The 576716-nt window shown below is 39.2% G+C and overlaps 2 protein-coding genes and 1 pseudogene across 2 annotated transcripts; 2 read left to right on the top strand and 1 right to left on the bottom strand.

The window, feature by feature from the left end:
* The first annotated feature begins 5079 nt into the window (after window positions 1-5079).
* LOC118881608 lies at window positions 5080-20504 on the top strand (annotated as a pseudogene).
* A 27610-nt stretch (window positions 20505-48114) lies between these two features.
* On the bottom strand, window positions 48115-69728 carry ANKEF1 (ankyrin repeat and EF-hand domain containing 1). Its single transcript, XM_036826533.1, has 10 exons — window positions 69548-69728; window positions 65655-66045; window positions 60565-60764; window positions 59668-59817; window positions 58517-58640; window positions 54386-55208; window positions 52261-52487; window positions 50469-50632; window positions 49145-49282; window positions 48115-48299 (listed from the first exon to the last, which is right to left on the bottom strand). Exons 2-10 carry the CDS (start codon window positions 65998-66000, stop codon window positions 48141-48143), a joined length of 2331 nt encoding a protein of 776 aa, XP_036682428.1. The 5' UTR covers window positions 66001-66045; window positions 69548-69728; the 3' UTR covers window positions 48115-48140.
* A 191023-nt stretch (window positions 69729-260751) lies between these two features.
* PAK5 (p21 (RAC1) activated kinase 5) lies at window positions 260752-575387 on the top strand. Its single transcript, XM_036824177.1, has 10 exons — window positions 260752-260862; window positions 401054-401202; window positions 474336-474549; window positions 529545-530330; window positions 549730-550221; window positions 551438-551571; window positions 556095-556221; window positions 568614-568739; window positions 570834-570968; window positions 573067-575387. The coding sequence occupies exons 3-10, from the start codon at window positions 474346-474348 to the stop codon at window positions 573220-573222; spliced, it is 2160 nt and encodes a 719-aa protein (XP_036680072.1). The 5' UTR covers window positions 260752-260862; window positions 401054-401202; window positions 474336-474345; the 3' UTR covers window positions 573223-575387.
* Window positions 575388-576716: the final 1329 nt, after the last annotated feature.

The raw sequence follows: 576716 nt of genomic DNA, 5'->3' as shown, positions 1-576716 counted from the left end.
TTACCGGCCCATTACCTCCCTCTCTCTCTCTTTTCCTCATGGTATTTTGTGTTGTTAAGGCTGGCTATGGGCTTTCTCTAATTTGTATTAAAAAATCAAGAATTCTCATTACACTCAAAGGAGGGAGTATCTCTTTACAAGTCCTACCAAGGCACCTAGGTCTGTTCTAGAACTAGGTTAATGCCCCTTCAAGGTAGAAGATTTTAAAGCCTTGAGAAAATTTAGAAAATACTTATTGCTAAATTCCAGAATCCCTCTTTCCACAAGGGGGTGGGGGTGTCTCTCTCTAGCCATATTCCTGAAAGGGTTTTCTTTTTAGTTTTTCTTAGACCAGCGCTGTCCCTGGACTCAGGGGAGTCAGGATAAGGCTTTATTTAAGATTTTTCTGTTTCTAGCCTTATCTAGATAACTAGCCAATTGTTTTGTTTGACTCCATGTGAGGGGATCCTAATCCATGCTGCACATCAGGGGAGGGATGAAGGGAGCAGTGAGCATTTTCTGAGGGACCATTTCCCTTGGGGTACCATGCTGGGCAGTAGGGTGTATCATCTGAGGCTTACAACAAGCCCCTGATGTTGCTACTATTATTATCTTCATTTTATGAACAAAGAAATGAAGGTTCAGTAAGGGGAAGTATTTATCAAATGTTACTCAAGAAACAGATCAGTGTTACTTCTACAAGCCTACCAGACCTTGCTAATTACAGGAGAACATCCTCTGCCCCCACCCCGCCTTGCCCCCAACATGCTTTTTTGAAATTTAAGAAAAAGTAAAGGAGATGATAATATGGCAACTACCTAGTATCTATTACAAAGAATTGGTCAATGCTGACATTTTGTCTCATTTGTGTTAAATATTTAAAATAAAATGTTAAATATCTTGGACCCTCACTTTCTACATCATTTACTATCCCCTCTCCACTCCCACCCCCCAAAATAAATCTCTACTATAAGTTTAGTGTTTTTCCTTTCAGCCCATTTTTCATACAGTTCAAAGACCTTTCTGGGGGTAAAATTTCATTCTACCTACTGCTTCCTTCCAGGGATTTTGGGAATCTCACACCTTAGAAAATGTCAGTGACCTCTGCCTGCCCTTTGTGCTTTGGCCCCCCATGGTTTGTGACGTTGCTGCAGGGGTAAGTTCAGACAGAGTGATGTTCTTTGTAGAGCTGAAGTGGTCCACCACTGCTACAGCAGACACGACTGTTTGTTCTCAACTCATGCTGTTAATTGTTCAGTTCCATTTTGTTTCTGGAGCTGCAGGACAACTTGATATGACACTATCTAGTGTTCCAACCTTTGCCAGCAAAAGAAATGAGGTGTCACCTCAAATAAAGCAAATAGACTTTAAAACGGGGAAAAAAAGATGTTATTACTAAAAGAACTTAAAACCAAAGCTTGAGGGTTTTTTTTTTTTCTTTTTTTATCACCACTGCACTGCAGGAGTTACTGTTGGTGGCCCTATATCTCCCTACCCTTACATCTTCGGTGCACAGCTACCAGGACCTGCATACCTCTGGGGCCACTCCGCCCAGTCTGGGAGGCTGAAGTAACGGGGAATCCATGTCCCCTAGGAGCAGTCCTCAACAAATGACTGCTAGGAATTGATGTATAAATATCTTAGCTCCTTCTCTCAGGTAGGATAACAAAAAGGCATGTGTCCAACACTCCCAGAGTTTTCCAGTGGAATTAAGCTCCGTCTGTTAGAGTGCTGGCTGGCCGGGTTATGCACACTTTACCAGACGCTTTCCTCTGGGTCTCAAACACTACGCCCCTACCAGAATTTCCTGCACTTTCCAAGTAACCATTGAAACCACTGGCTTTGGAATCTTTGTCTCAGGGTCTCCCGAACTCAGAAAACTCTTCTGTGGTAGATTGCAAAATGGCCATAAACTCCCCCTTCCTCTACATCTTTACTATGTGATGTTACAGCTTCTCCCATCCAGCAGTGGGCTGGTCTTCGGTCTTGCTTTGGCCAATAGAATGTGGTGGAAGTGATGGCATGCCAGTTCCAAGCCTAGGCTTCAAGAAGATATACAGTACTACTTTTTCTCAAATATTCATGAGCATTAAAAAATGGTTGTTTTTTAAGCCACTAAGTATTGGGTGATTCGTCAGGTAACAGAAACTAACTGATCTAAGTCCATATATGAGACCATCTCTTGCATGTATTTCCTTGAATGAGAGTATTGTTTACCTTAAGGGAAAGCATCTTCTCTGGCACAGAGAGTAAATGACCTTCTCAGGGTTGCCCAGCAGAATGTGAGTGCCAGTAGCCATCAGTATCCTGGTTTATTACTTTGTTCCAGGGCCTCTGTGCTGAATCACCTTGTCTGGGTTTGCCTGCTAGCTGCTGCGTTTTCTCTCCACCATGGCTGCCAGCCTGGCTGCTGGTTTTTTCTAAAGCCCTCTTTTCACAGAGCTGTGAGGTGGGAGGGCCCTGAGTTTTCATGGATTTTGCCAATGACATATGTGTCTGATAGGGATTCAAGTGCTTACAAACCTGGCCTGAAATGCAGAGCTCACCATAAACACTGCAATTGCTAGATGTTGGAAAATTTATGGAGCTTCAGAGCCAGCAGTATGCAGAGTAAACAACATTGAATAGAGTAAGTCTGGCTGCTTCATCCTGGCTTTGCTTTTGGTCTATGAAGTTATTTTCAGCTCTAAGATGCCAGGATTTGAGGACTAAGTAGGGCTTCATGAAAATGCAAAGCCAAAAGGCATGGGGCTAATTGTCTAACTGAAGGAAGTTCTTGTAGGCTAGAACGGTGTTTCTCAAAGTAGGGTCCCTATACCAGCATCACCCAGGAACTTGTTAGAAAAGAAAATTCTTGGGCCCCATCCCAGACCCTCTGAATCAGAATTTCTTGGGATGGGGCCCCAGCAATCTGTTTTACCAACCCTCCAGGTGATTTGAATGCAGACTCAAGTTTGAGAATTATTGATCTAGGGGCATGTTATTCCAAATGTAGCTCACGGTGTTGGCATTGCCTGGGAGCTGGTTAGAGAAGCAGAAGCTCAGCACCATCTCCTCAGCCCTCCTGAATCAGAATCTGCATTTAACAAGACCCCCAGGTGATCTGAGTGCACATCAAAGCTGAGAAGAGCTGGGTATACATTTCTAATCTCAAACCTTGAAGTTGGTGATCCATTAGGTCAGGGGTGGGGCCCACTAATTTGCATTTCTAAAAAGCTCCCAGGTATCACTGATGCTGCAGTTTTGGGGACCACACTTTGAGTAGCAAGACTAGTTTTCAGGCCAGGCTTAGAATCTGGGTCATGGGAGGGTTTCAAGCCAATCCAAATGTGAGCCACTCTGGACAGACCTGCAGGCTGCACACTGCTCAACTCCAGAAGGCATCATTCACATAGACTGTGAGGCAAGGACCTGAAACCCAAAGCTAAGTAAGGTAAGAGGCAAGAGTTGGGTAAAGAGTGGGCTTTAGAGAGAGTCAGAACTGGGTTTGAATCTTAACCTTGCCTCTTACATAGTTGTGTGATCTTGGGAAAATATTTAACTCTGTGTCTCAATGTCCTCGTATGTAAAATGGAGATGGTCATACCTGCCCCACTAGATGAGATACTTAATGGTCAGTACACAGAACAAGCCCAGCAAATATTCGTCTTTTCCTTTCAGCCAAGGGAATAGAAGTGTCACCAGATGTGCTGTCTCCTTCTCCTCCAGTCTCATCCTGGCCAGTGGCTTATTTGTCTGCTTCGGGCTGAAGGCCAGGTAAGTGTGATGGGGTTTTCTCTAGTGCTCCCAGGGGTCAGATGAAGGTGATACAAGAATAACGCAGGCTATTTATATTAGGAACACTTCCCATGGGTTTGTAAAAATCGATTCATAAAAATGGCCAATGTAGCCAATTTCAAACCACACCCCGGTTTCACCTACCTATCAAAGTCAAAAAAGACAGCAGCATCCCTGGTCCTGCTAAGGCGCTCTGTGACGCCCCTGGTGCCTGGAATCACGCAGAGGCTTTGCGAGGGCACCTTGGTGGGTCAGGCAGGGAAATCTGCCCTCCTCAACTTAAAGGATACAGTTAAGCCATTTCTTTCTTTCTTTTTTTTTTTTTTTTTTTGAGAAAAAGACACTCAGTGATGCTCTGAAACAAACATAAAGACCAAATAAAGTATATATTTGGGGCAAGGGGAAAGCCATTTGGGATACAGAGCAGGCAGCAAGATGCTATCAAAGCTTTAAAACACAAACCAACCAGGGCAATGTTAAGAGGCCAGATGAACCTTGATGGTGTCAGAAACTAGACATCCCTAAATTTTCTTTTTTGCACTTAGGAGAAGCAGAAGAAAGGATATGTGTTTTTTCTTCCTTTCTTTTTAAATTCAGGGCTGGTCCTATTTTTAGGAGGAGGTGGAACGGCTGCTGACTTTAGGCAGGATTTCAGCCTGAGACAGCCACTAGAGGGCGTCAGAGATACAGAAAAACTGTTTCTAAGAGAAGCCCCAGGTAGCTGAAAGGTCTGTTCTGGGTGGGGTGTTCGGGCGGAAGCTGATTCCTGAGAACCTTCTCAGCAGGTGTTCACCTTCCCACGAGAAGGAAGTAGCCAGCTCTGTAGGGAAGTTAGATAATTAATTGACCAATTTTTTCACTGTAAATGATTTCTGCATGCAAGCCTCTGTCTGTCCTTGGTGTGAAAGTACAGATGAGGGTGTAGGACTTTTTATGAAAGTCTGTAACTGAAAAGAAGCCTAGTTGTAGGGCTCAGGGGTGGTATCAGGGACAAGCTTGGAAGCTGTGGACTGTCGTACCCCATTACTTCCATGTGCTGCCCCAGTAAACATAAAATCAAAATCAAAACAGCGTGTTTGTAGGCAAATAGAGTTTTGAGTGAAGTTCCAGATTGCCACCTATTAATGTGTCCCATATAGAAAATTCTAGCGCTGTCCTGACTGGGGATTTACTGTGTGCACTGAAGCAGGGGTAAAGCTGATTCCTCTATTGTTGCTCAAAAAGCCCTTAAAGTGTTCACTAAGACAGAACACAGTAGAACTTAGAAACTCACCTTTCTTGGAGAGATCTAGAACACAGGAGGGGCTATCTCAGTAGGCGGACATGGTAGAAAATGGCCTACAAAGGTATGGTCTAGCCAGAGGAATTGCTGGCCATGGGAAGCAATGGGGCAGAATGGGCACCGCTTGGTCCACCAGCCTCTGCTAGGGAAGAGATCCCTCAGCCCCACCCTCATGCCTCTGCAGCAATGAAGACCCTTTGTCAGCATGACCTATACTTCCTGCCCTCACTCCCACCCCACCACGGCTGGCAGCAACTTTTGTGAGTCAGGAAGGTTAGGGATTGGGAAGAGGTGTTCCCTAGAGCAGGAGAAGGGTCTCTCACTCCATGGGTTTGCTCCAGGAGAGCTGAGTCCTAGATGACTTGCAAATATGGTCTCCTTCCTGTGGAGAGCTTCTGGGAAAGGAAAGAAATTGGTTGGGTTTCAGTATATTTCCTTGGTTGTAAGAGAAAGATGGATAAAATAAATGAGATGAGACCAATTCTATCAAGCAATATAATGATGTTTCCCTTTCTAATAGAAATCTCTTTTTCAGAAGCTAAAAATTCAGTGAACCTCTTAAATCCTAGTTTACCATGGATACAAGGAAGAAGGTCCTCCTTGCCAGCCCCTCTGTCTCCCCTCCTTCCCAGGGGTAAAGTCAGCTGCATCAATCCTCCTGTAGGTAATGCCTGCATTTTGGCAGTCTTTGCTCTTTAGTTCCCATCACATCAAGTCCAGGAATCTTTACCCGGCTTCCAAGGACAGCCCATCTCTTCCACTTAATACCTATCTGCTACTCTCATCTTGCTGGTCATCTCACCGTTCAATAGAAGGATCCCTGACATTGAGCTCTCTGAGCATTTGTGTGTGCTGTTCCCCTTCCGTGGGAACCTTTCCTTGTTGCTGGCATAAAACCTGAACCCAAGCTACATTTCCTCCAAAGAGGCTTTCCTGTCTACTTAGCCTTATTGATTGCCTCTTCCTTTGAACTCTCACATCTTCCTACAGACACTGGGGGACTTGATCCAACAATGTTTTGTTTTGTTTTGTTTTTTCTCTGTTATTTTAGGAAACTTGATTGTGGGCTATTAGATGGCTATGTCTTTGAGGACAGAGGTTTGAACGTAGCATTCCAAGACCCCAACATGATGACCCCATGCACACATTAGAAATGCAATTAACATTTGCCCGGTTAACTCCTCTGCATCCTTCAGATCTTAGGTTGAACCTCACTTCCTAAGGACAGCTTCCCCCGTTGGATCTAAATCTCCTACTATAGTTTCCCGGAGAACTGGGACCTCATAGAATTCCCACAAAAAAAACACTCCTGCACAGTGCTTCTGAAAGACAGAATCTTTAAAATTTGCTTTATTTTATTACTCAGTTCCTTCCATGAGGGCTGGGACAATGTCTGGTTTTGTCTAGTGCCTAGGGCAGTGCCTGGCACACAGTGGGGACCCTATAAATATTTTCTTAAAAGAGTGAATGCATAGTGGTGGGAGGGAGTGTGACATGGGCATCTTGGGGAATGAGGAGGACAGAGCTGGTACCCTTGAGCTAAACAGAAGTTAACAGCAGAGGCTCGGATGGGCCAAGTCAGCAAAATCATTTTAGAATCATTATTGGTAATAAGTGACATGATGTTTTCTCAAAGATTTTGTGAGGAACTTAAAAAATTGATACATGTTCATCGTGGAAAATATGTAAAGTTTAGACAATTATAAGGAACCAAAAAAAAGTAACTTCAAGCCTACCAATCAAAGCCTTTTATAAAAATAATATTTTCTTCCAACATTGGTTTAGTGACTTTTTTTACATAGTGGAACAATTTGGAGGTGGAGTCTACACAGAGCTCCCTGCCAGGATCAAGATCCAGGTACACACAGGTGTAACTTACTCATTAACCCACCCATGTTCGCTTCCTTCCCGTCACCACCATTTCCACAGTATCCCCTGTGTTTCCTGGAATCACTTCCCAAATAAGCCATTTTCCCTGCTTCTGGGGGACCCAGTCCAAGACCACACCACCCCACTTCTTAACTATGAGCTCAGGCACTGCCCAAATTAAAGTTTCCCTCTTCTTTTTAACTAAAGTGGAAGCTAAAAAGTCTAAACGATCCAACATATATTTTAAGGCACAGGATAGAAATGCAAAACCATGCCAGGTTGCTGACTCTTTGTCATCAGAACTTCTGATAGGAACATTCCCAAGAGGGAATGAACTGTACAGACTCTGGTCTCTTTGGAGGTGACTTTGGATTGTTCTTTATTTCTCCTCTGTTTTGTCCCCTGATTTCTTTCTTAATCTGCTTCCTCTATAGTAGAGGGTATCCTAAACCGAACTGTTTTTGCTGCCAATCCCTAATTAGGTTTCCAGATACACCCACAAACCTGGTTGTGATGCTAGGCTTGCTATAAAGCAAGTTCATATGCATTTTTAAAAAATTTTTTATTTATGGCTGTGTTGGGTCTTCGTTTCTGTGTGAGGGTTTTCTCCAGTTGCGGCGAGCAGGGGCCACTCTTCATTGTGGTGCGCGGGCCTCTCATTATCGCGGCCTCTCTTGTTGCGGAGCACAGGGTCCAGACGTGCAGGCTCAGTAATTGTGGCTCACGGGCTTAGTTGCTCCGCGGCATGTGGGATCTTCCCAGACCAGGGCTCGAACCCGTGTCCCCTGCATTGGCAGGCAGATTCTCAACCACTGTGCCACCAGGGAAACCCCATATGCATTTTATTTGATTAATAGTTACCACTAGTTCTAAAGGCCTGATGCATGCCGACCAGTGTCTACTAGGTTCTACAAGAGATTCTGCAGGGGCTACTAAGACACTATCCTTGTAGGGAAGATAAGACACATATATAGCTGGACTCATGCAGAGCCAAGTGTGATGTGTCAATTGAGGGGCACACATAGGCTGAAATAAACGAGCAAACAAACAACTCGAGGAATTCAGAGAAAGTAGTGAGTCATTCTGGCTGGAATTTGAGAAAGCTTCATGGAACAGGCTAAGAATGATGGATGGGTTGGATTTTAATGGATTGAGTGGGTCAGGACAGAGAGAGAAGTAATCAAATTTTCCCCGGTCTCAGTTCCTAGGGGACTCCTATCTGATGTTAAAAGCTAAGACTGCTGCTTCCCTCTCCCTCCCCACAATAGTTACGAAACCTTTGGAGTTTCCTTCTATCTCAGCTCCTCCCAGTGAGGAAGCAGCATCATCTTTCTGACGTAAACAGACTGGGCAAGACCCAAGTCCAAACAGAAAATAGGCATATCATCCGGGAATGCATTTCACTTTAGATGTCAGAACCCCATCTAACAGGGGTTTAAACAAAAGGGACACTGATTGTATCTCACGTTAAAAGAAAACCAGAGATAGGCATTGGTTGCTGCTGGTTTAGCTATTCAGCAATCTCTTCAAGCACCCAGGATTTTTCCATCTTTTTCCATCTTCTTCCTGTCTTCCTTAAGCTGTTGGTTTTTCAACCTCATGCTGCTCACCTCCTGGTTGCAAAGTGGCTGCTATGGATTCAGGCATCGCGACTGACTCCGAGGCAGGAAGAAGGGAGGAGGGTGGTACCGGAAGTCTCTCTCGTGTTCAAACAGCAAAAGTTTTCTCAGGAGTCCCCTGCAAATCTCTACTTCTATGTCGTTGGCTAGAACTGGATCAGACGGCCCAGCTGTAAAACATTCTGGAAACTTGGGCATTTCACTTTTTAGATTCTATAATTACAGAAAACAAGGAAGGAGGGATAAGGAACGGCTGCAATGACGATGCTACAAATTCTGCCACCCCTGCGGAAAACTTCACCTGCTGTGGCCAAGACTCTCAGAGCCTTCCTTGCTCCCTCTTGGCTGATAGCTTGTTTACCAGTCAACTATAACTGAGCCATACTATGTAACAAAGCAGCCCAAATCTCAATGGCTAATAATAAACATGCATTGTCATGCTCACAGTTTCGCTGATTTGCCAGGTTGGCTCTGTTCCATACATGTTTCATATTTCTGGAACCAGAGGAATGATGTGGCAGAACTCTGCACAAGAGAAGCAAGCAGAAAGGGTGCTGCCTCTTTGTGTGTAGGCTCAGAACTGATTCACTGCCATTTCTGTCCATATTCCACTAGCCAAAGTAAGCCCACGTGGGACCAAAGCAAGATTTCTAGTGGAAGGAAATGCAAAGCTATTTACGGAAGGGTATGGGTACAGTGAGGGGTGGGGAATGGGGTGATCTAATACATTATCTGTGTGACAGTGGTGGGGGGCCAGGAGGTGAATGTGTGTCCTTGCAGGTGGCAAATGTGCTTGTGGAACAGGCAAGGGGCTACTGAAGGCAGTGCCTAGGCAGTGAAGTGCTGCAGGGTGGTCATTTTAGACCAGGTGTGAGGGAAGGGATGGATACAGGGCACCAGTACTTTAGGGAAGGCAAAGCATGTTGTACCTTGAATCACCTTTCACGGGTGGCTTTTATTGATTGAATATGTCCAACAAAAAAGGATTTTGAGGGTCACCTTCTCATCAGATATCAACTCGGCATTTTCAGGAGCCTCGGTCTCAGGCAATTCGCAGCCACAGTCTCCCTCCGTGTCTGGGTGTTTTCATCCCCCAAGTAGGAACTGAGTCCTGCTTTCCCCAGCAGAGGCAACTGGAGATGGTCCCTTGATTTCTCAAGGAGTCTTTTCCCAGATAAACCCCATTTACTATAATTCCTATGACTTAATTAAACCAAGTATTGGGACAATAAGAATAGAATAGAGATGGAGACAATTCCTCATGATGATCACAATACCCAGATTGTTCTTTGGTGCCATTACATTAACCAGAGTCAGAGTGTCTTTGACAGGAGGAATGCACTGGTTTTAATTTAATTAAATTCTGACATATGTTCCTAAGAGATAAATCACAATACAGGCAAACTGTATTTAAGGACATAGGTATGCCTTTGAAAAAAAATGTATATACATCCTTAACTCTGACAATGGGATTCATTCATTGATCCAATAAACATTTTCAGTAGTCTCTCCTCTCTCTGAAACCTACTTTGACAGAAAGAGCCATATATGAACTCATCTGAGAAGGCAATGAATCTTTTAAGAAAAGTATATAATATCACATTTTTACATGTTTATTTAGTGGAATTTTTTAGAACTTGTCATCTGCCAGACTCTATTCATAAATTGTCTATCTTGTATTTCACACATATTAGCTTATTTAATTTTTATTACAAATGTGATAGGTAGGTCCTATTATTGTCCCCATTTTACAGATGGAAACTCTGAAGCACAATGAGGTTAAACAACTTCCTCAAGGTTAAGTAACTTGAAAAAGGTGTGGATTCCCAAAAGACTAATGGAAAAAGGAGATGGAACACCTGATAGACGATACAGTATTTCTAATGAAGCCACATAAAATCTGAATAACCATAATCATTTTGGGGGGAACCAACTAGCCTCCTCATTGCCAAGCATCTTGATTTGACATACAAAAGATTTTTCCTGCCCAGCACACTTCTCTCTCTACCTAGTGACAGCAACCTAATTTTCCCTGGGAACCAGGCTCCCTCATCGAGTCCATGTGGTTTGAGTGGGCAGATCCGACCCTCCATCTCCAAGGTTGGAAAGTCAATCAGGCCTGGGGATTATTTAAGAAATGATCAAGTGACCCAAGCAGAGGACAATGACCATCAGCCCTAGGACTTATGCTGGGTCTTTTAGGAAAGAAGCATCCTCTCTGGTAGGGATGAAGAACAGGACATGAGGTTGGGATAGCTGGCAGCCATCTTGCCACTGTTGGAGAAACTCTGAGACTGAAAGCAATACAGTGGGCACTGATGTTGAGAGACTGAGATAAATCAATTCCTAAGGATATTATTTGAGACCCTGGATTCAGCCATGCCTGAGCTTCTCATTACAGAGCCTGCAGACTTTTTAGTTCCTTAAGCCCACAGAGAGCCTTCATTGTCAAAGCCAGTTTGAATCAAGTATCTGTCATTTGTGACGAAGAGCACTGTCTGAAAGTGAACAAGGTCACTTTCCAAGCCCATTCTTCTGCTCTGGGGGCCTCTATTCTTTCTGTCCAGAAGACCTTGGAGAGTCAGGCTGCTTTTCTTTCTTTGATGCACCTACAAACATCCTCTCACTCTTACATGAAGCTTCCCTCCTTCTCTAGCCATTACTTCCTTATTGACACCAGTAAGAAGAACACAGGTACTTTTTACTTAAAGGCTTCAGATTAATCCTTATGAAGAAAAAACAGGTCACCTTGAAAAGTAGCATGAAAAAGTTATAACGGTGAAAAAAACCTCAGGTTTTTACAAGTCCTTGTCTCTGATGCAGTGTTTCGCTGTTCAGTACGGTAGCTGTGAGCCGCATGTATCTGCTGAGCACAGAAACTGCGGCCGTTATGAGTGAGAAACTGTATTTTTAATTTTATTTAACTTTAAATTAAAATTAAATTTAAAAATTTATACTTGATCCAGTTACTGAAGAACTTTTTTTTAATGTATGCTTGGAACAACCAGAGTACATGAATTTTTCTTAGCAACTGTATGTTTTATAAAATCTGAATACAAATCAAGTATTCCCAATAAAAATTTAGTATCTGAATTGAGACATGGTGAAAGTGTAAAATACATGTAAGATTTCAAAGATTAGGTTTGAAAAAGAGCAAAATTATTTTATTATTTTTGTATTGATTACATGTTGAAATGATAATATTTTCGATATACTGAGTTTAAAATATTCTTAAAATTAATTTCACCAGTTTCATGTTTTTGTTTATGTTTTTCTTCAAGATCCACTCTTCTAGCTACTTTCAGATATGCAACACAGCATTATTGACTATAGTCACCATGCTGTACATTATATCCCCATGACTTATTTCATAATTAGAAATTTGTACCTTTTTTGACCCTCTTCACTCACTTCGCCCACCACCTTTTATTTTTTTGAACATGGCTCATGTTATATTTCTATTGGATGGTGCTGGTCTATAGTTTCTGTCTAAATAGTGATTTGAAGACCCTACTTGTACTCGATAGGGTGGAGCTTATCAAACCTCTGAAGCTGAGAGCGTTCAGGATGTGAGCTTTTACGCTGAAAAAACATTGAAGAAATATGTCAACAACCCCTCTGATGTTAGTTTTCCTTATAAAAGTCTGGAACAATCTAATTAAACAGTTTTGATTATTTTTCATGTTATTATTTGATCAGTGAACAATCCTTTGGTTTGTTCTCTTGGTCTGTGTGATGCCCTTCTAGTTGAAGGGTAAAAACATGAATTCCTGAAAATTTTACTTTGAAAAGGAAAAGGGATTTCCCTGGCAGTCCAGTGGAACTCCACGCTTCCACTCTAGGGGGCGTGGGTTCTATCCCTAGTCGGGGAACTAAAATCCCACATGCTGTGTGGCACGGCCAAAAATAATAATAATCAATCAATCAATAAAATAAAAAGGGAAATATTCTATTTAATGCAAAATAGGAGATATTGTAGATTGTTTCCAGAAATCTTTTCATACTGCATATTTTTGTTGGTGTCTTGTCAATGTTTTCATTTATATATGTCTGATATTTTTATTGAAATAATCTGCCCACCCTGGGAAGCTTCATTTTTGCTTCATTTCTCTCTCTTTCCAGAGATCATGATTCTAGAGTCCTTCTTTCCGCTCAGAAGCTGGAAGATACAGTTACAGCAGAAGGTAAATGAGGGCTCGAGTCTCAAGGGGCCTGCCAACTGGGGGGCTCCGGTCCCACTGGACCCCCTTCCCCATGGTAGGGACTTCTTCAGAATTTCCTTTTAAGCATTCAAAGGTCCTCTGGCACAAAGAGATAACAAAACAAAAATATATGACCCTCATCTGGAAAGCTGAAAATTGCAGGGTTTTTAAAGGACTTCATTGTAAATCTAGCATACGCCCTGCAAAGCATTTGCCAGCTTGCTTTCAGCTCTCTTCTCCACACTCCCCTGTCCTCTTCTGCATTGCAGAGGGCTCATCATGCAAACTACATTTCTCGGACTTCCCAGCCAATGGGCTTCTGGCCGGATTTGGCCTGTGGGAAACGTGGCCAGGAGACAGGAGATAGAAAGCAAAGGGAAAACAGGGAGAAGCCAGGGAGTTATCAGCTAGACCTCTCTTTCTTTCTTAAGATGCATCATCTTTGGTAGTGACTTTGTGTCCTGTTTTCCAGCTTTTGTCAAATAGCCCTTAATTCTATGACATTATATGGAAAAATTTAGAAAGTGCACACTAATGATTATACATTTATATATAATATTTTTAATAGATTATAAAAATATATGTTAAAATATGATTAGGATTGGTGGAGTGGGTCAGGGAATGCAATTGGCATTATGGCTAAAGGGGACCTGATGTTCAACTGTAATGAATATTGTACTTTTTTACAAAACAGAGCGAAAGGCCACAAACACAAAGAGTTAATAGCTATTAATCCTGGATGGTGGAAAAGAAAAAGAAAAGTCACACTTCTAGATATTTTGGGGGAGAAGAAATAACTTTACCATAATATATTTTTTCTTTTCTTACTTAAGTTTTTCCAGGAATTATTTAAGTATAACTGTATTAGTTTTTATTGCTGCTGCAACAAATTACCACAAACTTAGTGGCTTATAACAACACACATTTATCATCTTATAGTTTTGGACATCAGAAGTCTGATACAGGACTCACTGGGCCGAAATCAAGGTGTCAGCAGGGTAGTGATCATTTCTGGAGGCTCTAAGAGAGACTCTATTTCTTGTCTTTTCCAGCTTCTAGAACCAGCCACATTCCTTGGCTTGTGACCTCTTCCTCCATTTTCAAATCTAGCAAGATTACATGCCTTTCGCCATTCTTCTGTAGTCATATTTCCTTCCGGCTACAACAGGGAAAGATTCTATGATTTTAAGGACCCTTGTAATTAGGTTGAGCCTACCCAGATAATCCAGAATAACTCCACATTTCAAGATCCTTCACTTCATCACATCTGCAAAGACCATTTTGCCATGTAAGGAAACATATTCACAGGTTCCAAGGATAAGGATGTGGACATTTTGGAGGAAAGGTCCATTATTCTGGCTACCGTGATAATGTGCAGAGGGAAGACATCCTTCGTTTGTAAATTAAAGGCTTTTATAAGCCCCTCTTCCATCTAGCATGCCATCTTTCTGAGAAGACAAAGTTTTTATTCAAGTTCAAGTCCACAGCAGCGAGGGTGTTCACCTTCTGATTATGCATAGTTGAGCAGGAAACTTGCTGTACATTTTTACAATAGAAGACAATGAGAAATTCACAAGTTCATTAAGATGGTTTTCATCAGTACAGCAGGCAGATCTCAAATTAAAGTTATTGACAGAGAGCTGTTCTGTAGATCCCCTCAGTGAAAAGACAAGCATCATTTGGTTTAATTGTTGCTTAGCTATAGCAAAACATTGGGACTGTAATGACAAAACAGTTCAATGAGATATTACATTTTGCACTGGTTGCAGTGGTTCTGCTGAAAACAGGTTCTGGTTCTGCTGAACCAGGATTTTGCTGAACTGGTTAGTCGTCTAGAAACTGGGGCTTGGAACTAATTATTAGGAAGTGTTTATGTTCTCTGACCTATGATGAATAAGCCTTCCTTCCTGAGTAGATTAACTTCTCTTTAAGGAAAGAGCTAATGAAATTTAGAACCTCCCAAGGAGATCATAAGTAGGCATTTGATTAAGCAAACAAGTTAAAGCAAGAACTTGGTAGATAATCATGAAAATGGTCCTTGCCAAGTTCTTTCGCATTTCATTGAGCAATTGCATTCCTCCAGCAAACAAAGGACTAACATGTTAAATGTTCAAGAACTTGATGGTTATGCAATCAACCATCAGAAATATTCAAGCTGCACTTCCAGTTGATCCGGGGTAACTGCTTTTTCCCATGATCCTTGAAGCATTTGTATAGCTTTTGTCCACTTCATTTCTGGAAAACTATTTTAGCAGGTAGAAATTTTTCCAAAATTTAAGATGCAAGAGAGGGGACATTTTTCTGATTTTATAACCCAAGTCAAATGTAGTCCATCAAGGTTAGCAAAAAGTCTAAGAGTAGTTATTATTTTTCCTCGATTCATCTCTGTTATGTATTAGTGGAAACCAGGAAAAATGGGGGTCTGGCTTCTGGGCTGCCAAGATATATATCGCCCATTCCAAATTGGGCCAGTAAACTGTGGACAGCTGTGTTGTAGCACCTGCCTTCTCTAGACCTAGCTGGATACTGTGAACTTCACAGCTGCCCCCAAGGATACAGTGCTTTGTGTTTTAAACTGATTCCCATGAAGCCTCTCCTTTCTGGGTATTTCCACTTTTGAGGTACAGCATGGAAATTGAGACTTCTATCCTCCCTGGGCTTGAGAAATCCAACCCTGCCCCTGGCCTGGCTTCTCGGCCTGTGAGGGGGAAGGTGAAATCACCTTTTCCTTCAATCATGAGTATTTATTGAATCTCATCTTAGTGTAGGTCCCCTCTCTTGTACCAGACCCTGAGACAAGAATTCAAGTGTAAGTAGTTTACGTGGGAGGCGGTCCCAGGAAACACTAGCAGGGAGTTGTGGAGGTGACACAGAAGGGTAGGCAGCCTTATGGAGCAAGTTATCACCGTGGGCGACTAGAGCTCAAGCCCAGTGGGAAACTCTGGGAGCTGATGTGCAAGACTCAGAGTTGACTTATGGATGGGGAGGGAGTTGAGTTATATATCCACCTGCCTCTAAGCATCACTGGTGGAGGGCTGCCAGCGGTTAACCACCCAGACTGTCCAATCTACTGTGTCTGAGGCCAGGGTGGCTTTCTGCTGTTTGGGAGGACACCCTCTGGTGTGAGATGAAGATACTGGAAGTTGGAAGTAGAGCGAGCTCACATTGCAGTGGTACCACCTTAGGGGCGGTAATTCAAAGGCTTGTTATTCCAGCTATGAGGAAGGCACTGAAGTAAGTGCTGTAGAAAAGCTTAGTTACTTCAGTCAATACATGAAGCAGAGCAGCTGTGTGTTGCTGACTGTATGCTTAGAATGATGCCAAGTGCTGTAGGGGATGCAACAGAAACAGGAAGTATGACGTCCCACTGATTTGAGGGGCTTACAGAATAGGGAAGATAACCTTGCTTCTACCATGCAACACGGGCAAATGGACAAAATATAAATAATGCATTGGCATTAGGGGAGGATTGGAATTCTTGGGAAAGGCTTCATGGAGAAGGTAGGAAATAAAGGAAGGATAGTGTTTGTAGAAACAAAGCCAAAGCCTGTATCATCTGAGGACCAATGAGACAGATGGCATGGAGATGGAGTTAGCCTAGCATGTTGATACGTGGTGAACAAGCCCATGAGACCGAGGTTGATGGAACATATTCAAGTGAGTGGGGATCTCTATGCTTCAGAGGGTAGGGCAGGGCCAACACTGAGATGTTTGAAGGCCAAACAAAAAAGTCTTGGCTTGTTATTGTCCTAAAGATATCAGTCATTGCCTTGAGCCTACAATCCCTCTTGAAAAAGCCCACCCATGCCCACAGTACTGTTGAAGAAGTGGCTGTGTTGGGGCAGGTGACCCTGCTTCCGAGGCAACATCTGATTGTCATGGAGCAGACACCTGCCCCAGGTGGGCTAATCAGATTCTGGTGTTTTGAATTTTTTCCCTGGCATTTGGGCCTAGGGCACTAAGAGACTGAATTAGTTTGTTCTCTGTAGAGACAGGGCAAGGGTTATGTTCCCTTAGTAAGCTGCAGCCATGTGCCAACACAGCACATTAGAGTAAAGCATCGTAGAAAATATTAACTGCAGCAAAAAAGATGAGTACAAGTGCTAGGAGAATCAGAGAAGAGAGACTATGTGGCCCCAACACATTTAAGGTGACTTTCTAATTCCCCCAAGGCCACGGTGTACCTCTGGAATTTAAGTCTTTTGTATACTTTCCATCTAAGTTAATTTGAATGGGTTTCTCCTCCTTGTAAACAGAGGACCGTTAACTAAAACAAGATGGTAACCACTAACTTGCATATTTCCCGTGCTCTGATTCTCAGTCCTCTGTGTTGAAGTCAGCTGGTGATTCCCAGAAGAAAGCCTTGTGACAAGAATCATGTTCAAATGGTTTATTCAGGAAGGGCTTCAGGAAGACCCTAAAGGAATGGGGGAAACTTGATGGGGAAGGGAAGGAAGCCAAGCTGGTGGTGAATTCACAGCCATCAATGAGGTCTGCAGAGGGCGCTGCAGTGGAAGTCCCGCCTCAGGGCTCCTCCTTCTTCCCTCCTGCAACGGAGCCCCGCTTCCCCTCTCCCTTTACTGACCTGCGCTGTCGCGGGCAGGCAGAGGTAGATTAGGCAAGATCGTGGCCCTCCACTCGTGTACAGTCCAGTTGAGGGAGACAAACTTGCAAACACATATAGGCGACTAGAAAAATAGCTGCTGGTGGCGGAGAATAAGAAAATCTACACCCAAAGGAAGTTCTCTGCAAACAGTGAATGATTTAACATGCATGGGCCGTACTCCCCCTCAAACATATTAGAATCACTCAGCAACATAAGCATGGTTGATTTCCTCCCAGGTACTATTTTTAAAAATCTCTTCCAGAAAACAGAAGTTTCTGGAAAATGACTGTTGAATGAAAGTGGTTATAACCTGGCTGGAGCCCAGTTTATACTCCGCAGCCTTGACCCGAGAAAGAGAGTAGTATAAATATCAAACCCAACAGCTTGGTAATATTCCATTGTACATATGTGCCACATCTCCTTATCCATTCGCCTGTCGATGGACACTTAGGTTGCTTCTATGTCCTGGCTATTTTAAATACACCTGCAATGAACACTGTGGTATATGTATCTTTTTGAATTATGGTTTTCTCAGGGTATATGCCCAGTAGTGGGATTGCTGGGTCATATGGTAGTTCTATTTTTAGTTTTTTATATATACACTACCTAGTGTAAAATAGATAGCTAGTGGGAAGCAGCTGCATAGCACAGGGAGGTCAGCTCGGTGCTTTGTGACCTCCTAGAGGGGTGGGATAGGAAGGGTGGGAGGGAGACGCAAGAGGGAGGGGATATGGGGATATATGTACACATATAGCTGATTCACTTTGTTATACAGCAGAAACGAACACAACATTGTAAAGCAACTATACTCCAATAAAGATGTTAAAAAAAAAAAAAAGCAACTTGGTAAGACTGTTGTATGTTTTTCTTTTCCCCCTGAAAGTATGTTTACTCTTTCAGGGACTAGGAACTTAATTGTTAAGGTATGTTTGGTTCCGGAGTCGGGCTGCCAAGAAAACAGTGGGTATTTGCTTGCGATAATTTTTTTTTTTTTTTTCCCAGTATGGTCTCTATTTAGTGCAGGGTGGTGAACGTGTGGACCAGTATCCACAAGGCTTTCAGGAATCTTAAACTGATAAAGCACAGAGCTTCCTCTTTATTATGAGCAAATGATGTACCATATGATATCATTTCATATTTTATACATATAAGCAAGTGCTACATACTAGTAAGTGACTATATGAGGAATTAACTATTACCAAAATTTAGTATTTATACTATTTTTTTTTTTTTTTGGCTGTTCCTTGCGGCATGCAGGATCTTAGTTCCCTTACCAGGGATTGAACCCGTACCCCCTGCACTGGGATTGCAGAGTCTTACCACTGGACCGCCAGAGAAGTCCCTCATATGTTTTAAATAGCACGATATTGGAGTTTAATAAGAACAGTTAATTCAGGGTTCCAATGGAAGTTGGCTTCCGCTGAATTTTTCACAGCACTGGAAAACATGCACTGCTGCTGTGCACAGGCAGGGAGTACGAACTCCCACAAGGCTTGGTGGAAACACTGGTCAGTGCATCCCTAGGGGTGTTCTCTATGGTTTTTAATTGCTGTTATTCTTTGCTTCCTAATCATCAGTCATTGTTAGTTCAAATTTGTCTTCATCTACTTTCCTCCATAGTTGGTTAATTTTCTTATGTGGAAAAATGCTGTTTTAGTATGGGTTTCCCCAGTAGACTCTGAGATAAGGATGTGAATGCAAGTAGTTTATCTGGGGGACGATCCCAGGAACCACTGGAAGGCAAGTGGGGAAGGAGACAAGGAAGGAAAGAAAACCAATCAAAGGGTGTGCAAATGAGCAGAATTCCTGATGTGGGCAGCTGGGGCTCAGGCCTCTGGGGACTCTCGGGAGACTTTGCATAACATGCCTCAGTGTTGCCCCACCTGAGAGGCGAGGTTTGGGGTATTTATCTGACATTTTCCATTGGATGACTGTTGAGGGCTGCTTCTGGAGGCATTGATTCACAGATACCTCCAGCCTGCATGGTGGGTCATGCCCCTGCAGCCAGAGGAAGCCCTCCAGGAGAGTGGCAAGAGGTTTCTAAGAGGCTGTCAGTGAGGAGAAGAGTTGGAAGAGAGGACCAGCAGGAGCTGGGCAGGACACATGCTCTGACAGCATCTACCTGGGATGCAAATGTTCATGAACAGTATTAGGGGCCCATCAGTGTCTAATCACTTGAGTTTAGAACACACATGTGTTGCATTCAATGCACTATATAAGCCCCAATTGCTAAGTCGTCAGGGAGAACCTTATGTTAAGAATGCAATCTTAAAGTTGAAACCCAGAGGATGGGAAGAAGCCAGCCATGTGAAGAGGGGAGAGTGGTCCTGAAGTCTTCTGCATCAGTTTTCCCATTTAAATTCTGAGTCTAAACAAGGAAATTTAAATCCTTGATTGCTTGAAGAGTGATTCTTAGCAATCACATTCTTATTCAGAATAAAATTATTTTTAGCCATCCTTCAGGATAAACTTTCAAATTTTCTATTTGCTACCATTTCAACATCATGTTTCTCTCCTCTAGTCAATTTCTCTTTGTCCACCCACTAGTCTAATGGCCTAATCCCACTCTTTTTGCTGCATCTACTGCAAGAATGAAAACCATTCTCAAAATCAGACTGTCGACATTCCAGAAAATGTCGACATCACTCTGAAGGGATGCACAATTATTGAGAAGGGCCCAGAGGCACCCTGTGGAGGGACTTCAATCATATTAATGTAGAACTCAGTCTCCTTGGAAAGAAAAAGATGAGGCTCCGGGTTGACAAAGGGTGGGGAAATAGAAAGTAACTGGCAACGGTTCACACTATCTGTAGTCGTGTACAGAACATGGTCAAGGGTGTCACACTGGGCTTCCATTACAAGATGAGGTCTGTGTATGCTCACTTCCCCATCAACATCATTATTTAGGAGAATGGTTCTCTTGTTGAAGTCTGAAATTTGGGGAATGTGAAAAATATATCCACAGGGTTCAAATGAGGCCAGGCATTGCTTGTTTAGTATCTCAAGCCTAGAAAGATGAGTTCATTTTTGAAGGAAATGACATTGAACTTGTATCAAATTCAGCTGCTTTGATTCAGCAAGCCACAATACTTAAAAACAAGGATATCAGAAAACTTCTGGATGCTATCTCTGTTTCTGAAAAAGGAACAGTTCAGCAGGCTGATGAATAAGACCTACGTTGTCCAGCTACAGAAGCAGCAAGATGCCAGATAATACTTCAGACTCATCTGTGATATTTTAAAGATGCAATAAAAGCTCTTGATTGGGGGAAAAATCCTAATCCCATTTTCACCGGCTGCTGCTTTGAGAGTTCCCATCTTCCATCCTAGATTTTTCTAATCTAGTTCCTTAGAAAAAAAGACATCTCATTGGAGACACAGAAAATTTCAGCCCCTTCTAAAGATGGTGGGGATGACAATCCAGATACCTGGGGCTGGACTTCTCAAATTTTTTGAGTTACCAACTTCCCAACTCTGTCTTGCCTCTCAGCTGAAAGGTAATTCCATATCTCTCGGACACTAGTCCTGAAGTTTGTCTTAGGATCTCAATATTCTGTAAGTAATTATGTGGCATTGAGAAGGACTTAAATGAGTTTATGATTTTTTTCTTGCTATGGAGTCACTGTCAAAATTGTCTGAGTCACATTTCTCTTCTTTGCAATGTAATACACTCCCAAGGGGCACGGGGCTTCAACTTGAGCACGTGCAGTAAGTAGTGCTAGAAAGAAGACTAAAAACTATAAAAAAAAAAAAAGAAGCCATTTCAGATTTCACTTCTTAACAGATTTCCTGAAATCTTATCAATGGAAACAGCATCACTTATCAATATGCAATGGCAGGGTCCCCTTAAATCATACTCCTCCATTGATGGCATGGCCCTTTTGAGGTGCCTCTGGTAGTTCTAACTTTTGAAAGAATCATTTTCTCCCATATGTATTTGGAGTTGTTGTCTTGTTTGCACATGATTGTATTCTATCTTCCAGAGATTTCTCACAATTTTTGTTCCTCTGATGGAAAACCTTATATTTTTCTGCACTATGATGGATTATTTTCATCAAGTTTTCTTTCATTGCACAGGCGGTATGATGGAAGTAGACACCTGTACTCAGTTTGTAATTTGATACAATTTTAAATAGCCCTTTATGTATGACCTATCTGTTTTTATATCCAGCAACACAAAGTTAGCTCTCAATTAAGGCTGAATGAATTAAAATTTTAAATCATTGCTTTGTAAGAAGATCCAACTTAATCATCCATATGCAAATTTTAAATATGTGTGTTGAAGGAATTCTAGGTATCTGGTTTCTGACCTTGTATCTTAAATCTTTTATCAACTTAGTTAAATTTGTTTATGTAGTGCTGAGTAGCAGGGAAGAAAAAGTACACTAAGTCCCCTACATATGAATGAGTTCCATTCCGAGAGTGCTTTCATAAGTCCAATTTTTTCTTAAGTTCACCAAAGTTAGCCTAGGTACCCAACAAACACAATTGGCTATAAAGTACTGTACTGTAATAGGTTTATAATACTTTTCACACAAATAATACATAAAAAACAAACAAACACAAAATAGGTTTACGATACTTTTAACACAAATAATACATAAAAAACAAACACAAAAAATAAAACATTTTTAATCTTACAATACAGTACTTCGAAAAGTACAGTACAACAGCTGGCATACAGGGGCTGGCATCAAGTGAACAGGCAAGAAGAGTTACTCACTGGAGGAGGGAGAGGAGGTGGGAGATGGTAGAGTTGAAGGATCATCAGCAATAGGAGACGGAGGGTAAGCTGCAATTTCACTCATGCCTGATGTGGATGACACAGGTTCTGGTTCCTTGCTGGATTCAATTCTATCTACCCTCTTGAAGAAACGATCCAGTGATGTCTGGGTAGTAGCTCTTTTTTTTCCTCATCATAGATGACACGGTAGAACTGGATTGCATTTCCTGCATCATGAATCTCTTTGGTTCTTCAGTTACTATAAGAATGAGTGACATCTACCATCTTTTCACCTCGCTCCACTCTCTCAATTATTTTCACTTTTGTTTCCATCGTTATCGCTTAGTGCTTCTTAGCAGTACCAGCTACATCACCTCTGTTTTTACACTTGCTTCTGGACATCCTGGGCTTAAAATAAAGATACTGTACTATTGTACTTTATACAGTGCTGTACAGTAAAGTACACAAAAGCACAACCACTTGTAGAGGATGCACATATGTGACAATGTACACCAGACACGTGTATTAACTTACGTGTTTGGATATGTGAACGCACGTTCGCATCTTTGGAAGTTCGCAACTTGAAGGTTCCTATGTAGGGGACTTACTGTAATATATAAGCATATCATCCCATGACTACAACAGAAAAATAAAACCATCCAAAGCTATAAACCAGTATTTTAATCTGCATATAAATCCTGCTTAAAACTTGTCCTCCAGTGTTTTTTTTTTTCAGCCTTTAAGAAGAATACTTCTAGTGACAGCAAACTCATTATCCCCTCATGAAGCAATCCAAACCAGTTTCAGAAAGTTCTAATCATTAAAGGAAAAAAAAGTCTTCAGCAGCCAAATGATAGACAGGTGTAAACACTGTGCTAAAAAATTTGGATAGCTTTCAGTGTCAGTCACCTTGATTAGGAGAACTCTGCAAACCACATTAGCAATCCCAGTCGACAACAAAATTGGTATTGAACCTCTACATACCTTGGCATTTGTAAGTCCTCATCCCCTATCCAACATTTGTTTATTCAGCAAATGTGTACCCATTTGGGTAACTGTCTTGTTAATATACTATGAATGACTATGATTTAGTAAGTACATTGTTCAGAATAGATTTATTCTACTTTCAACTTGCAGCTCAGATAAATCATCATGACCCAAAGTATTTTTCTAGTTCTTCTGCAGTGGTCACGTTGCCCTAAAAGGGTCTTCAAGCCATTCCTCTCCATGAGTGATATAGCATATGTCCCTATTACCTGACTTCAATTATAGTGTTGGGATCTTACCCAGGTCTTATATGATGATCCCTTTGGAGCAGGATCCAAAATATATTCTTATTTGTCTTGTTTAATCTCATATCAAAGGAGATCATCAAGGTAAGTCTTGAGATATTGTCTTATCAACAATTTGGCTGGCATGATCAATATCCAAGTTTAATCCCTAAGTGGCACATGGAGGTGTAAGGAATATTCTAAACCTCCTTGACATTCCTGACATTGATTGCTACGGCTGCCTTCACTCCAGTCCTCTCCATGTCTAATCTGGATGACTGCCGTAGTTTATTGTGCCCTCAGCCTAAGCCTTGCCATATCTCCCATCACTTCCCGCCTGCAGCCAGAGTGCTCCTCTTAAATGCACACTGATCATGTCAACTCTGTTGCTTAATTGCCTTGTTACCTTCTCCATAAAACTCAGACTCATTATGGAATACAAAGCCTGTGCCAACTTCTCCCACCTCATCTCTTGTCTCGATCCTTCTATCTTCCAACAATGTGGGATTATCTTTGATCCTGGACAGTGGATGCTCCCTGCTGACTCTCCTTCTCCCCGTCTTTGGCTGCACCCCTCCCTCAGAGTGAAGCCCTACTGTGTAGCCTCCAGGAAGCTTGTTTTCCTGACTCTTTCTCCCCCAACAGGATAGGCTTATGTTCTGTCCAACCAGTTCTGTTGCAGACTGAGCTTATCTCAAATGCTAGCCCTAATCACTCTGTATTGTCATTGTTTTCTAGTCTATATCCTCCCCAAACCTGGAGCTATTGGTGACAAGAGGTTGGGTCTTTTGTATCTATAACATCAGGATGTAACAGGTAGTTGTCTCCTATTGCAAATTCATGATGAATGATGGTGATCCAACTCAGAAGTGAATAAAAATTTGGAAAACATAATCGTGCTGCTGAGGACCATTTTAGGGAATATTTCTTTGAGTGAACTCTGAAGTAGCTGAGTAATGTTTGCTTTTAATGGAAGCACTAAAATATGAATAATGATAATCTCTGATGGGTTTTCCCTGGTTTATGTTTTTGTCTTAATTTTTATATTTTCAGAATTCTTTATAGGGAGTCATATAGGTTACATTTATAATCAAGAATGAAGGCTAAAAAACAGTATATATTATTATTATTATTTAATTTTATTGAAGTATAGTTGATTTACAATGTTGTGTCAATTTCTGCTGCACAGTGAAGTGAATCAGTTATACATATATATTCTTTTTCATATTCTTTTCCACTATGGTTTATCACAGGATATTGAATATAGTTCCCTGTGCTATACAGTAGGACCTTGTTGTTTATCCAAAAAAACCCAGTATATATTACTTTGTATTTGTATTGTACCTTTATGGCAAATGTATGCAGAGCAAAAGAACTAATAAAAAGTCCTCAAGAGGGTAACTGGTTTTCTCTAGGGCTGGAATAATGGGTGACTTTTTTTTTCTTTTTCTCCTAATTTGCAGGGTTTTTTTTTTTTTGTATGATTATGTATTCCTTTTATAAGAAAAAATTATTAAAAATAAATATAAAAATTAAATAAATGGCATGATGATTGATAATGTAAGCAAACAATCAAACTACCACTTATCAAGAGATCACTGAATGTAACAAATCATACTTATTGTCAAGACATTTAGCTATTATTTAGAGAACTCATGGAAAATAATATAAATATTACAATCTTTTAAAATGGAGGAAAATATGACTCTGGAAATCATAACTGGAGAATTTGTTTTAGACATTTTGGAAGTTAAGCATATCATTGGTTTGGGAGCAGAACCTCAGTCCAGTTATGAATTGTAGAGGTGGTTTTTAATGGAACATAACTACCCATTTCTGTTGCCAAATCTATTATCCTTTAGTACAGAATACACTGGAGATTAAAATCCCACACATTCAGCAAAATACTTACCGTGAAGCAGTGTAAATAGATTTAGTCATAATTTATACAGGTGCATATTTATAGGTAGAACATAAATGTTTGAAAAAATGGCAATGAGAGAAAGGAAGAACCAACATTATTTTAGAATATTATTTCTTTTGAGTTTCTTCTTTAAATCCTTATGCTTTGCATTTATTATGTGTTAAAACTAAACACTCCTCCAATATTTATAAATCAGTTTAGATTTCCCTCACTTGATTTGGTAAGAGCTGAGTAAATCAGTTACATGTGGTTATTTATTAAAAAGAAGATTAGATACAGTTTTTGTCATTACTATTTCACTTTTGTGAGCAATGTAATGTTAAGTTCTTAGAGGTTCTTTTATACCATCAATTATCACAAGCTGAAAATATGATTTATTAACTTGCTGACTAATAATTTTCATATATAAGTAAATGTCAGAGTAGACACTTCTAAAGGTAGCTTGTATCATTCAATCCTGGCCTGAAAATTAATTCCTGAAAGCTACACAAATGCAAATATTTAGACAGAGAAGTCCAGTAATGCCTAACTGAAAGATGGAAACATATATGTATTTAGCACTTTATAGTGTGACAGATAGTAAGTAGAGCAATTGCCTACAATATATTATCCCATTAAGTCCTCACCACAAACCTACGGATAAGTCTATTAGTCAGGGTAGTCAACAGTCTGTAATCTCAGTTGTTTATAAACCACCATATCCACTGACAGGCAGCTCTGGGCCCTGTTCCATCTCTCCTTGGCTGACAGTGTAGCCAGCAGCAGAGAGAGAGAAAGAGGCCTAGGGAGTCTCAAACCTGCAGCTCAAAGCTCGAGCCTGGAAATGGCAAACATCACTTCTGCTCCCAACTCATTGTTCAGAGCTAATCACCTGGCACCACCCAACCACAAGGGGGCAGGGCAGGGAGTGCAAACCCACAGTATATCCAGAAGTGGAGGGAACAGGCAATATTTGGTGAATAGTACTAATCACTACTATAGTAACTGTGTGCCCCTATTTTACACACAAGGAAACAGAGGGAAGTCAAACAACTTGTCAAGTCACATAGCTAGTAAGTGAAAGAGTTAAGATGTTATTAAAGAACCAAGCATGAAGTGAACAGTATTTTTATGGCATATTCTGAGCCTATCAATTCTATGTCACATAAAAAGACACAGGAATATTAGAGAGTGAACAGGGATTAGCAGATTTCCCTTGGTTTCACTTTTGTGAACTTGAAATCCTTTGGTTATATTTCCAGCTGCCTACCTCAAAAGCTAGAGATCAAAAATATTGCCTTTCTGTTACCAGAGCTGAATTCCTTATGAAATGTTATGGCCCTTGGAGTTCTTCGGATAATTTATTGAAGATAAAGAGAAATGTGACTTGCAATCTTTTGGAAGATGTTAGCAATGTGAAGCCAAATAACCTTCAGGAAGAGGCAGTACTGTTGATCCAACCTGCCTCAGTGGTGTGCATTCTTCATGAAGATGAATTATAGACCGGGCTGGTGCATGCACAACTGCAGGGGACACTGCTCACATAGTATTCTATGTTGATGCTGCCTCCTGGACTTATGAAATGCATTGGTCAAAGAAAATCTTTCCTCCTAGGAGGCAGATGTCATACTTTTCCTCCATTTCAGCTCCTCTCCTCAGTAGTATTTCACTTCTCATGAGTAGGTGTTGGGAGAGAATACATTATCAGTAAAGTCTTGAGGAGTCTACAAAGTTGGAGCTTCCATGGAGGGTTCAGCCAATGGAAACTCTTCCTATCATTTTCCTTTTAGCATTTGACATCTTGTGATCTACAGCCCTTGCTCATAGGTACTAAAGAATCTCTACTTCCCTAGATATTCCAGCACCAAATAAAGAGCAAATTTACATTGCTTCTACATAACACCCAGAAATGGTCTCCACCTTGCTGTACATTAATACCCTGGGGTGCTTTCAAAAAATCCCCTTGTGACTTCCCTGGGAGTCCAGTGGTTAAGACTTCGCCTTCTAATGCAGGGGGTATGGGTTCAATCCCTGGTCGAAGAGCTAAGATCCCACAAGACTTGGGGCCAAAAAACCAAAACATAAAATAGAAGCAGTGATCCACCAGAGGGCAGACAGCAGAAGCAAGAAGAACTATAATCCTGCAGCCTGTGGAACAAAAACCACATTCACAGAAATATAGACAAGATGAAAAGGCAGAGGGCTATGTACCAGATGAAGGAACAAGACAAAACCCCAGAAAAACAACTAAATGAAGTGGAGATAGGCAAACTTCCAGAAAAAGAATTCAGAATAATGAGAGTGAAGATGATCCAGGACCTCGGGAAAATGAATGGAGAAAAAGATCGAGATGATACAAGAAATGTTTAAAAAAGACCTAGAAGAATTAAAGAACAAGCAAACAGAGATGAACAATATAATAACTGAAATGAAAACTACACTAGAAGGAATCAATAGCTGAATAACTGAAGCAGAAGAACGGATAAGTGACCTGGAAGACAGAATGGTGGAATTCACTGCTGTGGAACAGTATAAAGAAAAAAGAATGAAAAGAAATGAAGACAGCCTAAGAGACATCTGGGACAACATTAAACACAACAACATTTGCATTATAGGGGTCCCAGAAGGAGAAGAGAGAGAGAAAGGACCAGAGAAAATATTTGAAGAGATTATAGTCGAAAACTTCCCTAACATGGGAAAGGAAATAACCACCCAAGTCCAGGAAGTGCAGAGAGTCCCATACAGGATAAACCCAAGGAGAAACGTGCCAAGACATATAGTAATCAAACTGGCAAAAATTAAAGACAAAGAAAAATTATTGAAAGCAGCAAGGGAAAAAAGACAAATTACATACAGGGGAACTCACATAAGGTTAACAGCTGATTTCTCAGCAGAAACTCTACAAGCCAGAAGGGAGTAGCATGATATACTTAAAGTGATGAAAGGGAAGAACCTACAACCAAGATTACTCTACCCTGCAAGGATCTCATTCAGATTTGATGGAGAAATCAAAAGCTTTACAGACAAGCAAAAGCTAAGAGATTTCAGCACCACCAAACCAGCTCTACAACAAATGCTAAAGGAACTTCTCTAAGTGGGAAACACAAGAGAAGAAAAGGACCTACAAAAACAAACCCAAAACAATTAAGAAAATGTTCATAGGAACATACATATCGATAATTACCTTAAACGTGAATGGATGAAATGCTCCAACCAAAAGACAGAGGCTTGCTGAACGGATACAAAAACAAGACCCATATATATGCTGTCTACAAGAGACCCACTTCAGACCTAGGGGCACATTCAGACTGAAAGTGAGGGGATGGAAAAAGATATTCCATGCAAATGGAAATAAAAAGGAAGCTGGAGTAGCAATACACATATCAGATAAAATAGACATTAAAATAAAGGATGTTGCAAGAGACAAGGAAGTACACTACATAATGATCAAGGGATCAAACCAAGAAGAAGATATAACAATTATAAATATATATGCATCCAATATAGGAGCACCTAAATACATAAGGCAACTGCTAACAGCTATAAAAGGGGAAATCGACAGTAACACAATAATAGTGGGGGACTTTAACACCTCACTTACACCAATGGACAGATCATCCAAAATGAAAATAAATAAGGAAAAAGAAGCTTTAAATGATACATTAAACAAGATGGACTTAATTGATATTTATAGGGCATTCCACCCAAAAACAACAGAATACACATATTTCTCAAGTGCTCATGGAACATTCTCCAGGATAGATCACATCTTGGGTCACAAATCAAGTCTCAGTAAATTTAAGAAAATTGAAATCATATCAAGCATCTTTTCTGACCACAACAATATGAGATTAGAAATGAATCACAGGGAAAAAAAATCGTAAAAAACACAAACACATGGAGGCTAAACAATACATTACTAAATAACCAAGAGATCACTGAAGAAATCAAAGAGGAAATCAAAAAATACCTAGAAACAAATGACAATGAAAACACGACGATCCAAAACCTATGGGATGCAGCAAAAGCAGTTCTAAGAGGGAAGTTTATAGCTATACAAGCCTAACTCAAGAAACAAGAAAAATCTCAAATAAACAATCTAACTTTACACCTAAAGGAACTAGAGAAAGAAGAACAAACAAAACCCAAAGTTAGCAGAAGGAAAGAAATCATAAAGATCAGAGTAGAAATAAAGGAAATAGAAACAAAGAAAACAATAGCAAAGATCAATAAAACTAAAAGCTGGTTCTTTCAGAAGATCAACAAAATTGATAAACCATTAACCAGACTCATCAAGAAAAAGAGGGAGAGTAGTCAAATCAATAAAATTAGAAATGAAAAAGGAGAAGTTACAACAGACACCGCAGAAATACAAAGCATCCTAAGAGACTACTACAAGCAACTGTATGCCAATAAAATGGACAACCTGGAAGAAATGGACAAATTCTTAGAAAGGTATAACCTTCAAAGACTGAACCAGGAAGAAATAGAAAATATGAACAGACCAATCACAAGTAATGGAATTGAAACTGTAATTAAAAATCTTCCAACAAACAAAGTCCAGGACCAGATGGCTTCACAGGTGAATTCTATCAACCATTTAGAGAAGAGCTAACACCCATCCTTCTGAAACTCTTCCAAAAAACTGCAGAGGAAGGAACACTCCGAAACTCATTCTATGAGGCCACCATCACCCTCATACCAAAACCAGACAAAGATACTAGAAAAAAAAGAAAATTACAGACCAATATCACTGATGAATATAGATGCAAAACTCCTCAACAAAATAATAGCAAACAGAATCCAACAACACATTCAAAGGATCACACACCATGATCAAGTGGGATTTATCCCAGGGATGCAAGGAATCTTCAGTATATGTAAATCAATCAATGTGATACACCATATTAACAAATTGAAGAATAAAAACCCTATGATCATCTCAATAGATGCAGAAAAAGCTTTTGACAAAATTCAACACTGAGTTATGATAAAAAACTATCCAGAAAGTGGGCACAGAGGGAACCAACATCAACATAATAAAGGCCATATACGACAAACCCACAGCCAACATCATTCTCAAAGGTGAAAAACTGAAAGCATTTCCTCCAAGATCAGGAACAGGACAAGGATGTCCACTCTTGCCACTATTATTCAACATTGTTTTGGATGTCCTAGCCATGGAAAACAGAGAAGAAAAAGAAATAAAAGTAATACAAATTGGAAAAGAAGAAGTAAAATTGTCACTGTTTGCAGATGACATGATGCTATACATAGAGAATCCTAAAGATGCTGCCAGAAAAGTACTAGAGCTAATCCATGAATTTGGTAAAGTTGCAGGATACAAAATTAATGCACAGAAATCTCTTGCATTCCTATACACTAATGATGAAAAATCTGAAAGAGGAATTAAGGAAACACTCCTCTTTACCATTGCAACAAAAAGAATAAAATACCTAGGAATAAACCTACCTAGGGAGACAAAAGACCTGTAAGCAGAAAACTATAAGACACAGATGAAAGAAATTAAAGACGATACCAACAGATGGAGAGATATAACATGTTCTTGGAATCGAAGAATCAATATTGTGAAAATGACTATACTACCCAAAGCAATCTACAGATTCAATGCAATCCTTATCAAATTACCAATGGCATTTTTTACAAACTAGAGCAAAAAATCTTAAATCTTGTATGGAGACACAAAAGACCCCGAATAGCCAAAGCAGTCTTGAGGGAAAAAAGTGGAACTGGAGGAAAGAGACTCCCTGACTTCAGACTATACTACAAAGCTACATTAATCAAGACACTATGGTACTGGCACAAAAACAGAAACATAGATCAATGGAACAAGATAGAGAGCCCAGAGATAAACCCACGTACCTATGGTCAACTAATCTATGACAAAGGAGGAAAGGATATACAATGGAGAAAAGACAGTCTCTTCAATAAGTGGTGCTGGGAAAACTGGACAGCTACATGAAAAAGAATGAAATTAGAACACTCCCTAACACCAGACACAAAAATAAACTCAAAATGGAGTAGCAACCTAAATATAAGACCAGACACTATAAAACTCTTAGAGGAAAACATAGGAAGAACACTCTTTGACATAAATCACAGCAAGATCATTTTTGATCCACCTCCTAGAGTAATGGAAATAAAAACAAAAATAAACAAATGGGACCTAATGAAACTTCAAAGCTTTTTTATTTATTTAAATATTTATTTATTTATGCCTGTGTTGGGTCTTCGTTTCTGTGCAAGGGCTTTCTCTAGTTATGGCAAGCAGGGGCCACTCTTCATCGCAGTGAGCGGGCCTCTCACTATTGCAGCCTCTCTTGTTGCGGAGCACAGGCTCCAAACATGCAGGCTCAGTAATTGTGGCTCACGGGCCCAGCTGCTCCGCAGCATGTGGGATCTTCCCAGACCAGGGCTCGAACCTGTGTCCTCTGCATTGGCAGGCAGATTCTCAGCCACTGAGCCTCCAGGGAAGCCCTGTGTTTTTTTGATGTTGAGCTGCATGAGCTGCTTGTATATTCTGGAGATTAATCTTTTGTCAGTTGCTTCATTTGCAAATATTTTCTCCCATTCTGAGGGTTGTCTTTTCATCTTGTTTATGGTTTCCTTTGTTGTGCAAAATCTTTTAAGTTTCATTAGGTCCCATTTTTTTTTTTTTTTAATTTCCATTTCTCTAGGAGGTGGGTCAAAAGGATCTTGCTGTGATTTATGTCACAGAGTGTTCTGCCTATGTTTTCCTCTAAGGGTTTTACAGTGTCTGGCCTTACATTTAGGTCTTTAATCCATTTCGAGTTTATTTTATTTTGTCAGCTCTACATCCCATCTTATCCTCTGAAAAGAAAAACTCTTGTAAGGTCATTTGCAAAGAGTTTTTGAGACTACTTCCTTCTTGTTTATTTGCTAACTATTCAGAAGAAGTGAAAGGATTGCGATTTTTATACATCTTGGGTCTGGAGTGGAGTTGAGACTCAACTAGGAGAGCAAGGGGGTAAGGGAGCCCCTCTACGGGTGGGCACTGATTAGAAGCTTCACACAACTAGCTATGTTTTGAGTGGCAAAATGGAAAGCTAATATAGTTCAGTAAAAAGAAACCAAAAAAAAAAAACAAAAAACACTCTAAAGAACAGATGCAGCAATTCAGGGGTATAAGAGTCAGGGATGAATTAGCACAAGAGCAAACTTCTCTCTACACGTGACTAGGCACTAAAAGAGCACATGCATAATTCTTATTTTATTTTTTAAATTTATTTTATTTTATTTTTTACCATCTTTATTGTAGTATATTTGCTTTACAATGGTGTGTTAGTTTCTGCTTTATAACAAAGTGAATCAGTTATACATATACATATGTTCCCATATCTCTTCAATCTTGCATCTCCCTCCCTCCTACCCTCCCTATCCCACCCCTCTAGGTGGTCACAAAGCACAGAGCTGATCTCCCTGTGCTATGCGGTTGCTTCCCACTAGCTATCTATTTTACGTTTGGTAGTGTATATATGTCCATGCCACTCTCTCACTTTGTCACATCTTACCCTTCCCCCTCCCCATATCCTCAAGTCCATTCTCTAGTAGGTCTGTGTCTTTATTCCCGTCTTGCCACTAGCTTCTTCATGACCTTTTTTTTTTCCCTTAGATTCCATATATATGTGTTAGCATACTGTATTTGTTTTTCTCTTTCTGATTTACTTCACTCTGTATGACATACTCTGACTCAATCCACCTCACTACAAATAACTCCATTTCGTTTCTTTTTATGGCTGAGTAATATTCCATTGTATATATGTGCCACATCTTCTTTATCCATTCATCTGTTGATGGACACTTCCATTGCTTCCATGTCCTGGCTATTGTAAATAGAGCTGCAATGAACATTTTGGTACATGACTCTTTTTGAATTATGGTTTTCTCAGGGTATATGCCCAGTAGTGGGATTGCTGGGTCATATGGTAGTTCTATTTTTAGTTTTTTAAGGAACCTCCATACTGTTCTCCATAGTGGCTGTATCAATTTACATTCCCACCAACAGTGCAAGAGGGTTCCCTTTTCTCCACACCCTCCCCAGCATTTATTGTGTGTAGATTTTTTGATGATGGCCATTCTGACCAGTGTGAGATGATATCTCATTGTAGTTTTGATTTGCATTTCTCTAATGATTAATGATGTTGAGCATTCTTTCACGTGTCTGTTGGCAATCTGTATATCTTCTTTGGAGAAATGTCTATTTAGGTCTTCTGCCCATTTTTCGATTGGGTTGTTTGTGTTTTTGTTATTGAGCTGCATGAGCTGCTTGTAAATTTTGGAGATTAATCCTTTGTCAGTTGCTTCATTTGCAAATATTTTCTCCCATTCTGAGGGTTGTCTTTTTGTCTTGTTTCTGGTTTCCTCTGCTGTGCAAAAGCTTTTAAGTTTCATTAGGTCCCATTTGTTTATTTTTGTTTTTATTTCCATTTCTCTAGGAGGGGGGTCAAAAAGGATCTTGCTGTGATTTATGTCATAGAGTGTTCTGCCTATATTTTCCTCTAAGAGTTTGATAGTGTCTGGCCTTACATTTAGGTCTTTAACCCATTTTGAGTTTATTTTTGTGTATGGTGTCAGGAAGTGTTCTAATTTCATACTTTTACATGTACCTTTCCAGTTTTCCCAGCACAACATATTGAAGAGGCTGTCTTTTCTCCACTGTATATGCTTGCCTCCTTTATCAAAGATAAGGTGACCATATGTGCGTGGGTTTATCTCTGGGCTTTCTATCCTGTTCCATTGATCTATGTTTCTGTTTTTGTGCCAGTACCATACTGTCTTGATTACTGTATCTTTGTAGTATAGTCTGAAATCAGGGAGCCTGATTCCTCCAGCTCCATTTTTCATTCTCAAGATTGTTTTGGCTATTCGTGGTCTTTTGTGTTTCCATACAAATTGTGAAATTTGTTGTTCTAGTTCTGTGAAAAATGCCAGTGGTAGTTTGATAAGGATTGCATTGAATCTGTAGATTGCTTTGGGTAGTCTAGTCATTTTCACAATGTTGATTCTTCCAATCCAAGAACATGGTATATCTCTCCATCTATTTGTATCATCTTTAATTTCTTTCATCAGTGTCTTATAATTTTCTGCTTACAGGTCTTTTGTCTCCTTAGGTAGGTTTATTCCTAGATATTTTATTCTTTTTGTTGCAAGGGTAAATGGGAGTGTTTTCTCAATTTCACTTTCAGATTTTTCATCATTAGTGTATAGGAATGCAAGAGATTTCTGTGCATTAATTTTGTATCCTGCTATTTTACCAAATTCATTGATTAGCTCTAGGAGTTTTCTGGTAGCATCTTTAGGATTCTCTATTTATAGTATCATGTCATCTGCAAACAGTGACAGGTTTACTTCTTCTTTTCCAATTTGGATTCCTTTTATTTCTTTTTCTTCTCTGATTGCTGTGGCTAACACTTCCAAAACTATGTTGAATAATAGTGGTGAGAGTGGGCAACCTTGTCTTTTTCCTGATCTTAGTGGAAATGGTTTCAGTTTTTCACCATTAAGAACGATGTTGGCTGTGGGCTTGTCATATATGGCCTTTATTATGTTGAGGAAAGTTCCCTCTATGCCTACTTTCTGCAGGGCTTTTATCATAAATGGGTGTTGAATTTTGTCAAAAGCTTTCTCTGCATCTATTGAGATGATCATATGGTTTTTCTCCTTCAATTTGTTAATATGGTGTATCACATTGATTGATTTGCATATATTGAAGAATCCTTGCATTCCTGGAATAAACCCCACTTGATCATGGTTTATGATCCTTTTAATGTGCTGTTGGATTCTGTTTGGTAGTATTTTATTGAGGAGTTTTGCATCTATGTTCATCAGTGATATTGGCCTGTAGTTTTATTTCTTTGTGACATCTTTGTCTGGTTTTGGTATCAGGGTGATGGTCATCTCGTAGAATGAGTTGGGGAGTGTTCCTCCCTCTGCAATATTTTGGAAGAGTTTGAGAAGGATAGGTGTTAGCTCTTCTCTAATTGTTTGATAGAATTCACCTGTGAAGCCATCTGGTCCTGGGTTTTTGTTTGTTGGAAGATTTTAAATCACAGTTTCAATTTCAGTGCTTGTGGTTGGTCTGTTCATATTTTCTATTTCTTCCTGGTTCAGTCTCAGCAGGTTGTGCATTTCTAAGAATCTGTCCATTTCTTCCAGGTTGTCCATTTTATTGGCATAGAGTTGCTTGTAGTAATCTCTCATGATCGTTTGTATTTCTGCCATGTCAGTTGTTACTTCTTCTTTTTCATTTCTAATTCTATTGATTTGAGTCTTCTCCCTTTTTTTCTTGTTGAGTCTGGCTAATGGTTTATGAATTTTGTTTATCTTCTCAAAGAACCAGCTTTTAGTTTTATTGATCTTTACTATTGTTTCCTTCATTTCTTTTTCATTTATTTCTGATCTGATCTTTATGATTTCTTTCCTTCTGCTCACTTTGGGGTTTCTTTGTTCTTCTTTCTCTAATTGCTTTAGGTGCAAGGTTAGGTTGTTTATTCGAGATGTTTCCTGTTTCTTGAGGTAGGCTTGTATTGCTATAAACTTCCCTCTTAGAACTGCTTTTGCTGCATCCCATAGGTTTTGGTTCGTTGTGTCTCCATTGTCATTTGTTTCTAGGTATTTTTTGATTTCCCCTTTGATTTCTTCAGTGATCACTTAGTTATTAATTAGTGTATTGTTTAGCCTCCATGTGTTTGTATTTTTTACAGGTCTTTTCCTGTAATTGATATCTAGTCTCATAGCATTGTGGTCGGAAAAGATACTTGATATGATTTCAATTTTCTTAAGTTTACCAAGGCTTGATTTGTGACCCAAGATATGATCTATCCTAGAGAATGTTCCATGAGCACTTGAGAAATATGTGTATTCTGTTCTTTTTAGGTGGAATGCCCTATAAATATCAATTAAGTCCATCTTGTTTAATGTATCATTTAAATCTTGTGTTTCTTTATTTACTTTCATTTTGAATGATCTGTCCATTGGTGAAAGTAGGGTGTTAAAGTCCTCTACTATGATTGTGTTACTGTCGATTTCCTCTTTTATGGCTGTTAGTATTTGCCTTATGTATTGAGGTGCTCCTATGTTGGGTGCATAAATATTTACAATTGTTATACCTTCTTCTTGGATCGATCCCTTGATCGTTATATAGTGCCCTTCTTTGTCTCTTGTAATAGTCTTTATTTTAAAGTCTATTTTGTCTGATATGAGAATTGCTACTCCAGCTTTCTTTTGATTTCCATTTGCATGGAATATCTTTTTCCATCCCCTCACTTTCAGTCTGTATGTGTCCCTAGGTTTGAAGTGGGTCTCTTGTAGACAGCATATATACGGGTCTTGTTTTTGTATCCATTCAGCCAGTCTGTGTCTTTTGGTGGGATATTTAATCCATTTACATTTAAGGTAATTATCGATATGTATATTCCTATTCCCATTTTCTTAAATGTTTTGGGTTCGTTATTGTAGGTGTTTTCCTTCTCTTGTGTTTCTTGCCTAGAGAAGTTCCTTTAGCATTTGTTGTAAACCTGGTTGGTGGTGCTGAACTCTCTCAGCTTTTGCTTGTCTGTAAAGGTTTTCATTTCTCCATCAAATCTGAATGAGATCCTTGCTGGGTAGAGTAATCTTGGTTGTAGGTTTTTCTCCTTCATCACTTTAAGTATATCCTGCCACTCCCTTCTGGCTTGCATAGTTTCTGCTGAAAGATCAGCTCTTAACCTTATGGGGGTTCCCTTGTGGGTTATTTGTTGTTTTTCCCTTGCTGCTTTTAATATGTTTTCTTTATATTTAATTTTTGATAGTTTGATTATTATGTGTCTTGGCTTGTTTCTCCTTGGATTTATCCTGTATGGGACTCTCTGTGCTTCCTGGACTTGATTATCTATTTCCTTTCCCATATTAGGGAAGTTTCCAACTATAATCTCTTCAAATATTTTCTTAGTCCCTTTCTTTTTCTCTTCTTCTTCTGGGACCCCTATAATTCGAATGTTGGTGCATTTAATGTTGTCCCAGAGGTCTCTGAGACTGTCTTCAGTTGTTTTCATTCTTTTTTCTTTATCGTGCTCTTCAGTAGTTATTTCCACCATTTTATCTTCCAGGTCACTTATCCTTTCTTCTGCCTCAGTTATTCTGCTATTGATCCCATCTAGAGTATTTTTAATTTCATTTATTGTGTTTTTCATCATTGCTTGGTTACTCTTTAGTTCTTCTAGGTCCTTGTTAAATGTTTCTTGCATTTTGTCTATTCTATTTCCAAGATTTTGGATCATCTTTACTATCATTATTCTGAATTCTTTTTCAGGTAGACTGCCTATTTCCTCTTCATTTGTTAGGTCTGGTGTGTTTTGACCCTGCTCCTTCATCTGCTGTGTGTTTTTCTGTCTTCTCATTTTGCTTATCTTACTGTGTTTGGGGTCTCCTTTTCGCAGGCTGCAGGTTCGTAGTTCCCATTGTTTTTGGTATCTGTCCCCAGTGGCTAAGGTTGGTTCAGTGTGTTGTGTAGGCTTCCTGGTGGAGGGCACTAGTGCCTGTGTTCTGGTGGATGAGGCTGGATCTCGTCTTTCTGGTGGGCAGGTCCACGTCTGGTGGTGTGTTTTGGGGTGCCTGTGACCTTATTATGATTTTAGGCAGCCTCTCTGCTAATGGATGGGGCTGTTTTCCTGTCTTGCTAGTTGTTTGGCATGGTGTGTCCAGCACTGTAGTTTGCTGGTCATTGAGTGAAGCTGGGTCTTGATGTTGAGATGGAGATCTTTGGGAGATTTTCAACGTTTGGTTTTGCATGGAGCTGGGAGGTCTCTTGTGGACCAGTGTCCTGAAGTTGGCTCTCCCACCTCAGAGGCACAGCCCTGATGCCTGGCTGGAGCACAAAGAGCCTTTCATCCACACAGCTCAGAATAAAAGGGAGAAAAAATAGAAAGAAAAAAAGAAAGAGGATAAAATAAAATAAAATAAAGATAAAATAAAGTTATTAAAATAAAAAATTTAAAAAAATAATTATTAAGAAAAAAAGGAAAAACATTTTAAATTTAAAAAAAAAACAAACAACGCACGCACAGAACCCTAGGACAAATGGTGAAAGCAAAGCTATACAGACAAAATCTCACACAGAATCATGCTCATACACACTCACAAAAAGAGGAAAAGGGGAAAAAATGATGTATCTTGCTCCCAAAGTCCACCTCCTCAATTTGGGATGATTCATTGTCTATTCAGATATTCCACAGATGCAGGTACATCAAGTTGTTTGTGGAGCTTTAATCCGCTGATCCTGAGGCTGCTGGGAGAAATTTCCCTTTCTCTTCTTTGTTCGCACAGCTCCCGAGGTTCAGCTTTGGAATTGGACCCACCTCTGCAGGTAGGGCATCTGAGGGCGTCTGTTCTTCACTCAGACAGGACGGGGTAAAAGGAGCGGCTGATTCGGGGACTCTGGCTCACTCAGGCTTGGGGGAGGGAGGGGTACGGATGCGGGGCGAGCCTGAGGTGGCAGAGGCCGACATGACGTTGCACCAGCCTGAGGTGCTGTGCGTTTTCCTGGGGAAGTTGTCCCTGGATCACGGGACCCTGGTAGTGGCGGGCTGCACAGGTTCCCAGGAGGGGAGGTGTGGATAGTGACCTGTGCTTGCACACAGGCTTCTTGGTGGCTGCAGCAGCAGCCTTAGCGCCTCATGCCTGTCTCTGGGGTCCGCGCTGATAGCCCCAGCTTGCCCCCATCTCTGGAGCTCCTTAAAGTGGCGCCCTGAATCCCCTCTCCTCGCGCACCAGGAAACAAAGAGGCAAGAAAAAGTCTCTTGCCTCTTTGGCAGCTCCAGACCTTTTCCCGGACTCCCTCCGGGCTAGCTGTGGTGCGCTAACCCCTACAGGCTTTGTTCACGCAGCCAACCCCAGTCCTCTCTCTGGGATCTGACCTCCGAAGCCTGAGCCTCAGCTCCCAGCCCCCGCCCGCCCTGGCGGGTGAGCAGACAAGCCTCTTGGGCTGGTGAGTGCTGGTCGACACCGATCCTCTGTGCGGGAATCTCTCCACTTTGCCCTCCGCACCCCTGTTGCTGCGCTCTCCTCCGTGGCTCCGAAGCTCCCCCCTCTGCCACCCGCAGCCTCCTCCTGCGAAGGGGCTTCCTAGTGTGTGGAAACCTTTCCTCCTTCACAGCTCCCTCCCACTGGTGCAGGTCCCATCCCTATTCTTTTGTCTCTGTTGTTTCGTTTTTCTTTTGCCCTACCCAGGTACGTGGGAAGTTTCTTGCCTTTTGGGAGGTCTGACGTCTTCTGCTAGCGTTCAGTGGGTGTTCTATAGGAGCAGTTCCACGGGTAGATGTATTTCTGATGTATCTGTCGGGAGGAAGGTGATCTTCGCGTCTTACTCTTCCGCCATCTTCTCCTCTCTCCCCACAGGCATAATTTTTAGTTTGTATAATGACTAATTTTAAAATAATTTAAGTTTAGATGATGTTATATTTTCAACATAGCAGGAAAATCCCTGGAGGGGTTGGTAAAACAATCATATGGATTTGGGGAAGTGATGGTCTTCTATTTGATTCTGCTGATTCCTCCACCATCTGAGGAATTTCCTTGACTTTGGTGACACTACAGTTCCTGGTACGTCTCAATATCCTTTGCAGGGCTTTCCTTTTAGTATTAGGACTCTTAATGTAATAGGGAAGAATAAATCTGACTCCATATTAGATCTGTTTCTTTTACTTTAACCTCTGTATTCCACTGCTTTTGCTACAAGTTAAGAACGTTGCCTATAGCCTAAAATATAAAGGATAGCCCGTTCTCAAGGCTCTGAACTTTAAGGATATAACACTTTTTTTTTTCCATCCAAATAGAGATTTAAAAGTTGCAGAACAGAAAGTAACTTTTGTCTTGTTGGAGGTTTACAGGGACATCATGACCTGACCTATGTGGACAGTTTCAAGAATAAAGGATTCCTACACCAAGAAGTTTGCAAAAGCCAATCATGCTCCTCTCTCACCTTGCCTTTAAAAATGCCTTGCTGAAACCCTTTGGGAAGTTTGGGGCTTTCTGGGGCATGAGCCCTGCAGTGAACCTTTCTCTGCTTCAAACTCCAATCTTTAGTATTGTTTGGCCTCACTGTGTGTCGGGCACAGGAACTTGCATTCAGTAACATTAACACAAACCAATTTAATAAAAAGAGAATGTGACAGGTCCTAAAACTTAGAATTTCAAGGAGTAGACTGAGCAAGCCTGGATCTGAGACGTGAGAACTGTTCTCTCTCTCTCTGCTGTGCTTGCTGGCACTCTCCTCTGGCTCTTTGCTCTCTCAGCTCTGCTTTCGTTTGTGTGAGCTCCAACTGCAACAGGGAAGAGCCAACTCTGACTACATGTTGGATCTGTTTCTTTTACTTTAACCTTTGATTCCCGGTTGCTTTTGTTCACTAAAAGGATACTGTCTATACATAATGGCCTGCCTCGGGGAGCCCTGCCCTTCTGTCTGAATGTTAAACCAAAGTGCCTTTGTTCAGGGAAACATCTGGACCCTGTCCACCTGTGGATGGCTACAAAAAAGAAGAAATTAACATATCCCCTCCCTGAGGCTGGCCATTCCGGGGGATATTTGCAAAACTTATGGCCTTTTTACCTTACTTCCTCATCTCCTCTCCATCTCTGTGCTATAAAAGAAACTGGCATCCAAACCCTGGTAAGATGGTTATTTAGAGACATTAGTCTGCCATCTTCTCAGTCAGCCAGCTTTCCAAATAAAGTCGTATTCCTTGCCTCAACACCTCATCTCCAATTTATTGGCCTGTTGTGTGGCGAGCAGAGCGAGCTTGGACTTGGTAACACAACCTCAGCTGGAATGTCCCCACAAGGTAGCGAAACTGTCCACCAGCAGCTCCAGGCTTACATCCTGCTGGAATCCCAGGTAAAAAGTGAATCTGTTCTCCAGTTGGTCCAGTAAAAACCCTACTTGAGCTCTCAATGAACCTGGCTTTGGCCTCTTCCCCTGCCAAAATTTCTATTTAAGGTTCTAGTCACACTGCCTTTTTTTCAGTCTTTGCTGAATTGGGTCTTTCCTGCAAAATGCTGTTCTTTCTACCAGACTCTTCCCTTCCGTAAGGGCCAACTTAATTTCTTCCTCATCCTTCAGATCTCACATAAAATGCTATTTCATCAGTGTGATATTTCTGATTCCAGAGCACATACTGTAAGTTTACATATTGTGTAAGGAAAGGGTTAACCTTGCAGCTATACTGGGTAGCACTGTGCTTACCTCCTGGGATGTCTAGAAGTCTGGTCAAGGGAAGGTTGAAATATACTAACTCCACTTCATAATGTTCTGTTTAAAGTTCAAAATTCCCCTACAGGCAACATGTATTAGTTTGTCTACACTTTTTAGGAATGTGTAGATTGATAGTTTATACCTGATTTAACAGGTTACACAGCCTGGGTTTTTATATAGCCAGTGGTATAAAAAAGCCCACAATAAATGTGTGCCTGGGCTCACCGTTATCTTGTTAGTGTATAATCTGAAGATGAAGTGTGCCCTGTCCTGAGCAACTAAGAAAGGACCTGGGGAGTTATGCCTAGAAGTCTTAGACCAAAATATGCTAGCCTATGCTCTCTGTCCTGCCATATCCTTTGCTTGTATTAGAAACTTCCTTAAGTATATCCTGTGGAATCGCGTGAGTCTTGTGATAATCTCCAATTATCCAACCTTGTGTAATTGTCACATATGTATTTTGTGATTATTCTATTAAAATATGTCTCTCTTACCAACTGAAAGCTCCAGGAAGGCAGAGGTCATGCCTGATTTTGCATTTCATCTTCTCCTGACATGCCATAGTGCTTGATACATGGTAAATTAAGATCCAACGAGGGAAGCAGAAACCATTCTGAGTTCTCACAGAAGGGAAGTTAATGCAAAGATTTGGTGGCACAGGTGATAGAAGAGGCCGAGGAGTCAACCAGGACACTGTGAGGTGGCCCAGATATTTACAAAAAAAAGGAAGCTGGTACCATCCCTAGGCTAGAGGGAAAGAGGGAGGAGATGGTGCCACCAGAGCTCAGAGGCCAGGGTCACATAGTGGAAGCTGGAACCAGGGCAGGATATTCAGGTGGGAACTGGAGCTATGGGGGAGACAGACACAGCTACTGCCTGGGATGCAGCCTGAGGCAAAGAGGGAAAAGGAGAACTAGCCTGGCTTCTATTCTCCTTCCTTTCCACTCCTTTCTCTTACCAGTGTCCCAATCCAGCTGGAGGCCAGATGACACCGAAACAATCTGGCTAGGTCACAAGCCAGGGGGACACCACAGGGGAAGAGAAAGGAACAGCTCCAGGATTATCATTATCAGTGCTCAATAAATATACACTGAATGAATGAATAAAACCAAACTGTGTGCAGAACAAGCATTGCTGGTTGATTCAAAATTCTATTGGTACCAGCCTTGAAGGGTCTAAATTTATAACAAAAATGCATGTGTGACATAGACCCGAGGTCCCTACCCAGGGGAGAATCTGGAGAGACACAGTCAGTTGGCCTGGCTGTTGTCACTTAGTGATAAGTCTGTTGCTGATCAATCCTCCTCCTGGCTGACTCTATCTTTAGCTGTGCAACTGACCCCGGAGACACAGCAGTGAGCAGTCCCGAAGAGAGACCTTATTTCCCTGCCCAGGAATTGAACCTGTGGGTAGCCTGGATGAAAACCAGGAATTCTAGCCGCCAGACCACCAGGGGCTAGAGGCTAGGAACAAAGTGGCCCTGGCTCTTTCCCCCGTTTGAAAGCAAGAATGTGTCAAGGAGGCAAAAACTGTAAAAACAGGCACAAAGTTTATTATGAGACGCAGCACAACATATGGGAGAGCACACAGAGAAGCATTTTGTTTATTTAAGACAGAAGCAAGGCAGAAATACACACCCAGAGAGAAAGGGTTTGGGCATCCTCCCTAATGAGAAGGAGTGCAGTAAAGAGGTGATTTAAATCTCTTATATAGCACAGTCTTTCTGAGTCTTTGTTTACATTTGGTCAATTATCTCATTTCTTTTTTCGCACCTGACTGGTCCTAGGACCCTCCCCAAGATGCATGCGCAACTTTTTGCTAAGATGGATCCCACCATAGAGGGCTGTGGGTGCATGTCCACACTGATTATGAGGTGGGGCCCCCTTCCTTTTTGACCCCCAAGGAGCCTTCCTGTGCATGTGCAGACAGGGAAGTCTTCCTTGATCTCAGGGACAGGCACCTTATCTCTTTACTTTAGCAGAGCTCAGCTTCTGCCATTAGCTTTGTCCTTGGAGTGTCTGGGTCAGAACAAAGCTTCAATTTCACTCCACTTGACAAACACCAGCTGTCCGGCCCAGGGGCCCATCTACCTCCTACCTCACAACATATTGCTTTAGCTTGGGATGAATTACTGATAAATATTTATCAGTAATCCTTTGCCTATTGGTCATTTCATTTGTTCTGTGTTGATTTCAGTATTTACTTTTTATGAGATGAGGGAATACTTATTTTACTTCCAACTCTCTTAGGAGGGGACCACACTGGAGCCTGCGTGTCCCAGTAACAGAGAGCATAATAATCTCCCAAATGTAAAGAAATACATGGATATTTCAAATCATCTTGTAAAAAATGAAACCTATGGAAATTAAATCATCTTTTGTGTATTAGTTCTTCTTCAAAGTCTTACTATTTGCTGAAGATAAAAAGGAAAGGCCATTATTCTAAATTCTGAATAAAACACATACACCACACAATACTCAACTATTTATCTAGGATAAAAAAAATCTCCAGTGACTTCCAGAATGTTAACAGAATATTCAGTTATTCCTTATTGCCCAGATAAAATTCATGATATAGTAACAATTACCTAAGGATCCAAGAATGTTGGCATGAGTTTATTTGATCTGCACAAATGCCCCATCTACCTTCATTTGTAAATTTCCCCCAGGATCCATTGTTAAATAAACACAATTTCAGGAAAAAATATACCCTATACAAATATTTGGAAAATAATAATGCAGTACAGATGACTATTTACTTCACATTTATGCCTGTTTGTAGAAGCCATCTGAATTCTCCCTTCTCTCTTTTCATACTACCTTCCTTAAAAACAGACTATAGGCTGAGTGGTTCTCTTGGGCACCTTCATGCTACAGAGTGAATTTGCTAAGTTGTGAATTTAATAAAAATTGCTAAGCTAACTGCACTGGATCTGATTCATTTGTACCAATTAGACATGACCTACCCTGAGCATGAGGTTGAACATGTCTCTCCTGTTTAAAATTTTCAGTGATTGATAATGCTCAATTCAAGTTTGAAGAAACAGATGCGCCAGTGGGATTTGTGAATTGCTTTCTCCTTTTAAGTAGCTGCTGAATTGGTTCTCATTGCTGTTCTTTCTTGTTCTTTGTAATTAAGAATAATTTAGACAAGTTTGGAAGTTTGTAAAAGTTACATTCTTTTTAAGAAGAAAGCATGTTATACAAAATGAACCTCAAGGCATCACCACATAAAACTTTGCACACAAAACATGTCATTTGTACCAGATGCTACAGTGCTACACATTTCCATTAACAGCTGGAGTAGCCACTGCTCAGCTGCTGACGTTGGTGGTTGCTTTGGGCTCAGAGTTACCTTCACCTCTGGAGGATTGCCCTTGGCTGATGGGAGTCACCTTGTCAGTGAGCAAGGTGAAAAACTTGAAATTTCTAACAGCCAACCTCCTTCCTTCTGAGCAGGGCAACCTCTGTGCTACAATTCATCCTCCAGAGCTGATTCCCCATGGAATCAGGCTGGGGTTAACTTTCTCTTTCTTAGGTCCTCCTCCTGCTTTATTCTGCTTCCATCATCCCTTACAAGTTTCTCCTGGGAACACTGCCTCAATAAAATACTTACACAAGAGTCTCCATCTCCCTATTTCTAGGGAGCTCAACCTAAGACACTATTTTCATTACCTAACTATTTAAACTCTATAAGAAATTGGTTAGGCTCTGCAGACCAAAAAAAAAAAAAAGTGAACATTTGTTTCACTATCCACTAGAATGACTACGACTAAGGATTAGTAACTATTTCCATAGCAAATGCATACTGTTCATCTTTCTCTGACGATCAAAAGCTACATAAAATGTCTACAGGTTTAAATCACTTCAACTGACAGTCTGAAAGTGATCCTTTATACTCTTCTGATTGTCTAGGTCTGGGTCCTCATCCCTGTGCCTGCTTTTGGTTTACTTCGCAGCCCGAGACTGAAAGAAGTTTAAAAACAAATCACTTATGGAGCACGGACTATGCAAAGGCACAAAACTAGAAACCTTATAGATGTTATTCCATTTGATTTTCATGACAGTTTATTAAGGGGCATATTATTATCCCTACTTTATAGAGGATGAAATTGAGACTCAGAGACAATTTGCAACTTGATCCATAGATGTGTAGCTGGTAAATTGCAGAGTGAGGATTCAAATCTACTGACTACAAAACCACACGTTTAACCCGCTCACCCAAGTGTTCATTTAAAGATCAGCATAGAGGAGGGTATAAAGAAGAGTATTTCCTTCTCAAGTTCAGCTCCTGTATATACATTCCTATAGCACACACTGTTGGTGCCCACCCAGAGCCCTGGGGTTCCTTTTCCCATATGGCGCACCCACCCATGCAGCAAGCTGCTGCATGCTTTCCAGCCAGTAGTTCCCAACATGACCCAATTCACTGAATTGCCCTTGAGCACTGGAATAGCCTTACTGGTACCCTCTCTAGGCTGTAGTCTGTAACTGATTGACCTGGGAATCCAGAAGCCCAGAGCCTTTGCCTGGTGCTCCACAGCTCCCCACATGTTGGATGGAAGCTGGGGTTTCATCAGAAAGCTCCCCTGTGCTTGGCTTCTTTTCCCTTCCCTGGCCTGCTTCCCTCACCTGGTCTCCCTGGGACCGTTTCCTTAACACATCACTTGCACCTGACTTCTTGGCTCAGTGTCTCCTTCTGAGAGAATCTTAACTAAGTCAATATATATAAGGGAATAAAAGAGGCAAATACTAATAAAATCACTTTGGTATGCTGGACTTCTGGGTTGACTTGTATTTTTTTCTTCTGTTGTTTGTTTTTTATTGTAAATTAATACATATTCAATGTAAAAAATAAAACAGATGAGCCAAAATAAGATAATAACAGTCAATTCATAATTCTAAAATCCAGAAAAATTACTATTTATGTGTGTTGCATATCTACAAGTCTGAAATTACTATTCATACTATTTATAATATTTTTTAACTTAACATTTTTAAGTTTGACAGACTGCCTTTTTATGCCAGTAAAATGTCCTCTACAAAATATTTTTTATGCTTATAAAGGATTCTGTACAATAATTTTGTGGGAGGGGGTCAAGCTCCCAGGTGATGTTGATGCTGTTGATCGATGGACCACTCTTTGAATAGCACTGATGGCCTTGTGGGGCATCAAAGAACTTTGGCTTTGCTCTGTTTGAGTTTAGAGTTAAACTCAAAATAAACTTAGTCACTTGAATGTCCCCTCACACAATTCTCATTCAAGCATGTTGTTGAGTCATTCAAATGAATATAAACACTTCATATATACGAGAGAGAATAGGATTTGACATTAACACTTTCTCTCAGTTTATGTGTGCAGATGGTTGAGGGTGATCACAGAACAGCACTATCTATGAAACTGGCATTGAGAATGTGTTGTATTCACCAGGTGATAGCAGAGAATTGTAGACTCTGAAAATCTACCATTGCAGACTCATTTTCCTTGCTCCTGAATGAAACCATGGATAGTCATCTTCCCTCACATTCAAGAAATAAAGAGTCCTCTAGTTACTTAAGGAAACAAAATGTCTTGTCCTCAGGAGCTAGCTTGAAGGAGCTTCCACTGGCCAAATCAGGAACAATTTGAGCACCAAAATATATAATGATAGTAAAGGATTATAACCCATTAAGCAAAAAAGAAAACCGTGAGTCCATACTGATTACATAACCAATACACAAATTAATGGTGAAGAAGAGAAAGCTCTGACCAACAATACAAAGCCAATTAAGAAATGTAGAAAGAATGATGAGATTAGAAAATAATTTTATGGCAACCATCACTGTAATAATTTTTTCAGGCAAAAGTCATCCATGAGTGTTGAAATTAGAGGGTGAAAGTCATGGGAGTAACAGGAAATTTACGTAGTTTCAAAGGATATATCCATGAGATTCTTATTAAGTACAAAAGGAAAAAGAGTAACTTTACAGAGGAGAAACCAGGTAGATACCACTTTTAATCAAGGGACGAATGTTGACAAAGTTTACATCCCATATCAACATCATGTGCCTCCTGATATGATGTACTGAAAAGGGCACGCTATCATGTCTGTGGTATTCCTGCCTAAGATGCATCACCTGAATCTATTCTTGAGTAAGACAAATCAGGCCCAATTAATGACCATTTTACAAAATAACTAGCCTGTCTTCTAATATACCAATGCCATAAAAAAACAAAAACAATATCTAATCCATATCACTTATGATGTGTGAGAAGAAAACTGCTTTCTTAATGGATTACAAATGACTTCTCTTCCCTAATATCAAATTGTTTTCACCCATTTCCACTAAAATGGTATCTTTAACAAACATAATGGTGTAAATCTTGTAAATTCTTTGACAATGACACTATGCTTATAACAAAAAATGCCACTTATTCTACTACATTCTTGAGGAAGATTGGGGGATTTATGCAGAATAACGTGCAAATCATTGCAAAATAAAGCACACCTTCTCTAGACAGCTCAGAATATTTATAACTATTAAAGCAAAAACAAATATTTGGTTACTTGTGGATTGTTTTGGCTTTAATGGAAATACCTATTTTCTCCAAAGTTTGGTCCCTGGGCCTCAAAATGTTTATCCCAAGAAGCAACTGCTGTGATTTAGGTCTTGACGGCAGCTTTCAATGCTTGCGCTTTCTCTGTGATGTGCTTCTGAAAGGGCATCATGAAGTCATCAAAATCTACCTCGTACGAGAACCGCTCCCGCTGCAGTTCCCTCTTCCTGATCAGCTCTGCTGTTGTGGCTTTGGGACTCCAGGTCTTAAATAAACAACCACATCCAGAGCAGGTGTGAGTATGATGGCCAATAAACATGTCAATATCCAGACAATCTTCAAGATGGTTAATTTAAAACTATCAAATTTATTTCTAAATCTATTTTAACTTTTATCTCTTACACAACATTTTTGGTTATGTGGGCATCGCTGTTTCTGATGGTGACTATTTGGACAACTGAAATGCTCTTCAGTTACCTCTCTGATGACCCTCAGGCCAGCTGCTGATCATTTTTAGGATGTCAAAACCAGGAAGCAATGGAGTTAATAGAAAGTTTGGGTTTACTGCCTTTATGTCTTATGAGGAAGTCAAAATTATTTTCATAGTAGAGGGCAGAAGGAGCTGGTGGTCTCTTATTCAGCATAGCTTGATGCACATTGTCAAGACCACTCTTATTCTCCAAAGACATCTTCACCTTTTTAATTGTAGATGTTTAAGGAAGCCACTGAATAAATCCAGTCTTGATTAGTATGAAACTCCCAAGTGAGATGGTGATAGTGTGTAAAAAGAGGAACGGTTGGGCTCTAAGGAGTACCCAGAGAAAGTATCTATAGAACTCGGTGACTACATGGCTATAAGGAATGGCACTAACTGAAGACTTCAATTGTTCAAGGAAAATTAAAATGTTAATACAGAAAATAGTAATTCCAGATATTGGAAGCTATACAAGTTGGACTTACTTAGTCAGAAGTAGTAGGACCTAGAAAAAGGACACCTCCAAATAATAACTATAAAAGATAAGGACATTTGTTTGGGTGCTCTGCATAAAAAGTATTTGAAAAATGACATCATGAGTTTATACCATGTTATGATCTTTCTAAAGTACTTACCCTCTGTGGAATAAATGTGATATCCACTTTCTTTGTATAACCACTGGTAATCAATGAATTGAGGTAAACCACATTATCCTTATGCATCTTCTTTTTCTCCACTATGGTTGGTACAGTATACATTGATGAAAGTGGCTCCTGGAAACAAGACCAAGAAAAAACTATCAATTGCAAAAACCTATATATACTTCCTAACATTATTTGTTGTTCTGCATCTTACTCTGAAGCCAGAAAAAACTAAAAATGCTACTATACAAATTATAATTTGAAATGAAATAGAATATTATTATAATTTTGGGTGGGGAGAGATCATTCGTTTGCCTCGTTTAACTTTATTTAATTAGTATTAGTGACAGATCACAAAAGTCTTTCAGATATCCATCCTTGATCTGTGGTCATTATTAATCAGAAGGATGTATTCCTACCAAAATGATAATGTTGCATGTGTTAGGAGCTTCAGTTGATCAATCCTCCTTCACCTCTGGCCATCCTTACTCTCTTCCTCCATGCTTATTACTCTCTATTGTCTGCCTATCATCCCTTCAACTCTATCTACTTCCTACCACCTACGTTTCTCTAACCCTTTCTAATTTGATAACATTAAAGCTTTTCCTTCCTGAATTTCATCCCCTATCCTGTGTCAGCCAAGAATCTCCAGGGATCCATCTGCTTCCCTAAAAGAAGCTTCCAGTCTAGAAATGTACTTAAAGTTTCCTGCTAATGAATGACAAAGTCTTGGTGTCTCAGAAATCCCCATAAACAACAACCTCAATCTTCTGCTGCTAATTTAGAGGCACCCAAACCATTCCAGATTACCAGGGACAATTTGACACCTTTAAAACCTTCTAGAGTTATTTTGCAGGATATCCAAGTTCCCCTGAACATATCCCTGGGTTCATAGTAATCATTAAAATTCTTTGGGAGTGGAGTGGTAAGGTGGGTAGTGAAAGATTATGAAACCAAAATGAAGGAAAATCATGCTTTACTTCATTTCTCATAAGGGTTACTCTTCTTCCCTTTTTGGGCCATCCCATCAAATCTGTATAATTCATGTCTGAGTGTATACATATCCAATACCAGTTCTTTTTCCAACATTCTAATGGTATTTGGTTGAACCAACTGGTTTTTGTGTGGATTCTGTTTGCAATTAGTACTTTTTAGGCTTTTCAGTAACAGGAAATTTCTTGCTAGATATTTCTTTAAAACTATTGCATAATGGTGCTGAAAACATGGACTGCATATTATTTGCCCATGTCCTGTAACAACATGTAAATGGTGCTGCAGCCCCACCAGTTACTAATGGGAGGTCAACTGCTTTTCATACCTCTTCTTTCTTAATCTCAGGGCCTTCAGTCTTCACTTTAAGCTGTGGCTTGCCTTTTGTTTTTTGATTTTCTGCTGGTTTTGGCAAGTTATCCAGCTTTTCCTTAATCAAACCAATTATTCTATAGTCAGCATAAGCCTTTGCAACATCCATGGCAGTATGCCCTGTTTAAAACATAAATTCAGAGTTTCATTAAACAGGTTAATAATAAACCATGTAGCAAAATCTCAGCACATCAGCTCTAAGCATGCAGTACAAGGGTGATTACTGAAGCGAATGGTATGTATAAAGTCACAGAGCTGGATCAGATACTCTCTAAGGTGGCCCCAGCTCTAAAATCTCATCATTTAGAGTGCCATTTACCAGCAAAACCATTTCTTCTTGTTAATTATTTTGAGCATGTTTCTTTAAAAGTTGATAGGAAATAGTGGTAGATTACATTTTGAATATCTGAGTGCTGGTTCTCTTCCCACGTGCACACATTCCTTTGTGTGTGACAATTTTACATTGTCCTCCCCTTCCCATGATGGAAGGAGGTGTATTCAAAAAGGCCTGGGTCTTTATTCCCATCTTGCCCCTAGGTTCTTCATGACCTTTTTTTTTTTTTTCTTAGATTCCATATATATGTATTAGCATACGGTATTTGTCAGGAATAAAGACACAGACCTACTAGAGAATGGACTTGAGGATATGGGGAGGGGGAAGGGTAAGATGTGACAAAGTGAGAGAGTGGCATGGACATATATACACTACCAAATGTAAAATAGATAGCTAGAGGGAAGCAGCCGCATAGCACAGGGAGATCAACTCAGTGCTTTGTGACCACCTAGGGGGGTGGGATGGGGAGGGTGGGCGGGAGGGAGATGCAAGAGGAAAGAGATATGGGAACATATGTATATGTATAACTGATTCACTTTGTTATAAAGCAGAAACTAACACACATTGTAAAGCAATTATACTCCAATAAAGATGTTAAAAAAAAAAGAAAAAAAAAAAAAGGCCTAGGAAGCTGGAGGTCGCAAGTGCTCTATGCAGATGGCTGGGTATTATGACACCTGTAACGTCCTCAGGCAGACCTAACAATATTACCTGTGACTCAGAGGCAGCCTGAAGCAGCCAGAGATACTAAAGCTCCTTCAGATCAAAAGGAAGCAATGGGTTCCACTCTAAGAAAATAACACCTCCACGTATTCACACGGGATATTTATGACATAAGGTAGGCTTCCCATTTACTTTCTAGAAAGAGCCTCAATTCAGGAATGATTTGTCCAACTTTAGAAGGAATCCAAAGTCTACAGAGGCTTCAAACTATGCCGATTATTAGGAATTGACTGTTAAGACAGAGTGATGACTCATGATGTGATCTGCAGACTGGTGTCAGTCTACAAACTAATGGTTATGCAGTCACAGTGAAATAAATACAGGGATTAAGAGAAAATGTTTAGAAATTTTTGTAGCAATTTTATGTCATTTGAATCCAATGATAAAAAAAGTTTGGACTTGTATTTTATGGGGTTTTTCCTCTTCATTTTTCTAGTAAATCATTTTTCATTGTATTTTGCAAAAGTCTCCATCCACAATGGATTGCCAACATAAAGAACTGGTTCTTTTACACCAATGATTTGAGAAGCACTGTGTATACGATAAAGTTCCATAACATTTAACTCAGGTTTGTTTTTGCAGCAGTGACTCAAGGGAAAATGTGGTCCTACAAGAATAGATTTAAACGGGTTTGGAATCTAACATAAATCCTCCTTTTCTAACCCTTATCACCCATAATGAGAACACATACCTTTTCTATTCTCCAGCTGGAATTTAGCACCAATATCAAGTAGGTATTTTACAGTATCCAGTCTACAACTCTCAATGGCTCTACTTAAGGGAGTTGAGTTGTTGATTGAAAGGGAATCTACCACAGCTCCAGATTTAACAAGAAGCTCAACAATATCCTGTTGGCCGGCATGGCATGCAAAATGAAGTGGAGTCCACAGAAAATTATCTGTTGCATTGACGTTAGCCCTGTAAAATGAGGTAGATGCATGAGCTAAAAATATGGGTTATTCCAAGCACTGGAAGCTAAAAATGCTAAGGAAGGTTTCATAGTTTTATCAGGTTGTTCAACTGTAAACCAAGGAAGGTTTGGGTCAAGTTAAATTCTGTGCCATAATTTTTCTTGACCTGTGTTCTTCATTATATAACAATCTTAACTTTGTGTATATATACATTTTGTTTAGTTTAAAAGGTGCTTAGATCCTAAGGGTTACAATTTTAACCCTTAGATCCTTAGGTTACAATTGTAACCTAAGGGTTACAATTTTGCATCATTAAAATCAGCGAAAAACTGGATCCAATGAAAGATCAAAGCTAACAGGAAACAGAAAAGTTATATTATTTCATTTTGTATCTACTTTCTCTGTATGTTATGAATTTTTAAATGGACCTTCATTATTAAAATTTTAAGCATTACAATGTATCAAAATCTTGTATCAAAAAATGATACAAATGAACTTATTTACAAAAGAGAAACAGACTCATAGACATCCAAAACAAACTTGTGGTTGCCAAAGGGGAAAGGTGAGGGGGTGGTATAAATTGGGAGTTTGTGATTAACATATACACACTACTATATTTAAAATAAATAATGAACAAGAACCTACTGTATAGCACAGGGAACTCTACTCAATATTCTGTAATAATCTATATGTGAAAAGAATCTGAAAAAGAATGGATATGTATACGTATAACTGAATCACTTTGCTATACACCTGAAACTAGCACAACATTTTAAATCAACTATACTCCAATATAAAATTAAAATTAAATGAAAAAAGAAAATTAATTCTTTTGATTTTATTGAAAGCAATCTATCATTCAGAAACTATGAAAAGATAAAATAAAATTTTAGTCCTATTTAAAAATTCTCTGCCCAACACTTCACATTGTCATTAGTTGCTTTATACTCCCTCTCTATAATAAACACATTTAAATCCTTCTTTGAAGCTAAACATTATAGTAATAATAACAATAATACCTTTTATCAAGCCTGCAATTACTGGGCTACTAAGTGCTTTACATATTTTAACTCATTTAATCTTCAACAAATCATGTGAGCTGAGTTCCATTAGAACCCCATTAAAAAAATGAGAAAACTGAGGCACAAAAAGGTTAAGAAAGTTACCCCAGGTTATCCAGCAATGGTAAAAAGAAGGACTTAAACCTGAGAAATTGCTTTAGATTAAAAAGTTAAACTAAATGTCATGCTTTGTTATTTTAAAGATATTTACAAATGAACCAAGGAAAAGGGAATGAAACGTGCTTAGTCATTATGGCTACCATCAAATTGCTTGAATTTGTTGGGATCCCCTCCAACAAAAAAAAGAAAGAAGGAAAGAAAAAAGAGACATTTAAAAATGACTCCATGTAAAGTGAGTACGTTGTAGAGATCTGCTCTACAATATTATAATCACTATAGTGATTATAGTTAGCAATATTGTACCCTACACTTAAAATTTAAGAGGGTAGATCTCACACTATCTGCTCTTACCACAATAAAAAAAATTGTTTTTAATTTAAAATAAAATAAAAAGTAACTCCACATCATCTAGGTAAAGCTCTGAGACCAAATTAAATTGTCTTGGGAGGCCAGGGATACCCAATCAGAAGGCTTTGTCTACCCTCAGAGAGAAAACTTCTTGGCCTTCACTTTGTGCATAGCTGTTATTGGCAAACGGTCTTTGCATACACACACTCCTATGCTCCATTAGCCTGGTTCCTGGTATAAGATCTATTTGTGATCTGGACTTCAGGAATGAAGCCCTTTCTTGTACTACTTAAATTCTGGAGCTGAATGTGTCTTAGCCTTCCTTGAAATGTGAAGGCTCCCAAAAATCTAAATTTCACTCAACCAAAAGGCATACCCTTTTTCAAGAAGAAACTTGACCGCATCTATGTTTCCACTGGCACATGCAGTCATTAGGGGTGTCTTGTAATAATTATCCTTCATATCCACAGGTATTCCTGATTCAAACGCCTTTTTCAGAGATGCTAGGTCTCCCACCTTGGTGATAAAATTAATGTTTGAAAAGACCTTCCCTGGATCATCAATGTACCAAGCAGAGTCATCCTGAATGGGATGTTCGGGTGGATGATCTCGGTTAAAGCGATTGCAATCAGTTACATGCTTGTAGGTTTCAATCATGTAACAAGGCGGCCCACCTTCGCTCCGGCGTGGAAACACGTGGTCAGGGATGATGCAGATTGGGAGGGGTAAAACAAACTTGCCTTTTTTGGCTTTTTTGGCCATCCCTTTTTTAGTTTTCTTAGGCCCATAGGATCCCAGGACATAAGACTTGCTTAAGTATTTGGTTCCTTTAAAGAAATCGTTTATGTTGACCCCTCCGCCCCGGACTTTTTCGTGAAGTTGAGCTATGGTAGCTATCTGTTCTGAGCTCATAAAATCTTGCCTCTCCTCCAGCGCCAGCACAAAGTCTTCCTTGGTGACTGTCCCATCGCCCCTGTCCACAAACGAAAGGGCTTCCCTAAGGAAAGTCTCATGTTCTATGGACCAATCATGAAGTTTCAGGTACAATCGTGGATTCGGATTTTTGGCTCCTGGCCTGGCCAGTTTATTAGCGATTCGCTCCGCCCGCCGTATTTCTTTGCTGGCTGCTTTAAAGCCGCCTTCCTTAGCCAAGGCCCTGGGCGTTTTATGCTCCAAATTCTTCCATTTCAGATCACATCCTAAAACAGGAAGCATCATGATTATGAATGGTGTCAAGGCATCTGCAAGACTCCACAAATGACACGCATCCAACGGTTTTTTAAATTTCTAGTGATTAATCAAAAGTTGCTCCCCAAATTACTTGTATATAGAGGTAAGCACATTTAGCTATTATAACTACAAAATTAAGCTGATTTTTTTTTCTGTGAGCTTTACTTTGGTGAATTCTGAGGGAGATATGTTTCCAATTGATAGTATCTTTTCCCAAAGGATTAGGACATTAATCCCTATAGATATTTGAAACAAATATCATATTGGGATACTTGCCAAGGAGGCTTCCTGACTAGCGGGAAAGAGTAAGGGTGACATTTGAATTTGGAAGGAAGCTGGATTCAAACAGCTTAAATAGGACTTTAGGAACTCAGGATGCTAACTGACACTTGCTTCTTTTGAACGATTATGACTAAATCTGTGTAAAATCTTAAACTATGCTTTAACTGTATTCTCCATGAAGTTAATGTAATTTATATTGACCTGCTGTTTTGCAGTAAGGTCATGTGAACAGCCTAACAGAGGAAAAAGTAATTTGTTCATCAAACCTGAAAGAATTCCAGCATAAGAACTGTGCAATTAGGCATTAAAATCCATTTTCCTTTTTGGACCCTTACTTAAAATGATGGGACCAACATTATATGTAAGCATTCTCCAAATAAATAAACTTTTCTGAATGCATCAAGGCATCCACTTAGTGCTGTCAAGAAGGCTGTGTTGTCTGTAATAAGTGTCTGGAGACACTAAAAACCCATTATAAGTCAGACTATGAAGATGCTCCTTCTAGTGTTTTGAATCTAGAAGGCTCTTCTGTTGCTTTGCAAGCATCACATAATCAAAAAAGATTCTCTAGCATCAGTATCTCTAGCATCCAAAATGTAAAGGTGGCCGAATGCAAAAATAAAACACGCCCCTCCAACACTTTATAGTTTTATTCCTTATCAAAAAGAAAATTAATCACCAGTGTTTTTCAACATTAGCACTTCCTATGGCATTGTCAAAAATTAAAATTTTATATGAAGGCTGATAATTTTACTAGTGATAGAAAAACTCAAAAAGAGCATTGGAACAATAAAGATTCTAAAATTTTTATATTGGACAGTTTGAAGAATAGTGACTTATTGGGAAAGGGACTTGAGACTGGTCTCAACAGTATAATTCCACAGCATAATAATTCCATAGTATAATTCCATAGTCATCTTGAGTATGCTGTTTTTATTTAGTTTTTTCGCTTATTCAGGGTGTCTGGGGGTTTATCTATATCTCCCAATCCGTTCCTATATTCACCCCAGCACTAAGGATCAAAGGGTTTTAAAGCGGCTTTATCTTGCCTTCTTCTGCTCCTAGTTTCCTCCCTGTTAGAAATTTTGTGTGGATAAAAGACTCCAACATCCCAGCTTAAAGATATGAAGGCATTTTCCTCTCCCTTTGATTTTGTCTCCTCTTTTATCATTAGTAAATAAAGATCCATTCATTCCCTTTGTGATTTATGTGCCTCTGTGGCTGAGATACTCAACTTTCAGCTGACTGTGCTGTCAAAAGGCCCAAGAGAAGGAGAACCCTGCACAGGGGCTTCAGGAGAACTATTCCAAACTCCCCTCCTCTCCCCTGGATCTGGCCTCACACCGCCTACAGGGAGTTGTAAATTACTCCAGGGACAAGATCAGGGACAAAAGAGGAGCATACTGAGGAAGGTAGTTTAATGTGGGAAAAGAATCCAGCCCTCACATTTAAGAATAAAAGAGACTACACCCAGGGAGTTTACTCAGAAATGAGCATTTCGTGACCAATGGTTTCTTGCTGCTCTGATTGCCTTAGATAAGCAATTGCCTGGTATGGAAATAGGTCACCCACATAGGATCTGGTGGTTGTACTTCCAAACATGCTACAAAACTCAGAACATTTTCAGACATTTATTTCAGAAACACAGCTTAGTCTTGTGAGCCGGCCAAGAGGATGAATCTTTTCTGCATCACCAGGCAAGGCCCTTGGCAAGCTCTGGCCCTTTACTTCTCAATTTGCTTTCTCTAACTTTATCCCAGGAGTACATAAATGGTAGAGTATATATTGGGGGATGTTTGTCCCAATAAGAAAGGAATCAGCATGTGAAAGTTGAAGAAGCTTGTCTCAATCTGGGCAGATCTTTAGTTTCTAGAAATACACAATGTTAAAAATGAAGTGTCAGAATAATCTGCTGATGGTGACAGATTTGAAAATAAGACTGATGAGACAGTTGATGAGGGCAAAAATTGCAGTTGATATATTTTCCTTTATCTGTTTTTTATTTTAGGGGAATGGGGAAAGAATGTGAGCTTTGTATAAGGTGAAAAAAGTCAAAGTGGATCAGTTATTACACCATTAGTTATGCAGGCACGTTACTCTTATTTATAATGTTAGTGGTTACAGTATAGGCTCTCTAGGGTCCCAGTGACTTCAAAATTTCTGTTCCTCTGTAGAAGACAGGAAAATAAAAGCACTTTCTCTGCTCTATTATAGAGTTGTTGAACTTTAAGTTTCTGCCCATTTCTCATAAACTGGAAAAAAAAAAAAAAAACCACGACCATAACATTCAGCAGAATGCAGTTCCCTCTCTAACAAAGAGTTAATAACTTTGAATGTACATTTAATTAGCATGTAATTAACACCAAATTGATCCAAATCTTTAAACTTAATTGGCTAATATTACTATTTTAAGGAATACATTAAGCTCTACATAAAACAGTTTATATTCCTAAGTTAATAATTATTTGAAAGCTACAGAAAAATCTAAAATAATAAATATTATTTATATTTCAAATGTTCCATGAAATTTTTCATTTTATTTCACGTGTTTCTTCCCAAAATATTTCCCCCATAATTTAAAATTACCCAGAAATGTTATCTTTGCACTTGACATGATAGTACCTTTTTAAAAATAAAATAATTAAGAATGCAAACTAAAAGACATGGTGTCTAGTGTTTGTCATTTTTTAGATTGATATTTACATTTTTTAAATAGGAATTTAATAACTATAAGCATCTTAATAATTGGTTGACTCATAAACAATTCTCTTTAGATTTTTAATAATAACCTAAAAATACTTGAGAAATGAATTTTTATCACTTTCAAGGCCAGATTCATGATTTAACAGAAGGTAAATAAGAAAAAAGTTTAATTTTCTTTCTACATTTATGTGTGAGATAAGCAACTGACATTTGACAGGCTGAAATTCTCTGCTCATCTACAGTGTGGGAAAATTATAAATTCTTTAGGCATGAAATTGGTAGACCATTTTACCTCGCTGAGCTATATATTTACAGCAATCTGCAAAACCACCCATAGCAGCATAATGAAGTGGTGTGTTGCCATTCATTGCAATCAGCCCCATGTCTCCATCGTAGGCAAAGAGAAGCTTCAATATCTGCAAAATAAATAGTGGATATTGTAGAGGAATAGGAATGTACGTTTACTGAATGAAAACTGGGACCTAGACCTGTGCTATCCAGAGTGTCAATCTGAATTAAATTAAAATGAATTAAATAGAAAACAAATTTAAAAAAATTCAGTTCCTTACTTCCACTAGCAATAGTTCAAGTACTCAAAAACCACGTGTGTAGTGAATTGTACAGCACAGATACAGAACATTTCCATCACTGCCAGAAGTTCTATCAAACAACATTGATCTAGAGTATAGAAAACTCTATACTCAGCTGGGGCACTACCGTTTTGAAATAAATTTAGGCAATTTTAGAAAGCATCAGACTATGGCAAGCATCATCAGGGGAGCAAATTCTTTACCAAACAGATGTGACTTCTACTGTGATATATACTTTTATTGCAGGGAAGAGACCCTATGACAAAAGTAAAGATAATTATGTTAAAACTCAGAAAAACTCAGTAAAGAAATTTTAGATATAATTCAGAATTAAAAAAAATAGAATAGCATTGATTTCTGTTTTGTTTCTGCAATATCACCTATGTACCTATGAGATATCCTTTGCTGATATATCAGATAATAAGAATAATTAGAGTTAAAAATTTAGGTGAGTCATTAGATGCCTCAAACATCAGGGAGATGAGTATATTGGCATTGTTCTCTCCACAATTAGATCATACTGTACTGTGAAAATTCTAATGTGTAATGGAGTCATAAAATAGAGTAATCCCAGTTGGCAAAACCTTTAAGTTGTCATAATTAAAAATATAGAAAAACATTACTAGCAATATTAAAAGAATAAATAGCAAGCAGATAAAACTGAATAAAGAGCTAAAATATGTTTTGAAGGTTAATATTTGGTATAAAATATAGTTTTAGAATTATTTCAGAAAATCAAGATGATAACTCAGAAAAAATTCTATCAGTGTAACCTACATGATATTTTAAGATGTTGAGAAAAAGGAGAGAAGATTTTTAGCAACAAATTTTAAAGCAAAGAGTAGATTATTACGTCAAAAAAGCCTCCTTTGGCAGCAAAGTGTGCGGCGTGATGTCTGTCATTGTCAAATGCATTCACGTCACCTCCTCTTTCCAATATCCTTCGAACTAGTTCTACCACTCCTTCTCTTGATGCTTCCATTAAAGCCGTGCGACCTGTGGACTGGATGTGAAACAGATCAGATGCTGTTTATCCCTGTCATGCTAAATAACATATTCCGTATAAATATGGTCTAAATCCATTTGGCCTCAGAGTCACACTGACACGTTCAGTTCTGTACAGTTTTATTGGTTTCACGTAACAAATAGGAAAAATGAAGCCAGTAAAATGGGTCAGTGTCCAAAATGTAGAATTCTAAAATCAGAGTCAAGGTCACACCAAAAGTCCCTGTAAGAACATCATGCTGCAAAATGCAGTTTCTTGCAAAGAAAGTAGAGCAATAAGGGAGAAAAGAGGATAAAACACATGCTAAAATTAGGCTATAGGTGTTTTCTAATGAGAAGAAAATCTATTTTTATTGTTGGGAAATGACAATTAAAATACAAGAAAACTCAAAATGATTAAGGGAAACAGCAGAACTACGTATTTTCTTTTGAAGAAGATAAATTTTTATTAGGCATCAGTAATATCTTTTCTATTTCCTATAATGATCTTTTAACATTATACATAATAAATACCAATTTTCCAAACATAATTAGGAAATAGATTGTAGAATCATGGCCATGCCATATAAAGATGATGAAAGTATATAATCTTAAAGTATTCTGAACAGAAATGAACAATGTAACCTAACAGGATAATTTTACAATATTCAAATGAAAAAAATACACTAATAGAGATGATTAGTGTATTGCAAATTTTTTCTATAATTGAAAAAAGGAATATTTATAATCACAGGAATAGTCATACTGAGTTGACAGCATTTGGATTGGCTCCTTTTTCCAAAAATGTCAGGCACACATCTTTAACATCATGTGCTTCTTCACAAGCTCTAAGGAATATTGGCTTTCCTTCATAGGTACAATTGTTGACATCTGCACCATGTTCCAAGGCAATCAGTGCACAGCGATAATGCCTCTTAGTAGGTAAAATGCAGTAAAACAAAATACCTGTAGAAAAATAGAATCCCCAAAGAATACTTAATTAGTAGTCTCTCTATATTTGGATCAGATAGGAAGGAACAAAGAATAATTTAAAAATTCATAATTAACTAGCTGAAGGTGATAGAGCAAAGATGTTTATGCCTTGGTTTTCCCTCTGAAATCAACTGAAACACGAAGACAGAGATACCAGAAAAGAAACCCAACCTCTTATAAGAGCCAGAAAACAGTCATAACCAAAATGTGATAAGACTTTCTTTGGGAAGAATTTGAGTGCTGGGATGTGAGCTCTGGTTGACCCTGGGTATTTGGCATCCTGCAGTCTATACCCCAGTGTTCCTTCTTGGAATATGTAGGGGTGTGTGTGCCAGAGGACTATTGGTGGATCCCTGGATCCCCTCTGAAACTGCAGAGTGGCAAAGGAGATGGTACATAATGATGAAGTGTGCAGACCAGCCATGTTTATAGGAAGCAGGCTGTCTGTATAGTAGCAGTGAGAAGAAAAACTAGATGGCAAGGGGCTCTGACACTTTGGCAAATCATTTTGTTTACTGAAGAGAGAAAAATGCTAAATCCTCATACCCAGCACCTGTGACATACAGACCCTCAACATAACCCATGTCAAAAATGTACTACAGACCAGGGGTATTGTTTATATTCCCCTGGTAAGAAAGTCAGGTAAACAGCAGTCAAACTCCAAACTGACTTTGTAGTGACTTCACTCTAAAAAGAGGCTTCATTCAAAGAGGAACAATAATCAACAAGAAACCAGCACGTGATACTGAAAGAAAGGTAAGGAAAGAAACCTGATGGCAAACACTAGGCAAAAATTATATACTCAAAAAACTATACAACATGAAAATTATTGACTGACCCATTTCCATGATAACAAAGAAATTAAATATAATTTTTTCTGAAACAAAAGTGCAAAGCTAGACTGAACCTAAAATAAGTATTTCTAGGACAATAAAAGATAAATAGAAGGAAAAGATGAATTTGAGCAAGCAGAGCTTAAAAAAAGAAATGGTAGAGAAAAATATTGTAAAACCACTAAAGGAATGAAAGTGGTTCACATTGGAAGCAGGAAAAAGGAGAGCAGACATTGCCAAAACCATGGTCAGGGACATGGAAGAAAAACTTGAAAGAACTTGAAAGAAAAATGTAACTGATATGATGCAAGAGTTTAAATGTTCTAGAGAGGCAAAGAATATTTAATATGTATGTAATTGGTGTTCAAAAATAAAAGAACAAATGGAACAGAAAAAAATGGAGAGATATAATAGAAGAAAACTCTTTTGAAGGAAAAACCTAGATCTGACAGAGTATACTGAGTCTCAGGAAAAATTGATTAAGAACAATCCATAAGATGGTGCCTAGGTAAAGCTAGGTAAGAAAGTGTCCTGTGAGCATCCAGTTAAAAATTCAAGTCATTTCTAAAGAGGAAAAGTCAAGCTGGCTGCCAGACTTTGGCACAGCAACATTCAGTGCTAGAAAATAACCAAAGGAGCTCTACAATGTCATTTGGAAAAGAAAACAGGAAATTTTTAATACTCAGTCAAGCTATTGTTCATATATAAAAGTGATGGACATATAAGTTTAAAGATGCAAGAAATCAAAGGATATAAGCCCAAAGGAGTGAGCTAAACTACTTGATAACAAAAATGAGTCTAACAGGAGATCAACAGAGAATATGTGACTAAAAGACCCATGATAGATGCTGAATCCCTTCAACCATTGAACCAAAGTTCAATCACCTTAGGAATTCTAGATACAGAAAAGAATATTGTAATTCACAGTAATGTAGAAATAATAATGTAATTTAACAAAACTTGGAGGGAAGAGAGGGAAGGAGAGACAGTGTAAGCATTTGATTTTCTTTATCTTTTACTGCTGGAGTTTGAGATATTATTAAAAACAGATAAAGAGATAGATGTTTATTATTTAAAGGTATGAAAAGAATCACTGAAAGAACTAAAATGATTTTAATGTACTAAAATTAGGTACTGGAAGGGAGGTAAAGGAGGTGAGAGGAAGGGTTCTTGTACCAATCTTATCTTTCATAGAGAAATATTAATGAATACTGTTTAAAGTGCTAATTCAATAAACGGAGTTTTAAGTATATGTAAAGCTGTCCAGTTAGCCATTAAAAGAACCAAAAATATACCATTAATTTTAGAAAATGTGAGAAGGAAAATATACACACACAGCAAAACAAAACAAAGAACACATGGACTATAGAGGAAAATATTTTTATACATATTTGTGTATTTATATAAATTAAATATATTATGCTTTCATAATATAAAATAAGTGACAGTTCTGACGCCAAACCTATGGAGCATCTAGATAAATGTAAATTGGATAAACTCTACCATTAAAATAAAAATACAATTTATGTGAAAATCAAAACCAAAAGATATCTCATATAAACATGCATCTAAAATAAAGTTACTCAAAGAGTTAAAAATAGAAAGATGGTCAAGGACATGGTTGAAAATATAAAATCAAAGACAGAGAAGTCATAGCAGGCAAGAGTGAACCAAAACAACAATAAACAATAACAACAACAAAATCTAGAAAATAGTACCAGATGAGGTTGAATTCATTACAAAGACCTTAAGGAACTTATGAAATGGCTATTTTATAATGATGGCATGTGCAACGCACAGTGAAAGTCTATCTATGCTGACTATTTAAGCCACAAAGGACAGAAATCAATATTCCAAGATCAAAGCAAAAACAAAAGAGAAAAAAAAGTATACACAATAGAACTAGCGTATTGCATTGAGGACTGGGGATGCATTCCTATAAATGGGAGAACCAATGGAATGGGTGTTACAAGGAACTAGTCCAGCTTTACCCTTAAAGAAAATAATTCCAGACACTGTAACTAATTTCCTAAGACAACAAATAATTTTTTGGCTTAGAGTGCTACCTTCTCCATATTCTGCAAAATTGTTCAAAGAGAAAGTACAGGTTAGACCTAGAGTACGTCCCTCATCCTTCTAAAGCTCCAGTAAGTATTTTAACTGTTTAATTGTTTGCTCATCCTTTGGAAACAATGTGCAGTGAGCCAAATGTCAATCACTGGAAAATAGGATGTTAAGGGCAGAGAGACTACAGTGGAATAAAACAAGGAGTTTGGCCAGTGGCAGCCTTTGAGCTGAGGGATGTGCAAGGTAAGCTAGGTTCACTGATGGGAAGACAAGGCCCTCTGTGCAGTAGGCATACCATGAACCACAATCAAGGCTGGAGGGAGCAGTACTAACAAGGTCACATGTGAAACAAGATTTTGTATTTGTTTCAAGTTTCATTTTATATTTTTAATTCTTCCTATTTGATTTGTCAGGTTGTTTTTATCATACATTGGTCTTCCAGAACCTTGGTAGGTTTAATATTAATTTGAATGAGTATAGATAACCTCATGGCTGTTGCATTTGCTACAGATACTCATTTGACCTTGTTTCCAATTTTACCTTGATTGTTTACATTTTATAACTTTAGTTTTTTATGCTATAAAATGTCTCAAACTGCTTTCTTTGTGATTTGTATCTCTGTTTCAAACTCAAGAAGGTAAACTTTTTTTGTTACCGTTCTTCTGAATGTACTGAAGTTTCCATGAAACTCCACATATACAAGATGCCATTTAAAAAATTATCTCATGGTCAAATTAAATATGGAAAATGTCACTGGTTTTGGTCGGTCTGACAAATGTAAAATAAACATGTCTAAATTTGTTTTATCCGATGTTTCTCTAATAAATTTGGCAGTGGAATGAACTAATTTTGCATGTAGCACTTATCAACATCCCACTGACTCAGTGTCCCGTGACACACACTTTGGGAAATGATATTCTATAGAGCGTTGAGAGATTTTTTTTCAGAATAAAACATTTTAAAACACATTTGACTCCCGAGTGCATCTGAAGAGTATTTTGTTATGTGGTGCCATTAAGTAATTAAATAATTCTTCCTTTTCTTTGTCCTCTCCTCTTGTTATAAGCAAATCACTTATCAAATACCATGTCCACAGAGAGTTACAAAAGCAGACTCTGCTCCTGTCAGAAAACATTAATTAAATTATAAAATGGGATTCATTTCTCTAATGTGGGACTGTTGTTAATGGCTTTGTACTTGAAACAACTCTTTGGAACAACTGATTAAATCTACCAATTTATATTAAGCCTGGTGGTAATTTTCTTAGTGATTTTCATGAGGCTGTGTCACCTCCTGCCAGAACCTTAAGTTATTTGGACAAGAAGCTCCCAGATCGTGGTCTTGAAATGGAATTTGGGAGGGGAAGAGTGAGAAAGTGGGGCTATCTCACCTAAATAATCATGGAAATGCCATATCTAAAATTTTAAGTCATATTTTCAAATGCACTTTTAAATGACACTAGAAAGTTGGAGTTTATGTCAGAATCCACCTTTGTCCCTCAACTTCCTAAATGCAACTACTTTCTACATTAGACTGCTCTTGAGAGCAAAACCTATATCTAGTATTACCTGAGGTTCTAAAATGTAAAAAAGAAGAAATGCTCTCTTTCATCTTTAGCTCTAAATAAGACTTTATATTTTACAATGGGTGATTGTGATTATGGAAATATCAACGTGGATCATGTTGAAAGTTCTCCACGTTAAAAAAACAAAAACAAAAACAGAGTGACTAATTCTAATATTCTTTTTCAATGAGAAAGTTCTCAGAACTGGCTTCCCTAAGAAATACCTGCATCATTTTCAAATCATGGGGAGATAGTGTCCTTTGGTATAAGAGTGAGAATCTAGACTTTCACTACCATGTACCATGAATAACTCACTTCTAAAGCTGGAAAGCAAAAAATGCATTTTATTGATTTCTGACTACAAAGTGAATTGCTGGATAGAATGCTGGGAGTTTTTACCTTTTCCTTCATTATCGACAATAGTCATATCGGCCTTTGCCTTGGCTAATATTTCCACGGACAATTCATGGCCCAGTTCTGCAGCCCTCATAGTCGGAGTACAGCCCATTCCATCTTGCACATCAGGGTGAGCACCGAGGCTCAGGAGAAAGCTGACCATATCGATGTCATTGGAAACTGAGGCTAAGTGAAGAGCACTGTTTCCATTGACGGGGTCTGTGAAATTGATGAGTTCAGGGTATCCGAGCCTGGTCAGCTTCTCTATCTGCTTCTTGTCTTTGTTCCGAACACACTGGAGAACTTTGTAGATCTGCAGATTCTCAAGTCTTTTATCTACTAAAGCCATATTTGACTAGCTTCTTGAAAATGCCTTCGTGGACCAAAACAAAAACTACAGCAACAAAAATCAAAGCAAAAACATAAAACTCAAAGTTAATTTTGCCTTCTTTACTTCGACTAAATAATAATATTTTAAGTCTTCCCTAAGAAGAGATGTTGTTTCTTATGAAATGTTATTACCATAATTTATTGCAACTAAGTCATGAAAGCAGAAATTACATATAATACAAAAATATTCAGCTAGCATAACGTTAAAATATTTCAAAACAAATCTTCCATCATAATTAACACTAGACTTGTTATGCAGTTTTCTTATTATTTCATTTAACCTTCCCTCCTTGACACAGCTTTACCATTTACCCATGAAGAAGGTGAAGCTAATTGCCAAGCTCCCCACTATAATGATCTGTACCAGCATGTTTCTTACAATGTAGAGACCACACAGATTTCAGTAGCTTAAAAATGTTACAAAGAATGTGTAGAATTCTGAGGTGCTCATTATAAACAGGAATCTATTGAGCCCTGGGAAATACCAAAGATGTGATGGATGATTCTTGTGTCATCTTAACGTGGGAACGATGTAGATAAATGGTTCAGAGATAACTGTAAATTTTCACAAATAATCCCACTAAGTTGCAATGAGCATTCTAATATGTAATTTTATCTCTTATTGTTTATTCAGTTCAATAAAACAATATTTTGAGTCGAGTAGTAGACCATGTTAAGTACACCCAGCTTGCGTTTCTTCATGCTTTCTGGGAACAGAACCTCATTAACATATTGGGAATCCATTCCAGAGAGTACAATGGTGCTATCCTAGGCCAAATCATTGCCATTGCCTTGTAATTTGTCTCACTGCTTCCACAAAAACCCTCTACAGACCATTCTCTATTCAGTCCCCAGAAAAATCTTTGTAAAATGTAGATTAGATAAGATCAGACCAGCTTCCACCCCCAACATTTTAGTATTGCTATTTTTAAACATAAAGAAAGTTGAACACCCATATATTCCCACCACTGAGATCCTACCATTCATGCTTTATTTGCATTATCACACATCTATCCATCCCTCTATCTGTTAATCTATCTTATTTTTTGATACATTTCAAAGTAAATTGCAGACATATTCCAGCATACATATCCTTAACTGTAGTTCAATATTTGTTTACAGTTCTTTTTCTCTTCTTGGTCTTCTGAATATATAATATAATGTACAAGAATTATGTGTACTATTTCTATATATAATCATTGATAAATGCATACAACTTTGTAACCTAAACCCCTATCAAGATACAGATCATTACCTTCACACCTGAAAGTTCTCTCCAAACTATCTTTTAAAAGTATTTCAATAGCTTTCCATTGTAATCAGAAAAAATCTAAACCCCTCGGGGTGATCTCTTAAGGACACTTTCCCTGCCCCTCTGACCTCACTTCACTCCAGTCTCCCTTGATTTAGTGATCTCCAGCCACACACACTGGCCTTCTTTCTGGTTATGGTTCATTCCTGCCTCTGGAACCTCTTGTTCCCTCTGCCTGGAGTGCCCTTTGCTCAGAATTTCTGTTGGTTGGCATTCTCACCACTCAAATTGCAGCCACCATGTTACATCATCCCTTTGTTTTATTTTTTTCACGATGAAGTGAAACTTCTATATATAACATTTCTAGAAATCTGTAAATACAGATATTTTCGATTTATGTATTGTGTGTCTCCCTCACTAGTATATAGTCTTCATGGAATAGAAGCTTTATATTTTAATTACTATTATCTCTCCATCACCCAGAACCTGACTCCTATGTGGCATTCAATAAATATTTGCTCAATAAATGATGACTGAAAGTTAAAAGATTGAGGAATGGAAGAAATCAAAGAAAACACCTAAGTTTCTGTCTTGAGCAACCTGTGTCTGAGATGGTAAGCCCAGGATGGTCAGAGAGTGAGCTAAGCTTTGAGCATGCAGAGTTAGATTTCACAAGGCAATGGTGTACATTATTCAGGGAAAGATCTGAGCCGGGTGGGTGGGGAGTTATGAGCTTTTTGGCAGTTGCAGTAAGCCCTAGCCTGGGTGAGGACAAGGAGGAGAGCCTTCCAAGTGAGGAGTCACCACCATCAAATGGGGTCCTTCCTTTCTTCCCCCTCTTCTGCCTGCTGTTTATTCTTTGTGCTTCCTCTTTTGCTGCGGAACATCAGCCATCACGTGGCTTGTGGCTTCAATGTTCTGTTTGCTGTAGCCCCTCTCTTCCCTTCTAATCTGTTTACAATGGGTGATGGACTGGGAACTGGATAAGGCAGCTTGTTAGAACCATGTGTGTAAAATAGGCTCCCAGTAAGTCCTGAGCTGCCTCAGAACTTATCCACTTGGCCTTTGCGGCTCGGCTTGGTGACATTTATTTTAGCTGGAGTTTATGGTTTGTTGTATTATTATTAGCCTTATTCTGGTTAGATGCTGGGTTGTCTTACCGCATACATACATCATATACAGAATAGGATAAGATGCACCCCAAGAGCTTATTGCTTATACTGAGTTGATGCAAACTCATTTGTGAGGACAGACTTCCTAATCAGAGGCTTCAATGTTGCCTCTGAGAGCACCCACCCCTACAAAGAACTAGCAGCATATGGCATTGTCCCATTCAGCTACAAGGATGAATTCAGTAGCCCACGGGTCAGTTTTACAGCTTGTGTTCCTCTTGGCTAACGCTTCGAGTTGCTGGGGAGAGAGCAACACCTTGTGCAGTGTCCTTCACGACCAACTGCCAAGACTGACCCCGTTGGAGGAAATGACAGAAGTCCTGCCCTCTAGTCCTGGGTTCCTTGTAAACTGTACAGCCTCTCTGATCCTCAGGAGGGTCACCACATATACACACATCTCAGTATGCATGTGTAGCCCTGGGGCACCTTGGCATACCCCATGTAACCATCCATGTGCACAATCTCAAAAGATAGTGGAATAGAACAGGATTCCTTGAATTGAAGTTCATGTTTGGAGTCTGGATACTCTGAAATTATATGAAAATCTACAGGGTGTGTGTGTCCAGATGCATTTTTCCATTGTAGGGAGAGATCCATAGAGCTCATTAACTTTTCAAAGGAGCCTGTGAGGCAATGGTGGTTGGTCAGAAAGAGGAAAGGTACAGCGGAAAGAGTGCAGGATTGGAAGTGGGGAGATCTGCTGTCGCACATTGTTTTCCCTCCTCTGCATCATTATTTATACAAAGGAGTTAGATAAACCTGGACAGGTCACCTACCTAGTTCATGCCTCAGTCTCTTCACCTGTGAAATGGGGATAAGAAGAGTGCACCCTTCATGGGGCTGTGTGAAGCAGAAATGAGATCAGATTTGTAAAGTATTTAGACAAGTCTCTCAACACAGGCTCCCCATGAATAAATCAAACATCTATGGGTTTCAGCTCATCCATAAGCCAAGGTTTACATGTCGGGGGTTCTTTACTGTTCCGTTCAATTTTAAGTCTCAGAAAAATCGGGAAGGGGAGGTGGGTAAGATGTCACTTCAAGGGAAAGTCCAGGTGGCCGGGACCACGGTGCCGAGCTCACCTCTTAGTCGCCAGGGCGATCAGAAGCCGAGGACGTCCGGGCACCAACGCGCCTCGGCCTGAGGGGGCCGATTCTGGTTCTCTGCCGCCTGGCGCGGGTCCCAGCCACGACCTCGGGCTCCCAGAGCCCGGCTTGGGCGCCCGGACGTGAATGGTGTCCCCTTGGGCAGAGCAGGCGAGCAGGCGAGCAGGCGCGCGGGGCAGCAGGGAAGGGGGTGTGTGTGTCCATGGGCCGCGGATCCGCCTAGGGCGAGCGAGCGGCCAGGTGAGCGCAGGGGGCGGGGTGGGAGCCGGCGACACCCGCCGATTGTGAGTTTTGGCCACGCCAGCAAGGCCCCGCTGCCAGGGCAACCGCCCAGGTGCTCAGCTGCTGGGGCGGGGCGAGGCCTGTCTTCGCCCACCGCCCGCCGCCCACCACCCCTCCGGCCAGGTGGCCTGGTCTCGCCCTGTTGGCCCGGCCGGGCTAGGATGCTGGAGGAGGGCTCAGCACTCCCAGAACGGATGGCAGGGGCGCTGCGCCCATTGCTGGGGTTTCCGAGTCCTCCCTTCCTTCATCCTCTTCTCCTACCTCCTGCCCTCATTCAAAAAATAACTTGATCAGAAAGGTAAAGCTCATATAGTGTTAATTAATTAAGTAAACAGTAAGGTTAAATGAAAATACAATAAAATGCAAAGTAAATCTACTTGTCAGAGACAACTGCAGTAGATTCTTGTAAACTTTCTTTCTCATAGATCCCAGAAATTTTCTTTGCCTACTCTAGGATGTACATATACTTAAAAAGATTTATACACAAGTGGGACCAAATATATCATGGAGATAGTTTTATTTCAGGGCCTACAAAGGTGCCCTAACATCCCTACCCCCGAACACACACACACTTTTTTGGAGGCAAATTCTGAAAGCTTTTATCTGTTTATGTGAGCATAAAATATGTATGCTTTTTAAAATAATATGTAATAGCTTCTAATTAAAAGCCTTAGTTCCTTACCCCATCTGTCCTATATTTTACACTTTATTTAAAAATATGATTAAGGACTATTCCATGAACACAAAAGAGTAAACTATATAACACTTGGAAAGTATGAAGAAACAAAGCGTACCATGGCTAAGGAAAAAGAAGTCTGCCTCTACAGCTTGGGTTTTCTTCCCTACACTGCATCTTTCCTTTCCTGCCCTCAGAGATAACCACTGTTGTGAATTTTGTACTTATCATCCCCCTGCCTTTTAAAAATGTGTTGCTTTATATGAAATCTTCCCCAAATAATATGTATTTAGTATTGCATGTTTTCAGAGTTTATAAAAATGGTATAGAACTGTGTGTTATTGTTTTGATGACTTTTTTTATTTCAACATCTTATTTTCGAAATGTGTATTTGTTGATATACTTAATTATAGCTCCTTTATCTTAACAGCTGTAAACTATTCCATTGTACCACCATTCTATTTCCCTTTTAAATCAATTCTACTATTGATGGGCATTTAGGCTGTCTCCAGTATTTGTTATTAAAAACTATGCTGTTGGGACTTCCTTGGTGGCGCAGTGATTAAGAATCTGCCTGCCCAATGCAAGGCTCATGGATTCGATCCCTGGTCCAGGAAGATCCCACATGCCGCAGAGCAACTAAGCTCGCGAGCCACAACTACTGAGCCCCTGTGCCACAAGTACTGAAGCCCGTGCACCTAGGGTCTGTGCTCCACAACAAGAGAAGCCACTGCAATGAGAAGTACACACACTGCTACGAAGAGTAACCCCCACTCGCCGCAACAGGCAGCAACAAAGACCCAACACAGCCAAAAATAAATAAAATTAAAAAACAATCCTGTTATTATCATGTTTGTACATGTCTTTAGATTCACAAGTTCAAGAGCTTCTCTAAGGTATAAACCTAGGAGTGAAATTTCTGGGTCATAGGTTAGTTATGATGTCAAGGTAAAGTCAACTTGTTTTGCAAGTATGTATAGCAATTTAGACTCCCGTTAGCAGTATGTGTCTTAGCCAAAACTTGGTTTTGTCACACTTTAAAATTTTTGCCAGTCTATTTCCTGATTTTATTTTGTATGTTCTGATTACTAATAGTTAGTCTAAAAGCTTGACTGCATGTAGATATTTGAATGTAACATTATCGGGAAGCTACACTGTTCACCCTCAAGTACTCCCCACACAACTCAGATTATTTTAATAGATTCAGGACACCACTTCTTGAATTACTGCTTCTCAGTGTAGGGAAAGCCTCACATTTGGATTTAGCTTGTTGACCTAGTGGGGTTTGGCAAAGAAGAGGAAGTCACTCGGGTTACTTGAGTCTCAGTTTGTAGAACTAGAATAAAATAAACTACCCTTACAAGCCATAAAGGAACTAAGCTTAACAATGAATGATCTGGGGAATTCCCTGGCAGTTCAGTAGTTAGGACTCTTTCACTGCCAAGGGTGCGGGTTCAATCCCTGGTCAGGGAACTAAGATCCTGCAACCTGTGAGGTGTGGCCAAACATTAAAAAAAAAAAAAAAGAATGATCTCATCTTGGCTCTGGTGGACAAATGTGATTGATTCTTGGGGAATGCTTCTATAGATGAATAATTCAAACTCTGTATTAGAGGTCATCAATGGATTTTTACAGTGATAGTCTTCCTCATTCTGGAGACAAAGTTGATGTTGATGGTAGCATTGTTTAACTCTGGAGAAAGTTCCTAAAGTTATTTGAGGATCTGGTAGATTTGGGAAGAAACACACCTAGAAGACCAAGGGAATAGATTAATTATGTATAAACTATGCTTGAATTTATCAGAACTATTGGTACAAATACTTTGAGTAGAAGTTGGTAAACATTTGTTAGTTGATTGAGACCTTGGAGATAAACAAAGCAGTCTGACTCACACTCCTAACATGGTTTTAGGGAAAATTTTCCCCTGAAAGGGTAATGTCTGAGTTTCATAAAAACTCTCTTTGATTTTATGAGTAGGTAGCTGAAAAGTAGTTGGCAATAGAAAATCGTGTTTGATTTTAACCTTTTTGTAGCCTTGGGAGGCTAGTTACACTGAGCAACAACATAAATACCATCTTCCTCTAATGAGAGGGCAGGCGTAACAAGGGTAGAATTTTAGAAATCCCACAGATTAGTAAATAGACACAACCTTTCCCCTCTTTCACGAGAGGTCTTAAAAACACAGAAAAGTTCTTAACTTGAACTTTATTTTTTGCCCTTAGCCATTTGGCAGTAGAGTTGTCAGAACTTGAGCAACATAAAGAAAAAAATGGGAGGAAAGGGCATTAATAGTCCTACTGCTTAAAATAAAGCTAATGGAGACACGACAGAAAAGTTTATGGAGTTTTTACTGTCGGGAGGAAGAGATTTTCCTCCACCCTTCTGGGTTCTTCTGGCTGGCCTAAGAATTAAATTGACTGAGACTAATTATCGGGAGAAAATCAAACAAAATTTAATAACATTTATACAGGAGAGAGACCCAGGAGAACTTAATAACTTGTCAACAAGGAAGGAGCCCTCACCTTAAATGCCATCTTCAGCCGAAGACAAAGAGATGTTGGGGGTAGTGGCTTGGGACTTCACAGGGGAGGAAGGCAGTTCACATGGAGATGAAAAAGCAAATATTTGGTAAACAAATGTTTACCAAAACATTGGGCCATGCAAAGACAGTGGGCACATAGTGGACTCTGATCTCTAGGCCTTGTGGAGTTTCCCTCGCTACACCCAGCCCATATTCCCTGGTGATAGCTCTATTCCAGGAACAGGCCCTTCATTGAAATTCTTCAGGTAGCGAAGGGGGAGGTCAAAAGAAAGATGTCCTGACTCTTTTGGGCCTTGATTGTTTTCAGCTCAAAATAATGTGCATGACAGAAAGACATTTTGGGGTGGCAAATTTTGCTCCCCCATGCCCCACAGAGTTAACAGAGGCTGATAACTAATAGACATTCTTGAGCTTGTCTTACAGAACAACAGATAAGGAAACAACTTGTTAAAAACCCTTTGCTTAATTAAGCTCTCTGTGGTTACTTTCTTTCTTTTTTTCTCTTTAATTGCATACTTTCCCAGCTTCACACCACCCAGTTGCTTTACTGGAACTTGGATCTTGCCCAGTGCGAGCGGGGGCAAGTCAGGATCACCAGCCCTAAAACTGGCCCTGGGCGGGTGTCTGATGATGGCTTATTGACATCAGACAGTAGGAAATCTCCACCCTCTGACCATGCTAAGTGCCTTCATTTTGAATATACAGAAGCAGGTAACCCAGACCAATTACCTCACCTTTTTCTCTACTTCCAAGCACCTTTCCCTATGCCTAAGACCACCCTACTTATCCCATAAATATCCCAAACCCCTGGGCTTTGAGGAGACCGATCTGAGACTAGCTCTCCTGTCTCCTCGTTTGGCTGCCTTGTGAATAAACTCCTTCTTGGTCACAAACCTCCATGTCTCAGCCTTTGGCTTGCTGTGCATGAAGCAAACAGACCTGGTTTGGTAACACACCTGCATTCCTAACACAAACTAGGAGACAGACTGATGCATGGACTAAATACTCTACAAATAATCTAACTTGTGCTTCCATCTATATCTCATATTAAATAAAATTTTATCTTTAAATTACAACTATGCAAAAGGATTATATATTTAGCACTTCTTACACAGTTTCAGGCTTTCTGCAAAATGCTTGATAAATAAAAGTGATTCTAGGGCTTCCCTGGTGGCGCAGTGGTTGAGAATCTGCCTGCCAATGCAGGGGACATGGGTTCAAGCCCTGGTCTGGGAAGATCCCACATGCCGTGGAGCAACTGGGCCCGTGAGCCACAAGGACTGAGCCTGCGCGTCTGGAGCCTGTGCTCCACAGCAAGAGAGGCCGCGATAGTGAAAGGCCTGCACACCACGATGAAGAGTGGCCCCCGCTTGCCACAACTAGAGAAAGCCCTCGCACAGAAACGAAGACCCAACACAGCCATAAATAAATAAATAAATAAATAAATTTTTAAAAAAAGTGATTCTACTGAATTATGTCACATATCTTTATTAAAACTGTCATTAAAATCCAATAATATTGCATTAGCTACCAGAGTGCTTAAATTCTTATTTACTGGCCCAAAAAGCAGACCATAGAGTAGTTGTTCCATAGCAGCAACTATATTAATTAAATTAAATGTGAAAATAATTGAAATATGAATTAGTAACCTGTATGGCATGCTAGAGGGTGATGGTACATTTAATTGGAAATAAAATTCATTGAATCACTGTGGATTTTTTCATAATGAAAAGACCACCCCCGACCCAGATGGAGGATGGTGACTTCATGCTGACCACAAGCACGTAGATCCCAGACTGGTTGGAACCAGAAGGTTGATGATTAAGATTCCTGAACATCACCCTGTTACCTTACCACCAACCAATCAGAAGAAAGTCCATGAACTGCCACACTTACCCCAAATGTTGCCTTTAAAAACCTTTCCCTGGGGCTTCCCTGGTGGTGCAGTGGTTTAGAATCTGCCTGCCAATGCAGGGGACACGGGATCCCTGGTCTGGGAAGATCCCACATGCCACAGAGCTACTAGGCCCGTGAGCCACAATTGCTGAGCCTGCACGTCTGGAGCCTGTGCTCCACAATGAGAGAGGCCGCGATAGTGAGAGGCCTGAGCACTGCGATGAAGAGTGGCCCGCACTTGCTGCAACTAGAGAAAGCCCTCACACAGAAACGAAGACCCAACACAACCATAAATAAATAAATAAATAAAATTAAAAAAAAAAAAAAAAAAAAACCTTTCCCTGAAAGCCACTGGGGAGTTTGGATCTTTTGATCATGAACTGCCCATTCTCCTTTCTTGGTACCCTGCAAATAAACACTGCACTTTCCTTCACCACAATCTTGTGTCAGTAGATTGGCCTTGCTGTGAGGCAGACAAATGGACTCAACTTTGGCCTGGTAATGCTTCCATTAAGAACTTAGACTGACTCATTTATATTGCAGAAGTTGGAAAACAATCCCTGAATTGAAGGAATGTTGAGCAAGTCTTCCTTTAGAATACAAGCAGTTTATGGATAAATGTGTTTAAATATATCAGAGTCTGCACTTTTCTCTGGCTTAAAGTCTAAGATCATATAAGGAAATGATAGTGAATCTGAAATAAATACCTCATAAATTCTCTTGATCCAGGGTGAAAAAAGAAGAACAAAGGTTATTACTTATCCCTCAGTTCTATAAGGGTTAAGTGGTAACCCACTGCAGTTGCCCACCAACAGTGCACTCTGGGAGGAATTCAGGATGAAAAACAGGACGAGTCACTCTGCTTTGGACAAGCAGTCCTCTTAGGTAGTTCAATGTATATCTCAGGAAGAATTACGATGAACCCAGATTCTTGCATCTTCTCATACATAGAAAAGCATTAAAATCATTAACTCAAGATATCTGATCTTTGTGATTAGCAGTAATCTTTCACCAAGATGTACGCTTGACTGCACGTATTCCCTAGTCACAAATCATATATAAACTGGCTTTTCCCTTGCCTCTTCTGAGCAGTTTCTTCAGGACTAACTGAGTGGCTGTCTCCCAGGCTATAGTCCTCAGTAAGACCCTGAGTAAAACTTAAACTCACAACTCTTATGTTGTGCATTTTACTTTGACACCAGCATATTTTCATTATTTGTAGGCTACTGTTATATTATTTAGATCCTATTGTTGGAGGGAAAGAAAACTTTCCTCTACCTTTCTAATTTCTTCTAGCTGATCTAAGAATTAAATTGACATGATATAGATTAACCGGAGAATATCAAATTTAATTTAATACATACAGGAATCGTGCATACATGAGAGGGTCAGAGACCCCACATATATCAGAGGGTCAGAAACAGAAGCATAAAATGGTCTATATGCTATCCCGAGGTAAGGAATGGGATAGGGGCCTAGAGCTTCTAAGGACAGAAGGCTCTTTCACAGGATGATAAGAAGAAGAGCAGATGTTTGGTAATTAGACGTTTGCCCTGCCATACAGATGGGGCCACTTAGGTAAAATGTGTCTGTAATAACTCTTTCCTAGGAAAAATCCCCTGCTTAAATTCTTCTAGGTAGTTAAAAAGAGGTAGTAGTTTCTCTTAAACCCTCAGGATCTTGATTCCTTTTAGCTCAAAATAATCCTCATGCAAAAGTGACACATTTTAGGGGAGGTTCATTCTGAACCCCTACACCACGAATTTGGTTATTTTTAAATTCACTGTATCAGTCTAATTTTTATAATATATTCAATTTCTTGCATAAGTGTATTTTTATCATTTGTCTTATATTTCTAGTAATTTTTGCTTTATGTATTTAGCTGCCATACTGTTTGTGCATATAAATTTATGACATATCTGATTCCTAACTTTTGCCTTTTATTGTTAAATAATGTCTCTCCTTTTCTTAAGTAGTGTCCATAATCTTTCTTTCCTCCTGGTCCAATAATCATTTCTTTTTGTTTGCTATACCTCAATCTCTTATTTTTAAACATTATCAATTTATTTAGTTTATTCTGCTATGACCTCTTTTTTCTTTATTTTTCTGGTTTGCTCAAATTCCTCCTTGCTAACTTGGGAAATCTGATGAACTTTTATATCCCATTAATAATCACCTTCTATTTTCAGGCACTAATAATCTATTTTTTTATTTTATAAAAGTAACTTGTTCTGTTCTCCCAATGTTTCCCCCAATCTAAAAATAACACTTTCACTTCCCCATTCTACTTTTCCAACCCTAGATGACATCTTGGGCATGATCTTATATCCCTCCAACCTTCTTGGAGGGATCTTACATCCCTCCAAGCCCAATGGCAACTCTTGTGTTTGGCCAAGATAATTTAGAATTTCTAATTCCAGGCAATTATTATACTATACTGGAAGTATGAATCTTCTATGTCAATGCATATAACACAATCCTAAGAAATCAATCTTTTTTTTCATGGAAAGGCTAGCTTCATGTTGTGGTTATGAGTTTGGGCACTGGAGTCAGATTATCTGGGCTTGTGTCTCAGCTCCCCTGGCTCTGCTAACCATGTGTGATATTGTGATTTAAAGTAAGAAATATCTTGGGTCTTCATCCCCATTTCTGGCACAGAGCTCCTGAAACTCTTGGAATTCCTAAGAGATGAGAGCAACAAAGACGTCTTTTGTTATATTTATGAGGTGACTTTTGGACCCCACCTAAGGATGGGGGCTGGTTTCCAGGAGAACCAACCTTGTGATTAGCAGGTTGGAACTTCTAGTCCCAATCCCCTACCTCCGGGGAGGGAAGAGAGGCTGGAGGGTGAATCAATCACCAATGGCCAATTAGTTAATCAATTATGACTATGTAATAAAGCCTCCATAAAACCCCCAAAAGATGGGATTTAGAGAGCTTCCAAGTTGAACCAGAAAATTTCCATGTGCCATTGTGCAGGGCCCCAGACTCCACAAAAACAAAAACTCCTTTGTCAGGACCCTGGGACTTAACCCTATGTATTTCTTCATCTGTCTATTGATAAATATCCTTTAATATCATTTGTAATAAACCAGTAATCTAGGGAGCAGACAGGTTTCCTGAGTCTTTTGAGCCATTCTAACAAATTAATCAAACCCAAGGAAGGGATTATGGGAAACTCCAGTGTATAGCAGATTGGTTAGAAGGCCAGGTGACAAACTGAACTTGCTATTGGCATCTGAAGTGGAGGGCAATCTTGTGGGAATGAGCCCTCTACCCTGATGCTAACTTGAGTAGATAGTGCCAGAATTGAGTTGAATTGTAGGACACCCAGCTGGATTCTGAGAATTGCTTGGTGGTGTGGGAAAATCAACGCCCCACCACACACACACACAATGGGGTCAGAACCTTTACCGTGTAAGCTTGGTCAAGTTTAATTTCTTTTTTGTGCCTCATTGAAAAGAATAATAACATCGTGGTGGTTTAAAGTGTCCACACATTCTTTGACCCCCCCTTCAAAAAAGTGGAACTTACTTCCCTACCCCTTTCACAGATCCAGGATTTGGTCTTACTTCTAACGACTAGAATAAAGTGACTGTGACAGTGTGTGACATCTCAGATAAGGTCATAAAAGACATTGTGGTTTCTGAATCTCTCCTCTTCAGAATGTTCACTCTAGAGCAAGCCAGCTGCTATGTTACAAGGACACTCGGGCAGTCCCGGGGCGAGGCCCATGTGACAAAGACCTGAGGCCTCCGGCCAACAGCCTTGTGAGTAAGTCATCTAGAAAGTGAATCCTTCAGCTCCAGTTAAAACTTCAGATGCCTGAAGCCCTGGCAGCAGATATCAGGCTTTTTCCTCTGTCAAGATCATCTCCCAGCCTAGGTGACCAATGGCCAGGCTTAATGGAGACTTTGCCATAACATGCTTGATGTGTTCCTATCCCACCCCCAACAATGCCACAGGAGGTATAAACAAGAGATAGTGGAGAGAGAAATATACTAAAGGTGGCAGAGTTTGGGCAAATCACAGTTTGGTGCCTGAACATTTCCTACATCCAAGCAGGTCAGACAGGGTGTACGGAGGCCTGAACATAAAACTTTTGAAGTTTGCATGTATGCCGAACCATATGAATGATACCTGCTTCTCATCTGGACATTTCTAAAGGCAAGAGGATCCTTGATGGATCTGAGCCAACAGGACATGGTGGGATAAAAAGGTAAGCAAAATCACCCACCCTCTCTTCATTCCCTAAGCTCTCAGAGGACAGCAAGTAAGACCCCACAAGTTTCTCTATTTCCAAAGGAGAGATCTCTGAGGTTAGCTGAGGGACAGTTGTGAGCCAGCCTGGCGGTAGAGCAATGGAACAGTGGGACACACCTCCTAAAGGGAGTGTGCATAAATTGTGGGCTCTGAAGAGAAACACAACTGAGATATGGCTAAAAGGTAGGGCTGTGTCTAGAAGAATATGTCCACCAGTTATGTTGAAACCATCACATCAATAATTATTAAAAAGTCAAATTCTCCCGACCTGCCCAGCAGCTGATGATCTCAATGGAAGACAGCTTTTTCCACCAGGGAACAATCAGTCACCATCACTTATCCAAGCAGCTTTTCTTTCCTCCCTTTCCTCTCTTTTCCTCCCTTTCCTCTCTTCTTCCCACCAGCACACCCCAGTGATGGACAATGTGCTAATACTGATAATACTTGGATTTCTGACTACTTGTGACTGCTATCATAACAGGATTAGGTAGAAAATCCCAGATTAGACTAGATTATTGAACATTTAATTTATCCATCACCAAGCAAGAATGAGGGCTTTGCCAAGAATATGATTGGTTATGGAAAGGGTTACCATGTGTAGTGGTTTGGTTTACACCTTGTGTTCAGGCTTCATTGTTAGGAGATGTTGCAACCATATTCTGGCCACAAGCTTTTGTCCTGAGCAAGCTTCAGGACAAAAGCCAACCAGCTAAGACTAGCTGAGCAAATTCCAAGAACTTGGAGCTTTAATAAACTTGAACTAACTTGGACCTGCCCTACTTCTGACTTCAAACTAAGTGAGAAAATAATTTCCTGTATTTTTAAGCCATTTTGAAATGACAAAAACATGCTGACAGAGCATCCTGACAGCATCCTTTTGATACTCAAATTTCATCAACATTTGACACATTTATCAAATAAATCTTGATGTCTACCCTTCTATGCAATGTAAATATAGTCTGAATATCCATCCAGAAATTATAGCTGGTCTGCAACATATAATCATTGTATGACCTATACTTATTAATAGTTATTCTTTCTCAACTTTCTTCTACAGTTCCATATATAGGCAGAGTAAATCTACACTGTTATGTTGATTAGACAAAACATCAGGAAGTTACTGTTCATTGTACCTTTATTTCAATTATGGGAAAAGCCCAAACCTTTCTCTCCTATTTAACATTCCCTAGATAAGCAGTTGAAGTAAACTAGTACGATTCTAAAGTGATTTGTGCACTAGATAGACCAGAGTATAGGTATGTACCTCCAAAAAATATAGGCACAATTGTTCTAGAAATTAGATCTTCATTAAAAAAAAAGTTAAATGGTTAACTTCAAGCTGATTAGATATTTTTATTAATTGCCTCCTTAGCCAATGCTTTTTTTCACAGCTGCAACAATTAAAATATAATACATATTCAAATCAGTAATTGAATTAGTTACACCCTCAGCTCAGTGAAGACTTTTGAATAAATAGAATTCAAGTACCATATTTTCATGCTTCATAACACTTGCTGTATCTTAGTTTAATGACTGCCATGTCTTGTACTATAAGAAGATTTTATTTCGAGTTTATTTTACACTATTCACAGGCCCATATACATGGGTTACAGGCTGTATCTAGATATGACCACAGACTGGGAGTTTGTTAACTACACTTGAGATGAGAAATTCTCCAGAGACACAGTCTGATTGGTTTTGTGTACTTTCATATTTTCTACCTGTCCAGCTTTGCCAGGAAGATCCATGATGTTGTTTTCCTTTCATATGACCAAGCAGTAAAATGATTACTGCATTGAGAATTTTGTTTTCCTGTGCTAAGTTCTTAAAATAACTCATGTTCAAAACGGTGAAGGAAGACTTTTTATAAAACAGTTTGGAAAGAAAACTTACTGTTTTTATCTTGCTATTCTCAATATTTTAATGATTTTAGAGTGCCCTTGAGACAGTTTAAGAAGATCATTTAGTAAATAAAGCACAAATAATACAGTCATATTGTGTTAAACTGTGAATATTTTTTTTCTCAAATTCCCTTTGAAATTGTCCTTGTGCATCTATGATACAGAAAGAATCCAATAGAGTAATATGATGGGGCCATATGAATTTGTGTTCTAGTTCTTGTCAATTGCATCTTTGTTTGAATCACATTTAGAAGAGATCCAGCCATGATGCAAAACCAAGACAGCAGACAAGGGTGATGATAGACAATAATAAGATTTAGATCTTGGTCTTCATTTTGCCCTGGGCAATTAGAAGAATGAATATGGATAATGGAGGTGGATATTGAATCCAAGTTCATTTAACTTTCATTGGCATCACAGCAATTCATTCTTCATTCATTTTTTTCCAGGGACTTTTGAATAATTGAACAATTTTAAACATAATTTTCTACTCAAAAGGATTTTTTATTGACTCATTTAACAAATCATTATTAAGCACATACTTGTTATATGCCAGGCACTGTTCTAGATGCTGTGATTGCTCCTGCTAATAGTTCACAGCTGCCCCTTCTCCTGAGACTGCCCTGAGCCAGTGGACCCCATATACCAGGAGATTCCTGGGAGGTTATAATCCACCACTCACCCATCAAATGGGCATAGACGTGAACAACTCTGTGGTGTGCTTCACACTCCAGAGCTGCTCCTGTGATCAGGCTGAGACTATATTTCAGCTGCATTCTCATGCTTTGCATCCTTCCCTGGCACTCTTCTCCTTTCCTCAGTCTCTTACAAGTGTCCTCTGAGAGCACTCCCTCAATAAATTACTTGAACGAGAATCCCTGGCTAATGTTCTGTTTCTAGGAAACCTGAAATAAGACATAAGGCATCAGTCAAATTGCTAAGTACTCCTAGGTCAATGATAGAATGTCAAGTATTATTATTATTGTTATTATTATTTATATATTCATATATAAATAATAAAATATAAAATATTTATATATATATTATTTATATATTCAGTTAACTGACTTCATTTATCATATAACTAATGTGTCATGGGTATATCATCAATCCCATAGGTACATTGAGAAAAGCAAGCAATACAATCTCTTCCATGATAGAATGATATCAGAGAAAGAAATCATCTTTACAGTTTTCTGAAAATAGATTTTATTAGTCAAAGGCAAGAATTGTTAGCAAAAATCTTGAAATGTTTGCTGTATGGTAAATTGTTAGTAACTTGGACTGAGGGAGAAAGCTAACCTGAATTAATAGGAAGGAAAGATAAGTATTATTAAATGTCTCCAGTTTGAAGGCTTTTTACCAAAATATTCACTTCATCTTTGAAAAGCATCATGTTAGTAGTTTTACACGCTAATACAGTAATTTACACATTGATTTTTATAAAATTATTAGTGTGAAATTGGGGGAAAAGAAAATGACTATTAAATATACAGAAAAGTGTTAATTTGGGGAAGACATATGTAAATAAGTACCCTTTTAACTAACTTCAAAGGACTCTCAGTATAAGTTTTTTAAACTGCATTTTGTTTAATTTGTTTCTTTAACTATTGTTTGCTAAAAGGACATTGCAAGCGGAGAGAATATAAGTGATGTGTTGAATTTGATCTGTAGCTGTATTTATGTATAAAAATGTCAGACCTCAGCACCTTCATTCTGAATCATGCTTTATATTATTCATAAGTGACTGATTCTGTAATACATTGTTCATAAAATTAAATGGTATGTTTGGACATGGGAGAAATTCAGAATTATCTAATGTAGAGCTAGAAGAGTGAGATGCTAGAGAAATCTAGTCCATTTTCTACATTATTCAGTTGAAGAAATTGCAAGTTAGAAAGATAAAGTGAGTTATCGAAAGTCATGGAAATAATTGGTGTTCATATCTAAAACCAGAAGGCAGAACAGGGTGTAGTAAACATATTCATTATAAGGTATTACTGTTGTAATTGTTGCTATTATTGGAAAAAAAGAATGAAAAATACAATGGAAATGAAATGAAGAATTAATAATTATCAGTATAATTCTTTCAAACGTTTCACTTATCCACATAATTCAGGGAAAAGTCAACACTGTAGTTTCCTCCTAAATTAAATGGATATTTAATATGAGTTTTTCATTGCATAGAAATTAAAACAAAACTCTATTTATATTAACTAGTTGCTTCCTCTTATTTAAAACATTTAATTTACTCAGTTAAGTAGTATCTTTGGACCTGCCTCTGTTCCCTGTAAACTATGCTGCTTCAAGTCACTTCTTATTGGAGAGCTGGCAGCTTTGGGGGACAGAATTTGGCAGTGTTGTATGGAATATTATTGGGTTGAGTTTATTGAATAGAGTAGCACTTCTCAAACTGTCAGAGTACATAAGAATCATCTGGAGACATTGTGAAAAAGGCAGATTTTATAATGCAAGGCTACAAAATGAAATTAACAATTCAATCTACAATAGCATCAGAAAGAATAATATATTTGGGAAAATTTTAACAAAAGAAGTGCAAGGTTTGTAACTGAAAAGTACAAAACATTGTCAACAGAAATTAAAAACCTAAATAAATGATAAGAAAGCCCATGTTCAGGGATTGGAAGATTTAACATCATTAAGATGGCAGAGCTCCCCAAACTGATTTACAGATTCAAAACAATCCTTATCAAAATCCCAGCCATGTTTTTCCCAGAAATTGACAACTCATCCGTAAATGCGTATGGAAATGCAAGGGACACGGATTAGCCAAAATAATACTAAAAAAGAACAGAGTTGGAGAACTGTTTCAAAACTTACTACAAAGCCACAGTAAACAAAAGAGTATGGTACTGGCATAAGGATAGACAAATAGATCAATAGACTAAAACTGAAAGTCCAGAAATAAACCAATACATCTATGGTCAAATGATTTTTTAACAAGGTTGCCAAGACAATTCAAGGGGGGACAGAATAGTCTTTTCAATAAATGATACTGGGGCAGCTGGGTACCTATATACAAAAGAATGTCTTCTACCTCACATCTTACACATAAAGTTAATTCAAAATGGATAAAAGACCTAAATGTAAGAGGTAAAACTACAAAACTTTTAGCAAAAGTTTTAGCTGTCACAGAAGCCCAGGAAACAGCCTATGAGTATCAGCCCTCTGAAATGCGCAGCTTAGAACAGGGGAAGGAGAGAAATGGAGTTGTGGGAAAATAGACCCAAGACTGGCATGATACCTTAAGGGAAGTGTAAATTTGTAATTTATCATCATATGTGCCAAGGAATAACAAAAATAACAAAGCCAGGAAAGGCTGGTTGAAAAGCTATTACCCTTTTTGCGTCCCAACTTTGCCTGAACATTAGAATCACCAAGAAGGTTTCTAAAATCCTCTGCCAGGCTGCACCTCGGACTAATTACATCAGAATCTCTAAGGGTGAGACCGAAGCATCAGTGATTTTTTAAACTACCAAGGAGATTTCAACATAGAGCCAAGGTTAAGAACTACTACTTTAGAAAAAGGGATTGGACAGGTAATGTTTTATGTAGCTTACTATTAGGAATTATGATAATAGAGAGCTTCGCTCTTCTTCTTTTTTAAAAAAATATTTATTTATTTTATTATTTTAATTTTGGTGGTGTTGGGTCTTTTTTTTTAATTTTTGAATTTTATTTTATTTATTTTTTTTTATACAGCAGGTTCTTATTAGTTATCCATTTTATACATATTAGTGTATACATGTCAATCCCAAACTCCCAATTCATCACACCACCACCCCCCACCACCACTATCCCCCCTTGGTGTCTACACGTTTGTTCTCTACATCTGTGTCTCTATTTCTGCCCTGCAAACTGGTTCATCTGTAGCATTTTTCTAGGTTCCATGTATATGCATTAATATACGATATTTGTTTTTCTCTTTCTGACTTACTTCACTCTGTATGACAGTCTCTAGATCCATCCACGTCTCTACGAATGACCAAATTTCATTCCTTTTTATGGCTGAGTAATATTCCATTGTATATATATACCACATCTTCTTTATCCATTCCTCTGTCGATGGACATTTAGGTTGCTTCCATGACCTGGCTATTGTAAATAGTGCTGCAATGAACATTGGGGTGCATGTGCCTTTTTGAATTATGGTTTTCTCTGGGTATATGCCTAGTAGTGGGATTACTGGGTCATATGGTAATTCTATTTTTAGCTTTTAAAGCAACCTCCATACTGTTCTCCATACTGACTGTATCAATTTATATTCCCACCAACAGTGCAAGAGGGTTCCCTTTTCTCTACACCCTCTCCAGCATTTGTTTTTTGTAGATTTTCTGATGATGCCCATTCTAACTGGTGTGAGGTGATACCTCGTTGTAGTTTTGAGTTACATTTCTCTAATAATTAGTGATGTTGAGTAGCTTTTCATGTGCTTCTTGGTCATCTGTATGTCTTCTTTGGAGAAATGTCTATTTAGGTCTTCTGCCCATTTTTGGATTGGGTTGTTTGTTTTTTTAATATTGAGCTGCATGAGCTGTTTATATATTTTGGAGATTAATCCTTTGTCCGTTGATTCATTTGCAAATATTTTCTCCCATTCTGAGGGTTGTCTTTTCGTCCTGTTTATGGTTTCCTTTGCTGTGCAAAAGCTTTGAAGTTTCATTAGGTCCCATTTGTTTATTTTTGTTTTTATTTCCATTACTCTAGGAGGTGGATCAGAAAAGATCTTGCTGTGATTTATGTCAAAGAGTGTTCTTCCTATGTTTTCCTCTAAGAGTTTTATAGTGTCCAGTCTTACATTTAGGTCTCTAGTCCATTTTGAGTTTATTTTTGTGTATGGTGTTAGGGAGTGTTCTAATTTCATTCTTTTGCATGTAGCTGTCCAGTTTTCCCAGCACCACTTATTGAAGAGATTGTCTTTTCTCCATTGTATATCCTTGTGTCCTTTGTCATATATTAGTTGACCATAGGTGCATGGGTTTATCTCTGGGCTTTCTATCCTGTTCCATCGAACAATATTTCTGTTTTTGTGCCAGTACCATACTGTCTTTATTAATGTAGCTTTGTAGTATAGTCTGAAGACAGGGAGTCTGATTCCTCCAGCTCCGTTTTTTTCCCTCAAGACTGCTTTGTGTAGTCAGGGTCTTATGTGTCTCCATACAAATTTTAAGATTTTTTTTGTTCTAGTTCTGTAAAAAATGCCATTGGTAATTTGATAAGGATTGCATTGAATCTGTAGATTGCTTTGGGTAGTACAGTCATTTTCACAATATTGATTATTCCAATCCAATCTGTTTGCATCATTTTTAATTTCTTTCATCAGTGTCTTATAGTTTTCTGAATACAGGTCTTTTGTCTCCTGAGGTAGGTTTATTCCCAGGTATTTTATTCTTTTTGTTGCACTGGTAAATGGGAGTGTTTCCTTAATTTCTCTTTCAAATTTTTCATCATTACTGTATAGGAATGCAAGAGATTTCTGTGCATTAATTTTGTATCCTGCAACTTTACCAAATTCATTGATTAGTTTTAGTAGTTTTCTCTTGGCATCTTTAGGATTCTCTATGTATAGTATCATGTCATCTGCCAACAGTGACAGTTTTACTTCTTCTTTTCCAATTTGTATTCCTTTTTTTTCTTTTTCTTCTCTGATTGCCATGGCTAGGACTTCCAAAACTATGTTGAATAAGAGTGGCGAGAGTGGACATCCTTGTCTTGTTCCTGATCTTAGAGGAAATAATTTCAGTTTTTCACCATTGAAAATGATGTTTGCTGTGGGTTTGTCGAATAAGGCCTTTATTATGTTGAGGTAGGTTCCCTCTATGCCCACTTTCTGGATAGTCTTTATCATAAATGGGTGTTGAATTTTCTCAAAAGCTTTTCCTGCATCTATTGAGATGATCATAGGGTTTTTCTTCTTCAATTTGTTAATATGGTGCATCACATTGATTGATTTGCATATATTGAAGAATCCTTGCATCCCTGGGATAAATCCCACTTGATCATGGTGTATGATCCTTTTAATGTGGATCTGTTTGCTGTTATTTTGTTGAGGATTTTTGCATCTATATTCATCAGTATTATTGGTCTGTAATTTTTTTTTTGTAGTATCTTTGTCTGGTTTTGGTATCAGGGTGATGGTGGCCTCATAGAATGAGTTTGGGAATGTTCTTTCCTCCGCAGTTTTTTGGAAGAGTTTGAGAAAGATGGGTGTTAGCTCCTCTCTAAATGTTTGATAGAATTCAGCTGTGAAGCCATCTGGTCCTGGACTTTTGTTTGTTGGAAGATTTTTAATCACAGTTTCAATTTCATTGCTTGTGATTGGTCTGTTCAAATTTTCTATTTCTTCCTGGTTCAGTCTTGGAAGGTTATACCTTTGTAAGAATCTGTCCATTTCTTCCAGGTTGTCCATTTTATTGGCATAGAGTTGCTTGTAGTAGTCTCTTAGGATGCTTTGTATTTCTGCAGTGTCTGTTGTAACTTCTCCTTTTTCATTTGTAATTTGATTGAGTCCTCTCCCCCTTTTCTTGATGAGTCTGGCTAATGGTTTATCAATTTTGTTTAACTTCTCAAAGAACCAGCTTTTAGTTTTATTGATCTTTGCTATTTTTTCCTTCATTTCTTTTTCATTTATTTCTGCTCTGATCTTTATGATTTCTTTCCTTCTGCTAACTTTGGAATTTTTTGTTCTTCTTTCTCTAATTGCTTTAGGTGTAAGGTTAGGTTGTTTGATATGTTTCTTTTTTCTTATGGTAGGCTTGTATAGTTATAAACTTCCCTCTTAGAACTGTTCTTGCTGCATCCCATAGGTCTTGGGTCGTTGTGTCTTCATTGTCATTTATTGCTAGGTATTTTTTGATTCCCTCTTTGATTCCTTCAGTGATATCTTGATTATTAGTAGTGTGTATTTTAGCCTCCATGTACTTGTATTTCTTACACATTTTTTCCTGTAATTGATATCTAATCTCATAGCATTGTGGTCGGAAAAGATACATGTTACGATTTCAATTTTCTTAAATTTCCCAAGGCTTGATTTCTGACCGAAGATATGATCTATCCTGGAGAATGTTCCATGAACACTTGAGAAGAATGTGTATTCTGTTGTTTTTGGATGGAATGTCCTATAAATATCAATTAAGTCCATATTGTTTAATGTATCATTTAAAGCTTGTGTTTCCTTATTTATTTTCATTTTGGATGATCTGTCCATTGGTGAAAGTGGAGTGTTAAAGTCCCCTACTATGATTGGGTTTCTGTCGATTTCCCCTTTTATGGCTGTTAGTATTTGCCTTATGTATTGAGGTGCTCCTATGTTGGCCACAAAAATATTTACAATTGTTATGTCTTCTTCTTGGATTGATCCCTTGATCATTATGTAATGTCCTTCTTTGTCTCTTGTAATAGTCTTTGTTTTAAAGTCTGTTTTGTCTGACATGAGAATTGTTACTCCAGCTTTCTTTTGATTTCCATTTGCGTGGAATATCTTTTTCCATCACCTCACTTTCAGTCTGTATGTGACCCTAGGTCTGACGTGGGTCTCTTGTAGACAGCATATATATACAGGTTTTGTTTTTGTGTCCATTCACCCAGTCTATGTCTTTTGGTTGGAGAATTTAATCCATTTACATTTAAGGTGATTATTGATATGTATGTTCCTATTACCATTTTCTTAACTGTTTTGGGTTTATTATTGTAGGTCTTTTCCTTCTCTTGTATTTCCTGCCTAGAGAAGTTCCTTTAGAATTTGCTGTCAAGCTGGTTTGGTGGTGCTGAATTCTCTTAAGCTTTTTCTTGTCTGTAAATCTTTTAATTTCTCCATCAAATCTGAATGAGATCCTTGCTGGGTAGAGTAATCTTGATTGTAGGTTTTTCTCTTTCATCACTTTAAATATGTCTTTCCACTCCCTTCTGGCTTGCAGAGTTTCTGCTGAAAGATCAGCTGTTAACCTTATGGGGATTCCCTTATGTGCTACTTGTTGTTTTTCCCTTGCTGCTTTTAATATTTGTTCTTTGCATTTAATTTTTGATAGTTTGATTAATAAGTGTTGTGGTGTGTTTCTCCTTCGATTTATCCTGTATGGGACTCTCTGTGCTTCCTGGACTTGATTAACTATTTCCTTTCCCATAGTAGGGAAGTTTTCAACTATAATCTCTTCAAATATTTTCTCAGTCCCTTTCTTTTTCTCTTCTTCTTCTGGGACCCCTATAATTCGAATGTTGGTGCGTTTAATGTTGTCCCAGAGGTCTCTGAGACTGTCCTCAATTCTTTTCATTCTTTTTTCTTTATTCTGCTCTGCAGTAGTTATTTCCACTATTTCATCTTCCAGGTCGTTTACCCGTTCTTCTGCCTCAGTTATTCTGCTATTGATCCTTTCTAGAGAATTTTAAATTTCATTTATTGTGTTGTTCATCTCCGTTTGTTTGATCTTTAGTTCTTCTAAGTCTTTGATAAACGTTTCTTGTATTCTCTCCATTCTCTTTCCAAGATTTTGGATCATCTTTACTTTCATTATTCTGAGTTCTTCTTCAGGTAGACTGCCTATTTCCTCTTCATTTGTTAGGTCTGGTGGGTTTTTGCCTTGCTCCTTCATCTGCTGTGTGTTTCTCTGTCTTCTCCTTTTGCTTAACTTACTGTGTTTGGGGTCTCCTTTTCACAGCCTGCAGGTTCGCAGTTTTTTGGTGTCTGTCCCTCGTGGCTAAGTTTGGTTCAGTGGGTTGTGTAGGCTTCCTGGTGGAGGGGACTAGTGCCTGTGTTCTGGTGGATGAGGCTGGATCTTGTCTTTCTGGTGGGCAGGTCTACATCTGGTGGTGTGTTTTGGTGCGTATGTGGCCTTATTATGATTTTAGGCAGCCTCTGTGTTAGTGGATGGGGTTTTGTTCCTGTCTTGCTAGTTGTTTGGCATAGAGTGTCCAGCACTCTAGCTTGCTGGTCGTTGAGTGGAGCTGGGTCTTGGCGTTGAGATGGAGATCTCTGGGAGATATTTGCTGTTTGATAATACATGGAGCTGAGAGGTCTCTTGTGGACCAGTGTCTTGAACTTGGCTCTCCCACCTCATTGGCACAGCCCTGACATCTGGCTGGAGCACCAAGAGCCTGCCCTCCACATGGCTCAGAATAAAAGGGAGGAAAAAAAGAAAGAGAGAAAGAAGAAGATAAAATAAAATAAAATAAAGTTATTAATATAAGAAATAAAAAATAATTATTAAGAAAAAAAGATTTTTTTAAGTAATAAAAAAAAAAAAAACAGACAGACAGAACCCTAGGAAAAATGGTAAAAGCAAAGCTATATAGACAAAATCACACACAGAAACATACACATACACACTCACAAAAAGAGAAAAAGGGGAAAAATATATATATCGTTGCTCCCAAAGTCCATCTCCTCAATTTGAGATGATTCGTTGTTTATTCAGGTATTCCACAGATGGAGGGTACATCAAGTTGATTGTGGAGATTTAATCTGCTGTTCCTGAGACTGCTGGGAGAAATTTCCCTTTCTCTTCTTTGTTCGTACAGCTCCCGGGGTTCAGCTTCGGATTTGGACCCGCCTCTGCGTGTAGGTTGCCTGAGGGCGTCTGTTCTTCACTCACACAGGACAGGGTTAAAGGAGCAGCTGCTTCGGGGGCTCTGGTTCACTGAGGCGAGGGGGAGGGAGGGGTACGGACGTGGGGTGAGCCTGCGGCAGCAGAGGCCAGCATGACGTTGCACCAGCCTGAGGCGTGCCTTGCGTTCTCCCGCGGAAGTTGTCCCTGGATCACAGGACCCTGGCAGTGGCAGGTTGCACAGGCTCCTGGGAGGGGCGGTGTGGATAGTGACCTGTGCTTGCACACAGGTTTCTTGGTGGCGGCAGCAGCAGCCTTAGCGTCTCATGCCCGTCTCTGGGGTCCGCGCTGATAGCTGCGGCTCGCGCCCGTCTCTGGAGCTCGTTTAGGTGGTGCTCTGAATCCCCTCTCCTCACGCACCAGGAAACAAAGAGGCAAGAAAAAGTCTCTTGCCTGTTCAGCAGCTCCAGACCTTTTTCCGGACTCCCTCCCGGCTAGCTGTGGTGCACTAACCCCTTCAGGCTGTGTTCACGCAGCCACCCCCAGTCCTCTCCCTGGGATCCAACCGAAGCCCGAGCCTCAGCTCCCAGCCCTCACCCACCCCGTCGGGTGAATAGACGAGCCTCTCGGGCTGGTGAGTACTGGTCGGCAACGATCCTCTGTGTGGGAATCTCTCCACTTTACCCTCCGCCTCCCTGTTGCTGAACTCTTCTCCATGGCTCCAAAACTCCCCCCTTCCGCCACCCGCAGTCTCCGCTCATGAAGGGGCTTCCTAGTGTGTGGAAACCTTTCCTCCTTCACAGCTCCCTCCCAGTGGTGCAGGTCCCGTCCCTATTCTTTGTCTCTCTTTTTTCTTTTTTCTTTTACCCTACCCAGGTATGTGGGGAGTTTCTTGCCTTTTGGGAGGTCTGAGGTCTTCTGCCAGTGTTCAGTAGATGTTCTGTAGGAGTTGTTCCACACGTAGATGTATTTCTGATGTATTTGTAGGGAGGAAGGTGATCTCCACATCTTACTCTTCCATCATCTTGAAGCTCCCTCTCCATTCTTTATTTTAGTCTATTTTATCTGATATGAGTATTGCTACTCCAGCTTTCCTTTGATTTCCATTTGCACGGAATATCTTTTTCCATCCCCTCACTTTCAGTCTGTATGTGTCCCTAGGTATGATGTGGGTGTCTTGTAGAGAGCATACATAGGGGCCTTGTTTTTGTATCCATTCAGAGAGCCTGTGTCTTTTGGTTGGAGCATTTAATCCATTCACATTTAAGGTAATTATGGATATGTATGTTCCTATTACCATTTTTGTAATGGTTTTGGGTTTGTTTTTGTAGGTCCTTTTCGTCCCTTGTGTTTCCCACTTAGAGAAGTTCCTTTAGCGTTTGTTGTAGAGCTGGTTTGGTGGTACTGAATTCTCTTAGCTTTTGCTTGTCTGTAAAGCTTTTGATTTCTCTGTCAAATCTGAATGAGATCCTTGCCGGGTAGAGTCATCTTGGTTGTAGGTTCTTCCCTTTCATCACTTTAAATATATCATGCCACTCCCTTCTGGCTTGTAGAGTTTCTGCTGAGAAATCAGCTGTTAACCTTATGGGAATTCCCTTGTATGTTGTTTGTCATTTTTCCCTTGTTGCTTTCAATAATTTTTCTTTGTCTTTAGTTCTCGTGAATTTGATTACTATGTGTATCAGCATGTTTCTCCTTGGGTTTATGCTGCCTGGGACTCTCAGCGCTTCCTGGACTTGGGTGGCTATTTCCTTTCCCATGTTAGGGAAGTTTTCGACTATAATCTCTTCAAATATTTTCTCAGGTCCTTTCTCTCTCTCTTCTCCTTCTGGGACCCCTATAATGCGAACGTTGTTGTGTTTAATGTTGTCCCAGAGGTCTATAAAGTCGTCTTCATTTCTTTTCATTCTTTTTTCTTTATTCTATTCCACAGCAGTGAATTTCATTACTCTATCTTCCAGGTCACTTATCCGTTCTTCTGCCTCAGTTATTCTGCTATTGATTCTTTCTAGTGTATTTTTCATTTCAGTTGTTGTATTGTTCATCTCTGTTTGTTTGTTCTTTAATTCTTCTAGGTCTTTGTTTAACATTTCTTGCATCTTCTCAATCTTTGCCTCTATTCTTTTTCTGAGGTCCTGGATCATCTTCACTATCATTATTCTGAATATTTTTTCTGGAAGGTTGCCTATCTCCACTTCATTTAGTTGTTTTTCTGGGGTTTTATCTTGTTCCTTCATCTGGTACATAGCCCTTTGCCTTTTCATCTTGTCTATCTTTCTGTGAATGTGGTTTTTGTTCCACAGGCTGCAGGATTGTAGTTCTTCTTGCTTCTGCTGTTTGCTCTCTGGTGAATGAGGCTATCTAAGAGGCTTCTCAGAGGGCATCGTTTTTCTACTAGCCTTGTATTATTACAGTAGCAAATAACTGGAGCAAGTGAAGAAAGGAAGGAAGTAGGACAGACAAGGAAATTTCATAAATAGGGTCATTTTAATGGTGCATATAATATTTTAGAGAGACATCTAAAAGGAGAAAAAGTATTGAGCTGGCTGTCTTCATCAGAGCGGGCAATTCAAAGGGAGGATCTGATTAAGGGGAAAGAAAGCATCAGCATTAGCTAGTGGAAATAAGAGAAGTTAAAGTAATAAATCCAAGAGAAATTCGACAAATCAGCTGGACACTACAGAGAGAACCAGAAAACAAGAAAAGAGGCAGAACTGCAGAAAGGATTGCATTCTTTTGATCATAAAAGTAAGAGTATTCAAGAGTGTAAAAGAAAAACCAGAAGTAGGATCCAGTCACCAGGCACAGTGCACAGTGCTGCTTCTGGTTGCCCAGGCAACAGGAGTCTGCTCCTCATGCTAATGATAGTATAATGAGGAAAAACACATGCAAATGCAGCCAGAATAATTAGAGGTGGAGTCACACCTTGTCCAGGGAGCTTCCTTTAGGGAAGGCTAGGTGGGAATTGAGGTGGGATTAATGTGAGAGGTTGTGAAGGGGATGGATTTATGTGTGAAAGCAGGAAGTCGAGGCTTCTGTAGTGCCTGATAATGAGGAACTAAGTCAGTGGCTACATCTCCATGTTGTCTCTTGACGCACCTTGCAGTTCACCTGGGAATGGAGAATCCAGACAGCTGGGGCTCGGCAGCTGGCTCTCCTCTCAGGAAGTACAAACACTGATTTTTGTTGGAGGAAAAATCGTAATTTACAAAGTTTAACCTGCTCTGCTTGAAATATGCTAATACTGTTTTTTGTTTTGTTTTTACTCAGTGGTCTTGCCTCCCTAGTTACTGAAAAATTTGTTTTGTGTTTAAAACTTTAACATTAAAAATATTTTTAATATTGTGAAAGAACTATCTTTACAAATTGTCCCTGATATTTGAAGATACTTTCAAATATCTTTCATATATTAGGAAAAAATATTAAAATATTTTACTTTTAAACAGTTGCTTTTTCAGTGGTTAAAGCAGAAATCAAAATGCTAAATGCTTTAGAGCAAGGTTACTCAAACTTGCCTGTGCACAACAATCACCTGGGGATTTGATACAGATTCTGCTGGTCTGAGGTGAGGCTTGAGATTCTGCATTTCTAACCAGCTGCCAGGTAATGCCATTGCTACTTTTCAAGGACCTCTTGCTACTTTGAGTAGCAAGAATTTAATTCATTATGGTAGATACCAGGATATAGAAATGGTAATTTGGTAGTTAAATGCTGACCAAAAAAAAAAAAAAATGTTTCTGTTGAACCTAGGGCAGGACAGGAATAAAGGCACAGATGTAGAGAATGGACTTGAGGACACGGGGAGGGAGAAGGGTAAGCTGGGATGAAGTGAGAGAGTAACATTGACATATATACACTACCAAATGTAAAATAGATAGCTAGTGGGAAGCAGCCGCATAGCACAGGGAGATCAGCTCAGTGCTTTGTGACCATCTAGAGGGGTGGGATAGGAAAGGTGGGAGGGAGATGCAAGAGGGCGGGGATATGGGGATATATGTATACATATAGCTGATTCACTTTGTTATACAGCAGAAACTAACACAACATTGTAAAGCAATTATACTCCAATAAAGATGTTTAAAAAATTCTCAAAAAAACAATATGCTGACCAAATATAATATTTTTGTTCTGTGCATTTTTTTTCATTTTTGGAAACAATTTTTGTCATATTTATTGTCTTCTTATAAATTACACAAGTAATGTGTGGTTATAAAACATTCAATAATTATAGAAATGGATGGAGTAAAAGTGAAAAATCCATATTCATTCTCCACCCTTCTCCTCCATCAACCTCTCTCCTCTGTGGATAATACTTTGGTATAATAAACATTTGTATGTATAAACAAAAATAAACAAGAGTAGTACAATGAGCACTTTGGTATTTATTGAGAACTTTTAAATGTATTTAGATACACACACATATGTGCAAATTCCACACATATAAAATATGAGAGAATCGTATTGTATGGAATTTTCTCCTGCTTGCTTTTAAAAAAATTTATCAACCCCAAATTGACATCTTTCCATGTCAGTATTCATTTAATTTTGTGGCTATTCCATTCTATTGATTGGGAGTATTTCCATTGGTCACTTTTAGAAATAGCAAGCATTTTTACATATATTTTTGTACATATGTGAGTATTAAATTTAGCTAATAGCTAAGTTAAGGTACATTTTAATCTTGGCAAATAATGACAAACTGACTTCCGAGAATGTTGGGTGGGAGACTATTTCTCCACTTCCTTATTAAACACTGGAGATCAGAACTTTTAAAATCTTCATGAACCTTTTGGACTTCAGTAGTTATTTTTAATTGCATTTCCCCACTTGGGGGCTTGAACATTTTTTTTCCATGTATTTATTCACCTTTTGTTATTTATTCTTTTGAAAATTGCTTCTATATAATTTTCTCATATCTATCTCTATTAAGTTGCTTATGTTTTTCATATTGATTGATGGGAACTCTTTGTATATATTGGATATTGACTCTATGTCTAATATATGTACATGCACACATTTTTGCCAGGGGCAATATAGCATGCTGGTGAGGAGCACTGGCTCTGGGTTGGCATCCTGGGTTTCACCACATGGCAGCTACATGACATTATTCAATTTCTTTATATCTCAGTTTCCTCAAAAGTATAAGTGGAATAATAATGACATCTACTACACGTCTAAATATCATTTATTTATTATTTCCCTAGTGATTTAAATGCTATCTTTATTATAATTTTCCTGCTATTCTTAGCCACTCACTCTTACAAATAACATTTAAAATCAACTTGAACAGCTTTGTATAAAATTATCTTTAGGTAATCAATAGATTAATATAGGAAAAAAATGTAAACCTTTAAAAACTTGAGGCTCCCCACTACAATCTATATTACTTACTTTTATGCATTTAGGTCTATTTCTCTGCCCTTAAATATTATGTTTTAATATGTTTTAAAGTTTGGGGGGAGGACAATATAATTTTGTTGCTGTTTTGAATGATATCTTTATATTGGTCATTGCTGGCACATTGAAATGTCTGTACTTTGTGTGTGTTTATCTTACTTTTAGACACCTTGAAAATCTATCATATTTCTGTTATATATTTTTATTTCATTATGTTGAATTTTAATGTAAAATTGTTAAATTTTCCCCAGTATTTGCTAATATTTTGGTCTTCTTTTCTAGGGCTCTTAAGACTATTTTGAATAATGGGGATTTGTGGTATTCTTGCCTTATTTCTTGCCTTATTTTATGGGAATACTCCTAACATTTTTATCATTGATGTTTGCCATAGTTTTCCTGAAAACACTGTGTCAAATTTAGGAAGTCTCCTTTGCCCAACTTCCTAGTTTTTAAATTTTAAAATCAGAGGTGACTAATACATTCTGTCAAATACTTTTCCAACAACGATTAAGATGTTTTGCTCATTTATTCTACAGTGATTTAGCATAAAAACACTTCGTATTCTTTTGTTGGTGGTGGTTTTTTAAAATTTGTTTTTGATGATAGCCATCCTAATGGGTGTGAGAAAGGGCTGCCATTTTAAGGAGGTGATCAGAGTAGGCTTTGGTGAGAAGGTGGCATTTGAGACTTGACAAAGGTGAAGCAGATACCTTGGAGAAGAGCTTTCTAGGCAGAGAGAACGGTGGGTCCCGAGGTAGGAGACTACCTATTGTGTTTGAGGAAGAGCAAGGAGACCAGAATGACTGCAAGCAGCCTGAGGGGGTGGGAGAGAGGAAGCGAGGAGGTGAGATGGGAGCCCTGGGAGGGTTTTGAACAGGGAAGGGATGATACACTTCCTATTCTTACACTGTTCTTACATTCCTAAAATAATCCTTCCTCCATCACTACACATTGTTAATATTGAGAAATGTTGCTACAGTGAATTTGAAAATATTTTATTCATTGTATTTGCACTGAGCTTAGTCTACCTTTTTATTGCTGCTTGTTAGACATAATATCAGTGGTTTTTATTTTCATGTTTTCTTTTTAATGTGCTTGAATAGATTGTAAATGCCAAAGAGATTACTTACTAATAAAAATTTTGATAAAAATCTCCCTCCAAAACAAGCAAAGCTGGCTGTCAAATTAGAGTATATGGGGGTACAATGGGTTAGATCTTTGACTATCTTCAATTTTTTCAGTAATATTGGTTTTTTACTTATGTCAGGGAACCGAGTGGTGTGGGGACACGTGCGAAGTGTCCTTTGCATCTTCCCTGAGCACCTGGTGGTCTGTGGGGCCGGGACCATGGCCAAGGGCGGGTGCATGCAGGTGTCTGTGACCCCTGGCGGCCGCCTGAGGAAGGACCTCTGCACGCAAGAGTTCAAGGCCCTGCGGAGCTTCTTCATCTCCGTGGCCAAGAAGACCCTGAAGGGCAGCCGTTAGAAAGGACGGAGTGCTGCACTTGACATCCATCTGCTGCCGAGGGACGCAAAGCCCCGGGCCCAGTACTGATGGCTCCAAGGGTGCAACATCTAAAACCTCTAAAGCTCTACTGGCTAACAGGACCGGAAACGTGTTAGGGTGAGCACAGGCAGAGGGGGAATGGGTTTTCCAGCATTGCATACATAAGGATTTGGGTTAGAATAAGATGCAATGAACCAACAATAAAGACCACTCTAAGGCCATGGCTGAGGTGTGCATTTATAATTTTAGTAAAAGAAAATAAAGAATTGGGGTGAATTTTTAATCTCTGAAGCCACTGAGAGTAATTCCTTCGTAGCCAATCCTCTGGGCTCTGTCCAGGCTTCTAACCTCAGTGAAACCCACTGCATTCAAGTCAAGCCAAGTTTTCATACATTGTCATCTGGCTTTTCCAACAGAAAGCATGGGGTGGAGAAAAAGAGGGGCGAAACCCTTCTAATCGTAGAGTGGCTCCACCTTGGTGATGGTCCAGAGCGATGACCAGTGCAAGAGAATCACACAACCCCCAATGGTTTCCTGTGTTCATATAGGAAGAGAGCCAAGTGGTGGTTATTTAATATAGTTCAGTGAGGTTTTTCGCTTATAGGCCAGAGCAATAAACATGATGTTGGCTGCTTTCCCAATTTGTTCTTTAGTCATAGCAAAGGAGATTTCCATTAAGGGGATCTAATGCCATCTTGAAGTTTTTGTAAAGTTTAATAAGTAATCTCAGTTTCAGAGTTAAGTTTGATCGCCTCTAACCCTTTAATAAGTAACTATTCTTTCCACCTAGATGCCAGAGGAGGTTGTTGCTGTTGTTTTTCTCTGTGTTTGGACATTTTGCCCTTTGCAAAATAATCTCAGAGTGCATAGTAAAACCTCCTGGTGCCCCAATCCATGTCGTCTCAGCCAGCTCCTGGATTCACAGCAGCTGTAGTTCACCCCGGACCATCCACACCTCTCTGCTGGCCTCTCTGCCTGGAGGCTTTCTTGGCACTAAGGGATTTTTCTCAGCCTGCATGGTGCATGCAGGGAAGCTTTAACGCTTTCAGTAACAATCTTCACCCAGTGAACTGGAGCCTGTGCAGAGACACCCCAGCTTCCCTGTCGCTCAGTGGGGCACATTTCCAGCAAGACTGAGACACCAATAATCTGCTCATGTGCACACCCTTACTGCCTTCCCTTCTCTCCCTCAGTCCCCCCTCCCTTGTGGCACTTCTGGAGTCACCTCCCAAATAAACCACTTGTAGTCACATCCCTGCCTCAGGGTCGGCTTTTGGAGCAACCCAAACTAAGATAGGTCATGAGCAGAAAAAGCTGAGAGCGTTCCCTGAAATGCACAAAACTCAGAGCACGTAAAACAAAAGTAATTTGTGTGAAGATAAAAAAATGGCTGGCAGATGGCATTGCTCTGCCAGAGATGGAGAGTTAAAATAAGTAGCAACCAAATACCAGAAACGTGAATAGAGAGAAAGAAAAACTCCCATCCAGGGGCTTGTCTGTGTTTGAAGCACAGAGAAGGTGTTGGTCCTAGGCAAGGGCAATGCCCCCGATGCCCTGGCTTCTTCTGCTCCCAACGGGTTTCTCTCTCTGGCTGACCCTTGGTCTGAGTGCCCCTTTCTCTGACTATTGTCCAGAAAGGATGGGTATGAGCCTGTGCTCATTATTTCCAGAGCAGACAGATTTGCATTAGACTCATGTGCTTCTAAGAGCTGGTGTCAGCCACTTCTCGTGCCCCAGGTCACATCCTCTTGACCCAAAATTTTACAGCTTCCAGCGTGGTGAAGCCATCACCTGACAGCACCTTGCATCAACAACAGCAACTATCTCATGCTTTCTGCCCTGCAGCTTCTCTTTTGCCATCTCTTAAGATGCCTTCTGGAAGCCACTCAGCTGTTCTGAAACATATGCAATCCTGGTAGTGCAAGATCATGCACACCCCCTGGGGCAACTCTTGATCTGTGGGACAAGAAAGCCGATGGATAATTTCTCGCTCGTCCTTCTGGAGGGTGATATTGAGGTGTATTCTCCACAGCTTCTTAGAGCGCCCCCTGGAGAATTGAGCCGCAATTGCCCAAAGTGATGCTTGGCTTCATAACCCTCCTTCTTCTTCTTTTTTTTTTTTTTTAAATTTATTTCTTCTGCATAAACAATTAGCCCTTTTGCTTTTTTTTTTTTAATTAATTTATTTATCTTTATTTATTTATGGCTGTGTTGGGTCTTCGTTTCTGTGCGAGGGCTTTCCCCAGTTGCGGCAAGCGGGGGCCACTCTTCATCGCGGGCTTTTTTTTTTTTTAATTTAATTAATTTATTTATTTATTTTTATGGCTGTGTTGGGTCTTCGTTTCTGTGAGAGGGCTTTCTCTAGTTGTGGCAAGTGGGGGCCACTCTTCATCACGGTGCACGGGCCTTTCACTATTGGCCTCTCTTGTTGCAGAGCACAGGCTCCAGACGTGCAGGCTCAGCAATTGTGGCTCACGGGCCTAGTCGCTCCGCGGCATGTGGGATCTTCCCAGACCAGGGCTCGAACCCGTGTCCCCTGCATTGGCAGGCAGATTCTCAACCACTGCGCCACCAGGGAAGCCCAACCCTCCTTCTTTGTTTTACCCTTTCGTCTCCCACTCCAGTTCCTTGCGATGGAACCACACAAAGTAAACATCCTGCATACACACTCTGTGTCCAGCTCAGCTTTCTGGGAAACCCAGTACTTCTTAGGTCCACATTCCAGAATGATGAGCTTCCCTGTTTCTCCTTTTCCAATGGTTCCTCACACACCTTCCCAGCCTGATTGCTCTTCTGAAACCATCATGATCTCATCTTGGCTTCCAATGAACAAAGGTGTGAACATCTGAAAACTAAATCATTGCTGCTGACTCACTACTGGTCAGGAATTAACCATTCGTAAACAAATGAAGAGGAGGATTAACCAAGATGGCAGAGTAGAAGGACGTGCTCTCACTCCCTCTTGCGAGAGCACCAGAATCACAACTGGCTGCTGGACAATCATCGACAGGAAGACACTGGACTTCACCAAGGAGGACGTCCAAGGACAGAGGAGAAACCACAGTGAGACGGTAAGAGGGGCACAATCAGAGTAAAATCAAACCCCATAACTGCTGGGTGGGTGACTCACAGACTGGTGAGCACTTATACCACAAAAGTCCACCCACTGGAGTGAAGGTTCTGAGCCCCACATCAGGTTTCCCAACCTGGGGGTCTGGCAACGGGAGGAGGAATTCCTAGAGAATCAGACTTTGAAGCCTAGTGGGAATTGATTGCAGGACTTCGACAGGACTGGGGGAAACAGAGACCCCACTCTTGGAGGGCGCACACAAAATAGTGTGTGCATCGGGACCCAGGGGAAGGAGCAGTGACCCTGGGGGAGACTGAACCAGACATACCTGCTGGTGTTGGGGGGTCTCCTGCAGAGGCAGGGGCTGGCTCTGTTTCACCGTGGAGACAAGGACACTGGCAGCAGAGGTTCTGGGAAGTACTCCTTGGCGTGAGCCCTCCCAGAGTCTCCCATTAGCCCCATCAAAGAGCCCGGGTAGGCTCCAGTGTTGGGTTGCCTCAGGCAAAACAACCAACAGGGAGGGAACACAGCCCCACCCATCAACAGTCAAGTGGAGTAAAGTTTTACGGAGCTCTGACCCCAACAGCAACAGTGAGCTCTACCCACCTCCAGAGCCTCCCATCAAGCCTCTTAGATAGCCTCAACCACCAGAGGGCAGACAGCAGAAGCAAGAAAAACTACAGTCCTGCAGCCTGTGGAATAGAAACCACATTTACAGAAAGATAGACAAGATGAAAAGGCAGAGAGCTATATACCAGATGAAGGAACAAGAAAAAATCCCAGAAAAACAACTAAATGAAGTGGAGATAGGCAACCTTTCAGAAAAAGAATTCAGAATAATGACAATGAAGATGATCCAGGACCTCGGAATAAGAATGGAGGCAAAGATTGAGAAGATGCAAGAAATGATTAACAAAGACCTAGAAGAATTAAAGAACAAACAAACAGAGATGACCAATACAATAACTGAAATGAAAACTACACTAGAAGAATCAATAGTAGAATAACTGAAGCAGAAGAACGGATAAGTGACCTGGAAGACAGTATGGTGGAATTCACTGCTGTGGAACAGACTAAAGAAAAAAGAATGAAAAGAAATGAAGACACCCTAAGAGACCTTTGGGACAACATTAAACGCAACAACATTCGCATTATAGGGGTCCCAGAAGGAGAAGAGAGAGAGAAAGGACCCGAGAAAATATTTGAAGAGATTATAGTCGAAAACTTCCCTAACGTGGGAAAGGAAGTAGCCACCCAAGTCCAGGAAGCACAGAGAGTCCCATACAGGATAAACCCAAGGAGAAGCACGCCGAGACACATAGTAATCAAAGTGGCAAAAATTAAAGACAAAGAAAAATTATTGAAAGCAGCAAGGGAAAAACAACAAATAACACACAAGGGAACTCCCATAAGGTTAACAGCTGATTTCTCAGCAGAAACTCTACAAGCCAGAAGGGAGTGGCATGATATATTTAAAGTGATGAAAGGGAAGAACCTACAACCAAGATGACTCTACCCGGCAAGGATCTCATTTAGATTTGATGGAGAAATCAAAAGCTTTACAGACAAGCAAAAGCTAAGAGAATTCAGTACCACCAAACCAGCTCTACAACAAATGCTAAAGGAACTTCTCTAAGTGGGAAACACAAGAGCAGAAAAGGACCTACAAAAACAAACCCAAAACAATTAAGAAAATGGTCATAGGAACATACATATCGATAATTACCTTAAACGTGAATGGATTAAATGCTCCAGCCAAAAGACACAGGCTTGCTGAATGGATACAAAAACAAGATCCATATATATGCTGTCTACAAGAGACCCACTTTAGACCTAGGGACACATACAGACTGAAAGTGAGGGGTGGAAAAAGATATTCCATGCAAATGGAAATCAAAAGAAAGCTGGAGTAGCTATACTCATATCAGATAAAATAGACTTTAAAATAAAGAATGTTACAAGAGACAAGGAAGGACACTACATAATGATCAAGCAATCAATCCAAGAAGAAGATTTAACAATTATAAATATATATGCACCCAACATAGGAGCACCTCAATACATAAGGCAACTGCTAACAGCTATAAAAGAGGAAATCGACAGTAACACAATAATTGTGAGGGACTTTAACACCTCACTTACACCAATGGACAGATCATCCAAAATGAAAATAAATAAGGAAACAGAAGCTTCAAATGACACAATAGACCAGATAGATTTAATTGATATTTATAGGACATTCCATCCAAAAAGAGCAGATTACATGTTCTTCTCAAGTGCGCACAGAACATTCTCCATGATAGATCACATCTTGGGTCACAAATCAAGCCTCAGTAAATTTAAGAAAATTGAAATCATATCAAGCATCTTTTCTGACCACAATGCTATGAGATTAGAAATGAATTACAGGGAAAAAACGGTAAAAAACACAAACACATGGAGGCTAAACAATACGTTACTAAATAACCAAGAGATCACTGAAGAAATCAAAGAGGAAATCAAAAAATACCTAGAGACAAATGACAATGAAAACACGACGACCCAAAACCTATGGGATGCAGCAAAAGCAGTTCTAAGAGGGAAGTTTATAGCTATACAAGCCTACCTCAAGAAACAAGAAAAATCTCAAATAAACAATCTAACCTTACACCTAAAGAAACTAGAGAAAGAAGAACAAACAAAACCCAAAGTTAGCAGAAGGAAAGAAATCATAAAGATCAGAGCGGAAATAAATGAAATAGAAACAAAGAAAACAATAGCAAAGATCAATAAAACTAAAAGCTGGTTCTTTGAGAAGATAAACAAAATTGATAAACCATTAGCCAGACTCATCAAAAAAAAAGAGGGAGAGGACTCAAATCAATAAAATCAGAAATGAAAAAGGAGAAGTTACAACAGACACCGCAGAAATACAAAGCATCCTAAGAGACTACTACAAGCAACTTTATGCCAATAAAATGGACAATCTGGAAGAAATGGACTAATTCTTAGAAAGGTATAACCTTCCAAGACTGAACCAGGAAGAAGCAGAAAATATGAACAGACCAATCACAAGTAATGAAATTGAAACTGTGATTAAAAATATTCCAACAAACAAAAGTCCAGGACCAGATGGCTTCACAGGTGAATTCTATCAAACACTTAGAGAAGAGCTAACATCTATCCTTCTCAAACTCTTCCAAAAAATTGCAGAGGAAGGAACACTCCCAAACTCATTCTATGAGGCCACCGTCACCCTGATACCAAAACCAGACAAAGACACTACAAAAAAAGAAAATTACAGACCACTATCACTGATGAATATAGATGCAAAAATCCTCAACAAAATAATAGCAAACAGAATCCAACAACACATTAAAAGGATCATACACCACGATCAAGTGGGATTTATCCCAGGGATGCAAGGATTCTTCAATATACACAAATCAATCAATGTGATACACCATATTTACAAATTGAAGAATAAAAACCAGATGATCATCTCAATAGATGCAGAAAAAGCTTTTGACAAAATTCAACACCCATTTATGATAAAAACTCTCCAGAAAGTGGGCATAGAGGGAACCTACCTCAACATAATAAAGGCCATATATGACAAACCCACAGCAAACATCATTCTCAATGGTGAAAAACTGAAAGCATTTCCTCTAAGATCAGGAACGAGACAAGGATGTCCACTCTCACCACTATTATTCAACATAGTTCTGGAAGTCCTAGCCACGGCAATCAGAGAAGAAAAAGAAATAAAAGGAATACAAATTGGAAAAGAAGAAGTAAAACAGTCACTGTTTGCATATGACATGATATTATACATAGAGGATCCTAAAACTGCCACCAGAAAACTGCTAGAGCTAATTAATGAATATGGTAAAGTTGCAGGATACAAAATAAATGCACAGAAATCTCTTGCATTCCTATACACTAATGATGAAAAATCTGAAAGAGAAATTATGGAAACACTCCCATTTACCATTGCAACAAAAAGAATAAAATACCTAGGAATAAACCTACCTAGGGAGACAAAAGACCTGTATGCAGAAAACTATAAGACACTGAGGAAAGAAATTAAAGATGATACCAACAGATGGAGAGATATACCATGTTCTTGGATTGGAAGAATCAACATTGTGAAAATGACTATACTACCCAAAGCAATCTACAGATTCAATGCAATCCCTATCAAATTACCAATGGCATTTTTTACGGAACTAGAACAAATCATCTTAAAATTTGTATGGAGACACAGAAGACCCGAATAGCCAAAGCAGTCTTGAGGGAAAAAAACGGAGCTGGAGGAATCAGACTCCCTGACTTCAGACTATACTACAAAGCTACAGTAATCAAGACAATATGGTACTGTCACAAAAACAGAAACATAGATCAATGGAACAAGATAGAAAGCCCAGAGATAAACCTACGCACCTATGGTCAACTAATCTATGACAAAGGAGGCAAAGATATACAATGGAGAAAAGACAGTCTCTTCAATAAGTGGTGCTGGGAAAACTGGACAGCTATGTGTAAAATAATGAAATTAGAATACTCTCTAACACCATACACAAACATAAACTCAAAATGGATTAGAGACCTAAATGTAAGACTGGACACTATAAAACTCTTAGAGGAAAACATAGGAAGAACACTCTTTGACATAAATCACAGCAAATCTTTTTTGATCCACCTCCTAGAGTAAGGGAAATAAAAACAAAAATAAACAAGTGGGACCTAATGAAACTTCAAAGCTTTTGCACAGCAAAGGAAACCATAAACAAGACGAAAAGACAACCCTCAGAATGGGAGAAAATATTTGCAAATGAATCAACGGACAAAGGATTAATCTCCAAAATATATAAACAGCTCATGCAGCTCAATATTAAAGAAACAAACACCCCAATCCAAAAATGGGCAGAAGACCTAAATAGACATTTCTCCAACGAAGACATACAGACGGCCAAGAGGCACATGAAAAGATGCTCAACATCACTAATTATTAGAGAAATGAAAATCAAAACTACAATGAGGTATCACCTCACACCAGTTAGAATGGGCATCATCAGAAAATCTACAAACAACAAATGCTGGAGAGGGTGTGGAGAAAAGGGAACCCTATTGCACTGTTGGTGGGAATGTAAATTGATACAGCCACTATGGAGAACAATATGGAGGTTCCTTAAAAAACTAAAAATAGAATTACCATATGACCCAGCAATCCCACTACTCGGCATATACCCAGAGAAAACCATAATTCAAAAAGGCACATGCACCCCAATGTTCATTGCAGCACTATTTACAATAGCCAGGTCATGGAAGCAACCTAAATGCCCATCAACAGACGAATGGATAAAGAAGTTGTGGCACATATATACAATGGAATATTACCCAGCCATAAAAAGGAACGAAATTGAGTCATTTGTTGAGACGTGGATGGATCTAGAGACTGTCATACAGAGTGAAGTAAGTCAGAAAGAGAAAAACAAATATGGTATATTAATGCATGTATGTGGAACCTAGAAAAATGGTACAGATGAGCCGGTTTGCAGGGCAGAAGTTGAGACACAGATGTAGAGAATGGACATATGGACACCAAGGGGGGAAAACTGCGGTGGGGTGGGGATGGTGGTGTGCTGAATTGGGCGATTGGGATTGACATGTATACACTGATGTGCATAAAATTGATGACTACTAAGAACCTGCAGTATAAACAAACAAACAAACAAAACAACTAATACTAAACTTTCATTGGGTTATTTGTATGGAAATATGTTAATATAAATGTTTCAGACATTACATGAAATTTCTAAAAATCTTATATGTTCTGGTATAATGTTATGTCATAATCCTAGTTATTACTTTAAAATGTATATCTCAGAAATAACTAATTTTCTTGTCAACTGCATTATTATGAACTTTCATCAAATCTTTAACTGTGAAAAAAAAATAATTCAATCAACTTAGAAATATTCAATAGAAAATGGATTCTATGTAATATAAATTTTTTAGAAACCTCTATCTGGCACTTGATTTTTCATGTTTATGAAGTTACATGTCTGGATGTCTGCAGATGAGAACTTATCACTTCATTTGTTTTTGTAACCACCACCTCAGACATTTTTCTAAATAAAATAATCTCAGTTTTGTTAAAAAAAAGAAATATATATATATATATATATATATATATATATATATATATATATATATATAATGGGAACAACCAACAAAATACTGTCACACCTATTTTTACCAACAACATTTCTATAGTGGTCATCCGTGTGCCTTCAATTCTTACTCCATTTTCTGCCCAATCACAGATTTAGGTCAGAAAAGATTACGAAGAGCTGAGGAAAGGAGATAGGAAAAAGACTTCATATATTTTTGTCTACTTAAATTTGCTTAAGTATATGTGGATCTGTCTCTCTCCCTTTCTCTCTCTGCACTCTGAGAAAACAATCCTTCTTCATCATTGGTGGACACTAATTAATAAACCTGAACTTTGAGTGACTATGAAAAAAAAAAAAAGAAATGAAGAAATATTTAGGACTCTTCTGGATCTTCTTGCTGAATTTTTGAGAACTCTGATAAGCTCATTCCTCAGCTGATGATTCTTCTCCTTTAACTTCCACATTTCCTTGGGATGTACAGTATTTGTGTCAGTGACTATAGATTTTGTAGGGATTTGTGAATTCAGACAAATGTTTATTGATATTCACAGCCCTTGGATGGGCACTGTTGAGAATACAGAGCAGCTGAGTTGCAGTTGCTAAAGTTTAGGGATAATCTAAGGATGAAATAGGAAAAACTTTACACATAATCAGAGCAAGTAAAATATAGAATTCTGTAAGTGTGACAAGTAAATTATTGACAGGATGTTATTGTGGAGAGAGAAGTCACATCTGGTCAAAGCTAGAAAGAAGCTGACTTCACAAAGTGCTTCACTCAGGCAGTAAAGGATGCTCCTTGATGGACCATGATGAGACCAACAAAGGCAATGGTCAGTTTTGCCACAATGGCAAAAACGCTCGTGCTTGGTTGGCTAAGGCATTTTGAAGGAACATTTTTCAATTTAATTCTTAAACATTTTGGTGGCTCTAGATTTCAAGCTCCAAAGACATTTCAACAAGTGTTGGAATGCTATAGCGTTGAATTACATGTTTATCCTCTTCAAGGTTGAGCTTTAGAGTTATGAAATTTATCTTTTCTGAGGTTATAATGTCATAATACATGCATTATTGAAGCATTATAACCCTCCATGCCTCTGGGTGTTTCAGCTTGTTTATGAAAATTTCATGGTTATGCATGTGTAGATGGCAGTTTGAATGACCTAAAAAGAACAAGACATTAAAAGTAATGATTACATATTTCATGCCATCCCTAATTAACTGTGTTTTATTTTCTAAGAGCCACAGATGTTATATTACTCATTACAGTCTGTTCAAATATTATTTATGTCACACAAATAGGATGTTTGTTGGCTTGAAATATTTAAGCAAATTCTGTGTGCTTCTTTAAATTAAAAAACAGATAGCAGGGTATATTTTTCATTTTTTTGTGTGTCTATAAAATGGGGAGCTAAACTAGTTGAGGTCTTTAATGCTTTCTTAGCTCAGAGTGTGATCTTTGGACCAGCTGCATCAACATCACTTATGAGTTTTTGGAAGTGCAGAATCCTGGGCTCCACCCCGGAACTACTGACTCAAAAGCTGAATTTTATCAAGATGTCCAGTGATTCATAAATACTTTAAGGTTTGAGAAGCCTTGAACTACTTTTTTCTAGATCTATAATTCTGCAAGTTTGAAGAGCTGACATTGGCCTTAATTGCAATAATGTCTGACACATGAGATGCTCTCAAGCCATCTGGTGACCAATGGTACTTAGGTTTTAGAATATATATTTTTTGAAATATTAATTTCTAGTATACTTTTAAAACAATTATGTTTTTTCTTTTGAATGTCTTCCTTCTACACTGAGAAGACTGGCTCATAAATTTCAGAATATGTGGGCAATCTAAAGAAATTACAAATTGAGAAAAATTCAAGAAGAGTCACTCAAGGAAAGATTTCTTAGCAATTCTCAGCTGTAGGGTTTCTGAGAAACATCTGAGTTATGAAAATGTTTTCTATTACTAGGTTAAAATATTTTGCTCTATGAACAACATTTAAACTCACAGGTAATTTTCAAAATGCAAAGTGAAATGAGATATCATTTTCTACTTACCAAGTTGAAAAAAGTTTGCCAGTATTAAAAACGTTGCTAATATTTAGCAATCATAAGTAAGTACACAAATAACAACCTGGGAAGATGTACATTTTTAAATGGAACAATCAAGTTTTAGTCCAATATGTGTAGCCTGATACCATTTTATTAATATAAATTATATATATATATTTTTATAATATACACAGATTTCAGAATAAGCATAAGAAAAAGTTGGAAAGAACAATATCACGCTCTTAATGTTTACCTCAAGGACAGGGGATACAAGAACAGACTTTTGAACATGTATATGAAACAACTGGTGGATGGGTGGGGAGACACTGGATTAGCTATTAAAGGGAATAAGAATCCATGTTGTAGTAGGTTGTTAAACCATTATCTTTTTAAAAATTTAGAAATTTATTTTTATTTTAATTTTTTAAATTTAATTTTTATTTTATATTGGGGTATGGTTGATACACAATGTTTTGTTAGTTTCAAGTGTACAAAAAAGTGACTCAGTTATAGATAAACATATATGCATTCTTATTCAGATTCTTTTCCCATATAGGTTATTACAGAATACTGAGTAGAGTTTCCTGTGCCATACAGTAGGTCCTTGTTGATTAACTATTTTATTTAATTAATTAATTAATTAATTAATTTTTATTTATTTATTTTGGGCTGTGTTGGGGCTTTGGTGCTGTGTGCAGGCTTTCTCTAGTTGCGGTGAGCAGGGGCTACTCTTTGTTGTGCTGCACGGGCTTCTCATTGCAGTGGCTTCTCTTGTTGCGGAGCACGGGCTCTAGGTGTACAGGCTTCAGTAGTTGTGGCACGTGGGTTCAGTAGTTGTGGCGCACAAGCTTAGTTGCTCTGCGGCATGTGGGATCTTCCCAGGCCAGGGCTTGAACCCGTGTCTCTCGCATTGGCAGGCAGATTCTTAACCACTGCGCCACCAGGGAAGCCTGATTATCTATTTTATATGTAGTAGTGTGTATATGTTAATCCCAAACTCCTAATTTATCCCTCTCCCTCACATTTCCCCTTTGGTAACCATAAGTTTGTTTTTGAAGTCTGTGAGTGTGTTTCTGTTTTGTAAATAAATTCATTTGTATCATCTTTTTAGATTCCACATATAAGTAATATCATATGATATTTGTCTTTGTCTGACTTACTTCACTTAGTATGATAATCTCTAGGTCCAGCCGTGTTGCTGCAAATGGCATTATTTCTTTCTTTTTTATGGCTGAGTAATATTCCATTGTATATATGTACCACGTCTTCTTTATTCATTCCTCTGTCGATGGATATTTAGGTAAAACATTATTTTAAATATAGTGTACTTGTAGGGTATTTCTTAGTCCTACTAGACATCCAGGAAAGCTGCATTCGTTATTGTGACAGATCACTTTGGGGTGGTGTAATTCATTCTTTTCCAACATTAAATGTTTCTGTTTTTCTCATTACTTGTTTGGAACTCAAATACGGTCATATATATCCATGTGCTAGATAAAATGAAGTTATATTTAGACTTAATTCTGTCCTCTTGACATCTTTTCTGCTTTCAGTACTGCGAGTCCAATTGAACCAACCTTTAAATCTGCAAACTAATATTCATCTTATTAAATTTTTTTTTATTTGGACTGTTCACTTTTTGAAATTATTTAACTACTTCTACTTCTTTGCCAATGGCAGAATCAGGTTTCTAGTCCTAAGGTATAGAACAAAAAGACATTACACAAGACTTTCTGTGAAAAAGTACTCAAGCCAAAGAATTCTCCTCACACCTAGAGAACCAATGTGAGTTTTAGCAAATCTACCATGAAAAAATTACTGCGGAAAAAATAAAAACCAAAAATAAAAACAAAAGCAAGATCTTCTAAACTTAGATCTTCTAAAAAGCTGCATTCTCAAATGAGTTAGAGCAGCCCAAAAGTAGTGGCTAAGAATAATAATAAGTAGGTATTAGTGCCTGAAAGTTTATGAGTCAGCTGGGTGGGTCTTATGGTCTCAGTGGGCTTCCTCATGCATCTGTAGCTGTTGTGGGTCAAGTAGGCAGCTCTGCTGACCTTGGGGTGGCACTCTCCCATGTTTGGGGGGTCAGTTGGCTGTAGGCTGGTCTAGCGTGGCCTCAGCTGTACATGTGCTGTCATCCTCCAGCAGTCTGGTTGGAGCTTATTCCCAAGGTGCTGGCAGGACTCCAAAAGAGCAAAAGTGCAAGCTCCATTCACACGTGGGCTGGGAACTAGCCCACTCTCACTTCTGACAAGTTCTCTTGGCCTAACCAAGTGCAAGGCCAGCCCAGATGCAAGGCTGGAAAACACACACAGCCACCTTCTGGTGGGAGGAGTTGTAAAGTCAAGTTCAAAAAGCATGAAATATTGAACAACTAAAACACTTTAGTAATTGATATGTCACTACTTGGAATTAAACTCCTTTTGCATTCAGATCCTCTACTTCATGCACCCCAGGCTTTCTCAGAGGCTTGAGCATTCTTCATTAAAAGGAAGACTATTTCATCATTTAAAAAATGGAACGCAGTCCATTGTGCAGCAATTCATTGGGGGTATTTTATAATGTGTTGTCTATGCCCTGATGTCTGCATTTCCACTTTGAAGTTTAGAGGTTGTCTTAACTCTGGGAATATTGAATGTGTTTACATAGCAACTTACGAACTTTGCAAGAGTCTATACTATTCAGACTAAAAAAAAATGAAAAAATTAATATTTGCCTACATATTGGTGTTTATAAAACCCTAGTATAACTTAAGAAAGATGGATTTTATATAGCTACTGATAGGTTTTATTATAATCATGTCCATGTTCAAGAATCATTCTTTGAATGATTCATTTATATATCTGAGATTTGTGAGCATATAAACACAGTCTCATGACTCCATGAAACTTATGTTTATATTATTTCTCTCAACCATATGATAGGCCCTCTCCAGTTAAATAAAACTAGCTGTAAAGAGAATAACCCTTAGGAATAAAAAGCCTTTCCAAATATAGTTTTCTAAATTTGGCAGGCTTATTTCAGAACATGAATCTTGTTTTTAAAAAAATCTGTGATTTGCTTTTATGAACTTCTCAAGGCTAACGATGACATGAAATCATAGTGTTTCATAGAGATGTTATTTAGTAAAACTGCTAGAGATCAAAACTTGAGATCGAACAAAAAATCCAGAATGTATGCATCATTTTTTTTTTTTATTCAGCAAACCCTTCATATATAAAATGAAATGGGGAATTCTGGCAATTCTTAAATACTGTAAGAGTGCTACTTGATTGAATTTTAAGCCTCAAGTTATATATTGGGATAATTATCACATATAATAAAAATGAGAAAAAATTACTTGCTTCAGTATGTTATATCCTTTTTGGTCAATATGATATGAAATGGGAATTTTGAAACAAATATAGTATACTGTATTATTAAAGCCAAATTTAGGGGAATTCCCTGGTGGTCCAGTGGTTAGGACTCAGCCCTTTCACTGCCGTGGCCCGGGTTCAATCCCTGGTCAGAGAACTAAGATCCTGCAAGCCACACGGCATGGCCAAAAAAAAGTGTTTTTTAAATAATTAGCTAATTGATAACTTTTATTATAATCTATTTCTGTCAGTGGCCTCTAAGAACAATTAACACAAGAATGCTATTGGCTATTTATCCACAAATGAAAACTTTTGTTCTTGTTCTTAATGACACCTGGCTACTAACTAAAGTCAAATTTAATTGAGTAAATAAACACAGTGGAAGACAGCTATGATTGAGACCTTATATGCTTTAAGTAATTTTTTAAATACCAAATAATCTGGATCGTTTACCTCTACAAAATGCCCCATTCCTTACAGCCTAGTTTTTATAGCCAGGCCAAAAAACAAAAACAAAGAAACAACAACAGAAAAACCTACTTTAATTTGTACACTATTCTATATACTGATTCAGAAACTAAATATAAATATCAAATTTTGCCAAGGTTACAATTCATTTATCTTTTTATTATTGTTTTTAATTGTGGTAGGATATACATAACATAAAATTTACCATCCTTATCATTTTTAAGTGTATAGTTCAGTGTCATTAAGTACATTCACATTTTTGTGCTACCATCACCACTATCCATCCACAGAACTCCTTTCATTATGCGAAACTGAAATGCTATACCCATTAAACAATAACTCTCCATTTCTCCCTCTTCCCAGTCCCTGGCGGCCACCATTCTACTTTCTGTCTCTATGAATTTGACAATTCCAGGTACCTCATATAAGTAGAATCATACAGTATGTGTCCTTTTGTGACTGGCTTATTTCACATAAGATAATGTCCTAAAGATTCATCCATGTTGTAGCATGTGTCAGAATTTCCATCCTTTTTAAGGCTGAATAATATTCTATTGTATGCATATACCACATTTTGTTTATCCATTCATCTGTCAAAAGACACTTGGGTTGCTTTTACCCTTTGGCTATTGTAAGTAATGCTGCTATGGACATGGGTGTATAAATATCTCTTTGAGGGACTTCCCTGGAGGTCCAGTGGTTAAGCCTCTGTGCTTCCACTGTAGCAGGCGCAGATTGGATCCCTGGTCAGGGAACTAAGATTCCACATGCCGTGCAGCTCGGCCAAAAAATTCTCTTTGAGACCCTGTTTTCAATTCTTTTAGGTATATACCCAAAAGTGAAATTGCTAGACCTTAATGTAATTCAATTTTTAATTCTTTGAGGAACCACAATACTGTGTTCTATAGAGCCTGTACCATTTTACATGTCCACCAGCAGTGCCCAAGGGGTCCAGTTTTTCCACATCCTCACTAACACTTGTTATTTTCTGGTTTTTAATAGTAGCCATCCTGGAGTGAGGTGTATCTCATTGCGATTTTGATTTGCATTTCCCTAATAATTAGTGCTGTTGAGCCTCTTTTCATGTGCTTATTGACCATTTGTATATCTTCTTTGGAGAAATGTCTATTCAAGTCCTTTGCCTATTTTTATAATCAGGTTGTTTGTTTTGTTGTTGAGTTATAGTTCTTTATATACTTTGGATATTAACCCTTTATCAGATACATGATTTATAAATATATTCTTGCATCTCATGAATTACTTTTTCAATCTGTTCATTGTGTTCTTTGATGCAAAGAAGTTTTTTTATTTTGACGTAGTTTGGTTTATCTATTTTTATTTTCTTTTTTGCCCGTGCTTTTGTTGCCATATTCAAGAATTATTGCCAAACAATCCATTTATTTTTAGCCAAGTCTGTCTTCTAAGGCACAAAGATGATTTACAATGCAAATCAATTGGATAACCTGGATTAGTTGCTTATTAAAAAAACAGGCTATTAAAAATGAACAAAATAAAATTGGCGATCTGAGGTTTTATTGAAACTTTAGCTTTTGAAAAGTAGTAAATTTTATTTGTTTAACTAGTAGATTACTTTGAGGCTTTGAATTCATGTCTAGCTCATGGATCCTTTCAAATTGAAACATAATGGAAACCCTTTGAAGTCAGAGTCTGTGTATTACGTTTCTTTGTTTTGACAAACCACCTCCTACAGTGAGTAGCAAACGGCATCTATTCAATAAACCCTTACAATAATAAAATAGCCCAGGAGTGGCTACTGATATTATTTATACCATGTTTTCATTTTATGAATGAACAAATTGAGATCCTGCAGGAAAAGTAATCTAAGTGTTCAATATTGAGTATAAAAGAAGTGACTTACTTGCAGATACAATAAAAATGCACAGGTTTAGAAGTTTGGACAGCCTGTCTGAATTAATTGATAATTAGGGGTAATTGATGCCTGTGGGATGCAGGTGTGCATATGATGTCACCCTCTAATTGTAAGCAGGTGGTGTAATGGAGACATGGAGATAAACTTTGGGTCTCTAAGAAAATTTATTCCAAGAGTTTTCTCTCAATTCTATAAATGCTCTGAAAACTGTCACCTTGTCCCTTGGGGGCTCCCACTTCACATGCTAAGAGATCGTCTGTGTAAATTGCCATCTTGGCTGACCACATTTTATATTTCTAATTTTATTCTGTAAAATTTACAGTAATTTTGACTGAAGGAGGCTTCTGTCATTGGGTTCACATCCTCTTTTTTTCAGATGGGAGAACAGAGGCCTAGGAAAGCAATGCCTTGACACCAATAAACTGCCAGTAACGGGTGTGGTAAAGACCCTAATTAGATTCCCAGATCCAAAAGCTTATATTTGTTAGAAATGTCAGTAGAAACAGAAAAATGATAACAGTTTCACAATCCAGGACTTGAGTTTCCTCCTTGTCTTGTAGCTTCTGAGATCTTCTCTCCCTCAGCCATCCACAAAGCCAGAGAATCTTTGGTTTCCAACACTCAAACGCCCCCAAACCTAGTCACAAAGCCATGGGGATCCTAGTCATGGTAACTTCCCCTCATCAGCCCTACCCATCCTTTGGCTGGTTCCACTGTCACCAGAAACAGGTGAGCTGGACCCCTTTCCCAAGATCCTCCACTCTCAGCTGTCTTTGCTAAAAGTGGCTTCATTCTCTAAAGATTAGCCTAGCTTGCTCCTCCAAGCATTGCTGTTTCTGGAGTCCCCCAAAAATTGTATCGACAAGGTTGCCAATTTTACAAAATGTTCAAATTCATTTGACTTTCCAAATAGTGGACAGGAAACCTCCACTGGAAAATTAGTGCACATCTGTGAGAGTCAATCTGGGGTTGAATTAAAATTCTGATGTACTGTGAAATCAGGTCAGTGCATTAGAATTATATTTTAATAGTTATGAATGTGCTAATACACTGCTGTTCTTCAGTGCAAATTGGCAACACTCCCAGGCTTCGGGAAACTTTGAAGGAATGAATTTCAAAATTCCTGCTTAACAAATATGTACAAGAAGTCAAAAAATACATATTAAGAACCTTCTATTAAAGTACACAATAAACCCTAGATTTATGAGTTATGATCTTTTTATAAAAAAAATAATTAATTAATTAATTTATTTTTGGCTGCTTTGGGTCTTCGTTGCTGCACGGGGCTTCCTCTAGTTGCAGTGAGCACTGCGCTGTGATCTTAAATGGGGTCTATTTGCACTGAAAAAGGCAACATTGCTCAATGGTGCAAGTAGCAAGGAGAAAATTCATAAGGAGAGAAGCTCCTCTTTCTTCTTAGAATTTATGATTCCAGTGAAGTCTTTGTACTTCCTCAACTATTTTCAAGATTGCTTATAAGAGCAAAGATAGGACAAAGAGATGGGAGGTGCAAGAATTCAGATTTCTATTGGATAGTATAAAGAACTACTTAACAAGAGGCTGCCTTGCGCATCTCATGAAAACTGGGTGAGCAGAAGTTAGAAAACCATCTTTCAAGGATATTGTAGAAGGTATTTCTTCATTGGAGGAGAAGTACACTCAATGACTTTCAAGGTCCTTTTGAATTTTAAGATTGTGCTGCTACTTTCTATAAGATAAAGCCAAAAGGAGCCCTAGTTGAATGGCTGGTAAATAATATGCCTTAGAAATGAATTCTCACTAAGAGCATTTAGAATTTAGCAGAACTAAATTTAAGTTTCTGGAACCCACATAGAGGCTAAGGGATGTCACAGAGTTGGATGTGAAAAGGGAGCTGCAGGAGCCTGGCAGGGTTTGCAAATCCAATGCCCCGCAGGGCCAGCAAGTTCTCTGAAGGCAGCTGTAAGATAGGCATGTGGTGGAGGCAAGCCTAAAAAGATACATATTCAAAATGTAAAACACTTCTGGTTTTCTGTCTTATCAAATCATTACCCTAATCCTTTACATTCGGAACACATAGAGATAAGAGAACTCTGAGACAAATGGCAAAGACCACAGAAGCAATCTTCGTTGGGGTACAACTGTGGCCCATTCCCCCTGAACGTTAGCACAGTTCAATGTAGGAGTTTCCCCGGTATCCAAAAGCTTGTGCAAGGCAAAATCGTGTTTGCCCTGGTACGCTTCAGTTTAATCCCACCCAAGGCTCATATGTCATGCCACTTCTCCCTTTTTTGCATATGCTCCTCTCTAGGATTCCTGACTCTGGGCAGTGCCTCACATATAGGACCTGGTCTTCTGCCTCCTCTGAATCAAAAGTGACCTAAGCCATATCCTCTTCCCTCTGGGCCTTTTATATATGTCACTGAGTGAATTAAGATTTAAAGACAAAAAGAAACATGCTGTGTACCTCTTCCATGATGTTTGCAAGATAATTGAGTTTTCTTAGAATTCAACACCATTATCACAAAATCATGCTTCTGTAATTGTAAATCCCATGCAGGTGGTCTGCAGTTAGGGGCGAGAGTCTGACAGTTGAAGGTGTGGTCTGGTTGTGCAGCCCACACCCACCAGATAAGTCACCCCCTCTACATCTGCCTATAAAGTTGAAACTATGTAATGGAGAATTATTTAAGGATCTCTTACTACAATCTTACTGGTTCAACAAAATGTATCTATTTCTTCTGTGGAGCAGTTACTGTACTCTTGAACAAATGCCACGATTGAAACAGGGATAATATTATACTAAAGCTAACTCATTGTTTTCTAAAAGTTTAAATATTTTTCTTTCTTTGGGCTTTTATTAATTTTTGACACATTTTCCCTATTTCTTTTTTTTTCAGCTTATTGATTGGAAATTGTATATATATTTAAGGTGTACAATTTGTTCTATATATATAGATATAGATATACATGATTTTATATATAGAGAACATCAAGTTGTACACCTTAAATATATATACCATATATATAGTGAATATATATGTATACATTAAATATATACAATATATATAGTGAAGTAATCACCAAAATGAAGCTAGTTAATATATCCATCACCTCACCTAGTTACCATTTTCTTTCTATTTTTTTCTCTTTTTTCTTTGTTGTGGTGAGAACACTCAAGATCTAGAAGTTTAAATATTTATTGTCCTTGGGGCTAAGCTTATTATTTGTCCTTATTGAGTACAGTTTTGTTACTTTTTTGGTAAGGAGTGCATATAAGTGTTACCTTACATATAGACTAAAATACTTTTTTAGTTTTTTGGGGAGAAATACTTTAAAAAGTTAAGATGTCAAAAGTCTGTAAGGCAGTGGAGATGAAGTATGAAGACCAGAACTTGGTTTTAAGAAGTTGCAATCACAACTGCTAAAATTAATTTACCAGAGTCTTCTGCAAACTAACCATATATCGCTCTTGAGAAAAATGTATCAGTCTACTATAAAATATTTGGATTTATACCATAAAAACCCAAACACAGGGGCCCTATGGTGGCCATTTATCTGACGAAAACCAGGACAAAACTTATCCATCTGCTTCCACTGGACCAAAGCAGTGGAATAAACAAGGAACCAAGTAATTCCAAATGAGTCCAGTTTCAGGGTTTGAAGTATTACTAGATGAACACTCTGAACTGTTTCACCTTACAATCTCTAGTGTTCACAGGACACCAAACCAAAAAGAGAGTAAATCTACATTCTGCCGTTTCATATGCTCACACATTGTTTTCACTCCAAGGACCCTTTTGGGGTTTTTGTTTGTTGTTTTAAATTTTTTATTATTTTTTTATTGAAGTATAGTTGATTTACAATGTTGTGTTGATTACTGCTTTACAGCAAAGTGATTCAATTTTTTATATATATATATATATATATATATATATATACACACACACACACATTTTTTAAAATATTCTTTTCCATTATGGTTTATTACAGGATATTGAATATAGTTCTCTGTGCTATACAGTAGGATCTTGTTGTTTCTCCATTCTATGTACACCAGTTTGCATCTGTTAACCCCAAACTCCCAATCCATCCCTCCCCAACTCTCTCTCCCCCTTGGCAACCAGTCTGTTCCCTATGTCCATGATTCTGTTTTTGTTTCATAGATAGGTTCATTTGGGTTGCATTTTAGATTCCACATATAAGTGATATCATATGGTATTGGTCTTTCTCTTTCTGACTTACTTCACTTAGTATGATCATCTCTAGGTCCATCTAAGGACCATCTTGAAAATACACTGTCCTCTCAAGAACAACTACTAGTTATGTTTAAAGTCAAGGCAAAAAAACAATTCATAGATGGAAAGAACATCCATTTTTTCACACTTTCTCTTCTACCAAGCCTTTTCGCCCAACTGCCAGAGAAGATTGAAACAGAAGTTTCAACTGTTTATGACCAGTGTCTAACCAATGTTTGGGAGAGAAAATATCACAGGTAGGACTCCCTAACTCACTGGGTAAATGCAACTTTTAGTGGAAAACAAAAATTGCTTGTAGTCACTACAGAAGCCGCCAACCTCATTTTTGAAACATGGAAGGCAGTGATAAAAGGTATTTGTTTGTTTTTCTCCTCTCACCTCAAACATGCATGTATCACCTCATTCACAAAAGAGAGAAATAAGCTGAACATTCCACATGCTAACCTTAAAACATACTTCTTAGTTGGGTGGGTGAGGCGTCTGGCAAGGCTTCCCGTGTGTCTCCTCCACGGCAGAGGGCTCCTTGCTCTTTAGAAGAAAGAACCACTCTCCTCAGGCAAGAAGGGCCCTTCTCCTGGGGCTGGAAAATGGGCAGGAGGCATCCTGGAGCTGATTGTCTCTATGTTGCCTGCAAATGGCTTCCTAGGAGCATTGCTGAAATCCAGTATCCAGACTGCCCTTGCTGAAGTCATAGTTTTTTCCCGTCTCCCATTTGAAAATATAGAAAAGGACAGAGATGAAAATACCTGTGGCTGCTATTAAGTAAACAGCATACAGGATAACAAAAATGGTCAAAGCAAGTGTGAGATCCACAATGAAAATGATCAGCTTTGTCAACATGTCTGCATTTCTCCTCGTTGACCGAAGATATTTAAAAATTCCCAAAGGCATGCACCATGCACTTATGTCTTTATAAGATGTGGGCAGGAAAAAAGACATTTCTAAACATGCTAAAATGTGTCGTAATTCCCTGAGGATCTACCAGGAGTGCTGCATAATGAAACTTCTGATTTCCCAACTGATACAAAACAGTGGCTAAAGGTAAAGTATGAGATATTGCTTCACCATGAATACACTAATGGAGAAATGTCCCAGAATTTTATTTCATCCCCTAACTGTGTAACTGATTCACTTGGATTGTAATTTCCAAGGGTAGGAACACATTAATGTTATGCATTTATAACATCCAAGGCTACTATAGAAATCTGATGTTTTTCTTGGAAAATTGAAATGTACCAGTCCAGTGTGAAAGGAAAATAAAGCCATTTTCAAACATGCAAAAACTCAAAAAGTCTACCTCTTGCGTGTGTTTGGAAAAAAAAAATTACTAGAGGATATACTCCAATAAAACATCTTTACTGAAAGTGGAAAATTTGGTATGTAAAAAATTGTGAATTTAACTAATAGAGCAATGAAATTAAATCCCAGAATCACAGCTCAGCAGAAGATATACAAGGTAATAAATTCAAATTAGAAAAGGAAGTTAGTGGGCTGCCAGAGATTGTCATTAAGAAGACAGTCACTTTCCTGTATTAAATGGTATGATTAGAAAGTGTGATAATCTAAAAACAAAATGGCCAGTATATTTCTTAGTTAACAAGGTAAACGAAAGGTAATAAAAGAATCCAAGAAGAACATAAAGTTGAATAATGAAGCCATGGTACTAAAATGAAGCAAACTAAACTGAAGCATGATTCTGAATAAGTGATGGGATATAAGAAACGAGAATCTATTTGTCCTTAATATTCAGAAACTTCTGCTTCAAGTAGCACTGAGTGTGGGATTGTATTTCCAAAGGGTTTAACCACACTGCTTGATTTTACAATGAATATTTTCAAACTCATAATATTCTAAACTAGTTTTACATTTATAGAAACCTAAAACACGATAAGAATGTTTAAATTATGATAGTGACAGAACAGAATGTTTAGGTTATAAACCTTGACAATTTAAAAGTAATGATATAGCCAAATAAAGTTGGGAGGCATACTGAGAGAGATGACAAGAAGTGAAGAAGTATTGATTTCCGTATCTTGCATGTGGAATTCAAGGGATACTGTCCAATAATTGGTGTAAGAAATAAAGGTTAGGTATACTTTTAAAAATAATAAGACATAATAATATGTATCCTCACAACTATGTATGCTCTTTTTCACCTAAGGTAGAAATAAATCACTTCATGATAAGAAATAATAATGATAATAAAGATGGTCAGTGGGAGAGTTAAAAATACAAATTTAACAAGATTTGTAAGATAGAATGGGTTATAGAAGATGTTAAATTTTTTTTTTTTGGCCGCGACCCACAGCTTGTCTTAGTTCCCCAACCAGCGATTGACCCTGTGCACCCCTGCAGTGGAAGTGCAGATTCCTAACCACTGGACTGCCAGGGAATTCTCGAAGGTATTAAATTCTTGATTTTCATGGTAGGAAATCAACAGATACTGTTTAAAATTGTTAAATAACAAACTAGACTAAAAGTTTATTATCTAGACCTGTGTTCAATCTGGTGGCCCCTAGTCATATGTGGCTATTGAACTTCTGAAATGTTGCCAGTCTGAATTGATGCATGCTCTAAGTATGAAATAGACTTAACATAAAAAAGAATGTAAAATATCTCATTCATATTTTTATATCGACTATATGTGAAATAATAACATTTTGAATTATGGGATTGAATAAAATACATCGTTAAAATTATTTTCACCTATTTCTTTTTACTTTTTAAAATGTGGTTAGACTTGTTAAACATGGTTCACATTACATTTCTATTGGATAGCACTCATCTAAAATTTTAGAGCTAAAACCCAGGAGAACCCAAACTAAAAAATGTTAAAAATAGTTCTCTCTGGAGAGTAGGACAAGGGTGGAGCAAAAGATTTTATATTTTCATTTTATGCCCTTTGTATAGTCTGAATTTTTATTACCAAGTCCATTCAGTATTTAAATAAACATTTACTTAAATACAGATAAAGAATAATGTGCAGTAAATAAAGATTATGATACATTTTAAAAGAGTGGATTAGGTGGAGGGATGATAGATAGAAATGAAAAGAACAAAGTGAGATGAGTAAAGTAGATTAAAATGTGAAAAAAACACAGCTTTCAATATGTAGGAAAAGAAGGAAAGGGATGGTGGGTAATTATAATAGGGAAAGGAGGTTAAAATTATAAAATGTGTCATATTGATCAATAGTGCACTTTTCAGTTTACAACTCAATCTTAGGAATCATTGGGTAGTTTCCTACAGATTAGATTATGTAAAATAGTAGATGATGGCATTGTGATGTTTAATACAGGTGTATCTAGCTTTATGCTTAAGTAATACATACATGCTCCAATTTAACAAAGAGAGAGACTTGGTTGTAATGGGTCACTTTACTAAAGAAGCTTGTCCTTAACTAAAAGAACCAGCAAAGAACTTCAGAACTGTACATCTTTAAGTATTATCTTGTAAATTCAAAGCCTTGATTTTACAAAGCTTCTAGAGAAGTAACAACATCAAGGGAAGAATGTGGGTTTTCTATTATAATTGCAATTTTTTAAAAAATTAATAATATTAAATTTACAAACAGCATTTAATAAAATAAAGTGTACATTCAAAATTTCTCAGACACATTAATTATGTAAAATTAATTTTAGTACTAATTGGAAAAAGTATTGTGAGTTCAGTCTTTTCTTCATGACAGAGAGTATATTTTCAGAGGTCACGTTGGGGAGGAAATTTCTCCTCCATTCCATTAAGGATTTGTTCCATCAAAATGTCTGTAAATTTTTCAGAAGGGTGGGCAGAAATGTAGCATTGATATAAACCAACTGTCCTTTTGAATCCCTGTTTTTAAATTTTCTCCATAGTATGATTTTACAAAAGAGGGAAATACATTCCACTTTCATTTTTATTTGTCTTTAATTTCTCATTAGAACATCATTTCTTTGGCTATTGTATTTGTATACCATGGCCTATGCTAACAGATTAAATTTCCTCAGTCTTTGACATATTGAGATCTGTTGGTAAATTTTTACAAAAATAATTTATTTTAAAGAATACGTTTTGTTAGGAAAAGGGAAACGGGAGATTAAGGCATTAGAGGACATCAAGAGATTCAAATAAAGGAAGGAATATGGAAAGCGTTGGGCTAAGAGAAGAGTATAGCAAATCTCACCAGCTCTGCAGGCTTAAAGCTCAGTGTGCCTGGCTAGTGTGAGATCATGAGGGCATAAATTGGAATTGTGGCTTTTTGTGTCTCTCAGTGTAAAAAAGTGAAATGACTTTATATGTAGATTGATATCTGGCTCAAGACTAAAAGAATCAGAGAAATTCTTGTCATCAGACACAAGGACCTTGGGTTCTTATCCTAGAGAAGATTTATGTAGAAATCGTTAGATCTAGAACCAGTTAGAGAAGAGAATAGTGCTTTAACATATAAAGATGCTTGCTGACATGCATTTTTATTGATGGATACGTTTCCTCTTTATGAAAATCAGATTTTATTTTGACGGTCAAAAATCACATTCAACTCTTCATCCTTAGGTGCTCCCAAGATACATTTCCAATTATTTAAAACACATTTTAAACCAGCTGCAGTCGAGACGTCAGTCGATTTTAAACTACTGCAGTGTCTCCTGGAGCTAAATCATACATTTAGTATCTCCTACCTTTCAGATCATCAAATCCTATAAGACTTACTATAAATCTCTGCACTTCCACTCCATAACGACCTGGGCAGAAACATTCTGAATTAAATGATGCTATGACTTGATTTATGTACATCTGGACTTTCAACCCAATGGCTTCCCAGCACTCTATCAATCTCCATAAAGTCCTAGTAACATACTTGAAAAGAACTGCAATGCAGTGAGTTAAAAATGAGGCCTGGGTTTTTGCCAATGTTACAAGATAAGAAGCCGTGTGACCTGACCCATGCGGTGTAGCTGGTGATGGAGGAGTGATTGTACTCTGGGCTCAGCAGACCCCCGGGAGCTCTGCTGCTTGCCCTCTCTAGTTAACTGCTACAGCCTGAAATGACTTTTTTCCAACATGCCACTGCTGAGAAAGGTTGAGAGGAACTTAGATGCTTGGACTTCTTTACTATTTCTTTTATGATGTTAAGTTGAGGCTGATAGAGCATGCTTGCATTTTTACCTTATTAATTTATTCAGATAGAAGCCTCCCTAAGCCTAATATAATATAATTCAATAAGTCTGAGGATTGTTTTATTGTTCCCAATATTAGGTGGCCTTCCTCTCTCAAAAGGGATTAAACCATCTGATCCCAGTGATATCAGGCTTGACCACGTGGCTTGCTTTGGCCAATGAAATGTGAACAGAAATGCCAGATGCCAGTTCTGAGCAGAAGCTCTAAGAACAATTGTGTGGTTTCACCATCATTCTTTCCCCACAGCCACTGAGCTGTTAGGTCCTTCAGCTGCTCCTTCAGCCTGAGTGGGTTCCGGATAGAAGAGCCAAATCTCTATGATTGATGTGTAAAATGAGCAAGAAAGAAACTTCTGTTGTTGTAAGCTACTAAGATTTAGGGGTAGAGCATGTCTCTTGTTACTGTAGTGTAACTTAGCCTAAGCTGACTGACACAATCAGCATCCTTTATAGAAACTGTTAAGTATTGTCTGAGCATGAATAAACCAAAAAAGGTCAGCAAAGTCACTCTCTTTGGCCAATGAGAGTGATAATCTTATTTCTCAAAATCTCTGTATTCCTGGCCTATCCTCCTTATTTGTCCTTTGGAAAATATTGGAGACTGGGAATACTGCATTCAGGAATGCTAAATGTCTGTACTTGAAGGGGTCTGGTAATCTTCCCTTTTCTTATCAGATTGGAGACAGGTCTGGAGTCCCAAAGTCTGGAGATCTTTCTCTTCCTGTTTCATCACTGATGCCAGCACTAAACCAGCCATGAAAGACTTCTCAGGCAAGAACTTACAACTGGGGAGATTCTTGGAAGAGTAGGCTGACTCAATTTATAGTGGAGCCTGCAGAGATAAGCATGGGCATGGAATTCCAAACAGCATACTAGTCAAGTGAAGAGAATTATCTGTGGGAGACCAGCTAGACTGGTACAGTCTACATGGCACTTAAGAGTCAAGGGGAATGTAATTCTGACAATCTGGGATTGTCCAAATCAAAACGGAATGTTATTCAGGGAAGACCATCAGGCCACAAATCATTAAGACCTTAGGTCTAAATTTAACTCCATGTTTCATAGCTCATGACGTAAACTTTAATGCCCATTTTTATCTCTAAAAATGACTGCACGAGTCTTTCAGCCTGCCTGGGTTTTCATTCCAGCTAGGCCACTTTCTGGCTGTATACCCTTGGGAAGCTACTTAACTCTTTCTTCAATGTCCTCTGTTGGGAAAGGAGGACAATAATAGTGCCTACCTCATATGGTTATTGCAAAGATTAAATGAGGTAATAGAGGTAAAATGCTGGAAAAGCGCCTTAAGTACTCAATTAACGTAATCATAATTGGCTATCTTGCCTATCTCAAAAGGTTGCCAAGACAATCAGGTGCCTAGAAAGAACTTTATAAACCTGATGAAGCATTATTTTTCTTGTCTCTTATTTCCACTTGGCTGTACAACACAACTTATTTTTCTCTGATTGGGACTCTTTGAGGGGTAGCGATAATTTAGGATGCTTCATAGATGCATTCAAGAAGACCAAATCTTCTTTTGAGACCATTGGAGTCAGAAACAATTTGTCTCCACAAATCAGTCTTAAAATGCATGTCAAATGTGGTAAAATCTTCACAATCTGGTTGATTATTTGTGTCAAAATTTTAATCCCAAGGTGACCTTCTTTCCATACCTGGATCTCTTCAAACCATGAAGACAGATTTCACAAAACTAACACTAAAATGATGAATCCCATCACAGAGAAAAAAGAAACAAATCCATTCTCCATGCACAAAACAATGCTTTCAAGATTCTTTGCTATTTATTAACTATCCATATTGCTCCCCTTTCCTTTAGCATGGCTAATGCACCTTTTCAAAGACATTCTGAATTTCATAAGATTTTATTGAAAATTGCCTTCATTTTACTTTAGGAAGTTAAAGAATTATTTTATTCTAATTTTTTTCCCCAAAAGATAACTGTGGAATAATTCCACCAAAAGTTGTAGAAATCAGATGCACTCTGAGGAGTTTTCCACCATTCTCTGTTTTTAAAGACCTTTATCCCATCAGGTATTTACCTCTTCTGCTTGTGGATTATGACATCTTTTCAAGCCAGCTGAGAAATATCAGGTATCTGTTGAATAGATATCCTTCCTTGCAACGTCCATGTGAAAATGACATGTTGGTCTTTAGGGCACAAAAATTGAGCACTTAAACTCAACTCAATGAGATAATGAGAGTGATGGCTCAAGTTCAGACAAGAGAGATGAAAAAAAAAAACAAAAAACACTGCCATTTCTTGAAGAATTCAGAAGCTAGGGGTATGTTTTTGTCCTGTGTTCTGTCTTCCTCCTCAGATTTTCTGGGGCATCACACATAGCAATAGCGCCATCTATTGGCCTGTTCTATCTGTTGATTTGCTGTCCTGAAGATTTTTGGCAACTACTGAACTGACAGGTGTGGAAGAACAAAGCTCATGGTTTCGCTTTGAACACCCTACTCTTGTTTTCTACTGAGCAGCTTCATTGTGCAGTTTTACAGTTAGTTCAGTAGCTCACCGCTATTAAAAAGAAATGTTAAGATAAGCCCATTTCTTAGCTCCTAAACTCTCTCTTCTTCAAACCTAAGTTGTACAAGTACCATAAATAACAAATTCTTATTAGTTTTTCTGTTGCAGTGTAGTGTGAATAAATAAGCCATCTTGGCGGCACATAAAGTTCACTGTTTAATAACACTAGCTAATTAACTAACCCAATTCAATTTTATTCCCTTATCCTCAAGTGTTTCTGCTTGCAGGAATAGACATAGTAAACTTAGATTTATCAGTTCATATTAACTTCTTGTTTAAATGGAACTGGAGAGTACACTTGGTACATGTACGCAATAGAATCTTGGAAGAACTTTATAAATATATTATTCATTTAAAGACCCCCCCCAAAATAAAATAAAATAAAATTGATGCATCAAGGAAAAAAAAAAAAAGATCCCACTAGGAGGAAGCACGGAAATTCTGCTTTCTTACTATTTTTGCTGAATTGTGAAATTGATTGACCAGATGAAATACAAGTCAAAGATTCTTTTGAAGTTCAGTGTAAAGATCTCCAGACCAAGACAAACTTCTAAAGAAATAATTAAAGTGAATGCTAACAACCTCACCACAGCTTCCTGATGTTTGATTACTAAAAGGCAATGAATCACACACAATAAGGGATTGATGAATATTTGAAAAAAAAGGGAAGGGAAGAAGGAACGCAGACAAGGACTATGTAACCACAGTGCATGTAGATCAGGCTCAAAGCAGAGCCTGAGAGAGAGATCCATGTGTCTATGAAGTACCGAGGGCACACTCTTCAGGAAAAAGCCTGCAACGAAGGAGATAAAGCAGGATAGCAAGATGTGGTCTTAGGTAAGAGCTAGCCTCTGCCCAAATCCACAGGTGAGCTCTGGAGTATAAGCTGCATCACAGATTTGAATTCCTCTATCAGCCAATCAGTGGTTCTAAGTTTGTCTCTGGTTGCTTAGGGGAAAGATATAAACTTCCTTGGCAAGGCATCTCTTATACATGCTGGGCAATTGTCTACAGGAGCAGCTAGTAGCCATTAACATCTAACATTCATAGCAACTAAGATGGGCACACTGGCTCATCTGGGGCATCTGGGTGGGGCTCTGAAGTATGTTTCCACAGTGTGCCATTTGTCATTAACTCTACCTTCATAATAAGGTGAGCTCTTGGCAAATGCTGTGTAACATGTTGTTACTGGTTGATGCTCATCACCCTTATCTGTCTTCATCCCATACTTGCCTCTCCTGTCAGTCCTCCCCTGTGTCCTTTGCCTTCATATGGTCCCTGAGTAACAGCCTTCTGCTTTCCACTGCAGGGTTGTCTCAAGTCTGCCCTCAGACCCTAGGCCTTCCTCCTCTTTCCTCTTCCCCTTCACTCAAAGGGTCCTGGTTCATACCCTTTCTTGCATATCTAGATATAATCTAATATAGTATCAGTCAGTTAGATTTAAAGAATAATATCAAGCCAATTGTTTAATCCATAGCAAGCTGATTTCTAAATTTAACCAGACTAGTTAGAAAAAGAATCCCTTCAACCCGGGTGATTAATTAGAGGGTTTTTATTTTCTACCAAAAGTCATGAGCAGGGGCTTCAACTGTTTCTTCTGTAAACTGTAAGCCCTGAATCAAACTTAATCCTAGACTAGGAGGCAAGGCAACATAGAAAAATGACGCTTAGGCCTAGAATCATATAACTTAAGACAGTTTTAAAATAGATATAAGAAAATTTATCCAAACTACCTCACTGTATTAATCAATGTCTCAACAGCAACCAAATAGAATATTCAAAAAAGGATACTTCCAGAAGATTCTGCTAACAAAGAGGATGTCTACAAAACTGTGGTGGTAGGGAACCATGATAGGGAATAGAGTTGGTTACAGCCGAAACAATGAAAGAAGTGCGTGGTCAACAGAACACAGGAGAGAGTCCCATAGAAATGACTTCCTTTCTGACAACAGGTCTCAAGCTGGTACCTAATTAATACTTATTTTGAATAGGGACAGCTATGTGATAGATGATATTGTAGGGGAATAGGGAAAGAATGTTCTGGGACAGGCTGTGGTTCTAATCAAATCTACCTCTTCCTCTTAACATGTTTTTCTTTGTGCCTCACATGTATGTCTGCATTTCTGGGCTTTAAGAAGTTGGTATGGTTCACAACTAAATTCCTAAAATCTAAGTTCTCATTTGGAATCGACAATCTCTCTGTCTGTCCTCCTTTAGTATTGCCACCAGACTTCCTGTAGCTTGTTTTGCAACTGTGATAATGCACGGTCATTTTAGTGCAGAATTCACAGTTTGGGGCAACTATATATCATAGTCTAAGGTTTGAGATTGTAGCTCCTTTCTGCTTGTTTGTTTTATTTTTAAAAACAGAGATGCAATTCATATCATAAAATTCACCCTTTTAAAGTGTACAATTCAGTATTTTTTTTGTATGTACATGATGTTTTATAACCATCACCACTAATTCCAAAACATTTTACGATTTCAAAAAGAAACTTTATACCTATTAGCAGTCATCCCCCATTTCATCCTCCCATAGTCTCTGAAAACCGCTAGTCTACTCTCTCTATGGATTTGTTTATTCTGGGCATTTCATAAAAATGGAATCATACACTATGCTGTATTTTATGTCTGGTTTATGTCACTTAGCATGATGTTTTCAAGGATCATCCATGTTGTAGCACGTATGAGTACTTTATTTTTATTGCCAAATGATACTTCATTGTGTGGATACATTTTATTCATCCACTCATCTTCTCATCGATATTTGAATTGTTTCCATTTTTTAGCTATTATGGATAATGGTGCTATGAACATTCATGTGCAAACTGGTGTGCACATGTTTTCAATTCTTCTGGGTACTCTTTTCTCTTTGTAGACAGAATATTGTCCCTTCTGTTTATCATTCTTCCTTTTCTGGTGTGTTTCAAGAGAGAGGAAAACAATAAAAATGCTTTTACTATTCCTTTACTAATCAGAAATACCCTTATCTTATCTAAACCACAGATATGAAAACCAAAGTCCAAAGAGTTTACATAAATCGCTCCAGGGCACCAGCCAGTTAGCAATAGAGCTGAGAGTAGAAGTCTCTGACTTTACGAGAGCACTTTATTCCCATTTTCCCTTATGTTTCTCTAATATCTTGATTCATTTTTAATTTAATTTTTATTTTATATTGGGGTATAGTTGATTTACAATGTTGTGTTTGTTTCAGGTGTACAGCAAAGTGGTTCAATTATACACATACATATATCCATTCTTTTTCAGATTCTTTTCCCATATAGGTTATTACAGAATATTGAATAGAGTTCCCTGTGCTATACAGTAGGTCCTTACTGATTATCTATTTTTTGATTCATTTTTTTCTCTTAAATCCTTCAGTTAGCTCTTGTTTCCTAATAGAATACCTCGATACCTAGTGATACAAAACATCAGCCATTTCTTATTTCTCATGAGTCTTCTGGGTGGTTTTGCTGATCTGAGCTGGGCTTGGGGGGGCGCCCCCATTCATCTCAGTCCACTGCTGGTCTGCTGGGTAGGGTACTGATGGTTGCTGTGCTCTGATACACTTGAGATCTTGACTGGGATGATTTATCACTGCTTCTCATGGCCTCTCATCCTCCAGCAGGCTAGCATGGATTTGTTCTTATGACAAAGGCAGGGTTCCAAAAGAGAGGAAAAATTCACATGTTCTCCTGAGGCTCAGACCTGGCATGCCATCACTTCCTCTACATTATATTGGTCCAAACAAGTACAAGGTCAGGCTCAGATTCAAGGTGGGGAAGAAATAGATTCCACCTCCAATAGGAGGAGCTACAAGCTCACATTGCAAAGGGTGTGGATATAGGCAGAGTGAAAAATTGGGGCCATTTTGCAATTAATCTACCACAATGCTTGTGCTAAGAAGTATCTTGTAATAATCATATGAAAGTTGACAGGGAAAACAGAGTATCAAGCATAGGGTATAGTTCTTACTGGAGTAAAATATCTATTCAGGCTTTTCTATGAACACTTGATTCTAGACAGATTAGCATACATGATGCCTTCACACCTACCCTGCATTCTCCTGGTCTCCATCGTTGTTTTGATGGTGACTGTTCTATGATATGGAATTTCTGCCTTTCCAAATTCCTCCCATGCTTTGACCACCAAATTTGGACTCTTGTTAGCATCCAGAGTGTCCTCTTATAACACAGTCCTATAATAAATTTACTCATCTACCCACCATACCCTCCTGCCCCACTGGACTGAAAGCTCTTTGAGGACAGAGCTATTGCTTAATGCAACTTTGTGTCATCTAGCCCAATGTCTAGCACATAGAAGCAGCCTAATAAATGTTTGTGGAACTAATAAACTAATAAATGAAGCCCTAACTGCCTTTAGTACATTGTGGTTTTTCTCCCATGATTCATTTTACGAATTATCTTTATCACTCACTTCACACTTCTCCCTTTGCAGTACATTGTGCACTATGTGTCTGTGTGTGTGTGTGTGTGTGTGTGTGTGTGTATACACACACACACTCCAGCACACATATATCTTTGTGTGTGTGCACATATATGTATATACATATATTTTATATGGTTATTTTATTATTCTATTGCTGTTTGGCTTCATTAGCTACCTAGTAATAAATAATACTCTTTTTTAACTCGAATTCTTAATTTATATTCCACTTTTTCTAAAAAGAATTTGAGGTGACATATTTTTCAAAGATCAAAATAGGTCATTATGAATAAATATTGAAAAGAAGAGAGGAATCATTTTATGGTAAAAATGTTCTAGAAACCAGATTTATTACAGGTGTTTTAGCAATTATGGTGAATACAGAAACAAAACTGGAGGTCGCATTTTCAGAAAACCTCTTTTAGGAGGAGTTTGTATGACTTCTTATATAAGGAACATCACAGAATATAATAGGTGTCATCTATAAATGTAGTTTTGTAGAATAAGCAGCAACATGTTTCACATGGTCATTTTTCATACTGACCTTTAATTAAACCCAAATTATTAAAGCAAAGCTTAATGAAGGCTTTTCTGTGGAGAGCCAAGCTGGAGCTAGGAGAGCTTGTCTCTGGAGTATACCAACTCAACATAATGATAGAGTTTTAAGAATATAGGCTAACAAGGAATTGTCAAGGTCCTGGAAATTTTGCCCTCAAATGTCTGCAAACTTACTTGTTATTTGAAGGTTTCCAAGATCAACAGATTCAACACTGAACTACCTAAAATGTGCCAGAAATATAGGGTTTCATCACTGACTAAAATGTGATCCACAATAAAGTTCAGATACAAATTACTAGGAGATAATATTGACATATTTTTATAAAAATGAACTTTATGTTAGAGGGCTCACTGCAGAATACAAGAGAGTTAAGGAAATGGTTCCAAGGAATGTTTCACCAGGTATGTCTTCTCACATATCTAGATCATGTGTTCCTTATGAGTAAAATTTATTCTTATATTCAAATTGCTTTATGTTTCCCATAATTCAATAATGCAGTCAATGAATCCATGTTGAATGAATGAATCAATCAGTGAAGACCTCAGGAGATAGGATTATGCTAAAATGGGGCCACTGTTGGTGGTAGAGATCTATGGTATTAGGAAGGTGGATGTGTTAGTTATTTTCTTTCTCCCCATCCATTCTCAGCCTCTCTCCTCTGCTCTGCGCCCCAGGAGCCTGACCATTCTGGTTGCATTAGCTGCTCCTCTTGTCATTTGGTGCCCTTTTGGATTTGGCCAATGGAACACTCTTCCAGAGATCACAGTGAGAAAAGAGCTCAGAGCACTTCTTTTCCTACTCCCTGATGGCTTTGGTTTTTCAGTTCTGGAAATGGCTGAATCCATCAATAATTATAGCATCCACCTGGCAGCCCATCAACCACGGCTGCATCAGTAGCATCACCACTGCCCTGTATCCTTTCAAACCTGTGAGTAATAGCAGCTTCCTACCATTGCCAGTCTCTGCATGCTTCATCCTTCTTCACTGTTTTTTTTTAATACTGCCCATACCTCTGTAGATAGTCTCTTCCTTGAATCATCTGAATAACGTGCTGATTCCTGCTAGGACTCTGACTAAAAGAGTAGGAGATGCTATATTATAATTGAATAGGAATTTGCAATAGATTATTTGTAAGTAAAAGGAAATAGCAATGAGGTTAGGTATTATTTTAAGATTATGTAATCTGGTTGTCTATTTAGAAAATGACAGTGAATCTCGGATTATTTACTTGGCCACTAGAGAGGTGAAATATGAGTGGGGCAAGATTCAGGTATTGCAAAGTAAATATTAGTGGGACTAAAGATGCAAGTCAGCACCAACCTGGGTGTGTGAGTGTGTGTGTGTGAATCAGATTAGATGAAGGGGCAAGGAAATCTGGATATTTGTTTTCTCACGAATTATGCTTGAGTAAGCCACTGTATTTTAAGGTACATGTCAGGATAAGAAACCATATGAACCACTTTTTAACTTTTGTAACCTGTGACAAGGGATTAAGTGGTAAATATTCATTGAGAATTAACGGGCAAGATGGTGGCCACAAAGGAGGAGCTTGTGTTTTTTTGTGTTTTTTTTTGCACCACCCAGAATGTATCTGCTTTTCCCTCTCTCCTGGGAGCTGCCACTACCAAGCCTATCAAGACCATCACTTAGAAGCTCTATCAAGTAGACAGTTTTTTCTTTATAACTCTCCAACTGCATCTTTCATAATGTAATTCAATCAACAGGTCAAATTACTGGAGGGAGAGAGAAGAGGAGGGTCTTAGCCTGAAGCCAGCAGCCACTCTGATAGAGTCTGGGTCCTTCCTGTGTGCTCTGCTTTCCCTCCTCATTGAACATTCCTTCCCACCTAGGGTTCTGGTTAGGATGAAGTGAGACAATCTTACATGAAAGCTCCCAACACTGTTCTCGGGCCAGAGAGAGCTACCGGTAGTTTAATTTTTTCTTCTGTTGTGAGGAGCCAAGGTGTGGAGCCTGAGGATAGAGAGCTGAGTTTCACTCCAGCCTCTGTCTTATTAGCTATGAGCTCTTGAGAAAGTTACTTGATCTCGCAGAGTTTCCGTTCCTCCTCTGAAAAATGGGAGGATATAATAGCACCCCAGTGTGAGAGGACATGTAATCCACATGTAATAAACACCATGCTCTTCCAAGCCTCAGTTTTCTTATCAGGATAGTTCTGATTCCATTTTTAGGTCGGAGTAAATGAGATAATACATGTGAACTGCCCTTCACCCAACCCTCATGATTTTGACCTACTAGTGACAGATCATATGGCACACAGAACAGAGCAGTGGGAGGCAAGGCTCCCGCCTAGTGACACTGAGGATAGTAGGTCCATCAGACTAACTGACATTTCATTTGGTCCTTAAAAAGCAAGCAAGAATTTTTACAAGTGGACATGGGCAAAAACATAGGCATAAAGGCAGGGAATGTACAAGACCATGTTCAGACTGACCACCATCTGAGGTCCTTTTTGAGAAATAGTAGGAGAACTATCTAGGGATGATGGCTAAAGCCGAATTGTGGGTGGTGACTTCGAATGCAAGGCAAAAAAACCCCCCCAAAACAGTAGGATTTTCTCCATTAAATGGTGTGGAGTCATGGAAGGCTCTTAAGAAGATCAAAGATATCACCATGTCGATTCTAGGTAGAAAGTTGGACATGAAGAGGCATCATATGGAGTCTACATTTTGAACAAAATCATTCTTCATTTACTTACTGAAATGGGGGAAGTAGTAAGTGACATCCCAGAGTTTCATAAATATGAGTGGGAGGAAGAGGATGGGGGGTGAGGAGAGGAAAGATTATTTTGCCAAATATTGTGCCCCTCAAAGCCAGCATGGAAAAGGACATTGGGGTGACTTACCCATGTGTCACAGGAAAAATTCTATAGGTTGCTTTGCAGATTATTCTCCATTTGCCCCTTCTTTTCCCCAACCGGATCCATTTTCTGCCTTTCTTTGTCCTTCTCTATTCCTTGGGGGAGAGGGACACTAATTCCTATGGACTTCCTGGCCCAGACTCAACTGTTTTCTGTTTTCTGGTTGGATTTGGGAGAGAGCAGCAGGACATAGGATGGTAGGAGGAGAGAGAGAGGTCAGGTTATTCGTTTCTCTGGCTCTCTCCTGGCTCTTCCACGTTTGTGGCAGTGGTTGCCAAAAGATTCCACTCTCATTAGGCTCCATTAACACTACTTCCTTTCTTTGCCCCTTCAGGCCCGAGGTGGAAATAGCTTCCGGACAATGCTAGTCCCCTGGATGCTGTAACCTCCCTGTGGGTTCCTGTAACCCCTCCCATGCCTCTGTAAATAATGTTTTCATTCAAGTCCCTTGAACAATCTGTATTGTGTTCTGTTTCCTAGCAGGATCTTGAATGATACAGTTGCTAACCCCTGATCCATAACTTCCTCTGAAACATCACCCTGATGAACGAAATTTGAGGTCTCCAGGGCCCTCTGTATCCTGCCACTGGCATTACTGTCAAGACATTCAGCAGTCAGAGGTTTTCATTTAGCACAAATTATTCCCACTCACTCCCACTTCTTCTGGTTTTGGCATCTCAATAAATGGATTTACAACTTACCCAGTTGTTCAAACCCAAAGGAACCGTTTGGTTTTTTTTTTAACGTTTTTAAAAATAAATTTATTTATTTTATTTACTTATTTTTGGCTGCAATGGGCCTTTGTTGCTGCGCGTGGGCTTTCTCTAGTGGCGGTGAGCGGGGGCTACTCTTCGTTGCGGTGCACGGGCTTCTCATTGCGGTGGCTTCTCTTGTTGTGGAGCACGGGCTCTAGGCACGCAGGCTTCAGTAGTTGTAGCACACAGCCTCAGTAGTTGTGGCGCACGGGCTTAGTTGTTCCACATGGCATGTGAGATCTTCCCAGACCAGGGCTCGAAACCGTGTCCCCTGCATTGGCAGGTGGATTCTTAACCACTGCGCCACCAGGGAAGCCCAAGGAACCGTTTTTGATTATTCTAGTTCTGTCAACTTCCACTTCCTATCTGATCTACCAAAGTCCTGTCACCTCCTTCTGAAAACTATATCCTGAATCTGCTCATCTCTCCTTATCTCCACCGCTAACGCCTTAGTCCAAGCCTCCATCATCTCTAACTTGGATGGTTCAATGGCCTCTTAACTGTTCTCCCTACTTCTTCCTTCCAATTCATTTTCTACCCAACAGCTAGAGTGACATTTCTAGCAAGCAAATCAGATTACATGACTCCCCTGCACCCTCTAAATACTTACATTACCCTTGATGTCAAAGTCTCAGCATGAACTAAAAGTCCTTGTATCATCTGCCTCTCAGATAACATCTCTTAGCCCCTTTCCTTTTTCTTACTGGGATGAAACCACCCAGGCTTTCATTTCAGCCTTAGAACACACCACACTTGTATTCTCAGGGCATTTGCACTTGCTGCTTCCTCTACCCAAATCTTCACCCACAGTTTGTACATGGCTTGCTCCTTCTTGTCATCCAAATCTCTGCTGAAATGTCCCCTTCCCAGGGAATCTGTCCTAGATCACCCACTAAAAACTACTGCTCTTTTTCTGTTACTATCACATCAAGTGTTTATTTTCTTTACTGTTCGGAATTTTCGTGGAGGTTATCTGAAATTTCTTTGTTCCTTTATTATTATTTTTTTTTAATTTTTTAATTTATTATTTATTTATTTTATTTATGGCTGTGTTGGGTCTTCGTTTCTGTGCGAGGCAAGTGGGGGCCACTCTTCATCGCAGTGCGCGGGCCTCTCATTATCGCGGCCTCTCTTGTTGCGGAGCACAGGCTCCAGACGCGCAGGCTCAGTAGTTGTGGCTCACGGGCCTAGTTGCTCCGCGGCATGTGGGAACTTCCCAGACCAGGGCTCGAACCCGTGTCCCCTGCATTGGCAGGCAGATTCTCAACCACTGTGCCACCAGGGAAGCTCTCCTTTATTATTTTTTTCTTGCCTCCCCCAGTTCCCCTGGAGTACAAACTCCAAGGGAACTGAAGTCTTTGTCTGTCTTATTTACCACTTATTCACCGGCAATGCTTAGAAGACAGCCCAGTTGTAACAAATGATCCATGAGTGAGTAAATGAACAAACATCCTATAAATTAAGAAAAAAGCAAAAAAGGAAACTCAAATGGCCAAGCAACACTTGGAAAGAAAATCTAATTATTTTCAGTGGGATGAAAATAAAAAACAAAGAAATGCCATTTTCATCCATTGGATGGGAGTGAAAAAAAATGTCTGCCAAAACCAAGTCTTGGCAAAGTACTGAAAAGAACAGAACTTTCAAGCATTACCCTGAGAATGTCAAATGGTGCATGCATTTCAGAGACCAATTTGGCAGCATAAATTGAAAAGGTGCTTGACATTTGACTCAAGAATTCCACTTTCCAGAATTCACACCAGCTTGCATATTTGCATAAGCAGATGTATGAGAGTGTTTATTAAAATATTTTTGTATTAACAGAAAATTAAAGCAATCTAAATGTCTACTAATGAGGGAATAAATAAAATGTGGCAGGCATATTTATATGACAAAATACTACACAGGAGCCAAAAAGGGATGACCATTTCATGTATGTGCATAAATGTATAAATACATACAAATCAAATGGCTATATCACCAATATATAATTTAAAGTTAAAAAGGAAATATGCACCTTGACATCATTTATGTAAATAAAACACACATATATTCTATATTAGTTATTGTTCAGGGTATAAAACCTGAGTTTAGAGTGGAAAGAAACCCACCACTGACTGTTGTTACCTTTGGGGAGGGGCTGAGGGAATGGGACTCAGGGGATTTCTAATTGAAAGGGATTATGTTTCTAATGTTTTATTTGTTTCTGAAAGCAAATACAAGCAAGTTATTAACCATTACTAATTCTGGATGATGATCATATGGGAGTTTTCTGATTTTTAAAGTCATATTCGATAAATTTCATTTCTAAAATTAAAAAATCAAATATAAAAATGAAGTCAATTATTTGGAGATGGGAGCAGATGAGAAAGACCATCAGAGAGAAGCAGAGACTGAGCGAGCCACTGAGTCAAGCCGCTGACTGTGCACTGCGGGGGGCTGTGGGAGATACTGCTGGGGTCCATGCCCTGGTCCCCTTTGGACCCATCGCCCTCCATTGCCAGGGTCGCCTGCAAACAGCTCACAGTCATCCTTCCCTCTGGAGAACTGCCTCATCCATCAGTCCCTGAGCTGTGCTCTTATATGCTTCTCACTGCCTATGTGAACGGCTGAGATGACAGTATGACAATGGGCATTTTATCTCAATATGTTATTAAGTCTTCCAGAACTTAAGATAACTTCTATGAGCTTTGTCTGAGAAAACATAACCAAGTGAGGGTTTTTTTGGGGGGTTGGGGAGGAAGAATTGGATTAAAAGTAGTTCAAAATGACTAAAAATAAACCCTAAACCCAAGAAAGAAGATTCCCATCTCTTGCTATATGTCCCTATATGATCTCAATTGGCTGACGTCCTTAATATGAAACAAATACACCCATTCCACAATTAGAACAATAACCAAAAAAAGTGTAGAATGCCAAGAACCAGGAGATGTCAATACACTAAACGGTGTGTCCATCATCCATGGACAGAAGATCTGAAATCTGAAAGTGAGTGGGATCCCACGTGGAAGGGAAGCCAGTTGCGCCTCACTAAAGAAGGCACACCTGCCAGACACCCTCTGCTACCTAGACCACATTGCCCAGGGCACCTGTGCCCTGGTGAAGAAAAGCTGTATCCAAAGACTCCTCACCTTGCTGCTTGGGAAACCATAGTAGCAACCGTATGTAGAAGTCCTTGCATCCGCCCAGATTCACGAACTGATATGTGGTTTAGAGAACTAGACAGAATTGGATGGGATTCCCAGTTCCACCATTGACTAGCCACTGTGGGCTGTGTGTAAATGATGTAACCTCTCGGGCCTTCAATTTTCTTGCAAGTAAATGTGAGGGGTGTTACTAGAGATTTCATTGAAATCAGGCTTTCCATGGGTCCCTATTAGGCACATAACAAGGGTAGAGCATTTTCCCTGAGGTAACGTGGGTTTTGGTCTGGCCTTGACAGCAACATGCACTGCTCTGTCTGTCCAGGACCTACCTTCATGTGAAAAGAATGGGATGTACTGAGTGCATGGGGGGCTGTGTGTACTTAGTGCATTGGGGGCTGTACTGAGTGCATGGGAGGCTCTACTGAGTGCATGGGGGGCTGTATATAGTGAGTGCATGGGGTCCTGTACTGAGTGCATGGGGGGCTGTACTGAGTGTATGGTGAGGCTGTTTTGAGTACATGGGGGACTGTGTGTACTGAATGCATTGGAGGCTGTGTTTTCTGAGTGCATGGGGGATGTACTGTGTGCTTGGGGATTGTACTGAGTGCATGGGGGTTATGTGTACTTAGTGCATGGGAGGCTGTATTGAGTGCATGGGGGGCTGTACTTAATGCATGGTTAGGCTCTTCTGAATTAATGGGTGGCTGTACTGAGTGCATGGGTGGCTGTACGGGGTGCATGGTGAGGCTGTTCTTAGTGCATGTGGGTTGTGTTTCCTGAATGCCTAGGGGCCTGTACAGAGTAGATCGTGGACTGTCCTGAGTGCGTGGTGAGGCTGTTCTGAGTGCATGTGGGGCTGTGTGTACTGAGTGCATGGTGGGCTGTACTGAGTGTATGGGGGGCTGTACTGAGTGCATGGGGAGCTGTACTGAGTGCATGGGGGGCTCTACTCCTCAGCAGAGAGCCCCTTTCTTGAAGTTTGTAACGTTCTATCTTTGCACATGCTGCAACAGCCTTCACCACCTTGGAAGTGCAGCATCACTAAGATCTGACACTGTATTGAGGCTACAGGTTTGTTTTTATGACACCCTCCCCAAAACTTTTATTCGTTAAAAAAATTTTTTTTACATGTATGTATGTAACCATTTGAGAGCTTATAGTTGCTTTTGTCCTCTGTCTATATATAAAGTAGCACAATCGCTATAGCTTATATCACTAGCAGAGGTCAGAAATAATATCTTGGAAAGAAATTCAATTCCCTTTGCTTACTCAGCCCAACCAGAGCAGCTGTACTTTTGCCTGATATAACATATTTGATGGCAAACAAACTGGTAGATGTTATCTCATGTAATTTCATGATGTTGTTTCATTAGTGGATCAAATAGGCATTTACTGTTTCTCTCCCAGTTTCTCACCCACATCCTTACCCCCAAATTTATTCTTTTTCTTCCTCTTTACTATGTTGCTGGAAATATTTTGGCATTTTAACTTCCAGTAGAGCTGCACATTTGAACATACACATTTGCTTTTTTCCCTCTGTAAATTCTATTAGCACAGCAGTAATTTAACATAGCAATTTAAAAAATAAGACATACTAATATAAAGACTGGAGTGGCAACTATACCACCAGATGTTGGAAGGTGGAAAATGGATGGATGCGAGGACCCTGACTTCTCAAACGAAAGAAAGCTAGATTACAAGCCTGAAGTGGGGAAAGAGAAGACGCAATCCAGTTAATACCCCATAGACCTCCAACAGATTCAGGAATTGGCAGTGTACGGTTTTCCTGAAGTGGGAGTGAAGATGGCACCATGACAGTTTGGTTGGAAGTCTTTTAAGGAGGTTTGATTACAAGATCCTACTGTCACTCCATGTATCTGGGCAATTGCCCTTTTGCAGCCTGGTAAAATGCAAGAAATATAGTCATGGGAGCGGGTAATTGAGAGGTCTCTGGACTGGAGGGGTCTAGTCACAGCTGAGAGTAGAGTAGATATCACAGTGAAAAGAGCAAAGTTCAGGCTCGCACCTGGCATTCGCAGAGCCCAAAGCAAGAGTACCCAGGGAGACCATGGCTCCTGGCCTACCCTCGCCTCTCTCCTCACTCTAGTTCCCTGCCTTACTGGCAGGGTCCTAAAATCAGCGTGTGTGGAGACTGAGTCCTCTGTTCAAGCTCTGTTAAACTCCTTGGCCATCCCTTGGTTTCAGGGGGGCCATACACTGTGGGTGAAATTATTCACCCTAAAAAGGACAGAATGAGAGAAGAGACCCACATGGTTCCTGGAAGCAGTATTGAGGTCATGTGGACAAGAATTCTGAAGCATAGTCTAGAAATGACGGACAGGTCCCCTTGGCCTTGGGGAAGGACACTCCAAAGAATGGCCAGAATAAGATCCTTTAAAGAATGTTGCCCAGGCTAAAGTGGTTGACTGTCCCGTACTGATTTTAACACACAAAATCCTGCATTCCAGGAAATACCTCAGTCCTGAGCAAACCATGATTACTGGTTACCCTTCCAGGCTTAAGGGTGAGACTATATTTGCATACTTAACTCTGAGACCCCCAGCCCTCTCTTCCCATTTAGTTCCCAGAGTGTGGGTAGCAAGACCTGTCTTCCAGCCAGGAAGTTAAAAGTCTTCCTCTGAGGAAACTGACCTGTCCAAGAAGAAAGAGCTAAAGACTCTGACATTAAGGATTCCAGAGAGCTCCCTTAGATGCTTCTACAGTAAAGCCCAGAGTTGACAAAGCCCACCCACTGGCTCCAAGACATCCAATCAGCAATTCAGGGTCCTAGGTGTAAATATAAGCAGACAGCCTAGGATCACCAGACAGTGGGGAAACGTTTAGCATGAAAAATTAAGGCCAAAATAAACGGGGGAAAAAAACTACTTAGAAGGAAATATTATACAAGGAGAAGAAATTTAAAAAGCATCTACATTAATATCTTCAGAATCCTAAAGGAAGATATTGCATTCTTGAATAAAAGAACAGGATATTATAGAAAGGAATATTCAGATAATAAAAAGAGCTCTTAGAAATTGAAACATGAGAACAGACATAAAAACTCCATGGAAGTCTTGGAAAATGAAGTTGAGAATATCTGCACAAAAGGAAGAATAAAATGGCAGAGATGGAAAGTAAGAGAAAAAAAGAAAAGGAAAGGTAGAGTACCAGTCCAGAAGGTCTAAAAGACCAAAAAAAAAAAAAAAAAAAAAAAAAAGTTGGAATTTCAGACAGAGATATCAGAGAAAGAGAGGAGGAAACCATAATTCAAGAAATTCCCCAGAATAAAGGGATATAAATTTCCAGATTGAAAGAAGCCAGCAAGGACCAAGCACAATGGATGGGAATATTCCTATTCCAAGACACTGGAGAAATGTAAAATGCATGGGGATAAAGAGAAGATTCGACAAGAGAAAAAAATAGTCACAATTAAAGAACAAAAGTTGAGAATGGTCTTGAACTTCTCATGGCCAACTCTAGATAGCTATAGATAACACTAGATGTTGTAGACAACAGAGAAGTGCCTTCATAATTCCAAAGGAAATTTATTTTCAAATAGAATTCTATACTTAGCAATCTGTCACTTAATGTGAGGTTAGAATATTTTCAGACAGTCAAGGTGTCCAAAACTTTGCCTCAGGAACATTTTGGAGGATGTGCACCACCAAAGAAATAAAGAAACCAAAAAAAAAAAAAAAGATAGAGGGTTTAAAAACAGAGAACCCAACTTAGGGAAGAGATAAAGAGAATCATCAGAAGGATGTTGATTTGCCAGGCACAAGGCAACTGTCCTGATGAAAGCATGATGCAGGGTTTTGCAAGAAACTTATTTGAGAAGATGAAATTATTGGATAATGACATATCTGAATAATTAAAAGGAGAGATAAATTGGAGAATTTGAGGTTGCCTTACTAAAAAAATACAGAGAGAATTAAAGAAACAAATAAAACAGATGATTATTAATTACAAACAAAACAATAGGTTCACAAGACATGGAAAGTAATTAAAGTATATCACACGGAGGACCTGCAGAGAGCATTCCTATAATAATAATTGCATAGTCTACTAACCCAAATTAGGATATAAATATCTTAAGAGGATGGGAAGAGGGGGAAAAGTGCCTTTGTTGGGGGATAAGGGAGCAGGAAGTTGCAGGAGAGATCATGCATGATCCATCACTTTCCCTAATAGGAAAACAACAGACAACACCCAAGACTGAAAATTAAGAGAAGGCAATATTAGCGTGGAATTTTGAGCAATGTGGATGCCTAAACAAAAAGAATAGATGTAAAAGGATGCAAATATTTGCCTGTTGGAAGAGGACAGTGACTGCAGGGATGTAGGGAATTGCTGTTTCAAACATTGGAAAACTGTCTCATATTTTACTCTTTAAAATATGTACATGTATAACTTCATGAAATTACCCCCTCCAAGAAAGAACAAATTAGGGTATTTCTAAGTTGTAAACTAGTTTCCTTTTTATTCCATATATTCTTTCTATTTAAAGATTTTTTGTACAACCAACTTAATATGTTTTATTTAAACGGATTCAATGGTATTGACTAAAATAGCTGACAGAAAACCATACTGGTACTATTTTAGCTTTAGGTTATGTGTAGTTTATTAAATTGAAAGGAGTCCAATAATGTGGTTTTAGCTTTTCATTAGGGAAAGTATGACATTTTTTTAAGTGAAATGTGATATTTACTTTAATTATCTTTGAGTTTTTGAGCTGAATAAAGTTAAAATGTTGCATATTTATAATTATAGAAAAGGCACAAGCCTCTTAGATAGCCTCATCCACAAGAGGGCAGACAGCAGAAGCCAGAAGAACTACAGTCCTGCAGCCTGTGGAATGAAAACCAATTCACAGAAAGAGACAAGATGAAAAGGCAGAGAGCTATGTACGAGATGAAGGAACAAGATAAAACCCCAGAAAAACAACTAAATGAAGTGGAGATAGGCAACCTTCCAGAAAAAGAATTCAGAATAATGATAGTGAAGATGACCCAGGACCTCGGAAAAAGAATGGAAGCAAAGATCTAGAAGATGCAAGAAATGTTTAACAAAGACCTAGAAGAAGAATTAAGGAACAAACACCTAGAAGAATTAAAGAACAAACAGAGATGAACAATACAATAACTGAAATGAAAACTACACTAGAAAGAATCAATAGCAGAATAACTGAGGCAGAAGAACGGATAAGTGACCTGGAAGACAGAATGGTGGAATTCACTGCTGCAGAACACATTAAAGAAAAAAGAATGAAAAGAAATGAAGACAGCCTAAGAGACATCTGGGACAACATTAAATGCACCAACATTCACATTATAGAGGTCCCAGAAGGAGAAGAGAGAGAGAAAGGACCTGAGAAAATATTTGAAGAGATTATAGTTGAAAACTTCCCTAACATGGGAAAGGAAATAGCCACCCAAGTCCAGGAAGTACAGAGAGTCCCAGGCAGGATAAGCCCAAGGAGAAACACGCTGAGACAAACAGTAATCAAACTGACAAAAATTAAAGACAAAGAAAAATTACTAAAAGCAACAAGGGAGAAATGACAAATAACATACAAGGGAACTCCCATAAGGTTAACAGCTGATTTCTCAGCAGAAACTCTACAAGCCAGAAGGGAGTGGCACGATATATTTAAAGTGACGAAAGGTAAGAAACTACAACCAATATTACTCTACCCAGCAAGGATCTCATTCAGATTTGATGGAGAATTCAAAAGCTTTACAGACAAGCAAAAGCTAAGAGAATTCAGCACCACCAAATCAACTCTACAACAAATGCTAAAGGAACTTCTCTGAGTGGGAAACACAAGAGAAGAAAAGGATCTACAAAAACAAACCCAAAACAATTAAGAAAATGTTCATAGGAACATACATATCAATAATTACCTTAAATGTGAATGGATTAAATGCTCCAACCAAAAGACACAGGCTCGCTGAATCGATATAAAAATAAGACCCATGTATATGCTGTCTACAAGAGACCAACTTCAGACCTAGGGACACATTCAGACTGAAAGTGAGGGGATGGAAAAATATTCCATACAAATGGAAATCAAAAGACAGCTGGAGTAGCAATATGCATGTCAGATAAAATACACTTTAAAATAATGTTACAAGAGACAAGGAAGGACACTACATAATGATCAAGCAATCAATCCAAGAAGAAGATTTAACAATTATAAATATATATGAACCCAACAAAGGAGCACCTCAGTACATAAGGCAAATGCTAACAGCTATAAAAGAGGAAATTGACAGTAACACAATAATAGTGGGGGACTTTAACACTTCATTTACACCAATGGACAGATCATCCAGACAGAAAATTAATATGGAAACACAAGCTTTAAATGACACAATAGACCAGATAGATTTAATTGATATTTATAGGACATTCCATCTGAAAACAGCAGATTATACTTTCTTCTCAAGTGCGCATGAACATTCTCCAGGATAGATCACATCTTGGGTCACAAATCAAGCCTTGGTAAATTTAAGAAAATTGAAATCATATCAAGCACCTTTCCCACCACAACACTATGATATTAGAAATCAGATACAGGTTAAAAAAACATTAAAAAACACAAACACATGGATGCTAAACAATATGTTACTAAATAACCAAGAAATCACTGAAGAAATCAAAGAGGAAATCAAAAAATACCTAGAGACAAATGACAATGAAAACACGAAGATCTAAAACCTATGGGATGCAACAAAAGCAGTTCTAAGAGGGAAGTTTCTAGCAATACAATCTTACCTCAAGAAACAAGAAAAATCTCAAATAAGCAATCTAATCTTACACCTAAAGGAACTAGAGAAAGAAGAACAAACAAAACCCAAAGTTAGTAGAAGGAAAAAAGTCATAAAGATCAGAGCAGAAATAAATGAAATGGAAACAAAGAAAACAATAACAAAGATCAATAAAACTAAAAGCTGGTTCTTTGAGAAGATAAACAAAATTGAAAAACCTTTAACCAGACTCATCAAGAAAAAGAGGGAGAGGACTCAACTCAATAAATTAGAAATGAAAAAGGAGATGTTACAATGGATACCACAGAAATAGAAAGTATCATAAGAGACTGCTACAGGCAACTCTATGCCAATAAAATGGACAACTGGGAAGAAATGGACAAATTTTTAGAAAGGTATAACCTTCCAAGACTGAACCAGGAAGAAGTAGAAAATATGAACAGAACAATCACAAGTAATGAAATTGAAACTGTGATTAAAAATCTTCCAACAAACAAAATCCAGGACCAGATGACTTCACAGGTAAATTCTATCAAACATTTAGAGAAGAGCTAACACCCATCCTTCTCAAACTCTTCCAAAAAATTTCAGATGAAGGAACACTCCCGAACTCATTCTACGAGGACACCATCACCCTGATACCAAAACCAGATACAGATACTGTCAAAAAAAGAAAATTACAGATCAATATGACTGATGAATATAGATGCAAAAATCCTCAACAAAATACTAGTAAACAGAATCCAACAACACATTAAAAGGATCATACACCATGATCAAGTGGGATTTATCCCAGGTATGCAAGGATTCTTCAATATACTCAAATCAATTCATGTGATACACCATATTAACAAATTGAAGCATAAAACCCATATGATCATCTCAATAGATACAGAAAAAGCTTTTGACAAAATCCAACACCATTTTTGGTAAAAAAATCTCCAGAAAGTCGTCATAGAGGGAGTCTACTTCAACATAATAAAGGCCATATATGACAAACCCACAGCAAGCATCATTCTCAATGGTGAAAAATTGAAAGCATTTCCTCTAAGATCAGGAACAAGACAAGGATGTCCACTCTCACCACTATTATTCAACTCAGTTTTGGGAGTCTTAGCCACGGCAATCAGAGAAGAAAAAGAATAAAAGGAATACAAATAGGAAAAGAAGAAGTAAAAGTGCCACTGTTTGCAGATGACATGATACTATACGTAAATAATCCTAAATATGCTACCAGAAAACTACTAGAGCTAATCAATGAATTTGGTAAAGTTGCAGGATGCAAAATTAATGCACAGAAATCTCTTGCATTCCTATACACTAACAAGGAAAGATCAGAAAGAGAAATTAAGGAAACAATCCCATTCACCATTGCAACAAAAAGAATAAAATACCTAGGAATAAACCTACCTAAAGAGGTAAAAGCCCTGCACTCAGAAAACTGTAAGACACTGATGATTTATTTTAACATCTTCATTGGAGTATAATTGTTTTACAATGCTGTGTTAGTTTCTGCTCTATAACAAAGTGAATCAGCTATACATATACATATATCCCCATATCCCCTCCCTCTTGTGTATCCCTCCCACCCTCCCTATCCCACCCCTCTAGGTGGGATAGCAGAGAGCTGATCTCCCTCTGCTATGTGACAGCTTCCCACTAGCTATTTTACATTTGATAGTGTATATATGTCAATGCCACTCTCTCACTTCATCCCAGCTTACCCTTTCCCCTCCCCATGTCCTCAAGTCCATTCTCTACGTCTGTGTCTTTGTTCCTGTCTTGCCCCTAGGTTCAAATAACCAAACAAATAGAACAGATAGAAAGCTTGAAAATAGACCCATGATACGTAGAACTTGATGTACAAAAAAGGCAGCACCACAAATGTTGCAAAGCCATCTTCATGAGGAAAGAATAGATTGCTTAGAAATTATGTTGATAAAACTGGTTTACAATATGAAGAAAATTTAAATTAAATCCCTACCTTACACTAAATACAAAGGTAAACTTCAGGTAGCATAAGATATAAATGGAAAAGTAAAATAGTGAGGCTAATGGAAGAAGAAGCAGGAGAATATCTTTGTGACTTAGGATGGGGAAATGTTTCTTAAACAAGATTCAAATATACAAAACTTAAATCACTAAGATGTATACTTTAAATATCTTACAATTTTATTTGTCAATTATACCTCAATAAAGCTGAAAGATTTTTTAAATGGAAAAAAAAGACACTGACGAAAGAAATCAAAGATGACATAAACAGATGGAGAGTTATACCATGTCTTTGGATTGGAAGAATCAATATTGTGAAAATGACTATACTACCCAAAGCAATCTACAGATTCAGTGCAATCCCTATCAAATTACCAATGGCATTTTTTATGGAACTAGAACAAAAAATCTTAAAATTTGTATGGAGACACAAAAGATCCTGAATAGCCAAAGCAATATTGAGGGAAAAAAACAAAATTGGAGGAATCAGACTCCCTGACTTCAGACTATACTACAAAGCTACAGTAATCAAGACAATATGGTACTGGCACAAAAACAGAAATATGGATCAATGGAACAGGATAGAAAGCCCAGAGATAAACCCATGCGCCTGTGGTCAACTAATCTATGACAAAAGAGGCAAGGATATACAATGGAGAAAAGACAGTCTCTTCAATAAGTGGTGCTGGGAAAACTGGACAGCTACATGTAAAAGAATGAAATTAGAACATTTCCTAACACCATACACAAAAATAAACTGAAAATGGATTACAGACCTAAATGTAAGATCAGACACTATAAAACTCTTAGAGGAAAACATAGGCAGAACACTCTTTGACATAAATCACAGCAAGATCTTTTGAGACCCACCTCCTAGAGTAATGGAAATAAAAACAAAAATTAAAAAACGGACCTAATTAAACTTAAAAGCTTTTGCACAGCAAATGAAACTATAAACAAGACGAAAATACAACCCTCAGAATGGGAGAAAATATTTACAAATGAATCAACGGACAAAGGATTAATCTCCAAAATATATAAACAACTCATGCAGCTCAATATTAAAAGAAACAAACAACCTAATCAAAAAATGGGCAGAAGACCTAAATAGACATTTCTCCAAAGAAGACATACAGATGGCCAAGAGGCACATGAAAAGCTGCTCAACATCACTAATTATTAGAGAAATGCAAATCAAAAGTACAATGAGGTATCACCTCACACTGGTTAGAATGGGCATCATCAGAAAATCTACAAACAACAAATGCTGGAGAGGGTGTGGAGAAAAGGGAAACCTCTTGCACTGTTGCTGGGAATGTAAATTGATACAGCCACTATGGAGAACAGTATTGAGGTTCCTTAAAAAACTAAATATAGAATTACTATATGACCCAGCAATCCCACTACTGGGCATATACCCAGAAAATACCATAATTCAAAAAGACACATGCACCCCAATGTTCGTTGCAGCACTATTTACAATAGCCAGGTCATGGAAGCAACCTAAATGCCCATCAACAGATGAACAGATTAAGAAGATGTGGTACATATATAAAATGGAATATCACTCAACCAGAGAAAGGAATGAAATTTGGTCATTTGCAGAGACGTGGTGGACTTAGAGACTGTCATACAGAGTGAAGTAAGTCAGAAAGAGGAAAACAAATGCCGTATATTAATGCATATATGTGAAATCTAGAAAAATGGTACAGATGAACCGGTTTGCAAAGCAGAAATAGAGACACAGGTGTAGAGAACAAACGTATGGACACCAAGGGGGGAAAGCGGGGGTGGGGGGTGGTGGTGGTGCTTGGATGAATTCGGAGATTGGGATTGACATATATACACTAATATGTATAAAATAGATAACTAATAAGAACCTGCTGTATAAAAAAATAAATAAATAAAATTTAATTTACAAAAAGAATTATAGGAAAAATTGATCTTCTAATCAATAGAATATTCTGATTGTAAGCATGCTAGATTGATTGTGCAAATGTCCCTAGTTCTTCACCTTTCCTACATGCATCCTCTATGTAATGTGGCTTTGTAGCGACCCCCGTTGACAGATGGAGTTTCTTTCTCCACCCTGGAATCTGGGCTGGCCTTGTGATTTGCTCGGTCAACAGAATGGAAGTGATGGTGTGCACGTTCTGAGGGAGCCATGGATGCTTCCACACTTTCTCTTGGACCCTACCACTTCCATGAGAACAAGCCAGGCTATTTGGTGGGACATTGGAAGACAACATGGATGAGAACTCGCTAGTCTTAGCCAAGGCCATGTTAAAACATCCTACAGTCAAGCATGTGAGGGAGCCTGGCTTAGGTCAGCAGAACTGTCAACCCAACCAACTGTTGACTGTAGAGACAGGAGTGCAACCAGATGCAACCAGAACTTTCTAGCTCACCTGAGACCTCAGAGTAATAAAAAAAAAAAAAGAAAATTGTTGGTCTTTAAGCCACTAAATTTGGGGGTGGTTTTTTACACAGTACTAGCTAACTGATAAGCTAAGAATTATCAGCTTGAACTGTATATAAGTAGTCAGCTTTCAAAGAATTAGAACTTAATTAAAAAATAGCATCTTTAAAAAGAAACTACATATTCTAAGTAGGGAAAATAATCTTAAAATGAAAGCATTTGTTCTGCTTTCCTAAGTATATATATGCACTATTGGGAAGAGCAACCAGGGAGAGATGAGTTGCCCTGTATATAGAAGGAGGAAAATTGCTTTAGGCTTAGAGAGAGGTTAACAAGACTAGCTCCTAAAAAGGCAAGAGTAGAAAGAAGTCAGAATGGTGAGTGTCCAAGTTGGGAAAAGGACTGAGATGTTTAAGATGTAATTTTTAGTTGTTTTCTGTGGGATGTAAAATGTAACACATTCACCCTCACAACTTATGGTCCCTATGAACTTTCAGTAAAATCTATAATACTTACTCATGCTATTATGTGACCAGACACTATATAATTAATTGCAAGGTGTTACAAATTTCCAATCGAGTTTATTAGTGGTGGGAGGACATCTTTTAAAGGACCCAGAAATCAGATGCAGTGGTACTCATCAAAGTGAAATTCCCCCAAATAAAATGACATTAGGAGAGAACTTTGAACTTCTTGAGACTGTGAACCAATTTTACCCAGACCATTAAAGGAAGGGAGCCCAACTAATGTCTCAATTACATAAGGCAGCATACAAGGATGTGGGGTATATTGGACTTCTCTGGTGGTCAAGTGGTTAAGAATCTGTGCTTCCACTGCAGTGTGTGCAAGGTTCAATTCCTGGTCAGGGAATTAACATCCCACATGCCGCACGGTACAGACAAAAAAATGTAGGGTATAAGAGAAAATATAGTAGAAGTTAAACATACCTGTACTATAGGATCCAACCATCCCACTACTAGGTATTTACCCAAATGAAATGAAAACCTGTATTCACCTGTATTCAAAAACCTGTACAATAGGAACAGTGAGAATTTATAGCCAGGGAGCAGGGTGGGGCTCAGTGGATGGACAATTACTAAGATAATGATAATGTATCAAACTTATAGTCACCCCAGACTGGAAACAACTCAAATATCCTTCAGCTGGAGTGTTGGTAAACAAACTGCTGTATATCCATAAAATAGAATACTACACAGCAATAAAAAGGAATGAACTGCTGAAACATGCAGCAACATAGATGAATCTCAAAAACACTAAGTGAAAGAAGCCAGACTCAGAAGGCTACTGTATGATTCCATTTATATAACACTTTTGCAAAGACAAAACTATGGACAGAAAATAGATCCGTGGTTGCCAGGAGCTGGGGATGTGTGTACAGACTGACCAGAAAGGGGTGTAGGAGAATTTTTTGAAGTAAATGATGTGCCTTCCTTATTGACCTTGAAGATGGCTACATGACTACATACATCTGTCAAAACTTGCAGAACTGTACACAAAAAAGGGAGAATTATACCTTAATTTTTTTAAATGGATAAAAATGTATTCAAGTTGAGACCTTAGCCTGAAAGAATTCTCAATCTACTTCTGGAGAGCAGACACTATTGTTATAAAATTATCAATGATACAAGCATAATTGCACTAAAAATTTCTTGAGGTTTATGGATATGAATTGACAAGGCAAAAAGAGATTTCTGGACCAGAAAAGATTAAGGAATCATAAAAGTATTGGTTGAATTTAAACTGGCTCTAAATGAAGGGTAGGAATTCGTAAATGGGAAAAGAGAAAAGTAACAAGAAAGTCAGTATTTTATTCTTGCAACAGGAAGGAAGCCAGTGGGTCTGGAATGAGACACATACGGTTGTGGGGTTATTACTGTTAATAGAAACTGATGCTGCAGGAATCTTGGCATTCTCCCTTGCCAATCCCCTTTGTCTGAAGCAATTCTCCAGAATGGTCTCCATGACACTGAGGACACCCAGGTAACTGCTTCTTTCCATATCCATGTAATTCAAAATTGACTTTATTTGGAGACCTCAATTTGCAAGGATTACCTGGGAAACTTGCTTCAAAATCAGGATCCAAAGAGACAAAACTTGAGACTTTGAGAGCAAAAACTTGTTTTACATTGAGATTTCCCTCCAAATGATAAAAGAATAAAAATGAGGGGAAGAGAATTAAGAAATCCAGATGGAGAAGAGAGGAACCAAGATGTCGGAGTAGAAGGACGTGCTCTCACTCCCTCTTGCGAGAACACCAGAATCACAACTAGCTGCTGGACAATCATCGATAGGAAGACACTGGAACTCACCAAAAAAGATACCCCACATCCAAAGACAAAGGAGAAGCCACAATGAGATGGTAGGAGGGGCGCAATCAGAGTAAAATCAAATCCCATAACTGGTGGATGGGTGACTCACAGACTGGCGAACACTTATACCACAGAAGCCCATGCACTGGAGTGAAGGTTCTGAGCCCCACGTCAGGCTTCCCAACCTGGGGGTCCGGCAACGGGAGGAGGAATTCATAGAGAATCAGACTTTGAAGCCTAGTGGGAATTGATTGCAGGACTTCAACAGGGCTGGGGGAAACAGAGACCCCACTCTTGGAGGGTGCACACAAAATAGTGTGCGCATCAGGACCCAGGGGAAGGAGAAGTGACCCCGGGGGAGACTGAACCAGACCTACCTGCTAGTTTTGGAAGGTCTCCTGCAGAGGCGGGGGGTGGCTCTGTTTCACTGTGGGGACAAGGACACTGGCAGCAGAAGTTCTGGGAAGTATTCCTTGGCGTTGGTCCTCCCAGAGTCTGTCATTAGCCCCACCAAAGGGCCCAGGTAAGCTCCAGTGTTGGGTTGCCTCAGGCAAAACAACCAACAGGGAGGGAACCCAGCCCCACCCATCAACAGTCAAGTGGATTAAAGTTTTACTGAGCTCCGACCACCACAGCAACAGTCAGCTCTACCCAACACCACAGCCTCCCATCAAGCCTCTTAGATAGCCTCAACCACCAGAGGGCATACAGCAGAAGCAAGAAAAACTATAATCCTGCAGCCTGTGGAACAAAAACCACATTCACAGAAAAATAGACAAGATGAAAAGGTAGAGGGCTATGTACCAGATGAAGGAACAAGATAAAACCCCAGAAAAACAACTAAATGAAGTGGAGATAGGCAACCTTCCAGAAAAATAATTCAGAATAATGAACGTGAAAATGATACAGGACCTCGGAATAAGAATGGAGGCAAAGATCGAGAAGATGCAAGAAATGTTTAACAAAGACCTAGAAGAATGAAAGAACAAACAAACAGAGATGAACAATACAATAACTGAAATGAAAACTACACTAGAAGGAATCAATAGCAGAATAACTGAGGCAGAAGAACGGATAAGTGACCTGGAAGACAGAATGGTGGAATTCACTGCTGCGGAACAGACTAAAGAAAAAAGAATGAAAAGAAATGAAGACAGCCTAAGAGACCTCTGGGACAACATTAAATGCAACAACATTTGCATTATAGGGGTCCCAGAAGGAGAAGAGAGAGAGGAACGACCAGAGAAAATATTTGAAGAGATTATAGTCGAAAACTTCCCTAACATGGGAAAGGAAATAGCCACCCAAGTCCAGGAAGCGCAGCGAGTGCCATACACGATAAACCCAAGGACAAACACACCGAGACACATAGTCATCAAATTGGCAAAAATTAAAGACAAAGAAGGACTTCCCTGGTGGCGCAGTGGTTGAGAATCTGCCTGCCAATGAAGGGGACGTGGGTTCGAGCCCTGGTTTGGGAAGATTCCACATGCTGCGGAGCAACTCGTCCCTTGAGCCACAATTACTGAGCCTGCGCATCTGGAGCCTGTGCTCGCAACGAGAGGCCGCGATAGTGAGAGGCCCACGCACCGCGATGAAGAGTGGCCCCCGCTTGCCACAACTGGAGAAAGCCCTCGCACAGAAATGAAGACCCAACACAGCCATACATACATACATACATACATACATAAAAAGAATGTAAGCAGACAAGAATATCATTAAAATAAAAACATTAAAAAAAAAAGACAAAGAAAAATTATTGAAAGCAGCAAGGGAAAAACGACAAATAACATACAAGGGAAATCCCATAAGGTTAACAGCTGATTTCTCAGCAGAAACTCTACAAGCCAGAAGGGAGTGGCATGATATACTTAAAGTGATGAAAGAGAAGAACCTACAACCAAGATTACTCCACCCAGCAAGGATCTCATTCAGATTTGATGGAGAAATCAAAAGCTTTACAGACAAGCAAAAGCTAAGAGAATTCAGGACCACCAAACCAGCTCTACAACAAATGCTAAAGGAACTTCCCTAAGTGGGAAACACAAGAGAAGAAAAGGACCTACAAAAACAAACCCAAAGCAATTAAGAAAATGGTCATAGGAACATACATATCGATAATTACCTTAAACGTGAATGGATGAAATGCTCCAACCAAAAGACAGAGGCTTGCTGAACGGATACAAAAACAAGGCCCATATATATGCTGTCTACAAGAGATCCACTTCAGACCTAGGGACACATACAGACTGAAAGTGAGGGGTGGAAAAAGATATTCCATGCAAATGGAAATCAAAAGAAAGCTGGAGTAGCTATACTCATATCAGATAAAATAGACTTTAAAATAAAGAATGTTACAAGAGACAAGGAAGGACACTGCATAATGATCAAGGGATCAATCCAAGAAGAAGATATAACAATTATAAATATATATGCGTCCAACATAGGAGCACCTCAATACATAAGGAACCTGCTAACAGCTATAAAAGGGGAAATTGACAGTAACACAATAATTGTGGGGGACTTTAACACCTCACTTACACCAATGGACAGATCATCCAAAATGAAAATAAATAAGGAAACAGAAGCTTTAAATGACACAATAGAACTGATAGATTTAATTGATATTTTAGGATATTCCATCCAAAAACAGCAGATTACACTTTCTTCTCAAGTGCGCATGGAACATTCTCCAGGATAGATCACATCTTGGGTCACAAATCAAGCCTCAGTAAATTTAAGAAAATTGAAATCATATCAAGCATCATTTCTGACCACAACGCTATGAGATTAGAAATGAATTACAGGGAAAAAAACATAAAAATCACAAACACATGGAGGCTAAACAATACGTTACTAAATAACCAAGAGATCACTGAAGAAATCAAAGAGGAAATCAAAAAATACCTAGAGACTAATGACAATGAAAACACGATGATCCAAAACCTATGGGATGCAGCAAAAGCAGCTCTAAGAGGGAAGTTTATAGCTATACAAGCCTACCTAAAGAAACAAGAAAAATCTCAAGTAAACAGTGTAACCTTACACCTAAAGGAACTAGAGAAAGAAGAACAAACAAAACCCAAAGTTAGCAGAAGGAAAGAAATCATAAAGATCAGAGCAGAAATAAATGAAATAGAAACAAAGAAATCAATAGCAAAGATCAATAAAACTAAAAGCTGTTTCTTTGAGAAGATAAACAAAATTGAAAAGCCATTAGCCAGACTCATCAAGAAAAAGAGGGAGAGGATTCAAATCAATAAAATTAGAATTGAAAAAGGAGAAGTTACAACAGACACCGCAGAAATACAAAGCATCCTAAGAGACTACTACAAGCAACTCTATGCCAATAAAATGCACAACCTGGAAGAAATGGACAGATTCTTAGAAAGGTATAACCTTCCAAGACTGAACCAGGAAGAAACAGAAAATATGAACAGACCAATCACAACTAATGAAATTGAAACTGTGATTAAAAATCTTCCAACAAACAAAAGCCCAGGACCAGATGGCTTCACAGGTGAATTCTATCAAACATTTAGAAAAGAGCTAACACCCATCCTTCTCAAACTCTTCCAAAAAATTTCAGAGGAAGGAACACTCCCAAACTCATTCTATGAGGCCACCATCACCCTGATACCAAAACCAGACAAAGACACTACAAAAAAAAGAAAATTACAGACCAATATCACTGATGACTATAGATGCAAAAATCCTCAACAAAATACTAGCAAACAGAATCCAACAACACATTAAAAGGATCATACACCATGATCAAGTGGGATTTATCCCAGGGATGCAAGGATTCTTCAATATACTCAAATCAATTCATGTGATACACCATATTTACAAATTGAAGAATAAAAACCAGATGATCATCTCAATAGATGCAGAAAAAGCTTTTGACAAAATTCAACACCGATTTATTATAAAAACCTTCCAGAAAGTAAGCATAGAGGGAACTTATCTCAACATAATAAAGGCCATATATGACAAACCCACAGCCAACATCATTCTCAGTGGTGAAAAACTGAAACCATTTCCACTAAGATCAGGAACAAGACAACGTTGCCCACTCTCAACCACTATTATTCAACATTGTTTTGGAAGTTTTAGCCACAGCAATCAGAGAAGAAAAAGAAATAAAAGGAATCCAAATCGGAAAAGAAGAAGTAAAGCTGTCACTGTTTGCAGATGACATGATACTATACATAGAGAATCCTAAAGATGCTACCAGAAAACTACTAGAGCTAATCAATGAATCTGGCAAAGTAGCAGGATACAAAATTAATGCACAGAAATCTCTTGCATTCCTATACACTAATGATGAAAAATTTGAAATTAAGGAACCACTCCCATTTACCATTGCAACAAAAAGAATAAAATACCTAGGAATAAACCTATCTAGGGAAACAAAAGACCTGTACGCAGAAAACTATAAGACACTGATGAAAGAAATTAAAGATGATACCAACAGATGGAGAGATATACCATGTTTTTTGATTGGAAGAATCAATATTGTTAAGATGACTATCTACCCAAAGCAATCTACAGATTCAATGCAATCCCTATCAAATTACCAATGGCATTTTTTACGGAACTAGAACAAATCATCTTAAAATTTGTATGGAGACACAAAAGACCCCGAAGAGCCAAAGCAGTCTTGAGGGAAAAAAACGGAGCTGGAGAAATCAGACACTCTGACTTCAGACTACACTACAAAGCTACAGTAATCAAGACAATATGGTACTGTCACAAAAACAGAAACATAGATCAATGGAAAAAGATAGAAAGCCCAGAGATAAACCCATGCGCCTATGGTCAACTAATCTATAACAAAGGAGGCAAAGATATACAATGAAGAAAAGACAGTCTCTTCAATAAGTGGTGCTGGGAAAACTGGATAGCTACATATAAAAGGATGAAATTAGAACACTCCCTAACACCATACACAAAAATAAATTCAAAATGGATTCGAGACCTAAATATAAGACCGGACACTATAAAACTCTTAGAGGAAAACATAGGCAGAACACTCTTTGACATAAATCACAGCAAGATCTTCTGTGACCCACTCCCTAGAGTAATGGAAATAAAAACAAAAATAAATAAATGGGGGGCTTCCCTGGTGGTGCAGTGGTTGAGAATCTGCCTGCCAATGCAGGGGACACGGGTTTGAGCCCTGGTCTGGAGCTATATGCCACGGAGCAACTAGGCCCATGAGCCACAACTACTGAGCCTGTGCGTCTGGAGTCTGTGCCTCGCAACAAGAGAGGCCACGACAGTGAAAGGCCCGTGCACCGCGATGAAGAGTGGTCCCCACTTGCCGCAACTAGAGAAAGCCCTCGTACAGAAACGAAGACCCAGCACAGCCAAAAATAAATATAAATAAATAAAAAATAAATAAAATAAAATAAACAAATGGGACCTAATGAAACTTCAAAGCTTTTGCATAGCAAAGGAAACCATAGACAAGACAAAAAGACAACCCTCAGAATGGGAGAAAATATTTACAAACAAATCAATGGAAAAAGGATTAATCTCCAAAATATATAAACAGCTCATGCAGCTCAATATTAAAAAAGCAAACAACCCAACCCAAAAATGGGCAGAAGACCTAAATAGACATTTCTCCAAAAAAGACATACAGATGGCCAAGAAGCACATGAAAAGCTGCTCAATGTCACTAATTATTAGAGAAATGCATATCAAAACTACAATGAGGTATCACCTCACACCAGTTAGAATGGGCATCATCAGAAAATCTACAAACAACAAATGCTGGAGAGGGTGTGGAGAAAAGGGAACCCTCTTGCACTGTTGGTGGGAATGTAAATTGATACAGCCACTATGGGGAACAGTATGGAGGTTCCTTAAAAAACTAAAAATAGATTTACCATATGATCCAGCAATCCCACTACTGGACATATACGCAGAGAAAACGATAATTCAAAAAGACACATGCACCCCAATATTCATTGCAGCACTATTTACAATAGCCAGGTCATGGAAGCAACCTAAATGCCCATCGACAGATGAATGGATAAAGAAGATGTGGTACATATATACAATGGAATATTACTCAGCCATAAAAAGGAACGAAACTGAGTCATTTTTTGAGACGTGGATGGATCTAGAGACTGTCATACAGAGTGAAGTAAGTCAGAAAGAGAAAAACAAATATCGTATATTAACGCATGTATGTGGAACCTAGAAAAATGGTATAGATGAGCCGGTTTGCAGGGCAGAAGTTGAGACACAGATGTAGAGAACAGACATATGGACATCAAGGGGGGAAAACTGCGGTGGGGTGGGGATGGTGGTGTGCTGAATTGGGCGGTTGGGATTGACATGTATACACTGATGTGTATAAAATTGATGACTAATAAGAACCTGCAGTGTAAACAAACAAACAAACAAAACAACTAATACTAAACTTTCATTGGGTTATTTGTATGGAAATATGTTAATATAAATGTTTCAGACATTAAAAAAAAAAAAAAGAAATCCAGATGGATCAAGTTTTCTTAGTCTGAGACAATTATCAGTGGCAAAGGTGGAAAAATACATATTTCAGTTAACAATTATTCTAGAGAATATGTTCATTTATATTGAAGAATTCCAGGTGACAGAATAAAATCCTACTTGGGAAGATAGTATGTTGTCATTTTTAAACTCTCTTTTATTTGCTATGATAATTATCTGTCTCTATTCAGCATAATTTTGTATTTCCACCTAGTTTAGAGATTAATTTATTGAGTGTTCTTACCCTGGGCTTATACACGTGAGCTGGAAATTATCCAGTATATCTCAAACTCTAAATGGTTTGGACAGCTCTTCTAATCAGCTTCAGAGTAAAGATTTGTGCTAAGCAAAGCTGGCTGTTGCTCTTTGAAAATAAGTTCTCAGTTTGGGTATGCCCCCATGAGCTTTGGTGAGAACAGGATGTTTTCCTGTAATGATAATAGACAATGCCATTTCCAGGAATGTCTGGGTTTGGTAATTTAAAGGAGCAAATGGCCCCACAGTTGCATCATATGATTTTCATTCTCATTAAATACTCAGGGCCAAAAATCAAGCAGAATGAGCTGCAGGGAAATCAGGCAATTTATATAAAGCAAAAATAAGTACTGCCTCATTAGCTATTTTTATTATTAATTTTAAATGTCTAACAGTTTCTCTTAGGCCAAGGAGTTGCCAAAATAATTGCACAGTACCCTGGGATTTGTATTTTAGCTCTTTTTGGTAAATTCTGAGTGATGTTTGTTAGATTGGAATTTAGCAGTAGCATCATTCAGTAGCATATAACATCTATTGCCAGCTGGAGACAGAGTGCTGTAGCAGGCAAAGATTATGTGTGGAGTGGGCAGGCCCTAGGAATGGTATCAAGGTTAATTAGTTTAACTTGGAAGTTTTGATGATTATCAGACAGACAAATCTCAAAAGATTTCATAGGCAAGATTTTAGCCCTCAATGATATTCTATGATGATAATCCTGGAAATTATCGTTGACAGCATTTGGAATGAGGGTTTTAGGGCAAAATCTAACAGTTTGAGTAACTGTTGACAGCATTTTCCTTGGTACACCATGCATTTTTTCACTTACAAGAGCATTGCAACTTGCAAAATATTCAAACAATATAAATACATGCAGGGTAAAAATCAAAGTCTCCGCTCCAACCTCATTGTCCCAAAGTAATCATTGGTAACAATGTTATGTATATTCTTCTAGAATCTTTCACACACATCCACACACACACACCAAATAACCAATGTAGATATTACTGAGATTTTTTGTAGAGAAATTGGGATAGATAGGTTACATGAATGTTTTATTTTCCAAACAATGATCCTTCCCTATAGTTCTGCAACTTGCTTTTACATTTACTAATATACATGGACATTTTCCATGTCCATCTTCATAAATATAGTTCTCAAAAAAATCTGTATAAAATTATATAGCATGATTGTACAATTTAAATATTGCTTTTCTGATGAACATTTAAATTATTTCTAATTATTTGACATCAAACCATGATATAATAAACACTTTATACATGTCTCTTTGTGCAAGTTTAGGTATTGCTGAAGGACAGATTACTGGATGAAGTACTGTTGGGTCAAAGGATTTTAAATATTGATTGATAATAACAAGTTGCCCTCCAAAAAGGGCAGGGGAAACTTGAATAAACTTTCTCCCTCACCACAGGTCAATAGGTCAATGAGAGTTCCTTCTTCCTGCCAATATTAGATACTATTTATTATTTCAGTCAATCTGATATTTTTAACTATGTAAAGTTCTTCCCTGATTGCTAATGAGGAGGAACATTCTTTTATAGTATATAAGTTTTTAAAATTTCATTTTCTGTGAATTATTTTTGGTAATCAATTCGTCATCCTTTTCTTATTGATTCATAGGAACCCTTTGCATATTAGAGGTTGTGGTCAGTTGACTCACATAAATTTCATCCCAACCCACTTCTTGCATGCAAAAGTGGGCAGGTAAGCACCAGATTTCCCAGATTTTTCGGAAACTTGGGTACTGAACATCATTTAGGAGCCACCAATCAGATGCACTTGCAGAGTATGTTGCTCAGAAGAGACGGAAGAGGCAGGGCGCAGGACACTTATTTCACAGATGTCACTTGTGGAGGTGGTATGGCTTTGGAATCAATGGCTGTAGTTCAACTTTCTAATCTGTATGCGTCTTCTTGGTTCATCTGCTAACTTTATTAATGAAGACAATTCTCCTCATTTAGACAAATGGAACATGGATTTCTATCAGCAGTAGTAACACAGAGTCAGGGTTTGTTAGCTTCCTGCAGCGGCCACAGAAGCAGCTTCCCAGACCATACCTGGGGCAGAGTAGTTTTGAGGCTGGACATAATTTATTTCTTTTTTTAAATTTATGTTTTATTGAAGTAACATTGCTTTATAATATTGCGTTTCATGTCCACATTATATTTCTACTTCTGTATACACCACAGCATGCTCATCACCAAAAATTTAGTTTCCACGCATCACCATACAGTTGATCCCCTTTTACCCATTTCCCCTCCCCCGACCTTTCTCCTCTGGTAACCACTACTCTTTTCTCTGTATCTACGTGTTTGGTTTTGTTTGGCTTGATTTGTTCATTTATTTGGGTTAGTTGTTGTTTGTTTGCTTTTCATATTCCACATGTAAGTGAAATCATACAGTATTTGTCTTTCTCTATATGACTTATTTTACCTAGCGTAGTACCCTCAAAGTCCATCCATGTTGTCGCAAATGACAAGATTTCATCTTTTTATGGCTGAGTAGTATTACATTGTGTGTGTGTGTATACATATATCTATATATGTATATACACTATATATGGAATGAATATCTATTCATTCATTGACAGGCACTTAGGTTGTTTCCATATCTTGGCTGTTGTACATAATGCTGCAGTGAATGTAGGGGTGCATGTATCTTTTCAAATTAGTATTTTCATATTTTTTGGATAAATACCCAGAAGTGGGATTGCTGGATCATATGGTAGTTCTATTCTAAATGACTTGAGAAATTCATTTTGCTGATGGTTTCCTTTGCAGTGCAGAAGCATTTTAGTTTGATGCAGCTCTGTTTGTTTATTGTTGCTTTTGTTTCCCTTGCCTGAGGAGACACATCTAGAAAGATATTGCTAAGACTGATGTCAAAGAACTCATTCCCCATATTTTCTTCTAAGAGTTTTATGGTTCAAGTCTTTAATCTATTTTGAGTTGATTTTTGTGTGTGGTGTGAGACAGTGGTCTTGTTTCATTTTTTTGCATGTGACTGTTCAGTTTTCCCAACACCATTTATTTGAAAATACTATTCTTTCTCCATTGTATGTTTTTTGCACCTTTGTTGTAAATTTATTGCCATATATGTGTAGGTTTATTTCTGGGCTCTCAATTATGTTCTATTGATTTATGAATCTATTTTTCTGCCAATTTTATATTGTTTTGATTACTCTAGCTTTGTAATATAGTTTGAAATCAGGAAGTGTGATACCTCCAGCTTTGTTTTTTTTTTTCCTCAGGATTGCTTTGGCAATTTGAGCTCTTCTGTAGTTCCATATAAATTTTAGAGTTTTTGTTCTATTTCTGTGAAAAAATGTCCTTGGGATTTTAATATGGATTGTATTGAATCTGTAGATTGTTTTAGGTAATATGAACATTGTAACAATGTTATGTCTTCCAATCAATGATCATAGAATAGCATTCCATTTATTTGTGTCATCTTCAATTTCTTTCAACAATGTATTATAGTTTTCAGTATATAGGTCTTTCATCCCCTTGGATAAATTTATTCCTAGATATTTTTTCTTTTCTTTGCAATTGTAAATGGGACTATTTTCTTAATTTCTCTTTCTGCTAGCTCACTGTTAGCATACATAAATGGAACAGATTTTTGTATGTTGATTTTGTATTATGTATCTTTACCATATTTGTTTATTATTTCTAATAGTGTTTTGGTGGAGTCTTTAAAGTTTTCTATACCATGTTATCCAAATAGTAAAAGTTTTACTTTTTTCTTTCTAATTTGGATGGCTTTTATTTCTTTTTCTTGCCTAATTGCTCTGATTAAAACTTCCAGTACTATGTTGAATAAGAGTGGGCATCCTTGTCTTGTTCCTGATTTTGGAGGGAAAGCTTTCAGTTCTTTATCATTGAGAATGATGCATTATGTTGAAGCATGTTATTTTTATACCCATTTTATCAACAGTTTTTTTTTTTAAGTTGGTGTTGAATCTTGTCAAATGTTATTTCTGAGATGATCATATCATTTTTATTCTTCATTTTGTTAATGTAGTGCATAATGTTGATTGATTTGTGGTTGTTGAACCATCCTTGCATCCCTGTAATAAATCTCACTTGATTGTGGTGTATGATCCTTTTAATGTATTGTTGTATTCCGTTTGCTAATGTTTTTGGGGGGATTTTTGTATCTATGTCCATTAGCCTATACTTTTCCTTTTCTGTGTTGTCTTTGTCTGGTTTGGATGTCAAGGTAATGTTGACCTCATAAAATGGATTAGGAAGCATTCCTTCCTCTTCAAATTTTGGAAGAGTTTGAGAAGGATAGTTATTAAATCTCCTTTGAATGTTTGGTAGAATTCACCAGTGAAACCATCTGGTCCTGGGCTTTTGTATTTGGGGAGATTTTTGATTAATCTTTCAATCTCTTTATTAGTGATCAGTCTACTAAGATTTTCTATTTCTTCATCTTTCTGTCTTGGGATGTTGTATGATACTAAGAATTTGTCCATTTCTTCTAGTTTTTTCTATTTGTTGGTGTTTAGCTGTCCAGAATATTATTTTATAATCCTTTGTATTTCTGTGTTATCCATTGTTATTTCTCCTCTTTTATTTCTGATTTCATCTGTGAGAGCCTTCTCTTTTTTTCTTAGTGAGTCTAGCTAAAGGCTTGTCAATTTTGTTTATCTTTTCAAGGAACCAGCTCTTAGTTTGATTGATCTTTTCTATTTCATTTATTTTCACTATGATTTTTTTTTTAAAGCTCCACCATCTTTTAAAAAAAAATTTTCTTTTAATTAATTAATTTATTTATTTTTGGCTGTGTTGGGTCTTCGTTTCTGTGTGAGGGCTTTCTCTAGTTGGGGCAAGCGGGGGCCACTCTTCATTGCAGTGCACGGGCCTCTCACTATCGCAGCTTCTCTTGTTGCAGAGCACAGGCTCCAGACGCGCAGGCTCAGTAGTTGTGGCTCATGGGCCTAGTTGCTCCACGGCACGTGGGATCTTCCCAGACCAGGGCTCAAACCCATGTCCCCTGCATTGGCAGGCAGATTCTCAACGACTGCACCACCAGGGTAGCCCTTCACTATGATTTTTATTATTTCCTTCCTTCTACACTCTTTGAACTTTGTTCTTCTTTTTCTAGTTCTTTTAGGTAAAACGTTAGATTGTTTATTTGAGATTTTTCTTTTTCTTGAGGTAGGCCTGTATAACTATAAATTTCTCTCATTGAGTTACTCCATGACACCTATTTTGAATTCTCTATCAGATTGCAATATTCCGTGCTTTTAAGTTTGGCTTCTGGAGAATTGTCATTTCCTTTTGTGGTACAGTATTACTGTGATTCTTCATGGTGCTTGATGAGTTTTTCTTCTTCTGGTGCATTTGAAGTAGCAAACATCTTTCTTCTTTTGGTAGAGCTTTCTAATTTTTTTAATTTTTTAATTTTTTTTAACTTGCTTCTAAAGATTTAACAGGTTAGAAATTAGAGGACTTTCTTTTGTTTTTCAGTAGGTGGCACAATAGCACAAGTTTTTAGTTTTCTTACCTGAGAGACCTCTGGTTATATTTGAGAGTCCACATTTTACACCCTCCACCACCCCTGGCAGTGCCCTCATTATCACTGCTTGTGCCTCCGGGGTTATTGGTGCCTTGCTGCTGACTGTCCAGTGTCACTAGTGTTGCTGCGTGGGTTATCAGGATGGTGGACTTTTCTGCCAGGTCCAGGATCACCTGAGTCACAGCCTCCACCACTGTGAGGGGAGGTGGAGGAGGTAGGAGCAACCAGGGACATGTGGGCACCTCTGCCGTGTCTGGTGTTGTCAGGTACATGGGCTCTGCTACTGTGGGTGGGGCTCAAGGGGTCTGAGTAATGGGTGCCTCTGTGACTGGAGGGATGGGGTCTCAGGTCCACTGCCAGTGCTGCCCAGTTACTTGTGGCCATGCGCATTGTTGTAGCAAGGAGACTGAAGTCATTTGTACCACCTCCCTGCTGCTACCAGGTTCTCTGGGGCTGCAGTCTCAGCTGCTGCAGCTGGGGCATCCAGGACTGGAGACACTGCCTCCACTGTTCCCCTGCTTCCACCGCCTCTATGTGTTCCAGTCCACCCACATTTAGATGCACAGATTTGCAGGATTTTCAGCATCCTGGTATGTAAGGCAGAGTCATGTTTCTGAATTGTGAATGGTTTACTGGTTGTAGATTGAGGGGGAGGGATAAAGGGAACATCTCACTCCATCATGATGCTGATGTCCCCTGGAAATAACTTCTACTCTTCTAACTCCTATGTTGATTTTGTTTATATCCTGTTCCCCATATTAGATTGTTTTCAGCCTAAAGCATCTTGTATGGATTTGCTGCCTGCAACTGAAACCTGAATATTACAGAAATAGTATCTGTTTTTAACTTTTCCATATGTTACATATTTTCTTCAAGGCTGTCATTCATCTTATAAATTTATATTTACAGAAGATTAAAAACATTTTTATAAAACCGAATCTGGCTATCTTTACCTTTATGAATTTTGAGTTTTGCATAGGAAGAACTTCCTAACCTCTGCTACATTTCCTTGTACTTCTAGAAATTTATTCCACCTGGATTTTATATTTTAGGTATGTGTAGGTAATAATTTTATTTTATTGCCCAAAGTGAATGGATTATTGGTCCAACAATAATTTATTTAATAGTCTAACTTTCCCCATTGAATTGAAATGTCACCTCTAAAAAAAAGTATTTTCCATTTATCATGAGTCTGTTTCTGAATTCTGTACCATTAGTTATTTTTTTCTATCCCTGCTCAAACACCACATCATTTTATAACCTTAAAATATAATTTTGATTTTAATTTAATAATAAATATAGTAAATAATAATGACTATAAATTTAAGTAACTAGTCAAGTAACTAGAGTAGCAAGAAGCAGAACTTCAGTGTCTGAAAACTCCTTGAGGTCAATTCCATATTTTATTTGTATTTGTATTTAAGAAGACTACAATGATGCCCGCATATGACAAATATTTTTTGAGTGAACAAATCAAACAATTCATCTCTTTTATATAAATCACACAAAATTATAAAACTAACAATCTGATTATTGTTAGTGACTATATTTTGCAGCACATTTTATACTAAGTGATTGTTCAAATCATATCACGTTCTTGTGATCTTTTATTCAATCATGCTACATGTTAGAAAAGCAGAGGTTAGAAAATCTTTATATATAAATTTTTATGAGTATCATTAATAGTAAAACCATAAAGAGTCAATAAGAGAACAAAAAAGACTAAGCATCTGTCAAGGAAAATGAAAATAATCTGTCAGATCCTTCAAAATTTGGAGTATTGTGCCATTAGCAAAATTTTTGAAGATAATTCAGTAATGGTAATGACTATCATAATGGGGTTAGGTTAAAAAAGAAAAAAATGCAGAATATATCATGGTAAGTAGTCAAGGAGGAATTACTGCAAAATGTTGTATGTATGTGGAAAAGCATTAGAAAAGAAAATTGGAAAATAATGGACTGTTTTGTGGAGGTAATGGGACTATATGTAATTTTTAAAAAATTTTATTGGAATATAGTTGATTTACAGTGTTGTGTTGTTTTATTTTTATTAATCCTAGCTTAATAGTACTTATACCAAAAAAAAATTTAAGCATATTCAAGGACGTTGGCTAAAGAAAAAAAAAAGCAAACTGTAGAGTGATAGACAATCTCATAGTCTGAGTTTCATAGAAAATAAAGCCTAAGGCAAAACTTAGGTGCTATAACCTGTTTCTCCATACCTTCAACCTGGGCTGGCCTTTTTAACTTTCATTAGCCTGTAGAATGTGACAAAAACAATTTTGTACCAATTTAGACTGCAAGAGGCCTTGCATGCTTCTGCGCATTCTCTCTGTCTCTCTCTCTCTCCCTCTCTCTCCAGACCCTTGCCTCTCTATGTGAACAGACCAGGGCTAGCTTGGTGTCTGATGACCCAGTTGTCCTGATTCTGTACCAGCCAACAACCAAACAACTGCAAGAAGCAGCATCACTTCCTTGATCTACTGCTGACTGTATATGCATTAGCGTGCCCAGCCAAGACTAGAATAACCATAACTATTCAATTCATCCCAGCCTAAATTGCTAACCCACTGAATCAAGGGATAAGTACATAACTGTTGTTTTAAGCTACTAAACTTTAGAGTAGCTTTTATGCAGCAATAAATAACTATTTTATGCAGCAACAACTGATAGAGTGATCTTGAAAGTGAGTAGATCACACTTAAGAAAACCTGGAAAGGTTCATATTTTTAAAAATCCAGGGCACTCTAAATGTGCAGCCTTGCCTATGCATTGTATCTTCGAACTGAAAAGTGTTCCTGCAAATTAGTTTTCTAATTAGTCAAGTTCCAACATAATGAATTTTCCAAAAATCTTTCTTTTAAAAGTAATACATGATACTGGCAAGAAGCCTTGATTGCTTTTTGTACTGGAAAGTGTTAATAACCTGTTCCCTTGCTTTTCATTAATTATTGCTTAATTTCCTGTGCAGTGGGTGGATTGTTTTTTTATAACAATGAAACCTGATGGAAATGTTTACTTAGATCTGTCATCCCAAACAATGGACATATGTTACCAGTCTTATAGGCAGAGAGGAATTGCTCTCCATCTCTAGGAAAAATACTCATATGAAGAACTATGACTTACTTATAGCTGTAACACAGGTCTAATGGAACCATTATTAGGAATTTGAATCATAATTGCTCCAGTATTTTCAGAATACAGTTGAAAGTTTTCCTTTTGCTTTAGAACTATGTGATGAGGTTTGTACTTCTGACCTCCGGCTGGGGGAGAAAAATGAAGACCAATTATGTCAAGACACAATTAAAGGCACTAAGGAGACACCTTAAAGTGTTCTTCATAATTAGTCAACCACCATCTACTTAGTGCTATGTGTATTCAGATAATATCTGATCCCTAGTTGACACCATTCTTTCTGGTTATAAAATCAGACTCTGTTCTTTATAATAAAAATAGCAAAGCTAAAATTATTCTTGAGCACCCGATTTTTATTTTATTAAGGTATAATTTACATAGAATGAAACATGGTTCTCAAGTGTTTAGTTTGACAATTGTTTTGACAATTGACTATGGCTGTGTAGCCATGTAACCACCACCCAAAATAAGATATACAACATTGTCATCACCCCAGAAAGTTCCCCTGTGCCCCTTTCTAGTCAAATTCTTCCCCAGAAGCAACCACTTTCTGAATTCACTCACCAAAAATTAGTTTTGATTTCTCTAGACTTCATATAAGTGGATTCACACAGTACATATTCTTCGGGGTCCATTTTTTCCCGTTGTTGCAACGTCTGTAAAATTTACTCATGTTGTTTTGTGTATTGGTAATTGGTTCCTTTTTATTACTATCAATAGTATTGAAAGGCTTCATACATCCTTAAAAGATTCTCTTCATGCACTGATTTGTGTGTATACAAGACACATTTAAAAAATGTAAGATCTTTACCAAAGTGGGCTTTTTGAGCAATTTTCATTCAGATATAGTCTTCATACGATAAACACTCATTTGAAGTTAATCTAGAACTGAGAGAGGGTCTTTGCTTGTTAAGTTGCTTTTGTTTTCCAAAAGCATTTCAAAATCATGATTTTCAAAAATACAGACACAGCACCTGTGCTTAGCAATTTACCACTGCTAACACGATCATCAGCTTTTAAGGCAATTAGCTGTGTAAAAATAATCCACGTCAAAGAAAAGAGCCAAATTCGTAGTAGTCAGTCTTCAAAAGCATTTCTCTTTTGTATGACAAGAATGATGTGGGTTTAATCAATAGATGTACCTGATGAGAAAAATTCTACCTCCTTGAACTTTGGGGGTGAAAATTATTTTAACATATCGCTTGGAACTGCTATAACTAATTAGGAAGAACACTTTAAGGTGTCTCCTTAGTGCCTTTAATTGGGTCTTGACATAATTGGTCTTCATATTTCTCCCCCAGCCGGAGGTCAGAAGTACAAACCTCATCACATAGTTCTAAAGCAAAAGGAAAACTTTCAACTGTATTCTGAAAATACTGGAGCAATTATGATTCAAATTCCTAATAATGGTTCCATTAGACCTGTGTTACAGCTATAAGTAAGTCATAGTTCTTCATATGAGTATTTTTCCTAGAGCTTGGAACTGCTATAAATTTCTTAGTGATAAAATGTGATTGAAACCACATAGGTTTATAGGAACAATCTAAGTGTTATTTTGGGAATACTAATCCAAATATTAATGTTGACAACGTCCACATATTTAAATTGGTCTCTGGGTACATTCATTTTAAGTCAGTTGGCCAAAAAACATTTCTTGGTTAAATGCTATCTCCCAGGTCAAAAGCTACTACAAGTCCTTAAAGATTAATGAGTCATGGTTAATGACATATATCTATAAATTTATTACATGTTATTTTTTAGTTACAGATTTTTCTCTGCCCAGCTACTCAGGGTAATTAAATTAAACAGAAAGCAGAGATCCAAGAGTAATTTAGTATATGTTCCCAACTTTAAAAATCCCTGCTTGCTTAGTTTTCCTAGGAATTTGGGTAAGTTAAATACAGTTTGTGTATGTATACAAAGAAAGCACAGTCTTTCTCTGAGCGTAACAAAGCATGAAGAGAGATTCCTGGAGAAGAGAAGAAAACCAAGTATTGCTAGAAACAGCACAAATTTTGCAGGTTGGATGAAACTAGAGTAAATTATTTTTTAAAGCTTTCTCTCCCTCTTACAAAATAAGATTTCTCCCTCTTATAAAATGGAGAAACCAGTAAAGGTACATATGTCTAATTTCAGTACCCAGAAAACCATACCATCAGGTACATTTTCTAAAGCTAACTGGGGCTGAAAGACAAATCTTTGTTTGCATAGTTTAAGTCCCATTTTTGTCTTGCCCTGAGAACATATATTTAAGTCATTGAATTCTTAATTATAAATTAAGAAGATATTATTTCACTAGATTCTAAACATTTGAAGCCTTCTGTATAATAGTTATCTTAGCAGAAAAATACTCTCCTCCCCACAAATTCTTAATCTCATAGTCTATCTTTCTATGTATATCTGTCTATCTATCTATCTATCTATATCTATCAATAGATATAGACAAAACCAATTATATTAGCTATGGCTACCTAACCATCTTAGAACCCAGTGGCTTGAAATAACAATAATTTATTATTTGTCAGGAGTTTACAGGTGGCTGGGTGGTTTTGCTGATAAGACCTAGGCTCAGCAGAGCTCACCTGTGTGTCTGCGGTCTGGCACGTGTCATCTAGATGGTTCTGATGATCTTTGTTGGACCCTCTTACATGTCTGAACCTTGGTCATACTGAGCCAGACCAGCTCCATCTATCTCTCATCCTCCAGCAAGCTGGCATGGGCATGTTGTCATAGTGAACACAGAGGACCAAGAGTAAAAGTGGAAATGCACAAATGATTTTTCAAGCCTTTGCATGCCCCATGTTTGCTAATGTCCCATTGGCCAAAGCAAGCCACATGACCAAGCCTTGGAGAGGCATTACCAAAGTGGGTAGATACAGGAGAGAGTAAGAAAGGGACCTGAGAACCTCAGTGGAGAAACTCTGGCAGCCTGAAAGAACTCTCAGAGAGCAAAATAGAGAAATAAATGTTCCAAACTCTAGGAGCTTTACTTAGTGGTTCCCTTAGCCTAGAATGCTCTCGTTTGATCCCTCTCATTCATTCCATCTCAGTTTAAATGACCTTTCTTGAAGAGGTCTTGCCTCACTACCCTAATTAAAGACACTCTTTCCCCCTTATGACTTTTTACTTAGCACTAACTACCAATAATGAAATAAGAATATATAATAATATTATTTATTTTCCTTCTTTTTTAATTTATGTTTTGGCTGTGTTGGGTCTTCATTGCTGCTCGCAAGCTTTCTCTAGCTGTGGTAAGAGGGGGCTACTCTTCGTTGTGGTGTTCAGGCTTCTCATTGCGGTGGCTTCTCTTGTTGTGGAGCACGGGCTCTAGGCGCGAGGGCTTCAGTAGTTGCAGCACGTGGGCTCAGTAGTTGTGGCACATGGGCTCAGCAGTTGTGGTTCACAGGCTTTGTTGCTCCACAGCATGTGGGATCTTCCCAGACCAGGGATCAAACCCGTGTCCCCGTCATTGGCAGGCAGATTCTTTATCACTGAGCCAACAGGGAAGTCCTTATTTTCCTTCTTGACTATTGACTGCTTCTTCTTCTTCCCCACTAGAGTGTCCATTCCAATGATGCTGGGCTGGCTCATACCAGCTCATAAGAACCTACTGTTAAATTTCTAGGAATTTTGTGAGTCAGTTGATATCATGTTGGTAATTTCAAATCAATGATAGTAAGAATATTTACTCCTAGAAAGTGGCATAAAGTACAAAGCAGGTCTTTGATTTGGAGAAAGGAGTACAGGGAGAAGGAGATGCTAAACACTTAACAGCATATACTTGTCATGCTTTCTTTGAAAGCAGTAGCTTATCTGCCTTTTTCCTCATTTCCTGAGCATCTAGCACACAGCCTTTGCATGTTAGCACTCAATAAATATTTGTTGAATAAGTGAATGTATTCATACATTAATAGACAAGTAAATGAATGAATGAATGAATAAATGTCACATGGTAGAAAGTGGGTCTAAATTGCAGGCTTTCTGCGTCCTGCTTTTCTGAGGGCTCTAATAATCTTGTAATGCTGAGAATCTCAACCTACTGTACTCCTACTACTACACTAAGTGGGCCTCGACTTGCCCCAGTACAGTCCTCCATGTCTGTAATTATAATAATCTCCTTTGGCCCAGAACTTGACCTTGCAGACCTGGGTACCACAACTGGTATGACTCAATTACCTGCAACCGCTCTCCCCCCAGCCATCCTCATACCATGATGTGTTATGATGTATTTTCTGCTCACCTGGCCACTATAGCCTGGGTAAATTCTAGATTCTGCCTAACTTCCTTCTTGTTCTATGACTTTTTATGTTCACATTTCCACAGGAGACTCAAGACCTGATGATCTGTTATTTCCTAAGTATGTCTTGCATTCTTCCATGCTTTCAATCTCCACTGCCACTACCCAATCTCAGCCACTGTTCTCTCTCACCAGGACTGCTACATTGCCCTTCTGACTGATCTCACCACATCCACTATTGCCCTCTTCCATCCATTCACCACTTTGGGGCCAGAGACATCATGTTACACTCCTATTACCCCAACTCCCACCCACCTCCACCCCACTTAAAAGGTTTCTCAGACTTCCACTTTGTCTCAGAAGGAAGTCATCTCTCTCTAAGAGGGCCAGCAAAGCCTGTATCCTTTGACCCCTACCTTTCTCTCTTGCTCTTGAACTGGGCTCTTTTTGTTCCAGTCCCTGGAGCCTTCTTTTAGGCTCATATCTTGCCATTCTCCCTCTCTTTCCAGGCCCTTTGCACATGCTATTCTCTCCATCTCTCATCCTCTTCCTCTACTTCTCCCCTGATTCCATTAACTCCTACTCCTCATCCTGCAGCATCATGATTGACTTTGCCTTCCTGGTTGTGTCCAGTAGCACCTCTAATGTTCTTATAGCACCATGTATCTCAGTTTCTAAAGCATTAATGATAGGTGCTGTTCGTAGGAGGGTCTGTCTTATTAATTTGTATGAGTATTTGATTGTTCTCCATTTCTCTTTTGTTCTGTCTCTCTCCAACTGTATTATAGAATAGGTGAATAAATGACAAAATGCCACAGAGATCAATATAACTGGGTTCTCAATTATAAGTGGTCTGTAAGTGGAGAAATATTTCATTTTATGTTTTCTCATGGGACAACAAGGCTATGCAAGAAAGAGATTACTCTGATTTCCTCCTGCTCCACTGGTTTCTAGCCTTTGGTATAAATACTCAGTATATGCTAATCTCACCCAAGCACAGCTCAATCCACTGCTTTCCAGTTTGTACCACCCTTGTTACAATGAAATCTCTCTTCTAGGTTCTTCAGAACCCCAATTTTGCCAAGTCCTTACATCTTTGTCATTTCTTATCTTTTACCACCTTTAACAGCATTTTACACCATTTGTTATCTTCTCCTTTTTTTTCACTTAAAAAATTAATTGTGGTAAAATACACATAAAATAAAATTTACCATCTTAATCATTTTTTTAATAAGAGTATGAACAGCCAATTTTTTACAAAGGGTCAAAGAATTGAATAAGTTGACATACAAATGACAAGCTTATGAGAACATGTTCAACATCATTAATTATCAAGCAAAGCAATTAAAACTACAATAAAATGCCATTTCCTTCACTAGAAAACTTAACCATAATGTATTTTTTTATTTTACTTATTTTTTATTTTTTTCACACACACACACACACAAACACACACACACACACACACTGTATTTTATTTTTACAAGAGATAAATAGACTGACACCAAGCATTGTAAATGGATGACCACAACAAAAGCAACAATGATTGCAATTACCAAACATGAAACACACTCATACTATGTCATAATATTGACATTCAGTCCAGTAATCCTCCACTATAACAGCTCCTTTACTTTGCAGTGAAGATTGATTTGTATAATTTTTGCCTCTGAGTCCTTGTGGGATTTTTTTTTTTATTCAAACAGAAAGTCACAAAAATTATAATCATCCTCATCAGTTCACTCAGTCCTTAATCATTTTTAAGTGTACCGTTCAGTAGCATTAAATATATTCACATTGTTTTGCAACCAATCTCCAGAACTTTTTCATCCTGCAAAACTGAAACTCAATATCCATTCAACAACTTCCCATCTCCCCTCCTTGTAGCCCTTGGCAACCACTATTCTACTCTCTGTTTCTATAAATTTGACTACTTTAGATACTCGTTGTAAGTGGAATCTTACAGTATTTGTATTCCCTTCTTTAGAAATTATTTCCTCCTTTCCCTTTTACAATATCAGACTGGTCTCTCACAATTTCTTCTACACACTCTCTCCAACGTTCTCCTTCTCTCCCTGGTATTTCCCTTCCTGTGATAGTTTGGGTTTCCTGAGACAAGAATTTGTGTGCAGGTAGTTTACTCCAGAGGTGATCCTAGGAAACCATGGTATGGAGTGGGGAAACGAGACAGGGAAGACAAGAACTGGTAAAATGAACCTTATCAATAGAAATGCATCACCATTTTGGGCAACTAGAGATCTGTCCCACTGGTAGTTCTGAGAGACAGTGTAGGACACAGCTCAGAGCTGGCCCAACCAAATGGGAGGAAACTGGGCATCCATCTACTGACAGCTCCCCATCCTCCTGGCTGAGGGTTCTTCCTAGGGCGTTAACTCCATGGTGTTTCCAGCCACCCCCTGCCTGGGCAACCATGTTCCAAAGACAGAACGCCTCAGCTAGATGGTGCAATGTTAGCAGAGGAGATATGAAAGACACTGAAGGTGTCTGCTAACATCCTCTTTCTTTCCTTGCCCTTCTCATTCTACACATTGTCTCGGCTGATGCATCTCATCTACATCCCAGCCTTTCATTATCTTCTATATGCTGAAAACTTCCAAATCTTTGACCCAGAGTTTCCTCCTGCGATCTAGATCCTTATATTCATCTGCTTACTAGAGCTTATGGCACCTAAAACTCATCAAAATATTCCTCCTCCTCTAGTCTTATTTGTGGCAAATGATATACCCTCTCTCTCTGGTGACCACCTTCACACTTAGCTCGGCTAATGGAACTGACTCCCTAGGTCTCCTGGGGCAGAAATTTGGCTGTCACCTTGGAGACCTCCCTCATTGTCATTTCCCAGAGCTAATCAGTTATTAGGACCTGTCAATTTTAATTCTTTCAAAGCTCTCTAATCCATCTCTTCCACCACCACTGTTGTTTTCTTAGTTCATGTTCTTACTCTCTCACCTTAACTATTGCAAAATTCTCCAAATTTAACCTCTCCTCCTTCAATTTAAACTTCATCCAGTCCATGACTTATGCAGCAGGAAGAGGGATCTTCAATTGTAAATCTGGTCACATCACTCCCCTCTTTAAATGTTTTGATGATGCTTGATTATAGTAGTCATTTATAAATTATGTTTTACTTTATCAGTTACAGAGAGGCAGACTTTTTATCTTTTGCTAGTCTCTGGAGTAAACAATAGGAATTAACCATTTCTTAAATATTTGGGAGGTAATACTTGTAAAAGCAGTTAGACATGGGATGTTTTGGAAAAGGAGGTCTTTGACAACTAACTTATTTCTTTAATTCTTACTGGTCCATTTCAATTTTCTCCAGTTTGATTATGCTTGCAGTTATTTTTCTAAGAATTTGTTCATTCCATCTAAGTATTCAAATTAATAGGATAGAGTAGTTCATAAGATTCTTTTTTTATTTTACATTTATGTTGCATGTATAGTCTTTCTAGTTACTTTATGGATCTGTATATTTGCAAATTCCACTCCTCCCCATTCAGTTTTGCCAGAAATCTGTCTTTCTGTTAAATTTTTCAAAGAATGAGTTTTTTGTTTTGCTTAATTATTACTATTTGCTTTTATTTCTATTGTTCACAATTTCACAGATTTCTGTCATTATTTTAATATTTCCCTTGTCTTTGGTTTATTGGATTTCTTCTGCTATTTTTCATATTCTTTATTTGCATGCTTAGCTCACTTTTTGTTTTTTACCCTTTTTGGTTTCTTGATGTATGTATTAGAGCTATATACTTTCTTTAGGTACTGCTTTTATGTCCTTCAGAATTTGACATCTTATACAAGAGAAAACTATTTCTCTCTCTACTACACACACTTCTGACGCAAAAGGTGTGAGTTTCTTCCAACATTGACCAATTCTCTCTGACACCAGCTCGGTATCCTACAATTCAATTCAATTTGGATACTATCTACCTGGAGTTAGCATAAGGTCACACACAAGTTAAGGGCTCAGTCCCACAAGACTGTCCCCACTTCAGATACCAATCACAAGTCCAGACCTCTTATACTTTTGACCAACTGACTGTAAATCTGAGGTTCCCACAACTCCCTTCTCATGTTTGATAGTGTGCTTGAACCACTCACAATACTCAGAAAAGCACTTTACTTACTATTACCCTTTTATTGCAAAAGGATACAACTCAGGAACAGCCAGATGGAAGAGATGCAGAGGCCAAGGTATGAAGGAAGGGTTGCAGAGCTTCCATGCTCTCTCTGTGCATGCCTCTCTCCCAGCACCTCTAAGTATTCACCAACCCAGAAGGTCTCCCAATTTCTTCATTTAGGGTTTTTATGGAAGCTTCATGACATAGGCATGATCGATTAAATCATCGGCCACTGGAGATTTTTTTTTGAAGTTTTGAATTTTATTTTATTTATTTTTTTATACAGCAGGTTCTTATTAGTTATCCATTTTATACATATTAGTGTATATATGTCAATCTCAATCTCCCAATCGGCCATTGGAGATTAACTCTACCTCTAGTCCCAAGTGGGGCTGAAATTTCCAACCCTCTAATCGCATGGTTGGTTCCCATGGCAACCAGACGCATCCTGAGGTTATCCAAGAGCCCCAGCCACTAGACATCTCAGTAGCATATTCAGCAATTCCAAGTGTTTTCGGAGCTGTGTACCAGGAAATGGGACCAAAGACAAAATATATTTCTTATTATGTCACAGGAGTTTTTGTACTATTCATTTCTAATGTTTCTTAATTCGGATGTAGAGAGATGGAAATATACAATCTAACCTCTTAAATCCCCGAATACTGTCAAAAGAGGAATCCCTCTTGAGGTAGATTCCATGAGAACAAAGCAAAGAGATCATAAGAAATACTGAAAGCAAAAATACCAATTTTTTTCATGTTTTTAAACATAAGTGATGCCTATTATCAATCCTCATGCCCAGATAAGGGAAGAAAAGAACTTTTGAATGAATGAAAGATGGCTGGTTAGTGACTCTAATTCATTTAAACTGTTTTCTGGGAGTATCACCTTGTTCTGGATACCAATCAGAGATAAACCTTTATGAGACTTCTTTCACTTTTTTTATTATTAAATAAAAGGATTAAAACCTGTTTTATCAAATAATACTTTTAGCTATTTGTCTTGATTACAGTAACCTTATCCAGTTTCATTTTATAAATGTTACATTGTTTTCCCTGCAATTAAAAAATTAGATTAAATTATGTACTGGTTGTCAGATCAATTTGTTTCTAGCAATTTATGCTATTATTTTAAATTAAATGCATAAAGATAGTTTGATCATGATATCTAGTGAAACTGAAGAAATTCTTGTTAATTTTAATACATGAGTCCTATATCATTATTCTCAAAAACAGAACACCAGACAAACACACATACACACATATACAAACATATATTTCAGAGAAATGCTATGCTATCATACTCCTTGCTTTACAAATAATTTATATTTTAGATATGTTGAATAATTACAAATTAAGTAATGAGAAGCAAGATATTATTATTTTTTAATAACTTACCATAAAGTCGATAAATTTTTATCATGTTTTTAGTAATATGCATTACAAAATGCATTCTGTAAGATATTTCAATATGCATCATAACATCTATTTGTTTGGAAAAATGATGTCCCACCTTTTCTGAGAGGTAAGATGAGTTTGGCTGATGAGTTTTAAAATGAGGCCTGGCTTTGCCAATTAAGTTATTCAGGGAAGTTTGCCATGAATTAATCTGTAGATTTTCATTAAAAAGAATAATGTATTTAAGGCATGTAATGCCTCAAGACATTATATAAAAATATTTTATTTGCAAAGGTATATAGAAGTTAGCAACATTTTGATTCTCCAAAACTTTTCAGAGTATGTATCTAGTTGGAAGAGTAATAAGCTGAGTTAATCGCATTTGATTATTCTTTGTAAAACCTTTTTGCTATTTTTCCTAGAAACTGAGATATCAAAGAGCTCTAGTGATTGGGATAGAAGTACTTTTGCAAGTCCGGGGGTTTCCAATCATGAGCTCTCAGCAAAATTGAAGGAGGAGTTTGTCAAGTTCATAGCTGAGAGAATCATTAAAAGGTTATTCTGATAGATCAATCACAATGTGATTTTGGTGTATATTTGGAAAATTCAAATAATAAAATGCTGTTGTTAATGCAAAACTCCTTCCAATCCTGTGTTCTTGTTTATGGGAAAAATCTTTCACAGTAATTATATATACAAAAAGAAGAATAGAAATAAAATCCATGATAGACCCATGTCCTTTTAGCAATAAAGAAATATTTATCTCCTTCATAAATATCCATGATATATAAATTGAGGAAAAGTCTCACTTATTAAGAAATGCACTTGCAAAAAAATTTTGTTTTTATATGAATACTTATTTATCGAAATTTGTAATAGATTTATAATGTTTTTACCAATTGTGAATTACCAATAATTGCAATACAGTTTTAAACGTAGCAACCTTTATGGTCATCTGCAACAAAATATTTTTTTCTATTTATTATACATATTTTTGGTGCTGTGAAGAATGTAGAATGAACAATAAAAACTTTTAAATATAAAACAAATTACTATAGGAAACAGTTCAGTAGGAGAACCATCATAAAAATTTGGTTTTCAGCAGTAAGAGAAATGATGTAAATTTTCTGATTATCATTGGAGAATTTCTTAAAAATGGATGATGCTAAATTTCAAAATACCATTTATATTTAAATTCCTTTGGATATACTTAAAATATAATGGAATAGTTATTACATTATTAGATTCAACTTAAAATATTTGAGGAGGTCTATAGTTTTTCAAAATCCCTTAATTTTAGGATATAGCAACAAATCATTTCAAGACCATTGTCTTGGGATGCCACTTCCAGGAAAACATGCTTATGTATGGGCAGCATCAGGGCCACACAGCATCCCAGCCATATTGTAGTAAGGATGCATTGAAACTGGGATGAGCCACCGTAGGAGTCCAGACAAAGAGCTCAGGAAAAACCTTTGCCATACAAGCTACAAGCACAGCTAAACTCTCATCTCAATTTTCATGTCTCTTCCAATGAAATTTCAAGTCCCTGCAATTCATGGCTCCTGCTATTAAGAAAACTTATGCAAAACTTTGCCTTTTTGTGTAAAGCTAGAGTATTCTTTAGCAAGCCTGCCTGAGGTTCATCTGATAGACCAAGGAAGTGGGTCCAATAGAACGTTCTGTGATGATGAAAGTGTTCTATGTCTGAGCTATTCAATATGGTAGCCACTAGCCACATGTGTCTATTCAGCACTTGAAATATGGCTAGTACGAAAAAGGGACACAATTTTTAACTTTATATAAGTTTAATTAATTTAATTTAAAATTGAAATCAGCACATATGACATGGCTCTCGTATTGGACAGAATGGCTCTAGCATAATGTATCTTTGTTTGATTGACTAGTTACTACTGATTACAGCCCAGACTCTGCAAAGTTAAATGTTAACTTCTAGAAGACTGATAATTTGCAAATGATTTCTGTACTGTACTACAGGGCAATAAAACAATTTTATTGCCCTGTAGTACATTAACCAGTTTTGTATTTAATTAACAATCTTATTTCAACATTTTTTTTCTTTCATTGACAATATGTGTTTCAGTCTTTTGAACTCTCCTTCGACCCAAATTTACCATCCTGCTGATTATGCCATTAATGAGTTTCTGCTATTAATTAACACATGTCCCCTATATATTTGAGAGAAAGTAGTGCTTTTGAAGTTTTTGAAAATTATACTCTGAAGATTTTTGCCATCTGACTTCATTTATTATTTACTGAGTCCACTTAGTCCTAAGATTTTGCTCCTGGATATAATCCATAAGCAACCTCTAATTAATTAGCTCTGTTTGGAACCCAATTCCTGTTTGTATTTGGTAGAGGAAAAGAATATGGATTTTAAAGTCAGAGTGGGTTTTATTCAACAGAGTATTGGAAGTCCAAACCACACAAATCAGACCAGAAAAAGATTAATAAGAGGAATTCAAATTGGAAAGAAAGATGTAAAACTATCACAGTTTATAGATGTCATGATCTATAGACATGACATGACATAGAAAATCCTTTAGATGCCACCAAAAACCTACTAGAAATCATCAATGAGTTTGGTAAAGTTTTAGGATACAAAATTAATATATAGAAAATTATTATGTTTCTATACACTAACACTGAGCAATCAAAAAGGAAATTAAGAAAACAATCCCATGCAAACAATAAAAAAAGAAAAAGAAAAAATATCCCATTTATCACAGCATCAAAAAGAATTAAACACTTAGGAATAAGTCTAACAAAGGAGGTAAAAGACCTGTGCTTGGAAAACTATAAAACACTGATGAAAGAAACTGAAGATGACACAAATAGATGGAAAGATATACTGTGCTCAAGGATTGGAAGAATTAGTATTGTTAAAATGACCACACTACCCAAGGTAATCTACAGATTCGGTGCAATCCTTACCAAAATACCAATGGCATTTTTCACAGAATGAGGACAAATAATTCTAAAATTTGTTTGGAAACAGAAAAGACACCAAATAGCCAAAATTATCTTGAAAAAGAAGAATAAAGCTGGAGGTATCAGACACTCTGATTTCAAACTATATTATACAGCTACAGTAATCAAAACATTATGGTACTGACACAAAAACAGACACATAGATCAATGGAACAGAAGAGAGAGCCTAGAAATGAACTACACTTATAAGGGCAATTAATCTATGACAAAAAGGGCAAGAATATACAATGGGGGAGAGGACAACCTCTTTAATAAATGGTGTTGGGAACACTGGACAGTTACATGCAGAAGATTCAAACTGGTTCACTTTCTCACAATTCAACGTGGATTAAAGACTTGAACATAAGATCTGAAACCATAAAACATCTAGAAGAAAACATAGACAGTACACTCATTGACATCAGTCTTAGTAATATTTACTTGGATATGCTTCCTAAAGCAAGGAAAACAAAAACAACAAAAAATGAACAAATGGGACTACATCAAACTAAAAAGCTTTTGCATGGCAAAGGAAACTCAACAAAATGAAAAGGCCTCCTACTGAATGGGAGAAGATATTTGCAAATAATATAGCTGACAAGGGGTTAATATCCAAAATATGCAAAGAAGTCATACAACTCAACAACAAGCCAAACAACCTGATTAAGAAATGGGCAAAGACCTGAATAGACATTTTTCCAAAGAAGACATACAAGTGACCAACAGACACATGAAAAGATGATCAACATCACTAATCATCAGGCAAAGGCAAATCAAAATCATAATGAGATATCACCTCACACCTGTCAGAATGGCTATTACCAAAAAAAATTTAAAAAATAACAAATGTTGGCGAGGATGTGGAGAAAAGGGAACACTCCTGCACTGTCAGTGGGAATGTAAATTGGTGCAGCCACTATGGAAAACAGTATGGGGGTTCCTCAAAAAATTAAAAGTAGAATTACCATACAATCCATCAATTCCATTCTACTCCTGGATATTTATCCAAAGAAAATGAAAACATTAACTAGAAAAGATATGCACCCCAATGTTCACTGCAGCATTATTTACAATAGCCAGGTATGGAAGCAACCTAAGTGCCCATCAATAGATGAATAGACAAAGAAGATGTGTTATACATATACAGTGGAATACTACTCAGCCATAAAAAAGAATGAGATCTTGCCATGACAACCTGGATGGACCTAGAGGGTGTTATGCTAAGTGAAATAAGTAAGACAAGTAAAGACAAATATTGTATGATTTCACTCATATGTGTAATCTAAAAAACAAAAAAAAAATGAAGAAACATAATAAGCAGAAGCAGAGTCATAGAAGCAGAGAACAAACAGGTGGTTGCCAGAGGGGAGGAAGTGTGGAGAGGAGAAGAATAGGTGAGGGAGATTAACAGGTACAAACTTCCAGATGCAAAATAAAGAGTCACGGGTGCGAAATGTACAGTGTGGGGAATATCATCAATTATTATGTCATACCTTTGTATAGTGACATATCGTAACTAGACTTTCTGTGATCATTTTGAAATGTACAGAAATACCAAATCATTATGTTGTGTAGCAGGAACTAACATAGTGTTGTAAGTCAATTACACTTCAAAAACAAATAAACACATACACTCACAGAAAAAGAGATCAGATTTGTGGTTACCAGAGAAGGCAGGGTGTGGGGGGAGGGAGAATTGAAGGAAGGCAGTCAAAAGGTACAGATTTCTAGTTACAAGATAAACATGTACAAGGGGTGTAATGTACAACGTGATAAATATAATTAAGACTTCTGTATGTTATATATGAAACTCGTTAAGAGAGCAAATCTTCAGAGTTCTCATCACAAGGAAAACAATATTTTTCTTTATCTTTATATATATATGAGATTATGGGTGTTCACCAAACTTATTGTGATAATTGTTTCATGATGTATATAAGTGAAATCATTACGCTGCACATCTTAAACTTATTCAGAGCTGTATGTCAATTATATCTCAATAAACCTGGAAGAAAAAAAAAACCCAGAAACAAAAAATTGGAGTTGCAGTACCAAAAAACGATAACAAAATGAAGGAACTGCATGTGTGTTACAAGCTAGTGGGAGCTTTGGGTTGTTTGGTAGTGGGTAATCCCTAAATGATTTAATCCAAATAAATATGAAGTACAAGAGAGAGAAAGAGAGTCAGAAGGAGAGGAAGAGAGATTTACTGCCAGCATGGTCAACAGGCAAAGACTGTGTTTTCATAGAGGAAATGAAGTTTGATACTTTGGAGGGAGAAAAATAGGATTTAGGTGAGAAGGAGAGAAAATGAACCATTTCTCAATGAACGTCCTTTAGGAAAAGCCCACAGCTGAAACTTGGAAAGAAAGGAACAAACCTGTTAAGTTCCTGAAGATGAGGTGCTTGAGGTCATTGTCTTTAGGAGAGTGTTCCTTTCCATGAAGAGATGGCAATAAATGACAACACAACCGATTTACAAAACTTTAAAAATACCTTAAAATAAACAAAGATTTTCAAATAGGAACAGAAAATTAAAGCAGCAAAGACTGTGTGTGTGTGGGGGGGTGTAAATCAGGATACAATATAAACATCTCTCTGAGGAAGAGACTCCATAAAGATTCCAATCAGCATCTTTAAAAATGAATCAAATAATAAATGAAATGCTGGTAGAAAGCATACTTGTTTGGGGAAACAGGAAGTATAAAACACAAAAACAAACAAAGGAAACAAAATTAAACAAACAGAACAAGGTATTGGAAGGTGAGGAGTCTATGGAAATATCACAAATATTTTCAAGGAATTCTATAAAACTCTGAAAGTGAAAAAAAGTTCTAATGCAGCTAAACTCGGCAAAGAGAAGATTAAGTTTAACTTCTGGCAGGTTCAAGAGAAAAAAATCAAGACCTAAGGAGAGCATGGGGCAGTTCCTATAGGAAGCGGCCAACCAGAATGAAGGGAACACTGAGCTGAGAAAACCAGTAAAATTACAGTTTATTATAAAATTCAGAAAGACCTCGAGGAAACTCTTGTTTACAAAGAAAACGAATTTGAAGTTTTGAATGATTGCATTGGGCAGCTGAAATAACTGGTAAATCACCAGAGTGAGGAGATAAAATAAATCAGAGATGACAGATGATATATATCTCCTGGATATAATCTTTGTTAACAATAGCTGGAAAAGATTGAGGCCATTTCCCATCCAAGCTGAGCGATGAGGTGTCAACCAGGCACGAGCTGGAAGAACACACAAACAACATGAGATTTGTTCTCTGCATTGAACAAAGCTCTGCTGGAAAATGTATGCAAAACCTTGCAGCACAATGTAGGGATCTTGAAAGCAGATAAAGATGTGGCTTTGTGAAAGAAGCTGATTCAGGAAGAGAAGAAATAGGAAAAGAAAGAGCAAAAACAATCAGCTTCAGAGGAGATGAAAACTTAACCGGTGAAGAATTGAAGAAATGGGGGGGGGGGGTTATAGATATATCCATACACATTTCATAAGAAAGTTACTTAAGATCGAAATTAATACCATGATATAAAAAAAGGAATGCTTCAAAAACCGGAGACTCTAAAATCAAAACCAGGAAGACTTGATTCTGAAACAGCCCAAAAGAAATGTTCTAATCAGTGGGCAAACTACATGGTGCATAATAATCATCCAGAGGGCTTGTTGAAATAAAGATGGCTCGGTCCCATCCCTGAATTTCTGATTCAGTAGATCTAGGGTAAGGCCTGAAAATCTGTATTTTAACAAGATCTCTGGTTATGATGATACTGCTGGTCTGAGGACCACCCTGTGAGAACCACTGCTCTAAACCAATCCCAGTTGCTTTTTAGAATTGCCTGGGCCCCTTGTAGACCTATTCAATCGGCATCTTTGTGTGTGGGGATCAGGTATTGGTATTTTTTGAAGCATCTCAGATGATTACAACACAACCAGGGTTGAGAACCACTGCACTTAGCCACACTGGTTCTTCTGACCAATTCACTGAAATTGGCAACATATTGCCTCTCATACCTACCTATGACATATTATTTTTTTTTAACATCTTTATTGAAGTATAATTGCTTTACAATGGTGTGTTAGTCTCTGCTTTATAACAAAGTGAATCAGTTATACATATACATATGTTCCCATATCTCTTCCCTCTTGCATCTCCCTCCCTCCCACCCTCCCTATCCCACCCCTCTAGGTGGTCACAAAGCACCGAGCTGATCTCCCTGTGCTATGCGGCTGCTTCCCACTAGCTGTCTATTTTACATTTGGCAGTGTATATATGTCCATGCCACTCTCTCACCCTGTCACATCTCACCCCTCCCCCTCCCCATATCCTCAAGTCCATTCTTTAGTAGGTCTGTGTCTTTATTCCCATCTTGCCACTAGGTTCTTCATGACTTTTTTTTTTTTTTTCCCCTTAGATTCCATATATATGTGTTAGCATACTGTATTTGTTTTTCTCTTTCTGACTTACTTCACTCTGTATGACAGACTCTAACTCCATCCACCTCATTACAAATACCTCCATTTCATTTCTTTTTATGGCAGAGTAATATTCCATTGTATATATGTGCCACATCTTCTTTATCCATTCATCCGATGATGGACATTTAGGTTGCTTCCATGTCCTGGCTATTGTAAATAGAGCTGCAATGAACATTTTGGTACATGACTCTTTTTGAATTATGGTTTTCTCAGGGTATATGCCCAGTAGTGGGATTGCTGGGTCATATGGTAGTTCTATTTTTAGTTTTTTAAGGGACATATTAATTTTTGATGTCTTTCTTTTCTCTTAACAGAAGAGATTTGCCCAGAACTAAACAAGTCCAATGCATGGGCCTCCACTGAGTCTTAGGGAGTCCTGCCTGTGTTTGGGCTTGTTGAAGTTTCATTGAAAAATCCAAGGAGCCACTCTGATGATAGGTCATGGGTTTAATTCTGATGCCAGAGGCTGCCACCTCCCCTTCTATGCTCTCCACCTTTCCAGGCATTCCCAGCATGATCTCACTGACAAGAGGATGCCCACCACTTTCAGGTCCATTTGGACTGCTACCAAAAGCCTGGGAAACTCATCTGCTTTTATTCTTCCCTTCACCTCTGGTTTTTGCTGTGTATTCACTTCCAGATCTAAGTAAATTACATTGGTTTTCACCGGGAATCAGGAACTTGCCTTCTGACCCAGTGAGGATAGACTTGGGCACCCAAGTTTGAAAAAACTCAGACTCTCTTGGTTCAAGAAAGAGCATCTTATCTGGTCTCAGATCAATACCTCTACTTCTACCCCCAAACCAAATCCAAGTGCCTCTTCACTTCTAGCTTTTGAAATATCTTTTTCAAGGTTTATTAGCACCCCCTCCCCATACATGCAGGACAAGCACATGCAAGTGCACGCACACACACACACACACACACACACATCCACTGGTCACAGCAGTGCAAAGGGCAATTCATAAGCTTCTCTTAGGCTTTTAGTCTGAGACAATGAACTATTTAAGTATTTCACTAGATTCAAAACTCTATGCTATTTTCACTTTCATTGAGGTAAACTTATATACAGTGTAATGCACAGCTCTTAAGTATAAAATTCCGTGTGTTTTGAAAATGTAATATCTTCCAAACAGAACATTTGCATCATCTTAGAAAGTTCCTTAATGCCTTATTTTAGGTTCCTGGACCCAATTCCAACATGCGTGTGTTGGGTGAGGTAGCGAATTTCCCACACATCACCAAGCAATTCTTGGAACATCAGCTGACAACCAGCCCCCATCCTTAGGTGAGATCCAAAAGTTACCTCATTAACATTCACTTAGGAAATTCCAATGGTACAAAGACCAAGTGATATATATTTCTTATTATAAATCACAGTATCACGTGCCTCCTCTCAGTCAATCCAATAAGCAACCTCTGACCTGATCTTTATCACCACATATTAGTTTTGCCTGTTCTTGAACTTCCTATAAATGAAACGACACATTATGTCATCAGTTTTGTCTTCTTTTGTTCAGCATAATGACTGTGGGATTCACCCATATTGTTGTGTCTTAGAAGTTTATCTTTTTGTGTTGCTGAGTAGTATTCCACTATTTGAAAATGACATAATTACTTAATCCATTTCATGTTGGTGGACATTTAAGTTATTTTCAGGTTTGGGCTCTTATCAATAAAGTTCTATGAAGATTCTTTACAAGTCTTTTTGTGGACATACATTTTCATTTCTCTTGCATTCACTTTCTCCCAGGAGGGCACTTACTGTATCATAACCATAAATGTTTAACTTTATAAAGACTTTTTTCCAAAGTTGATCATACCATTTTACACTCCAAACAGTTCCAGTAGCTCTACATTCTCACTGGTATTTGGTGTGGTCAGTCTGTTTTATTTTTAACCACTCTGGTGGGTTTGAAGTGGTAAAATTTACTATTCTTGAAGAACTTTTTTCAATGTATGCTGACCTGAAATTGTCCATATTTGAGCCAAATTATTTAATGCTAAGGTTCGTATTTATTTTTTTAAGTTTTCTACAGATGGAAATTAATTTTTGAGCTGCAGTCTCCTTCTATAATATGACCTATTTCATTTTTAATGAAATAAAATTAATGAAAATAAATAAATTCCTTTCAAATAAAAATAATTTAAATCACCAGAAAAAGAAACATGGGCTAGAAGAGAAATTTGGAATACAGAGTGTAAATAGCACTGATTTAAGGTTAGAATTTAAGTAGGAAACCAAAGGAAGGCTAAAAAAAGGAAGGTTATAATATAGTAGATCAGTATTTAATAAAACCACTATTCTGAGAATAACGTGCAGGTTTTCCATGAGCATTTAGTACACAATTCAACTATAGCTTCTTCCGCATTAAAACAAAATGAAATGTTACTCCTTCATTAGACTAATACTTAAACTGTTTCCATTTGTTTCTGCAAAATACACTTTTAATTGTATTTATTATTATGTTTTCTATTAATTTTTTTGAGTAATATAAATTTAAAAACTTTTTTCATGGGTGTTCTGCATAAAGCAATTGCTCAAAATATTTGAGAAAAACTAATGTTCATAATCTATAGCAGTGATTCTCAAACTTCAATGGCTGTGAGAACTTGGTAAAAATACAAAGACCGAAGCCCTGCCCTGCTTCAAGAAACTTGATCATGTGTGTTCTTTATTAGTTCTTCAGGTGATGCTGAGACACACCAAAGTTCAATAACCACTGCTCTGCAGCATATTCCAGCATGAGGCCACATGGAAAGAAAACAAAATGCAACTCAATTACGGTGCAGTTGTCAGCTATGACCAACAGGTGGCTCACTCGATCACGACACTGTTTAGCAAAACGAGTTCATTTGCATATCAAGGCATCTCCAGAAAAATAAGTAGTAAGTAAACACAAAGACTACACAAAATGTCCTTTCTTCAGTCTCTTTGAATGTGTGACTCCTATCAAGTCTTCTAGACAAACATGTAGGAACTTCCATTCTTGAATCTGAAAATATTTCTTTAGACTTTTTATGTTAGACTGCATTCCTTCTTAAGAAAAATTAAGTTATGTCAAGATAAAATAATCAAGAAAATACTCCATACATTATCCTGCACTTCACTTCACCAAAAGGTCAGGAAGTGATTCATTCCGCTCTGGTTTGGGTTCACCGGGGTAGATAACCTTATAGGTTCACATTGGGAATTACTTTAAAGATTAAAAGGCTGCCTCTTAGGCCTGGATTTAATTACAGCTGATCAATTGCAGTGATTCTGGCTGCAAAGTTGGCTTGCTTTGAGTTTACTGAAAAAGAACATGCTGTTTGGAATTGTACAGCCTGTTCTTCCTGGGTGACAGCTAGGTAGGGATTACTACTTCACATTAAACCCCCAGTCAAGGTGGCATGTTCCAAATCAGGCAGTGATTTCCCAGATCTCTGCTTATAGGTAGAATTTCAATGCTCAATTAACTTGGAATTTTCCCACATGCTGACAATTTCCAAATAAAGGGCTCCAGATAAGCCTGAAGAATATACTTCATTTATTCACTGATCACTGGTAAGCATTTATTGACTGCCCACTCCGTGCCAGATAATGAGTAAGGCCTGAGAATTAAGACATAAAAGATATATTTTAGTCTTGGAGGCAGACAAGTGGTCAACTTGTTATAGTTGTGTGATAACCATCACTTCTGTAATTGATGGGTGGATGTCTGCCATTTTCATTGTTATATCCTCATTGCTTAGCACAATGCCCAACCCAGGGCATCAACTTAATCAATATTTTCTCAATTATGAAGCTTATAGAAGTTATCAGAGGTCATCAAGAGAACACAATGAACAGTTACATAACTCAAATGAGGGAGAAAGATCTTTGGAGAACTTCTCTTGGGTTAGTTTCCTTTGACAGGGTATGTTTACAGAGGAATCTGTACGTTTCCAATTTTATAGTGAAACTGACATTACCCTGCCCGTATGCCCTCAGCACTCATTTCTATGCTACAGGCAACTTACTAGGAACACCCAAGACTCAACACTTGAGGGCTTTTTTCCTGGCCTTAGAACACACCCAGTTGCTGCCGGAAGTCCCTCCAAGAGCAGTGACTTCCAGGAGTTGGTGGATAAATACCTCACCTTTTTTCCTTCACAGTTGAGATAACTCTGAAGTTGTTCTACACTGTCTCTTAGAGTTCCTCAGTGGGATAGAATTTTTCTAATTGCCCGCCGTGGTAAGGGGCTTAATAACACACCTTTTACTAGATTGCTTCCATTCTGGTTCATTTTCCTTTCCCTTACCTGTGCTTCCTGGCATCAATTACCAAATAAAACTCTCACACTCAAGTTCTTGTCTTAGAGTCTGCATCTGGGGCAAACTCAACCCAAGGATAAATATGAGCTGTCCATGTACAGATGTATGAGAGATGGGGAGAAGGTGAGTGACATGTGCACATACATGGAAGCAGGAGGGAACTTGAGACTGAATAGTTACAATTGGTGGAACAGAGGATGCAAGGTCTGGAAATGATGATAAGGAATCTTGAATGCTAATGCAAAAAATCTGCATTTTATTTTGAAGGCTGTGAGGATCCACTAAAATATTTTTAAAAGGAAGGGAAGGGACGTAGCTGTAAGACACAGAGAAGTGTGGATGAGGCTTCAACAGTGAATGAAATAACCCAGGACAAGGGGTACTGCTTTTAGAATCTGACAAATTCCTCCACATAAAAATGCACATAAACACATATGCATAATTTGGCAAAGGAATTTCCAGGTGTTCACTGACTGCCTTTGAAGTATAACCATAAATGACCTCAAGGTTTCCAGAAGAGTGGTCAGGAGCTCCAAGTATTGAGTGAGAAGAGGGCTGGGGAGTTTAAGTACACACAGGAATAAAAAAGTAGAATAAGAAGATGTCACTGGGACAGGAAAAGACTCAAAGCAGAGTTTTACTGGGAGAAAAACAAAAAGATCCTCTTGGTTGAGCCACTTTTGATTAGTAGGCGATGACAGAGAATACTGCTGTCTAGTTCTCCATTTTTTGTTATTAATCACTCAAACAGGGAAAAATGGTAACCATCAATCAGGAAATATTCCATGGCAGAGGACAAAAATGAAAGTTTTCAAGTGAAGTTCAGTTAATAAATGTATTGCTTGGTTCTAACAATGTTAGTTGTTTGGTTTTCTTTTTTTTTTTTTATTGAAGTATAGTTGATTTACAATGTTGTGTTAGTTTCAGGTGTGCAGCAAAGTGACTTAGATATATATAGATACCATTTTACAGATTATTTTCACTATAGGTTATTATAACATATTGAATATGGTCCCCTGTGCCATACACTAGGTCCTTGTTGTTTCTCTATTTTATATACAGTAGGGTATATATGTTAATCTCAAACTTCTAATTTATCCCTCCCCCAGCCTTTCCCCTTTGGTAACCATAAGTTTGTTTTCTAGGTCTGAGTCTGCTTTTGTTTTGTAAATAAGTTATTTTGTATCATTATTTTAAGATTCCACCTATATGATATCATATGGTACTTATCTTTCTCTGTCATATTACTTCACTTAGTATGATAATCTCTAGGTCCATCTATGTTGCTGCAAATGGCATTATTTCATTCTCTTTTAGGGCTGAGTAATATTCCATGGCATATGTATGATATCTTCTTTATCCATTCATCCATTGATTGACATTTATGTTGCTTCCATGTCTTGGCTATTGTAAATAATGCTGCCATGAATATTGGGGTGCATGTATATTTTTTAATTAGAATTTTCATATTTTCCCGATATATGCCCAGGAGAGGGATTGTTGGATCATATGTTAATTCTATTTTTAGGTTTTTAAGGAACCTTCATACTGTTTTCCATTAGTGGCTGCACCAATTTAAATTCCCACCAACAGTGTAGGAGGGTTCCCTTTTCTCTATACCCTCTCCAGCCTTTTTCATTTTTAGACTTTTTGATGATGGCCACTCTGACCAGTGTGAATTTTTTTGGTTTTCCCTAAGTTAGTTGTTAATATTTAAAAGTAAAGTGACTTCCCTGGTGGTCCAGTGGCTACGACCCCATGTTTCCAATGCAGGGCACCTGGGTTCGATCCCTTGTCAGGGAACTAGATCCCACATGCCACAACTAAAAGAGCATGTGTGCCGCAACTAAGACCCAGTGCAGCCGTATAAATAAATAAATATTTTTAAAAATTAAAAAATAAAAGTAAAGACATTTTTAGATTTTCTTGAAAAAAAAGAAAAAAAAACCATCTAGGCCAGCATTCCCATCCAGTTCGCACTATCTGACTAGCTGTTGCCCCCATAGGATGTTGTATGGGATCTCCAACTGAACACAACTCTTTTACCTGTACTCATTTACTGACCCTCAAAAACTTTTCAATCTTTTTGAATCTTAGGATTCTTACAGTGAAGTCTCATATCTCAAAACTCACCTCCACTATTCATTCATTCATTCATTCAGTTACTCATTAGCATTCATTGAATGTCTGCTCTATGCTAGGAACCATGCTAGAAGCTAGGAATAAGAAAGACAAACATGACAGTTCTTACTCCAAGCTATTTATAGCATAGCCAATAGAAGCCCCCCAAAAATGGTAGACTTAGAAAAATCCTGTTGTCAGTTGTACAACACCAAAAGGGTCCCAAGGCACTGTGAACTTGTGTGCTTTGATCACAAAATTCAGAGGTCTACTCTCTCCTGATAAGTCATTACATTCACAGGTTGAATCAATTATTCAAAGAATAATACAACCATTCATAACTTTTAGGAGTGGAACAAAGAAGAGCATGAGTACTAAAGAAAAATGAGAAGGGAATATGACAGATTACTACAAAGGAAGGCAAGCAGGAAGTTTTCCCAAATGAAAAAGAGAAAGGAAAATGTGGTGGATGCTTTTTGATCACCACTACCAGCCTGGCACACCCATGGGCCAGTGTTCCCATATCCCAGCTTCTCTAAATATTGTTTGCTAATGGCTCACAGCAGCTTAGAACTACCTTCGGTCAATGGGAGCCACCTTCTATGGGAGGTTATAAACTCAGAGAAGAAAGATATCCCACAGTCAGCAACTGATGGACACAGGGGTACAAAAGCCCAGGTGAGAATGTTACAACCCACACTCCAGAACTCCCTGTGGGATCAGATGAGGCCAGATTTCAGCTGAGACCATGTCCTTGCTTACTTTATTTCCTCTGTTATAACCTGGTTTCCCCATTCCTCTTCTGAGAACTCTTCCTCAATTAATCACCTACTCCTGAATCCCTGGCTCATGCTCTGCTTCTAGGGATTTCTGCCCAACATAAAACACAAAGACCAATAAAAACTTTTATTAATAATTGTCTCATTAACAGAGAACAGCAAAATAGCAGACTCTCAGGGTGCAATCAGATTTTGAGAAACTAGATCAGGGTATAACGATATAGTAATGGTATTTCATGATTTATGTAACACAAACTCAAAATTCAATTTGTAGTTCTCTTTAGGGAAAACAGTAAACCATCCTAGAAGTTCATATATTTCCATATTAGAGATGAGACATTATTAGCTTTAATTCCAATGATAAATAATACCAGTCTCCACAAGCTTCTTTTTTTTTTAACATCTTTATTGCTTTACAATGGTGTGTTAGTTTCTGCTTTATAACAAAGTGAATCAGCTATACATATACATATATCCCCATATCTCCTCCCTCTTGCGTCTCCCTCCCTCCCGCCCTCCCTATCCCACCCCTCTAGGTGGTCACAAAGCTCAGAGCTGATCTCCCTGTGCTATGCAGCTGCTTCCCACTAGCTATCTATTTTACATTTGGTAGTGTGTATATGTCCATGCCACTCTCTCACTTTGTCCCAGCTTACCCTTCCCCCTCCCCGAGTCTTCAAGTCCATTCTCTAGTAGGTCTTTGTCTTTATTCCCGTCCTGCTCCTGCGTTCTTCATGACCTTTTTTTTTTTTTTTTTTTTCAGATTCCATATATATGTGTTAGCATACGGTATTTGTTTTTCTCTTTCTGGCTTATTTCATTCTGTATGACAGTTTCTAGGTCAATCCACCTCACTACAAATAACTCAGTTTTGTTTCTTTTTATGGCTGAGTAATATTCCATTGTACATATGTGCCACATCTTCTTTATCCATTTATCTGTCGACGGACACTTAGGTTGCTTCCATGTCCTGGCTATTGTAAATAGAGCTGCAATGAACACTGTGGTACATGATTCTTTTTGAATTATGGTTTTCTCATGGTATATGCCCAGTAGTGGGACTGCTGGGTTGTATGGTAGTTCTATTTTTAGTTTTTTAAGGAACCTCCATACTGTTCTCCATAGTGGCTGTATCAACTTACATTCCCAACCAACAGTGCAAGAGGGTTCCCTTTTCTCCACACCCTCTCCAGCATTTATTGTTTCTAGATTTTTTGATGATGGCCATTCTGACTGGTGTGAGATGATATCTCATTGTAGTTTTGATTTGCATTTCTCTAATGATTAATGATGTTGAGCATTCTTTCATGTGTTTGTTGGCAATCTGTATATCTTCTTTGGAGAAATGTCTATTTAGGTCTTCTTCCCATTTTGCATTGGGTTGTTTGCCTTTTTGATATTAAGCTGCATGAGCTACTTGTAAATTTTGGAGATTACTCTTTTGTCAGCTGCTTCATTTGCAAATATTTTCTCCCACTCTGAGGGTTGTCTTTTCGTCTTGTTTATTGTTTCCTTTGCTGTGCAAAAGCTTTTAAGTTTCATTAGGTCCCATTTATTTTTGTTTTTATTTCCATTTCTCTAGGAGGTAGGTCAAAAAGGATCTTGCTGTGGTTTATGTCATAGAGTGTTCTGCCTATGTTTTCCTCTAAGAGTTTTATAGTGTCTGGCCTTACATTTAGGTCTTTAATCCATTTTGAGTTTATTTTTGTGTATGGTGTCAGGGAGTGTTCTAATTTCATACTTTTGCATGTACCTGTCCAGTTTTCCCAGCACCACTTATTGAAGAGGCTATCTTTTCTCCATTGTGTATTCTTGCCTCCTTTATCAAAGATAAGGTGACCATATGTGGGTGGGTTTATCTCTGGACTTTCTACCCTGTTCCATTGATCTATATTTCTGTTTTTGTGCCAGTACCATACTGTCTTGATTACTGTACCTTTGTAGTATAGTCTGAAGTCAGGGAGGCTCATTCCTCCAGCTCCATTTTTCTTTCCCAAGATTGCTTTGGCTATTCGGGGTCTTTTGTGTCTCCATACAAACTGTGAAATTTTTAGTTCTAGTTCTGTGAAAAATGCCAGTGGTAGTTTGGTAGGGATTGCATTGAATCTGTAGATTGCTTTGGGTAGTAGAGTCACTTTCACAATGTTGATTCTTCCAATCCAAGAACATGGTACATCTCTCCATCTATTTGTATCATCTTTAATTTCTTTCATCAGTGTCTTATAGTTTTCTGCATACAGGTCTTTTGTCTCCTTAGGTAGGTTTATTCCTAGGTATTTTATTCTTTTTGTTGCAACGGTAAATGGGAGTGGTTCCTTAATTTCAAATTTTTCATCATTAGTGTATAGGAATGCAAGAGATTTCTGTGCATTAATTTTGTATCCTGCTACTTTGCCAAATTCATTGATTAGCTCTAGGAGTTTTCTGGTAGCATCTTTAGGATTCTCTATGTATAGTATCATGTCATCTGCAAACAGTGACAGCTTTACTTCTTCTTTTCCAATTTGGATTCCTTTTATTTCTTTTTCTTCTCTGATTGCTGTGGCTAAAACTTCCAAAACAATGTTGAATAATAGTGGTTGAGAGTGGGCAACGTTGTCTTGTTCCTGATCTTAGTGGAAATGGTTTCAGTTTTTCACCACTGAGAATGATGTTGGCTGTGGGTTTGTCATATATGGCCTTTATTATGTTGAGATAAGTTCCCTCTATGCCTACTTTCTGGAAGGTTTTTATCATAAATGGGTGTTGAATTTTGTCGAAAGCTTTTTCTGCATCTATTGAGATGATCATATGGTTTTTCTCCTTCAATTTGTTAATATGGTGAATCACATTGATTGATTTGCATATATTGAAGAATCCTTGCATTCCTGGAATAAACCCCACTTCAACATGGTGTATGATCATTTTAATGTGCTGTTGGATTCTGTTTGCTAGTATTTTGTTGAGGAAGCGTCTAAGGGGCTTCCTCTTTGTGATAATGACAGGAAAGCTGGTTTCTGTTGGTTTGTGCTAGGCAGATGGGTTTCAGTCCAAGGACAAAGACAAGGACCATTAACTCTGGACTTCTTATTTCTAGGAAATGCTTGACCTATAGATCATCTGGATTCTCACTTAACCATTAGGTGAGGAAAATGAACTCAAAATGGAAAGGGCTGCAAGATCATGTCTTTAAACATTAAGGGAAGTCCTCCTGCCCTTGTGCAAAACATTTAGTCGCTGCCTCACTATCTTTCCTTCCGCTGCTTTCAAATTTCATCCTGCTTCTCTTTCCACCTTCACTTACTTGACAGACCACACACACTATTGGGAGCGAGTTTGCATTTTAAGAGAACTGAGAGGAATTAGGGTTGAATATCCATCTTTTGATGAAATAAATATCACGATGGTCTTGTTGGTTGCAGTTCCCATTTCAGATATATGTGCACATCTGGGCTATGCAGTTTGTTTAACAAGGTACAATCTCACTTGAGGAATGAAGTACTTGACCTTCTGACGGAATGACATTCACATTCAAAGCAGAGAGAAAAGAAAAGAAAACACAAATCAGTTATTGTCCAATTGGGTTTGGTGGACAGCAAATGTTCAGACAAGTTTACAGAAAAATTTTTAAGTTATCAAGAATAATGTAGAACATGGGCTTCCCTGGTGGCGCAGTGGTTGAGAATCTGCCTGCTAATGCAGGGGACACGGGTTCGAGCCCTGGTCTGGGAAGATCCCACATGCCGCGGAGCAACTGGGCCCGTGAGCCACAGCTACTGAGCCTGCGCGTCTGGAGCCTGTGCTCCGCAACAAGAGAGGCCGCAATAGTGAGAGGCCCGCGTACTGCAATGAAGAGTGGCCCCCACTTGCCACAACTAGAGAAAGCCCTCGCACAGAAACGAAGACCCAACACAGCCAAAAATAAAAATATAAATAAATAAATAAATAAATAAATAAATAAAAGATTACTATTAAAAAAAAAAAGAATAATGTAGAACATTTTCAGAAATGTATCAACTCTGTCACCAGGATATATGTTAATTCTCAAACTAAAAACATATGTTGACAGCCATATATGGAAAACAAATGTTCCTTGATTTGCTCTTTTACCTGTTTTAGGTAATTTTCCCAATCCTGGCAACCCTATCCACCTTACTCCAATTTTCTCCATAAAACATACACAAACTGGCTTTTATTCATTTATTATTTGTACTCTCCTCATACCCTCCCACACAAACACCATAATATTAGGAGTATTGGCTATTTTGTTCACTCTTCTGCACCCAGCAACTAACTGGTTCTTGGCATACAATAGGTGCTTTATAAATATTGAATATTTACCAAATGAATGTACAAATGATAATGGCAACTTCAGATGTCTGACTGCAAGTGATAAAAATGTAGAGTGCGGGAACACTAATAAATAAAATAAGAATCTTGAAAAGCATTTCCAGTCTTCAAGAAAATATCTTTACTACATTTTCTAATTATTTAGGGGGAGCACCAATGTATTCCTGCCTTCTGTCTGCTGGATCTGCAAGGAAATTCTGGGAAGGGATATTTTAGTATGGAAAATATACTGGGTTTTTTTTTTTTTTTTCTCAATAAGGAGTTCATTTTGCATCCTAACTAAGCAGAACATATAATGTGCATATCATGTGGTCACTCACTGAAGGTTGGAAGAAAATATGAAATTGCCTAGAACTGAATCTCGGCAATATCTCTGAGCTGTGAGACATTCTTCACTTAGGATAAGGACAGGCTATGAGTGACAGAAAGTCCAAAATGACTGAAATAGTATGTATTAACTCCTCTCTCATGTAACAGAAGTCTACAGCTAGTAGTTCTGTACTAGAAGTGTAGCTTCCAGATCATCAGGGGCCCAGGCTCTTCCTATTTTTTGGCTCCACCATGTCATTGGATAGCCTTCATCCCCCAGGTCACCTGCCAGAGCTCAAAGCCCTAAAAGGATCATTCAAGACCTAAAGAAGGAAAATCGTCAGAAGGGTGACAAGGACTTCTCTCAAAAAAAATGCTTCTCTCCTCATAGCGTCAGCGTCCTTTATGCATCCTCAAATTCTCTACCACATTAGGCTTGCATTGGCGATGCTCTAGTCACATGCAAACCTAGCTTCAAGAGAGGCTGGGAAAGGTAATCTAACTAAGGTAAGCCAACTGCACTGCTGCCCTAAATGTAATTGTGATTCTATTGCTAGAGAATGGGTATTGGGTGGCAACTGACATGCCTCAAGTAAATTCTTTATCCCCTTTAAGCCTTAGTTTTCTCATCTGTGAAATAGGGATAATAAAGTTGTCGAGAGTACTGTGTGAATTAATGCACAGAAAATCCACAGGACGATGCCCGACAGATAGTAAATATGTGATTGTTAATTGGTGTAGTTGTTACTATTACCATCCGTGACTTCCAAGAGCTTAACAGTTTCTAGGGGAGACAAGTCAAGCACGGGACATAAATAAATAGTGGTGAAATCCAGTAGATGATAATATCTGTAAATCAATAGGGCAGATGAGTATTACAGATATGAGCAGGGACCCCAAGGTTGGGGAGATTTTAGCTGTGCCCTATGCAGTACGGGTGGTTGTAAAAGGAAGACAAATTAGGTGCCCTCAAATTTCTTCAAAAACACTTTTCAAAAAAAAAAAAAAACTTTTTATACTTGTAATTTAGTTTGCTGAGGACAGTTAATTAACATATTGCCATTGAAGGAAGCCATATTTTCATTTCAAGCCAGCTAGCAGCCACTCTGCGGTGGGTAGGGAGGAAAGTATTGTTTTGCTCCATGGGTCTCTCTCTCTCTGGTTTATTCTGCTCTCTAGAAGGAAGAAAGAAGAGTCAGTGAAGAAGCTTTTCTCAAATGGGAAATTTCTTTATGAAAGGCAGTCAGGGGAATAATTAAGAACCCATAATAAACAGCTGTGAGATACTCATACTCTGATAGATGATCTTTCTAGAGCTATATGCTGTTACTCATGTGGTCCATAGACCAGCAGCATCAGCAACACCTGCAAGCTTGTTGGAAATGCAGATTCTCAGGCTCCACCCCAGACCTGTTGAGTCAGAATCTGCAATTTATTAGGGATTTGTATGAGCTCGGTTTGAGACTCACTGGTATATAATAGATTCCTGTTCTCAAGTTAATAGTATTTGGGGAGAAATAAAGCATAAACCTATTAAAAAGAGCAAAACAGTGAACACAACATTTCAAGTGATTCTGGAATAACAAAAGACTTGACATGAAACCTATCTGAACATTAAAACTGTGTGCCAACCTGAGAGAATTTCATTAAGAACAGCTATTGCTTGTTTGCCTAATATCTCTTTTTCTGAGAACTGCACCATCTCCTTCTGGCAACTTCCAGTGCTCACTCCATCCACATTGTCCTCATATTGTAATCAAAGAAAACCTTTATCTTCTAAGTCAATCTCCAGCCCTGTTCATTAATAAAGGCAGGTAGTTTACACTCTCTGGGAGGAGGCTGTCTTTGGGAGAATATTCATTAACTATGAATACGTGAAGTGCCAGGTCCTTTTTGGTGGCTTCTGCTTGCTATATTAGCATCATCTTCAGCCCAAGTTTTGCACCTCTCTCTGTCGCTGCCCCAGCACCGACATCCACATTTTGAGAACACAATATGTTGAATTGTCAAAGAAGACTCACAAAGTTATAGGTCCTACCCCAAACTAAAACTTACTAATAATTCCAAGGAAGCAGGAAGTCACCAGTCACAGGTGAAACATTCATGTCTTGGAAGAATCTGAGACAGTGAGACACAGATCCCAAAAGACCATTTTTTCTCCCTCATTTAACTGAATTTTGGCTTCATATTTAACAGAGAAAATTCTTTCTGAGCAATGTATATGGAGACACTACTCACAGAGACCCATTTCCATGTTAGAAACACCCATGTCACACTCTGTTAACTACAATCTATGATATGACTTTCCATTCTTCAGCCATCCATGACCTATAAATCCATAAATTCCAGTTTTGTATACTGTAATCAAGAGACACCAGGCACGTCCCATGAAAAAAAAAAGGTAAGGACTCTCTGGTATCTTCCACCAATAAACACCATTAGTATGTTTACCAGGAGGTCTTGTCCTCAGGTCATTACCACATTTACATGGAGATTTGACTGAATTCATTACTTCTAGATATCTCTGCTAAGACGGGAATGGGTTACTGACCTGCTGTTGTTTCACGCCCACTAATAGACCTGCCTGAGCTCCTATATTTTCCATTTATCTCAATCAGTTTTGTCAGTAATCTAACCCAGAAATCTACAAGCCATTCTCAATTCCATCCTCTCCTTCTCCATCTATAACCAATAGATCACTATCACCTACACCTTATATCACTCTTGAATCCATTCTTGTTTTCACTGTCACTATAGTCCAAGTTTTCACAACCTGTTAGCCAAATATTGTGATCTTGTCTTGTCTTTCCATTTCTAATCTCTTCCTCATCAAAATTACTGTCAAAATGGTTTCCAGAGTGATCTTTCTAAAATATAACTCTGATAAACTCTTCAACAACTTCAATGATTCCTGTGTGGCTAACTATTCCTGCATAATCAATCACCAAAACTAAGGGGTTGAATGCAACAATAATTAATTTTCATAGATCATGAAGCCAGGAATGAGCTGGGCTTTCTCATGTATCTGTGTGTCAGTTGGGCTTGCTGCTCTAGACTAGCTTGGCTGAGGTAGCTTAGCTGGAGCAACTTTATTCCACGTGTCTCTCAATCCCCTCCTGGGACCAGCAGACTGACCTGAGCATCTCTTTACAGCAATGATAGCAGCACAAAAGCACTAGCTCCAATGTGCAAATTCATCCTACACCTCTGCCTGTATTATGTCCACTAATTTCTCAGAGTTAAGGGATGTGACAGGTGACTGCCCCCATGAGGTCATGTCAAAAATATATATACAGGGAAAGGTGAAAAAATAGGGCCAATAATGCAATCTACCATATCTTCTAATGGCCGGAGGACAAAATCCAGGCAAGATGCTTATGTAGCCACTACACACAGAAGCTTCGTCATCTCAATGTTTTCCTCCCATATGGCTGACTACTCTGACTAGGTACATATGTCTAGCTCTTAACACAAACGGTTGTAGAATATTTGCACCTCAGTCTCGTCAACAAGACAAGGAACTTCTTGAGAGCATTCTTATGTCTCATTCATCTTTATATTCCCAGACTCTAGTACAGGACCTGAACCCTGAAGTTGCTTAATAAATCTTCTTAAGTTGAATTGAGCAGAATTGAAAATATATCTCCTAGAGTCTGAATCCAGTTTGTGTTGTACACAGTGTTTCTAGCAGTTCTGAGAAGTTCAACGAGGTATGTGGGGAGTGGATGAGGAGGAGATTCTTGGGGAGTAATCCCCTATCCTTGGGAGGTTAACTTTTAAGAGGGGCAGGTTCCCAGGTTTCAGAGAGATTTGGAGATCAGCCTATTTGCTATAACAAGGAAAAACATGAGGTTCAGTAGCAGCAACTGGGGTGGAAATTGGGAATCTGGCCCCAGGAAAAAATTGCAGAGGCCCAGCATCATTCAAAGCTGGAACAGGAAGGATTTGATTCTAAGCACCAGAGAGTGGTGAACGCTTTAAATCTCTCTCTTCTGAGGTCAAAACTGATTCTTAAAGACCGATGGTGAAGTCAAATGACCCCATCTCTGAGAAGAGGAGGCAAGTGGAGAAGACCAACAAATCACTTTCTGGCAATTCTTAAAGCCAGAATATTTATTAACCTTGTCATTAACAACAACACGGTCTAATACCAGGAAATAAGATCAGAATCACAAAGTAATAAGATGTTTGACTGAATGCTGAGTGAATCTCTGGTTGGCCTAGGGGTGAAATATGATCTATATGACATAGTTTGCCAATTCAGTGATAGAGAAAAGAGAAAAATAGAACCTACAGTAAAAGACTGTTTTCTACACAACCCCCACCCTCAAACGCACGCACACAAACTCATACATCTCAAAAGTATTTTGAAAGGTCATGAAGAACCTAAGGGCAGGACAGGAATAAAGATGCAGATCTATTAGAGAATAGACTTGAGGACACGGGGAGGGGGAAGGGTAAGCTGGACAAAGTGAGAGAGAGGCATGGACTTATATATACTACCAACTGTTAAATAGATAGCTAGTGGGAAGCAGCTGCATAGCACAGGGAGATCAGCTCTGAGCTTTGTGACCACCTAGAGGGGTGGGATAGGGAGGGCGGGAGGGAGGGAGACGCAAGAGGGAGGAGATATGGGGATATATGTATATGTATAGCTGATTCACTTTGTTATAAAGCAGAAATTAACACACCATTGTAAAGCAATTATACTCCAATAAAGATGTTAAAAAAATAACAAACTTAGAACTGCTGAAAAAATAAATAAATAAAGCATGCCTAATTAAAAGTATTTTGATGAGATGACATAAATTAATATGCCCAGCTGGGCTTCCTGGCTAGCACGTGCAAAAAGAAAAAAAGAAATCAAAGAGCTTATTAGACATGCTTTAAAGAGTCCAACTTAATCATTATTCTAAAAATATAAAAATGGAGTCTCAATAGGAGAGAGGAAAATGCCAGGGCTGATCGTTTCTCATAATTAAAAGAACAAAACAAATATTACAGCCTTATTTATAAAATGAATAGGTTATAATATTTAACCTGTTCTGTCCTGAGTTTATTTGTTAATACATTTCTAATGGCCTTTTTACTTCCTAGGACATAATAAGGGAATAAGAAGTTGGCTGCTTCTTTAGAATGGACTAATTAACTTAGATTATAAGACCATTCAATCCTTCCTGTGAGAAAGCAGTTTTGTAAGGGACAGGGAAGGAATTCACACATATTTTACACCTACAATGTTGTAAACACTCTTCGGCATGCTTTATTAATTTTGTTTCCTCTTAAACTGCCTTTTTGTAATGAGAAGATCTAAAATTATTTTTGAAATTAATTAATTCATTTTCACAAGGAAAATAATTGCCTGTTTTAAAATGTGTAACTTCCCATAAGAGGTGGCTCTACTGTTGATTCTCTATGTAAAGAACTATAAAAAGCCCTGTGTAAAAAGAATTAAAATAGGATCCTTCTTTTAGAGCACTTACGGTCTACCATCAACTATAATGAAGAGATAGAAATTAATCTATGGGAAAAAAGAATATATGATACAGATGAAAGTCTATGCAATTTCAGAAAAGTGAAATATTCCTTCTAGCTTGGGATGTCAAGGTTGATTCAATGGGACAAAGGAAAATTAAATTGAGACTTAACGGGTTAGATTTGGACATGAAGCAAACACTTCATACATTCAAAGCTAAGGGAACATATGTACGTGTATGAATCCATGCATATATACATCTCATAATTCTGTCCACAGAAAAGACCTAGAAGCAGTGACAAGATAGTAACAATGAGCACACATAGTGCCCAGATCTTGGTTTCTAAACACCATTCTTCAACAAAAGCAATCAGTTTCCTTATAAAAGTGGTTTATTCCAGGGCCAAGTCAGGAAAAATACAAGATTCCTAAGGAGCAAGTCCCAGTCCTTGGAATATTTTATAATGCAATAATATAAAGAAGTGCTTGAAAAAGGATGGGTCATGTTAAAAGGGCACAGTAACCACTTGAATGAGCAACCAATATTCAAAGCCAGAACTAGCTGATATGATAATATTACATGATAAATCAAAAAATAAAATAAATATCCATGAACCCATGGTAACATAAATAAATAATTAAATATACTATAATGGAGGAGCAGAAATAGCTCTTCCTTATAATATAATCATGATTAAAATGTGCTATTATTAATGCTATTAATATGTTAATATAATATTAATACACAAGACTATATGTTATTAAATATATTTAACATATAATTAATAAATGTAGAAGAAATGAAGGAAATGCAAATTCACCATTAGGCAAAAAACACAGTAATAATTGTTACAGGCACCATCTACAGGAGGATGTTAAAATTAATGGGTAAACGTTTGAGGAGAAACAGGACTTTTGCATGGTCTCAAAGAATCTCCTCCAAGATGGTTATTAATTAAAGAGGGGAAAACAGTAACTTTATATTAGAGAACAATTTGAACTGACACATCTTGTATCCAAAGGCTCACAGCAACATTGTTGGTAAAACAAAAGTATGGGGGGGAAACTCCCAATGCCCAAAGACAAAGAAGGCATCAATAGAGATAAATTTATCCAAAAGAATATCATACAGCAATCTCATGGATGAACCTTAGGGACCCAATATTGAGTGAAAAAGTCTCAGAAGACCACATAGAACATGGGGGCCTTCTGAAAAAAGTCTAAGAACAATTAAACTAAACAATATGTTGTTTAAACATATATTCATTCTTTAGAACTCTATATAAAAATTTAAAATTTATATAAATTGTCAACACAGAGTTGAGGACGGGGGTCCGTTTAAGGGAGGCGGGACGATGAGAGAAGGAAGAAACACATTGGTAGATGCAAGTGCTTGTTAATTTCTAGTTGTTGAGTTTAGTGAAGGATCCAAGACTGTTCATCACACCATCTGAAAGTAAGTGAATAATGAATAGATGAATGAATGAAAGACGGCTGTGCATGGATGGGTGATAGCACATCACGAACCAGGGATTATGCTAAATCCCATCCTGAGCAATTGAGGTCAAATTAAAAGAAAAAGCCAGAGTACACAGAGAGGGGAAATATCCCTAAGATTATCTTTAATAACACTCACTGCACATAGTTACTGAAATTCATCAGCACATGCGTCTCTCCTCACTGTTTATTAATCATTCCTGATAGACTAACCATAAGCATTGAGTTAAGTAAAAGAAGGGCTGTAGAACAGTTACAGTTTTCTGAAAACAAAAGGGAAAACCAATGTGTGGCCTTCAACCTTTTCATCCATTTCATGTGTGCAAGGTTGTAATCATTTTGAGTAAGTTAAGCCACCAGCAAACCTCATACACAGGAAACAGTATGTACTATGGGTTGAAAAGTAGGGTCTGTCAGGTAAGCTACTTGCTTGAGAACTCTTTGGAGGTTTGAGAATCGTTAGAGAAACAGAGAGCTCTCAGAAACCACGTGCATTTTTAGATCTTTTTTCTTTGAAAACTTACAAAGATATAGTGGTTCAGGAGTTTCAGTCATAAAAGTAAAAGTCTAAGACCCTAACAGTGAACTTCTCCTTAAACTGTACGCCTTTGGGGCCTCACTTACGTGGCTGGTCCTAGCCTTGGGGCTAATTCTAGAGGTACTCAAGGAGGTGGGTGAGTGGTTTGGCAGTGAAGCAAAGCTGGCTCACACAATCTATACTATTGTGGAGGTAGATCATTTGTTAGCAATCACCAAGAACAAGTAGCAAGTTAATTAATTAAAAGCTGAGTTAGACTTCCAATTTATTAAAGAAAGCATAGCTATTTAATCAGCTTACCAAAAAAACCATGTGCTATCATTGACCAAGTCTGGTTCTCCTCGTGATGAAGGATATGTCAATTGCCTATGTTCAAAGGAAGCAGAACAGTTTATTTAGACACAATGCATGACCACTGAATTTGTAGAATGGTTTCTGCATTCTTAATTCATAAAGAGTTGATTGTATTTAAATATCACTCTTAAATGAAGCAACAAGAAAATTCTGTGGACTCTCCTCCCCCTAAAATGTACAGGTGAGTATGCAGAACAAGGTTCTCCCTCTTCTGTCTGCTTTTTCTCTTCACACCTGCACATTTCCTTCTTTGTCTGAGGATATTATCATTTTTTAAAGTTTTTTTTTTTTCTATTCCCTCACTGTTTCTCTCTCTCCCTCCTCCAGTTTCCTTTTTCCATCTGTCCAACTGTTTTTTTTCTACTCTTTCATTCATATTAGAGTGTTTCTTCGAATGTCTTTTATTTTTATTTTCTTTTATTTTTATTTTATTTTATTCTTCTTATTAAAGAAGTAGGGTGTGAGTGGGGCTTATGAAATGCCCCATATGCAAGTCTAAATAAGTTGCTCTGTTTTTCAAGCCCAGCTTTTTCACCTCTCCTTCTGACATAACTGCTGCCTCCAAATCCTAAACCTTCCAGGGTTCCAGAGTGAATCAGCTTTCTTCTTTTGCTCTGTTCTCCTGCAGAGCTGAGTCAGTGGCCACTCCTCCACTGACCCTCTGGCTTCCAAACAGCAGTTGAGATTACTCACCTGAGAATGTCCCCTCTCTTGGTCTCCCCATCCTTGTGGGTTTAGGGCTTTTGAAAAATACCTGTACTTTATCTTAGTGAAGCTTCAGGAAGTAGAGGAGAGAAATGCATGTGGTCATGTTAAAATCAGAAGTGGTGGATTTCAACATTGAAAAAACCAACGTTAGAAGAGACATTGAGATAATGAGGCTTATCGCCACAAGGAGGGACAAGAAGAGTGTGATCACGCTTACCTTGGGGCTAATAAAATTCCACGTAAGGTATAATCGTATATGTCTGTGCATCACAGATTTATATTATATATAAATTATTATTAATTAATTAATATAAATTATTGTTAATTATATAAATATCAGATTTATATCATATTTTACACCCATTTGTATATATTTTCATTACTTTAATTATGAAATTAAAAGTTATAGTCGTAGCACATGTTGAGGAACCTTGGCATTTTGGCAGCACAATGACAAGAGAGGGTTAGGGGAAGTGGGAATTCGAATTACAGGCATCATCAAGTTCAAGTGTGTTCCACCTGGAGAACTTCAAGCAAGCAGGTGGGACATTGCATTGTGAGACATTCAGCAAAGAGCATTGTGCATAGTCTGCAGAGTAGCAAGAGCCTTTGGTTCTAGGAATCAGGCCTTCCATCGCCAGATGCTAATCAAAGGGCCAGGACCCTGCCAAGGCCTTCAGGCTGGGACTGAAGGAGGGGGATGCAGGATAATAATAAACTACGCTGAGGTCTGGGGAAATTAGCTAGAAGAAACTGTAAGCAGCTCTTTGCAGGAAACCATGAGCAGCATGACCCAACTCATTTGGTAGCAACACTAGTCCTGGGGCTGGGACACCATAGAATGGGTGCTGGTGGAATTGGAGGTGGGGGTACTCAAGGGCTGTGACTTGAAGGTTTCACCCCCGCTTCAATACACCCTCCATTCCATCCTCTCTGGAGTTCTTCTCTGACCAGGTTTGTCAGTTTTCTCACTTCCGTCAGTGAAGTGAAGTATGACACACTTTAAGTTCCTTTCCTGAATCTTTCAAGCAGAAAACATCGAATATGGTTCTAAGGGTCCAAAGATAAGATTTATTTATTGAGTACATGGAGTGTTAGAAATCTGCTCTCAAAATGTAAGAACCCTCAAGACATGTAGAGAAATCATTCAGCTTGATGTTAAGGAAAATACGACTCTATAATCACATAGCCTAAGCTCCAGGTCATTATTATTATGGTATTGCCAATCTAAATCATCTGCCACTTTCAAATGATTGTTGGTTTTGAGTCAGAGACTAATCAACTCTTGGTGTAACCTCTGAAATCGTTTCTGAACCTCCAGAAAGCTAACGTCCATACAGTGGAATATTACTCAGCCATAAATAATGAAATCATGCCATTTGGAGCAACATGGATGGGCCTAGAGATTATCATACTAAATGAAGTAAGTCAGACAGAGAAAGACAAATATAAAATGTTATCACTTATATGTAGAATCTAAAAAAATGATACAAATGAACTTATTTACGTAACAGAAATAGACTTACAGATATAGAAAACAAACATGGTTACCAAAGAGGAAAGGGGGAGAGGTATAAATCAGGAGTTTGGGATTAACATATACACACTACTATATATAAAATAGATAGCCAACAAGGACCTACTATGTAGCACAGGGGACTCTATATTCAATTCTTATAATAACCTATAATGGTAAAGAATCTGAAAAAGAATATGTGTATATATATATATATATATATGAATCACTTTGCTGTACACCTGAAACTAACACAACACTGTAAATCAACTATACTTCAATATTAAAAAAAAAAGTAGCTAATGTCCAGTTCTTCAAAAACATAACACTGAATTCCATGGCTTTCTAGCTGACACCTCTGTCATATCTGACATTTTAACTACTCACATCACACACTTGATCGTTTAAATTGGCTTCTTGTCCAAGTTGTCCCTATAGAAAATTTCATTCAGGAAATTTTATTTCAGTAAATGAGTGTTTCTTTTTAATATTTAGATTTTTTTCAAGTTATGCAAAAAAGTCAGGAGCAGGCCTAATGTAAAGTTTGTGGTATGATGGCCATTTAGACAGCACACATTGTAGAAGGGGTGAGGCATGAGCACTGAGCCAAGCGCAGGCTCTTCTGTGGGCATCACATGCCACTCCAAGAGGAAAGTTTGGATCCTGGGGTTGGAGGGGGGAGGGGGGGTAGGACATGAAAAAGTTCGTCTTCTAACACTGTTACTATCAAGCAGCGAGGCCTTCTTGTGAGTTCATGTTAAGGAGGAAAAAAATCAATATAATCAAGGAAAATGATAACATATTATGCTCCTGGTAAAGAGCCAATTAGCTTTGCATATCATCTCCACCAAAAGTACATCTTATGAATCATGATCTGAGCACTTTACATTTGCCATTTAAAACCCTCACAATCACACTGAACATTATTCCCTTTATAGAAATAAAAGTAAAAACATATTAAAAGCAAAGTAGGTCTTCCCTGGTGGCGCAGTGGTTGAGAGTCTGCCTGCCAATGCAGCGGACACGGGTTCGAGCCCTGGTCTGGGAGGATCCCATATGCCACGGAGCAACTGGGCCCGTGAGCCACAATTACTGAGCCTGCGCGTCTGGAGCCTGTGCTCCACAACAAGAGAGGCCGCGATAGTGAGAGGCCCGCGCACCGCGATGAAGAGTGGCCCCCGCTTGCCACAACTAGAGAAAGCCCTCGCACAGAAACGAAGACCCAACACAGCCATAAGTAAATAAATAAATAAATAAAATTAAAAAAATAAAAAGCGAAGTAAACTGTCCAAGTGTATCCAAATAGTAAGTAGTAGAGTAAAAATTTAAACTAGTGGTTACCAGTGGGGAAAAGGAAGGGGGAGGGGCAATATGGGAGTAGGGGATCAAGCGGTACCAGCTATTATGTATAAAATATAAGATATATAAAAATAGGGCTTCCCTGGTGGCGCAGTGGTTGAGAATCTGCCTGCCAATGCAGGGTTCACGGGTTCGAGCCCTGGTCTGGGAAGATCCCACATGCTGCGGAGCAACTGGGCCTGTGAGCCACAATTACTGAGCCTGCGCGTCTGGAGCCTGTGCTCCGCAACAAGAGAGGCCGCGATAGTGAGAGGCCTGCGCACCGCGATGAAGAGTGGCCCCCGCTTGCCACAACTGGAGAAAGCCCTCGCACAGAAACGAAGACCCAACACAGCCATAAATGAATAAATAAATAAATAAAACAAAACATTAAAAAAAAAAAAAAAAAGATATATAAAAATATAAAATACATAATAGTTGGTACCGCTTGATCCCCTACCCCTTTATTGCCCCTCCTCTCTTCCCTCCCCCTTTCCCTCTCCTCATTGGTAACCAGTAGTTTGTTCCCTATATCTGTGAGTCTGTTTTTTTGACTGCAAATTCTGACTGTAACTTCAAAGGCTACTTTCAAGCCATAAGTCACATTGTGTTTTGAAGGATAGCAGGATAGCAGCTAATTGCATGAGCATCAATCCACCTCCAACCCTACTCTCTCAAAGATGCCTAAGACTTGCTCTCCTTTTAACTTGTTACTGCTCATTTATACCAATATCAAATCCTGCCCTGTTCAAATTGGGACAACTACAAACACCACTCAAAGTATTAGAAGTTTTGTTATGACTTGCCCTAAATGGAAAAAATAAAGAAGGAAAAAGGAAGAAAAATCCCATCTAAGTCAGTATTAACTGTGTTGCCTTTCAATTCTATCAAATTAGAGTTTTTCCCTTATACACACACTGGGAGGAAGTGTCTATATGAGAGAACTGGGCAGATCTGGCATGTACTTCTAAGCTCAGCCAGTTACTAGCTAAACTGGCCTTGAGCAAATCACTTAACTTCTCTGAGTTTTTATTTCCTCATCCATAAAAAAATTATAGTAATACCTTCAGTCTCATAGCAGTGTGAAGAGAATTAATGAGTTTAATTAATGAGAATTAATAGGTAAACACTTAGACGAGAGCTGGTAAATGTTATATGCCTAATAAATTGCTATTATTGGCCATAATTACTGTTTTGCTCTGCTCTCAGCCTATCAATAACCAGTGTCGTAGTTGGACCAGCCCTTGGGGTTCTTGTTATGATTGCAAGACACCCTTCAGTAATAATCCTCAGGAAACTTTGAAAAAATAAAGGTGTATTACGTACAAGACCTGGAAATTACACAGCACACCTGGGGCCACACAGTGAGGTTGCTGGTAGAGAGAAAGAGAGCTGACCTGGGGTTCTGCTTTTATTGGAATTGAGAGTGGGGGCCTAGGGTTTTGTGGGCTCACAATTTTTGGTAAATTTAACACATAAAAGGAGGAATTTAAAACATGAGAAGAGAAAAATAAAACAAACAAAAAAATCAGTGGCCCAAATGGTGAGTTATCAAAATCATCCAAGATCTCTGAAGCAAGGGAGACTCAGTGGGGAGAAATGGCCTGGCTCTTCATCTAGTCTTGTTGCTGGCAATGTGTGTATTCAAGATTGCCGTCTTTGAACTGAGCGCCTCTCTGAAATGGATGCCTCAGCAATCAAAGCTGAAGTCAGGCACTTGTATTATGAAAAAAATTTTTAAAAACTACCAGGGCTTATACTACAACTACCATGTAGTAAACTTAATATTTTAATTCTGCTTTTCACCAAGCAAAAGAAAAAATTATCTTTCTACCTTTAATAGGTTTTGGTCTATGTATGTTGACATTTCCATTGAATTTTTGAAGGTCTTGAACAGTATCTTACATTAAATTAATTGCTAAATTAAATGTTAGCAAATTGTGGTTTTCTACAATTTGTGATGTTCTGTAGTAACTCCGTAACATAGACCAAAATAATAACATATTGTCAATATGGTACATGCTCACGTACTAGTGACAGGTTTATGTTGAAATATTTCAATTCTCTGTCTTCTACTTACAACCAATTTCACAGGTATTTACCATGTGAAAGGTCTTGGGCTACATATTGAGGAACACAGGGTAGACAAGATGGGATTCCTCTTCTCAAGGAGCTTCAAATCTACTGAGAGAAAAAGGCTTGGCTTATATGACAAGTTATAGATAGGATGTACTATGTGTCAGAGCTGTGTATTGACAGAAGCTCTAAGAAGAGGGAAAGGAGATAGCCTTACTCCAAAGGAAGATGATCATAAATTCTTTTAAAGATTGAATGATGTTGGGTCTAGGCCTTAAAAAATGGGTGGAGATTGTTGAGGTGCAATTAGAACAGGGCAGGTATTTTTCTTTTTTTTATATTTATGTCAACTGATAAAGGATTTATTACTTTTTTAAAAAAATTAATTAATTAATTAATTAATTTTTGGCTGTGTTGGGTCCTCGTTTCTGCGCAAGGGCCCTCTCCAGCTGAGGCAAGCGGGGGCAACTCCTCATCGCGGTGCGCGGGCCTCCCACCATCGCGGCCCCTCCCGCTGCGGAGCACAGGCTCCAAACGCGCAGGCTCAGTAATCGTGGCTCACGGGCCCAGTTGCCCCGCGGCATGTGGGATCCTCCCAGACCAGGGCTCGAACCCATGTCCCCTGCACTGGCAGGCAGACTCTCAACCACTGCGCCACCAGGGAAGCCCCAGGGCAGGTATTTTGATGCAAACCAGTAGCTTGTTTACAACAGATTCAGACCTAATTGCTTGGTTATTCTATTTGTTTGACGTCCATTCCAGGTTTAAATAGTTCGAATATCACATCTGAGGCACAAAGAACCAGTTCCTATTCATGGTTACCTCACCAGTATCTAGGCACACAGTAAATATTTGGAAGGAATGTCTGAAGCTATGAGTGTGCTCCAGTAATCTTGAGTGTCCTTTATGACTGGCATCTAAGGTGTCTGTGTGGACTAGAGGATGTGAAAACATTGGCAAGATAAATTGGCACGTCACAAAGATATTCCAATTCCACCCTAAGAAAGTTTGACTTTATTCCATAACAAAGGATAATACTGACTTTTTTTTGGTAGAAGAAATTATATGGCCATTGCTTATATTCAAGAAGTTTACTCTGGCAGCTATGAGAGGGTAAAAAGAGGGATAGGATCATGATTTGGTAGAGGGAGGAGCAAGTAACCAATAACAGGTCATTGCCACTTCCTAGAACAGAAATAATGAAGGGACAGATCATACCATAGGAATAGAAAGAAGGCATAAGAGTACAGAAAGATTATCCCTAGAATTCAGCACCAGAATGGAGGGCCTTAAGCATTTGATGCAATCAATCTACCATTATAAATATTATTTTTTATGGTTATTAGCAAGTGGAGGTAAAAAAATAATTTTTTTTCTACCCTTCTAAGTTCTTGGCTGAGACATCCCCTATAATAAAAGAGAGGTTAACAAGAGAAAAACAATTTTAATTTAATTTTGTATGCACGGGGGTCCTCAAAGATACAGGACACAAAGAAGACCAAAGCAGATAGCTTTTATGCTTTTTAGACAAAGAAACGATAAATACGTGAAGAATTGACAAGACAAAGGAGTTTAACCTTCATGTAGTTAATTAGTGAGGAAGCAACAAGTTTTGTTGATAAAGCCTTCTCTGCCCTGAATTCCCTATACCTGCTGATAAGGATGTCTCTTTGCCTCCTGGTACAGGCAGAGTACCTTTCACATGGTTTCCTGGTTTCAGGGGAACAAAGGAGGGTCAACGTGCCCTTCTTGCACTGGCTGTTTCTTAAGTAACTTTAATTCAAAATAGTCAATATGCCAAAGTGGCATATTTTAAGCTGTCTTGCCCTGAACCCCATCACAAGCAAATATCCTTCCCACTTAGGGAATATCCCAAAATAAGTAGAATGCAGAGCTGAATTCCAACCATGGAAGATAAAGGGGGTAAGCTTTCTCTTTTCTCACTCCCTGGCACCTAGGGATGATCATATTACCTAATTTGGGACAATGAAATGCTCCCATCCAGGATTTTGAAAGGTCCAGACCACTTGCTATGGCAGCTTGGGGACTGAGAGCCAGAAGACCAATGACAAGTGTCCAGTGGTCAATGATGGTACCCTATGAGGAGCCCATGATGCAGCCTTGGCTGTGTTCTCTTCCCAGCCACACTGCTCCCCTTGATGACTGTTCATTTTCCAAAATTGGTTCTCCAGAACTTTTTTTTTATTCCAAAAGCTAACAAATATATTTCCAAAACATTCATTTTTTAATTTAAGTTAGTCAAAGTTGGTTTTGGTGGTTTCCATCAAGTCTGTGGCCTGGTACCCCAAGTCCCCCATAAGGCAGTACACACAGTCCTGCCTTCTGTCAAAAAACTGACATTACTGTGTCTGCAAGCTCTTAAGTAAAACAGCTACTTCTCCAGAATAGCCAATGTCCGCTGGGCAAGTAGCATCACCATCATATAATTAAGAAAATGCCCATTTACACGTTTACCAGTCAATTTTCATTCTCAAATCAAAGCCTACTGACTCAAAGGAGTCTCCCAAAGGAGGAATACATATATCGATTAGTCACTCAACAAACATTGAATTCTTACTGTGAACCAAACTTCTCAGGTTCTGGGAATAAAAAGACAAATAAGATATCATCCCTCCTTTTCAGGAACTCACAATCTCAGTAAGAGACTGATACCAAGCAGGGCCCTGTGGGGCTCCTGGGCACAAAGCCTTTCTGTGTCCCCCATTTCTTTGATTATAGGAAATAGCCTATATCCAGCCTCCATGACCTTCCCTGAGTTCCAATGGGCCGATTCAAGCAGTTGCTAACTAGGGAAGGGAGGGGAATCGAGACCAGGGAGAAACAGTCAAGAGAAACAATAGTGCAGCCTTGGGGCAAGGTCCTGGTTCCCCATCAATGGATACACACAACAATATCTCTGAGCTGCTTTGCAGATACTGAAACCCCCTCCAGGTTAACGATGGTATGCTGCCCACAAGCATGTAGACCCCAGACCAGCTGGAGCCTGAAGGTTCATGATACTGACACCTGTTTACCTCACCACCACCCATCAGAAGAATGTCCACAAGCTGATCACACCCTCCTTGAACCATTACCATAAAACTGCTCACTATCCTCTCCAAGTTGGGACACAGTTTTTCGAGGCAGGAGCCCGCTGTGCCCCCTTTGCCTGGCAAAGTAATAAAGCTATCCTTTTCTACTTCACCCAAAACTCCCAAAACTCTGTCTCCAAGATTCAGTTCAGCACTGGTGTCCAGAGAAGCTGAGATTTTGGCATCAAAATCTAGATGTGAACAAGTAATGGTGGGACCTTTTCTAGGTGCCAAGATGGCGACAGCCTCAGAGAATTCAGAATGTCACAGGACAGGTAACCTCTCAGCGGGGTCTAGAGGATAAGTCAGAAATTTTTCAGATGCATAAGAATGATTTCGGATGCACGCAGCAGTAAGCGGCAGTTTGCAGCAAAGCGGCAGGGAGCAGTAGCTGGAAGCAAGATCTTAGTTACCAGACGGGGAGCCTTAACTGCTAGACCACAGAGGCCAGCGGCTAAGGCCTAAACTCCCACTTCTTGCCTGCCTTGTCAGGAAAGAATTCAGGTGAGGAGGCAGAAGGTAAAAAGAAAAGTAAAAAGTTTATTGGAAAAGCAGAGTATATGCAGAAAGACGCACGGGCAAACTCAGAAAGTGGGTTGCACCTTTGGGAAGTTTAAATCCTTTATAACGGTGCAGTTTTCCAGGTCTTTGTCTTCCTTCTGGCCAATCATTGCTTTGTTCCCCCTGGCTAATTTGTCTCAGAAGCTTCCCTTAGGTGTGCACGTACCTCTCAGCCAGAATGGATCTCGAGGCAAAGGAGCCTGGGGGAAGCAAGACTCATTATGTCCTGGTGTTGTCCCCTGACTGTTGACCCCCAAGGAGCCTTTCTGCGCATGTGTAGTGCCTCCCTTGCCCCAAGGAGGGGGGGAAGCGGAGATCCCTTGACTTTTTACTCAAACAAGGTTTTGTCCCTTTGTTCTTGCCAGGACTGTTATCTTAAGGTATCCACAAGAGACAAAGCTTGGCTATTTACCCTGTCCCTGTCGTTGCTTCCATTTCAGAGAATAAACAGGAGGCTGATTTTAAATGTCTAACCTGGAGCCCATCTATCTCCTGTCTCAGGAAATGCAAACAGGAGACTAGTTGTAAGCGTCTGCCCTGAAGCCCACTTTTTCCTGTCCTATGAAATGTAAACAGGAGGCCAGTTGTAAATGCCTAACCTGGAGCCCATCTACCTTCTGCCTCAAGAAGTGGTGTAAATATTCATGAGTATAAGGAAACGTTTTAGAGGAAAACAAGTTTTGAGTCAAAGATGTGGCCATTCATCCACATTGATTTTAAGTTTCATTTTCCTAACCTCTAAATAGGAGATTCCTGGAGGAATTTTCCATTTAATGAAGATTAAATGCGAAAGCACAGAGGAGGTTCCTGAGATAATGTACGCATTCACCAAATATTAGTTCCTTTCGTTCGTTTCTGTTACATTTATTTATTTATTATTTTTTAAACATCTTTATTGGAGTATAATTGCTTTACAATGGTGTGTTAGTTTCTGCTGTATAACAAAGTGAATCAGCTATACATATACATATAGCCCCATATCTCCTCCCTCTTGCGTCTCCCTCCCACCCTCCCTATCCCACCCCTCTAGGTGGTCACAAAGCACCGAGCTGATCTCCCTGTGCTATGTGGCTGCTTCCCACTAGCTATCTATTTTACATTTGTTAGTATATATAAGTCCATGCCACTCTCTCACTTCATCCCAGCTTACCCTTCACCCTCCCCGTGTCCTCAAGTCCATTCTCTACGTCTATGTCTTTATTCCTGTCCTGCCCCTAGGCTCTTCATGACTGTTTCTTTTCTTTTTTTTTAGGTTCCATATATATGTGTTAGTGTACGGTATTTGTTTTTCTCTATCTGACTTACGTCACTCTGAATGACAGTCTCTAGGTCCATCCACCTCACTACAGATAACTCAATTTCATTTCTTTTTATGGCTGAGTAATATTTCATTGTATATATGTGCAACATCTTCTTTATTCATTCATCTGTTGATGGACACTTAGGTTGCTTCCATGTCCTGGCTATTGTAAATAGAGCTGCAATGAACATTGTGGTGCATGATTCTTTTTGAATTATGGTTTTCTCAGGGTATATGCCCAGTAGTGGGATTGCTGGGTCGTATGGTAGTTCTATTTTTAGTTTTTTAAGGAACGTCCATACTGTTCTCCATAGTGGCTGTATCAATTTACATTCCCACCAACAGTGCAAGATGGTTCCCTTTTCTCCACACCCTCTCCAGCACCCTCTCCAGTAAAGTCCCCTACTACGATTGTGTTACTGTGTCGATTTCCCTTTTTATGGCTGTTAGCATTTGCCTTATGTATTGAGGTGATCCTATGTTGGGTGCATAAACATTTACAATTGTTATATCTTCTTCTTGGATTAATCCCTTGATCATTATGTAGTGTCCTTCTTTGTCTCTTGTAATAGTCTTTATTTTAAAGTCTACTTTGTCTGATATGAGAATTGCTACTCCAGCTTTCTTTTGATTTCCATTTGCATGGAATATCTTTTTCCATCCCCTCACTTTCAGTCTGTATGTATCCCTAGGTCTGAAGTGGGTCTCTTGTAGACAGCATATATAAGGGTCTTGTTTTCGTGTCCATTCAGCCAGTCTATGTCTTTTGGTTGGAGCATTTATTCCATTTACCTTTAAGGTAATTATTGATATGTATATTCCTATTACCATTTTCGTAATTGTTTTGGGTTTATTATTGTAAATCTTTTCCTTCTCTTGTGTTTCCTGCCTAGAGAAGTTCCTTTAGCATTTGTTGTAAAGCTGGTTTGGTGGTGTTGAATTCTCTTAGCTTTTGCTTGTCTATAAAGGTTTTAATTTCTCCGTTGAATCTGAATGAGATCCTTGCTGGGTAGAGTAATCTTAGTTGTAGGTTTTTCCCTTTCATCACTTTAAATATGTCCTGTCACTCCCTTCTGGCTTGCAGAGTTTCTGCTGAAAGATCAGCTGTTAACCTTATGGGGATTCCCTTCTATGTTATTTGTTGTTTTTCCCTTGCTGCTTTTAATATTTTTTATTTGTATTTAATTTTTGATAGTTTGATTAATATGTGTCTTGGCGTGTTTCTCCTTGGATTTATCCTGTATGGGACTCTCTGCACTTCCTGGACTTGATTAACCCTTCCCTTTCCCATATTAGGGGAAGTTTTCAACTATAATCTCTTCAAATATTTTCCCAGTCCCTTTCTTTTTCTCTTCTTCTGGGACCCCTATAATTCGAATGTTGGTGGGTTTAATGTTCTCCCAGAGGTTTCTGAGACTGTCATCAATTCTTTTCATTCTTTTTTCTTTATTCTGTTCTGCAGTAGTTACTTCCACTATTTTATCTTCCAGGTCACTTATCCTTTCTTCTGCCTCAGTTATTCTGCTATTAATTCCTTCTAGAGAATTTTTAATTTCATTTATTGTGATGTTCATCATTGTTTGTTTGCTCTTTAGTTCTTCTAGGTCCTTGTTAAATGTTTCTTGTATTTTCTCCATTCTATTTCCAAGATTTTGGATCATCTTTACTATCATTATTCTGAATTCTTTTTCAGGTAGACTGCCTATTTCCTCTTCATTTATTTGGTCTGGTGGGTTTTTACCTTACTCCTTCATCTGCTGTGTGTTTCTCTGTCTTCTCATTTTGCTTATCTTACTGTGTTTGAGGTCTCCTTTTCACAGGCTGCAGGTTCTTAGTTCCTCTGGTCTTTGGTGTCTGCCCCCAGTGGCTAAAGTTGGTTTAGTGGGTTGTGTAGGCTTCCTGGTGGAGGGGGCTACTGCCTGTGTTCTGGTGGATGAGGATGGATCTTGTCTTTCTGGTGGGCAGGACCACGTCTGGTGGTGTTTTGGGGTGCCTGTGACCTTATTATGATTTTAGGCAGCCTCTCTGCTGATGGGTGGGGTTGTGTTCCTGTCTTGCTAGTTGTTTGGCATAGGGTGTCCAGCAATGTAGCTTGCAGGTCCTTGAGTGGAGCTGGGTCTTAGAGTTGAGATGCAGATCTCTGGGAGAGCTTTTGCCATTTAATATTATGTGGAGCCGGAAGGTCTCTGGTGGACTAATGTCCTGAATTTGGCTCTTCCACCTCAAAGGCACAGGCCTGATTTCTGGCCAGAGCACCAAGACCCTGTCAGCCACACAGCTCAGAAGAAAAGAGAGAAGAAAGAAAGAAAGAAAGAAAGAAAGAAAGAAAGAAAGAAAGAAAGAAAGAAAGAAAGAAAGAAAGAAAGAAAGAAAGAAAGAAAGAAAGAAAGAAAGGAAGGAGGAAGGAAGGGAGGAAGGAAGGAAAGAAAGAAGAAAGAAAAAAAGAAAGAGGAGAAAGAAAGAAAATACAAAGAAATAAAGTTATTAAAATAAAAAAATTATTAAAAATAAAAAAAATTAAGAAGTATTTTTAAAAAAAGAAAGAAAGAAGAGAGCAACCAAACCAAAAAACAAATCCACCAATGATAACAAGCGCTAAAAACTATACTAAAAAAAAAAAAAAAATGGACAGACAGAACCTTAGGACAAATGGTAAAAGCAAAACTATACAGACAAAATCACACAAAGAAGCATACACATACACACTCACCAACAGGGAAAATGGAAAAAATATATATATATCAATATATTAACATATAATAAATAAAAAAAGGAAGAAAGCAACCAAATCAATTAACAAATCTACCAATGATAATAAGCTCTAAATACTAAACTAAGATAGACATAAAACCAGAAACCAGTCAGTCGCATACTGCAAACCCCAAGTCTATAGTTACTCCGAAAGTCCACCACCTCAATTTTGGGATGATTTGTTGTCTATTCAGGTATTCCACAGATGCAAGGTACATCAAGTTGATTGTGGAGATTTAATCCACTGCTTCTGAGGCTGCTGGGAGAGATTTCCCTTTCTCTTCTTTGTTCACACATCTCCTGGGGTTCGGCTTTGTATTTGGACCTGCCTCCATGTGTAGGTCGCCTGAGGGCGTCTGCTCTTCGCTCAGACAGGACGGGGTTAAAGTAGCAGCTGATTCGGGGACTCTGGCTCACTCGGGCGGGGGGGGAGGGAGGGGTATGGATGCGGGGCGAGCCTGCAGCGGCAGAGGCCAGCGTGACGTTGCACCAGCCTGAGGCGTGCCGTGCGTTCTCCCAGGGAAGTTGTCCCTGGATCAGGGGACCCTGGCAGCGGTGGGCTGCACAGGCTCCCAGGAGGGGAGGTGTGGATAGTGACCTGTGCTTGCACACAGGCTTCTTGGTGGCGGCAGCAGCAGCCTTAGCGTCTCATGTCAGTCTGTGGTGTCCTCTCTGGAGCTGCGGCTTGCCCCCTTCTCTGGAGCTCATTTAGGCGGTGCTCTGAATCCCCTCTCCTTGTGCAACCCCGAAACAATGGTCCCTTGCCTCTTAGGCAGGTCCAGACTTTTTCCTGGACTCCCTCCCGGCTAGCTGTGGCGCACTAGCCCCCTTCAGGCTGTGTTCACGCAGCCATCCCCAGTCCTCTCCTTGGGATCTGACCTCCCAAGCCCGAGCCTCAGCTCCCAGCCCCCGCCTGCCCCGGCGGGTGAGCAGACAAGCCTCTCGGGCTGGTGAGTGCTGGTTGGCACCAATCCTCTGTGCGGGAATCTCTCCGCTTTGCCCTCCGCACCCCTGTTGCTGCGCTTCCCCCTACACCCCCCCCCACCCCGTCTCCACCTGCAAAGGGGCTTCCTAGTCTGTGGGAACCTTTCCTCCTTCACAGCTCCCTCCCACTGGTGCAGGTCCCATCCCTATTCTTTTGTCTCTGTTTTTTCTTTTTTCTTTTGCCCTACCCAGGTACGTGGGGAATTTCTTGCCTTTTGGGAGGTCTGAGGTCTTCTGCCAGTGTTCAGTAGGTGTTCTGTAGGAGTTGTTCCACATGTAGATGTATTTCTGATGTATTTGTGGAGAGGAAGGTGATCTCCACGTCTTACTCTTCCTCCATCTTGAAAGTCTCCTCTGTTATGTTTATTTTAAGAACACTTTTCATCAGGGTTGTTCTGTCAGATTCATGAAGCCCAGTGCTTTTTTTCCCTGTCAAATCAATTTAATACATTACCTGAAAATATTTTTTTTTAATGATTATTTAGAAAAGCAAAACACATAAGTGGAACTAGTGACTGAAAAAGTATTTAAGTTGCTTGTTTAAGAAAATGCTGATAAAGTTCTTCACACAGTTACCAAAGACAGGATGGGCACACCATCTCCCATCCAGGATTCAGTTCTTGTACTTTTCAACTCCACAGTTCCCGTTTGGTTCTTTTGATAATTTCTATCTCTTTGTTGATATTTTCTATCTGATGCAATATTATCTTTGTACCTTCTTTTACTCTTTAATCACAGTTTTCATTCGTTCTTTGAACGTATTTATGATGGCTATTTTAAAGTCTTTGTTGAATCCAACATCTGGTTGCTCTCACAAGTTCTTTCAGTTACTTGCTCTTTTTCCAGCTTATGGGACATGCATTCCTGTTTCTTTGTGTGTCTTGTGATATTTTGTTGGAAAATAGATATTTTAGATAATATATTGTAGTCACTCTGGGTACTTCTCCCCCCTCCTCACCATCCCTACTTCCAGGGCTTGTTATTGTTATTTGCTTATTTATTTATTTAGTGCCTGGATGGATTATATGAGTGGAGTCTATTTCCTCCACACAGTGTGAAGACTCTTAGGATGCTCCTGGTGGTGGGGGAGTGCAATTTTGGATAAGACTATAGTCACCCAGAGAGGACAGGGATTTTAGCAGAGCTCTCTTTGTCTCTTTTCCTGACCACACCCAGAGGTTAAGAGCCACTGATTTCTGGCTGACTGCTCTTTTTTTTTCAACAGTGGCCTCTGGCATAAATGGCTCTACAAACTAATACCATCAAATCCAGGCTCCTTTGAAAGGTTAGTTACTAAAGTCAGTGTGTTAGATTTGTTCTGACCCCAGAGGGATCCTCTCTTCGGTCCCAGTTCCTCTGGCAAACTACTGCTCCCACAGTTTAATATCTATCTCCAGTGACTCTACCGGTCTCCTCCCAGTTACCTCTCACCACAACCTCCATTCTTTTTGAGAGCACCTGAAGGCTTGAACTACTCTGCATTCTGTGGCAAATAAAGTCAGTTCCTTGGTGAAGAGATTAGGAGCTATCTGTTTTAAGGCCTGTTTTGTCCCCCAGGCAACACCCCTGGAGCCAAGACTCTGGAGCTGGGGTTGGGGACAACAGTGCATCTCTCTCTGAGTGACACCTCTGCTTTAGGAACTGGACACTAGGTATTAGGGAAAGGCAGTAGTCTTGAGACAGGGAGGAAGGGAGAAGAGCACAACTGTTAAAAGAATGTTACAGCAGTTGAGGATAGGTCAAAAACTGGTTAAAACCTACTAGGCCCAAGATGGCGGAAGATTTGACTTCCAGTAGACCTTGAACCTCATTATATGCTCATTGTAATACATTAGCATATGATAAATGACACACCCGTAACCACCATGACAGTTTGAGGCTGTCATGACCATGAAAGGCCAAAAAGTGGGTGTGGTCCAATTCCTGGAAATCCCCACCCCATCCCCAAAATAGTTGGAATAATCCTTCCACTCATTAGATATGAAATTACCCAGCCCATAAAAACTAACAACCCCACACCCTGGGGGCTGCTCTCTCCTTCTGAGATGGTTGCATTCTGCCTATGGAATGTGTATCTCTCTAAATAAACTTGCTTTCACTTTACTATGGCTGGATCTTGAATTTTTTTTTTTTTTTTTTTTTTTATAATGAGGCATAGTTATTTGTGGAATTGTTGGTGGGGGAATATTGTTGGAGAGAAGGAATCCAGTGAAGTTGCTTCTGGCTAATAGACATTTTTTTTTTTTTTAATATATTTATTTATTTATTTTTGGCTGCGTTGGGTCTTTGTTTCTGTGCGAGGGCTTTCTCCAGTTGCGGCGAGCGGGGGCCACTCCTCATCGCGGTGCGCGGGCCTCTCACCATCGTGGCCTCTCCTGTTGCGGAGCACAGGCTCCAGACGCGCAGGCTCAGCAGTTGTGGCGCACGGGCCTAGTTGCTCTGCGGCATGTGGGATCCTCCCAGGCCAGGGCTCGAACCCGTGTCCCCTGCATTGGCAGGCGGATTCCCAACCACTGCGCCACCAGGGAAGCCCCTTGAATTTTTTTTTTTAAGATTTATTTATTATTTATTTAATTTATATTTTGGGCTGCATAGGTTCTTAGTTGCGGCACATGGGATCTTCGTTGAGGCATGTGGGATCTTTCGTTGCGGTGCGTGGGCTTCTCTCTAGTTGTGGCTTGCGAGTTTTTTCTCTCTCTAGTTGTGGCACATGAGCTCCAGGGCCCGTGGGCTCTATAGTTTGTGGCACATGGGCTCTCTAGTTGAGGTGCACGAGCTCAGTAGTTGTGGTGTGTGGGTTTAGTTGCCCCAGGTCATGTGGGATCTTGGTTCCCTGACCAAGGATCAAACCCGCGTCCCTTGCATTGGAAGGTGGATTCTTCACCACTGGGCCACCAGGGAAGTCCCGTTCTTGAATTTTTTCCTGCACGATGCCAAGGACCCTCTCTTGGCAGGCCCATCCTAGGAACTTGCTGGAGACCATCCTCTCACTTCCCCCTTCTCCTGCAGCAGTCTCTGACCATCTCAGTTTGCTTCTCTTGGCATGGAACCATGGCCTTGCAAGCTGAGGCAAGAGACCCCAATATTCTTAGAGGTACTGCACCCCAGGTGGAGCCTCTTTCTCACAAGTGGGGGCTGGCAGAAGGAAGGACCCCCCACCTCTTGAGTGAATTCTCCCAGAACTTAGTCTTAGCGACAGGTAGCTGGGGGGTAGGATGAGAAACACTAAAGTCCTGACCCCCAGTAAGATAGTCCTCCAAGCTGGAAAGTGGGTGTGGAAGGAGCCCTGTGTTTGGGGCTGTACTAGTCTGGAGTGCAGTTTTGTCTTACTGAACTAGAAAGGAAGGAGAGGGAGTGGTCTTGGTTCAAATACTACAGAATCTCACTGTTCTTACTGAATTTTGGTAGATTTTCTTAAACAGATATTTCTTTTTTTTTTTTTTAAGTAAATACAGAGCTCTAATATCAAGTTAATGTTTTTTTCAGTTCTTTCTTTAAATAAATTTATTTATTTATTTATTTACTTTTGGGTGCGTTGGGTCCTTGCTTCTGTGCAAGGGCTTTCTCCAGTTGCGGCGAGCGGGGGCCACTCCTCATCGCGGTGCGCGGGCCTCTCACTGTCGCGGCCTCTCCCGTTGCGGAGCACAGGCTCCAGACGCGCAGGCTCAGCAGTTGTGGCTCACGGGCCTAGCCGCTCCTCGGCATGTGGGATCTTCCCGGACCGGGGCACGAACCCGCGTTCCCTGCATTGGCAGGCGGACTCCCAACCACTGCGCCACCAGGGAAGCCCCCAGATATTTCTTCATTTGCTGTATACCCTTACCATTTCTAAAGACATATGTAATTTTTACCAATTTCCCTGGGGAACAAGATCCACAAAGACCCTCAGCTCCTCATGCTGCATACTGCAAAATGAATTCCCTTTCATCTAATACTTGTGTCTATACATTCATTTTTGTCTGATGTTAAAACTGTGACCTCTGTTTTCCAATTTAGATTAGCATTAGATCTTATTCTTTTGCCCAATTTTTTTGTTATTCTCTTTTCGCATCTGTCTTGTGTATTCTGCAGATAGTTAGATTTTGTTTCTTGATCCTAACATATGATCTTTTATTTTTAAAATTTCCTTTTTATTGTCAGTGCCTAGGACCATACCTAACATTCATTAGATATCTGTGGAAGAAGGATTGTTTCCTCTCCTGAGGCCTGTGTGGGGAGGGTCCACCCCAGGACTCAGTGAGAAAACCCAAGGGTTTGCCAAAATCATATATCATTCCCGCTGGAAACTCTTAGGACTCTCCAAGATCAACCTCATTTAAAAAAAAAAAAAAATTAACATCCTTTTGAGGTATAAGTGACAAATGGCCGACATTTAAAGTATATAATTTGGTATTTTGTTATATACAGCCGGAGACAATCACCACAGTCAAGATAGTTAACATATTCATTGCCCCCAAGTTTTCTGGTGCCTCTTGTGTTCCTTACCCAAACCATAACTTCTGCCCTCATGCAGTAGTTCTAACGTTTATTGACCATGATACCACATAGATCTAAGCATGCCCAAATGAAGAAAAATCAATCTATCAGGCCCTTCAGTATGTTATACTCTAATTGTTTTATCCTCTTAGTCCAATAACTCTTCTTAAGGATTCAGGATATAGCTCCCAATGACCTCACTTAGTACTGGGTAAAATAAATAATGGAATTGTTCAAGTCAGTTCTCAAAAACCAAATCTCATGTATGTGATCTTACCACTTACAGAACTGTCACCTGTTGGGACCCAGGACAGGCCGCCCCAAAACGTGCCTCAGTGGAATATTACTTCGAATTAATGTTACTAAAGAAACTGCTGATGCAGGAGGGACACTTTGACCCTCCTCTTGTCTCCCTGAAAGCAGGAAATAAATATCTCACATGAAAGGTGCCCTCCCTGTACCAGAAGATAAAAAAAAAAAAAATCCTTAATACCAGAGATAGGGAATTTGGGGCCAAAATGTTTATGTATAACCAAACCTAGTTTCTTTTTAAATTTACTACCCCAAGATCATATTCTGTTTAGATTCTTCACCAGCTAAGCAGTCAAAGCCTAAGTTGCTTTGTCGTGTCAATTCCTCTTAAATTTATTTATTTATTTATTTATTTATTTATTTATTTATTTATTTACTGTCCAAAAAGTATAAAAGTTGCTTGCCTTTGCCACTTCTTAGGTCCCATTTCTATGGGACCTCCAGGCCCACGAATTAAACTTGTTTCTTTTTCCCCTGTTAATCTGTCTTGTGTCTATTTTACTATTAGTCCAGCCACAAGAACTCAAGAGGGGTAAGGGGGAAATTTCCCCCTCCCCGAAAACCTTGTCTCTCCTGACTTTTCCATATTTTAATATTTTCTTTTTGGATTCAACTGTATGATTCTTTGAAAGAGAATTTTTTGATGGGAGTGATTAGGGGAAAAGAGGAGCCTTTCTAGGTGCTGCTAGCTGCTAACTCTAGTTCTCTGAAGCCTCCAAAACAAATATATTTTTTAAACTTTGCAGAACATATTTGTTGAGAAGTGTCGTGGCTGGCTAAACTCACCTAATTGGGATAACAGATGTTAATTTGTTTATCAAGAATAAAGTAAAAATCTAAGTATATTTTCCATACAGTGTCCCATATGGATGATACAAACATTTAATCAGTCCAAACAGTTTTTGTTTTATCTGAATATTTTACCTAATACGTTATGTATGCTCAAATATTATAACTTTATAGGATTATTTTTTAAGTAAAAGGAAATGTGTAAAGTATCTTCATTTAACCAAACTTCTCTATTGTGCTTAATTAATTTCAAATACTGGTGGGAGTGGAGGAGAGAGCTAATATTTGAATTTAAGAGAAGTGACTTTGGAACAAGACCAGGATTGAATAACTACTCTGCCTGTTACTAGCTTTATGATCTCAGGCAAATTACTTAACATCTCCAAGGGATGATTTCATCATCTTTAAAATGGAGGAAATAACATCTACCTCACAGGGTAATGGTGAAAATGAAGTGAGATAATATATGTATAATATTTATAATGGGGTCTGAACCATAATAAGTGCTATTTATGTTTTGGATTCTGTATATGGAAATCATACCATTTGAAATAAGTGTTTTCTTTTATGTTATGATTTACAAAACAAGCCAAGTTGATCATAGATTTGAATTTGAAATTTAGCTTTAAATATACTGATATTTAGGAGTTATTCAGTTTTCCTGGGTCTCTCCCATGTATACACATTATTAAACTTTTGTTTGATTTTCTCCTGTTTAAAAAAAATACTGACATTCAAATATAATTATATAGTTTACATTGTTGTCAAATATTTTTTTCATCACTTTAGCATAAAACGATAGCTCTAAAAACGTTAGGCAGGGAAAGTTGAAAATAGCTCAAGACTATTGGCCAGGGAGCTCTGTACAAGAATGTTAAATGAGAAAAAGAAAACCTACTTTCATTGTTTTACTTCATTCTTCTGAACACTTGCTACTCAAGTAAATGCTCAGCTTTGTTTTAGAGGGATCTCACTATTTTTCCTTGTTTTCCTTGGCCCAGTGCCCACATATGAAGGCATCCTGTAATCTGTTGACTATCTGAAGTGGAAAAAAAAAAAAAAAACCTTCCCCTGCCATGCATTTTTCTGTGCTCCTTGATCCCCAGTACCCTTGAACCTAAGGTAACCCGGCATGAATAGGCCAGAGAGGGAGGGGCGGTGAGGGAGGATGTTGCCATGGTAACAAAAACACACATGAGCTTGCTACTTCCTGTGATGATCATGCTCCGGAAATGGTACCCTAATTCCCGAGGACAGGTGTGTATAAAATGCACTGATGGCCAAAACCACAAGTGCTCACTTGTGTCTATGTTCTCTCCTTTCTTTCCCTTAGCTCATGTTACACCTCTCAGCCTCCCTTTCAGCTAGCTACAGTCATGTGATGAGTCCTAGCCAATGGCATGTGACTAGGGGCAATGAGTGCCACGTCTAGTCTTGACCCATTAAAAAAGTGGGACTCCTGGGCTTCCCTGGTGGCGCAGTGGTTGAGAATCTGCCTGCCAATGCAGGGCACACAGGTTCGAGCCCTGGTCTAGGAAGATCCCACATGCCGCAGGGCAGCTGGGCCCGTGAGCCACAATTAATGAGCCTGTGCGTCTGGAGCCTGTGCTCCACAACAAGAGAGGCCACGATAGTGAGAGGCCCGCGCACCGCGAGGAAGAGTGGCCCCCGCTTGCCACAACTAGAGAAGGCCCTCGCACAGAAACGAAGACCCAACACAGCCATAAATAAATAAATAAGTAAAAAAGTGGGACTCCTGATATTCATCCCACTTTTCCTATTCTCCAACAGAATGAGCAGACTTCAAAAACCTAGATGGGAGACAAACATGGAAAGAGCCTAGATCCCCTCAGTAACTAACTAGGTGTCTGATCTGTTTTAAATAATGCCACCACTTTATTATGGACACAAAGGAGATCCTACACAAATCCACTTCTAGATAAAATCATGAAGAAGGCAAATTTTTTCTCTGATTCTTTGTTTCTTTTTCAACACCCTCCTCCCTTTGATGATAATAATTAACATTTATTCAGTACTTAATATATAACACACATTATACTAATTTCTATACTAATTACAGATATTATCTTTTTTAACCTCTCTATGAACTATATGCAGTGTGATCTGTTACTAATCTCATTTTGCAATGGAGGAAATGAAGCACAGATAGGTTAAATTACAGATCCCTAGTAGACAATGGAATCAAGATTTGAACTCAGAACATTCATGTCTAATAACTAAGCTATACGACTTCCCAATGCATTCTAGGTATCCAGTTTCCTTAGCTATGCAGAACTTTCTACAGAAGTTGTTATCTCAGATGACTCACCAAGCACATCATTTTTCCTCCTCTTATGCCCTTCATAGCACCCTATCCTAAATTCCACTTCTTCAGATATTTATTATACAAAGAAATTAACATATTAATTAAAATTTTATTACTGAGCACTCACTATGCTAAAAGATTAGTATTAACTCTAATGGGCATAGTAAAAATGTACAGGACCTGATACTTGATTTCAAGGGGATTTCAGTGTCTTTATCATCTGGCGACTCTACCCTGAACTGGAATCCAGAATGTTCAAAAGTCCTGGGGTGGGGTTTGGAGTATCTTTGGCCCATTATTTTGATGAGTGATATAAATCATATCTAAAGGTAGTAGAGAAGTGTGTCCAACTGGACTGCAAAAGCAGAGGGTCAGCAGTGTAGAGTGCCGGGAGCACATATGCTGAAACAAGTGGGGATTAGAAGGTAGGTGAGAGGGAGTTTCCCTGGTGGCGCAGTGGTTAAGAATCCGCCTGCCAATGCAGGGGACACGGGTTCGAGCCCTGGTCTGGGAAGATCCCACGTGCCGCGGAGCAACTAAGCCCGTGAGCCACAACTACTGAGCCTGCGCGTCTGGAGCCTGTGCTCCGCAACGGAAGAGGCCGCGACAGTGAGAGGCCTGCGCACCGCGATGAAGAGTGGCCCTCGCTAGCCGCAACTGGAGAAAGCCCTCGCACAGAAACGAAGACCCAACACAGCCAAAAATAAATAAATAAATAACTTAAAAAAAAAAAAAAGAAGGTAGGTGGGAGAACAGGAATGTGGGGGAAGAGGTAGGTGACTCTGTTGTGATTTCAGAAATGAACTCCTAAGCATGCTGTACATTTTTTCCATCTCCTTGTGTATATCTGTACAGTGGATCTGGGATCACTTGAAGGGGCTAGAACAAGCTGAAGTATGGAAAGATGTCACTTGTATACAGGGAAAGGTAATAAACTGTGGGGGAGTTCATAAAATGTAGTACAAAGGATAAGTGCCTCTGATTGAATGACAGCTGGAAAGATTTTATGGAAGAAGTAACTGTGATGTTGAGCTTTCCTGAATGCACGGGATTGTGAATGTGGATATTGGAAAAAAGGCAAGAAAAGGCACCAGAGGCAGTGGAACCTGCATCAGCAAAGGTATGGAGGTAAGAAAGTTCAAGATGTCCTGGAGAAACAGCAAGTTGTTAAATTTTTAAGAGTGAAAGTTGCACAGGGGTAGCACTAAGAGATAAAAGTGAGAGATAGGCAAGTGAGAGGAAGAGTTCACAGGTGACTGAGACTTGGAGGGAATCCAGAATGATGATTGAGCCTATCAGAGCAGAATTCCTCAAGTGAGAGAATTTAGGAAAAGAAGGAAAAGGGCCAAAGACAGAAGAAAACTTGGGAAGGAACTCTAAATGTATTAGAAAAAAGACCTAAAGATGAAAGGCTCTGAACCAGGGGAATGAAGAAAACAATGGAGATAATCAAGAAGTACTGGGGTGGCAAGAAGATAAATTGCCAAGTGCTGACCAGCACTCCCTCAATAAGTGATCAATCATCTCCAGTGAAGTGACCGGAGCTGTGCCACAAGCTGGCTAAAAAAGATTATAAGCCAGAGATGGCAAGAAGGATTAACAGACAAATGAGGAGGAGAAGGTGGAGGTGTCGATGGAGGTTATTACTCTCCAGAGACACACTTAGAGGCTCAGAAGAGTAACACGATGGGGGGCAGATGAGTTTTTAATCTAGGGGACAACTGAGCAGGTTTCCAGCCAGGAGAATGAAGAAATGATGAGAAAAAGCTTAACATGCAGGAGGGGGTGAGTAGGAGAAAACAACTGATGGAGGGAGAAGAAGGGATGGTAGTAGGAGAGTGAAACTTAGAAAAGATGGTGGGTTAATACAGAAATTCTTTTGGTGGAGAAAGTGAAAATGGGGGGAACCAAAATCAGATGACTTTGAACTTAATAAAGTTGGACATCACATCATCTTCAAAGGAGAAGTGGGTGAGGATAGGAGCCCAAGAGAGTGAAAAGTTTTGGCATAAGATCTGTGAGGAATGTCTACAAAGATTGTACTAGATTTTAATCCATCAATCACAAAGCATTTATAGAACATCTAGTATATGTCACATGGTCTATTAGATATACTTTCACTTTCCAAAGTGCTGGTGGCTACTGCCAACTAGGTGACAGCAGCAAATGTAAAATGTGCTGTCCACTCCATCACAGAAGTCACTGATAAAAATAAGGAGTGATTTTGGATTTAGGTCCTTAAGGCAACCAACTTGCTTTCTCTTTTCAGTGTAAAACCAAAACACTGACAGCTACATTTGGGCAATTTAAGTCAACATTATTTATAGCACTATTTCATTGTAACCTCTATTTTGTATGCTTGGCTATGAGTCCATCTTCTTACCTTTTCATCATAACTTTCACAGAATCGTTCATGGCTTTATACTTAATAAATTACTGTCTCATTAAAAAGATATGAAGTTATGAGTGTGGAATGTTAGAGAAAGTACCATTTTAACTTGAAGTTCAAAGAATTTGTGGATCAGTGATTCACTCAAAATGCAGCAATGAAAGAAAATTGAGAAATGGGCTAGGAATTGAAAAAGACAAAAACATCAAGATAGAGTAAATACACTTAGAGAAATGGTGAAATTTGCAATATTCAAGGAGGGAACTCAAGGACAACAGACACTGTCCATGCTCCACTAACATCCTTTCGGCATTCCCCTTTCAAATGCACTCTGATGTCTTACTAAGAAAGCCTGAGACTTTCTCTGGCTTCCAGAGCATTATTGGCTAAAGCACAGGACAGGACAGAAGTGCTATGAATTAATGTCCCTGGGAAGGTCCTTCAACCAATAATATATAGAATTTAGCACACAAATTTTCCAGATTCCTCATTCCCCAGATGGGACAATTCAGAGACACTTTCTACCCATCTCCCAGAGGACCCCAGCAGGATGAGCCTCAGTTGCCTACAGTGGCAACCTGTTCATCGACAGGTAATGGATTGTTTTCCTTCCCTTCCTTACTTCCCTCTTCCTTACTCATTTTCCACATTTGCTTCCCCAAAACAATGACTTGCATTCGAATCCTTGCTCAAGGGGAATTGAGCCTAACGCAGAGAGTGAAACCAAATTCCTCTGCAGAAGAGAAAAAAATAGGGACTTCCTTGGTGGTGCAGTGGTGAAGAATCCGCCTGCCAGTGCAGGGGACACGGTTTCAATCCCTGGTCCTGGTCCATATGCCGTGGAGTAACTAAGCCCATGCACCACAACTACTGAGCCTGCACTCTAGAGCCCACGAGGCACAACTACTGAAGCCCGCTCTCCTAGATCCTTTGCTCCACAACAAGAGAAGCCATCGCAATGAGAAGCCCGCGCACCGCAACGAAGAGTAGCCCCCGCTCGCCTCAACTAAAGAAAGCCCGTGGGCAGCAACGAAGAGCCAACGCAGCCAAAAATAACTAATTAACTAACTAACTAACTAACTAAATAAATAAATTTTGAAAAATGGTCCACATCAAAAAAATCTTTAAAAAAAAAAATAAAATAAAATAAAATTCTAATATCCTTTAAAAAAAAGAGAAAAAATAGAATCCATCACTATAGACTACATCTTCTTTGAAAACTTAGTCCACATCCAGTTAAGCCACCATCTATCCAATCCCCCAAAATAGAAATGTAAAAATTATCTTTGACAATTTCCTCTTTCTCACATTTTGTATTGAGATCAAAAAGTTCTGTAGGGTTTACCTACTAAATATCTCTCAAATTACTTCTCTCCATCTCTGTTTGCATAACCTTAGGCTGCCTCATCTCCCCCTTAGACTCTTGCACCAGCTTCTTAACTGGTCTTCTGCATTCATTCTGGTTCTCCTCCAATCCATTCTCCACTCAGCATCCCTAGGTGAACTTTTCAAAGCCAAGTCTGATTTTTTACATCTCGCACATTGCTTAAAACACTTTAATGTCTACCACAGACTGAATGTTTGTGCCCCTGCCCAAATTCTTATGTCCAATCCTAATGCCCCATGTGATGGTATTTGGAGGTGATTAGGTCATAGGGTGGAACTCTCATGAATGGGATTAGTACCCTTATGAAAGAGACCCCAGAGAGCTCCCTAGCCCCTTCCTCCATGTTAGGACACAGTGAGAAGACAGCTATCTCTTTCTACCAGGAAGTGGGATCTCACCAGACTCCAAATCTGCCAGTGCCTTGATTTTAGACTTTCTTGTCTCCAGAGCTGTGAGAAATAAATTTCTGTTGTTTTTAAGCCTCCCAGTTTATGGCATTTTATTATAGTAGCCTGAGCTGACTAAGACAATGGCTTTCCACCTCTCTTGTGTTACAGCCAACACTTCTCAACACAGCCTGCAAGATTTTGCATGATCTGGACTCTCTCCCACCCCCTACATCTCTGGTCTCAAATTCAACCACATTCTCCTTGCTTTCAACTTTCCAGCCATCCAGCCCTTCTTACGTTCAGTTCCTCCAAATTTCTTGTTCCCTTGCACCATGGTTATGTTTGTAAAAACTGTTTTGCTTTCTTAGAAAAAGTTCTTCTCTGCAATCTTCCCCTCACCTAACCCCTTGCCTAGTTAATGCCTGCTTTTCTTCAGATCTCAGGTCCAGAGTCACTTTTTTTGAAAAATTCCCAAACATGCCTTATTAGGTTAAATCTCTCTATTACGGGCTGTTATAGAACTATGTAACTCTATGTTCACTTTTCACTATTATAATTTTTACATTTATATCACTTGTTATTTTACTAAAGTTGGTCTCATCTACACTGTATCTCCTATAATACCAAAGACTTTGTCTTTTTTTTGATCACTTTTTACTTTCTAGTTCCTAGCACAGTAATTTGTACCCAGTAACTGCTCAATTTGCTGAGTGAATGAAAGACGAGATAAGCCAATGAATGTATGTGTGATAACTCTGCATTTATCCCTCTGGAAGTAAGTATGTTTTTGTGAGAAAAAGGAACATGGCTTTTGGGGAAGCAGAAAAGGGTACATAAGAAAGAACTGTCAGACAGAGAAAGACTAATACTATATGATCTCACTTATATGTAGTATCTAAAAAAACAAAGCAAAAAACCTCACCAAACCCATAGAAAAAGAGATCAGATGTATGGTTAAGAGAGAGGGAGTTTGCAAGGAAGAAGGAATTAGAGAAAGGTGGTCAAAAGATACAAACTTCCAGTTATAAGGATGTAATGTACATGATGAATATAGTTAAACACTGTTGTAATGGTATACAGGAAAGCTGTTAAGAGAGTAGATCCTAAGAGTTCTCATCACAAGAAGAAAATGTTTTTCTTTTCTTATTATTGTACCTATATGAGACGACGGATGCTAACTAAACTTATTGTGATAATCATTTCATAATATATGTAAATCACCCATCATGCTAGTATATAGCATGATGGGTGATTTAAAGTTAAATCTATATATATAGATTTAACTTAAAGTTATATAGTGATGTATGTCAATTATTTCTCAGTAAAACTGGAAAAAAAATTTAAAAGAAGGAATTGTATATGAGCTTCCATGTAGGAAAGTATTGTCTTTCTGCACTAATGTTAGTAATATTACAGAAGAGAAACTTGTAGTGAGTCAAATCTGCTTGCCTCTCTGACTTTCTCCAGCAATGTGATAACAGGGTAAAAATAAAGCAGATTATCTAGTGCTGAGGATGGTGAATATAGCAAATTAGAAGCCTTAGGGTATATAGGATGTTAAGAGGTGATTATTCTTGTATGGATTACTAAAGCATCCTCAAGGTGTCTTGTTTTCTCTTTGCCCATTCCTGGAAAGAGATCTTTCCTTATCATAAAACTGTCCCTAATCTATGTTTTAAGAGTTGGTCTCTATTAACAGAAGAACATTTTGTTGAACTTGGAACATTTTTCTGAGAGAATCTAGAAGAATTGAAGCCATCTCCAGAGGCTTCACAGTATCTGAATGACCCTGTAAAGATTCTTCATCTCTATAGTGTGGATGGAGGACCAGAGAGAATCTATTGATGGAATAGTGAGACCCTGCTGGTAAGTGGTCCAGAGGGATAAAACTATAGAGGGGACCAGGGGAAGAAGCAGGAATGAGGGTGACCACTTACCCTGGAGGGACTGATGAACAACTTGATGAAAAAAGGACAGGTCTGTTTTTCACTAAGCTCCAGACTCTGTTTGTATTTGTGATCATCTGATGTGGTTTTATTTTTAGTGGCATTATCCCATGCCTTTCTGTCTCTGAAATTTAGGGACACTACTAAAGTGTTGTGTGAATCTTTATAATCTTGCTGGATGAAAGAGTAAAACTAAATGTGGCCCTTTTAGTCAACATGGAAAGGAAGTTTCAAAAGAAAGGCTAAGGGTTTTAGTGAACTAAGTGAGGGCCTGAACTTGAAATAAGTTTCTTGAGGGAATGGGAGAGATAGCAGATAAAGGAGTTCTTTTGTAAGACTTAGAGGGAGCTGATTTGGAGACTTAGGAAAAATGATAGTAGGTGAACTGTTTCTCAGTATATAATGTAAGGTAGTATACGATATAATGTATATAATATAATGTAATATAGTATATAATATATACAGTATATAGTATAATGTAATGTAGAAGTCAAGGAAATAGGATCAATGCAACTAATATTAAAGATAAGGAAGACAAAAACAGATGATAATGAGATAAAGTGAAGGAAAAATATTAACTAAGTTATGAAGGCTGCTGTAAGTGTAGATCTGGGGTCTATGATGAAGATTTGGGAAAGAAAATAATTGCAAATAGGCGAAGCCAAGTATCTTTATGTTTAAAATATGGTAACTGATATATTATACAAAGAAAGTTCATTTGCTTTATTTGGCACAATTTACTTAGGAAAACTTATTGTTGCTGCCCATTTTCAAGGTGCCTACTAATGAGCCTTTAATGAATTTTCCAGAACCTTTCCAGATACAAAGTCTTGCTAGCTTGTCTCTCTTTATTCTCCAAATTTTAAAAAAAGGAAAATACTGAGAGTATTTAAAGAACTTTCTCTCCTAGCATGGAGAATTCACAGCCATAACAAATCTGAAAATAAACCATAAGAAAAAAAATGATCTTCCAGGTCTCCAGTATTGTTACTCTTACAAAAAACATCATTGGTGGACTGGGATAGAGAGAACAGCTCATTGTCACGTGGTATAACTCCATCTGCTGTTCTTTAGCAAATGTCCAGATGGATTCCATTTCTGGGCTCCCAAAAGATGAGGCCAGTCAATATGAAAAAGCTGTCTTTGATTATCCATCACAATCACCCAAAGAGAATCACAACTTTCTGGTTTCTACCCATCGTTCTTGTCAAGAGACTCATAGTTTTATTTTCAACCATGAAATCTTCTGAATTTATGAACAATAACAATGCCAGTGGTCTGTTTTTTCTTGGGTTTGTTTCTTATGGTGATACAAAAGTCTAGCTTGAAAATGTCTTTCTTATTCTTTTTCAATATCGTTCAGTTTTCTGAGGAACAATTTATTCTTCCAGAATTGTGGGACTTTAAAATACCTATCATGTTATTGTGGCTTGAAGAGTACCTTAGATTTAGAAGTCAAATAAATGGCTTGAGTGGAAATACCACTCTGATGTGGAATAAGACCTATAAGAAAATTCATATTTGAGAATTTTCCCCTAAGTCCTCATAGTTCTGATGTCATTTCTTTTTCACACAGGTTAAAGTTGTATGACTATCTCTGTAACATTGCTGGTATCAGAAAAGATCCACTGTAGGATCCCAATTTATACACATTCAGATTCACACACACACACACACACACACACACACACACTCCTCAGAATAGGTCCATGCTGTTTGCCTACTGTATTTTGATTTAACATTTTTTTTCTAAGTTGAAGGATTCTGACCTAAGTATGAATTCAGGAGGGTTCTAAGGAAAACACTGCACTAGTTTTTTCTTATGTCCATATAATCACCAGTTAAAGCTAAAACTATCTGCTGGAGGTTACTTACAATTTAAATTTTTAAAACTTCACATTTCATATTTTTGAATTTGAGGCAGAGAATGATGGCTTTCTCAAATATCTCTTTACCCATTTCTTCAGTAGTGAAGCTTCCATGTTAGTTGGGCATGTGGCCACTTATAATAAAGATTCTTTTTCCAGCCTCTCTTGCAACTAGTTATGGTCATGTGACCAAGTTCTTGGCAATGTGATATAAGCAAAGGTAGGGTGTGCAACTTCTTAGAAGTACACTGCATCTCTTCTTCAAACCTTCCTCCTTTCTTTAGGCCTGGAGCCTCAGCAGCCATCACAGACAATAAGAAAACTTTGTGAATAGAAGCCACGTCCAACAGAGCAGCGAGATAGCAATAGCCTGGGTCTCTTATACCATAGAGAATCATTTTTAACCTTGGATTGACCGACTTCTTGAATCAGACTTATTGAATGTGAGAGCAAAATAAATTTTTATTTTATAGCCTTATTATTTGGGGGCTTTCTATTACTCATATATATATATATATATTTTAATTGGATAGATAGTATCCTACTAATAAAAGATTCTAGCAGATGCCATTTCCATCTAAGATCCAAGTATCAATATGTACAATTGTGATGGAAATTTTTAAGGAAAATCATTAGGCAGTCAAGATCTTTTTACATGAAGTTTTGTGCAAGTTATTTTAATCCTTTAAGATGTATATTTTTTTCAAGTTCTTCTTTAGTATTCCATCTAATGAAACTGAACTTATGTAACTCAGCACGAGAAAATCTGACTTCTAACTGCCAGCACCTGTGATTTTTTTTTTTTTTTTTTTTTTTGCTGTGCACTTGATCCATCAACAGAACCTCCTCTTCATGAGGACAAGGCAGGCTGGATGTGTGGGGAATTAACACACATCCTCCAACTTAGGAACAGCCGTGAACCAAAGATGGAAAGGAGACCATTTATAAGTATCCCAGCTGCTTTGCCCTATCAGGTGGATTAACTCAAAGGCATTTATTTCACACTGATTCCCAGCGTTCCTCACCCAGATTAAGATCTAGTTATCCAGAGTAGTAACCAGCTTGATAACATCCCCTTTATTGGCTGCCTGCTTTTCCTTGCCTCACTTTTCCACTCCTACCCAATGTTTTCTGGGTTTGCATCCTCAATAAACAATTGCACATGAATCTTTATCTCAAGGTTTGCTTCTGGGGCACTGGAACCAAGGCAAAATATTTACATATTGTGGGAGTGGCAGCAAAAAACATTTATGGCCAGGGTAATGATGATAACAATGACATGGCACGAATGCAAAATAAGTCAAGAGTATCTTTCCTCTGTCTTTCGTTTTCAGTCCTCAATGGTAGAACAGACCGAGGCTTAAAAATATCCCTAAAAAAGCTGGTTAGTAAATAGTGTGCTTGGAAAATATAATCCTAAACACTGGGAAGAGTATGTTCCCACATCCTTTCAGTAATTAAGATAAATTGGTTCCAGGTGAAAGCAAGCTACGTTAATTTCTTCAGGAAGAGTATAAACAGAAATCATTGTGCTTATTATTTTCTCCCAGTATCTACACAGTGCCCAGACATAGAGCAGTTAATGAAAAAATATTTATCGAGTGAAAGTGTGGCAGAAAGAGAACTGTAGTAAAGTTATTAGATCTGCTGATCAAACACACTATTAGGGATGGAAAGGCAAACCATAGAGTTGGAGACGATATTAGCAATACATAGCCAATAAAGGACTCCAATCCGGAGTATGTAAAGAATTACAAATAAATTACAAAAGCGCAAGCCCATAGGAAAAAAATGGTCAAAACTACTTTACATGATTATATGTAAATGGCCAATAAACGTGAGACAATGTGCTCAACTTCATTGTCATCAGAGCAAAGCAAATTAAAACCACAATGCAATACCGTATCTTCTAACTAGATTGGTTTAAAATAAAAAGAGATGATACCAACTATTGGCAAAGATATGGAGCAGTTGGGACTCTCATACGCTGCAGTTGGATGGATAAATTGGTACAAACATTTTGGAAAAATTCTCTGGCAACATTTACTGAAGCTCAACATATACATTCCCTATGAGGCAATAACTCCACTCCTGGTATATATGTGAAGTGTGTATACATGTTCACCAAAAGACATGAATCAAAATATACAGAGCAACTACACTGATAATCATCCAAAACTTAGAACAACCCAGATGTTCATCTACAGAAGCATGAAAACATAAATTATAGACTAGTCAATGAAAATACTCAATTCAGCAATGAAAATGAATGAAATACAACTACACACATAACATATATGACTCCCACAAAAATATTTGAGTGAAAGAAGCCAGGTAAAAAAGAGCATACACTGTATGATTCCAAATACGTATTGTTCAAAAACAAGCAGAACTACTCTATGCTGTTAAAAGTCAAGACGGTAATTGTTCTTGGGAGACATACTGATTTTAAGGGAGGAAGAAGGGATCTTCTCAGGTGCTAGTTGTCTCAGCCATCCCATGATGACCCACTAGCTTGGGGATTCACTGGAAGGACTAACATGACCCAACATAGTTTCAGTCATGGCTAAGATTTATTACTGCAAAGGATACAGGGCAGGAATAACAGAAAAAAGATATGTATAGGCAAAGGCTAGAGAGGTCAAAAGCAGGCTTTCTTGTCCTCCTTATGCAGGGGATGCATGGATGCATCTTCTTCTCTAGCTGGGAAGTACAGGAATATGTGTGACATGACCATGCTTAGGAAAGTTGGCTTGAGTCTTGGGGTCCAAAGTTTCTAAGTAGAATTGGTCACATCCTAGCTGTGGGTGTGAACCCCAAACCAGGCCCTGGGCACACATCATGAAACTTGATATTTACTTTGACATGCTGGCTCATCTTGACTCACTACTTTGGGTGTATAGACTAGTATCTTTACCCAGCCACTATGTGAATGTTCCAGTAGTTTAGTTCCCAGAGTTGACCAAGGGTCATTATGATGACTATAGATTTAAACAAGAACTGAGTAAAACAGACCTGCTTCATCAACTCCCTCTGCTCACTAGTAATATTATCATTCTTGCTCTGGGGACTGATTAGATGGGTAGGTTTTGTTTGTGCTTATGTATGCATATTATATTTCAAACATTTTAAAAAATTAGTCAGGTAGCAGTCCAGACCCATCAATTAGACCCCCACGTTCTTGTAAGATTACTGAAACCCTGGGAAGTTATCAAAATAACATTAGGAAACCATTAGGGAATATAAAAAGCTGGGGTAACTCTAAATCTAAGTAGATGTCAAGAGAATGAGGAAATGAATTAAATTCATGATGATGAGTTTCAGAGTATGTTAAGTAGGCAGGTAGCAGTAATTTTGTAAAAAAAATTTGTATTTGAATGCTTTGGCTAATCTTTAATGTGTCTGAAGTGATCAAATAACCAAATTATGAACAAATTTGTAATTCAGATACAATTTTTATGGGAATTTAATTGATTGCACAATCTGGTAAAAGTTACAAAAAACAGGTTTTCAAATGTTTATCTCTTATGTTTTTAACTTTAAAATTGAAGATTAAACTATATGTGAAATAAAAAGTCAACAGGTCTGAGTTCCATTTACTATTTATTAATTTATATGACTTTGGGCAAGCCCTTTAACCTTCAGCTTTCTTATTTATGCAACGCAAGAAGTCAATAACTTCAACAATATAGGAAATGGGGTCCTTCTAGCATTACGAGTTTATGTTTTAGTAAATTACCATTGCAGTACCATTGACTAATCCAACAAACGCTTTGTGTATCTACTATGAACAAGGCACCAGGCTAAGTGATGTGGGCAAATGAAATGCTGGAAAACACAGGATTCTGTCTTCAAGGAGCTCAGTTTGATGAGCAGGGACACAAGTAACACAACTCATAACAAGGGAATGGATTAGAGTGAGACTGGGGAATCAAGGTAGCACCTGAAAAGGGACCTTTATGAACCAATAGGATTTCAATAGGAAAAGGAAGAGTAAGTTAATGTCAGGGGAGCACTTAAGCAAAGACTTCCATCACAAAAATGCTCATCTCCACAGAAAACATTATGGTCTTGCTGGCCTGAGGATTAAGAAATGAATACGGAGACATGAGGCAGGAAAGAAAGATTGGTACTCAATCATAAAGGGCCTTAACTTCCATGAAATGGAATTTATAGGTAATGAGGACCCAAGAAGGCTTTTAAGGTGAAGGAGAACACAGTTAGCTCTGGTTTCAGATTCACGGCTTCCAAATGTCACAGGTTGGGTTCCCCAGAAGCAGACTCTGAGACAGAGGCTGGTGTTTGGGATGCGTATTAAGGAATGCTCTTGGGACACAACTCCTATGGACAGAGGGGAGGGAAGCAGGATGGGCAGTGAGAGAAGGTAAGAGTAATGCAGACCCAACTACCGTCTTGGCAAACCTCACAGGGAGCTCTGGATCCAATGGCCCTTCAGAGTTGCACCAAGTTGTGCTGAGGTGTCTAAGGCTTGACAACCCCACATTGATCAGTCACTGCACGTGGTCGGCCCCGGGAAGGGCTGTGACCTGATCCAGGGCAGCTCTCTCTGGTTGAAGCAGTCCCTGGAGTTGCTGAGAGCTGAAGGTCATCCACCAACTACACTCCCAGGGGCTGGACAACAAGTTCTTCCTTGAAGGTGGGGCTGGGTGCGCATGACAGCATCCATCACATCAAACGTATGCTTTAGAATCACTCAGGGACCTTTGGAGACCCAGATTTCACTCTGAATTGGTAGACATAGAATAAAGCCAGATGCTTTTATTATAAATAAACTTCCCAGATGATTTTGATGCACAGAAGTTTGATAATTACTCTTTTAGATATTCATTCAAACCCTTGAGTAAAGATTCTGGGCCAAGCCTATGTCCTTTGCTTGTAGGACATTCCTATGGCTTCAAAGTTCCTTCCTTTGATACTCATAACAACTCCATGAAAAAAGCAGAACTGACATCTGTATTTTGCAGATAAGAAAACCAGCTTAGAAAGCATAAGTTACATGCCCAAGGTCATACAGCTGCTAAGTATTACTCAGGCTCAAACTTGCCTAGCCCTGCTCCAAGCCTCTCTCTCTCTCCCTCTCTATCTCTCCCTCTCAATCTCCTTCTTTCCCTCTCCCCCTCTCATGCATTTAAAATTTACTACTATAAAAGTCATTGTTCTTAAAGTAAAGTAAATCCCCTATCATCCTTAGAAACTTCTTTAATGTTATATTAGTGGCCCTTCTTATAAAAATAAAATTTGACCCTGTCATGATAATAATAGATTTCCTACTATATTCTACCTGGCATAGATGGTCACACGGTGCTGTCTTTGATCCTGGCAATAGCTTTGCTTTAACTCAAAATACCAGATACTGAAAAGAAAATGTAACTCTCTCTCAGATGTTTTCATTAAATAAATCCCTCCTAGATCTTTATAAGACAGAGTTGGGTTTTCCAGAAAAAGGGAAGCCTATTAAATTCCCTTCCAAGAGGCAACTGAGGCTTTACGTGGCATCAGTAAGGATGTGTTTTAAATGAAAAAGCAAGTTAAAATAAGGATGGGGTGGGTTTAATGGGCAAAGAACCTGATTTTTGGGAGGGCGGTTTGGGGTTTTTTTGTTTTTTGTTTTTGTTTTTTTTGGTGTGAGCATGTGGTGCCTTCTTCAGATTTCTGATCAACTCTCTGATCCTGTCTAAACCAGTAGATCTGTGCAAAGCAAAGAGAAGTGACCAAAAATCCTTCCAAAAGAATCCATACTACTTTCCACACTGACAGCTTTACTAAGTGACAAGTGGGTCACAACCTTTCATCGCCTGGGCATGGCCCAGAGACCATGACTAAGTCGCTGTAGATGCTGCTGTTAAATGAGGTTGTACTTTATTTTCCATCCTTCAACCTCAATATTAAATAATGGCTTGGAAATGCATTGAGGGATAGCCTTTACATAGTGGTGTTGATGATAATGTTTTTCTTCTTCCAGAAAAAATCCGGCATTGATATTCATCAGCATGCTGGGATTTCAGCAGGATGGAAGCAATTATATGCACTTGTGTATGAGTGACTTAGGCCTTAATTGCTTAGCTGGCATGCCTTGTACGTTCTGAGTACCTATCATATATAAGCAGCCAATATTTTAATTTTCCAAAATCTGGCATCTCATTCTGAATTCTTAAGCTTGTTCTGGAGTGAAATTCAACCTAAATCATTCAAGAAGATTTCATACAAATTTCACTGAAATCCATGACCTTAAAGGTACGTGGATTTCCCTTTCAGAAAGAGGATAGAGCTCACTAAATTGGATAAAGTAATTTACTGTAGCTTGAGGCCACTGGCACTTAGAGCTCAATTCTACAGAACTTCAGCTACACTCTTTCATCAATAGAAATCCATCTTTTCTCCACTGACTTAAAGGGTCACCATTATTATAAATGAAATTCCCATATAGATTCGGATTTATTTCTATACTCTTCTGCTCTATTGATGTCTATTTCATGAGTCAATACAAAAATGTTTTAATTTCAATTTTCTTCAGACCAGGAACAAAAAAAGGCTTCTATGAGTATCTCTCAAGGTAGCCTCCTTCATCCTCGTGGAAGCCGTCACTCCGTTTGCTTTCTCTTGCACACTCCTGGTTTTCCTCACATCATTTCTCTAGCCACTCCTTTTCCTTTGTAGCCACTTTTTCCTCCATTCACTTCTTTTATATTGGTGTTTGCCTGAGTTCCATGCTTTGACCATTTTCGCTCCATGTAGTTTTCTCAACTATATATCTATGCTTTTCAGCTGACAACCAAACTGGTATGCCTTTCACACTTCCTTGTTGAGCCTCAGATTTATTCTTCTAAGTGACTACTTGACATCTCTGAGTCCTGGGGGGCTTCTCAGGCCCTTCAATCTCAACACATTAACAAAGTTGAGCCGTACATTTTCTACTCCAACCCATTCTTTCTCTTTATCATTAACTATCTCTGCCAATAACACTATCACCCATGAAGGTATTCCGGTCAATTGCCTGGAAACCATCTCAATTATTGCTTACCTTTATCACTTACATCCATTTGGACACAACATCCTCCCGATTCTATGGGTTTTTATTTTTTATTTTTTGCCACACCACACGGCATGTGGGATCTTAGTTCCCTGACCAGGAATCGAACCAGCATCCCCTGCATCTCTGCATTGGAAGTGCAATCTTAACCACTGGACCACCAGGGAAGTCCCTGATTCTACTTTTTAAATGTCTTTTGAATCTATTTCCTTCTTCCCTTCCCTACTTCCACTGTCATATTTGAGCCTTTGATTTTTCTTCTCAGAGGCTGCACCAACTTACCTGGAGTTGCGCCCTATTCCAATACATTGTTGGGAGAATGGTGTGTTAAAGATGCAGACCTAATTAGGTCAGCCTTAAAGTACCTCAGTGTGTCGGCATGATCTTCACGATGAAATTCAAGTGCCAAGGCATGGTATTTGAGGCCCTTCACCAACCAGCCCTTCCCTCTCTCTCCAGACACATTGACCCTGCCCAAGCTTATCAAACACTTGCCTTTCCTGAATGCCTTCTTATGTCTGTGTGCCTTATGAATCTTGCTCCCTCTCTATTTCTCCTCCCCAGATCCTGCCTTAACTCACCTGACCCACTTTAATTGCCCTCAAGACTCATTTTAAGGGTTATTTCATTTTGCCAGCATTTCCTCATGACCTCTCTAGCCATAGCTAGATGAGGCATCCTACATCTTTGCTATCGAAATGCTTATAAGCAACCCAACTCTGGCATATAGTTTCTAATATTGATATTTTTATTAGCCTCCTTCAAATAGGCTTTGAGCTTCTGGAAGATAAGGGTCCATTTTAGGGTCTTCAGTGACTTGCTTAGTGCTTGACATATAGGACTGTGCTGCCCACCATGGGAGCTGTTGGTTACATGTGGCAATTTAGACTTAAATGATTTAAAATTAAAAATTCAGTTTCTTAGTCACACTAGCCTCATTTCAAGTGCTTAGTAGCCATATATGGCTAGTAGTACTGGACAACGTAGATAAAGAACATTTCCATCATCACAGACAGTTCTGTGGGACAGCACTGATGTAGGAAGAGCTCAGTAAACGCTGGTGAGTTAAGAATATATGAATTATTTTTTAAATGAAATTTTTGTTGAGGCACTTGTATTTTCACATGTAATTGTAAGAATAATACAGAAGGATGAGTCTACCTTTTATCCACTTTTTCCCAACATCTTGTAAAACTATAATACAACAACACAACCAATATATTGACATTGATCTTATTCAGATACCACTGAATATGATCTTATTCAGATATCCTTCACTGATCTTTTTTTTTTTTTAAACATCTTTATTGAAGTATAATTGCCTTACAATAGTGTGTTAGCTTCTGCTTTATAACAAAGTGAATCAGTTATACACATACAATATGTTCCCATATCTCTTCCCTCTTGCATCTCCCTCCCTCCCACCCTCCCCATCCCACCCCTCTAGGTGGTCACAAAGCACCAAGCTGAACTCCCTGTGCTATGTGGCTGCTTCCCACTAGCTATCTATTTTACATTTGGTAGTGTATATATGTCCATGACACTCTCTTACCCTGTCACATCTCACCCCACCCCCTCCCCATATCCTCAAGTCCATTCTCTAGTAGGTCTGTGTCTTTATTCTCGTCTTGCCACTAGCTTCTTAATGGATTTTTTTTTTCCTTAGATTCCGTATATATGTGTTAGCATACTGTATTTGTTTTTCTCTTTCTGACTTACTTCACTCTGTATGACAGACTCTAACTCCATCCACCTCATTACAAATACCTCCATTTCATTTCTTTTTATGGCTGAGTAATATTCCATTGTATATATGTGTCACATCTTCTTTATTCATTCATCTGTCGATGGACATTTAGGTTGCTTCCAAGTCCTGGCTATTGTAAATAGAGCTGCAATGAACATTTTGGTACATGACTCTTTTTGACCTATGGTTTTCTCAGGGTATATGCCCAGTATTGGGATTGCTGGGTCGTATGGTAGTTCTATTTGTAGTTTTTTAAGGAACCTCCATACTGTTCTCCATAGTGGCTGTATCAATTTACATTCCCACCAACAGTGCAAGAGTGTTCCCTTTCCTCCATACCCTCTCCAGCATTTATTGTTTCTAGATTTTTTGATGATGGCCATTCTGATCGGTGTGAGATGATATCTCATTGTAGTTTTGATTTGCATTTCTCTAATGATTAATGATGTTGAGCATTCTCTCATGTGTCTGTTGGCAATCTGTATATCTTCTTTGGAGAAATGTCTATTTAGGTCTTCTGCACATTTTTGGATTGGGTTGTTCGTTTTTTTATTATTGAGCTGCATGAGCTGCTTGTAAATCTTGGAGATTAATCCTTTGTCAGTTGCTTCATTTGCAAATATTTTCTCCCATTCTGAGGGTTGTCTTTTGGTCTTGTTTATGGTTTCCTTTGCTGTGCAAAAGCTTTTAAGTTTCATTAGGTCCCATTTGTTTATTTGTGTTCTTATTTCCATTTCTCTGTGAGCTGGGTCAAAAAGAATCTTGCTGTGATGTATGTCATAGAGTGTTCTGCCTATGTTTTCCTCTAAGAGTTTGATAGTGTCTGCCCTTACACTTAGGTCTTTAATCCATTTTGAGTTTATTTTTGTGTATGGTGTCAGGGAGTGTTCTAATTTCATACTTTTACATGTATCTGTCCAATTTTCCCAGCACCACTTATTGAAGAGGCTGTCTTTTCTCCACTGTATATTCTTGCCTCCTTTATCAAAGACAAGGTGACCATATGTGTGTGGGTTTATCTCTGGGCTTTCTATCCTGTTCCATTTATCTATATTTCTGTTTTTGTGCCAGTACCAAACTGTCTTGATTACTGTAGCTTTGTAATATAGTCTGAAGTCAGGGAGCCCGATTCCCCCAGCTCCATTTTTTGTTCTCAAGATTGCTTTGGCTATTCGGGGTCTTTTGTGTTTCCATACAAATTGTGAAATTTTTTGTTCTAGTTCTGTGAAAAATGCCAGTGGTAGTTTGATAGGGATTACATTGAATCTGTAGATTGCTTTGGGTAGTAGAGTCATTTTCAAAATGTTGATTCTTCCAATCCAGGAACATGGTATATCTCTCCATCTATTTGTATCATCTTTAATTTCTTTCATCAGTGTCTTATAATTTTCTGCATACAGGTCTTTTGTCTCCTTAGGTAGGTTTATTCCTAGATATTTTATTCTTTTTGTTGCAATGGTAAACGGGAGTGTTTTCTTAATTTCACTTTCAGATTTTTCATCATTAGTGTATAGAAATGCAAGGGATTTCTGTGCATTAATTTTGTATCCTGCTACTTTACCAAATTCATTGATTAGCTCTAGGAGTTTTCTGGTAGCATCTTTAGGATTCTCTATGTATAGTATCATGTCATCTGCAAATAGTGACAGCTTTACTTCTTCTTTTCCGATTTGGATTCCTTTTATTTCTTTGTCTTCTCTGATTGCTGTGGCTAACACTGCCAAAACTATGTTGAATAATAGTGGTGAGAGTGGGCAACCTTGTCTTGTTCCTGATCTTAGTGGAAATGGTTTTAGTTTTTCACCATTGAGGACAATGTTGGCTGTGGGTTTGTCATATATGGCCTTTATTATGTTGAGGAAAGTTCCCTCTATGCCTACTTTCTGCAGGGCTTTTATCATAAATGGGTGTTGAATTTTGTCGAAAGCTTTCTCTGCATCTATTGAGATGATCATATGGTTTTTCTCCTTCAATTTGTTAATATGGTGTATCACGTTGATTGATTTGCGTATATTTAAGAATCCTTGCATTCCTGGGATAAACCCCACTTGATCATGGTGTATGATCCTTTTAATGTGCTGTTGGATTCTGTTTGCGAGTATTGTGTTGAGGATTTTTGCATATATGTTCATCAGTGATATTGGCCTGTAGTTTTCTTTCTTTGTGACATCTTTGTCTGGTTTTGGTATCAGGGTGATGGTGGCCTCGTAGAATGAGTTTGGGAGTGTTCCTCCCTCTGCAATATTTTGGAAGAGTTTGAGAAGGATAGGTGTTAGCTCTTCTCTAAATGTTTGATAGAATTCACCTGTGAAGCCATCTGGTCCTGGGCTTTTGTTTGTTGGAAGGTTTTTAATCACAGTTTCAATTTCAGTGCTTGTGATTGGTCTGTTCATATTTTCTATTTCTTCCTGGTTCAGTCTCGGCAGTTTGTGCATTTCTAAGAATCTGTCCATTTCTTCCAGGTTGTCCATTTTATTGGCATAGAGTTGATTGTAGTAATCTCTCATGATCTTTTGTATTTCTGCAGTGTCAGTGGTTACTTCTCCTTTTTCATTTCTAATTCTATTGATTTGAGTCTTCTCCCTTTTTCTCTTGATGAGTCTGGCTAATGGTTTCTCAATTTTGTTTATCTTCTCAAAGAACCAGCTTTTAGTTTCATTGATTTTTGCTATTGTTTCCTTCATTTTTCATTTATTTCTGACCTGATCTTTATAATTTCTTTCCTTCTGCTGGCTTTGGGGTTTTTTTGTTCTTCTTTCTCTAATTGCTTTAGGTGCAAGGTTAGGTTGTTTATTCGAGATGTTTCCTGTTTCTTGAGGTAGGCTTGTATTGCTATAAACTTCCCTCTTAGCACTGCTTTTGCTGCGTCCCATAGGTTTTGGGTCGTTGTATCTCCATTGTCATTTGTTTCTAGGTATTTTTTGATTTCCCCTTTGATTTCTTCAGTGATCACTTCGTGATTAAGTAGTGTATTGTGTAGCCTCCATGTGTTTGTATCTTTTACTGATCTTTTCCTGTAATTAATATCTAGTCTCATAGCATTGTGGTCGGAAAAGATACTTGATACGATTTCAATTTTCTTAAATTTACCAAGGCTTGATTTGTGACCCAAGATATGATCTATCCTGGAGAATGTTCCATGAGCACTTGAGAAAAATGTGTATTCTGTTGTTTTTGGGTGGACTGTCCTATAAATATCAATTAAGTCCATCTTGTTTAATGTATCATTTAAAGCTTGTGTTTCCTTATTTATTTTCATTTTGGATGATATGTCCATTGGTGAAAGTGGGGTGTTAAAGTCCCCTACTATGATTGTGTTGCTGTCAATTTCCGCTTTTATGGCTGTTAGTATTTGCCTTATGTATTGAGGTGCTTCTATGTTGGGTGCATAAATATTTACAATTGTTATACCTTCCTCTTGGATCGATCCCTTGATCATTACATAGTGTCCTTCTTTGTCTCTTGTAATAGTCTTTATTTTAAAGTCTATTTTGTCTGATATGAGAATTGCTACTCCAGCTTTCTTTTGATTTCCATTTGCATGGAATATCTTTTTCCATCCCCTCACTTTCAGTCTGTATGTGTCTCTAGGTCTGAAGTGGGTCTCTTGTAGACAGCATATATACGGGTCTTGTTTTTGTATCCATTCAGCCAGCCTGTGTCTTTTGGTGGGAGCATTTAATCCATTTACATTCAAGGTAATTATCGATATGTATGTTCCTATTCCCATTTTCTTAAATGTTTTGGGTTTGTTATTGTAGGTGTTTTCCTTCTCTTGTGTTTCTTGCCTAGAGAAGTTCCTTTAGCATTTGTTGTAAAGCTGGTTTGGTGGTGCTGAACTCTCTCAGCTTTTGCTTGTCTGTAAAGGTTTTAGTTTCTCCATCACATCTGAATGAGATCCTTGCTGGGTAGAGTAATCTTGGTTGTAGGTTTTTCTCCTTCATCACTTTAAGTATATCCTGCCACTCCCTTCTGGCTTGCAGAGTTTCTGCTGAAAGATCAGATGTTAACCTTATGGGGATTCCCTTGTGTGTTATTTGTTGTTTTTCCCTTGCTGCCTTTAATATGTTTTCCTTATATTTAATTTTTGACAGTTTGATTAATATGTGTCTTGGCGTGTTTCTCCTTGGGTTTCTCCTGTATGGGACTCTCTGTGTTTCCAGGACTTGATTAACCATTTCCTTTCCCATATTAGGGAAGTTTTCAACTATAATCCCTTCAAATATTTTCTCAGTCCCTTTCTTTTTCTCTTCTTCTTCTGGGACCCCTATAATTCGAATGTTGGTGCGTTTAATGTTGTCCCAGAGGTCTCTGAGACTGTGCTCAGTTGTTTTCATTCTTTTTTCTTTATCCTGCTCTGCAGTAGTTATTTCCACCATTTTATCTTCCAGGTCACTTATCCTTTCTTCTGCCTCAGTTATTCTGCTATTGATCCCATCTAGAGTATTTTTAATTTCATTTATTGTGTTTTTCATCATTGCTTGGTTACTCTTTAGTTCTTCTACGTCCTTGTTAAATGTTTCTTGCATTTTGTCTATTCTATTTCCACGATTTTGGATCATCCTTACTATCATTATTCTGAATTCTTTTTCAGGTAGACTACCTATTTCCTCTTCATTTGTTAAGTCTGGTGTGTTTTGACCCTGCTCCTTCATCTGCTGTGTGTTTTTCTGTCATCTCATTTTGCTTATCTTACTGTGTTTGGGGTCTCCTTTTCACAGGCTGCAGGTTCGTAGTTCCCGTTGTTTTTGGTATCTGTCCCCAGTGGCTAAGGTTGGTTCAGTGGGTTGCGTAGGCTTCCTGGTGGAGGGAACTAGTGCCTGAGTTCTGGTGGATGAGGCTGGATCTTGTCTTTCTGGTGGGCACATCCACGTCTGGTGGTGTATTTTGGGGTGTCTGTGGCCTTATTATGATTTTAGGCAGCCTCTCTGCTAATGGATGGGGCTGTGTTCCTGTCTTGTTAGTTGTTTGGCATAGGGTGTCCAGCACTGTAGCTTGCTGGTCGTTGAGTGAAGCTGGGTCTTGGTGTTGAGATGGAGATCTCTGAGAGATTTTCGCCGTTTGGTATTACGTGGAGCTGGGAGGTCTCTTGTGGACCAGTGTCCTGAAGTTGGCTCTCCCACCTCAGAGGCACAGCCCTGATGCCTGGCTGGAGCACCAAGAGACTTTCGTCCACATGGCTCAGAGTAAAAGGGAGAAAAAATAGAAAGAAAGAAAGAAAGTGGATAAAATAAAATAAAATAAAATAAAATAAAATAAAGCTATTATAAAGCAAAACTATACAGACAAAATCTCACCCAGAAGCATACACATATACGCTCTCAGAAAAAGGAAAAGGGGAAAAATTAATATATCCTGCTCCCAAAGTCCACCTCCTGAATTTGGGATGATTCGTTGTCTATTCAGGTATTCAATAGATGCAGGCACATCAAGTTGTTTGTGGAGTTTTAATCCGGTGCTTCTGAGGCTGCTGGGAGAGATTTCCCTTTCTCTTCTTTGTTCGCACAGCTCCTGGGGTTCAGCTTTGGATTTGGACCCGCCTCTGCGTGTAGGTCGCCTGAGGGCGTCTGTTCCCCGCCCAGACAGAACGGGGTTAAAGGAGCAGCTGCTTCGGGGGCTCTGGCTCACTCAGGCCGCGGGGAGGGAAGGGTACGGAGGAGGCGGGGCGAGCCTGCGGCGGCAGAGGCCGGCGTGACGTTGCACCAGCCTGAGGCGCGCAGTGCGTTCTCCCGGGGAAGTTGTCCCCAGATCACGGGACCCTGGCAGTGGCGGGCTGCACAGGCTCCCGGGAGGGGCGGTGTGGAGAGTGACCTGTGCTCACACACAGGCTTTTTGGAGGCAGCAGCAGCAGCCCCAGCGTCTCACACCCGTCTCTGGGATCCGCGCTGATAACTGCGGTTCGCGCCCGTCTCTGGAGTTCATTTAGGCGGCGCTCTGAATCCCCTCTCCTTGCACGCCGTGAAACAAAGAGGCAAGAAAAAGTCTCTTGCCTCTTCGGCAGCTGCAGACTTTTTCCCGGACTCCCTCCCAGCCAGCTGTGGTGCGCTAACCCCCTCAGGCTGTGTTCACGCCGCCAACCCCAGTCCTCTCCCTGCGATCCGACCGAAGCTGAGCCTCAGCTCCCAGACCCGCCCGCCCTGGCGGGGGAGCAGACAAGCCTCTCGGGCTGGTGAGTGCTACTCGTTGCCGATCCTCTGTGTGGGAATCTCTCCGCTTTGCCCTCCGCACCCCTGTGGCTGTGCTCTCCTCCGTGGCTCCGAAGCTTCCCCCCTCTGCCACCCGCAGTCTCTGCCCGTGAAGGGGCTTCCTAGTGCGTGGAAATCTTTCCTTCTTCACAGCTCCCTCCCACTGGTGCAGGTGCCGTCCCTATTCTTTTGTCTCTGTTATTTCTTTTTTCTTTTGCCCTACCCAAGTACAGGGGGAGTTTCTTGCCTTTTTGGAGGTCGGACGTTTTCTGCCAGCGTTCAGTGGGTGTTCTGTAGGAGCAGTTCCACGTGTAGATGTATTTCTACTGTATCTGTGGGAAGGAAGGTGATCTCCACGTCTTACTCTTCCGCCATCTTCTCTCCCCCTCCCACTGATCTTATTCATATATCCTCGGTTTTACTGTACTCATTTCTCTGTGTGTGCGTGTGTGTGTGTGTGTGTGTGTGTGTGTTTAGTTCTATACAATTAAATCATCTGTAGAGGTTCATGCATTCACCACCACAGCCAAGATACAATTTCATGACCAGAAGAATCCTTCTTGTTGCCCTTTCATAACCATACCCACTTCTTTCTGTACCTCATACCCCCCTCCCAAATCCTGAAACTACTAATCTATTCTGCATTTATAAAATGTTGTCATTTCAAAAATAACTGTGAGGGAGATCAGCTCGGTGCTTTGTGACCACCTAGAGGTGTGGGATAGGGAAGGTGGGAGGGAGGTGCAAGAGGGAGGGGATATGGGGATATATGTATACATATAACTGATTCACTTTGTTATACAGCAGAAACTAACATAACATTGTAAAGCAATTATACTCCAATAAAGATGTTAAAAAAAATCACTGTGATTATTGGTGTAAAACTATCTGTTTAAGTTCCCTACTTTCAATTATTTGGGGCATATATCTAGAAGTAGAATTCCTGGATCCTATAGTAATTCTATGTTTATAATTTTTTGAAGAACTGCCATACTACTTTCCACAGAAGCTAAAACATTTTACCTTCCCACCAGCAGTGCACAAGGGTTCCAATTTCTCCACATCTGCGCCAACATTTATTTTCTGCTTTTTATATATATATATATATATATATATAATCTCCATCCTAATAGGTGTGAGGTAGCATCTCATTGTGGTTTTGATTCGCATTTCCCTGAATAGTGATATTGAGCATCTTTTCATCTGCTTATTGGCCATCTGCATATCTTCTTTGGACAGATGTCTATTCAAGTTCATTGGTTATTTTTAAATTTTTGTTTTTTGTTGTTGAGTTTTGGGAGTTCTTTATATATTCTGGATATTAACTCTTTATCAGAAATATAATTTGAAAATATTTTCTCCCATTTTGTGGGTTACCTTTTCACTGTGCTGATTGTGTCCTTTGCTCAGAAGATTTTAATGGTCCAATTTATCTAATTTTTCTTTTGTTGCCTGTGCTTTTGGTGTCATATCCAAGAAATCATTGCCATATCCAAACTTCTGATGATTTTACCCTATGTTTTCTTTTCAGAGTTTCATAGTCTTAGCTCTTTTGTTTAGATATTTGAACGATTTTAATTTCTGTATATGGTGAAATGTAATTATTTCTTTTGTAAGAGGATATCCAGTTTTCCCAGCACCATTTGTTGAAAAGACTGTTCTTTCCCCATTAAGTGGTCTTGGAATCCATGTCGAAAATCATTTAACCATATATTGAGGGTTTATTTCTGGACTCTCTAGTCTATTCCATTAGTATTTATGTCTGTCTTTATGCCAGCACCACAGTGTTTTGATTACTGTAGCTTTGTGGTAAGTTTTGAAATCAGGAAGTGTGAGTCCTCCAGCTTTGTTCTTTTTCAAGATTGGTTAGCTATTCATGTTCTTTGGGATTTCATATAAATTTTAGGATGATTTTTCTATTTCTGCAAAGAAGTTATTGGGATTTTTCTAGGCATTGTATTGAATCCATAGATTACTTTTGGGAGTACTGGCATCTTAACAATATTAAGTCTTCCAATCCATGAACATAGGATGTCTTTCCACTTACATGTCTTCTTTAATTTCTTTCAACAATGATTTGTAGTTTTCAGTGTATAAGTTTTTGACCTCTTTAGTTAAATTAATTCCTAAATATTTTATTATTTTTCATGCTATTGAAAATGGAATTGTTTTCCTAATTTCATTTTTGGATTTTTCATTCTTAGTGTATAGAAATGCAACTGATTTTTGTGTGTTGATTTTGTAACTGCAAGTTTTCTGAATTCATTTATTAGTTGTAACAATTTTTTTGTGTGTGGAATCTTCAGGGTTTTCTAATATAAGATCACATTTTCTGTAAACAGAGATAACTTTAGTCTGTCTTTCCAATTTGGATTTTATTTCTTTTTCTTGTCTAATTGCTCTCAGTAGAACTTCCAATGCTATGTAGAAAAGAGGTGGCAGGAGTGGCATCCTTGCTTTGTTCCTGATCTTAGAGGAAAATATTTCAGTCTTTCACCATTGAAATGTTAGCTGTGGGGAGGTTCTTCTTCTTCTTCTTTTTTTCTGCCTGTGAGTCTCTTTCTGGGTTCTCTATTCTGTTCCATTGATTTATATGTCTACCCCTCTGCAGATACTACACCATCTTGATTACTGTAGCTATAGAAAAAGCCTTAGTATGGGAAGAGTGATTCTTCCCACCTATTCTTCTTTGTCAAATTGTTTAGCTATTCCAGAGCCCATGCCTTTCCATATAAATTCTGGAATAAATTTGACTCTGTCTACAAAATCATACTGGAATTTTTATATTATTCAGGTTTTCTTTGGTTTATTTAATTTGTGTGTTGTAATTTTCAGCATACAGCTCTTGTACATGTTTTGTTAAGTGTATACCTAACTATTTCCTTTTCTTTGGAGCAGTTGTAAATGGTATTGTGTTTTAAATTTCATTTTCTGCATGTATGCAGAAACAGAATTGGCATTTGTATGTAGATTTTGCACCCTGCAAACTTGCTGAACTTTATTAGTAGAGTCTTTGGCATTTTCTATGTAGACACTCATGTCATCTGCAAATAGAGACATTTTTATTTATTCCTTTGCAATCTATTGTCTTTTGTTTTGCTTGCCTCATTGTTGTGGCTGAAATTTCTAGTACTATGTTAAGACTGGTGTAAACAGACACACTAGCCTTATTCTACATCTTAGAGGGAAACCATTCAGTCTTTCACCATTAACTTTGATGTTAGCTGGAGAATTTTTTGCAGATTTTTTAAAAATAAAGTTGAGGTAATCCCCCCATTCCGAATTTGCTAAGACTTTTAAATCATGAATGTGTGTTAGATTTGTCATAGTTTTCCTGCATCAATTGATAAAATTATATTATTTTTCTTTTTAAGTTTGTTAGTATAGTGGATTACATTAATTTATTTTTTAATGTTGAACCATCCCTACATTCCTGGGGAAAATTTCAGTTGATCACCATGTATAATTATTTGTATACATCGTAAGATTTGATTTGGTAAATTTTTTTGAGGATTTTTGCATCTAAGTTCATAAAACATATTTGCCTGCAATTCGTTGGTTATTTTTTCTCCCTACTGTGTTTGTTTAGTTTTAGTATCAGGGTAATACTGGCCTTATAAAATAAGTTGGAAAGTGCTATCTCTTATTTTCTAGAGCAGATTGTGTAAAAGAGGTGTTAATTCTTCCTCATATTTTTGGTGGTTTTCTCCAACGAAACCATCTGGGCCTGGAGATTTCTTTTTGGAGAGCTTTTGAAGTATGAATTCAATTTTTATTAATGATTACATTAATAAAATATTAATTTTTAAAAACTATTTTGAGTATGTATTTCATCTTGGTTGAGGTTTTTTGGTAGTGTGTGCTTTACAAGAATTGCCCATTCTTGTAAGTTGTTGAATTTATGAGCATAAAGTTGTTCAAAGCATTTGCCTATTTTCCTTTTTATGGCTGCAGAATCTGTAGCTATATCCCCTATTCCATTCCTGATACTGGTGATTTGTGTCTTCTCTTTATTTTTGTCTAAATAAATTATTTTAGTCTAGACTAATTTTAATTATCTATCTCATTCCATTTTTATATTTTACAATGTTTTGATATCACAAAAAGGAAATGTATTTTGAGATTTTTTTGGAGAAGAATAATGACTTGTTTTTAAAATATATATATTCATTATTAAAAATTTCAAACAGTTCTGAAAAATATAGAAGAGAAATTATATAAACAACCAAAATCTTTCCATCAGAAATATTTCTTGGTTTATAATATTCCACAAATCTTCCTGTAGAGAGAGAGATAAAAGCATAAGGTTATAATAAGTAAGATAAACTGAAAGATGTGTTTTTTATATATGGATGGTACCACATTTGTTACTTTAAAACTAAATTACATTTAATCTTGTTAAAATCAAATTTAAAAATAAAAGGAAAAGAAACTGAAGTGTTCCTATAGTATTTTCTAAACTTCAGAAAAATGTTTTTTTCACGAGAGAGATAAGCTTTTAAAATATTTCCTTAAAGACAAGAAAAACAGACTGTGAAAAGTCATGATGAAATTGGAGGTGGTTTTTTTTGTACATGATATACATATATATCTCTTATATATATCAGGTATACATGAAGCATATATACCTATATGCTTCAACATTAATAATATCCATTGACCTCTTGCTAAGGACAATGAGGACACATAATTTTCAGTCTTAGATTTATTTTAAAATAGATATGATTATCATTGTCCCATTTGATCATGGCTTCACTATTCTTAAGATTTGTTTTTTAAATTTAACTCTTTGTTGGGTGAATTCCATGATGAAGTGGTTTGTTTGTTTGTCTGTTTAAGGTTTATATCTACTATATATCCTAATGTGTTGTATGTTTAGGAACAATTGACTCTTGCCTTGAAAACTTGAAGAACAGCCTGACTAAGCAAAACACACCTTCCTGGGTCACTGTTTCGTTCCCTCAGCACACTCCTTCAGGCATTATAATGATGCTGTGAAGCTATCTAATGCAACCTGATTTTCCTTTTCTTGTATGTTAATTACCTTTTCTGCCTGTATGCACCAAAGATTATTTGCCTTTGAAATTCTATAACTTCACCAGAGTATATTTCAACTGTGTTCTTTTGTTCAGCAGATTTAAGACTCTTTATTTCAGGAAATTAGCTTCTATTACATCTTTAATTTGTCTATTCCATTTTATTCTGTTTTTGTTTGTTTTCTTTTGTTTTGTTTTTGTTTTTCCTCAGTGAAGGTTGTAAAAACTGGTATCCTGGTAAATGAAAATAAACAAAAACCTCTGCTGTGTAGTGTCTGTCAATTTATGTGGTGTAAATACTCCCACAATGGTTAATTTTAAGCTACCAATGTGATGTTATTGAAAATGGAGTTAGGAACAGGTATGTCTAATCAGTTCTTGCAAGCTGGTTCAAGCCTACATGTGTACATGTGTTAGATCTCCTTTGTTTGAGTTCTATATAATTTTCCTACAATTGGTTTTATATTCTTTTCTTTTCTTTTTCTTTTCTTTTTTTTTTTTGTAGTTAAGAACTGTCCATCTATCACTGGGCTTCAGTTGTGTTTAGTCTTATTTCCTATATTTTAAAATCTTTTGAATGGTTTAGTAATTTCCTTTTTATTTCACCCTGAACTCTGTCAGCTTCCCTTTCATTTTGGTCATGTTGTCTCTTCTTTAAACCCTTGTATTTCTTAATTTTTTTTTTTTCCTTTTTTTGTTAGAACATATTATCTTTTGTTACTTTAGAACTTTGGGGAAATATTTATTTGAACTTTTGTTCTGTTTCCTGGGAGTAATTCTTCAGATGCATATTCTTCTTTTTATTTATGTTCCTTTAAACATTCATTTCCATCACCTATTCTTCCCTACCCCACCTCACCCCATTATCTAAGCACATGTCTGGTTCCTTTCTGGAATCCGTGCTGGTTCCTTTACAGTTGTGATTCAGCTTTGAAGGATTCTAGCGATCTGCTGATGAATAAAGAGTGAGGGTAAAGAGTGAGCTGGGGCAGTCTGAACCTTGATTCCAAAGTGCTATCTTAAACATCCTTCTCAACCAATTTACTAGGTTCTCTACCCCTCAGGTATATCTTTTCATGGTTTTTGTTAATAAAGTTGGTTGAGATTAGTTTCTCATGTAATATTCACTAGTAGGTAGTTTTATTATATTAAAAAACCACGAAGTTCTAGTTATTATTTAACAGTTATTTTCCCTTCCAAAATTACAAATTGCAAATATAGATTTTGATAGTAGATAAAACAATGTTTTAAATATTGGAGAATGAATACATGCCAGCTTAAGAGATCATAATTAATCATTTCACATACAAAAAATGTACAGAGCCAGATACCTAAAGAGACAATGTACTCCTGTTTGTTCCCAAACAAGTGAACTTCTTGGGTGAAATCTGAAACTGTCCTCCCCCACCCCCGTGGGCAAGTAGAGACTGAAAAAAGGGGCAGAGTAGTCCAGATTGTTAAGATTGGTAGGTGGCAAGTTTAAAAACCAAGGGCATTTACATACGAGGCTTGTCTTGGGCACGGCAAGATGAGCAGAAACCTGCACTAGACCACCAGAATCTTAAAAGTTTATATAGAGGCCTTATCTGGGTTTGAGACAGGAGGGGAGGGGGCAGGGCACAACCTTTAAAAGGATAACCATTGAGGACATGACATAAACTGGTTAGAACCAATTAGGCCCAAGATGGCAGAAGATTGGACTTCCAGTGGACCTTGAGCCTCATTATACGTTCATTGCAATGCATCAGCATCTAAATGACAGACAGGTGCCATGACATTTCCAAGGCTGACCATAAAAGGCCAAAAAGTGGGCAGTGGCCCAATTCCTGGAAATCCCTGCCCCTTCCCCAAAGTAGTTAGAATATTCCTCCCACTCCTTAGCCTATGAAATTACCCAGCCCTGTAAAAACTAACCACCCCCCGCACCCCCGCACAGCTCTCACATTCTGAGATAGACCACATTCTCTCTATGGAGTGTGTATCTCTCTAAATAAATCTACTTTTTTAAAAATTAATTTTTATTGGAGTATGGTTGCTTTACAATGTTGTATTAGCCTCCACTGCACAACAAAATGAATCAGCCATACATATATAGATATCCCCTCCCTTTTGGACTTCCCTCCCAATTAACTTACCACAGTGCATTAGGTAGAGTTTCCTGTGCTGTACAGTATGTTCCTATCAGTTGTCTATTTTATACATAGTATCAAAATGTATATGTGTCAATCCCAGTCTCCCAATTCCTCCCACCCCAACCCTTTCCCCCTTGGTATCCATACATTTGTTCTCTACATCTGTGTCTCTATTCCTGCTTTGCAAATAAGATCATTTATACCGTTTTTCTAGATTCCACATATATACATTATTATACGTTATTTGCTTTTCTCTTTCTGACTTACTTCACTCTGTATGACACTCTCTAGGTTCATCCACATCCCTACAAATGACCCAATTTTGTTCCTTTTTATGGCTGAGTAATAGTCCATTGTATATGTGTACAAAATCTTCTTAATCCATTCCTCTGTTGATGGACATTTAGGTTGCTTCCATGTCCTGGCTATTGTAAATAGTGCTGCTATGAACATTGGGGTGCATGTGTTTTCTTGAATTATGGTTTTCTCTGGGTATATGCCCAGTAGTGGGATTGCTGGGTCATATGGTAGTTCCATTTTTAGGTTTTTAAGGAACCACCATACTGTTCTCCATTGTGGCTGTATCAATTTACATTCCCACCAACAGTGTATGGGGGTTCCCTTTTCTCCACACCCTCTCCAGCATTTATTTATTTTTTAATTTTTATTTATTTTTAAATCTTTTTAACATCTTTATTGGAGTATAATTGCTTTACAATGGTGTGTTAGTTTCTGCTTTATATCCAGCATTTATTATTTGTAGATTTTTTGATGATTGCCATTCTGACTGGTGTGAGGTGATACCTCATTGTAGTTTTGATTCGCATTTCTCTAATAATTAGTGATGCTGAGCATCTTTTCATGTGCCTCTTGGCCATCTGTATGTCTTCTTTGGAGAAATGTCTATTTAGGTCTTCTGCCCATTTTTTGATTGGGTTGTTTATTTTTTTGATATTGAGCTGCATGAGCTGCTTGTATATTTTGGAGATTAATCCTTTGTCAGTTGCCTCATTTGCAAATATTTTCTCCCATTCTGATGGTTGTCTTTTTGTCTTATTTATGGTTTCCTTTGCTGTGCAAAAGCTTTTACGTTTAATTAAGTCCCATTTGTCTATTTTTGTTTTAATTTTCATTACTCTAGGAGGTGGGTCAAAAAAGATGTTGCTGTGATTATGTGAAATAAATCTACTTCTTACTTATCACTTTTTGTCTCTCACTGAATTCTTTCTGCGGCGAGACATAAAGAACCTGAGCTTCAGTAAGTCCTGAGACAAGTTGTGCGGTTTCAGTTGGAAGATTGTGGGTTCGAGTCCCTTATGAGGTGCAGTTTCAGGTTCAGTCAAATACCCCATTCTGATGGTCCCAACAATACATTCTCTCCCATGTGTCCTTGGAATCAGCTCCCACTGTGGGAACAGTGGGCAGGGTGTACATTTCAAGGACATGGGAGGGGGTGAGGAGCCTCTGATCACCCAGATCCAGCTCAGGGGTCGACCAGAGGTCGTGTCCTCTCAATTACCTCCTCCAACAATCCCAATTGCTGATTACAGGTTATTTTCCAACTTTTAGAACTGAGCATTGGAGAAAGTCTATTACCTATTTAAAAATAAAGTTTTGGAATCCCTCTGACAAATTAGCGTAGTCCTAGTTTGTGTATTCAAAATTGATATAGTCAATAAATGTATTAGTGTGTAGTGGACAAAGTAACGTATTACCCAGATCCCCTTAAATAAAGGACCTGTTACCCCAGCTGTGGAACTACTGCCAGAAGGCCTCCAGCTGTTCTCTCCTTCAGGGATTGTCTCAGCTTCAGGGAGCTGCCTTGTCTCAAGTTCAAGTCCCTTGCAAGGCAGCTCATACTCAATAATTAATGTTAGTATATAAAGGACTGGACAACTCAAACCAACTCAGGACAACTCTGAAGGGTCATCCTAGCTCCAGAGCTCCCTGGAGGGCCCAAGGCTGTTACTGACCCGTTTATAGCTTGACTTCTACCTCTACCCATCCCTGCCCCCTATGTCTCCCACCCACGGGTATTGGTCCTTAGTATCTTGCCTGCTAAACTCTCAAGAAATGTCATTGTCTGTATAAAAAGAAAACCCCTAGGATCTAGTGCAATGCAGTGTTTACAGAAATAGTATTACTATTCATTTAGAATGTTTACCTTGCATAACTCCTAAATGAATTTGAGGCAACTAACAATAATCATAGTATTTAACCAGTAGACACAACCACAAAAACACAAGCTTTATGTAGGACAGGAAAGATAGTTTAAGTCAGTGAAGTTCAATATTTCAAAGCAAAATTTTAATTGATTGATACCAATCAATCACAAATAAACAACAACTCTATAATTTCTGGGTTTTGCATCTGTGCAAGCACACATACAAGAAAGTAAAAAATAGAAAATATTTATGCAAATAATGGTGGGAGTGGGAGTGGGGGTGTTAGGTGGGTAGTTAGGGCTATGTGTGTGACTTAGAAAATAAAGAGATGGATTTAGAGACTCCTATTCCTTTAAACAGAAAAACAGGGTATGATATACCAGGACATATTTCTCCTTTATACATAGGTATATTGAGAGAGAAAAATAATCATCCATTTATCATATGGTTCCTGTTTTGATATGACAGCTACTACACAGAGTGCACTGAGCAAATGGGAAACAAGCAAGAGGGAAATGATAAATACTGTACCATTAACTAGAAAACTGTTGAGAGTTATTGAGTGTAACAGGGTACCCACAGATACAAACCTTTATTTTTAATCTGCTATCCAGTTGTGGGATCAGATACCATATCGCTAGCTCCTGAGGGTATTATTGGGGCAGTTAAGGACAGAAAAGGGTGTGGCTTCTTCATTTCCGAGGTTGAAAACAGACGACTGGTTTTGTGAATCTCTCTCATTGTAGCCTGGATAGTAAATATTCTTAAAAATGTTGGAGCCTTCAGGGGTTGGGAAGGGAGTGGGCAACCGAGGGATTTAAGATGAACCACAAGGTATCTTTGCAAGCTTCAATCCAAACATCACTCAACAGAAAGCACTGTCATCTCTTGGTACATAAATGCCTTATTCTTATCATGTTCTGTCAGTCTTCTTAATTGGGCAAGCCCAGCCTTACCATTACATGTACAATAAATTGACACTTTGATGTCCAGTCTGAGCTTTTGTCTCATATCAGGAAAGGCGGGGGACAGTCAAGTCAGGCTGTTTCAGACTTGAGCAGAGGCTCACCTAGCAACTAGTTTGCTACCCAACTAGCAAAGTAAGCATGGACAAGTCCAGCTTCCCCTAAGCCTCAAATTCTAAGTCAGAAAGTAGCCAGTTTGTGATGGGCACTCAGACCCCAGCCCTACTAAGATTCCTCGCGGGTGGGCACAACATCCCGAGGGCATCTTCACTTGTTAGATGCCAAACCGTCTGTAGGTAGGAGGGGCCTCTGTGGGTGCCAGCGAACGTTTCTGGGGTGGCTGACTGAAGGAGGGCCACTCAGAGGTCACAGAGAGAGGGATTCTCTCGATCCTTGCTGCTCGGTGTGGTCGGAGGACCAGCGGCATCAGCGTCGCCTGGGAGCTTGTTTGGCCAGTAGAATCTCAGACCTCAGGCCAGACCAACTGAATCCGAATATGCATTTTAATTCCTAGGCACCTTGAAGTTTGACAAGCACGGGTCCAGGTGATAGCAATGAGGCTAGCGGAAGGATCTGCCTCTCAGCTCCGCCCCCTCCTCCCTTTGCTCTCCCCTTAAGCATAGCTCAGACCCGCTTTGGTCCTGCACAAAATTTCTGCAAACCCGGAGTGTGTGGGGAGGAGGCGTGCAGGAGCTGCCGGGCCGAGGAGGGCAGAGGCAAAGTGTGAGCGGATGGGCGAAAGGCGGCTTTCTCCAGCTCGGAGCTCCGCGACGTGGAGACACTCCCCCGACCCTCCCCCCCCGACCCCTCTCCACCCCCACACCCCGCAGCTGCTACCGCCTGCCTCCAGCCGGCTGCCACGAAAACCCGGAACAGCTGCGTGCGCTCCTGGAAAGTCCTCCTAGGGCTAAGCCGGGCAGCTGGGCATGCTCAGTAGCTGGGGGAAGCTGGCGTGGAGAGTAGAAAGCTTTGGCTTAGCCTCCCACCCCCTCCCGCTGGCCCCCGCCCCCCTTGCCCCTACCCTGCCCGTAGTAGTTGCCCGGCGTGCGCCCGGGGAGACCCGGAACATGGCGCTCCGAGCATTGTAGCAGCCGAGGAGGAGAAGGGGATGAGGCACCGCCGCTGCGCTGACAGCCAGCGACCAGGTAGGCAGGCGCGCCTGGCGGGGCTGCCTGGGTGGATACGGGCGCGGGGAGGGGCGCTTGCGGGGATGCGCACGGCTGGGACCCGGGCATCTTGGTTTGCCGGGAGAGGATGAGAAACGGACGTCTGTGACAGCGCGCAATTGTGCATCTCCTAGGAGATGCCAAAGGCTGGGGACCGGCTGGCTGGAGGAAAAGGATCCGGGGACGCCCCCCCGCCCCCCACACCCATGCGCTGCCATCCAGCCTGGGCTCTCTGTGGGTCAAATAAAGGGTAGTTCTTTTCTGCTGGGCAGGAGGGCGTGGGGGAGAACCCCGGATTCCAGTCCTGGGAGTGCACTGGTCCCCCGGACAGCTGGCAAGCCCAGCACCAGTTCTTTGTGTATACAGCCGCTCACGCCCGGGGGGGTGCCACGGTGCCTGCTTCCCCCGAGAAGTGTTGGACATATTGCCAGGGCAGGATTCCCGTTTGGTTTTTGTCTCTTGGCAGGTGTAGACTAGAGGATGCAGTAGCTGAGGCTTTATGGGGCTGTGTTCTCCTTTGTTACTTGCCTTGGTGTATGCGTGTGTGCGCGTGGTGGGTTGTAATGGAGAGAGAGAACTTCTGCTCGTAGGCACGGGTGTGGACAAAGCGTGCAAGAGAATCTCGGATCCAAACTCTTGTCAAAATTTTCTGCGATGTCGGCCTCCTGGAGGGTAAACTTGAAAAGTCCAGAGATCATCTGTGCCCAGTTTGAAGGAGAAGCATGTTCGCCTTTCTTAAACGCATGTGTGTGTATCTGGAGCTTTAAACCTGGGACGCGAGGCAATTCAGCATTAGGTATCAATTAAGGGAATTTGAAGCATTGGGGGTTTCTATGGTGGTCTTTTTTTTTTTTTTTAAGGCCAAATTAATTTTAAAAAAAGAAAAGTTGGCACAAAGCCAGAGGAAAGTGTCATCGTTAATAGTTAATGACAGCTTTGGAAGGCAGAATACACTTTTGGGGAAATCAGGAAACCTGGCATTCCACAGGGTTCGACCAAGAAATAGGCATAGGGTCTTAGGTAACTCACAAAACCTGTCAGTTCATCCTTTTCCTTTCTGGGGTTAGGTAGATACTATGTTACCTGAGTGCAGAAGGACTAGACCACTCTTTAGAAGTCCCTCCTACACTAGAATTCTACGAAATTGACACTCCATAATAACAGCTCTGCACCTTACATTTGTATGTCTGTTTTATTCAGCCCTACAACTCACTGAGTTAGGGAGGGAAGGTAAATTTAGAATATGCTTTTATTTTTTGCTTTATAATTTAAAGGATGGACATCTGCGACATCTCAAGTTTAGAGACACTTCCCTCCAGACTTACAGTATTTATTTTTATGGGCTCCTTAGGTGGCAAGAATGAGTTAGAGTATCATCAAAATGAAATGGGAGATGCTAGAAGAAAATGCACTTAATTAAATTAAAGCCATAAATGTCCAGTCTGATGATAATACCTTGACTTGGAATACATATGTGCAAAGCAGAAGCACTGCTAATGGAAGCAGTAGAAGTTGATGGCAAATTCATTGATATAATTGCTCTTAGAATGACGGTTTCTGTGCTCCTCTGTGAATGGGTAGAGATTGATTGTACTAGGTCCCTGAAATTGTTGTTTCGTTAACAAATATGAGTTTTAATTGCAGGCACTGAAAACAGTTTGACTATGCCTCCCCCCACTCCTTCACTTTGCTATTTTGCTAAAATGTTGCAGGTGTAAGAGGCAGGTGTTCTAGGCTGTCTAGTCACCTTGGTGATGAGACAGCTGAGTTTGAGCTCTGACGCTTTCATATTTAGCTTTGTGATCTTAGGCAAGCTATTTAACTTTCCCAAGCCTCCGTTTCCTCATCTGTAAAACAAGTCTAGAACTAGTAAGACTTAACCTTAAGACCTAAATGGGTAGGTGTGTGGATTACTCATAATCTAAACCACAACCAATGGTGGTGATCGTTATAAGAGGAAGGGAAATGGAGGTGTGTTTAGCCCGTACTTTGTGCCCTGTATTAAGCTAGACAAGTTCAAACATGTGATCTCATTTAATCTTCCTAACTGTATTAGTTTCCTGAGGCTGCCATAACAAATTACCAAAAACTAGAGGGTTTAAAACGGCAGAAATTTATCCTCTCACGGTTCTGGAGACTACAAGTCCATAAGCAAGGTTTAGGCAAGGCCATACTCTCTCGGAAGCCTCAAGAGGAGGATCCTCTCTGGCTTCCCCCAGCTTCTGGCAGACGCAGGTATTCCTTGATTTGTGACAGCATAACTCTAATTTCTGCCTCCATCTTCACATGGTGGAGTTCCCCCTTCTGTAAATAAGGACACCATTCGTATTGGATTCATATTGGATTTAGGACCCCCCTAATTTGGTGTGACCTCATCTTAACTTGATTACATCTGCAAAGACCCTATTTCCTAATCAGGTCACATTTTTAGGTTCCGGTTAGGTATGAATTTTGGGGGGACACCATTCAGCCTGGTACACCCTATGATCTATATTTAATGACAGTATTAGTATTATGTCAGCCTACCAGCAGGATGTAAACGTAAAATAGTATGGGTTCAGAAAAGACTTTAAAGCTTATTTAATTCAGCTAACATGTTTGAGGTTTTATATACCCAAACATGGTAGGGAAGAGCAGCATTCAAAGGTATCTCATTTATACAAATGTCACTTGTCTGGAAACCAAGTCAGTCCAGGGTTTCAATCCTGTACAGGTAACATACCTGACATACCCTGTCCCAAATGGATTTGTTAATGTTTGCCTTCCTCCCTTTTTGCTACCCCACCAACACAATGCAAACAAAGAGCAGAAAACCATATTAAACAATAAAAATAACAGCAGTAACAAAAATACCCCAATCTTAACACCTTTCTAATCTTTCTTATCCTGGTAAATGGCACCACTGTCCATGGAGTTGCCAGAAACTCAAGAATCATCTCTGATACCTCTATTCCCTTTGTCCTCCATATCAAAAACTATCATAAATTCTTGCAAATTCTGTCTTCTACGTATATCTCTAAAATCTTGATAGATTTTTCTTTCCATCCCCACTGCCACCACTGTCAAACTTCAAGTTGTCATCATCTCTCACTTGGTCCACTAGTATAACTTTCTAACAAGACTCCTGGTTCTCTGCTTGGCCCCTCCAATCCTTTATCCAGAACAGATAGAATCATGTCAGTCCCCTGCATAAGATGCATTCATGTACCTGGGACAGTTTCCAGAGACTCTTGGAGCGTTGGGGACTTTGCTGGCCTCATCTTGGGCATCTCTTCTTCTTCTTCTATGACTCCTGTCATACTGATCTGTTTCTTGAACATCCCAAGCACTTTCCCCTATACTTTGCCAGTCCAAGCTGTACTCCCCCTTTGGGCCTCCTTGATCTCCTTTCCTCACCAACCCAAATCTATCATCACCTTTCTACTTTTCTTCCATAGCACTTACCTCAATTTGCAGTTTCCTATTTATTTGTTTGGCTATTCATTTAATGTCTGTAAGCTCTGTGATGGCCTTTTGTGTCTTTCATGTAGAAGATGCTTAATAAATGGTGAATGAGTAAAGGAATGAATACTCTTCATCACAGCATTTTTCTGTGCCAATTTAAAGATATGATTTTTTAGAAACTTTTTTCTTTACTACTTATATAAAAAGGGCAATTTAGAATCTCATTCTGACTTTTTCTTGGCTTTAACAAATGCATCTTTGAAGAACTGATTTTAAGTGGGAAGTTAAGAATTGAGTCAAAATATTTTCTGGCAACTGAGGCTTTTGTGAAAACGTCAGTCAACCAAATTTCCCAAATATTTGTTAGACATTTACATTTTCCATGCTAGGCCCTAGGAAGACAGTGGTGAACCAGACTTTTAGCCTTCTAGAGATTAACAGTAACAATAAATAATCCTGATGTGTAATAATAATAATTAATAATATATTGAGCTTTTGTTATATGCCAGGTTCTCTTTCATCCCTATTCCTACTCATTACTACAGATGGCTCTCCAGTCTTTCCCAATAATACAGAACCCAAATTAGATGCACAACAAATATTTGATGAATTAGTAATTAAATACTATTATCCTGATCTTTCAAAATAGGAAACCTATGCTTCTCTGGGGAAAAAAGAATCTGCTCATATATAGAAGTGCACGCAGTTGCTTTCTGAACATATCTAGGTGGACTCTGCTCTACTTTAAAAATTATCCTGCCTATTGTCTCGGGGGTTAAAAATAGGAGCCAAATTGCTCTTTATGTGAAAACAGGTTCCTGGTGTGTTTCTTTGTCTTCCACAATTGTCAGAATTCTTAATCACCAGCTGAAATGTTTTATCTGTCCTGTTTAATCCAAGTGAGAATTGACTTAATCTCTCTCATTTAGAGCCCTTTCTGGTAGTTTTGAATAGCAAGACTGAGTACCTGAGGGAAATGAAGGTGGTTCAACACGGGAACACAGGTTATATTTTGGATTTCTAGGGTGGCCTCAATTTCATGTCATTTTAGTAGTTGCATAATAGGTGATTTGTAAAAATAAATAAAAGTATCATTTAATGCATATGCTTATGTATTACTTTTTACCTAAGCAAGGAGGAAATCAGACACTGTATCTTGATCTTGTTTAAAAGCAATGGATATACAGTTGAGTCAACTAAAACCTAAAGAAACTAATAAGAGAGGTCAGTAAGGTGGTTGGTTATAAAATACATGTTCAGAGATCAAGGATTACCTCAAATGCCAGTATTTACCAACTAAAAATACAGTAGAAAATGACTCTGTTCATGAATCCACAAAAATATATATTATCTAAGAAGAATAGGAAATGTACATAAAATATCAATACTTGGAAAAAAATATCTAAGGACTCATGTAGGAAAGCTATAAAATTTTACCCAGACACATAAAATAAGAAACAAACAAATGAAAACATGCCTTATTCTTGGATAGAAAGATAGATATTATGATATGGTTATTTTTCCACCATCAATTGTATAGTTTTATTGCATTGGGATTTGGGAAAATTTGTGAAAATGATTCTAACATTCATCTGGAAGAATAATTGTATGACATTAGTCAAGAAAACTTTGCAAAAGAATATATATGGAGATTGGGGTGAGTTGCCCTTCCAGAAGGAAAAATAAATCTGATCATTGAACTACAATCATTATAGCAGAGTAGTACTGGTGTAAAAATCAATAGATAGCTCAATGGAATAGAATAGTCTAGAAATAGACTCAGGTAGTTTTCAGAAACAGAACTTGATGGAGAAAGCATTTTGAAACAGGAATATTTGACCAAAGAGTCAAGGAAATTGGCTAAGTATATAGAAAACATTCAACTAAGAACCTCTGTTTACATGACTCACTAGACTAACTTTCCAAATTGGAAAGTTTATCTGCCAGGTGAGAAAGCCAGAAAAAATATTTAATAATTTTAGGGCAGTGACTTTTTAATATAAAATTAATGGAACGACTCATAAAGCAAAAGATAGATTTGAATATATTTTAAACTTTTGCATGCAAAAAAATACAGTTTAAAGCAAAAAATAATCATGGAGAAAAATATTTTCTGTCTCTGAGCATGACAGAACAGTTAATATAATAATCACGCCGAAGAACTCTTAGATATCAGTAAGTAGAAAATAACACCCAATAGAATTGCCCAAATATCTGAATAATTAAAAAGGAAGAAATAAAAAGGCTAATATACATATTTAATAAATATTCTTACAATTAATCACAGAAATAGAAATTAAAACAAAAATGAGATGCCATGTTTCATGGATTAAACCAGCAAAATGTATATATGTATATATAAATAAAAATAAATAAAATACTCAGTACTGGCAAGGATACAGTGAGAAGGACATTCACATTACTACTGGTGGAAGGATTACATAATACAACCTTTTTGGAGAACAATTTAAAAATATATGTCAAAAGCTTTTAAAAGTTCAGATTACTTGACACACTGGTTCTCTGGCTTCTTCTTTTAGTTTTTGCTAAGGAAGTAGATGCAGACAAAAACTTACATGGAGGATTGTTTGTTATAATATTCTAAAATAATAAAAAATTTGAATACAATCTATATAAAAATTGGGGGTGGGGACTTTCCTAGTGGCGCAGTGGTTAAGAATCCACGTGCCAATGCAGGGGACACAGGTTCGAGCCCTGGTCCAGGAAGATTCCCACATGCCGCGGAGCAACTAAGCCCGTGCGCCACAACTACTGAGCCTGTGCTCTAGAGCCTGTGAGCCACAACTCCTGAGCCCACGTGCCACAACTACTGAAGCCCGTGCACCTAGAGCCTGTGTTCCACAACAAGAGAAGCCACCACAATGAGAAGCCCACGCACCATAACGAAGAGTATCCCCCTCTTGCTGCAACTAGAGAAAGCCCGTGCGCAGCAACAAAGACCCAACGCAGCCAAAAATAAATAAATAAATAAAATTTATTAAAAAAAAAAATTGGGGATGGGTTAAAGGTATTTTAAAGTCCCCCAAGTGATAGACTATGGCACATATTAAAAGTGATCATTTCAAAGATTATGTAATAACAAGGAACAACCTTCACAACAATTTTAACTGGAATTAACCAAATGCACTACTGCATTACAATGATATGTGTATCAGAAATATCACAGATAGGCATATAAAAACTGGAAAAAAAACAAAGTTAGGCATTGTCTGGGCAGTAGAAATATGGATGGCTTATATTTTTTATACCTTTCTGAATTTTTCAAAATTTAGTCCATGATAACATATTGTGAGTTAGAAAAAAACACCCACTGTTTTACAAATATGGCAACGATATACATTTAGGCTATAAGGATTCATTTATGTGACATTCATTGATTATGTCTTATGTCAGGGGCTCTGCCAAGTGTGTCAGCAATGACTCTTAGTTTGCATGCAAGTGAAAGAAACTCTGTAACTGGAGCAAAAAGAATTTACTAGAAGGCTATCAGATAGCTAAAAGAATTGCCAGGAACGGGGATGTCCCCACAAACCACCACCACCAGCAAAAAACAGGCTTGGAAGCAAACCAGAGCCTAGCCAGCTCTAGAGTCTAGATATCATGGACTAGAGAAACAGGCTCCAAACAAGAACAGTTTGCCCAGGCTAGGCCCCAGGCCACCGGTTTTTGTACTTGGAGCTTCCCCCCACCCCATCCCCCAGTTCACTTGGCATCAGGGAGGGGAAGGCACCTTGACTCGCAGTCCCATGACCCTTTTTCCAATGAGAGAACCAAAAAAGACGGTATGGGTGCTAAACAACCAAACCCAAGCCAGACCAAACAAAAAGAATAAAAATGTTCATTAGCCCAGGACTTGGGGACCAACAGGGTTGAATAGCAGGCATCCCCACCTCCCCCCTCAGAGGGAACATCTGCTGAGATGTAGAATCACAAGGAACTCAAGGTTTGTGGTACAGTGTGCACGATGGTGCCCCACACAGGAGATGCTATTTTCTCCTGGAGTTAGCAGCACATGTCCTGAAGAAGCTGGCTTTTCAGACTTGATCTTCACGTATGGACAGGATTTTTGAAGGGAAGACACCATTCTCAGGTGAGACCACAGCCAGTGAAAGGATGACCTGAAAGAAACAGTTTAGGGGAAGCAAGAGATATAGTTTGGAAATGGATGGGGCCCCAGCACAAGTCCAGGCTTCTTTTTATTCTGAATTATCCTACACTGAGCAAGTCCTATAGTCATGTTTGAGTTTAGTCCACTGTGAATACTGGGCTCTGAGCTCAAGTAACTTTTGATTTGTAATACTAAAAAATCACCCATAGATCAGTCTCATCATAAATAGGAAATGTCTGTGGTTGTTCAGGTTATTCTCAGGTTCACATTGCTTTTATAACTGTTTATAAACTTTTCCCTTAGGAAAGAAGACTTGCAAATGGAAAGCAAAAAAAAAAGGTAATTATTCTTTAATTGCACTAAAAACAGGACAGAGGAAATCTTAAATTAACCAAGAGGGGCCCCTGGATACTGCCTCGTAAAGAGCTCACCTGCTGTGTTCTTCAGCCTCTGGGTGGGTACCTTTCCAGCCAAGCCCTCCTGCACCACTCAGAGCCCATGTGCTACCTTGGCCCCCACTGTGCCCTGCTTTGCATACCTGGGACATTGGACTTGCCCTCTCATGAGGCTCCGGGGCCCAAGGCGGGTCAAGGAAAGACTGTTTATTAGTGGGAGGTGTGGATGGAGCTCATAGTCCACACCCAGGACCTCAAGTCCAGGGCAGAAAGAGCAAGGTGGCAGGGTGGGAGACTGGATCCACTTACTTAGCCACGTTCTGGGATTCCAGTCTTCTAAGTTTTTTTTTTAATTTTATTTTTTTATACAGCAGGTTCTTATTAGTTATCTATTTTATACATATTAGTGTATATATGTCAATCCCAATCTCCCAATTCATCACACTCCAGTCTTCTAAGTTTAAACCTGGCTTCTAGGTTGTTTTGGAGGCATATTTATCAGGCTAGGTGGATAGAACCTATTTAACAATTTTTAGCTTGATTTATCATATTTAAATATTTAGATATATAGTCATTAAGACTCCATTGGTGCTGTTGCCCTCTCAAATGTTAGGACTGGGCCTGCTCGGGTAACTGTTTTAAAAAGGTCACATTCAGTTATGCACTCAACGTACACAAACACACACACAATTTGCTACTCATGCAGCAGCAATGTAGATTATAAGAAAAGTAGCTTGCACTCCTGTGATTATAGCTAACATGTTGAGCAAGATGTGTTAAGGCCTCATCCAAGTATTTTACCTGTGTATCTTTTAAGATTTTTTTTTTTTTGATGTGGGCCATTTTTAAAGTCTTTATTGAATTTGTTACAATATTGCTTCTGTTTTTTTTTAATGTTTTTGTTTTTTTGGGGTTTTTTTGGCCATGAGGCACATGGGATCTTAGCTCCCTGACCAGAGATCACACCCGTACCCCCTGCATTGAAAGGCGAAGTCTTAACCACTGCACCATCAGGGAAGTCCCTACCTGTGTATCTTAATTAATCATCATAAGAGCTCTATAAAGTAGGTTACTCAAGGCAAAATGTCATGCAGAGGAGTCAAACCCTGACTCATCTGAATCCAGTGTCCTTATAGACTGTTGCATATGGCAACTCAGTAGATAAGAAGTTTTGTTTGGAGTCCTTGAACCTTCAATAATTTAAGAATCGCTGGATTAATCAACCCTCTTTGACTCTCAAATCCTCTGATTTTGCATTTCGGTTCATGTAAATTTCCTCAGGAAAAGAAAAGGGAAAGGCATTCACTGCCTTGATGTGTTCAGTATTATGATTAACCGTATGATCAAAACCAGAAATCAATCTTTGGTTGCATGTGTAAAAAACAAATTTAATTTACATTTTAAAATAGATGTCAGTTATGGGATTCCCTCTAACAGTTTTCAAGGAAATTGCCATTTGCGTCATTGGTGTTGAAGGTAAATTGGCAATGAAGAGTCCCTTTGTCTTTCCTATAAAGCACAGTTCATATCCCTAAGCCTCCATTACATCACTGTCCCACTGAATCAAGATGACTTTATCCCAACATTATTGCTTCCATCACTCTTTTAATAAATTACAGACGGAGGGAGGATGGGGGAGAGCTCCGTCACTCACACCTTCAATCGCAAATAGTTCTGTGATAGAGTCAGCAGTTGTTAGCTGCACTTCTCAATTCAAATTCACATTCAAGCTTGACATGCTATTTAAGAAACTCTAGCTATTTTCTAGATGGAACATGATACCTTTGCTTTTAAGGATAGTCATTTGTGTCATGCAAATGTACTTCCCAGCTAATTGTTCTTTACTGTCAACTGAATTGCCCCCTTACCAAATTTAGCCCCACTGCAGTTTACTGACCCAGGAAGAGAGCTTCTTGGAAGGAAAGAGTAGAAAACTTATACTTGATTTGTTTCAAAGAAAGCTTCTTCCTCCAAAGTAGGAGCAGTTGCTACGTGGGTATAATTTAACCTCTAAAAATGTAAACACTGATGGAGGAGGGGAGTTAAAGCGAAGAAAATCTTACAGAAACTGAATGTAGGGCTTTCTTCCTGTGTGGTTTTTAGGACAATGTTCCTTCTTCTCTAGATTTTAGAGATATGGAAACAAAAAGATTTTTCCAGTAGTATTTGAAGAACAATTATTTATAACTTGAGTTAAAGTAGTTTGTTTTGCCCTTTATGAGAGTTTTGAAGATAACAGCTACCTCCAAATTGTGTCCTGTCTTACTGCTCCAAGCTGGCTCTATTCTCCCTTCTCCTCACACCGAAGGAGTCCTTAGATCTCATCAACTTAACTTTCTTGAACATGCCCTTCTCTGGCCCCACTGTCACTCCGCATGGCATCTCTCAATTAGACATGGTATCAGCTTCCGATCTGGTCTTTGTCTTCATTCCCACCCCAAAATGAACATCTTATCCTCTGATGATCAGCTTCTCATTGAAAATTTCCTACCAGCTATCCCCCTCCCCTTCCAAATTCTTCCACATGGTTCTGGGAAACCTCTCAAAGCACTCATTAGAATGTTTTTGCAGATGTTTTCTAACTTTATTCCCTTCTTGTACTAGACTGAGAACTCCAAAGAAGATACCTTGTTTCTTCGACTTTGTGTCCCTAGCACCTAGCTTTATGCATACATACATAGGTCAGGTCTTTTTGAGTTTGTGGATGAATGGATGTTACCTAGGCTAAAAAATGAATCCAAATGCAAAAGAGTAATTCCACGATTTAAAATTCTGGAATGGAACCTAGCAATGATCTGATCTAATACATTTCCTTAAAAAAAAAAAAAGAAAAGAAAAGAAAAAGAAAAAGTTGTATGCTAGTAATTGTTTTCTACTTTCTGTAAAAGAAAGACACATGGAAGGAAAGATTAATGCTCTCTGTTTCTGGTTAGAGACAAACTCTAATATTGGATATGGTTATAAAGTAGACATTCTAAATACGGTAATAAAGCAAACCATAAGCTAGGAGCCAGTTTTCCAACAATAGCGTAAATAAACTGAGCTTCTTGAAAAACATTAAGAATAATTATTTGATTACTAGATGCAACTTACACTACTGCTCCATTGTCTCAAACCTGGTATGGATATTCTTGGTTGGTGATGTGACCCCTGCTTGAACATCAATTGATTTTTATACTGAAAGCTGGGATTTCATTCAGTTCTGCCCTAGTCTTTGGTACTTGTTTCCATAGTAACGGATGCGCTATGAAGTGAGAAAAACCGGGAAGGCTTGGGATGGAAATTAATCAAAGCCAGTGGTCCAAGCAAGGGGTTCCCCAATGTGGGATCCAGGGTCTCTTCAGGCTTCTGGTCAGATGTATTTGTGACGGGATTCCCAGAGATAGAAGATTGTAGGGTGATAACTGCAAGGATTTTAAAGGCAGCATATAGATAGTCTCTATGATAGCAGTTTGTGTTTACTTTTGCTTGGGTTCCTGCCGCAGTACCTATGTTGGCATATTAGCAGTCTACACTGGTTGAAAGAAACACTTACCGGCAAGAGCCTACTAACAACTAGGAATCAGGGAACAACAACTGGAGACTTTTACTATCTGTGAAATATAGTTGAGCTGTCCTTCAAAAACTGGAAGGTATAGGAGAACACTGTGAATTCTATTAGGTACTAAACATTTGACAATGCCAATTTAGAGCAGAGTTTCTAGTCTTGTGGCCTAGACGTGTTATGTTAGGCACACATAGTGTGAAATTGCTCTGAAAAATCCAGGTTTCTGGCTTCTCTTAAAAAAAATCATACACAAATACAAAATTTGGCAACACTGACCATGTTTGGAGTCTTCACTTTGCCACAGTCCCTGCCACTCCCTACTGTGTATTATCAGGCCATTTTACTTGTTTATGTTACCCTTTTGGTCCTTGAAGCCTTTTGAATTTGTAATCTTTGGATTAGAGGAGAGGATTGCTCTATGTTTTGGGATCATTTTATCCTTATATATTGTTCCTTCTTCATCCCATTTCCTGAAAATATGAGCCAATTTTTTAACTATAAGGTGAATGACATTTTAGAAAGATGCATTTGGGAATTACCTGGTGGTCCAGTGGTTAGGACTCTGCATTCTCAATGCCTAGAGCCCAGGTTCTATCCCTGGTTGGGCAACTAAGATCCCACAAGCTGCGGTGCAGCCAAAAAAAAAAAAAAATCTATCTATATAGAAACACGCATTTAAAAAATTTCATCCTAGAAAATAAGTCTAGAGTTAAGCCTCCCGTGCTGGTATGAAATTTATTCAAGAGGATAGAATTTGGGGGTATTTGGTGGGAATATTTGCATAGATAAATAGGCTTCAACAACTAACTTTTTCAATGTTTTTTCAACACTGGATGACTGTAAAAAAAAAAAAAAAAATCCTGTTTCGTTTGAATTAAACCAAAATGGAAAAAGAAATAATATGGTCTTGAGCTTGTGCTGGAGGTAGGGATTATCAAAACTCAAAGGGATGCTCTCATATTTCATAGGATATTATCATCTGGAGAGTCTAAAACATTCAGAATGCAAATATACCCACAGAAGTAAAGTAGAACCTTATAAATGATATGCATTCTATAGAATGGCTGGAAAAATCTCAAAATCAATATTGGAATCACCTCGGGTGACTGAGAATAATGATATCCCTATACCTTACTAAAAAGTAATGAAAAACAAATGAGATAGAAAATTCCAGAGTTGTTCCTAGAGTTCTTATTTGCTTGAGCTAGAAGAGTGAGAGAAGACTTTAGAAAGTGGTCCCCCCTCCATTTTTTTTTTTTCCCAGACCTCAATTTTATTTTAAGCACAGAGCACAGACATTGCCTCTCATTGAGGGCAGTTTTCTACATAGACCAGGGTATGCAATGACTGTAGATGTCACTATAAAACAGAAAACCTTAGGCCTAAGTTAATCACTTAACTGGTAGGATTAAAATGAAAAAGAATTTGATCTCTGTATTAGGATGGTGTCTGCTTGCGTCTGCTTTGTCTTTTGTCAGGCTAGATAAAAAATAGGAAACAGATATTACAGTGACCATCCCCAGCTAGTTATTCATCCATTCAACAGGCATTCATTGTGCACTAGTGTGTTTATTTGGGGTAGCCCTTAAGCACATGGGGGCACATCAGTGAACAGAGATGAAAGTTCCTCCTGCACAGGGAGAGATGGGCAGTAAATAATAAACATCATAAGTATATGCATCGAATGTCAGAAGGGGATCTGTGCTTTGAAAAAAGTAGCTGATAAGGGGGATCAGAAGTGCTGAGATGCTGGCAGGAAGGGGTGCAGTTTTAAATAGTGAGGGTCGGGATAGGCCACATTGAGAAGGTGACATTTGAAGGAGGGGAGGGAAGTACGTGTGTAAACTACCCTGTGATTCATCTGGAAGAGCATCACTGGCAGAGGGAGCCCCAGGCAAAGGCTCCCAGGTGGGATGCCTGACTGGTTGAGAAAGTGCAGGGAGGCCAGTGTGGTTGGGACAGAGTGAATGAGGGCGGGAACAGAAGGAGATGAGGTCAGGGAGGGGAGGGGTCAGAGACAATGGGCCTTAGAGGCAGAAGTAGACACCTTGGGCTTTTCTCTGACCATGATGGGAACCACTGGCGAGATCTCAGCAGAGGTCAGGATCTGACATAGTTTATAGGAGTCACTTTGGCCTCTCTTGAGAGGGGTAAAGTGTGAAAGCGGAGAGATGCTGTAGTAAATTCAGGTGAGAAATGATTATGACTTGACCAGGCTTGTTGCAGTGAAAATGGTGAGGAGTGACCCAGTTCTTACATATCTTGAAGGCGGTGTTTCCTTAGAATTGGGTATGAGTTAGGAGACAAAGAGAGGTGTCAAGGATGATGCCAAAGTTTTTGGCCTGAGCAACTGCAAGAATGAAATTGTCTTCAGTTAAGAAAGGGAAGACTGGGAGAAGTATGTTTCTGGGGGAGAAATCAAAAGTTTAGTTTTGGACATTAGACATCCACTGGGATGGTGAGTTGAGTATCTGTGTACTGGCAGTTGGAAGTCATAGGCATATGGACTAAAAGGGCTCACTGTATCCATACCTATTGTCCCCTTAGCCTGTTCCCGCAAAACTTCAGAGATCTTTCAGAAGTTGTGGTCAAAGACCCTATCCTTTGCTAGCCAAATGAGAGTGTATCGATTGGACGTAGACAAGGATAGCACATGTACGGTGGGTAAAAGGACATTGAGCCAGAGTAAGTTGCACTCAACGTCATTTCCAAACGGATGAGATAATATAGCTATAGGTGCTGAATTGGAGTCTTAGATAATTAAGCATGCAGCTGATAAATGCATCTAATGTTGAAAAATGGGACAGAAGTAAGGCTACAATTGACCTTGTGATGAATCAGAAAGGATAAAATATTCCCCAGGAGTAAATCATTTACCCATGTAATGCAATTGCATTCTTTTAGGGCACTGGTGAACCAGTTGGTAAGTCATCTCCTCCCAGGCATTAACGGAACTCTGTGTCCCAAATAATGTGGCTCATGCCACGATCATTTTTAAGGGAACAGATATCGTGAAAGTAGGGAAAGTTGGACAAAATATAAATAAAAGTTATATCTATTGGCATGGATAATAAACGTGATTTTGAGTCTAGGTCTTGCTTGAAACCCCAGACGAAAAATAGTTTTGCATGGAGAAAGAAGAGTGTGTAACAGGTATGATGAGGGCAGAGAGACAGTTCTTGGTCATCTTTATATGTGGGTGTACAATAAATGTTGGTGAATTTTAACTGGGTGTTGAAAGGTACTTGATCAACAGGAAGTGAGGAATGGACATTGGGAAGGCAGTTCGCAGGCTGTAGGGGGATTTCAAAAATAACCCAGATGGTTCCCTTGATGAGAATGTATTAGTTGAGGTGGTTTAGGATGGTTGGGAAAGTATTTTAAAATCAGCCTTCTGCTTCAAACAATTGTGGGGCAACAAGGGGATCCAAAGTTGACAAGGTCTTATCAGTGATTGCCAGTAGGATATTCAGGCTTAGCAGGCCCCAGATCATTGTGCTCTTAAAATAATAGCTGTTAATCCTTCGATTTGAGATATGGTTTTTTAAGAAACTCATCCTCATTGGTATATCAAGGAGCCTTCTAGATTTTTCTCATGCCAGACAACACCTTGGATGCTGGAGTTTTGTCACCTGGAGCAGAGAAACCTGTAGAGAATCCTTTCATAATTTCTGGTGTTCCTAAAGGAATGAAGAGAAGAAATTTGGGGAGAGCTGTCAGAGCCAGTAGAAGAGTGGTCCTGAATAGGCTTTGGATCATCAGTATTGAGCCCTTATTTACCAACTTTGGTGGCTCGAATCGTTGAAACTGAACTTGCTCTTCCTAGTCAGAACTTCAAGGTTCACCATCCAGTTCCTTTATATTCAGGACCTCCGTGTTGTAAAACTTCAGGGTGCGTCATTCCCATCTGGTCCATGTGAACGTGGCCTCCTGGATTGCTGTGGTCCACAGCCTGCATGGCATTCTGCAGTGATTCTGCTTGTATTGTCATTGATTTGGTCCAGACTTTGTAGAATGGATCAGCATGCCTTGTAATCGTGTGTTTTCTGTTCTCTTTCTTCCTCTCCCTCTGGACTGTGAGAGGCTTGAGGGAAGAAGCTAGATTTTATGTGTTTATAATAAAGCATCTCACATGACACCATTCACATAGACTTGCTCAATAAATCTTTGCTAAATACAGTTGACCCTTGAGCAACACAGGGGTTAGGGGTGCTGACCCTCCACACAGTCAAAACTCTATGTATAACTTGTAGTTAGCCCTTTTTCTTTTTTGGCTGCAGTGCGTGACTTATGGGATCTTAGTTCCCCAACCAGGGATTGAACCCGGGCCCTCGGCAGTGAGAGCACGGAGTCCTAACCACTGGACCGCCAGGGAATTCCCTAATCAGCCCTTTTTATATGAGTTGTTTGTATCCAAGGTTCTGCATCCCTGGATTCAACCAACTAATACTAGGACTGTAGTATTTGCTGTTGAAAAAAAAAACAGCCTGTAAGTAACTCATGTTGTTCAAGGGTCAGCTGTACATGAATGAATAATAATGCTGTGACTTGTTGAGACTTGACTACTTGTTGGGCTCTGTGTAAAATATTTTACCTGTTCATGTCTCTTAATTAAAACAGTGAGCCCCATGGGGGTGCACATTGCCTTCTTTTCTCCTTTGAGGACACTGAGATGGTGAGCAGGTGTATAAGGAGACAGTGAGTGAAGACAGTTCTAGAAGGTATAGCTGAAATAGGATGTTGGATTGAGAGAGAGCATTTTATATAAAAATTGATCGACTGGAGCATGTTTAAATGTTGATAGGATGGATTCAGTTGTGAGTCGGAGATGGAACATGCAGTTGAGAGACCTGATCATTGATAATATTTAGAGATGAACCCAGAGGACAGACACGTGGAGAAATAGACAAAGACGTTTGTTCTCCTGGAAGAGGAGTAAAAGAGAGGATGGGATAGATTCTGGGAAACTTGGTGGTGGGAAGCTGAAAGTTCCTGTCTGAAGCTTTTTCTTTTTATCTTTGAAGGAGACAAAGTTATCTATTCAGTTTGAGGATGAAGGTTTTGGTGGTCAAGGTGAGGGTGACAGTAGTCTTCAGGAGAGTGGAGAGCGTATGAAATGGTCTCTGCAGAAATTCAGAGACTGAGTCAGTCGATCCAGAGACCCTAGCATCTCCATGTACTTCCGTCAATTCATATTAATGAAACTGTGGCTGCAAATTAAAACTCTAAGTGTGCATTTTCTTTGTATCTACCAGAAAAAAGAAGTTTGGCCCAATTTAATTAGAATCTAATGTAAGAGTGGCCTTATGCACATAGGGGAGGTTTGAATTTTATCAAATGCATTTGAAGAAAATAAGCTTTCCTTCTCCTGATCTCTACCTCTTGATTCATCTTCATGAAAGTTGAAATTATCAGGAGGGATTCCAGGTGTATTCCCTGTAGGCTAAAGTTGTATTTGCAGCCAGATGCTATGGGAAGTAGAGAATGAATATCTTCAACAAGATTCTTTTGCTTGAAAAAGACTCAACTCAAAGATCCAAGTCAGAGGGTACCAAGGAAACTAGGAAGTTATTCATCTGTATAGCTGAAGGGTCCAGAAATACAGCTGGATCAGGAGCTCAAAAATATTATTATGGTGCCAGGTTTTCCCCATGTCTCAGCTCTGCCTGTTTGTTTGTGGACTGCATTCTCAGGCAGATTCTCCCATTTTGCTGGCAAGATAACCCCTCTCCTAACCCCCACCCGCACCCCTACTGCTCTAGGTTTAGTTCCTACTAATTTCAAAATCCAGAAAATGCTTACCAGCCCAAGAATTCCACATCTCAGGATTGAATTTCAGTAGTTCCGGTGCTGCTTTTGTAGGTCACATGACAGTGCCCATTCCTAGTCTAACTCGTGTCGCCTGAGGCAATGTGTTTGTTTTTCATTGACCCCCTTGAGAGGGAATCCAAACCCATCCCTGGAGTCAGAAGTCAGGGGTAGAGTTTCTTTTTCCCAAACCACCTGGACAAAGAGTGGGGATAGAGAAGACCCATAAGAGTTATCAGGATGCCATTATCAGAAGCAGGAACAGTGGATGTGGTCATGAAAAAATTTTTTTTCTTAGAGTGAATAAAAGTAAAATTGCCCAATGTAATTATATTCTCTCAAAGTTTTCTGGCCCAGTGAAATTTCTCTGGTCACATAGTTTTGGCAGCCCTGATTAATTGGACTGATTGTATTTGAAAATATGTGTTTTTCCTGGAAATAGCAGCTTCCAAAGATACTATACATACTTTTCCCTTATCCTCTTGTAATCTTTGCTTTTCATCTTGGTGTCCTAATTTTGCCATTGTACAGCTGCTTCTATTTTGGAACCTTGGTAAGAAATAGACTTGTGTGGATATACTGATTTAGTATGAAATTATAATAAAAAGTCATTTGCATATTCAGAACCTAACTTAATGGGAGGAAAATCAGTGACAATTGCAACCTAAATGTTTCTCAGGGAAATGAACTTATATGGGTTAGTGGGGGCATATTGACTGTCATAGGAAATAACTCGAAGTGTATACACCCAAGCCCTCAACTTCTCCTGATAGTTTCTTTCTTTGGCTTTCTCATGCAGAGTGTATTTTCCTCTCTGTGATTTGCTATTGTGTTGCCCTGTATAGCTTCATGTTTAATTAGGTTCAACTTTTGAACAAGACCAATTGTGAAGCACCTTTGGTAACTACTGTTATTTTGGCTGTTACTATTTAGTTGAAATGATGTCCAGTCCCTTTTTTGTATTATTTCTACAGTCCTATCTGCCAGCCTGGGTTCTATTTCAACATTGTACACCTACCATTTTGTTTGGTTTGGGATGTTCATGAATTCTTGAGAAAGTGACAGACTTGGAATTCTGTCTCATTCCAGCCCCTCTGAAACCATAATGCTTCCAGTCTTTTTCATGGAATTTTATCAGATATGTACTTTATGATAATTTCATCTGTCCATTCAGAGATTAAATATTAGTGGTCTTAGGGACATCAGGGTCTATGTGCATCTGTTCAGGTGTATTTGCTTTCCCTGACATGGTTTGCATTGTTTGTTCTTTTAGACCCTTAGTCTCCTGTAAAACTTGGCCCTGTGACCTGCTGGTCCCATGCTGATGGATTGACAGTTCAGATCCCCCTCTTTCTCTTCCTTTTACCTCCTGTTGGGTTGCCTTCTTGAAAATACATATATTCCACCACTTTCTCCTCCAATAAAGAGAAGACTTAAGTTCCCCTCTCTTTCCAGAAAAAAAATTTTCTGAGATAATTTTCTTCCAGACCAAAAGGCATAAAGAACAGTGAGTAGAAATATATTTGAAGGGAGTGTTCATTCTGGATTTATATTTTTCTTTGCTTTTCTTTTCAAAAGAAACTCAGCCTCGTTTTAATTTTCACAACAGAAGCAGTTGAATATTTGTTTTAGAAATGCCAGCTGGGGACGTCCCTGGCAGTCCAGTGGTTAGACTCTGCGCTTCCACTGTAGGGTGCATGGGTTTGATCCCTGGTCGGGGACGAAGATCCCACATGCTGCGGGCACGGCCAAAAACAAAAAGAAAGAAATGCCAACTGACTTTTATGTGACAAAGATAGCTGATGACCCCAGCTGCTCTGTGACCCTTCAGGGAAGATTCTACTACTAGAGTCTGGTTGTGTCTGGCCTCACCTGGTTCGACCACTTTAACTCAGAATTAACAGCTTTGGAATCTGATATAAATCATAGGGACCAACCTGGTATATAACTCTGTACTAGCCACAACAGTTAACTAAGCAAACCCTCATATAACAAAGGCAATTTGTGTCGTGGGTAAGACTTTGGATTCTGAACTTGGCAGACACAGGTTCTAATCCCTGTCCAGACTATTAATAGCTGTGCAAATTTATCAGATTTATAAGTTACTCTGAGCATTGATTACCTGAGCATTAAAAAAAAAGTAATAATACTGTTAGGGATCTCATTAGGGTCGCTGTGGGTAACCAGTATCCCTGACCCTAAATGTGACTCTGGTTTACTTTCTACACATTTTTTTCACCATCTGAGATTACCTTGTTCATCTGTTTATTTTTAAAAATATTTTTCGTCTGTTTATTTTTATTTTCTGTCTCCATCAGGGCCTGGAAGAAGGGATCAGTAAATATGTGTTAAATGAAGGAATGAATGAATCAGTCATGCTTAGCACAGAACAGTGCACTTAGTAGGCACTTAATAAATGCAGACTTTCATTTGCTGATACCTGAGGCTCTTCTATGTGTAGACTTGAAAGTTTTCCATTTGGATATGACTTTTTTATTGTCCAGATTTACAGTCACGGAAACTTGGTTCAAAGTTGTAGTGGTTTTGAGCTTCCCTTTCTACCACAAGCTGTCATGTTGAATGCCCTTACTTGTATATTCTTAAGGTCATATTAAACCACAACTTTGTGTCAATAAAAGAAATGCCAGAGAAATCAAGAGATTTGTTCAGTCAGGAGCAGTTAGTAGCAGATACAAGATGAGGGTTCAGGTTGTCCTACCTGCTCTTCTCCCCATACTGCACATCTGTGGAGTGACAGTTATAGTAGAATAATAAAACCAATAATAGTAATGGTAATGGTGGCTAACCTTTATTTCACTCTTAATGTGGCAGATATTATGCTCACAGTAACCCCACAAGATGAGTGCTCTTGTAATCTCCATATTTCAGATGATGCAACTGAGGCTCTAGATAAGTTATTTACCCAAGGTCACACTGCCACTTCTGAACCCAGTGAGCTCTCTCTCCAGAGTCTGCCCTCCTAACCACAAAGCACCACTGACCCCAGAGTACCAATCTCCTGTAATTCAGAACTTCCATTAAATCAGACTGACCTTCACACTGCAATGACTCAACCAAGGTGTTCCACTGAAGTGTGACTTTGAGGTCCCTGAATGGTGCGCGTACTTTTTGCTTCATAAGAGCAGTCTTCACAGAGTATGTCTGACATGAGAGGCTGTGTGTCTGGCATCACAGAGGGGAAACCCCAGGAAGCATCTTGCTGGTTTGGGTTGTTTGAGAGGCAGGCAGGAGCTGTCATCTGGCCGGTGAAATAGAAGCGTGTTGGATCTTATTTTCCCTGGAGTCGGTTGATGGGATTAAATTTAATTATCATTTTTTGCAACAACATGGATGGACCTTGATATCATTATACTAAGTGAAGTAAGCCAGACAGAGGACAACAAATATCATATGATATCACTTATATGTGGAATCTAAAAAATGATACAAATGAACTTATTTACAAAACAGAAATAGACTCACAGACATAGAAAACAAACTTATGGTTACCAAAGGAGTGGGGAGGGATAATTAGGAGTTTGTGATTAACATATACACACTACTATACATAAAATAGATAACCAACAAGGACCTACTGTGTAGCACAGGGAACTCTACTCAATATCTTGTAATAACCTATAATAGAAAAGAATCTGAAAAATAATATATATATCTATATATACATATATATGTATACGTATAACTGAATCACTTTGCTGTATACCCGAAACTAACACAACATTGTAAATCAACTATACGTCAATAAAACTTAAAAGAAAATTTAATTACCAGTTTAGTAGGCAGAAGAAAGGAAACTTTTCAAATAGTAGAGACAAAAAGGATTGCTACAGTAGACCTTTCATGGTCATAAGGACTTATTTTTGAATCACTAGGGCCCCCAGGAAGGCCAGATAATTCAGGACACAAAGAATTATAATAGAGGTGGGACCATTAACTGAACAAAATTATACCTGAACAATGGTTTGACATATGAAAATAACTCCTTTTCCTTGAAGGAGTTGGGGGCGGGGGGGTCTGGCTTAGAGGGTGGAGCAGTGAGTAAGGTCAAAACCTCATTGTGAGAATTTGGAGAGCTGCTCCGGGAGGGTGGGATGGCCCCGTAGCATCGCCTGGACCCTAACGGTGCCTTTCTTCCCAAGAAACCCCAAACACTCCACAGATACATTCCAGTTTTCACTCCCTGTGTTCACAAGGAATGGTGGCAGGTATTGATATTGTTTTCCATGGAGATGTTAAACCAGATTTATATGGCAAACAGTATAGATAGCAAAAGTATCACACGACTCCCAGGTGACCACCGTCATGTCGTTGCTGTTGCCTACAAGTGCTCACACATGGAGTTGGGGGATTGAGTCCAAAAGTGATTCAGAACAGGGAGATTCTGATTGGGAAGGCATTTTAGTAAGAACCTATATTTTTACTTTTTATATAAGCTGAAAGAGTGACATAGATAACAAGAAGTTCAAACGAATTCTTTGACAAGGTAAACTAAAAATTCTAATTGATAAAATAATAGTGTTGTGATAGTTTAATTGGCAACACTTTTTGCTTTCTCAAAGATCTGCAAACTAATGGTGCACCTTGCAATTCCTGGTATCTTAAATTCTATGAAATAGGAATGAGATATTAACAACAAGCAATTTTTGAAGACATGCTAAGCACTATGTTAAATCCTTTATATGCATTAGATCATTTATTTTCTTATTCCCATTTCACTGATGATGAAACTATGGCTTAAACAGGTAAGAAAACTCACAAAAGTACAAATCATTTCATAACATTTCCTATGTAGAACTTTTCAGTGGCTTCGAGATGGATCTGAATAAAATAGAAACTGCCTACCTAGCCAGTGGTGCCCTTCTGTGACATGGCCGCTGTCTACTTCTCCCCGTCATCCCATGCCTTCCTCTGCCTGGCTCCCCTGTCAGTGCTCACGTGGTTACACTTGCTCTTCTCTCTGCCTGGAATGTGCTCACCCAAGAACTTGACTTATCTGGCGCATTCTTATTGTTCAGGGCTCAGCGTCAGTGCTACCTGCTCAGAGAGGTGTTTCTGATGTCAAGCCTCAAATAGCCAGGCAATACCTATCACATCGTGTGGCTTTGTTTTAATTTTATTTAAAATATTTTTTTTTTTGTTAAGAATGAAATAATGCCGTTTGCAGCAACATGGTTGGACCTAGAGATTATCGTACTAAGCTAAGTAAGTCAGAAAGGCAAATACCTTATGGTGTCACTTATATGTGGAATCTAAAGTACAACACAAGGTGAACATATCTACAAAATAGAAACAGACTCACAGACATAGAGAAGAGACTTGTGGTTGCGCGGGTGGAGGAGGGAAGGACTGGGAGTTTGGGATTAGCAGATGCGAACTAGTGTATATAGGATGGGTAAACAACAAGGTCCTACTGTAGAGCCCAGGGAACTATAGTCAATATCCTGTGATACACCATAATGGATAAGAATAAGAGTATATATGTATAACTGAATCACTTTGCTGTACAGCAGAAATTAACACAACATTGTAAATCAACTGTACTTCAATAAAATTAAAAAAAATAAAAATTTTTTATTGAAGCTTAACATATATACATAAGTACACAAATCTTAAGAATATAACTTGGATTTTTGCAAAGGGAATACATCTATGTTCTAGCCCCAGATCAAGACGGAGAATGTCACCAGCACTCAGAAGCCCTCCTGGTGTTCCCTTGTAGTCACTATGTGCTCAGGGTAACTGCCAGCCTGATCTCTATCAGCAGTGACTGCAATTGGAATCACAGAGGAAGTCCTTATTTGGGCCTGGCTTCTTTCCTTCACTGTTTCATTTGTGAGATTCTCCCATGTTTTTATATGTAGAACTAGTTCACTTATTCTCAGAGCTGTATAGTGTTCCACTGTCTGCATATACCCAAATTTATTTAATCTAGTCTGTTGTCGATGGGCATTGACTGGTTTTCAGTTTGGGGCTATTAAAAACGATGCTGTGATGAACATTCCACCATGGGAACTGATTTTAATTCTGCTAGAACTACATGGTGTGAACTATGTGGTATGCATTTATTTAAACTTTTTCTAACTTTACTTCCGTTAAAATCTAGTCTTACGAAGATAAAGACCTGTTTATATTTTTGTCTTGCTTGTGTTTATTTTTCAGCTTTATTGAGATATAATTGTTATACAGATATAATCTGTATAAATATATACATATTATTATCTGTAAATATGCTCCAATGTGTCTCTTTGTTCTTTGCATGAAACTTAGATTTATACTATGGTTTCCAAAGTTCTACATACCCTGGTATCTACGTACTGCTCCAAACTCTACTCAGCCCACACACTTTTTCATACCCTGTATCTCTGCCTCACAGGGCTTCTTGTGGTTTCTCCAGAATCTCAGGATTCCTTGCACTTTTAGGCCTCTTACACTAATGGACCTTCTTGATGTGCTCTACACTCTGATCTTTGCCTGGGAAGCTCTTCTTTTCATACAGATCTTAGCTTGAATGTTTCCTCTTTGAAGCAGCCACATAGCACAGGGAGATCAGCTCAGTGCTTTGTGACCACCTAGAGGGGTGGAATAGGGAGGGTGAGAGGGAGGGAGATGCAAGAGGGAGGAGATATGGGGATATATGTATATGTATAGCTGATTCACTTTGTTATAAAGCAGAAACTAACACACCATTGTAAAGCAATTATACTCCAATAAAGATGTTAAAAAAAATGTTTAAAAAGAAAATTGGGCTGTTTTTCTTATTGATTATGAGGTTTTAAAAATATATTCCAAACAAAAGGCCTGTCTTAGATATGTATATCTTACAAATATTTTCTCCCAGACTGTAGCTTTACCTTTTATTCTCATAACAGTGTATTTTGTTTTAATACTGTGTCACCAGGAAGAGCAGTGGTTAGCACATGTTGCGCTCAGGATTTTTGTTGAAAAGCAGATTTAATGAAAGGTGGACCCCTAGCAAGTATCTTAGATTCCGAACCAGGTTTGACCAACCCCAGAACCTTTCATCTTAATCAGTGCATCTTATAAATAGGCATGTATAATATAATGAAGTATATTATGTAACATATATTTACTTGAAGGAATTTTTGACGTAAAAGAGAAATAATAGCTAAAATGTTTTGAGTGGTTACTATGTGCCAGGCCCTGGTTTAAGCACTTTTCGTTCATTAAAAATATATATACATATATTTGAGATAGGTGCTGTAATTGCTATAATTTATCCCTATTATAAAAATAAGGAAACTGGTGCTGATGGAGATGAAATTACATTGTCCAGAGTCACTAAGAGGGAAACTGGTGCAGCCAGTGTTTGAACAAGACATTCTGACTCCACAGGCCCATGGAGGGTGGGATGTGCAGAGGGGATGCAGAGGGCTAGAGGGAGCATAGTAACTTTTTTCATTACCCACCTTCACATTGTTTCACTGGCTGTGTGAGCATATGATACTTTTATGTTTTCAAAGGGTACTTAAAGATAATATTTTAAAAGAAATACATGTATTTAGGTTTTGGACTATATAATTTAAAGCCCTAGATAGACATGTAGCTACAGGAATGGCTGAGTTTCCATCTGTAGATGCCAGCTTGGTTGACTACAGCCATGGTCATTCAGTTCTGTGGGCCATTCGGCCTCACAGGGTCTGTACCCCACACCAGGGTGGACGGAGTCAGCCTCTGGTCATAGTGGCTCCTCCCCTTTTTCTTGTCTTCATGTTGTTAGACCTGAAGATTACAAATGGTTTTCATTGTGCCAGCACTTTACTATACCATTCTTTATTAATAAAACAAAGAAAAAGCTTCTCTGTCTCTCAGTCTCTGTCTGTCCCTCAGTTTCTGTCTGTCTCTGTCTCTCTCTTCTCTTTTCTCTAAATTTTTGGAACACCTTTCTTCTGGAGGGGGTGGTAGAGAGGGAGTTTATAGGAGTTTTAGTAGCTTTTAAGAGTTACTGGGTGGTCTTTGGTAAGTCTTATCAAAAACTGGATAAGTACATTTCAAGAAATCAAATTTGATCAGATTTGGGGGCAGATGAATTTGTAAGGAGGGGATCATTGGCCAGCACTTTGTAAACAATCTGCTGCTGATTTTACTCAATTTAAATATTCCACAGTCATTAAGAAGATATTCAAGTAGTGTTAGGCAGCACAGAATGTATGAAAATATGCAGCAAATCATGCTAGCTCTATAAACCGTTATGCCACTTTCATTGCTGATGTGGATACCAGATGTCTCTTTCGTGAGCTGCTTTTGGTAGTGTTTTCCATATCACTAGAGTTATTTGAAGACTTACTTCCTGAATGTCTCCAACTCTTTATATTTATATGTGTGTATGTGTGTGCGTATATAGTGTAACTTAACTTTGCAGATCTTTTGTCTATGTCAAGAAATGGAGAAACCTGACTTTACAAATTTTTGTTAGTCTGGGTTAAACTGATTCTCCATTGGGGTATTAATAGCAGGTAGAGTACATTTTACAAGGAGATAATTTTAACAGCTACTAGTCAATAGTATTATTTCAAATTTGGTATCAAGACTTAGAATTATAAATTGTAGTGTCTGGAGATGTCAAAAATGAAAATATCTGGAAAATTAAGTCTAGTAAATACTGTCTTTTCATAGATTCTTGGTTTGCCTTGCTGATATTTGTGTCTTTTTAAAGGAGTAGCCGTCAACTTTGGCTACGTGTTGGAGTCACCAGGGAAGCTTTATAGACTCACAGACACAGAAAACAAACTTACGGTTACTAAAGGGAAAAAGTGGGGGCGGGGGGGGAGAGATAAATTAGGAGTTTGGGATTAACATATACGCACTACTATATATAAAACAGATAACCAGCAAGGACCTACTGTATAGCACAGGGAACAATACTCAATATTTTGTAATAACCTCTAAGGGAAAAGAATCTGAAAAAAAAAAAAAATATATATATATATGTGTGTGTGTGTATATAACTGAATCACTTTGCTGTACACCTGAAACTAACACAAAATTATAAATCAGCTATACTTCAATAAAAAAATTTTAAAAATACTGATGTCTGCGCCCCATTCCAGGTGATTCTGGTTGAACTGAGCTGAGGTGTAGTTAGGACATAAAGATTTGTGAAAGCCCTCCAGGTGCAGAGGAGGTCAAGAATCACTGACCAAAATGTAGAGGAAGCAGTGAGGGGCATCTGTGACCATAGACTCTGACCAGCAAGGGTAAGGTGGAGAAGTGAAACCAGTGAATCTTGGGAGGAAGTGGCTGTCATTTTAGCATTGTAAGACAGACCTTTAGTGTCACGAAAATGCTTACAGAATAGAGAGTCGGGGGATAAATAGGATTCTGTGGCCAGGGGCTTCCTAAAGTTTGACAATTCAGCATGAGGAGGCTTCCTCAGAATAAAATTCTGACCTTGCGACCTTTCAAGCAGGGTTTTCCAAAGGTAGTTCTCGTACCTGGTGTGTAAGTTATGCATGAAGATGTTAGGTAGTTCCGTAGCCAAACTTTTCAAAATCGTTAACAACCATGCATTTATTTAATATGCACTAAACCTATAAGAGGCACATCAAATCTGTGTTCATGAATCTATTTGCAATTTAAAAGTGAGTAAATTTTAAATAGGTTTAATTAGCATTATAAATAAATAAATATACAGGTGCTCTAGGACAGAAATATAAGGAAGATAGTATATGAATCAATTTAAAAATGTGAGAAACATTGAGCCAGTAAAGACAATGCATCTTAAAAGAATAAGATGACAGCATACACAATTCCAGAGCTCAGAGTTTTGAAGGAATGGTGCTCACCAATGTGAAGGACCCAGGAAACAATGACAAGATCACGCCATAGACCTTCAAGAACAGCTTTTCTAAAGACTCGTTTTCAAAAATATGAAGACGACATGAAAAAACTCGAAGAAATGATGTGCTCAGTGAGAAGAAAAACCAGGGAACAGATGGGCCTACTTCTGAAGAGGCAAATGGTAGAAGGTAGAGAAGAGGAGAAATCAAAACCATTCAAATCAAAACTATTCCCAAGTCTGACTTTTCCATCAAGTAGAATGAACTGGAACCAAATTAGATTAGAAAAGCCCAACTTAGATTAGACAAAGGTAGAATCCAACTATATAATTGGATTATTCAATTAAATCCCTGATGGGAAGAAAAAATGAAGTTATCTACCATTCAGTTGCCTTGGTTATTACTTGACTTTTTAAAAGCAGGTATTTGTGGCCCCATGTTATGTTCTTCTTTTCTCTTTTTTTATTTTTTTAAACACAGTTATCCCCCAAACCCTGAATCTGAGTCATCATCATTATGAGGCTGCCAGAAAACATAACACAATTTTGGATTGCCTCAGCAGAAAAATAGCATCAGTTGTTCTCTGACTGAATTATTCAGCAAAATTATCTATTTTTCATGGTCAGTTTAGCTTCCCACAGTCTCTGATTTGACAGATCTGGTGTGAGGCTCTTACACCTATAGTGTTATATAAGCATCGTAGATGTGTCTGGTGCATATCATTCTAATGTTGGTTGAGAACTTGGAGGTGATGGGGATGAGGTTTCTCTCACTGGTCAAGGCACAGATCTCTCTTCTGGGATCACTTGCACGGTAGAAAGAACAATATAATGAATATCTATATATCCACCACACCCAACATAAGAAATGATATATTACTAAATAGTGAAGTCCTTCTATGTGTTGTCCCCAAATTGCATTGCCTTCTTTCCCCACAGAGATAATCACTCCTCTAATTTTTTGATTAACAGCTTTATTGAGATATAATTAATATTCTATACAATTGAGTTATTCAATTTAATATTCAGAGTTGTGCAGCCATCACCACAATCAGTTTTAGAACATTCTCATCACCCCAAAAAGAAACCTAGAAATCATTAACATTCATTCCCCTTTTCCTCTCACCCCACCAAACTCTCAGCCCTAGGCAACCATCAGTCTACTTTCTCTCTCTATGGATTTACCTGTTTTGTGTTGATCCTACTTATATGAAATGTACAATCTGTGGTCTTTTGAAATTGGCTTTTTTCACTTAGCATAATGTTTTTAAGGTTCATCCATGTTATAGCATCTACCTGTTAGTAAATGATTGAAAAATATTCCATTGTATGGGTATACCACATTTTGTTTATCCATTCATCATTTGGTTGGCATTTGGATTGTTTCCACTTTCGGCTACAGTGAATAATGCTTCTTTTATGAACATGTTAGTACAAATTTTTGTCTGGACATATATTTTCAGTTCTCTTGGGTATATACCTAGGAGTGGAATTGCCAGGTCATAAGGTTACTCTATGTTTAACTTTTTGAAGAATTGCCAAACTGTTTTCCAACATTGCTGCACCATTTTACATTCCCAACAGAGTTCCAATTTCTCCACATCCTCATCACTTTTTATGATCTTACTGTTTAATTCTAGCCATCCTAGTGGGTATACAATGGGATCTCATTGAGTTTTTGATTTTAATTTCATGGATGATTATTGATTTATGGAACATCTTTTCACATGCTTATTGGCAATTTATATGTCGTCCTCGGAAAAATGTCTATTCGTTTTTAAACTGGATTATTTAGGAAGTCTTACAACTCAATACTTTTTGAATTGGAAGAGTTATTTATTTTTTTTAATTTATTTATTTATGATTGTGTTTGGTCTTCATTTCTGTGCGAGGGCTTTCTCTAGTTGTGGCAAGCGGGGGCCACTCCTCATCACGGTGCGCGGGCCTTCTCACTATCGCGGCCTCTCTCGTTGCGGAGCACAGGCTCCAGACGCGCAGGCTCAGTAATTATGGTGCGCAGGCTCAGTAATTATGGCTCATGGGCCCAGTTGCTCCGCGGCATGTGGGATCTTCCCAGACCAGGGCTCGAACCCGTGTCCCCTGCATTGGCAGGCAGACTCTCAACCACTGCGCCACCAGGGAAGCCCAAGAGTTCTTTTTATACTCTGGATACTAGACCAATATACCATTATCAGATATATGATTTGCAAATATTTTCTTTCATTCTGTAGATTGCTTTTTCACTCTCTTGATAGTGTCCTTTGCATAAAAGTTTTTGATGAAGTCAGATTTATCTGTTTTTCCTTTGATTGTTTTAGGTGTTATATCTAAGAAACCATTGCCAAATCTGAGGTCGTGCAGATTTACCCTGTAGTTTCTTCTTTGAGGAGTTTTAAAGTTTTATGGGGCTTCCCTGGTGGCGCAGTGGTTGAGGGTCTGCTTGCCGATGCAGGGGACACGGGTTCGGGCCCTGGTCTGGGAGGATCCCACATGCCGCGGAGCGACTGGGCCCGTGAGCCACAATTACTGAGCCTGCGCGTCTGGAGCCTGTGCTCCGCAACAAGAGAGGCTGCGATAGTGAGAGGCCCGTGCACCGCGATGAAGAGTGGCCCCCGCTCGCCACAGCTAGAGAAAGCCCTCGCACAGAAACGAAGACCCAACACAGCCATAAATAAATAAATAAATTAATTAATTAAAAAAAAAAGTTTTATGGTAGCTCTTACATTTAGGTCTTTTTTTTTTTTTTTTTTTTACATTTAGGTCTTTGATACATTTTTAGTTAAATTTTGTGTATGCTGTGAAGTGATGATGGTCAAATTCATTCTTTTCTGTGTGGATATCTAGTTGTTCCATCACCATTTGTTGAGAATACTATTCTTTCTCCCATTGAACTGTCTTGGCACTTTTCTGGGTATATACCCAAGAATTGAAATCAGGATCTCAAAGAGATATCTGCATTCCCATGTTCATTGTAGCATTATTTACAATAGCAAAGATATGGAAACAACCTAAATGTCCATCAACAGATGAATGGATAAAGAAGCTTTATTTTACTTTGAAAAAGAGGAAATTCTGTCTTTTGTTATAACATAAATGAACTTGGAAGACATTATGCTAAGTAAAATAATCCAGACGCAGATGAACAAATACTACATGATCCCACTTATATCAGGAATCTAAAATTGTCAAACTCAGAGGTAGAGAGTATAGTAGGTAGTTACCAGGGGCTAGGAAAGCGGGGGCTCAGGGAGGTTTTGGTCTAAGGGTATATAGTTTCACCTGTGCAAGATAAGTCCTAGGGATCTACGTAACACTACTGTATTGTATACTTAAGAATTTAAGAGGCTACATGTTATATTAAATGCTATTTTTGAAAAAGAAACAAGGTGATGGTTAAGGTTATGGCATGGTATGTGATGGTGGTTTCATGGGTGTATACTTAACTTCAGAATCATCAAGATGTACATTAAGTATGTACTGCCTTTTTGTATGTCAATCATGCCTCAATAAAAAAATTTAAATACATGTCAAAAGATAAAATTTTTAAGAAAAAAAAAAAAAAAAGAATTGACCATAGATGTATTTCTTTTCCACTGATGTACAATCATCCCTCAGTATCTGTGGGGGATTGGTTACAGGAACCTCCCAGGGATACCAAAATCCATGGATACTCAAGTCCCTTATATAAAATGGAATAGTATTTGCATATAACCTATACATGTCTTCCCGTGTACTTTAAATCCTTTCTAGAATACTTATAACACCTAATACAACATAAATGCTATGTAAATAGTTGCCAGCGCATGGCGAATTCAAGTTTTGCTTTTTAGAACTTTCTGGAATTTTTTCCCCAAATATTTGTGATCTGCTGTTGGTGGAATCTGCAGATATGGAGGGCAGACTGCATATGTCTGTCCTCTGGTGATTTGAAAGATTACTGGGAAGTGCTTTGTTCACACATCTACACGGCTGATCCCTGGACATTCAGAAAGTCTGAGAAGGTTCTTGGAAATCTGCACTTTATATAAGCACCACCAGGTGACACTGGGATGGGGATTAAGAAATCATGATAGTGCTTCTCAAACTTTAATGAACATATGACTTCCTAGGGCTCTTATTAAATGTAGATTCTGATTCGGTAAGTCTGAGTTGGGGTCTGAGATTTGCATTTCTACCAAGTTCCCAGGTAGTGAGGATGATGCTGGCCCACAGACCACACTGTTAGTGGCTGGAGCCTAGTAGGTCTCCCACAATAGCCATGACCCAGGCCTTCCAGGTGGGCCTCTGGAGACATGTTTAGGCTTAATTGGATATATGACTTTTTCCCATATTAGTCTTTGTCTTTATTTTAATGCAACTGAGATAATGTACTCCAGCTGATATGTGATGCCTTCCATGTCAGATTTTGGGAGTAGTTTTTGAAAAGGCTTCAGGACTTTATTCCTGGGCTTACAGAAGAAGTTATGTGGAGTTAGGAATGCTTAATTGAGAAAGGGATTTATTGGTTTCTGAACAACATACTGACTATAATGTTCCTATTTATTTCAATCCTACTTTTCCCCAGAAGGTGTCTGTTGGCAGGTCGTTTTTGTCTTACAGCTGATACTTTAATGCAGATATAATTGCATCATGTTTGCCTGAAAAATGGGTTTAGATAAATCACAGGTGCTAGATGATACCACCTTTTCCAACGTCCACTTGGTCTGCCTTTATTTTAGAGATGATGTGTTTTGAAGCTGTTCTGTTATCCTTGGAATCTTCCTAAATTTTTTTTTTTTTATGTTTGCCTTTAGCAAGTCGTCCTAATTGTTTGGATGTGGAATGTCTCCATTTTCACATAAGGAGCATTTGTCTCTTTCCTTTTGCAGGAAAACTGTTTCTCAAGTACTTTGGTGAGGCTTGCACTTTGCAGTTCTCAAATGTGTGCTCAGCTGTGCCCTTGTGTATCATTTCATGCTCTCTGGGCTTGGTGTAGTAAGTGGCCATGGATTTCCTGGTAAAGGGGTTTTGTAGTTTCAGGCAATTGCCACTGTTAATTCTGGATGTCAATTTCTAGTGAACCCACATTTTAAAAAAGAGCTCTTCTTGTGCAGTGTTTGCTTTCATAACAATGGCAATGTTTTGAGTTAGGAGCATTTGATTTTTTGTTTGTTCGTTTGTCCTTCATTGCTTTCTAAATGTTTCAGGAAGCTTTGGTGCTCTTCAAATAATAGTGACTTAGGGTTAGTGGTTTGTGGTTAGGGTTAGATTTCTGATTTGAAATCTTTTTGATACAGTATCTTAGCAGCTCTGTATTTAACCTGTAGTTGAGGCACGGATTGGAACTTCTATTTTCTTTCATTTTTGCTAAATAGTGTTTTTAATATAAGAGTGCTGCATGCACATGTTTAAAATATCAAATGATACAGGAGGGGATAAAATGAAAATTAACTCCTATGTTCTAGCCCCATCTCTTCTGTTGGTTGCCACTATACTTTAAATCAGGGGCCCCCAACCCCCCGGGGCCAGGGACTGCTACAGCTCTGTGGCCTGTTAGGAACCGGGCTGCACAGCAGGAGGGGAGCGGCGGGGGAGCGAGTGAAGCTTTATCTGTATTTACAGCTGCTCCCCATCGCTTGCTCGCATTACTGCCTGAGATCTGCCTCCTGTCAGCATTATGGTGAGTTGTATAATTATTTCATTAGATGTTACAGTGTAATAATAATAGAAATAAAGTGCACAATAAATGTAATGCACTTGAATCATCCTGAAACCATCCTCCCCCACCCCGGTCCATGGAAAAATTGTCTTCCACGAAACCAGTCCCTGGTGCCAAAAAGGTTGGGGACTGCTGCTTTAAATGATATCTTGGATATTTTGACACTTTTGTTTCTTGATTGATGCAGAATCTCTTCAATCCCTACTCTGAAAAAATGGGGAATTTCGAGCAATTATATTATCTCCTAACTTTCCTACCTGCTCCAACTCCCAGTTTCTCCACTTCCCAAATTTGTATATTTCTTCTTGATGATTTTAGAATAAATACTTAAATCCTATCTCTTTTTCAGAGTTAAATTTTTAAAAAATTATCTAATTTTTGAATAGGAAACCTTCATGTACTTTAAAAATCAAAACATAAAAATATCTTCCATTAAGACTCCTTCCCTCCATACCTGACTTAAAAAGTTATTCTTCTCCAACAATAATTTTTGGGATTCCCTTCCAGATGCTTTAATGCATGTAAAAGCAGGTACATGTACACACCATGTTCTCCCGTATTTGGTGATGTCCACATTGAGCTTTGTTTATATGCAGATCCTCTTGGCCTCACCTGTCTCTTCTTCTGGTCACTGCATTGCCACCAGCTCCTTATGGCCTCCAGCCACCATCTCACAAATTCAGCCTGGCTTCATCTCCTGTTATGCCGGAGCCATATGCCTTTTGCCTCCTTCGTTTGTGTCCAAAGCACTGGGACTCCAGGAGATCCTACTTATTGCACAGAAATGCACACCCAGAAATCGGGGGAATCAGTGCCCCAAAGGGCTAATCTTTGACCATTAAGAAGCATGAGCCAGTTCAATTCTTCCCCAGACAGACTGTCCTAAGAAGCATTATGGCTTCTCAGAGGATGGTCCCACGCAATCAGGAGAAGTCCTTCACCTTTAGTGGTGGCCCATACCATAAAGCGTTTTTGTATTGGCTCTTGTTGCTTTTCTGCTTTAGTTCCCATGTTGCTCACCCTTGCTTCCTGAGATTGCACTCCCTGATCAAGCAGCAACACACAAACCTTGGCCTCGGGCCCTCCTCCTCCAGGGTATTTTGGTGGCCTTCAGTTGGAGTTACTTTTATAGGTGGAATTAATTAATTTTACCTTAAGCTATTCAAAATTGAAATACTTTAATTCATACTGGCCTTTCCTACAACTAGTCTGAATTAATAAGGCTTTAATATCCTCAAATGTTGAATTACAAAGCTTGCCCACATCACATTTAATTAAAATGAATCCGAAATCATGGTGGGGATGAAGGGAGGAAATTTTATTTTTCTATCTGGCAGACAAGGTTTACCCGGTTATGTGTCACACACACACATACACACACACTTTTTAAAAAATCTATCTTCTGTTGTTAGGGAGCTGAGTAGCAGAGAGATTTTTTTAAGTGATTAAGAAACTCTTTAAAAATCTTTGTCAGAGAAAGACAAATATCACATGATATTGCTTATATGTGGAATCTAAAAAAATGGTACAAATGAACTTATTTACAAAACAGAAATAGAGTCATCAGATATAGAAAACAAACTTATGGTTACCGGGGGAAAAGGGCGGGGAGGGAAAAATTGAGAGATTGGGATTGATATATACACACTACTATATATAAAATAGATAATCAGCAAGGACCTGTATAGCCCAGGGAACTCTACTCAGTACTCTGTAATGACCTATATGGGAAAAGAATCTAAAAAAGAGTAGATGTATATATATGTATAACTAATTCACTTTGCGTACACCTGAAACTAACACAACATTGTACATCAAGTATACTCCAATAAAAATTTTTTTAAAATCTTTGTCTAAAAATTTGCTACTTAAGTAAAGAATAGGAAAACCTTCATTTAGAACACAGCAGGATACTGTTATGGGGTATGTAGGATGTACTAGCTCATTAATTTTGTCAAATGAAAATTCAACATTTCTGAAATTGACATTAGCATATACCTTTAGCTGAGTTTGAAAATTTGAGACTTTTTGTGGACAAGAAGAGGAAGAATTAGCTGGGTGTGCTGTGTTGTCCCCCACAATGAATCAGTGTTTCTAGTTACTGACCCTTTTCTCCTTGTGGTGACAGTGAAGGAAAGAGTGACCTACTAAATTATTCTCAGCCATGACCCTTCTTGACAGAGGTTATATATAAGGTTTTCATGATTTGTTTTCCCATAGAGTCAATAGTAATGTTAAAATCTCTACCCATATTCTTTTTCTTTACTAATTCCATTCCATTTACTGCCTTATTGGAAAAATAAGTTTACAAGTATAAACTGCATAATTAGACATCCCCCTCTTATCTAACTGTTCTACTGTTAGAAGACTTTTCACACTCTCCTCCAGTCTTTGAATTTTCAGAATTTGTCTTTATAGTCATTTATTTCACCCTTTAGTGTCTGCAGTGCCTTTTGCTTCTCCCACTAGGCTCTGTCCTTCCAGAGTTGGAAGCATGATACAAAATCTCCAACTCCTTAGTGGAGGGAGGTGTATTGATGACAGAGCCCAGTTCTGTTTGTGATGTTAGTTTAATCTTTTTAGGAAAAGAGCAGGTTGGCAGTAGGTTGACATTTGTAACTTAGATTTACTTCTTTTTTTTTGACTTAATAGAAATTTATTTTCTCCCAGTTCCGGAAGCTAGAAGGTCAAGGTCAGAGTACAAGCATGGTTGGGTTCTGATGAGCACCCTCTTCCAAGCTTGCAGATTTCTTGCCTTCTCACTGTGTGCTTGTATTAACTTTCCTTGGTATGTGCTTATGGAGAGAGGTAGAGAGAGATTTCTTCTGCCTTTTTTTTTTTTTTTAATTGGAGTAGAGTTGTTTTACAATGTTGTGTTAGTTTCCACTGTACAGGAAAGTGAATCAGCTATATGTATACATATATCCCCTCTTTTTTGGATTTCCTTCCCATTTAAGTCACCACAAAGCATTGAGTAGAATTCCCTGTGCTATACAGTCGGTTCTCATTAGTTATCTCTTTTATACATAGTACTGTATATATGTCAATCCCACCCTCCCAGTCCATGCCACCCCCTCTTCCCCCCTTGGTGTCCATACGTTTGTTCTCTATGTCTGTGACTCTATTTCTGCTTTGCAAATAAGTTAATCTATACCATTTTTCTAGATTCCACATGTATGTGTTAATACATGACACTTGGTTTTCTCTTTCTGACTTACTTCACTCTGTATGACAGTCTCTAGGTCCATCCATGTCTCTGCAAATGGCACGATTTCATTCCTTTTTATGACTGAGTAATATTCCATTGTATATATGTACCACATCTTCTCTATCCATTCCTCTGTTGATGGACATTTAGGTTGCTTCTGTGTCCTGGCTATTGTAAATAGTGCTGCTATGAACATTGGTGTGCATGTATCTTTTTGAATTATGGTTTTCTCCCAGTATATGCCCAGGAGTGGGATTGCTGGATCATATGGTAGTTCTATTTTTAGTTTTTTAAGGAACCTCCATACTGTTCTCCATAGTGGCCGTTCCCACCAACAGTGTAAGAGTGTTCCCTTTTCTCCACACCCTCTCCAGCATTTATTGTTTGTAGATTTTTTGATGATGGCCATTCTGACTGGTGTTAGGTGATACCTCATTGTAGTTTTGATTTGCATTACTCTAATAATTAGTGATGTTGAGCATTTTTCATGCATTTGTTGGCCATCTGTATGTCTTCTTCAGAGAAATGTCTATTTAGGTCTTCTGCCCATTTTTTGATTGGGTTGTTTGCTTTTTTGATATTGAGCTGCATGAGCTGTTTGTATATTTTGGAGATTAATCCCTTGTCAGTTGCTTCATTTGCAAATGTTTTCTCCTATTCTAAGGGTTGTCTTTTTGTCTTGTTTATGGTTTCCTTTGCTGTGCAAAAGCTTTTAAGTTTCATTAGGTCCTATTTGTTTATTTTTGTTTTTATTTTCGTTACTCTAGGATGTGGGTCATAAAAGATCTTTCTGCAATTTTTGTCAGAGTGTTCTGCCTATGTTTTCCTCTAAGAGTTTTATAGTGTCTGGCCTTACATTTAAGTCTTTAATCCATTTTGAGTTTATTTTCGTGTATGGTGTTAGGGAGTGTTCTAATTTCATTCTTTTACATGTAGCTGTCCAGTTTTCCCAGCACCACTTATTGAAGAGGCTGTCTTTTTTCCATTATATATTCTTGCCTCCTTTGTCATGGATTAGGTGACCATAGGTGGGTGGGTTTATCTCTGGGTTTTCTATCCTGTTCCATTGATCTATATTTCTGTTTTTGTGCCAGTACCAGATTTACTTCTTAGAAAGTAGATTGTGGAGATAGCAAAGGTGGTTAGGCCATAATCTGTCATTTCGTCAGCCACAAAGATGTTTGAAGTAAATCTACCAAAAGAACCACAGTGACCTGCATCAATATAAATTAAAACTCTAGGTCTGGTATTACACATTCATTTCTTACTTACTGGTCATATTTATCATTCTATCGAAACTAGTTCTACCTCAAGAATATTGGGAAGTAAAAGGTCTCTGGGTACATTTTTCTTGTCATCCCATAGGCACAAAGTTCAAATTAATGTTAAGTGACACGATAAACAGTTGTGAATTTCAAGATAAGTTTTTTTGGTAGTGGTTGGATAACACACTCAAAGTTGAAAGAACAAAAATGACCTTTAACTCTATGCTAAATGAGTTCTAATCCTTTGGTTGGAAACCAGGCTATGTTAGAAATGTAAATAACAGAAACAAAGTGAGTTTGGAACCCTCAGAGCACCCTGAATCTCAAAGTTAGAGAAGAAGGTAAAGATTCTTGTTCTAGCCTTTAGCTAATGCCATATAACCTCAGCTTTGAAATCCTAGAGCAGTGGAGAAGAAAGTTCTATTTTATTAGGATGTATTCTTAGAGATGTTGTCTCCTTATAAATTCTACCCTTGAATCTTCTTTAAAGATTTGCAGCGATTAAATCTACACTGTCTTTCATTTGTCAGTTATTCACATATTTCATTATGGGTGTCATGTTAGTCTCTTTCCTAGCATCTCTTCTTCCCTCCACAGACGTCTCCATTTTAGCCCAGGTATTCCCAAAACATTCAACTATATTTCATGTTTGATCTCAGGAAGGCACTTCATCATTACATTTGTGCTCTAGATTATAAATCTCTTTCTCAAAGTGTGATATCCAGGACTGAACAGAAGACCCATGCAAATCTTCCCAGGACAGAATTGAATGGGAATATCACTGCAGCAGCACAGGACACACATTCCTATTAATAGAGCCACAGCATACTATGAATTTATTGCATGTTCTAATTAAAACTCCCTTCTCTCCTACAGTTGCGAGGTGCCCCCACACTGTTCTTACACAGTTCACTTTAGGGACATAAGTGCAATAAAAGATAAGCAAGCACAACGTCAAACAAACATAAAAACAAAAGAGATACCATTTTCACCTATCAAATGGACAGCAATGAAGAAAATTGTTGGGTAACCATACAGTGCTGTGGGCATTCTTTTCTCTGTGGACCTGTGAACGGGTAGGTGAAGTTTTTAGAGGGCCACATTGTAATATGTATCACAATTTAAAACATACACACCTTTCCTTTAAGAACAATACTTTTTAAAATATATTTTTTCTAAAAGGGGCCAAGGTGTATATAAAGGATGTCTTTGCTGCTTGTCCAGTTTTTATTCCGTGGATCATCAGTATAATCACTCTCGCAGATACGCTTTCTTTTTTCTTTTTCCTCCCTCCTTTGTATTTACAAGGCAAAACAAGCTCTCCCTAGTTTAGTGGTTCTCAGACTTTCCAGTGTATCAGAATCACCTGGAGGGCAGGTAAGACCAGATTGGTGGGCCCTACCCCAGGTATTGCAAGATAAGTAATTCTGGGGTGGAACCCAATAATTTGCATTTTAATAAGTTATCCGGTTGATGGTGGTAGTCTGGGTAACACACATTGAGGACCCCTGCCCTGGATGAACCCAGCTCTTTATGAGTGTTACTTGAGAGAATCACAGCTGGCAGGTTGGTGTCACTTACAAATTCATGAGCCCCAACTTCTTTTTTTTTTTAATTGAACTATAGTTGATTTACAAGGTAGTGTTAGTTTCAGATGAACAGCAAAGTAATATACATTCTTTTTCAGGTTCTTTTCCATTATAGGTTATTACAAGATATTGAATATAGTTGCCTGTGCTATACAGTAGGTCCTTGGTGTTTATCTACTTTATATATAGTAGTGTGTATCTGTTAATCCCAAACTCCTAATTTACCCCTCCCTCCCCCCTTTCCCCTTTGGTAGCCATGAGTTTGTTTTCTATGTCTGTGAGTCTATTTCTGTTTCATAAATAAGTTTATTTGTATCACCTTTTTAGATTCCACATATAAGTGATATTGTATGATTTTTGTCTTCCTCTGTCTGACTGACTTCTCTTAGTATGATAATCTCTAGGTCCATCCATGTTGCTGCAAATAGCATTATTTCATTCTTTTTTATGGCTGAGTAATATTCCATTGTATATCTATACCACATCTTCTTTATCCATTCATCTGTCAATGGACATTTAGGTTGCTTCCATGTCTTGGCTATTGTAAACAGTGCTGCTATGAACATTGGGGTGCATGTATCTTTTAGAGTTTTCTCTGGATATATGCCAAGTAAAACACTACCAGGCAATTCTAGCAAGCTTCCTTTTCCATTGTCTACAAAGAATTTGACATCTAGCTTTTCCCCTTCAAACTTATCTCTTCTTCTCACAGGCACATGAGTGCAAACCCTGTAGGCTGATAACTTGCCTCATGCTTTCTTGAGAGGAGAGAAAACACCGTAGGGAAGATTGCTGACATCTTATCACAAATCTACAAACCAGCTGGTGTCTGAGTTCTGTTTCTTCTTCATCTTTCTTGTTCCCTGAAGGGAGTAAAAGACAAACTGTACTTTGAATCCCATACTTTCTAACCTTCTCCAGATTCATTTGTTTGCTTGGTTATTCCCTCTCACTTTATTGGATTATTCCCATTATTACGCAAAAGTCTACTGGGATTGTCTGTTAAAATTATACTCATTGCAACAACCATGAACTGTTCTGACCCTACAACTCCTACAGTTACTCTACTTTTTTCTGCAGACTTTTAAGTGAAACTTCTCTAAAGAACTGTATGGATATACCTCCTCCTACTTTCCAGTAACTGGTTAGCACATTCCAATCTTGTTTTGCCCCCCAAATGCCTCTGAAATGGATTTCCCTGTCCTCTCCTGCCCATTCAGTTTTTAATCCTCTTCTTGTAACATTTGACCCAGTAGTTATTCTCCCCACTGACCCCTGTGCCAGAACAACCTTCTGTCAGTGATCTCTACAGGTTGTGTTCTTCTCTTCTCTCAACCTTCTTTTCCTATGTAGTCTTACTGAAACAGTGCAGGACCCTGTGGAGCCCTCCTGGGTACAAATCCTTTCCATGTCCCATTTCTTGTTTGTAAGAAATAGGCTTCATTCAGCCTCCTAGAACTTCCCTGAGTTCCAAAGGGCAGATTCAAAGAGTTGCTAATCAGGGAAGGGAGGGGATGCAGAAACAAAAGGAGGAGCATGTGGAATCTGAAAAATGATACAAATGAACTTATTTACAAAACAGAAATAGACTCACAGACATAGGAAACAAACTTATAGTTACCAAATAGGTTGGGGGGGATAAGTTAGGAATTTGGGATTAACACATATACATTACTATATACAAAATAGGTAAACAACAAGGACCTACTCTATAGCACAGGGAACTATACTCAATATCTTGTATTAAACTATAATAAAAGAAAATAATCTGAAAAAGAATTTATATATATGGTGTATGTATAACTGAATCACTTTGCTGTACACCTGCAACTAACACAACATTGTAAATTAACTATAACTCAATAAATATAAATTAATTAAAAAAACAAAAAAAGAAATAATTGAGCAGCCCTGGGGCAGGGTCCTGGTTCCCTTTCAAGGAATATACAGAACAAAATACCTGTGAGTTCTTCTGTAGGAACTAAGGCTCCCACCCTGGTAGAGGATGGTAACTTCAGGCTGAGAAGAATTTCTGGAGCCCCACCCTGTTACCTCACCACCAACCAATCAGAAGAAGGTCTGCATACAGTGGAAGATAACGAAGACTCTGACCCCCTCCCCAAATGATTTTCCCTTTAAAAACTTTCACGGTAGAGCAGAATCTTTGGAGTTGGTTTCGGTCTTCTCCCCAGGTTGCCAGCCTCCTGAATAAAGCATCCTTTCCATTCCTGCTAGCACTTGTCTCTGGAGTATTGGCTTTCCAGTGGCGAGCAGCTGAACCTGAGTTCAGCAACATTACTCATCTCTCCTTGGATGATATCCAACCATCCATAAGTTGACGAAGCTTTTATTTTATATGTAGCACAGACCTTTATGCTGAAATCTGGACTGTCACATTCACACTTACCTAATTGGAATCTCCACTTTGTTGTCTAATAAGCAGCTCAAAACTGACATATTCAAAGTAGAACTCTAGGTTTTTCTCCCCAGCCCAATTCCTCTCCCATCTTTCCCCTATTTGAGAAAAAGGTAATCCCAGTTGCTCACGTTCAGCAGGAGTCCTTTGACAATTCCCCATCTTGTCAGCCATAGCTAGTCCATCACCAGATTTTGACTTTACTCCACAGCAAGTCTCCTTGCTTGCCTCTCTCCAATCCATTTCCCCGATAGCAGTTAGAGGGATCTTTTAAAAATGCAAATCAGATCATGTCACTCCCTCACTTACCACTTTTTGGTAGTTTCCTACTACATTTGGAATAAAATTTAAAGTTTTCATCTAGCATCCTACAAGATTCACTCATCTCCTACCCTGCAGCCAGGTCCTGGTCTATGTTCTCTGTACATTCATTGTTCTACAGTTTCCTAAAAACAAGATCGCTCACTGGCACCTTTACATTAGCTGTGCCCTCTGCTTAGATGTTCCCTAAACCTTTGCAACCTGCCTCCTTGTCATCCTTTAGGTCCCAGCCGATTGCTTATGTCCTCAGAGAGACCTTCCTGCCCATCTGATGTTAGTCACTTCCTTCTCTTTTCCTTCTCCTCCTTCTCCCTCATAATACAAATTAAAATTTGGAAGGGTATGTTCATTTTTGTTTTCTTGCTTATAATCTCCTCTAGTAGTTCATGAACTCTGAGGCTAGAGATCTTAGCTGTTTTGTTAACATCTAAATCCCCAGAATCTAGCTCATTGTATGGTACACGGGTGCTCAATAAGTATTTGTTGGGAGACTGAATAATGTTTATTGGAGCATTGCTTTTAACAGCAAAAAAGCTGGCCACACGGTAAAGTTCCATCAATTTACGATTAAGTTATAGGACAATCCAGTCTCTTTGTAAAGAGAGAAGTAAATTTATATATGCTGATATGGGCAACATATTTAAGAAATAGTAAGTGGAAAAAGCCCATTGCTAAATATGATATAGACTAATACCAAATTTTCTTAAATGCATCTTCATATTTATATCTGTGTCTCTCTGTCTTTCTGTCTTCCTATGTCAATTTCCAGGATTTCTACAGGGATTTCTTCCGGGGAATGGCAATATCTCATCCCTTTCTTATCCCATCCCTTTCTGAACTATTGGATTTTTAAGTTTTTATAATTTGCAAATATTCCTTTTATAACATCTTATTTGAAAACAAAGACATTTTGAAGTGGATTACAAAATAGTGTGTACAGTATATTCATTGCCTACAAATATTTATTCATCATTTATGTACCAGGCACTGCTAGAGGCTTCATATACAGAAGGATCCATCTTTTCCTCATAATTGGGTAACTAAAAAAAAAAAAAAAAGTAAATATTATGAGGGTTTTTCTCCTAGGGTGGGTGGAATTATCGTTGGATTCCATTGTGCCTTCTTATTTCTAAACTTTTGATGGTAAACATGATCGAAGTTTTAATTATTTTAAAAGACACTTAAATACCTCTATGGCAAAAATACTCATTAATCATTGTAAAACGGTTTACTTGGCCAGGTGCACACTTTTCACTTTGATGGAAAAATCATTAATTGTGTACATACCTGTGGTATAGAGGCAGTTATACAAATGTGTAGTACTTATAACTCAGAAAGTTTATAAATATGCGACAATTCCCTGCAGGAAACATGAAACTCAATCTTGCTTTTCTTTGCTTAGAGACTGACTTCTTTAACATGGCCTTAGTGACACGTTCATCCCGGAAAATGAGTGCCCGAGGAGATTCAGGGTCTCCAGATATTAGTTAATATTTGTAATACACCTCTGAGGGTACTTATGGAAACCATTTTGAATCCAGAAGGGCAAAGCTCTCGAGATGATAGAAGCTGAATTTTTGGTGGAGTGTGTCCATTGGGCATCTGGGGGACGGAGGGAATGTCATAGTCTCACGGGGAAAGAAGGTAAAAATGTGCAGTAGGAAAGGGAAGACCCGGAAGAGTGGGAGTGAGAGGAAAAGCCATCCAGGGAATCTCATTTACTGAAGTCGTGATTCTTCTTTTATTGAGAGTGCGAAACTTGGAAAAGAAAAGAAAGACATCTGTCAGATTTGGGAGCTGTTCAACTAGAGAAAGAAGAACAAACAAAACCCAAAGTTAGTAGAAGGAAAGAAATCATAAGGATCAGAGCAGAAATAAATGAAATAGAGACTAAGAAAACAGTAGAAAAGATCAATGAAACTAAAAGCCGGTTCTTTGAAAAGATAGACAAAATTAATAAAGCTTTAGCGAGCGAGACTCATCCAGAAAAAAAGGGAGAGGGCTCAAATCAATACAATTAGAAATGAAAAAGAAGTTACAATGGACACCACAGAAATACAAAGGACCATAGAGATTTGGGAGCTGTTGCTTTAAGGAAAGACGAAGTGCTGACTTTCAGCAAATATCTTTATGACCAACTTTCCAAAGATGGGGAAGCACATTGTGTCCACGTTTCTTCTCCAGTTCCTTGCTCTTCTCTTTGCCAATGAACATTTTGTGCACTTGACCTTAACCACACTCTCCCAAGGTCACAGTTTGGATCCTGTCCTGATGAGAAACACCACCACCTTCAGCATCCCGGTTGTCTACATCCTGCGCTCTGACCAAACCTTCTATCCTCATTCACCTGCTATGTCTCCTTCATCAGGACCACCTGTCTGTGCATCCACAGTTTTCTTATTATGTATCCATGTCCTATTTGTCTTCATTACTTATGCAGAGATTCAGTGATTTACATCCACATCCTTGCTACCTCCATCAACTCTTGGGCCTCTTTCTCCCTCTGAAACTGGTCTCAGAATTCTAGAACACTCTGAGTCAGCTCTCTTACCACCTTCATGGACTAACCTGTAGGTAATACTAGGTAACCTATTGGTGTAGATAGCCTGACGCACACGTTATTTTGTACCAGCACACGTGGATGTTCTGTTAAAATCTTATCTTTTAAAAACATTTATGTGTTTACTCATTTGTTTTGTGCTTTTGCTACCAAGGAGTAATATTCACAAGGTTAAGAATATATTCCATATCCCCAGGAAGGCAGCCCCATGTCTACTGCAGAATTAATACTGAATCATTGAATAAATGAATAAAATTAGCCCAGTGAAAGCATGGAGAACTAGAGGGAGTAACTCTAGCTACTGTGATATGATTTCTTAAACTCTTCTGTCTGGGTAGGACAAAACGACATCCTTATTGTGCTGAGAAATTGATGAGGCACTATCACAGTTATTTAAAAAGTGTTCCCCCCTGAGTTTTCAAGGCGCTCTGGTGATGCAGTAGAGCAAGCTTGATTTAGTCCCTTTTCTCTAAGCAAGCATCATCTCAGTTACCTGCCTGTTAGCTTTCTGCCAGCATTATTGATTGATTGAGTCATACCCTGCTTGATTCCTAGAAGGATTTCAGGTGCCAACTTCCACTTGATCCGAGGTTAATGATGTCTTCTGTAACCTAGAATCTCTCACCTAGTCTTGCTTTCTGAAAACACTGCATTGCTGGGATTACTAATAGAACATGTAGTAAAATATAAATGAGTTGTCAGTCATCTCTGAAATGGTAATATGTTCTCCATCCTTCTATTCAAATATGTTTCTTTGGGCTTGTTTCTTTGAGATCTGTTATTAGGTATTCTCAAAAGAATTGCCTCCACTTATGTTTCTTGAAAATTAAATTTGAGACGTTTTCAAAGACGTGTCTGCCATAAATTACCATCCCACTTAAAAGATGCCTGGCAATTTTTGGAAACATCTTCAGGTGATGCACTGTTTATGGGCTCAGGAGTATAATTCCTACAAACAGCACTGCTGAAAAGCACTTGATCCATGGCTCTGCTGTAGAACTGTTGTGACTTCTTGACACAAGATGTTGTCTCAATCCAGGGGCCAGGACCAGGGATTATTTTCGCCATGATTACCAAGCTGCTTCTCCCCTTATAGACATGGTGTCTTGGATTCTGTGACTTTCTTGTTACTTGGAATGGATCCTTTAAATACTCAACACATCCTCATTTATTTTCCCTGCTAATGTAAAGCTGTCAGAAATATTTTCTTTTCATAAATCATTTACTCATTTATTTATCCATCTAATAAATAAGTATAATATATACAGTATACAATGGGGGGATCCAAAATGGTCATCAAGCCCAGTCCTGTCCCTCAAGGTGCTTCTAGTCTAGCAAGGGAGATGGGCCAATAAATAAATGCAATAGTATGATAGAGGTTCTGAGGTAGAAAAGACTCCTCCCTCCAGAATGTTCCTGACTTTCTTCACTGTGAGGGGTATGCAGGCTGAAGAAGCTTCATAAAGAGGGTTTCACTTGGATCAAGTCCTTCAAGACAAAGCCTTCCAAAGACCGACCTGGGAGGGGGCCAAACCCAGTGGAGCCAGCAGCTTAAGCAAAGCCATGGAGTCAAGAGGGAGGGGTCCCCAGGAAAATTGCTTTTATGAGGCCCATGGCTCACCCCCCAAATGTCTTTTTAAAGGAGTTTGCTTTATCACCAGCCCACAGGCTTTATTTAGATAGAAAGCCAGTTTCTGCAAAGTGATTGTAAGTCTTTTTGGTTTAGGCCCCAGTGTCTTATTTGACGTTATACTTTTTAAAATACTTTTTAAAAAAGGATCGGTGGGTTGTGTGCGCCTGTTCAGCCCACCTCCTGAATGCCTTGCTGCTCTCAGTGGTTCAGGTCGACATGCGAGCAGGGAATTTGTGGTATCTGTCTAGGGCTTGGTGAGGTCTGGCCTAAAAGTTAAGGTTTTTTTTTTTCTTTAATTAATTAATTAATTTATTTATTTTTGGCTGTGTTGGGTCTCCGTTTCTGTGCGAGGGCTTTCTCTAGTTGTGGCGAGCGGGGGCCACTCTTCATCGCGGTGCGCGGGCCTCTCACTGCCGCGGCCTCTCTTGTTGCGGGGCACAGGCTCCAGACATGCAGGCTCAGTAGTTGTGGCTCACGGGCCCAGTTGCTCCGCGGCATGTGGGATCTTCCCAGACCAGGGCCCGAACCCGTGTCCCCTGCATTGGCAGGCAGATTCTCAACCACTGCGCCACCAGGGAAGCCCCAGTTAAGGTTTTAAAGTCATCTTCAAAGGAGTTGTGGTTAACAGCGGTGGATAGACACAATACAGTGAGAAAAAGTAGAGAGAATGATGCTGAATATTGGACTCCACTATCTTGCAACATGCCAGAAAATTGATGTCTACGAGGGAGGAGAAAAACTCTGGAGAAGGTAGGGTGTGGGAGACAGCAAATGCAGCACACAGTTCCCAGTGCTGCTGAGAGGCCAGGAAAGATGAAGACCAGATCCCACTGCTTGTGGTAAATAGGGAATCAAAATCTCCCCTACTGGACGAGAAGTATCAAAGGGCAATGGGAGTGGATGATATAGAATGAGCTATCCCCAGAGAAAGCTGTGCTCCCATGGAGCTTGATGATAAAGGGGAGGATAAGTGGAGTGATGACCAGATGGGATTTTGGAGAGAACCAAGAACTCAGTTGATGACACAAAAAGAAATGGACCATGTTATTGCCTCTGGCTCATCACTTTACTTCTGCAGCAACATGCATTCAATCAGAAGCTGCTGCTCAGTGGTAGTCATAGACGGTGACTCTATTCTTAACTCTATTCTGTTAAGCGTTCACACGTTAATTTTTTCCACTTTTCTCTTAGCCTTGATTGGACTTGAGACCAACTCTAAATTTGGAAAGGTACTCTCTCCCCCTTTCCTCGTCTTTGATCCAAGATCAGACAATAAGATACTAGAAGTCTTCATCAGTGGCTTATTGTAACGACTATTCTCCCTTAGGTAACACTCCCACCCGAGCCTTCTGCCTCCTACTCCCTCGTGCCTTGGAATAGGTTTGTCTCTCCCCTTTCTTCCTCTGCCCACGCTTCACCTCAAAATAAAAGCCTCTGTTTCCCGGGGCCCCTTTTGCACTATTTGCTCTGTGATAGGCAAACACATTGGTTCTGTATAATATGCCACAGCTTAATAATCGTGTGGCATGGTTTGTATCTTCACCTTGGTCCCCAAAGCCTTGAGCCAAAGCAGTTGGTTGCAGGAATTTCAAACCCAACAACATAAACAGTAGAGGAAGTTTTGGGGTACAGTTTACTTTGCTTTAGCATGAGGCAGGCTCTTTTAGCTGTCATGTGCAAGCCATTTGGAAGCTCCAGTAGAGACCTATGCTGAAGAAGAAGTTCCTTAAGTTAAATTCTCTGACATCTTTTTCCTAAACTTATTCAAGCTGATGTGTATTCATTTGCTTGTATCTTAGGTATGGAGAGACCTCCCCCCACCCATTTGCACCAGCATCTTTTTGCAAATTCATGTGGTTAGGATTATGGGTAAATGAGCCATTCAGTCTCACTGGTATTTTTCCTGGGACAATTTTGGGCTGATGCTAGCCCCTCAAGTCCTCCGGAGTGACTTTGTAACAGTCTCTGGAGATTAAGGGAGAGGAGTCGCTTTATTTCAGCCTTTCCTGGAGCCTCAGTAAGAAATTCAGAAGACAGTTGCTTGGCTGTCCCCAAGAAATCCTGGTCTTCCCCGTATTTGCCATACCACTGTATATGGCACCAGGAAAAGAGAATTCAGGCACAGTGCCAGCAGCATCTACTGAATGCAGTGAACCCTTCATAGTCTGTGCAGGGTCTAGCTTGTGGTGTTTTTGAAGTCACCTTTAATACTACTTCCTAATGATAGCAAAAGTAAAAACTTTATATAAGCCAGGATTTAGGAAAAACAATGGAATGGCTTAATGGAAACTTTTTTCTTCCTATTGGAAGACTTGAAAGTTAAGTGAGTTTTAAGCTTAGAGTTTAAGTGCTCACACCTTGAAGAGCCTAGGTTTTCTTTTTGATCTGTGAGGGCATCTGGTGTGTATTACGAAGGCAAGAGCAGTTTGATAGCCATCTGTTCCCCAAGAAATGAAGCCTGGCAGCAAGATGAAGCAAAAATGACACCTGCTTGGACTAAGGGTTGTGAATAAGGCAGAACTGCTGTCACATAGAGTGTTCCATAAAGAAGAAAGACAGCAGAAGACATCTTATAGAAATGTTCAGAAGTACCCAGGGTGTGACTGCAGGCAAACTGGAACATACTTCTACAAATAATTGATTCATTCAGCCCAAATTGCATACTGTGAACTCTACTGCAGCTCAACTACAAATGCTCTTAAGGCCTTCCAGTGGTCTTATTGTAGTAGTTTCAATTCCAGAGGCCACATTCTATTAGGGGCATCTCAGTGAGTAGACCGAGAGATCTGAAGATGGGGCCTGGGTCTTTGTTCACCTGTATATCCTTCTACATCCTTACTTTGTGATTGGTTGTTGAAAGCTCTAAGACCTGGGGTTTACGTGCATGGCTGTGTGTGTTCCCTTGCTACCTGGTGCAAGGTAAGTTTTACCCCTTGGGCTTAACTGTCTTCTCTCTGCTTTGTGATGATAGGATAATGCTGGGATTAAACCAGATCTTGGAACCTCTTTGATATGTAACATATCAGGAATAAGAAGCAGGGCTTTCAGTGATGGATGGGGTTAGGCATAAATTGGCCCAAATATAGTCATCCTTCAGTATCCGTGGGGGATTGGTTCCAGGACCTCCTGCAGATACCAAAATCGAGGATGCTCAAGTCGCATATAAAACAGTGTAGTATTTGCATATAACCTACACATATCTTCCTGCTTACTTTAAATCATCTCTAGATAGTTAGAATACCTAACACAATGTAAATAATGTGTAAATAGTTGCCAGCATGTGACAAATACAAGTTTTGCTTTTTGGAACTTTCTGGAAGTTTTTTCTGAATATTTTTGATCCGTGGTTGGTTGAATTTGCAGATACAGAACCGCACATATGGAAGGCTGACTGTATCTAATTTCAGCGTAGGTGAAAGCATAACAGTGGCTTGGATAGGAGCAGAGAACAGGAAAGGGCAGGGCACTTCCTATGATGCCTTTTATTTTTTTGGCAAAGTGGGAACCAGGTTTATCTCTGCGCTGCACCTGCGCAGCAGTACCTTTAATAGCAGACGGAAAGTTCTCCTTCTTTTAAATCTCATGTTGAGGCTAACACTATGGTGTTTCTCTCCCCTGCTTTGATCACATCCCCCAACTGAACTGAGATCTTACCACAGCTGAAGTCAGTTGACATTTAGAATTTGGGTGGTGGTGCTGGAGGGATTTCACCCTTACCTCGATTTAAAGCTTGTCTGGGTCTGTAATGACTTGAGGATGTGCCCTGACAAACTTTATGGAAATCTGTTTCAGTCTAGAGACCGGCATCTATTGTGACAAAATGCTCATCAGTGATAGATCTCTGCCTTTTGGTTGGAGACACATTTTCTGCGGTTCCTTGGTTGAGATTCCTTGTAATTCTCAGTTTAATATGTCTCAGAGTTTCTGTGCATTAGCATGGAAGTAGCTGCCACTTCCCCATGATTAAACCTGCTGTGAAGCATCAGTGATATAAGATCACATTTGATGAAGTCAGTGCTTCCTTTAATTTATGTCTGTTTAGAGAAAATAAATATTGTAGCTTTTCTTTCCTGTAAATAGCACTGGCTTAGGTTTGTGTATTACTTCCCCCACTCCACTCCCACCCCTCACACAGAGCAGTGTTTTAGAGTGAACTCACTTTCAGCCATTATTAAAAATTACATTATGTAAATGTACAGTTAAACACATTTTATTTGAAAAAGTAATAAACACTCAAAACCCACCGCTTACTCATTACTTTACTACGTTTTACTATTATCTATGCTCTTGTGGTTAGTTACCTCTATTGTATGTATGAGGGAAATACTATATAATGGTGTGTTTTCTGCCCATCCATTCCCAAATCTGCATGTAGCAACACAAGAACATCAGGAACTTTTCTTTGAGAGCCAGTTGTTAACCATTTACCAGCACACCACTGTAAACATACACACACAAACACAATCTTTCTCTTTCATATATATCCAGATCCTTTCCATAACCATGCAGAGTAGGTATCAGTTCTTCTATTTCATAAATAAGAAACTGAGACTTAGAGAGATTAAGTAACTTGCCCAAGGGACCATTCTCATCCTTCAATTCTCCTACCTCTCCAAAATTGAAAATCAGTAAGCCTAGGGAATGATTAGGGAAAATGGAAGCTGTACTTTGGATTAGAAGTAAAGAGCAGAGATTTGAAGGGCAAGGAGCACCCTGTGGAAATCTAGGGGACCAGCATTCCAGGCAGAGGGTACAGCCAGTGCAAGGGCCTGGAGGTGGGATCATGCTTGCTGTTTATGAAACCAGGCAAGTACCTTTCTTCTCTCTGCCTTATTTTTCTGATCTGTAGAAAGGGTCACGTCTTGCTTAAGGTGAGAGTAAAGGATGGTGATGTGTGTGAATTTGATGTGTTATGTAAGTCACTGTTAATAAAGCTAAGCCAACACTATGGCTCCATCAGTGCTCTTTTCTTTTGACTTAAATATAAATTTAAGGAAGAATAATTTATTCTTGCTATTTTTAGCAGCTGTGCCATGTGTTATTCGGAAGCACTTAAGTACACCCATATTTAAACCTGTGTAAAATCCACAGAGCAATGCAGCTTAATTTCATTCGGGATTGCTAGAACCTGTCTTTAGCTGTCTTACTGGCAGTATGGTGGACTCCCAACAGGACACTCTTTTGTGACACTTTCCAAATGGCCAGTATGGATCCTACAAGACAAAAAAAAAAAAAAAAGAAAAGAAAAAGAAACATATTCTGTATTTTGAAAATCCAGGTCTCTCTGATTTTTACCAGGCATTTCTTATTCATAAAATAGGTTACTAAGTCCTCTTATCCACATATTGATTATATAGGCATATCTTGGAGTATAGTTAACAGTATAATATAAAAGTAATGAGCTTCTGTGGCTTTGGCAATGTGCTGTTTCTTCTTACACGATTGTGCTTAGTTTATCAAAATTAAACATGTTGTACACTTAACATTTTGTGTCCTTCTCTATGTGTGTGTGACATTGCAATTTTAAGATTTTTTCTTAAAAAAGGAGTAGGGTTTCAACAGAGGGGAAAGTTTGCTCCAGTGGACCATGGAAGCAAGACACAAAATGAGATGAGGCTAGAGTTAGGATGGACATGGCATGTTTGTGTCATATGGAGGGTATGGATTATTGCACAATAGTAAACATTCATCGAGCACTTACTGTGCCCCAGCTGGAAGGTACTGTGGGCTAGGTACTCTAAGTCAGTCACAATATATTGATACTTCGCCCTTGCCTTCCTTTTCCATCAAAGTTGGAAAGATCCAACTTTTCAGCTTCCCATCCAGCGAGGCACGGTCATCTGTATGTTGAATGGGCTTCTGGAAAAGCCTTTTATAAATGGGTAGACTCACTGGGCTTACCCCCTAATCTTTCTGTCTTTTGCTGTCTCTTCTCTTCATCCTGCTGGAATGGGGCCATGGTCCCATGGTCAGCAATCTTTCAATCATGACGTGACAAGCATCATGACAAAGGCCTATGCACTAAGAATGGAGGATGGACAGATGGGCGGGGTGAAGTTCTCTGGACCACTGTGACTGACAGGCAGGCTGGGTGGGTCAGTCCATTTCAGGACACTGTTCTTTCTGACCTGTAGACTGCCCCATGAGTTGCCCTTTGGACATTTTGGCATGATCTACAGACGTGCTACTTTCTCCAGTAACTGTTTTGGTGTTGTGTTGCCCTACTGGACATACGCTTGTAAGCAGCAACACATGACCGTATTAACCAGAGTTTTCTTGATGGCCAGCTTTTTCAAAGTTACTATCAGAAAGTTTTTGCTGATTCAAACACCTTCCTCTGCTACTCCTTGGACGTTTTTTTTTTCCTGTTAAGATATTAATTTTATGTCATCCTAGTCTTGGAGCAATTCTTTATAAAATGAAACATTTTCAGCATTTCCATATCTGGAGAGAACAGTCTTTTTTACTCGGAGACTTGATACTTTTCCAAGGAGATATACTCAGAGGGAAATGGAGAGGCTAGAAAAGAATTTGATAAACTTGAGAAGTTGACAAAACAGATGCTGTGATTCAGCTGAGCAAGCACATTTTATCACAGCCACTTTGAAGCTGTAACATTGAAATTCTTTGCTCACTGTCACTCATCACCAAACTTTTGTTTGTTTGCGTTTATTGTTGTACTCATAGAAATCGTATGTGAGTATCCTAAGGCACAGTGATAATTTAAATAATATAAATATGGTTATATGTTAATTTGCCAACTTGGAGGAGAAAAATGGATTCAATCTGTTTAATATGGAAGAAGTTTTTACATCCTTTCCTAGAATACTTTATTAATGTCAAGAATGCTCATAATGATTGTAGGAAACAGACTGCAAAAATATCTAGGGATTATGATATTTAGGGACTATGATATTTAGTTAAAGGTATAAGTTTATGTGTTTTGAAAGCCAGAAGATACAATGAAAGTTAAAGTGAATCTAGCATGATATGAAGACTTTTTGAAATTAAAATAAAGAAAATGTTCATTTGAAGCTGAACTGCATTTAGTTCAATTTAACTTGCATTTGATCAGTCTATTCCTTTATTCATTTGTAAGTGTAAGAGAGTTTAGGTAAGGAAGACTGGGAAACTCCAAGCAGTGGTGGCTACATGTCTGTTAGGTTTCTTCTTGCTTCTTCCATGTGGTCCTGCCTTCTACTTCACAGAGAAGGCAGCCCATCTGTGATTGACTTCTCTGCTCCCTGAGGCTCATATATTAATAACATCAACCTCCTGCAAACCATGAGCCTTTGATGTGATATACTTCACCTGATCTAGGACTTGGCAGCTCCAGATGAGCCCTATATTTTGCTGGTGTATTCAGTGTTTTTCCTTCTTACCTTCTTGTCCTCAACCCACAAACTCTATCAAGTACTACTTGCCTTTCTCCTCCAGCAACTGCCCTCTCTACCCCTTTTCTTTCAAACATCTTAATATGACCCTGTTTTCTCACATTCTCTCTCCAGCCTAGGACAAGGTTTTTTTCTCATTCTTCCTTCCAGAACTCCATCTGCAAGCCCAATGGCAGAGTTCTTAGCAAATGTGAAAAAATAACCTAAAAATCCAACAAAATCATTTTAATCCTCAATCCACCTGACCTCTCAAGGTTCTCCATCACTGCCTTCCTTCTTAACTATCTTTCCCCTCACCATCCCTTTGTGGTTTTCTTCACTCTCTTTGAGATAGGTTACTCTCTCCCTCTATAATTGTATAGAGCCTGATGGCTGTCACGGTGCTCTCTACAGTGTTGATCACCAAATCTATGTCTCCAGCTCCAACCTCTCCCCTGAGCATCAAAGCCATATTTCCAACTTGTGCTGGATGTCTCCATCTCGGTGATAGCTTAAAAATATATCCAAAACTGGATTTATTTTCCACCCACCTCTCATCTTGGAAGCTACTCTCCAATCCCCAATCCTGTATCTCAGCAGTGGCAGCCCCAAAGCAAGAAATTAAACAAGCTTCCATGTCATAATGTAGAAATACAACAGGAATATCAGGAATAGTCCTTTTCATTAAAGTTAAACCAGTAAAAACCTGCACTATCTATATTTTTGGTGTAGTCTGGGATTCCTGTGGTATGTTGTGTCATTATAGAGGACACTGGCATCTGCTATTTCTTATTGTTTACCTTTTTGTGGACTTAAATTATGATTTCATTGTAGAATTGTTGTTGATTGATATACCCTATACTTGCCAAAGTCTTACATCATAGTTTGATTCATGCATTGAACGTCAATTGGCATAGTTAGAAGAATTTTACAGATGGAAGATTCTTAGCATGATTAAACCTATTAAACAAGGAGATGAAATATGTTTTGGCCTTCAGGATCTTTGAGAGCATCATGTTAAATGAGACCCAACTGACAGAATGCTTTTAGCTTTTCTTTTTTACAGAGAGTTATAACATTGTATTGTAAATTAAAAATTGAGTCCCAGGGTTAATAAATTTAGACTTGATTTAGGTTGTCATATATGTATGACATATATATACACACACACAAATATATATAAAATGATATTTTGTTGGATATATTACTTGGTGCCTCTCATGTCAGTACTATTAATTGTCTCATTTCCACAGTTTGGCCAAAAAAAAAAAAAAAGTAGACAACCATGCCTACTCTCTCTTTAGCTTTGTGTTTGATGACTGGGGGCCTCCTTTGAGACTCTGTAGTCATCATAGCGGTTAGCACACTGTAATTCAATTTCTGATTTATAGTCAGGCTTCCTACTGGACTGAAAGTTCCACTTGAGAGCAGATGCTGTTTCTTTATTATTGAATCCACAATGCCTGATGCAGAGTTCCCAGGGAAGAAAAACATTTTAACATCCCTGAAATCAAGATGTATCTTATAATCAATGGCATGTCATAGTTTTATGTGTCATATCAGGATGATGGTATGATTCACAATTGATGGTGTCTGAAATTCAGTGAAGTGTATTGGAAGGTGGTAAGAGCTTTGCAAATGAGAACAGGATAAGAGGCGTTAGGTGAGCTGGGTTGGAGTAGGGTGGGGGAAGGGAGAGATGCAGTGTTAAATAAGATGGTAAGGATGGGCATCATTGAGAAGATGAGGTCAGAGAAAGACTAGAAGGAGGTGAGAGAGGGAATATCTGGAGGAAGAATTTTCCAGGAAGAGGGAATAGACATTACAAAGGCCTGAGTGCATCTGACGTCTATGGAGCCCATCAGGAAGGAACTGTGGCTGAGCATGGGGGAGAATAATAGGAGATGGTCTCAGAGAGAGAATTGGGGGGGTTGGAGTGGAGTGGGCAGTAGGTCATGAAAGGTTCTGAAGGTCATTGTAAAGACTTAGACTTTCACTGAGTGACATATGGGGCCCATGTAGGGTTCTGAGCAGAAATTTGCATGACTTGATTGGCATTTTTTTCTTGTTTTCAATTTATTCTGACTGATGACTGATAACAGACTACATAGGGACAAAGGGAGAGACTAAGAGACCTGTTCCGAGATTTTACATTGATCTGGGGGGGAGAGGATGGTGGCTCAGGACACACGGAGGAAGTGAGAAGTAGTTGGAATCTGGATGTCTAATGAAGCTAGGGCCAAGGGACTCTATCTTCCTTGAGCGACTAGATGTTGGTGTGAGAGAAGGAAAGGGTCAAGGATAGTGGCAAGGTTCTTGACACAAGAAACTGAAAGGAAGGAGTTGCCCTCACCTCAGTGAGGACAGCTATGGATAGAAGTAGTTTGGGAGAGAAGATCAGGAGTCCGGGTTCGGACATGTTGACTTTGCGTTGTCTGTTAGCTGATGGCAAGTGATCCAAATGATGCCGAGGAGGCCGTTGGGCATGAGATTCTTGGTGTTGGGAAAGAGGTCTAACCTTGATACTACTTAACTACAGCATCCTGATTTAAGGAAATGTAGTACGTGGTATCTGTGATACCTGTTATAACTTACTTGCTCCTCCAGTCTTCATAACAAGAAAGACAGCATCCTCTTAATTCCCACTCTCAAGAGAGTCTTCTTTGGGGGAGCTGTCTTATTTACACTTGACCCAGACAAGCTTTTCTGAAATTTCTCCCTTCTTTTTTTTATACCTTATTTTAGACAGTTGTCCTTTCTATCACTGGTAAATTCATGAAGGATGATGTGCACCTTTCTTCCAGGCTTACCCAATTCTGTTCCTAAAATCCAAAATTGAGACAGTGATGGGCTCTGTTCAGAAATGTAGTCCATTAAGATTTAATAATCTGGAAAGAAGGCATTTCGTTTGCCCAGCACTATACAGCTATATTTGTAAGTATCAGTGATGGCTGCCAATTTAAAAGAGGACTTTACATTGTCCATTTCAATTCTTACCTTTATTCCTGAGGATGCTCTGTTAGGCATGCTCATTTCATGAAAAAAGACACAAAGTCTGAGACCTCTGTCAATAAAAGAAAAATCATCATCATCATAATAGCCATATAAGTAAAGGAACAAGCATGTTAGGGTTTTGATGATGTGTGAGAAGACTAAGTTATAATGTACTGTGTGATTATAACCTTTAAAGTACATGATTTATGGATGGGATACACTCAGAGGAAGTTCAGTCTCTATCTGCTTAATGTTCAAATGGTTATAGCGTGTGAAAAGGCTTGTTCAGAGAAAGCTAATATTCAATGTTTGTATGGCTTAGACTAGCAGTCTCCAAAGGGGTATGTGTAAACTAAATAATATAATGGGTGTGGGAAGAAAATAACCAAGATGTGTAGTTGTACATATTTATTTTTACCTAAATACAGAAATTAGTTTTTCTAATATTAAAAATACAGATTAACACTAATACAAATATGCATTTCTAAATGAATGTAGATGTGTTGATGGTATATGCCCAATTTTATTTGATGAGGTGTATAGCATAAACATCTCAGAATCCCTCAGGACCTAGATAACATTTTGCTTTTGATTGAGAAACTATTATTTTAGATTCAAATTGGAAGTAAAGTTAGAGGCAGAATGAATTAACTTTACTTTGAATATCAGAGCTGAAGAAGCATCAAGTGAGCTATTTTCTAGAGTAAATATTGGCCTTTCTAAATTGTACCTTATATGTCCTATTTCTTTCTGATACAATTTTCCTAATCTGATTTAGTGCTTGGGGAAAGTGAACCAGAGGTGAAAAGGGTTCTAGAAGAGTTATATAATGTGTATTTTTTCATCTGATTTCTGCCCCCATGCTAATAGAAACTCATTAGGAACTACCTTTTCCCCACAAGTCCAGAAAAGTCATTGTTAGTATTTCAATGGCTTGATCTCCAGACCATGCAGAAAATGTGCCTGGTTATGTCAGTAGTCCCATGAGAGATTCTCTTACAAATGTTGCTATTGAGAGTTGGAAGTCTAGTTTAGTATGTGGAAACATGCATTTTACTGTAGAATATATGTATTGGAATGGATAGCGAGTACAAATTCTTTTATGTATTCAGAATTCATGCTTTTTTGTGTGCTTTGGGCTATTAGTGAAGAGCATATGATTATTATAATAATTATTTTTTGTAAGGATGCATGAATACATTTGCCCTTTGCTGCTAATTGGAAACAAAGGTCTTTAGTAGATAATCTTACGTATTTTTAGTTGTAATAATGACATGGCTTTAAGGGGCTACTATTAATTTCACCTGCAGTATTAAATACGGTGTAAATATAATTAAAAGAAAATATATAAAAATGAAATATATACACATATATAAAGAAAATATATAAGGTGCGAATATATATAAAGTAGGGACTTTCCAATGTCTCCCTTCACTAATGTCAAGTTCTTAGAACTGATAGTAAGAATTATAATCTATTAATTTAATGTAATACCAGCCGAAATGCTAATGTAATTTTTTGAACTATCAAATCTGATTCCAGAACATATCTGGAAACGAACATTCTCCAGAAAATGGGAAAAAATGTGGGAAAAAAAGTAGTAGTGAAGAGAATTAACACAGGCAGATATCAAAATTTACTATAATAATTTTAAAAGTGAGGTATAAGAAAATTAAACTGTATTGTTTATGGATATATATCTATGAATTTGTGTGTGTGTATACATATATACACACACACATATATGTGTGTATACGTGTGTACTTGTGCATGTGTGTGTGTATTCAGGATAGTGGTTACATGTAGAGGAGAGAAAAGTTATAAATAGGAAGGGACATTTGGAGGGCTTACAAGGACTCCTAACGTTGCCTATCTGAACTTGAATGGTTACTGAGAATTTACTTTATAACTATTCATTAAACCGTATGTGTGTAATGAATGCCCTTTTGTGTGTATTTTATATTTCATAATAGAAAAAGAGTATGGTCTAGACACAGAAATTGATCAATATATCAGTGGAAGGAATTGTCAGTCCAAAAGTGGACTCATGTTTATATGAGAATTTAGTAGAGGTATCATTTCCAATTAGTGTAGAGACAGTGAACAATCCAGTAAGTGAGAAAACTGAATATCCATGTAGAAGATTATCTGTGCTTCATTATGTATACTAAAATAAGTTGGTCAGGTTAAAGAACTAAATGTGAAAAATTCCAAAAAGCAAAATATAAAGGTATGAAAAGATAACATTGGAGAACTTGTGTTTAACTTATCATGATTATGAACCTGAGATGTTAAGATACAAAACCTCAAAGCAATATATTAAAAATGAAAACTAACACATTTAGGGTTCTTTTGGTGAGTATTTTAGGTAATAATTGTATAATTAAAAATTAATGTACATCTTAAAAGGAATTTTACCTCAATAAATCTAGCCAGAAATCTGCTCATCTTCATACCCACAGAGCTTCACATAAACCTCTCTGCCTACCCCAACCTTTCTTACCACGATGCAGGAAATATCATTCCTATCTGATCCCTGTATTTGTGCTGAGATTGCCCATCCTCAGCTTGATCATTTCCTTTCACTGGATTTTTCTCATCATACATGCGCATATGAATACCTCCCATCTCAAATGGGCAACAATGACAAAACACCATCACCATCAATGACCCTGTCATATCCCATGCTAGCTTCCCTTCCATTTCTGTTCCTCTAGCTAGGATTTTAGGAAGACACATAAAAATAATGCTTCTACCTCTTTCTATCCCTTTATTCTCTGGGTTATTCTAACTGGGTCTTGGTTCCACTATTTACTCTAACTGATCTTGTCAAGGGAGCCAGCTACCTTCATGCTCCCCAATCCAGTGAACGCTTCTCTTTTCTCCATCTTCGTGTCTCACGTGAAATAGTAAACCCGCAGAGATGCCTTCCGTGTCCGCCCTACCTATAACAACACTAGCACTTTTCTATTTCTTTCAATTATTTGATTTCTTCCCAGCACATCTTTATACGCTATATTGCTGTGTGACCAATTACCTCCGTGTTTACTGGCTAAAAAACAATAAATGTTTAACTCATAGTTTCTATGGATCAGGAATTCAGGAGTAACTTAACTGGATGTCTCTGGCTCAGGTTCTCTCATCAGGTTGTAGTCAGGGTATTGATCAGGGCTACAGTCTCTTCTGGAGGGTATGACTGAGGTTAGGGGATCTACTTTCAAGCTCACTCCCATGGCTGTTGGCAGGAGGCCTCGTTCCTCACCACATGGGTCTCTCCACACGGCTGCTTGAGTGTTCTCACCACAGGCCACTGACTTTCCCCAGAGCCAATGATCCAAAAGAGACAGCCATAGTCTGTTAAGACCTACTTTCAGGAGTGACACACCACTTCTAACTTATTCTATTTGTTACTAATAAGTCTAGTCCACATGCAAGGGAAGGGAAATTAAGCACCAGTTATTGAAAGGAGCTGCAAAGAATCTGGGGACATAATTTAAAACCACCACATTCCCAAAGAGAATACAAGCTCCAACAATGCAGGGAATGGGTTGCTACTGACAGTTATGTCCTTAATACCTGGAACAGTGGGCACTTCGATAAACATCTGTTGAATGTATAAATGGATGGATATCCATTTAGGCAACAAAAATGTAGGCCGTGGAGTAATCTAGACCTAGAGTATAGCATACTAGCTCTGAACTTCAGGCACATTAATTTCTAGGAGGCTCAGTTTCCCCATGTCACCTATGTTATAGTAACACCTGCTTGGCAGGGATGCTCTGAGGATTAATGAGATTGCATATGCAAAGCACTTTCTCCAGTGTTCGTCACAAAGTAAGCATTTGAATTTTAGTGTACCTGATTTTTTCCCCTTCTTTCTACTTTTCCCAACACCTTCAATGATAATCATTTCTTTACTCTGTGATGTCAAAAATTTAGCTCTTCTTATGATGAATTACTTGTTCAGTTTTTAAAGAGAAATCAGTTTATATCACATTGGAGGAACTTTAGCACTGATGCATAATGTCTACCTATTAGGTCCTCCCAAGAGAATTATAATATGTGCATAGAGGGGAAAATTAACAAATGTGTCAGATGGAAAGACAATTTGTTAGTTTAGGGATACCCGCTGCAATTTAGGCCCAATATTTTGTCTAAAATAAATGAATGTGATAATACTTTGTCCCTGAAGGAAAACCAAAGGATTCCTCTGTAATTATGACATTTATTCCTGTGGGAAATAAGTTACTTGAATCACAAACTGCAACAAAGACTTCCTCCAGCTGTCCTTAAACTTGATAACATATGAGTGAGTCTACTGATGCAGTTATTTTTTTTCTCTCAAAAAAGAATTTTTTAGGTGTAACTTCCATTAAGGAAAAGCACATATCTAAGTTTTACAGTTCTATGAGTTTTCACAAATGTACAGGTATATATAACCCACACCCCAATCAAGATAGAACATTTGTATCACCTAAAAATATTCTTTATGTCCCTTTCTAGTCATTCACCAACCCTCCAAGGCAACCACTGATGTGATTTCTGTCATCATTAGTTTAGTGTGTTCTAGAAAGTATGTACTGTCATGCCTATTACTATGCCTCTGAGGTCCACTGTTGTATATTATCAGTAGTTCCTTCCTTTTTTCTTTGAGTCATATCCAGTGTGTGGACATACCACAATTTGTTTACCCATTCATCAGTTGAATGTTTAGGTTGTTTCTGATTTTTGGCTATTGTGAATAAAACATCTGTGAACAATTTGGGGCATCTTTTGTTTCTTTGGGGTAAACACTGAGCAGTGTAATTGCTGGGTAATAAGGTTGGTGTTTAATCTTATAAGGAAAGGCCAGGCCATTTTTAAAAGTGGTTGTACCATTTTATACTCCCACTAGTAATGTAGGAGATGTCCAGTTGCTCCACATCCTCCCTAACAGTTGATGCTGATTGTCATTTCACTTTTAGTAGGTGTGATGTGGTATCCTACTTATGTGCATGCTCCCATTTTCTCCGGTCACAGCTTTTGCCTTAGCTTCTCAAGAGAAATGTTGAACTGTCTCTGTTGCCTCTTCCCCACCAAGCTCTTTTAGTGGGGAGTGTTCCCATGGGAGGATGAGGTGTTGCACTGAATGATGGGTTCCACCCCAGGGCAGGTCTCCATTTGCTGGGTACTTCCAGACTCATACTTTCTTTGTACTGCAGTGGTCTCAGCATTTGCCAGAATAAGCAGGTCTGACCCTATGTCCTGCCTTGCTTTGTGGATCTCCTATTCCCTCCTTATGCTCACTCCTTCAAAATATAACCTTCTGAGGCATAACTCTTCCTAGCTTTGTCCAACACAGAGAAAAGAGCAATAGAACAGAGTAGCTGCAGAGCGTGGGCTCAGGACTGACTGCCTTAGCACACATCCTAACTCTACTGTTTACCAGTTGTTTAGCTTGGACTTAACCTCAAGCCTCGTTTTCATCACCTCTAAAATGGAACAATAACAATAACTACTTAGTAGTGTTATTGTGAGAATAAAATAATAAAAAGTGTTATTGTGAGACTAAAGTGTGCAAAGCACTTAGCCACAGACAGCTCAGAGCTCAACTCTGCTCTCTGTTATTACCATGGTGGCTGCTAGAATACTGTCTCTTGTCACTTCCGGTGTCTACTATTGATAACTTGGCTGTTTACCACTCTTCGCCCTTGCTTACTACCTGCTTTTATCTTTGTTCTTGTCTTTCTATGTTCCTTTTCATATACTTCTAGCCACTTCAAGTCAGTGTGTAATTCAGGCTTCGGGCTTCTGTTTTTCTAGGAAACCAGTTATAAACGTATCAAATGGGAGAAGACAGTAAGAAATAATTTACCAGATTCCCATGTACTGTCTAATGCTTATCGTGTAGAGTTTAAAGGGAAAAATGTGAGCAAAAGCCACGTCTCTATTATTGTTCAAGTGCAGTTCGGTGGTCTTGCATGAGCTTTGGGGCAGGTTGTAATTCTTTGGGCAAAGCCAGATCATCTTCCAGACAGATCCTCGTGGGTGACCTTCCAAATACCTTGTTGAATTCACTATAGCCCTCATTTGGTTTTGAAGGGTGAGGAATCTGATTTCTTAGCATGCTGACTTATCTATCTCAGTTTTAGTTTTCCCTGAAGACCCTTGGGGAGACAGTACAGGGTATGCCTCATTTTTCCCACTGAGGGGTGAGGAAGTTAGGATATTTATCCACCAACATTTGCTTGGTTGAGAGTCACTCTTGGATGAAGGTGTTAACTCCGTGGCCTGTCTAGCCTGCCTTGCACACAGGCTGAGAACCTCCCCCTGACCCACCCTCAGGCCAAGAGGAGCAGGAATATTTTGGCAGGTGAGGAAAGTCTGCTGGTGGGCCCAGGGATGTTCATCTGCTTCATTATGTCTCAAACACCAATGCACATTAACCACATTCCCCAAGTACAGAGACTGATGTGTGAAAAATAATAAAGCTGATTTATGAATATTTGATGAGAAACATAACCACCAGAAATTCCAGCCTCTGTGTGATCTAGCACGGGCAGCCTCTCTTTGTGGTCATATCCCGGGGGAAGCCCAGGTTATCTTCACAAAGAGATTGTGGCTTTCAGAGGTGATGATGTGAGTTTCTTGGCTGGTGTCATTGAGCTTTGTAGACCAATGGCATCCATCCCCGAGGTGGCATATCGCTCTAATGGGGATGGGTGGGACTCCTGCAAAACACTCTTTCTTGGATTTGACTCTGCTTTTCCTTTTATAGACACCTTGCTGACCATTCTCCTTTTCCTAATACACAATGTAATTCCTTAGCCATAAGCATTATATTTATAAACATAATCCAATTATGCCTTTCCCAGGTCACCTTTAGATATGAGGGTCAACAGTAATCTCTTAGTAACAGCTCCGGATGGTTGCTCTTACCCATTACTTTTGGATTCTTTATCATTTTCTTAATAGAGGTTAAATTTAACTTCAGTTTTAGGAGATTCTTTACTGTTAACTCCACAGAGCTTTGTGCAAACATTTTTTTGATAAAATTTGGAGACTTAGTAAGGAAGCAAATGAGCATTACTTTATTTTAAAAAAGGAAAATCATTCTTGACACTCTGCTATAATGGAAAGAATGCCAGCGTGCATTAGGTTGACAACATGTAAGTGGCAATATGCAACCACTTTTGACCTATAAAATGTCAATTTCATATGGTTCAGCTGACATGAAGACAGTAATCTTCCCTTTTAAAAAGTGAGTCAAAATGTCAGCATTGTAGCTGTGTGGCTTTGGGGAATCTTCCCACCTCTTTGATTCTTAGTTACTCATCTGTAAAATGGGTTCGGCTAGAAATCCAACAATAACAGTCTTTGGTTTTATGAATCTTAAAGGAGGCAGGAAGGCTCCAGGATGTGGGTCATTGCTGGGGCTGCCACCAGAAATTTGTTCAAGGATGTTTTCCCTTCTTGCGGATATCTTGCTTTCTTACATCTACAATCTCATAAAGGAAAGGGATGTTCCCAGGTCTATGTTTATACCTAGGAGCTCTCCTCCATCGTCTCCTAATCCTTTTTAGTCTCTTCCTTACTAGACAGTTTTATCTTTCCCTTAAGACTGCTCTAGTCTGAGTTGTCTGTTCCCACAGCAGCCTTAAACAATAGGGAGACTGTCTCTGCTGTTTATCTATCCTTGACAACTTGCTCCTCCATTTATCCTACTACTGGAGCCCCGTGTGGCAGTGAGGATAACTTCTCGAGGGCCCTTGTGCCCTGTAGTACCTCAACTCAACAATTCTTCAGCCTCACTGTGACCTGAAATCCATCACTCCTCTCACCTCTTCACCAGCCCTTGTCCCCTTCCTGTCCTCATTTTCCACCCTCCCCTGCCCCGTGCCAGCTTGGATTCTAGTTGCCATAATTATAATTCCTCTCTTGCCTATACCTTACACACATTGCCCTTTTCTCTTTTCTTTGTATTCACTTGGCAAAAATTTAACCCTGATTATATTCAACTCTTCGCTTACTCGTTGCCTGCACTCGCCCAGCTAAACACAGCTGGAGAAAACCCATCATGGTGGCTGGTTTCCCTTGACATTCTAGACCAGGAAGCACTCGTGAGTCCTTTTAGCGGCTGGCGAGTCTTATGATTTTCACTCTCCTGTTCTCTTAGGCAACCATTTCAAACCTTCTCCTCTCTTATCCCTCATTCCCACTTGTAGCTGTTATTCTTGCTTCTTGTTTCATGAAGAAAAAAGAAGCCATCAGAATAGAACACCCTCACGCCTTCCCCATCACATTACCAACCTTGCGTCTTCACCCATGGTCTCAGCCTTCATTCCTTTTGCTCAGAAGGAACTTTCAAGCCCTCCTCTTCCGAAGTGGAGTGCCGTCCTTTCTTGCCTGCTCTGGCAACTCCTCCCTCTGCCCTGAATCAGTGTTGCCTTTCTACATCACATCCATGTGCTCTTAATTTTTTTCCATCTAAAAAAGAAATTCTCTTGACTTTCGGTCCCTCCAGCTATCACCCCATTTTCTCCTCCCCTTTAGAGCAAAACTGCTCAATAGAATGATCCACACATTTCTGCAGATCACATCATTCCACAATCTCCTTGTCCTGTATCCCTCCACCAGTTACTTCTGGTTTCTTTATACCATATTTAGTTTTTAAAAAAGCTGTTTCCTCTCGAAATATTTCATCTCAATACCAGAGGTCACATCGCATGGGGAGTGGCTGCTTGGGAGTTTAAAACAGATGAAAAGAAGAGGAAACACAGCGAAATATTTAGAGAAAAGGTGAAGCTGTTCCATTCCATTACCTTTGTGGAAGCTTTTCCATTTGCTCTGTACCTTGGATGTGCTCCCTCTGGCCCACAGCTGAACTCAAGGCACATGAAGTCTGTTTAACGGCCTTGAAGGAAAGCTTGGAGCCCATTTGTTCTTTTAAATCTCTTTGGTTTGCAATTGTCAGATTCAGTTTTGAGGGGAAGAGTTCACAGCCTCATTGGAAGTAAAAAAAGAAGGGGAAAAGCTTTAGCCAAATCTGGTAAACTGTGTCAAAGTCTTTATCCTGCAGCAGTGGCAGCAAAGAAATATTTTTAGTACTGATGGCTGAGGGGTAGCGCCTGTCACAGGGACACCTGCGGTGCTTATGCAGCCTGGCAGGGACGTCGCGGGACTAGCATAAACTCTGCCTTATATTTTGATGGCATGTTTTATCCCATGGGCAGACTTTGCAGATAATATTCACTCTTCTGATTATGAGAGAGGAAAGCCTCATCCCCACACCCTTGGAAGTGTGTCCTGCTTCAACGCCTGTTCATTTCTGCTGGGTGCCTGTATTGTCACTTCTCTAAGAAATGTTAATCATGCTAGATTTGCTCTGCTGTGCTTCTGCTTAGTCAGAAGTTCAGGTCTAATAAGTTGTAGCTCTGTTTTCTTACTGTGTTAAAAGGGAGGCTTGTCATTGGGTTATTTTTGAAAATGTTGATAAATTACAGAGGGATTTCTGAGAAGGTGTCAGCAGTTTAGGGAGGCATCGTTTATCATCTTTTTAAAATCCTCTTACAAAAAGAGGACAATGAGGTAGCAAGACTGAAAACCCACTGACTATGTTTAGAATAAAACTAGGTGACATAGGTGAATCCCAGTGCCAGTAGGACAGGAAACTCCCCCAGTGCTACTAGACCTGCCTGGCACCCACATCTGGCAGGAAGAAAGAGGGAAACCATGGCATGACTGTAGGACACAAAGGAGAACAGGGAAACCCAAAACGAGCCAATAGGTACTTGGTGGAAAGCTTAAATATTGCCTGGAGATCTGCGTTCCTTCTTTATTCATTTATTTAAAAAACATTTATTGATTGTCCACGCTCTGCCAGACTAAATTTTAGACACTGTAGAGTCCACATTGAATGAGGTGGAAAATGTCTCTCTACTCTTCATTTTGATGTACAGCTCATGTCCTAGAAGAGAAACATAGAGTCAGAGAATATAATTCCAGAGATATAGGTGTGCTCATGACAATAAAGGAGGGCAAGAGGAAGAACTAGGTGACAGGAGTCAGGAAATGCTGTTATTACAGAATAAATATAAATAATATTTATATATAAGTAGTAAAGGTAAATAGTTTTTTTTGTTTGTTTGTTTATGAGGAGGTGACATTTGAGCAGATAGGTGAGTCCTTGAGGGACCTGATTTGATAAATAGAATGACCAGGGTAACCTTTGCTACAGTCTGAATGTTTGTATCCCCCCAAACTTCATATGTTGAAATCCTAGGTGGGGCCTTTGGAAGGTGTTTTAATCATGAGGGTGGAGCCCTCCTGAACGGAATTAGTGCCTTTAGAAGAGAGCCTCCATAGAGATCCCTAGCCCCTTCTCTATGTGAGGACACTGCAAGAAGGTGCTGGCTTATGAACGGGAAGAGGTTTCTCACAAAAAGGCACCCATGAAGGCGACTTATTCTTGGGCTTCCCAGCCTCCAGAACTGTGAGCAACAAATCTCTGTCATTGATAAGCCACCCAGTCTGTGATATTCTGTTATAGCAGTTCCAATGGAGTAAGCCAACCTTGTTGATTATCTGATGCAGTATTGAAAACTATTGAATAGGTTAATCATTCTGCTTTGCAAGTCTGACATTCAGATTTTTTCTTCATTTAATACCAAAGGCTGCCTCCATCCAAAATCAGAATGAATAATTTTGATGACATGACTACTGTAGGCCAAACAAAAATGATATTTATTATCTCCAAAACAAGAGATCCAGAGGACTTCCAATATTGGTGCAGCGGTTCAACTTTGTCCTCAGGGATCCAGCTCTGCTCCCCTCTGTATTGGTTGAGATGGCCGCCATGGGTCTAGGCATCCAGGTCTCACATAGACATGTCTTAATGTAGGAAGGAGAAGCAAAGTCAGCCTCTTCTCTTTTCTTTTGTCTCTTCTTTCTCTTATCTTCCTTTATTTAAAAAAAATTTTTTTATAGAAGTATATTATACATACAGAAAAGCGTACATATTTTAAGTATACATACGTTTGATATATTCTCACAAACTGAATGCATCTGGGAACCATTACCCAGATCAAGAAACAGAATATAAATAGACCCAAGAAGTCTCTCACAGGTTTCTTTTCCATAACTACCTTCTCCAAGTGTAACTAGTTGTATAATTTTAAATTTCTAACACCACAGATTAATTTTTCCTGTTTTGAACTTTCATCTAAATGGAATCTCATCTAATATGTCTTGTGTTGGCTTCTTTTACTAATTATGTTTGTGACATTCCCAGCCATATTTTGTGTGTAGTTGCAAGTTATTATCATTGCCTTATAGTATTTCGTTGTCTGTTCTGTTGATGAGCATTTGAATAGTAACTAGTTTTGTGTTACAGTGAAGAGTGTTATAATGAACATTCTAGTACATATCTTTTAGTGATCATATGCACGCATTTCTTTTGGATATATATATATAGTTTCATTTTTTTTTAAACATCTTTACTGGAGTATAATTGCTTTACAATGTTGTGTTAGTTTCTGCTTTATAACAAAGCGAATCAGTTATACATATACATATGTTCCCATATCCTTCCCTCTTGCATCTCCCCCCCTCCCACCCTCCCTATCCCACCCCTCTAGGTGGTCACAAAGCACCGAGCTGATCTCCCTGTGCTATGCGGCTGCTTCCCACTAGCTATCTATTTTACATTTGGTAATGTACATATATATATCCATGCCACTCTCTCACCCTGTCACATCTTACCCCTCCTCCTCCCCATATCCTCAAGTCCATTCTCTAGTAGGTCTCTGTCTTTACTCCCATCTTGCCACTAGGTTCTTCATGACCTTTTTTTTTTCCCCTTAGATTCCATATATATGTGTTAGCATAGTGTATTTGTTTTTCTCTTTCTGACTTACTTCACTCTGTATGACAGACTCTAACTCCATCCACCTCACTACAAATACCTCCATTTCATTTCTTTTTATGGCTGAGTAATACTCCATTGTATATATGTGCCACATCTTCTTTATCCATTCATTCGATGATGGACACTTAGGTTGCTTCCATGTCCTGGCTATTGGAAATAGAGCTGCAATGAACATTTTGGTACATGACTCTTTTTGAATTATGGTTTTCTCAGGGTATATGCCCAGTAGTGGGATTGCTGGGTCATATGGTAGTTCTATTTGTAGTTTTTTAAGGAACCTCCATACTGTTCTCCATAGTGGCTGTATCAATTTACATTCCCACCAACAGTGCAAGAGGGTTCCCTTTTCTCCACACCCTCTCCAGCATTTATTGTTTCTAGATTTTTTGATGATGGCCATTCTGACTGGTGTGAGATGATATCTCATTGTAGTTTTGATTTGCATTTCTCTAATGATTAATGATGTTGAGCATTCTTTCATGTGTCTGTTAGCAATCTGTATATCTTCTTTGGAGAAATGTCTATTTAGGTCTTCTGCCCATTTTTCGATTGGGTTGTTTGTGTTTTTGTTATTGAGCTGCATGAGCTGCTTGTAAATCTTGGAGATTAATCCTTTGTCAATTGCTTCATTTACAAATATTTTCTCCCATTCTGAGGGTTGTCTTTTTGTCTTGTTTATGGTTTCCTTTGCTGTGCAAAAGCTTTTAAGTTTCATTAGGTCCCATTTGTTTATTTTTGTTTTTATTTCCATTTCTCTAGGAGGGGGTCAAAAAGGATCTTGCTGTGATTTATGTCATACAGTGTTCTGCCTATGTTTTCCTCTAAGAGTTTGATAGCGTCTGGCCTTACACTTAGGTCTTTAATCCATTTTGAGTTTATTTTTGTGTATGGTGTCAGGGAGTGTTCTAATTTCATACTTTTGCATGTACCTGTCCAGTTTTCCCAGCACCACTTATTGAAGAGGCTGTCTTATCTCCACTGTATATGCTTGCCTCCTTTATCAAAGATAAGGTGACCATATGTGCATGGGTTTATCTCTGGGCTTTCTATCCTGTTCCATTGATCTATATTTCTGTTTTTGTACCAGTACCAAACTGTCTTGATTACTGTAGCTTTGTAATATAGTCTGAAGTCAGGGAGCCTGAGTCCTCCAGCTCCATTTTTCGTTCTCAAGATTGCTTTGACTATTCGGGGTCTTTTGTGTTTCCATACAAATTGTGAAATTTTTTGTTCTAGTTCTGTGAAAAATGCCAGTGGTAGTTTGATACGGATTGCATTGATCAGTATATTGCTTTGGGTAGTAGAGTCATTTTCACAATGTTGATTCTTCCAATCCAAGAACATGGTATATCTCTCCATCTCTTTGTATCATCTTTAATTTCTTTCATCAGTGTCTTATAATTTTCTGCATACAGGTCTTTTGTCTCCTTAGGTAGGTTTATTCCTAGATATTTTATTCTTTTTGTTGCAATGGTAAATGGGAGTGTTTTCTTAATTTCACTTTCAGATTTTTCATCATTGGTGTATAGGAATGCAAGAGATTTCTGTGCATTAATTTTGTATCCTGCTACTTTACCAAATTCATTGATTAGCTCTAGTAGTTTTCTGGTAGCATCTTTAGGATTCTCTATGTATAGTACCATGTCATCTGCAAACTGTGACAGCTTTACTTCTTCTTTTCCGATTTGGGTTCCTTTTATTTCTTTTTCTTCTCTGATTGCTGTGGCTAACACTGCCAAAACTATGTTGAATAATAGTGGTGAGAGTGGGCAACCTTGTCTTGTTCCTGATCTTAGTGGAAATGGTTTCAGTTTTTCACTATTGAGGACAATGTTGGCTGTGGGTTTGTCATATATGGCCTTTATTATGTTGAGGAAAGTTCCCTCTATGCCTACTTTCTGCAGGGCTTTATCATAAATGGGTGTTGAATTTTGTCGAAAGCTTTCTCTGCATCTATTGAGATGATCATATGGTTTTTCTCCTTCAAGTTGTTAATATGATGTATCACGTTGATTGATTTGCATATATTGAAGAATCCTTGCATTCCTGGGATAAACCCCACTTGATCATGGTGTATAATCCTTTTAATGTGCTGTTGGATTCTGTTTGCGAGTATTTTGTTGAGGATTTTTGCATATATGTTCATCAGTGATATTGGCCTGTAGTTTTCTTTCTTTGTGACATCTTTGTCTGGTTTTGGTATCAGGGTGATGGTGGCCTCATAGAATGAGTTGGGGAGTGTTCCTCCCTCTGCAATATTTTGGAAGAGTTTGAGAAGGATAGGTGTTAGCTCTTCTCTAAATGTTTGATAGAATTCACCTGTGAAGCCATCTGGTCCTGGGCTTTTGTTTGTTGGAAGGTTTTTAATCACAGTTTCAATTTCAGTGCTTGTGATTGGTCTGTTGATATTTTCTATTTCTTCCTGGTTCAGTCTCGGCAGTTTGTGCATTTCTAAGAATCTGTCCATTTCTTCCAGGTTGTCCATTTTATTGGCATAGAGTTGCTTGTAGTAATCGCTCATGATCTTTTGTATTTCTGCAGTGTCAGTGGTTACTTCTCCTTTTTCATTTCTAATTCTATTGATTTGAGTCTTCTCCCTTTTTCTCTTGATGAGTCTGGCTAATGGTTTATCAATTTTGTTTATCTTCTCAAAGAACCGGCTTTTAGTTTTATTGATCTTCACTATTGTCTCCTTCATTTCTTTTTCATTTATTTCTGATCTGATCTTTATGATTTCTTTCCTTCTGCTAGCTTTGGGGTTTTTTTGTTCTTCTTTCTCTAATTGCTTTAGGTGCAGGGTTAGGTTGTTTATTCGAGATGTTTCCTGTTTCTTGAGGTAGGCTTGTATTGCTATAAACTTCCCTCTTAGCACTGCTTTTGCTGCATCCCATAGGTTTTGGGTCGTCCTGTCTCCATTGTCATTTGTTTCTAGGTATTTTTTGATTTCCCCTTTGATTTCTTCAGTGATCACTTCGTTATTAAGTAGTGTATTGTGTAGCCTCCATGTGTTTGTATTTTTTACAGATCTTTTCCTGTAATTGATATCTAGTCTCATAGCGTTGTGGTCAGAAAAGATACTTGATACGATTTCAATTTTCTTAAATTTACCAAGGCTTGATTTGTGACCCAAGATATTATCTATTCTGGAGTATGTTCCATGAGCACTTGAGAAAAATGTATATTCTGTTGTTTTTGGGTGGAATGTCCTATAAATATCAATTAAGTCCATCTTGTTTAATGTATCATTTAAAGCTTGTGTTTCCTTATTTATTTTCATTTTGGATGATATGTCCATTGGTGAAAGTGGGGTGTTAAAGTCCCCTACTGTGATTGTGTTGCTGTTGATTTCCTCTTTTATGGCTGTTAGTATTTGCCTTATGTATTGAGGTGCTCCTGTATTGGGTGCATAAATATTTACAATTGTTATACCTTCCTCTTGGATCGATCCCTTGATCATTATATAGTGTCCTTCTTTGTGTCTTGTAATAGTCTTTATTTTAAAGTCTATTTTTTTTGATATGAGAATTACTACTCCAGCTTTCTTTTGATTTCCATTTGCATGGAATATCTTTTTCCATCCCCTCACTTTCAGTCTGTATGTGTCTCTAGGTCTGAAGTGGGTCTCTTGTAGACAGCATGTATATGGGTCTTGTTTTTGTATCCATTCAGCCAGTCTGTGTCTTTTGCTGGGAGCATTTAATCCATTCACATTTAAGGTAATTATTGATATGTGTGTTCCTATTCCCATTTTCTTAAATGTTTTGTGTTTGTTATTGTAGGTGTTTTCCTTCTCCTGTGTTTCTTGCCTAGAGAAGTTCCTTTAGCATTTGTTGTAAAGCTGCTTTGGTGGTGCTGAACTGTCTCAGCTTTTGCTTGTCTGTAAAGGTTTTAATTTCTCCATCACATCTGAATGAGATCCTTGCTGGGTAGAGTAATCTTGGTTGTAGGTTTTTCTCCTTTATCACTTTAAGTATATCCTGCCACTCCCTTCTGGCTTGCAGAGTTTCTGCTGAAAGATCAGATGTTAACCTTATGGGGATTCCCTTGTGTGTTATTTGTTGTTTTTCCCTTGCTGCTTTTAATATGTTTTCTTTATATTTAATTTTTGACAGTTTGATTAATATGTGTCTTGGCGTGTTTCTCCTTGGGTTTCTCCTGTATGGGACTCTCTGTGCTTCCAGGACTTGATTAACTATTTCCTTTCCCATATTAGGGAAGTTTTCAACTATAATCTCTTCAAATATTTTCTCAGTCCCTTTCTTTTTCTCTTCTTCTTCTGGGACCCCTGTAATTCGAATGTTGGTGCATTTAATGTTGTCCCAGAGGTCTCTGAGACTGTCCTCAGTTCTCTTCATTCTTTTTTCTTTATTCTGCTCTGCAGTAGTTATTTCCACTATTTTATCTTCCAGGTCACTCATCCGTTCTTCTGCCTCAGTTATTCTGCTATTGATCCCGTCTAGAGTAATTTTAATTTCGTTTATTGTGTTTTTCATCGTTGCTTGGTTCCTCTTTACTTCTTCTACGTCCTTGTTAAATGTTTCTTGCATTTTGTCTATTCTATTTCCAAGATTTTGGATCATCCTTACTATCATTATTCTGAATTCTTTTTCAGGTAGACTACCTATTTCCTCTTCATTTGTTAAGTCTGGTGTGTTTTGACCCTGCTCCTTCATCTGCTGTGTGTTTTTCTGTCTTCTCATTTTGCTTATCTTACTGTGTTTGGGGTCTCCTTTTCACAGGCTGCAGGTTTGTAGTTCCCGTTGTTTTTGGTATCTGTCCCCAGTGGCTAAGGTTGGTTCAGTGGGTTGTGTAGGCTTCCTGGTGGAGGGCACTAGTGCCTGTGTTCTGGTGGTGAGGCTGGATCTTGTCTTTCTGGGGGGCACGTCCACGTCTGGTGGTGTGTTTTGGGGTGTCTGTGGCCTTATTATGATTTTAGGCAGCCTCTCTGCTAATGGATGGGGCTGTGTTCCTGTCTTGCTAGTTGTTTGGCATAGGGTGTCCAGCACTGTTGCTTGCTGGTCATTGAGTGAAGCTGGGTCTTGATGTTGAGATGGAGATCTCTGAGAGATTTTCGCCATTTGGTATTACATGGAGCTGGGAGGTCTCTTGTGGACCATTGTCCTGAAGTTGGCTCTCCCATCTCAGAGGCACAGCCCTGATGCCTGGCTGGAGCACCAAGAGCCTTTCGTCCACATGGCTCAGAGTAAAAGGGAGAAAAAATAGAAAGAAAGAAAGAAAGAGGATAAAATAAAATAAAATAAAATAAAATAAAGCTATTATAAAGCAAAGCTATACAGACAAAATCTCACCCAGAAGCATACACATATACACTCTCAGAAAAAGGAAAAGGGGAAAAATTAATATATCCTGCTCCCAAAGTCCACCTTCTGAATTTGGGATGATTCGTTGTCTATTCAGGTATTCAATAGATGCAGGCACATCAAGTTGTTTGTGGAGTTTTAATCCGCTGCTTCTGAGGCTGCTGGGAGAGATTTCCCTTTCTCTTCTTTGTTCGCACAGCTCCTGGGGTTCAGCTTTGGATTTGGACCCGCCTCTGCGTGTAGGTCGCCGGAGGTCGTCTGTTCCCCGCCCAGACAGAACGGGGTTAAAGGAGCAGCTGCTTCGGGGGCTCTGGCTCACTCGGGCGGGAGGGAGGGAAGGATACGGATGCGGGGCGAACCTGCAGCGGCAGAGGCTGGTGTGACGTTGCACCAGCCCGAGGCGCACCGTGCGTTCTCCCAGGGAAGTTGTCCCCGGATCACGGGAGCCTGGCTGTGGCGGGCTGCACCGGCTCCCGGGAGGGGTGGCGTGGAGAGTGACCTGTGCTCGCACACAGGCTTTTTGGTGGCGGCAGCAGCAGCCTTAGCATCTCATGCCCGTCTCTGGGATCCGCGCTGAGAGCCGCGGCTCGCGCCCGTCTCTGGAGTTCGTTTAGGCGGCGCTCTGAATCCCCTGTCCTTGCGCACCGTGAAACAAAGAGGCAAGAAAAAGTCTCTTGCCTCTTCGGCAGCTGCAGATTTTTTCCCAGACTCCCTCCCAGCTAGCTGTGGTGCTCTAACCCCTTCAGGCTGTGTTCACGCCGCCAACCCCAGTCCTCTCCCTGCGATCCGACTGAAGGCGGAGCCTCAGCTCCCAGCCCCCGCCCACCCTGGTGGGTGAGCAGACAAGCCTCTCGGGCTGGTGAGTGCTGCTCGGCGCCGAGCCTCTGTGCGGGAATGTCTCCGCTTTGCCCTCCGCACCCCTGTGGCTGTGCTCTCCTCCGTGGCTCCGAAGCTTCCCCCCTCCGCCACCCGCAGTCTCCGCCCGCGAAGGGGCTTCCTAGTGTGTGGAAACCTTTCCTCCTTCACGGCTCCCTCCCCCTGGTGCAGGTCCCGTCCCTCTTCTTTTGTCTCTGTTATTTCTTTTTTCTTTTTCCCTATCCAAGTATGTAGGGAGTTTCTTGCCTTTTGGGAGGTCTGACGTCTTCTGCCAGTGTTCAGTGGGTGTTCTGTAGGAGCAGTTCCACGTGTAGTTGTATTTCTAATGTATCTGTGGGAAGGAAGGTGATCTCCGCGTCTTACTCTTCCGCCATCTTGCCCCGACCACCCTATAGTTTCATTTTTAACAGGGAGAGAAGTCTTTCTTGAAGTTCCATATCCAATTTCCCCTCAAGTCTTATTGTTGAATATTGGGTCATAGGCCCATCTCCTATTTGTAGAAGAACGTGGAAAAGAAAATAGTCAGTGATGTGCTGTTTAAATGTTCAACAACCAGCTCTCTGCATGAGGATGAGGGAAATGGGGCCAATGTGTACCATTTTGCCAGTTTTTTGGGTGTATATACTCCCTTCATGGCCAATTTCAAGGTAACAATGTTACATCAACCAGCGTGCAAAGCAGCTCTCCTAAAACAGCTCCAGGGTACCACTAGCTCTCATTGTCATCCTTTATACTGACGTTTGGCTGTCAGAGAAAAAGGGGGCAGGGGGAAGGGTAGGGAAGGCTGTTCTATAGATAACCAGTGTTTTTGCATCAATTGCGTTATTACCGTGGATAAATTAATAAACCACCATTCTAATACTAAGGTGGTTCCATAAAATTCTGACTGTTGACAAAAATTGGCTTTTAGAGATATTAGGGTAGAATAGACTATGCTGTGGTAATAAACAATGCCAAATCACAGCAACTCGGCACATAGGAGTTTATTTCCCACTCATGCCAAGTCTGCTGTAGGTCAGGCAACTCTTCAGGGCAACTGTTTCCAATGCAATGATTTAGCAGCCTGGGCTGCTTCTATTGTTCTGACTCCTCATTTCAACACTCAGTCTCCATGGTCACTGCTGAAGCAAAGGAGAGAATTGAGGGTTATGGATTTGTAGGAACTTCAGCTCAGAAGTGACTTGTCACTTCTACTCATGGCTCATTGGTCAAAACTAGTTACTTGGTCCCTCCCCACTGCAAGGGCAACTGGTAAATGTGGGAAAGCATGTGGATATTTAATGCTCTGTAAATGTCACTGCCACAGAGACCATTCATGCCATTTGTTATTTTTATATTTTTTAAATTAATTAATTAATTTGTATTTTTTATTTTTGGCTGCATTGGGTCTTTGTTGCTGCGCACGGGCTTTCTCTAGTTGCGGCGAGCGGGGGCTACTCTTTGTTGTGGTGCGTGGGCTTCTCATTGCGGTGGCTTCTCTTGTTGAGGAGCACGGGCTCTAGGTGCATGGGCTTCAGCAGTTGTGGCTCGTGAGCTCTAGAGTGCAGGCTCAGTAGTTGTGGCGCACAGGCTTAGCTGCTCTGCAGCATATGGGATCTTCCCGGGCCAGGGCTCGAACCCGTGTCCCCTGCATTGGCAGGTGGATTCTTAACCACTGCACCACCAGGGAAGTCCATTTGTTATTTTTAAAGGACTTATTTCAGTTCATATCTGTGCATTTCCGTCCTTGCATAGATCTGAATTATCCTAGGAAAATAACTGACAGCTGTACTCAAAGAATTATCCAGTAGAGTTGCATTTTCTCAGAAACTGAAGAGAAAACTATTAAACCATAACAGGATCAATCCTAGTGAAGACTGTTTTCTATATATGAGTTAGTGGGCTTTTGCATTGGACTCTATCTCCAGCATATATAATGCTTATTTTGCAAACACCGTAGCAATAATTGATCTAGGCAAGAGTCAGCAATGGATGCTAACCACCAGCTTAAATGTTGTTGAGCAAGAGAATATTCACATAGTCTTCAAAGTGTCACCCACAGATTATCTATTACTTAAAAAGGGCGAAAAGATACCATTAAAATGGAGAGACTTAGCAGACACTGCCTTTTCCAACTGATCAAATTTAAAATTGCCAATAATGTGCTCCTTAAGATGCATTAGGAAAAGATGTAATGTTAGCTAGGCAGTATTTTTGCCAAACTGTTAAATCTGAATGCAATCATGAGAAAAAAATCAGGAAAACTAAACTGAGAACGATTCTTGAAAAATCTTGCCTGTACAGTACTTTTTTAAATTTAATTTTTATTTTATATTGGGGTATAGTTGATTTACAGTGTTATGTTAGTTTCAGGTGTAGAGCAAAGTGATTCAGTTGTATATATACATATATCCATTCTCTTTCAGATTCTTTTCCCATATAGGTTATTACAGAATATTGAGTAGAGCTCCCTGTGCTATACAGTAGGTCCTTGTTGATTATCTGTTTTATATATAGTAGTGTGTATATGTTAATACAAACTCCTAATTTATCCCTCCCCTCCACCTTTCCCCTTTGATAACCAGAAGTCTTCAAAGTCTATGAGTCTCTTTTTGTTTTGTAAATAAGTTCATTTGTATCATCTTTTTAGATTCCACATATAAATGATATCATATGATATTTGTCTTTCTCTGTCCGACCTTATTTCACTTAGTATGATGATCTCTAGGTCTGTCTATGTTGCTGCAAATGACATTGTTTCATTCTATTTTATGGCTGAGTAATATTCCATTATATATGTGTACCACAACTTCTTTATCCATTCCTCTGTCGATGGACATTTAGGTTGCTTCCATGTCTTGGCTATTGTAAATAGTGCTGCAGTGAACATTGGGGTGCATGTATCTTTTCAGACTATGGTTTTCTCCAGCTATATGGCCAGGAGTGGGATTGCTGGATCATATGGTAGCTCTATTTTTAGTTTCTTAAGGAACCTCCATACTGTTCTCCATAGTGGCCACACCAATTTACATTCCCAACAACAGTGTAGGAGGGTTCCCTTTTCTCCACACCCTCTCCAGCATTTATTGTTTATAGACTTTTTGATGGTGGCCATTTTGACTGGTGTGAGGTGATACCTCACTGTAGTTTTGATTTGCATTTCTCCAATAATTAGTGATGTTGAGCTTCTTTTCATGTGCTTTTTGGCCATATTTATGTCTTCTTTGGAGAAATGTCTATTTAGAGTACGCTTAAAATATCACTGTCACGAATGCCAACACACTATCCCAGATTAAAGGAGTTTCGACTCCTTATGTCACTAAATGTATTGTGTGGTACTGGATTGGATACTGGGAAAATGAAGCTATAAAGAACATTATTGGGAGAATTTAGAGACTTTGACTATAGACTGTATATTAGATATTATTGTATCAATGTTAAATTTCTCAGATGCAGTCAGTATACTGTGGTCATGTGGGAGACTGGCTTTAGCCTTATGAGAAATCTGCTAAATACTTGTGAATGAAGTGTCATATCGGCAAGTAACTTTCAAATGATTCCCCAAAATGTATATGCATATGTTTGTATGTGTGCATGCATGTATGTGTGTAATTATGTATACTTATAGAATACACATACAGAAAGAGGCAGAGAAAGCAAATGTGGCAAAATGTTAACCTTTGAAGGCAGGTGAAGATTATATGGGTATGAATCTTCTACTCTGGCAAGTTTTCTATGGTTCTGAAATGTTTTGAAATTAAAAAGGTGAGAAAATACCATGCATTCCATTTCTTCTGTAGTTTCACACCTCCATTTATTCTGTAAAATTTTGGCAAAATGTCAGTCTTCTTGGGATCATCTTCACTGTATTGTTTAATCTATATTTGCCTAGTAATCAGGTAGGAATTTAACTTCAAGAAGAGGGATTCTTAGCAATCACCACCCTGCCCTGAAGAGATGCCTGGATCAAGGGAAAGAGCCGCACAGAAGTGGAGAAGACCTTGTGTGTATTTGGATTAATATGGCATCATGCCTGGAAGATGATGTTGGTTTTCCTACGATAAGCAGTGACATCAGGAAGAGTAAAGCTGAAGATAACTTCCCCCTTTATCGTTTCTGTCAGTTCATATCAGCCTATATTATTACCCAAAATTGGGGGGAGAAATCTTTGTCTAATTCTTTAGTGACACTAGTGATACTTCATATGCTCATGCTGTAAGGAAAACTACTTAACATAATCTGCAGTGCTAAATGAATGAGCTGTCTTTTTAGAACAGGCCCTGTAATTTCGAGGGAAGAGTATCAATGTCAAATGAGTTGATACAGATGATGAACTTCAAAAAGAAGCTGAACTCCGATAAATATGCATTTTCTCTAAACCATCAAAAACTTGAAATTCTGGGACACTTTCTGGCCATTCTGTCAGAGTAGGTTGATGCAGTATTGAAGTTGAAGCAGTATTGACTATTCACATGACTTTTATGAGTCCAATTTTGAATGGGAGAACAACAGATCTGTGTGGGATAGTTTGGCTCAGAATTGAAAACAAGAGCCATTTTTTTGGCTGCTCCCAGAATGGACTGTTGATCAAACTTATTCAACCCTCAATACTGGGACTTCTGGTGTATAGTATGGATAAATAAATGATAATGTTTTAAGACATTTTTATTATTTTGTCATTGCCCTAAAAGTCTGGAATGAGCTATTTAAGCTTCTCTCTCTTTTTTTTTTTTTTTTTTTCCTGTTTCTTTTCTTTTTTTTTTTTTTTGAATTGGGGGGTGTTCTACTTTTTGAAACACAAGAAAAGCCATCATTATTTGCAGTGAATATGCCTCATATGGCTGGAACACTCTGGCTGCCACAGATAGTCCATAAAACCACATGGAAAGGGCAACTACACTGTTTGATCTAATTACAAATATTTAAATACCTTTCAGTACAAGCCCTGGGAAAAAAAATGGGGGCAGAGGGACACTTCCCAGTAGGGGAGCAACTTACTACAATATGAAGCTGTGTACTTACCTAAAAGTTTTTATTTGACTAAATGTTTCATAGGTGGATGTTGAATAGAGAATGAAATGGTTGGTATATATTATGACCTGAATGTAACCTTGGGTGTAGAACTTAAAAGCGTCTCCCGGTGTCCTATAAGATCATCTCCGTGACCCAACATTCCATCACCACTAGTCTTCTTGTCTCCAGGGAGTCACTCCCAGCTGTGTTTGGGTAAACATTGTAACAGCACTACTTATGGGTTTAACAGAAGACCCCTGTATGGGACCAGGAGTGCCTCTTTTCTGGACCTTGTACCACGGACATCATCTATCCTTAGTCAAGGTGTAGCGTTGGCTAGAGCAGGGCTACTCAGAGTGAGGTCTGTGACCAGTAGCATCGCTTTCACCTGGGAGCTTGTTAGAGATGCTAATTCCTGGGCCCCACTTACTGACTCAGAATCCCTGGGGGTGGGGCTCCGAAATGTGTGTTTTAACAAGCTCTCCAGGTAATTCTGTGAAGTCTAACAACCTTAGATTTCCAATAGGTGTGAGGCCACAATCAGCCTTACAGCTGACTGCTTCTCCAAAGGTAATCATGATAATCTGTTTACCCTACCGAGTAGAAGTTGTTTCCTGAAATGGAAATGGCTGAATACTTATCTATAAACTGTGATTAGAAATAGGTTCTTACAAACCTAAATGTGCTACAGAGTAATTTCCTTAAAGCACAGTGTTATCAGATGTTTAGCAGTGAAAAGACAGTAAAATAAAGAAGCAAAGCTAGAGTCTGCAGCATCTTTTGTAACTCCCATACACTTTAGATTTCCCCCCTCCACCCCCTAGGTTTCCCTGTTATATTATAAGACACAGTATTAAGTGAAATCTTCCTCATTTGAATTTTTTCCTATAAGGGATGCTCACCTGCTTTCTCATTAAAAGTTCTTAGGCTCTAAGCAAAGATGACATTAGCGTGTAGGTCCTCAAGGGGATGTATTGTGACTGGAGTCACAAAGGGTTTGGTCCCTTTTGGAAAGCAGACCTAGACCCAAACTCAGTGAGTGCTGGGACCTATTTCTTGGTTGGGAAAAGCTTTGCTGCCTTTCTTTTCCTTAGACGTGGCCTCCAGGCAAAAGACGAAACACTCATAGAGAAGGGAGCCTGTGGACCTGACCGGGGCGTGTCTTGTCCTTATTAGGGCATGATTTTATCCTGTGTGGTTAGAACACATTTGATTTTGATAAGCTTTGTTCATTTTAGTTCCCCCCAATTCAGCGGTGTGCTGGTAAATGTTTAGCAAGATACTCTCCAGACCAGGAGGCCCTGAATTATAACTTAGGTTGATGTTTGTGATGTAAATACTCCCACCACGGGACCAATTTCCAACTGTCAGGGTGATGTCACTGGAGTGGAGCTGGGACCACAGGCTGTCACTGTCCTGTGCCAGCTGGCCTCAGCATACCCCTGCTCAATGGCTCCCTTCCCAGCGCTCTCATGAGACTGCAGAGGATAGGAATTGAGCTTGCCTTTGGTGGACCTGGATAGGAGGGAGGAATCACGGATTCCTAGGCTTGGTGTGTGGGGAGCAAGACAGATGTAGTGATCTTCAGTAGATGAGAAAATATTCATGTGTTCGAGCCTCTGCCTTTCCATGCTATGTTGGCCCCAGTGTTGGGAAGTTATAAGATGCTGAATTCTATGTTTCTGTTAATAGCATGATGAGTTCACCACAAAGCAAGAAGCTAGGAAGGACATCACATCTCAGGCTGTTGGATAAATGACTCAGCAACACCCTTTTTCCCACCTAAGGCTAACCCCAGAGGAAAAGGCATGCATGGACACACTTCCTTGTCCCAGAAAGCTTTTGCATGCATTTGCTCTCATAGAAAAGTATAAAGGAGGCTGCATCCAAGTAAGACTATGAAGAATCTCCCGGGACAGAGCTTCTAAAGCAAACTCCTCCTCCTCAAAGAATCCTGTTATTTATAGACCAAGTGCAGCCAATGTCCATATTTACTTTTGTTGGTACCTGAGTTCAATGTTTGATTATTCTTGTCGCCATAGGGCTTAGAGCCTAAAATGCTGTGATGATGGGTTATGCACTCTAAGGTAATAAAGAGGGGGTGTATTTTATCTGGGGAACTGACTTATTTATTACTACCAAGGTATTTGGAGAGAAGAGGAAAGGAATTCAAATAAAAGTTTAAAAACAGACGAGCATGAAGATGCTCTTGGAAGACATAGAATGTAGAAGGTTTATTTTTAGTAAATTTACACTGTTCTTGAAATCAGACCAGTTTACACAGGAGAAAATGATGGGGCATCTGGCCTAAGGATTCAAATCCATGTTGAAGGATAACAAAACCCTCCATTCAATCTCAGAATCTCTGAACTCCGGTGTTTCCTTTAAAAAGTCAAAATTTGCCAGACAGAACTGGAGAAGAGAACAGAGCTATAAAAATTTTCCTAAAGACTGAGTTGAGTGCAATCCAATAAAAGATCTAGGAGGAAAAAAAACCCTACATTTAGATTTGGTGGAATTGAACATATGTTTTCTTTTTATATTCACGTGTTTTATTTTTATTCTGTCTTTGATAAAGCAAGAACAATAGGTGTGATGGTCACGAAAGCTGTTACTTTACTTTAGCTTTAAGGGGTTGTTAGTTTTATTTCAACTCTTCATAAACTTCCTTTACGGGTATGGAATGTGTCTGGTAGGTTTTTCTCTGTTTTATTTTGTCTTCTCTGTTGTCTTCATTTGGGTTCTTCCCTTGAGAAAAGATTCTAATGCGAGTATAATTTCTTGGGGAAATAATTTCAGGAAACAACCGGGTGAGGGGAGGTGAGATGGGGAAGGGAAAGAATTCAATGAGAAATGTTACCGAGGGAGCTGGCCTTGTGGGTAATGGGGGTTCAGTCCTGCTGGGGAACTCCGTGAAACATTATAGAATGCGCCTCTGAACTCTCGCAAAGGAAAGTCAAGAAAGCTGGTGAATTTATTCAGCTCACTTTCTGCCACTGGTTCCGTGCTGCTTCCAGGGTCCTTAACTATTTGACAGGACCAGCTTTTCCTGCAAAACGGGCTCAGTGAGTTCCCACAGCCTGATAGGAGCCCCCTGGGTAGAAAGTACAGGTGTTTGCAGTAAGGAGCCTTCACTCGGTAGAGTCGGGACATTCCTTAGTGCAGCACTGTCCAAAAAGTTTATTCTGAACCACTATTGTGAGGTACCTGTGTCACTTAAAATTTTCCAGGAGCCACTTTCAGAAGTAAAAAGACACAGGTGAAATTAATCTTAATACCTGTTTTTAAGATAGTACATGCAAGATATTATCATGTCAACATGTAGAAAATATAAAAATGATTGAATCTTTTTTGCCCAAATCTTTGAAATTTGGTGTGCATTTTACATTTAACAGCACTTCTTGCATCTCAGTTCAAATTAGCCACTTTTCAAGTGCTCAGTAGTCACATGGGGCTAGTGTCTACTGTATCTGGCCGTGCTGGGAGCATGTGTCGATTACTGTAGCTCCCCAAATCAATTCCACCCAGTAAGTCAAGGAACCAAACACGTACTTTCAGTTTTGGGCCCAACTGGTGGTTTACTTTCTCCACTAGGTTATGTTCCTTTGTTTTCTCAAGATAGAAAAGCTGAGAAATACTGTCTTCTGCTTATTCTACAGAATTATGTTGATTAGTGAGATTTTGAAAACTTGAACATTTTTAATATCTTTGCAAATGCATTGCTGTTATTTTTGTTAATAGATCAGTATAGGGTTTTACCAGTAAAAATTAGGTCCTCATTTATCCTGTTTTCTCCCTCCACCCACCAAATCTTTATTGAACACCTTTCTTGGGTCAGGCACAGTTATAGGCCCTGGGACCCTTCAGTGAAGAGACAAAGACTCGGCTTAATATTTTGCTGAGGAAGGCAGACGGTAAACAGAATACCATATAAATAATAAATGCCATGAAGAACAGGTTCTTTATTTTTTTTTAACCTTTGAACTTAAATAATTACAGTTTAGCTTTTATTGCTTAATTATGGCATAAAACAAATGTTTCTGGATTCATAAGTAAGTAGACATCTTAAGAATTGTAATTATTCCAAATTTATTCAATAACAGTCTACAAAGACACTTCAGTAAAACAATCTTGGAATTCATTCTTTAAAAGATATGCATTTCTTGAAGAACTTGTGATTGCAACAATATTCTTTTTTTTAACTTTTTATTTTATATTGTAGTGTAGCCAATTAAAAATGAAGAACAGGTTCTTTAAAAAAAAAAAACTTTATTTTTTAGAGCAGTTTTAGGTTCACATTTAAGAGGAAGGTACAGAGATTTCCCATGTCCCCTACCCCCACACATGTACAGTCTCCCCATTATCAACATCCCACAAGAGTGGTACCTCTGTTACAATCGATGAGCCTACATTGACACATCACAATCACCCAAAGTCCATAGTTTACATTAGGAAGAACAGGTTCTTAGCAAGTGGTTTTTGCAGCTTGTTACTAGGCTTTATCTTACTTTAATCAGATGCCATATATAAAAGTCAAATATCATAGGTAAAAATAAATAAGTTGGATAGTGGTTATTTAAAATCCTCTTAAAAGAGGATTTTGCATTTTTCAGAACTTTTTACCTCAGGGTTCCTTTAATTAGAGGGAGGCTTGATAGATTCTTTCTTTGAACTAATTTACAGGGGACTTCTAGGGATTTACCTGTACTGTAAAAGAAGTTGCACAAAGTCTGCTTAGGAGGATATTTACACTGCTGTATTTTGCGTCCTTGGGTGCCTAATTTATGGGCAGTTCAAACATCCTACTTCTACACAGGCTGTCAGATGCATGGCTGAGTCACTGCTTTTGCCATCTTTCTGGCATGAACTTTGTAGATCTTTGAAGAGTAGCAGCCAGCAGGTCAGGTCAAAGACTTTACATTTCCATATTTCCAGTTGAACCCTAGGAGGTATTTATTTGAGCTGCTAATGTGAGCAAAGCTATGACTTCTCTATTAATTAAGGTTGTTTTATTCATTGGCTGCAATGTGAAAGCATTTAATTATTTAAAGACTTGGTGTTTTCAAAGCATAATTGACTTTTGAGGGTTGAGACACTAAAGAAAAAGATGTTAACTTGAAGCAGTGGCACTTGCAAAGGTCGTACTGCAGTAATTGCATATGCAGGATATTTCTGGATTTATAATATATTAAGGCTAGGAAAGTTCTTTCAGTAAGATTTAACTGGCTGAGTAAAATAGAGTGTTTTATTACATAATAATTGCCTCTAATGGGTGTGGATATTTCATGTGGCTATTGGAATCATTTTAATGTAACCGTAATTGAAAAGATTACATTTACTTTTTAAACATCTTTAACACATCAGATTGGGTCAGTTGATTCAGTACTTAATATCATATGTTTTGTTTTCACCGAGTTAATTTTCTGGGCTAGATTGCTTCCTGAAACTTAAGCCATTTCTCAGTAGACAAAGGTGGCTATTGTGTTCCTTCCTGTATGTCTTACTTCCTAATTTTTTGATGGTTGCAAGCAAAATAGAGGCTGACACTGGCTATCTTAAGCAGAAAGAAACTTCTTGGAAAGACCGTGGGACTAAGAATTGACAGAAGTTTTTAGCCTTGGGCTTTGCAAACAGGAGCCAAGGGCATACTAGGGGTGGCTTAGGTTGGGGTCCCTAGAAGCAGAGCATGAGAAGGAGAGTCTTGTGCAAATGACTTACTGAGGGAATGTTCGCTGGAGAAAGCTGTAAGGGAGTGAGGGAAATGGGATAGGGCAGGAGAAGGATTTAAGCAAAAAATGAGGGCTCAGGTGAAGTCTAGCCTCAGCTTGGTTTCACAGGGCTCTGATGCTCAAATATCATCAGAGAATTGTTCCACTTTGAGACAAAGGGCAAGGCCACTGTGCTCCTGTATCAGTCAGTCAGGGGCTGTGGACTGTCTCTGTTACCAGACTCATGTGTGGCTGATCGCCACTCAAGAGCCAATAATTTGAGAGGCAAGTGTTAGTCGAAAGGAAAGGTGCTTTAATCAGAAAAGCCGGCAATCTGGGAAGATGGTGGACTCGTGTCCAGAGACCAACTCCGAAGATTCTGTTCAGCTAAGACAGTTTTTAAAGGAAAAAATAGGCGAAGAATCACAGTGAATCATCGAGGCAGGAGTTTGGATTCTGCATCATTCTCCATGCATGCGGACTGACTGACTGTCTCTTCAGATGTTCTCTTGCCCACATGATCTGCCTGCAGGATTCCTTAGGTGGCTGTTGGGGGTAGAGAAATAATCATTCTTTAATTACCTAATTCTTCATCCTTAGTTCTCTTTATCTAGGAAAAGAATAAACAGGTTAGACAAGGCATGGTGTACATTCAGGAGAGCATAAGTCAGGAGTTAGGTTAAATTGCCTAGTGATCTCATTCCTGTAATTATGTTCTTTTAAGGTTAGCAGGGAACAAAAATGAGCAAACAGCAAAAGGACAAAAGAGCTGCTTTCACCTCTGGTTGGAGCATAGCCTCCCAGGCAGTGATGTCCTGGTAAAGTGGCTCTCTGGAGCAGTAAGGAACCAGATTTATAGCATTTGCCAATTTCCATGGTGTAAATACTCCCCCCCATGGCCTTCTTCAAACTGAAATTACCGAGTGTGGAGCTGGAAAAAAATGTGCACATTAAACTCTTGTGAGCTAGTATGAGCTGGTTCTAGGAAATCACTGTTCTCAGGCATCTCCTGAACGGGGGGCAGGGGTTCCTGTCCTCTGAGCTTGGTTCTTGGGAGAAAGGGGCAACTGTAAACTATTAGCAGCCAACACTCACAGCAGCTGGAGAGAGGTGTATCCACCCATGAAAGATCTGGGAAACCTCTACCAGAGGCTGACATGATATAGGGAACTTGGTGAGCATCACACAGCAGGAAGAGGAAAGTCAGCTCAGTGGGCAGGCTCCTACTGCTGCTGCCGCCTCTTTAGTTGCCCCCTAACTGCCCCCTAACTGTGCTCAAAAGTGCAAAGGCCTTGAAGAAAGTATAAATTGGTCCTGCCTAAGGCACATGCTCCGTCTGGTTATACCAGGAAAGTATGAGGAAAGATTTAGTCCACTGTGCTTCAGTAGTAGAAGGGAAGCACTAATTCCCTCCAAGACCATTCAAAATTTTCTGGGGGGGGGGGTGGGTGATTCCCCCCAAAAAGGAGGCTGAAAACTCTTACTGATGGTAAGTGGAGGCTGCATAGCATCAGTGATGAAAATTTACCACATGTGGAGTAGAAGTTGGCAGAATTATGACAAAAGAAAACAAACATTTATTATTTTTTATTTAAAACCAATACCTATTTGCCAACAACTATTTTTGTTACTCAAAATACTGTGGCAGAAATTGTTGCCTCCTCACTAGCCTTTCTCCCAAACTTCCTCCTTGATGGCAGAGTCCGACTGTCACTAAATAAGCTAAAAAAATGCTGGATTTTGACTTTCCCAGCATCATTTGCACATAGGACATGGGCACATGACCTAGTTATGACCAGTGGGTTCTGAGGGGATGTCTTTTGGGAAGTAAACCTTCTGCGAAAGAGTTACCTCCCTTATAAAGAGAGAGATGTTCATAAAGGAAAACTCCAACACCTTTTCCTCTTCCTGCTTTGAATGAAGTTAGGCCAGAACTTGATGCTTGGAGCTGTGGTTCCCATTTTATGGTAATGAGAGGAAAGCCAAGAAAATCACAGAAAAGCTGACTGTAACTCTAACATTGTACTGAAACCACCTATTTTTGGTGTCATTATTACATTAGACTTTAAATACTCTTATTACTACTATTCTACTTGTATTTGGGAGTTCAGTTATTTGATACACTTATTTTATGTTGTTTAATTTCAGAATATCCTAGGGGGGATATATTCTTATTTTCATTTCACATTTAGGGAAACTGAGGCAAAAATCAGCAAGCACCTTGACTGAGGAATGACAAAAGTTGAGACTTTTCTGTTTGACATCAGGGGCTGAGATCTTTATACCAGACTACTTTCTTATATAGTAATAATATTCCCCATCAACTGTGTTGTGTGTGATACAGACCTCGGTCAGTTCTTTTCCCTGCTTTGTCCCTTTATTCCCTACAGTGAAACCTGAGTTATCCAGAAATCAGTCTTGTAGAACTATCAGGCTGAAGGTGAGGATCACATCTCCTTAGGAAGAAAACCAGCTTTGACAATAGAGCAACAACCCAAGAATATGAAATTCCACTAGAAGAGCCCCAAACAAGAGTGTGGACAGCTGCTTCCAACTTGGCTCAGATCAGCTCTGATCCAGGCAGGAGACAGGTAATTCATGGAAGAGAGTTTCAGGTTTTAGTGGGAGGAGTCTTTCCCTGCTCAGTACTCCTCAGAATTCGTGGTTTAAGTGAGGAAGTAGTAGTATTTGATGGGAAAACTCTCATGTTTAGAGAAAACTCAGTACTCCAAAATGGCACACTACTCAGTGATGTCAGCCGTCTGAAACTTTCCTGAACCTCCACACTAGTTCCATAATTGCTGTCCTCCCTTCTTTGATTTTTGCTCTTGGTTATGTCTTCATTACAGACTTAAAATTTTCCCTTTCCTTTTCTATGGTGGGTCAGATTATGTAGGTGGAGAGCAGGGCAACAGTCACTCCCTCTGAGCACATACCCAAATGTGGTATTTAAAAAAAAAAAAAAAAAAAAACTTAAGATAACATATTGGTGATATGACAGTTGTTAACACAAAAATGAAGACTTTAGAGAAAGCATTGTCAAGCACGTAATTGAAACATCTTAGGCTAGAACTTGAGTCCTGCAGAGAAAAGTATTCGAAGGACGATGTGATTTTTATGTGCTTACTTCCTCACCAGGTGACAGTTCAGTGCCCCCTCCCATCCTGCACACCTTAAGATTATGACATGGCTCCTTTTTCACCACATCCACTTTTTCTGCTTTCAGGAAAGTTCGTAAGAACCTAACTGTTCCTCAGTCCCTTTCTGTTCATGTTACTTGAATCTCTGGTGGGATTAAACTGAGAAAATATTCTGAGATTCTGAGATTTAACTTTGGAATTTTCCTGAGTGGCTTTTTGTAGCATCCTGCATGAATTGTTGATGGATAGAAAAGATCCAGGACCGTGAATGTATCTGTTTTCTAGGCATGATGCTAGGTGGGCTGTAATGGGGAGCCTAGGAAACTGAGTCCTCCTTTCTTATTTATACAGGGTCAGAGTTGGGATCCTCATCAACCCTGTATTCCCTTTTTGTAGATGAGTAAATTGTGGTACGGACAGATGAAGTGACTTGTCCCAGGGCACATTATGGCCCCAGTGTTCATCTCTGTGGTCTTCCTCCCATGTTCCCTCTTCTACAACAGTCTGTAGGTCAGCATCGATTTGAGACCATTTTTTCAAGAGACCTTGGAAAATGAACAATGTGGTATGCTCTTCAGGAGTTTACTTTTTTTCTTATTCTATGGACAGCCCTAAGGTAATATTTATTATAATCAGAGAAAAGTCATGCAACTCAAGCATATACTGTCATGTGTTACTGGAGGGTGGGTCTATATTAAGATATATGACAGACCAAGAAATATATGATAAATTCCTGTTCTTTACACTTCACCTTAACTAAGAATACCAAGAATGCAAGAGTTTACATGTTATCAAGTTTTACAGAAAAGTGGCTTTTAAAAAAATTCTATCAATTAACAGACTTCTTATTTTACCTGCACACACACTCATTACCTGCTTCTTCTAACGCTATCACTTCATGAAAGGTGGTACTTTGAAAAGAGAGATCCCAATGAAAAAACTCCTTTTTCTTTTCAAAGTATCACCTTTCATGAAGTGATAGCATTAGAAGAAGCAGAATGTCTCAGTGATCTGACTTCTGCCCAGCTCCTGCCTGACCTGCCTCCTATGAAGCCCTGGAGCATATCAAGCCCAGTCTGTCTCAGGGACTTTAAAATTGCTGGACCCTCTTTCTAGTATGATCCTTCTCCAAGTTTTTCATATGACATTTCTTCTCATACAACCACATCTCCTGGGTACTTCCTTAACCAACCACATCAAGTAAGACTCCCCTGATTACCTTCCATTGTATTGCTTTGTGCATTTCCTTAATACTGTTTGGTTTGTCAATTTACATGTTTATTGCCTATTTTTTCCACCAAAATGTGTGCTTCATAAAGTCAAAGACAGTATCTGATTATTCACATCATTGCGTATACTAGTTGCTTAATAAATGTTGATCCCCTACAGAGCAGACTTTTACATAAAATTTTTACTAAATAACAAAACTGAGGAATATTTGTAACCTTCCTCTTAAAATACTTAAAATTTTTTTTCGCTATTTTCACGGCAGTATACTCAGTTGCACATCGTAAATATTGATCATGATGAATGATTTTTATTATGGAAATGGAATTAGGATGGTCCAAAGAATTAAAAGTGGGTGCATCTGTTGCTGCATGTATAGTGATGACATTTACAAAAGCAATGTATTAGTGCCTTGCTTAATACAATGCAAGTAAACATTTTCAAAAAGGGGCCTTTTCCAGATAAAGGCCTCAGTATTCAGAGTCTCATTTTCCAAATGGAGAAGATAGCTCTCTGAAATTGAATTTTATTCATGCTTCAGAAAGAAATGAAATCTCTCCATCATGAAAAATGAGTAACAGGTGCTTTTGATTTCCTTTTATCAGCTGCTAATCGGAAGAGATGAGGAGAGAGAAGCAAGCTAATGAAGAAGCTAGCCGTTTCATAGGCAGTTGTATCGTAGGAAGCTTTGTGATTGTTAATTAGATGATGGCCTTGGGAAATACACTGTGAGAGAGAGAAATGGAGGAGACGGTCATGTATTGCAAAGCCTCTCCTTAGGTCCAGAACGTCTAAAAGTGTTTGTGCTAAAATGTTTTGAGTCATAAGAACTACATTTTGAACAAGAGACATCCGGCATTTTGAAGATGCTAGAGGACCTTTATACATATAGATCCTCTAGATATTAGTAATGATTTGCATGTATACATTAGTAATTGTTTGTCATCTCTTAAAATGAATAGTTTAGAAAGACCTTACAATGTACGTTTGTAATTTGGGAGGGCTGCCAAATAGCTGCCTCCTTTTTCTACCTGGGAGAATTCCTTCCTTCCTGAGTCTTTAGAAACCAGAGAAGCTAGACACTCAGTCTCCCAACCTTCTTTGCAGCCAGGGCGCAGGTAGAGTTAGTGGCTGTTGGGGCCACAGGGCCGGTAGGAACTAGTGCAGATGGAGGTGGCATTGCAGTCTGTGTGACAACACATGTATGTCCTCACTGGGTAGCTTGGGTGGAATTCTAGTCATGGTCCATCATAGCCTCCTTTGCCTCTTCCTGATTCTTTCCTCAGGCTTCCCAGCAGTGCTGTGAGTTACCTGATTCTTTCCTCAGGCTTCCCAGCAGTGCTGTGAGTTACCAAAAGATTCTTTTACTTTTTAATAAAGCAGGTAACTTTTTGTTGCTTACACATAAGCACCACGACTAGCTCACTTCAATAAAAGATGCTAACCATGCAGTAGTTAGTAGTGATATTTTATCAAATATATAGTCCCTTATATGATTAAAACAATCATGTGTTAATGTTATCCAGTACCACCCAAATAATGAGAATTTTATTTAGGAGGACTTAAATGTTTGTTTACATTGGCTTCCCAATTCTGTTTTTACTAATAAAAAAATTATAATTGTAACTTAAAAATTAGAACCTCTTTAGTCAGTGCTATGCTTCACTCTGTTTATAAAGATGTAGCTTTTTTCTTAGAGTTTCATTAAATAGATTTAGTCTATTTAACAATTTTCTGTTGAGTCTGATCATTCTCATTGTATGTTTTAGGAGGTATCAGGAAGCCAAACATTTGCTGTCTCCATCAAGAGAGTAATTCCCTCTGGAAGAAAGTTTGGGCAGAACCTGATAAAGGTTAATGTATTACATAGTTAAAAATCTAGGTGGCTCAACAACTGTTTGTTTATTTAAAATATTTTATTGGATACTTGCTAAAGCCAGGAATTATAAGGCACTGCAGAGTTAGAACTGAATAATGTTTGGGTAATTCTTCTTTAGGAAACAGCTCTCAGGAGCTTATAGTCTAGGGAAATGGTACTCAAAGTATGGTCCACAGACCTGTGCCAGCCACAACTGTTACTGGAAAACAATGGATTAAAGAACTTGTATCAGAATGTAAATCATTCAGCACACTGTTTAATCTAGCTCATGTTTCTCTAGATACAAGGCTTTGAAAGTTAGTGACTTAAGAACTGGCCCAAAGATGTAAATTATCTTGTCATGGGTCATAACAGTTTTGTGGATTGGGTATTTTGAGTAGCAGTAATTTAGTGGATCATAAATATTATAAAAGATGGGAAATGACAGGTGATTTTATCAACCTATGGAACAGCAAAGTATGACCTCATATTAACATTCATTTCAAAACAAACATTTAAATTAGTACTTATTATAGGACCCTCATTATCTTCTTTCCATAAGTGAAACTTGGGCAGGTGCCATGTACAAAATAATTTGCTGGATTTTGTCAGATTTACAAAAATATCTGAGATAACCTTGGACATCAAGATTTTTAAACCTCCAAAGTGGGAAAAGACATACAAACAATTGTATTCGAACACTAGATATGGTGAATGATCTGTCATTTTTAATAAGAATTATAACACTTTAGAAAACTCTGTCCATACAGTATTTTAAATGAATATTGGATAAGGTGACTGTTAGTTTTTCTTAGCTTTATATATGGGAGTTAGTAGCTCTCAGTATATTTTTAAACTATTTTCCCCTGATCAGGAGAGAATTAAGAGAATTTTATTATATTATAAAAATAATTATAATAATAAAGTTAATAATAATAATAAAGTTGACATTGGCTTTTTTGTGCAGAGCTAAGGGGTTATTTCCTAATATTTTCCCATCATTCATTCAAATAAAGCACCAGATCTAAAAACTAAAAATATGTTTTGGATCACAGTTAAACTACAGAGAGCCAAAACTAATCTATGGTATTAGAGGCCAAAAGAGGGCTTATGTTTAGATGATACTGGCAGGGATAAAGCACGAGAGAAACTTCTGAGGTACTGGAAATGTTCTAGGCCTGTGCTATCCAAAATGGCAGCCACTAGCCACTATGGCTGTATAAATGTAAATTAATTAGAGGGCAGACAGCAGAAGCAAGAAGAAGTACAATCCTGCAGCCTTCGGAACAAAAAACACATTCAAAGAAAGACAGAGAAGATGAAAAGGCAGAGTGCTATAAAGCAGATGAAGGAAAAGATAAAACCACAGAAAAACAACTAAATGAAGTGGAGATAGGCAACCTTCCAGAAAAGAATTCAGAATAATGATAGTGAAGGTGATACAGGACCTCAGAAAAAGAATGGAGGCAAAAATCAAGAAGATGCAAGAAATGTTTAACAAATACCTAGAAGGATTAAAAAACAAACAGAGATGAACAATACAATAACTGAAATGAAAACTGCACTAGAAGGAATCAATAGCAGAATAACTGAGGCAGAAGAAAGGATAAGTGACCTGGAAGGCAGAATGGTGGAATTAATCACTGCTGCAGAACAGAATAAAGAAAAAGAAATGAAAAGAAATGAAGAGAGCCTAAGAAACCTCTGGGACAACATTAAATGCAACAAACATTCGCATTATAGGGGTCCCAGAAGGAGAAGAGAGAGAGAAAGGACCCGAGAAAATATTTGAAGAGATTATAGTCGAAAACTTCCCTAACATGGGAAAGGAAATAGCCACCCAAGTCCAGGAAGCGCAGAGAGTCCCATACAGGATAAACCCAAGGAGAAACACGCCGAGACACATAGTAATCAAATTGGCAAAAATTAAAGACAAAGAAAAATTATTAAAAGCAGCCAAGGGAAAAATGGACAAATAACATAAAAGGGAACTCCCATAAGGTTAACAGCTGATTTCTCAGCAGAAAATCTACAAACCAGAAGGGAGTGACATGATATACTTAAAGTGATGAAAGGGAAGAACCTACAACCAAGATGACTCTACCCGGCAAGGATCTCATTCAGATTTGATGAAGAAATCAAAAGCATTACAGACAAGAAAAAGCTAAGAGAATTCAGCACCACCAAACCAGCTCTACAACAAATGCTAAAGGAACTTCTCTAAGTGGGAAACACAAGAGAAGAAAAGGACCTACAAAAACAAACCCAAAACCATAATGCTGGAGAGGGTGTGGAGAAAAGGGAACACTCTTGCACTGTTGGTGGGAATGTAAATTGATACAGCCACTATGGAGAATGGTATGGAGGTTCCTTAAGAAACTAAAAATAGAACTACCATACGACCCAGCAATCCCACTACTGGGCATATACCCTGAGAAAACCATAATTCAAAAAGAGTCATGTACCAAAATGTTCATTGCAGCTCTATTTACAATAGCCAGGACATGGAAGCAACCTAAATGTCCATCATCAGATGAATGGATAAAGAAGATGTGGCACATATATACAATGGAATATTACTCAGCCATGAAAAGAAATGAAATGGAGTTATTTGTAGTGAGGTGGATGGAGTTAGAGTCTGTCATACAGAGTGAAGTAAGTCAGAAAGAGGAAAACAAATACAGTATGCTAACACATATATATGGAATCTAAGGGATAAAAAAAAAAAAAAAAAAAGAAGGTCATGAAGAACCTAGTGGCAGGATGGGAATAAAGACACAGACCTACAAGAGAATGGACTTGAGGATATGGGGACGGGGAAGGGTAAGATGTGACAAAGTGAGAGAGTGGCATGGACATATATACACTACGAAATGTAAAATAGATAGCTAGTGGGAAGCAACCGAATAGCACAGGGAGATCAGCTCTGTGCTTTGTGACCACCTAGAGGGGTGGGATAAGGAGGGTGGGAGGGAGGGAGATGCAAGAGGGAAGAGATATGGGAACATATGTATATGTATAACTGATTCACTTTGTTATAAAGCAGAAACTAACACACCATTGTAAAGCAATTATACTCCAATAAAGATGTTTAAAAAAAAAAAAAAAGAAGAAATGGTAATAGGAACATACATATCGACAATTAGCCTAAACGTGAATGGATGAAATGCTCCAACCAAAAGACACAGTCTTGCTGAATGGATACTAAAACAAGACCCAAATATATACTGTCTATAAGAGACCCACTTCAGACCTAGGGACACATTCAGACTGAAAGTGAGGGGATGGAAAAAGATATTTCATGCAAATGGAAATCAAAAGAAAGCTGGAGTAACTATACTCATATCAGATAAAATAGACTTTAAAATAAAGAATGTTACAAGAGACAAGGAAGGACACTACATAATGATCAAGGGATCAATCTAAGAAGAAGGTATAACAATTATAAATACATATTCACCCAACATAGGAGCACCTCCATACATAAGCCAACTGTTAACAGCTATAAAAGAGAAATCAACAGTAGCACAGTAATAGTGGGGGACTTTAACACCTCACTTACACCAATGGACAGATCATCCAAAATGAAAACAAATAAGGAAACAGAAGCTTTAAATGACACAATAGACCAGATAGATTTAATTGATATTTATGGGACATTCCATCCAAAAACAGCAGATTACACTTTCTTCTCAAGTGCTCATGGAACATTCTCCAGGATAGATCACATCTTGGGTCACAAATCAAGGCTCAGTAAATGTAAGATAATTGAAATCATATCAAGCATCTTTTCTGACCACAACGCTATGAGATTAAAAATGAATTACAGGGAAAAAAACGTAAAAAACACAAACACATGGAGGCTAAGCAATATGTTACTAAATAACCAAGAGATCACTGAAGAAATCAAAGAGGAAATCCAAAAAATACCTAGAGACAAATGACAATGAAAGACGATGATCCAAACCTATGGGATGCAGCAAAGCAGTTCTAAGAGGGAAGTTTATAGCTATACAAGCCTACCTCAAGAAACAAGAAAAACCTCAAATAACATCTAACCTTACACCTAAAGGAATTAGAGAAAGAAGAACAAACAAAACACAAAGTTAGCAGAAGGAAAGAAATCATAAAGATCAGAGCAGAAAATAAATGAAATAGAAGCAAGAAAACAATAGCAAAGATCAATAAAACTAAAAGCTGGTTCTTTGAGAAGATAAACAAAATTGAAAAGCATTAGCCAGACTCATCAAGAAAAAGAGGGAGAGGACTGAAATCAATAAAATTAGAAATGAAAAAGGAGAAGTTACAACAGACACTGCAGAAATACAAAGCATCCTAAGAGACTACTACAAGCAACTCCATGCCAATAAAATGGACAACCTGGAAGAAATGGACAGATTCCTAGAAAGGTATAACCTTCCAAGACTGAACTAGGAAGAAATAGAAAATATGAACAGACCAATCACAAGCAATGAAATTGAAACTGTGATTAAAAATCTTCCAACAAACAAAAGTCCAGGACCAGATGGCCTCACAGGTGAATTCTATCAAACATTTAGAGAAGAGCTAACACCCATCCTTCTCAAACTCTTCCAAAAAATTGTGGAAGAAGGAACACTCCCAAACTCATTCTATGAGGCCACCATCACCCTGATACCAAAACCAGACAAAGATACTACAAAAAAAGAAAATTAGAGACCAATATCATTGATGAATATAGATGCAAAAATCCTCAGCAAAATACTAGCAAACAGAATCCAACAGCACATTAAAAGGATCATGCACTATGACCAAGTGGGATTTATCCCACGGATGCAAGGATTCTTCAATATATGCAAATCAATCAATGTGATAAAGCATATTAACAAATTGAAGAATAAAAACCATATGATCATCTCAATAGAAGCAGAAAAAGCTTTTGACAAAATTCAACACCAATTTATGATAAAAACTCTCCAGAAAGTGGGCGTAGAGGGAACCTACCTCAACATAATAAAGGCCATATACGACAAACCCACAGCAAACATCATTCTCAACGGTGAAAAACTGAAAGCATTTCCTCTAAGGTCAGGAAGAAGACAAGGATGTCCACTCTCAGCACTATTATTCAACCTAGTTTTGGAAGTCCTAGCCACAGCAATCAGAGAAGTAAAAGAAATAAAAGGAATACAAATTGGAAAAGAAGAAGTAAATCTGTCACTGTTTGCAGATGATATGATACTATACATAGAGAATCCTAAATTTGCCACCAGAAAACTACTAGAGCTAATCAATGAATTTGGTAAAGTTGCAGGATACAAAGTTAATGCACAGAAATCTCTTGCATTCCTATACACTAATGATGAAAAATCTGAAAGAGAAATTAAGGAAACATCCCATTTACCATTGCAACAAAAAGAATAAAATACCTAGGAATAAACCTACCGTGGGAGACAAAAGACCTGTATGCAGAAAACTATAAGACACTGATGAAAGAAATTAAAGATGATACCAACAGATGGAGAAATACACCATGTTCTTGGATTGGAAGAATCAATATTGTGAAAATGACTCTACTACCTAAAGCAATCTACAGTTTCAATGCAATCTCTATCAAATTACCAATGGCATTTTTTACAGAAGTAGAACAAAAAATCTTAAAATTTGTATCGACACACAAAAGACCCCGAATAGCCAAAGCAGTCTTGAGCAAAAAAAAAATGGAGCTGGAGGAATCAGACTCCCTGACTTCAGACTATACTATAAAGCTACAGTAATCAAGACAATATGGTACTGGCACAAAAACAGAAACATAGATCAATGGACCAAGATAGAAAGCCCAGAGATAAACCCTTGCACCTATGGTCAACTAATCTATGACAAAGGAGGCAAAGATATACAATGGAGAAAAGACAGTCTCTTCAATAAGTGGTGCTGGGAAAACTGGACAGCTACATGTAAAAGAATGAAATTAGAACACTCCCTAACAGCATACAGAAAAATAAACTCAAAATGGATTCGAGACCTAAATGTAAGACCTGACGCTATAAAACTCTTAGAGGAAAACATAGGAAGAACACTCTTTGACATAAATCACAGCAAGATCTTTTTTGGCCTACCTCCCAGAGTAATGGAAATAAAAACAAAAATAAACAAATGGGAACTAATGAAACTTCAAAGCTTTTGCACAGCAAAGGAAACCATAAACAAGATGAAAAGACAACCCTCAGAATGGGAGAAAATATTTGCAAACAAATCAATGGACAAAGGATTAATCTCCAAAATATATAAACATCTCATGCAGCTCAATATTAAAAAAACAAACAACCCAATCCAGAAATGGGCAGAAGACCTAAATAGACATTTCTCCAAAGAAGACATACAGATGGCCAAGAAGCACATGAAAAGCTGCTCAACATCACTAATTATTAGAGAAATGCAAATCAAAACTACAATGAGATATCACCTCACACCAGTTAGAATGGACATCAACAGAGAATCTACAAACAACAAATGCTGGAGAGGGTGTGGAGAAAAGGGAACAGTTTTGCACTGTTGGTGGGAATGTAAATTGATACAGTTACTATGGAGAACAGTTTGGAGGTTCCTTAAAAAACTAAAAATAGAATTACCATATGATCCAGCAATCCCACTACTGGGCATATACCCAGAAAAAAGCATAATTCAAAAAGACACATGCACCCCAATGTTCATTGCAGCACTATTCACAATAGCCAGGTCATGGAAGCAACCTAAATGCCCATTGACAGATGAATGGATAAAGAAGATGTGGTACATATATACAATGGAATATTATTCAGCCATAAAAAGGAACCAAATTGGGTCATTTGTTGAGACGTGGATGGATCTAGAGACTGTCATACAGAGTGAAGTAATTCAGAAAGAGAAAAACAAATATCGTATATTAACGCATATATATGGAACCTAGAAAAATGGTACAGATGAACCGGTTTGCAGGGCAGAAATTGAGACACAAATGTACAGAACAAACGTATGGACACCAAAGGGGGAAAGTGGCGGGGCTGGGGGTGTGGTGGTGTGATGAATTGGGTGATTGGGATTGACATGTATACACTGATGTGTATAAAATTGATGACTAATAAGAACCTGCTGTATAAAAAAATAAATCAAATAAAATTCAAAAATTAAAAAAAATAAATAAATAGAGCAGAAATTACATATGTAATACCCTTGGCAGATAGATTGCCCATGAATATTTCCAGCCACAGGGACCATCTTCCATCCCCGTTAAAAAAAAAAAGTAAATTAATTATAATAAGTACAATTAAATATTAACTTCCTCTGTTGCACTAGCTACATTTGATGTGCTCAGCGGCTCTGCAGCTAGTGAATTGGACAGTGTATAATTATTTTGTCATGGAACTTTTCCATCATTGTAGAAAGTCCTGTTGGACAGTGCTGTGTTCGATCTTGGTCTGGCTTGTTACTTGGGTGTACAAATTTGTCAGTAGTCATTGAGTTGTATACTTAGGATTTGTACACTTTACATGAAAAGATGCTCAGCATCACTAGTTATTAGAGAAATGCAAATCAAAACTACAATGAGGTACCACCTCACACAAGTCAGAATGGCCATTATTAAAAAGTCTACAAATAACAAATACTGGAGAGTGTGTGGAGAAAAAGGAACCCTCCTACGTCGGTGGGAGTTTAAGTTGGTGCAGCCACTATGGAAAACAGTATGGAGGTTCCTCAGAAAACTAAAAGTAGAATTACCATATGATCCAGCAATCTCACTCCTGGGCATATATCCGGAAAAATCTTTATACATATCACCCAGAATATTGCATAACTGCATTCATGAATTAGGTTAATCATTTTGTAGCCCATTAGCCAAGCTGCATTTTAGATATTAAACTGACCATCTATTGTCAGCTAAATGTAACAGCTGTAAAGTGTTGTTTCCTTCTTGTGGGATTTCTCATTTCACAGAGAAACTGAGTCACCAATGTTGCAGTCCATCTTCTTATAACAGGCGTGTGAGAGGGCAAATGTATTTTATATGCTAAAAGTGAAAATTGCTTTTTGATGTAACGTCACTCAGAGTGAAAAATGACCTATAAAAGGATAAGTGCACCATTTTAAGCCTTTGACTAAATGATTACAATTTAATAAGAAATGACTTGGTACCGACAGCTTTCAATTAATCTCTGAAATTGAAAGAAGAAAAAGAATGAATAACCCCAAATGTCAGGTAATCAATATTACTTATAGTTAGCTTTATAACGTATGCTCTGCTTACTTTTGACTTGGAATGACTTTATTTCAAATCAGATACTGAGGACGTACTTGGGAAACCTGACTTGGGAGGAACAAAGGGTCTGTCTAGTTTCCTCTCTATCGCTATTCACCTGCTGTTGGAACTACTTCAGCTCACATCATAGGCAAATAGATTGCACATTCCCCAAGAGGCCTCTCAGTATGGCCAGAAGGAGCTGATTTTGCTCAAATCACGGAAGCATGGAAAGCAAAACTTGATACTGAGAGCAACTTAGAAACAAAATAAGAACCAATGCTGAATGCCTTGGGCATGCCAACCGTTAACCCAAGGGCAAGAGTAGACAGGTCAAGTCACAATGGAGATAACACTGAGCTTATATGGAACATGATTCAAGATGGCCGCTCCATCATGCACATCTCACAAGTGTGAAAGAATTCTGCTGTGATGTTGCCTGTCATCAGGGAGATAGTCAGAATGGTCTGCCAATCATCTATTCAATCCATACTCCACCCATCTATCCATTTAATCATCCAGCATGAACTTGAAGATTTTTTTTTCCCGAACACTTTAATTTGTTACTATTTTAGTTCTACTATCCATTCATTGGGCATAGGTTAAATGTCCATGAAGAACTGTGTACAGGAGATGCTAATGTAATCAGAGAAGTTCTCGCTTTTCATAAGCTTACACTGTCTAGTTCTTACATTAAGAGCACAGGTCGGTTTTGCCAGTTGAGTGAGCTAATAGCGTAAGTTATTCTGAAAGAAGCCATATTGCTTTCTTGGGTTTTTGCTTCTAGGTAATGAACTAATGTTTCCGGTAGTCTTTAGAGTATGTATTAATTTCCTGTGACCGCTATAATCAGTCACCACAAACTTGTGTGCTAACAGCAGTAGAAATCTGTTCTCTCCCCATTCTGAAGGCCAGAAGTCTGAAAGTTAGTGTCCATGGGCTGAAATTAAGGTCTCAGCAGTGGCACACTACCTCCTAAGCTCCTAGGGGAGGATTTGTTCCCTGCCTTTTCCAGCCTCTGGTTGCTGCCAGCATTCCTTGACTTGTGTCTGCATCCCTCCAGTCTTCAAGGCCAGAATCTTCAAATCTCTCCACATGGCCTTCTCCTCTGTGGGTCTAATCTCCTTCTTCCTCCCTCTTAGATGGACACACATGATGGTATTTAAAGCCCATCTGGCTAAATCAGGATAATCTCCACATCTCAATATCCTTAACTTAATCACATCTGCAAAGTCTTTGCCATGTCAGGTAACATTCACAGGTAACAGGATTTAGAATGTGGATATCTTTTTGGGGGGTCATTTCTCAGCCTCCTGAAGACTCCTAGGAATTAGAGCATTTCCCTTTAAAATGTTGTTTATTCTTAGAGAACAGATATTGTGTCTAGCATATTGTTGTTCCACAGAGGCTCATGGACCTCACCCAACGTCAAACATTGCTTATAATTAGTAAAGAATATGAGCAAAACAAAAGTACCTTCTCAGCATCCCTGCATCTGTTTCTGAAAGGGCCTTGAACCTCGGATGCAGCTTCCTAAAACTCCACATTTTGGTTTCGGAGTAACTGACAAATGCTACCTGAAAGTGTGATACAAGTTAGTTCAGGTGAAGCCGTTTAGATTTAAGGTGTCTCAGTTTTTTATACTTGATTAGTCACAGAGGTAGAGAGCCTGCATGAGTAATATCCACTCCAGCAGCCTGTATCCCATCAATCCATGAATTCCACGTTACTTGTATGAAGCACTCAAGGCAGACCAGGAATAACCTGTTAAAACCTTAGATCCTGGATTATCTTCCTGCTAGTAAATCCCATCACAGTATTTACAAGAAGGTCTGGTTTTGTGAAGGCCGGCACCTCCTTGGCGAAGTCCTAAGGAGGGAGGGAGCTAGAAGTGATAGACCTACAGTTAATTCTCTTTTCCCCACACCTGGGTTATGTTTTAGATTTATAGAATATTCACTTTTGAAACTTTATCATCTGGAGGTCAAGTATGTAAATAAATCAGAATCAAATTATTTTCTTAGGTCCATCCTGAAACGATTGCTGGTGTATATCTGTTCTCTATAACAGGAGTATAGAGCAAACAGCAAAAATAAAAGGCAACCATGTAAGAGCAAGGGTTGTGAGCATAATGTCGGCTGTTTGAACAGAACCTGGTTTATTTGCTTATACTAAAGATGCTTCAGAGATTTCAGCTAAGAGAATGATCATCAGTTTGTGTCATTTATTTATGAGATATTTAGATGCCTTTATTGCATGAGATAAAAAACAATTAAAAACCTGTTTCTGTCTGATGAATGAGAGAATGACTTGGATCAAATAATGGGACTCCTATTTTTATTTCTGGGCAGGTCTGCTTTAGTTTCACAGTTCCCTTTGTTATGGAGACAATAATACAAGTAAGATGATTCTCTTTCACTGTTTATTTGGCTTTTGCACGGAAGAAAGAGTGTATACTTGGCACCTGGTATTTGCCATCTGTCTGCTGGTTTCCTTGCTGTGAACAGATTCACAGTAACGTGTGGGTGTGTGGAGAGGAAATCGTTATTAGAATCCTTTCTAAGAAGGTCAACTCTGTGTGGCATCTGAATGCCCTTGGGCGGTAATGGTTGGCTAACACATTACTTTATTCAGCTCTCCTTGCTCTGTCCCTTAAGGACACCTGCTCATCATAAGACCACTGCTGGCCTCCAACTTGGCTTCATATCTTTTAAGGTAGGATTTAAAGTGAGGACAAAAGGGCAGGATCTGAGTAGCTACTTCCAATGTTGACCTAACATTTTTCTCAGTATTGCTTTCAGGAAAAGAAAGAGGGAGGATTTTTTTCTCTGCTGGATCATTGGGATCCTACTTAGCGCTGCTTGAAGAGGTGGGCATATTAAAGATGCCGTGGAAGATTTCCAGAGACCTCCAGGTCTTAACTGGTTGCCTTATCATCCCCCTCAACAAAGACCTTTGCTCTTAGCAGCTGTGCTCATGATAGAACCTGGCATTTTGTAGAGCACCTTAGGGTTTTAAAAGCAATTGTATAGATGTTATCACATTTGCTCTTGGAATAATCCTCTGAAGTCATTTGGACACAGGTATGAATCTTCAATTTATAGATGAGAAAACTGAAGCTAAGACAGGTCAGGCAACTTGCTCAAAGTCATGTCATTCTTCTTTTTTCCCATTGGTGACAGATATTTTTTAGAAGTTTTTTTTTAATTGAAGTATGGTTGATGTACAATATTATACAAGTTACAGGTATACAATACAGTGATCCACAATTTTTAAAGGTTATACTCCATTATAGCTATTTTGAAATATTGGCTATATTCCCCATGTTGTACAGTATGTCCTTGTAGCTTATTTTCTACATGATGGTTTGTACCTCTTAATCCCCTACCCCTATCTGGCCCCTCCCTCCTTCCCTCTCCCCACTGGTAACCACTAATTTGTTCTCCATATCTGTGAGTGTTTCTTTTTTGTTATGTTCACTAGTTTGTTGTAAGTCATACAAGTGATGTCATACAGTGTTTGTCTTTCTGTCTGACTTATTTCACTTAGCATGATACCCTCCAAGTCCATTCATGTTGTTGCAAATGGCAAAATTCCATTCTTTTCTATGGCTGAGTAGTATTCTATTATATGTATGTATACCACATCTTCCTTATCCATTCTTAATCAACAGAGTGGAGGTTGCTCATTACTTTAAGAGCTTAATCCAAAAGTCTTACAGGTTTCCCCCGCTATGAGAAAGTAGAGCATTCCTGTGAAACCTTTCACAAACCGAAATGGCATAAAGCAAAGAAGCAGCTACCTCAGGACACATCTGGCTAACAAATGCACAAAATAAATCAAGATAAAGCACACATGCTCACAGACACAGTTCAGAGCTCTGGTAGCTGGATGCTGAGATGCTGAGTACAGTTCCTGGGGAAGGAGCTTGGGTGCCCCGCTTGTGGGGTGCACAGCTGCTTCTATAACAATTTCCCTGCGAAACAGATGCTGAATGCTATTTTCATTTTTGGCTTTTTTTTGTAAAAGTGAAAATCCTCTTCAGACTTATTTTGGCTAGCGAGAACAGTTACTAACAGAGGTCTTTCTTAAAGCAAAGTGGCATAAAGCAAACTTTCAAAAAAAAAAGCGGGGGTTCCTGTGTTAGTCATTACAAGCATATTGAAATTCCCCCAGGGACCTTGTGGATAACATAAGTGAGTGAAGTTTGGTGGGGTATGAAAAAGAATGGTGGGCTCAAGGTGATCTAAATGAGGGTGCGCAGTTCTACAGGGTGTTTTCTTGTCAGCCTCTCCCCTCTTTCCCTTTTCCTTCCTCCCTCCCTCCCTCCTTCTGTTCTCTGTCAGAAATACTGGAGCCTTCTGGGTCTCATGGAATCATACATTTGTCACTCCTGTCTTTGAACTTTGTAGACAGTTTGAAGTACATAAATTTGTAAAATGATGGTTATTTGGCAGGGGATCTTGCATAAATAAGGTTAACTGGAGGCTGATTGGTGGTACTCTTTGGCAGTATAGTCTGTGATAGATATGTCCGAAGTGACAGGGAAAAGATTTTGATGGGTCTGCCCAAGACCTTATGTTGGTTCAGTTGCAGAGACTGAGCTATATGGAACCTGAGAGACCATCTGTTGATACTGAAATTCTCATTTTCAAGCACTTCAGAGGGTGTGGGTTCTAGCAGTTATCTACTGCCACAATATTGCATAACAAACACAAAACCTCAGTGTCAGGTTGCAGTAAATGTTTATTGCTTACGGGTCTTGGATCAGCCAGGGGTCTGCTCAGCAGCTCTGATGATCTTGGCTGGCTGTTGGCTGATCTTGGCTGGCCTCAGATGGGAGCGTGGGCAGCTCAGCCCTGCTCCACTTGTCTCGTTTCCCAGCAGGCTAGCTGAGGCATGTTCCCAAGGTGAGCGTCAAGTGCAAGAGTCCAAGGGGAAACAGACAAGGTCTCTCAAGACCTAGCCTTGGAATAGTAAGCTGTTACTCTGTTGGACAAAAGCAAGCACCTGGGGTGGAGAAATATACCTCACCTTAGGGAGCAACTCCAAAGTCACATGGCAAAAGGTATGGGTAAGAGGAGGGTAGTTACTAGCTAATGGCAGTATTACTAAATTTATCAATCACAGTTATCTAACAGGTTAGGAATAGAAATAAGATAGAGCTAGGTCTCTTGCCCCACTCCCACACTAAGGCCTTTCATATCATTTCCAGAGAATCTCAATTTGTCTTAGACATGCCCCTCCCCGCAAATAAGCCCCAGGCATTTAGAGCCTTATGTTCTTACCACCAAAGAACATTTATAATTTCCCTGTAGACTCAATATTTGGAAATTGTTTTGTAATTTGTAAGAGTTCTTAATTACTTGTCTCTTTAAAAATATGAAACATGTACAACTGCCAAATAGAACTTCTGGTTGGCATGAGATACTGAACTGAGCAAAAGCTAACAACAGTAAAGACCATCCATCACTGGTTCACTTAGCTTGGACCTGCATTTTCAAGCATAAATGCCCAAGCGCGGACAGACCTTAATGATTCTTGTTTCTTTACTGATTCCAGGCTGAGAGTCGTGGTGACAATATATGCTTCTATCTTGAGCATTTTCTTATAACCAGACCCTTTTGAAGAAAAAACATCCTTCCCTGCCATCAGTCACTCAATCCAGGGTTCCCTCAAATTAGGCTTGGAAAATTACTGATTACAGTTGTACCTCGGAAGTATTGTGGGTGTGGTTCCATGCTATTGCAATAAAGCAAATCATATGAATTTTTCAGTTTCCCAGTGCATATAAAAGATATGTTTATGCTTTACTATAGTCAATTAAGTGTGTAATAGCATTATGTCTACAAAAACAATGTATATACCTTTAGAAAATAATGCTGTTGGAAAAATGGCTCTGATAGACTTAATGCAGGGGTGCCACGAACCTTCAATTTGTAAAAAATGCAATTTATCTGTGAAGTGCAATAAAGTAAAGCACAAGAAAATGAGGTATGCCTGTATTCATAAAATATTGATTATTCAGTCTCAGTCACAAAGGTCATTATCTGAACCCTGCTAACAAGTTGAGGCAGAGGTACAGGTTCGTATTAAACACTGTCAGTTAGCTTTTGGAAAAAGACTTTAAAAATCAAGAGAAAGGGTAGGATAAATTAAAATAGCACTCTCTTGGGCAGATAATTTAGTTCAACTGTTTCTGAATTTCTGAGGATTCTAAATTCAACTTCCATAAAATATGCCAAAGGTGGTGTTAGAAGTTTTAGCAATTGCAGCTTAATACTGTATTTCACAAGCATAAATTGTGCCCCAAATGTGTACATGTTTCCTTTTATCACTGTATTTCAGAAAAGGTCAAATATGGTGATCATTTTACCCAGCTGGAATATTTGGTTCTTTGTATGATTCTAGCTAAGTAGGGAAGGCAGTGAGCACTTAGAAAATGGTTGCAAGCTGTGATTAAAAAAACAAAAACAAAAACCAAAAAGGCTTGGTTTATCCAACTGCAGAAAGAAGAAATTTTTGGCAAGATGTGGCATCGTGGTATTTGAGGGACTTTGCATATATTACAGAGTATTGCAAATAATGGATAAAAGTACTTGAGTGTTTGTGAGAGGAAGATTAATCCCTAATGATAACTTTTAAAAGTTATCATTCACTTCTTAATTGCAATTATAAGAGTTAGAGCAGTGCTGTCTAATAGAGCTTCCTGCTTTGATGGGGATGTTTTATATCTGTGCTGGCAATACAATAGCATTAGCCCTATAAGGTTAAAGAGCTTCTCTATGTAGCTAGTACAGATGAAGAAATGAATACTCTTTAAAAAAAAAAAAAAAGCTTTATTGAGGTATAACTGACATATAAATACTCCCCATATTTAAAGTGTATAATTTGATACATGTTGACATACGTATACAACCAGGAAACCATCAACATCAATCAAGACAGTGAACATTTCCACCCTCAAAAGTTTTCTTGTGGGGCTTCCCTGGTGGCGCAGTGGTTGAGAGTCTGCCTGCCGATGCAGGGGACGCGGGTTCGGGCCCTGGTCTGGGAGGATCCCACGTGCCGCGGAGCAGCTGGGCCCGTGGGCCGCAGCTGCTGAGCCTGCGCGTCTGGAGCCTGTGCTCCGCAGCAAGAGAGGCCGCGACGGTGGGAGGCCCGCGCACCGCGATGAAGAGTGGCCCCCGCTCTCCGCAGCTGGAGAGGGCCCTCGCACGGAAACGAAGACCCAACATAACCCCAAAAAATTAAATAAATAAATAAATAAATTTATTTAAAAAAAAAAAAAAGTTTTCTTGTGGCCTTTTTTAATCTCTCTATCTCACTCATTCCCCTCCCTTTCCACCTCTACCTCTGTCCCCAGGAAACCTCTGATCTTATTTCCATCACCATATATTAGGTTGTATTACCTAGAGTTTTATATACGTGAAATCATAATAGTATGTATACTTTGTTGGTCTGGTTTCTTTCACTTAGCATCATTACTCAGGCTCATCCAAGTTGCAGCATGTATCAAGAGTTCATTCCATTTTCTTGTTAAGCAGTAATCTGTAGTATGAATACAACAACAGGTGGTTTATACATTTAGCTGTTGATAGACATTTGTATTGTTTCCAGTTTTTTGGCTGTTACCAATGAAGCTGCTGTGAATAGGCATGCACAAGCCTTTGTGTGGACATATGCTTTGACTTCTCTCGTGAGTGAATACTCAGATGAAATGACTGGATCGTATAGCAAGCATATGTTTAACATTTTAAGAAACTGCCAGACTGTCTTTCAAAGCACTTATACCATTTTACATTGCCCCAGGAATATGTGAGAGTCCTAGTCCTTCCACATCCCTTAACAAGACCTGATATGATTAATCTTCTTATTTTGTTTTCTTGCCTCATTGCTCTAACTAGACTCTCTAGAATGATGTTGAATAGATGTGGTGAGAGCAGACACCCTTGTCTTGTTCTTCATCTTAGAGGAAAAAAACAATCAATTACTTTATTTTTAAATATGATGTTAGATCTATATTTTTCATAAATGCCCGTCATCAAGTTAAGTAGTTCTCTTTTATTCCAAGTTCGCTGAGATTTTTCATCAGGAATAGATGTTAGATTTTGTTAATGCTCTTTATGCATCTATTGAGAATATAATATTTTGGCTTATTAATAAGGTGAATTACACTGATTTTTTTCAAATGTAAACCAACCTTGCTTTTCTGAAATAAATCCCGTTTGGCCATGATGTATCATCCTTCCTATATACTGTTGGATTCATTTGGTAAAATTTTCGTTAAAATTTGTGCATCTTTGTTAATGATGGTTGTTGCTGTGTAGTATCTCTACTGGGTTTTGGTAACAGTGATGTTTGCTTAATACGAGTTGGAAAGGATTCCTTTATTTCCATTTTTCTGAAAGAGTTTGTAGAGAATTGATATTGTTTCTTCTTTTAAGTGACTGAAAAATTTCACCAGTAAGGTTACCTACACCTAGAGTTTTCTTTGTTGGAAAGTTTTAAATTACAAATTTTGATTTCTCTTATAGATATGGTGCTGTTATTGAGTGGGCTTTGGTAGTTTGTGTCTTTCAAAGAATTTACCATTTCATCCAAGTTCACAAATTCATTGTCAGAAAATAGTTCATAACATTTTTTATTATCCTTTTACACTTTAAAATTGGTAGTGATACCTTCTCAATCATTTTTAATATTGGTAAATCAAAAATCATGATTGGTAAATTGTGGTCATATCTTTTTGTCCTGATCACTCGTTGCTGTCTGTTATCAATTGTGTCAATCTTATCAGAACCAGTTTTTTTTTATGTATCTTTATTGGAGTATAATTGCTTTACAATGTTGTGTTAGTTTCTGCTGTACACAAAATGAATCAGCTATATGTATACATATATCCCCATATTCCCCACTTCTTGAGTCTCCCTCCACCCTCCCTATCCCACCCTCTAGATCATCACAAAGCATAGAGCTGATCTCCCTGTGCTATGCAGCAGCTTCCCACTAGCCATCCGTTTTACATTTGGTAGTGTATATAATGTCAATGCTACTCTCTCACTTCGTCTCCCAGTTTCTCCCCTTCCCCGCCGTGTCCTCAAGTCCATTCTCTATGTCTGCGTCTTATTATTCCTGCCCTGCCACTAGGTTCATCAGTACCGTGTTTTTAGATTACATATATGTGCATTAACATACGGTATTTGTTTTTATCTTTCTAACGTACTTCACTCTGTATGACAGACTCTAGGTCCATCCACCTCATTGCAAATAACTCAATTTCGAAGAACCAGATTTTTATTTTATTCATTTTTCTCCATTGTTTTTATGCTTTCTATGTATTGACTTCCACAGTGATATTTATATTTACTTCTTCCATTTGAGTTTATTGCTCTTCTTCCCTAGTTTTGTTAAGGTAGAAGGTGAGGTCATTATTTGATACCTTTATTATGTTCTTTTATTAATAATTTAGCTATAAAAAAGCCCCCTATGTACTATTGTAGTGGCATCCCACAAATTTTTGTGTACTTTTTAAAACATTTTTATTTACTTCTGAATACTTTCTAATTTCCCGTTTGATTTCTTCTTTAACTCATGGTTTATTTAGAAGTATGTCATTTAGTCTCCAAATACTTGGGAACTTTCCAGAGATTTTTCTGTTATTGTTTTCTAATTTAATTTCATTACAGTTAGATAACATACTTTGCATGACTGAATCCTTTTAAAATAATTGAGACTTGTTTTATGACTCAGAATATAGTCCTATTTGGTAAGCATTCTGTGTGCTCTTGACAAGAATATTTATTCTGCTGTTTCTGGTTAAAGTAGTCTATGAACGTTAATTAAGCCAATTGGTTATTAGTGTTGTTCAAGTCTTCTGTATCCTTACTGATTTTCTGTCTACTTATTCTATCACTTATTGAGATAGCATTGTCTTTCTATAATAATTATAGGTTGTGGATTAATAAAAGATTTGTATATTTTTTTCAGTTCTATTAGTTTTTGCTTGATATTTTGAAACTCTTTTTAGATATATAAATATTTAGTACTGTTAAGTCTTGTTGAGTGTTCCCTTTTATTGTCATGAAACTACCAGTTTCATTCTTGGTAATATTATTTGCTCTGAAATCTACTTTGTTTGATATTAATATAACACTCTAGCTTTCTTTCAGTTAGGTTCAGCATATCTTCCATTCTTTACTTTCAATTTATTTGGGTATTTGCCTATAAAATGTATTTCTTATAGGCAGTATATAGTTGGGTGTTGCTTTTTTATCCAGTATGACATCTCTGTCTTTTAATGGGTGTTTAGGCCATTTACATTTAATATGGTTAGGTTTAAGCCTGTCATCTCTTGCTATTTTTTATATATTTCCTGCTGCAGAGTGTTCTTTTTTCTTTCTTTCTTTCTTTTTTTTTTTTGGAGGGAGCTGTCTCAAAATATCTTTATTTCACTTTCAATTTTGTAATATATTCTTCTGGATGGAGAATTCTAAATTGGTAGTTCTTTTTTTCTTTCACTGCTTTAAAGATTTTGCTCCACTGTTTTCTTGTTTGCATTCTTTCTGATAATAGATACAGTGTCATCCCCATCTTTGCCTCTCCATAATACTGTGTCTTTTTTTCCCACAGGCTTTTGCTAAAATTTCTCTTTATCACTATTTTTCAGCAATATCATTATGCTATATATTGGTGTAATTTTAAATTTTTTTTGTTTTGGGCTTCATTGAGCTTGCTAAATTTGTGGATAAGTTTTCATCGAGCTTGGAAAATGTTCAGTCATTATACCTTCAGATATTTTTTCTGTCCTTTTCTACATCCTTTCCATTGGTGAATCCAATACACTTATTTTAGGCTACTTGAAGTTGTTCCACAAGTCACTGGTATGTGTTGTTAATTTATGTGGTATCCTTTCTCTATTTCATATTTTTAAATTAATATCTTCCTTCCCTCCTTCCTTCCTTCCTTCCTTCCTCCTTCCTTCCTTCCTTCCTTCCTCCTTCCTCCTTCCTTCCTTCCCTTCCCTTCCCTTCCTTCCCTTCCCTTCCCTCCCTTCCCTTCCTTCTTTCCTTCCTTGTTGGGTCTTCGTTGCTACACACAGGCTTTCTCCAGTTGCAGCAAGCAGGGGCTACTCTTCGTTGTGGTGCTCAGGCTTCTCATTGTGGTGGCTTCTCCTGTTGTGGAGCACAGGATCTTGGCATGCGGTGTTCAGTAGTTGTGGCCCCGCGGGCTCTAGAGCGCAGGCTCAGTAGTTGTGGTGCACAGGCTTAGTCGCTCCGCAGCATGTGGGATCTTCCCGGACCAGGGCTTGAACCCATGTCCATGGGTTCGGACCCATGATTCTTAACCACTGTGCCACCAAGGAAGCCCATGTGTTTCATTTTTAATAGTTTCTATTGCTATGTCCCCAAGTTCATTAATCTTTCATTCTGTAATATTTAATATGATGATAATCCCATCAAGTGTTTTTTTCATCCCACACCTTGTATTCTTTATCTGTAGATGATTGATTTGGGTCTTTTTCAAACATATGGAATGTAGTATAATCATTGTTTTAAAGTTCTTGTCTGCTAATTCTAATATGTGTCAGTTGTGCATTGGTTTTGATGAAAGGATTTATTTTCTTCTTACTGGTCATATTTTTCTGTTTCTTTGCATGCCTGGTAATTGTGGATTGAATACAAGATATTATGCTTTATCTTTTGGGGGGGTGCTTGATATTTTAGTATTCCTATAAATATCCTGTGACATACAATTATTTGGAAACAGTTTAATTTGGGGGGGGGGTCTTTAATATTTGTTAGGGGCAACTTCAGCAGTGCTCGATCTTTGGCTAAATATTACTGACTATGGGGGCAAGTACTTCTGGAGTAGTTTATCCAGTCAATGTCTCATGAATTTTCAGGCTTTCTAGTCTGGCTGATAGAAACAAGAGCTAGTGCTAGTCCTGTGTGAAGGCTGGCCAAAATCTAAATATTTTGGGTGAATCTTTCCCTAGCCTCAAGTAGTTTCTTCACATGCTTACACTGAACAGTACTCAGCTGAATACATGAGAGGGATGTTCTACAGATCTCTGAGTTCTCCCTCTTTCTCTCTCTCCCAATCCTTCTTCCCCTCCCTTCACCCCTCTCTTCTTACACTGTGTACTCCCTCTTCCCTCCCTCTCTCTCTCCCCTCTCTCCTTCCCTCTCTCTCCCAAAAACAGTTTTTGGGAAACCAAAAATTTCGTGTGACTCACTTTATTGTGATAATTTTCTTTGTTGCTATAGTCCAGGACTGAACCCTCAGGATCTCCAAGGTATGCCTGTGTACAGGAGGATGGGCCTAAGTTATATGCAAATACTATCCCATTTTATAGTTGGGACTTCAGCATCCATGGATTTTGGTATATGCAAGATCCTGGAACCAGTCCCCCGCAATACTGAGAGAAGACTGAAATTTTGCGAAATGGCAGTTCACTTACCACTCCTGAGTCACCCCGTGGGGAAACCCATTTCTTCCGTTCATAGTCCCATGACTCTTGGATCCTATATCATCCTCTCTCGCCAGCTTGCTTGTGAGTAGAGGCTGGTTACCTCTACTCTTCCTTCATTTCTGCGAAATACTTTTAATGTTAAGGGAAGTATTTGCTAGCAGACTTTCCTAAAGATTCACAGAGAGAAATTATAGCAGACAATGAGAGAGAACTTTGGATTCACTGTTAGTTATTAATATCTCTAGATGCAACAGACAGTCTAGCCACAGCGAAATTCTCACTGGCTGTGTGCCTACATTGTTAGCAACGACTTTGCCGTGTCTTGGGATTTCTCTCCCACTACCCCTCACCCCCACTGTCCATATGTCTATAAGTCTGTCCCCTGGCTTTCTCTTTGTATCTGTTTATATCTTTCTCTTTTGTCTCTCCTATCTCCCACCCTCATTCTGTTAGTCTGTGTGTCTCTGTCTCCCTTCCCTCATTGTTCTCTCTCTCATCTCTTCAGTTGCCTACTCGCTGTTTCCAAATTCCTTTTACTCTTCCTTGGAGGCCAGACCAGCTCTCTGTCTTATCCCAAACTTTACACCTTTGGCCTAAAGTTTGCACAAAAGACATTCAGTATAGTGCTTCTGTTCAACTAAGATACAAAAATTTCTCTAGGTTTCCATCCTTCCTAATACAAAGCACTGTCAAAAGCTTTGCGGTCAACATTCCTTTTAGCATATCTGAGATCAACTTCATAGGTAGGGTGCCTACAGTAGCCTTAAGGGGAGATATTCCCTTATTACAATAGGAAATCCAATAGAAGCTTCCTTAAGACAGGTTTTTTTTTTTTTTTTTTCCATGGTGGTGTTTGGACAGATTTCCGTATTTGTTAAAAAGAGAACCATCCCCACAGAAATGACTCTGCCTTAGTAAAGCATTCAGAATTGGTTTGTTTAAACCAGTGTAGGTAATGATACAAATGAACTTATTTACAAAACAGAAACAGTCTCACAGGCATAGAAAACAAACATATGGTTACCAAAGGGGAAAGAGGGTGAGGGAGGGATAAATAAGGAGTTTGGGATCAGCAGGTGCAAACTACTATATATAAAATAGATAAACAACAAGGTTCTACTGTATAGCACAGGGAACTATGTTCAGTATTTTGTAATAAACTATAATAGAAAAGAATCTGAAAAAATCTGGTATACTTTGCTGTATACCAGAAACTAACACAACATTGTAAATCAACTATACTTCAATAAAAAATAAATAAAAAATAAAAAAATTAAACCTGTGTAGGAACTCTTGGTGCAGGTCTTTCTGTCCTGGCCTCCTTTACCACAGTGGTGTACTTCTGAGCACAAGGCTCAGTTTTGATGTAGTGGGTGGGAAACTTTCTGAATTCTTGTCAGCCTTTGAAACAGGTCATCAGGTCAGTAACTAAGACTGACAATGTTGTGTTCTCCATCTCAGCGTCAATGTCTATTGCCTTCATCACATTGATCCCAGTGTGTAAATATGTATTCATTTGTATAATTTAAATTGCAGACTATCTTCCCTACTAAACTATTACTTTTGTGAGGCCAAAGGACCATATCTGATTCATGTGCAATTCACTATCCTGCCCTGAAACCAAAGTCTGCCATGTTAAGCCCTTGATAAATATGTATCGTTGAATCTAGTTCTGAGAAAGTAGGTTCTTCCAGGCACAAAGTAAAGCTCAGTAAAATAGAACTAAAGGGTTATGTTTGCAGCCAGTACCAACGTTATTAGTTAGTACAAGGTAAAAGATGATGTTTCTTCCAGATTTTTCTACTGTTCTAAGGTCGTAAATAAGCAAAGCTGGTAATTTGTGTCTCTATGCAAGCGACTTTTTTTTTTTTTTTTTTTTAAATAAGAGCATTACAAAGCTTTGAGCTAACTGAAAGAGTGTTTAGACAGAGATCTTATTATGGGTGTTGGGGGTTTGATTGAGGGGGTATGGTGTGGGGAGAGGAGCACATGATAGAAGTTGTCAAGAGATCAGCTCCAGGGTAAAGTGCCCCTGAACTCTCTACAACCTTTGGGAAGCTGGCTGTGTAAGAGAGGGGAAACGTGAGGGTATATATGTACCAAGGGGGATTAGCAGATCTATTACAAGAATCCCATCTACAATGGATCCACATGAGTTTATTATATCACCAAGATCTGGCAGCAGTAATTATGCTAGTATTAGCATGGAAGGAGGTAGACTAAAATGTCAACAATGTCTTCGGTCCTGGGATTCTGATTGACTTTTTTTCCTGCTTTGTATTGATGCTTTTATGTTTTTCCAGTTTCTCTACAATGAACACCAGAACAATATATAATCAGTTTTTTAAATGTGTAACTTTTGCCATTTACATTTGGTGCAAATTATTTGTTTTACAATCTCATGGAATACAAATTAAAATCTCCCATAAGAAGCACACACTCTAAGTATTACTGAGTTATCAGGTATTTGACAGCCTTAAGGCTTCAAACGTTTTATTGATGTTAAAATACATAAGCTGTTTAAAAATATTTTTCTTAAAATGCTTTCAGAAAAATATTTAATTTTCTATACAGCTGTAATTTTGCCTAAATGTTTTATGGCTTATTAACATGCAACCCGATCTCTATACCTTCTATTTGACCTAATTTATAGATTTTTTTTTTTTAATGAACTCATTTGACCCTGGAGAAAATCCTCACATGTCAATTCTTAATGTAAATGAATCCTGCCCTAAAGACTAATAATTGCTTTTGAAGCTGATTATAAACTTGTGCTATTAATTTTGACATTTTATATTCACTGCAGACTTCCTATATTATGTTTTATTATCCAGTGTTGCAGGATGTAAATAAATGTTTCATTATATGCTTGGGATGTTTAACTAAAGCTTACTAGGTTTTATTTTGGCATACTTTTATGTCCCAATAATTTCTCTATCTCCAAAATATTTGAGTTATAAGTGAGACAATTCCCAATGATATACTTCCTCTACACCAGTGGTCCCCAACCTTTTTGGCACCAGGGACCGGTTTCGTGGAAGACAGTTTTTCCATGGACGGATGGTGGGGGTGGGGATGGTTCAGGCAGTAATGGGAGCAATGGGGAGCGGCAGATGAAGCTTCACTCGCTCGCCCGCCACTCACCTCCTGCTGTGAGGCCCGGTTCCTAACAGGCCACAGACCAGTACCGGTCTGTGGCCCAGGGGTTGGGGACCCCTGCTCTACACTGCCAAGTATCTGCTTTAAAACTGGCATATTTAAAAACTAAAACAAAACCCAACTAGTTGGTGTGAATTTTTGTATTGCTAATATAATTTCTCTCAGATTCTTCTTGGAAAATTCATTAATCCATTATAGTTAAAATATCATCCTTCTCTAGTTACTATTACTCTTAAGATCTTTAAGTCATCACAATAAGTCATTGAGTACTCTAGATTTGTAAAGCCCAATGTGGGAGGCACTAACCACCTGTGGCTGTTGAGAACTTGAAATGTGGCTACCCCCAATTGAGATGTTCTGTAAGCATAAAGCGTACAATGGATTTCAAAGGTCTATTATGAAAACATAAATGAAGATATCTTGTTGATAACTTTTGAAATAATATTTTGACTGTGTTGGTTTAAAAGTGCATTATTAAATTTTTATTGTTTCTTTTACCTTTTTAATGCAACTATTAGAAAATTTAAACTTATATTTGTGACTCACATTTGTGGTTCATATTATATTTCTCTTGGGCAGTGCTACTTTAGTGCTTGCTTCTTCACCAAGGAGACATGTTCTACCAAAAATGTTTTGGTAAATGAAGCCCCCAGTTTTTGTAAACAACGTTGAAGATTTGCAAAGTAGTATCCACCCAAGCTTTCTACTATTATATCAGTGTTCCACTGGACCTCACTGATTTGCTTCTTGCTATATTTGTGCACTATTATATCCGTGTCCACTGGACCTCACTGAGTTGCTTCTTGCTATATATTGTGCAGGGATTTTCCCTGTTCTGTCTTCGAGTTTTGTTTCTGAGAAACATTCCTATCATTCATTGACACACATGAATCCCAGAATTTTTCATTGGATGAGGCTGAGTCCCGATCCAATAGATCAAGGGTTAGCACAGAAAATCAGCTGGCAAAGAATTTGAACTCAGCAATAAAGAGCTTAATGAAATAGATAATCACTTTCTTGGGCTAACAGTGCCTGCTGGGATGCATGTGCACGTGTATTCATTCCATGGGAGTCAGCATCCTGGGTCAGAACACATCCACATTATATTTCTCTAGATTTTTGTTAAGAGCTTTTACCTTTAACAAAGAATCTTCAGAGCCTATGACACTCGTAAGGCACTCACATATTTTTACTTTTTGTTAAAGGTTTGTGATGCAGAATGAAATGATAATACCAAAATTTAAAGCATGGGCTTGAAATTCTTGAGTTTCTTATGTAATGGAGGTATTGTTTAAAAAGTAGAAGTCTCCATAAAGAAGTGTCTCTTTTAAAAATTTTTTCTGAAAACATAATAGTAGAGTACCAGTTATAAATTGAAGTATCTGTCCTTCGATGGTAATTTTATTGATAAAGCTGCATTTAGTTTTAAAGTAGAAAATATAAAAAGATCAAATTGACTTATACTACTTTTTTATTGGTGATATAACTATTAATTGCCTCTTGTGTATTTTAATGATAAGTGTTATTTATATAGTTAAATCGATTTACCATATTTATTAATAATTTTAGTCTGCTATTATGATAGATCTGTAACTAATTATTTTTATATGTACATTATTATAACTATTTTTAGAAGAATGTGATTAGCAGTAGTTTGAAACTTCAAATTCTCTAGATATACAACCATATGCATATATATTAAAAGAAACGTGAACATGGATTTTTGCTCTTTTTTCTAATAAAGTTTGAAGCTAGATTTATACTGCTCTTTTTTAAGGGAAATTGTTTTCTCTCTAAAGGGATTTCATTGAACTTTCAAGCAGCACTTGAACAATAAGGGAGGCTGGCATAAGCTTAATAAGCTTTAAAATGCTCTAAAAAACCCGTTATTTCAGTTATTTCCTTGTCTCCCATGGATATTTCCACTGCTGTCCTGAGCCACAGGCCTCCAGCTCAGGGTTGGTTTGGGTATGGTATGAGTTTACACAGCAAATATACAATTGGTCCTCTAATGTGCTCCCTTTACACAAAATCCTTCTAAGTTTAAATGAATCTCAAAATACAAAGTGAGATTAAAAGATCATCTTTCTTCCTCTTTTTCAAAAACGTGGCTTGTAGAGCAGGTCACACATTGAAGTGCTACAAGGGCAAGACAGATGACATAAATGTGACATAAATGGGCGACACATGACGAGTGGAGATTGTAGAAAAGTAGACAGCTCATGCCCTTTATGTATCACTTAGGAAATTCTATTTGGTGGCAAGTAAGACAGACTGAAAAATCAGAGTGGTTTAGGCAAGATGACTTTTCTCTCTTTCTTATAAAAGATGACCTCAGGAAAGAGGTCTCAGGCCACAGCAGTGACTCCATGGTCATCAGAGATGCAGGTCCTAGATCAGGCCGCTACCACTGAATAGCAGACCACCCCAACTCTCTGTGTCATAAAACAAGAAGAACAACCATTACTCGTAAGTCTACAGATCAGCTGGGAGAGTTTTTCTGGTCTTGATTGGTGCTTCGCCTGCATCTGCAGTCAGCATTGTATTGAGTAAGTAGCTCTTTCATTTTGATTGGGTTCTCTATTATATTTGGAGGCCTGGCTTTAGGATGTCCTCAACTAGGACTAATGGGTCCCAGTTCATATGACCTCTCATCATTCTCTAGCATGGGATATTTCACATATCTGTGGAAGGTTTCCAAGAGAGAAATTAGAACTACTCAGGGCCTGTTGAGGTCTAGGTTCAGAACTGATACTCATGCAGTTCTACCACATTCTCTTGGCCAAATCAAGTCATAAGACCAGCCAAGAATAAACAGCTTGGGAAACAGCTTCCACCTTTGATGGGAGATGTTACAAAGAGCATGAATATGAGGAAGCATGAAAACTTAGGCCACATAAGTCTATCATAAACTTCTTCTATCTTTGAAACCTACTTGAAGTGAGGATGCATGCATGACTCCTATCTTCACCTCGTGGTCTAAGATTGACTGCTGAAACTCTACCATCACATTGATTGTCTGGGCAAGAAGCAGTAGAAAGGAGAAGGGTAAATAGGACTCATGCCAGACTTCTGAACCCTTTCTAATGAGCTTTCCTTAAAATCTCACTCAAAACAGTGTGCTTATACATCATTAACTATCCCTGGCTAAAAGAAAGACTAGGAAATGTATTTTTTTTAACTGATATTTCAATGCCAAACAAAATAGGGTCATGATACTATCAAAGCCAATATCAAGTCAATAACCAGAAGTATCAGACGTACTATCCATAAGTACTAATTTTCATTTTGTTTTGATTGATGGTCAGTGTAATCAAACATCCTGACTTTAAGAAAAAAACCCCCAAATACAGAAAATTTCTGTAAAAATTTCCTGTATTTTATATGTTGGCACCTAATTTTACATAACCATATTACAATTACCAAAATATAGGCTTAAAATGGTACAAGACTATAAACTGGGAGTTGGCAAGCTTGTTCTGTAAAAAGCCAGATAGTAACTATTTTAGGTATCTACCACTACTACGTAACTCTGCTATTGTAGCACAAAAATAGTCATAGACAATGTGTAGAAAATGAGAGTGTATCCCATCAACTTTATTTCAAAAACAAGTGGCAGACCAGATTGGCACATGGGCTGTGTAGTTTTGCCAATACTTGCTATAAACTAAGGTACAGACCTTATGTTGATTTCATCAGTTTCCATTAATGTTTTTTATTTTGTTTGTTTTTATTTCCATTACTCTAGGAGATGGGTCAAAAAGATATTGCTGTAATTTATGTCAAAGAGTGTTCTGCCTATGTTTTCCTCTAGAGATTTATAGTGTCCTGGTCTTACATTAGGTCTTTAATCCACTTTGAGTTTATTTTTTTATATGGTTTAGGAAGTGTTCTGATTTCATTCTTTTACATGTAGCTGTCTAGTTTTCCCAGCAACGCTTATTGAAGACAACTGTCTTCTCTCCATTTTATATCCTTGCCTCCTTTGTCATACATTAGGTGACCATAGGTGCATGGGTTTAATCTCTGGACTTCTATCCGTTGCATTAATCTATATTTCTGTTTTTGTGCCAGTACCAGATTGTGTTGATTACTGTTACTTTTGTAGTATAGTCTGAAGCCAGGAGCCTGATTCCTCCAGCTCTGTTTTTCTTTCTCAAGATTGCTTGGCTATTCGGGTCTTTTGTGTTTCTATACAAATTTAAGATTTTTTGTTCTAGTTCTGTAAAAAATGCCATTTGGTAATTTGATAAGGATTGCATTGAATCTGTAGATTGCTTTGGGTAGTATAGTCATTTCACAATATTGATTCTTCCAATCCAAAAACATGCTATATCTCTCCATCTGTTTGTGTCATCTTTGATTTCTTTCAGCAGTATCTTATAGTTTTCTGAGTACAGGTCTTTTACCTTCTTAGGCAGGTTTATTCCTATGTATTTTATTCTTTTTGTTGCAATGGTGAATGGGATTGTTTGCTTAATTTCTCTTTCTGATCTTTCATTGTTAGTGTATAGGAATGCAAGAGATTTCTGTGCGTTAATTTTGTATCCTGAAACTTTACTAAATTCATTGATTAGCTCTAGTAGTTTTCTGGTGTCATCTTTAGGATTCTCTATGTATAGTATCATGTCATCAGCAGACAGTGACAGTTTTACTTCTTCTTTTCCAATTTGGATTCCTGTTGTTTCTTTTTCTTTCTCTGATTGCTGTGGCTAGGACTTCCAAAACTTTGTTGATAATAGTGGGAGAGTGGACATTCTTGTTTTGTTCCTGGTCTTAGAGGAAATGCTTTCAGGTTTTCACCAGTGAGAATGATGTTTGCTGTGGATTTGTTGTAATATGGCCTTTATTATGTTGAGGGTAGGTTCCCTCTATGGCCCACTTTCTGGAGAGTTTTTGTCATAAATGGGTGTTTGAATTTTGTCAAAAGCTTTTTTCTGCATCTATTGAGATGATCATATGGTTTTTATGTTTCAATTTGTTAATATGGGTGTATCACATGGATTGATTTGAGTATTTTGAAGAATCCTTGCATCCCTGGGATAAATCGCACTTGATCATGGTTTATGATCCTTTTAATGTGTTGTTGGATTCTGTTTGCTAGCAATTTTGTTGAGGTATTTTCTGCATCTATATTCATCAGTGATATTGGGTACTGTAATTTTTCTTTTTTGTAGTATCTTTGTCTGGTTTTGGTGTCAGGGGTGATGTTTGGCCTCGTAGAATGAGTTTGGGAATTTTCCTTCCTCTGCATATCTTGGAAGAGTTTGAGAAAGAGGGGTGTTAGGCTCTTCACTAAATGTTTGATAGAATTCGCCTGTGAAGCCATCTGGTCCTGGACTTTTGTTTGTTGGAAGATTTTTCTTCACAGTTTCAATTTCATTACTTGTGATTGGTCTGTTCATACTTTCTATTCCTTCCTGGTTCAGTCTTGCAAGGTTATATACCTTTCTAAAGAATTGTCCATTTCTTTCTTCCAGGTTGTCCATTTTTATGGTATGGAGTTGCTTGTAGTAGTCTCTTAGCATGCTTTGTATTTCTGACGGTGTCCCTTGTAACTTCTCCTTTTTCATTTCTAAATTTATTGATTTGAGTCCCTCTCCCTCTTTTTCTTGATGAGTCTGGCTAAAGGTTTTAATCAATTTTGTTTATCTTCTCAAAGAACCAGCTTTTTAGTTTTATTGATCTTTGCTATTGTTTTCTTTGTTTCTATTTCATTTATTCTGCTCTGATCTTTATGATTTCTATTCTTCTAATAACTTTGGGTTTTTTTGTTCTTCTTTCTCTAGTTCCTTTAGGTATAAGGTTAGGATTGTTTATTGAGATTTTTCTTGTTTCTTGAGGTTATTCATTTCAGTTATTGTATTGTTCATCTCTGTTTGTTTGTTCTTTAATTTTTCTATTTGTTTGTTCTTTCATTCTTCTAGGCCTTTGTTAAACATTTCTTGCATCTTCCTGATCTTTGCCTCCATTCTTTTTCCGAGGTTCTGGATCATCTTCAGTATCATTATTCTGAATTCTTTTTCTGGAAGGTTGCCTATCTCCACTTCATTTAGTTGTTTTTTCTGGGGTTTTATCTTGTTCCTTCATCTGGTACATAGTCCCTCTGACTTTTCATTTTGTCTATCTTTCTGTGAATGTCGTTTTTGTTGCCCATTAATGTTTTTTCTGTTCAATCCAAGTTCCCAAATCACATTTAGTTGTCTCCTTAATCTCCTCCAGTCTAACAGTTACTCATTATTTCCTTATCTTTCATGAACTTGACACTTTTGAAGTATGCTGGTCAGTCATTTTGTAGAATGTCTTGGAATTGTCTGATGGCTTCTTGTGATTAGACTGAGGTTATGTGAGTATATGCTTGGGTTGTTATACATACATATGTTTCCTAACTCTGTCCACTGAGAAAGCCTAAGATCAATGACACCCCCGTAACAAAGAGCATACCTAGCATCCAGATCCTTGATTTTTAAACACCATTTTCCAACTAAAGGATCTAGAGCTCTTTGGAGAAGTAGTTGATTACATGGCTGGGGCAGGGAAAGTATGAGAATTGCCTGGAATATTTGTGTTGTCAAAAAGTAAGGTCACACTCAAAAAGAACAAGAGCATGTCAAAAGGACGTATGAACCAGGAGGAGTTTCCAAATGGCCAAAACTGGGACATTGTGAGCAACCAGATATATAATGAGAGTTTTGGATTATAACTCTTGGAATAAAGTAAGTACCCCTGAGTCCTCGCTCATATAAATAAATATATACATACATACATGCATACATATATAAATAAATGCATAAATAAATGGGGTGAAGGAATAGTCCTCTTTTATGGAAGAATTCCAATTAATAATGGAATTAAATACATTCCAGTGAAAGGATAAAAGAGGTAGAAAATTACCATTAGGCAAATACCACAGTGATAATTGTTGCAGACACAATCCACTGATGGATGCTAAAACTAATAGGCTAAAGTTTGTGGAGAACAGGATATTTTCATAACCTCAAAGTATCACCCCCAAGATATTTACTAATTACAAAGGGGGGACCATAGCTACATTTCACTATGTGGCAGATACACCTTAACTGAATGATCAAGCTTAACCTCACCAGTAGTAAGACATATCAACATTTTGTACACCCTCTTTCAAACATTTTAAACATCAATTTGGTTAAACAGTGAGATTTCGCCCTTATGTCCTCAGTTTGCAGCCTCTGCCATAGAGTGTACCACTGACAATACTTGATTGGCCACTGCTTTGTCATTGCTTAAAAAAAAAAAAAATTTAAATAAATTGTGTTTTCTTGCCTCTTAGAAAACACTATTTTCTGGGGAATTCCCTGGTAGTCCAGTGGTTAGGACTCCACACTTCCACTGCAGGGGACATGGGTTCAACCCCTGGTTGGGGAAATAAGATCCTATGTGCCACTCAGTGTGGCCAAAAATTAAAAAAAGAGAAAAGCAAAGCAAAGCAAAGCAAACACTGTATTTTCTTCTTAATTAGAAAAAAGTTAAAGTACGACTCAGTCACAGTAGGCAGAATGAAGTGTACATATGACTGGTATTCACTGAATTCAAAACCTAGGGTTGGTAGAATTTCTAGAAAGAAAACAAAGGCCATACATCTTTAGTAACTACAGTAGATTAAAAAAAATTCAAGAAGACTCTAAATGATTACATCTTTGTTCTTTCATTCAAAACTCATAACTTATACTTTTACTATTCTGTTGAATTAATTGAACATGTTCTGGGGCATATCTTTTTAGTTTCTAACGTATATAGCTGATTGTTCTGCTATGGGCACTAACACTTTAAGTACTTGATAAAAATCCATATGCTTTCCTTTTCAGCCATATAATCAAAGTTTTATTTATATTTCTTTGCTTAGAATAATTCCTGTGCTCCATTTTGTCATGCATTTGGTTAACATCGGTTTCACTTAGACTCACTCTTATCAAGATTTCAATTTATTGAAACAAACCACCCAGTTGAAGATGAATTCCAAAAGTGAAATTGCTGTGTAGCCATCACAAAGGGAGACAGGGTTGCCGAGGCTGCTGCGTTTTCACTCTGACATTTCTACTTTGGTTGAACTGTAGTTGTTCTTCATGTATACATTTTAATTGACTTCTTAAATATAAACTTCTGAGCAATTATACTGGGGAAAAGTAACCAGTGGCCTAGTAAACAAGATCCATAAACCTGAAGATCCATGACCTTAGAAGGTGTGCCTGTGAATACAAAATTAGGTAGGAATGTGAATATTTAGAATGAGGTAATAATTCATAGCAAAGTATTCAATATGAAGTTAACACGCTAACAATGCAAACATCACACAATCAGAAAAGCAGTATATTTTTACTAGTAGATTACCACCCCACCTTTCTAATATCTTGACCCCTACACATTTTGGTGCAAAATGCTTTCATTATCTCTTTACTGTTAAATATAAAAATTATTTTGAAACATCCTTCTGTAGAGAAAATAGAAACATAATACAGCTTTCCCTTTAAGATGTCTGATTGAAATTTATTTTTACTGACATCTAGAAAAGTTTATTTGGGCATCACATGTTGTTATCAATAGTGGCATGTAAACTTTATTAGAATTATCAAATTTTGGAACACCTCTACCACATTTCTTAAATGTGTGAGTCCTAAGATTTCAGTGCATTTGAAGTTTGCTTGTACAATGACTAATCTTAATACTCTTTAAATTGATGAACCACATTATCAGTGACTTGTCATTGTCTTCCTTATTTGACTGTGATGAATTGTATGTTATCTTCATAATCTTCTTTTGTGTCAAAGAATGGAAATATTTCCTTGTGTTCATATGATCCACTCGTTTTTATCAATTGAATTATCAAACAAGAGCTAATCCTTTACTGCTATTCACCATTTTCCTCCTAATGCATGCTTTGGATGTGGTCTGAAAATTATTTTGGTACAAAAGGTTTCTTCAATGTCAGAATAATTTCTGTTGATTTAATCAAATGTTTGTTTCCTATTCAATTTTTAAAAGTTTTTCTGCCATTCTTAAATAGAGATGATATAAAAGGTACCTTTCTCATATGATCGAAGCAAAGAGGTTTAATTTCTCACTTGTTTTAATGGTACCTTCAAAACAACTTTCCATATGCTGTTTAAATGGTATGTTCAAACTATATCAACTTTCTATACAAACGTTTTATGAATCTTTGAAAATACATTTCTGCATACTTAATGTGTTGTTACGCCCATGTGTTAAGGTTTAAGAAGCTTTATAATAGGCAGACTTTCGCCATGCACATATACCAAGAGCTGCAGGCACACTTATATTGTAATATGCTTTCAGGTCCTGCATCTTTGTACTATGATGCTGGGTCAGTCAGTACGTGGAGGTGTTGGAGATTTCCTGGATGCCCTTGCTGTACTTGGGACGACTAGAAAAAACTGAACTGTAATGGAAATTGATTGCAAAACACATAAATATATCCCACTATTACAAACCAAAAGCATTTCCAACTCAAGTTCCCCCTTAGCAAGAGCCCCCAAATAGCTATAGCCACCCCAACGCCATGCAGCATATAGAGAAGTGCAATGTAGGAAGTTGGAACGCAAAGAGACAGCTCTCGTAACCAGTAGCTGTTAAAATATCTTACTTTTGCATAATTTGCAAAAATATATGACCATGTGAACATATTGCTAGGGTCCTTCCCAGGGCCTTGATGTCCATGAACAAGTGAGTGGCCTTGAGCCTTTAGTTTTATTGGCTTCATGATACATTTATCTCTGTTCCTTATCTTGCAGGGAAGTATCAGAAGCAAAGACAGTGAAGACATTGTTGATGAACTAGTGGTGATGAGTGAGTGTTGGCAATTCCAAGAAATCCTGAAATTCCCTTAAATCTTACACTTGAGAGAAGTTTCTCAAATATGACAATAATCTTTAAAAATAGAATTCTCTAGTACCAAAAACTTTAATGAACTTTCTTAAAGTATACATTAAAAAAATTTTTTTTTTTCCACAGTCAGCCTGGCTGGGCTTTCCTTGAAATGATCTAAGAGGGAGCCTGGGTTTTGTGATTCATTCATTTATTTATAATTCAGTTTCTGTTATGAATTTCTTACTACCAGGACCATGCTGTTTGTCTCCTTGTGTCACTCTTCTGCATCAGCTAGCCTGGACATGTTTTCATGATAATGGCAAAAATGCAAGAAAAATCAAAAGAGCACAAGCACTTGAAAATACAGGGAAGCTGCTGTGTCCCATTGGCTAAATCAAGCCAGGTAACCAAACCTAGAGTCAGAGAGGAAGTGGCCTAAAAATTATTTGGTGAAAAGCATGGATACAGTGAAAGATGAGGAATTTGGGCAATTTTTTTCAACCAGTCTATCCTGGTGTCTAAAACTGAACCCTTGATTTTCTTGACCAACATATCAGAAAAACCCAAACGAACTTTTTGGCCAACCCAATACTTGCTATGGTCTGAATGTTGGTCTTCTACAAAAAGCATATGTTGACATTATAACCTCCAAAGATGATGGTGTTAGTAGGTGGGCCTTTGAGGCGGTGACTAGGTCATGAGGGTGGAGGCCTCATGAATGGAGTTAGTGTACTTATGGGAGAGATCCCACTGAGCTCCCTAGCCCCTCCCACCATATGAGGATGAGGCCTGGAGGAGAGCCTTCACCCAGTTACGCTGTTGCCATCCTGATTTCAGACTTTCAGCCTCCAGAACTGTGAGAAATACATTTCTGTGGCTTACGAGCTACCCAGTCTGTGATATTTTGTTATAGCAGCCCAAAGGGACAAAAGCAACATTTAAATCTGTTCCTCTCCAGCTGTCTCCCAGCTCAATAGGTGGCATCGCTGTCCACCCTACTGCTCAGGCGGAAATACCTTCTCTTGCACCATAGCCAACCCATCAAAGAGTCATCTATACTTTGAAAGTATATCTAGAGTCAGACCACTTTTCACTGTCCTGACCACTGCCACCCTAAGTGTGAGCTGCTATCATCCTTCACCTGTGCTCCCTAACTAGTCTCTTATCTAATATTCTTGCTTTCACTCTTAACCTCCTGCAATGTTTCCACCCCACCTAGGGACAGTTTTAAAGTACAAATCAAAATGTCACCTTCTATTCAAAGCTCTCCAATGGTTCTCCCATCAGATTTATAATAAAATCCAAAATGTTCACCATAGCCTGTTAGACCATCCACAGTCTGGTCACTGACTGCTTGCTCTATCTTATATTTATACCGTCCTTTTGTTATGGACTCCATTATAGCCACATGGGCCTTCAGTGTTGTTCTCTGAACATTCATGACCTTAGGACATTTGCACATGTTGTCTCCGTAGCCTGAAGTACTGTTGACCCCACTGTCTATAATGCTCATTTATTTACTTCATTCAGTTTCCTCCTCAAATGCTACCTCTTAGGAGTCTCTTATTTGATCTCTTTTTCTAGTAACTTTCTGTCACTCTCATTGCTGCCCAACTTTTTCTTTCTTCATAACACATGTTTCTCCTGGATATTACAGGCTGTGGGTTCAGTTCCAGACCGCTGTGGTAAAGCAAATACCACAATAAAGCAAGTCACAGGAATTTTTTGGTTTCCTAGTACATATAAAAGTTATGTTTATTCAACACTGTAGTCTCTTAAGTGTGCAATAGCATTATGTTTAAAAAAAAAACAATGTACATACCTTAATACCTTAATACTTTGTTGCTAAAAAATGCTATCCATTATCTGGCAACCCAGGGTTGCCAGAAACCTTCAATTTGTAAAAAATGCAGTATCTGTAAAGCATAACAAAGTAAAAGCACAGTAGAAAGGGGTTTGCCTGTATAATGTGCACTTGTTGAATGAAAAAAAAATAACCTAAAGGAAGTCGAATAAGGTTCTAGGAGCATTACAACTAGCATAAAGATATTCCCCAAATAAGTCATGGTATCTGGGAGAACTGACAGCACAGAAAAATCTTACTATTGAAAAAGTAGTGTCTACCATTTCTGGTCATGTAGAATGTAACATTTGTTGTGTTCCTAGTCATACTCCATTTTCTGGAATATATCTCCAAGTGTATATTAGAAATACATAGACAAATATGAGTTGTTTAACAGCAAGCTAAGTGCTCATCAGCTACACTCTTGCTTCCTCCTAACTTTAAACTCAGGCCACAGGGGGTGCTCCGGCATGCTAGGAAAATTTGGAAAACTTGATTGAGCCCAGCTTCTTCAACTGGACCAAAGCAGAAGAGCTCGTGTCATTGTGGGAAGCTTTAAATCAGGACTTTTATCCTTTTGCTGTGCCATGGACTTCTCTGGCCATCTCAGGAAGACCAGGAACCAATTTTTAACATGGTGTTTTGTTTATTTAGTGAGATGAAATTCACAAGACATAAAATGAATCATTTTAAAGTGAACAACTCACTGATGTTTAGTACATTCATAAAGTTGTGCAACTGCCACCTCAATCTAGTTTCAAAACATTTCCATCAATCCAAAATAAAATACTGTAGGCATTAAGCAGTTCTGTTTATTCCCTTGTCCCCCAAGCCCTTGATAACCACCAATCTGTTTTCCCTTTCCATAGGTTTTCCTATTCTAGATATTTCGTATAAATGGAATCATACAATATGTGACCTTTGGTGTCTTGCTTCTTTCATTTAGTATAATGTTTTTGTGGTTCATTCACATTGTAGCATGTATTAGTATTCATTCTCTTTTATGCCTGAATAATATTCCGTTGTATGGATATACCACACTTATCCATCCATCTGTTGATGGACATTTAGGTTGTTTCCTTTTTTTTTTTTTTTTTTTTGCTATTGTGAATAACACTACTACAAACAATCCTGTACCAATATTTGTTTGAGTACCTATTTTCAGTTCTTTTGGGTATATACTTAGGAGTGGAATTGCTGGGTAACCACAGTGGCAAAATAATGCTTTAAAATGCATAAAATAAAATACCTAGGATTATAAAGGAAGCCAAGTATGCTGACACTGAGTTATCAAAACATTAAATAGGGCTTCCTTGGTGGCACAGTGGTTAAGAATCCACCTGCCAATGCAGGGGATGTGGTTTTGAGCCCTGGTCTGGGAAGATCCCACATGCCACGGAGCAACTAAGCCCGTGCACCACAACTACTGAGCCTGCGCTCTAGAGCCTGTGAACCACAACTGCTGAGCCTGTGTGCCACAACTACTGAAGGCCACACGCCTAGAGCCCATGCTCCGCAACAAGAGAAGCCACCACAATGAGAAGCCTGCGCACTGCATCGAAGTGGAGATTAGACAGTCCTCATATTGCAGAGACATCGTCACTAGGTTTTGAGCTGTTATCTTTGTTTTCTGTATTAGATTAAGTAAAATTTTGTATAACTCAGGAATTAAAATAACTTTTCTAAATCTAATGTTGCATAGTGCTTCAGACTATCTGAAGTTCTTACACATGCATCACCTCATTTAATCCTCTGAAAATTGTGAGTACCTGCTCTTGTCTGAGTCCAAGCTGTCATTACCATGGGTTCAAGACAAAGAGGCCCAGACACAGAATGATTTAGTCAATCAAGTTCAAAAAGCAAGCATGCACCAGTGTGTCTAGAACTTGGGGTATCTAGCAAATAAAAATTTTAAGTGCTTTTTCTGGTTGGACCAGAAAAGCAACATATCCAAATTTAATTGTTCACTTGGTTTTTCAGCACAAGGAACAGTTACTCCTAAAATAAAAGCCAATACATTACAAGCTGCTCTTCCAGATGAAAAGAGCATTAACATGAGAATATTACCTATAGTTCATAGTTCTGAAAAACTCAGTCCTTCCACTGGCTCAGGGGAAACGTCTCATAGACAGAGGCCAGACATTCAAACAGGATATTTTCCTATAGGAAAAGGTGAGATTGTTTTTTAAAAAATCATTTTATTAATACCTTAAAAGAAAAACAAATTAGTGCTCAATCTATATCTGAGGACATCCAAAGAAAGGAAGTAGTTCTTTAGGTTCCCAAGAAGTTTCCCTCGAGAGAGTTCAGTGCAGTTGAACAAGGGCGTAAATAATTACTGCAAACATGCAGTCCCATACGTCACAGTTATCTTGCTTCGAAGGAAAGAAAATCCCTTTTTGAATGGATTAGGTTTTCTACTCCTCCCCAAAGTCATTTATTCAAATTTTAGTGTTTCTATTATATTGTTGCTTTCTCCCGTGGAACCAGAACACACCTTATTCCAACAGTTAAGAAGGAGGAAGGGATGCAGGGTTCTGGCTATAAATATTTTATTATAGAGAGAGACAAAGATCACAGAGGGGCAGATGAATAGCAGGAAACAAAATGTGATGATGTTTTCAACTCCTCAGAGGAAGCTTATATTAAACCATCTCTGCCAGCTTGTTTTCTGCTTGGCTTTTACACTGTCAGGCCTGGTAATAAAACCCTTTGTGCACCTAGAGTTTACCTATTAGATGAGGAGCACAGCATCTAGCTGAAAGTATAGAATTATCTCCATTCTAAAGTATATACAAAGAGGGCAGGGATCAATTAGGAGTTTGGGATTAACATGTACACACTCCTATATATAAAATAGACAACCAACAAGGACCTACTGTATAGCACAGAGAACTATATTCATTATTTTGTAATAACCTATAAGGGAAACAAATCTGAAAAATTATATATATATATATAATTGAATCACTTTGCTGCACACCTGAAACTAACACAACATTGCAAATCAACTATACTTCAATTAAAAAATAAAATAAAACTGAAATTTTAAAAGTATACACAAAGAAAAACTTTAAAAATGGCACAGTGGTAAAGACAATATTTTTCAAGAAGGATGATCCATATTAGTTCCTTGTGGAAAGGTTCTATTCTAGTTTTAAAAAAACAGGTTAAAAAATTGTGCCTTAGGTTTTCTCCATACAGTCCATTTTTTTCCTACTCTTACCTCAATGCCTTGGAATTGTTGGAAGATTTAGCCTGATGGGATTTAGCAGCTTTCATGATTTCATAACCTATTGGAGTTCCTTTGGCCAGAACTCAATATTGAGGCCAAAGTCATAGCCTATTCTCATAGAGAAAAAAAAAGTCCTGTTTTGCTAACATAATAACACAGACCACATATTAAACCTACCATTCACGAATTTGCATTTCTTGTTAGTAGGAGAAGTGGATGAAAGGGTGAATGATGCAACAAACATTCTAAGGTTATAGGGCTGCTGGGACCCATTTCATCCTGGTCTAAACCACCTTAAAATGCATCGGCATGAGTACTTTCATCTTTGAATGAGAGGAGAAAAAAATGTGCAGAAAAAGAACTGTTTGTTCTAATATAGCTGATGGTCAATTTTTGTTCTGTTTTACATAAAATAGACTCTTCGAGATTTTGAGTTATATGTTATAACACACATACATATCACAGCCATAGACATTCTTGTTTTGATGGTAAGCCAAAATGTGGGTGAACTATAACTTTTTTTTTCAAATTACCCACAGGTGACAGGTCAGTATATTTTGGCTTTAAGAGCTAAATTCAGTTGTCTACAGTGCTGCTTGTGTTGGTTTTGTACTTAATAAAAACAAGAACTAACATTTTTTTACCATTCACTGTTGGCCAGGTACTTTACACAGGCCATTTCCACTTTATCGTGAGGACCACTCTAGGTTACAGAAAATAGTGTCCATCTTCACTTTTCAGATGAGTAAATAAATTTGGGGAATAGTGAATTGGCCCAAATCATACAGTTAGTACAAGGTGGAACCATGGCTGTCAATTTCAAAGCCAACCCCTTCCTCTTGAAGGTTAAAAATGGAAATATGAAATTTAATTTACATCTGTACCTCATATTAAGATGCACATTATCATCAGGTTCAGAATCGGATAGCTGTTACCTGAACATTCAGATTGCTTTTTTTAGGTCAATAGTGGCGATATGGCTTTATCAAAGACATATAAATAAAGGTTTCTTAGTGGGTTGTTTAAAGAGAAAGAAATTAGAGAGTTTTAGTGATGATCTAGGCACATATTAAAGTAAGTTAATGACATCTGTTTTTCTTAGTGTTTTGCAGAATAAATAGAAAATGAAAAGTAATGCTAAATTTTACAAAATAAACTCAAAGCAAATATTGGTTAATTATATGGAAAATGTAATATAATGGTACTAATAAAGTATAAAGTAAGATGCATTTCATTCATTTTATTTTTCTGCATCAAGGTATTACTTTTGTAAAATATGTTGAGTTGTCTTATTGTTATGCAGTCGACCCATATGGTTTTATCAGTCTTGAAATCGCATTTCCTGACAAGGTGACTTATCTTCTGATACTCTGAAATATATGAAGAGAATCTCACAAGACTTTAAAAGGAAATTGTGTCTACTTATATTTTAGCTGACTTCTTAAAAACTTTTATTTTTTGGCTGTGTTGGGTCTTCGTTGCTGCGTGCGGGCTTCTCTAGTTGCGGCGAGCGGACACTACTCTTCGTTGCGGTGCACAGCCTTCTCATTGCGGTGGCTTCTCTTGTTGGCGGAGCACGGGCTCTAGACGTGCAGGCTTCAATAGTTGCAGCATGCAGGCTCAGTAGTTGCAGCACGTGGGCCCTAGAGAGCACAGGGCTTCAGTAGTTCCAGTGCATGAGCTCAGTAGTGGTGGCCCTAGCAGGCTCTAGGGCGCGTGGGCTTCAGTAGTTGTGGCGCATGGGCTTGCTCTGCGGCATGTGGGATCTTCCTGGACTAGAGATCGAACCCGTGTACCCTACATTAGCAGGTGGATTCTTAACCGCTGTGCCACCAGGGAAGTCCATTTTAGATGATTTTGAACACATAAGAAGTGAGCTTTCAGAATCATCCTATTTCGTGTTACGTACGCAAAACATTGCCTTCTGCAAATCCTACTGATCCCAACAATGGTAGTTTAAAACATAGGGTGTGCTTTTGCAGAGGTGATTTTACCAACAAATTACTTTCCATGAACTACAACTAAATCAAGGTTAACTTTAAACAGTTTAAAATTTTGAGAAGTAAACTTAATTGGAAAAATTTTGTAGCAGCTTTAAAACATAAATCTGTATTCCTAAGGAAGTCTTTTTTTTTCCCACACACACACACACACACACACACACACACTGTATTTTATTTTTACAAGAGATAAATAAACTGACACCAAGCATTGTAAATGGATGACCACAACAAAAGCAACAATGATTGCAATTACCAAACACGAAACACATTCATAGTATGTCATAATATTGACATTCAGTCCAGTAATCCTCCACTGTAACAGCTCCTTTACTTTGCAGTGAAAATTGGTTTGTATATTTTTTGCCTCTGAGTCATTGTGGGATTTTTTTTTTTATTCAAACAGAAAGTCACAAAAATTATAATCATCCTCATCAGTTCACTCAGTCCCATGTAATTAATTTTTTTTTTCATCTTGACCTTTTGTTAGTACTTTTATGAATTCATCAGTTTTCCATTACAGTTCTGAAAATGCTTATTCATTCAGTTCAGCAGTATAGTTAGTTACCAGAAACCTGTACTTGTCAGAGTCTTTTCCATGAATTCCTTGAAGATGAAACCCTTTTATAGGAACATTTTTGCAAAAGCATCAGAGTACACCCAGGACTGTCTGTAAATGACAAAAGACTTAAAAATGACCACGGTTAAAGATTTGATGGAAGTTCATAATAATGCAATTGACAAGGAAATTTAGTTATTTCTAAGATATACATTTTAAAGTAATAACTAGAATTATGACTTATAACATTATACCAGAGCATATAAGATTCTTAGAAATTTCATGTAATGCCTGAAACATTTATAGTAACATATTTCCATACAAATAACCCAAAGAAAGTTCAATATTAGTTGTTGTTTTTTTTTTTTGGTTTGTTTTTTTATACTGCAGGTTCTTATTAGTCATCAATTTTATACACATCAGTGTATACATGTCAATCCCAATCGCCCAATTCAGCACACCACCATCCCCACCCCACCACGGTTTTCCCCCTTGGTGTCCATACGTTCGTTCTCTACATCTGTGTCTCAACTTCTGCCCTGCAAACCAGTTCATCTGTACCATTTTTCTAGGTTCCACATACATGCGTTAATATACGATATTTGTTTTTCTCTTTCTAACTTACTTCACTCTGTATGACAGTCCCTAGGTCCATACACATCTCAACAAATGACTCAATTTTGTTCCTTTTTATGGTTGAGTTATATTCCATTGTATATATGTACCACATCTTCTTTATCCAGTCGTCTGTCGATGGACATTTAGGTTGCTTCCATGACCTGGCTATTGTAAATAGTGCTGCAATGAACATTGGGGTGCATGTGTCTTTTTGAATTGTGGTTTTCTCTGAGTATATGCCCAGTAGTGGGATTGCTGGGTCATATGGTAATTCTATTTTTAGTTTTTCAAGGAACCTCCATACTGTTCTCCATAGTGGCTGTATCAATTTACATTCCCACCAACAGTGCAAGAGGATTCCCTTTTCTCCACACCCTCTCCAGCATTTGTTTGTAGATTTTCTGATGATGCCCATCCTAACTGGTCTGAGATGATACCTCATTGTAGTTTTGATTTGCATTTCTCTAATAATTAGTGATGTTGAGCAGCTTTTCATGTGCTTCTTGGCCATCTATATGTCTTCTTTGGAGAAATGTCTATTTAGGTCTTCTGCCGATTTTTGGATTGGGTTGTTTGTTTCTTTAATATTGAGCTGCATGAGCTGTTTATATATATTGGAGATTAATCCTTTGTCCGTTGATTCGTTTGCAAATATTTTCTCCCATTCTGAGGGTTGTCTTTTCGTCTTGTTTATGGTTTCCTTTGCTGCGCAAAAGCTTTGAAGTTTAATTAGTTCCCATTTGTTTATTTTTGTTTTTATTTCCATTACTCTAGGAGGTGGATCAAAAAAGATCTTGCTGTGATTTATGTCAAAGAGTGTTCTTCCTATGTTTTCCTCTAAGAGTTTTATAGTGTCTGGTCTTACATTTAGGTCTCTAATCCATTTTGAGTTTATTTTTCTGTATGGTGTTAGGGAGTGTTCTAATTTCATTCTTTTACATGTAGCTGTCCATTTTTCCCAGCACCACTTATTGAAGAGACTGTCTTTTTTCCATTGTATATCCTTACCTCTTTTGTCATACATTAGTTGACCATAGGTGCATGGGTTTATCTCTGGCTTTTCTATCTTGTTCCATTGATCTATGTTTCTGTTTTTGTGCCAGTACCATATTGTCTTGATTACTGTAGCTTTGTAGTATAGTCTGAAGTCAGGGAGTCTGATTCCTCCAGCTACGTTTTTTTCCCTCAAGACTGCTTTGGCTATTCGGGGTCTTTTGTGTCTCCATACAAATTTTAAGATGATTTGTTCTAGTTCCGTAAAAAATGCCATTGGTAATTTGATAGGGATTGCATTGCATCTGTAGATTGCTTTGGGCAGTATACTCATTTTCACAATATTGATTCTTCCAATCCAAGAACATGGTATATCTCTCCATCTGTTGGTATCATCTTTATTTTCTTTCATCAATGTCTTATAGTTTTCTACATACAGGTCTTTTGTCTCCCTAGGTAGGTTTATTCCTACGTATTTTATTCTTTTTGTTGCAAATGGGAGTGTTTCCATAATTTCTCTTTCAGATTTTTCATCATTAGGGTATAGGAATGCAGGAGATTTCTGTGCATTAGTTTTGTATCCTGCAACTTTACCAAATTCATTGATTAGCTCTAGTAGTTTTCTGGAGGCATTTTTAGGATGCTCTATGTATAGTACCATGTCATCAGCAGACAGTGACAGTTTTACTTCTTCTTTTCCAATTTGTATTCCTTTTATTTCTTTTTCTTCTCTGATTGCCATGGCTAGGACTTCAAAAACTATGTTGAATAATAATGGTGAGAGTGGACATCCTTGTTTTGTTCCTGGTCTTAGAGAAAATGCTTTTAGTTTTTCACCATTGAGAATGATGTTTGCTGTGGGTTTGTCGTATATGGCCTTTACTATGTTGAGGTAGGTTCCCTCTATTCCCACTTTCTGGAGAGTTTTTATCATAAATGGGTGTTGAATTTTGTCCAAAGCTTTTTCTGCATCTATTGAGATGATCATATGGTTTTTATGTTTCAGTTTGTTAATATGGTTTATCACATGGATTGATTTGCATATATTGAAGAATCCTTGCATCCCTGGGATAAATCCCACTTGATCATGGTGTATGATCCTTTTAATGTGTTGGATTCCGTTTGCTAGTATTTTTTTGAGGATTTTTGCATCTATATTCATCAGTGATATTGGTTTGTAATTTTCTTTTTTTGTGCTATCTTTGTCTGTTTTGTTTTCTGGGTGATGGTGGCCTCATAGAATGAGTTTGGGAGTGTTCCTTCCTCCACAATTTTTTGGAAGAGTTTGAGAATGATGGTGTTAGCTCTTCTCTAAATGTTTGATGGAATTCACCTGTGAAGCCATCTGGTCCTGGACTTTTGTTTGTTGGAAGATTTTTAATCACAGTTTCAATTTCATTACTTGTGATTGTTCTGTTCATATTTTTTATTTCTTCCTGGTTTAGTCTTGGAAGGTTATACCTTTCTAAGAATTTGTCCATTTCTTCCAGGTTGTCCATTTTATTGGCATAGAGTTGCATGTAGTAGTCTCTTAAGATGCTTTGTATTTCTGTGGTGTCTGTTGTAACTTCTCCTTTTTCATTTCTGATTTTATTCATTTGAGTCGTCTCCCTCTTTTTCTTGATGAGTCTGGCTAATGGTTTATCAATTTTGTTTATCTTCTAAAAGAACCAGCTTTTAGTTTTATTGATCTTTGCTATTGTTTTCTTTGTTTCTATTTCATTTATTTCTACACTGATCTTTATGATTTCTTTCCTTCTGCTAACTTTGGAATTTGTTTGTTCTTCTTTCTCTAGTTCCTTTAGGTGTAAGGTTAGATTGTTTACTTGAGATTTTTCTTGTTTCTTCAGGTAGGCTTTTATAGCTATAAACTTCCCTCTTAGAACTGCTTTTGCTGCATCCCATAGGTTTTGGATCATCGTGTTTTCATTGTCATTTGTCTCTAGGTATTTCTTGATTTCTTCTTTGATTTCTTCAGTGATCTCTTGGTTATTTAGTAACGTATTGTTTAGCCTCCATGTGTTTGTGTTTTTACGTTTTTTTCCCCTGTAATTCATTTCTAATCTCATAGCGCTGTGGTCAGAAAAGATGCTTGATATGATTTCAATTTTCTTAAATTTACTGAGGCTTGATTTGTGACCCAGGATTTGATTTATTCTGGATAATGTTCCATGCGCACTTGAGAAGAAAGTGTAATCTGCTGTTTTTGGATGGAATGTCCTATAAATATCAATTAAATCTATCTGTTCTATTGTGTCCTTTAAAGCTTCTGTGTCTTTATTTATTTTCATTTTGGATGATCTGTCCATTGGTGTAAGTGAGATGTTAAAGTCCCTCATTATTATTGTGTTACTGTCGATTTCCTCTTTTATAGCTGTTAGCAGTTGCCTTATGTATTGAGGTGCTCCTATGTTGGGTGCATATATATTTATAATTGTTATATCTTCTTCTTGGATTGATCCCTTGATCATTATGTAGTGTCCTTCCTTGTCTCTTGTAACATTCTTTATTTTAAAGTCAATTTTATCTGATATGAGTACAGCTACTCCAGCATTCTTTTGATTTCCATTTGCATGGAATATCTTTTTCCATCCCCTCACTTTCAGTCTCTGTGTGTCCCTAGGTCTGTAGTGGGTCTCTTATAGACAGCATATATATGGGTCTTGTTTTTGTATCCATTCAGCAAGCCTGTGTCCTTTGGTTGGAGCATTTAATCCATTCACGTTTAAGTTAATTATCAATATGTATGTTCCTATGACCATTTTCTTAATTGTTTTGGGTTTGTTTTTGTAGGTCCTTTTCTTCTCTTGTGTCTCCCACTTAGAGAAGTTCCTTTAGCATTTGTTGTAGAGCTGGTTTGGTGGTGCTGAATTCTCTTAGCTTTTGCTTGTCTGTAAAGCTTTATTTTCTCCATCAAATCTGAATGAGATCCTTTCTGGGTAGAGTAATCTTGGTTGTAGGTTCTTCCCTTTCATCACTTTAAGTATATCATGCCACTTCCTTCTGGATTGTAGATTTTCTTCTGAGAAATCAGCTTTTAACCGTATGGGAGTTCCCGTGTATGTTATTTGTCATTTTTCCCTTGCTGCTTTCAATAATTTTTCTTTGTCTTTAATTTTTGCCAATTTGATTACTATGTGTCTCGGCGTGTTTCTCCTTGGCTTTATCCTGTATGGGACTCTCTGCGCTTCCTGGACTTGGGTGGCTATTTCCTTTCCCATGTTCAGGAAATTTTCGAGTATGATCTCTTCAAATATTTTCTCTGGTCCTTTCTCTCTCTCTTCTCCTTCTGGGACCCCTATAATGTGAATGTTGTTGCATTTAATATTGTCCCAGAGGTCTCTTAAGCTGTCTTCATTTATTTTCTTTCTTTCTCTTTATTCTGTTCTGCAGCAGTGAATTCCACCATTCTGTCTTCCAGGTCATTTATCCGTTCTTCTGCCTCAGTTATTCTGCTATTGATTCCTTTTAGTGTAGTTTTCATTTCAGTTGTTGTATTGTTCATCTCTGTTTGTTTGTTGTTTAATTCTTCTAGTTCTTTTTTAAACATTTCTTGCATCTTCACGATCTTTGCCTCCATTCTTATTCCTAGGTCCTGGATCATCTTCACTATCATTATTCTGAATTCTTTTTCTGGAAAGTTGCCTATCTCCACTTCATTCAGTTGTTTTTCTGGGGTTTTATCTTGTTCCTTCATCTGGTACATTGCCCTCTGCCTTTTCATCTTGTCTATCTTTCTGTGAATGTGGTTTTTGTTCCACAGGCTGCAGGATTGTAGTTCTTTTTGCTTCTGCTCTCTGCCCTCTGGTGGATGAGGCTATCTAAGAGGCTTGATGGTAGGGACTAGTGCTGGGTAGAGCTGACTGTTGCTTTGGTGGGCGGAGCTCAGTAAAACTTTAATCCACTTGACTGTTGATGGGTGGGGCTTGGTTCCCTCCCTGTTGGTTGTTTGGCCTCAGGCAACCCAACACTGGAGCCTACCTGGGTTCTTTGGTGGGGTAATGACAGACTCTGGGAGGGCTCACGCCAAGGAGTACTTCCTAGAACTTCTGCTGCCAGTGTCCTTGTCCGCCCGGTGAGCCACAGCCCCCCCTCCCCCGCCTCTGCAGGAGACCCTTCAACACTAGCAGATAGGTCTGGTTCAGTCTCCCCTGGGATCACTGCTCCTTCCCCTGGGTCCCGATATGCACACTACTTTGTGTGTGCCCTCCAAGAGTGGAGTCTCTGTTTCCCCCAGTCCTGTCGAAGTCCTGCAATCAATTCCCACTAGGCTTCAAGGTCTGATTCTCTAGGAATTCCTCCTCCCATTGCCGGACCCCCAGGTTGAGAAGCCTGACATGGGGCTCAGAACCTTCACTCCGGTGGGTAGACTTCTGTGGTATAAGTGTTCGGCAGTCTGTGAGTCACCCACCCACCAGTTATGGGATTTGATTTTACTGTGATTGCACCCCTCCTACCATCTCATTGTGGCTTCTCCTTTGTCTTTGGATGTGGGGTATCTTTTTTGGTGAGTTCCAGTGTCTTCCTGTCTATGATTGTTCAGCAATTAGTTGTGATTCTGGTGTTCTCGCAAGAGGGAGTGAGAGCACGTCCTTCTACTCCGACATCTTGGTTCCTCTCCTCCTAAGGAAGTCTTAAAAGTCTTTCAAGCACATTAGAAAGTAGATACTTAACGTATGATACCTTCGTTGTTTATGTCACAGAGTACTGGCATTTTTCAGAAAATATAAGTCTCTACAGTGTGTACATTGTGTACTTACAGTTAACTGATGAGTATAATGAAATAAAAGCAGGTATTTCTTCTTATAATCCCAGGAGAAAAATGGAACCATCTTCTGGGAGAAGTTTGGGTTGTGCCATCATGGATAAGGTAGACTACTAATCTATAATTATCTTCAAGGAAATTTTCTTTGGACTTGTCTGAACATGGGATGAACAGTGACTAATGTTGGGCAGAAGAAAAGAACTAGGCTCTGGAATTTGTCCTTTTCAAAGGATAGGAGAGAATAACTGCTTTCATTTCCTGGATCTTTCATGAAGCATATGAAATCTGTATTAGTCCCTTTCTACCCTGTCTGTAGTATTTATTTTTTACTCATTTAAATGGCAGTGCATATGATTCAGCAATGTGTATTGAGTCTGTCCTCCTTATTCATGGATTTTGTATTTGCAAGCTCACCTTCTTATGCTTTTTGTATTTCTGTGCTTTTTGTTGGTGATTTTGCTTTTGGAAATGGCTCCCCAGCATAGTACTGAAGTACTGCCTAGTGTTCTTAAGTGTAAGAAGGCTGTGATATACCTTACGGAGAAAATATGTCTTGGGTAAGCTTCGTTCAGGCATGAGTTACAGTGCTCTTGGCTGTGGGTTGAATGTTAACAAATGAACAATGTATATTAAATGAGGTGTCTTTAAATGGAAACACACATAGAACCATACAATAAGGTTGTGTATTGGTTGATTGGTGCAAGTATTGGGGCCAGAAACTAGCAGAAACCTAATCCTGTATTTCCTCTTGGAACAATGGTTCAACATCACTAATTTAGTGTTGGTGGCAACTATATAGAACATAACTACTACAAATAATGAGAATCAACTGTATTAAACCTGTTTAATAACTAGTTAGTGGATGAGGCCCTAGAGATTCACAGGCCATAGGCACAGTTCCTGTCCCCAGAGGGCTCACCATCGATGGGAGAGATGGACTTACAGTGGAATGAGTAGAGAAAGTGCTGTGACAGATGCAGGCAGTGCTAAGGGGAACTTGACATTGCCTGGAGGTGTCCAGGTAATAGCATGCAGATCAATAGCTGCATGTCCGAGAAAAGGGTTGAAACAGTAAAGAAAAGACGTACAGCATGGAGAGACGTGAAGTAAATGAGGTTTTATGTTTATTTTTAAACAGAGCATAAGTTGGTGGGGTTCTGACTCATGTTGGTATCATGTTGTTGCAGAAATACACTGTGGCGAAATGCTTCCACCTCTTGCCAAAATGAACACTGAGGAAAAATGAAGAACAGTGAAGAACGCCAACGAAAAGTTACAGACCAGAAATAGCCACACTCCTCTGGAGTCTGATTCATCCACAGCCATCATAAAAAAGGTTGGGGAATAAATTACGTTACGGTTTTTTCCCTTTAAATTTTTATTTTAACTGATACAATGGTGAGAAGACAAAAAAGTACCTTTTTATTCAACATATACTTATTGGGTGATTTCTACATGCTTGCACATTGTTCTAGGCAATTAGGGATACAATAGTGAACAAAAAAGGCAGGGGTATGGCTTTGAAGGAGCTGACATTCTAGTGGGAGGAGGTAAATAAGTAGAGTCGGCCCTCTGTATTCTCGGGTTCTGCATCCTCATTGAATCCTTGGATGGGGAACCCAAGATACAGAGGGCCAACTTTACTGTGCCGTTTTATATAAGGGACTTGAGCATCCACGGATTTTGGTATCCACAGGGGTCCTGGAACTAATCACCCCCAGATACCAAGGGATGATTGTAAATCAGTGCAAAGGAAACTGGCAGCCATTTATAATGTTTATAAACATGATAAACAGGTTAATGAGGTAGAGAATGAATAAAGGGCTACTTCTGTTTGAGTATCAGAGAAGACCACTCAGAGAATTTTGAGTTGAATGATGGAAAAGAGCCAGCATGGTAAAAGTTTGAAGATAGGACCTTGCATATGCTGTGAACCAGGATCCAGACAGATATGTTCAAGGCTCGGTTGGAAAGGAGGCCTTTATTGCTTTGAGAGGGTATTTGGAGAAGCATGATGTAGAGAAGAAGTTGGACAGACTTTAGACATGGAAAAGTATCTTGATTGTACTCCAATGAAGGTAGAAGCCATTGGAGAGATATTAGAGAAGTGAATTTATATTATATTTTTAAAAGGACATCCTGCTTTATTTAGCTAAGGGGTAGGGGGCTCAGTAATAGTGGAAAACAGGGTGCCATCACCTAGGCGAGAGATGATGATGAGTTGGCTTAGGGACCTGGCATGGGGGATAGATGGATTTAAAATAGATTTTGGATCTCCTTCAACCAGATGAAACTAGATAATCATCAATGCTCTTTATGAATCCCCAAACATAATTCTAATTGTCATATGTAAGGTATGCTCTCATTTGTGTTTTAATGTACCGTAGTCAACTGGTAATTTTTTTGCTGTTTCAAAGAACAACTTATGATGTATATATTGGTGGCTTCTGAAACTGAGAGGGGGTTGATGTCACACTGTGAAAAGACATAAAATTCTGCCCTGAAATCTCATGATCAAGGCAGGTTATCTTGCAACACTTTGAGACTTGAGCCTCCCAGACGTTTTTGCAACAACTCTCTTCCTTGCTACATGGTTCCTGACTTCTGAGAACAGTGTTACATGAGCAACAGAGAGGTAGCTCATGTGAAGGGTACCCTTCTGGATGAGAAATGAGTTTTTAAAGGACTAGTAGCTTAGGTTAGTCAAGCATAACTTGAAGACTAAAACTTTCATACTGGATTATTCCTAGGTGGAACATTAAAGGAAAAATGAAAATACTACTTAAAATTGGTGCTTTAAAAAGACAAGAATATGTGGGCTTCCCTGGTGGCGCAGTGGTTGAGAATCTGCCTGCCGGCGCAGGGGACATGGGTTTGAGCCCTGGTCTGGGAAGATCCCACATGCCGCAGAGCGACTAGGCCCGTGAGCCACAATTGCTGAGCCTGCGCGTCTGGAGCCTGTGCTCTGCAACAAGAGAGGCCACGATAGTGAGAGGCCCATGCACCGCGATGAAGAGTGGCCCCCACTTGCCGCAACTAGAGAAAGCCCTCGCACAGAAACGAAGACCCAACACAGCCATAAATAAATAAATAAATAAATAAAGTAAGAACTGCTAGGAATGATTAGCAATAATCTGAACCTGGTAAGCTTTAAAAAAAAAAAAAAAAAAAGACAAGAATATGTAAGGGATTAATTTCCAAAATATACAAACAGCTCCTACAGTTCAATATCAAAAGAACAAACAACCCAATCCAAAAAATGGGCAGAAGACCTAAACAGACATTTCTCCGAAGAAGACATACAGATGGCCAACAGGCACATGAAAATATGCTCAACATCGTTAATTATTAGAGAAATGCAAATCAAAAACAATAAGGTACCACCTCATACCAGTCAGAATGGCCATCATCAAAAAGTCTACAAATAGTAAATGCTGGAGAGGGTGTGGAGAAAAGGGAACCCTCTTACACTGCTGGCAGGAATGTAAATTAATACAGCCACTATGGAAAACAATATGGAGGTTCCTTAAAAAACTAAAAATAGAACTATCATATGACCCTGAAATTCCACTCCTGGGCATATATCCAGAGAAAACCATAATTCAAAAAGATACATGCAACCCAATGTTCATTGCAGTACTATTTACAATAGCCAAGACATGGAAGCAACCTAAATGTCCATCGACAGATTAATGGGTAAAGAAGATATATATACAATGGATATTACTCAACCATAAAAGAAAGAAATAATTCCATTTGCAGCAACATGGATGGACCTAGAGATTATCACACTAAGTGAAGTAAGTCAGACAGAGAAAGGCAAATATCATATGATATCACTTATATATGGAATCTAAAAAAATAATAGAAGTGAACTTATTTACAAAATAGAAACAGACTCACAGACAGAAAGCAAACTTATGGTTACCAAAGGGGGAAGGAGGGGGAGAGGGATAAATTAGGAGTTTGGGATTAACACATACATACTACTATATATAAAACAGATAAACAACAAGGACCTACTGTATAACACAGGCAACTATATTCAATATCTTGTAATAACCTATAATGGAAAATAATCTGAAAAAGAATATATATATAATATACACACACATATATGCATGTATGTATAACTGAATCATTTTGCTGTACATGTGAAACATTGTAAATCAACTATACTTCAATTAAAAAAAAAGATAGGAATATGTGGATTCAAGCAATGTTTGCCAGAGAAACTAATGCTCCCCGCAGATGGGGCTTCATGTGTTGGAGTGTGTGACCATTGAGCAAAGCTCACAGGGGGTTGGTGGGAGGAAAATGAATTATGCGGTTACCTTGGCAGGTGGGTCCAAGATTTCAAACCCACAACCACTGTTGGAGCATGGACCGACCTCGCGTCTGTGTTTGGAAGGGTTTTCATGAAATGGAAACCCAGCCAAACAGCACTTTAAGAGCTCAGCAAAGTACTGAGCCCAGCTTTCCAAGAATCATAACTTTCGGAAACGGTTCTATATTTGTGTGCTGTAGACCCTTCCTTCCTTCACTCCAAACCCCTATCAAAAGGCTTTAGTTGTCAGAAAAGAGCCTCAGTCAGCAGTTATATAGTGTCAGATAATTGTAAAGCCTCTTGAGATGCCACAAAGTATACACATAAAGGCAAAGAATAGGGTCCAGCAGGAGAAAGCAAGCTCAGCAAACATCTGAGAGGACTGAGACTTCCAGGTACAGCCCCCACTCCATCATACAGGGTGTACTTTGTCTTCTGATCATGAACCACCAAGATACATGTGTCTCAGAGGAGCCAAGGCTCAAACTCACTGAGGGGTATTTTATATTCCACAACTCAGGTAGCCAAAAGCAGACTTTGCAAACAGGTAAACAGGTGCAAACCATCAATCTGTACAGTTTCAAGAAACAGTATAGACAAGCTGGTACAGGATGCCTGGGGCGGGTTTTGACTTTTAACAACACATTATAAATCACTAGCTAATGCATTTCACCTCTGTCTTGGCCAAGAATCAATACCATGGTTTCAGGTGCCCTTCAAGATGAGCACAGAGTTACCCAAGATTAACTACAAGTTAACTCTGTCCTCATATACTCAGAGAATTGAGCCATGATGAAAACATCCAAGAAGACTAAAGACGGCACACCAAATTCTGTGCTTGGTTTTGTCATCACTGGGCTGGATACAACTCTTTGATTAGCTGGAGAGATCATTAAAAGGCTAGGCTTTCAATTGGAAGTCAGAATTCCTGGAAGAAGTGGTTAGATTCTGAAGCAATAAGGGTAAAATAAAACTAAGAGTAATATTGTTTTAAGTTGATTTCCATAGAATCAGATGGTGATTCTAAATTTGGATACTGGTGTGTATTCAGGGGTGATGCTAGTATACCTTTGTAGGGGAGTAGTGATGTGAGATGGGGAAGAGAAGAAAGAAAAGGTGCTTTATCACTGCTGTTACCAAGGCACACAATCTCACTAGGCAATTCTGGGATACAGTATAGAACATACCTTGGATTTATCCTAACCAAGGGCAAGAAAATTGGGATACGTAGCCACCTTCTTGCATCTGCCGTGGTTGAGGGCTGCTCCTCTGGGTGGGAGTGAGGGGTGTTAACTCCCTGGCATTTGTGGCCTGCAATGTATGTGGACCAAGGAAGCCCTCAGGCAAAGAGTTCCAGGTGTTTCCATTGGAAGCCACCATCAGATCAGCATGCATAGAAATGATGATGCCAAGGGGTTATGGATGGAGCATCTACAGTTTCTCCTGCAAGACGTGACAACAGTGATGATGATCATGATCCTATTAACAGACCATAGATCATATTAATTAATCATATTTGCTGAGTAACTCTAAGCCATGTACTATATAGTAAATGCTTTATGAACATTTTATCATTTAATTATTTGTTGAACACTCACTCTGTGCCAGGTTGGGGGCAGAGGGAATATATATCTTATCACCACAGTCCTGCAGCATATACATTATTCTAGCCTTCAGTTTATACATGGGCAGATAAAGTTGAGTGAGGTTAACCAAAATCTCTGGAGTAACACATATAGGAAACAGAGTTGGGATTCAAATTCTGGTTTGTCTGCCTCCAAAACAATCCCTTGACCATCATTATAATCCTTAATTAATTAATTAATCATTGGTGTTTTTCTGACACCCATTTATTGAAAAGTTGGCAGGTGCTATTAGGTTTGGGGATACAGAATAAAAATTGCTCCTGTTTTCAAAGAGCTGGAACATTTGTGGAAGAGAAACACAAGAAACTATGTAGTGATATAAGGGGCTTTGATGGAAGTATGTTGCAGCTATTAAATAGGATCAAGAAAGAATATACGATGTTGCCACATAACAAATAACTCCATAACTTAGTAGCTTAAGACGATAAGCAGTATTATTGCTCACAAGTCTATGGTTGACTTGAGGACTTCTGATCTGGGCTAGGTTTGGCTGATCTCAGCTAGATTTGCTCACTTGTCTGCAATTAGCTAACTGGTTGGCTAGGGGTTGGATAGTCTGAGATGGCTTCACTCGCATTTCTGGTAATTGATTGGAAGTAGCTGGGGTAACTCAGCTCTCCAGCAGGCTAGCCCAGGCTCAGTCATGTGGGCTGAGGAAGGTTTAAGAGAATGAATGAAAGTGTGCAAGGTTTCTTGAGGCCTAGGCTCAAGAACTTCTGCCTCATTATATAGACCAAAGCAAATCACAAAGCCAGCACAAATTTAAGGGGTGTGGAAATAGATCCGACCTCTTGGTGAGAAGAGCTTCAAAGTCACATACAGGAAGGGAGATTGCAATTTACCAAGAGCAGAAACATCTAGATTGAAACATACAAGGTGAGTAGGTGTTCCTCAGCCAAAATAAAGAAGGAAGCAAATTTAAGACAAGGATTGTAGTATGTGCTTAAAGGCACAAAAAAAGATATCCCATGATGCTGTCAGGTAATTTGGAAGTGAAGGCGTACAAGGGTGAGGGCAAGAGAAGGGCGAAGAATTGCACACAGAAGGGAGCAAGATTAAAGACTAGAAATACTTAAAATGTACCAGAATTCAGGAAGACGAAAGTTAACTTGCAGGCAGAATAATAGGATTTGTATTTATTTCAAAGAGAGAGAGGGAGGGAGGAAGGAATAAAGGAAGGAAATACTTTGATTGGTGATTGGAGAAAAAGGTGAGGTTCAGAGTGGGCCTGAATGTAAGAAAATTTCAGTGTAAAACTGTGTTTGTGGCTTCAGGGAGGTAATGCAGTGATGCAGATTAGGTGATAGAATCTCCTCCTGTGATGCACCTTCTGTAAGCATCTTCTTCCTAAGCAAAATGAGTGAGTTTTAGTGGAAACTAATAAAGGATTTTTGGATTATGGTCCCAAACTGAAATTCCAAGGCTCTAGACTCTCCCAGGGTCAAGTTTCTGGGGCAGGTTAGGAACGTATTTACAGAGAAATCTGTGCATGTGTGTTTCGCTGGGATGTGTGTGTGTGAAATGGTAATTTTCAGTTCATGGATTTCTTCACTCTGAGACTAAATGGTATAAATTAAACAGCAGCCCGATTCTGCAGTTTTCCCTAAGCTTTTATTGTTCTCCTGGACCTGTGGGGTTTTTTTTTGTTTGTTTTGTTTTTTGTTTTTTTAAAAGATAAATTTTTTTTAATTTTTATTTATTTAATTTATGGCTGCGTTGGGTCTTCGTTTCTGTGCGAGAGCTTTCTCTAGTTATGGCAAGCGGGGGCCACTCTTCATCGTGGTGCGCGGGCCTCTCGCTGTCGCGGAGCACAGGCTCCAGACGCGCAGGCTCAGTAATTGTGGCTCATGGGCCTAGCTGCTCTGCGGCGTGTGGGATCTTCCCAGACCAGGGCTCGAACCCCTGTCCCCTGCATTGGCAGGCAGATTCTCAACCACTGCGCCACCAGGGAAGCCCTGGACCTGTGTTTTAAGTGTAGTTTTAAGTGTAGTGCTCGCCCAAGTGACCAGGTGCAGCCAATTCTAAGTGAGGCTTAACAGGCTGACATTAGCATCCCCAGCTCCTTGGAGGCAGAATGGGAACTTGACTGCAGAAATACATGCTGGCAAGACCCATGAATGGAGAGTCCGGAGCCAAAATGCCCACCCACCCTCATTGGCTTGGGAAATGCATTACATTCATTCTTCTCTCCCAGATACTATTGTTAATCCATTGTTCTCTATTTCTAAAAAAGTGAGATAAAGATGGATTTTTTAAAAAAGAGGTAAAATAAGCAGAAAATAACATAGCCAAAAAGGAAATAAATAACACCATTAAAGCTGACAACAAAGATACAAAATCCAGTGAACATTCTCTGGGGATGTAATAACTGATTAATTTATTTTTCTTTGGGGAGAAGGGAGCCTCCCATTCCATTTCCTCATCTCCCCTCCAGAGGTAACCACTATCCTAAATTTGTCTACCATTCACCATTTTCTTGCTTAAGAAGAAATTAGACCAAACATGAATATATCTCTATGAAATATATTTTTGCTTCCTTTTGAGCTTTATAATAGTCTCATAGTCATATAGTCTACAGATTTGCTCAGTTTATCTAAAGGTTGTTTCTAAGATTCATTCATATTGTTACATGTAGCTGTAGTTCATTTTCACAGCTAAAAAATATTACATTGTGTGAATATGTTACAATTTATTCTCTCGTAGATTGACACTGCTATTATTTCCATTTTCTGCTGTTATGAAAATGATATTATGATCAGTTTTATATATCTCCTGGTGCTTGTGCAAGAGCTGTTTAGGGTTACATACATAGAAATAGGTTGCTAGGATGTAAGATATACTGGTGACCCGTCATCCCAGTTTGCCTGGAACTGTGGAGTTTCCTAAGATGCAGGCTTTCCAGCGTTAAAACCAGGATTGGCATGAGTGGCCGCCTTAAATATGTATGTGTTCAACTTTATGACATGATACTAAACTCTTTCCCAAAGAGATGGTAGCAATTTACACTCCTGACCAGCACAGCAGTAAATGAGAATTCCCCTGGAGACCCAATCTCCCCATGCTTGGTGTTCTCAAGATCTTAATTTTTGCCACTCAGTTGAGTGGCAAATTGTGTCTACCATGATTTGAGTTCCCTGTTTACTAATGAGCTTCAGATCTTTTCATGTTTTGCTCTCCATTTGTGTTATTTCTTCTATGAAATGTCTCCCACATCTTTTTCCTGTTGGTTGTTTTGTCAGCCACACCTTAGGCACCTCTGCGTATTCTCTTGGTTTTACCACCACCTGGAAAAGGGTTTGTCACAGTAGCATTAATGATGTTTTGGGCTGAATAATTCTTGTTGGTGGGGGACTGTCCTGTGCATTGTAGTATGTTTAAAGTTATCCTTGGTCTCTACTCATGAGATGCCAATAGGTTCTCCCATTTGTGACGACAACAAAAATGTCTCTAGACATAAAATATCTCTAGTCAAATGTCACCCTGGGGGACAAAATTGTACCTGGCTGAAAAGCACTGAACTATATCCTTAGTAGCTTGCTCCTGGGGGAGAGAGAAGTAGCAAGGCAGATAAATTCCCTCTCCATGTGTCTCTCTGGTGGCCTATTCCATGGCGTATGTCCCTGTACAGCATGTTTAGAGGTTTCCCATGTCCCTTAGCAGATGCATTTGCTGAGCTCCTGACTGTGTTTCTTCATGGTTTATGGTAATGTGGTGGCCAGGACAGTAACGTAGGACTTTGTCTTACTTCATATCTTTCCCTGCCTCATTTCTTTTCTCCTTTCTCTCCTATCTTGGGATTGCATATTCTGATTAAGGTATTAGTGCTTGTCCCTAGGAAACTGAACTAAAACAAGTGGTTGTAGAAAGGATACCCTGTGGATAGGATTTGGGAATTGGATCACTAACCCGTCTGAAAGCAACAGGGACCACATTTTTGTGTAGTAATTGGAGTGAAAATTAACCCTGGTATACAGCAGCATCACGATTATTTAAGCATTCACCTGTAGTAAATTGAGATAAGACTTAGGTAGTGGTCAAGTGTTGAGATATCTAATAGCTACAACATGCGATAATAATTATACAGATTGTGGAATAAGGTGACTACTTTTTACCTGCCAAAAAAAAAGTTAGGCTGAGGGTAGTTAATTGCCAACTTGCCAATTTAAGACACATACTGAAGCCAGAGGGCATCTATGACAGCTTTCAAGGAGGCTTATCTTTGGCCATTGTGATGAAATTCAGACCCAGGATCTGACTATTAAGTCAGCAGAGCTGTAAAGGAGACTAAATAGACAGCTTTGTAAAGTCTCCTATTTCACACTCAGGGCCCTGACGAGGATTCTGAGACCTGGGATGAGTTCATTTGGGTGGATGAGCTTGAGAACCTTGAACTTCTGAATTTCCCTAGACCATTTTGTAAGACAGGAGCAGTCCATTCTCCCTTGACGGAGAAGAACAACCTTTCCCACCAAATGGCTATACAGGGACATCCCCTGAAGCCTCCTAAGATGATTCTCATTCTTCTTAAGATCTTTCTCTGCCACTCCTCATTGCCTCCAAGCTGCTAACTAGAGTATAGTCTCAACAGAGAAGTACCAGCCTTTCTACAGGAAGAAGTAGCATACCCACTGAAAAACTGAAGTATCTAACTGATATGCACTCTCAGAACCAAGGAAACCCACATGAAAGCAAACTTTGAGTGTATGTTGGGGAGGGTGAAACCCACATGGAGCTGGAACAGGGAGGATTTATTGATATAGGGGCACTCACTAACTCAAGATTCAGTCTTTTGTCAAGGTCTCTTGAAGCTGGTCCTAATGGCTTTCTACAATGGTTCTTTGAAGGCTGTTTGCTCTGAGGGCAAATGAGGAGAAAAGTCCACAACTTCTTTGACCCTGTCTTTTTTTTCCCCTCACATTTTATTTTATTTTAAAATTTTAATTTAATTTTTAATTTATATTGTAGTATAGTTGATTTACAATGTTGTGTTAGTTTCAGGTATACAGCAAAGTGGTTTAGGTATACATATACGTATATTCATTCTTTTTCCATATAGGCTATTACAGAATATTGAGTAGAGTTCCCTGTGCTCTACAGTAGGTCCTTGTTGATTATTTATTTTATATATAGTAGCATGTATATGTTAATCCCAAACTCCTAATTTTTCCCTCCCTCCCCCCAACCTTTCCCCTTTGGTAACCATAAGTTTGATTTCTAAGTCTGTGAGTCTGTTTCTGTTTGTAAATAAGTTCATTTGTGTAATTTTTTTAGATTCCACACATAAGTGATATCATATGATATTTGTCTTTCTCTGTCTTACTTCACTTAGTATGATAATCTCTAGGTCCATCCATGTTGCTGCAAATGGCATTATTTCTTTTATGGCTGAGTAATATTCCATTGTATTAATATATATGTACCACATCTTCTTTATCCATTCCTCTGTCGATGGACATTTAGGTTGCTTCCATGTCTTGGCTATTGTAAATAGTGCTGCAGTGAACATTGTGGTGCACATATCTTTTTGAATTATGGTTTTCTTCGGATATATGCCCAGGAGTGGGATTGCAGGATCATATGGTAGTTTGACCCTGTCTTCATAAAGAGTCAGATAGCTTAGCAAAGGGGGAAGTTAGAATGGATACAAAGATGGTTTTAGGTACCATCTGAGAACCTGTCACTTGACTATATTTCTTACTGACTGAGAGAGCCCAGAGGATACTCCCTTTACGAAGACAGTAAGTATTCTCTGCAGAAGGGTGCTGGCATCTTCCAGAAGCTCTCTGGAGGTTGTCATCTAAGCCTGGCTTCTAGGTTGATGTGCTGGGAAGCTGTCTAGGAGTTGAGCTTCCTAATATCACTGGGATGATGGATGATGGGACCCAGAATAACAGAGTGTGTGTAGCAGCACTTACTGTAAGTGGCAAGGTGGACTTAACTACCATCCTGGGCAGCAAAATTAAAGTTCTAGGGTGCCTTGAACTACAGGGATATGACAGTGGCTAAGAGAGCCTGGAAATCTTTGGGACAAAATAATTGGACAGCTGACTGGGATGCTGCACAATTTGGAAAATCAGAAGAAAGTTCAAGAAAATATGACCCATGGAATATCATGGTCCCTTACCAAGTTTCCACCTATAATTCAGTTCACAGATGGCAAAGAAATTATGACAGTCAACTAACTCACACTCATCTTTGTTCCATTTTTAATTGTTTTCACATTTTTTACATAACTATTTTGTATTTATCCACTGATTCTAAAACATGAAGTACAAGGGTGCTGGAAGCCAGCTTGTTCTTTTGTCAACTGTTATTTTTGGTGATATTTCTCCTTGTGTGGTTAAGTAATAGTTGATTATCAATGTTCGTATATAAGAATCCTCTGGGCCTAAATCAGGGATGTTTTCCTAGGGAGAGTGTTGCTTTGCTTCTACTAAGGCAGGAACAACTTTAGCCTCTCCCAAAGCACCATTCTAGGTTCTGTCTCACAGGCTTAACTGCCCTCCCTTTCCTGTTCAAAGGGCCTAAGGCTTGGTCTCCAGATCCATGTTGTTATCATGTTTGCTTAGGGCTATCCTGTCTTTTGCATTAGTTTATTCTCTATATAGATTCTCAGATTTCATTTCTGTCACTTCTTTGGGGGGTGGGCAGGGGGTGCTCAGATATTTCCTTTACTATCTAGTGAGCCTAGCAACATTTTGTCATTTTTAAATTGTATCCAGGAGACATCTGTATTTTAGCACAAGGAACCTTCAGATTTATCTAGACTGCAAAAGGAAATCACTCTGGCTCCCACTAACATCATTGACATCACGAAAATGACTAAATGCAGTTAGCAACTGCCCAGTGCACCAAGCATGATGGAATTGGGTTTGGTCCAGGAAGTATTTATTTTTTATTGTATTTTATTTATTTATTTATTTTTGGTTGCATTGGGTTTTTGTTGCTGTGTGTGGCTTTCTCTAGTTGCGGTGAGTGGGGGCTACTCTTTGTTACCGTGCGCCGGCTTCTCATTGCGGTGGCTTCTCTTGTTGTGGAACACAGGCTCTAGATGCGTGGGCTTCAGTAGTTGTGACTCACGGGCTCTAGAGTGCAGGCTCAGTAGCTGTGGCACAGGGGTTTAGTTGCTCCATTGCATGTGGGATCTTCCCGAACCAGGGCTCGAACCCGTGTCCCCTGCACTGGCAGGCGGATTCTTAACCACTGCACCACCAGGGAAGCCCTGGTCCAGGAAGTATTTAATTGAATGGATCAGAGGGGCTGCTTCTCTCATTGGTTGTCAAATATCCTCCCACATGGCTAACAGATGTTGATCAGAAGACTGGCCTGTGGTTGGACATCCTGAGTGAAGTTTCTCTGCGCAGAAGAAGCAAGGACAGCTGTCTCTCCTCTCTACCCATTTCATCTTCTACATTTAAGACACAGATTCAACGTATTCTGAGCTATTCCTCTTATTTCAGCCATTATTTTTGGAACAAGGTTAGTATATAATACTTTTAGAAAGATTTTTGGACACATGAAAAGACAAATTTTTAATTGTCCAAAACACTCTCATCAACAGGGAATTGCCAAATCCATGTACTCTAACGGAGAGAAGCGTGGATGGATTTGACTGACAGGTCATAGGGTGGAGCAGGGTTCTCATGCTTACACAGACCAGGCAGTTAACAAGCAGTAGGTGGTGATGGCCCTTTGTAAACAGGGGGACGTGTGCCTGTCTGATTGCAGGGACCCACACTTAACTCCTGTCTGTCGTTGCTCTTTGGGAATGGGGCCAAGTCTACCAGATGTTCCAATTTTTTTTGTTTGTTTTTGGCTGCACTGTGCGGCATGTGGGATCTTAGTTCACGGTCCAGAGATCGAACCCGCACCCCCTGCGATGGAAGTGGGAGGCTTAACCACTGGGCCACCAGAGAAGTCCCCAGGTGTTCCAATTTTTTAAGAGAAGTTTGAAAACTGGAGTCTTCTGATACGAGCTCTCCCAAGTTTTAAACATTGGTTTATTAAAAACAAACGCAAATATGCAAACCACAAAGAACCTGATTGTGCAGGGAAACAAAACACATTTGTAGCAACTGACAAACTGAATTTCTTCTGCAGACAAGTTCAAATTTACAGCATGTAGATTGAGATAACTTTCAAAATGTAAATCCTATCTGCGTGGCAATTTGATTATTTTGTATCAAGGAAAATAACTACTTTTTGTCCAATTTATTTTTGCTTTGCTTGCTTGATTTTCTGCTTAGGATTTTCCCCCTAGTAAAATTTAAAAGCCTAGTGGATGCTCTGTCAACTAAAGCTGCACACATGCAAAGATCTTGTGTATGAGAGAGAGAGAGAGAAACATGGAAACAACTCAGAATCTCAACAAAGCTACACTAACTGGAAATAAGCCAAATGTTCAACAAGAAAATTATAAAAAAAAAAAAAAACAAAAAATACTTGGTTTGTTCATGCAATGGAATGCTGTGCAACCATGCAAAGATCACACTATTGATCCACACAATAACATGGATGAATCTTACAGACAGTATGTTGAACAAAAGGAGCCAGACACAACAAAGGGTGATGTGTGATTCCATTTACATGGAGTTCAAGAACAGGCACAACTAATCAACAGCGATAGAACTCAACAATTAGTTTATGGTGATAGAACTTTGGAGGGCACACAGGAGCCTTCTAGGGCATTAGTAACGGTCTATCTCATGACCCAGGGAGTGGTTATATAGCTGTAAACAGTTGAGATTTCTGCATTCTGTGTGCAATAAAAAGTAAATAAGTAACTAAATGGGCAGCAATGGTTGGTAATTGAGTTAACTTTATGGTTTTGTAGCTCAAGGATAACCTCTGAGTAATTTGAAGGAGTTTTCCATGGATCCCTGTTTTCACAGGCATGAGAGGGCTGGAGCTTGAAGGCTAATTTTTCCCATTGCTCTCCCACACGAGATGTCAGCATGGCAAATACATGTGTGTAGAGGTGAAGGTCATGTGCGTCCCCATGTTGATGACAGTCCAGTTTTTCCAAGTCCTCCAGGTTCCCCACCTATGAGATACGACTTCCTTTAGCCATCATAGACACTTAGAGTTTTCTATAAAACCTACCAAGCTTGAGGAAGTAGCACTTTGGGGGGCATTCCTTGTGACCAGTGAGCCCCTATCTTATCCTGCAGAACCCTAGTCTCTGCACATAAAAAACAAATACATAGCAGAGTAACCTTCTCCCCTCACTCACAAGCTTAATATTTATTTAAAGTTTCCTAAGGAATACACTCAGGGGAGGAAAATATGCACCCCTATTTCTCTGCTACTAGAAATCTGAGTCACCATACAGATTGTCTCTCCTGCCTCAGGGACTGGTAAGTGAGGTCCCAACAGGAAGCTATTGGAAGGGACCTAAAAGAGCCCAGCGTATTTTCTTTGGCATCTCTTCTTTAAGGCAGAAAGTGGGCCAAGGAGAAAGAGTCTGCGATAAAAACCAAAGGAATAACTGAAGAACTGGGAGCATACACTGAGCCCTTAGCCAGGAAGGGCTTCTGATGACATAATTAAGACTGTGGATTCCAAACACATGTGTAGGTAGTAGTTGTTTATTGCAGCTCATTGCTTATATGACATGAAATGCAGGAAGGAGCCTGAGATCTGGTCAAAAGTGCAGGGGATGCAGAGAAGGATGCTGTGTCATTCACAGCCTACAGCTGTTGTTCTCACCTGCATCCCTAAGGACTTTGTTCCTAATTGAAAGTTTCAGTTATATCCACACATGATACTCAAAAGCATCAAACAACTCAGAATCTCTTTAAAGCACTTAACCTGCTTCTCTGTAATGTAAGAAAGATAGGAAAAATTGGAAAATGGTCTTAGTCTTAACTTCCAATTATCACTATTATTATTTTTTTTAAAGGCAAACTAAATCTCATTACAGTAAACTTCATGGGAAATTTGGCATCTCATTCCTTGGAATTTTCATTTGGCAAAACCAAAGATACCTGACTTGGGAGTCAGGTGCCCTCAGTCGTTTTTAGTTGCATCCCTTACAGGCTGCAATGCAGCCTTGAGCTGACTTCTTAACCTCTCTGAGCACTGAGGGAAGCAAAGTTAAAACACTTAGAGTGTCTGTTCCCTAAGTTCAGTGTGAAAGAAAATGAAAGGCACCTAGGAAAGTGTAAAATGTAAGGTGGATGGAAGGTATGATCATTATTACCCCTATGGCTTAGAAAGTATACCAAATGTCATGTCTGTAAACATTCCTTGGATGAACTAATGTTTCATTTTTATTGGGAGGTGAAGTGAGTGTCTTTTGGTGTGGAAGGGTAAGTAAAGAGCATGTATTTTAATGGGGAAAAAGGAGATGTACAATTATAACAGAAAATATTGGGTATTATTCTAACTCTTGTCTCATTCTGGCTGGCCAAATGGTATTACCTCCATGGAATTGTTTTTCTAATTTCTAAAATAGGAATACCAGTATCTGCTACCCTGATCTACTTAAGAAGAGTGTTGTAAATATCAAAGGAAATCATATGTGTAAAAGGGATTCAAAAGTACAAAATAAGAGAGTGTACAGTGGAGGGTTTATACCACTTTTCTGTTCTCTTCTCAGAAAGGTTTCTAAGCAATATGTTGAGGGTTCTGAGAAGATTAATCAAGCCATCTATCCCACTTACCACACTGTCTGAATGTTTTCTTCTCTTGCAAATCCCAATAAATACAGTAACTAGCAAAGGCATTGCATGTGTCAGATTCATTGTGATGGTCAAACGGTTCTCACATCATGGGCTGTTGGCAAGAACTTGGCGGCACTTTGTGGCCAATGTTTTACTGTCTTAGTGTTGGCCATAAGTTGGGAAAACATGTAATAATTTATTGTCCAAACGAGGACTGGTTTGAGTGTAAAAAAGGAGAGCTGTTAATGATGCTAGGACAACAGTAGTAAACTAGGACTGTTCTGGCCCGAAAAGAATATTATTTAAAAGCTTCCCTTTTAAATCAAGTCATAATTTTGTTTAATATGCTCTATGCACTAATCTAGATGTGGGAAAGATTTTTTAAAAAAACAAAACTAAGTGAATGCCGTGGTTCTAGCCTTCAGGAAGCCAGAGCCTATATGGCAGGAAACAGCTTATGAAAGACAATGATGCAAAAAGAATAACTGAAAGGCATCATGTTTGCAAGTGTTGGATTGAATATGGTGGAAATTTGGACACTTACACAACTTTGAGTTTCTGGGGAGCCTTTCTAGGAGGGGAAGCTTTAACTGGGTGGAAAAGACTGGTTGGGATCTCAGTAGATGTGGAGAAAGCATAGTGGGAGGCCTTCTAGGGAAGTAGAGCACCTGGATCAACATAAAAATGGATGGGTTTCCCTGGCTGCATGTAAAAAGAAGGCTGTAAAGGAATTTTAAAAGGATAAAATTTAGTCTTTCAACAAATATTTATTGAGCATTGATTATTTTGAAAAATATTTATTTATTTATTTGGTTGCACTGAGTCTTAATTGTGGCAGGCAGGCTCCTTAGTTGCGGCACGTGCGCTCCTTAGTTTTGACATGTGAACTCTTAGTTGTGGCATGCATGTGGGATCTAGTTCCCTAACTAGAGATCGAACTCGGGCCCCCTGCATTGGGAGCATGGAGTCTTAACCATCGCACCACCAGGGAAGTCCCTGAGCATCGATTTCTAAAGGCCAGGGATATAGCAGTGAACAACAAAAACCTTATCCGTATAGAATTTACATTTGAATACATTTAAAGAACTTTCCTTAAGATCTGTATCTCCATTATACTCCTCCTCCAATTTTTAGGTGGCAAGAAGTATTTTGGAAAGAAGAGGAATGCTACTGGAAAAAAAGAAAACAGAATGATTCAGCTCATTTTGTGTTAAAATAATAAGGGAACCCCAGCAACTGAGCTAACTGATCTTTCTAACCCAGAATTTGAGACATAGAGTGGGTTTTATCAAGCATCCATCCCTTCACTCAACATTTATAGAGACTCTCCTAGGTGCCTGGGACTGGGCCATGGGCTGGGGATACAGTAATGAGAAACCTGGGGAAAGCTTCCTACCTTTGAGGAGACATTAATCTAATAAGATTTGGTCTGTCAAGATCATATATCCCAAGCCAAAGAGATGAATATTTTTTTTCAAAATAAAAGTGCTTCAAGCATCTCTTTATATATTCACTTTATTTATACAGAGCTAATAAGGGGAACATAGTTATTTGGTTTTCTCTATAATACAGTTTCCTTGCTCTGAATACTTCTGTGTGACCCCAAGTCTTCACTTCTGTGAGTTTATTAGATGCCTGTGGCAATTGGGAATCATTCGCCAACAAAAAAGAAACTTTCTCCCACATGTCTGTTGCAGAGAGCGGTGGACCATTTGTCATGCTACAAGAGGTCTCATTTGGAATATGTGAGATGGTAACCTGACTGTGAGGTTCCCCACAGCCCCAAAAGGCTTCTGCTGCAGATAAGGCAGTATATTTATATGTTGTAATACAAAGTTAATATCATGATATAAAACAGAAATAACCCTGTTATTCCCACAGCTCTGGAGCACACATCAAAATCAAAGAAACACAGATTGGTTGGCCTACCCTTAGAGATTCTGATTCAGAAAGTCTGGATTGGGGCTGAGAATTTGCATTTCTAACAATCCCAGATGATGCCTGTGCTGATCATTCAGAGGCTACGTGTTGAGAACCACCTTGTTCTACTTTAAATATGTGGCTATAATATGAATATAAAATTAGTTGATCTGTAAATATATAAACTGTAATGTTTATAAGGGGGCCATTGTATTCTTGTAACTACAATGGCTGGGTTGCCCAGTATCATAGGCAAGTGTGGCTATTGCCACACTTGGAAATGAAGATGTGTTGGATCTCTTATGTTAAGTAAAATATATTATTAAAAATAATTTGACCTGATTTAAAATTTTTTTAAAATACATTTATTTATTTATTTTTGGCTGCGTTGGGTCTTCCTTGCTGCATGTGGGCTTTCTTTTCTCTTGTTGTGGAGAGCGGGGGCTACTCTTTGTTGTGGTGTGCAGGCTTCTCATTGTGGTGGCTCCTCTTGTTGCGGAGCATGGGCTCTAGGGCACTTGGGCTTCAGTAGTTGTGGCACACAGGCTCTGTAGTTGTGGTTCACAGGCTCTAGAGTGCAGGCTCAGTAGTTGTGGTGCACGGGCCCAGTTGCTCCACGTCATGTGGGATCTTCCTGGACGAGGGCTCGAACCCATGTCCCCTGCATTGTCAGGCGGATTCTTAACCAGTGTGCCACCAGGGAAGTTCCCTGATATTTAAATTTTTAATGTGGCTACTAGGAAATTTTAAATTAAGACATGTGGCTTGCATTATATTTCTAATGGGAAAAACTGGTCTGTAAAGCTTTTCTAAATGTGAATGCTGTGCATTTTTAGAATTTGGAATATTTTCAGAACTTAAAGCGTTACTAGCAGAGGAAAAGATGGTATTGTACTTTTTTTGTAGATAAGTGGTGTACTTTTCAGGAATACCCTTTTTATTCATTTTGTTTTGAATAACAATTAACAAGATAATTTTCACCAGGAGATTTTTTCAGTAGATGCTTGACCATCTCCATGCCTTAATGTAGCTGTTGGATCAGTTTCTCCTGAGTTTTCTTTATTCCTTGGAGTTGCCAAGAAATACTCTCCTTCAGAAACAAAGGCTATTAAGACCACTGAACTTCCCTTTGAATCCATTTGAACCCCTTTTTCAATACACATAAATCAGTTACAGATAGATTGTAAACCTAAACTTAGGAGAAATATATTCACGATCTTGGTGGAAGCAAAGACTTTTAAAGCAGGACACAAAATATCATAGAAACAATAAAAAGATATCTAAATTGGACTAATTAAAATTACATGTACTTAACAAGAGCATTATTATTATTTTTTTTTTGGCTGTGCCACACAGCATGCAGGATCTTATTTCCCCAACCAGGGATCAAAGCTGCTCATGTGAACAGTGTTCAGATCCATTAGTCACTAGCAAAATACAAAATAAAACCACAATAAAATGCCACTACACACTCACTAGAATGGCTATAATGAAAAAGATTGACAATATAAAGTGTGGATGAGGATGTAAGCAACTCATGAACTGCTGGTAGGAGTGTAAAGTTTGTAGCTACCTTGGAAAGCTGATTGGAAATATATACTGAAGCCAAATATACACATAACCTTGACCCAACAATTCCAATCCTATACATATACTGGTGGGTATATGTATATACCCACCAATGATGCATCATGCGTTCTATTCACCTAAAGACAAGTACTAGAACATTCATAGCAGCATTATTTCTGATAGCCCCAGACTGGAAACTACCCACATTTCCATCAACATGAGAGTGAATTTATAAATTGTGGTATCACCACACAGTGGAACACTAGACAGCAAGGAGAAGGAGTGTGGCATTCAGCAACATGGATAAATCTCACAGCTGTTGAATCATAGACACTTGACCTAAAAGAATACTTGCTATGTGATTCTATGTATATAAAGTTCAAAATCAAGCAGAACGAATCTCTCGTGGGTGAAGTCAGAATGATGACTTATCTTTGGTGGAAGATGATGATTCCCGTGCAGCTTGAGGGAGGCTTCTGACACTTTTCTCTTTGGTTTTTACTGTGGTTTCAGGAATATGTTCCCTTTGTGAAAATTCATTAAACTGTGTGCTTATGATTTGTGTGCTTTTCTGTATGTGTACTGTACTTCAATAAAATGTTTACTTGACAAAAAGAACAGGAAACACAAAGTCAAACCTTCATGACTGTCCTCCAAAGTAACTTACCTCCTTAAAATACACACACACACACTAACCGTAGCTGTATCCCACAACTTATAACTATAGATTGCAAAAATAAATAAACAAAAAATAAGTAAACATATAGGTTGCAATTGACTTATTGAAATGTTTAACATAATGAGGATATTGGAACTATCAGTTTATTTAATTATTTAAATTCCTTACTAAATACATAGCATTGAAAATAAAAAAAATATGATAATAACCATTGACTTATAGAACTTTAATGGATTCTGTATTCAATTAGATATCATGTAGCTAATAGAGATCTTATATTATTCAAACTGTCCCCAAAGACGTAAAAAAATAAAGAGCCTTGTTAGCAGGCATGTTCTATAGGTCACAGGATTTGAAAAGTCTCATATGATTTAAAAGATTTTTGACAGTCATAAATTTATACAACTGTCACCCAGTTATTTACATTAGGTGGAGGTGATAAATTATATGGAGGAATTATTTTAGAAAACAATTTGTTCAACACAGCTTATTCAAAAGCCTTCATGAGTATACTGATGTATTCTTCACCAGTAGGAAGTTGGTCTTAATGTATATTTTTCTAAAGCACTAATGAACTAAAAATTATATGACTCAAAACTGCTTTGCTCAAACGTTTGGTTTAGGTACATAAGTGTATGATTGCAGTGTAGTAGCATGTAATATCTATGCATAACTGCTTTGAAATGCTACATTACTGACATATTTCCAACTAATCTAATGTGTTATATGCCTCTTTGAGTTAGAAATAACTATAATTACTGTTCTTTAGCTTTATTAAGATTGCATATTTTGGGGGGGGGGTATGTGTGTGAGAGAGAGAGAGACATAGGGAGGGAGGGAGGGAAAGATAGAAATGGAAGGGTAAAGGAAAGATAGAGAAAGAATGGAGGTAAAGAGGAAGAGGCAGAGAAACACATGCTATAATTAATCAGACTCATTTCTTCGTTGACTCCTTCATTTGGTAGAATTAAAAAGTCAAATCAATTTCTTTTTGCCATAGTGTTTCAGAGTATCACTTTAAATGAAGGTCTTATCCCACTCTTAGATTATCAAAAATAATGTCAGATTTACAAAGAAAGAGGCTTTTTATCCCTTTTCTGAAAAAGGAATATCAATTACCTTCACAAGTGGTCAATTACATTCTCTCCTCATAGAGGACTTGTCATTCATGGGACCAGATGTTAATTCATTCAAATTGCATGGTACATAGAATAAAGTGGAAATACGTTATAATATTGATCCATGATTCGCTGGTAAGGGAGGAACTAGCGTTGCTTCTCTTACTCTAACCTATGAGGTGAACTTTTTGTTTTGTAAGTTTGTGTGTTGAGAGAGAGGGGGCAGAGGGTTTTCTTTGTTTGTTTCTTTGTGGGTTTTTTTGAATAAATAACTAACGCAGTACATGTCTGTCAGGTTCACACAGCTGCTAAGCTGGTATTGGCCCATGTAAAACTCACACTCTTTCCAGGATAACACCCAGATTACCCCACCTAAAATTTTTTTTAATGCTGTAATTGCACATTTCCAAAGTATTAATGTATATTTTACAACTATGTATAAAGGCATCATGAGTGCTTAAGAACTGGGGTTATGATTACTTCCCAGTGCTTTTTCTTTTCCTTCTAAAGTAACTGAATGAAGTTGAATCAGCTACTATAAAAAATCGCTGAGGGTCGGAATTCCTTCAGTATCAAATATCTTAATTTAAATCATGTTATATGGCAGTTTATCCATGGAATAAAAGATAGCCAAATGAAGTAAAATTATGATTGACCCTTACTAGGGTCCACAGATATAAAGCCCTATACATACAGTGGCAAAGATGGGTACTTATAGGCCTGATTCCTGCCTGTTCCAGGAGTTTATTTGCATTTTAGTATGAAAGATATAATACAAGCTAGTAATTTAAAAGGGGGAAGGCAACAATGATCTTTAACCTTCTCGTTGCTTTCACACAATGAATGTGGCTTTAGAATTTCTTGACAGTAACGTCAAGTTAGAAGCAGTACTGGTGAAACAGGTGCTGATGTCTGTCTGTTTTATTTTACATGAAATTTTTTTTAAATCTCAGGAACTCTATTAGAATGCGCGATCACTAAGTGTTCATTCTCTGGAAGGGAGAATGTATGATAAGCAAAGTTTGAACGAGCAATGTGTGCACCTGGGCAGGTTCCGTGATCTCTTTGCACATGGATTTAAACTTGATTCTGCATTGCAAGGTAGGCTTAACAATCCTAGAGGCCTTTACAGAGAGGGCCTAGCAGCCCCATTTCAAGGTAAGGCACAATTGAGATTTGTGATCAGTTGTCAGATGTTTGGAAAACAAGTCATTCTTTTTAAATCAAAGGTCAAAATTAATGACCCCAAATAAAAGTGTTTATAAAAATCAAGTATCTTAAATTTCACACTGAGTATGAGGTATTCTTGAGAGGAAATAAGTGCTGTTCTGTAATGAGGTAATGGGTTACATTCCTTGGATATGAAGAACATAAGAAGACTCCTTACAGTCATATACTTGTGATTTCATTTGTGACTTAATTTATGAATCTTAATTATTAAAATTAGATGATTCTTATAACTGAGAGTGACCAGTAATCTACCGTGTCTTCCCCAATTTTTTGTTCATATCAAGGAAAGGAGCTCCAAGAAAAGGATAGAAAAAAATGAGGTGGTTTCCCATTTAAACCCTACAAAACTTGGGCCATTCAATCAGCATGTTAGCGATGGGATGGGTGTTTGAGGAGATGATCCTGGATCCTCTTATTTCCTCAGAGTCTGTGATTTGGGTGGCAGAGTTGCCTAAGGCCTTTAGAATGCTTTTAACTCCAGGAACAGTGTTTCTTCTTTATCACGCTGCCCGCCCCCCGCAACCTCTCTAACCCTCTCACCCTCTCCCACCACCATCTCCCACTGTGTCTTCAGTAACCAAGTGCATTCATCTTTTGGCACAGATGTTATCCAGTTTACTGCAAGTCTAGGTTTTCTCTTGGTACCCAGGGACCCCTGCATTTGAAACACGTCCAAGGGCATCTCGTCCCAGGCATGTCTGAGCATACGTTTCTGTGAGGCAGCTGTAAGACACACAGATGGTATTATTGCCCTGCCTGTCTCCCCTTGGCGTTCTCTGGCTTCCCAGCCTCTCTGTGGGGGGCAGACAGAAGTGGTGAAGAACTCATATTCTGGGAGCATCTCTCAGCATATGATGTTTAGTAGCCCATATATAAATACTGAAACTTACTAGCTCCTGGGTGGGAGGTAGGGTACCAAGGAGGTGACAACTCTGAGGCACCTTTACACTGTCTTCCAGAGGTTCTTCAGCAGGACTGAGACCCAGTTGCCCACAGCAGTAACTTGTTCATTAACTCAGCTTCCATTGGCAGCCTTTCTTTCCCTGAATCATTGCCCTCCTTCCCACCATTGCTTCCCAGGACCACTTTGTAGATAAACTACTTGCACTCAGATCCTTGTCCCAGAGTCTGTGTCCTGGGGCAACCCCACCTGAGACAACATACTTCTTTCAAAAATGATGTGATATGCCATACCTACATGGTGTTTGATCAGAAGGCATTTCTCTTTGGGAATTAGCCATCCACACTATTGAGCAGCCACTGCAAACTCCCAGCAGGGGTGTTAGATGTTGTGTCATTGTTAGCCAGCCCTCTGCAGGACTCTGGCTGCCATCTTGATTTCTCATCCCATGACCACAGCTCTCCTTTGGTTTTCTGACCAGAGGCAGAGCTACTGACAGTTAGTTTTTCTATCAACTGACCTAAGTGAGTTATTTATAAATAGCCACTTATTTATATGGTACTTTTGGTTGACTCATTGGGCAAAGGGGACTGTATTTTGAGGGTGGAGTTGGGTGTGGTTTTTCAAAGATCTAGAGTAAAGCATCTTGCCGTCAAATAAGAATTTTATCTGTGGGCATCTGCATATAAAGGTGCCCTGTAAGGTTCCTGTAAGTTCCTACTGCCTGCTGGTCAGTGTGGTCATCATATAACCATAGAAATGCCCAAGAAGATCAGATGTGTTCTGGTTACACATGACTATAAATATGCACATAATGTGTCTACAGATGAGTCCACAGAGACACCGAAGAGCGCTTTGGCTGTTAAACTATTCTTCTCACTCTAAATTCCAATGTACTTCCAACCTCAAAGTAACAATTATGGGATACATGGGATCAAAAAGTCATTTTAAATAAAGACTTAGAGTCTGAATAATCCATTTATCTAGTTCAAGTTACCAAAGATAGCTTTCTCCAGACCAACTTGCAGGGTGTTTCTTGTTTATTGGAAGTTTCATCGCTAGGTTCCAAATCATTAAATGCTTGAAGTGGGAAGGCTGGGGGAAGGAGTAATTGTTCGTTTGGTGAAGTTGCTAGGGAGGTTAGGGAACCCAAGAGAGAGATAGAACTGCCAGATATAGACACAAAGAAAGAAGAGGGTTAAAGGAGGAGAAACAATTAAGAGTCTGTTTGAAATCAATTGAGTGTCCATCTGCTATTGAACTTCATTGTAACACTGATTACAGGTAATTGGTATTTGGCTGAGTAGATAATTAGGCTGGCCACAGAATGAAAGGAAGCAAATGATGGGTGAATTTATCCTGCATCCTGATTTCCTCCTTTCTGAAGCTGAGTTGGAGGACTGGGATGTGGCAGACAGACCCTCCCACCGGCTTCTGCAGAGGGAGGGTGTTTACAGAGCAGTGACAACTCCTGACTCAGAAAACAAATGAGGCAGTACCTGAGGAGAGAAATATTCGACTACAGACCTTAATTATATGAAACAAAGACAGTGAAGTCTCACGGTTCTTTGAGAACAGTTTGGAATATTACTTCGATGTAAATGAAGCTGTTGGTCTGAGGGAAATATTTTCTAAGGATCCCAAACTTACATCTACAAGGATGTGACTGAGTCCACATTGTCCCTGCACCTCCAGTGATGGGACTATGTCTGCATGGATGCAACTGTACTTTATAGCCAACCGAGGCTCTCATCACTTGGTTGTCGTCACTTTGTAGGGCCGGCTAGAAAAATGACTAGTTAAAATTATAATAGCAGTCATTTTTGCCAAGCAAATTGTTTTCAGTGATACCACATTTAATGACAACCCTGGATGGTTTTGTGCTGATGGGGACACTGAGACAAGGAGATCCGAGGTTGAATTTTTTTTTTTTTTAATTGAAGTATAGTTGATGTACAATATGATGTAAGCTACAGGTATACAGTGTAGTGATTCACAATTTTTAAAGGCTATACTCCATTTATAGTTATTATAGAATACTGGCTGTATCCCCCGTTTTGTACAATATATCCTTACAGCTTATTTTATATCTAATAGTTTGTACCTCTTATTCCCCTACACCTATGTTGCCCCTCCACCCTCTCTCCCCACTGGTAACCACTAGTTTGTTCTCTATATCTGTGAGTCTGATTCTTTTTTGTTATATTCACTAGTTTGTTATATTTTTTATATTCCACATATATATGATATATGGTATTTGTCTTTCTCTGACTTATCTCACTTAGCATAATACCCTCCAAGTCTACCCACGTTGCTGCAAATGGCAAAATGTCCTTTTTTATGGCTGAATAGTATTCCATTGTGTGTCTGTGTGTGTGTGTGTATATATATACGTACACACACACCACATCTTCTTTATCCATTCATCTTTTGATGGACATTTAGGTTGCTTCCATATCTTGGCAATTGTAAACAATGCAGCACTAAATATTGGGGTACATGTATCTTTTTGCATTAGTGTTTTTGTGGGTTTTTTTGAATATATACCCTGGAGTGGAATTGCTGGGTCATATTGTAGTTCTATTTTTTCTTTTTTGAGTAACTCCGTACTCTTTTGCACAGTGGCTGCACCAATTTACATTCCTACCAACAGCGTACAAGGATTCCCTTTTCTCCACAGCCTTGCCACCAAGGTGGGAATGTTTTAAGTGCCCCTGAGTCACTGCTCATTCCTATCTTGTGCACAAGCTCTGTGAGCTCCTACCTCTCAGTGTGCTGGGAGGAATTACCAAGGTTTCCCAGAATCTGCCTGTACCTGGCTATGCTGGGAGAATGAGGAATGGGCCATCGCTGGGCAGATGAGGGTGCTGTCAGCCAGGGAAGAGGCCCCAACCAGGAGAGCCCCGTGCCCGTGCAGACAGATGGGCAGAAGCAGGGAGGCCCTGAGTCAGGATTCGTTACCAATCGAGTGAATGCACAGACGTCTTCCCTCTGTTCCTTGGAATAGATTCATCTCCCCTTTGAGGAAGATGTTCACGTTCAAGGGCAATGCTCTGTCATCTCTTAAATGATACAAGGTGCACATGGGAGAAAAGCAGAATTTGTGTGAAGCAAAACATTTCACACTGGCTCTTCATGGGGCTCACAGAGGAAGTCATGTTTGGAAGAAGGAAGGCAGCAAAGTCTGCCCTCTGCTGCTCTGCATCTGAACCCATCCCTTGCCCTCGGTTTCTGCTAAGGCTATGCTCCAGCCAGTTTTAGACGCCGCCCACCTCCCCAAAAGGCACCAGTTTCTCTCTCACCTGGGTGTCTGCTTAAATATTTGGAACATCCTTATCCCGGCCCCTGCCTCTCACCATCTCAGAGATGTCATTGATCCCAATGACATCTTTCTCTCACACACACACACACACACACACACACACACACACACACACACACACACACACACCTCCCCAGGCTTTTCTTCATGCAAACACTCATCATACTCTATTTCAATTATCTATTTGTCTGACTGCTCATGAGGACAAAGACCTTTTTATATGCATCAATATATTCTCAGTGCCCCATTCATGGCAGACACAACATAAATGCTAATTGAGTGAAAAAGTGACCTACCTTAATGACCCAAAAAATGTGTTTGACCACATTTGGAATCACTGTTTGAAACATTTGAAATTAATCACCATATATTTATATGTCTAGCCCCATGTCTTTGAAAAACATGAAACCTGGAGAAGCTTTGTCCTGATTCTTATCCAGAGTAGCCCCTGGATGATGAGAATGGTGTCAAGTCATCTTTTCAGTGTGCAACAGAGGAAATCAGGACTCAGAATGACACAGTAAAATTGGAAGTGTCAGGATAAAATCCAGTAAAGAAAAACCCAAGGAACCCTGATTAGGGAGGAGAAACAGTTTGCAAGTGAGATGGAAAATGATATACTGCAGGCAAAAATGTCATTGGATTATATCCAGGAGGGATGATGTGATTAAAGCCTCCCTAAAAGGAGAATCTCAGCAGCGTGCCTAAAAGGAGAGGTGCGTAGACTTGATGTGTGTGGGAGCTGGTCTCCGAGTGCCACCCATATACACTGAGCTTTTCCCTTTTCTCCCAGCTGCCAATTTGTGCAGCTCTGGGGCCGAGGCCCCTTTTTCCCATTTACTGGAAAAAGGAAGGGGGAACTCCATACTTTAACCTAAAAGCCTTAATGCTGATTGAAGAAACACCTGCATGAATGAGTTTAATCAATTAGGTCATTAGTTTTTAGATGGGGGTAGAGAACAGAGATTATTTTTAGAAAAGCAACAGAGCCCATTCGGATGCAGTGTGAACATCCCCAGGAGGAGAAAGGGCAGGGAAAAGATTGTCAGAGTATCGCCTTAGCAAACCAATCGCCTTAGCAAACCAATGTGCCCAAATTATTCGTGATAAAAGAAACTGGCAAATTATCAACAGCTTCCTCTCTGCACATTCCCAAGCCTTGAATGCTGCCCTTTCTTGAAGCCTTCCATGCCTTGATGACTTTCCCATCTTCAGTGCCTTTTGATTTCATCAGAGTAGGCAAATCAGTGTAGCAAACAACTTCAAAACTCTTAGTGCCTTAACACAATAGGTTTTTATTTCTCCTTCATTTCCCAGTCCAGTGCAGGAGTTCTGGTCCAGCAGCCTTCCTTCAGGAAGCAGAATCCTCAAGGAGTTTCCCAGAGTCATATAACTAGTACAAGTAGCAGAACCATGATCTGAACATGGGCAGTCTATTTCCAGAGAGTTAAATGTGTGCTTAACAATCTGTGGATCCTGGTTCCAGTCTCTCTGTAATGATAGCTGGCTTATCTCTATAATAAAAACCCAAATTCCCAATGGCTTGGCAAAATAAAGGTGTATCTCTCATTCACTTCACTATCCAGTATGAGTGGCTCTGGTTGGCAGCCCTCCACATGCTCTGTCAGAAACCCACGCTGCTTCTGCGTCTCCTCCCTATTACCTGGCATATGAGAAAAAAAAAAGCTGGGGATCACTTGGGAATTTTATGGGCCATGCTTAGAAAGGGTAAATCAACTATCATCTGCATTTCATGGGTCTAAACTTAATCACATGACCGTACCTAACTGCAAGGGTGGCTGGGAAGTATAATCTAATGGAGAAAAAGGGAAACAGTTTCTGGTACAACTTCATATCTCAGACCAATCCATGTGGGAAAAAAAGAAGAAAGAAAAAGAGGCAGAATTAGATTCCTCCGGATTTCACAATATCTCCTAAGGAATCTTTCTTACCTTCGTTTGGTCCTGCATTAATAGAAAGTACATGGCAGCTGCAAACATAGCTTTGCTTTCTGAAATTTCTGAGAAATACCAATTATCTTCAACATGAATGAGTTCATTTATAGGAACTTCATTCCCAAGAGAATGGCTAATTGAGGTCTCACTCTGTGTAAGAATATAATTATTCACAGAGTGTGGGACATGTATATTTCCATTCCTTCTGAGAACAGAACCAGAGGCAGGAGCCTAAACTGTAGCATGAGATATTTTTGGTTAACTAGAAGTTTGAGAGAAAGTATGTGAATATTTGAACAGAATTCCTCAGTAGGTTTGTAAAACCTCCTCTGGAGGTTTCTAATGAACAATGTGGTGTTACAGAACCAAACTTGGGTCCACTCACCTGCGCACAGTAAAACCAGTCTACTGACACCAGGTTGTGGTGAAGGAAAGTGTGGCGTTTATTGAAGGGAACCAAGCAAGGAGTCCAGGCAGCTAGTCCTCAAAACACCGGAACTCCTTGATGGGTTTCAAGAAAGCATTTTTTAAAGTAAAGTGAGGGAGGGGAGTCACAGGGTAGGTGATCAGCTCGTGCACAATTCTCGGGTTACTGGTGAAGTAGCAGAGCAGTGTCACAGGGGTTAACATTATCAATCCTTAGGCATCAGTAGGTCTGGGGGATACATGTTCATGGTCATGAAGTAGTTAATTTATTCAATTTGGTGGGGTTTTTATCATCCGTAAAACAACCCGGGAAATGTGCAATAGCTACTTGTCTAGGTACCTCAGAGAGGAACTAAAGCAGAGGATATGGGGGAGGGGTTTGTCCCAGGAAGGCCCTGTAGACTCCTGCTCGGTTACAGTAGGATTGCATCAGTCCCAAAAGGGAAGACTGTCAGCTTACCTCTTAGTACCAAGTGTTCTGAGATTGTAGTTTACTTAAGTATGAAGTTTTAAATCTTAGCACCCTAATATCTGGAATGGAGTTATAGTAAATGCCAACCCTGTGGCTGCTTTCACAGAATCCATAAACTTACTTCCTGGAGCTTGAATACAATTAGGAATTTTTACTTGACCCATGGATCCTTCCATACGTAGAATGTTAGCATTCCAGTGTGCAAGATGGCAACCACTTCTTGCTTCCTTTGACCAACAAAGGGAAGACGTAGGGATGGGCATCTCTCCTTAGATTTGTCTAAGAACACAAAGAACCTCAAGAACATACGGTAGCAGAAATTGTTGGGCTCACCTCAAAGTGTTTCCCATTTCTTCAGGACCTTGGGAACTCAACTTTTTTTCTGTAGCCCTAACATTCACGTTTTAATTCACCAGACTAATTAGACTGCTGAAATCTCTCCCTTTTGGCCACTGCTTTGTACATGGCTTTTGAGTTTCGACATCTGAAGTCCTTGAGTCAGTAAATGCCTTGAAAGGAAATGAAGCTCAGGCTCTCACCTCATGTGCTTCCCTTTTCTCCAACATCCTGGTCTGTCAAGTTCTGGCTACCTTAGTGGCTTTCTAGTGCCTGTGAACATGATTTCAAAATAAACTGTCAAGCTTTTCTAGTTGTTTTAGGTGGAAAGGTTTGTACTCTACCCTTTTCAGAAATGAAAAAATTTTTAAAAAGGTATATTTGAATAGTGGAATTGAAACAGGAGGGAAGGGGACAGGGTACAACCTTTAAAAGAATAATAGTAGCCATAGGACATGACAGTAACTGGTTAGAACCAACTAGATCCAACATGGTGGAAGAGTCGACTTCCGGTAGACTTTGAGCCTCATTGTACGCCCACTGTAATGCATTAGCATGCTAAACGACATACCCACCAGCACCATGACAGTTCTGAGGCCAACCATAACAGGCCAAAAAGTGAGCGGTAGCCTAATTCCTAGAAATCTCCACCCCTTCTCCAAAATACTGGATTGGGCAAAAAGTTCGTTTGAGTTTTTCTGTAATATCTTATGGAAAAACTCGAATGAACTTTTTGGCCAACCCAATAGTTGGAATAATCCTCCCACTTGTTAGCCTATGAAATTACCCAGCCCATAAAAACTAACCATCTGATATTTTGGGACTTCTTGCCTTCTGAGGTGACCCACACTCTGTCTGTGGAATGTGTTTCTCTCTAAATAAATCCACTTCTTTTTTTTTTTTTTAACATCTTTATTGGAGTATAATTGCTTTACAATGTTGTGTTAGTTTCTGCTGTATAACAAAGTGAATCAGCTCTATGCATATGTATATCCCCATATCCCCTCCCTCTTGCATCTCCCTCCCACCCTCCTTATCCCACCCCTCTAGGTGGTCACAAAGCACCGAGCTGATCTCCCTGTGCTATGCAGCTGCTTCCCACTAACTATCTATTTTACATTTGGTAGTGTATATATGTCAGTGTTACTCTCTCACTTCATCCCAGCTTACCCTTCCCCCTCCCCGTGTCCTCAAGTCCATTCTCTAAGTCTGCATCTTTATTCCTGTCCTGCCCCTAGGTTCATGAGAACCATTTTTTTTTCAGACTCCATATGTATGTGTTAGCATACGGTATTTGTTTTTCTCTTTCTGACTTACTTCACTCTGTATGACAGACTCTAGGTCCATCCACCTCACTACAAATAACTCATTTTCATTTCTTTTTATGGCTGAGTAATATTCCATTGTATATATGTGCCACATCTTCTTTATCCATTCATCTGTCGATGGACACTTAGGTTGCTTCCATGTGCTGGCTGTTGTAAATAGTGCTGCAATGAACATTGTAGTACATGACTCTTTTTGAATTATGGTTTTCTCAGGGTATATGCTGAGTAGTGGGATTGCTGGGTCGTATGGTAGTTCTATTTTTAAGGAACCTCCATACTGTTCTCCTTAGTGGCTATATCAATTTACAGTCCCACCAACAGTGCAAAATGGTTCCCTTTTCTCCACACCCTCTCCAGCATGTATTGTTTGTAGATATTTTTGAAGGCGGCCATTCTGACTGGTGTAAATCCACTTCTTACCTATCACTTTTTGTCTCTCACTGAATTCTTTCTGCAATGAGACATAAAGAACCTGAACTTCATTAAGTCCTGAGACCAGGTATGTGATCTCAATTGAAAGACAGTGGGTTCTGGCTGGCTTGAGTCCCAGCACATGGGTTCAAGTCCCAGTCTGGGTTTAGGCTGGGTTCGAGTCCTGGTACGTGTGTTCAAGTCCCACCTGAGGTGCATGGTTTCCGAATTCTAGCCAAAGGAAAAGGTCAGTGGTAAAAATGCTTATGATAAAAGAAACTTACTTGAAATTTTCAATTCACACCATATCAGTGGCCAGTAATTCTATTTATCTACCCAGCCACCCTGACTCAAACTTGCTTGTGTAACCTTAAAATAATGGCATGTAATAAACTCTATAAACCAAAAAATAAAATAAAATAAAATAAAAGCCATGGTATAGACAGGTGCTGTACGATTTATTTTAAAATATTTATTAAATGCCATCAGTATGCCTGGCAAAATACAATATGCATATTGGTTGTTAAAATTAAACACCACTATCTTTCTTTGATCTCAGAAATCTTGTTAATTTTTAAGTCTGTCATTTCTAAGCATAAGGGTTTGGTAACAAAGAGTGGAGTGGAGTCTCCACTCTATTAATATACCAGCTGTGTAACTTGTCCTGTTCATTTCTCTGTGCTTCAGACTTTTCATCTGGAATGTAGGGATAATGCTATGTGTGTCATAGGATGTGAAATAATCTAATTGTAAAATGTGCCTGGATCATCGTAGTTGTGCAACAAATGTTAGGTTCATTTTCCCTTACCAACTTTTCTCTCTCAAAGCAGTTAAAATAGTGGCTTAGGACTGAGAAGCTAAGAAACCAAATAGAAAGCTTCATCTAAGAGGTTAGAAAGCCAACAGGAGCTTTCATCAGGCTCAGTTTCTTGGGGCCTGACAGATGCAAATAAGAGTTCAGGGTACACCATGAAAAAGGGGCTCTGTAAACAGACCAGCCTAGGAATAAGGTAAACTAGTTATAGACTAGCCATTAAACACACACACACACACACACACACACACACACACACACACACATTGAAACCAGTTGAGACCAAGCTCAATGCCAGACAGAATTAAATTTATCTACCACTATTTATAACTGCTGCCATTAAAAAAGTAATATGGTTGACTCTTTAACAATATGGGTTTGAACTGTGCAGATCCCCTTATACATGGATTTTTTTAAATAAATACATACTACAGTACTACACAATCCACGTTAGTTGAATCTGCAGGTGCAGAACCATGGACATGGAGGACCAACTGTAAAGTTGTACATGGTTTTTCGACTACACAGGGGTTGGCAACCCTAACCCTCATGTTGTTTAAGAGTCAGCTGTACTCCAATCTAAGAAGATAATGTCAGCCGTAGCTTCAGGTATTATCACAATTTTTCTTATGCAATGTCAAGCATTTAATAAGAATTTACCAGAAATGCTGAAAGTAGGATCAAATGATTAAAAAACAAGAGAAACAAAACAGATAATAGAAACATACCCACAGTTATTAGTGCTGTCTTATAGGAACTTTTACATAGTTTACTTAGTATGTTTAAGAATATAGATAATAAGCTGGAGAATTCTTCAGAGAACTGAAGTCTATTACAAGATTCAACTGGAAATTGTATAGCTGAAAATATAATGACAGAAATGAATGACTCAATAAATGGGTTTAAAACAGATTAAATACAAGAGAAGATAGGACTAGTGAACTGGAACATAGGTCAAAAGGAGATGTCCGGACTGAAATACAGAGGAAAACAGTTGAAACACATAGAAAAGAATACAAAAGACATACATAACCCCATGGAAAGTTTAACATAATTGAAGTCTGAAAGGGAGAAGAAATAATACAGAAGTAATAGCTTAAGAAATAATAGTCAAAATTGTTTGAAAAGGTGAAAGTTCAGAGATTTAAGAAGGAATAAGAATCCCAAGCAAGATAATTCAAAAAAATCTACATGTAGGCACATTATAATAAAACTACTTAAAACTAAAGACAATAAGCAAATCCTAACAATCAAAGAAAAAAGACATGTTACTTTCAAAAGAACCCCAATAATACTGACAACTGAATTTTTGACAGAAATGGTGAAAATCAGTAAACAGTAGAATGATATCTTTATAGTTCTGAAAGGAAACTGAAGATTATCCATTTGGTGAAGAAACCTTCAAATATTAAGGGAAGATAAAGATGTTTAAAGAATAACAAAACTGAAAAAGAATAAATGTTACCAGCAGACCTGCACTAAAAAGAGAATTTTAGTGGAGAGAAAATGACCTAAGAGGGAAACACAGACATGCAGAAAGGAAAGAAGAGCAAGATAAAAAGTAACTGTAAATGAATATTTACTATATAAGATAATAATGATGTCTCAAAGTGTTTTTAAATTTATACAGAATTACCAAAGATAATATGAGGTAAGTGGAATGAAAGCATCTAAAGTTCTTACATTGAATAGGTAGTAGTAAAATTACTCACATATAATTACATTATAATTATTCCAAAAAGATAATGATTCATGTTATCTCTAGGGAAGCTATTCAAAGAAGAGCAAAACAATATAGAATTAACCAGCTAACGGTGGTGTGGGGGTGGGCAGAATGAATGAATGATAAATACTTGATTAATCCAAAAGAAGCCCATAAAGCAGAGAAGCAGGAACATAGGACAAGTGGGGAAAAAAAATTTTTTAAAGCAAGGTCGTTGATTTAAACCCAGCTCTATTATATTAAGTGTAAAGGGACTAAACACTTCAATTAAAAATAAAAAATTTGAGTCAGCTTCAAGACGGCAGAAGAGTAAGACATGGAAATCACCTTCCTCCCCACAAATACATCAGAAATGCATCTACACGTGGGAGAACTCCTACAGAACATCTACTGAACACTGGCAGAAGACGTCAGACCTCCCAAAAGGCAAGAAGCTCCCCACGTACCTGGCTAGGGCAAAAGAAAAAAGAAAAAACAGAGACAAAAGAATAGGGATGGGACTTGCACCAGTGGGAGGGAGCTGTGAAGGAGGAAAGGTTTCCACACACTGGGAAGCCCCTTCGTGGATGGAGACTGCGGGTGGCGGAGGGGGGAAGCTTCCAAGCCACAGAGGAGAGCGCAGCGACAGGGGTGAGGAGGGCAAAGCAGAGAGATTCCCGCAGAGAAGAGCGGTGCCAACCAGCACTTACCAGCCTGAGAGGCTTGTCTGCTCACCTGCCGGGACGGGTTGGGGCTGGGAGCTGAGGCTCGGGCTTCAGAGGTCAGATCCCAGGGAGAAGACTAGGGTTGGCTGCCTGAACACAGCCTGAAGGGGGCTAGTGCACCACAGCTAGCCGGGAGGCATTCCGGGAAAAAGTCTGGAACTGCCGAAGAGACAAGAGACTTTTTCTTGCCTCTTTGTTTCCTGGTGCATGAGGAGAGGGGACTAAGAGCACCACTTAAAGGAGCTCCAGAGACGGGTGTGAGATGCTAAGGCTGCTGCTGCAGCCACCAAGAAGCCTGTGAGCAAGCACAGGTCACTATCCAAACCTCCCCTCCCGGGAGTTTGTGCAGCCCGCCACTGCCAGGGTTCCATGATCCAGGGACAACTTCCCCGGGAGAACACACAGCACGCCTCAGGCTTGTGCAATGTCACGCCTGACTCTGCTGCCGCAGGCTCGCCCTGCATCCGTACCCCTCCCTCCCCCTGGCCTCAGTGAGCCAGAGCCCCTGAATCAGTTGCTCCTTTAACCCGGTCCTGTCTGAGCAAAGAACAGACGCCCTCAGGTGACCTACATGCAGAGGCAGGTCCAAATCCAAAGCTGAACCCCAGGAGCAGTGTGAACAAAGAAGAGAAAGGGAAATCTCTCTCAGCAGCCTCAGGAGCAGCGGATTAAATCTCCACAATCAACATGATGTACCCTGCATCTATGAAATACCTGAATAGACAACAAATCATCCGAAATTGAAGAGGTGGTCTTTGGGAGCAAGGATATGTATATTTTTTCCCTTTTTCTCTTTTTGTGAATGTGTATATGTATGCTTCTGTGTGTGATTTTGTCTGTATAGCTTTGCTTTCACCACTTGTCCGAGGGTTCTGTCTTTCCTTTTTTTTTTTTTCTTTTAGTATAGTTTTTACCACTTGTTATCATAGGTGGATTTGTTTTTTGGTTTGGTTTCTCTCTTCTTTCTTTCTTTCCTTTTTTATTATTACTTAAAAAAATTTTTTTTAATTTTTTTTTAAATTTTTTATTTAAATAACTTTATTTTATTTTATTTTATCTTTTTTCTCTTTCTTTCTTTCTTTTCTCCCTTTTATTCTGAGCTGTGTGCATGACAGGCTCTTGGTGCTCCAGGCAGGTGTCAAGGCTGTGCCTCTGAGGTAGGAGAGCCAAGTTCAGGACACTGCTCCACAAGATACCTCCCAGCTCCATGTAATATCAAATGGCGAAGATTTCCCAGAGATCTCCATCTCAACACCAAGACCCAGCTCAACTCAATGACCAGCAAGCTACAGTGCTGGACACCCTATGCCAAACAACTAGCAAGACAGGGACAAAACCCCATACATTAGCACAGAGGCTGCCTAAAATCATAATAAGATCACAGACACCCAAAAACACATCACCAGACGTGGACCTGCCCAACAGAAAGACAAGATCCAGCCTCATCCACCAGAACACAGGCACCAGTCTGCTCCACCAGGAAGCCTACACAACCTACTGAACCAACCTTAGCCACTGGGGGCATACACCAAAAACAACGGGAACTATGAACCTGTGAAAGGAGACCCCAAACACAGTAAGTTAAGCAAAATGAGAAGACAGAGAAACACACAGCAGAGGAAGGAGCAAGGCAAAACCCCACCAGACCTAACAAATGAAGAGGAAATAGGCAGTCTACCTGAAAAACAATTCAGAATAATGATAGTAAAGATGATCCAAAATCTTGGAAATAGAATGGAGAAAATACAAGAAATGTTTAACAAGGACCTACAAGAACTAAAGAGCAAACAAACAATGATGAACAACACAATAAATGAAATTAAAAATTCTCTAGAAGGGATGAATAGCAGAATAACTGAGGCAGAAGAACGGATAAGTGACCTGGAAGATAAAATAATGGAAATAACTACTGTAGAGCAGAATAAAGAAAAAAGAAAGAAAAGAATTGAGGACAGTCTCAGAGACCTCTGGGACAACATTAAATGCACCAACATTCGAATTATAGGGGTCCCAGAAGAAGAAGAGAAAAAGAAAGGGACTGAGAAAATATTTGAAGAGATTATAGTTGGAAACTTCCCTAATATGGGAAAGGAAATAGTTAATCAAGTCCAGGAAGCACAGAGAGTCCCATACAGGATAAATCCAAGGAGAAAAATGCCAAAACACATATTAATCAAACTATCAAAAAATTAAATACAAAGGAAAAATATTAAAAGCAGCAAGGGAAAAACAACAAATAACATACAAGGGAATCTGCATAAGGTTAACAGCTGATCTTTCAGCAGAAACTCTGCAAGCAAGAAGGGAGTGGCAGGACATATTTAAAGTGATGAAAGAGAAAAACCTACAACCAAGATTACTCTACTCAGCAAGGATCTCATTAAGATTTGACAGAGAAATTAAAACCTTTACAGTCAAGCAAAAGCTAAGAGAATTCAGCACCACCAAACCAGCTTTATAACAAATGCTAAAGGAACTTCTCTAGGCAGGAAACACAAGAGAAGGAAAAGACCTACAATAACAAACCCAAAACAATTAAGAATATGGTAATAGGAACAGACATATTGATAATTACCTTAAATGTAAATGGATTAAATGCTCCAACCAAAAGACATAGACTGGCTGAATGGATAGAAAAACAAGAGCCATATATATGCTGTCTACAAGAGACCCACTTCAGACCTAAGGACACATACTGACTGAAAGTGAGGGGATGGAAAAAGATATTCCATGCAAATGGAAATCAAAAGAAAGCTGGAGTAACAATTCTCATGTCAGACAAAATAGACTTTAAAACAAAGACTATTACAAGAGACAAAGAAGGACACTACATAATGATCAAGCAATCAATTGAAGAAGAAGATATAACAATTGTAAATGTTTATGCACCCAACAGAGGAGCACCTCAATATATAAGGCAATGCTAATAGCCATAAAAGGGGAAATCGACAGTAACACAATCATAGTAAGGGACTTTAACACCCCACTTTCACCAATGGACAGATCATCCAAAGTGAAAATAAATAAGGAAACACAAGCTTTAAATGATACATTAAACAAGATTCACTTAATTGATGTTTATGGGACATTCCATCCAAAACAACAGAATACACATTCTTCTCAAGTGCTCATGGAACATTCTCCAGGATAGATCATATGTTGGGGCACAAATTAAGCCTTGGTTAATTTAAGAAAATTGAAATTGTATCAAGTATCTTTCCTTCCACAACGCTATGAGACTAGATATCAATTACAGCAAAAAATCTGTAAAAAATACAAACACATGGAGGCTAAACAATACACTACTTAATAACCAACAGGTCAATGAAGAAATCAAAAAATACCTAGAAACAAATGACAATGAAAAGAGGATGATGCAAAACCTATGGGATGTAGCAAAAGCAGTTCTAAGAGGGAAGTTTATAGCAATACAATCCTACCTTAAGAAACAAGAAACATCTCAAATAAACAACCTAATCTTACACCTAAAGCAATTAGAGAAAGAAGAACAAAAAAACCCCAAAGTTAGCAGAAGGAAAGAAATCATAAAGATCAGATCAGAAATAAATGAAAAAGAAATGAAGGAAACGATAGCAAAGACCAATAAAACTAAAAGCTGGTTCTTTGAGAAGATAAACAAAATTGGTAAACCATTAGCCAGATGCATCAAAATAAAAAGGGAGAAAACTCAAATCAATAGAATTAGAAATTAAAAAGGAGAAGTAACAACTGACACTGCCAAAATACAAAGGATCATGAGAGATTACTAGAAGCAACTATATGCCAATAAAATGGACAACCTGGAAGAAATGGACAAATTCATGGAAATGCACAACCTTCCGAGACTGAAAAAGGAAGAAATAGAAAATATGAACAGACCAATCACAAGCACTGAAATTGAAACTATGATTAAAAATCTTCCAACAAACAAAAGCCCACGACCAGATGGCTTCACAGGTGAAATCTATCAAACATTTAGAGAAGAGCTAACACCTGTCCTTCTCAAACTCTTCCAAAATATAGCAGAGGGAGGAACACTCCCAAACTCATTCTATGAGGCCACCATCACCCTGATACCAAAATCAGACAAAGATGTCACAAAGAAAGAAATCTACAGGCCAATATCACTGATGAACATAGATGCAAAACTCCTCAACAAAATACTAGCAAACAGAATCCAACAGCACATTAAAAGGATCATACACCATGATCAAGTGGGGTTTATCCCAGGAATGCAAGGATTCAATATATGCAAATCAATCAATGTAACACACCATATTAACAGATTGAAGGAGAAAAACCTTATGATCATCTCAATAGATGCAGAGAAAGCTTTCAACAAAATTCAACACCCATTTATGATAAAAACCCTCCTGAAAGTAGGCATAGAGGGAACTTTTCTCAACATAATAAAGGCCATATATGACAAACCCACAGCCAACATCATCCTCAATGGTGAAAAACTGAAACCATTTCCACTAAGATCAGGAACACGACAAGGTTGCCCACTCTCACCACTATTATTCAACATAGTTTTGGAAGTTTTAACCGCAGCAATCAGAGAAGAAAAAGAAATAAAGGAATCCAAATCAGAAGAGAAGAAGTAAAGCTGTCAGTATTTGCAGATGACATGATACTATACATAGAGAATCCTAAAGATGCTACCAGAAAACTACTAGAGCTAATCAATGAATTTGGCAAAGTAGCAGGATACAAAATTAATGCACAGAAATCTCTTGCATTCCTATACACTAATGATGAAAAATCGGAAAGTGAAATTAAGAAAACACTCCCATTTACCATTGCAACAAAAAGAATAAAATATCTAGGAATAAACCTACCTAAGGAGACAAAAGACATGTATGCAGAAAATTATGAGACACTGATGAAAGAAATTAAAGATGATTCAAATAGATGGAGAGATATACCATGTTCTTGGATTGGAAGAATCAACATTGTGAAAATGACTATACTACCCAAAGCAATCTACAGATTCAATGCCATCCCTATCAAATTACCACTGGCATTTTTCACAGAACTAGAACAAAAAATTTCACAATTTGTATGGAAACACAAAAGACCCCGAATAGCCAAAGCAGTCTTGAGGGAAAAAAACGTAGCTGGAGGAATCAGACTCCCTGACTTCAGACTATACTACAAAGCTACAGTAATAAAGACAGTATGGTACTGGCACAAAAACAGAAATATAGATCAATGGAACAGGATAGAAAGCCCAGAGATAAGCCCATGCACATATGGTCACCTTATCTTAGATCAAGGAGGCAAGAATAAACAGTGGAGAAAAGACAGCCTCTTCAATAAGTGGTGCTGGGAAAACTAGAGAGCTACATGTAAAAGAATGAAATTAGAACACTCCCTAACACCGTACACAAAAATAAGTTCAAAATGGATTAAAGACCTAAATGCAAGGCCAGACACTATCAAACTCTTAGAGGAAAACATAGGCAGAACACTCTATGACGTAAATCACAGCAAGATCCTTTTTGACCCACCTCCTAGAGAAATGGAAATAAAAATAAACAAATGGGACCTAATGAAACTTTAAAGGTTTTGCACAGCAAAGGAAACCATAAACATGACAAAAAGACAACCTTCAGAATGGGAGAAAATATTTGCAAATGAAGCAACTGACAAAGGCTTAATCTCCAAAATTTACAAGCAGCTCATGCAGCTCAATATCAAAAAAACAAACAACCCAATCCAAAAATAGGCAGAAGACCTAAATAGACATTTCTCCAAAGAAGATATACAGATTGCCAACAAACACATGAAAGAATGCTCAACATCATTAATCATTAGAGAAATGCAAATCAAAACTACAATGAGATATCATCTCACACCGGTCAGAATGGCCATCATCAAAAAATCTACAAACAGTAAATGTTGGAGAGGGTGTGGAGAAAAGGGAGCCCTCTTGCACTGTAGGTGGGAATGTAAATTGACACAGCCACTATGGAGAGCAGTATGGAGGTTCCTTAAAAAACTAAAAATAGACCTACCATACGACCCAGCAGTCCCACTACTGGGCATATACCCTGAGAAAACCATAATTCAAAAAGAGTCATGTACCAAAATGTTTGTTGCTGCTCTATTTACAATAGCCAGTACATGGAAGCAACCGAAGTGTCCATCAAGAGATGAATGGATAAAGAAGATGTGGCACGTATATACAATGGACTATTACTCAGCCATAAAAAGAAAAGAAATTGAGTTATTTGTAGTGAGGTGGATGGACCTAGAGTCTGTCATACAGAGTGAAGTAAGTCAGAAAGAGAAAAACAAATACCATATGCTAACATACATATATGGAATCTAAAAAACATATATATATATATGGTTATGAAGAACCTAGGGGCAAGATGGGAATAAAGACACAGACCTACTAGAGAATGGATTTGAGGATAAGGGGAGAGGGAACGGTAAGCTGGGACGAAGCGAGAGAGTAGCATGGACATATATACACTACCAAACGTTAAATAGATAGCTAGTGGGAAGCAGCCACATAGCACCGGGAGATCAGCTAGGTGCTTTGTGACCACCTAGATGGTTGGGATAGGGAAGGTGGGAGAGAGGAAGACGCAAGAGGGAAGATATATGGGGAGATACGTATATGTATAACTGATTCATTTTGTTATAAAGCAGAAACTAACACACCATTGTAAAGCAATTATACTCCAATAAAGATGTTAAAAAAAAAAACCTAAAACTTTAAGATTGGATTAGATAAAAAAGAAATAAGCGTTATATGCTGCTTATAGTAGACAACCTTAAATATAATGATATACAAATGTTGAAGGAATAATGCTAATAAGATAGATGATGCAAAATTAAAAACAAAAAGCAGATATAGATATGTTTATATAAAACTAAAGTGGATTTTAAGACGAGAAGCATTTTTAGAAGGAAAAGTGTATCATACTTTATAAAATTAAAGGGTGATTCCACCAGAAAGAGATCACAATTTTTAATGTCTGTGTGCCAAATAATAAAGTCTTGCACTCTCGCTTACACACACACACACACACACACACATGCGCACACATGCACACAGCTGACCCTTGAAAAACTTGGGGATTAATTTACCTGTAACTTGTACTCGGCCCTTTGTATCATGTTTCCTCCACATCCGTAGATTCAGCCAACCACAGACCACGTAGTACTGTAGTATTTACTATTGAAAATTATTTGCATAGAAGTGGACCCACACAGTTCAAACCTGTTTTGTTCAAGGGTCAATTCAGTAAGCAAAAATTGATAAAACTAAAAAGAGAGACAAATCCACAAGTCTTGGTAACTCTTGAACAAAAAGAATAAGTTATAGATTCAGACAAAATAATTTGTAAACTTGAACTAATCGACATATAAAACACTGCACTTTGCAATTGAAGAGCATACATCCTTCAGTTGCTAAGTGGACATGAAATGTTTGCTAGTGTGATCATGTGCTAGGTTAGGGGTCTTCATCTCTCAAAGCACCTCTCAGGCATCCTGTCCTCTGGGAAACCTTCCTTGACAGTGCCCCCACTCTGGTCTGAGCAGACCCTGTCAGTGTTCCTTAGCACTCATCATTTTCCCACATGCCTTTAGCTTCTTTCTGCAAGCACCTGGGATGCCCTCCTGAGGACTGTGCTTCCTCATAGGACCTTGCTCAGGCCACACACATTTCAAGCTGGAAACTCCAGAGTTAACACGCCAGGTAGAGTTTCCAACCTGTGAACAATGGGAATTGCTGAATAAATTGTGACCTCTCAGGTAGGACAATGCTGGGGTACATTCTACATCACCCAGAGGTGCTTATCAGGACTAAACCCCAATTGCTCATGGCATAACCTGCTTGAAAACATACCCTGTATTGGCTGCTTTTTTTCCTTTCTGTCTAGCTACCTCATATTCTCTCCATGCATCCTAAGATCACCTCCCAAATAAAAGGCTCACACTGAAAGTCTTGTGCACATGTCTGCTTCTGAGAACCCAAACTAAGACAGTGCCTCTATCTGTGCTCCCTAACATAGGTTTAACCAGGTAAGTTACAACTGCCCATTGCCTCTTAATAGGGAACTCTTTGAGGGCAGCGACTCTACTTTTATCTCTGCAACCTAGATCATGGCACCTGGCACATAAGAAGTGCTCAGTGAGTACCCAATAGCAGTTGTCAAATCGATGAATGAGGCTTGTTTTGAAAGCCATCATCAGCTCTCTCAGGACAAGGCTGCCTGAACAGATCACACAGGCAAGGTTTTAAAAAAGAGAGAGTGGAGACAAGTGTGAACTCCTAGAAGGACAGGCCTGGATTACGTGCTGCAGGAAGTATCCCTAGACATACTAAGATGTCAAGAGAGCCCTCAGGGCCTGCCTGGGAGATGCACTCATAGCTTTTGTGGAAGAAGGACAAGGCTGATGAGACAGAATGTCAGGGTTCCTGAGACAGGTTTTGCTATCACATTTTGCCTGGAGTCAGCCTTGCTTATAACATGAAGAGACGCTGTGTTGATTTGGAATTTTATTTGCGATCAATCAGTAATCTGATTTTAAGGGAAACTCTGTTTGGAAATGAAAGCACCATCCTATACTCAGAAATTGTCATTGAAAGCAAGTAGGTCCTGCCACATCACTGTGCCACTCTGTTGTTGCACCCTGACTATTGAGAATGCTTTATTAATCTATTACTCCTGGGAAAATAGCCTTTCCTTTATTCCTTAAACATTTTTTGAGTGTCTGCAATGTAACAAATTACTATACCAGGAATTGGGAGATGAAAAAAAGTGACCTTTATCATCTAGAGACATAGGCGTGATGGTACAGACAGACACACAGACTCAAAATAGAATCTGCTAAAGACTGAAGATGGGGAATGCACCAACAGTTTTAAAAGCACAGAGGAGATATATTTAAACATCAGGGAAAACCTCATCAAGCTTGTTCTTCCCAGAACATTCTTAAAGGGCACATTTTCCAACAGGGATGAAGATCCCAAGAAAAGAGCTATGAGATCAAGGCATGAGGTCATGAAAGGCGAAGGAATGTTTTTGGAAGAACAGCACCTAGTTATAGGAGAATCGTGGAGTAGGTAGAGGGAATCAGTAGAAACAGGCTGGAATAGGGTTTTAACCTTGGTTTGTGCCAAGGGTGGTAATCTGGTGAATGCTGTAGGCCCATCTCAGAATCATTTCAATTTTTTTGAACTGCAGTTACCAGAAAATTGAAAAAAACTTGTGATATGAAAATATCTGTGATTCCCATAAGTGAAAGTGTCACAAGTGACTCTGTTCCTTTTATGGTCTGTTGCTCCATGCATCATTGAAGGAAATAATCGGTTTCTATTAATGGTTAATAAAAATAAATGTTTAATTTTGCCCATCCAAGCTCCAGCCCTTCAGGATTAGGTAAAGAAGCCATGGGTGAGAAATTGGCTAGTGTTCAAAAGAGTTTAGACATTTTATCTGCAAACGTGTGGGAGCCAGTGAATGTTGTCAAGGGAGGGATTGCAGCGACCAGCATCATTTTAGAAGCATAAGTGTGGCCGGATACACTCGTGTCTAAGGCTGCCCGCCACAGCCTGGGTGCCAGCCCAACCTCCCAAACATTCAGATTGAAACTAGGAAGGAGGAGGTAAATGCCTCTGGGCTCTACCAGCCTGAGCCTCTCAGCCCTGGCACTTTTCTACTTCTCCCAGTAAGTATGGAGCGCTGGGCTGGGGCTGGAGTGCAGAAACCAGGGTATGAATGTGATGCATCTTATTAGAATGCCAAAGGATGTTAGAGTTGTGCGGAGGAAAACCTGAGCTTTATATTAAGGCAGAAAATATTACAAAGTGAAAGGTAATATTCTTCCTTTGAGATAAAAGAGAAGGTGCCCTTCCTCTCCTCACACACATACACAGAATACCATTTTGTGCCCCTAACAATGTGGCTCTCAGTTCCTTGAGGAACATCTATCTGTTTTCCTCTGTCTTTAGATATTCATCAGTGTTAAAGTGTCAAGAGTCCCTGAAATACTAGACAACCATTTGGACCCACTGTATTTTATTGTAAATAGATAAATATAAATAGTCTCTTTTTATAAGTGGTTATAATAAAACCACTATTTTATTGTTAGAATATCAGATATGCACTTAATACATAAAATGCAACACGTGAAGTAAATACAGATGCAGCAAATAAATTATAAAAATTATATATATAATATGTACAGTTGCCCCTCCATTTCCATGGGTTCTGCATCTGTGCATTCAGCCAACCACAGATCAAAAATATGTGAAAAATTAAATCAACTGTACTCTAATGTAAAATTTAAAAATATTTTTAAATGTAAAAAATAATTCCAGAAAGTTCCAAAACACAAAACTTGAATTTGTTGCTTACCAGAAACTATTTACATAGCATTTACATTGTATCAGTATTATAAGTAATCTAAAGATGATATAAAGTATATGGGAAGATGTGCATAGGTTATGTACAAATACAGTGTCATAAAGGACTTGAACATCCATGGATTTTGGTATTTGCAGGGGGTCCTGGAACGAATCCCATATAAATACTGAGGGATGATTGTAAACATTTTGGAAATCACCAAATATACAAAACTGTGTGCAGAATTATGAGGGTTGATGGCCATAGTTTCTTTTGCCCCCTGGGAAATGAATTGTCACAGTCAGGATGATTTTATATCAAAGAAAAGATTGTGTTTCATACATACATATGTATTTATATGTCTGTGGTTATACTGATATATCCGTTCAGTATTCTCCTAAATTTTCTTTTATTTGTCTCTTTTGAAAGAGTTTTCATATTGAAACGAAAGGTGAGAATTCTGAAAAAGTCCTTTTCTCCCTTTACCTCTCCTTCTCCACCATGTTTTTCAGCAAAACTGAAATGGAAACCACCCCCTCTTCTTTCTTGTTTGTTTAAAAATGGCATCAATAATGTTCACTGAATACTCTTCTATTTTCCTTTCTAGGGAGACAGTAGTCAGTTTATTAGGTCCTTCAAAAATAATAAATTATGAAATTTAAAAATTATCGTGTGTGTGATATTTTATATATTCATATAAAAGATTTGGATTGACCCAATTGCAATAATTCATACATTGATTAGAGTAGTTATTTGTTTCATTGTCTTGCTTTACTAATTTACAGTGATGTTGCAAAGAAGTGCTATAGAATTGGAAATTAAACATTGCTCATAGCAAGTTGTCACCAAATAGCCTGATGACTACCAAAATAAGCAGTAAGACACATGGTATTAGTTGACTAATTTGTTTATTTTCCATAAATATTTTGGATGGCTGTATAGTTTGCTTTTCTTCTTTAAAAACATTCTTTCCTCTGGTAAATTTTAATTAAAAAAATGGGAACTGAATAATGTAAACAGAATGAGGAAGAAGTGCATGTTGGGAATGATGAATTAATTATTGACCTGTTTAGGGTTTTATCCATTCATTTATTCATTATCACATTCAAATGTCAAGCAGATATTTAAAGCCTCTACTATGTGTCATGCCTTGTGCTAAGCACCATTGGTCCTATCTGCTCTTTCAATCCAAATTGAATCTTTTGTCACTGCCAAGTATTAGAACCCCCCTCATTTTGTCATCCTTGCATTAGAGAAAGGTTTTCTCTGTGCTTCTGTGGGTGTTCAGCTGGACTGTTTTGATTCCTGCCCTCTCTGTATCTCATTGTTCATCACCTGTATTCAGTTCTATGTCCTTAAAAAGTTCGCAGGATCTCCATGTCTTTGACCATTCTTAGTCTGAAGAATCCCCTTTGCTCAATTCAATACTTACAATTTTTAAATGTACATTTTCTCCTGGGGACTGGAGTTCCTGTTTAGGAAGAGGTGTGTGGTAGATGTTGTAAATACCCCACCCAGTTCCCCAGATCCTGTTACTGGGCCTGTGTACCATCCCTGAGCTGTGGGGGGTGCTGGCTGCCAAGAGCTCACAGCCGGCCCCTTCTCTGGGGAGTTGCCTTCAGCCAATGGAAGACTCTCCATCCAAGATGCTACATTCACAGGCAGTGACTGACCCAGGAGTACAGAATGTTAATCCCCTTGCCTGTGAGGCAACTAATGCTCCAGAGCTCCCTCTGAGATTAGGCTGAGACCAGACTCCAGCTGAGACCACATCCTTGCTCAGCTCCTCACCCTGCCTACCCTGCTCCCCTGAGAGCACTTCCTCAGTAAGTCATATGCATCCAAGTCCCTGCTTCGGGCTCTGCTGGAACCCAACCAAAGACAGCAAGAATCATGCCAGGTTTTGCTACCCTCTGTCTGCCAGACTAGGAAATCCTAGCCTTTTCCACGTGACCTTCCTCATATTCAAATAACAGAGTCAGTTCAGATGCCAATCGCAAATGGGTTTTAAAACAGTTTATTAGATCCTCTATGATTTTCTGGGTCCATGTATCTAACATTGTTTCTAATCACTTAACTGTCATACTGGCTCCAGTTGTTTTGTATCTTTTGAAGTAAGTGGAGCATCTGCCTGCAGACAGTGTAGTCTAAGATGTACTTTATAAGAATTAATTCCTATAAAAACCTAAAAAAATTAAAGTACAAACAAAAACTATGAAGATTCTTTCCAACATTAAAAAAAACATATTCCAGTGGCAAGGACTACTCAACAGCAATACCTAGCAAGTGAAGACCCTCAAAGAGAGACATGTAAGGAAAAGCAATCCACCCTATAAAGCATGTTATCTTCTTCCTCTAGGATTGATCCCCAGGTTTATAAACTCTAGGACCCATGGGGTCTCAAGTTTTTATTTTTTCCTTTGGTGGTGAGGGATGGTTTAGTTCTACATATGTATGTTAAATCTATGTATCTTAGTGAACAGAGACTTTCTTAGGTTCAGATTAGCTCAGAAAAAAAGGGTGAGGAGTCACGGTCAGAGCTGTGGACCTGAGGAATATCTAAAACATAGTGATCATAGTGAAAATAGATTTTGGAGCTAGTCTTGCTTGTCAGGGGTTGAGGCAATTATGTATTTCCTTCAGCAAGGCTGTGCCATTCTCCTCCTATTTCTGCTGCGGGACTTCCTGGCTTCCTTGGGGCTTTTCTTCCCTTTTCCAATTTACACAAGGCCATTATGCTGTGCACATCCCTCTGTAGCACAGTAAGTCATACTGTATTACTTTGGTCCCATTTGCATGCTAACTAGCAGAATCTCCCAGGTTTCTGATTCTAAATCCATGTCTCCCATTAGCCCAGTTTAACTTTACTCACCGGGTTTTAAGATGCTAATTGGCCAGCCTATGAATAGACTGCACTGGGGTCAGTAGCCCTTCCAGGAGTGCCGGGGGTAGGAAGGGGTGGTCATACCTCTCACAGCAATTAGGTTCCCATTCGGTAGGGCTGTGTGTGATAGTGAATTGCCCAGAGAGTGTTTGTGGGCAGAAATGTCTCATAAAATCTGTCACGGTATACTGGTGGACAGCTAGGAGCTAGAAAGGAGTTTTTGACTTGATTATTTTAAGAATAGATACTTGGACATTTGAGAGGCAGATAAAGTATCATTAACTCAATCAGATAAATTATAGGGGAATCATTTGTACTATTGATTTCCCTTCAGATAACCTATGAAGTCCTAGCCTTTAGAGATGTCCAGTGTGGTAGCCACAAGCCACATGTGGCTATTGAAGTTTAATAAAATTAATTAATATTAAATACAATAAAAATTTCAGTTCCTCACTTGCACCAACACATCTCAGGTGCTCAAAGGCCACATGTGGCTCCTGGCTGCTTCACAGACAGCTCACATGCCCAACATATAGAGCATTGTAGAAAGTTCTGCTGAACAGCCTTTTAAAAGCTTGTTATTTTTAATTAAAGGAGGAGATTTGAGAGGTTCATTTCTTTCGAGTTCTTTTTTCTCTTTTCCAATAAACACGGTAATAAACACATTTTGAGTCCCTTTCCTGGAAACACACTAAGGACAAGGTGCCAGATTCCTTCCATCTGTTATAACAGGAAGGACAACTGGTATTTTGTAGTTATTTTAAATGCAATAAGATGTCAAACACATTAAACACATTCTGTGCCTGTCCGTTCCTGTTAAGATTTCTTTCTTGCCCATGCAGTTCTTTCTTTTGTATGGGGAATGGTTTTGCACAGAGATGAACGGGTAGAAAGAAGAAGAGGTGGTCATTATTCTTTTGAGTCTCTACACCTTAGCATCAGAAGGGACCTCACATGTCTTCTATATACCATCCCAATCTAATGTGGTGACTGTGTTTGCTGCATCCTTTACAGGGTGAAGTTATTTCTACTCAAGAATTACCAAATGTAGACTATGTTTTAAGAGCCATCAGTTTGTATTGATACCTCCTACCTGTATATGTGGACAGAATTTTTAAAAAAGAACGAAAACTCACTGTTCTAATTTGGGGATTGAGAAGATACTCATCTGTAATTTTTGCTTTTTAGAATTTATTGAGTGTCTGTTCTGTGCCAGGATTTCACATATATTAAATCCAGTAACCATAAGCACTGATGTAGGCATTTGATAAATGTTACGAATATAAATGGGTTGCATTTCCAAGGACATTTGGTAAGTATGATTTGGAGTAAAACATGTCCATGGAAACCATTGTTTAAAGTGATGCATTAGTTCTTAGGCTGCCTTCACAAGCCAAATTAACTCACAGTGTACCACCATTTCTAGCACTACTTCTATAAGACAGTTTTTCTTCCTCCTTCTCTGATTCTCTCCTTTTTGTCTTTCCTTCAACAAATTCTACATTCAAAGACTAAGGACAGAGCTCTCTCTAGTCTAGCTTTCTGCAGGATATGGCTGATTTTCATGGAAGGATTAAGAGTTCTATGACAGGAGCAGGGTCTGTGTTAAACTCAAGGCTACCTTTTCAAGCACTAATGCTTGCCTGGCTTTCTCCTCAAAAGGGTAAATCAAAAACCTAGTTGGAAACAGCTGTGTGGCCAATTCTTGTCCCAAACCATGGCAGAGATGCCCCGACTTGGATGTTCTTTGGATGGTGATACATACAGTCCTTTTCTTTGAGAAAAAACAAAATCCTGTTTTGACATACCTTCTTACAAAGCTTATTAAAAATAAGATAATCACTTTAAAATGGTAGTAAGAAAAAGAAAACAGTTTCTCTGAGGTACTTCTGAAAGGACACTAGTTAAATATTTAACAATACCAAGTATATAGATAAATATATAAGAAATTTAAAATAGCATGTAAATATAATAGTAATCTGAGTTCCAGAGAAACTATCCTAGATACACTTTACTAAATGTAAAATAATAACCAAATCACTTTTTACCTCCAAAAAGTGAATATGGCCTGCCATTTGTATTTTGCTGTTTTAAAAGGTGTGTTACAACATGTGTAATTACAGTTACAACCATATTTATGTCAAATGCCTTTTGTTATAAAATTTTTCACTGACTTCTGCAATTAACACAAGGTTGGATTTTGTAGTCCGTGTTACATTAAAAAATGTCTCGTATAGAAAGACAAATACCATATGATATCACTTATATGTGAATCTAAAATATGACACAAATGAACTTATCTAAGAAACAGAAACAGACTCACACAGAGACACGGAGAACAGACTTGTGGTTGCCAAGGGGGAGGGGGTGTGGGGGAGGGATGGATTGGGAGTTAGGGATTAGCAGATGCAAACTATTATATATAGCATGGATAAACAACAAGGTCCTACTGTATAGCACAGGGAACTATATTCAATATCCTGTGACAAACCATAATGGAAAAGTATAAAAAAAAGAATGTGTATAACTGAATCACTTTGCTGTACAGCAGAAATTAACACAACTAACACAATCAACTATACTTCACTTTTTTAAAAATGTCACTTGTGATACTGTGGATTCAAGGAAAGGAACCCACTTGAATATGCTGTGGCTGGTGGGCACTGACGGGCCCCTTGAGGGGTCTGTGCTGGTCTGCGGGAGGGCTCCATCCTCCTCTCCCCAGTGGAGTGTCCGGTGTATAAATGCACATTCCCTTTTGTTTCTGCATTTAGGTAACTGTGTCTTAGATGCAGCATCCCCCAATCAGATTAGCAAAACTGATAATGGCTCAACAAATTTTCCCAACAGGACAGAGGTTATTACATCATCAAGTCAGTGGTGCAGTGGTGTCCAAAAACAGCACATGCAGCTTCTAAAGATGCTTTTGTTTACTGGTTAGAGCATGACACTAATGCCAGTGTGCAAAATATGGTTCTCGCCCTCAGTGTTATGCTCTGATAAAGTCCATGTGTTCCCTTTCCAAGTGGCCAATTACCTTTTTGTTGATCTATCCATCGACTGCCTACCTAATCCTGGCCATTTTTTTTTTTGGTCATGAGAAAGGGCCAGGGAGAAAGAGTGAGCAGCTCTTCTGAAGTGCCATTCTGCTGAAGGTATGTCAATATCATCTTTGTAAGTGAATACAATACTATGTTATTCTTCCAGCCATGGAGGATTTAAATCCAGGCAGGAATTGACTGCCTTATATCCACTGTGCAGGCAACAAATCACAAAGGAAAAAGAATGAAAGTGTAGGGTCCAAGATTTCCCATGAAAAGTACAGAGACATAGAGAGCCTTTTTACATTGTTTTATGTTTGGGTTTCTGTCACCCTTTGGAATGGTCTTATTTGCTTTCAGTATGAGTTTAGGAGTGCATGTCCTCTTTTAGGTTGTATGGGAGAGCTGTGTATTTTATATTTTAATAGAGATATTCCAGTACTTGGCTACTGTTTTCATAAGGCAGAAATCATACAAAAGCAGTTCTAAAATAAAAAAAGTTCTTTCTCTCTTCCTGAATGGAGGTTATAATGACTCAAATGATTATCTAATAAAAATCAAGAAAATTCTGCTCAAATTTCCATGTCTTAGTTTCTATTCTAATCTATTTGATACACTTATAAACTATACATTCAAAGTAGAATGTTTTTAATACAAACAAGTTATTATTTCTTAAGTGATTCGAAATGCTGTTAAACATTTTAAGAAGGAAGTATTTTGAAAATATATTAACAGGATGCAACAATTCATTTTCAAATATGTGAATATAAGAGAATACACACACACACACATACACACATATATATATAAATCTGCATGTATACATCATGGGCTTTAAATTAGGAAATTCTGTGTTCTGGTGATCTATTGCTTTGTAACAAACTATCCCAAAACTTAGTGATTAAAAAAAAAAGACAGCTTTATGATATCTCATGATTTTGTGAGGCATGAATTTAGTCCACACTTGGCTAGGTGATACTTTTATCTCATATGGTATTGATGAAGATTTCTCAGTAGTGTGCAACCAGTGGATGGACTAATCTGGAGAATCCAAGACAGCTTCACCTCCATGTCTGGACATTGGTGGGGCTGGCTGGAGGTTGGGCTCAGCTGGGGCTGTTGACTGGAGTGCCTGCACATGGTCAACCCAGTATGATGGTCTCAGGGTAGTTGGACTTGGTACTCTAAGAGCAAGCATTCCAGGAAACAGTAGCATTTCAGGAAACAGGAAATGGAAGCTGCCAAGCTCTTAAGGCCTGAACCCAGAACTCCTGGTATAGCATAACTTCTGCAACAGTCCCTGTAAGCAGCCCAGATTTAAGGGGAGGGAAGTTATACTCTACATCCCAATGGGAGGAGTGACAGCAAATTTGCAGCCATGTTTAATCTATCACACTCTGTGCCCTGGCTAACAGGGAGAGATACAGTATAGTGGTTAAGAATGTGGAAGAGTAGTTCTCTAACTGATTAGATGTGAAGCTTTCACTTTCTCATGTCCTCATTTAAAAACAAAGAATAGTGATAATACCTATCCATATCTCATGGTGTTGTACTATAAGTCTATATGATAAGCAACACAGCCTACACAGATACACAGATACAAATATACATGCAAAGTACTCAAGTTCTTGCTGTTATTTGTAGTTTTTTGTAGTTCATCTGAACTATAAAGGGGTTGGGGGAAGAGGACATTGTAGCCAGGAGTAAGCAAGCCTCTTGGAAAACAAGAAAAGGAAGGTATCACCGATCAGGCAACATAATGCTGTAACTCAAAATTTACTATTTCCCACTTGGTTTTGCTTTTACTGAAGACATTTTCTCAGAATGCCTGTCATATTGAAGAATGAAGCATGCCCTCTCATTCCTTCCTGTTACTCCTACTGGACTTCTGTTTGCCGTTAGTTGCTTCCTGTGGACAGTAAGGATGTTGTATCATACTTGTTTCAATATAGTGGATGGCAAATTTCAGTGATGTAACTCAAATTATTCCCTCTAAAGGAGCACATGTGTAGAAATGTCTTTGTTAAAATTATATTGGATTCTTTCTCAGAAAGAAGCTAAGAAATAGTGCCAAGCCCTATCTTTCTCTTCATCCTTCCCATCTTCTTTTTCAGCTCATTTACAAGTAAACACAAGGCACTTTCTTAAGTGCTTTCTTTCTTAAGTGAGACAAGGTAAAGTTTAAGATGCTGTAACAAAGAGTCTCAAACATACAAGGTGTCCCACAAGATAGATGTTTATTTCTCTCTCTTTCTTAATAGTCTAGGGTATGGAAGCAAGCTCTGCTCCACAACATAATTCAGGGATCCATTCTGAGAGGCTCTGCCATCCTCAAGATGTGGTTTCCAATGTTCTTATTGCCATCATTTCCAAGCAGCAGGAAGGAAATAGGGACCAAATCCAGGGCAAGCATCTCTACATCTTTAAGAAGATGACCTGGAAGTTGCACACATAATTTTCATTTATCTCGATGGCAAGAATTTAGTCACGTGATCACAGGTAACTGTAAGGGACCCTGGGAATTGTAGTTTCTAACCAGGCATTCATGTGGCCAGGTAGGAGGTATTTGAGGCTGGGTTGAGGCAGGGGCGGGGTGGGGGTGGAGGTTGGTAGTGCACACAGTTAATTGTATGCCACATTTGCTGCTCTGTAAAACAACTCAACTTTTGTATAACTGATACACAATGGCAACTATCTAATTGTTCCTCCACATCCCACAAGTTGTACTGCCAAAATATGCCTCCCCATGCCCATTTTTTGAGAGGCTCTTCTTTAATAAAATAATTTGACATTTATGGGTCAGGGCTGTGTCTCTGCGAATAGTTTTCTGATTTTAAATGTCCTTTAGCTTTGTATTTATGAGGCTATGATACATAGCATGAAGCTCGCAGCTACGAGCCTTTTTTTTTTAAAAACAATAACTATCATCCATGCATGACAATTGCCTTTGGCACTGCCAAGGATACAGGATGATAACTATAGAAGAAAGTGAAAGAAATCATTTCAAACAACAGCAGCAGTGAATACATTCTTGGTTCTTCGGAAAAATGAAATGATATTCCATGAGATTTAAAGGATGTCTGGTAAAGTTCCATTGTCTAACCAAAATATTTGTGTCTGGATAAATTATACAGTAATATGCAATTTTTCAACCATTTAAACTCTACATCTCATTAACTTTCAAAGTCCCAATTCCTACAGCATCAAAGAATCATAGAATTTTAGAGCTGGATGGGGTCACTGGGGGTCTGATTTACTGTATGTAGGAAACCGTTGGCGGTGGAAGAATCTTTTGTGATCACTTTGCTCTCAGACAAAAGAGGGTGTCAGTCCATTGACCTGTTTGGAGAAATAAGGGGAAATCCTTCAGTTTGGATTAAACTTTGCAGGCTTGGTTAGGATCTACAGGTTCTCTCTTTCAAGCTTTGCTGAGACGAGATAATTGAGTCCCAGAGAAGAGTCTTCACTCTATGTTAAGAGTTCTGACGTGTTGTCTGGGGTTCTTTCCATGATATGGTGTGACCTTGCTGAAAGAGACTTTTCTGCCTGTGTCTGACCTATTTGTAACATTTCCTATCATAGGATGAAGCATGTACTCATTTGTATCTGGCTTTTTTCCATCCACATTATGTTGGTGAAATTCATGAAACTTTTCTCTGTAGTTTTATCTCATTGTTCCCCGCAAGGGAATACACCACAATTTATTTCTGCATTCTGCTGATGGGCATGTGGGTAATTTCCAGTTTGAGATTTTTTTTTTAATTTTTATTTTATATTGGAGTATAGTTGATTTACAATGTTGTGTTAGTTTCAGGTGTACAGCAAAGTGATTCAGTTATACCTATACATATATCTATTATTTTTCAGATTCTTTCCCAATATAGGTTATTACAGAGTATTGAGTAACGTTCCCTGTGTTATACAGTAGGTCCTCGTTGATTATCTATTTTATTTATAGTAGTGTGTATATGTTAATCCCAAACTCCTAATTTATCCCTCCCCCCCCACCTTTCCCCTTTGGTCACCGTAAGTTTGTTTTCTACATCTGTAACTCTATTTCTGTTTTGTAGATAAGTTCATTTATACCATTTTTTTTTTAGATTCCACATGTAAGTGATATCATGGATGGACCTAGAGATTATCATACTAAGTGAAGTAAGTCAGACAGAGAAAGATAGTTTGGGATTCTTGAGCAAGTAGACAATGAAAAGTAGAAAAGTAGACGTGGAAAGCAATCATTTTAAATGCTCTTTTCATTCAAAAAGTTATTCTCTTCTACTGAGGGGGAGTGTATTTTAAAACTGACCCTCTTAGTGGTAATGTAAGTTCCCTATATTTACCTGAGAGCTCAGAGAAAGCCTGCTGGATATGACCTCCAAGGTACAGCCTGGCCTCACATGTTCAACAGGAGGGGCAGTCTTTGCTGAGTGTATATATTTCATAATTCTGACATAAAGAGTAGGGACAATAAGCCCATCTTCCCTTTTAAAAGAGCCAGAAATCCCCCTGTTCTCCAACAGACATACCCAAATTAAACCGTAGTAATAAGTTGGAGAGGAAAATGCATTTTGACATTTTTTCAAAGATTTGAATTTCAAACGGTTATTATTATGCATAACAGAGAGAGGGCAATGACAATGCTATTTAAATAACCCTCTCTAGAAACTTCCATACATTTTAGACGCAGTTTCAAGATGCAGAAATTAGGAATTACTATTCTGGCAGTATTTCCTTCCCCAAGGTTATCTTACTAGGCTGACCAGTCACCACATAGTGGGATAACTTTATAGGAACACACAACTTCTAGACTAAAACAAGATTTGGTATAAACAAAACACTGCCCCAAACCACTGCAGATTTTACCATTGCAATGTTTTTCGTTTATTAATTTATATATTTAAAGGAGCAAATCTTTATCTGCTACTGTACATCACAATAGAATCCATCTTCCAAAGTATGCAATAATTTTGTCAACAACTTCATTAGCAGTCTTCCTTAGAGTATAAATGCTGAAATTTTGCAGAGTGGCTAATAATCACTGTTGCCACTACTGCATATTTGTGTGTCATTCTTTGGCTCATTAAATATAATGTAAAAACTTTACATTAAAAGCCAGAAGAGTTTGACATGGGTCCTATGTCTGCCACCAGCTAGCCAAGTGACCTTAGGCAAGTGATTTCATTCTAATATTCAGTTTTTTCCTCTTTGATATGAGGTTAAAGCTATTTGCTGACAGGATAGTGTTGACAGCAGAAAAAAGTGACGTGCATATTAGGGTATTGCTCATGGTTATAAAAGCTAACCCCTGGAATTTCATTCGCTTACCCAGGAGAATTTGATTTCTCTCTTGCATGAAGTCCAGTGAAGGCACTCCTGGTCAGCAGGTGGGTCTCCTCCAGGCAACAGCTCAGGGACCCAGGCTCCTTCTGCCTTGAAATGTTACGACCTCCATGCACATCGTCTTTCTCTGCATCCAGCCAACATGAAAGCCCTTATTTGGAATTGACTGACTTCACTTCTGCACACATTCTGTTGGCCAGGACAAATCACACGGCAATACTTGGATACAAAGGGAGCTGGGAGTGTATGTAGTCTGGTAGGCTGGGCACCCATCACCTAGGGTGAGCTCCACATTACAGAAGGGGGAGCATGTGAAATCCATATACATTGTGAATCATTTTGATGTTGTTGCTATTAATATTTTAGGTACTCTTCTCTATAGCATCACCGTTCTGCTCCAGCATCCCATAGTCAAATGGAACATCATCATGTTATCTTAGAAAAGATGACCAAAGAGTCATCACAGTAAGAAATATAGTTGCTGATAACACCCAATGCAGGGTGTACACCACTACCAGCATTTTTCTGAATTAACAAATGGATCCCCATCAGGTAGGGGATCCCCCAAATTAGGCTAACTCTTAAGCCACCATATATAGAAAAATTTCTGTGTTGCAGGTATTTGAGAGTCACGGTGAGAGAGATCTGCAGCTAAACCCAGGCTTCCTTTGCAGGGTGTTCGTATCAGATGGGCAGCCTTTCTTCTAGGACCAGCCACTGTCTAGAGAGGCTGCAGAGAGCCCCAAGGAGGCCATGCTAAGGAGGCGGACCCTACATAACCATCTCTCCACCATTCTACCCTGTGGTCTAGGAAAAATGAATGTACCTGGAATACATCCAACCAGATAATCACATCTTAACTGAAATCAGATATGGTTTCAAATCAAATCACCAAACATTCAAATCACCTCTTATTCCACTCAGATTAAAAAAAAAAGTCCTGCAGTGACAGATGATGCCCTAAATCTTGGCTTCTCAAACTACAGTGTGAATCAGAATCATCTGGAGAGCCTGGTAAAACACAGATTTCTGGGACCCAACCCTAAGAGTTGCTGATTCAGTAGGTCTGGGGTGGAGCCTCCACGTTTGCATTTTTAACAAGCTGCCTAGTGATGCTGATGCTGCTGGTCTGGGGCCACACTTGAACTCTGTCCTCCTTCATCTTTGTCCTCATGTGTCTCTGTCCCCTCGCTCACCCTTCTCCAGCTTACGAGCCCCCTTTCATGAGCTCACTGGGTATGTCCACATTTCCAGACCTTTGCCTCCAACTAGAACCCTTTGCCCAAATGTTCTCATGGTTTCCACTCTTACTGCCTTCAGTTCTTTGCCCAAATGTTACCTTCTTAGGAACATCTTCTCTTCCCTGACCCACAATTTAATATATCTCCTCCCCACCCAGACTCCCTGTCCCCCTCCCCTGCCTTTCCTGTGTGTGTGTGTGTCCTCCTAGGCCTTACTGCCTTCTAATGCACTAAGTAATTTACTTATTAATTTGTTATTGTTTTTCTCTCCCCTCTGAATATGAGTCCCACAGTGTTGCAGTGATCTTTGTCTATTTCTCTATTAAATCTTCAGCACCCAGAACAGTGCCTGCCATTTAGTATGTGCTCAATAAAATACTTGTTGAAGAAAAGGTACAGGGAGGATGAAGGAAGACAGACTGGAGAGGTAATTTAAAATAATCTTATTCAACCACAGATTTGGTCCACCTGGAATGCACATCACATCATATCTCCTGAGCACACAGCCAGTTTGCTTGTAGTGCCTCTGCTTCCTTGTGTGATCCTGAAAGCCTTTAGTGCACTGGTCACCTTTATCCTCCTGCTGCCAGCATCATCCTCAGGGTCTTCTGGGGTTTGAGGGCCTTGGGTGGGTGACAGGCATTCAACGAGCTGCTCTGGACAGTCTTACAGTGGGAGTGAGCACCTTAAGGTTTAGAAGGGAGTTATGGAATCAGAGGTGGGTTATTGTTGATGGTGGTGGCATTATTGGGCCCCTCAGCTGATCTGACTTGGGCTGCATGAACTAAGCCCATCCTGATTCTTCCCCTTTCATGTCATGAAGGAGCAAGCATGAGGAAGAGAACCAGATGGTGAACATTATGTCCCAAGGCAGGAGTTTCTACACATGGAAACTTCAGTTTGAAGCTGACACATCAGCAGGAGTACAGCTCCTGTTTATTTAGGATGTTGGATGATTTGAAGACATACAAAAAAAAAAAAAAAAGAAAGAAAGAAAAGGAAAAGAAAGAAACAAGACCCCCCCCCCCCACGCAAACCCAAAGATTCTTTGTCTGAAATTGTACTGAGTTTGGAGTAACTACCAAGGAGGTTCCTTTCTTTACCCATAGAAGCGAAATCCCTTCTTTATGTTTTGACCAATATTCTTCAACAGGGAAGAGTTCCTTACACCCAATGCTCTAAAACTACACATGATCAGAAACTTTAGAAGTAGACAGTTTGCCAAGTTCTTCCAGTAACCTCCAGCAAATGCCCAACTCTGCGAGGTTTCTTTCAAACAGTTGGCAGCAAAGCTAATAACTTATTTTTGGAAATAAGACAGGTGCCATTGCCCAGGTGAAGCCCATGTTCTCACTGGAGGTGGTATTAACATCTGACCTCAAATAAGTAAGAGCAAAATTAGGCAAGTGTTTGTGCAACTCATCTGACCAATCTAAAACAAGCAAAATTAAGGTTACTTAAGGTTCTTTTGCTCCCTGTGAAATTCTGATGCATCGGTTTTTATCTTCTTGACTGAAGGAAAGAAAGAAGTCTCTAATGTTGTAAAACTTGATGGTGTTTCCAATTATGATTTATAGGAGATCTGTTTTGATTGCCAGCCACACATGCATAATCCTATCTTCAGTCACCTGGAGAGTTGGAGAATTAGATGATGACACATCTACCATATATTTCATAGTTTCTGTTGCAAAGACCTCTAAAATCTTTATAACCGATATGGGAATTTGGAGGGCTTTGGGGAATGTAGCTCCCTGCAATAGCCTTTTTAAGAGAGGACAGGGGTCTTAGTGCGCTATCCTGAATAGTGAATGCCAGAAATTGGAGCATTCCACTGCCAATTTCCGGATTTAGAGGTCACTCTCAATGCTGTGCTGGAGCTGGCTCATGTGGGCTGTTGAGAGCCAATCATGTGTATCCTTGTTCAGCAGTGTCATATGGTAGCTTGACATCAGCCGTAGTGAGAATATTTGCACCACAGAAATTGAAAAACACTACAGTAAGGGCTGTTTGCTCCTTTCTAACCTCCTTGCCAGAGCAAATCATTAACCATTTACCAGTATACCACTGTGACTAACTGTGGTAGATTATAAACATGGTCCTAATTCACTACCTTTCCTGGTAGCCACACCCTTTGTAATGTGACTTTTCAGCTTCTTCCTTTAGGAGGTGGACTTTATCTCTCACACCTTGAATCTGGGCTGGACTTATGACTTGAATTGTTTATAGATTATAGCAGAACCAGAGATGTGCCTGTTCCTAGCCTAAGTCTCAAGAGACCTTACTTCTGCACTTTCTTGGAACCCTGATACCACCATAACAAGCCTGTGCTATCCTGCTGAAAGAATAGAGTCCATGTGGCCATCCTAGACCAGTCAGTCTCCAGCCAACCCACAGCTGACCACAGATTACAGAAGCGAGCATGGGCAAGGCCAGAAGAAACACCTACCTAAGCTGAGCACAGATCGCCAGCCCACAGTATTGTGAGCTAAATAAATGATTGTCATTTTAAGTCACTAATTATTGGAATTGTTTGTTATGCAGCAAAAGCTAACTAATACACTAGTCTTATAATTTACAGTAAGTTTTAAACGGCAGTATTGCCAGAATTAATACATCAGCCAATGTCTATTTGGGAATCTCTGCTCCACTTAAAGAATCACTTTGAAAGTACTGTATTAAGTACTTTTTGTATTAAGTTTTCCTACCCATTACCCTCAGAGAAAGTAGTTGAGGATATTTGGGCATTAGTATCAATGGAGTAGAATAAAAAAGAAAACTAGAGAATCTGGAGCTATGTAGGTAATGTCTATCTCAAGATGGTGAGCCACACCATTCCCCCTTCAACCCATATTGCTTCTTACACACAGGCTTCTTCAGTTTCTTGAACAAGGCAAGTTCTTTTCTCTCTTGGGGCCATTATCCTCAGTGTTCCTTCTGCTTAGATTATTCTGTCTCAACTTTTCAAGACCTACACCTTCTTATTCATAAAGGCTGAACTCTAAACATTATTCACCAATATCCACATCACAAGTAGCCACACAACAACTCTCCTCAAAAGTTATTCTATCACAGTGATAATTTAATAGAAATACATGAGGCACATATTTAATTTTAAATATTTTAGTAGCCATATTTTAAAACGTAAAAAGTGAAATTAATTTAAATGATATATTTTACTTAATCAAAATATCCAGAATATTATCATTTTAATACATAATTAATATAAAAAAATTAGTAAGTCTCATGACTGCAGAAGACCTGTACACTGTTGTTCATACCAGCTTTATTTATAGTAGTCAAAAATTGGAAATAACCAAACTATGTCTCAGTAGGTAAATGGTTAAACAGACAGTGGTACACCATGGAATACTACTCAGCAATAAAAAGGAGCAAGCTGTTGGTACACAAAACAACTTGGTGGATCTCAAGGGCATTATGCTGCATGCAAAAAAAGCCAATCTCAAATGGTCATACCCCATGTGATGCCATTTATATAACAGTCTCAAAATTACAAATTTATGGAAATAGAAAACAGATTAGTGGTTGCCAGACCTGAGGAAGTGGGAAGGGTAACAAGAGGGAGCTCTTTGTGGTGATGAAACAGTTTTGCATCTTGATTATGCTGGAAGTTACATGAATCTACACGTGATAAAATGGTGTAGTACCAAATGCGCACACTCTACCAATGTCAAATTCCTGGTTTTGATATCATACTATGATCATGTAAAATGTAAGTATGGGGAAAAACTGGAGGAAGTGTACATGCGACCTCCTGTAAATCTATAATATCTTAAAGTGAAAAGTACACACACGCACACAAACACGTATATGAAATATTTTACATTCTTTTTTATAACAAGTGTTCACAATTTGGGTTGTGATGTATACTTCAATCTCAGTTTAGACTACCCCGTTTCTGTGACTCTGTAGTCATATGTTACTATATCAAATAGCACAGCTGTATCACATGATCTTATTTTGTTAATTTCATAGAACTTTTTATACCCTATCATGTTTTATTTCTTTCCTTTGTAATCACAATAGCTAACAATTATTGAATGCCCATTCTGTGCCAGGCAGTGTTTTATGTGCTTGACAGACATTAACTCATTAAATATCCACAACAATCCTTTGACATAGATATTAATTACTAGGTGCATTTATTTTTATTTTTTATTTTTTTAACATCTTTATTGGAGTATAATTGCTTTACAATGGTGTGTTAGTTTCTGCTTTATAACAAAGTGAATCAGTTACACATATACATATGTCCCCATATCTCTTCCCTCTTGCATCTCCCTCCCTCCCACCCTCCCTCTCCCACCCCTCTAGGTGGTCACAAAGCACCGAGCTGATCTCCCTGTGCTATGCAGCTGCTTCCCACTAGCTATCTATTTTACGTTTGGTAGTGTATATATGTCCATGCCACTCTACTAGGTGCATTTATTGATGAGAAAATTGAGGCACGAAGAGATTAAGTAATTTGCCCCAATAAGTGTCAGAGCTAGGATTCAATCTCCAGATGTCACTATACCTGTGTCTTTCTCTCCCACTAGAAAATCTCTCACCTCTACTCCATAAGGTCTTGTCCTCCCCATTCCTGCTTTGTCTATAGTTAAGTGATTAGAAATATTTTTGAAGAAGTGATAAAAACTTATGAGGAAAAAGTTTGAGAGACCTGGGTTCTCTTTCCCACTCTGCCAATGGCAGCTTCATGTTTAAGGTGGGTTCCTTAGAAGCAGAGCCTGAGACAGGGATTCAGATGTATGCCTGTCACACACTGCCAGTCTCACCCTCTGGGCTACCAGTGTGGTTAAAGTACAATTTGTCTTTAGAGAGGTAAATATTTTTGTCCCAGTGACCACTCATTCAACAAATATTTATTGAGCGCCTACTATGTCCCAGGCACAGATAAGATGGAAATCAGCTGATGGAGTTTATGGGGTACTAAGGAAGACCAGCTTTGCTTTCTGACAATGTTGGTAGGAGAGGAAAATGAGCCAGGCTTTCTGAAAACCACCTTGCCAGCATCTTAAAATTTTTAAACATACTTGCTGTTATAGGCTGAATTGTCCGTATCCCCCATCCTCCCACATGCCAAATTCGTATGTTGAGGTTCTAACTGCCAATATCTGTGTAACTGTGTTTGAAGATGGAGTCTATAAAGAGGTAATTAAGTTAAAATTAGATCATTAGTGTGGGCCTTAATCCATATGACTGGCATCCTTATAAGAAGAGGAAATTAGGACACAGATGGGTACAGAGGAGAGACCACAGGAAGACACAGGGAGAAGATGGCTGTCTACAAGCCAAGGAGAAAGGCCTCAGAAGAAACTAACCCTACAGACACCTTGATCTCAGATATCCACCCTTCAGAACTGTGAGAAAATAAATTCCTGTTGTTTAAGCCACCCAGTTTGTGGTACTTTATATGGCAGCCCTAGGAAACGGATACATATGCCTTTAGTCCCATCATTTCCATATCTGATGTTCTGTGCTGCAGAACTGCTCGTATTTATGCAGAATGATACATACACCAGGATTCTCACCAGAATGTTGTTTTTAAGAACCAAAAAAAAAAAAAAAAAAAGCCCTCTTAAATGTTAGTCAATAAAGGAATCAATAGATGAATTATAATACATTCCATTTTATAAAATGCTATGATGTCTTAAAGACAAGTACTGATATGTGTACTACTATGGAAAGATAGCCAAGGTTTGCTTTTTTTTTTTTTAACATAACAGCCAAATTATGTTAAATGACACAAAAAGCAAATCCCACGACAGTGTGCATAGTGTGGTCATGTTTATGTATGAAAATTCAGGTTGTGTGCAGGGATGGCAGAAACAAGCAACAAAAGGTCCATGTTTGGGATTTTGTGGTGGGAAAGTGTATGGCAGTTGACTTTTAGCTTTTATTCTGTATGCTTCTTTATTGTTTGAATGGTCCACACCAAGTTGTGTATTACTCATGCATTACTTCTGTAATTTGGAATAAGCACAATAGTTATATAAGGAGCTATGGAGAACATAAGAAGAAAGGGATTCTGGGGTTCAAGAATGGCAGGAAAGAAGACTTAGGGTGATGTGGGGGGCTGGGGCAGGGGAAGGCAGATGTTGGAGGGTCAGGGGGCATTTAAGTTAATGGAGGTGACTAAAGATAGTAAGGCTTAATGAAGGGGAGAGTGATGTAGGCAGTTAGAGAGCTATGCAAGGGGTAGACCTAGGGAGCCCAGTGAGTTTGGTTTTGTTTTTAAGGTCAATGAGAAGTCATAGAAAAGGCTTAGGAAAGAGTGAGCATGATGCAATCAGATTTACATTTTAGAAACTTGGTCTGCCTGCAAGGTGGAGGGCTGCTTGGAAGGGGGCAAGTAAATAAATAGGGAGATTATTCAAAAGGGCCCAATGCAATCACAAGTGTCCTTAAAAGTAGAAGAGCAAGGCAGAAGAGAGAGTTGGGCAGAGCCATGTACGAGGAAGAACAGTCAGAGAAAAATGTACTATTGCTGGCTTTGAATATGGAGGAAGGTTTTAAGAGTCAAGGAACACAGGTGGCCTCCAGAAGCTGGAAAAGGCAAGGAAATAGCTTCCCCCTTAGAGCCTCCAGAAAGGGACACAGCTCTGCTGACACCTTGATTTTCACCTGGTGAGACCCATTTCATACTTTTGACCTCCAGAATTCTAGGATAATGAATTTACCTAAGTTAGAGGTAATTGTTACAGCAGCAGTAGAAAACTAATACTGGGAATTCTGAGAGATGTACAGATGTAGTGGACATTTGGGGAATAGAATGGACAGGAACTGGTGGTGATTGGATGTGCAGGATGGGAGAGAAGGGAAGGTCATAAAGGATTCCCAGAATTGTCTTCAACAATTCCATACAACAGGGTACTGTATATATACTAGGATTGGGATATCTAGAGGAGGAACAGGTTGAACAAGTAGGAAGATTGTGACTTATGTTTTGGAGATGCTGGGTTTCAAGAGTGGGATGAATCCTAGAGTAGATTTGGTTGCATAAATTTGGAGCTTAGGAAAGGAGTCTGGGCTACGTCTCTATATGTGTGGTTATTGGCATAAGGAAGAAGAAACATGTGGTATAGGATGAGACCATAGTGAAATAATAGCTTTTGACTATAACATTTAACACATTTTTTTCTCCATTTTTTTGGAGTGTATACTCTGTTGATGCTACTCTACAAAGCATAATTTTCTTCTTGCTCCTATTTTAACATTATGTTATCACTCTGGACAGTGTGAAAATGATTAGAATTTAAATGGTTTCCTCAAAGCATGCCTTTTGTCCATCCTGGGTGTTGGGTGGCAGACAATATGAGTTGGAAGAATTGAAGCCAGAATGGAGAGTTGTGTTAGATTAGAGTGGTCTTGCAATGGATGGTCTAAACAATATGGGGTTGGATAAATGGATATGATAAATCAAACTGCAGTCACAGATTCCAGAATCAGGACAGAATCAGAAAACTTAGATGAGAAGAAGCCAGCAGATACATTAGATTCAAACAACTTTATTAGTGGGAGGTATCTGAGAGATTCCCATAGTAGAGAAGGACAAAGAAGAAGCAAGGAGTCAGGTTTGGAGGCTGAGTTCAAATCCAAAGGATAAAAATTGGAAGCCAGAGTCAGATGCTTCCAAGGAGGTCGAGAAGGCAGTTGTAGTTGGATTAGGGAGCAAATCAGAAGAGCACACAGAGCAGGGTGCATCTGGATCATGAGTGTCTGTATAAATACAAATGGGGACCAAGTAAAGAATAATACTTTTGTTGATCCAACATGCTTTGAAGCAGTTTTTCTGGAATGGGAAGTACCCTGTGGAACAGTGGCTGCCCCGTGGGTGATGTCCAGGAGACAGACTGCAGTAAAAGAATCCAAGGAAAGGAAACCATATCACTTACACTGTTTTGGACATGATACAATAATTTTTCTTAGGAAACAACTTTATTTTTAGATGATATTATAGATCCATCCCAAGTTTTTAATATTTTCCTCTGAACCCCAAATTATATCCATGTTATATTTTACCTAAAAGCAACTTAACTAAAAGCCTGGTGAATCCTTTGTTCCCAAATCTGAGGCTGTGCCAAATGCGTATCTGAGCAATGGCCTCTCAACAAGGGCATGGTGTGGCTGCTCTCATCCTCTCTGCAGAGGAGTTTCTCAAATAGCCATCTTTCTTCAACCAACGATAGGCAGGTCATTAACCCTAAATTATCTGAACACAGGTAGGTATTTCAGAAGTACTTAAATATCCATTACTGCATTTACCAAGTTCCTCAAAATGGATCTGAGGCTAAGAAAAGAAAAATCTTTTCATGAGGGGGTCAACGAGAAAAGAATCACCCCTGAGATGTATGTTAAAGGCGCCATCGTTTAATTCCGTGGTCTTCCTCTAAGCAGCCAGCTGTCTGTCTAGCTGAAAACCTTAATAGTCCAGTAGTTACACTGAGTCCTCACTTCAGCTGTAGGGCCTGCAAGCACAGACTAAGCAGTTGTCAGTGCCAAAGGTTAGACCAATACAGTTTTGATGAGGAGAGAGGATAAGAACAAAAAACAAAAAGATTGGCCCCAGCTCAGCTCACCTCTCTGCCACACCCCATCTTCAATGTGTTCCCTCTGTGCTAACTACTTTCCCCCGTACAGGCCAAAGCTCCTGGGACATGTCCATACCATTATTTATTATTATTATTATTATTATTGTAAAATATACATAATATAAAATTGACCATTTTAACCATCCTTAAGTGTACAGTTCAGTGGCATTCAGTCCATGCACACTGTTATGCAACCATCACCACCATCCATCTTCAGAAGCTTTTCATCTTCCCAAACTGAAACTCTATACCCATTAAACAATAAGTCCTCGTTCTCTCCTCTTCCCAGCCCCTGGCAACACCATTCTACTCCATGTCCCTATGAATTTGACTACTTTAGGTACCTCATATAAGTAGAATCAGGCCATATTTGTTCTTCTGAGTCTGGCTTATTTCACTTAGTGTAATATCTTTGAGGTTCATCCACACTGTTGCCTGTGTCTCAAATATTTTTTAATAATTTTGAATACAGTAGCAAAATAATACCTTGTGAATTTTTATACTCTGGCCCAAACTCCATTCAAAGCCCTTTATGAGCATGCCAACATTTTGAAAACTAGAGGTATTTCCTATCAGTATAACACTATTCTTACTGATTATTCCAACTGTTCATATTAATAAAGAATGGAAGAAGTAGTAAAAAAATATAAAATTACCAGGTATATATATATATATATATATATATATATATATATATATATATATATATAACAAATTATACTTTGAGCAAGAAAGTTGAAAATAGAATTTGTAGTCCTGAAACGGACTTTTTAAAAAAAGATTTATTTATTACTTATTTAATTTATTTTTGGCTGCGCCGGGTCTTAGTTGCAGCACGCCTAACCTTTGTTGAGGCACGCGGAATCTTTCGTTGCGGCGTGCAGGCTCTTTGTTGCGGTGCGCGGGCTTCTCTCTAGTTGTGGCGTGTGGGTTTTCTCTCTCTAGTTGTGGCACACGGGCTCCAGGGTGCGTGGGCTCTGTAGTTGGCTGCACGTGGGCTCTCTAGTTGAGACATGCAAGCTCAGTAGTTGTGGCATGCAGGCTTAGTTGCTCCGCGGCATGTGGGATCTTAGTTCCCTGACCAGGGATTGAACCTGCATCCCCTGCATTGTAAGGTGGATTCTTTACCACTGGATCACCAGGGAAGTCCCCTGAAACAGACTTTTTGAGCCAAAAATATTCAGGAGAATAAAAAGTGTTAGTGGCCAGCAGTCATGTGTTTTCTAGGCCAGTAGGCATGCTTGCAGTCAAGTATAGTTTTAAAATCTACCTGCAAGGTTACTTCATTTTCTACATAAACAAGAAGAATGTTCTTATAAGCTCTCCCATACATGCTTGTGATGGTTAATATTATGTGTCAATTTGACTGGGCCAAGGGATGTCCAGATAGTTGGTATATATTATTTCTGGATATGTTTCTGGAAGAGATTAGCATTCAAGTTGGTGAACTGAATAAGGCAGATGACCCTCCCCAATGTGGGTGAGCATCGTTCAATTTCTTGAGGGCCCAAATGAGCAAAAAGACAAAGAAAGGGTGAGTTTACTCTCTTCCTGCTTGAGCTGAGACTTCCATCTTCTCCTGCCCTTGGACCTTGGCAATCCTGGTTCTTGTGTTTTCAGACTCAGACTGGGACCTACACTACCAGCTTCTGATTCTCCAGGCTATGGACATGGACTGAATTACACCGATAGCTTTCCTGGTTCACCAGCTTGCAGACAGCAGATCATGGGGCATCTTGGCCAACATAACCACATTAGCCAATTCCTATAATAAATTCCCTCTTATATACATCTGTAATATATAAATCCTATTGGTTCTGTTTCTCAGGAGAACTCTGACTAATACAATGCTTATTTCATAAGCTGAGGACCTATGAGATAAGAGACATTTTAGAGAGGCTAGAAATAGGGGGCATTAGTTTATGTCTATCTGTTATATGTGGTTTCTTGAAATGTCTCCACCTGCTCATCCAGTTGTAAATGTGCAATTCAACAATCAAAGGAAATATTTCTTTCCTAAGCTACATGCCACTTTCAGTGGATATGGCTACCGAAGAATTAGGTAGGTTTTGCCAATATTCAAAACCTTTAATGTAGAGCAATAGAAATAAGGGTAAAAGGGCCCAAGATTAGAAATCTTCTCAGTATTCAAACACCTTACTGAACACTCATTCTGTATGAACTGCCAGTTCTCAGGCAAGATGAGAATCTAAACTGGCTGGCGCCATTGGGAAGACCAGGTTGTCATCTGATGTGTTTCCCAAGAGATAGCAACTTCTTGTATCATTTGTGAATGGCTACTCTAGATATAATTTCAAAATGATGGTTGCTAGCCCCCTTTTTACTCTGCTACTCATGTAAATCAATATTTTCTTCTGAATGTTAACCCAAAGGATGATTTTTTTAAGTTCTATTTCAGTATATTCTGGTACATGCTAACTTTAACAAGTTTTTTTTTTTTTTTTAATCCACTTTTGTTGTTGTTGGCCGCACTGCGTGGCTTCCGGGATCTCAGTTCCCCAACCAGGGATTGAACCCAGGCCACGACAATGAAAGCCCGAAATCCTAACCACTAGGCCACCAGGGAACTTCCCCTTAACAAGTGTTTCTTTTGAGTTGATTTTAAAATATTTTAGAAAATAAATATACCACACATGGTTTACCAAAAACAAAAGTTAAAAAATCCAGTGGTTTCCTGATTCACCCTATGATAACTCCAAGTTCTGTTTCCCCAGAGGCCACCATGACATTCCTTCGGTTTTGGCAATTTTTTTTTTTTTTCAGTTTTTTACCTCTAACCAAAAATATATGTATGCAGTTATATCAATACTAGGCATCTCCATCCTTTTATTTTCTGTTATGGTAGATAGAATTTAGCTTTATCATACCATCTGCCCCGTGATTGAAAGCACGTACTTTGAGATTCTGAGTCTCCAGCTTTGCCAGTTTCTTACCTCTGAGCTTCTGTTTTTCCTTCTGTAAGATGGAGGTATGATAATAACACCTCTTGTGCCAAAGGAGTTAACATAGCAGGCCTGAGGCTGCGTTTCTTAGAGAAACCTATTTGCAAGTTTGACCCTTGGCTGGCATCTGGGAACTTGGATTATAGGAGGGTTCCCAATGTTCCCTGGTAAGAATGGCTCACTGTGACTAAACTGTTTCTTCAAACAATATGGTCTAAGCTGAACCCATGTTTCCTTCTGGAATCTGAAGTTTTGGCACAGACCAGGCAGAGGTGTCTATGTGATAGGTACCGAATAAAATCCTCAGGCACTGAGACTTTCACAAGCTTCCATGGTAGACAACATTTCACATATGTTGTCACAGTTTAGTGCTAGAGGAATTAGTCACATCCTGTGTAAATCCGCTGGGAGAAGACCTCTGGAAGCTTACGCCTGGGTCCCTCTAGACTTGGCCCTTGTGCCTTTTCCCTTTGCTGATTTTGCTTTGTATCCTTTTACTGTAATAAATCACAGCTGTGAGTATAACTCTTTGCTGAGTCCTGTGAGCTCTCCTAACAAATCAAACCTAGGGGTGGTCTTGGGGACCCCCACCATAGGGTTTTTGTGAGTTTTAAGTGAGATCAAGCACCTTGAACATTTAGCACTTTGCCAGGTACAGACTAAGCGTGGGCTCATCAAAGAGAAGAAACCATTTACCAAGCAGGTCTGGATTTGAGGAGGGTTCCCTACCATGTGTCTTTCACCTGAGTGTGAGATTCCTCATTGCTGTCAGAGGAATGGCCATTACTCATGGAACACCACTATACATCATGGAGAGTCCCTCTCTGCTTTTTGTCAAGTGTGAGCTTCACAGGAACATGACTTTAGGATTTAGAACTTCTTCATTTTCTTTTTAAGTTGTTTCCTCTTTAACTCAAACTTATTAGACAGCTAGAACTGTATATATATTACCATTTAAATTACAGTTGTATAGTATCACACAATGAAATGTAGGCAAATTAATTCAGCTGTGGGTTTCCTCTCCACAACTGTCTTATTTTAAAACAAGAATGGTATTAGTTCATTGATATTTTCTTTTTTTATATTCTCACTTGAATGGCATAGCAACCACTGAGACATTCACAGTCAGGAAGGGAATAGTAAGACATTTCTATTCTGGTTCTAAAAATATTTGATCCAACATTCTCAGTGCTTGTTCAGGTATGAATACATGCAAAAGAACTCTTCTCAAATGATTTTTTTAAAACAATTGCCCCCTTGTTTTAAAAAATTGATCATAAAGTTTATTAAAATGTCAAGTGGACTCAGCCAATGCATGACCAGATTATATTTTCAAAAAAGAAATTTTTTGGCCGCTCTGCACTGCATGTGGTATCTTAGTTCCCTGACCAGGGATTGAACCCATGCCCCCTGCAATGGAAGCACAGAGTCTTAACCACTGGACCACCAGGGAAGTCCCTCAAATATTTTTTATTTTCACAAAATAATACTGAGATATGGTGTATAGAGTCACTTACTTATTTGGCATAATTTCCTGTCCACTGAAAACCTTCTAGGCCCTTGACAAACCAGACGACAAGATCACAATGGAGACTCCTCTGAGTGGACACAATTGTATAACATTTAATATAGTTACCCAGATTGGGCATTGTTACTTGAGACTTTGAATCAGCTAAAATAGAGAAAAATGATGGGCATCTGAAGATGCAAGGTATGGAATGATCATCAGTTAGCTTTGTCTGTACAACAATCTACTCTAAAATATAATGGCTTAAAGCAATAGCCATTTTATTTTTGTCCTGATTCTATAGGTTGGCACTTTGGGTCTAGCTCAGCTGGGTTTTTTTCTGCTGGCTTTGACTGGGCTCGCTAGTGGACAGCTGTTGGTCAGCTAGGCACCTCTGTTTCCAGGGCTGGTTGTTGCCTAGGTTGATGAGTGACTGGGCTGCATGGTCTGTCATTCCCTAACAAGATGTCCTGGCCTTGTTCTCATGCTGGCTGCCGGTTCCAAGAGCAGCATGGAGGCAAGCCCCAGTGGGCAAGCACATTTCATGCTTGTGTCAGGGTTTCTACTGTCGCTTTGTAGATTACATATCCTGGTCCAGAGTCAGTGCGGGAGACACCCACCCAAGGGCTTGGATACTGGGAGGCATGAAACACCAGGGGCCATTCCTGTGACAGTCTACTACGGCTGGGCTCCTTTACTTCTTTATACTCTGGCTGAGATGTTCTCAAATGTTTAAAATCAATTGACATATTTATTAACCTAATTATAGTAAGGTACTTAAAGAATTTTTTAAAAATTATAATTATGTTTTTCCAAGAGAGATAACACACATCAAGGTATTTTTGAGCCCTTATCATCCTTCATTAGTTTTTCATTATCACCTTATGTGAGTTTTCTAAATTAGTCTGAAATAACAACCAGGATGGATGGGAAAATGGGTTTTAATAAATTCTGGGGAGTTAATGCTGTGAAGAGTCTGATCCCTGTCAGGAGAATATATCTGCAGTGCTGTGGTCTGAATGTGTCCCTCCAAAATTCATGTGTTGAAATACTAATCCCCAAGGTGATGGCAATAGGAAGTGGGGCCTTTGGGAGATGATCAGTTCATGAAGGTGGAACCCCGTGAATGGGAGTAGTGCCCTTATAAGAAGAGACCAGAAAGAGCTCCCTTGTCCCTTCCAACATGTGAAGTTACAACAAAAAGGCAGCCATCCAGAAAGCAGGTTCTAACCAGGCACGAAATCTGACAGCACCTTGATCTTGGACTTCCAGCCTCAACAACTGTGAGAAATAAATTTATGTTGTTTATAAACCTCTTGGTCTCTGGTGTTTTGTTATAGCAGCCCAGACTAACATCAGTAGAGGATGGAATAGGAGGAAAGGAGGAAGCCCCTGCTGGCCAAGCAGGGATAAATGGTTAAAAGAGAAAACAGAAGTTTTAATGGAGGATGAACGGGAGGGAGGGAGAGAAGAAGGAGGGAAAGAGGAAAGGAAGATGTTAACATCTATGGAGCTCTGACCCCAGGTCCTCTTCCCTGAATGTTTTGTTCTGGGTGATTTTAGTCTGTCAGCAAATATTTCTTGAGCCGTACCATATGACAGGCATTGGCAAACAGTAATAAACAAGCAGGCAGCATCCCACTCTCATGGATCTTATATTCTAGAAGGGAAGACAGACACTGGGCATACCGTTACACCCAATTAATTGATAGCAAGTGGATAAGTGCAGTGAAAAATATGTACGGAGCTGTACAAGTATATATATAAAACCCACCTACTCAAGTCTGAGGACTGAAATAAGGCTTTCCCAACAAAGCAACCTTGAAACCAAAGCACCATCTTTTATAATACCTGCAGCAGGGGTGTCAGGATTCCCCAAATGATCATGATTGTCATGTTCACAGAAAATTCAGAATGAGAAAATCAGTTACCCAAGATCATGGTGAAGAGGTGGGATTCAAACCCAGGTTACCTTACATGTTTTTAATAAACGTAAAGCATAAAGTAACTATTTTACATTATTTTCTAGAGGTATCCCTGTCACAGGGTGTTTTAACTAGGTAAACTACATTGTTTCAAATAAGTAAACTACGTTGTACAAAATTCTAAATATTCCGTGAAAAGTGGCTTTTCCTCCCTGCCTTGTCCCCCTGACTCCCTTCTCTGCAGGCAACGCCAGTCAAGTTTCTGGTGTATTCATCCAGAGGTATTTTTATTACTTGCAGCACTGACTTTGTGCCAGGTATGTTTCAAAGTGTTTTACAAATGTTTACTTGTTTAATCCTGATAATAATTTTATGTGGCAAATAGAATTATTAACTCCATTTTTCATGTTTATGCATATTTTTCCACACAAATGTTTTAGATTTTAAGTGCACACCACACTTTGAGATGCTTCTCCCTGTTTGCTAGTCAGCTTTTGCTTTGGTAATATCATGTAACAAACAAGTACAAAATCTTAGTGGCTTCATGACAAACATTTATATCATACTTGTAACTCAGCTGTGGCTCAGTTGAGCTTGGCTCCAAACTGGAGGTCAGATTTGTGTCTGCTTCATGCATCTCTCCGCCCAGAATCTTGGCTGAGGGTGTATTGCCCACTAGAGAGATCTTCATGTCAAGTAGCAGGAGCATAAGAGGGAAGTGGAAACGTACAGTACCTTCAGAAACCTCCACCCTGAATTGAAGGACGTTCTCTTCTACGCACAGTCCATTAGTCAAAGAGAGTCACATGGCCAAATCGAAACTCTATGGGTCAGGAAACTACATATGGCAAGTGCAAGGAAAGAACAAAAACTTTTGAATGAAGTTATCTAATCTACACACCCTAAAAATACAAATTCTATCTTTTGCTGCTGATATATAGAGGAAGAATTGAAAAGATAGAACTCTGAATGAATTACTAATTATCCTATGGTCTTCTGCTGGCGACATATAAACAGCTCCCTGTTTCTGTTTGCATTTCTCAGGTTTTCCACCATGTTTGGAAAGAAAAAGAAAAAGATTGAAATATCTGGCCCATCCAACTTTGAACACAGGGTTCATACTGGGTTTGATCCACAAGAACAGAAGTTTACCGGCCTTCCCCAGCAGTGGCACAGCCTGTTAGCAGACACGGCCAACAGGCCAAAGCCCATGGTAGACCCTTCGTGCATCACTCCCATCCAGCTGGCTCCCATGAAGGTATGGCGAGGATTCTGTCTTTAAGTTGGCTTAAGAAACATGCTCTCTCGTTTGATGCAGTGTGCCATCTTTACGGACGAGCTGTCAAATGTGTAAATCATGTATTTGTTTTTAAATATCCACAGATTATCCACAATCATCTTCAATGGGTATAACGGTCACCACTTAATTTTCATGTAAATTGCAACACATAAAAAGGAACCTCAGCTTTCAGATGTGAGTTTTTTTTAATCAGACTCATACAATACAGTCACAAAATAGGAAATTTTTATTTCTACTTTTAATGGTGTTTGTTCTTTTTACTAAAGAATATTATATTACTCTGGTAAATATTGGCAATAACCTCTGAGTAGACATTATGTTAGGCAGCTTTGTGTTGTTTTGCATTTGCCCTCAGAATGTCTAAACTTTTATATAAATAGTAATAACAGTTTTTAACAATAATAAATGATTTATATATGTGTACACACATACATGCATATGCATATATATTTTATATATAAAATCAAATATATATTTATAAGTATATATATATATAAATTATATGTATATAGTCTTCATAGTCTAAGAGCTATTTCAAATAGAAGATGAAGCATTTGAGTCCTAGAATAGCCTATAATTTACCTTTAAAAAATGGCTAGTAGATTTTTAAAAGGAATGTTCATCAAAATAATTGCATTAAAGTGGAACTCAGACCCAATACATTTCAGATATGTCAAGAGACTACAAAGAAAGTCCAGCCTTTGCAGTTTCCTTCTGCACCTCAGAATGATAAGAATTCCCTGGGTCATTTCCCAAAAGCTCCCTATGGGAGTTAAACATCATTGAAGCTTATCATCATGTTATCCAATAGATTAGATTTATATTAGTAAGCATCTGAGCTACATAAACACCTTATTCTGTATTAACACGCATATTGAATACACTGAGTTTAAATGATACGTAAAACAATAGTGGATGCATTTTTAAAGGAGTAAAGAAGGAACCTATCTGGTAAATTACAAGAAATTCTTATAAGAGACCACCTGAGCTGAGTAAGTTGGAATTGTGATTCCATCATTTATGCATGGTCTTGGTCATTCTATTCTAGTATTGAACATGTGGGTCTCTTCTGCCCAAAGATCGATACAGAGTGTTCTAATCCTGCATCTTGTGAATTTGATGTTCTGATAAGATTTTGAAAGTTTTCAAGCCAGTTAAAATGTAAAATACTAAGGAGATAGATATTTGAGAAGATAAAACTTTAGGGACAAAAAGGAACCTCTTATTCTAAGCAGGTATTGATTGATATTTAATAGAAACTGACCAATTAACCAACTCAACTGGTTAATATTAGGCAGTATCTTACTACTGAACATGATTTTCTTCCAAAATAAAGACTAATGCCTCACTAATGACTAAATAATAGGCTGGACCTTATCTAAAAAGAAGTTGAGATTGGAAAGAATTTACTTTTTAGTTTCATTATTTTTCACATATTCCAAGTTTTTATAAAACCCAGAAAACAGAAGACACAGTGTGCCCAGAAAAGTTATCTGCTATTGATCAACATGGCAAAGGAGAACTGCCCAAATGAAATAAGGACTATTTTTTTACCCTTGAGTATAATCATTTGATGAAGAACATTCTGGAAGAAAGCAGTTAAAGGCCCACGATGTGCTTTCTTATCAGGGATTGTGGTTATTACAGGGTCAGGACAGAGTATCATTTATTTCACCATGGTTTTTCACTTGTCCAGGTCCTAGCAGGTCCTGGCTGGCAGTGAAGTAGGAATCTCCCATCTCAGTGATAATCCACCACGCTCAGTGGACGTAGGACTTAAGAGAACCTTCTAGCTCATTTCTTCCATCTCCTGGATGGGCTGGCTCATTATCCTCTCAGACTTAATTTATGAGCCTCACTGATTGGAGCAAGATTTACTAACTGCTGAGCTCCTGAGCCCAGTGATTCTCTTACTCACGTCATGGGTTTCCTAGCCCTGATGCCAAATGTGTGAGTATCCAGTCTGTATGAAACGTGAATGTTTGTTTTAGACACTTAAATGCTAACAGAAAGATGACTGGAAAATACATCTTGAGTATGCATCCAGTCCTGGATTTCTGCAAATTTCAGGCACAGTTTTACCTGCGGGAAAAAAATAAAAACAGACAAGGAGTGACAAAACAAGAGTCAGCTAGGTTGAATTTTCCCCAGAAAGAGCAGAGCTAATTAAATACTTTCTAACTGAAGGACCCCCAAGAAATCCATATTTCATACTCTCACCAAACTCCTTTATATGGAGCCTTTCTTTCTCCAAATCCCATGAATGCAGTTGGTGCTGTCAGCACATATTGAATCGGGGTCCAAGAGAATCCTACTGACTGTACCAGCCTCTTGGAATAAGGAAAATAAAAGGTTGCAGGGGCCAAAGTATGCCATGAGGTTTGGATGATCTCACTCTTTGGAAATGACTTCTCTGTAGAAATCTTGCAAGTGACTTGAGAAGGACAAATTATAAGCCATGCAGTATATATTGCAGAATTTGGAACAGTCTTTGAAATACGAAGCCATGAATGAATTGATAGAAAGGAATGAATAAGTAGAGTTGTGCAGATTTAAAGCCATTTTGGCAAAGTTTTTTTAAAGTTAAGTAGAATTGACAATTCTAATTTGGTCAATTTGTCCTTTGAAGCAGACAAAGGAAAATGAGAAAACAGATCATGACATAAAAGCAGTACTGGAAGAGGTGTACAGTGCCTTAGGTGGTGGCAAAGTGCTAGTCCTTCAGGATTGGTCAGTAAGCTTCAGGCCAGCTGGTTCTGAATGGAAATTCACCATTGCAACCAATACTCTCTTCTCTGATTGGTTAAAGAGCCGTTCCTGTTCAAACCTTCTTTAAAGTACATGTCTCAATCGCCAGGACATACTCTTCTATGTAGATTCATTTAGGTCAGTGTCTCTCAAACTATAGTCCAAGAGAATCACCTGGAAGGCTTGATAAACACAGATTGCTGGGCCCATTTCCAGAGTCTCTGATTGAACAGGGCTGGGATGGAGCCTAAGAATTTGCACTTCTAATAAGTTTCCAGGTGATGCTGATGCTGCTGGTCTGGGGACCATGCTTTGAAAACCTTGATTTAGCTAATTACAAAGGAATTTATTCACATAATGTATCAATACATGTTTACACTGGCCAACATTTCCAAAATCTCAGAAACCAGGAGCCACAGGTTAGCTCCGATTCATGTGAAAAGTTAAACTTCAGGTACCCAAGCCAAAGGTGTGTAGGCAAGGTGAGGGCGGGGTGGGGAGTGCTTTTTAAAACATAAAACATTTGGTAAATATCTTTGAGAAACTCCTTTCTATATGTAACATCATTTTGTCCACAAGAATGTCATAAGCAATATTACCAAAAGTCCTGCTGAATTAGATACATTTACATGAAGGACAGGTTGAATGGTCATGTTTGTTCTTGCCCAGTGGTTCTCAAACTTGGGCTTTCAGCAGAATCTCCTGAGGAGCTTATTAAAACCAAGATTCCTGGGCCCCACCCTAGAGATTCTGCTTCAGTAGTTCTGGGTGTGCCCCATGGTTTGCATGTCTAACATGCTCTCAGATGGTGCTGGTGCTACTGATGCGTGGAGGACAACTTTAAGAACCACTGTTTTAGGTGGACTGAAGCTTGAGCTTAGTGATCACCCTTTGTAACAGCCTAGAAATCATTTTAAAATGCTAAAAAAATATAAAGAGGATATGTTAAAAAGCCTTTATATCACAACATTGTAAATCAACTATACTCCAATAAAAAATAAAAATAAAAAGAATAAATGGGGACTTCCCTGGTGGCACAGTGGTTAGGAATCTGCCTGACAATGCAGGGGACACGGGTTCGAGCCCTGGTCTGGGAAGATCACACATGCCGCAGAGCAACTAAGCCTATGTGCCACAACTGCTGAGCCTGTGCTCTAGAGCCTGCGAGCCACAACTACTGAGCCCACGTGCCACAACTACTGAAGCCCGCACACCTAGAGCCCGTGCTCCTCAACAAGAGAAGCCACTGCAATGAGAAGCCCGTGCACCGCAACGAAGAGTAGCCCCCGCCAAAAATAAATAAATAAATTTAAAAAAATAAATTAAAAAAGAGAATAAATGGCCATTTAAAAAAGCCTTTATAGCTTCTCTTTAAAGTGAACAAATAGCATATCTTAATATTGCTTCAGATTTGTTTTTCATTTTCAAGTAAAACTATAGAAATTATAGTATTATTTGGCATATTTCAATTTTATTAAATGATGCCATACTGTATATAATATGCTCTAACTTGCTTTTTACTTAACATTGTTTTAAGATAAACTCATTTTCTACAAATCAATATGAATTTATTTAAAAATTGTAGCTGTTTACAGCTTCTCCATTTCTCAATGAAGGGATATTGCCAAATATTTGCTATTTATAAATAATGTTGTCATGAATATCTTTGTTCTTGTCCCCTTGGGCACATGGTGAAACATTTTTTTGCAGCAGTTCTCAAAGTTTGGTCCAGAAACCCTGAGGGTCCCTCAGACTGTCTCAGGGAGTGGAAGATAAAAACTATTTTCCTTATAATACTAAAGCATCATTTGCCATTTTCATTCTCATTCTCTCCCAAGTGTACAGTAGAGTTTCCTAAAATCTACATGGCATGTGTTAATGTCATTGGTCTGATACCTAATGGATCTTGTGCTTTGTATTCTCGTGTTTCTCAGTTTGTTTCAAATGCAGTAAATATTGATAGATAAAACATAAACCAAAGTCTTTTGTGGTCCTCAATAATTATAAGAGGTTCTTGAGACCAAAAAGTTGTAGAACCATTGTCTTAGGGCTGACATCAAATTTGATTATCTGTGGCTTCTACAATTCGCTCCTCACATACTACCCAGGGTTTTTTTGTGTTTTCTTTTCTTCTTATTCTTTTTTGTTGTTGTTGTTTTAATTGAAAATAGAGAGTAGTTTTCTCCAGTTGGCTAGTAATCTTCTGGGATAAACAGCCATCTCACAGAATATTGAATGCAATATTTCATCCCTTTTAGTGTCATAGAATATAATTTCTCCAAGAACATGACTTCTCTGGTTTTGAAGTCATTTAAAATGCCTCCATCCTAGAAAAAGGAACTGTCCTACACTGTTGGTGGGAATGTAAATTAGTACAGCCAATATGGAGATTCCTTAAAAAACTAAAAATAGAGCTAGCATAATAATCCAACTCCTGGGCATATATCCAGAGAAAACCATAATTCAAGAAGATACATGCACCCCAGTGTTCATTGCAGCACTATTTACAATAGCCAAGACATGGAAGCAACCTAAACATCCATCAACAGATTAATGGGTAAAGAAGATATGGTACATAGATATAATGGAATACTACTCAGCCATAAAAAAGAATGAAATAATGCCATATTCAGCAACATAGATGGACCTAGAGATTATCATACTAAGTGAAGTAAGTCAGACAGAGAAAGGCAAATATCATATGATATCACTTATATATGGAATCTAAAAAAATGATAGAAGTGAACTTATTTACAAAACAGAAATAGACCCACAGACCTAGAAAAGAAACTTGTGGTTACCAAAGGGGAAAGGGGGGGCAGGGATAAATTAGGAGTTTGAGATTAACATATACACACTACTGTTTATAAAATAAGCAACAAGGACCTACTGTAAGCACAGGCAACTATACTCAATATTTTGTAATAACCTATAAAGGGAAAAGAATCTGAAAAAGAATATATATCTGTATGTATAACTGAATCACTTTGCTGCACACTTGAAACTAACACAACATTGTAAAGCAACTATACTCCAATAAAGATGTTATTAAAAAAAAAAAAAGAACTCTTCTTAGAAATAGACATTCTGCATCTGTACCCAAAGTTTGGGAGCTGATTTAAAAATAACTTCAACCTACATAAAAACTCTTTGGATTAAAAATAATAGCTGAAGTTTTAAGATTTTTTTATTGATAATCTTTGAAGTTCAGATTTAATCTTGAAATATGTAAAAAATAAACTTTTTTGTTTATTAAAAAATAAATTAATTAATTAAATAAATTATTTTAAAAATAATAAAGTAAAATGTCCCCATTCTTACCATCCCCTTTTCTAATGTAGCCTTCAAATCCTTTCTAACAATCTTTTTATCCTTTCAAGTTTGAAGAGTCACAGAGTCTAGCAAAGCACACTGGCTCTGCCTGGGTCTGTGTCCTCTCCGTGGTCTCTGGTAGTTCATAATCTTCCAAAGCTGAGCTTCCCTCATCCTCATCTGCTCCTGACCATTGCATTAAAAACCACTCTACTCACACAAACAAGTAAAATCAGGAGAGGTAAATCCTCAGGTCCAGCCTCCCCATTCTTGAAGACTTGTACCATTGTTTTGTTTTCTCCCATGTCATAGTTTATGTTGAAGTGTCTTACTGAAGAATGAACCCATCTTAATTACTCTGTAATTCTCTATCTTTTCTCTGTTTTTGTGATTCACAACTTTGCATTCAGGATTTAGGTTTCCAGAGCCACATCATCCTTCTTAGCCCTCTCTCCATGGGATTCACACTCTCCTAGAATGTTTTTTGAAAATTGCCTTCCTAAAATACAGGACAACTCTCTGACATTTTCTGGCATGATCTCCCTTTGACCCAAGGTAACAATTTCTCACAAAGTTCCTTCTCATTTCTGCATCACTGATGTGCTTCTCCTCATTGGTCAGCATCCAGTCTAGAGGGACTATTTCTTTTAGGGCCACCTCCACCTTCTGAGAGTTGTCATCAAGGAGTTCAAACTGTGTATCAGATGGTTGTCAGGCTCTTAACTGAATGAAACTTCCAGCAATTCCGAGAGCTGCCTCATCATGACTTTTCTGGCTCCCGTCCCTGTTTCGTGACTTGTAACATGGGAGCCTCACACTGACCTTCAGCTGGGATGAGTGGCTTCTGTCCTTTTATTTTCATCCTGATATTGTCCACTGGGTCCCCTCTTAAAGCTCATGGATACCCCGTGATGTTCGTACCCTCTTAAGTCCATGTAGTTTGATCTACCCTTTCTTTTAGATCTGTTTCCACTAAAATATAATGTTGAGTGTGGAAACGTCTTTCTTACAGCATGAAATTCAATGCCCTGATGTTCACCCATTTAAGCATTTAGAAATGGGAAGAGGAGACCCAAGGAGTCAGCACACTGGCATCTAAGTCCAAGGTGCCAATTACAAACTGCGTAGCTTTAGATGAGTCATCTACCTGCTACTTTGAACAGAAGTTTCCTTGTCTCTAAAATGAGGGTGCTGGTATTTCTCTTGCAAGCTTTAATGGCCAGATCCTAACTGTCTAAGGAGGTGTGTGGAGAATACATTCTACTATTTGTACTTAGTTTAATAACATGATAAAATTATGGATCTATTAAGTAATATTTCAGAAAAATACCAGTACCTACTATTAAATTAATTCCATTGATCAAATTATACATTTAAATATTAATCAGTCAAAATCTCCTAAATATTTCAAGAACATCATAGGTGGAATATATCAAGTTTTCTTGGCTGCTTCAACCATAAATGCAAAAAAGTAAATGCATGCAAACAAAAACAGTAAAGACACATAAAATTTCATAATCATCATAATGGCTGTAAAATATGTTGTTATACCAACACTTAACCTCTTACAAAAATACTGATATTGTGGTTTTGCTTCCTTTCCTCATTATTTTAAGATATATTTTGTAATTTCTCAGGTTATACAGCAATACTTATTTTTAAACCTTCCTAGGGTTACAAAAGTCTTACCAAACCTAAAAGATAAAAGATACCACCTCAGACAAGCTTTTAGGTACTCAGTAAATAGAACCGAATGTTGTTTTTGTTGTCATTGTTGGGAATGATGGTAGTGGTGGTATTGTTACTGTTATTTTCTCAGAGTATATGTCCTCCTATGTACCCAGGGTTGCCAAAATTTGTTAACTCAGAGCCACTTCTGAGATCTGTATCTTTAAAACTCCCAGGATGCAGAAAATTTTATATTAATTTCACTCATTCATTCAACTAATATTTATTGGAGGCTCACTCCATGCCAGGCATTGTGCTAGGTGAAGGGGTTGTCCATGTGAACAGGAAATGCCAGGTCCCTGTCCTGGGGAGCTGGAATTCTCATGGGAAGACAGATAGTGATCGTTTAAATAAGCAAACAACATGGCTACAGTAGCAATAAATGTGATGAAGAAAAGAAAATATCATCATACTATAAAGTAACTAAGGGTGAAGCCATTTGTAGTCCTTGAGGATTGTCCTTCCATGAAGGGCACGAGGGAGCCAAGAAGGAGAGGGCCCAGGAAGGGTAGAAATTCACAGGTGGAAGGAAGGAAGAACTAATTCAAAGACCCTGGGGTGGGAACAAGCGTGGGGAGTTAGCCTGTGTGGCTGTAGCAGAGTGGGCGGGGAGAGTGGGTGGGAGACGTGTTCAGACACAAGGGAAAGAGGGAATGGATGGTGTGGGGCTTTGTAAGCCATGGTCAGGGGGTTGCTGTTGGTTAAACCCTCATCCATGAAGGGCACAGGTCTCAGATCAAGAAATTGTTCTATTACAAAATAAATTGATTCATTTAAAGGTCAGATCCAATTTTTAAGTGTGCCAGTGATATTGATTTGATATGCAATCCTGCAGGTTTTAGGGGTATATTAGTTAAATGGGTATGAATAGTTGAGATTTGGGGAGTCCTTCCGACTCTATGACTGTCAAAAGACGTTTAAGAAAAACACAGACCTCTTACAGAAGAAATAACATGTGTTGTAAAGATAGTTAATTTTTTTAAAAAAGAGAAGGTAATTATGAAGTGAAACTTTGGGGACAGGTTACCTCTATTCTAAAACCTCTCATCAAAAACACCACTTGGAAACACCTACTGTTAAGTTGACTGGAACCAAAGCTCTCACTGAGAGGACAGGTGATTAACCTTTGCCAAAGTTCTAATACTTCTGCACTATTAAACCAGTGAGGACAACAGACTTGGCCTCTCACAACTCTCTTGGTGCCCATTACTTTCTGAAACCTCTTCTTGCATTTTCAATATGCCTTCTCAACCTTCCCACTGCCACAGAGACTGTGGAAGAAAAACATTACACTGACCCCAAATTCTCTCACTTGCCTAAATTCAGAAGATTTGGGCAAGGTAAGCTTTGTCACAAAGGAGTGGATAAGGCCAAATCCAAAGCCAGATTTATTATCTATCTTCATTTCTATGATCCAACCAAATCTGGAAACTTCTGAAAACCATTTTCTGTTGTATAAATGGGGATAGTATTTGGCGTGCCCCATGCCTACCATGCCCCCCACTTCCACTCCACCCTCCCACACACAGCCACCTCCAAAATTAAAAAAAAAAAAAGTAAAAATTGACATCCACAACTTATACGTACCATCTTTCTTCTTTTACTGCGCTGTTTCACTTAAGCTACTTCCTTTCAGTTGGAACAGCCTTAAGCTCATATAACCTAGTTGTTACTCCAAAAAGGAAAGGCTGATGTTTTCAGGGCAGAAGGAATCATCACAGGAGAGTGACCCCTGCAGGTACTCACCCCTTCTTCCATTTTGAAGAGAGCAGGATATTAACCACATACCTCATCTGGGCTCTCAGCTGGCTCATCCCGGCACCCATGTGACATTTCTATATTCACAAATGACTATATCTCACACCTGCAGCTCATGGGACAGGTAGAAAACAGCTAGACTTTCATGTTCCATGATCCTACAATGTGGAAGCTCCTAGCTCCAATGAAAAGTGGACCACTAAGGCCCCATGAGCAAATGCTCTTAGCCTCCTCCTCTCAAGAGTTTGGTATCTGCCTAGCCCTAAAGGTAAACATAAATAGAATGTACCATTTTAAAGCAATTGTCAATCATCGGTTGCATTGGAAAGTAATTTATGACTAATTGATTTATGACTAATTGTCTGTTTCCGAGTGCCTCCTCTCAGCTTAAAATCCCTGGCCCAGCATTCCTGCAGTGACTGTGGTCTCTGACTGTAGCTCCAGAGAGGAGATGGACAGATCCCACACAGCGACAGAATACAGGCACCAAGATGCAAACGAGTAAGCATTCAAATGTCTGCTGCTCCCTCTCTGTCCATGGTGGCCTCCCTACTCCCCGAGCCGATCATATCTGAGGTCAAACACGAACACTCAGATCACAGGCATTGCTCCAGACTCATGTTGGTTTCCCGTTGAGTGGCCTGCTCTGAACTACTTCTGGCAGCTGAACTCCTCCAGTGAGGATGGTTGTGCTTTGATAACTGGGAAATTCTATATACAGAGATGATGATCTCAGGGATGCCTTATTTGCCCCAGCTCTTCTCTCCTGGCAGGGGTGACCTAACTGAAAATAGTCCTTTTAAATCCAAAGGCAAAAGAATGTGGCTCCCTGTGGCTCCCACACATGCTTGAAACTTGAAAGATTTAATTTTATCTTTTATTTAGCATCTCAAAGAAATTGGGGCACTAAGATGGCAGCTGTAGGCTTCTTGGGGGGGCACTGTCAAATCCTATAGTTTTTAATCGTTTTGTCATATAATTTTAAATATAAGCATTAAATCGTCGACTCTAAACTAGTAATAAAGAACTTTATCAATGTTTTGATCATTTCCAAGCTGCACATCACCATCCAACTGATTGGATGCTACTACTATTACCTGTAAGGTGAAAATTGCAATGCAAAAGCTGTACCCAAGATGGCACTAATCTAAGAGTTTGCTGTACTCACACAATCCATTGCCTATTGAGAATCTTTGTATTAGTTTTCTATTGTTGCATAATAAATTACCACACACGTCATGGCTTACTAGAACACACATTTATTATCTCAGTTTCTGTGAGTGTGGAGTCTGGGTTCTCTGCTCAAGCTCTCGCAAGGCTGCGGTCAGGGGTCAGCTGGACTTCATTGCCATCTGGAGGCTTGACTGGGGAAGAATCCACTTCCAAGCTCATTTAGGATGTTGGCAGAACTTGCCTCCTTGCTTTGGAGAACTGATGGCACTTTGCTTCTTCACAGCCAGCAGGAGAGCAAGAGCTACCTGCTTGGAGTTTTACATATATGTCATAACATAATCATGAAGTGATGTCCCATCACTGTTGTCATATCATGTAACATAACCATGGGGCAGGTGACATCCCATGACCTTTGCCATATAACATAACCCACAAGTGTGGATGTGGCATCCTACCATCTCTGCCATGTTCTATTGGTTAGAAGCAAGGCACAGATCCTACCCAGGCTCATGGAGAGGGGATCACACAAAGTCATGAGCACCAGGAGACCGGAATCACTGAGGAGCCACCCTAGGGCCTGTCCACTCTGGTCCTCACTGTCCCTCCCACATGAAAAATGTATTTATGCCAGCCCAAGTTTCCCATCTCATCTTGTTAGAGCATCACCTCAAGTTCAGTGGGGGTCCGGTGTGGACAGAACTTCTGGGGCACCATTGCCCTCCATCTGTGGAGCTGTGAACCCCCAGCCCTCCCAACACACAATGGTGGGGCAGGCATAGGATAATCATTGTAGACATTCTGGTTCAAAACAGGAGAAACGGAAGGTAAAAAGGAGTCACCAGTCCAAAGCTGCTGTGAAATCCAGCCTGGCAAATGTTGGGAGTTCACTGGTTAGGTTTCAAGCTTGGGGATAATCCTCTGTGGCTCAGGCCCTGCTCTCAGGGTACTGGTTCTGCCCTTCTTTCCCATGAAAAGTAGCCTGTGTTTGCAGCCAAGTAGTTTTATCAGCCTGCTTTCTATTGCTGGTGGAATGGGGGGAGGGGGGCTCTGAAAGCCTCCTGTCGTAATATCTTGGTTCCTTGCTGTTCGATTTGGCAGTGCTTCTATTGAAACAATTTCTCAAGAACTTCGTAGACCTTGTGTGATTATCACTGTGGTCCCCTCCATGAGGCAACGGCTACATCCACAGATATTTTTAAGATAAACCCTCCTGAACCTCGGCCTCACCTGAGATGGCTGAGGCGCAGTGCCTTTAAGCTTCCTAGAAGTTTTCTGATTTGATTGAGAAGACCTGTGGGGCACACCCTTAATTTCTTCAAAAGGCCTTTTATGTGACTGCATACCCTGACCTTGGGTCTTTCCTGAGTTTTTTGCTTTTTGTTTTTTTTGATGTGGACCATTTTTAAAGTCTTTATTGAATTTGTTACAATATTGCTTCTGTTTTTGGTTTTTTGGCCACGAGGCACGTGGGATCTTAGCTCCCCAACCAGGGGTCGAACCTGCATCCCCTGCATTGGAAGATGAAGTCTTAACCACTGGACCACCAGGGAAGTCCCTTTCTTGAATTTTTAACTGAGGGTTGATTGTACGGTCACACCCTTAGCCTTTATTCTCAAGCAAGCTTTCCTGAGTGCATCTCTTCATTTTCTCACCTTTGCCATGTAGAGAGGCTCAGAATTTTTTAAGTCATGAGATTCTGGTTCCCTTTTTTTAAAAAAAGTTCTTCCTTCAATGAATCTCTTTCCTCCTACATTTTACTGCAAACAGAAAGAAGAAACCAGGAAGCGCTGACCACACTTTTCTTGGAAATCTCTGTAGATATGTCACAAAATTTATCACTTACAGCTTCTGCTTTCCACATAACTCCAGAAGACAATTTTTCTAAACTTTCTGCCAGTACATAGCAAGGATCCCCCTTCCTCCAGTTTCCAATAACATGTTCCTCATTTGTTTCTGTGCCCTCACCATCTGCACCCTCAAAGTCCAGATTTCTAGTAAGAGGCTGTTCATGGCAAGTTAGACTCTCTCTACCGTGTTCCTCAACATCCCTCTAGCCTCCACCCACTTCTGGTTGCAGAACCCCTGTGTTGTTATGTATTGAATCCCCACCAAAAGCCACATGTGATTTTATGTGGTAATAAGGTCTTGAAGGGAGGTAATTAAGGTTGAATGAGGTCATAAGGATGGGGCCCTAATCCAGTACGACTGGTGTCCTTATAAGAAGAGGGAAGAGGTGCCAGGGATGCACAGGAACACAGAGAAAAGGCTGTCTGCAAGCCAAGGAAAGCAGCCTTAGGAGAAGCATCCCTGCAGATACCTTGACCTCAGACTTCCAGCATCCAGAACTGTGGGAAATAAATTTCTGTTGATTAAGAAATGTACCAGTACCAGTCTGTGGTACTTTGTTATGACAGCCCTAGCAAACTAAATACTCAGGTTTGTAGGTATTTGTTACAGCAGCACCCCACTTCCAGGCACCAAAATCTGTATTAGTTTTCTATTGCTACTACTGTATTGTACTTTCTATTGTAGTAAGTTATCATAAACTTAATAGCGTCCAACAGCACATATATATTATTATCCTCATTGTTGGTCAGGAGTTGGGCACAGCTTATTAGCTGGATCCTCTGCTCAGGATCTCACAAGGCACAGATTAGGGTGTGCAGTGAGCTGCCCTCTCAACTGCCTTCCTATCCAGGGGCTCAAATGAGGAAGAATCACTTCAGAGTCCATCTAGGCTGTTGGCAGAATCCATTGCCTTGTGGCTTTGAGGGAAGAGAGTACTGAGACCAGGAAGGAAGAGAGGCCAAGAGAAGGTTTGTTAGTGAGCAAGTAGCTGTTGTGCAACCGGGTCTCAGTCCTGCTGAGGATGTGACTTTGCAGGACACAGCTCAGAACTGTCCCTTCATGAAGCGAGGAAACTGGGCCATCTGTCCACCAACTCCAGTCCCTCCCTGGTTGTCGGCTGCTCCTGGGAGTAAATTCCTGGCAAAATCCAGCCTCCCCATATTTGGCCAAGCACTCCCCAGCGCCAGAGGACGCCTTCAGGTAAAGAGACTTGGGTAGCCCTCAGCGGGGACAGGAAATGGCTGCAGGTGGCCTCCAAATTGGGCTGAGGACTTAAAGGCACAGCACCGGTGCAGCTGCTATCAGTATGACACCGGCTTTCACATCTTCAGCAAATGTGTTTTGTGGACCTACTGTGTTCTCAGCAGTGAAGCTCTGGAGGAGGACAATGCGTGGCCCCCCCCTACAGGCACACAGTCTAGTGGGGGAGATAGATTTATCAATATAAAGACAAAATAGAATATCTAACTTAATAGAATATATAACAATAGATTATATAAACACTTTGTTATGAAAACTTTGAGACTGGAATGAATTCCTAGAAAATGCAGGGAAGGTGTGATCTTTGGATTTTGAAAGAGTGTAGTCTTCTATTCATGCCTAGTGAAAGGATACCCCTTAGATAAGAACATAAATTTACAAAGAGGCAGTAACAATGTCTTGCTTAAGAGCCCTCTAGAGCCAGACTATCCAAGATAAGCCCCAAATCTTGGTCCTGCTCATTCTAGATGTTTGACCTTGTGCAAGTTACTCGCCCTCTTTGTGCCTCAGTTTCCTCATCTGTTAAAAGCAGATACAGCAGTACTGCCTCATAGAGCTGGTGTAAGGGCTGAACAGTCAAATACATTTAAAATATTAGTGGTCAATAAATTTAAAAAGGAAACAAACCCAAATATCTCAAGTACAAAGTATAATGAAAATTGCCTTTTTAAGAGAAAAAAAAAATTTTGTATTGTTTTCTTTAATTTTTATTTTACATTGGACTATAATTCATTTACAAAGTTGTGTTTGTTTCACGTGTACAGCAAAGTGATTCAGGTATACAGATACATATATCCATTCTTTTTCAGATTCTTTTCCCATATAGGTTATTACAGTATACTGAGTAGAGTGCCCTGTGCTATACAGTAGGTCCTTGTTGATGATCTATTTTATATATAGTAGTGTGTGTATGTTAACCCCAAACTCCTAATTTATCCCTCACCCCTACCTTTCCTCTTTGGTAACTATGAGTTTGTAGGAGGAAAATATTTTGACTTTGTTTCCTCTCACAATCAATAAATCAAAGACTACATGCATATGTCTCAATTGTATAGATAACCCCGTAGTTTTATAAAATGTGAGTTCTCAGGAGTTCATCAGTTTTAACAGCAAAACACCCTAGACCTCTTTCACTCAGGAGTGCTCTCCCATGTGAATTTCCTCAGGGAAGGCTCCCAATGACATGTTTCACCTCAGACCTGCAGGATGCTGCAGACCATTCCTTCCACCATGAAGCAGGAGCCAGAGAAATGACGGTCCCCACAGAGCATCTGTGACATCAGCAGGCCCCGCCTCCCTGCCCTGTCAGTTGCATCATCTCCTTAGATCTGCTAGCTGTTGGGGTGAGAAGCCCCATCCGCTGGAAACTCCAAGCCATGTTCACTATCTGAGGGCTGCAGGGGTGGGAAATGGGTGCTTTTAAAAAAAAAAAATGCAGAAAAGAAGAGGTACACATAGAAACAGGTTTCTTCAAAACCTCAGTGTCCTAAAGCCAGATCCCACATTTTTGGAGCAGGAAGCTGGAGAAGTTAGCAGAGTGCAATAAAATCTTCTTCAAAAATGAAACTCTCAAAAAAAAAAAAAAAAAATGAAACTCTCTGTTACGTTTAGCAGCTATTTTTATTCAGAGAAGCAAGCAAGCAATGCTCCCATAGGAAGTCACTTTTAATAACCTTTCATTGTTTTTAGCATATAACACTTATTCATCACAAGCAGGTTAGTAAATATAGAAAACAACGGAGAAGAAAGACCTACCGTATCTCCAACTGTTGAATTTTGATGTATTTTCTTCCATCGGTTGAAAAAACATACACACACACACACACACACACACACACACACACACTCAGAAAAGCAAGATTGATTACAATGTTGATGCAGTTTTTATTTCATTGTTTTCACCTAATGCAGCAATTCCCAAACTTTCTCAGTTCACAGCGCCAGTGAATCTGGTGTCTCAGTAATTTTGTCACAGTGCCCCCTAGGCAAAAAGAAATAGTTAATCATTTTATTTATTATTGATAAATACATAGCTCAATCCAAACAACTTAAGTATTTATGTCCTAACAAATAGTACACAAAATTAAGATATTTTATGTCATTCTGAAAGAAACACTGATGAAAACGTGCACATCTGCTGAGCACTGCACTTCTTCTTCAACCTTGGAAGCAGGTTGGATCCCTCAATACCTCACACTCGTTTCCTGTTCCATTGATTTTCACAAAGCCTGCTTTTTTTATCGTGACAACTGCCAAACGCACATCTTTACATTCAGTGATGTCATCAACAGGCATGTAGTGCAATTGAGTGTAGAACCTTGAACTACCTTGAGCTGGTAATTTACAAGGTGTCATGTCATATATACAGTGTTTAGATGAAGGGTGAAAAATATATTTGTTGTTAGAATCATGCACAAATAAGAAATGTTATAATAAAAAGTCTTGTCAACTTCAGAATTGTTTTTTAAAAAGGTTAGACATTGCTGTCTCCTTCAAAAATTTAAAATATTCTACCACACTCATGAGAGTTCACAGTAGTCCTCTGGGGCACTTGGATATACAATTTGGGAACCATGAACCTAATGTATTGTTATATTTTATGCAATATTATTTTTAGTGGCCACATTAAGACAAATGTGTCATGATTTGAAAACCCTCGTATTGTTGGAAATTTATGTTGATTGCTAGTTTATTTTTTATTGATATGTTCATTATCTTCAAAAGGGTAAGAAGTTCTGTTCTTTGATAGAAAAGTGGAATTTTTGAGGGCACAGTTACTACCTACTGTAGTTATTTGGCTTGTTTACATTCTCACCTTGCAGTTTCAGAGCCCAGTTAGCCCAATTAGCTGGTAGCACCTGCAATCTTGAATGCTATGATTTTCCGTCTTCCAGATCCTATGATCTTCGTGGTTTTGTCAGTGATTTGGCTTTAGGAACAATAAGCCTAAAACAGGAAGCAATTTTGTAACCCATCGGCCATGCTTCACATTTCCAAGTTAATGACTAAAAATAAAGCCAAGGAGTTGACAAGACTTTGTAAATTAGCAACAACTGGAGAGAAATTAACCTAGAACACAGAAAACAATGCAGGCAAGTTTAAAAAAAAAAAATGGTCAAATTCCCAAAACTCTGATCTTTGGTAGCTTCACACCAAAAACTTGGGCTCAGTGGCGTTACCTCCTACCCCATTGGTGAGCTTGGCTCAACAAGGAAAGACATCGATTTGCTACTCAGCTTTTCGCTTCTCTCCTTGGCACAGTTTTATAGACAACAGTTCAGGGTGGGAGTTTCGTCTTGAGTTAAGGATAGATCCCTGCCCTGTGCTCGGTTAACATTCCCTCAGCTCCAGACTACATCTTCCTGCCTTTTAAGGTTATTATGTGAGTCAAGTCAAAGAAGAAATAAAGAAAAAGAATAAAGGTGGTGATGGTGGGCATAATAATAGAGGTGGTTGGTGGAGGTGGGGATGGGCGTGAGGACAGTAGTAATAATACTTTTTTAAACCTTCATGAAAGGCTCCCTGTAGATGGAAAAATCCCACAGCTATTTTGTGCCCAGTTATAAAGTTCAGTGTCTACAAACCAGTGTGAATATTGGGTACTTGTGTTCCTTCCAAATCTGCTGGTAACAGATTCTCAACGTGGTTTTCTCTGGGAGGGATGTGAACTCCCTCTGGGGAGCAGGGCTGGGGTTAATTGTACTGACACATTTGAATAGATAGATATGACCTCATCTGAGCCCTACTAAGTGAGGGTTGGTATGTCAACCTTATTTTACAGATGGGAAATCTGGGCTCAGAGCACACAGGCGCTTCGCACAGGCCACACAGCCATCACATGGTAGAGCTGGACCTCGAAAACTGTGTTTAAGACGGATGGTAGTTGCTGAGGGTATAGTGGCATTAGTAGCATATTACAAGGCAGGGCTGTGCGGAGAAACCAGAAATCTCAATTATCATGAGCACAGATGAGTTGGAAGAAACTCTGCTTGCGTTATCTCTGTAAGTGGATAAGGGGGAGGAGGGGAAAAGATGAAAGTTTTCTACATGTCTTATGAGAGCACAGGGTAGGGAGGAAATATAGGATCTTTTGAGGGGACACAGTGCATCTCACTGAGGGAATTAGTTGGGGTTTTGTTTACAAAATATAGTAAGGAAGGAGAAATCTGATCCCAAGAGCAGAGAAAGGGAGAGAGAATCCATTGTTGGAATGGAAAAGTGGGACCTCCAAGTTAATGAATGAAAAGCAATGATGAAGGTTAGCCCAATCCTGGGCATTGCATGAAAAACCTTCCTGTAAGCACCTTCCAAGCATTCAAGATCTCTTGATTTCTGATTTGTTCACTGCATAGATACCTTTAGTAGGTTTTCAATGTTTCGTTTGTTTGTCAAGCTGGGCATGGTGCAATGCTTGCTGAGATGTAAGATAACTAGCAGAGGCTAAAATGTTTATAGAATCGGACCACATTTGAATTTCCCGATACAATTCTCCTATGCCTTGTTTCTTTTTATAGCAAAAATTCTCTATTTCTGTCAAATTCCAAGAGAGGTATATTTAAGTCTCTCTCTAGGATTGTGATTTTTTAATATACTTTTCTTGTAACATTTTATTCTCTGATGCTAGACTTTAGATGCAGCGTTGAGTTAAACTTTTTCTTGACTACGAGGCATACTGTTACTCTGGAGTGGGATTGCTGGGTCATGGGCATATGTACACTTAAATTTAGTGGCACCGCCAGATGGCGATCCAGAACAGTGACACCAGTGCACCCCGGCCAGTAAATCACAGGAATGCTCATCTCCTTACACCCTCACCATGCTTTGGCGTGATAGTGATAAACCTTTCTAATACTTTCAGCCCTAAGGAAAGTGTCATTGTGGTTTTCATTTCCTCTCTCTGATTGCTAATATGTTTGATTATCTCTTCACATCACTGTTAACTGTTGGACCACTCGTTCTGTGAACTGCCTTTTTATAGATCGTTTGCCAATTTTCCTACTGGTTTTCCAGTCTTCTCAGTTGTGTTGCAAAACCTTTTTCATTAGTAAGTTTGTCCAGTGCATTTAATTTTAAATGCTCCCCTGTCTGATATGTACATTTCCAAACCTGATTTCTTTTTGTTTATGCTTATCTGATATATCCTTAACTAATACTGTATTTTTTTGTGTGTTAACATTTTTTTGCACATAGCATTTAGGTATTTGGTTTTATGACATTTTATCTTCACTCAGTCTGTCATTTATTAGAAGAATTCAGTACATTTATATTTCAGTATCATGACTCATATGCTTGATTTTATTTCTGCCATATTAGTGTTTTATTTAATGTATTTTATTATTTTATTCTTTTCCTTATTTTTTTGCTAATTTTCATCATTGCTTTTCATTCATTAACTTGGAGGCTCCACTTTTCCATTCCATCAATGGATTCTCTCTCCCCTTTCTCTGCTCTTGGGATCAGATTCCTCCTTCCTTACTATATTTTGTAAACAAAACCCCAACTAATTCCCTCAGTGAGATGCACTGTGTCCCCTCAAAAGATCCTATATTTCCTCCCTACCCTGTGTTCTCATAAGATGTTTAGAAAACTTTCATCTGCTCCCCTCCTTCCCGTTATCCACGGATGCTTTTATTTCTCAAACACCTCCCAAACTTTTTAATTTTGATGAAATTATTTTACATTTCTATCCAGCCCACCAGTTCCTCTGTTGAGACGTCCTCAGTACCCAGGCCTTGCTAACGTCCAGCTGCCCACTGGCCTTGGAAGTCATTTGGTGGAGAGAAGTAGACAGACTGGAATTGAACATGGAGAGGAAGGGAGCGATGTTTGGGTCATCGTGGTTCCAGAATCCTCCTCCTTTCTGCCTTCTGTGTTCCTTCCAAAGAGACCCGAATGCAAATTTCCATTCTTCCATTTCAGGTTACTTTGTTTCAACAAATGCCTGCCCCATGCTGCATGCTGGGGACGCAACAATGGATAACTCAGGCAAGAGTCCTTCCAGGAATGTTTACTCCAGAGGGGAAATAATTACAGATGTGGTCCAGAGATAGAACTCTAGAGGGCTGTGATGGAACGGCAATGTGTCCTTCTCACATTTCTGCTCTCCATGCCCACCTAGTTGTCACAACAAATTTCCTGCCCTGTTAGGTTCCCTCTAAAGGTGTCCTATTCATTCCATTTCATCTTTGGACAATGTTTAACCAGTGCATACAAACAAGGGTGGCCAAGATGATGGGGAGTCTAGGACAGAGGCAGTTTGGCAGCTGGTTGAGAACACTGGTAATCCTTGGTCAAAGACTCTGGGGAGGGAGGTGCAGGATGGCTTTCTTCAATCACTGAGTGGCTGCCCCACAGGAGGGGAATTCAGGATCCTCTAGGAATCCCCTGGAAGGAAACGCAGGCAGAGCAAAGTAGAGCGAGCACAGAGAGGCCTCAGAGCTGCACACTGAGTAGAGCAGGATTTGGAAGCAGTGTGTGTTCTCTGGCAGTGGATGGGGCTACCTTGGAAAGTATTGGCCCAACTTCACACATAGGAGGGAGCTGGACACAGCAAATGGGGCAGCAGTAAAGGCCAGGAAGGACTGGAGTAGAGACATTTGTTGGGGAACTTGGTGTCTGAGAGGCTGAGGACACCCAGGAGGGGGAAGAGTATTGGGAGGAGTGGAAAGGGAGTGGGTAGGAGGTTTGAGAAGTGTGGCCTTTGTTCAAGGGGAAGTCAGGAAAGAATGTAATTGCTTTTCAATTATATCTTTACAAATCCTGGAGGACATGTAAGTTCCCTAAGATTGGATATAGCCATGCTTTTTTTTTTTTTTTTCCCCAGATTTTTTTTTTCTCTTTTCCTCTCTGGTCCACCAAGAGTAAAACAATTAAGAATAGAGTCTACCTTCCTTACCTCCTCTCAAAACCTTAGTCCTGAAAAATATGCTATGTTATGAAATATTCATCTAGGCTTTCTTTAATTTGCTTGTACATTCTACTTATAGAACTGTGCCTGTCACTGGACAGGTGCTCAATAAATATTTGATGATTGAATTAATACGTTCCAGCTCATAATAGTTTGTCATATGTATTAACACATGCCCCAGCAGTAATACCTGGCGGGAGATCTTAACATAGAAAGAACTGCAGCCACATGGGGTAGAGCTGCTTCTTCAGATTATAATGTAGTAGGCTAATAAAATTTGGGAAGTTCCTGATTTTTTTTATCCGTATACCTAACGTAACTTTAAACTTTACACGTTAGGCATTTAGCTCATCTGTTAAAGTTGTATTTACTGTATTACGTACAGCTTTACTCTAGATGGACCCAAGCATTGTGCATTCCTAAGGGTATGCTGCCATCTACTGGTACTGGAGCCACATTACAAGCCTACCCATTTTTGTATACTTACAAAAGGCTTATTTTTCATTATATTAATATTAGCTCAATTGAAGGTTAAAAGTTGCATAATTTATTTTGATAGCCTTGACCTTTTCTTCCATGGTGTATCTTCGATTTCGGGACACACTTTAGAGGTTTAACTATCCTTTGATGCTTTGACAATTAAACGTGTTTAAAATTCTCACTTTTTGTTTTCCGTGACTTGGTAGCAAAGCCGTGGAAACAAGCGGCGGGATTCCTGTTTCCTTGTCTGGTCCCTGCAAACTGAATAAATCTTAGCCTCAGTTTCCTTATTTTTCAGTAATGAGTTTAATCGTTTGCTGTTTTTAACGCCAGCTCATGCCAGCACATCAACGGGCAGTGTAGAAAAATCATCTGGGAAGAGTTACTTAAAATACTAATTCCCAGGGTCCAGCCTCCAGAATTCGATTCAGTGTCTTTGAGAACCACTGAACTAACAGGTTTCTTTCGGTTGATTCCAGTTTTAAATTCTGGTTTTGTAAAGAAAGGTGCTGCAGCGCCACCTAGAGGTCATGAACAATTTGTACAGCTTCACGCTGAGAATTGGCTGAATGGATGTAGCAGTGGCGGCACCTGGAATTTCATGTTGCTACATCCAATAAGGACATACTGAAGCTTTAACGTGTCAGCTTTTCCAGTTATAAATGCAATAGTATTTACATTTAATTAGTTACTCCGAGGCTGTTGTGAGATAAGTCAGTGTTATCCCATTGAGTCACTTGGAATAATTGGTTTGCTTTCCCTTTTGATTTATGACTTAGTCTTTTTTCTGAACTCTGTTATGCCTCTCAGCCTTATTGTGCCAGAATCACACACAATTGCAGTGGTCCAGTTTTTTGCAGTTATCTATATTTTTACACACAACTCCAGGAAGACCAAAGTGAAGGAGTGAAAGACTTGCAGAGGAAAATGGCAATTTCTCACTCCTCCCCATTCCTACTGGTGAGAAGCGGCAGACTGCCAAGGAATCCAACAGCTTTCCTCCACCCCCTGCCACCCACCCCAGACTTCTATCCTTAGGGTCTAACTACCCACAGAGAGCTAAGTTTATCAGGCTCCTCGGGAAGGAGACATGCTTTTCTTGGGTCACGGGTCCTGTCTGGGCAATGAACCCCTTTTGTACCATAGAGCCTCGCTTCCCAAGGTGCAGGCCACAGGCCAGCCTCAGCATCCCCTGGGAGCGTCTTAGATGCAGAATCTCAGGCTCACCCCAGACCTGCTGAATCAGAATCTGCATCTCAACCAGATGCGCAGGTGATGCACGTGCACGGTAAAGTTTAAGAAGCACCGTCATAGAGAACACAGAGGTTTTAGCCAGAGGACTCTGATTTGCCTCCCAATGTGCTGCTTCCCTTTGCTGCATCCCCAGGAGCATCAACTAGTCTAAAAGGATGAGCATCAGGCAGATCTGGCTTTGGCATCAGAATCTTCCACTGACCACCGCTGTGGTCTGGGCAGCTCCTTCGTCGCTCTCTGCCTCCAATTCCTGGCTGTAATATGGGGACTGTGATACCTACTTCAGGGAGCTGCAGGCTAACGTATATAAAGCACCTGGTCTAATGCCTGCCTCATAGTCTGCCCCTTATGAGTATCTGTTCCTTCTCTACCCACCCACCCGCACTCCAGGTGAAAATGTAGTTGAGTATAGTTTCAACATGGTTTTGTTCTTTGATACTTTTCCTAGCAGAGGTGATGTCTACTTCCCCTCCCCATGATTCAGGCTGGGCTCTGATTCCCTGGTACCCAGAAGAATGTGTGGGAAGTGCCACCGCAGGACTCTCAGGGCTGGATGAGGATAGGCCCTGTAGCTTCTACCTGGTTCTCCCATGATGCAAGCTCTGGGAAGAGCCCGGCACGGTGTAAGAAACTGCCACCCTGGAGAGGCATCATGTAGGTGCTCGGACAGCCTGTCTGAGCTCCCAGGCAGGAGTTGCCACCAGCTGCCATGTGAGTGAGCATCTTGGACGTCCAGTCCCTGTGCCTGCCGCCCCAGACAGCATCTGACTGCAGTTACAGACAACTTCCCTGCCGACGCCCTTCCCAAGTGCCTGACCCACACAATTATGAGCAAAATACCAGTTGTTTGGGGATCATTCATTATGCGGCTTTGGGATTCTTTCATTTATTTCTTCAACAAGAGACCTAAGTCAGGAGTCAACAAACTAAACCTACTGGCCAAATCTAGCCTGCCATCTGATTTGGGGCTGTTGTTGTTGTTGTTAACAGACATTATTTTTTAGAGCAGTTTTAGGTTCACAGCACAACTGAGCAGAAAGTAGGGAGATTTCTCCTACACCCCATTGCCCCACATACGCAGTCTCCCCCACTATTAACATCTCACATCAAAGTGGTACATCAGTTACAATGGATGAACCTGCACTGACACATCATTACCACCCAAAATCCATAGTTTATGTAACAGTTCACCCTTGGTGTTGTACATTCTAAGGATTTTCACATGTATCCATTATTATTATATCCTACAGAATAGTTTCACTGCCCTAAAAATCCTCATGCTCTGCCTATTCATTCCTCCCTCTTCCCTAACCCCTTGGCAACCACTGATCCTTTTACTGTCTCCATAGTTTTGCTTTTTCCAGAATGCCGCATAGTTGGAATCATATAGTGTGTAGCCTTTTCAGATTGGCTCTTTCACTCAGTAATGTGCATTTATGGTTCCTCCATGTCTTTTCATGTCTTGATAGCTGACTTGTTTTCAGTGCTGAATAATATTCCATTGTCTGGATGGACCACAGTTTATTTATCCATGCACCTACTGAAGGACACCTTAGTTGTTTCCAAGTTTTGGCAATTATAAATAAAGGCACTATTAATATTTGTGTGCAGGTTTTTGTGTAGACACAAATTTTCAAATCATTTACATAAATAACAAGGAGCATAATTGCTGGATCATATAGTAGGAATCTGCTTAGTTTTGTAAGAAACCACCAAACTGTCTTCCAAAGTGGCTGTACCATTTTCCCTTCCTACCAGCAATGAATGAGTGTTCCTGTTGCTCCACATCCTCACCAGCATTTGGTGTTGTCAGTGTTTTGAATTTTGGTCATTCTAAAGGTGTGTAGTAGTATCCCACTGTTTTATTTTGCAATTCTCTAGTGACATATGATGTTGAGCATCTTTTCATACAGTTAATTGCCATCTTTGGTGAAGTTTCTGTATATCTTTGGTGAAGTTTCTATCAGGTCTTTTGCCCATTTTTAAATTAGATCGTTCATTTTCTTATTGTTGAGTTCAACAGTTTTTGGTATGTTTTGGATAACCGTCTTTTGTCAGATGTGTGTTTTGCAAATATTTTCTCCAAGTCTGTGTGTTGTCTTCTCTTGACAGTGTCTTTCACAGAGCAGAAGTTTTTAATTTTAATGAAGTCCAGCTTATTGAGTCTTTCTTTAATGGATCATGCCTTTGGTGTTGTATCTAAAAAGTCATTGCCATGCCCAAGGTCATCTATCTAAATTATCTTCTGGAATTTTATAGTTTTGCATTTTACATTTAGGTCTATGATCCACTTTGAGTTAATTTTTGTGAAGGGTATAAAGTCTGTGTCTAGATTCATTTTTTTTTTTTTTTGCATGTGGATGTCCAGTTGTTCCAGCACCATTTGTTAAGAGATTATCTTTACTCCATTGTATTATATTTACTCTTTTGTCAAAGATCAGATGACTATATTTATACAGGTCTGTTTTTATACACTCTATTCGGTCCCATTGGTCTATTTCTCTGTTCTTTCACCAATATCACACTGTCTTGATTACTATAGCTTTATAATAAGTCTTGAAGTCAGGTAGTATCAGTCCTCTGACTTGGTTCTTCTCCTTCAATTTTGTGTTGGCTATTCTGGATCTTTACCTCTCATATAAACTTTAGGATCATTTTGTCAGTATCCACAAAATAACTTGCTGGGATTTTGATTGGGATTGCATTGAATTTATAGATCAAGTTGGGAAGAACTGACATCCTGACAATATTGAGTCTCCCTATCCATGAACATAGAATATCTCTCCATGTGTTTGTTCATCTTTGGTTTCTTTCATCAGAGCTTTGTAATTTTCCTCATATAGATCTAGTACATATTTTGTTAGATTTCTACCTAAGTATTTCATTTTAAAGTGTACAAGTGTAAATGGTATTGTTTTTAATATCAAATTCCTCTTGTTCATTGCTGGTATATAGGAAAGTGATTGACTTTTTATATTAACCTTTTATCCTATAAGCTGGCTATAATTGCTTTTTAGTTCCAGGAGGTTTTCTGTCAGTTCTTTCAGATTTTCTTCATAGACAGTCATGTCATCTGCAAACAGACAGTTTAATTCCTTCCTTACCAATCAGGTTTTATTTCCTTTATTTATCTTATTGCATTAGCTGGAACTTCCAGTACAATATTAAAAAGGAGTGGTAAGAAGGTACATCTTTGCATTGTTTCTGATCTTAGCAGTAAAGCTTCTGGTTTCTCACCATTAAGTATGGTGTTGGTTATAGTTTTCCTGTAGATGTTCTTTATCAAGTTGAGGAAGTTTCTCCTAATCCTAGTTTTCTGAGAGTTTTTAATCATGAGTTAGTGTTGGATTTTTTCAAATGCTTTTTCTGCATCTATTGATATGATCATGTGATTCTTCTTCTGTTGATGTGGTAGATTACATTAATTGATTTTTGAATGTTGAACCAGCCTTGCAGACCTGGGATAAATCTGTGGTCCTGATGTATAATTCATTTTATGCATTGCTGGGTTCAATTTGTTAATGTTTTATTGAGGATTTTTGCATCTCTGTTTATGAGAGAGATTGATCTGTGGTTTTCTTTTCTTGTGATGTCTTTGTCTAGTTTTGGTATGAGATTAATGCTGGCCTCAGAGAATGAGTTAGAATATATTCCCTCTGCTTCTATTTTCTGGAAAAGATTATAGAGAATTGGTATAATTTCTTCCTTAATTATTAGGCTCTGGGAAAAAAAACAACAGTACTTTAGCTCTGGTAAAATAGTTTCTCTTGAGGGCAGGCCTTGTTAAGAAGAACAGAATGCTCTGACATTTTTCAAATTTGTTTCTTTTTTCCTCCCCCTGTGGGAATCAGGGGTGGATTTTTCTCTGATATTTACTGTGAGAACTTGGTTGAGCTCCTAGAGGTAAAACTCACAAAAGTGTGGGAAACCACACACACACCCCCCCGCCATGACTGGATCCCCCTGAAGTTTTTAACTCTCAGACTTGTCCACACTGAGCCTCCAGCAATTTGTCAGTTAGAGTCCAAGATTTCCTATTGTGGCACTAGTTCCCATGGAGGTTTCTGCTCTGTTGTGATTCTCTGTATTCACCCATCTCTCCAATTTGGGGGGGCAAAAGTTTGCCCTGTGACCTCACTGCTCTGATGGAGCTAAGAAGAACTATTGAATTTTTCAATTGGTTCAGCATGTTACTTGTTGTTAGGATGGAGTGACAACTTCTAAGCTCCTTACATGCTGGACCAGAAACCGGAAGTCTGGTTTTTGTAAATAAAGTTTTATTGGAACATAACCACACTCATTCATTTTCATATTGTTTCTGGCTGCTTTAGTGCTACAGTGGCAGAGTTGAGTCGTTGCCATAGAGACCATTTGGCCCACAAACCCAAAAAGACTTACTATTTGGGCATTTACAGAAAAATTGTGTTGATCCCTGTTCTAGGTGATAGGGGTCTAATGATATGTAAAATAAAGTTTCTGTTGTTTGTGGAGTTTATATTCTAATGAGGGAGAGATAAAATAAAAGCTAATAAATATCAGGTGGTGATAAGTGTCAGGAGGAAAAATAAAGGGGACAAAACGTGAGAGGGAAAGGAATAGACAGGGTGGTATGGGAAGAGCTGGTGGTATTTCAGCAGAGGTGGGAATGGGGTGAGGGATCAAGTCTGGGAAATGTGCTCTCCAGGCAGAGAAGACAGGATGACAACCAGTGTCAAGGTGAAGTAAGCTGGGAGGAGCAGCAGCCTGGAGGGCAGGGGGGCCTCGGGGCCCTGAGGTCAGACCTCAGTGAGAACTTTGGATTTGGACGTTCACCATCCATTCTGCTTCAGAGTTTGATTAACATGAACCACTGAGGTGTTTTCCATAAAGGACCAGGCACCTTGGGTTTCCATAATGGAGCTGAATAACATTGTTCATACCTGTTTAAAAATTTTTTTAAGAAGAGAACAGAGCTGTCTCAGGATGGGTTCCCTGGAGGAGACCTTAAGGCAAAGATTCATGTGCAAAGGATTTATGAAGGTCGTGATCCCAGGAAAACTGGTCAGAGAGCAAGGGAAACAGGCAGAGAGAAGGAAGAAAGAAGCTCAGCAGTAGGGCAGTTTCAGGCAAATTCCCAGCCTCAGCCTGATCCCTGGGGAGCCCTGGAGCATAAATGACTCCTCTGAGTTTATTCCCTGTTGAGGCAAGGAGCTAACTCTCACATTGCCACCACAGGCAGGCTGGCTGAGGGCCACTCCAGGTCTGGGGAACCGTAGATTCCCAGGTACTACTGCTATCTGTCTACACAGGCAGACTGGCCCCAGGGGCGGTCCTTGGAAGATGAGTTACAGGAGCAAGTTGTTAGAAGCAAAGCACACAGAGGCCAGGGGAGGGACACACAGGTACAGTAAGAGAGACCCAGCGGATCCAAGCAGGTTATCAACAGTGTCTGCTACAAAGACTGGAGGAGAAATTAGAAGAAGAAAGAGGAAATACCTTAGGATCTTGTAAATATGTCCTCACCTTATATTTGCCTATTTGTAATTCAAATATCAGGCACATCTCCTATATTCGATTCAGTTAACTCTATTAACTATATGATTCTGGGTAAGGATGGGCAAGCACACTGTGCAGGCTGGTTCTCCAGTCGGGGAATGTCAGCCCGCACCCAGCAATGTTGTTTCAGAAAGTCAGAAAGTACAGCAGGGATAACTGATAGCACTGGCCCTGTGTGTGAAGCCACATTCAAACTCCTACCTGGGCAGCAAAATGGGAGGTGTTTAATGATAGTCTGGAGGACACAGGCCATACCTTTGACATCCTCCTTAGTGGCTAATCTGGTTTTGAATACATTCAATGTAAAAACTATCGTGGACTTTATTAGCCCACTGTACACCGTGGGGTTTGTGTATAGCAGGGTGATTTCAGCCTTATCCGCAAGGTACTTAGATGCCTTTTAAGCGCCTTAAGTAGCTGCAGTTGCTTTTACCATTTCCAACACGAGGGGGCAGACTTGAGTCTGAAATCTGATGTATGTCCTTAGAAAACAATAGCTGAGTGTAATTTTAAAAGAAAATAAAACAAAACCCACTACACTTGGCTACCTCCAAGGAAATTACCATCCGGCATTTTACTTCTTTTAGTTTCATGGGCTGTTTACAAGCCTTCTGTGGACTAGATTTAGAAGTGTTGCTATCCATCTGTTCTGTCTGTTTTTTCTACTCCATTTGGGACAACTTTTGAGAATCCTTCTGTTTTAAATGGGAGAATATATTATCTGTGTTGAAGACCGACCAGCTAATATAGGGCCACAATTTCCAAATTCCTAGAATAGAAAGTTTGCCAAAGTTAGTCATTTTTTAATGTGCTTGCTTTGCTAGTGTAAAATCTTTCAGTAGAGCATGCCCAGTGGCCAAATGCAGACAGGCCCTGATGTCCGTGCCTCTGATGGCCTTGACTGCTGGTCGCAGAGGGTTGGCTTCAGAGCTCGAAGGCCATGGGCTCATTTGCCTGGTGTGATTCCCTCATCATAAATGTCAGCCTCGCAGAGGGAAAGGAAGGGTTGCATCTGTGCCTGCTTAGCCCCTTTTGGTGTCTTTGCCCTCAGCTGGGATATGTGGGCAACTGTGCAGGGTAAAACTGTGATGTGTCTGATTCTCATCAGTCTGGAAGGTGGTGGCACTAGCTCGTTGCTTAGGACAGCACAAATGGGCTCCAACTGCAGGTGACCTCCTCGTGTGACTCATGCTTATGGCTCAGACTCTGCCTGATGACCACCTAGTCAGTTGGCAAGTGAGAGCTGCTGACCTGGGCCTGGGGAAAGGAAGGCAAGACCGTCTTTATTGCTAAAGAGACCACGTGGAGAATGCTCTACACACACACACACACACACACACACACACACACACACACACATCAGTGGGTCATCAGTTCCCTGTTACCCAAAGCCCGGTGTCTGGCTATAAAGGGAAGCCCTTCTCTGGTCCTGGGAAGGGGGTTGAATTCATACCTTCCAGATAAAGAGTATCACTTGGTGAAGAGGCATCATTAATTTGCTCATTTGGGAGATGCTTTGCTTTATTCTTCATCACACTGAATTGCCTCATTTCCCTTTCTCCTCTTTCAGTCTCGTTTCTATTACCAGTGGCATCCGATGAAGGAGCAGCAGCTGGACAGTTTAATTTATTAGGGTTGTCAAGGCCAATCTACCACTGATAATAGAACATGGTGGAAGTGGACCCATCCAGAAAAGCAGATTTAATCTAAATGATTCAAATCGTGTTTCAGCAGCTTCCTATAAATTAATTCATTTTAAATTAATTCATTTTAGAGTCTTCCTATTAATTTTGTGTAAATATGAGACTATGTGCACATTACACAGGAATTTTTCTTTAAAAATAAATACCCCATCAGATTTTGCAGAGAAGATATTTGATATTTAAAATATTTCCCTCTGGTTTTGAAAACAAGATTGAAAATCAAATAAGAAGACATTACATGGGATCAAGGGTGTCTGAACACCTTGTCCGGCATAGAAAGAGCTGAGGCTCACTGATCACCTTAAATCCACTCCAGGAAGGAGCATTTGCACCTCGTGCTCTTGGACTGTGTGGCTGTCCTCTGAGATAGGGAATCCTCTTGGCTAAAGCATTCATGGAAATTCCTTTACTTTTCACTTTCGTTTCAAATAGTCTCAAATTTACACAGAGGTCGTAAGAACCATATAAAGAACTCTTTGTCCTGAATCTGTTGAGAGTAAGTTGTCAACTCAGTGCTCCAACACCTCCAAATCCCATAGTGTGTTTTTCCTACTGAAAAAGAGCATCTTCTGAATAGCCACATGCCGCCATCTACATCAGGACATTAACACCGAGACTTTACAGCCATTTAATCCTCAGGCTCCAGTAAGGTTCTCCAGTGTCCCAGTAACAGCCTTTATAGCAAAAGGATCTAGTTGAAAATCACCTGTTGTGGGGAATTCCCTGGCGGTCCAGTGGTTAGGACTTGGCGCTTTCACTGCTGAGGCCCGGGTTCAATCCCTGGTCAGGGAACTAAGATTCCACAAGCCCCACGGTGTGGCCAAAAAAAAAAAAAAAAGAAAGAAAGAAAGAAAAAAGAAAATGACATGATGAAATGTTGCATTTAGTTGTCACATCTCTTTAGTCTCATTGAGTCTAGATGAGGTCCTCAGCCTTACTTTATCTTTCTTGACCTTGGCACTTCTTCGTGACCTAGGCAACTCATTTTATAGAATGTCCCTTGATTTGGTTTTGTCTGCTGCTTCCTTGTAATGGGGTTCAGGTGATATACCTTTGCAACCCTATCAGAGAAGTGATTCTGGGTCTTCCTGTTGCATCTGGTCAGTTTCAATGTGTCCCGTTGCTGGTGGGGCTCACTCGATGAAGGTGGGGTCTGCCAGGGTTCTCCACTGTAAGGTTACTCTTTTCCCCTTTGTAATTAGTAGTAAGTATTGGAGGGGGAGGTCATTTGAGAAGATGAAATATGGTCCTTCATTTTTAAAACAGCCATCAGCAAAAGGTGTTTTTTGATCCTAAATGTTAGTTGCTTTTCTAAAAAGGCTTGGCTTTCTTAAGTTTTTTTTGCAATACATATAGAGGGAAATTAACTCTAGGTGTCTCTGTATTTCTCATTCGGTGGGGGCACAAGCCCTAGAAATGCTTAAAAGCCAAGCCTACACTCCCCCACTTCCACTTTTTTAAAAAAAGTCTTGATGTTTAACATTTATACAGAAAAGTACACAAATTATAAATGAACAGCCCAACACATTTTAACAAAGGGACACACTAGAATCACCATATTCTAGCACCTACCCCTACCCCAACAGATGCCAACCCTGTGCCCCCTTCCATTCTCAGTCACACCCAAAGGTAACCATTGTCCACCATAGATTTCGCCAGTTTTGGGACTTGACTTTAATGGAATTGTACAGGATCTGCTCTCTTGTGCCTAATTTTTTTTGGACTTTTTTAAAAATTGAAGTATAGTTGATTTACAGTGTTTCAGGTGTACAGCAAAGTGATTCGGTTTTATATATAGGTGTGTGTATATATATGTGTATATATATATTCTTTTTCAGATTCTTTTCCATTATAGGTTATTACAAGGTATAGAATATGGTTCCCTGGGCTATACAGTAGGCCCTTGTTATTTATCTATTTTATATATAGTAGCGTGTATCTGTTAATCCCAAATTTCCAATTTATCTGCCCCCCTCACCCCCCACCCCCGCCTTTCGCCTTTGGTAACCGTAAGTTTGTTTACTGTGTGAGTCTATTTCTGTTTTGTAAATAAGTTCATTTGTATCATTTTTTTAGATTCCACATATAAGTGATAGCATATGATCTTCATTTTTCTCTGTCTGATTTATTTCACTGAGTGTGATAATCTTAGGTCCATCCATGTTGCTGTAAATGGCATTGTTTCATTCTTTTTATGGCTGAGTAGTATTCCATTATATATGTGTGTGTATGTGTATATATGTACCACATCTTCTTTATCCATTCATCTGTCAATGGAAATTTTGGTTGTTTCCATGTCTTGGCTCTTGTAAGTAGTGCTGCTATGAACATTGGGGTGCATGTATCTTTTCAAATTATGGTTTTCTCTGGATATATGCCCAGGAGTGGGATTGCTGGATCGTATGGTAGCTCTGTTTTTAGTGGTTTAAGGAACCTCCATACTGTTCTCCATAGTGGCTGCACCAGCTTACATTCCCACCAACAGTGTAGGAGGGTTCCCTTTTCTCCACACCCTCTCCAGCATTTATTATTTGTAGACTTTCTGATAACATGCCTAACTTCCTTCACTCAACATTATGAGATTTGCTCTCATCTGTGCCATCCTATACAGTTGTCATTACTGTCCCTCCCAGGTCACTGTCCAGATTGCGGGTATCTTATTCCTTTATTTGTTCCCCAAACACCTACAGAACATCCAGAACATTAGGTAGAGACTGGCCCTGGTAGACACACTTTGCTGCCCTGTCGCTTAGGGGGATAATTCTGACATGCGTTCTGCACGCATCCTTACAGAGGCCACTACAGGACTGAGCCCCAGTCACCCACAGTGGTAAGCAGCTCATTCATGCACTCATTTTGGATTTCTCTCATTTCCTTTGCCCTTTCCTCAGTCTCTCCATGTATTCCTGGAATCTTCTCCCATGTAAAGAACTAAAGACCTTCATTAGGGTCTGCTTTCAGAATAACCCAGATCAGGATACCTGTTCTCTCTGCAGTTCCCTGATGGGGTACCAAATGCCTCTGAATAGGGTAACATCCCAGGTAACACCCATGGTTGCTTATACAAGCCCTGGGTTTTTCCCTCCCTCCCACAGGATGCTTGGTTTCAGCATTCAGTGGCCCCTCTGAGGGAAGAAAATCGTGTCAAGACAATCAGGCATCTTTCTCTTCCCTCCAGAGTATAAGGAGAGAGGAGAAAGGCTGGTGTTGGTGTGTGGGTGACAAAGGGGCAGAGTTTCCCAAGTTTGGAGGCAACCATTTTGAATAGGGATTTAAAACTCTTTAAGAGCAAAAGCTTTTGGATCTAAAGCAACCTAGCTTCAAACCTTGATTCCTCCACTTAAACAGGCTGGGTGACCATGACTGAGTAAGCTAACCTCCATACCCCATTTTCCTCATGTCATAGGGTGATAATAATTCTGCCAATCTTACAGGGTTGTTGAGTAGATTAAATTTGAAAATGTATGTAAAGCCCTTAACATAAATACCAAAAGATAATCTTTTTTTTTAGCCATGTGGATGTGCTGGCTGGAAGACCTGGGTTCAAGTACACAGCTTTCCTACTTACTGGGTCAGGCCTCAGTTCCACACCTGTAAAATGGGGATAATAGTAGTACAGACCTCATAGAGTTGTTATGAAGATTAAATAGAGAGAGAAACAGAGAGAGGTGGAGGGAGGGAGAGAGAGAGAACTTTAAACAGTGTGTAACACATTAAAAGCACTAGAAAATCTAGAAAAACTCGAATCCAGGAGCTGTTTAGAGACAGGGTCTTGGAGGACGGTCATGGCCTGTGGCTCCAGAGGGTGTGGGTTGACTAATATGCAGAAGGGACATTGGCTACTCACAGTGAACAATGTGGAAAGACAGTCCTGAATTTTCCTCTGGGGCAGAAGCCCTGTGTGAATTGGAGACCAGCTAGGGGGAGACAGAAACCCTCAAGTACCAGGAAGTACTGATTCTCTGATTAAAGTAGGACAGAACTTGAAGCCTTTGGGGAATGAGGTGGCATAAGGGGAAGGGATTCGCAGAAACGGGAGGAAGAACAGAGGAGAAGGAGTGGATAGAAATGGAGAAATGGATGGCCGCCTCTCCCCACCAGGTAAAGCTGGCTGCTGCTTACCTGTCCTCCATCCCCACCTAGAGGCACTTCTGGAAGAGGCCAGAGGGCATCCCTCCCTAAGTGTTCCATCTACCCAGAAAGCCATTATGTCATTGGCCAGGTAGCTAATAGGGATTTTGGCTATTTTTGTATCTAGTGGCAGTTGTGATCGTTCCTCCCCAGGCCACTATACCTACCAGCCTGCTATGTTTTGTGATGCTTCTATGTTGAAAGTGGTCCCATCCAGCTTCCTGGGTTCTGTGCCAAGACCAAATGGGGTAAAATAAATCAACTTGCTTTTCCATTAAAGACTCCTCTGTCTCAACCATCTGTGATTTAGAGGAATAGGAACTAAGGTGCATGACTGATTGTACATGTTATTTTTCTTTTGTTCATTTGCTTGCTTGCTTTTTGTTTTTTTATTCTGTTGTATCGTTTTCTGGTTAAAGACTAGATTAAGTAAATGGCTATTTTTGCCTGCAAAAGCTGTATTACATATCAATTCATGCAAGATGAGGAATTCCTTGGATTAAGTTCAAATTATTCCCTGAGAGGAAAGCAAACTTTGGTTGATAAAGTGGGTCCTTTCGGCATTTTGCTCAGATGCTGTGGTCATGTTTGACTGATTTGGAGCAGCTATGAAATCTTAGCTCTGTCAAATGTTGCATGTAAACCAAGCTTTTTACTAGCTTCCAATGTAGCATGGAAAAGTCCTGCAGTGCAAAATGATTAAAGAAGTGCAAAAGAAATCTTTAGATTCTGAGGAACTGACTGACAAATCAGCCTGAAGCTTTACCTATAAAGATGATTAATCCGTGGCATGTGAGCATCTGTACTAAGCACATCCCAGACACCAAGGGGCTCGGCTCCACCTGAATATAATGGGGCTAGCCATGGGCAATGTGATTCCCTAGGTTGTATATTAAGGAGGTTCGGAGCAAAGGCTTTGAATTCAGACAGTCCTGGAATTTAATCCTGACTTCATCACTGTATTAGTCAACTATGGTTTCAAAAATGCTGCCTAACAAACAACCTCCAAAATGTAATGGCTTATAAGTACAAACACTTATTTTTCTTACTCTTGGGTCTGTAGGTTGGTAGGGTCACTCTGCTTCAAGCTTCAGGACAGCTGAAGTTGGCTTCAGGGTTTAGGTCGGGTTCAAGTCCGTTTTGGATGCCTCTTGGTATTCTTGGATGAGCAAGTGCCCAAGTCAGGTTCTTTTCAGGGAAGATAGCAAGAGCTCAAGGAACCAAGCCAAACCATGCAAGCACATGAAGGCCTCTGCTTGTGTCTATTCACCAACACTTCAATGGCCAAAGCAAGACCCGTGGCTAAGCTCAAAGTCAATGGATTGGGGATATATATATTCCACATACTCTACTGAGAGACACTAAAAAGTCATGTACAAAGGGTTGAATTTATAATCATTATGGGGAGGGGGGTGAAGAATTAAAACAATATTTCATCTATTACAACCATTAACAATCTTCAAACCTTGATAACTTCTCTTTGGTTATTTGTAACATGAAGCATAACAGTACTTGCCTCCTAGAGCTGCTGGGAAGATTAAAAACAATAGATGGAGGATAGCACATAGTGAGTGATTAATAAAGGGTACCTTGATTGTAACAGATCTGCCCTTTCCCTTTGGACTCTTTTTCTCTCCTGATCTCTTCTCTCCACCATCCCACCAGCAGCACTTTCCTTCTTCAATTCCTGAATTCTCCTGCATGGCCTCTTCTCATTTCCAGGACCAATTCAAATAATTAGAATTGCACATGAGGTTAGGGCAATGTGGACATCTTGGTGTTTATGCTGTGGGAAAGAGATCGAAATCCAGATATCAGCTTTATGATTGTGAAGCCCCATTTGCTAACGAGGCCTCATATAATACACACCTCCACCACACCCTCCAGCTTAAGTATAGGAAAGAGCTCTGCAAAGCTGATATTGACCCAGGGGAGGGAGGATCACTTCCACATACACTCATCACCTACCAGTATGGCGTCAGAATGGGATTGCTGACCTCTGGACAAGAAGTTCTGGGTCCTTGACACATGGAAGTAGAAGAATACCCAAGCCATGCAGACAGGAAGACTGTCCAGAAAAATAAAGAGAAGGGTCCTCAAGCCATGCACTTGCCCTAACCCTTCTCCCTTCCCTCCATCAGATAAGCCACACTCCCTGTCACATGCAGACAAGTGAGTAGTGGAGGCAAGAGAATAAAAGCATTATTCCAGTGGAAGACCCGTCATGGAAACATGAGGACAGAGGAGAAGCAGTTTCCCTGACAACCTGCTTTACAAATGAAGAAGTTTAATCTCTTGCTGTGAGCTTTCTCAATAAAGTCATCTATTATCACAAATAAGGTTGTGTAACAAAGCACTCCAAAACCAAAGAGCTTAAAACATGCTGAAAACTACAAAGTATTCCTGAAAGAAATTAAAGAAGACATAAATAAATGGAAAGACATCCTGTGTTAATGGATTAGAAGACTTAATATTGTTAAGATGACAATATTACACAAATTGATCTACAGATCAATGCAATCCCTATCTAAATCTCAGCAGCGTTTCTTACAGAAATAGAAAAACCCATCCTGAAACACATATGGAATCTCAAGGGACCCCCAAATAACGAAACATTCTTCTTAAAGAACAAAGTTTGGGAACTCACACTTAGTGATTTCAAAACTTACAAAACAATAAGAAAACTATTACAATAATAAAAACCGAAGTATGGTGCTGGCATGAGAATAGACATCTAAACCAATGGAAGAGAATATAGAACCCAGAAACAAACCCTCACATTTTTGGTCAAATGATTTTTGATAAGGATGTCAAGACCATTGGATGGGGAAAGAGCAATCTTTTTAACAAATGGTACTGAGAAAACTGGATATCCATATGCAAAAGAATGAAGGTGGAGGCTTACCTTATACCATATACAGAAATTAACTCAAAATGAATCAATGACATAAACATAAGAGCTAAAACTATAAAACACTTAGGAGAAAGCATAATGGAAAAGCTTTATGACTTTGTATTTGGCAGTGATTTCTTGGATATGACACCAAAAGCACAGGCACCAAAAGCAAAAAGTCAATAAACTGGATTTCATCAAAACCTTGTACGTCAAAAGACATTATCAAGAGAGTGAAAACACAAGCCACAAATGTGAGAAAATATTTGCAAAGCATTTGCCTACTAAGGAATTAATATCCAGGATATATAAAGAACTCCAACTCAACAACAACAAAACAATTTAAAAATGGGCAAAGGACTTGAATATACATTCTACAAAGAAGATATACAAATGGCGCATGAAAAAATGTTCAACATCACTGGTCATCATTGGGGAAAATGCAAATCAAAACCACAATGAAATACCACTTCACATTCATTAGGATGGTTATTATAAATTTTTTTTCTAATAAATAAAAATGGAAAGTAAAAAGTTCCAAGGATGTGGAGAAATTGGAACCCTCATGCATTGATAGTGAGAATGTAAAGTGATGTAGCTGCTGTGGAAAACAGTTTGGTGGTTCCTCAAAAGTTAAACATAGACTTACCATATGCAACAGCAATTCTTATTGTTACATACCCCCAAAGAATTCAAAGTAGGGACTCAGATGTTTGTACCCTGATGTTCATAACAGCATTATTCAAAATCCAAAAATTGATCCATCAATAGATGGATGGATAAACAAAATGTGGTATATACATATAATAGGATATAATTCAGCCTTAAAAAGGAATGAAATTCAAACACATGTTACAACATGAGCCTTGAAATCATTATGCTAAGTGAAATAAAACAGACACAAACTGACAAATACTGTATGATTCCACTTATATGAGACACAAAGAATAGGCAAATTTGTGGAGAAAGAAAGTAGATTTGAGGTTACCAGAGACTCAGGGGAGGCAGATGGGGAGTTATTTTTTTAATGGGCACAGTTTCTATTTGGGATGATGAAAAAGTTCTGGAAATGCATAGTGGTGATGGTTGCCCAACAACGTGAATGTAACTAATGCCACTGAATTATACACTTAAATATGGTTAAAATGGTAATTTTTTTATCTTACCATGATTTTTTTTAAGAGCTGAGAACAATAAGCATTTGTTGTTCTTCACAATTCTGCAAGTTGGCAGTTTGAGGTATGCTCAGCTGGCAGGTCTTCTCGTCTCATCTGGGCTCACTCAGGCATCTCGAGTCAGCTGCTGAGTGGGTTGGAGGCTGGCTGGTCTAGGATGGGCTCAGCTGGGCTCACCCATCTTTGCTCTATGAGTCCCTCATTGTTCATCAGGCTAACTTAGGCTTGTTCTCATGGCAAGTGGGCAGGGTCCAAAGCTGCACAGCCTCTAGAGATGTAGGCTTGGATAGGTATGACATCACTTTGACTGTGTTCTATTGGCCAGAGCAAGTCATGTGGCCAAAGGGGAAGAGAAACAGATGCCATCTTCTGATAGGAGGAGCTGCAGAGTCACATTGGAATGGACCTGGATACAGACAGGAGAGGAAAATTGGCACCATTTTTACATCACCCTACCACAGTTTGACATTGTTAATACAGAACATGTCAAGATACCAAATGGTTTGAGGCAGGATGGGCTCATGTATCTAACCTAGGAGTTGTTTACAACAGAAGGTCAGTGTTTGATCTAGGAATTTAAAAGTGTAGGAAAGTATACACAAACTCCAGTAAGCACACATAATTTTCTCTCCCAGGCATTAAGCACCTGTCAGATTATTTTTCAGTCAAGCCAGCTCCTTTGCAAACTTGGCATTTTGTAGGAGCTGTAACTCCTTGGAGCAGCTGGAATGTGGAGAGTCTTCAAAACAACAGAATTTTGGAGCTGGAAGGGAGCCAGGCAGATCTCAGCACAAACAGGAACCATAGACCCAGCAAGTTAAAGCAGCTTGACAAAGGCTTCATAGTTACCAATGACCAAACTTGGACTAGAACCCAGATTGCTGAACTCATAATCCCGTACTCTCTCTAGGACACAGTGGTGATCTCATTTTCCTTAGACTATACAGACTCCAGCTCAGTTATCCAAGGAACTTGATCTGTTCTTTAGGACTTTGCAACTTACAGTTGTCCTTCAGACCATCAGCCTCACCCAAGAGCTTGTTAGAAACTCAGAAATTCATGCCCCACATCAGACCTGCTGAACTAGAGACTGCAAACTTACAGGATGCCCTGGGCATTTGTGTATAGGCTAGAGCTTGAGATGTATTGCACTGGGACACTGGTTTTCAACCTTGGCTAATCATTGGAATCACTGCGAGAAGTTTAGAAATACTGATGCCAGGGCTCTACTCCAGAGGTCCTTATTTCTTTGTTCTTGGGTGCAATCTGGGAATAAGGATTTTTAAAAGCTTGCCAAGCTACCACTTCTCTGTTATTGAGTCCAACCTCATACTGCTGCACTGCACACAGGCTAATCAAGAGACAAGTGGTCAGAGCAAGGAATAGTGACTTTATTCGGAAAGGCAGTAGACCGAGAAGATAGTGGACTAGCGTCCCAAAGCACCATTTTATCCAAGTTAGAATTCAGGCTTCTTTTATATTAAAGCGGAAGGGGGTGTTGTTGGTTGGTGCAAACTTCTTGGTGTCTAAATCCTTTGTTCTTTTTTTTTTTTTTCACACACACACACTGTATTTTATTTTTACAAGAGATAAATAGACTGACACCAAGCATTGTAAATGGATGACCACAACAAAAGCAACAATGATTGCAATTACCAAACACGAAACACACTCATGCTATGTCATAATATTGACATTCAGTCCAGTAATCCTCCACTGTAACAGCTCCTTTACTTTGCAGTGAAAATTGATTTGTATATTCTTTGCCTCTGAGTCCTTGTGGGTGAATCCTTTGTTCTTGCAGCTGTCCAGGTAGGTCAGGTCATGATATTCCTGTAAACTCCCAACAAGACAAATGATATTCTCTGTTCTGCAACTTTTTTATCTCTCTATGACTGGAAAAGTGTTATATCTTTAAAGGTCAGAGCCTTGAGAATGGGCTATCCTGTGTATTTCAGGCTATTGACAACATTCTTAATTTGTAGCAAAAGAGACAGGATACAAAGGTTAAAGTAAAAGACACAGATCCAATATGAAGTCAGATTTGTTCTTCCCTATTACATCTGTAGTCTGTCTCTAATGTGCTAAAGATGTTAGCAGTTTTTGATTAGGTTTTCCCTCCATGCAATGAGCTAGTATTTTCTTAATAAGTACACCCAACCTTCAACAGACCCTAACTGATGACCTTACTCCAGTGTACTGTGTTGGATGTAAGATTAAGGGATTTATAAATTGCTGAGAATTATTTAAATGTCCTTACAAGGGAAGAAGTTTAAATACTGGAACTGGTACTGAAGGGAATTTTTTAAACCTATTTTGTTCCCCAAAAGGATTGGCACTTATGTACGATGAAATTCCCCATAATAAAAGTTTGTCAAATTATAAATACAAGATTGAGGACTGAAAAATATAAATCATGGAAGAGAAAAAAGAATAATAAAGGACACAAATGTGAAAACCTCACACGTGAACGTAATCAATAGTTAGTGTATAAATTTGATTTTTTTTCAAGCCTCCTGAGAGTCGAGTTAAAACAGTTGCAAAATTGTTTTTTTTCAACAGAGACAGGGAATGAGAGAAACAGTCTTTCCTACAGGAAAGCAAAGCTTGCTAACTCCAATTTGTAAATAAGTGTTTCATGAGGTCTTTCAGTGAGGACACAATGACATTATGAACCATGTCTTCAAGAAAGTTCCTAAGGCAAAAGCAGGACTGGATTTCATCTGTTTCATATGGTGTCTTTTTGTTAAATCTGTTGTCATCACACGAAACACAACTGATGGAATATGGCTTTGGAAAAAGGAAAGATAATATTGTTTGAGTCTCTTCTGGGGTTCACGTGTGGGTGTTGTGTGTATCCCAGCTTAATCTAAGATATAACTTAGGGAAGGGGAGTTGTAAAATCACCCTGTCTTTAAATTTGGCCAGGTAGCTGCCATCGGCCTAAAGAGAGAGTAGTGGGTTTTCTCTCTGTGCTGGTGCAAGGGCTCTTGCTGTTCTGTTAGTATCCCTGAGTGCGTGAACAAGATTATCCAGTAAACTCTTTTTGGACTCCTTCATTCCAGCCTTAAACTTTCCCTCTGGGATGTTTGAACACAGTCATAATAGGATAAATGTGCTCTAGCATTAAGTCACAGAACATGTTCTAGGAACATAATAACCCTTTGTGTTATGAATCAATCATTTTCCCTTTTCTGCTTTGGATGGCTGTTTCTTTTCTTTATAAAACAAATGACTCTATTAATCTGGAATTCAAAGACTAGGGAATATTTTCTCTATGATAATGTATATCTATAGATATAGATACATCTAAATATAGATACATCTAAATATACAAATGTTATAACTAGATATATATGCATATGAGTGTGTGTATATATATTTCTCACTGAAAGAATTGACTGATTTTCAAAATTTCTATTGAATTGAAATATTTTTTGAGTTGTGAAAAGGGGACATCACACAAATGATCCACCACTGCTGTTCAGACTTCAGTGTGTATATGAATGACCTGGAAGCTTTGTTAAAATGCAAATTCTGATTGGAAGTTGAGCTGAGATTCTGCAGTCCTAACATGCTTCCAGGGGTTGTTGCTGGTCTGGGACCACACTTAGAGTAGCAGCGGGGGAAGGCTACTAGCAGCATCGTTCCCAAATTTGGCTGCACACAGGGCTCACCTAGGGATCTTTAGAGATTACTGACACCTGGAACCACCACCAAAGCTGTAATTGGTCTGGGGAGACACCTTGGCCTCAAAAACGTTCGTAAACTCCCCAGGTGACTCCTATGTGTCGCTTTGGCTGACAGCCGCTGCAGTTGAAACTGCCAGATGGAGCTGAAGCTCTCACTGCTTTAGCCTTTGCTAAGAGCTATCGGAAAACCTCAAGGTGCAGTCTTAAACATTTCATTAGGTTTTAAAGAAATAAAATCATTTAAGTGTGAACAAATCTTATATTTGTGCTGGAGGGAGAGATAGGTACATACATACATACGTTCATATTCTTGTAAAAAATGTCTCATTTTGCAAAAAAAAAAAAGAGAAACCACGTGATTTTATTCTGTACAATCAAACATTGAGGACTTAGCACCTCTGCTGTGCAGAAGGAAAGCCCCTCCGACTTGCAGGTTTCTCTGTGTGAGGCAAGTTAATAGCTAGAGAGGCATGAGGCTCTACCAGTGGTAATGGTAAAGAAATTAAAGATGAAAGGAGCCTCCCAACTCTTAAGAACATTATTTCTTTGGCTCTTGATAAGGTACTAGAATATTCAGTGTGCAGTTCTATGTCTTTGATGGAGGTTGCCATTTCTCTGACTCAGCTCCCATCCCACAGCCACACCCCACAACACCTGTTCTTTTCCAATCCTTAGACGTCCAATCTTCCGACGCTGGTGCATTATCCTTACCTATCCTCCCCCTCCTTTATTAATCACCCTCCAACTTAAACTCATAGTTCATCCATTCTATCCCTCATTGCTACTTACCTGCTGTTAGTCATCCATGGCAACTGCCTGGCAAATATGCATTCTGGGATATATCCAGTGTCCCACATTTGCAGAAGCTGCCTTCAGGGTGCTACGTATTTGCTAGAAAAGACAAGCAACCACTTGGTTTGGTGCCATTCCAATATATTTTAACAAAATAATTTACATATAATAAAAGGCAAATCATAAATGTACAGCTTGCTGAATTTTTACATATATATATTAGTGTGACCACAACCCAGATCAAAATATAGAAACTTTTCATCACCCAGAAAGTTCCCTTGTTCCCTTGGGCTTCTTCCCAATGAACATCCTTCCCCTGGAGGTAATGATTATTCTGACTTTAATCACCAAAAAGAAATGGATTCATAACTATTAATAATAATATTATTATTTAATAAATAATTAATAATTATTCCTAATAACTAGGAATATTTTGTATATTTCTGAAATATTTGGAAAATGTGGAGCCCAGCTTTTCTCCACTTTTTCCCCACAGGGGCATATTTTTTGTTTGGCATCTAAGACCAGTCCATTTCTGAAATATTAAGTACATTATTTTAATACTAACTTTATATTTTAAATGTCATTTAACCACCTAGCAGTTTTATTTACAGATTAACAAGTTTCTTAACATTTATTATGCCTTGAAGAGATCATTTTTATGTTTGTTAAGATTGCTTAAAATGTCAGGTTAAAAAAAATAACAAAGTTTTGGACACTCAAAGGTAAAATTCTGTTGACCAAATTTAAAATAAACATGCCTTGTGCTTCCTTGTATAGCCTATCAGAGAAAGCAAAAAATGTTGACATTTAGCATTGCATATTAGCAATATTTCAAGACTCAGTTTGTCTTTACAGGGGGAGAGTGGTAATCAATGCATATACTACACATTTTGTTAGTCATTAAATTTTTAAATGTCAGAATCTTGAGGAAATGTGATGTAACAAGATACTTCTTTTGTTACAGTGACAGAATTTTGAAGTTGCTGCAAGGGCTAATTATTCCAAAGAGCATTCAACTTGTTTTTCCCCAGTTCCCATAATTCTGAGTTTTAAACATCCTTTCTTAGGAAAGTTTTGTTTCTGGAAATATTTTATTTTTGCTTGCCATGGTGTTTGCATACATTCCCTTCCTTGTATCACAAAGTGATACAGCTTGTCCTGATGCTTTTGTTGTCTTTTCCACTCCTTCAGAGGGTAGAGTTGTGTGTGCTGACAGAGGTGCTGTGATTTCCATATATATTGAGAAGCAGTATTTGTAATAGATAAGAGTGGGCCTTGCTTTCAAACCCTGCACCTGCCAGCTGAGTGATATCGGGCAAGTAACTTGGCCTCTCTGAGTCTTATTTCCTTCCCTTGTACAAAGGGGTAATAAAGCCCCTATCTCAGAGTCTTGCTGTAAGGATTAAATATGGGAAAAACACTTCTAATTGTCTTGGCACACAGTGACTGTTTAAGTCAATGTTCGTGACTGGAAGCTCTTTTAAACCAGTGCATGGAATGATGGCAGCCATTTCAATCACCTCACAAATTATTTAAAGCTCACATCTTATGTGGGGGAGGGGAGTGCCCAACTCTTGCTTATGCCCATCTCATCTGCGATGCCTAATGTTGAGTTCAACACCCAGCAAAACTCAGCCAACTTGCTTCTCTACTGTCACTTGAAAATTCCTTCGAGAACAGGGTGTGGTTTCTTATTCTAGTGGATTGACTTGGCCCACAAACTGAATTGCTTCAGGAGTGGGGAGACCTGTGTTTCATGTCCCTTCTGCCACAGAACCACAGATTGTCCATGAGCCAAGAGTGGTCCTTTGGTGCCAAGTGACCACATCCCTCTGAAACCACACACCCAATTTACTGGGAGTCTTTCTTCTTTTTTGTCGTGGCACATGAATCAAATACTAGAACAGTTTTCCCCCAAAAATGTTCCTGTCCAACTAGTGATACTGTAGATTTTATGCAAACATTTTATGTAAAGGGCTTGATAGTAAATATTTTACATTTTGAGGGCCATGTGGTCTCTGTTGCAACTACTCAACTCTGCCAGTAGTGGTGCAAAAGCAGCCACACACTGTAGCTACACAAATGGATGCAGCTGTGTGCCAGTAGGATGTTTACAAAAACAGGCTAGATTTAGCCCATGGGTCATTGTTTGCCAACCCCCGTTCTACCTCAATGCTGTCCAATCGAAATATAATGCAAAACACATATTTAATTTTACATTTCCCAGTCACCACATTTGAAAAGTTCTTGATATATTTAAACATCTCAATCTTTCAGGACTTTTAAAAGATGGAATAAAAAGACAAATCTTAGAGTAGAAAGGGACAGATGCCTTACCTCACAAATACCCTAAATTTGTTGACGCAACCTGATATCTAATGACTTCATTAAGAAATCTTAAGTGATAATAGGAAACTCTGCATAAATATTAAAATGCCCATTTTGACTGATTTTTTAGAATCCATATAAATGGAACCAAAATTATAACCATGAGGCTATGTCAATTTCAAATAATTTGCCATAAAAAAACCTAAAACCCACTCAAAGATAAGCTTTGACCACACCCCTGTTTGGACTCCATGCCGACTCGACCTTTGTGGACAAAAGTAGACGTTGGGGACTTCATGAGTAGCACCATTTAAGAGAAGCCAGTTTCCCAAGACTCATCTCTAGTGAGTTTCCATTCATATAAATGCCCCTTTCTGTAGCCACATCAAGGGTTGGCGTTCCCTACCCACAGGCACGCAGGCCCTTCCCCCTTCTGCAGTTTGGTTCACCTGCCCTAGTATAAATGGGCCCAGCTCCCAGCTTTTGTGCCTCCTTTCTTCTGCATCTCCGTACTCTTGCCAGTGTGGAGGAAAGGGGCACATAGATGAATTGGGGCTGGCTGGTCTAGGATGGCCTCAGCAGAGATGGCTCATCTCTGATCCTCCAGATGGCCAGTCCAAGCTGGTTCACCTGGGAAAGGCAGGGAACAGAGAGAGCAGGGCTTCCTGCAGCCCAGACTAAGAATTAGTATCATGTCACTTCTGCCACCCTCTTTTGTCTCAGCAAGCCATATGGCCATCCCAGATTCAAGGGTGAGGACATAGACTTCACCACCTCCCATTGTGAAGAACTACAATGTCACATCGCATCAGGAGGGGATTAGTTGTGCCCATTTTGCAAGCAATCTATCACAGGGACTAATATCAAACTATAGGATTGGCCCTTGTGTGATACACTCTAATGAATATGCCTTCTTTCACTATCTGTGTGAGTTTGTATCTCATCCTGAAATACTGAAAAATGAAACACTTCTTCATCTGTGGTCAGCTCTTCTTGATACCCAAGCATCAAGCTAAGATAAGTAGTTCCAGTCACAGCTCTAGTGCTCCATCTTCGGCTCCAGGTGCTGCAGTTCATTATCAGTGCATGCCTGGTTCATAACTCAGAGTGCTCCCCTTGGCGTCCCTGGAGCTGGTGTGGGTGGCCTTGGCTCCACGGCCAATGACGGAGGATTAGCCTGGACACCTTTTTTTTTTTTTTTTGAAGTATAGTTGATTTGCAGTGTTGTGTTAATTTCTGCTGTACAGCAAAGTGATTCAGTTATTCATAAATATACATTCTTTTTTATATTCTTTTCCATTATGGTTTATCACAGGATGTTGACTATAGTTCCCCGTGCTATACAGTAGGACCTTGTTGTTTATCTATCCTATATATAATAAGTTGCATCTGTTAACCCCAAACTCCCAATACATCCTTCCCTCCACCTCCCCACCCCGTCCGCCTGGCACCCCCAAGTCTATTCTCTATGTAGCCTGGACACACTTGATAGAGAAACCAGGGAAAGTCTGTCCCTCCTTACTCTCTTTTATTCCAGGAATGCTTTATAATTCCAGGCTCACTATAGTCATCATTATGATTCATGAGTTAAGGTAATTCCTTCCAGCTCCTATAACGTATTAACGCATGAACCTCAGTAAATAAGCTCAACAAAATAGGAGTTTATTTCTCACTGAATATCCAATGTGGATGTTCCTGTCCAGAGTATGGCATTGCACATGGTCATTGGGCAATGCAGATTCCATCACATGGCTCCGGCATCTCCTAGCAATTTCTGAGAGTATCCTGCTAGATCTTCTCCGTCCAGCTGGTAGACAAGAGAATAAAGAGAAGAAAAGACATTTCTTTGTAACTGGCCTGGAAGGACACACATCACAACCAGCTCATAGTCCATGGGTGAGCGTTGGTCTGAGGGTCCATTTAGATGCAAAGGGTGCTGGGAAATATGGTCCCTGGCTGGGAACAGCTTGGCAGCAATAAGGTTGCCCTATGGAAAGGGAGCGCACATCTTTGGTGCATATCTACCACATTAATTGAGAATACCGATATTCACACCCATTGGTTTGTGAGCAGGGAACCCTGCCTTACTTCATTTTAAATCTTTTATTGTGAAATATATGTCTAAAACAGGTGTACTGGATACCTCTTGTGTCTCATCGCACATCTTTTAGGCCAACCTTTTTTCCTCCAGCCGTTGCTGAGACAGCCTGCTGTCACCTTGATCACACCACTCCGCTTTTGGACTTGGTGATTTTTTTTTACTGCCACCTGGTGGCATGCATGGAGGGGGGGTCCTCTCAGCCATTCTGACAGAGGAGATGGGAAGATGAATATTTGCATCTTCATTCCCTTGAATCTTCAGTTTTGAGACTGAGAATCGACCCCTAATTGTCCACAGACAACCAGCTTGATAATGTACCCCTGAATTGCCTTCCCCCCTTCCCTGTTTCACTCTCCCCACTGTTCCTTGACCTCACTTTCCAAAATAAACTATTCACATGCAAGCCATTGTCTCAGCTCTGCTTTTGAGGAAGCCAGGCTAAGATGTGAATATGGCACATGGAGAGCGTAAAGAAAAATACTAAATTCTTACATCTTATGCTCAAATTAAGAAACAGATTGTGGGATATTGTCTCATTCATCTCAGAGCGCTCCCTGCACCTAGAAATGATTTTTGGTTTAATTAAATGGATAAATTACTGAGCAGAGATACCTCCATAAACTTCATTGCTACCTAGACACCAGAAGCAAAAAACGGCAAGCAGGTAACAGTTAAATTCCCAATTATGGTACTCATAGTCTCAGATTGACTTTAAATACAAACATAAAGCCCTTCTGACTATTAACTCTGGGCAAACTGGCTTCAGTTGACTTCAGCCCAGCTGCCTCGCATTGCAAGCAGCAAGAACCAGGGCTATAAACTACACATTTGCTTAGCCAAGTTAACAATAAATAGTCACCTTCAGGGGTTATCCTTGTATGGAACTGATGAGTAAATGTGTCAGATTCATTGTGCTTTCAAAGGCAGAGAAAATGGCCAATAATAGAACATTTTCCAATTACCTTAATGATGAAATCTGATCTCCACAAAATTCACAGAACTTTCCTTAGATACATTCTACTTTTTTTTAATAATTTGTGCAGAACATAATAATATTTTTAGTAAAGGAATTGGCTTATTTGGATTCCACATGATTAAGATTATTGCATAATTTATTTTAACGGGTTTTAATGGTTAGAAACCCTCATCACCCCCTCTGCTCTGAGATACCCTGCCCATAATTCTCATGTTTTGCAGGAATATGTGATTCTCAACTACTTGCTCAATTAGCCCCACCCCCTGTGGTTACCAAAGGAGCAATTATACTCCAATAAAGATGTTAAAAAAAATTAAAAAACAAAGATTTTTAAAAAATGAAAACAAAGAGACTACAACAACAAAAAAGTGTATGTAGAAAACTGAAAGAAAATAGAAGGTCTGAGTTCTTTTGATGTTAAAAAAGCCTACATTTCTTCACATAAAAATCCAAGTGTATCAGGTCTTTTTGTTGTGATTATGTACTCAGGTGTTTCTAGCCACATTCCTTAATAAAAACAGGGAATTGGTTCTCTGCAAAGAGAGTAAGAATTTAGATGGAGTGTTTAAAAGTCGATTATTTTCTGAGAGGTCCTGGCTTATTCTTGAGTCAGGGGACTATTTGGCTTATTCACCTCCAGAGAAGTGTTTACCAGAAAGACAAAATGAAACACATTCTTGAGGATGATAGAAGACATTGTTTTAGAAAAGAATTGTGAGGTTTTATTAGGGCAAAGCTGTTAATTACACACTTTATTATTGTCAAGGTTAATACAGTTTGTGAGAGCAGAGGCACTTTTTCATCTCTTCCCGGGAACAAGGGGAGACAGCTGTTCTTAGGGACAGATCCATTATAGCTTATCACCGACCAGCAGCCTGAGGAAGGAGCACCATGAAATATGGCCTCTGTCACCAGGAGCCATGGCCAGTGCTGAGCTGGTCCAGGCACAGAGCAGAGACAATGAGAACCACAGCACTAAACTCAAGTAGATTGGGTTGCATTGATTTTTAATGCTCGGCTGTTTTGCAGTGTGAAATTTACTGGTACTCTTGCAATTATTGTATTTATTGATCTCTACAAAACTACACAATCTTGCTTTAATAAACATCACATCCTGACAGTAATAAATAGCGGTTCTTACCTTTTGAAGCCTGGTTAAACCGTGTTGTAAAATTCTGTATGTTTGGATTTCATTATCATCACTTTTCTGCTTAGGATTCCTTAAAGTGAAACCCGTGTCACGGAAACACATATTGCCTCGGTTCTAGTTTAACTGGTTTTTCTGATTACATAAGGTTATTATACTCTTCTTTTTAAAAAATTTTTGGAGGGTGGGTCAACAATTTATTTTTAAGGTTGACATTTTGTAAGCCCCTTCTTGTTAACACTGATTTAATCGTTTTCATTGAAAGAGAGAAAAGTTTCCTTTAAGAGGGATTCATGTACACCTTCAGTAAACATTTTCAAATGCATTTTTTTGGGTCTCCTTTTAACATTGAAAATGCTAAAAGATTGTGCTTTTGGTTCTTGGAGTTTTGTTTGTTTGTTTTCACTATAGATAAGATTTTCTTCTTTTCAAATGTCTGCAAACATACCTTCATTTCCGTGGTACTCAGCTTTTATTCATCAATAACTCCAAGGCTTGGAGCTTCATGGTAAGATCACGATGCTATAGAAGATGTTCCAAAATGGTGAGATCTGTTAAAGCCTTCATTTTGGTTAAATATAAGTATTTCTGCCTTCATAGGGAAGGCGGAAATATTGAACAACTATAGCAATAACCAACTATAACATCAAAAATGTACACAATATGTACATATTTAACACTATTTATGTGTATATAATATATTTAACACTATGCTATATATATTTAATAAAATATGAATTATATATTTAATACTATATATGTGTGTGTATATATATATATACTACTGAACCCTATTATACTGAAAAACATGGCCCAGTCTAACTTTTTTTATTATAAAAGTAACCCTTATTATAGAAGAATCTGGAAAGTACACTCTGAGTATGTTCCCAAGTGCAAACCCATTTTGCTCACCACACAACAGGCCAATAAGTCAGGAGATGAGTTTTTGGGGCAAGCAATAACGACTTTATTGAGAAAGCCAGCAGACTGAGAAGATGGTGGACTAGTGTCCCAAAGCACTATCTTACCCAAGTTAGAATTCAGGCTTCTTTTATATTAAAAGGAAAGGCGGGGGGTTTATTTGAAAGTATCCCATTTTTTAGATCTAATAAGAAGTATCTATTTAGTATGTATAACAACTGGAAGTAATTTGAGGTTCAACTGTTTAAATTCAAGACATTTATATCTAAAATTACTAATAGTAATTTTTTGAAGTCTACTACATCAATTATCCTTTTTCTTCCAGTGTATCAAGCTCAGATTTATTTCTTCTGTTTGCAGCTTCTTATTTTCCTAAATTATTATCAACCTAATTTAAAAGTAAATTTTACCCATAAAATAGTGGAATGACTGCTATTATTAGTACTTACTATTAGTATGCCAACTGTTCTGCACATGTTATTTCATTAAATCATCACATTAACCATATGAGGCAAGGATTTATTCTTGCCATATTATGGATTAGGAACTGTGACTTAAAAGGTTAGGTAACTTGCCCAGTACCACAAGGCTGATAAGTGCTGTGAGCCTAAGATTCAAAACAAGGGTAATAAATACATACTACTTGTTTTTTTGAAACATTTCTTATTCAGTGAATAGTCTTTATTTTTCTTCTAAATAGCATTTAGCTCATAGCAATATTAATATTTCTACTTCCATATTAACAAATGTATAGAATTCTGTGTATTGGGTTTACTGCTATAATTTTGCATGTAAACTGAACATACTTTGGCTATTCAATGACAAGTGCACAGAAACAGCAAACTCCCCAATTCTGAGGTCACAGGTTAATTTGTATGCTTAAACAGCGATCCTCTAATCCCCATGGAAATCTAAACAAACGTACTTGGGCAATTAAAAAAAATTTGTGAAATAGTTGTTTATAATTGTTTGGTTTTTAATTTTTTTCAAATGTAAGACATTCGAATGTGTAGTGGGTAATCTGTAGGAATGTGCAGAGGGTGATTTCTATCCAGAATGCTGGCTAAAAAGACCTTTAGTAGGTACACTGTGATATAAACAAGTGGATACTATTTTCTTGAAAATTACTACAAACACTATTGAAGAGAAGAGGAGGCCAACAGTTTAAATCCACAGGAAGTAACAGTACATATGTCTCAGGGGCTTTGAAGAGCACCCTGAGCAAATAGAGAAGGAGAAGTGTAAACAGGTAAGACCCACCTGCAGTGCAATAGGAAGCTGTTCAAACAGACTTGGTACTTTAGAGGGTGAGTTATTAGCATTCATATTTAATGCATTAGAAGCTGTCCATTTCATCTTTGCCTCTTCACAGGCTTCTCCCTCTTTCCTGTTCATAGGTATTGTTTCTTCCAAGTTTATCTGTTGGGGGTTGCATAGACATTGCTCTGAGAAGAGGTCCAAGTATATATATGATATGATTCTTTCTCTCTCTGGGGGATGCTTCAACAGAACGTCACCTATTTTGGCAACCAATCAATCAATGTATACCCCTCTCCGCAAAAACAATTACAACATTCCATATAAAGGAATGCTATTCAGTGATAAAAGGGAATCGGGAAAAAAAAGAATAGGCTATTCATTCACAGGACAACCTGAATGAACCTTAAATGTATTATGCTAAGTGAAAGAAGCAAGACCAAAAGACTCCAGAATGTGTGGCTCTGTTCACGTGATATCCTGGAAAAAGCAAAACTGTAAGGATGAAAAACAGGGTTTGGGGAGGGATAGTGTCTGACTAGGGGAAGGTCAGGTGATTTGAGGAGAGAGAGGGTAGAACTAATCTGTATGGCACTGCCAGTGGTGAATACATGATGCTTTGCATCTGTCAATTCCCATTGAACTTTCCAGCACCAAAAGTGAACTAATATATGCAATTAAAAAAAAAAAAAGTCAACCAGGAGATCAGAGCATCCCAAGATGGAATGCAGAGTGTGACAAAAGAATCTATTATTACACGTGTATGACATAACCTCCTTGAAGGGGGTGTGAGGAAAAAAGGCACCAACCTAAGTAACTTTTAAAACAGTGATTTGAATGGAAACTGGAAGACTAAAGTAAAAAAAAAAACCCTGCACATAAACACTATACTCTAGTTGGCACAGTTGTTTCCCATAGTGGTGTGGGTTCATAATTCTGAAACTGCTGTACGTATCTACGGTGATTGAATGGGTAAATGAACAGCAGATAATGGAATCCAGGTTTTTCACTGTTGGGAGAGTGGGGATTACAGACAAGTAAGGGGTAAAGCTAGAATGAACCATGTGGTACTAGTTTAGATTCAGAGATATCTGTCTGAATTCAGGTTTAATTTAATATAGATAGAGCTGAATTTATAGAATTATAGATGTGTGTGTACGTGGGTGACTTTACATAAGCATATTTCATAGCTCTGTTTACTGAGAGAGGCTTGGAAACAATGACACCCCAGTAGCAATGTGCATACCCAGCACCCAGATATTGGTTTCTAATATCATTCTCCAGTAAATGGAACCAAGGCTCCTTGGAGATATGGCCGATTTTAGGGCAAGGACAGGGAAAATACAAGATGAGCCTGGAGCACCTTATAGTGCCAGAAAGTAAGCAAATGCTCAAAAAATAAAAGAGTGGGGTCTTGTCATAGGGACACAGCAGCCAATCTGAAAGAACTCTTAATAACCAAAGCTGAAACAATTTGAGCAACAAACCAACATAGTACAGGCAAACCTCAGATATATTGCGAGTTCAGCTTCAGATCACTGCAGTAAAGCAAATACCCCAATAAATCGAGACACACACATTTGTTGGATTCCCAGTACATATAAAAGTTATGTTTATGCTATACTGTAGTCTGTTAAGTGTACAGTAGCATTATGTTTAAAAAAAATGTACATACCTTAATTTTAAAATGCTTTATTGCTGAAAAATGCTAACCATCATCTGAGGCTTCAGCGAGTTCTAATGTTTTTTACTGGTGGAGGGTTGGAAATATTTTGAGAATTACCAAGATGTTACACAAAGGCAAGAAATGAGCAAATGCTGTTAGAAAAATGGTGCCAATAGATTTTCTTGAGGCAGGGTTGTCACAAACCTTCAATTTGTTAAAAAAAAAAAAAAGCAAAAAACAATCTTTAAAGAGCATTAAAGTGAAGCACAATAAAATGAAGTATGCCTGTATTGAATTATAACCCAAAGTATAAAACAAGTAAATATCCATGATTCCAGCCCTACTGAGTCAAATAAATGATTGAATAAATAAATAGGGAGACTTGCCTAGTCTCCTGTGGAGAAGAATTCCAAGTACTTTATGTAGATATACCCTCCCAGGAAGGTAGATCTTGACTTGACACCCCTTGAGTATGGGCTGCACTTAGTGACTTGCTTCTAAAGAGTGAAATGTGGAAAGCGGGAGGGAACGGAGGGGAATATAACTTTACAGTGTGGAAACCAGGCAACCATGACCTTGGCCAGGTGATCAAGGGCAACATCATCAGTGGTGAGCCATGTGTACCTTGGATATGATGTAATGAAATTGGTATATTACTCTGTGATCTTCCTCCCCAAAAACCAATAACCCCAGTTTAACCATAAGAAAAACTTCAGACACACCCAATTGAGGGACATTCTGCAGAATATCCACCGGTAAAATTGTCAAGGCCATCAAAAACAAGGAAAGTCTGAGAAACTGTCTCAGGTCTAAGGAGACTTGACAAATAAAGGTAATGAGGTATCCTGGATGGGACCCTGGAACACCAGGGAAAAACTAATGAAATCTACATAAACTGTGGAGTTTAGTTAATAGTAATGCAAGATGTTAACAATCAGGGGACTAGGTGAGGGATATATGAAAACTCTCTTTGCAGTCTCTCTGTTAATCTGAAAGTACTCCAGACTTAAACGTTTATTTAAAAGAAAAGGGTAGAGACCAAAGGCTTTAGTCCAGGACTGATTGGGGGAAAAAAGACCAAACCTTGTCTTTCACTATGGATAGTTGGAGAAGCACTGATCTGTAAAAACATATGCTCTAGGACAACTTTGACTTATTCTTCCAGTTTGAAATCTATTGTTCTAACTGAGATAGTTTTGAACTCCTTGCTACTTTCTCAAAGGTGTTTTTCTCTTGAAATCCCGAAGTCTGAAGTCACACTTTGTTCTTCGTTCTTTTATCCACCCCCGTCATATTTTATTGCAAACCTTGTTATTGTCAAGGTGCAGCTGACTGGTTTTGTAAGTAGTTTCTGATTTCTTTCTGTTCCTGTTATTCATTCCAGTGTTATTTAGGCTCATTAAAGGGAACATTTGGGCTTGGCAATTTGTCACTAAGATTCGGGTACAAGCGCATCATTACCAAGCTATCCAAAATTCAGCAGTGATGATACTAATGATACACAGAAGTGTGGCCAAGAAAGCATTACAGTTATATACTTAATAAGAACATCACATTTGATCACAAATTAAATCATACAAGTAATCTTCATGCGGTTCCCTATTTACAGCTCAGAAAGTTTCTTCCTCTTCTATAAAATCTGATAACTTCAATTATTATGTGTCTTCCATAAAAAGGTATAAAAAATGTGCACCTCTTTCTGAGTATGTTACTATTCGAGTACCAATGTTTTTGATTTTGCAAATAATCTGGATAACGAATGTAAAAAGATAATAAATATACCTTTTATAACAAAAGAGTTATAGACTTAAAATTATAATCATCAGTTTATTGTTAGATAGCTAGGGTTTATTATTAAGTGGAGGAAAATTAACTGGAAAATAAGACAATAATATCCTATATATAGTCTTCTAAATGGTTTTTTGATGTCTGATCTCTCTATTGAGATAGGTAAGGAAGAATTTGCAGTTTGAGATTATTGTTTAATATTTGATTTATTTCACCAGTCAAATCAACCAACAGACTTTTTTATCTTTTTTAATGAAATGTTCCTGGGGCCTGTTTTCCTCTGTGGTTTAAGTTGGATGGATTCGGGGTGGGATTCTTCCATCAATTTGAAAGCATGGAATGTTTTCTTTAAACAGTGTTCCCTTTCTTATTCCCAGACAATCGTTAGAGGAAACAAACCCTGCAAGGAAACCTCCATCAATGGCCTGCTGGAGGATTTCGACAACATCTCCGTGACCCGCTCCAACTCCCTAAGGAAGGAAAGCCCACCCACCCCAGACCAGGGAGCCTCCAGCCATGGTCAAGGTCATCGGGAAGAAAATGGATTCCTCACCTTCTCACAGTATTCCAGCGAATCTGATACCACTGCTGACTATGCGACGGAAAAGTACAAAGAAAAGAGTCTCTATGGAGATGATTTGGACCCGTTTTATAAAGGCAGCCACTCGGCCAAGCAAAATGGGCACGTAATGAAAATGCAACATGGGGAAGCCTACTATTCTGAGATGAAGCCTTTGCAATCCAACAGAGCCAGGTTTCCTGTTGATTATCACACACACTTGGACTCACTGAGCAAACCCAGTGAGTACAGTGACCTCAAGTGGGGGTACCAGCGAGCCTCAAGCAGCTCCCCTCTGGATTATCCGTTCCAATTCACGCCTTCTAGAACTGCAGGGACCAGCGGGTGCTCCAAGGAGAGCCTGGCGTACAGCGAAAGTGAGTGGGGACCCAGCCTGGATGACTATGACAGGAGGCCAAAGTCATCATACCTGAGTCAGACAAGCCCTCAGCCCACCATGCGGCAGAGGTCACGGTCAGGCTCCGGGCTCCAGGAACCCATGATGCCCTTCGGAGCAAGTGCATTTAAAACCCACCCCCAAGGACACTCCTACAGCTCCTACACCTACCCTCGCTTGTCCGAGCCCACAATGTGCATTCCAAAGGTAACGTCCACCGCCTCCTACCTTCTGGTGTGTGGGGTCTCCACAAAGGTGTGCTCCCATAACCTTATACAGATTCTAGAGTGCTGATTTGTCTATAAGTGAGAATCCGTATCAAAATCCTACCTGATTTCCACCCACGAGCCCCAAGGGCAGAGAATTTAGGGCAAGGCACATTTATTCATTAAAATCAAAGCCTTTTAGGAGCTCCTACAAGGTTTCTGGTTAAAAGGCAAAAAAAATTATGTATTTGAAAGATATTCTGATATACTAATGATAAATGTTATGTGCTCACATGGTATTAAGTTCTGTGTTAAGGAGTATACAGTTGTAGACCATTAGGTGGAGTAACAGTGGTTCATGCATTCTGGTAAAGAACTGTGGACAGGGGGAAAAAATCAGGATAACGTGGTAAGTTTTTAATAAAGTTAATTGTGTTCAACTCAAGAGATGGTCCCGCATTTTGAGAGTATGTTTTTTCTACTAGTTTAGTATTCAAATGTCATTGTTTTTTCGTATGAAACTTTGGGATAATAGATGGAATCTGGTTGCTGGGCCTTCTTTGGTGTGCTTTATATTTTGTTTTGTCTTATTGTAATTCCTCTCTTGATACTTTTTCTTTCTAATGTTAGCTGCAGCAAATTTGCTTTGAAATGTGGCTGATCCGTGATATCCCAGAGTTTGGGAATGGCTGTTGGAGGAGTTACTGACTTTGCAAAAATGCCTTGGAAAGTGTGCCAGGGGTTTATTTTCCTGGAGTAACTTAGAAATGTTTTCGCTGCCTCCCCTGTATAGCAAAGTGAAAGTGGGACGTCTGGCAGTGGGCTCTAGATTTCAGAGGTCTCAGACCAGTTGAGGGAGACTTGACTTCTTGAAGCGTGATCATGGACCTTTCACCGAATACTGTCTCTTCAACCACTTGAAGGGCTGCATAGCAAACCCTGGAAGGCAAGCCTGCCTGCATCATCTGTTTGATTGATTGTCAATACCCAGTATTTTTCCTTTGCTCATTATTTCTCATAAACCCAATCCAAGATTTTGAAGTCTTTTAGGGACATGGTGGGAGTGACTAAGCCATACTTAGTCATACTAAGCCACACTTTAGAAAAAGCAAAATAGTTATCACTTTAGTTCCCAACATATAAACTTAAAAATAAATCTTGAGGAAATAAAGACCTGAAATATGTACTGCCAGTTAAAATTTAAATATTGAGAATGTTTTCCGTCTCACTGTGTTATTTATTTGAATCCCCATGATCAGGGTATCATGGCTGCCTTTTCTTCCTATGTTCTTGCCGGGGCAATGGTTGGAAAGAAGTCTGTCCAACTAACCAACAAAGTTATAAGAAGCCATATGCATGTGTCATGATGCATGAGATCGTTTATTCAATTTACTGTGCACATCACTCAACCAAAGGAACCTCTTCATAGTTCTAGAGTGAGCTAAGCAAATTAATACATTCTGTAGCTGAATCTAGTTACATTCTCTGGTTTTTGAACATCAGTGGTTACTTTAGGAATAAAGAATGTGATTTTTTTTCAGCTTAACTGAGGTATAATTGACAAAATTATAAGATATTTAAAGTGTACAAGATGATGAACTGATATACATTGTGAAAGGATTTCCCTCACTGAGTTAAGACATTCATCACCTCACATGTTTACCTTTTTTGTTTATGTGTGAGAACATTTAGGTTCTACTTGCTTAGCAGATTTCTACAATATAGTGTTATCAACTATAGTCACCATGTTATACATTCGATCCTCAGACCTTATAGCTGAAAGTTTGTAACCTTTAACCAACTTCTTCCTTTTCCCCATCTCCTAGACCCTGGCAACCACTTTTCTACTCTCTGTTTCTATGAGTTTGACTTCTTCCTTTGTTTTTTAAGATTCCACGTACAAATGATGCCATTTATAGTATTTGTCATTCTCTATCTAGCTTATTTCACTTAGCATGAAGCCCTTCAGCTTCTTCCATGTTATTGCAAATGACAGGATTTCATTCTCTTTTAAGGCTGAGTAATATTCCTTTGTATATATATATATTTCTTTGATTCACATTTTCTTATCCATTCATTCGTTGATGGACACATAGGCTGTTTCCATACCATATCTATGCTAATAATGCTGCAATGGGCATGGGAGTACAGATATCCCTTCCAGATAATGATTTTGTTTCCTTTGGATATATACCCAGAAGTGAGATTGCTGGATCATGTAGTAATTCTATTTTTAATTTCTTGAGAAACTTCCTTACTGTTTTCCATTGTGGCTGTACCAGTGTACATTCCCATCAACAGTGTACAAGGGTTCTCTTTTCTCCACATCTTTGCCAGAATTTGTTATCTCTTACCTATTTAATAATAGCTATCCTAACAGGTGTGAGGTGGTATCTCACCGTGGTTTTGGTTTGCATTTTCCTGATGATTAGTGATGTTAAGCACCTTTTTATATACCTGTTGGCCATTTGTATGTTTTCTTCAGAAAAATGTCTATTCAGGTACTCTGATCATTTCTAAATTAGATAATACGGCGTTTTTACTACTGAATTCCTCACTATTATTTCCCAGTATATTTTGGATATTAACTCCTTGTCAAATATGTGATTTGCAAGTATTTTTTCCTGTTCTGTAGGTTGCCTTTTCATTTTGTTGGTGGTTTTCTTTGCTGAGCAGAAGTTTTTTTTAGTTTAATTTAGTCCTACTTGTTTATTTTTGCTTTTGTTGCCTTTGCTTTTAATGCCAAGTCTAAAAAACAAACCATTTCCAAGAGCAATGTCAAACAGCTTACTCCTATGTTTTCTTCTAGGAACTTTATGGTTTCAGGTCTTATATTCAAGTCTTTAATCCATTTGAGTTGATTTTTGTGTATGGTTTAAGATAGGGGTCCAGTTTCATTCTTTTACACGTGGCTATTCAGTTTTCCCAGAACTATTTATTGAAGAGACTATCCTTTCCCCATTATATATTCTTGTCTCCTCTGTCAAAAATTAATTGACCATATATGTATGGTTTATTTCTGGGCTCTCTATTCTGTTCCACTGATCTAAGTGTGCTTTTGTGCCAAAACTATACTGTTTTGATTACTATAACTTTGTAATATAGTTTGCAATCAGGAAATGTGATGCTTCCAGTTTTGTTCTTTTTTCTCAGGATTGCTTTGGCTATTCAGGGTCAAATATGATTTTGTGTGTATGGTATATTTGAATGCTTGTTGTTGGGAGCTGTTTTAGGTCATGGTCATCAAGAAAATTGTGTCCAGAGGCTTTAACCTTTCAGTCATGGAGCTGTATTTGGCCCATTGACATGTTTAGTCACCCAATAGTCATTTTCAACATCTGAAAAATCAAGATATTTCACTTAGAATTCTCAGCTTTTGGGTCTCAGATTTCTCTTATGAAAAATGGGACAACCTGTTATCCCTGGGCCCACATTTTCACATAGCATTGGAAATAGAATTGGCTGGAGGTAAAAGCTGCTCCATTACAAGGGACAGGCTCTGCCCAGCCCACTTCATTAATTTTTCCCATTAGCCTAATCCCTAGAGGCATTTGAGATTTAATATAACCACCAGCATCCCTTGCCTACTCATTTCACAGAAGGGGAAAGTGAGGTCCAGAAAGTCACATGGCACACTTAAGGTTTCACAGTTGGTTGGTTGCAAAAGAAGAATAAGAATCTAGATCTGCAGTTTCTCCCAGTTCAGTATTTTTCCCATTATATTGGCATATGTAGTTTTAGGGGTTCAACTGCATTTGCCAATAAAACCCATGAGAGGTCCCAGTGGCCACCAAAACTTTAGGTTAAGTGGAGGAATAGGAAGAGGATGGGAGGAAAGAGGGAGGGAGGGGATAGATTGCTTAATTCTTCACTGATTCCCTCTTCTTGCAGACTTCCAAATATAAGGCAAAGCAGACCTGCTTTATATTTGTCTATTTGGCTACTATTGTGGCTTAAGAAAAAAAAAAAACCCATAACAGTTCCTACCAAGTGTTTTTCAGTCCTTATAATCAGAACTCCAAAGGAGCAATCTGCTGCTCCATGTTTCATAGGAGACCCATGAGAAATTCACGAGCAGGTCTTGTGGGAGGGTAGGAGGTAGGAGGCCTGTTAGTAATTAAAACGTTTACTTGCTTAAAAATATAACATCTCTCTAAAAAGACTCAGGTGCCTGTGTCCTTAGAACTAGACTCTTAAAAATCTACCAATCACATTTGGATTTCCTGCTGAGAGAAGAAATAGCAATCATGACTCAGATAATTTGACTTTGGCTCATGGAAAATTCTAGAAACTGACGGGTAATGTTCACATCTCCAATAACAAGAGAAAGCATGAAACTTGAGTAAGTTTCCAGATAGAGCAAAAATGAGGAGGGGTGTGTGTGTGTGTATGTGTGTGTGGTTGTGTGTGTGTGTGACACCAGCTTTACATTTTGGCTTAAATTTTTAAAAAAATTCACAAATGTTAACCCACAGTAAAAAACTCCTCCAATGTTATCTACCTACCTTTCCCATTAGTGTAACAGGAATAAAGGATGTTATGAAATCTGTAGATATTGGCATCCATCTCTTTACTTTTAAATGTTTTTTTTGCTGGGGCTGAGCAGATGAAACCTTGGGGGAAAAGATAAAGCCAAACCATATCCATATAGCACCATTCAGATCACAGAATTACCAAAATGGATATGGAGAGAGACTGCTTTCCACCCTCCCCTGCAGACAAGGCTGCCTTATAGGGAGGGAAACTGGCTGGAGACCCTGTTCCAGTGCATTTGGTTTTGCTCATGCCAATGCTTTCCAGGGATGAGGCGGCTGTTGGCTTGGGTGTCTGGTGCTGGCTCGGCACATCCATCCCTTGTTCTGGCTCCAACTGCCAAGAAGCCCCCAACGTCATCCCAGATCTGCCAGTTCACGAAACACTGGCTGGTTGCCAGATCCGTGTGTTACCTTGTTGAGCCTCACAGTCCTGTAAATTCTGGAGGTTGCCTGGGATGCATGAAGTGAGAGGAAGGGTTAGTAGAAAAAGAGACCTTTAAGGATGCTGAGGAAAATGGCTGTGTAGCAACCATCCCTGTGATTTGAGAAGCTGGTATTTAGAGTGTAGATAAGTGATCTACACTCTAAATACCAGAAGAGAAGAATGCTGCTTCCTCAGAGCCAGTGGGAGGGAAGAAGGGATAGAATGATGTTGACAGCACTTCTGATGGGCAGCTGGAGACTTTTCAGGAAAGCAGATGTTCTTCAGCTGGGATCCCTAGAAGCTGAGCCTGAGACAGGGATTCTGGAACAGGTGATTTATTGAGGGAGAGAGAGCAATAGGAAAAAAGCAAGATAGGGCAAGGGAAGAAGTCACCAATACAGGCTTTCCACTAAAATTGAGCCTCAGCTGATCCCATGGGAGTTCTAGAACTTTGAACAGGAAACAGCCCAGTCAGTCTGCTCATAGCAGAGCTGGGACCCAGCTTTCTGGGCTCAACCCCCTCAGCCAGACATTGGCGACATCCCCAATGGCACAGGAATAGCTTCTGCGGTGCCACGCCTTAACCTGGCTCCTTACGAGCTCCTTCTAACACCTGCAGCAATAACGTCCCCTTGGTTTGTGTCATCCTGTTCCATTCTATAGCTGGATTTCTCAACCTTGACACTATTGACATTTTGGGCCTGGTAATTGTTTGTTGTGGGGCACCCCATGCACTGTAGGATATTTAGCAGCACCCCTGACCTCTGCTCACCAAAGGCCAGTAGCACCCCTCCCTCACCTGTAACAACCAAAATATCTCTAGACAACGCCAAATGTCATATGGGGCAGGGGGAGCAGAAGCAACTCCAGCTGAGAAGCCCTGTTCTCTAGCTGTCGTTCCCCAAATGCTTTCTGGCAGTCAAGGCTATAGGTTCTGGAGATAAACTCCCTGGGTTTGAGTCTTGATATTGCCACTTACAGTTGGGTGAATAAACTGCTTAACTGTGCCTTTACTCCTTTATCTATGAAATGGGAATAAAGACAGCCCCTGCCTTATGATGTTGAGTGAGGTTAAATAAGTTGACAATTACAGTAACCTAATTATTAATACGCATCGTCTGTATACATCAGTCTGTGTGTATAGTGTGTAGATGGATGACGGCTGTGATGTGACGCTGGAGGTTACCGTGTGCCAGGCACTGTGCTAGACATTTTACAAGCATGACCCAATTTTGTCCTCGCAACAACTCTGGAAGAATTCAAGATCATCTCCCTTTTACAGTGAAGAAGCTGAGACTCAAAGAGAGTATATCTTTCCGGACGTCCCAAGGATATGAAGACAAACAGCTGAGCCAGGATCCAAAATTAGGTCCGTCTCACTCTAAAGCCTACCTGTTCCAGAACATTCCCATTTCCACCAAGAAAACCAAGGAGCAGAGAGATGGATATGAGGCCTTGGGGCCTAGATGCACACACCGCAGGCAGCCCTCACCTTTCTGACAAAGAATGGATGCTGATTCACAGGTGGATTTGAGGTGCATGGGAATGCACTTTATTCTCTCTGTTCTTGGTAGGCTGGAATCCTCCAAGAAGCGCCTTAGCATCAGCAGACTGTGATTTGTGGGTAAAGCTGGGACCATGGGTTGCAAAGGAAGCATTAAGAGTAGCGATCCCTGAGGCTCTCCTACGCACTCACTGTACCTTGAATGATGGTCTTATTTGATTTTATAAAAGACAGACCAGATTTTCTCACCCATTACAGAAGGCATTGAAGAGCACAAGTTCTAGAATCAGATCCCCAAGATTCCAGCACTTTCTAGCTGTGTGATCTTGTCTGTGCCTCAGTTCATTCATCTGTAAATAGGGTGTCTCAATACCTACTTCAAACTTGTCCTGAGGATGAAAAAAGTTTAATAAATGTAAAGGAGTTAGCACATGGCAAGCCCTCAGTGTCAGCCCTTAGTCTCAGGAATATTTCTGGTTGGAAAACATGTCACCATATCTGCTCTCGCCAGTCACAGGAGCATCCTGTCGGTATAATCTTTTATATATTTTCAAAATATGGGGACAGGTTCTATCTGACTCTGCCCTCACGGCCACTCTGTGCAACCTCATAATTACTGCTGTCATCTCTTTAGAGATATGGGTCACGGAAGGCCAGAGTAGCCGTGTGACTTCTCAAGGTCATGCAGAGCCTTAGCGACTGAACTGGCCTGAGGACCACAATCCTGCCACCCCAGTGCTTTCTCTACTCTCCAGAATGGAAATGACATTCTCAGACTTCTTATGGAAGACAGCTGCTAAGAGAGAACAGAAAATTTAGCAGCATTAAGGCAAGAGCCATCATCTCTATAGATGCATAGTTGTGATGGTTCCTGCCAACCAATCCCTCTACCTTACTCTCTTCATCTCCACTGCACAGAGCAGCAAAGTGACCAATGCTGGGCCCACGTCATCCCAAATAGCTAGCATATTAAGGGGCTCTGAGTGAAGAGAGAGGATGCAAGAAAAACAGTGGCATGGTTCCCTAAACCTTCATTCTGGGGTCACCAGTGCAATGATTTTTCCCTGCTCAGCTTCACTTTGCTTTTCCTAGAAGGAAAAAGCAATTGAACCAGTGTGCTCAGCCTTCCTGAATCAATAGTTTAATGTCTCACAATTCTTTGTGGTACTTGTCACGCCCAGATTCAACCAAGGCTCCAGGAACAAAACTGTAGCTCCTAATCTACTAAGGATCCCAGCAGAACACTTTTCAGAGATACTTTAGGGCCTGATGGGTAGTGAAATGACGAGGATGTTGAAATCTGATGGGCTGCGTCAAAAATCTGAGAGGGGGGCATGGGGAGAGAGAAAAGTGCTTAATTGCTTAATATAACAATGGATAGTATCGCCTGTAGATTTTTCTTCCTTTACACATGGGCTCCCGCAAGATGTTCATTAAGGCTCATAAAACATCAAAGAGGTGATTCAGAGCAACATCTCTAACATCTGTCCCTTCTCATGGAGACTTTAGGCATCATTTGCCTATGAATGAACTCATCTTCCCATGAACGTTCTTGTGGTTCAAAGTAAATTGTATTTTGGTCATTATAAGTGGGTTTTCCTGTTACCAAATTAAAAACGAAATGAATCTAACCTGGCATTGTCTGTCCCAGTGCTCTTAGAGGCCCTGACACATTTGAACCATATTCTACAGCAGCGAACTAATTCCTAAAGGTGCAGCCCCCTTCCCCCCACCATGTCTCTGCAGGCGGTGACAGATCACAGGTCAGAGTACTCTGCTCTTGAATAGAGGATGCATCCTTAGTTTGGAGTAGCAACGGTGGGGGGTGAATTGGATATACTGATTCGGAGGTGGAGGAAGAGCCCAAAATATCCTGTCCCCTTGAGCCTGCTGATGGGAGATTGATTCATTTCTTCAAATAACTAGGGTTTGCCTCTTTGTAGGGGTCATGAGCCACTTGTCAGAACTCTCTGTGTGCATTTGCCATCCGTTTTGTAAGGCAGGGAAGTACACGTCTCTTCAAACTTCGTGTCATAAGGTGTAAATTCCTACATGCCTAAATAGGAATCCAGCCTCACGGTGTGGGAGATTTTCCTGCAAAAATGCTAAATATGGTGAATGGCTTTCTGCTACATGCAGTTTGGAAACCCAGCAAGTGTCTGATCATCCAGAACTGAACCTCCTTCCCAAGTTCCTTGCACCAGGACCTTAAGGAGACACCTTGATCCCTGAGGTTCTACTGGGCCCTGCCCTTGACTGCTGCTCCCTGCTGTGATATGTGTGCCTCTTTCACCAAAATTGAATGCCAGCTCAAAGTGTGTGCTGTGTCTCTTTGTCATCTGGTCCATATAATAGACTCTGAAACAGGGCCACTCCATTTAGTAAATGAATATAAGTAATTCATAAGAAACTGAACATGGTTTTGCCTCAAGCGGGGACAGTAGCTGTTGTTTATTAAGATGCCATTGGAGGTGGAACAACTCCCTACCATCCTGTAATCGGAGCTCTCGTGTCAGCAGTCACCTCAGCGGGAGAAGTGGAGGCTGGAAAGTCATGGATGGAGACACAGGAGCCCATCCGCCACAGGCCAGGCAGGTGGGGACTGGCCACCATCAGTGGCGTTCCTGCTGTGAGATTGCAGAGCATAACAGCAGGGATGCAGGTCACAGGGTTTAATGAATCCCCTTCCCCTAATTATCAGTCTCTAAAATGTCCCTACAGAGAAAGCTAGGTACTGAGTCACTCCCAAATCCTTACAAGCAGACGTTTTTCTTTCCCCAAGCCAAGCCAAGCCTGGTCCTGTTACCTTTCCCTTTGAGTCAAGTAAGGACAATTTAAGATGTCCTTTTCTTGCTCAGAGCCTTATGATTCACTTTTACCCTGCATTTGATTTGTGGAGAACAAGCAGCGCGCAGCCTGGCTTTTTTTCATTTGGGGGATGAGCAGTGTCTTTGCTTTATTGTTCTTTGAAAGGTGTACTGGGGCATCACACTCAGGCACTGGAACCGGCTGCCTTCCCATCCCCTATAACTGCAAGGAGTGGATAGAGAGACACCATCCTTCATGGAAACTTCCGCAGTCCCCATTCTGTGGACGCAGACTTACAACACGCCTGCCCGTGCACACACACACACACATCCAGCACAATCCAGCCGCAGCCTCCCTGTCACCAGCACGGAAGGCCACAGTGACAAATAGATGCTGCCGCAGGGTTTTTTTCCTTCTTTTCTTTCTCTCTCCTTCCCCCCACCGAGCCTTTTTTCCTAGCCTTGGCATAAAATGGTCAAATGATGTTCTACCGCAGAATTCAATTTCACAGTTCAGTTAGGTCCTTGATTACACTGCCAAATTCAGATTAATGTGCATTTAACTAACATGGATCAGGGGAATTGTGGCTGGCAGCCAGCTGTAATCGGAGTAATTGATAGCTGTGTGGAGTTTTATGCCCTGTCCACCCCAGCACACCACTGGGGAAATTGATTGATTAAATGAATTCATTGCTATAATTATTTATAATTTTGATACATCGCAAGCCTGTGACTGGCCTGATCCTTGGAGATGTGCTCATTGTGGAAGGGGAATCTGGCTGAGTTGTTAACTGAGGATTATTTATTCCCATATAATACTGCTTTTTTGTTGTTTTTTTTGGTCCTTCTTATTTTTTGATTGGGTTTGAGTAGAGACATGAAAAAGCCCATTTCTTTAAGATTTAATTTATATTGAATTCTAAAAGGCATTGGGAAACTAAAAAATGAATATATGTTATTAACCATTTTAGAGGAAGGAAACTAAGACTTTTTCTATGTCTTTTCAGTATTTTTAAAGATTCCTGTAGTGAGAATTCCTTCTGAGAACGTATCTGATTTCCAATGACAATTAGTGGTCCTGTGACATCAACTAAGCAGTTTGGCAGTCTGCTGATATCAGCCTGGGTAATAATTTACAAAATAAATCTGTTCTCCTCTTATTACATCTTGCCATATGGAGATCACCCTTAAAAGTATGCAGACCATGGTCTCACTTGTATGAAACTATTGATACTTTTCCACAGAATCACAGGACTGTTCTCTTTGGAGAAGTGGGGGAAGCCTTTCTGGTGTCTCTTTATTGTTTTCTCTCCTGCCTTGTGGCTTTCCACCCCTGCTCCCTATGCCCTTGCAATAAGGTCTTAGAAGGTAAACTATATGCATAGATCTTTTGGAAATGGTTCGGGGCACGGATGGTGGGAGGCACATTGGATTTGCTTATTAAATATCTGTACCTTTCCCTGGTCCAATTTCACCACATTGTGGTTTCACTAGATGATAAAATCCTACATCCCTCTTGAGATGCTACAGTCCTGCCCACGTGGACTCCAAATGTACTCCTTTTGTTCTAGAATATATTTGTAAATCAGGTTGTAGAAAAGGTAGCCCAGTTCAAACTTCACTCTTCTGCAAGTCTCTCTTATAGACATGAACATGTATATATGTACAAAACAGTATATATGGACAAATTCATCATTTTTGTTTCACCCATTTATAATTATAAGATATCATGGGAAAGATGATTTAGAGTAGAACAGTTAAATAATTATAACAGTTTAAGAACCATGTAAAAGGACCAGGAGGCCATGTTATAGAAGAAAGCTTGGGCTTTCTTTCTTGAACAAACACACAGAAGAAAGTTTGGACATTGCAGCTGAACACAAAATCCTGCTCTGGCCAAAGTAAAAATGAAAGCAGTGAATTATGTATATATGAGCAACTCATTTTGCTGTGATGATTATTCCTTTTTTGTATATTTTGAGCGATTTCTATAAGCCAAGACTGTTAACACACACACACACACTTAATTTTTCTTTTCACCCCCCTCCCCCAGGCATTATCATCCATCATTTTCTGGCCCAGTTCTTGCATTTGGCCTCAGGCTGCTCAGACATCTGGGCCCCCAGTGAAACACCCTAATCAGGCTTTAGCTCCGTAGGAGTCACTCTACACTGTGCCCACCTCTGTCCTGACCCTGTCTACCTTTTCATCATTGAAAGATAGCTCTGAGAAGGTATCAAGGACCCACGTTCTAAAGTGACACTCTCTGGATTTGAACCCCAGCTCGACTTCTTAGGAGCTTTGAGACCTTTGTATGACTACTTAAACCTGTGGTGCCTCAGTTTCCTTTTCTGTAAAATGGAACAATTACAGGACTTTATCTCACTGTGTAACTTGGGATTTAAATGTAGCCATGTACATGAAATGCTTGGAACAGTCCCTGGCACGTGGGAAGCACTCAGCAAATGTCAAGTATCATTATTAACATCAGTGTGAGTTACTCCTGTGAGACAGGCTTCTAACAGAGCAGTTGGTTAATGGAAGGGGCTCCGACTTTGCTCCCAGTAAAACACCCCTACTTTTTATCAGAGAGAATGTCCACCCTTGATTATGTAGGCCAGGGAGGTGACAACTAGTGGAAGAAATGCCAAGGCAGGCAAGAAAGCAGGCCTGTGGTGCCAGTGTGTCCGGCAGCTGGGATATGGACACCCTCCCACTGGAGGTGAAGGCCTGACCTGAGCCGAAGAATCGGTTTGTGTAATCTTCTTGGAGGTTTGGGGCAGCTGGCCTCAGATTGCTTGGGAACAGTTTCACCTCCCAGAGCCTCAACTTTATCAATACAGTGGGATTAACTGCCTTCTGCTTGACTCTTAGAGTGAAAAATCATGAGGCCAGCCACCAACGTGTGGGCCAGCGATAGTCACCATCATGGAAACCTTGGGTCATCAAAACCCAACTGAGAGCCATGGTTCTGCAACATGGTGGCCAGAACAAAGTCACCTATGAATTTCTCCTTCCCAAAGCCAGCTGTTTGTCCACCATCATCTCTTTGAGCAGATGGAGTCTGGAGGGAGGACCATGCATTTTCTCACTGGAACCAAAAGTCCATTGTCCTTTGACTGGTATCCCTTGAGTCTGGTTCCAAAAACTGTCTCCTGTGATAGTGTTTGCTCCTCATCCAATGCTTTTTTAAGAGTCTGCACCTCTTCCCAGCAGCCATGAAAGACAATGGCACCGTTTTATCTCCAAGACCTAGTTTCAAAGACGTTTAGCTAGCACTGAACAACTCTGCATTCTGTCTGACTGGAAATTGTCCCACTTGTGCAGACAAGCATCCTTTACTTTCTTTTTCTTTTTTTTTGTATTTAATTATTTTTAAATTTAATTTTTATTTTATTTTATATTGGAGTATGGTTGATTTACAAGACAAAGGAGGCAAAAGAATAGACAATGGAGAAAAGACAGTCTCTTCAATAAGTGGTGCTGGGAAAACTGGAGAGCTACATGTAAAAGAGTGAAATTAGAACATTCTCTAACACCATACACAAAAATAAACTCCAAATGGATTAAAGATCTAAATGTAAGACCGGATACAAGCATCCTTTTCTTGATGCATCATGCCAGCCGTGAAGAGTAGACTCTGATAAGGAAGAGCAGTGTCCAGATGCGATTCCTACAGGAAACAGCCTTTTATTTCTGACATTTCTTCAGAGACCAGTTATACATGCTTGTGGGGAATGAATTCAGTTTCACTTAAACTACAGGAGGAGATCCTCCCAGGAAGACACCAGGAGATGATGGCATGTGGTGGCTCCCAGGACACACTTTCAAAAGTAAAAGTCACAGACCCCGCTTGCCCTCACACACTGGCCTTGTGACTAGACTGGGCTTGGCTAATCTGGAGCTTAATTTAAAGGAAGAATTGAATTATTTAATTTACACTGACATTTGTCTCCCCCCCAGCCCAGTACATACACACACCAGTTTTCCTTGTGTATGGCATAAATCCAGGACCTTAGACAAAAATCAGCTTGATGTCAAATGTAGCATTTTAATTATAATACAGTGCTGAATATATTATAATTAGGAACACTTTGATTGTTTTAGAAGGTTAATGTATGGGAGTATATATGCTACCAGTACATTGTACATATTCGGTAAATGCTCACTAGTCTTATTACCACTGTAGTTACTATTTATTATTTTCTTTTATATTCCTGCTACTGTGCTAAGCACTTTATATGATAATAACACTACCCAGAATGAATTAACAGACTGTATGGAACAGTCACTGTTCAAATCCTTTGATTGTATTCAGTTCTTTAGAGTTCACAGTGACCTAAGGAGATAGGTATTATTATCATTTGGTAGGTATTATTATTATTGCTCTCATTTTACCAGTGAGAAAACTGAAGCACAGGAGTTGAAATAACTTGCCCAATGTCGTACAACTTGTAAATGGCAGAAGAAGTTTTTGAGTCCAAAGTCTTTTCTTAAACACCAGGCTGCTCTAGGATTCCCCCAGGTAAGCCTCATAAAAGCCCCATGAGGGAGGTGTGATGACCCTCATTTTACAGATGAGGAAACTGAGGTTGAGAGAGGCTAAATGATTTGACTCAAGTCATTAGAATCAATATTCAGCCCTCATTATGTCCTTCAAATATGTTCTCTCTGCTCTGCAACCAGGCCAGGGCCCTGGCTTAGCAGGACCCCGGCCCCTGCTGGCTGATGCTAGGCTGTCTGAGTGCAGCAGTACAGGAGGCCAGCAGTGTGATCTGGGAGCCAATGGACAGTGCATAACTGAGAATGGTACCATGGCAATTTTCAGGAGGCTGCTGTGTGCAGATCTTGCTCCCTGACTTGTTGAAGAGGCATCTGTTCATGCTGTGCAAGGGGCCAGAGGTTCAGACACCTTTGTTCTGCCAGATGACCACCATGTTGCCCGATGCAATGAGCAACATGCTGCATCCAACTTCACTTCTCCGTGGCATTTGATGTGGTTCATCACTCCTTCCTTCTTGAAATACTTTCCTTCCTGGGCTTCAGGACATCCTAGTCCCTTAGTTTCTTTCCTACATCACAGGCCACTCCTTCTCTGCTCCTTTTTGCAAGTTCCTTCTCCACTTTTTAGTCTCTAGATGTTGTAGTCCTTGGACTTTCTCTTACACATTCAACACCATGGCTTTTAACACCAGCTAAAGACTGATGACTCTCAGATTCATGTCTTTAGCGTCAACTTTTCCCTGGATTGGAGGCATGTCTAAGTCACCTAAGTGGCATCTCCCTTTGGATGCTTAATAGCTCTCTCAAACTTAATGTGGCCATGATGGAACTCTGGGTTTCACCCTATGTTTTAGTTATCTATTGCTGTGTAACAAATCATCCCCAAACTTAATGGCTTAAAACAACAATGAACATTTATTACCTCACACAGTTTCTGTGGGTTTCCGTGACTAGCTTAGCTGGGTGATTCTGGCCTCGAGTCTGTCATGAGGTTGCAGTCAAGAGGTCAGCAGGGCTGCAATAATCTGAAGGCTTGACTGGGGACAGAGGATCACCTCCAATATGGTGCACATGGCTGTTGGTGGAAGGCTTCAGTTTCTAGCTGGCTCTTGGCAGGAGGACCTCTCTATAGGATTTTGGGTGTCCTCACGACATGGCAGCTGGAGAAAGCCAGAGCAAGTGATCCAAGAGAGAAGGCAGAGAAGCCACAATGTCTTTTTTGGCCTCAGAGGACACTTACTATTACCTCCACCATATTCTTTTGCTCACAGATCAACCTGATACAATAAGGGAGGAGACTACACATTCATGTCGGGAGGCAGGGATCACTGGGAGCCATCTTGGATGCTCATTCACAGCCGAGAAGCCTGCTCCTGCCCCTATGCTCCTCCTATTATTAAGTGGCTTGCTCCTCAGGATAATATCCTGGGAGTCATCTTTGATTCTTCTCCTTCATATTCTAATCCAATCCATCAGCAAATTGGATCAGCTCCATCTTCAGACCCTACTCTGGATCCCATTTCTCACCCCATCTACAGCACCCACCCTCATCTCTGCCTACATTGACTGCAGTAAGCTAACTGGCATCCCTGTTTCCACTCTTGCCACCAAAGCCTCTTCTCCAGCATCCAGAGAGTCAAGTTCATGTCACTGTCCTCTGCTTAGCAACCTCCAGTGGCTCCCACCTCCCTCAGCAACATCCAGCATCCTTTCCATGGTCTGTATGATCTGCCCCCTCACCGCTTCTCTGTCTGTCTTTCCAAACTGCCTCCTCTCTGCTCCAGGAGAGCCTCCAGGCTGTTCCTCAAGCCTGTGTGTGCCTCAGAATCCTGCGTGTGGTGTGCCCTCTGCCTGGACTACCCCTGCCCCCCACAGTCACAGGCTTGCTCCCGCACTTCAGCCAGGTTTCTGCTCATATTACACCTCTCAGAAAGGCCTTCCTTGGCCATCCCATGAAATATGGCACCTTGTTACTCTCAACCCCCTTGCTCTGCTTTATTTTTCTTCATATCACCTATTACTACTGGACCACATACTGTATATTTATTAATTTTCTTGTTTATCATCCGTCTCCTTCTCTAGAATGTCAACTCCAGGACAACAGAAATACCATCCATTATGATTATTGCTGGACCTTCCCACAGCACCTGAAATGGTGCCTAGCACATAATGGTTGCTTAAATATTAATCTGTGCACTAAACGAATGAATGAATGGACCACAATGTGGAAACAATGAATTCAACTAGAACAGTGCCACCCGATAGAACATTCTGCGATGGTGGAAATATTCTATATGTTCTATAAATATTCTATATCTAGTCCAACGTGTTGACTCTTAAATACCTAACATGTGACTAATATGAGTGAGGAATGGAATTTTTTAATTTTAACTTTTAATTTCTATTGATTTTAATTAAATAGCCACATGTAGCCAATAACCATAATTTTAGAGCAAATCTGGATCCTTGGAGTGGGCATGTAAATGTCATTCCATGTACATCCTGGTTGAGTGGTAGAGACTTCCTGGGACTCTGTGTTAAGAAGGTGCTGGAGGTCCAATCAACGAATCTTTTTCAAACACCTTCTATGTATCCAACACTCTCGTTATCATCAGGATCTTACACAAAACAGTGTATTCATCTATTAGCACTTTCTGCTTTGGGCAAGGAGGCGAGGGTGGTATGATGTGGAATATTCACCATCCCTGACCTCAGTCATTCCAGGGGTGACCAGAGCTCCTTCTTGACCTTTTCCAGAGAGTGATTGCTAGAACTTACACCTAGTGTCATGGCAGCCCTCACTGGCTTCCCCCACCCCTGCCCTGTGTGTCCTCCCCATCCTCTCCACTAAGTTCCCTCAATCCACTCTTCACAATCAGAGTAGAATGTTCTTGCCTGGAATCCTTTTGAGGGCTAAGCAGATTTCTCTTTCATACACACACACAGCCCTGCAGATTTTGGATTTTCTCAAACATTATACATTTATACTGATTTGTATGTGTTTATCTTATTGTCCGAAAAGCTGCTTTGCACAGGGAGTTAGGTTGTCCCTTTTACGTATTCGGTGAGTCCCCTACATATGAACCTTCATGTTGTGAACTTTCAAAGATGTGAATGTGCATTCGTATGTCCAATCACGTAAGTTGGTTCACATGTCTGGTGTACATTGTCACATGCGTACATCCTCTACAAGTGGTTGTGCTTTTGTGTACTGTACTGTACAGTATCTTTATTTCAAGCCCAGGATGTCCAGAAGCAAGCGTAAAAGCAACAGTGATATAGCTGGTACTGCTAAGAAGCACCAAGCAATAACGATGGAAACAAAAGTGAAAATAATTGAGAGAGTGAAGCGAGGAGAAATAAGATGGTAGACGCCGCTAGTTCTTATAACATGAATTGTTCAACCATCGGCATGATCCTGAAGAACAAGGACAAGATCATGGAACATGTGAAGTCTGCTGTGCTGATGATGTCACCAGTAATATCGAAGAAGCATGGAAAAGTGATGGAGGAGATGGAGAAACTTCTCAGTGTGTGGACGCAGGATCACATCAGTGTTGAGTCCCTCTCAGCTTAATGTTGATTCAAGAGAAAGCTAAAAGCCTTTATGAAGACTTGAAGAAGAAACATGGTGAAGAATCAGAGGGCACATCTTTTAATGCCAGCCATGGCTGGTTTCATTGGTTCAAGGCTAGAGCCAACCTTCACAACGTAAAGGTAAGTGGCGAGGCAGCAAGTGCAGATATGGTAGCTGCCTGGGAATTTCCTGAAATGCTTTGAGAAATTATTGATGAAGGAGCATATTTCCCCTAGCAGGTTTTTAATGTGGATGAGACAGGACTGTACTGGAGAAGGATGTCAGACAAAAGTTACATCAATAAGAAAGAAAAGTTGATGCCAGGCTATAAAGCAGCAAAGGACTAGCTAACTCTGTTGTTTGGTGGCAATGCTTTCGGCAATATGAAGCTGAAGCCTGTCTTAGTTTATCATTCAGAGCACCCAAGAGCCCTTAAAAACATAGCCCAGGGCTCTCTTTTTGTTGTGTGGAAGAGTAACCCCAAATCCTGGGTTACACACACCATTTTCCAGGACTGATTTTTCCACCACTTTATCTTGGACGTAGAGAAATATTGCTTGGAGCAAGATGTCCCATTCAACATTATTTTGCTTCTCAACAGTGCTCCAGGCCACCCCCCATTCATGGACAACTTTCATCCCAACACCAAAGTAGTGCATCTGCCACCAAATGCTATGTCACTCATCCAACCCATGGACCAGGGAGTTATTGTGATTTTCAAGAAATATGTACGTCACACTTTTTGTCAGGCAGTTAAGGCGAGTGATGAATCAGGAACAACCTTGTGACAATTTTGGAAGGACTTTAACATCTACAAGGCCATAAAAAACATTAACTTTGTTTGGCGTGAAGTTACAGCCATCACCATGAATGGGATTTGGAAGGACCTTTGCCCACAGTTTGTTCACGATTTTCATGGATTTGAGAAGGTGGATGAGGAGTCCAAAGAGGTCTTCAGCAACTTAATGACCCTCAGCGAGAAGCTGGAGCTAGATCTGCAAGAGGACGACTTCATTGAACTTCTTGCTGTGCAACATGAGGGGCTTACTAATGAAGACTTTATGGAATTGGAGGCCCAGAGAAAGGGCAGAGAGACAAGAGGAAGAAGAAGTAACTGAAGAACTGAAGAGATTCACAATGCACGAAATGGCAAGGGGATTTTCTTTATCCAAGGAGGCACTGTTAGTTTTTGAGGCACAGGACCCAAATGTAGAATGGTACATGAAAGTTGCAGCAGCTGCTCAGAATGCAATCCAGTGCTACTGCATCATCTAAGATGAGAAAAAAGAGCTACTACCCAGACATCACTGGATCGTTTTTTTTCCAAGACGGTAAGTAGAATTGAATCCAGCAAGGACCCAGAACCTGTGTCATCCACATCAGGCATGAGTGAAATTGCAGCTTGCCCTCCATCTCCTATTGCTGACGATCCTTCAGCTCTACCATCTCCCACCTCCTCTCCCTCCTCCAGTCAGTAACTCTTCTTGCCTGTTCACTTGATCAGCCCCTGTATACCAGCTGTTGTACTGTAGTACTGTATTTTTCAAGGTACTGTACTGTAAGATTAAAAGTGTTTATTTTTTGTTTGTTTTTTATGTATTATTTGTGTAAAAAGTATTATAAACCTATTACAGTACAGTACTATATAGCCGATTGTGTTAGTTGGGTACCTAGGCTAACTTTGTTGGACTTAAAAACAAATTGGACTTATGAACACAATCTCGGAACGGAACTCATTCGTATGTAGGGGACTTACTGTATTGGCATTTTCCCCTTCATAACCCCTGGGATCACCTCCTACTACTTGCATTTGAATCCAGGTCTCAGAGTCTACTTCTGGGGATTTTAATAGGGAAGGAGGAAGAAATAGGCAGGATGGGGAGGTCAGAGGGCAGGTAAAGGGTGGAAGCAATGCATCCTGGGACCCCATGAGGTAAGTCTCACCCACGAGTGGGTTGTGCAGTGGTGATCATCATTTGGACCAGCTGTGTGATGGCTATGGTGTTCAGATGTAGCATGTGAATTTCTCCATCTGTGTCTGTCTTCCCAGGTGGATTATGATCGAGCACAGGTGGTCCTCAGCCCTCCACTGTCAGGGTCCGACACCTACCCCAGGGGCCCTGCCAAACTACCTCAAAGTCAAAGCAAATCAGGCTATTCCTCAAGCAGCCACCAGTACCCATCTGGATACCACACAGCCACCCTGTACCACCACCCCTCCCTGCAGACCAGTTCACAGTACATCTCCACAGCTTCTTACCTGAGCTCTCTCAGCATCTCATCTAGCACCTACCCCCCACCCAGCTGGGGCTCCTCCTCAGACCAGCAGCCCTCCAGGGTGTCCCACGAACAGTTCCGGGCAGCCCTGCAGCTGGTGGTCAGCCCAGGAGACCCCAGAGAATATTTGGACAACTTTATCAAAATCGGGGAAGGGTCAACCGGCATTGTGTGCATCGCCACCGAGAAACACACGGGGAAGCAAGTCGCCGTGAAGAAAATGGACCTCCGAAAGCAACAGAGACGAGAGCTGCTTTTTAATGAGGTAAATTGTGTGTTCGGATCATCCTTTCTGTCCTATGTAACATTTCTTTCCCATTTCAGAAATAACACATATACATTTTAGGACATTAGAAAACACAGAAAATATAAATACAAAAATAACATCCCTCTTTCTATGCCTGTATGGCTGCCTCTTTATGAAGTACTTCCTGTGGATCAGCCACTGTGCTAAGCATTGGTCTGGTTTGATTCTCACAACAGCCATAGACAGAAAAATGTTATCTGCATTTAGCAATAAGGAAACCTAGCATCAGATTATGTTACTAGCCCGGGGTCAGACAATAGGTTCATACAGCTGTAACAATGCAATCAGCTGTGACTTTGGACCTTCTTCCATGATGGCTTATGTGAAGGCTCCACCCAGCTCCAACTCCCATAGGTGTCCATTTCTTTTCCATGCTCCAAACCTCACAGAGAGCATGGGGTGAGTGGGATTCATCTTCTTCCCAGTCCACAGCTCCTGATTTCTGGAACTTATTTCCAAACCACAATGCCAGAACAGACAGGGAAAATATAACTTAAACAACTGTATAATTTATTATTTAACACTCATTCTGAAAATATCACCAGAAGCGGCCACAGGATGGCAATTCCTGGACACTCTCTCCAGCAAGCAGACACAAGTTGGCCTTTTAATGCCTAAGTCATAATGTTTTTACCTTCAAGATTTATCCTTTATATTCAGCCCAAACTCTTTCAGACTCAGCCTAGACCTCCCAAGAAGTTAAATTAGTGTCATGTGGCCCCAGCCCTAATAACTGTTTACTTCAGTCACTTCTGAGACTCACTTACCTTGAGTTGGTGACCCTTTTGCCCAGTTAACCAATAGCAGAGTATGGACAATGTGTTTTAAAAGTAACCTGTGGGATATCTGATCACATCCCCCCAAACAGTCAACTAAACTCCCTCTTGTGAATGCAAACTCTGCCATGGTTCTGCCTGCTTTTACTCCGTATTCTCCCCGAACCCAGTGTCTGGTTGACCTGCCATTTTCTCTGAATTTGTTAACTTGATCCCCTCTATTCCTGCCAGCTGCTCTCAGTGCTGTCCCTTTGTCTGTAACAGACTTCTGAATACCCCCCCACACACACAATCAGTACTCCCCATCAGTTGAACTCACAGCCCAAATGTAGCCATGAGAAAACAAAAAGTCAAATTTCACGGTCCGAAGTCAAACAGTGTCTTTCCATTTTGCCCAGGTTGTGATAATGCGGGATTATCACCATGACAACGTGGTTGACATGTACAACAGCTACCTTGTCAATGATGAGCTCTGGGTGGTCATGGAATTTCTAGAAGGTGGTGCCTTGACAGACATCGTTACTCATACCAGGTAAGTTTCTTTACTATCCAGGCAAGTAGTTCAAGGTGCTTATTATTCTTTTCCAGGGTAAGGCCTCAGTGACTATATTTATGAACTCTTCATAAGTGGTTAAGCACTTTGAAGGTAGAGAAATGACTGCCTTTTTTCTCTGTATTCCCAGGTGCCTATCACAGTATCATGTATATATAGTTCATTCACTCAATTCACATTCTCCCTGCCCTCCAGAAGTTCATTGATACCCACTGATTTTAAATCAGCAAGCTGCTGAGAATGGAGTTTCAGTGACAAATAATAGAATTTCCCATCCTTACATAGATTTCTAAAACTGAGTTTCATTCTCCTAAGTTGCTATACCATTGCTATGTGTTGATCCCACCAAGGGTACCTGGGGAAGGCAGGGGCAGGTGAAAGATCAAAATTTTATGTCATAATAACAAACTACATAAGAGAGAGAGAGATTCTTCAAATCTGTTTTTAAATCATCTTGCAAGTAACAATGGTTAATTGCCACTGTTCCCTCAGCTACTTGCTTCTCTGATGTGTCATTTGTGGTCATTTCATCAAGTGTTTATTAATCACTTTTTATGTGCCAGGCTCTTTCCTAAGTGCTGGGGCTACAAAAGATACAAATGAATAAGGCTCAGATACACCCTTCCAAGGAAGTCTCAGATTAGAAATAAATACATTATAACAACTGTGCAGAATTAGAAAGAAGTATATAAGTAGCATAGAAGAATACCTGAATATCTCTATAAGAGAGTCAAGAAGGATTTCCAATATACGGTGATGTCCAAGATGGGTTTTGAGAGATGCATCAGAGTTTACTAAGAAGGCAAGTGGGAAGAAAAGGGCATTGAAGGCAAATGAAAGAGTATGTGCTAAGACAGTGCTTCTAAAATTTTAATATGCATACAAATTACCCGTGGATCTTATTAAAATGCAGATCCTGATTCAATGGGAGGGCGTAATACTCTGCATTCTAAGGAACCCCCAGGCGATGTTAATGCCGTTAGTTCATGGACCTCGCTGGAAAAGCAAGGTTCAAAGGAACAGACGTGTAAAAAAATCATGTTACATTTGGGAAACTTTAAGTTTGCTCTGCTGGTAAATAAAATACCAAAGAGTTGAGAGGATTGTCATGAAAGAGCTACATTGGGTATTAGCTGATGTCACTGAAATGGAATCCAAATCATAAGTGAATCCAGTTGAGCGACAATAGGTGGAAAGCAAGGTAGCAAGAAAGTGTTCAGAAACCCATAAGGGATCGAAGGTTCTGCTTTTTCTCCACTAAAATGAGGCAGTGTTTCAATCATGACTCCCTATAGCTCTGAGTCTGCGGTAGACCATCTAAAAACAAAAGGACACGAGGGAAGACACTGAATGTTTATCACCAACATTTCAGCTGGCAGATTCCTATTGGTATAGCCATACAACCACCATATCTATCTATCTATCTATCTATCTATCTATCTATCTATCTATCTATCTATCTATCTATCTAATCATCTTAAATTGTAGCACCAAGTATACTGAAGAGACCTAAGAATAAGACAAATGTGACTTACATATAAAACAATTAATAAAAATATGTCCAAGGGAGGGGCTTTTTTCTTGCCTCAGAGAGCATCAGAAAACTACAGTTCTCCCTTTGTCAAGTTCTTATTTTGTATCTGTGGGATTCACTGAAGAGCCAGCCTCTCTAGAATCCATTGTGTTTTCTAATTCTCTCCATCTAGTTTTGTTGATGGATTTCCCCTTGAAGGTAGAGTAGCTCCAGAGAGCAAGAAGCAATTGTGTGTCAAGGAATACCATGGATATTTAGAATTTGAAATCCTTAAGCTGGTAGTTCAGAGAGTTTCCTACAGTAGATATTCAATAAGTACTTCATTGAATGATTGATTGATTGGTTGATAAAACATTTAACTGCTTGCCACTCAAAGTGTGGTCTGGGGACCAGCAGCATCAACATCCCCTAGGAGCTTGTTAGAAATACAGCATCTCAGGCTGTACCCAGATGGAGTAAAATAATCCATCATCTAGCCAGATGCTCAGGAGTTTCTTCTTTTTTTAAAAAATTTATTTATTTTATTTATTTATTTTTTGCTGTGTTGAGTCTTTGTTGCTGCACACGGGCTTTCTCTAGTTACGGTGGGTGGGGGCTACTCTTCGTTGCGGTGCCCGTGCTTCTTATTGTGGTGGCTTCTCTTGTTGCAGAGCATGGGCTCTAAGCACACGGGCTTCAGTAGTTGTGGCGGGTAGGCTCAGTAGTTGTGGCATGCGGGCTTAGTTGCTCCGCGGCATGTGGGATCTTCCCGGACCAGGGAGCGAACCTGTGTCCCCTGCATTGGCAGGCAGATTCTTAACCACTGAGCCACCAGGGAAGTCCCCTCAGGAGTTTCTTATACATACTAAAGTTTTAGCCCTATCTAGCATCTTGTTAAATCATATCCTACTTTTTTCAAGGAAACAGTTCTAGAAGGGAAAGGAAAGTACCAAGCTCTGTCAGGTTCTTTATACATTAACTCATGGAACCTTCACACATCTCTATAAGGTAGGTGTTGATGTGCCTGTCTGTTAGAGGGTGAAGCTATGACTCATAGAGGTGAAAAGTATCTTTCTCAAGATCACGTATTTAATAATAGGCAGAGCCAGGATTTGAATTTGGAGTTGACTCCAAAACTGAGGTGTTTTTATCCCCACCTGACTTCCTCCCTGCTGAAGTAGGAAAGCACCAGGCTTTCTACAGTAGGCCATGTCCATTTCAAAGTCATTGAATTAAGAGTCAGTAACATTTGTTATAAATTCCAGGGCTTGTGGAATTTGTGATTGGGGGCTCAGAGTCAATTAGTTTTTGTTACCATTGACCTGTGAAAAATCTTTATGCCTGCTTCAAATAACTCAAATCTCATTGAATTCAAGAAAAATGGATTTTATTTTATTAATTTTATTAAAAATGATAATTCTTGGTCCTGAATTAATTTTGAGATGTAGTTGGACTTGTCCCTGTGGCTGATGCTCTAAACCTCTCAGGACTGTGCTTTGGGCAGATGTGAAAATTGTCATCTGAAAACAATCCAGCATAATGACCAGCCCACTTACCACAAAACCAAGAACACAGAAGTTGTAGGTTTCCACACTGTTTCAGACACCTGCTTTCCTATGAGACCAATTCATTGCGACGGTAGGAATCCTCTTCAAAGAGAAGGGCATGTTTCTTCATACTCATCCACTTTGTACCTTTGACATTCTCCTGATTGGTTATCTCCTTGGATTTTACTTTGAACCCTAGTTTTACTCAGTTGGGGTTTGTTGGCATCAACAAGACTGAAACACAGATTCAAAGCCATCTATTTACTTGTCCTGCTGAGCTAAAAGTTACCTGGGATTATTCCCCAAGTCAATTCTTAAATTTGGGCTCTGGTCAGTTATGCACTGTGTCTCCTGATAGCCTCCTCTGTTTGCCTGATAGTTTGTTTTAGGAGGTCTTTCACATTTGCTACCTAATTTGGGCCTCTCAATATCTCCGTGAGAGGGAGGAAGTTTTATACCTAGTTGAGTTAGGCAGATGCCTAAATGGGTCATTTTGAGGGCACTGAGGGACTCCATTCTCCACATCATTCTTCCCACCTGGGTTCTTCAGTGGCTGAAAATCCATTCTTTTGAGTTACAATTGCTGCATGATACAGTGGGGAAAGTGGAAAAGCATGGGTTTTGAACTCATAAAAGGTGGGGTTTGAATCATGATCTGGTTACTTTCTGAGCTATATAACCTTGGGCAGGTCACCTGACTTCAGTCTCCTCTGAAACCAGAAATACCTTCTTCGGAGGGTGCAGCCATGAAATGGGGGAGCATATCCAGTGTTGTGCTTGCCTTTCTTATTCCCATGGTCTATTTATTAGGGTATCACGCATTCATGCTTGGTTATTTGTAACTAACTATGCCCAATTTCCTTCTTGACAGAGGGACCTGGAGCAACATGAGCTTCCAGCTCCTGGAGGAGGGAGAGGAAGGGCTAGTGAGAGGCAGGGCAAGTCCCAGAGGGGGATCTTAGAGATCTAAAGACCACTTTGCCTGAGTCCAACCTTGAAGAGAACCATGGCCTTGCCCATTTCCAAGATGAGGAAAAAGAGACCCGAGGAAGTTAAAGGACTTCCTCAAGGTCATCTAGCAGCCACTCCTGGAACTTTGGCGTCATTCAGTGTGCCCTCTCTGTAGGGCCCTGGTGGCTTGTCAGTACCTGGGGAATTACCTATAAGAGTCCAAGGAAGTGCATTTGCACTGATGACGCAAAAGCCAGCCAATGGGGGTCTCTTTACTTTACCTTATACTGAGCCCCTATCATCCTCAATGCCAGACCTTAGGTTCTGGGAATCAGGTCCCAAAGACTTCCTTTCCCTTCCCCATAGATTTTCGAGACATGGGCTGGGGAGCATGGACTGGTTCACTAGAACACAAGGGAGCCACCTCTCTTGATCATTTCAAAGATGGTCTTAAGCCTGACCTTGCTCCTTCAATGTGATTTCCTTTCTAGAATGAATGAAGAACAAATAGCTACCGTCTGTCTGTCGGTTCTGAGGGCTCTCTCCTACCTGCACAACCAAGGAGTGATTCACAGGGACATAAAGAGTGACTCCATCCTGCTGACAAGTGATGGCCGGGTAAGATTTTCATGTTGGGTCCCTCCCCAGTTTACCTTGTCATTTCACCTGTCACAGGTATTATATTCCTAAGAACACTTTCTCATAATTCTAATTTTCCTTAGTTGCAAGTCACCCACTCCCCTTCCCAGGAGGCTTTTGAAAAAGAAATTACCATCCTCAGTGTCATCCTGTTATTCAGAACTATCTGTGAGCTGAATTTGATGGATAATTTTCTGCCTTAACAGTAAGTGCAGGAAGTAATAGAAACTATAGAAGTTTCTTTTATTTTTCTGCCACATTCTTATTTTCATTGGTGGAGAGAAAATGACTTTTCTAGGACTGTGTCCACCCTGTTCATGTGACTACGCATGTCTGCAGTATCTCTCAGAGTCCCTGCAGGAAACAGATGACAAATTCCAGTGCTTTGAGGAGAGTTTAATAAAGGTGTGGGCAGATGAGATGTAGAAAAGCCAAAAGGAACTGTCATGAGGACCAGCATAGGTCTCTAGAATAGAACACCACTCTTATTACCCCATGACTGAAGAGGTGAGGTGCAGAACTAGTCACAGGAATCTTGAAATAGAGATTGTTGTGTGAAGAGGGCTGCCTGGCAGGAGTTCTGATCTTCAGTGGAAGCCAGACCATAGTGAACCTGCTGGATGGGAGCTGGGCCAATAAGTACCTGAACCTCACTCTGCTCCTTCCTTCCAATCTCCTACTGGTGCTTCCCATTGGCTGAGTCCAATCAGAAGCCATCAATGGTCAACACAGGTTGGCCTCCCAGGGCTCAGGGCTCCCAGATCTGAAAGGACAAACAGAAGATATCCATCACACTAGTGTATCCCCAGGCCCAGATATCTGCATTTCCCATCATTGCAGCCTGCTCAGGGGATTCACTTGAAACTCATCAGCCACACCAGATAGAATACAACAGCCAAGGAAGGCATGAGTTGACATTCCCAGGAAGACTTAGTTAGATGGAAGAGTTTTGAAGCATAGATTTTTTTCCCCCTATTTAGACCCTTTTAATCTTCCTGAAACTCCCAGCAGATGTAATAGCCTTGTGATGAATGAAGCCAGCTGTCCCGTTAATGCACCTGTCTTTTACCACCCAGCATCCTCAGTCACATGGAAAATGTTCATGTCACATCAGAATTTGCCCAGGAATGATCAGAGGGCAACCAGAAGAAACTACCCAAGAACTTTGGCTTTTCTTCTTTTGTTTTAAAAAGATTGTCAATTTTATTGTGGAAAATTCAGCAAATTCAGAAAAGTATAAAGAATAAAATAAAAATCACCCATAATCCCATTTCCTATATATATATATATATATATATATATATATATATATATATATATGAACATACACACACACACACACACACACATAATTTGCCAACTTAGTATTACATTTAATGGGCAGTTTTAAGTCCTGCTTTCTGCATTACTCTGGCTGAATTTTTTTTAAGAGTGTACAGGAGTCTGTGTCAGTCAGTTTTTGCTACACAACAAACCACTCAATACTTAGTGGCTTAAACCCAGAACCATTTATTTGCTCACAATTCTGTGAGTCGGCTTTTGCACTGACCTTAGCTGGGACAGTTTACCTCTGCTCCACGTGACATCAGCTGAGCTCACTCTTGCATTGTGGTCACTTTGGGGTTGACAGCCTCACTAATTAGCCTGGTGGTTGGCTGGATCTCAGCAGTGGTAGTAGAGGTAACTGGGCCTAGATGCAAGGGGTGGGGAAGTAGCACCATAAACACCACTTCCTCTTGATGGGAGAAGTTGCAAAGTTGCATCCAAAGGCATGTGGATACAGAGAGGGGAAGATCATGTGGCCATTTTGCAGCATCTGCCATAGAGCAGGGGAGCTATAGGAAAAGGGGTAGAACTCTCTCCTGGCCTGACTCAGAAAAGCACCAGGGCAAGGTCCCATGGCCTCAGAACACAATTTGCAGAGCATTGAACTGGTCCACAAATTGGCTCTGGGGACTGGAGCTTACAGGAAAAAAAAATCAGGACAGTTTCTGCCAGGCTTTCTTTCATTGTTTTTAGAGTTTGAGGGTGTAGGCTCACCCTTGCTGTGAGCACCTGTCGGATGTCAAAATCAGATGTGAGACAAAGATAGTTCATTATTTAATTAGCTTACTTAAAGATCTCCCCTCCCCACAATATATGAAAGGCTAGATCATTCAGTGTCATTCTTGAGGGCAGAATCTCCGTTTCAAACATTTCTTTAGTTTCCACGCACCCAGCAGAGCTCACAGGGACTGGCACATCTTCAGTGCTTTCAGTCTGAATGGTTTGTTCACTCACTCATTCAATAAATATGAGCTAAACGTCATTCTGTGCCAGGGCAGTGCTAGGTCCTAAGGATGAATGAAGCAAAATCACTAATTTCATTCAGTTTATTTGGAGAATGGGGGTGTGATAATAAACAAATAGATAAACATAAAAATAAAATCACCACCAGATTGCAGGGTGATACATTCTAAGTTTTCTATGATTAATTAACTTAAGTAGAGTAAAGAAGATGGAGGGTGGAGAGTAGAGGGTTTGTAGAGGCCAGTCAGAGAAGGCCCCTCTGCAATGGGGTGGTGACAGCAGAGATACGTGAGGGGCAGGGCCTGTGGGCTTCAGGGATGAGAGTGTACCCGGAAGAAGGAACACAGCTTGTGGAGCGGAGCCTGACTCTCAGCCGCGTTGGCCAGGGTGAGCTCATCCACATTTAAGAACAAGGTGCCATATTGACTCCAGCTTCTATAGAGAAAGGAAACTTTTTTTCTTAAAAGAGAGAACAGAGATGGAGTGTGACTACTCCAAGAAAAGGCTGAGAGTACAATTTATACTAATCTATTGGAGCTTTTATAGCATTCTATAGTGCAGAAGACATATTCATTTATTGTCATAATAACAAATCACCTTAGGTCTTAAGTCAAAAGTTATTTTTGTGCCAGTACCATACTGTCTTGATTACTGTAGCTTTGTAGTATAGTCTGAAGTCAGGGAGCCTCATTCTACCAGCTCCATTTTTCATTCTCAAGATTGCTTTGGCTATTCGGGGTCTTTTGTGTTTCCATACAAATTGTGAAATTTTTTGTTCTAGTTCTGTGAAAAGTGCCAGTGGTAGTTTGATAGGGATTGCATTGAATCTGTAGATTGCTTTAGGTAGTAGAGTCATTTGTGACAAAGTGAGAGAGTGGCATGGACATATATACACTACCAAAAGTAAAATAGATAGCTAGTGAGAAGCAGCTGCATAGCACAGGGAGATCAGCTTGGTGCTTTTTGACCACCTAGAGGGATGGGATAGGGAGGGTGGGAGGGAGGGAGATGCAAGAGGGAAGAGATATGGGAACATATGTATATGTATAACTGATTCACTTTGTTATAAAGCAGAAACTAACACACCATTGTAAAGCAATTATACTCTAATAAAGATGTTAAGAAAAAAAAGTTATTTTCGCATTCTCACATGACTCTGAGAGTTGGCTGGGCTCAGCCAGCCAGTGCTGCTCTGACTTGTTAGACGGTGCAGCTAGAAATCTTCCTCAGGCATATGTCAGGAACGTAGTGCTGACTGTTGTCTGGATGCTCAGCTGGAACTGTCCACCAGAACACCTACCATGTGGCCTTTCCGTGTGGCTTTCCTTACAGCATGGAGGCTGGTTTCCATGAGTGAGTGTCCCAAGAAAACAGGGTAGAAGTATGGCATTTTTATGACCTCAAAGTCACATAGTGTCACTTTTACCATGATCACAGCCCTTCCAGATTCAGCGGGAAGGAACATGAAACCCTCCTGAGTAGGAGGAGAATTGAATCACATGTCAAGAAGATCTCATGGGCTGGACAGTATCATTGTTGGCATTATTGGAAATATTGTCTGTCACACAAGGTGTGCTGTTGGGAGATGTTCAACATCATCAGCCCTTAGAGAAATGCAAATTAAAACTATGAGATATCGTTACACACCTATAAGAATGACTAAAATGAAAAATAGTGATAACACCACTAATTCGTACAATGCTGGTGCAAATGTAAAATGTAGAGCCACTCTTGAAAAATAGGCAGTTCCTTTCAAAACTGAAAATGGGCTTACCATGTGACAAGCAATCTCACTCTTAGGCATATATTCCAGAGAAATGGAAACTTATTTCCACACATAAACTTGCACACACATGTTTATGGCAGTTTTAGTCACTGTAGTCCCAAACTAGAAAATACCTAAATGTCCTTCAGAGGGTAAATGATTAAATAAACTATGGTGTATTTATACCAGGGAATACTACCCAGACAAAAAAATAAATGAATGAGTGACACATGCAAGAACTTGGATGAACCTCAAGGAAATTATGCTGAGTGAAAAAAAAAGTCAACCTCAAAAGGATACACACTACATAATTCTGCTTATGTAACACCTGCGAAATAATGTAATTATAGAGATGTACAGCATATTAGTGCTTGCCAGGGGTTAGGGATTGGAAGTGTGTGGCTATAAAGTGGTAGCACCATCACCTTATGGTGATGGTACAGTTGCATATCTTGATTTGTGACGGTGGTTGTGCAAGACTACAATGTGATAAAATTACAGAGTACACACACATATACACACATACACACTACATACACAAATGAGTTCATGTATAACTGATAAAATCTGAGTGAGCTCTATGGACTGTACCAACATCAATTTCTTGGTGTTGATATTGAGCTATAGTGCATAAGATGCTAATGTATAGGGAGGACTGTATGCACATTTCTTTGTAACCTCCTATGAGCCTATATATAGTATTTCAAAATAAAATATATTTTTTTAAAACAGTGAATTGCTCAGGTTTAAAAGGATAAGTCCTTTCTGGCCTCTTCGAAGACTACAAGGGAAATTATTTGCTATCAACTGAAAAGAAATCGTTCACTCTTTCCATGATAGAAATAATATCTAGTGAGTCACTAATTTGTGTTAAGCAGAGGTGTTTAAGGAGTGGTGTTTAGGGTTTGAAAGGGAAAATAAATAACATGTCATAGAGTGGTTTCAAGAATTACATGAAGTAATTAGTATAAAACCATAAGCGGTAAACCAGGTACACGGTAGATGCTCAGAGTGAAGGCAATACCCCTGCCCTTACAATTAAGGGTTGAGTAAATTCCTCCATGATTTTTCCTTGGCCTGGGGCTTGCATTTAAGAGATGATACTTAGGGGCCACAAGGCAGTGAGTGACTAACTTTTATCAAATTCATTGGCTGAAATGGAATTCAAACCCATGACCTCTTAAGCCCAATGCATCTATTAAAAAGAGGCATTTACAAGTAATCTTTATGGTTTTTCTTTTTACTGTAAATTGGTTGCCACACTTTAAGAATTAGGAGATTTCACATAAAATTTCAGATTCCTGTCTCCCTTGAAAAAAATCAGTGTCTGGCAACACTGTGCCTGACTTCACACATGGCAGTAATGGAGGTGGTGTGATGAGGGTGAATAGCACTACAGTGCAAATGTTGCTGGTGCCCCACCCTTATCTTCCCATTTCAGTGCTCGCTAACTCCACCTCCAAATGCCACCACCTGCATCTCTTTGCCTGGGGACTTCTCTGGCTATTGTAGTCTGCTCTTCCAGCACAAAGCAGGTTAGAAATTCCAGGAAATTAACATTCATGCTTCCCAGGAGCAGCCCTGAAAAAGTGATGGGAGTTGGTGTATAAATACCCCAGCTCTCTCGTCCTTGGATGGAATAGCTCTGAGGCAGTCTCCCAGACGTCCTCAGCAGGATTAAGCTCTAGTTCCCATGGTGGTAACTTGCTTGCTGATTAACCCTTGACTGACTGCCTTCCCTTCCCTGTTATACTTCCCCATTTCACTGCTAGTGTTTCCTGTATCTCCCGAATAAATGACTTAGGCTGAATCCTTGTCTCAGCATTTTCTTCTGGGAGAGGGGGGCCCAAACTAACATAGCACCCAGAAATAATAAATATGTTTGTGCCCTTTCTCCCACAGGATTTGAAGGGAGGGTTAAAGGATAAATAAGGGGCCATAGATGGGCAACCAGAGCCTATGAGTGTTCCACACCTTCTCTACTAGGCCCCTGACAATCAGCTGGAAGTTAGTGTCTCTTTACCAGGGGCGTGTGCCCCTAGTTTTCCATTGTCTCCACTGGCTCATTTAATTCATTGGTATTATTGGGTTGGCCAAAAAGTTCATTCGGGTTTTTCCATTAGATGTTACTGGAAAACCAGAACAGAATTTTGGCCAACCCAATATTTTCCTGGCTCCTTTAGCCATTTGAATTTTGTTGTCTCTCAAATTGCTAGAATTTTACAATTAGAAGAAAACCTGAAGATTATCTCCCAGAAGCTCTTCTTAAATAGAGACTTGGGCATATTAAATAGCTTGCTTAAATTCATTCCTTTCCAGTAGTCTCTGAGATACACCCAAACACTCCCTCCACAGAAGTTATTTTCTAATGCAGGGAACACAGAATGAAAAGTCAGAAGACCCCAGGGTTGAGTTCACTGCTAAAACTGTCACATAGTCTTTGGCAAGTTCCTACCGCTCACTGTGCTGTGCCAAATGGCAGAGGGGCTGGCTGAGGCCTCTAGGCCGTTTCAGCTCAGCCGCTATGATGGCTTCCCTCTCCTCTAGGGTTTGGCTGCTGAAGAAGTGGGTCTTCAGCTGGAGGCACCATCATCAGTCTGGCCCCTTCTATTACTTCGGTTCCTTTGTCCCTGGGTCATTGCTCTTCTTAAAACAAGTTCGCAGACTTTAGTGAGCATCACAACCCCTGGAGACCTTGGCAAAAAACAGATTCCTGGGCCCTTCTCTCAGAGATTCTGATTCAGTCAGGCTGGATGTATCTCTGAGCAATTTCAACAATGGTAATTTTACCATTGCCTTATAGGAAGCACCCAGGAACCAGGCACAAAAACATCCATCTTTCTGCCTTAGCAAAAACCTGGAGCAGATGCAAGAATTATTTAGAGCATATGCAATTTACAAAACGAGGGTTTTACATTTTATTTTACACCTGTAGCTATCTTGTGGGTAGATTCTCTTTTGCTCCTCCTCTTGCAAATTTTTGTGGGGCCCCTTACTCCTAGCCGGGTTGCATTGAGATGGGTAAGATCTCAGGTTTAAGTAGCAGCTTTGCCTGACCTCTGAGCTCTAGTTCCTTGACTGGCTGCTGTGGAACCAGCTACATCTCCTCTTAGGGGGCGGGCAACATGCTTGCTTCAGTTCTCTTAGCCTAACTGCATTAGTGAGACAAAGGTGGTTTCCTAAGTACCCGCGTTGTACAATCCTATCTAAAATAAGGCTCAGCTTAAAGTCTATGTGATTTGCTTTGTGTGTGTGTGTGTGTGTGTGTGTGTGTATGTGATTTGCTTTTAATAACTGCCTACAATGCTTTATTATACTCATTACCTGAGTTCTTATTATCTACTTGCAGATTTATTTGGACGAATGTTGTGTGCAATTATGTTCTTTTAGAAAATTGTCTCTTTTATGTACTTGGATGAGTAAAAAAATCATGCAAAAGCACTTATACTCCTACAAGAGAAGCACAGGCCTAGCTTCCAAGTGTTGAGTTTCAATTTCTCATTTTATATTTTGTCACAGAGATAATTATTAGTCTGTCAGGTTTGGTATCTTTTTTTTTAATGTCTGGAAAAAGAAAGCCACACTAGAGATATTGAAATTAAAACTGCCAATACCAAAATGCTGATACATTCACCTCCTGAATCATTCAGGTTTCTTAATTTTACAGGTAAACAAAATATATTGGCAAAATTGTTCCTCCTTTACTATCTGTGTCATAGGGTTGCAAACTTACTCAGGTTTGAGCTTTGGAAATAACCACACACTCACACACACACACACACATACACAACTAACCTCGACTTCTTCACAAAGCCCCACTGACTAGAATTTTTTCTAAACTCTATTTTAATTCAGTCTATTAAATTTAGTCTGCTTAAATAATTTAAACATTGTCTATCAGAGTTCAGACACATTATTGTAACGTTAAACTGATACCTTTAAACCCTCAGTCTTTCAGGTTTGGCCACCACCTGCTCCTTCTTTCCACCTCCCACCCCCATCTTCCTCAGGATGGAGACAAATGTGGGTTATGGGACCTCCGGGTGAAGGAGATACGATCCATCTTCTTGTTCCTCGCTGGTCCCTGCCTTGGCATGACAGCCTCTTCTGCTACCTGGACTCATGACCAGTGAGCATTAGCTGGTCCCATCAGCTGCTGGTCTTTTCAGGAAGAGGCTTCTCTGCAGTATTTTACTCCAGCCTCTTTCCTCAAGTCTTGAAAGCTATCCTTGAGACTGCCTCTCATGTCAACCATAGCCTTGTGCCTATGGTTCCTTCACTGAGATTTGGAGGAGCTTCGGGAGCCCTGCATACCACACAAAGGCCATGGAAGCCAGTAGCATTGCCTCAAGTTCATTTCCACCCACTCTGTTGTGCCATCTCTCCATGGAGGCCATGTTGGGCATAGCCGAAGCTGATGTGCAGTTGGTATTCACCAGTGTATCTATACCCATTGTTGAAATGTTGCAATATTCTCATGTTTGTTGGTTAATAGTCACGTTTCCAATCATTGGAGTATTATCCCCCATGACCCCAGCCCTTTACCAGGACCCCCCCTTGCCTCATTAAGGATGGTAATGCCCACAGGATAACTCCAGAACAAAGCTCAACTTTATGTCTAGATTCTGATTGGTCTAGATGAATCTGGTTATTAAATATTTTTAATATTACCTCTGAGCACAGATACATGTGGCTTCTCCTCTCCCTTGTTTGTGTGGGGATGTATGCTACTCAGATATTTCTGAAGCGCACCACCCTCTGCTCGGGGTGGTAGGAAATAGTGTATAATAAAGAGTTGGGGCCTGACATAAGTTACTGCTCTTTGTCCTCTTCTGCAAATAATACTTGGCTAAAAGGGATGGACTGCAGGGCTTTCACTTCTCAGAATTGTAGATGCCTTTTACAATAGGGCAGCAAGGATTATGGACCAGCTACCATGGCCATAAGGCACTCTTCTTTCTTTTTTAATGTATTATTCTTTTCTTTTTTTGGCTGCATCTTGCAGCTTGTGGGATCTTAGTTTCCCAACCAGGGATTGAACCCGGGCCCCAACAGTGAAGGAGCCAAATCCTAACCACTGGACTGCCAGGGAATTCCCAGGGCACTCTTCTTTATACCACATGGAAATTCTGTGATCTGACACATCTGGGCTTGATTCTTGATATGCCAAAGCAATTGAGAAAAATCATCTCTCTGTTAAACCATCTTTTTCTAGCATTCCATCTGGTGCAATCCAAATTGAAGGAGTCCCATCCCAAACAACACCCTACTAGTCTTGACCTGATTAGAGAGCAGATCATGAACAAGGAAATGGAAAAAGAAAAAATAATAATTTCCAAAACATTACCTCCATTTCATCTGTGTTAGAACTTTGATTCTAGAAACACTTGTCTTCAGTAAGTCAATGATGGTTTCAGAAGGAGCACCAATGTGTTTTCTATCATGTGATCTGTTGTCCCATGTATGTATGTATGTATGTATGTATATATATGTCAATATCAGATAATATCCATCTAGTAGCATGAGTTTTTTGAGTATCTACTGTTTTCTCAGCCTTTAAGGAACACAGCGAGGCTTCACAATTAAAAGGCAGAGCTATTGTCCCTGAGCAATGTCATTTCTAGCTGAGGGAAAAACTCAGCATCAGAAAACAGTTCAAGATTAAATGAATGCTAAATTCTCTCAAATTTGGTGAGGGGAGAGATCAATATGGGTTCCTGAGAAAAATTCTGGAGGAATTGAGAAGTGATCAGGGCCTTGAAGTATCATTAAGCATTGAATATGCTTTCCAACTAAGATTAGGAAAAAGGCAAAGATATCCCCTCTCACCACTCCTTTTCAACATCATACAAGAAGTACTAGCTAATGCAATAAAACAAGAGAAGGAATAAAAGGTATACATACTGGGAAATAAGAAATAAAACTATCTTTGGTCACAGGTGACATGATCATCTATTCAGAAAATCTGAAAGAATCAGCAAGAAAATCTAGAGCTAAATAGTGATTATAACACGGTTGTAGGATATCTAGTTAATATACAGAAGTCAATCACTTTTCTATGTACCAGCAATACAAGTGGAATTTGAAATTAAAAACACAATGCCATTTACATTATCACCCTCCAAAACTAAATACTTAGGTATAAATCAAGCAAAATATGTACTACATCTATATGAGGAAAACTATGAAACTCAGATGAATAAAATAAAAAAAACTAAATAAATGGAGAGATATTCCATTGGATAGGAAGAACTCAGTATTGTCAAGATGTTACTTCTTCCCAACTTGATCTATAGATTTAATGCAATCTCAGTCAAAATCTCAGTGAGTTATTTTGTAGATATCGACAAATTGATTCTAAAGTTTATATGGAGAGGCAAAAGACCAACATAATCATCAACACATATTGAAGAAGAAGAAGAACAAAGTGCAAGACTGACACTACCTAACTTTAGGACTTTCTGAGACAGTGTGGTATTAGCAAAGAATCGACAAATAGACCAACGAAACAGAATAGAGAGCCCAGAAGTAGACCCACATAAATAGAGTCAACTGATCTTTGACAAGGGAGTAAAGGCAGTACAATGGAGCAAAGATGGTCTTTTCAACAAGTGGTATTGGAACAACTGGACATCCATATGCCAAAAAAATGAATTTAGACACAGACTGTATAACCTTCGCAAAAATTAACTCCATGTGGAAACAAATACTCGATGGATGTATAGGTTTAGAATGAAGGAGAGAAACCTGCATTAAGCCTGGGAGGAAAAAGAGTATCTAGCAAGAGCACCTAAAAAGAGAAGAGGTGAGAGTTGGGAGCCAAACTCCTAGAAGCCCCAGTATTTAAGTTGTGGGCAGCAGAGATAGAGCCAGAAAAAAAGTTTGAAAAACGTTCAGAGAGGTATCAAGAGAATCAAGGGAGAATTTGTGCCTTAGAGACTATACCTTTGATCTATGGAAATTTTAACTTCAAATGGCCATTCTGAACCATTGTCAACCAATGCCTGAATCACTGATTTTTTTTTGTTTTGTTTTGTTTTCATTTAATGTATTCTGTCATCACCAATAATCCTAAGTGGCAATCCTTTTCAATGAGGCTATCTGAAGTTCAGACCAGGTCACCATGAACAGGAACCAAGCCTCCCAGAAATAAACTGAATCCTGGTCACCTAGAATATATAAACTGGCAGGGTGCCTGAGGGTGCAGTATGTTCCTAAGAGTATTCTTAAAGGCTCTGGGCAAGAAATTTCAGGGTGTTTTTCTTTTTGATGACCTCTAACATAAATAACATATATGTATATTGGGTAATTAAGATGACCACTTTGTACCCCTGGTAACTAATTGCTCACACCCAGTTTCTATGCCCACATTTCCACTTGCATTGATATTCACATTGGCAACTTCAATTGTCCTGAGCAAAGGAGGAAAACCAAAAGAAAAGGAGAGCCAGTAAAGTGTTATCTCAGCATCCTTTATAAATGGGGCCTTGCAATAATTGAAACATAGAAATGAGGTTGGTTATTTGAATCATCTCATGGTACTTAGAAATCTAAATGTCTTTGGCACAAAAAAAAAAAACCTAAATTGCAGCAGTTTGTAGAAAACTCGTGTTGAGAATAGCAGTTTACTTACACTAAAGCATCATCTCTTACATTAAATGAAAGTAGTAGGTTTGAATTTTAATAAATTTGTTTTGGGTGTATTGTAAATTTTGGGGTTTCATAATTTTATAAAAGATACCAGCAGCAGGAGTTAAACATTTGCAAGTCAATCCTGCTGGAGCCATAAGAGGTTTTTTCACTAAAATGGATTGTACCTTTCCAATAAAAGGGTCTGATAGCCCCTCCTCTGGTATTTTCAAGGCCTGTTAATAATGAGATGGTGATTTTGTTTTGAATTTGAAACTCTTTCTAATTTCTACATCTCGAAGCCAGTGTTTTTTTAAATTTGTTGAAGCATAGTTGATTTACAATGTTGTGTTAGTTTCTGGTGTACAGCAAAGAGATTCGGTTATACATGAATATAAGAGTTTGCATCTGCTAATCCCAAACTCCCAGTCCATCCCTCTCCCACCCCCACTCCCCCTTGGCAACCACCAGTCTCTTCCCTTTGTCTCTGAGTCTGTTTCTGTTTCGAACATAAGTTCATTTGTGTCATATTTTAGATTCCACATATAAGTGATTTTGTATGGTATCTGTCCTTCTCTTTCTGACTTTCTTCACTTAGTATGATAATCTCTAGGTCTGTCCATGTTGCTGCAAACGTCAGAGCCAGTATTTTTAAATTGTTAGTTTGTTGCATTCCTTTCCTTTTCAGATAAAGTTGTCTGACTTTGGTTTCTGTGCTCAAGTTTCCAAAGAGGTGCCAAAGAGGAAATCACTGGTTGGCACACCCTACTGGATGGCACCTGAGGTGATTTCTAGGCTGCCTTATGGGACAGAGGTAAGGGAGTGATGGTCATTGATGGGGAGTGGCAGGGTCTGGTTAGGCTCTGGGATGCAGGGGTTCTGAGATCGTTAATGACCACAGGAGATCAGGGTGATGACTTTTAACTCCACATTTGACCCCCATTCACTAGGCTTGTCACAGAGTAGGTTGTGGAAGAAGGGAGACTGGCCACCCCTGGGATATTTCCACAACATTGATCCAGGAGCGTACTTAGGTCCCAAGTTGACAGTGGGAGAGAGTCACTCAAACTATTATCTTACCCTCAGGGCCAGGCATGCACAAAGCGAGAAAATGCAACCTGAAAAGTGGCCGGAGACACACAAATGAGTAGGTGTGATGATTCAAAGGATAGAACGTCAGAGGAAGCTCCACAGGATTGGGGTTAATATTTGGATGAGAAATAATGTTTTCCTATAGGAAAATCATATATGAATATTGCAACATATTTTAAAATATGGCAAAATGTTTGTTTCCTCTGAAAAGGAAATAATCACTCATAATCTATCTATTGTTTTTTGTTTTTTTAATCAAAAAAAATTTTTGATCTTTTTTTATTGAATGAAAGATTCTTTAAATTCTACAGTGCTTTACACTTTCCTAAAGTTTCACACACATGATTTCATATAATTCCATAATAACCTTCCCTTTTTAAAAAAATTCTCTATCCCTGTATTGCCCTTCCTCCTTTCCCTCTCCCCACCGGTAACCACTAGTTTGTCCTCTGTGTCCGTGAGTCTGATTCTTTTTTGCTTTATTCACTAGTTTGTTGTAGTTTTTAGATTCCACAGATAAGTGATATCATACAGTATTTGTCTTTCTCTGTCTGACTTGTTTCACTTAGCATAATGCCCTCCAAGTCCATCCGTGTTGCTGCAAATGGCAAAATTTCATTCTTTTTTTTATGGCTGAGTAGTATTCCATTGTATATATACCACATCTTCTTTATCCATTCATCTGTTGATGGACACTTAGGTTGCTTCCATACCTGTTCATAATCTATTAAAGGGCAAGGTTTGGATACATAAAACGAGGGGCCAGAAGTGGAGGAGGGCTTTCTAGGGGGAGAATAGTGTGAGTAGAAGTTCTGAGACACACACACTATACACACATACACACAGAGGCAAGGAGCTCATTTCGCCTGGGCACATAGTGTTTCCACACATTATGGTGCAGAAGGTGATCCTAAGAGAGGAGAAGCCTTCAGGTGGTGGCACAGACCAGTGAGCAAAGGAGAGTGGCAGAAGTTCAGTGGACTCTGTTCTCTTTCCCTGGTTTACTTGCCCTTGGATGAATACTCCACTTGTTTATCTCACTGTGGTCCCAAGAACATCAATTCTCAGTGAAGGTCACTGTGCGGGTGAGAGCAGGAGTGCGAATAACTGATAAGAGGTGTAATGAGGCTGGGAGGAGGAGGCGACAGTGCCTGGGAATTTATAGCACGGCTGTGGCTCCTCCTTGTCCTGACTTCCCATTCTTTACCCAGAAAGGATTGCTTGTTGTCTCTCCCTTTCTTTCCCTCCATTCCCTGAACGTGGTTTTATAGATGATGGTTTTGTGCACACTGCTTCAAAGTGATAAAACACAAAGAAAAACAAAAAATACGGGGGCAAAGAACTATTTTTAAAAATCAAATTAATAAAAGAATCAGGATATATTGTGCTGTGCAATGTAGCTCTTTGGAGTTTGTTATGAATGTGCCAAAAACTTTTCTTATTTTCTTATGGTTTAAATGCAACTTTCCTCTCCGTTTATAACATAAAACTTTGGATGGTTTTCACATCTGCCCTGTAGACCATGAATCACCCAAGTTAACAGGATTAAAAGAAAGTTCTAAACTTCAGAGTCTTAAGACATTCACGTGTATCTAATTGTCAGAATCTTCGTTGAAGTTGTATTTTAAAAGCAGACGAAGACCATTAGCAAACACTTGGTCACTCAACAATTCAGCCTATAAATATGAATTGTATATTTTGAGAGGTTACATATCCCATATTAATTTATGAGTATGAATGAGTTGGGGTCCCTGACACATCCAACCTTTCAGAAGGTTCTCTTTGCCTGAGATAATCAGTGGGGTGTGCCTAACAGGTGGACATCTGGTCTCTCGGGATCATGGTGATAGAGATGATTGATGGCGAGCCCCCCTACTTCAATGAGCCTCCCCTCCAGGCCATGCGGCGGATCCGGGACAGTTTACCTCCAAGAGTGAAGGACCTGCACAAGGTGAGAAGCAGCATCCGTTGCTGAAGTTCAACATCGTTCTTCGATTTTTCTGTCTCTCTGTAGTTTTAAAGACTGGTATGTCTCATCCAGGAGTAGATCCTGGTTTATGGGCATGGACTTTGGAATTCGAGCTGCTTATATTCAGAGCTCTGCTATTCTTGTTCACTCGCTTGGGCAAGTGAGTCAGCCCCTCCATCTCTGAAGCTCATCTGTAAAATGGGGTAGACCTGCTCGTCTTTCATGGGGTTGGCTCTACTCTGCACTCCCTCCTTGAGAATCTATTGCATGCTGGGGACTGTTCTAATGGCCGGAATATAGCAGCTCAAAACCCCACGTTTCCTGACTCTCATAGAGGTTGCATTCTAGTTGAGGAAGCAGTTAATAAACCACACACAGATGGATGAATAAAATAATTTCAGAGAGCTGTACCTGCTATGAAGCGAATAGAACACTGTGATGTGATGGAAGGGGCCAGAGAGGGGGCTGGGAGCTAGTACTGGCTGAGGGGTGAAGGAGGCCCTGTCAAGGGACTGGAGCTTGATTGGAAAGAAGGAGCTAGTTATGCAAAAAGATCTGGGAGAAAAATGTCCCAGGCAGAGGGAGGAGCAGTGTGAAGACCCTCAGCCAGAGCAAAGTGGGCACAGGGAAAGGGTGAGGCATGTCAGAGGGTAGGCAGGGGCTAGATTGTGCAGGGCAAAGAGCAACATGGTTAAGGGACCAAGTAGGGTCTTTTCTGTTTTCCAAAGATTGTCAAGTAGGGCCAAGCTCAGAACATATGATGCTAAGTCAAAGAACTGCCACTGTGGGGGCCACCAGTGGGGGCAGAGCTTGCTGAGAGGTGCCGTCTCCACAGATCAGCTCTATAAATGCTGACCCCTCCCGTCAGCCTCCTGACAATAAGAGAGGGAGTGAGGCTGCCTTAGGTGAGGGGATAGTTTGTAATGGTTGCTTCTCCTCTTCCCTCACCCCTAAACCTTAGGGAAGAGCCCCAATAGAATCACTCATATAGGTTGTGTGGATCTACCAAAAAGATGGGAGACTGCTTGAATTGAACAAGAGATTGAAATTTGTACTGCATTGGACTGGGTTTAAATAATAAAAAGTGGCTAAAATAGTATGGTCTCAAATAGTCCCACACCCAATACGAAGGAGTGTGATGTTCTTCAAAGTCACAGACAAGAGCAGCTTTCATCCTAATGGTCAAAAACTGGAAACCTTCCAAGGTTGTTTCCCAAAGGGATAAGTGATATGTGGGATGATTCAGCAGTGAATACTACACAGCAATGCAAAGGAAGCAGCTTTTGCCACACACATCAGGGATGCATCTCACAGACACGATGTCAAGTGAAAGCAGCCAGAGAGAGAAGGGTTGACAGCCAATGACTCCATTTCTATAAAGGACAAAAGCAGGTAAAAATTTATCTTATCAGAAGTCAGGATAGTGGTGACCCTTTGCAGGGAGACAGGTATTGATTGGAAGGGGGGTGGAGGGAGAGATGTTCTATATTTTGATAGGGGTTGGGAATATATAGGTGTAAATATGTGTTTAAAAAAACTACTGTAGAACATAAACTTTTTACACGCTCGAATGTACGTAAGCTATACCTCAAAAAGTAAATTACACGAAATGAAAGGAAAAATGCTGTCTGTGTCAGATATCCTTACAGAATTTTGTTTCTCTTCAAGAAAGGGATTCCACAAAGCCTAGATGGTTTCAGTGGTTACACAAAGAAAACTCATTCCATGTTGACACCATTGTTCATCAAACATGTGTGGCCAGCACCTATACACAGTAGGCACTTCAGAATAGCTGCTACTGTCACTATTATACCATTATTATTTTATTTAGTAAATATTCTTTGTTGTACCATCATTTAATCCTATTATTTCAGACTTGAAGAAGGTAAGGAAAACAGCATATGTTAAGAAAGGCAATTCCTGCTTTTGCTTCCATAACCTCTTTCTCCTCAAGCTGACATTCTGGAATTTGATGTTGTTGATAGAATGACTTTCCTGGGAATTCGCTGGGAACCCATTTTAGGGGAACTGGGTTGGGTGTCTGTGTTAGTCCTCAAGATGGTATCTTGCGTTTTCACAGGTTTCTTCAGTGCTCCGGGGATTCCTAGACCTGATGTTGGTGAGGGAACCCTCTCAAAGAGCCACAGCCCAGGAACTCCTCGGACATCCATTCTTGAAATTGGCAGGTCCGCCATCTTGCATTGTTCCCCTCATGAGACAATACAGGCATCACTGAGCAGAGGATTCATAGAGGTGACAAAGCTAGATGAGGACCTGAGAATAATTCAGGCGAACACAAGGAAACCAGATAACGTGTAACAGACCTGTATATTCCAGACCAGCTGATTGATGGGACGGTGTGATGACCGGCAGGGTTTGGCAGACCAGGGCATCTTCTTGTGTCTTAAACAGGCATCTCTCCACTAACAGCTGGTGTGGTCATTTGGAACACGGCTTTAATAAGTCATTATTATATTTTTCAGCCTTTCATCCAGCAAATCAGAATGACTCAGTACAAACTCCGTTATGATATATCCTAGCCACATGCAGGGTAACGCACAGGATTTTCTATATTGAAAGAATACTTTTCTGGCAAAAAAAAGAAAGGATAACAAAAAGCACTTTTTTCTTAATGGTAGCAGTGTAATGTATTTTGCAATGAATTTGTAATTTTTCTGTACAATAGTTTTGATAATTTATAGTACTTTGATGTCACGTAGCCATTGTATCAGTTGAAGTAATACCTGTTTACTAGCAAGAGTTTGAACAAAGTCTTTCCTACTTTTTTATCCCTTTCAGAGAACCAACAATTCTTTAGGAACTTTGAATACTGAATGACTCTCAGTCACCGTCAGCTTTAGTAGAATATCTTTCTTATCTTAACAAGTGTCTTATGTGATGGAAGAAGACTTAAGAGTGATGGTGATGGGGGTGCACATTCCATTTATCCAGCCAAAAATAATACAGTACAATAAAATGTGAGCCACAGTATACCACCAAAAGTACTCCTTGGGAGAAAGCTAAATATTCTGAAAAATCACATTTTCCTTCAAGCCTATTAGTAGCAAACCATCTTTTGCACAGTAGGATGTTTTCCCTAGTACCCTCTCTTAAAGGGGTACGATGTCCCCTTGGGGCCAAATTTCCCCTCCAAGGAACAATTTTAGTGCTAGGATCATGTGATGTACTTGTAGGAGGCTGTGAGCTCCACGTCCTACTCCTCCGCCATCTTGATCCGACAACTCAGTGCTAGGATCATTTGGACTCCGTTCCCCAAACTGAATGTTTCAAGAAGGCTGTGAGAATTCCAGTCTCACAAAGGGAAAAAAGAAATAAGAGGGCAAGATGTTTGGTTTTGTTCGTCACTGTTTTTAAAACTCTGTGTGCTAGCACACCAAACTCTTGTCTGTAATTTATTACCTTCGTCGCTATTGTTTCTGTATCATACTGGAAGTCTGGATTCTAGAGAATGAATTAGGAAGCGGGGATTTTCCCGGGTGTGACCCGAATTCAGTTGTGACCATGTTCTGTGTTTCCGACATAGGAGAGTTGTGCTGCTGACTAGATCTTCTTGAATGTTGATAAACACGAATGACTACTACAATACATTTTGTGTTGCTTGTTGGATGAATTTGCATGTTAACTGTAGGCCAATATAGATTTGCCTTTAAAACTCTGGAAAAGCTACATAGTCATCATTAGTTTCTATTACTTCTGCATCCAACGAAAGCCATTTTTTACCAAACTGGAAAACCAGAGGCTTTTCTTAATTTCACATACTGTAACAAATATGAATTTAAAATTGTGAAAATGCTCTGGTTGCTCTAAGCCTAATTAAGAATGTTTGTAATTAATAGGTTCCTAATTATTTATTAAGGTTAAAAAGGAAAATAAAGGCATAAAATGACCTTCTACTGATTAGATTTTCAGTTTTTCCCTAAACTGGAAATGCCTCATTATAAATAGGATCTATAATTTTGATTCATAAAACACAACAAATCAATGTTTTATGTAAAATATTAAAATATTAATATAAGTATGTATGAATGAAAATAATCTAAATCCAGAAAATGACAGTCCTAAAAGTTCATGGAACAGATTGTATTCATTTAACCAGGACTATGTAGAAATAGAAAGGAAAGAAAAAAAAATCTTTTCTTAACCAGAGAAAATATTAAAAACCATTGCAGAAAATAGTGGATTTTGGATTCCAAACATTTTTGACAGTGTAATAGAAATTTTTCTGTAATTTTCTTATCACTGCCTCTTTTTTAAAGTCTTCATTGAATTTACCAAAAGTTACTGTAGCTTAAAAGGTTGTGTGAGCACTAACTATTGGCAGAAACTGCACTTGCAAATAAAAATAAATGTTTGCCTTTTTCCCCATCGTGTTATCGGAAACTCTGGTAATTTCCTGAATTTGCTTCTTGAATAACAAGAATGGTGTCTTTATGATCTTGGGGAATGCAAATGAGTTGCTATAAAATTATGTGTAATATCATGTTGACATGAAGCAAAGATAAATATTCCCATCCCCACAGGTAACAAGCAGTGTAAGACTATGATATAGATACCACTATTGAGAAAAAAAAAAAAATTAAATTCTGGAAGGCCAAATTCAAGGAAAGCCAGATTCATGGCTAAAGATTCCTACTCTGCTGTTCCAAAGATGATGAACTGATCTGAATGCTTTTACCCACGAAAGATATAAAAAGGAGATTGTTCTGGATTAGAGAAGCTCTCTGGTAGACTGGAAGAAAATGTTGGGCCCCCTCCTCCTGTTTGGGTGACAAGGGAGACATTAACATTTATCCCATGAAGCTGAGAGTGATACTGGCAAATAAAGAGTTCATTTCTCATCTGGAAATTTCAGAAAGTGAAAACCCTCAGGAAATAGCCTCAGATAGCAGGATGAGACCTCCTAACAGTAGTATATTGTGTGCCAGGGAAGAGAAAGATGAAGGCAACCTTCCCCAGGCAGGTCCCTGAAGACACTGGAAGGCACAGAAGAATACACTAATTTCTTCTGCTTATGATGGTGCATAGAGAGAGAGTAGGGAACACGGCAACCACTTAACTAAGTAATGGGGTGATGCCCAACTTGAAGAGTGCTTTGGAGGTATGCACCATGGGGGAAAACAAAGGGAAATATGGCTGCTTTTCTACAGTGGGCAGGGTCAGGGAGGAGCTGAACCTTACTCTAAAAACCACATATATCATCTACACCACGACCACTCTAAAAGCAGAGGCTGTAGTCTTCAGGTGGACACAAATGAAACAGGCATCTCCTCTCCCTCAACAGCATTTCCAAGGCAGCTGACTGCAGTCAGCTGGGTTACTGGAATCTCCCTTCCCCACAGCTCCCCAGAGGTTTGAGCCAGGAGTTAGTCTGAGATTCCATGATTTGAGGGAGGGACTCAGAAGAAAGAAAGGGAGGGTAAGAAGGCACACCTTGTCCCCTGCCACTGCCTATCCACTCTACTTCTATCTCTCTGATACAAGTTTAGCTCAAGCAAAGGGGAGGGGAGATATTTTGATTTTGAATGAGATTGATCTTTTTTCATGGATTAGGCAGATGGAATCAGTCTGAGTTATGGTTGTGTCCCCATTACCCACTGGGACAAACACACTCAGTAGCAATTACTAGAAAAATAAAATCATTCCATGAAGTTATCAACTCAATGAGTTCAGACTCGTTGGGCAAACCGATCAAGTGAATGTCACTGTGTC

Source organism: Balaenoptera musculus, chromosome 15 (genome assembly GCF_009873245.2).
Source record: "Balaenoptera musculus isolate JJ_BM4_2016_0621 chromosome 15, mBalMus1.pri.v3, whole genome shotgun sequence".
NCBI classification, from domain to species: domain Eukaryota; kingdom Metazoa; phylum Chordata; class Mammalia; order Artiodactyla; family Balaenopteridae; genus Balaenoptera; species Balaenoptera musculus.
This window is presented reverse-complemented; position numbering and strand designations above follow the sequence as displayed.

What these genes read in the sequence shown, in the direction of transcription:
- ANKEF1 (XM_036826533.1), bottom strand. Translation starts at nt 66,000, where the DNA reads ATGGCTTTAGTAGATAAAAGACTTGAGAATCTGCAGATCTACAAAGTT. An exon ending in TGTCGATAATGAAGGAAAAG is followed by an intron (nt 60,765 to 65,654) that starts GTAAAAACTCCC and finishes ATTTTTCTACAG; the next exon opens with GTATTTTGTTTTACTGCATT. An exon ending in TCACATTTATTCCACAGAGG is followed by an intron (nt 48,300 to 49,144) that starts GTAAGTACTTTA and finishes TGTTTATTTAAG; the next exon opens with ACCTGGAGTCCCAAAGCCAC.
- PAK5 (XM_036824177.1), top strand. Translation starts at nt 474,346, where the DNA reads ATGTTTGGAAAGAAAAAGAAAAAGATTGAAATATCTGGCCCATCCAAC. An exon ending in TCCAGCTGGCTCCCATGAAG is followed by an intron (nt 474,550 to 529,544) that starts GTATGGCGAGGA and finishes TCTTATTCCCAG; the next exon opens with ACAATCGTTAGAGGAAACAA. An exon ending in GAGAGCTGCTTTTTAATGAG is followed by an intron (nt 550,222 to 551,437) that starts GTAAATTGTGTG and finishes CATTTTGCCCAG; the next exon opens with GTTGTGATAATGCGGGATTA.